Here is a 550,407-nt window from a genome sequence, read left to right as displayed (position 1 = left end):
TTATTTCCCCAATTGGTTCAGTATCTGATTCATTTAGTTCTAAATACATTTCACCCTTTTGGGAAAAGGATATGTGGGCATCACAAGTTTCAAGAAAATCTCTACCTATCAGGTGAATTGGGGCAGATTTGACTGGAAAAATATATGTTCCCCATAACATTCCCTAGTTGGAAGGGAACAGGTTCTGATTTAAACACAGACATTGGTTGATTAGATGTCTCTAATATTTGTACAGAAGCTGTACTCCGAGAGAGAGGGCAACTTAGTGGGGTAGGGTTACGAACAGATAAATTAGTGGTAGTATCTATAAGAGCCTTAGTAATTTCCCCTTTTATGGTAATTTCAGTTTCTCATAAAGTATTAGTAAGGAGAGGGAAAATGCCCTGTCATGCTCTTTGGAACAGCCCTATGCTTGCTTCTGTTTCTTTTCTTTTTCTAAATCCCATTTCAGTTTTCTACGATCCTTCTTAAGGTGACCCGGCTTTCTGCAATAAAAACAGACTCCTTTCTTCCCTTATCTAAAGAGAACTTTGGGGAGGTCTGACCTGATTGCTTCATTGCTGGAACTATAAGTTTATGATTTTGGCAGCTTTATCTTTTTCTCTCTTTTAATAGTTTTAGATAGTTGATCAGCCAAAATTGTCATGTTGTTTAACCAGATTACAAGCTCTTCATCTAGTCCGCCCAAAACTGCCGAATTTAGTAAGGGATCATTTTGTTTTGTGTTGTTTTCTAGAGAATTGACGTTGTTAGTATTCTATTTATTTTTTTCAATTACAGTTGTCATTCGATATTATTTTATAATATTAGTTCTATGACATAGTAGACATTTATACAATTTACAAAGTGATCCCCCTGATAAGTCTAGTTAGTACCCACCTGGTATTGTACATAGTTATTACATTATTGACTATATTCCCTATGCTATACCTTACATCCCTGTGATTATTTTGTAACTATTAATTTATACTTCTTAATCCCTTCACTTTATTCGCCCAGCTTCCCAACTTCTGTCCCATCTGGCAACCATCAGTTTGTTCTCTGTATCTATGAGTCTGTTTCTGTTTTGTTTATTTTGTTCTCTCGATTCCACATATAAGTAAAATCATATGGTATTTGTTTCTCTGTCTGACTTAGTTCACTTAGTGTAATACCCTCTACGTCCATCCATGTTGTTACAAATGGTAAGATTTCATTCCTTTTTTATGGCCAAGTAATATTCCATTATATATATGTACCACATCTTCTTTATCCACTCATCTATTCATAGGTACTTAGGTTGCTTCCATATCTTGGCAATTGGAAAATAATGCTGCAGTGAACATAGGGATGCATAGATCTTTTCAAATTAGTGTTTGGATTTCTTCACATAAATACCCAGAAGTGAAATTTCTGGGTCATAAGGTAGTTCTATTTTTAATTTTTTGAGGAACTTCAATACTGTTTTCCTTAGTGGCTGCACAAATTTGCAATCCCACCATCAGTGCACGAGGATTCCCTTTTCTCCACATCCTCACCAGCACTTGTTGTTTGTTGATTTATTGATGATAGCCATTCTGACTGGTATGAGGTGATAGCTCATTGTGGTTTTAATTTGCATTTCTCTGATGATTAGTGACATTGAGCATTTTTTCATATGTCTATTAGTCATCTGTATTGTCCTCTTTGGAGAAATGTCTATTCATGTCCTCTGCCCATTTTTAATTGGATTGTTTATTTGTTTTGTGTTGAGTTTTATGAGTTCTTTATCAATTTTGGATATTAACCCATTGGATGTATCATTGCAAATATCTTCTCCTATACAGTAGGATGTCTTTTCATTTTTTTGGTGGTTTCCTTTGCTGTGCACAAACTTTTTAGTTTGATGTAGTCCCATTTGTTTATTTTTTCTCTTGTTTCCTTTGCCTGAAGAGATAGATCAGAAAAAAATATTATTAAGAGCAATATCAGAGAGTTTACTGCCTATGTTTTCTTCTAGGAATTTTATGGTTTCAGGCCTTACATTTAAATCTTTGATCCATTTTGAGTTTATTCTTGTATGAGAAGGTGTCGAGTTTCATATTTTTGCATGTATCTCTCAAGTTTTTCCAACACTAGTTATTAAATAGACTGTCTTTACTCCATTGTATATTCTTGCCTCCTTTGTCATAGATTAAATGACTATATAGGCATGGGTTTATTTCTGAGTTCTCTATTCTGTTCCATTGATCTATTTGTCTGTTTTTATACCAGTAACATTGTGTTTTGATCACTGTAGCCTTGTAGTATAGTTTGATATCAGGTAGTATGATACCTCCAACTTTGTTCTTTCTCAAGATTATTGTGGCTATTCAGGGTCTTTGTGATTTCATGTAAATTTTAGGATTATTTTAATTCTATAAAAATGCCATTGGTATTTTGATAGGGATTGCATTGAATCTATAGATTGCTTTAGGTAATATGCACATTTTAATGACGTTAATTCTTCCTATCCATTTATTTGAATCTTCTTCAATGTTTTATAATTTTCTGAGAAAAGGTCTTTTACCTCCTTGGTTAAATTTAGTCCTGTGTTATTTATTTATTTGATGCAATTGTAAATGGGATTGTTTTCTTAATTTCTCTTTCTGACAGTTCATTATTACAACCAGTTTCTGAATGCTAATTTTGTATCCTGTTACTTTACTGAATTCATTTATCAGATTTAGAGGGTTTTTGTTTTTTTTGTGTGTGCATTGTTTGGGGTTCTCTCTATATAGTATTATGTCATCTGTAAATAATGACAGTTTTACTTCTTCCTTTCCAATTTGGATGCCTTTTATTTCTTTTTCTTGTCTGATTGCTGTGGCTAGGACTTCCAATACTATGTTGAGTAAAAGTGGTGAAAGTGGACATCCTTGTCTTGTTCCTGATCTTAAGGAAAATACTTTTAGCTTTTCCCTATTGAGTATGATGTTAACTGGGGTTTGTAATATATAGTTTTTATTATACTGAGGTATGTTCCCTCTATTTCCACTTGGCTGAAAGTTTTTATCATAAATGGATGCTAGATTTTGTCAAACACTTTTTCTGTGTCTATTCATATGATCATATGATTTTTATCCTTCATTTTGTTTATGTGATGTATTATGTTAATTGATTTGTGGATTTTGACCCAAACTTGCACCCAGGAATAAATCCCACTGATTATGGTGTATGATCTTTTTAATATATTGCTGAATTTAGTTTGCTGATATTTTGTTGAGGATGTTTGCATCAATGTTCATCAGGGATATTGGCGTGTGTGTGTGTGTGTGTGTGTGTGTGTGTTTACGAGTATTTTTAATGTCTTTATCTGGTTTTGGAATCAGGGGAATGGATACCTCTTAAAATGAGCTTGGGAGCCTTCCCTCCTCTTGAAGGTTTTGGAATAGTTTGAGAAGGATAGGTGTTAATTTTTCTTCGAATGTTTGGTAAATTTTATTAGTAGTAACTATTTCATTAGTAGTAACTGATCTGTTCAGATTTTCTGTTTATTCTTAATTCATTCTTGGAAGATTGTACATTTCTAGGAATTTATCAACTCCTTTTAGATTGTCCAATTTGTTGGCATATAATTGTTTGTAGTATTTTCTTATAATCCTTTGTATTTCTGTGATGTGAGTTGTCACTTCTCCTCTTTCATTTATGATTGTATTTATTTGGGTTTTCTCTCTTTATTTTTCTTGATGAGTCTGGTTAAAGGTTTATCAATTTTGTTTATCTTTCCAAAGAACCAGCTTTTGGTTTCATTGATCTTTTGCACTTTTTTTTTTTAGACTCTATTTTGCTATTTCCTTCCTTCTACTCACTTTGGGCTTTATTGTTCTTCCTCTAGTTCCTTTAGGTGTAAGTTTAGTTTATTTACTTCAGGTTTTTCTTGTTTGTCAAGGAAGGTCTGTATTGCTATGAATTTCCCGCTTAGGACTTCTTTTTTGGGTTATTATTATTTTTTTCATTCATTTATCTCAAGGTACCTTTGATTTCTTCCTTGATCTCATTGTTAGCTTATTCATTGTTTAGTAGCATGTTATTTAGCCTCCATGTGTTTGTGCGTTTTTCAGGTGTTTTTTCTTTTCTTTTTTTAAATTGATTTCTAGTTCCATACTACTATAAATTTCACCTGTGAAGCCATCCAGGGCTTTTGTTTGTTGGGAATTTTTTGATTACTGATTTTTATCTGGGTGCTCCAGGAGTGTCCCTTGTGTGAGTTGCATGTGCCCTTCTCTTGTATTTGAGACTTGATTGCTGTTGACACATCAGTAGGTGGGATTTACCCTCAGGCTGGTGGCCCGTGAGGATTGGCCACAGCCACAGCACACAAGCTGCTGTGTGGGGACTGACCCCATGGAGCAGGATTCGCCCTAGCAGGCGTTGGTGCCTGCTCTTTGGGTATACTGCTTGTTGTGATAATAGGGTGGTGGTCTGTTGTGGTCTGAAGTGGGCCACCGGGTATGTTGGTTCTGGGGCCTCTTGGGAGGGGCTCTGGTGCAGGTCAAGGTCAGCTGCTGCCTGTGACCAGTCCCAGGCTACCTGGTAGGAGCTACAAAGCAATTTGCTGTTGGTCACTGCCTGTGCTGGACCTGGAGGTGTGTGGGAGAGTCCATGCTGTGAACTGATGCTGGCTTCCACCAGTACTGGGCCTAGGGCAACTCAGCCAAAGGCACAGGGCACCCCAAAGCCTGCTGTTACCTGCTGGTTGCCTGTAAGTCTCAGTCCCTGGAAGAGCTTTGGGTGGTATGGGAGTTGGGTGAGGTGGGCTCTCACGGAGTCACCAGGGTGGGGAAAGTAGTGTTCACCAGATTAATGCTGATTCAAAGTTGATGCCAGTGCTGAGCCTGGGGCCACTCACCAAAAGGCACAGGGCACCTTGAGGCCAGCTGCTGCACACTTGGGGCCTTTGGACCTTTGAGAGTTTTAAAAGAAAGACTGCAGTACAGGCCAAGGCCAACTGCCTGCTGCTAAAAGAGTCTCTTGGGGTGCATGAGTTGGGTGGGATGGGGTCTCAGGGAATCATCAGGGTGGAGTGAGTGGAGTTCATCAGGCTAATGCAAATTCAAATTTGGTTGTGTGTGGGGAGGGCTCAACCTAGGAAAGATGGAGCCTGCCTGCTGGGTGTGTGGGAGGAAAACTCAACATGGGGACAATGGTGGCTGTCCCTCCAGCTCTCACCGTGAAGCCATACAATTCCGTTTTTCCCTGTAGGTCTCTGGTGCCTCCTGAGCTGCTGTCCCTCCACCAGAGCCTGGGATGAGTGCCTGTGAGTGAATGAGTCTGTGCACAGGTCCTGTAAAAGGATGCCTGAATTTCCAGCAGCCTTCTGTCTCACATGGACAGACAAAATCACCACTGATTTTCACCATCAGATATTATGAGGTCTTTTTTTTTTTCTGGCACTTGTGCTCCAGGCTGGGAAGCCTGGTGTGGGGCTGGGACCTCTTGCTCCTTAGGTGGGACCTATGCAGCTGAGATATCCCTCACAATTCTCAACTACCACACTTGGGTGTGGGGCCAGCCCATTTCAAGTCTCTGCCCCTCCTACCAATCTGTCTCCATGTAGCTTCTTCTTTATATTCCTAGTTATAGGACCTCTATTCAGCTAGTTTTCAGATGGTTCTTCAGGTTGATTGTTCTATAATTTAGTTGTAATTTTGATTGGTCATAGGAGGAGGTAAGCACAATGTTTACCTACTCTGCCATCTTGACTGGAACTCCCTTTAAGCAGTCATTTTGCTATCCTTAAAAGTGTCTGGAGACAGATGTGAGTATTGTTTGAAAGTTTTTTTTTTTTTAGTATTCAAAGAAATCAAGGACTGGTTCATCAGTTTTTCTTTTATATTGCTGGATCTTGGTCCAGTCCATTTTCTGGGGAAAAATCTCAGGTATGGCTTGGTAAAGCTGGCAGCAAATTCCCTGCATTTTTCCCAGTCTGTATTCTCTCTGTTTTAAAAATGCCTCCATAGGGGTTTCCTAGCAAACCTTATTTAGTCATTCTCTTGCTTCGTTATCAGAATGCAGTAGATATATTAATTAGAATTGGTCATACTAGCTAGGATCATATGTTATAATAGTTAAATCAAATTCCTTTGCAAACCTTTCAAGGCCCTGGAGAGGGTTAGGGAAATCTTTAGATTCTTAATTCTGTTCTAGTCCAAAGAATGTGTACAATTGCTGGTTCCTCTCTGTCCAAGACCAACTTTTTCCTAAAGGGAGCTGCCAGAATTTTTGTTTTTTTCTGGTCTATCTTAGTCTGGATTTCTATTCTAAGTTTCCTCTAGGTCAGTAGGGAGTGGTGGTGGAGTTGATATAGAGGAGACAGAAGGGGTGGAAGAAGGGACAGGGAGGGTAAGTCTGGACTAGGAATCTCAGAAAGCAAAGGATATAGTGGAGCAGCTGGAGAATGGGGAGGAATAGGGTGTTGACATTTATCAGCGTCAGAAGACTTCTTTAGTTCAGAGACTGTCTCTAAAATTTTCTTATTAACTTCCTGTAGAGAAGAGAGTTTATCTGGGCTACTCCTAGAAGCTTCTAGCTTGTAATCAAGGTAAGTTTCCCATTCATTCAGTTTAATTTTAGAGTCACCTTTTTCTAATTAGAATGCAGGAAAATCAGTTTGGAGGTGTCAAAAGTTCCCCATTTTGGCCATCTCAAGCTGATATCATTTTTAATTAAGTCTTCTCATTTCTGTAGGTACCTGCAAGTTGAGGTTCCATATGAATTATATATATACTGCAGAATATTAATAGGACTGGGGTTCTTAGGCGTTATTGACCCCAGAGGCATGATTTTTGATGTTAATTTGAGTTTTCTTTGGAGATCTGCAGAGTCTGAACAAATTTCTAGGGATGATGTATGGTGGGTTGCAGTGTGCTGCTTATGGGTTGAGCTCCAAGGGGCTGTCACCTCCCAAGTTACTTCAACCCTCTTACATATCTCAGTTTCTCTCCCCAGCTGTCTAATACAACCTGCAAGGACTTGGAGCACTAGGTAACCAGCTTTTACATGCGCGTCCCCAGACGAGTCAATTATTTAATTACAGTTGTGTTGGAATTCCCTGTGGGGCCCTGCTCATCTTGAGGAGTACCCAAATACACCTCCACATAGATTTTCAGTCACTTAAGAATCCCCGAAATTTGAGCTGGAAGGAGTCAATAACCCTTACCTTTGGAGCTGAACAAGTTCAGACTCTCATTTATCTAGCAAAAAGTTTTGTTCAGACTTGCAGTAAGTAGTTCCAATTGAAAAGCCGAAAAGCTGCCCATTTCAAACACTATCCTTTATTGCTACTTCGAGGATTTTCTGAGTAAAGCTCAAATAAAGTCAGACCCCCTACTACAATAAAAAAGAAGATCCTGGGTTCCAAGAGATAACTCACCCAAGTTCACTTGATGAGAAGTGGGTAGCTGGAGGGCTTCAATGAGCCCCTGCTGGTAGCTAGCACTGGGTGTGGGTTCGTGGGGTGGTCCTGAGTGAGGTTCTTTGGAATTCTGCTGACTGTGCCAAGTAAATGTCAGCGAAAGAATGTCTAGCTTAAGAAAAAGTCTTAGAAGAGTTATTTGAACCAAACTGACAACAATTGTTGGGAAGCAAAATCTCAATGGACTGAGATATTGCTCTGGAGAATGGCAATTTTTGCAGCTTATTTTATACATTAGAATCAAAGGGGGGAGATATGGGGTTCACATGAAATCCATTGGTGGTAAGGAGGCGGGAGAAAGCACAAAAAGGAAATCTCTGAGATTAGATAAAAAGCAAAACATGTAGAGACACATACTCCTTTTACATTGGTGGGTACAGGATAGTTAACATTTATAATGGATAGAGATGGTATGTGGGCAACAAGACAACAATGTCATCTCCTGCTGGCAGTTGTGCCTTTGCGGGGTCTGGAAAAGAAGATTATTCTGACCTTTCAAAAGTATGTTACCTTAGATGCACAAAGACGATAGACAATTTCAAAGTTAAAGACTAACCTTTGGTGAGGAAGCTACAGGCCTAATATGTGACTACCCACTATGACATGCATTTAGTTAGGAATTTTTATATTCAGACCACCCTGTGTGGTTACGTTGGTCTCTGTGTGTATAAGGCCTGAGCTTGTCAGTTTTAGGATATGGCCCCTTTTACATCCACAATGGTCTCTAACTCACGGTGGTGGTGTTTTGAGGATTAAACGAACTGCTTGTAAAGTGATTAAGACAGCGCTTGGCACAAAGGAAGCATTCAATAGTTATAATTACAGTTATTGTGAGTACGAATTAGGCTCGCTTGGTGTCAGAGAGGGGCATGCTGAGCTTGGCAACCTCCTATTTATGACACCAGTACACACATTTGGGTGAGTTCTTTTTCTACCGGTAGCAGAGCCTGAACAGAGAAGTGGGCCGTTTGTGTTCACACAAGGATTCATGTTGCAGGTTTGGTTTGGCAGGACTGGGGGTTGCGGAAGGTGAGTATGTTAGTGGGCATTGGGAAGCGAGGATGTCTGTCAGCAGTTGGAAGTAGAGCTGGTGAAGCTGTTGACCTGGAGACAGGAAGGAAAGTGAGAGGCTGGAAAAGAGGGTGGGTGCTACTGGGGTGTGGGGTCTGATCATGAATTTTCAGAGTGGAGCAGCTCTGGATGAAGCCACACCTCGGTGTGATGGCCTGGGGTGGTGAAACTGCTTCCTGCTTTCCCCTCAGAGCCCCTGACTTCTGTCTCCTTGCTCTTTCAGACAGGCAGTTAGAAAACCAGAAATTTTGAACCTATTGTGCAATGTTTCTAGAGGGTTGAGGAGCACAGGGCCACAGGTGAGGATATAGACAAGGGACACATTTTAAGGGCAGTTCTAGACAGAGAGAGGATGGACTGGCCCAAATGCAGCAACCTTCTCAGAAAATAAGGACTACTGGGACAGAATAGAGGCCTTGTGGGGTACCTGGAGCAGAATATATAAACTGCTTTTCTGCTGCTGTGTCTTTAGCCCAACTTACATCCCAGCTTCTGGACCTATGTATGAGTTGGTACATTTACATGGGAGATGACAATAAGTAATCGAGCTGTAGGAGGTGGGGGTACAGGTCTCCCATGACCATCCAAACCACCCTCAGCTGACATTTCCTCCGCTCTAAGGACCTCCAAATGTCCAGTGAGTCAGCTGGAGGCAGTACTGACTCCCTCCCACCTTCACAGGACCAATATAGAGTGGATATGGGGGATGCTACAATTATAGGGAACTGGGAGGCTAGTATGTGTGTTAAGAGCCCAGACTCTTCAATTAGATTTCCTTGTCCTCATCCCTACTCTACCTATTAGTAGCTGGGTAACTCTAGACCAGTCTAATAAGCTTTTCTGTGCCTTAGTTTCCTCATCCATAAAATGGAGATAATACCTTATGCCATTATAAGGGTTGAGCGCGATAAAATACATACAAAGTGCTTAGGACTGTACCTGGTATGCGGTAAGTGATATATAATTATGACTACAGGCTATTCAATGGAATGCTGAAATTTCTCTGGAATGATGACAGGGTTGGAAGGGGAAACTGTAAAACAGGTGTCAAAGTCCTAAGTGAATTAAGTAATCAGGAAATTAGCAGTGAGCTTGCTAACATTCTCTCCCCACCCCAAAGGGTGAAAGAAAGGTGGCCTAGACCTGGCCCTACCTAAAGAGGAAGTTCCCCTGCCTTGGACAGAGAAACTTGAGTCCTTAGGGTTTCAGTTCTGGCAAGGAGATGACATTCTGTGAGGAGAGTGAGGTGCAAGGGAATAGTTTGGGACACCCCAGCGAGGGAGGATCCTTTTCTGCAGAGAGGTAGGGGTGAGAGGAGGGAGAGAGGGTCTTATAAAGGCCTTTATTTTATTTTATTTTTTTTCGTGTGTGTGTGTGTGTGTGTGTGTGTGTGTGTGTGTGTGTGTGTGTATTAGTCAGAACTCTCAGTTGTCAGGAGAAATGCCAGCTCAAACTGACTCAAACCAAAAAGGGAATTAGTAACTCATATTACCAGGAACTCTAGGGGCTAAAAGACGTCAGTAACAGGGGCACCATCTGGATTGTTTCATGCTCAGCAGGCTCCCACCTTACGTGAGAGGAGCTCAGGCAGCTCCGGGCTGAGGTCCCTATCCGTTTAGCATCCCTGAAGGAAGAACGTTTCTTTCCCTTGTAGTAAAAGTCCTAAACACTGACCTTCACTGATGAGTTGGGGGCAGGGGTGGGGGTGGAGAGAAGGAGGGCATTAGTCTTGCTTGAACCATTTCTACTAGGAGTGAGGAAAATCCAGACGGTTACCAGAGAAAGGGGAAATGGATGCTGGACAGGCCACATGATATTTACATGATATTTCTACATCCTGAAGAAGATCAGTAACAGGTAGCATGGGTGATAAGCTTGCTTCAGGTTTCTGGGTCAGCTCAGACTGAGGCTCCATGGGGGACTGGAAAAGTAGGTTTGCTGTCTTTGTCCAGGTCCAAATTGGAAGAAAATGTGGCTGTAGGGCTTCTGAAGCTAGCTTTTCTCAGATCATAGGTTTCTCTACGTGTGGTCCTTGACCACCTCATTCAGCACAACTGGGGGTACTCGATTCCTGTACTGCACCCAGACAAACATACAGAACCATAATCTTTTGAGGTACATCCCTGGAATCGGCATTTTAAAGAAGCCCCCAGGTGATTAGGTGCATTACGCTGTGATAGACTACCCTGGGATTGTCAGAGGGAGGCCAGTATTAGTTAAGCTTGAAGACTGTCTGGAAAGAGAGTTGAGAACCCCAAAGAGAACATGGTAAGTGATATAAAATTGGGAGCTCAACATGTTATGGTAAAGAAGATGGTGGAAGGAAAAGGAACAAGAGGTTCAAGAGGCCATCTGGTCACACCAAATAGGCATCGGCTCTGATACTCTGGTCACCAAGGGGAAGAAGTGCTAGCACAGTTTTCAACCTACGTACTTTGAACACCTCTTCTTTCCGCAGCGAAAAATAACATTCCTCATGTTAATTTACAAACTCTATAAGGATATTTCAATAGTTTGCAGACACTCCTTCTGGAGCATCAGTTCCTACTTGGGGATTTTCAAAGGCTTACTCAAACACACCAGACGTGGACTCCTGATTAGGGTACTTCAAATATTAACTGTTTAGCTTTTAAAAGCTAACATGTATGTCACACTTTTAGTGCTAAGTATTTTAATGTACATTTCAAATAGTAGAGTAACCCCTATGAATAAGTACCCTGCACACCACTGGTCCTTACATTCCCTAATCTGGTGAAATCACCCTCTTTCTGCCCTCTCAAACCCTTTTGCTGTGCACCCTGCTGGAACCAGCTGGATCCAGCAAGCACCGCTCTATTCTTAACCTCTTCTCAGATGTTTCTTTTGCCCTAACTGAAACTTCTGCTCTTCTCATGTGCAGGTTCCATGTGTGTCAGGGCCAGGTGGTTAGGCAAATGCTTCCCATTGCAGCTTCCAGACTCTTTCTCCTCCTTTAAAAGTCCCATGGATATCTCAGAGAGAGAGAGAGAGAGAGAGAGAGAGAGAGAGAGAGAGAGAGAGAGAGAGAGAGAGGAAGAAGAAGGAGGAGGAGGGGGAGGAGGAGGAGAAGAAGAGAGAGGAAGCAAGGGGGGGAGAGAGAGAGAGAGGAAGGAAGGAAGGAGGGAGGGAAGGAACGAAGGAAGGAAAGTTGGAAGGAAGGAAAGAAGGAAGAAAAAGAAACTTGACCCTGAGCTCACACCACACAACAAAATCACTCATAATTTACTATACAACTTCTAGAAGAAGATGTTAGGAGATAATTTTTGCATCCTTGGGGCAGGCAAATATTTCTTAGGCAGGACACAGAAATCACTAACTGTAAAAGAAGAAGCTAATAAATTTGACTTCATTAAAATAAAAACTTTTGCTTTTTGAAAACCGTAGTTAAAAAAAATGAAAAGGCAAGTCACAGGTGGGGAGAAAATATGCTCAATACATATACCTAACAAAGAACTCATATCCAGAACACATTAAGAACTCTTACAACTCATTTATAAGACAAACAACTGGTAAAAACATGGCAATAGATTTAAACACACATGTCTCAAAAGAATATGTATGAACGACCTATAAGCACATGAACAGATAGAGGGTCAACATCATTTGTCAACAGGGAAATTCAAATTAAAACCACAATGAGATACTACTTTGCACTCACTAGACTGGTAAAATTTAAAAGACTGATAACACCAAATATTGGTGATATTGTGGATTAACTAGAAATAATTCCCTTACAGTACTGGTATGAATGTAAAACTGTACAATCACTTTCAGTTTGGTAGGTTTAAAAACATTTTTTTTGTAAAGTTAAATATACATTTACTATATGACGTAGTAATTCTATTTCTGGGTATTTACCGAAAAGAAACTAAAACCCATATCCACACAAAGATTTGCATGTGAATGTTCATAGAAGCTTTATTCGTAATAGCCCAAACTAAACTCAGATGTTCCTCAACAGGTGAAATCTACTACAATTACTAATAAAAGTGATATATCCATATAATAGAATATTTCTCAGCAACAAAAAAGAATGAACTGCTTATATACATGACAATATGGATAAATATCAAAAACATGCTGAATGGAAGGAGCCAGACACAAAAGACTACATACTGTACAAATCCATTCACATGAAGTTCTAGAACAGGTAAGACTAATATATAGTGACAGAAAACAAATCAGCGATTTCCCGATGCTGGGGGTCGAGATGCAGAGAGGCACAGGGACAATTTCTGGTGGTGACATAGATCTATACATTTTTCACAGTTCATGGAACAATGCACTAAAAAGTGGGTAGAATTTATTTATTATGGATGTAAACTATACTGCTAATAAAGTTGATTTAAACAATAAAATGTCGTCTCTGAATAATGCTTTCTAGGCACAGCCATTCTTAAGACATTAAAACACTCAAATTCACAAAGCAAAAAAGGTGGGATAAATTGGAACATTTTGGAAGTTCTATAATTCAGGCCATATAAGTTGTAAGCATGGCTAACCAAAAGAGACAGTGCATACAAAAGGAGATATTCCTTTTATAGCTATTGTAGCCTTAAGATAGTATATAAGATGTTAAACATAAACAATCTGAGTGAGCTACCATACTTATTCTAAATCCAGAGACATGGAGAATCAGTGAGGGAAAAATACAAGTAAGTAGAACCTGATGGACTCTTTATAAAGGACCATCTGAGAGAGTCTTGAGCTATCCACAATAAAGTGCTTCAAGCACTAAGAAAACACAAAAGAACAACAAGCAACCAAATGAAAAATAGATAAATAGGATTTCTTAAAAATGAAACATTTTTGTGCTTCAAAGGATACCATCAAGAAAGTGAAAAGACAATCCACAGAGTAGGAGAAATATTGGGAAACCATGTATTTGATAAGGGGTTTGTATCCAGAATACATAAAGCACTCTTACAACTTAACAGTCAAAGGATGACTCATTAAAAAAATGGGCAAAGAATTTGAATAGACATTTCTTCAAAGAAGATATAGAAATGGCCAATAAGCACACAAAAATATGTTCAACATTATTAATCATTACCATAATGAGATAATACTTTACACCCACTAAGATAGTTATAATAAAAGATAGACAATAACAAGTTTTGGTAAGGATGTGGAGAAACTGGAATGCTCATACATTACTGGCGTGAATGAAAACTAGTACAGGTGCTGTGAAAAACAGTTTAGCAATTCCTCAATAAGTTAATAAAGTTACTATATGATTTAGCAATTCCTCTCCTAGGTATACACCCACAAAAGTTAATAATATTTGTACACACAAAAACTTGTACATGAATGTTCATAGCAGCATTAAAAAATTTTAAATTGAGGTATAATTGACATATAACATTGTATTTGTTTTGGGAGTAACAACACAATGATCTGATATTTGTATACATAGCAAAATGATCACTAGCAGTATTATTCTTAATAGTTAGAATGTAGAAACAACCCAATGTCCATCAACTGATAAATGAATAACAAAATGTGGTTTCTCCATACAGTGGAATATTATTGGGCCATAAAATGAAATTATGATTCATGCCATGATACAGATGAACCTTGAAAACATGCTAAGTGAAAGAAGCCAGACCAAAAAAAGGCCATATATTGCATGATTTCATTTATCTGAAAAGTCCAGAATAGGCAAATCCAAAGAGTTAGTAAATACATTACTGGTTTCCAGGGGCTGGGGGAAGGGGAGAATGGGGAATGACTATTAATGGGTATGGAGTTTCTTTTTGAGGTCTTGAAAATGTTCTGGAATTACGTAATTGTGCTGATTATACAACTTTGTGAATATACGAAAGACCACTGAAGTGTAAAACCAAAATGAGGTAAGGGTACCTATTCTGCCTTCACCAAATCATGTAACATAAATATATATGCTTCGTAAATTATATGAAAAAAATCCCTTCCCACAGTCGCCAGGTGAGTTCAGTGCCTGTAATTGTACTTTGGAAACCTCATCTCTCCCAAAGTTATGAGTTAATGTGGGTAGAATATATTTGTCCAATGCCATTAACTACTGGTCTTGAACCAAGAGTGACCCTGACTCTTGTGGTGCCAAATCATTCAGTGGCACTCTTAACAACTATGCACAATTATTCTTACGAACAGGTAACTTTTAAGGAAGGAGACTGAGCCCATAAAAGTTTTACGTGTTTGGATCCTTAAGACATAAAAGTTCAATTGAAATACATGGTTGTCCAGGATGTCTAACCCTAGAACTATTAATATTTAGGAATCGCTTGACTACAAAGAAGTAATTAAATGGTTCAACAAGTACATTCAAAACTCTTCGTAATGTTGGCATTGAGGGTGTGGTTGAGGTGTCACAGGGGATTTTTATGTTATGCTGACCTTTACCTTTTGTTTATTACTATGACTTGGCACATGTTTGTGACATGTTCTATCATGACCCTCATCCCGTGGAAACAGGGTTACTCCTTGAATTAGAATCTTTCTCGGCAAAAGGGAACTGAAGAGACAAAATTTAAAAACGTACCATTTTTAAGTAACTTTTACCAGATGTGAGGGCCTTTTTGTTTTGCTCATAAAGGATATTTTTACTCCAATAAAACACTTGGAGTTTCTTCATTTCTACTTCTATTGCTACTGCCCCGGTTCAGACCACTTCATCTCTTACCTGGACCATAGCCATACCCGCAGGATTCATCCCCCTTTCATTGCTCCCTGAACAAAAACACACATATTGACCATGGCCACATGCATGCTGTAGGCCTTGCCTAGCCCACAACCTTGCCTCATGTCACCTTTGCTCTCGTGCATTCTATCTCCAGGCATGTCATGTTTCCCTCAGCTCCTCTAGCGAAGCATGTTCTTACTTCGGGGGTTTTAGAGGCAGTGATTGATCACACTTCAGTTCCCTTTCATGAGTTTAGAATCAACTGGGCAGAAGATACAGGAGTCAGACCTACAAAGATCAAAAATAGCAGTTTTCTTCCTGAAAACGCTGGCTTGAAAAACAGGCTTAGATGTGCAGCTATAATCAGACCTTCTTGGGAGGCAAAATTTCCTTGTAGAAATACAAGGACTGGGGGATAGGGGTTTCATCTCTACTTACTTTAGGCCCCTTCCTGTTTTATATCTTGATGATGGAAGAAATTAGTAAATACTCTGTGTAATAATAAAATGGCATGCTTTATGGTACCAGTTACCATGTTAACACAATTCTGAAACAATTATAGAGACACTGAGCTTTTTCTCCCCTTTGGTTTAACACTTTTACAATTTATAGGAAATTTATTGTAGTTTTACTCACACTTAGCTATTTTCTCAGGAAACACATTTAGAAAATCATTGTTTATTCTGGAGAAATCGATAACTGAAACATATAATCTAGCCCTCTCCAATCTTCTCCACCCAAAACAAACAAACCAGTACGCCAATTCCATTTAATCCTGAGTTAGGAGTAGGGTTTTGTGTAACAATAGTTGAACATTATTATCAAAAGTTTCATAGTCTCACCTGAAAACAGCTGTAAGTAAGCTCTGAGTGGAAAATGTGTTTTGACCACCAAACACTTAAATTTGAAGCAAAGAAATTAACTGCAAGGTGGCTGAATTAAAGTGAAATTTGTCTTGTAAGCTGTCTCGATTTTGTCCTGCCCCCTCCAGAAAAAACAAAAATGAAAAAGTATGGTTCCAGGGTTGTTTCTTTCGGTAAAGCTTCCCAGACTGCTTGGAAAGCAAATACAATACTACTATTATGTTGTAATGGAATAACGTTGTAGTAAGTGCTTTCCCATATCAGTTTCTTCCATATTGCTATCCTCACAATGACCACGCAAGTCTCTAGGGTAAGTAGGAATATTCCTTTGACAGGGAAAAAGACAGAGACACCTAAGTGAGGTGACTTGCCTGAACTTGCATGGTATACAGCAGGAAACCCTGGTTAAGACTCTGCCTAATGGTGAGCCAGAGGTCAGAGGCCTTGGTCCTCGGCCCGTCTGTCACTATTCTTCATTCTGGACAGTCTCACGCTTGCATGTGTGTGTGAGGGGGACCAGTTGAATTAGTTAGAACTCTGTTGTTCTAAGTGACAGGAAGCAAACTGACTGAGAAAAGGGAATTGGCAATTCCAGGGATAGGTCTGGCTTCAGTCATGGCCTGAAGGAGGTCAAGTAATGTCACCAGGACCTAGCTTTTCTTTTATCTTTTGGTTCCATATCTTTTGATTTGCACTATTTTCATTGTGGTGGCAGTTTGGTTGCTGCATTTCTAAACCTAACTTTCTATCATTTCAAATCCAGTGAAAAAGAGCAAAAATGTTTTTGTCACAGTCCAGGTCTTATTGTGCCCTGTTGGCTCTGATTGAGCGGACTAGTCAATATGACCACATATTGGACCAGGCCGGGGTTCCACGCTCTACCACTTTGGCGAGGCTGGGAGAGCAAGAAGTAAGATCCTGGAGAAGGAGCCTTCAGGGACCCCCTCAGCTTCTTTAATAGAATGGCAGCCTTTGGTTTACCGCCGTCTTTTAAATCTCACATAGCGTGGGAGCAATTTTATGTGGAAATCAGGGTACATGAAAAAAGAGGAATGGATGCTGGGTGGAAAAAATAATCCACCACCTTTATGTTTTAGTAGCCTGTGCATGCTTGAAATTTTCAATTGTTAAGAGAATCTTTGCCTCAGATTTAGGTTCCAAGAGCCATGCCAACCATTCCAGCCAAGAGGGAATGAAGCTGGAAAAGGCTAAAGAGGCTGTGTCCAGCTTATAAGCACCAACTTCAATCTCAGCAAGCAAACTTTATCATCGCTTAATAAACCAGTAGCCCAAGGGACCCACTAATTCCCTGGTATGTGTCCGGGTAGCAGATTTCATGATCAAAAACCAAGATACTTCTTCCATGATTTTGAGAAGAAAGAAGGGCAGGGTTTCCAGTCTATAACCATTAACATAATCAGATTGCTTCATTATATTACCCAATGAGAATTGGTAAATTAGTATCAGCTAATTATTTCCCTTTGAGTAATAATTTCCAAAGGAATTTGAACCATGCAGACATATTATTCTGGGAAAGTAAAAAGGTCAATAACAGTACAGTATCATTTAGGAGCCAAAAAGTATTAACGATGCTTTTCACACTACATGTTTTCACTGTACCCATATTGCCAAAAAATTAATAACAGTGAGATTATTATACGTATATGAGAAGAGTTCAGTTTTATTAGTTAGGATAGGCTAAAGGAAAGGAAAATTCCCAGTAAGGGAGAGGTTTTGTTTATGCCAGAAGTTTATAATCCTTAATTTTTAAGTCACCCAACATTCCAGAATTGTTTCCATTTTACACTTAGGTTAATTGAAGCAGGAGGCATTGTTGTGAAATTCCCAAGCCACAAACAAAGAAGCTTGCAAGGAACACTATTCTTCTAAGGCCCAGACTTTAGAAGGTGATATCATGCTACTTATGCTTTAAAAATCTTCCTTCTCCCCTTTGTGTTTCAAGTTGATATCAATGCTTAAGGGTGGGTGTAAACTACTGTAGTGGATGTTAAAGTTTGTATGGTCAGGGTTCATACTTGCAAGCAACCAAAGCTCATATTGTATGATTTATTCCCATAGAATTTCTGGTAATGATGCAGAACTAGGCTTGGAAACTGAGCAGGAGCAAGGGAAGGAAGTAGCAGGATGGACCACAACCGAAAACAAGCCACAAACCCAGTCTAGTGAGAACCCTTTTGCTATTGTCGCTAAGCATTTTGCTGCTACTGGAAACTGATCGCTACTTAGTGTTGTCAGATAAAAACAGCATGCTTAGTTAAATTTGAATTTGAATTTTTTTTTTTTTTTAGTTTAAGTATGTCCCATGCAATATTTGGGCTATACTTATATTGAAAAAATACTAAAAAATTATTTGTTTTTATCTGAAATTTGAATTTCACTGGGTCTCCTGTATTTTCATTTGCTAAATCTAGCAGCCCTACACTGGATGTACCAAAGCTATTGCCCTTGCTGTGCCTAGAAACAAGCTACCACCTGCCACTCAAGTGGGTTTTCCAGGAGGTTCCTGGCTTTTTGCATCATGGGTTCTAAACACAGCCTGAATGAGACAGTTATGTGTGTGATCAGTGGAGTCTCTGTTACATGCCTCTGCTTTGGCTGCCAGGGAGGTTAGAAGGCTGCTGGTGTCTCTATTGTTAATGGAAAGTGGCCTCTGTCTTCTACTGTCTTAACATTTCTCAGACATAGGGGAGGGGCAGTGCTGAGATTCAGGTATTAAAGGGGGAGAAAAATGATAAATGCCTACTCTATTTTCTCTTTAACATGTGTTCCTTTTCTTTCTCATTGTCTAGTGGCCTGTGAGTTGGGTGCCCGGCATGATAATAGAATTCTTTTTGCCAGTCACTGGTCCAAGAACCCAGATCTAAGCCAGTTAGTATATGGCATCTCCTTGGCCAGCAGGGGTTGGGCACATTATCCAATTTGGGTCCAGGGAATGAGAGGAAAGTTCGCTAGAAGATTCTAGGGGAACTTACCTTATTCCTGAGATCTACGTTAAAAAATGATCTCTTCTTCCTCCATTATTTTGTATAGTTGTGAGGCCTGGAAATTTTGCAGCCATCTTGCTTCCAGCCTGAGGTGAAGAACAGAGTAAAATGAGGGCGGAAAGCCATAATTGCAGAGAAGTAGAACTGGAACCACTGGATGAAGCCCCCGAATGCCTCTCCCACATCTGGACGCTCAGTTATGTGCACCAGTACATTTTTGTTTGGCTTAAGCAACTTCGACTTGGGTGTTCTTGTACTTATAGCCAAAAACAACCCAACTGAAAAAAGGATTCATGAATGTGTGAGCCACTTTTGTAAGCTTATCATTTGTTGAATTCTGAAAGTTCAGCATAATGTGTTTTGATGGAACTAGAAATTATTGCTATTATGAAATTGTGAGGCAAAGATTAGTATTTAAATTAATGCAGCACAAACAACTAGAGCTTTGCTCCATTAGGCCAGGGAAAGAAGCAGTTTATGATTATTGCCAGATTCTTTCTCTTTTTGCATAAATGCCTCGGGGATGAGCCAGCCTCTCAGCAAGTACCCTCCAAAGAGAAAAACATATTTAAATTCCTGGAAAGGCTTACAGTACAAACATAAATAGTATTTTAGAAAACTTTACCCTCCCTCCTCCCCCTTTCTTCCTGGGGTGGACAGCTGCTGCTTTGGCCTGCCTAGCAACCCTCCCCACTTCTTCGGGTAATAACACCCTGCTTTACCTTTGGGTCCCTCCCTCTCCTCCATTCCCTGTAATCTCGTTGGGACCAGCCATCCATCCAGGTGCCACACCTGCTGTCTCCCATTAGGCCCAAGGATAGGCATGTAACTTCAGGCTAAACAGCTCTCCAGGGAAGTGATGCAAGAGAGAAAGTCATTGGTGTCATTCCTAAAGGGACCTGATTCCTGTCTTTTCTGAGGCTTGATTCTGCGATCCCCGCCCCTGCCCCTGGCTTTGGTTAAGGTAGCCAGAGTGAATTTCTCTTGCACGCTGCCAAGAACCTTAGCTGATACTCTCCACCCAAACAGTCCTCAAATGCAACCGAGCGTGTATTTAGGAGTTACATTTTTAATTTTCACCAGACATGTGGGACTATAAACCTGATATAAACCTGCTTATAACTTCTATCATGTGCCTAAATTATCATATAATAAATTGCAAAAATTCATTTGGAACTACAGTATTGGAAATTAAAGTGTATTTTTAAGGTTTTTTTTTTTAAAACCCACTTACATAGCACTTACGGTGTCCAAGACATTATTTGTTTAATTGACATTATAACCCAGTGATGTAAATGCGATCATTATCCCCATTTCATAGATTTTGAAACTGGATCACAAAGAGGTTAAGTAACATAAGTAACATACACAAGGTTACACAGCTAGTAAATGGCCAAGCTGTGATTCAAACCATGACAGTCTGACTCCAGTCCGTGCTCTTATCCACTGTGTAAAATCTGGCATCATCAGAATACTGAGACTTAAACTATAAAATCGACTTCTAATGAATAAGATTAGTTACATGCAAAAGCATCTTAATGATAGAATAACTTCCAGTCCAGAGGCAAGAAAAATAAACAGAGTTGGCTAAAGCCCCTGGGTTCCAGCTTTCAACTTTTGAGCCAAATGAAAACCGCTTAGGCTTTCCAAGCGGGGAAAAAAATTCTCATCTAATTAGTTAGCAAACACGAACTAAGTCCAAACACCTGCTACTGCTTTTCTTTCACTGTTGCCAGGTACTCCATGAGCAGCCTTGGATCAATAACTAATTACTTTGGAAGCTGAACACATATAATTAATTATATAATTTTAACAAATGAAGTTTATTTCCATTAAATTGCTCCATAAGACTGGGATATTTTAAAGGCTGCTATAGAAAAGGGGAGACGTGAGGACCAAAGCCTTTTTTACAGTTGACTCAGCTATGAATCATATCCTCCACCGTGAGAATTCTCTCATCTCCCCATTATCTGGTAAATGTCTATGGCGTTATTCACGCACTCATTCAAGTAAATGCATTGAGTACCTGCTAAGTGCCAAGCACTGTCCCGGGCCCTCGGGCTATGGCAGTGAACAAGACGGAAATTGACGGAAATCCTTTCCTTTGTGGTGGTGGCGTTCTAGTGGGGAGTTGTAATTGCAAAGATGCCTAATTGAAAAAGCCTGAATGTTTTTGGTTCCTGATTGTTCCATTACTGTAATGAATGAAAGAATGAGTTCATCTGAGGGCTGTGTTGAGTCCGTGCATCTGTGCCACGTCCGCTGGCTTGGTCCTTTCAGAGGTGCCCAAGGGAAGGATACTGGCTAAAGTCTGCCTGGCAGAGGTGATAATATCTGCTGAGAGATAATGACAATCTGTTATTATGGGCCCAGGATGTCACATGAATAAACCATGTACTTCATATATTCTAGCACACTTAGTTCTCACAAGAACCTAAGGTCTAGAAGCAGTAGCATTGCATCTCCTGAGCTGGCGGACTTGGACTCATCTTTCTTCTTTCATCCCCCTTCCCAAAGGAGTCCCCTTTCCTTCCGCCCATACCTTGCATGTGAGCTTCCTGCCTGAGGACTGTAAAGACTAGTTCGAAAGATGGAAAACTAAGAACCAACGGATTCTTCTCAAAATACCAAACCATCTATTATTTCAGAGGTGTTAATTTCAGAAGGAAAATGGGCCAGGCTTGGAAACAGAACTTACATGGATCCTATGGGTAAAAAAAGAACTTGGGAAACTGTGACAGGTACAACTGGGAAAGGACAGTCGGCTGATGGGGTGGCGGGTGTCCCGGTGCTGCAAAGAGCTCCTCACTGGGAATGTGTCTTTGGGGTGCAGCAGTGCTGACCACCAATAGGACGCTACTGCCTACAAGTCCCCGCGGGTGTCATAGCTGATAACGAAAGCCCAGAAGCAGGGGCTCTCTGGGAGCTTCAGTGAGAAACTAGCTATAAAGACTGTTCTCCAGCTGTATGTGTGGATCCAGGTTTGTGAAATGGTACTACTGTGTTTCCCCAAAAATAAGACCTACCCCAAAAATAAGCCCCAGTTAAGATCGTCAGCCAGACGGACACATTTAGCACGTTATGACGATGTTCCCGAAGAAGATGACATTGACTGTATTTGAACAAACGTAGATTGTTGTATATGAAAAATAAGACATCCCCCGAAAATACGCCCGAATGTGTCTTTTGGAGCAAAAATTAATATAAGACCCAGTCTTACTTTCCGGGAAATGCGGTATAAAACCCAGTCTTATTTTCAGGGAAACATGGTACACACATCATGATTAATACAGATAAGGCTGAAAATGTCAGACCTAAGCCAGAGCCAGGGGATGGAGAATCTGTGCCAGTAAGTTCTTTACCAAAGAATGACCTGCTGAAGAGACTTGTTGCGCTGGTGCCTGATGAAAAATTCTGACAGTGGATGCCGGAGTCTATTCCTGCCCCCTGGTGCTGAAACATGCAAACTCGAAGCCGTTTGAAATGCTGGTCCTGAGATTTTTAAGGCCATAGGACAGTGGCCATATGCTTTCGCAAACAAGACCACTAGGACTCCTTCACTAAGACTTTGTATTCAGCTTAGTTTAATGTAGATTTAAAATGAGCTATTTCATAAAATAAAAGCAACACAGAATGCAATCAATCAAATTTGACAATGCACCCTATTTTGACTCAAGTTCTCTGAAATTGAGGGGGTGTCTTAGGAGTCAGGGGCTCTCATACGTGCTGTCTGCAGGGCAGTGACAATGATGGGGACATTGCTTACAATGTCACACTTGGGCATGGTATTGACAACAGTATGTTTTCAGCATTTCAGTTGAATTACGAGCATTGTTGATACTGCCAGTAAGATCATTTTGCAGAATGGGTGCCAGTGGCATGGAAGACGTTCTCCCAGGAAGGGCTGGGAGCAGCTGAGGCCTCTTTCGGAAATGCTGTTTGGCGAATCCTACTGATGGAATAGAGGGCGGTTTTGTATGGAAAAAGCCTCAGTGATAAGACAACATTGTGGTCTGGTTAATTGGTAGGTTTGTTTCTACCAATACAGGATTATTACGCTCATTGTACAGATGAGGAAGCAGAGACACAATAATGTGAATTACCTTCCCCAAACCCCACAGGTAGTGAAGTGGCAGAGCCAGGATTTTATCTGGAATTGTTTGCTTGATTTAGAGTCTAAATACTAAATGGCCAGTTAACCATTGTACTTACTCTCCTAGTCCTCAGTATTCATGCAGCTGGTTGAGGAAGGTTATTGCAGCCTGATTTACTCAGCCAACCGACTGACTCATTGAGTGCCTACTATGTGCCAGAAATTGGCATATATTGGGGACATGTCCATTAGTGGGCAAGAATTTGGAGCTACCCTCAAGGAAGAGATAGCTTATTAAAGGAATAGGTTTTAATCACATAACAACTGGAATAAATGTAAAGTTGCACCTGTGCAGTAATAGGAAAAAGAACTATTAAAATGTAAAATGCTATTAAAATGTGAAGTGAGGGGCCCTTTTATAATCTGTGAAATCAGAGAAGGCTTCCTGGAAGAAGAGTCCTTTGAGCTAAAAGTAAATAGGAAAACAGGATGGAAGGAAGACCATCCCAGAAAGAGGAAACAGGCCTCATGGTGGGAAAGAAGTTAGTGCCTTCCCCAAATGGAAGTAAGCCAGAGAGGCGGTAGTGTGTGTGTGTGTGTGTGTGTGTGTGTAGGTGGGGGCCAGAGTGTTATGAGACAAAGGTAGAAAAGTAGGTCAGGGTAAGAACACGTATGGCCCTGTAGCCACGTTAGGGATTTAAGTCTTCCTCCTGAAAGCAATGAAGCTCCCCAAAAGTTTCACTGTCCCATTTATTATTCCTTAGCTCTAATTCTATTTCAGTAAATCTGAAACTGTCTCAAAGGCTGATTCACTCTCCGTGGACAGGAATAATTTTTCTGAAAGCCCTTGATAAGCAGCTATACATGTATAAGGTATGATCATTTCCCTGTTATTCAAAACAATTCTCTTGTTTGCTCTGGCTCAAAATATGATGAAACAACAGAAATTTCTTTCTTACAGTTCTGGTGGCTGGAAGTCCGAGATCAAGGTGGAGGCATGGTCAGGAAAGGGTCCTCTTCTGGGCTGCAGACTTCTTGTATCCTCACATGGCAGAAGGGGCCAGGGAGCTCAGTGGGATCTCTTTTTTAGAAGCACCAATCCCATTCGTGAGGGCTCCACTCTCAGAACCTAATCACCTCCCTTAGGCTCCACCTTCTAATACTATTACCTTTGCAGCTTAGGATTTCAACATATGAATTTTGAAGGGGTACACACATTCAGACCACAGCAATGGTTCTCCAGATTTATAAATTATTATGTATAAAAAGATGAAGCACAGTTTATTTGCCTATACGTAAACATGTGACACACAGAGATGTACGCAATGTAGTGAAATCATACATATTAAGCATACCTTATTTAATTAATTCAAAGATGCATATATTTTCACTGAAGTTAGGATGTCTTACAACTGAAGGCATGTCACATATTAATAGTCAGTGTCTTTTCTTTCTTGGTGATACATAAAATAATAATCTTACAGTTAGTAGCATCTCAGATTTAATGGAATGTACAAGAGTCACGTTCCTAGAAGTAGAGCCGAAGATAAGTATTGAGTTTATACAATTTATTGAGGGGTGTTCTTTTAAACAGCCTATAGGAGAAGGAGTGAAGCAGGAGAAAGAAAGCGACAGAGCCATGCAAGGTCTTAGGTCAAGACTTGCCTTCTGGCTGATCCATAGGAATGGGCTCTGAAGCAGGAGCCCCATCACAGCTTTGCTCCTTTGAGGCAAGGGACCTTTTGTGCCCCCCAAATTAGTTAGTCATTGACTATGGGCTGCCTTTCGTGGGGTCATAACCTTTTGGGCCACGGTTAAGTCTCAGGAGAAGGGGAGCAGCTGGGAGCATTATCAGCCAATAGCCACAACAAGTAGGGGTTGGGAGCTTCCACTTGGCGTAGGGGAACCAGGAGACATTATAGCATCCACTATAGGAATCCTGCTCAGCTTCACAGTTCACAGCCCACTAAGTGAAAACTAGCTTCTCTCCAGAACAGTCATTCTCCTGTTATGGTATCATTTGCAACGTCCTCAATAATATCCTTAGGGTAGACTCAGTTACCTTGTGTCCTAAGGCTGTTTCTTACAGGTCTCCTGAGGACAGGGCAATCAGATGCTTTCAGAAGCCACAGCTACTACAGGCATAGAGCCATTCTGATCTGCGAATGGCAGGCGTGGCTCCCGAAGGAATCCACAGACTCCTAACAAGTCTGTGTTTGTTAGGGTGGGGTGGGGAACCCAGAGGAAACCATAAAGTAAGTGGAGTGGATCTTCTTTGTCCCCTGCCCTGCCTGTCTGAAATCTTGTCCCCCCCTCTCAGTATCCTTTTCTCCATCCCTTCACCACCACTCTTCCTCTGCCTGATCTCTAACTTTGAACTGTTCTCAGGATGTTTCTTCATTTCTTCCCCTCCCCTGCCCCTTCCCCAGGAATGTACCTTAAAGAAAAAACAAGAGTGTTAGGAATTTGCTATGTTACCACCTGGCTATATTTGCACTTTATAGACAACTTGGGGGAGGATAGATACTGTTTACCGTAAGGAAATGAATAACTATGGGCGTAATGTTAAGGCCTCTGCAATCCTCTAAATCATTCAACGTGGACAAGCTCCTCATACAAACTGTAAACACACCCTGACTGAATACAGAAGTGGCAGAGACAAGTTGGGAAGGTCTCTTTCTGCTCTCTCACTCGGGCATACAGGCCAGTCCAGGCTGCTACTCTTAGCTAATTCTTCCTTCCTGTATCTTGGCTTTCTCTGCACAAAGGAGCGGCTGGGTAGATGGCATTCCTAGGCCCAATCAAGGGCATAGACAAGGATAGAATAATTCCAATATATTTATTTTCCCCTTTGCAGTGATAACAACAAGAACAACAATGGCAGAACCAACAATTACTGAATGTTTTCAAGGTGTCAGTGGACTTTCTGGTTAATAAGAGCTAAACCAGAATCTTTGGATCCTTTTTTACCTGGATTATCTTGAGTACACATTTGAGCTGACCTAGAAATGAATGCTAAAATTATGAGAAAAGAATAATTTGACCAATGCAGTCTTTCATAGACAGATTTAGCATTGCAGAAACTCTGGCTCAATTAACAGAGACATAAAGACAAAATAGAGGGATGGGATCCTAAGGATACAGGGCTGAAAGAGAGCTTAGAGACCACATGATTCCAGCTTCCTCATTGTTCAGGGGAAAACGATTGCATCCCAGGTAGAGTAAATTGTCCAAAGCCACAGAGTCCAAGAAAAAGATTTGGAGGGTGAGGTGACACAGTTATAAAGGTCGGTGCCAGGGATGACTTTGCTAGATTTAAGCCACATTTTAATATGGAAATACAAGTTTAATGATAGATTAATTAAGTTAGGAACAAATAAAGACTACGACTGGAGAATGGCTTCTATATGGTGAGTATTCATTCGCTGAGAGTAGATTATTCGTCATTCTGAATGAACTCTTCTTCTGCAGCTGGTGAGAAGGGCGACTACCACCCCACAGCTTCCCAGTGGTGGGTGCCTGTGATTAGGGCACACAGACCATCTCGGTGAGAAATGTGGGAAGAACAGTTTTTATGTCAAAACTGTTCTTTACTATTTTTAGAAAGAAATGACTACTTCTTTATTTCTCTAGTGTTTCATATTGCCCTAATGTAGTCTATCAATGATTTATGAAAGACAGTGTACAGTCCATTAGTCACCTATAAAGGTCAAGCTTTGGCCCTACCCTACCCTACTGTGGTTAAATATTGTCAGCTTGATGAAAGGCACTAAAACACTAAACATTTAAAAAACTTTACTCTCTTTGGGTGTCTCTATAACAAATACGCTTTATTGCATATTATACTAGAGGCTGTTGAAGGATACAAAAGAAGTAAAAAGACAAAAAGAAAAGGAAGAAAAGAAGAAAGGAAGGAAGGAAGGAAAGAAGGAAGGAAGGAAGTACAGTTCATATGTTCAAAGAGATTATAAACTGGATAGAACAGTAGAAATGAAAACATAATCATCCTCATCATTGTTACCCCTCGGACACTTGCTATGGACGGGTACCATACAAAACACTTCACGTACATTATTCCATTTAATACTCACATTGACCTTTTGGAGGTAGTCATGGTAACCTGGTTTACAGATGAGAAAACTGAGCCCTAGAGAGGCCTCCCACCTGGCAGCAGCTGAGTCATAACTGCAAACCCAGGTCTCAGACTTTAGAGCCAGTGATTCTTCCATCACTGCACATTCCCCTCACAGGAAAGCTCTAAAGCAAAACATGATGATTGATTGCCTACCTGGTTCATCAAGACAGAACTGGCCCCAATATAGAGTAGATCTGTTCTTGCCTGTTGCTGCTATTTATTCTGCCTGGCTTTGGATTCAGTCTACCAACTTCCCACCCTCATGTGTGACCTGTGTGGGAGCTGGCTGTAGACTTGTCAAGTATATGGAGTCATGCGATGTATGACTTGTTGTTATGTGTGTTAAAGACAAAATACAGAATAATATAGACACCTCTGCTCCTTCCTATAGGCCTAGTTTAAAGATTATGAATGTATTAAATTTGAGCACCTCATCTTTCTGCCTTCCAAACCTGCATTTCCAGGTAGAGATAGAAATTCCTGATCTTAGTTGAAATCTTAGGGTTTCTTATGTGAGTTTGGGCAGTAGTCATTCATCCATCCAATAGTTACCAAGACTACTAAGTGCTTCATAATGTCCTCAGTCCTGCACGCACAAGGATGGAGAACCACAGCCTTAATTCTTAGGAAGTTGAGTCTTATTGGAGACAAAGTGTTGCCGAACTTAGCAAAGAAAAAAAATAAAGAACACCCAGTTACATAGTGCATGAGATATACTCACACTAAAAATTGATCCTTTGTTTATCTGAAATTCAGATTTAACTAGGTGCCATGTATTTTATGTAGTGACCCTGGGCAGACACAAAAAACCACCACACCCTACAAAAAGATGGCGGTTCTAATGGTTGTGCACACACAGCTCTGTAGACATATAAGAGAAGGAACACTTTGCCTGTCTGGAAGGCTTCGAATGACTGTGTGGCCCGACTTGAAGGAATGATGCATTTGCTGGGTGATCTTGAACAAAATTTGACAGGCAGAGAGGGGGAAGTCAACAGAATTTGAGATAATGCCTGGTGTGCATGGGCAATGGGAGAAAGGCAACAACTAACGTGAAGGTCAGATAATGAAGGGTTTTGGCAGAAAGGCGAATGAGTCACAACTTCATTCTGCCATCAAGAGGAAATCATCCAATCTATATTTTCTTCTCATTTTTCATATAGTCAGACTTTGGCTATGCAGTGTTTCGCAAAATGTGGCCATGGAAGGAGAAGAAGGAGAAGAAGAAGGAGGAAGAGAATTTAGTTGTTATGTCTCCTTTATCTCCCCTGGTCTGTGCATTGGGCTGAATACCAAAGAATTAGAGATGGGTAAGCATGCTCTTATCCTCAGGGAGTGACCCAGTCTAAACCTCCTGAAGGTAAAACCAAGTCAAGGTGAAACAGAAATTGACCCTATCCCCTGTCCAACTTCCAGGAAAATCACTCACTCTCTCGGCTGTTTTTCTACAGCACTTTGACTTTGCATAAATATTGATTAGAGTCTCTCTCACTGTAATTCCTTCAGCTGCATTTGTACATGACTGTTTCCTCTGCTGAAGTGGTATTCGTACTCTATGCATCCCTAGGATAGGCCTAGTGCTAGCATAAACAACAATAACCTTCAATTAATGATTGTGTGATGAGTGAGCAGAATCAGTTGAGAGCAAGAAAGACTGTAGGGAAATACGATCTAAAATGTGTGCTGGGTTGTGATGGTTGGGATTGGAATGGGTAGGAAGAAAGACGGGTGAGGAGGTACTGGAAGTGAAAGTGGGGAAGGTCTCAACTCGGTCTTGACCTACCTTATTACTCTACCAGGACTATCTTTGAATGTGGCCCATTGAAAATGAGGGGGAAGGAGGATTTTAAGTTTAGACTGCAATTTGTGGTTCTAGGTGAGTGAAACATGGCCAATAAGCCTGAACTTTCTTAGCATATTAAAAGTGTGTTCATTGCAGATGAAGGAGCTAGGCAAAAGATTTTGTTATTGTTAAATAACATTATTATCATCACTGAAGGAAATGGTGCAGTGAGTCTGGATGGATTTCCCCCCATTTTCTCTTGAACGCAAACTTTGAGAGACGAGAGAGCTGTGCTTCGGAGCCAGGAGCCTGGGAACAGTCGTGTTCAGTTGGACCAGTGCCCATGGAAGAAGGCAGGGGCTCTCGGGAAGGACTGTGGGCTTGCTTCAATGAATATGGACCATCAAGCAGACTGCTGCTGGCAGCCAAGGCACTCTGTCTGCAGAACTGCAACAGTCCTTGTGGAGGTTAGAAAAGGCCTCAAAGAACTTTAGCTAGCATTTCACTGTGCATCTTGGAGACTGGTCGGTCTGGGTGTGAATCCTAGCTCCCCCATCTCCTTTGTGGTCTTGGACAAGTCAACTCAGTCTATTTCTTTGTCTGTCAACGGACAGTGCTAAGAATCTTTTAGGGATGTTGTGAATGCATGGTAGGATGCAGATAACATAAGGGGTAGAGAATTGGGTAAATTGTAGTTACGGTTCAGAGTCCTGGAAGTGCAAATGGAGGTATTTTACTCTAAACCTCTCTAAATGGCTCTTATGTAAAATGAGGGCACCAGACAAAATGATCTGAAAGTTTTTGACACTACCTTTTGTTAAGCAGTGAGTATGACTGGTAGAGTTTAAGAGAAGCATGGCATTATTATATGCTCAACTAAACTATTTTTCTTAAATCCTTGGTCTCAGTTTTGGCATCAGACAGCCTGAGGTCTAACATAGATTCATCTGGGCAAACTTGGAAAAGTCATTTAACTACACCGTGTCTGCTTTCTCCTCTGTAAGAACATAGGGATAAAACGAGCACCTCATTTGTAGCTAGTGGTGTGCTGGGGCTCCAGCTTAGCCAGCTCACAAGAGCCTTTTATGCACAGTTACTCCCAGCTCCGTGTTCTGTGAGGTCATGCTGGTAGCTTGAAGTCGACCAAGGATTTACACCACAGAAATTGGCAGTCACTACAAACCAGGACTTTTTATTCCCCAGAGAGCCAATTGTTAAACATTTACCAGTACACAGCTACTTACAGGATCGTTGCAAAGGTCAAATGAGGGATGGATGCAAAGGGCTTACACATTGCCTAGCATGTAAGTATTTACATACATAAGCATAGCTGTATATATGTACTTTTGTCCAATAATTTATGCTTTAAATTATTTTAAAAAATTATTTTTAGTAGGGGACACAATGTTTTAAGTCTTTCTAGCTTTCCTGGGATTCCTGCCACCCCCATCCCCACCTTTATAGTAGGAGCAAAATTGTTTTTACTTTGTGATCCTGCCCACTGGCTGGAGTCTTTCCTGAAGGCGTAGTCTGGCTGGTCTCCTGAATGGAGGAGATAATGTAGCTTGGGAGTTATTCCCGGGGCCACTTTCCAACGCAAGGACTGGGAAGTAAAGAACTCCTATCTATAGCAACAGAAAGGATGATTCAGATGAAAAGTAGAGAACAGAAATACTCAGGAATATCCTGGGCTTCCCATATCCCCTTCTCTCCTCATTTCTAATCTCATGTGAAGCCTGGCTGTATCTCTGCCTTTGGATTCTATGCACCAAGTTTTACTTTAAGTGCCGGTAACAGTGCCTGGCACAGAGTAGGTACTCAATAAATATTTGTTGAATGATTAGTAGATTTGCTTTTTTGCTTAAGCTAGCATGTGTTGGTTACCTCTACTCTATTTTCCAGAGCAGTCTAACAAAACACATGGATGCAGTGCTTTGTCGAAATCTCAGTCATTAATGACTAGGGGAAAGCTGGTTCTACCCTACAGCTTCAGAATCCCAGTGTTCATCTGATGGCAGCCCCAGGGTGGGCTCAGTGTGAGAAGAAGCCATCTTCTCTGAGCTCTAAATGTCTGTGCTATTTTGGTTTAAAATATACATAGGTACTAAAATGACTTTCTGGCTTTTGGTGTGTGTGTGTGTGTGTGTGTGTGTTTTAATTTATAGAAGAATTTTAGAAGCCAGTGGGGGAGAGAAAAATGACACAGCTTTAGGTAATAGAAGAAGTTTGTACCACAAATAATGGCTTAATTGGGAAGAGGCCTCTATATGTTTGGAGTGTAGCAGGGCAGCAAAGCATTTATTTGTTTCTTGATTGCTCTGAAGAATTCCATCTTTGGCAATCTCTGGAAAAATCTTTTCAATGACCTTGTATTATTTAGCTGTGCAGGGTCTCTGTTGTGAAGGTCATTAAAAACATTGCCTAAGGAATGTCCTCAGACTAAGTAGAAAGGAACACCTTAGAGAATGGAAATGACACAATCTCTGACAGCACAAGCGTTTTAAGCAATTCTGCAGTGAGATTGCAATATGAAATTCAACCTATAAAACATTAAGAGAGAGACCAGTAGAACATTACATGATTTGCTGGAAATAAAAATACGAACTCTTTGCCATGGTCTTTCAGAATGTTGTAAGTGTATTTTGTCTCTGAGATCAGCTTACATTAGTTCTCGAATCTTCATTTCCAATTTTTTAGCATCAGCTCCACAAAATTCAAAAATCTGTTCACAAATACACAAAGGTGAAATATATATTGAAAAATTTTAATGCTACATTTTATTTACCACAATGTATCCAAAATATATAATTTCAACATGTAATCAATATAAAATTATTAATGAGATATTTTATGATTATTTTTCTCAATTGAAGCTTCATAATTTGGTGTGTGCTTTTTTTGGCTAATTTTGTTTTTCTTAAAAAAAATTTTTTTTCAATTACAGTTGACAGTCAATATTATCTTATATTAGTTTCAGGTGTACCGCACAGTGGTTAGACATTTATATAATTACTAAAGTGGTTCCACTTGATTAGTCCAGTACCCACCCGGCACCATTCATAGTTATTACAATATTATTGACTATATTATCTATGTTTACTTTACATCCCTGTGACTATTTTGCAACTACCAGTTTGTACTTCTTAATCCCTTCACCTTTTTCACGGAAGGGTGAAATATTTATTGGTTCAAATATTGCAAAGATGTTGAAGCTTTGAGTTTTGTTTCTGCTTGTAAAATTATCCTCTATTTATTTTCCTTGTCTGCAAGATACTTTAACTATAAATAAGCATTAAATATATTAAATTCATGATGCTTTAATTGGCACCTTTTTAAAATAGTTTATGCTAGTGTTTTGCCAGATTTATATAATTCTCCATAATATTCCTCTAAACTAAGGTCTAAAATATTTTGTTGGAAACTGCAATGTCTCAGAGCTTTTATCCATTGGCATTGAGGGCTTGTTAATTCATATACAGGACTTCCTGAAGTGAAATGGCTTGTGATTTCCCATTCCCTGACTTTTGCCCAGGTAATAGAATTGCAATCTATGGCTTTTAAAAAGCACATTTGCTTTTCAAATTTTCACATCTCTGAATCAAGATGCACTTCCTAGCGATGGTATGTTATTTTGGTACTCTTTTCAGTAGTATACAAAGTAATGGTGAATCTGTCGATGGTGAATCTTATATTTGATGAAACAGGGAAGCTAAAAACCTTACTATCCATTATCACTTTAGTATCAATTGGAGAGGAGCAGGAGTGTGGGTAAACTGAGGATGGGGATTGGCTGAGGACTTGAGTTTCCACTGAGGGCGATTTCAGCAGCCAAACAATGGTGCTGGGACTTTGGGGCAGGGGTTGGAAAAGCGTAGAACTAACATCCGTGCTTAGTGTGCAGCAGAGAAGAGACTGTCCCCACATTGAATGACTCTGCTTCCCTAGGCAGCAGCATTCAGTCTGGGTGTTGCCTGAGGGTATCATGGTTCATTCTATTCCTTTAAAATAAACCCGTCTGGTGACTCGGTCTGGATCACATTTCACTTACCGGCTCGCCCACGAATCCACTTCTATAACAGCAAATTGCTCTTTTGAATCTTGAGAATAGGGTTACCTAAGTGTGGGTGCAGAATTTCATGATTTATCTGGGCTGTCTGGTTGGTAGCCATCTCCTCTATAAATAGTTCTCTTGGCCTTGGCCACCAGGGGAGGAGGGTGTCAGAAAGGATCTGCGAGAGTCTCTCTTTCCTAAGAGTCAGGTGGCCGCTGGATGGTGGCTCTAGGCATAAAGAGAGGTTCATAATCCTCTGAGGCCAGAGCAGGTACCAAGACAAGAAGTCCTGGCAAGAACGTAGGCAGGGCTTGGCCACCTGAATGCCCGGACTTGGCAGGGAGCAGGAAAAGGATACTAAGCTTAGCTAAGTGACCAGAGTGCTGAGTCATTGCCAGAAAGCCAAGGACCATAATGAGGCTGCATGCTTCACGAGGCTAGAGGTTGACAGAGAGGGGTATACTTTTAAAATTCTTTTCACTTGGGGGCAGCAGGACTTCCTCAACAGCTCGATCTAGTCTTAAAGGAGCTTCGCCCTTGTCCCTAACTAATGCTGGGGTGGAATGCAGGGTGTGGATGTAGTCTTATTGTGTCCTTCCCCCATGGGAACAGGGAGGGCAGGCGTCGCTATGTCTGCAGTGGCACTGTCTGCAGTCCTTCTCTTGTGGCTTCTGTCCCAGATTTCTCCCGAGTCTTTCTACTCTACCCCTCTGCTTTAGGAGCAGATTGACTCAAGCGAAGGCACAGGTAACAGCTGAGCAGCAGACACTGGCAAGGAAGGGTTGGGAAGTTCCCAAGGTGTATCTGTTCCCCAGGACCACAGCCAAGGAATTCTACACAGTCTCCTGACCCCTAGAGGTCTATAAGAAGGTTATATATTATTCTAAGGGCAATAACTCCAGTGGATCTGATTATGTGTGCTTATTTGAGGACCTCCCCTACTGCCAAAGGACAGTTTGGAGCCAAAGAGAATTTGGGGGCCCCTAAAGAGGGGCTTTTCTTTTTGAAGGAGATTGGCCCTCATGGAGGAATGGCACAGGCTCTAGGGGTGTAAGAAATAGGAGGGCACAGCCCTGAAGGGGGATTTCCAGGGAGGGGTGAACCATGGGGTTATGACATGCCTATGCTGTGATACCTGGACAGCCACCAAGGGCAGCCAGAAGCCACAAGTACAAGGGCAGCCAGAAGCCACAAGTGCAACAAGAGCCTTGGCTACTGTGAAATCTGACTCCTCTTCCTTTTAGATACATTGAACCCAGCACAGGCACCATCATCCACCCTGTTACCTGAGCCAGGTAACGCGTTAAAAATTCATATACACTCAGACAATTGCACACATTGTAAGCATACAGTTTGGAGAGTTATTACAAAAGAGAGCACACCGGCGTAACCATGTCGAGATCACGATGTAGAGCTTTACCAGTGCCCAGCCACCTCCGTCCCAATCAGTACCTCGTGCCCAAAAGCGACAACTAATCTGGTTTTTTCACCATACATTAGTTCGGTCTGTTTTTGAACTTTTATAAATAGAATTCTACAGTATGTAGTCTTCTGTGTCTGGCTTCTTTCACCCAACATGATGCTTATGAGGTTTATGTGTACAGGGGCAGTACATTCCTTTTTCAGTGCTTTTTAGTATTCTATTGCATGACTGTAACACAGTTTATCCATTTTGGTTATGACCACGAGTGCTGCTAGGAACATTCTTTTCTATATCTTTGTGGGGACACCTTTGGGGGGCATAGGAACACTCATTTCTGTGGGGTTGTAGTGTACCTAGAAGTAGGATTACTGAGTTCAGCTTTAGTAGGAGATACCAACAAGTTTTCAAAGCGATTGCATGAATTTACACTCCACCCACAGAGGAGGTGTGTTCTGGCTATTCTACATGCTTGACAACACTTGGTACTGTCAGTCTCTTTCCTGTTAGTCATTCTGGTGGCTTTGGGTGACATTACATTTGTCACTGAACTCCATGGATTTCCCTTCATCAACTTTCACCTGGGGTGTAGTAACAGCTCATAATTTTTTCCCTGTCTCCAGGCTTATGCCCCTTAGGTCCCCTCTCCCCATTGAAGCTCAAAAGCACAACTCTAGTTATCCTTCTTTGTAAAATTCTCCAATGTTTCTCTATCCTCATCAAATCCAAGTTTCTTATAAGGATTCCTTGATGTTGTCCTGTCTACCTCTACTGCCACTCCCTACTATAAACTCTGAACTCTAGCAACCCTTTCTAGTTGGAATTCATTTAACGAATACTGAAAGAGTGCCTACTGCGAGACAGATGCATTGTGAACAAGGCAGACAAACACCCCCTCGCAGAGCTCATCGTCTCCTGATCATTTAATAATTTTATATTATTGATGTATGATTCCCAAATGATTCCTGACATATCCCCAGACTATTTTATAACTCTTTGTTTCTCCCCGTCTTTCTCACTTGCTAATCTTAACCATCCTTCAAGATTTAGCTCAGGAAGCCTTCCTTGCAGTCTTTCTCTGGGATCTCATAGCACTCTCTATTAAACAGATAGGGACTGTACCTTATTTTACTTCCCTGCTTTTCTATCTAGCTCTGAACCTTACACGTAGGTGCTCTCTTCATGGTTTTAGGCCTGAAGTGAGTCGAACAAAGCTGATTTCTGGTCACTGAAGTAGGAGTCCAAGACTCTGGGTAGGGCTAAGTTTCAGGCACTGGAAGGCACACACTTATCATACTAACTGCTATTTTATTCTTTCTCTGTCCAGTTTGCCAAAGGCAAATGTTATATGTGTGTCTGCTTATCTAGCTTGAGACACAGGAGCTTCATAAACGTGGTTAACGAAGGAGGAGCAGTTTACTGATAAGAGCTTATTTCATACGCAGCTTTTCTCTTTTTGAAGAGATACATACGCAGGCAAACAGTATCTTCTTTCTGCCCCAAATGTTTTCTCACTTTGATGTGAATGTTTGGCTGTGTCTCTCAAAGGTGTGCTCTACTCTGAAGGCTTAGAAAGCAATGTTTACTTCTCTCTTCTCAATGCCTACATTTTTCATGTACTGTTGCCACCCAAGCAATGATTGCTAATGAAAATTATATGCTCCAGTTTGCAGAGACCACTGGGATATGGGGTGGCTGTCTGTGTATAACAGAACCACCTATGTCCAACAGTCAGTTTATAAAAATAACTTTCACTTGGATATTTTCAAGCATACATAAAAATAGACTAATAAATGGACTTCCCCATTTACCCATCACCCAGCTGCAACCAGAGGCAGTTTTTTGTGCCAAAGACATCCAATCACCTACAAAAAGTCTACTACTGCTACTGGGAAAATGGAAAGGGGCTGGGGACGATGGTCCCTTCCTAACAAATGGACTTCTGAGGGTATAAATTAAGGGGTCTGACTAATGGTGCACACATAGAATAATTATAACGAAACTTGGCCAGCTGATATGCAATTTGGTTGAGTGAGTAGTGAAGTTATATTTCAACTAGTCATATGAAAGTTCATCAACTTTTTAGACATCTATACTGAGCTAAAAACAACAACATCCTCAAAACAATAGCAACGATAACAACACAAACAAAAAAGCCCAAACAATCAACCAACACAAGACATTTGGGGGGAATAAGCTGTAGAAATGTTTATATGTACAATATAATTTTGTAATTTGTAATAGTATGATGTTCTTTTTCCTCCTTACGAAGGGTTACTAAGGGTAAGTCTTATTAATACGATGGGAGGGATACGTCTAATGAGAACTTTTAAAAGCACCTTAACCTTCTGTTTAGAGGTGGACAGTGTTAACGACAGTTTGTCCCTAAATTGGCAATTTTCTCTGACTCCACCAAGAGCCAATCCTTCCCCAGAACCACCTGCTTCACTTTGCAGGTGTTTGTACACTTCCCCTTTGACTTTCACAATACCCAGAGCAGGTCTTGCAATGCAAGCAGCTTAGTTAGTTAAGATTTTTGGAGCTGAGCCAAAGCAAACCAAGAAGGTAGGGCCTCTTAGAAACAGTCTGTTTCAAACAACTTGAATTTAGATGGACGTCAATTCAAGAACAGAGCATATAAAAGCAATCTACCTATTTTTTTTTTTCCTAATCAGTACTGGACTGCTTTTCAGGTTGTTCCAATGGTGAGATTTCAGTATAATACTAGTTTACTTTCATTTTGTTGTAGCTGATTTTGAAACTCTGCCTATATATCTGTTTCTTAGAGCTTTCATGGCATAAATAATGGCTAAAGTGCTTTTCTCCGTCTATGTTAGGAATTGACCAACTTTTCTTATAAAGGGCCTGATAATATCTATTTTAGGCTTTGCAGGCCATACGGTCTCTGTTGAAACTATTCAAATCTGATATTGTAGTGTGAACGTAGCCACAGACAATGTTTAAACAAATGGGCATAGCAGTGTTCCAGTAATACTTTATTTACAAAAACTGGTGGAGGGTCAGATTTGACCTTTGGGCTGTAGCCTGCCAACCCTTATTCTCTGCCATCAACTGAAGTTGTTGAGGAGACATGTGAACCTGCCTGAGAGCTAGTTACTCAATATGATGTGGATTTCTGTTGAAGGGAAAAAGGAGCACGAGTCTAATATGGGAATTCATTTTAAGCTATGCTGAGAGCAGGAAAAGTGATTTTGGACTCTGGCTGGAGGGCACCTCATTCTGCCCATTACTGGAAGTGTGCATGGGATGGAGCTTTGTTCTTGGGGATAAACATGATATTGGAACCATTTCCTTCAATGGCATATACTCCTGTTCTCATGATTCCATTGGAAAATCTGCTCAATTCTCCAGTGTTAGAAAAATATGCTTGTTTCCTATATCCCCTCATTGACTTCTCTCCAGGTCCAAAGGCAAGCTTATCAGTTAAGCCTAGATGAAGGTAAGAGCTCATGCCTATCTTTTCCCTTTTGGGGGTGTTCTGCTCAAGGGATAGGTCTGCTCTCCTCCCACTGTTCTTCTGCTTCTGGAAAGCACATCTGAAGTGGGCCTAAGGTCTGTTTTCTACAGATGGGTCGCTTTTGGGGGCTGATAGTTGTGGAAAGCAGCAGTACCTCCTCTACCTGGGTGGGGCTTTGCAGCCCCAGATTCTCATAGTTGGGTCATCTCAAGGTTCAGATTTCAAGGGATAGCAGAAAGTCTGTTGACACGGGTCCAAGCCACGTTCTTCAATTAGCACAAATTAACATTACTGCTACTTATTATAATAAAGGTGATATTTGATTTTCCACATGACTCAGGGTAAGAAAAAAGTTAACAGAGCAGGTCTGGTTGCTTACTACTTTCATGTCTCCAAGAGAACTATGATGGAAACGTCATCCACCCACCCCCAGGGAATGTGGCCTCCTGAGTGTTCTTTGTGTTAGTGATTGATGACTTTGTTCTATATATCTGGAGTGATGGACCATGGCACCCTGCTTTGTCAAGTTGCTTTGTATAAACCTCAATATTGATGATATATACCTGGTTTTATTCTTGGGGTCCTGTTTCTACTGTACGGCTCATTGTGTAGCAATGGTTGCCTAGTACGACATGTCTATGTGATCAGTCCCCACATAAAGACCTCAGACTCTGAGACTCAAAAGGGCATCCCTAGGCAGAGACCTTCCACACACGTCCCTAAAGTTCATTGCTAGAGAGAGAGAGTACCCCTATGTGTCCTCAGACAAGAAAGAATATCAGAAGGCTGGACTTGTATGGACTCCATCAATACATATCTTTTCCTGCTGCTTTTACTCTGCATTCTTTGCTGTAATAAATCTTAGCCGTGAGTACAACCTGCTGTTGAGTCTTGTAAGTCTTTCTGAAGAATCACCCAATGAAATACTCCCATATTTCAACAAATGAGTTTAAAATTCAGAGAACGGGGCTGTGACTGGGGTGTAAAATTTAAATGGTGCCAGGAACTCAGTCATCAAGATAAATAATATTTTAACAACTATCTGAAAAAGTTTTACAAGTTAATGCAAAAATCCCTGAATAACAAAATATCAAAAATTCAAATAAAGACAGGATTCCACCACAGACCTGCAATTTCCTGCCTCACTTGCCTCACCCTAATCCCTGCCCTGGAGAAACGAGGTACACAAGTAATTACAGCCTTTCACTTGCTAAAACCAAGAGCAGCACCTTTGGCAATGATGCTAAAGGTTGCTAAACGGTGGGGTTGCTCCACTTCTCTCGCTCAAGTCTTGCCTCTTCCAGTCAATTGATTTTTGCTAATGTATCAGCTGCTAGGGGGCTGGTATGTAACCTCTTTCTGGGATCTGCCCTTCAGAGCCCTGAAGACCACGTGAGAGTTTTCTTTTTTCCCCTCAGGCAGAACCCTTCCGTGTTTAACAGAATCCTTAACAGGTTGCATAGGTAACTCCTCAGAGCTAAGATGACTTTGCTTAAATGGATATCGTAAGTATTCCAAGAGCTGTAGAGGTCGCTCATAACCTTTACTTCTAAACTTCTAAATATTTATACATTTTCAGGCAGATAGGTGTACAGGTAGAGCCTGGAGCTCTAAGATCAGCTACATTTTATAGTATGTACCAAGGTCAGTGCTAGGCTGCGTATATACATTATTGCGAATTTTCATGACAATCATTCAAAACATGTGACATAGTCCCTGTTTCACAATATAGGAAACTGAACCTCGAGGTGGTTAAGGCGCATTGCCAGCATCACCCACTAGTAAGAAGCAGAGATGGGGTTAACCTACGGCTGCCTGACTCCAGAGACGGCAAAAACTAGCTGCAGACAGTCTTGTGGAAGGTGGGGGAGGGTGGTGAAGCACTATTTTTTATGAAATTGAACAGTGAGCATTTGGGAGGGTGATTTTTCCAGGGACCACCATCCTCCTCACTTCCTACTGTCTCACCTATTGTCCCTGCCTGACCCTTGGAGACACTGAGTTTTTGACCGCTGCTTCCAACACTGTCCTCTTTTCAGCACACAATGGTGCCACCTTCTTGGGATTCTTTTCACCTCTGTACCTACTCCAAGGGGGGTACTTGCTGGAAATGACTTCCATGACTTCAGCCAGAGTCCGGTGCTTCACAGTCATAAGGGCAAGGGTATCCTCCCAATTAATATGAGAACGCGGTTCTTTTCTTAATTATTCATTTGTGAATAATTCATTATTAGCATCTATGTACCCATATACCATCACTCTTATGAGTGGACTGAAGTGCTTTGGGAAGCCATTTTATTCTCATATCAAAAAGTGACAGATGGAACCAACTGTTGACCGTGGTTCCGTATCTAAGCAGCTGGCCAAGACTTGCTAAGTCTTTGTTACTCCACCCTTCCCCTGCTACACGGAGCCAAAGTTATTAACCGAGGGGATCCAATGATGGGCTTTAGAGACTCACTGAATAGCCTAGTATTATATGCATCTTTCAGTTTATAAGCATATGTGTATTTTTCTGGAGTTGTTTATATTCGTTACTGGATTTCAAAAGGGTCTATAGACCAAATTTATGAACTACTTATAATAAAATACATTATAGTATACATTATATGCTGGTTACAAAAACTAGCTAAAGTTTTGGATGCCCCATGTGGAAGGCACCACATGAAGGCATTTTTTTTTTTTAAATCCAGTTAATCTTACGGGAAGATGATGTGAGGTCCCAGATGAAAACACTAAGGAACACATCAGAAAGGAACAAACCTACCTTATATATTACCTGGAATTTGCATTGGCTGTCCTGTGCTCTACAACTGTGAAACAATTACAGCTGTTGTTTACAGCACATCTCTGCCAGATGTTCCTCCAACCTCTGCAGGAAAACTTCCAGCACTGGGGAATGCCCACTGTGGACCATGGCTCTAGGTCACGGTTATGTAGCTTCATTGTTTTCGTTTATTTTTAAAGTTTTGTTTATATTCTATATATCTTAAAACTATTTGAAACTAGCTAGAATCAAGAGTGAGACAGAATAACGAAATCACAAAAGGATGATGCAGAGTGGATATGGTCGTTAGGGAATGCCAGGAAACTGGTGAAGGGAGGATATTGTATTTGAGCAGTGGAGGTAATCCTGAGATTCTTGGCAGCAATAGAAAAGAGAAACCCAAGGGATTCCCTACGTCTTCTGATTGAATGCAAAGGAGCAGAGCATATTTTCAAGGGAGGCCAAGCTTCTCCAAAGTCTGTGTTTTAGGAGGAATTATCATTAGGCTTTTTGTACAATGCACATTGAAAAAGGCCTAATGGACAGTGGCTCTCTGCCAGTGGGTAGAGGGCTGGAGCAGAATGAAAAGCATGCAGTCAAGATGCAGTGGGTGGAATGGATTTCCAAAGCAGAAAGCATCCTCATTTCTGAGATAGAAGAGAGGATAATAAAAGATGACAAAGAATTTGACATGTAGGTGGGGGAGGCTGAGGGTGCATATGTTAAATCGCTTCAATTTTCAAGTAAAAACTCAAGAGAGGGAATAGGTAGCCTTATTTTTTGTAAACATTATTTAAATCTATTGTACCAATTATATTACAGCAAGCACATACGAACAAACAGAAGCTGAATATAAATTTCTATAACTAGCATATAAAGTGCTTTCATTCTTTATGTTGCAGACAATCTTTACAAAGTTTAAGCATGAATTTTTTTTACTTTATATATATTCTTCATAACACTTTTAAATTGCATACTGTTTCATTGGGTAGATGCATCATAAATCATTTAGCCATTCTACTAAAAAAAGGCATTTAGCTTGCTTCCATATTTTATTAGAAATAAGACTACCATTACTATACACTTAGCTGCTTATTTTTTCTTGAGGTATATCTGTAGCAGAAGTTCCCCCGAATGGAATCATTTTTTGAAAGGGAATGAAATGTTTGTTTCTCTTGTGTTGCAAAATCATCTTTCATAAGGTACACAGAATTGTCAAGGCTCCCAGCCATGGATGTTTCCATTGAAAATTACTAGTTTCATCACACACCAAGTATTTTGGACATTTTATTCCATTAATATCTTCAAGATAACAACTATCATACCATACTGAGCACTTAATGTGTCAGGATGGGTCTAAACACTTTAGTCAACAAGGAAACTAAGACACAAAGAGATTGCTAAGTAAACTGCTAGGAAATGGCAGATCTGGTATTTGAACCAAGGAAATTTGAATCCAAATCTGCATGGTCAATTACTATGCTATATTGCCTTGTGATAGTTTTTGATTAACATTTCTCCCAAGTGTTGTTAACAACTTGTATAATATACATTTATGTGAGAATTTCATTATATTCTTTTTCTGTAAGATCCTTTTTGAGTGCTTCTGCTACAGACAGAGATAATAGAAGGTATATCTTATGGATTTGGACACCTCAGATGGTCTGAATGAGGAGATTTATTATAATTCATGCATTTTTTTTTACTCCTTGCCAATATGTAAAGTTCAGAAACTAAGAATTACATTGCTAAGGATTAAAACTAAATGCAGTTGTTTCATCCATCCAGGAAAACCCAGTTTTTTTGTTTTTTGTTTTAGACTCTGATAGTTCTATAATCTATTACAACTCTGCCAGTTACCATGGAAACATACCTTTTGGGCTTGCTTGAACATCTGAAATGTGGGTATTGCTCTGATGTGATAAGTTTGGGCCAACTCCTGGGAAAGAAAAGACATGGCATGAAGTCACAATTTTGGTCTCCTCTCTCCGAACCAAGTATGGTACTTGGTGACTTCTCAGGAGGCATGTTCAAAAGCTTTAAGTATAGCTGACATTTTACAGGCTCTCCTGTCAATAAGTTTTCTAACATATCCTCAAAGCCTCCAGGAATGTTGCAATAGAAAATGACGTTCCCAGTATTCCTGAGCTTTCTCACTCCAGAGCTCTTGAAGAGGGGAGAGAGATGGAGGCCAAAACAGAATGAACTAAAGTACTAAATGAGTTCAATTTAAAAGAGCATGTGAAAAATTTCATAGGGGTACTAGTGAAATCCAATATGGAGAGAAAATATTACCAAAAAAAATTAGAGTAAAAATATCTTTATAACTCGTACTTGAAATATGGGGTCATATAATGGCCTACCATTTTAAGTAAGGCTTACATGTTTCTTTTTTATTTTAAGCCTCATTCCTCTTCACTTCCCATTTTTGTGAAAAATTTGAAGCCAAAAGAAAAGAAAAATGTCAAAATTTTAATTGTTTTAATCGATTATAATCTGCTGTCAAATGCCAGTTTTTGTTTATCTTGTTTAGGAGTTAAAAGAAAATTCACCACCCATAGGATCAACAGACTTGGACTTTTCTCTCTAATATACTTATCACTTCACGGCACTAAATCTTCCCCTGCCACCTACCACACACACACACACACACACACACACACACACACACACACACAAAATTATAATTTTCATATGACAACAATGACAACAACTAATACATGAATTACTGTTATGAAAGAAAAGTGTGTATTTTATTTCACCTTAAAAGACAAAGAGCGATAATCAAAAAGGCAAACAATAATGTGTTGGTGAGGATGTGGAGAAACCATAACACTCATAAATTGCTAGTGGGAATGTAAACTGGTGCAACCACTTTAGAAAACAGTTTGTCAGTTCCTCAAAAAGTTAAACATAGAGTTACCAGATGACCCAGCGATTCTACTCCTACATATATACCTAAGAGAAATGAAGACATATTAAAGAGCAGAATGGGTGAATAACAGATTTGTTGTTATTCTAAAGCTCCAATTCAATCTAATGTATGCATAGGGCACAAGTTATTGTTGTTTTCCTCATTATAAATGAACAACTTGTAGACATATTTTGTGTGTTAATGAGGCATGTATTTGTTTGTTTGTTTGTTTGTTTTCTGCCCTTTGCCAAGGAGTCCCACTTTATTTGGAATATATCCTAAGAACGTTTTAAAAAGTAGAGGGTTATATACAAGCATGCAGTGTTAATTATAACACGGAAAAAAGGTATGCAACAAGCGTCCATGAATCCTATCAACAGTTAAGCACCTCCTGGTACATCTATATGACGAAATAGTTCACAGCAGTAAAAACAACGTTAGGAGCAGGTGCTTATGATTTAGTAAGCAAACAAAAGTTGATACAAACTCCCATATACAATATACTTTAACTACGTAAAAAATATGTGAACAGAAAAATGAAAATCTGAATGAGGCACGTTTTGACTGAGGACATGAGGCTGATGATTTTGGGGGTGGGGTGGGGTGAAGAGGGAAGGCTCTGGGGACATGAAAGAGGGTTTCCTGGAATTCCCTGTGATGTTTCAAAACTCCCACAAAAAGCACAAGGTACAATAAGAGGAAAGCAAGAGATATTAACATGTGTGTAATACACTGAGTCAGAAATTGATCAATAATCTGTTGCATGGTTGAAAATCATTTTTCATCTTGGACCCACCTCCAACCAACTGGTGTTGTCTGCCTCAAACAACTCTGTTGAGCAGATTTCTGGGGCAGAGTCCAGAGCAAGTGGTGAAGAGTGTTGGGATAGATCAGTGAAGCCCACCATAGTATAGGAGGGAGGGCAGAGGAGCAGTGAGAGAGCCATGTATTTGCTGCCTTGTTTTGTAACACAAAACATACAAGAGCATTGTGAAGGATTTTACTACAGTTTATCACAAAAAGTCATGAAATTCTACTAGACTTAAGTTGATTGTAATCACTGAGACAGTACTCTCAGTGACATAACGACATTGCCTTCAGTTTTTATGTATCTCCACGGAAGGATTGAAGATCCTTACCCAAGAATTGTCCACATCCACGATAGCAAACATTACATTTTGGTATTGCAGAGACATTGCCTTGAAAAGAAAAGAATAAAAATTCCCTATTACCTTAGTGTTCATGTTAAATTACGCACTGGAAGTATCTTTTGGCAAAAACAAGAAATGAACAAGAAGTTTGTTAAAGAGAGCTAGGCATCATTTGGCGTTTTCACTGCTGCCTAGAATTTGAAGCACCAAAGTAAAATGTCAGATGATGCCAAGGTCAAACAAAGGTCAATGGCAGGAGTCCAAAGAACACAACTGAACATTAGAGTTTCAAAGTTGGAAAAAACAAAACAAAACACAAAGCAAAGAAATAATGAAATATACGTGGTGGACCCAGACTTACTCTGTGGGATGGAGGAAGTGATAGTAGCTTCATCCTGGTGGGGAGTCTGTCTTCAGTGGTCTTCAAAATGTAGGTATCTCTGAACCAAATACTCAAACTTTGCATTTACCTTCTCTTGCCACGCTTTTTGGGGGTTGGTGGAACTAGTGGTGGTAAAAGGCTCTTATGGCTGAGGTGATATAAAAATATTTGTGCTAACCGTTAGCCTAATTGTTTTCTGCCCCCATTGCCAGCTTTCTGTGCTTTACTGTGTATTGAAACTGCATTTTCCAGGATCCTTTGCCAGCTGTCTTCCAGTTAGGTTCTGCCAGTGGGAAACATTTACAGGAAAATGGAACGTGGGAGGCCAGAAGAAGCAAATCTCTTCTGCTTCTCTTTTGTTCTGGAAGCATCTTTGGCAGTGGAGGTGATGCTGGTGTTAGTAATGGGTCTGGGGGTTAGTAGATGCAGTAGCAGCAACAGCCTGCAAATGTCAGCTCCTGGTTTTTATTTATTTTTTTCAGATAGCTGTGTTCTTACTTTAAGGATACTTAACAGCATATTGATTTGTTTGTTTTTACATTGTATTTCAAGCATACCCAGTGACCTATTCCAAATGAGATCTCTCTCAGATCGGGTGTAAGATATTCTGAGCTTGGCCAAGTGGAAACAGTAACAGATGGAGCTATCACCGGGGGTTGCTGTCATGTAAAACCAGAGGAGGCATCGCATGGAGTGAGTAGTGGATATGTGCACAGTTCTGTTGTAGGGTTCTTTCCAGTTGTTTTTCCATGGATAGTGACTGAAGTGGGGGTTCCTTCTTCAAAGACTCATCAAGATGGTCAAATTGGAGGATAATAGACACAAAAGCCTTTGGAGTTTCAGATATGAAAAACAAAAAGGATGCTGATTTTGATTGGCAGCGTATCCATGCCTGGCAGGAAAATGGTGTCGCCCAAGAACTCTGCGGCAACTGATTTGTGCTTTTCAAGTTTGAATATATAGGCACATTCCCCAGTAAGAGTCGTGGGATTGGATTTGACCTGTGTGGACACCTGTTTCCCAGGATCTGTTCTGTTTATGAAGTTTTCAGAGCCTCCCAAGTCTGTCAGGAAATACACAGTTATTTTTGTATCAAATAGTAGCCAATTGATATGGTATAGAAGTGTGTTCCTTGCTAGACTGGAGTTCCCGTGTGGGCATTGTCTTCCTTTGCTATCCCCACTCCATCGATCTAGGATCCCCTCCCCACCACAACAACAACTCTTTCTTCTGTTCTTCCTCATATATAATCTGTTATTGTTTGGTCACCTATTCTGTTGATCTGAACTGTAAACTATCTCCTGAATCTTTTTTTCCTCCAAAAACCACCAAATCTCCAAAACTGAGCTTGTTGTTCACCATAGGTTACTTGCCTTCAGTTTCTCAAACCCATTCTTAAACAACGCTGGCAAAAGTGTTTTCTAAAATCCACACTTGATCATGGAAAACTCCTTCTTAAAATTCTTCTGACTCTATAGCAACTCATTAAGTTATCACACAAAGTCCTTCTTGATCTGGCCTCAGCTTCCTGTTTGCAGCTCATTTGTTGCCACTTCCACTGTGTACACTGTAAGTTAGCCTCACAGACCACTTGCCTTTGCAGGATCACACCATGCAATTTCTCAACAAATTTACAGCCTTTCCCTTCCCAAAAACGCTCTTTCTAGGCTTCTATGCCTGGTGACCTTCTTAGCCCAGAGTCAGCAAACTATGCTCTGTAAACCAAAGCCAGCTCTCCACTTGGTCTTGTAAATAAAGTTTTATTGAAACACAGCTTACCCAATCATTTATGTTTTGCCACTGGCGGCTTTTGTGCCATAACAGCAAAGCTGAGTAGTTATGACAGAGATCATATGACTCGCAAACCTGAAAATATTGATTTTCTGGTGTTTAATAGAAAAAGTTTGCTGACCCTGCTCTTAGTCATCAAGGCCTAGATCAAATGGGACTATAGAATTTACCTAAGACTTGAAGTTTTCAATCACTTCTTAAAAATCACAGTGTTATAATTCATCCTTTTTTCTTATTGCAATTCGTTCTTTAGCAGAGTCTCTGTGGATAGTAAAGTTTTAGTTTTTGAGTGTCTGAAATGTCTTGAATTCTTACCCCTCCTTGAATAATCGTTTAACTAGATAACTTCCATTCCACTTTCCTTCAGAGCCTGAAAGGGAAAAAAAGATTTCTTGGACTCCCTTGCAGCTAGAGTTCTGGATGCAAATTGGTTTTACCAGTGAAGTGCATGCAGGTGAGTCTTAGAAGAAAGAAGCTACTTTCTTTTTGTCTTTGGAAGTTCCTGCTGGAAAGCAAGACTGTAGGTATCGAAAGGTAGTTGTGCTGGAGGCAGAGCAGACACCAGACTTAAGGATCCAGTGTCCCCACATCAGCCTCCTGGATGTCCAGAAGCAGTTGTAGCAGCAGTAGCTTCCTGATTCTGTTTCTGACTCCCGACTGCTGCTCTGTTGGTATATATATATATATATATATATATATATATATATATATATATACCTTTTCTCTCAGTGGAGGCTCCCATCTTTCCTCATTTCTGATTATGGCAAAGTTAGGATCCCTGTAGGTGGGTCCTTGGTGTTCTGATAGAGTCATTCATGGAGTCCAGTCCAGAGCCCATTTGTCCAGTATTCTAGTAAATTTATAAGCATTAAATTCCTTGTATCAAAATTCTTTTCTGTCTAATTTGGTTTCTGTTTCCTGCTTTGCTCTCTGGCTGAGAGAGTGACCTAGAGTAAGCAAAACTTTTTCTCCAATCCCCTATGTACTTACTGTGAGCTTTTAAAAAAATCACACACATAATTATACACATGGATACATTTTCTTGCAAAATTTAAACATTATAAGAAAAATAAAGCAAAACATGAACTTCTCCCATTCACAATCTTTCCTCAATTTTCACTCCCTTTCACAGAAAAAAAAATTGTTTGATATGCATCATTCTGCTCCCCTTTGTCTACACGTATGTATATAGTTACACACACATGTGTCTGTTTGTAGGATCTCTATTTGACATATGGGACCATACCGTATAAAATTTTCTATATTGGGCATTTTACTAAATACTATGTTGTCTTAGAGATCTATGGGTCTACTTGATGCTTTCTAGTAGTATTTCACAGTATGGACGAACCAAAATTTATTGTAAAACTACGTTTGCATTAGTCTGGATTCCAACAGAAAACAGATGGCATATTCAAATTAGGATTATTCAGGGAAGTTTATGTCCAAAGGGCTAACTATAACCAAATATAAAGGTAAAGAGCGATGTAGGAGTAGCTACGGGAGCCTGGACATAACAGCAGCTGAGTTAGGACTCAAAGGTATGAAGGGAGGGAGAGGTTACCAAACCTTAGGTTCCACTGTCCTTTACGAAAATGCCTCTTGTTGGCTGTTGGAGTTTGATCAGCTTTGACTTCGTGGCATGTGAGTATATTTACACTCATGAAGCTGAAGACTGGTGATTCTCTTAAACTTTTAAGTGTCAGAATAAAGGGCCTGTCAGATAGTACAATGTCCATCTGGATCTTCTAAGAATTTTAGGTATAGAATGGATGCTGAGATGTCATATAGCTAATTTCTCTATTTAGATATAAGTTTATTTTAAATTAAAGGTCAGAAGCTGTGACTGTGGTTAGAATTAATTCAGATGGATTCAAAGGTTAAAGTAAAAAAGTTGAAATGTTAGAAACCTCGCTGAAAACAAAGCAGAGTATTTTCACTTGTGCAGAGGAATCAAAACTTCTTTATATTTGAAGGAGTAGATTTCACAAAATTGACAGTAAATGTAAAACTTCTGCCCAATAAGGAGAAATGAAAAGAAAATGCCCTGAAGTTCTCTCCGCATCATGTTATACCAAAAATAAATAAGTAAAATGGTGAAAACTTTTAAATGGGGCAATAGGAAAATAAACTAGATAAAACACTGTAGAGACATTAAATTATAATCTGGAGAATCTACAAAAGCATGAACCAATGTGTATGTGGAAAAAAGATCTGAATAGAAATGCATGATTATATTCTACTAAGTAGAATACTTTAGTAAAATATTTTACAAAGTAGATCAAAGATACAAAAGGAATATGTAAGACATATGATTTGTTCTCATAATAGGGTTGAAAGATTGGGGGTAGTTTATTCCTTTATATTACAGTTAACAAGTATCATGTTATCTGTAGTCTATTCCAATATTTAAAAGAAAAGAAGTTCTGAATTCTGGAACTTTGGTAAAATGTCACTATTATGAATAATCCATTCACTTGTATAATTGTACTCTTTTGCACATACTGATGTTCCTTGCAGATTTATCCACAGACAAGTACTAATTATCTACTTAGATCTTGGTATATTATCTTCAGGCTAATAAGGATGTTTCAAAAAACTATGATTCCATAATGGCTCGTAAGTGCCAAACTTTAAAGATTTTCTGGGAAAACTCTTTGGGGACTTTAATTCCTTCCAAAACTATGAACTAGAGATTGATGATACTTACATGAACAAGAGGACAAATCTTTTGGCAGGCATCACACCATTTTGCTGAAAATTCAACCACTACGAGTTTGCAGCCAGCAGATTTCAAAAATGTTTTGAATTCATCCTGAGTCAAGGACATAAATGAGGAAATGTGCATAATCACTGAATCTCATCAGGTCTTGCAAAGAATCAAAGGACAGGTTAGTTCTTAGAAACCTTCACCAGGTGTCCCACCTCATTGTTCCCCAGGTGACCCAACCTTTCCTAAATGTTCGAGGTCATATATATTTACCTTTTTTTTTTCCTGGTTATCTTGTTTTGTATTTATTTACTTATTGTTGTTTTTAAAAAATATTTCAATTACAGTTGATATTCAATATTATTTTATGTTAGTTTCAGGTGTACAACATAGTGATTAGACATTTCTTTAATTTATGCAATGATCTCCTTGATTAGTCTGGTACCCACCTGTCACCATAGATAGTTATCACAATACTATTGACTATAGTCCCTATGCTGTACTTTACACCCGTGACTATTTTGTAACTCACAATTTGTACTTAATCCCTTCACCTTTTTCACCCAGCCCTCCAAACCCCCTACCATCTGGAACCATCAGTTAGTTCTCTGTATCTGTGAATGTCCCTACTTTGTTTTTTTTGTATATTTTGTTCTTTAGATTCCACATACAAATGAGATCATATGGTATTTGTCTTTCTCTGTCTGACTTATTTCACTTAGCATAATACGCTCTAGGTATTGATCCTTGTAGGTACACACACGGGATGATAAATCCACACACACAATATTTAGTCTATTTACCAAATATGGTTGCTGATGGCTGATTGCTTCTGGGAAGCGACTGAAATTGGCCGGTGAGAGATAAGGAGTGGAGCGTGAGGGTGAACAGTTGCTCATCTATATTTGATTCTTTAAAACAAGGATGTAAACATGCATTAATAGTGAAATTTAAAAGGAGAAGAACTAATCTAACACTGGAATCACTTCTTGTTTTTGTTTTGTTTTGTTTTTAGGGCACGATCATTATTAAAACTATCATTCAAACCACACATTTAAGGATTTGACATGCTCCCTGATGAATATCTTAAGTGAATTTTCCAGCAACTGTCCATATTATCTAAGTAAAGTAAGGTTCCCCTTCCTGGGACCTCTGCATCTCTCCTTGCTTTATGAACAGTGACGGTCCTGCTTTATGAACAGTGACTGTCCTGTATAGGTTATTTCATGATGCTTTATCTCCCCAATAAGCCCATGCAGAACTCGGTCCTGATTCACTCCTGTGCCTCCATTGTCCCTCGCTGGCACGTGATAAGTGCTCATGGAGTGTTTAGGTGATGGATGAATGATTTGCTAATATATTGTGTTCTGTTCAAGATTTATTTTTCCTTTTCTGATTGGAATTATGACAATGATAGCTATCTTACTCTGTGCCTGGTATTCTCTCCCTTAATCTTTACAACCACCCTATGGAGTGTGTATTATTAATATTATCTCCACTTTACAGATGGATAATGAAAGCTTATTGACTTTCTCCTGGTCAACCCGGTAGTGAGTGGTGTGTTTGGAATTGCTAACCTAGGCAGCCTAACTCCAGGGTCCATTTCCTTAACCACTTACACAAAGTCATCTCCTGTGTTTTTTCTCATAATGGAGCACACTTTCCCTCTCACTGGCTCTAACTGTATCTTATGCTCATCCCTGGGCCAATCAGTAAGATGGGAGATGGGATCACTCATTGCATTAAGTCAAGCAGTGCCTACCATTAGAATTAGGGATGTGGTTAATTCCATAGAAATGGCATACTCTTCTTTAATAGGAGAGTCTTGACAAATATGTTGGCTGCCATTTGATTTCGTTTCAAGCAGGTGAAACTGATGGCTCAAAGAAGATACACTCTCTTCCTTTACCAATGTTCCTCTAGTATAAGGGGTAATTAATTTGTCTGAGCCATGCCAAGCCTCCATTTCTCACTTGCTTCTGAAGTTATAAGGTAGATGGCATCCTCACACGTCCCCAACACCTTCCATGTCTCAGTAGTGGTGAGTGTGTACATTGATCTCTTTTGACTGATTTATGAAGTGAATTTGACTTGGCTAAGTCCTCTGAAGGGAATACCCCATAGTATATATTTTGATTCAATATGTACCCACTGCAACCTGCTCTATGCCAGGTACTGGATACAGTGCTAGGACATAACTGTGGACAAAATAACCCCGAAAACAAACAAAAAAAACAGACAAAACACTCCCTGCCTTCGTGGAGCTTACATTTTAGAGGGGGAACTGATGGTAAGATCAATGGTAAGAGCAATAAGGAAAACATGTAGTGTGTTAATGGTCATTGACAATAAAGAAAAAAGGAGAAAAATAAAGTGGGAAGAAAGGATAGGAGCTGGATTACAATTGTAGTCTGAGTGGCCAAGGTCCACCTCAATGAGAAGGGGACATTTGAATAAAGACATGCAGGAGACAATAGGCCTTCAGAAGAGGTCTCCGAGGAGAAGATGCAGTGGGCTTCTCAGAGGATGGTGTGAAAATGCTGTGAAAATCCTAGAAAATTAAAAAAAAAGCAGCACCCAAAGCATTAGCAAATGTGTGCTGTTTCAAAACACTTGCTAAGTTATATAACAATGTTTCCTTTCATTCTGGTCAGTCTTATTTTTGTGACCTTATGTACAGCTGCATTTGGGGAAAATGTCAAAAGTCTAAATCTGAAGGAGCTGGTAACCCAGGCCCTATGCCCGCCCCCTTCTCTCCAGCTCCTGGCCTTACTGTAATGAAGCCTGGCATCAGAATGTCTGGATTCTAATGCCCACACTGCCCCTGAATGACTTAGGACCATAACCTCTCTTTGAGGGACAATTTTCTTGTATCTGTATTAAGATTTGTTGTGGCGGTAACATGGGGCAATGGATAGAAAGCAGCTTTATAAAATACTGCCTAAGGAATTGTCGCTACTGGCCATCATTCTTCCTACTCCATTCCATAGGCATGTCTGGGGTTTCTGTTCTCTTTCCCAGAAGAAGAGAAATATGTGAACTCTTTTACTTCCATAGATTTTTTTCACCCAGGTACAACTGAGATAGCACTGGTGGGATCAAGTACAGAATGGGATATGTTAGGAGCTGGCCTGGATCTTAGCTAGAGTCAGAACAAGAAATGAGAATCCGGGAGGAAGAAAAACCCTTTTTGATCAATTCGTCCCTAGACAGCGCTATCCCTCAAGAAACAGTATGAAGAGCAAAAATTTAAAAATCTCCCCTTGCTACAAAGCAACAGAGGAGTACTGGATATAGGAACTAATTCTTAAAATCTGTTCTCAAGATGGTCTCTTTAGAAATATCCAATGAAGCCAAATAAATACTTGCCATGTCTTTAATAATGTGCACCATGCTTTACACCTGGGAACGGCTGACGGAACTCTCCTGTTGGTTCAGTTGGCTCACTGCAGCTGTCTCTTATTAATTATAGGACCCTAGCTGGAATATAAGGGGAACTTCTCTATGACATCATTAAACATGACATCTCAGAACATAGAACTTTGGCAGATGTGGAGCTAATTTCATTTTTATGCCATGTCTAGTCAGTCAACGTGTGGTCAGCCAAGCACCAGCCAATAATGTGTCTACTTCTGATTTATCAATAATGTGTCGACTTCTGATCTATCACCTATTTCCAGGCACCCCTCCCCCCAACCACCAAATGAAAAATAAGCAAGGTACTATTAAACAGATAAAAGTTATTTTCAGTTAGGATTTTGAAGGGAGTTATTTTGCAGTTGAGGAAAACACTAAAGCTTTAATCCTATAACAAGATTCCCATAAATCTGGTTTTATGAGTCCTAGATTCCCTAAACTTTGTTGTTTTGCTCTAATTATTTAGGAGGTACACAAACTTTACTTTTATGCACTAGATCGGGGGTTGGCAATCTTTTTCTGTAAAGAACCCGATACTATTTTAGGCTTTGCAGACCACATGCAATCTTTGTTGTATACTCTTTGTTTATTACAACCTTCTCAAACGCATTCTTAGCTCACAAAAATAGCAGCCATTTGCTGAACCCTGCACATGACGATGTGTCATTTTTCAGAATTTACTATCAGAAAAAAACCCAAATGTGGCCATGGCTAATGTTCCTCAAATCTCCAGAGGAACAACAACAACAAATTGAGCAATAGCAGAATTCTAGAGTAAAACCAAAATAGCAAAATCCTTCTTCCTGGTTTTTCCACACATCCAGTCAGATCTCCCAGCATGAGATCCCTGCCTTTCCTTTTTGTACGTGTTAGATAGAACATGAAATACAACTATTTCTTGTATAACCATAGACCAGGTTGGTTTTTGTAGCAAATATCTGTCAGTTGCCTCCCTGCACCTATTTCCTCCACTTTCTGCCAAAAATACACTGATTTTTTTTATGGGCAAATTTATTCCCCCTCCATTTTCTAGTAGCTATGCTGTTAGTATGGGATTAACGTAACCCTAAATCCAGAGTTAGACCCTGATTACCTTAATCCAACCAGCGTTCCTATTTTTAGGCAGAGAGTCAATGAAGAGAGCAGGAAAGCCAGAGGAAGCAATTCCTAGCACTTATGACAGAGTTACTAAAATTTTCTCTTTTCCCATCTGGATACAAACAAGAAGATGCTGGCTGGCAGCTATTATAAAACATGCGAGATCCCAATCTTTGTTTAAGGCCAGTGTTTCAGAATGCAGTGAGGAGACGTGGAGGAAACCTGGGCTTTTGGTGATACCTTGATTCACTGGAGTAAACGTGGCCAGAAACTCAGTCTAAGTCTGGAATTTTCATTTCCATAGTCAGTAAACTTCTTTATAGTTTAATTGGACTCGGTTGGGATTTCTGATACTTCCTTGGAAACCATTCAGATATAATATAGAAATTTCTCCACTTGGGTCAAATCGCAAGAACTAGGACTTAACACCACTATTGGTGTTTAAAAATGTCTCACCCAAGGTCCATGATAGTAGAGCAACACTTAGCTTTAGGATCAAGGAAGTTAATTTCTGGTCTCCTGTATGTCCAGGCTCAAAATATTCACCAGTGCCCTGAAACTCCCATTTACCAACAGGCATTCCAGTGATCTAAATTTGCTTCCAAACCCCCTTAACTGCCTAATATTTATCAAGGGAGAACATGGAAAGAGAATGAGCTTTGGACTCAGACAAATGTTATTTTTCCACTTCATGGTATTTGGAGAGGCGCTAAACATGGATAAAAAATAACCTGATTTCAGATCTGAGTGCCGCTGTTGTGTGAGATATTGAGGAAATTATTGCTTACCTGTGCTTCTATTTTGTAAGCTGTGAAATGGAGATAATGCTCACCTCATAGGGAGGGACATGGTAAAAATGAACAGATATCAAGACATCAAATGTGCACAATTCTTAGCCGAAGCCGGCAAAGGCACACATTCTATTCTGGCTTTCCAAGTTTATACTTCATAAGAAGCATTCTTACCTAGAGAATAGAAAGCAAGCAGCAATTCAATGTACTCCCTTCTGTGCTGGTAGAACTCTAGATAGGGACAGAAGCACAGGTGGTAACCTACCTGTCCACAAGCCTTTGATAGCACTCCATGTTGGCCATACATAGTGTTGCCGACATTTATAAACTGAAATATTTTAGGAATAATAAAAAAAATATCTCTTACTCATCTTGAAAAAATGTTGTAAGATCTGGCAATACCGGGCCTTGAGTCCTGTGTGGCATGATATCAGGTGCAGAGATGGTGGCTGTCCTTTTGGAGAGGTCATCCTCTGTCCCCACCATCTTTAATTGCTTCGAGAGCTTGGGGTGGAGTGGCAAGATGCCATTTTTGTGGGTGTGCAGCTATTTTTCTTCTATTGTGACAATAGGTATGTGAAATATTTCTAATATCTTTGTCTACTGTCTTATTCTTTTTTCTTGGCCTCTGTGGTGCTTTACTTATTTTTTTTTTTAATTAAAGTTTATTGGGGTGACAATTGTTAGTTAAGTTACATAGATTTCAGGTGTACAATTCTGCATTACATCATCTATAAATCCCATTGTGCGTTCACCACCCAGAGTCAGTTCTCCTTCCATCACCATGTATTTGATCCCCCTTACCCTCATCTCCCACCCACCACCCCCCTTACCCTCTGGTAACCACTAAACTATTCTCTGTGTCTATGAGTTTTTGTTTCTCATTTGTTTGTCTTGTTCTTTTGTTGTGTTTGGTTTATATACCACATATCAGTGAAATCATATGGTTCTCTGCTTTTTCTGTTTGACTTACTTCACTTAGCATTATAATCTTAAGATCCATCCATGTTGTCACAAATGGTCCTATTTCATCTTTTCTTACCGATGAACAATATTCCTTTGTGTATGTATACCACAACTTCTTTATCCATTCATCTATTGAAGGACATTTTGGTTGTTTCCATGCTTTACTTATTTCTATGATTTGGCTTCTATGCCTGGTTACTGTTGCCATTTGAGTTTGAGAGCCCCGATTTTGATGTTTCCACCATCACAGCTGGGAACTTAACTCATGGTTATATAGTGATGATCTTATCATCTCCTTCTCCTCCTCATTTTTTCTCTTTTTCATCCAATAAGGAAAGATGGATGTTGACACATATCTTCCAAGCCCCCAGTTGAGAGCCACTGTTTAGAAGCGTAGGCTTGGTTCCAGGCATTATTTTCATTTATGTTATCTTACAAGTACCCAGTTAGTTAAGGGGATTGTGTGCACCTTACAGATGAGATGATCAGGGTACAGCAAGTTTAGACAACTTATCCTACCAGAATTAATTTAGAATCAAAGTCTGGGTCACCTGTCACACAGGGAGGAACACAGGGTCAGCTAAAATAGGCAGGTCTCTTAGAAAAGCTGGTTAGCACTGGATGAACTGAACTCAGAGTGAATTCCTGTTTTCTCTGCACCAAGAATACATCTACCATTTCTACCCTCCTTTTCCTTAACACATTAGCTCTTCTTGAACTTCTCTCTACTGTATTTGGAAAGAACATATTACAGAATTAACTCTCAGACACAGCTACTGTCTGACAAACTGACACACTCCTGACACATCCCTGGGTTCCCGGACGTGGATCAAGGCTGGGCCAACATTTCTGCTTTTCAGACTTTTTCCCAGAATGTACTGCTACTAAGCAGCTTGCCCAGCCCAAGGGCAGGGAGAGTACAACCTGACAGCTCACAGACGTCTGTTTATTCCTAACTAGAATGAAGTGCTATGAAGACCCAGAAAATGACCAAGTTCACAAAAATGAACATTATTTTTATGTTTAGCAGAGGGAGTGTTATGTTTAGTCAGTAAGCAGGGCACATTTCTAGTCCTAGAGTAAAGCTCCTGTCAAGTATTTTCTAGAAGAGAGCCATCTAAGTGTTCCCTTCGCACCTGCCTTCCTTCTTTATTCCTTTGACATGCACTCACATGTATTTTCCTAGACTCATTTCTGACCTCACTGTTGGACTCATGAAGTTACAAAACAGGCTGGGTGGAGTCTCTTTTGGAGAAGTCAGGTTGTGAGTTTTGTTGTTTTAAAAAAACTTTATCCGGGGGTGGAATCCGGAGAGTGCGTTGGGAATTTTAACTCTTGAAAAAATCAACAACAACAAAAAAAGACAGAGAGTGGGAAGGAAAGAAGGGAGACAGCGGTGAAAGGAAGATAAGAAAGCTGGTGAGAGGAAAAGAGAGAGAGAAAGAGCAAAAGAGGGCAAAGTGAAAAAAGTTTTTGCAAAAATTAAAAACGAGAGATAAGTCATTCCTACACATTACTTGTAACCCACCTCAGAACTTATAGAGATGCATCCAAACATTAAATACCACAAAAACAGATAGAGAGCTATTCAATACAAAACTCGGATTGTTATTAGCCTTATCGTAGGGAAGAAAGTATATTTATTCTCTTACCAATCTCCCTGGTGGTGTCTTCCTTTTTGTGCAGGTTTAGGCTTTAGTTGTGTGGTGAGATGGAGTTGGTCAAGGAGGTGTTAAGAGAGGAAGATGAGAGGGGCTGCTCTAAAGTGCTTTATGGTAGGGCTATAGAGCTGCATCCACTGCTAGCGTCTTAATATTCAGTATGTTCCACAGACTAAGTCACCAGCATCACCTGGGAATTTGTTAGAAGAAAGAATGAATGAAAGAAGGGAGGGAGGAAGGAGCTACAGGAACAACAACAACAGAGAAGTAAATGGAAGGAGGCTGAGAAAGGGATTGTATACAGAGAGGATAAAGGATTTATAAGTAGGATTTTCATTATGTGGACGAGAAGGGTATATTCTCTTCAGGGCTCTAGGGCCTTGCTCATACATGTTGGCATCACCTGGGTGCTTGACAGAAACACAGAACTTCAGACTCCATCCCAGACCCACTGAAAAAGCATCTGTATCACAAGATTCCCAGGTGACTCCTATGCACGTTCATGTTTGGGAAACGCCACTGTAGGGATACGTTTCTATCAGAGTGCTGTCCATGGCACAGACGACCAGGAGCATCAGCATCATGGTTGCCTGGGAACTGTGAGAGGTGGAAATTCCCAGGCCTCACCCCAGACCTCTGGAATCAGAATCTCTGAGGGTGGGGCCCACATGTGTACGTTTTCACAAGCCCTCCAGGTGATTCTGCCACATGCTCAAGGTCGAGAACCACAGGGCTAGGAGTTTCCTGGAGGAAAAAAAAAATGTTAAAAGGAGAGTGGGGAGAGGAGAGCAAGGAAGGTTTAGATTGAGTCTTTCTCTACGATATTAGGAAACTTCTATGGGGGCGGACATCATGAAGGTCTGGACATGGGAGCCTTCCACTTTTATAGCGAGCAAAGGGACCAGACAGCTAGGCTAAGAGGCATCCTCACCTCTTACCATGAAGTCCATGAAGTCTGGATTTTTATCACCTTTGTTTCAAACAAAATTATTAAATCTTTTTTTTCAAGCTCTGATAGATTTTTAGTCATCTATTAGAAAAATGTTTCCTTTGCAACTTTAGTTTGAAAAGTGAGATTTTTATGTTGAAAACTAAACTCCAAGAAAAATGATCTACAAATATATCTTACTTCTCAAATACATCATAAAATTACAAAACAAAATGGGGAAAATATTTGTAACATGTGCTAAAGTGCCAATATCCTTGATATAAAAAGAATTGCTGTAAATCACCAGGGAAAAAGACGAACACAAAACCAGAAAAATTGGTAAAGGAAATGAATAAGCCAAACAAGATATCAATGGCCACAATCTCATTAAAAAGTGTTCAAACTCACTAGTTATCAAAGAAAAGCAAAATAGAACAATGAGTCGATTATTCGCCCAAACTGATAAAAAAAAAAAGAAGAAGGAAAAACGTTTAAATATAGCATAATTCCTAGTGTGTTACCTGGGATGCAGTAAGTATACTTCATGTATGTTATATATGTATCAAAGCCTTAAAAATGCAAATGATGACCCTTCCAAAAATGTACTCTAAAGAAATAATCAGAAAAATGCACATAGATTTCCTTACAAGACTGTTTACTATTGTATCATATCCACCACAGCAAAAAACGGCTCATAAGCTAAATGCCCAACAGAAGGATTTGTCAAATAAAGCATGAAGCATTCAGCACAAATGAGCTGTTAAAAACCACAATTTAAAGGGCTCTCTCTCTCTCTCTCTTTTTTAATTGTGTATGTGTGTTTGCTCAAGAGGGAGTGTAGCCATGTTCAATGGCAGGGGGAGGAGAATACATACATCCCCAAGTCAATGTCACAGAATCTTACTGTAAAGAATGTGTGATGAATAAATCCAGCCAGGGAAGATCCCCAAATGTATTCAAGGGGTCAAAGATGAGGAACCTAGCGCCTGGTTGAGTGAGGATGCCAAGGAGATAGCATGGGGCACACTTTGATCCTTCCCACACACCCTCCACTCTCTGATGTGGACCATGGACTCTTCCTTGATCTTAAACAAAGTCATACGCAAGTGGACCTTCCAGCTCCATTTTCCAACCAGACAGCTGCACCTATAAAGCCACCACTCTCTGGGGTGTAATACTGATGTCTGGTCCATTCCCATGCCCTTTGATTACAATCCAGAAAGGTTACAGAGAGGATGAGCGCTGTCCGGTGTTGAAATGTGTCGGCTCTTCTTCAGACTGCAGTTGGAGAGAATCTAAACGAGGGAAGAGGTACCTACTCCTTGGAAGAAGGGCTAGAGTCAGTAGCCAAAGTTCTGTTCTTCACTCTGTTCTTAATGCTGCTGCTCTGGGTACGTGCCTCACCCCTGAACTTCATTTTTTCAAGTTCAAAAATCAAGAGAGTCACTGGCCTCAGGACCTTAACTTTCCTAAGGTCCTTTCTCCTTTGGGCTGTGACAACGTTGCAGAGAGTTGTGCTGTTAAGGGGACTGACTAGTTGTGAATGTTACTGCAGAAGCCGTTTTGGGGAAAGGCACATTTCCTGGAGAGAAGAATGTGAAGCTGAAGATCAGCACACCAGGAAAAAGGGGGAATTGATCATATCAGCAATAGGAAGATAAAGTCAGCGTATCAGGGTGTAGTCTGCTCGGCTGCCAGAAAGACAAGCCCTCTAGTGTGTGTTTATGTGAATCACCAGGGAATGTGATGAGAAGGCTGATTATGGGTGGAGCAGGTAGTTTAAGTGAGTGAAAGGGAATAACTTTGTTATAAGAGGCATCTGAGGGACAAAAACCAAACAAAACACTAAAAACCCCCCAAAACCAAAAACAAACAAAACTTGACTTAGCCAACTCCTTTTTCCCATAATCACCACTCACCTCTTAAGAAAACCAATCAATTGAGAGATGAGAAGGAATCTAGAGAGTCATTCTACAATGACTCATACAAATGAAAACAATGATGCTGAGGAAAGAAACTTTCTCACATTAAAGTTCAGGGTTTCAAAGAATTCATGTTTTTTTTTCTTTATCTTGATGGGTTTTTTCTTTTTATTAGAAATAGCAGAGAACACAGAGACTCAATTAAGCTTTCACAGATCTAGAAAATACTTCTAGAGCAGAGGTGTCCAAACTTTTTTCAACGTTTTTCATCAAGGGCCATATGCGGTAAAATACACAAACAGCCGGGCCACTCACTCGAGGTGAAGTACGTATTGCCTCACCTGGTTTATTTAAGTAAACTAAATGTATTTTTGGAATTTGCTGCGGACCAATTAACAATGGATTGCGGACTGCAGTTGGCCCGAGGGCCGCAGTTTTGACACCCCTGCTCTGGAGCCTTGGGCCAGTAATTCACCTAAGCTTGTAAATTTTCATATGTCAAGTACTATATGGATAGGATGCCAGGCACTGAAGATTTCATTTGATCATTTCTTATTGAATCTAAGATACTATGAAGGTAAGATATATCATCAAATGGACAATTATACTATGCTGTGACATGGTAAGATGTTTTCCCATTTCAGAGATGTTAAAATATAAAAAATAATATATTTTGGATATGAAACATGTTAACTATCCTAACTCTGTTGAATATTATGGTTTATGTTTAAATCTGATTTTAACTGCTACCTAGACACTATTACATCTTAGGATGTGTTGAGGCAACTCTGGTCAACACTTTATTATCCTCAGGGCCTTATTCTAATACCTGGGTCAGTAAGACTAGGTAGAGAGGGTCACTGGTAGCAGGGGTGCTGTGTTGTAAGGTATAGGAAAATTGTCTTGGCAAATTGATAGGGTGCTACAACAACAGGCGAAGGATAAGAGTACTTGTCAAATCCAGTTCCAAGTACTTGACGGTGCAGTTATTTCAATATTGTTCCTTCTTTAGGGAAAGAGGTTTGAGACCATCAAGGTATCAAATCCGTAAGATCCATAGAATGTCTCATTCACCTGTCTAGCATCAGCAATGAAGCACTGGATCTAATACTGTTTATACTTTGTTCTGAAGGGCTTGTCTTTCAGTATTATGAAGTTTCCTCCATTTTAGCCTACTTGCCTGGACCGAAGATGGGGTTAAGAAATAAAAGAGTCCCATGGGACTCACAAGGAAATGTACTTAATTAAGAAAAATTGACCGATTCACTAAATTGTGTGAGTACCTACTTATTTGTGAGACACCTTAAACTTCACAACAATTGGAGTAGGTTCCATTATTGCTTCCATTATGCAGATGAGGAAAGCGAGGTATTCTGGTCCAAATCATGTGGCTCGTAAGGGAAGGAGCCAGGACTTGAATGTGGGTGGTTGAATACCAGAGCCTGTGTGTTTAATCACTGCACTAATAAATAAGAAATAAATTTTGCTATTAAGGAGATTCAGACACATAAACTAGCTATGACATAGAGGAAAGTACTTTAATAGAGATGTGTACAAAGTGCTATGGAGCCCAGAGGATGAAGCAATTAAGTTCATGGATCTTATATGTTAATAAGAACACTGAGCGTGAGAGTGAGTCAGTTCCATTTTCTTTTTAAGAAGGGACAGACCTTATTATTTTATAATTTTAGGTCATGGTTTTCCAAGATACCATGCATTTGCCTATTTGGGGATTGAACAGCAGTGCATGAACTCCAAGCTTCATGGGTACCCAACACAAGGTTCATTAGATATTAGCTCATAAATGTACTCTAAACAAATGTTTTAGTTGCAGAAAATCTCAAACACACACAAAAGAAATGAGGTGGAACTGCTTAGGGTAAAATTTTAACTACGAGAGAGAAACAAGGAACAACAAGCGAGAATCTAGAGAATTAAAAGTCCCATTCTTGTTTGCACTGTGTGCACTTCACTCCAGGTTGTCTTGCTACTAGATTTTGAAACTATAGGGATCGTATTAAAACTGTATTAAAATCTAAAGCACATTAAGTAAACATAGTCTGAAGCAGAACTTCTAGTTCTTGGGTGTAGTTAAGAAGAGATTTATGATGGTAGACCGGAAGTTCAACTAGAGCAAAAGCTCAGCTAGATGAGAAATTCAGTTAGACCAGACCACAGAGACTAATCTTGCTCTTAAGACTAAGGTTCTAGAAGGATGACTGTGACGTGAGTAGATTTATTTTTTATTCAGTTCACTATAGAACTAGCAAAATAGTAGTAGTGATGATATACATGAAACCAAGAATACAAATGAGTGGTTGTGCCTTCCTGTTATCAAAGTTTGATCATCTTGGCAGCCTGTGTAGTAAGGAATGAACCGGAGCTCAGTGCCTATTTTACCTTTTACTCTGGTAGAAGACACCTTAGTACCCAAGAGTCTACCCTATTAACGCATATTTTCACAACAGGCTACAGGCTTCTGGGTTCCATTCTGTATTTTTGGGTCTACTTAAGGTTCAAAGATAGCAAGCTGGGCAGTGGCTGAAGACCAAGGTCATGAATTATTTTGATGTGATTAAAAAAGTTTTGGGGTGTATGTGTGATATTAAGATTCAGAAGAAGAAGCAACAGATTAGATATATCAAGACACACACACACACACACACACACACACACACACACACAAATATTCATTCTGTAGTTGCAAATCCATATTGATTTGCCTGTTCTACGCATTGGCATTGCTGACTAGAAGGTATCTTGAGATGAGAAAGGGGTTAGAATAAAGTCAATGGCATCTGAGAACCCAAGAACGAATGGTAGAAAGAACAGGGTGGGGATGGTGATGGTGATGGTGAGGTTAGGTGAAAACTGGGAGTAGAGGAAAGTGACAGGTAAAGGAAATGATTTGTGCAAAAGCCACAAGATGAGAGCATGGCTATTCAGAGAACTGGAAGGCATTCATCATGAGGTCTCTCAGTGTTGCAATTATGACTTATGGAACATTTTGGGCTGTTCTTTAAACATAGCCTGAAGTTATCTGGTGGGACTCTTATGAAACAATAAGGCTGCCTTGTGATTAGGAACATTTTCTTTTGCAAACATCAGAAACATAGGTGGTAATAATAAACCACCACAGTTGTAAAGCTCACTTGGGGTTGAAAACACCAGCCACATTCTAGCTAGGGTTTGATCTCTAGAAAGTGTGCTGTGCCTGATTACTTTGAACTCTAGCCTTGGACTTCAGGTGTTGGGAAAGTAATTTCTAGATCTTGTCGGTATTGCTTCTTTGCACCTCAGTTTTCTTAAGTGTAAAGAGGGAGCTTTGCAGAATTAGTTGAGACGGGTTGGGGAAGTGCTGAGCCAGGGAGGGATGCGAACCTTTACTCAGCTACTGGTAAATGTTAGGCAGCCACATGACTTTCAATTCTCACTTTAGAAGACAATGTAGGAGAAAATACATTTTAAGTGACAAAGCAGGATGTAAACTATAAGGTGTGCAAAAAAGAGTCTGGAACCATTTCCCCTTTGATTATATAGGTCAAAGATTCTCAATAAAGGATCCAGACTCTTTGGAAGAATGTAGTATAATTGAGAAATGCATACAGGTAGTGTTTGCTACTTTTTTTGTGGTGTTCACCTTACTCCATCCTTTCCGGTTTTTCTAGGTTGTCAGTTTGCACTCTTTATTACACTTGCTGATCAGATACACTTTGAACTTACAGAAGCATAAACTAGCTAGGTGCAGCACTCTGCTAGGAAAGTAAAAGATCCAGTGGACATAATGAAAGAAGGAATTTTAATGATTCAGAAGGGCGAGGATCAGGTGGGTAATTAGACAGGTCAGGACTTATGAGGGTGGAGTGAACACACTAGAAGTGGTTTCTATGAGGAGTGGGTGTGATCAGTATTTCCTCTGGAGAGAAGGGGACAGCAGTCTTGCGCACACACCCAAACAGCCTAGATCTACGGGGGTCTCTTTAAAGTAACTTGGCTCCATTCACAAAACTTAACAGCTCAGATGTGAGTATATTCCATTGAGGATCATTTATTTTAAGTGGCTTTGCCAGCTGATAACTGCCGCTAGGAACATGTAGCTGCCGTGCCAGCCGAAGACATACAGCCTTTTACAGTACATTTGCAGCCTTTCATTATTTTCAAAACAGCCCATTTCTTCCAGATTCCATCCATATCTACACTTTAGGCCCAGGTTATCCTGAATGGCTTTTATAACATAAATAGGGGGGAAAAATAAAGATCTGAAGTTGTCACCGCTTTAAGGTCAGAGCAGAGTCAGGAGAGAATCATGAGTAATTAGCTATAATTCCTTAACAAAAGAAAAAAGAGTATTGCTGCTGCCATGTTGGTTGTTAAGGAAGCATAAGGAAGTAATTCTGATGTAACTTGGCTGGTAAATTTGAGATATTGTAAGTGTTCACCTGCCACATAAAACATAAGGATATGCTGTCAAAATACGCTGAAAGTTTCAATAATTAAGTTTCTTAATTTGATCACCAGCAAATATTTTCTTTCCGTGTACACAAGTGGCTCAAAGTTTATTGATATTTCCTCTTGGTAACAGCTTTCATTTTTACATTGAACCAATATTCATCTTGATTTGAATTCTTCTCTGAAGATTCCTGAAGGAGTGTTTAAACAAAACTATACCGAGGCAAGATCTTTAAACTTATACAATGCATGCCAATGCATATGCCAGATTAATTAGGGTAAACAGAAAGTTGATATATGTGTTAAGTGGGACTTCAATTAATTTTAATGAATTAAAGATTACTTTCTATGAATATCAAAGAATATTTATGAATATATAAGTAATATATTTTCATTGAAAATAAGTAAGAAATAAAGGGAAAATTTGGATGAGTTAAAAAATCACCTTATAGTTCCATATCTTAGGGAAAGTGATTATTAACAAAGTTGAGCAAACCCTTTTCATATTGCATATGCATATTTCAGGCAACTCAGAGTACACTATAAAGACATTTTATATATTGTTTTCCACTGAACATTATGCTATAATGATTTTTTATGTTATTAAAACTCTGTAAAAATGATATTTAATCTTATAAATATACCATGAATTCCATAACGAATTCAGGACTTCTAGTTATGTAAGTTGTTGCTGATTTTTAATATTACAAATGCTGTGATAATTATCTTTGTGCATAAATTTTGCCTCTAACTCAGATTTTTTTATGTGATTCCTTCTCACAAGGAATTATGGAAGTAAAAGGTATGCATGCATATTTTTAAAATTTTGATATATGTTGCCAATGTTTCGAACGTTGTACTAATTTAAACTCCCTGCAGAAGTTCAAGACAATGATTTCATCTAATAGCCAACTACATATTATCATTTAAACAAACACTACAGCCACTACCAACAAAATCTTTGCCAATTTGTTAGGTGAAAATTTACATCATTTTATTTTGCGTTTCTTTTGTAATTAGTGAGACTACTCATTTTCTATCTATATTTCTTCTTTAGTGAATTGCTTGTTCATATCTCTGTCCAAAACAAAGTATTTTCTTATGGCTATGTATTAAATCATAATGTTTTAGATGTCTATTTTGTCATTAATATTTTCACTTGGTATTAATATTCAGTTTATGTAAATTTTTGACTTGTTAGAGAAGTTTCCACATTTTTGTAGTCAGACATATTTGTTACTTTTGTGGATCCTTAAAATTTTTATTTTAGAATTATTTGAAAGTGTACAATTGAGTGGTTTTTAGTATATTCACAAAGTTGTGCAACTATCACCATTACCTAATTGCAGAACATTTCATCACGCCAAAAAAAACAATCCTATATTCATTAGGAATTACTCCTCATCCTCCCTCCTCATCATCTGTCCCTGTAGATTTGCTTATTCTGGGCATTTTACATAATGCTTTTGTGATTTTTGATGCAGCATGCACTATTTTAATTATTGCAGCATGGAATCATACACTAGATGGTCTTCTGTGTCTGGCTTCTTTCACTTAGCATGTTTTCAAGGTTCCCAAGGTTAATGTCAGTCTTTAGTTTTTGTCCCCCAATTATGTTTGGTTTTGCTACATCCTTTGCCTTTTTTTGAGAAGCCACAGAAACTTAAAATTTATTTGGCCATAGTACACCCTAATCCACTGTCTTCAGCTAATTTGCCAGTCAGCTACTGGTTCTTAACATCAGATCATTAGGCATGACGCACATTACTTTGGAAAGTTTTACTAGAGTAGAAACAATCTTTCTAGTCTGAGTTTTAGAGACTTTAGTAAGAATAGACTTTAAATTTTTCCAAAAATCTTTTCCTATATTTATTAAAATGATCATATGGCTTTTCGTACTTGACATTCCTATGATACAGGGTAGGAGTAACTTTACTATGGTTGAACAATGTTTTCATTCTTGTGGCGAAAACCATATTCCATTTGATTGTATTGTTTATTTATCTTGTTGTTAACTATTTTATGTTTGCCACATGAATATTCCAAAGTTAAGAAGTAGTGTTTGAATATGCCAGATTAAAAAAAAAGCAGATATTTGGGGCCGGGCATATCTCAGTTTTAATTCAAGTTACTCTGTGACCTTAGGCATTTTTCCTTCTTATCTTCAATATGCATTATTTTTTTAGATTTTTAAACTTATGAGTATGGAAAATTTTATATCTTGCTTTTTCCCTTATTTAACCTTACACCATATGCATTTTCCATGTTATGATTTTTGAACGCCACATAATATGTGATTCAGAAATGTGCTTACGTTAGCATAAAGATCTTTATTGTTGGACCTTTCATCCATGCCCACATTTTACCAATAATGATAATGCTTTGATGAACTTCTTTATGCCAAAAACTTGCTTTATATTAGCTCAAAGCATATAAAAATACTTTTAAGGATACATCTTTTCAAAGTGCCTTCTAAAATTATTAAACCAATTTACATTTCACTGACAATGTATAAAATTTTCGATTTCATCCACGTTTGCCAGCATTGTTTATAGACATTAAAAATAAATCACTGCTACTGGTGCAGACGTTATGGAAGGCAGTGTGGAGGTTCCTCAAAAAATTACGACTAGAATTGCCATATGACCCAGCAATCCCTCTCCTGGGTATCTACCCAAAAAATCTGAAAACATGTATACATAAAGACACGTGTGCTCCAATGTTCACTGCAGCTTTGTTTACGGTGGCCAAGACATGGAAACAACCAAAATGTCCTTCGATAGATGAATGGATAAAGAAGTTGTGATATATATACACAATGGAATACTATTCGTTGGTAAGAAAAGATGATATAGGAACATTTGTGACAACATAGATGGATCTTGAGAGTGTAATGCTGAGCGAAATAAGTCAGACAGAAAGAGCAGAGAACCATGTGATTTCACTGATATGTGGTACATAAACCAAAAACAACAAAAGAACAAGACAAACAAATGAGAAACAGAAACTCATAGACACAGACAATAGTTTAGTGGTTACCAGAGGGTAAGGGGGGTGGGGGGTGGGAGATAAGGGTAAGGGGGATCAAATATATGGTGATGGAAGAAGAACTGACTCTGGGTGGTGAACACACAATGGGATTTATAGATGATGTAATACAGAATTGTACACCTGAAATCTATGTAATTTTACTAACAATTGTCATCCCAATAAATTTAAGAAATAAATTATAAAAAAACAAAACAAAAATAAAAAAAAGAAATAAAAAGAAATTTTAAAAAAGGCATTATCTCTGATAGATTTTTCTATACACCTTCATTTGTGCAATAAAAATACCTTCTCTGTTACATATTAAATATACTTGCAGAGTTTCAAAAAAAAAATAAATCACTGCTAATCTGATAAACAAAATGGTTTGTCACTGTTTGAATTTGCGTATCATATTGGTGAGGCTGAACATTTTCTCACACACATATGAATTTATTGCATTTCTTTGGTGAATTGTCTGTTTTTTGAATTGCATACTTGTTTTTCAATTACATAATAAAGACATTATAATAAAAACATTATTTCTTGGTCCATCATAAAAATGTGTCTACATTATGATTATTCTTTTAATGAAATCCAGACTTTTTATTTAATTTACTTATGCTATGGAACCTGCTCATCACTCCTATTTAATTTTTCTCTAACTTCTAGGTTTAGAAGGTTTTTATATAAGCCTTCAAATTCTTCTTGAGAAGAACTCTAAAACATGATCTGTATGGTTTTAATATTGATATTTAACTCCCGAATGCACCTTGAATTTATTTTGTTACACAGTAAGAATACAAATTAAAAGATTTTCACACTTTTACCAATTATCTAATGCCAGTCACTCAATACTTCTCTCACTTTTTTATATTTTATAACAAAAATCCCACTATTGACTTCTTCTTGATCACTTATGAGTTTTTAAATAGAATATTTGAATTTATATGTATAGACTACTGCATTGATGCTTTTGTGATTCTTGATCCAGCATGCACTATTTTAATTATTGCAGCATTTTTTATTTTTAGTACAGATGGTCCTTTGCCTGATTTTTCTTTAAAATATTTTAATTTTCCTTTTTATTGCTTAATGAACATTAGAATACATAATTTGGTCATTCCTCCCTGCTCTCCATCCCCCGAAAGAAAAAGTCCAATATGGCAATTAGGAATGGAATTACATTATGACTATAATTTATTTGGGAAAAATCAACATCTTTAAGATATGCTGTTCTCTCACCCAGGAAATTCAATTCCTCTCATTCTTTGAGCATTTATAAATGTTTATAGATATAATTTAATAATGTTCTTCCTTGTGACCACATAATTTCTTATTTATATAATATATACATGCATATGTATATATATGTACATACATATATTACTGATATTGTGAATAGGTATTTTTCAGTATATTTTCAATTTATAAATGACATGCAGGAAAGCTCTTTGTTTTTGTATATTTATCATGTAACCACCCAGTTTACTGGACTCCGTGTTTCTAATCGATTTTCATCTTACAAAATATATTATTGTATCGTTGGCCAAAATGAAAATTGTGGCTCTTAATTTTCTAATTTTTATACCTTTAATTTGTTTTATAAATTTATGTACTGTGGCTTTGGCTGGAACTCACAGGATGATGTTTAAGATCAATGGGGATAGCCTGTTTGCTTTGTTTCGCATTTAAAGGAAAGCACTTAATGGTTCACTGTAGGACTGATTATAGATGGTTTGAAACAGATGTGGTTTGGCATGCTGGACTAACACTTTACTTCTATTTTGGAAATTCAAGAATTCACTGTGAATATATGTATACCGAAGATTTAAAGAACAACATTCTTCAACAACTTTTAGTATTATCGCTCTCATAGCTCTACATCTGTAGACCCTCATATCATTTGCAAACCACACCTGGATGGTGCATTACTTCCTTGTACTGTCTGTGTAATACAACTAATTGATTTACTGTGAAATATAGATCTTTTAATCTATTCAAAGCAACCCAATACACATTCTATTTAGTATGTACACTTTCAGAACCGAGTTTTGTTTTCAATTGCAGTGGCTTTCCTGAGCTTAAATCTTCTGGTGCCACCTTTCTTTTTGTTACTTGGATTTTGAGATTTATTGTATAGTTTTATGATTATAAATGACAAAGATCAACATAGTTTGGAAATTGACAGGATATAAATAAACTAAATAAAAGGTATACTCATAAGCATAAGATTGGTCAAGAGAGTTAATGCCAGGAGAAGAGAGGAGTTGTCAATAGCTGAGGGAAGTGCAGGGCAGCGAGCAGAACCACTAGGACAGTCACAATCCTGTTTACCATTCCTTCATTTCTTCACAGTGTTACAATGCACCCTGCGCCCTATGTGGGAGTAGTTCTCCTGGAGGATGGAGATTCATTGATTGTGATTTTCCTATTTTAAACAAAATCTAGTATTTGGCTTTATTTTCCAGAAGTCTGGGGAAGTCTTCATCCCTGGTAGAAGTATAATGATGGATTTAGGGAAAGGCTAAGGAACACCACAGCTCTGCCTTGGGCAGATTCAATTCTTTTTTTGAAGGTGGGACTAGGAGCAGAGTTCTGGGGAACTTTTTCCATTTGCCTTTTTTCTTCCCTTTCCCTCACCTCCTATTCCTGTCTCTTTTCTCCCAAAGCAGTGAGTTGTATGGTTATGACCCAGTCAGTGCTCTCTGTGAATCTTCCAGTTCTTGCTTTTTTTTTTTTTTTTTTTTTTTTTTAATTCCAGATGTGACAAGGAAGGGGAACACTTTACACTGTGAATCATAGTCATTATGCCTTTTCCCCCCATCCACTAAGTAGATGCCTATGGCTTTCCAAAAGTTGGGAAGTGAATTAGTCAGGATGCTGTTAGTACCAGGACAGCATTCTGTGTGGAGAGTAGTAGGTCCAATAGTTATTGTTACACATATTGTAAAGAACATGAAACTAAAATGAAGGGGTCTTCTTTACTGTAATTTCTTGGTACACTACATGTGACCCTGTTTTGTGCCAGGAGCGTACATAAAAAATCATTAATGCTTTTCATTATTCTGTGGTCACTTCACAAAATGGCACCACCCAGCAAAACATTATTTAGTAGCAAAATATATTTTAATTGAAAAATCATTTTAAGTAACCGAATAAAAATGTGTACCAGGACCTTTCCCAATAGACAGCAGAGTATGTACATTTCAAGAGAGTGGAGCAGCATCTATTTAATATATTTTTATATAGAAAATACAGGCATATTTAAAAATGGAAACATGTAAGAAAGTATGTCACAAGGAATAACAAAATATAACACAAAATAAAAAAGTAAACCCCAAATCACAAGTTTACTCAACAAAACAAGACCCAGCACCGTGTTGGAATTTCTTTGCGTAAGTTCCAGGATGCCCAGGACTCTACCAGGAAGAGATGCTCCTGCTTTTAGGAGAGCTGGTTGCTCGTGCAGTGGTTAAAACCCAGTCCTCCTTTTCCTGGAACAAAAAACAAAGAGATTCAACAGAAAGGACTGAACTGAAGAGGTAATAGCCCTTTGGGGGCTGATTTAAACAGGATTGAAAGGCTCAGATACCTGGGCATTATCCGCGGCATTGTGTGTACGGATGGGAGTCATTCCTTGGGAGAACTAAGGGGCATGGAGAACAGGTGCTAACTTATGAAAAGGCCTGACAATCAGCAGACTTGAGTTTTAATCCTGGTTCTGTCACCAGTTTCCTATCTGATAATCCTCTCTTCTGTAAAATGAGGGATTTGGACTTTGTGAATCTGAAGATCACTTACAACATTAATAATCTCTGGTTTTTACTTATGGTTTTCATGTAGGATCAACTTTCTGAAGAGGCACATAGATATTAGAGGAAACACAGTCTCTTTCTTAGGGGTTGAACTATCTGGGAGCAATACCAGGCCAGTCTTCTTCATCAGTAGAAAAGGTTACAGATTGAGGGATTTAATGGATGCCACAGGGTATTTGTCCACCAGCTGTCACAGATGCCTGGAAATTGTTCCATTTGTCAGCAAGAATTTATCGAGCATCAATTTTTGTGCCTGTGCTAAGTATAAGGGACATAATCTTGAAGGCACTTAATCTCATGCGAGAGAAGGAAATAAAACGTTATTTGTAAACATTTCTTGTTTGGAATTCTCAGAAAAGCTTTTTCCCCCCTTCCATTTCAGGGAATTATATTCCACTTTTCTTTTTTCTGGGAATTGCCAGCCTCTGCTGCCCTTTACCCAAAGGTAAGGTAAAGGTTTTGACAAAATAACGCTTCATGTTAGTACAACATAACCCAACCTAGAACCACAGCTTACTGATCCGTGGTGGGCCCTTAAATCCATCTGGACCAATCAGTTCAGTTCTCCTCCTGGATTTTTAAACCGGGTCAGCACACTATTTCTGTGAATATTGTAGTATGACTTTAAAATGTGGGAGCTGTAAGCAATTCTGTCCTATGTAAACTGAACAGCAGGAAAAGCCAGAGAGAAGATGGAGCAGATGCAGGAGCGAGAAGGTGAGACAGGAGATGGAGAGGCTTCAGGTTGCTTTCAAGTCCTCAGTCTGATCCTCCTGATGCTCAGCCATCCCAAGTATTTGGGTTCCATGCAAGATCCCTCTATTGTGATAACAAATTCCTTTCTTTGCTTAAGCTGGTTAGAGCTGCAATAAGAGAGTCCTAACTAATATAGGTCTTCTGGAAAAATGGATCACAGAATAAAGAAGGCGGTGAGGGGGACGGATTCCCATCCTCTGGGTTGCAGCTGACATTTCCTTGAATGTGGAATACACTTCTTGGCTTCATTTGCCATAATTTTTTTGGATTCCTTTAACAGACTTTTACATAAAAATGTAGATTTGGTTCTCTTAGACAGTATTTTCACATAAGCTATTATAATAACTACCCTTCCCCTCATCAAGAAAGACTCCTTGGGGAGTATTTTGAAGTTAAGGAACCACACAAACTCTGGGTTTCCTTTTCTCATCTGTTTGAAGGAGTTGAAATATAAAGTCGAATATGATAAGAATGTTATAAATATTTCCTGTTCTTTTTGAAGTCAGTGTCATTCTTATTCCTTTCATCATTTCCTTTTTTTCTATTTCTCCCTTTTCTATTTTCTCTCCTGTCCCCCAGATATCCATTTAAGTTTGACTCTCATTTTTTATATTTTTCCAACTTTACTCTCAGGTAAAACCATGATGTTTGTCTTGGAAGCTTCTAAATATGCTTGTACAATCCAAGATTGCTTTCTGGGGTTCAGTTTATGTTTTTCTCTCTGCAGAGATGGCAGACACTTGAGGTGATAGGAGGAAGTTCACTGGCACAAGACAGATTTTTCATTAATTAGGTTTGTATTTAAGTAGATTTTTGTCTTTGCAGGTTGACTTTGACATTCCAATCAAAATGAAATAAAAGGAAATGGAAAAATAAGGGCTGTTTTCAGTTAACTGAATTTCCCATTTTTTAAAATGAATATGGAAATATCCTTTTGTTTTTAATGATTTCTATAAGATGGAAGTAAATGTATACTATATAAATCTAAGTGATGTAATACAATGATGTACACTGCAAGTTAAAATAAAGTTGGTATTATTCCAAGATTGCAATATTTATGAGGACAATATTTTAATACTGAAAATATTTTATCCATGGTATGAGGCAACATATCTGACATTTCCTAAGATTTAAAAAAGTTTAAATCTTGAGAAAGAAGAACAAAGTTAAAGACATCATGTGTCCTGATTTGAAACTATATTACAAAGCTACAGTAATTGAAACAGTACAATATTATCATAAAAACAGGCACATAGATCAATGAAACAGAGGAGAAAGCCCAGAAATAAGCCCTTGCACATATGGTCAACAAATTTATGACAAAGGATCCAAGAATGTACAATGGAGAAGGACAGTCTCCTCAATAAATGGTGTTGGGAAAACTGGATAGCCACGTGCAAAGAAATAAAACTGGACCACTATCTTACATCATTCACAAAAATTAACTCAGAATGAATGTAAAACCTGAAATCATAAAACTTCTAGAAGAAAACATAGGCAGTAATGTCCTTGACATTGATCTTGGCGATGTTTTTTTGGATTTGACACCAAAAGCAAAGGTAACACAAGCAAAAACCAACAAGTGGGATTACATCAAAGTAAAACGCTTCTGCACAGCCAAGGAAACCATTAACAAAATCAAAAGGCAACCTACTGAATGGGAGAAGATATTTGCAAATCATATATCTGATAAGGAGTTAATATCCAAAATATATGAAGAATTCAGGACACAACCCAAAACCAAAAAACAAACAATACGATTAAAAAATGAGCAGAGGATTTAAAGACATTTTTTCCAAAGAAGACACATAGGAGGCCAACAGGTACATGAAAAGATGCTCAGCATCACTAATCATCAGGGAAATGCAAATCAAAACCACAGTGAGATATCACTTCACACATGTTAAACTGGCTATTATTAAAAAGACAAGAAGCAACAAATGGTGGTGAGGATATGGAGGAAAAGGAGTCCCTGTGCACTGTTGGTGGGAATGTAAATTGGTGCAACCACTATAGAAAACAGTATGGAGGTTCCTCAAAAAAATAAAAATAGAACTACCATATGATCTAGCAATTCCACTTCTGGGTATTTATCCAAAGAAAACAAAAACATTAACTTTAAAAGATGTCTGCACCCGCATGTTCACTGCAGCATTATTTACAACAGCCAAGACATGGAAACAATTTAAGTGTCCATTGATATCGTAGAATGAATGGATAAAGAAAATGTTCCTATCTATCTGTCTATCTGTCTGTCTGTCTATCTATCTATCTATCTATCTATCTATCTATCTATCTATCTATCTATCTATCTGTCTATCTATCTATCTAAAATGGAATATTATTCAGCCATACAAAAAATAAGCAAATACTGCCATTTGCAACAACCTGGATAGACCTTGAGGGTATTATACTATTTGTCACACAAAGATAAATACCTTATGGTCTCACTTAAGTGTGCAATCTATAAAAACAAAAACAAAAAACCCACAAACTCATAGATATGGAGAATAGATTGGTGATTGTAAGAGGCTAGGGTTGGGGGGGGTGTGAGTGGGTGCAATGGATAAAAGAAGTCAAAACGTACAAACTTCCTGTTGTAAAATAAATAAATCACGGGGATGCAATGTGCAGCATGGCGACTATAGTTAGTAATAATGCATTGCATATTTGAAAGTTGCTAAATCTTAGAAGTTTTATTACAAGAAAAAATTTTTGTAACTATGTATGGCGATGAATGTTCACTAGACTTACTGTGGTGATCATTTCACAATATATATACAAATATCAAATATCATATTGTACACCTGAAACTAATATAATGTATGTCAATTAACAATTTAAAAAAAATCCTTAAATTATTTTTAACCGTTTTCCCTTTGACTTTTTTTTGTGATAATCTTTTCTCAACCATGGTATTTATCTAGTTAGAAATTAGAAACCAATTGACAGAACATATACTTACATAAATTTTCTTATAGTTCATTAAATACTAAATATATATACACTAAAAATATGAAAAAATTTTTGACTTTGAATATAAACATTTCTTATCATCACTTTCAATGCTATATTTATTGTAATCAGGAATGCAAATGAAAATCAATTAAATGCGTTTTTATTATTTATTTTATATCCTTGCATAAGAAGGATACAATCTTCTATTCAAGAAGGCAGTTAATTTATTTGTTTAACTAACCTTTGTTTTTTTTATTTTTGTAGAAAAATATGGAATGCTTCACAAATTTGTGTGTCATTCTTGTGCAGGGGTCATGCTAATTTTCTCTGTGTTATTCCAATTGTACTATATGTGCTGCCCAAATGAGCACAAAACCATTTACTTTTCAAATATCAATTGTTTTATTTGTCAGTCCTTCATATTTCTTTGTGTTGGCTTTAGTCCAAAGGTACAGAGTGTATCTCAACTTGGACATTTTTGGCTACAAAATGTTCACACTCACACTAGCGATATCTTTTGGCTCTTGGGACAACTTCCCTTGAAGTTTGATCTCGTCATGTTATAAACTTTAGTTTTTGGTTGTCTTACCTGGAACAGTCATATCCCGTCCAAGCTGAGAGACAATGACACCGGTTTGGTCTTACGCATTTTCCACCATTTAAGCAGGGAGACTGGCAAATGGCTGGGGTGAAAAAAATCATGTGTTTAGTTAATTACTACTTAGCCATTCTGAAGACATCCAGGAAAGGATGCAAAATAAGATTTGACTCTGTTTTCTGCTCCAGCAGCCACCATTCCTCACAGACTGTTGGCATGAAGCAATTCTGCCACTCGGTTTGACCTCATGTCACTATGTGGCACCACCTCCCGTTTTTCCTTTCAAGCCAGTCAATTTTCATATTTAAGTCACGGGTTAAGTTCTACCTCTGTACTGAAATCTTTGCTGATAACTTCAAGTCCACAGATTTTTTTTCCTTTCTTTAATCTTTTCATTGAGGCAATCAATTGGACACATCACGTTTTGAACTGTAAAATTTTCATATGCTCCATTAGACTGTAAATCTCTTGAGGGAGGTAGCACTGAACTGATTGATTGAGTAATCACATCAGACATCAACTCTTAGGACAATAAATCAGGCACATAGGTTGTCTAAAATAACAGATGGTTCAAAAACCCTTCCTGTTTGCCAGGAAACGTATTTCATGACTTTTGCCAGCTTAAATTGGAATTATAGAACCCAGAGTAGAGTTAAAAATGAGTCACAGAAGAAACCCCAAGTGAGCACCTGAAGATTTACTATATAGACATCTTTCTCACAAACTCACAGTCTCAAAACCAAACTCTTCATTTGCATGAATCTATTTGTTAAAAATAAAAACAATAAAAAAACCACCTAAGGATGCTAAAACTGATAAAGAACTAACACCAGACAATTTCACATATCAAAGAGAAAGGAGAATGTCCTATAGGAAGAAAATAAAATGCCTTGAGGGAAAGCTGGAAATGAGAAACATTTCAGTCTCATTATTTCAGCCTCATTAGGGCTTGGAAAGGTAAGCTTCCCTTGATGAAAAACTCATCTTTGGTGAGATATAAATTAATGTCACTTCTTTAGTGACTCATTCAAAACTATGGGGAAAAAGCCAGCAAGTGCCAGGCACTTAATAAGCCCTGGGTGGGAAGAAAGAGGACAAGAAGTAAAACACCAGTCTTTGGCCTTGGGGAGTTCTCTGGGAGCTTTAAGACTAACAATAGGTAAACAGAATGCACATACTTGCAATGCAATAAAAGGAAATTAAGAAACAAATTCAGCCTCTGGTACATTTTCCTTTTCTACATTAATGGATGGCTTCCGTTTGGCTTTAGGTAGTGTGACTGCACATATGATTTTGCCTGTGACAGTACCTTTCACTCCCATTTCCATGGTTTACTTATTAATAGTGCCCCTGTCACTCTCAAAAATGTCCTAGTTGGAAGCTAAATTATATGGTCGCCCAGCCTTAGAACTCATGACAAGCTCTGGTATCAGCCGTCCGCTCTATTTTACATTTTACTCCACTGGGAAGGTGGTATAAACATTATTTACAAGAGAGACGGTGAAGTGTTAGAGCTAATACTAAATAAATACAGCAAGTTCTATTCTTTTAACAGTTGCCTAAAAGCTTGGAGATTAGAAAGGTAAAAATGTGTCATTTTAACTGATTGATTTATTAGACATTTATTGAAAAACCTATCATATGCCGGCAGTATATGCTAGGTACTGAGGATATAAAGGGCACAAAGAAACATTCCTGCCTCAAGAAGCATATGATCTAGTGGGGGTGGGGACAGATCGATAATCAAAGATCGATAAGCAATTAAACAGATAGCAAAGTATATTGGGATAAATGCTATATTTGAGATAGGCAAGGGTTGCTAATAGGACGTGCTTGTCACCAATCAATCAACAAGTTCCTCACTTCTGTCCATGATAAGGAATTATCTCTTTGATGAGATTTTTTTCACTTTAACTTCAATTGTGTTTATTTAGAAGCTTGTTCTTTCTAAATAGTTACCATGAATTTTGTCATTTAACTTCATAGAGATTAATTATAAATATTCTTCGGAACGTCTGCATAATGAAAAACAGGGCAGATGACCTGCAGGAGGCTGACAACTAAGTCAACCTGGCTGCTCTTCTTGGCTATGTGAGCCCAAAGGGTGCCTCTGAGGCAGTCATACAGGTCAGCATTGAGATCACCATTCAAATGACCATTTGAAGGCCTTCTTGAGACGCGTAGGTACCTTTTTTTTCACTGCTATTTCTGAATCTGAGTCCCACTCATCAGTGTCCTCTAGGGCTTCGTGGAGCCAAGTCGCCAAGAAAACAGACTGAGAGGAGGCTTACCTGTATGGCAGCGGGACCCAGTCCAGCCAGGCGGGCAGTCACACTGATAAGGGGCCACACAGCGACCACCATTCAGACAGGGAAGAATGCATATGGCTAGAAAGGAGATGGAAAAGGATTTGATCAAAATACACACACTCAGATATGTGCAAAAAAACATTTTTCAGGAGGACTAAAACCTTGTATGACCCGGTAGATAATCTTCATGTCTCTCTTGTTTATTAATAAGTATCATTGGGAAAACACAGTTGGGAAAGTGTCTGGACCCTTAACCTGATGCAATGGCTAATGCCAAGTGCACTCCTCAGTGAGGACACACTGTAATCAATACCTGCTAAGTGCTTTGCCTTCCCTTCACAAAATAAGCAGAATGTTCTCCATCTATTATAGTGTCAAATTTCCATTACAGATGACGTGAATGCTTTAATAGGGTTTGGCTGTCTTGAGGCTCTCTTCTTGTCTTGAATTAAATGTGAGAATGGGAGCCAGACCGCTATCTGGTAGGCTGATGTTGGCAACACATTCGTGGTGATGGGACGACTTACCCTTTGTTTCCTTGGCACTGAGGACTGACGCTGACTGAATCAGCCCTTCCCTACACCCTCCATGGCAATCATTCCTCCTACTCGAAATTACTGAGCTCTTTCAAGAGGCACAGTCTTGTTTAAAAAGGAGTGAGATGATCTATTGGCTTGCTACTCAAAACATGGTTCTCAAACCAAAAGCAGTGGCATCACCTTGGACTTTGCTAGCAATGCCGAATCTTAGGTCCTAACTTAGATCTACTGAATCAGAATCTGCATTTAACAGCATCTCCCAGATGGTTTGTATGCACATTAAAACTCGGGAAGCCCTGGTCTAACCCAGGAGGGCAGACACATGCTCAGTGACCTGAGTGGCCTGTTGTTAGGGCACCCAGAGTAGATGTTCACCGAGTCTTTGGACAATTAGCATGACAGCAGGTCAAGTGTGAAAGCCCTAAGCGGGAAGGAATGATGGAGAGAAGAAGGAAAAAGGTGATTTCTCTTCTTTCTTAATCGTGGTGAGAATACTTGCTTTGGTGAGTTGTTAGCGACTTAAATTTATTTCCATCTTATATTTTCCTTTCTAGATTAGTTGAAATAGTTACACTTCAAAAAGTTTTAGAATCTCTTATAAAATGTCTGATCTTAGAAAAAACTGATATGGACCAATGGCCATCACACTGCTGACTCTTAAAGTGATTTACATACACCATTCCAAATGAAACATGAAATCATTTTACCCGCACATATTTTTTTAAAGATACTAAAACAAAGTGTCGTTTAGACATGAAAAAAAACCAACATTTAAAACCACTTACATCTCCTGGAAGTTCAAATTGAAATTTATTTTTATGAGGATCAAAATTCTATATTAATTTACCAAGCAATTTGTAGACATGGGAATGCCAACTTTCCTTAATTGGGAACTTTCCTTAATTCATTCACTCTCTCTTAAAGCAAGAGAGTGAATGGTGGGCAGCAAATATTATCTGCAAAGTACAAGGTTAGGCAATGCCATGAATTGGTAGCAATGAGCAACATAGTACATACACGGACTTCAGATGAAGGAAGACAAAGGCTGGGAAACCCTCCATTGCAAGCTCCTTCCCAAAAAGATTCTTGGACATTTGTGCCAAGAGGAAAGTGGGGATAACTTTGATGGATCTTGATAACTGTATTTTCAAGGTCACTAATATTCTAGATGTTCTGCTACTAATTGACATATTCAGAGCAGCCCTAGCCGCTTTGTCTGGTCTGCTATGGGATAAGCAAGCTAATTCCTGCCACCACTAAAGCTAGTTCGTAGTAACTCCCCTGAGTTGGCAGCTTCCATGAAAATGATCAGGACTCAAAGTAAGATTGGAGGACAGACTCACGTTCTTCACAGAGGCGCCCCATCCAGCCGTCTGGACAGGAACAAGCATTTGGGCGTTGGCAGATACCTCCATTCTGACATGGGAATCGGCACACAGCTACAAAAGAAGAAGAATGGTCATAAATCTAGAGAACTACGGAAGGGCAGTTTTCAGAAAATTGCATTACTTGCTTACATTGTATAATACCGTGTTTCCCCGAAAATAAGACCTAGCCAGACAATCAGCTCTAATGCGTCTTTTGGAGCAAAAATTAATATAAGACCTGGTCTTATTTTACTACAAGAACAGGTACAATATAATGATATAATATAATGTAATGTAATGTAATGTAACACAATACAATACAATACAATACAATACAATACAATACAATACAATACAATACAATACAATACAATACAATACCATACAATACCGGGTCTTATATTAATTTTTGCTCCAAAAGACGCATTAGAACTGATTGTCTGGCTAGGTCTTATTTTTCGGGGAAACATCGTATATCTTTGAGTCAAGTTTTAAGGAAGAGAAACAAAGCCAAATCTCAAGATGTGGTTGGGGATGAACATGAGGGGCTCAAGAGGGCCATAACAAGCATAGGTGGTTCTGAGAATATGGCTTTCCAAGTTTTAGTAATTAGGGAATTCAGGGTACAAGGGGTCAAGGTGGTTTATACAAAGGATAGTCTCTTTTGATCTGGACCAGGGGAAATGCCCCTTCCAGAACATTTCAAAATATGCTTCCAAAATGGGCCTTTGATGTCCAGTAGCTCTCTGGTGCTGCCACTGTCCCTCAGTATCTTAAAACAAATAAGTGAGGAAACAAACAAGCAAGCAAACACACACACCATCATCACTGACTTCTGACTCTAAGTGAAACTTGGTCTATTCCTTGAGGATGCCAATTCAGCAGTCCTCTCAAGAGGAGGCTGCACATTGTCTTATGTCCCATGTGTTGGTGACCTCGTATTTCATTGTTGCTTCCAGACAATTACTATCCTTTCTCCTGCAATAACCCTTACCACTTTTGAGGCTCATGCCATTCATTCATTGGTTTCCTTAATTCTCCCTGACACTATAAGTGATTTGGTCTTTTCGCCCCAGATCCAAATCTGATCATTGTCCTCGTGGCCACGTGGACAACCCATCCAATAACTTAGTTATTCTTTTAGTTCCTCGGTGATGTCTGTCTTACTTACTAGCACAGTTTCTGACTTTCAGTAACATTTGTAGAATTAATAGAATTATTATCATGATTTTTAAAAAAAGTCATATGACATTAGAAAAGTATACATTTTAGAAGGACATACTAGGATGCTTCACCGTCTACGTCTTTCCATTTTGCAGAATTTCAAGCCTAGAATCTAAGAGTTCTGTGTGCAAGCTTTCAAAACTCATACCCGTAAAGGAAAATGACACAGATGTCAAGAGAAAATTTAAAGCCAAGAAAAAATAAAATAGCACGCATACTGGTTGTTGGCCATATCAGACTTCCATATACATTTCCCTACAGCTTCACTAAGAAGTAACCATTCAAATGTTGTCTTACCTCTGCAAATAGGAGGTGATGTCCAGTTTCCACTCTCTAGGCAAACGCTCCTTAGGGGACCCTCCAACATGTATCCACTGTAACACGAGTAGGTGATCATGTCCCCGTACTGATAGTGAACGCCTCGAGCAATTGCATTTTCTACATGAGCTGGGGGACCACACGAGATTTCTACAAGGAAAATAAAACAATCAAGCCTGTGCTACTCACCCAGCAGTGGACGGGAAAGAACGCAGTCTCATCCCTAAGACTGAATTAATTTTAAGAGCAAAGATAAAACACATAAAGGTAACCTTTTCACCTAAGCATATCAAAAAGTAGGTGTGCAAGATCAAAGGTTTTCTCTTCTCATTCCAGTTTTGAAGCTGAGCTGGTTTGCAAGAAGTTGGTAGGAGATCAAGAATGAGCTCTTGCACCTTTTGCCAGAGATGTGGCTGCAAGAGAACTTAAATGCTGGGTGCTGAGCAAATTGAAAGGGTAGAAGCATGGGGATTACTTGTAGGCCATTATTTTAGAATAAAAATCATTCATTGCAGTACTGTATATCCCATCAAGCCTGTTTTAGGAGTGCCTAGAACAGTGCCAGGCATGCAATGGGCCTTGATACATATTTGAAAAATGAGCAAAGGAAGGAATATTGTCTCTAGGCTATAGATACTCTCAATTTACACATCTTGACGGGGTTTATGACATTCAAGGTTTCTCATTAGTTTCCCTTTTTTTTGAGACCCTGAAGCAATGACTCTTTACTTTTGGAATGTGTTAGATTAAATGACAATCCTCCCTTTGAAAAATATATATTGTATATTTAAATGAAAATTTTTATAACTAATTTTGCTTTGAGAATTTCATGAGAAGCCTTGAGATAACTAGTTATTTTGTGGTGGCTCACGAGACAAGGAATGCATTGGAGACAGGACTCTCATCAGTATCCAGTTTGCATAAGTCTAACTTTTAGATGAATCTTCATGAACTGGCTTGTAAATGGTCACTTAGTGGATATAATACTACTCAAAACTTGTCAGAGGAGATGACGAATTTGTACCATCTTTTAAAATTTTCTTTTCCTTCTAAGGCGAATGAAAATATTCATTCAATCACTTGGATATTAAATATGTTTTAATGCCTACTGTGTATCAGAAACTGGAAAGAAATAAATGAATAAAATGCTGTCCTTTTGCTCAGACAAGAGGGGAAAGATAAAGAACATTGCAATACAATTTAAAAAGCTATAGTAGAGCTCTGCATACTGCACTGCAGAAAAATGGAGCAACTAATTTGAATTAGTTAAACTGAATGTAAACCAGCGATACACTATACATTACTATTACTAAGTTGAGTGTAACTGATTATGCTTAGGATTGTCAGGGTGTGAATCGCAGTAAAAGTGGCATTTGGACTATGCTACAAAGCTTGAGTGGATCAGAGAAGAAGAGCTCCCAGGTTGGGGCAGAGGCCTGTACAAAATCCATGGGGAGCTGACAGTAGGTTTATACAAGTGGTTGTCAAAGCATGGATTTTGGGCCACTTGTATGGGATTTAGCCTTGGGTTCTTATTTAAAAATGCCAATTTCTGGGGTTTCTAGCTTATGATTGCATCTTACATACTTTCTCCGGGCAATTCTCTTGCACACTAAATTTTAATCACTGATTTGTAGGAATACATAATAGAAGGAGGCAAAAGGAATGAGAAAAGTGGCCGCTCAGGTTTTTTAGGCAAGATATTTTCTGCTAAGCCAAAGACTTCTTGCCTAATAGAAAACACCAAAGAGGGATTGAGGATAGCAAACAATCATGGAAACAGTCTCCTTCTCTTCAAGGCAACTGTGATCCTCTCAAGAATATTGAGGAATAATTAAGCATGCACTAAATAAAGCAACATTTGTAATGAGTGCATGTCTCCCCTGCTCTTTCCTCTAGTGGCCTGAGTGGTAAGCCTCAAGGAGCCAAGACCAATATGAGGATGTGTAGGTAGAATAAGGCCACTTGGCCTGTTTTAGTTCAGGCTGGTGGCTTTAGACTAGAGGGTCGAGACCTATACCTGGTTAGTTCTTTCCATTTTTTTTAGGAGTAGATCTCGTAAGGACCTAGGACCCAAATCCCAGCTAAAAGTATAATACACACTTGCCTGGTGTAAAACAAAAATTCTAATGCATAGGAGGCTGCCAGTTGAAAATTCAAGGACTTGGGTTATTGGTGTATCTCTTACTATAAGGAGATATTACTAATAGATACCAATTCACTTAGTCTTCAAAACAAACTGATCAGTTATGTATTATTGATGCTATTAATACGAGAGCTCTAAGTCTTGGAGAAGTTAGGGTACTAGCATAAGTTTAGAGTTAGAAAATTCTGCGGCTAGAATTCGAACCCAGGTCTTCTCTGATTCCAGAATCCCTATGGCCTTCAGTGTGCACATTTCTTATCTCATTAGTTGGAGTGCAAGTGTTCTGAAGACGCAGGCCATTGTGGACATAATAGATTCTTATACTATGTAGCCCAGTGCCTTGCATCTGGTTAGTCTCAATGAATATTTGCTAACTGATTGCTGTAGAGGGAGTACCTTGAACTACAAGGAAGTCTGGAGGGCAGGATGTTGGGCAGGGAGATGTTTTAAGCATAGGAAGTATCAAGAGTTACCATAAGGCAGAAAGAGATGCCGCCAGATTACATGGTCTAGATCAACATGGTCCTAGCCCAGAATTTCTCAAATTGTGGTTCCAGCATCAGCAGTGTCGCCATCAGCACCACCCAGGAACTTGTTAAAAATGCAAATTTTCAGGCCTCATCTACTGAATCAGAAACTCTAGGCCTCTGGGGGAGGGGGACAGCAATCTGTTTTTTACAAGCCCTCTAGGTGGTTCTGACGCAGGTTGAGAACTACAGCGGAATAATTTTTGTCTTGCAAAGCATTCATAGCTAATTAAAGGATAGTTTGGGGGCTCTGACAATGTAGAGAAAAGTATGTATTTTAGATTTAATATCTTGCTTATTCTTAGAACAGCACATTTGAAAATCTGTTCAGTGAATCCTGGTCAGGTCGGTCTTAGCGTACCTCTGGAAAGTTTTTTTCTTTTGACGTTTGGAATTCAAAAATCTTTTTCTGAATTTTTAAAATTGTCCACCTAGGAGCTGATAAGCATGATAAGGCAGAGATCTAAGTATCTATGATTAAATTACTTGACTGAAAATAATCTCACAAAGATGAGAAAACATTCTGCATGAATGCAGTGAACTAGATTCCACCTGTCGACTTACTTTCACATCTGGCACTTGTCTGTGTCCACGTCTCGTCGGGGTTGCAGGTAATGACGCCTTGGCCCTGGAGCAGGAAGCCTTCTCTGCACTTGATAGACACATTCTGATCGACATAAAACTCCTTTTCAGAGAGCAGAGCATTCTCAGGGATGACAAAAGGGACAGGGCATGGATTTGCTGTTAAAAAAGAAAGAAAATGCTTACTGATATTTTCCCTCTTTTCTTACTTGATTTCTTTGAAGGCAGATGATGAGCCCTGAAGGAGTTGAATTCTCAGTGGTGATAATGTGAGGCTTAAAAGTATAGAACTTCAAACATTAAACACAGACTTGTTTTGCATTCCCGTGAAATTATTTGTAAGGATGAAAATCAGATAAGATCTCAAAACACGAAGTTGTTCAACCACAAACGCATGGTCCTATGCCTCTAAGATAGCAAATTAAATAGTTGTCTGAAGTTGTATTTTTCAGATTGTCACAATATTTTTTAGATTGTTCTCTGATCAGCACTTGGGAAACCAAAGGCATACTGGAAATAAGGAGTGTATCAAACATTCCCTTAGTAGCTGAAGAATATTAAGAACAGAGTAAGTGCTTCTCACTATCACTCTACTTTCTTTTACTGAACATCCTTCAGAAGGATGAACCAGAGAATCATCAGACACATCTAAGTGACCTGAATATGACTTCAGACCCACACTATTTTAAGCAGGGCATGAGAACTTAAATTATAGAGTTTGCAAGGTGTATTGACAAAAATGGATTCATTTTTATAGGTCTGCAGGAAAAACGGGAAATGATGATAGCACAAGGATTTCTTAGCGCAAATGTGTGGAACACATGTCAACACATATTGTAGGCAATTTCAGTTTTTTTGTTTTTGATTTTCAATGGGCACAAAGGAAGTCTTTGTGAGCAAGGTAGGTGTCAGTGGAGGCCTAGAGGCTGAGTTACTGCGTTACAATACTTTAAACGGTAACCAGGGCTCTCTCAACTTATACCTTGCGATTTTTTTCATTCCAGTGGTTCTAATTATCTTTACTTACTATATTTATACATACTTTATTAATATTGCATATTAAACATATTTTTTCTTCACCCCTTTTACATCCCCAAATTCATTATACGAGGTCTGACAATTAAGTTTGCGAACTTGTTGAGCAATGTTGCTAACCTTCTTTTGATATTGGAGGGATGATTCATTATGAATTTGTACCAACTGGACAAACAGTTAACCAAGTTTACTATTTGGAAGTGCTGAAAAGGCTGCATGACAAAGACAGACGAAAACGACCTGAACTTTTCTCTAATAGTTCATGGCTCTTGTATCACGACAATGCACCAGCTCACACGGCACTGTCTGTGAGGGAGTTTTTAGCCAGTAAACAAATAACTGTATTGGAACACCCTCCCTACTCACCTGATCTGGCCCCCAAGGGCTTCTTTCTTTACTCAAAGATCAAGGAAATATTGAAAGGCATACATTTTGATGACACTCAGGACATCAAGGGTAATACGATGACAACTCTGATGGCTGTCAGAAAAAGAGTCCCGAAATTGCTTTGAAGGGTGGACTAGGGGCTGATGTTGGTGCATAGCTTCAAAGGATGTACTTTGAAGGTGACCATAGTGATATTCAGCAATGAGGTATGTAGCACTTTTTCTAGGATGAGTTCGCGAACTTAATTGTCTGACCTCAATCATACATACATTTATGTCAAAACTTTTTCATTAAGTTGCATTTTTCTCCTAGTGCCTTAAACTTGTAATCAGCCAAGGAAACTGATAAGAGCTGATTCTCAGATAGGATATTTTAGAAAACACAAGTAGATTGTTAAAATACCACATAGTATTTGATTCGGATATGCACAGATTGCTTTCTCTGGATCAATTGCACTTATCAGTGGAATTTCTTCTAGGGGAACTAATTATGAAATGGAATCTAATTAAAACCTCTCCTAAAGTCAACACACACGTTTGCAGAGAGGCACTGGGTGGCTCCACGTTCCATTTTCAGTGCAGAATGCCCCGGGCGTCCCTTCAAGACTGTAGCCTCTGTTGCAGGAATACACCACGCTGGGTCCAGCGGTTGTGTTTTCAACTTCCGCTTTCCCATTCAGAAACCCAAGTGGAACTTCACACCTGGTCTCTAAAAAGAAACAGAAAAGCCTCATCTTAGATGCTTCTCCCAATCCTCTTGCCTTCTTCTGCTATGACTGCTGAAGGTACTCAATGCACCTTATACAATGTTATAGCCTAATCATGTGTGAGGCACAATGTGTGAGGCATTGAAGGAAGAAAAAATCCCAGCATACGTAAGTTTTGGATTAACACACACAGGCAATTAGAGATTGCTATTTTGCCCAATTGACTCCAGCTGTCTTTATGTATACTGCCGCCTTTTGTTGTTAATTATGCTGGGGGTATGGATGAACAGTTGGATAAAACAAAGGAATTCTCCTTTGTGAAGTGGCTATCATGGCCAAGAACTTCCCAGACATTACCATATTTATTTCTTACAACTAGAGTTGACCCAATAAAATACAGACTGGCCAGTTAAACGTGAGTATCGGATGAACAACAATTACATTTTAGAATAAGTATGCCCCAAATACTGCATGGGATAGATATATGTTAAAAATTATTTTTAATCTGAAATGTAAATATAAATGGCTGTTTTTTTTTCTCTGCAAAATCTAGCAAACTTATTCATGACAACACTGAGACGATCTCACTTCATAGGTGAAGAAAAGTGAGACATAGAGAGGTTAAATAATTTGATCAAGGTCATATTGCTTGTAAGGGGAGATAAAAGATAAAATCATTGGAAATTAAAATAGGGAAGTATAACGAACAGGGAACCATGAGCTTGGGGAAAATTAAGATACAGGACGTTTTACATGGCTTCTATGAATATACAGACTCCATAAACTGACAGGTAGTTTTAGTATACTTACAAAGAATTGTTTTGCACTTGTAGAAATGTTATTAACAGGAACATGCTAGCGGGAAAGCAGAATCATTCTTTCTAGAATCTTAAAAAGTAGGTTTGAGTCTTAATTCTATGATCTTGGTGAAGGTGGAGGATGTGGTGTAGACCAGTGATTCCCAACTTTGGCTACACATTAGAGTCCCCGAGAAGCTCTAAGTCCTGTCTCAGACCAAATGGACCAGAAATACCCAGCTTCTGATATTGTCTTAAAAGCTCCCCAAATGATTCTAATGCTCACTCAGAAATGAAAGCCATTCCACTAGATGCTAACTGACTTCTTTGGGGGGTTCTTTCAGCCCAGTGAGTGCTGGGACCACGGATCCTACTCTGTTTCCCTGAAAATAAGACCTAGCCGGCCCATCAACTCTAATGCGTCTTTTGGAGCAAAAATTAATATAAGACCTGGTCTTATTTTACTATAATATAAGACCAGGTCTTATCTAACATAATATAATATAAAGCCAGGTCTTATTTTCGGGGAAACATGGTAACTTTGGCTGTACCCTGGAATCACCTGGAAGCTTTAAAAACGTATTGATGCAGGGTCACAGAGTCTGACTTAACTGACATGGGGTGCAGATTGGGCAAGGAATTTTCCAAAGCTCCCCAGGATAGTCCAATGTGTGGAAGGCTAAAAACTACAGGTCCAAGGCAGTGCTTCTCAAACTTCAATGTGCATAGGAATCATCTAAGGATCTTGTTAAAATACCAATTTTGATTCAGTAGGATTGGGGTATGGCCTGAGATTCTGCATTTCTATCAAGATTACAGGTACTATAGACTGCTGCTGGTCTGTGGGCCACACTTTGAGAAGCACCGGCCTAGGGAATCCTACTGACTTGAACAGGCTTCCCTGAAATCTGATGGACACAGATATACCAATATATTAATATTTAATAATTTAGTAAATATTATATAAGGATCTTTCAAATCAGCTTGTTCAGTATGAACACTTCCCCCTCCCCCCGAAATATCTCTATTTTTCATATGCCTAGGAAAAAAGTGCACAATAAAATATATAAGCTATCAATAGTTTTTATCCCTGAGTAGTGGGATTAAAACTATTATTTTCTTTTTGCTTATTTGTGCTTTCTAATTTTTTTGCAAAGAACTTGTATCACTATTTATTGATCATTAGAAAAAGAAAGAAAAGAAAATAATAGGATTCAAATAGAGATTTTTATTACTATCTTGCATTTCAGAGATGGAAACTATACTAACCATTGTCATACTTTGAAAAAACCGGCTGCAAACTGAAACAATCCCTTCAGTTTCCTACGCAGATACACATTTTTTTTTCATTCCTCACTCCCCTCCCCTGAACATATGTTCACACACACACTTTTGATCATGAACAATTGAGATAAAAGATACTATTATCAGGAATGCCCAACGATACCTTTCTGTGACTTGAGATGTTACTCAGTGTTTATAAAAAGTATTTTTCAATATAATATTTATACACGTTTTTGAGAACTAAAAACAGTCATATATCCTCCATTGAGTTTCAACCATATAATGTTTTTCAAAAGACTTAAGATTACTGTGCACATAAAATCCACTCATTAATCTACCCCAGAAAATATGGTTGAAGCAACAGGGAACAAAGATTCAAGTGCCTCAAGTTCCAGGGCAAGCTATGCCACCACATTAATTTATGATATTGGGCAGGTCACTTTACTTCTAGCCCTATTTACTCATTTAGCAAGGTAAATACATCTCGCTTATCTTGATCTAGTCCAGTCTAGTCCGGGTACATTGTCTGAAAAGTTGCTTAGATGAGATTATCTAAGAGGCCTCTTCCAGTTTGAAAATTTGATGACTCCCCCAGGATTAAGAAAAAAAAAATTTTTTAAAAGCTTTCCCCCTTGATTTGTAACTATTGTATCTAAATACACTGTTGTTTGGCAGAAGAATCATGTGGGCTATATATTGGAATAAAGTCATGTGACTTAACCCGCATCTTGTTAAATATACTTGGCTCTTCCCAGAGAAGGAGTTAATGTAAAATTGCATGAAAAATGTGAATATTCACTTACTTGGCATATGTGCCAACATTACTTTAAGAAGATGTCAGCATTGGCCAGTCCTGTCACCAAAAAGCAACAGCTCTAAGCCTTCTAATGTCTAATTATTTGCGGGGGTAGGGGGGTGGGGAACCCTAAATGTGAAAAAACTTAATAATTAACTAGTTTCTAAACACAATGCTTGCCATTCCAGTCAGTCATCTTGTGCTCTATTCCAATTTAATCATTAATTTCAACTACAGTCTTTGACCCTTTTATTAGTTTGGTGTCCTTGAGCAAAAGCCCATTAAATGCTCTCATATAGTCTGTGGAGTCAGCTTTTTTTTTTTTTTTTTTTTAAATTACGAAGTTGATTTCTAAAGACAATGTAGCCACACTGTTGTTCTGTGTCCTTAGTATCATTTTTTGGGACTGCTAAGGGTCATTTGACTTACTTTTGCATGTTGCCATCTCTCCACTCCACTGTCTGTTCTCCTGACAGAAGCGTTCCCTGTTCCCCTGTGAATGAATGAGAAAAGGTCATTGACAAGATTATAACTCTACAGTGAAAAGCTATTAAGGGAATGCAAACTAACCTTAGCGGCGGACTTGAATCTCTTGGCATTGGAATGCTAAATAAATTCATTAAGTAAATATAGTTGAAGGGGTAGATTTAAGCTTTCAAAAATGTTTTCATCAAATTACTTCAAAGTTCACACTGTAGCTGACTAGTGTAATTAAGGGCAGATTTTGTTTCACTTTCTATTTAAATCACAACTAGCTACAACCATAGTAAACTGAAGAATATGTTTGAAATGTCAAAGAGCTATATTTGCTTAGTATATTTTAAAATTATTTTGAGTTGAATGTATTTTTCAATACTTAGAGGTACAGCAAAGAATGAAATTGTTTTTGTTTTTTACTCCCTTGAACATGAAACATGGCAAGATACCTTATTGGTATGAGGACTGAAGTTTTCAACAATTGTAATTTCTCTATTAAAGATAAACTTACCCCATTAAGGACCCAAGCATTTAAAATTTTAGATATTTTGAGTAAAATCTTTCTAAAATTTACTTCCTTGCCTTCTGAAATAGAGTAAAATGAATATAATTTACTTAAAAATTTATTTATAATTATTATACTGAATATACTTTTTGTATTATTTTTTAATATTCCATTACTCTTGGGGGATATACAGACTGTTTGCCCCTATAGCGATTACAGGCTTTTACACAGGTTAAGATCACTGTTCTTTGATGTCTAGATACAATTTTGATGAGTTTTGCTTCTTCCTTCTTTCTTATTCTTCTTTTATGGTTATCATCACTGTTCCTAATCACAACCCTTCTCCATACTTTAAATTCTTAAGCTATGGAATAATAAACAAGATAAATAAAATTTTGTAACACTATGGGTTAAAAACAGATTGGGTTCTAGGGGCTTGACTCTAAGTCAAATATACGAACTTCAGCATATGGATTTTTGTCATGTTTTTTCATTATTCAGAACCCTTTGGATATCTCATTGTCTTGAAATTGTCCTAAACTAGCAAGATGTCTGAACTATTGCCTGTACTTTGGTTTTTATCTGAATTGACTGATGACTTTCACCCTTATTCTTCTATTCAAAGGTATTTTCTTTGAGCTTTCAGATTAATTGCTGATAAATCTTTACCTATAAAAATTCCATTGACTTTGGTAGAAGGATACTGTCCTGACCTTTCCTAGAAAATAATTCATTCTATAAAATTAAATATTTCTTAAAGATATGTACTCATTATTTTATTCTTATTGAAAAACCAATGTGTTCATTATAGAAAGTTTGGAAATTATAAAAGAAAAATAGAAAGTTTTCCAGAATTCTTCACCCAGAGATACATACTATTAATATTTGTGATACTTTTTCTATGCTTATATACTTATGTATGCACAGAAAAATATACTAGTTTGTGAATTTTTTTAAAAAATTAATTATGAGACAGTATCCAGCAAGCCATAAAAGTCAGCTCCCCAACTGTCTGGGTTCTTCCAGAGTGGACTACACTCAAGTAGTTAATTTTAATTAATAGTTTAGTATTTTTCCCAGTACTAATTTTCCTTGTTCTCTTTCCTCTAATGATTTGAATAATATTCCGTTTTGGTTATGTTGATTTTTATTCCAATAAAAACTCAAATAAATGTATTTTTTGTAACTATTGATGTAAAAAAAAATCAAATACCATCTGTTGGCTCCCTCCTCAGTAAGGTGAAAATTTTATCATGCTTTTCTGTCTTCCTTTTTCTCTCTCTGTCCCTTTACATATCTTATTTTTGATGAATTAACCTGAAGCTTTAGATCTAGATTAGCATTGTTATTATTTTTGACCTAATGTATCTGCTTGATCAACAATTATGTTAAATAGTTATGTTTTAGAATCATAGCAACCACTATATTGCTCACTAGCAGCAATTTTTAACATGACTATCCCATTATTGAGTTCTTTATTTTAATTCCTCAGTCGCCTGCAGTAATTTTTATTTCAAGAAGATTGAATATGTAGTAAAATTACTTCAGTTTTTTCTCTGCATCATTTAGTCTATTTTAGTTTTGTTTGCTTGTTCCTGAAACTAATAAATATATATATATAATTAAATTTTTTAAAAATCAAAAAAAGTAATTACTTCAGTATGCATTTCTAAAAGATAGGGCTCTTAAAAATTATAACTACAATAATATCATACCTTAAAGTAACGATTCCCAGATATTAATAAAATGTCCAGTTAGTGTTCAAATTTCCAATTATAGCATAAATGTTATAATTTATTATTTACAGTTCACATGAAGCTGGACCAAAATAAGGTCTACATGGTTTATGTATCGGTAATATACCTCTTTAACTCTATAGGTTGCTTCTCTATTTCCTCCCTTCTTATCCTGTCAATTTATTTGTTTCAGAAAACAGAAAACTGGGTATTTGGTCTGTAGATATTTCCATAGACAGAATTTTGCTGATTGCCTCACTATGGTGTCACTTACCATGTTCCTTTGCCTCTGATACTGGTTGTTGAATTTAGAGGCTTGATAAGATTCAAATTCAATTTTTCTCTCTTTTTTGGCATGACTTTTTCATAATGGTGTATTTATCCATCAGGAGGCACATAATGTCTGGTTGCCTCTATTTTTTTCTGTTATCAGTAGCTATGATGATGATGATAAACAAAATCCAATAATTTGTATGAGCTGCAAATTCTGGGATTTACATTCTGTCATTTATTGCCTGGAATACTTCAATAAAAGGCAATTTCTTTTCCTCTACTATTAGGTTGGTACAAAAGTAATTGTGGTTTTTGCATTTTTTTTAACCTTTTAACTGCAATTACTTTTGCACCAATCTAATATTTTGTTAGCTATTCTTCCAGGTAGCATTGAAAAGACAATTCTTCCCCTTTCATTGTCTCTTTTCAAAGTAATGAGTTTGTTCATGAGCACTCTCTAATAGTTACCAATTTTTTGTTTTTATTTTTAGCATTGTTATGAGGCTAGTATCATTCCTGACATATTTGATGTGTTTTAGTCCATTGAGCTTATTTCCCTTTTTGATGCTAACATGGTCTCTTTGTGGCCTATGAGAGCTTTGTCCAGTTGCCTCCTCAGCCTTTTTAACATGTAGGCTTGATAGAACCTTTGATAGGTTCTCTGCTATCTCATCTGACAAGATTTTCTAGGCTAATCTTTTACATTTCTTGTCCCAGACCTGGAATTGGTTATTTCTGCAAGTAACAGAACATTAATATATTCTTGAAAGTTTCTCAGGTAATTCTAATATGTAGCTTAGATTGAGAACAAATGCTTTAGTACCTCTATGAATTTTATAGTTAATACAAGGATGTTTCCAAATTGTTTTATGGTACATTATCTACTTCCTCAAATTTAATGACCTATATAGTTTGCTACATATCTGTTTAAATTTTGGACTGCTTTTCTTCTTAACAAATTCCAAGATTAGTACTCTCACATGAAGAATAACGGTTTCAAAAATGGAAAACTCTCCAATTGCAATCAACCATTATATTGTTATCCTTTCTTTTCCCCCAATCTTTTGAAGAATTTAAACAAGAGCCATATAAGCCTAGTTCCAATTTTCATGGACTTACGACAATTCTTTGATTGCATGGTCAGAAAATGCACTATACAAATTTAACAGACCACTGGCAATGAATACTTTTGCCAAATCTACATTTAATTACCACTACAATAAAAACAAGGAAGAAGAGCTTCCTGAGAAACCAGATGACAAGATAAAACAGATGTCTTAAGTTTCAAGGTTGATAATATCAATGAGATTTCAGCAATATTTACTTCTTACTAAAGTAAGTAGGGAGACTTAGGTGCTGTTGATGGGGTTTTAATATTACAAGCCAGGAGTGGTCATGAGGCCTAACTCGGTATTTGGTTAGAACTGCTATGAGATTTTTCAGGCCGGATCTACCATGTGGGAACCTGGTATCTCAATCAAGAACTTGGTAAGATATTTGAGCCCATTGCTTGAAGACATCTTAGCTTTGCACACCTAAAGCCCTATGGTCACCTCCCCACGGTGACAGACATACTGCTCTGTTGCAGCATGTGATTAACAGGAGGCCGAATCACGGGTTTAAATGGCCAACAGAAATAACAGTATCCGTCCTGTGGTCATACTAACTTCTGCCTTTTTATAGCTTTGATTTTTTTTGTTTAATTTGAGACTTATTTTGATTTCTATATTACAAGTCATCTTAATTAAGTATTCCTTTAAAGTATTAGGGTAAGAGGTAACAAAGTATAAAGGAATCTTTCAGGAACAAAATCAGTGAAACAAATCATGCTTTTACTAAAAGGGTTCCTTCCCAAGTGGATCGGAAAAACAAACTAATTCTGGTTAAACAGTTTGTGCACTTACCTCCAATTCATAGCCAGGTTCACACTGATAAATAACTGTGCTTTCAAAGCTGTATTTACTGCCAACCACAAATCCATGTTCTGGACTTTCAGGTTTCCCACAAGAAACTGGGCTGCAGGATTTATCAGAAAATGGTGGCTCCCAGGTACCATCAAGCTAAATAACAAATAATATAAATTATATTTAGAAGTTAATATGTATGAATGAAGAAGTCTGTAAATATTGATTGTATAGCAGAATAATCTCTAAAACGATAGTCAAAAGACCTAGAATTTGGTCCTTCTTTGGCTACTTATTACCTGTGGCCTTTCAAAACCACACATTTATTATTAGGTGGTCCTAATAGTCATTGCTAAACAATTTTGGACATTTCTTAAACACATAAAACAAGCACTTTCTTCCTAATAAAATCCATTAAAAAACTCAGTAACACCAAGAAGTATGTTTTCCTTATGATGCATGAAGACTGGGTGGTAGACACAATTATTCCATGACGTACCAATACACACTTATATTTTACATAATTTTACATTTTAATTTAAAGTTTATGAGAAACAGCAACTTTTACGCATACCACTCAAAGTTTTAAAAGATGGCTTCCTTTTCTCCATTCCAACATGAATACTTGAAAATATTCTATCATATATTTTGGAGTGGGTCACATATATTTTTTTAAACAAACAAACAAATATATATGTATACACACACACACACACACACACACACACACACACACACACACAGACTTTATTCCCCCCACCCCAGTTAGAACTGACATTTTCAGCCCTCTGTTTGGGTAAAGCACACAGAGATGTTTCCTTTGACTGTTATTCTCTTGCTAATATTTTTCTGTCTTCTTTGAGGACATATTTTGTGAGTTAGATAGTAACTGTCTAAAACAGGACTTGAGGCAAAACCCTTTATTCTACATATAAGCCAGAACTTATTTTATATATATATGCCCGCATCTCAATTAACCACTCCCCTAATGTTGGAAATATAAATTGTACCTAATTTTCATACTATAAATAATGCTTCAATAGGTAATGTAATCCTTTCAATGACAGATTTATAAAAAAGAAAACAAGTTGGAGGAATATAAGGTCACCGAGCACAAACATATTTGAGATGAAGTTCAAAGGTATGCTTAACATAAAAGCCATTCTATAACCACGCAACATTTCTCCTCTTTCAGCTCCTGCCTCCTCCCTTCCCCCTCCCTACTCCACTAAAAGAAGACTACATTAACAGCTCATTGTATTTTTCTTTTTCTGGTATGTCTTATGGAAGCTAGGAGAAGGGGTGTGCTTGGGAGGTCATCTGTCTACAATGCTGATCTAGGCGCTTTCCTCCATTGTCTATACAGTTTTCACACTGAGCATACAGGATATGCATTATTATACACATTTTTTTCAAATAAGGAAAGTGAAGCTCAGAAAATTTAAGTACCTTTCTTAAAGTCACACAAGTAGTAAGTAGCAGAGTCAGACTCTGACCCCAATTTTCTGTTTCTGCAAACTTTGGTCTTTCTGCTAAAACTGGAAACATTTTGTATTATGAAGGCTCATTACTACACATAGACATTCGAGCATCTATGTGTAAACCATGTGACCACATGACCAATTTGTCATGAATATCTTGTTGTAGTTATTTTAACATTTTATCTAACTTTGCCACTTTTCACCTATCCTTGGCACTTTCTTCACTTAAAAATTGGAATATTGGAAAGAAAGATATATTTTATTATATTTCTATCAAAAAACTTCTCAAATCCTTTCACATGATTGGTAACCTGAGACTTTTTTTTTCTTTTCAGGACAGTAAGATATCACTCGTGTGGATACTCTATATATGCACTATATATACACACAGATTCATTATTTATATACATTATTTATAAAGATATAGATCAAAGAGTTATACTTACACATTCCAATTAAGTCAGAATCTTACCTGACATATTGATATGTTAACTCCCTCATAGGTGTAGCCTTCTGCACATGACACAGAAACTTGCTTGTTCACGCTGAAATCATCCCCATGAACAAGTATATGTGTCATGTTTGCTGGCAGAGTACATTTTTTAGGACTGCAGGAAATTCTCTCAGGGAACCAATGGCCATCTTCCTGACAGGTGAATGTATCTGTATCTGTATCTATCATATAACCTTCCAGACATCTGCAATCGAAAAGCAAAAATCAGTGCCTTAAAGAGAGTACAATCAGTTGGTGTCCTATTCGTGGATTTAAGAAGGTGTTTTAAGGCTCAGTAGACCTCTTACATGTTGTACCTAAACTGATGCAACCGTCAGGGGGATGGCATTGCCATGCAAAAACACCAACATACTTGTAACAATGATAACCAGATCAATCCTTCGTGATTCACATCAAAGATTAGCCAAGACTAAAGTTGCTTTAAGTGTTGTTGATATCACTTACCTTCATTGTGGATAATATTATTGAATTCATTTTTATTCTAAAAACAGCTAACATTTCAAGAAATTCTAGACAAAGTCCAAAATAGACTCAGATACTAGTAAGACTATAATATAATTAATATTATTGGATATCTATTTTGTGCCAAGCACTATTCTAGGTTCTTTACATAGGGAATTTCTTTTAACCCTGATTAATAGATATTATCTGTAGTATGGCTGTTCAAATTCAAGGTTGACATGGTCCTAAAACTCTATGATTTAAAAAAATTTCATTTATTTATTCAGGAAATGTTTACTTATTAGATTTCAGTCACTGTCCTAAGTGCTCTATTCATATTAACTCATTTAATTCTCAAGTCAATCCTATGAGTAGGTATTATCAGTATCTTTATCCCATTTTGTAGATGATGAAACTGACACCAGAGAGATTACGTATCTTCTCCAGGAAGGGATAGAGCTGAGATTTCCACCAAGAGAATCTGGCTCTAGAGTCCATGCTTTTACCTCTATACTACACTGCCTTTAAAATTAAACCATTTAATTAACTAACATTTATTCGGTGGATTTTTTTTTAAATTTCACAAGTTACAAGCTAGGTGAGAGTCAGAGGTTCTCAAACTTGGAATGATCTGCCTATCTATTAAGTGAAGATCTGAGAGGTGATATAATCAACACACAAGGAATAACAAACAGACAAGTTTTGAGAAGCAGGTGATATTGTGACCTGTTAAGATAGCTGACACACTAACATCCAAATAGAAATTTTAAAATGTATTTCAAAAGCAAGGAATAATTTTTGTTTTTCCTTCTCAGTGCATCATCTACCACCCTTTTGCTCTCCTCTCTTATCATTACCATCATCCTTCCTTGAATCTATTCCTTACTGCAATTGAGAGAAAATAAAGGTAGGGCTAAAATGTCCACAATAGACATGCTTAAGAAGAGTTGTTGAATTAGGAATAAAATCTAGGAAGACAATATATGAAGGATAATCTATAATGCCTTCTGAGATGTGAATAAAATTTAAATTGATTTAGAGGGTTGATATATTTTTGAACATTATGAACATTTATTCCAATAAAAAATTAATTTATAAATTCATTCCATATTTATCGTCATTTTAAATAAGGAACTTTCCAGCAAAAAAAATAATAATTTGTGCATTAAATGCTTAGTTTGTCCCAATAGCATATGCTGGAAGTCCCCTTAAGAATATCTCCCTATTAATATTGATCAATGAAAGTATGTAATTTTTTTACCTGAATTCTTCAGCTTTTGCCTTATTTCACCAACATTTGCATGTATGAATATAACTATAAAGAGTTATCATAAAGAAATTTACCAGCATGATGTTTCAAAAGAGCTTTATGATTTAAAAGATATTAAAGCTAGCTAGAGGATTTTACTGTTTCATGAAGCTCAACAGAATATGTAATCATGATAAGTATATTTGGAATTACAATCTGAAAATGTAGGAATTTATTCTGACAGCCAATGGAGTTCTACATGATTATGGGTAGAAAGTGTTAAAAGCTTTAGATTTGGGAGAACAGTCCAGGGATGGTGTTTTCTTCCCAATTAGCCAAATTTTAACAGATTACTGTTCATTTTACAACTCTCCTGCCTGCACCCCTTGGAGACTTAGAGCCACGGTCTTACCTGAGTTTCACTTTACTTTCATAGGTGTGCATCTCTCCAGTTGCTACTGCATTGGCAACAGATGGTGGGGGTCCACAAGACAGGGGCTCACAGACTGGATAAGGCTGGCTCCACGTCCCTTTTTCTGTACAAATCACATCTGAACTGCCTTGTATGACATACCCAGATCTGCAGCTGTAAGTTATCACATTCTCCTCCAAAGAGCCACTCTCGCTGACGAATGCATTTGGTATTGTTGGGGGAGAACCACAAGACATGTGTTCACAGTATGGGAAGCCAGAGCTCCACTGGCCGTGGGCATCACAGGTGATTTCAGAAAGTCCCAGAAGCTTGAAGCCTTTGAAGCACTGAATCAGAGCTGCCTTTCCACAACCAAAATCTGTCCCGTTGACAGCTCCATTTTGAATTACTGGTGTGGAACATCTGCAAGGCAGGCAGGAAGGTGGACTGCCACTCCAGGAGCCATTGGAGAGGCACCTTCTTGAAGGACTTCCATGGAGCTTATAACCAGAAAAGCACTGATACTGTATATGTCCCCCATGATAAAAGGAAAAGCCATTAGGGAAGCCGTGGGGAAGATCTTCGGGAGGCCCACAGTTAATCGGTTTACAGAGAGGAAACTCTGCATCCCAGTTCCCATCTGATTGGCAGGTGAGTTTTGGAGCACCGTGCAACATGTAGCCCTCGTGACAGTGGAACATCACTTTCTTCCCGAAGCCATAGTCTAGGCCATCCATCACCCCATTTGCCACCTGTGGTGGTGTGGCACATCTGACAGGCATACAGAAGGGAGGGGTTCCACTCCAACTTCCGTCCCCAAGACAAACACGACTCCTTGTTCCCTCAAGTAAGAACCCTACATTGCAAGTGTATTCAACCACTTTTTGGAATGTATACTCATCTCCTTTCATGTGGCCATTGGCTAAGATTGGGGGTGAACCGCAGTCCACAGGAAAGCAAATTGGCTCTTTCCCATCCCAATTTTTATTTTCTTGGCATGTTCTCATCTTAGTGCCATTCAATACATACCCAGGATTACATTCATAGTACAACACACTCAGGTATGTGTAATTGCTTCCTTTGATGGAGCCATTCATAACTGGACTCGGTTTTTTGCATGAAATGGCCTCACAGCGTGGGGAAGTACCACTCCACTCTTTATTCTGTAGACAAAGTCTTATGTCAGAGCCTACCAGAACGTGTCCGGGTTTGCAGCTATACTGTACAGCACTGCCCATGGTAGTCTCTGTAAAACGCAAAAAGCCATTTTCAGGAGCAACAGGCAAGTCACATTCAACTGAAATGCAGGATGGTGCACTGCCATTCCAAGTTCCGTCTTCCTGGCAGGTCAGCACAGGGTCCCCCAAAAGTTCATATCCTGGGTTACAGGTGTAAGAAACCATGGTACCATACAGAAAGCTTGCTGGATGTGGAGCAAGAGTTGAGTTTTCCCAGGTTTTACCCTCTGCTCCCAGATGATGAAGAGGGTGAGGAGTCAGATATGGAACTTCCATCACATCTTCCTCTTGGTCAAAATATCCCTGGCCATCTTTGACCCTAGTACACTCTCCAAAATCAATGTGAGGAGGGAGACCACAGTCTATGAGTACACATGTTGGGATGGGGCTTGACCATCCAGACTCTTCACAGGTCTGCATGGCATGACCAGCCACCTGGAACCCAGGGAAGCAGCTATAGATGATCATGGCACCATAGCTGTAATCTGCACCTTCTACGAAACCATTTTCAATGGATTGTGGGGGGTTACAGTGGATGGCATTGCAAGATGGGACATCCACATCCCAGTCACCTGTCTCTAAACAGGTCAAGGCTTTGGGACCTTCAAGCCTGAACCCTTGATCACAAGAGTATGTAATGGTTTGTCCATAGTGTAGGTTTGTGTAAGAGAATTTGCCATTCAAAATCTCTTTAGGCTGTGGGCACTCAATGGGTTTACATGTTGGTTTTCCTCCAAGCCAGTGACCATTTTCTCCACAAAGGGTGGTAGTGTTTCCCACCAACTCAAAGCCCGGCTTGCAGGTATAGAGCGCTGTGCTGAGATAGGCAAGACCCTGCACATCGATGATGCCGTTGAGAATTTCCTCAGGTTGTGGGCATTCGACCGGAACACATTCTGGCAGCGGGGAGCTCCAGGTACCATCAGCTTGGCAGAAGGTGGTAGGATCTCCTCTTAGGAAAAACCCATCCACACAAGAATACTTGACAGTACTTCCAAAATGAAGAGCAGAAGCAGGAGCAGGAACACCAAAGGCAATTAGGGGAGGTGGGAGGCAAAGAACCAGCTTACAAACAGGAAAGGAATCATTCCATTGCTGAGATGGTAAGCATTTCAGGACTGAGGGGCCGTGAAGGGCATGGCCTTCTTTACAGGAGAACGTCACCACTCCTACCTCAGTAGTCAACTCCTTCAAGACCAGCTGGTTTTCCAGGAGGGGTGGCTCTGGGCACTTGGCAGGCACACACTTTTGGTTTGTCTTCTTGTTCCATTTGCCAGATTTCTGGCATGTCCAAGAATTATCACCAATCAGCTCATAACCCTCATTACAGAAAAACTGAACCTTGGACCCTACTTCAAAATGTTCTCCTTTCATGTAGCCATTCTGGATTGGGGGAGGTTTGCCACAGTTGAGAGGGATGCACGACAGAGGGGATTCACTGTGCCAGTGGCGATTGGCTTGGCAGACAAATACAGGGCTTCCAACTGACTCATATCCTGGATTACACTGATATCTCACTTCGCTCTCAAAGATCCTGCCAGTGGAATGCTGCATAACAGGGAGAAACCAATTAAGGACAATTTGCATAACACAGAATATAATTAAACATATTGAATAGCAAAAACAAACTAAACTAAAATTTCTACTTTAAAATGAATTAAGACATATGCAAATGAGGATTTATGTTTTTTCTAGTAGGTCCATTCTATTTGGTTTTAGTAAGTGAAAAGGACAGTAGGAAGTCAAATTAGATAATCCCTACTGCACAAATGTTTACCACAGTGCTGAACCCATAAGTAAAAGATCAATTGTCTTTTTTTTGATCAATTGTCTTTTGATTGATTGATTATAAATCAATTGAATTGATAGAGCAATACTGAACATTATAAATTATTTTGTAAGTGAAAACAATCTTGTTGACCAAAGCAATACTACAGTTTGTTGTTTTAATCACAGAAAATGAAACACACAAACATACATTTATTTGTGCATTTTGTTGGATAAAAAAAGTCCAAAAAATATTTTTCATGGATATGGTCCTAAGAGTACTGTCAGAGTTTGGCGTTCGTTCTTAATATACTTAAAAAAAAAATTGCTGCTAAAACAGACAGAAGGGAAATAAAAGCACTATTTCATCTTTTAAACAGAAAATTTAATAATCGTGATCTCAAAATTCAAATAAATAAGTGTATAATAACAGGTCATTTTTAGGTAGTACAGAAGATGAGTGAGTTATGAAACCTTTCAAAGATTATCATGGTTCCTTGTTAATGATAATGGTGAAGTTGAGTTTCTGTGCTGTAATGAGCTTCTTAGTATTCGGACTTAATTATTTGTTGTATTTACTTATTTACTTATTCCCCACATGCACGTAAGCACCATGTCATCACAGGCCTAATCTGTATTGTTAAATACTAGATTTTCAATACGTACCTGGCACCTAGTAGGAGCTCTAGAAATACTTGTTAAATGAATAAAGCCTCCTTTCATATATTATACATCCTCTTGCAATGGAAAGCTAATGTATCTGAGCAAAAGTCTTAAATAAAATTTTACTGTTGTTTTGTTATTTTTTAATGTACAGGAGAAAAGGTATTATATGTGCATGGGTTTTTAAAGAGTATTTAATTATCAGGTTGGTGCAAAAGTAATTGCGGCTTTTGCAATTATTTTTAACTTTTTAAATTGCAATTACTTTTGCACCTACCTAATAGAATATTGTCTACTTAAAATTGCCCTTGACTTTGGGGAATAGATTCTCATTCCTGTTTTTTTGATGAACTTAATGAGAAGACGCATATTATCGTAAAAGCAGGACATGTGTGGGCCTAACTTAACCCTTTGCTCATCATGGTGAAATTACCTTTAGACCCACTAAAAGAAGGTTGCAAAAACTGCATCATAGCAAATAGTTTATCCCATTATTTATATAAAAATTAGAATTGATAATAGAGTTCTCTAGGTTCCATTTAGACCCTGATTTATTTCCATAAAATAAAGTATACATCCATCTTGGAATAGCTTCTTCTATAAATCAAAATAGTATTTTATTAAAATTGGTTTATTTTAACAATAGCTAAGGGCTAAGATATTGCTACAAAGTGCTTCAAATGTCTACATACTAGTAGAATGCAGAAAGCTAATATATTAAAAGGATTCATATCTCTACCACATTTTCTCCAATATTTACCACCTATAGATTTAGCTACTTCTGTTTTTTTAACAGTTAGTCTGTTCACTGCCCATGCTTTGGAATCCTGGGTTAGCCACACTGGCTGGCCCTGAAAGTGATGAAAGCCAGGGACCATTTGCTAGTCAGTCTCTTACCTCCAGAAAGCCATTCTCAATCTTAGGTGGTTCATTGCAAGATACAGGGTGGCATGTGGGTATGGGGCTACTCCATTGTCCTGTGGCTTCACAAGTGCTCTTCTTCTCCCCTTTGATGTAGAACCCCTTGTTGCAGCTGTAAGCTACCATGGCCCCGAAACTGTAGTTTGATCCACTCGCATAGCCGTTCATGATGCTTGGTGGCTCTCCACACCGCACGGGGATGCACTGGATAGACATGGGGGAAGGGTGCCACTGCCCACCTCTCAGACATTCAATCTTTGCTGAGGTGTTCAGTACAAAACCTTCCATGCATTTGAAGCTCACAACTGAGCCTGCTGAAAACTTCGCTTTGCTCACAGATTCCAAGATGCTGTAGGAAACAGATGGGGGTTTTTCACAGAAATGAGCTATACAATGGGGCATGGCCTGGCCTTCTGGGGGAACCCACTTGCCCTGGGCATTGCAGAGGAGCTGGGAATTGTCTGCCAGGCTGTAACCATCCGAGCAGTAGTAGAAGGCAATGTCTCCAAATAACCGATGAGCAGTCTCTGGAGAGGCGTGGTCCACGTGGGGGGGCTCATCACAGGAGACAGCCAGACACTGCTGGTTACTTCCACTCCACTTGCCACTGGCCAGGCATTCAATGGTGTGAGGTCCAGCAAGGGTATAGCTATGAGATGGGGGAGAAATAAACAGTAAGGATAGTATTTGAGAAAAGGTGTTTACATCTTCTTATTCTGCTTTTATTTGTATCTTCTCTCCAACAATAACTTTACTTTTATTCTTTACTCTTTAAAATAATATTTAATATTTGAATATTGGGCTTATGGTCAGATGACTTTTATCTGAAATATAGAAATATACCTTGATATTAGTATTAATCTCATTCAGAAAGGGAAATGTATTTAAGATTATTTCTACTTAAGGAACTCTACAAATTGTTACACATTTCTTTAAAAATCAAAATCAGGGGTAAGCTACAGTCCTGTTTAACTCAATCCAAAATTGGCACTTCATCTGTCTTTAGATGGTTTCAGTTGGTTGATTTTATCACTGGTCTTTGAAACAATCTCTGATGAGCCGTATGTAGTCTACACAGAGTTCATAGTTATACACTTACACTCAATGAACTTTAAACAGTGATTATAATTTCAGTCTCCAATGTTTCCTAAACCCTTAACTATGTGGTTAGTGTTAAAAGTTGTGTTCGGCATATGGCTCTGCTATTCAACCAGTATGAATAAATTTTGCTTAATAACTCTCAGTATGTCAACTATAATTTTATATATGTCTATATATAAATATGTATATATATATATTCATGGGATATGCAGTATAGTATAGGGAATAGAGTCAATGGAATTATAATAGATATATATGATGTCAGAGGGGCAATAGATTGGGGGAGAGGGTTATCACTTTGTGAGGGGTGAAATGCCTAACTATCACATTGTTTTGTACACCTGAAACTAATGAAAAAGAAAAAAAATAACTCGCAGTCTTTATGCACAAGGTGGTTGCCCATATATGATGACAGATTGATAACTAACAAAAAATCTTAAAATACTCTCCTGCTCTCTCAATGAATAGAACAAAACAGTAGAATGTGCAGTACTAGAATAAATTTTTTGAGTCATTCTTATTTTCATTCCCACTTTCTTACTGAAGGGAAAGATGACAGAGTTTTAAAGTAATTTCGAACACCTGATCGGTTCGTCATTTTGATATTAATGAAGGGTAAAGGGACTGAAATAATTGAGCACCTAATTTAATCCTATTTAGACATGTTAATTTCATTTTACAGATGAATAAATGGTGGTTTAGACAGGTTAAGGAACCTGCCAGAGTCACACAGCTGCAAGCAGCAGAGTTAGCACGTGAATTTAGTTTATACTTAAACCTTTTCGATGACATTGCTCTGTCTCTCTTTTTAAAATGAGGTAGGTTAGACCACAATTTGTGGGTGTCCCGTGGAAACTGCAGTGCTCTGTTTCAACTACAAATTATTTGACCCACCCTTCAGCAAAGATTTTTAAGTCATTAGCTAGCACATTCTCCTGAGGTTCCCTTGAGTTTTATTAAGAGATCAGCTATTATAGAGGGGTTCAAATTCCTTCACCCTAGCTGGCAAGATTTATGAAATCTATAGGAAACAGAGAGACCAAGGGAAAATGATAGAGCATCAGAGGAAGTGTGTGCATCCACCCTACCTATGGTTGTATATCATGCTATGGTCTCAAAAAGAATACTGTCAGACCTTCTCAGTAGCTGAGCTCCATCTCCAGTTAAGGTCTGCAGAATTCATTGTTTTGGACAAGCGCAGTTCTTTGTATAAGAATCTGAATCTAATCAATTTTTAGATGGCTTCTGTCTTAGAAGATCCACGAAGGTATACAAAGACAATATGCTAAAACCATAATTTTATTATTTAAAAAATCCATTATCTTAGGTCTGAGTGCCCAGATTCTACTACTCCTGTGTAGTATGTGCTTGGGGTAAAAGTTCTATTTGCAGAGGCTCCAGATGGTTTATAGCACAATTTACATCCTTTGCACACTTTGATCCATCCTTTGCACACGTATCCTTATTTTCACAGCACCCTTGATGTTGCTAGCATATTTCATTGGCTGAAGTTCACAGACATCTCCTGAGACATCTGTGATCTATTAGGATCCATTACACCATCTATAAAATGCTTCCTTTATTTCATGGGACCAGAAGCATCTGCCTCCGGAACCTTCCTCATTCCTCAAAGCCTTAAGGACACAAGAACTGTGCTTTGTAATTTGGCCGTACTTTGTTAGACTTCTGACTCCCAATCTTTGGAAAATCTCCACCAACTAGTGGAGAATTATAACAAAGCTCTTCTGTAATGTCATAGAAAATTACCACTAAATACATATATTTTGAATAAACGAATTTACAGGATACATTTTTTATACTACCCAGAACTTCTTACAACCTATACTATTTCTCTGACCTAAGATCCCGAATTTTCTTTATGACTCTCAAGTCAACATTTAGTCCTTCATTAAATAATTTAAGGGCCGTGCTATGTGCTAATAATCACTCGCTTAGTGCACAGATGCGATGCCAGGGCATTTACTTATTTACCCTGCGCCCACTACCTGATGCATTGTAGGTTCCTTCACACCTAAAGTGGCTGCTTAAAGGAGAAATGATTGATTTTACCTGAAGAATGGGAAGGGAACAAAAGACCTCATCGATTAAATGGCTTTTGAACGGGGTCATGAGAGAAGTGGAAAAGGAATCATTCAAGGCAGAAAAGTAACATGAGCAAAGAAGTGGGGATATAATACAGCTGAGGCATTCTGGGAACTTATGAATAGTTAGGAAGAGCATATGAACACCTGGAAAAGGGAGTGTGATCACTGGAATTGCGTATTTTTGACAGGTTGTGATGGTTGATGAGTAAAGATGTAGCAGGCACAGATTAACTGGAAATGGTTTCTGACAAGAATCTCATAAGATTTTATCAACAAAATGTCACTAGAACAGAAAGCTATTTAAGTGGTTTATTAACCATATGCCTCAAAGAGTATTGATTAATAGAAATAAGCCAAGTGGGAGTTTCGTATCTTATAAATGCAGTAAAGCTCTGTTCTTAGCCCAGACAGCCATCAGTTTGTAAGTAACACATAACTATAAGATAGGAAATAGGGCTTTTTTACAGGCCTGTTCAATGTTTCTAATTCTCCAAGGCAATATTTAATAAAGACAAAATAGAAGGTCCTACACATAGATAATAAAGAAAAATTGCACAAGTGGAAAACCTAGCTTAGTGGCAGTCAACATGAAACACCTAGAGTTTCATTGAACATAAGATGAATGAGTCATTGGTGAGATCCTTAAAAGAGTTACCGCATTTCTAGAAACTACCTTATCTAGAAAGAAAAGAAGAGAAATGAAACAAATATTCATCTTTTAAATACCATGTGCTAGTCCCTAGATTCGGTGTTATCTCGGTTGCAGTTATATTCTAATTTGCATGTGTCAGTGTGCAGTCAGCTCTGGGATTACAATTCAAAAAGGGCTATACACCTATTGAAATAGGCTCAGAGGAGAGTGACTCTGAGAGTGAACAGACTTGGAATCATGTTTATGTATGAGAAAGAGAAGTGTGGATCTGAGAGTGAGCTGGCTGGAACGTCAGTCTCCCCACACCTTCACTTCCAAAGGAGGATGCTTGGCACCCTAGCCAGAGTAGAGAATCGTGTTTCAGTCGTGGAAATGTGTGAGGGGGCTGGGATCCCTTACTGAAGCCTCCCAATTAGCTTTGATGATCCATTTGTAGGAGAACCTTGGTACCAAGCTATCAATCCTTGAATGCCTGGCATTTCAGAGAAGCAGAGAAATTTACAGAGGTGGTTCAAGAGGTGGAACTAAAGCCAGTGCTTTAGACTAGATCCATATTCAATGAAGATGGGGATAGAGGTTTATTAAAAATAACTACCTTCTAAAATACATCAGTTAGTCTTTTAAGATGCTAAAGAAAAATATCTTTTATGAATGATCAAAAAAAAAAAAGGCAATTAATTGTTTGCTATTACCTAGATAGAACTATAACTGGTCTCTGATCAAATTGCTGTACCATTTCACTATGTTAGATATCTGAATATGTTAAGATTTCGGAAGGACATATGCCACTGCTTATTTAAAGAATCACTTTAAAAATGATAAAGTTTTATACAGATGGTGAGATATGTCATCCTATAAATGTTGGCAACCAGAGCAAGAAACATTGGAATTGGTACAAATCTAAAATGTTAGAATATTTAATTATATTCTGTGTGACATTTTGTATTCTCATTCATGAGACATGGGACACACTCTAGCAGAGTGTTATTTAAAATAGGCCATACGTATTATAAAACAAATTGTTTTACCTCATAATTCCAGAGAAAAATGGCACATCAGTATTACAGTGATGCCATAAATAAACACATCTTAGGATGAACTGGTTGTAATACATCAGCATATTTCTGGAATAATAATGAAAAATCCTTTGAAAATGGGCAAAGTAATCTTAAGATGCAATTTTCAGTGATTTGATTTGCACACTGAGTGGAAGCCTACTAATGAACATGTGCCTGGAAGCTTTCTGAGTGGGCTCCCAAGTGGGTTATTAACCCTTCTTGTTTTAGAAGAAGAACCTAAAAAGAAGCTTGAGAGCAGCATATTAGATCTTAAAAGAGCGACAATACAATAATAGCAATAGAAAGTATATATCTGTATCAGTAAACAACTGTTTTCAATGAAAAACAATGATCAAAATTTTATCTTAGCATATTCAGGAATTGCATTTAAAAGTCTGTATTTGAGAAGAATCAAAAGGGAGACATTCTACAAGGATTTTGAGATGTCAATGACCCTTCTTTTCCTCTGAGTTTCTCACCAAGAAGCGTGTGCACACAGGATGAAAAGGAAAATGGGAAACAACAAAAGAACAAGACAAACAAATGAGAAACAAAAACTCAGAGACACAGATAATAGTTTAGTGGTTACCAGAGGGTAAGGGGGGTGGGGGGTGGGAGATGAGGGTAAGGGAGATCAAATACATGGTGATCGAAGGAGAACTGACTCTGGGTGGTGAACACACAGTGGGATTTATAGATGATGTAATACAGAATTGTACACCTGAAATTTATGTAATTTCACTAACAATTGTCACCCCAATAAATTTAAAAAAAAAGAAAAGGAAAATGGGAAAGAAGTGATAATTTCGTTAATCTGGGCAATCAGGTAAAAACTCCCAGTGCAATGTTTTGATAAAAGTTGGATTTGAAAGCCCAAGTTTAAGGCAGGAGGCAGAAATGAGACTTCTTGCTTCTTTCCTTCCTTGGCATTCATCTTATAACTCTAGTCTCCTAAAGTATCTACTCTTCTATCCTAAGCTTGAGAGTGGATCTTTCTCCCTTAATTCAAGGAAAGGCCCATGCAAAACATAACACCAATATAAAAAGGAAAAACAGTGAGATTGAAGCAAGAACGTGTGTATGTACATGCAATAAGCAGGCCTGGGTAGCGTACACAGTGGCCTGAGTCAGGCAGCCCCAAGGGAGAAGAGAGAGGTTCAGAGGGCTGGGGAGGAAAATAGTCCTTAACCCTCTTATCAGGCCAGCAGCATCTAAGGAAGTGAAAAGAGACAACAGGAAAGGATCCATTACACAAAATCATGACATGAACGCAGTGATGCCACCCTGGAATAGAACAAGACTCAACGCATGTTGACATGCGCCAATAATCCCTTGGGGTAAGAAATAGAAAAGGAGTGAAGAAAGAGAGAAGGATGAGAGCTGACCCTAATTCTGGTTACAACATAGTCTGAAAACCCTCTCTGTATAACACTTGATGACATACAACAAACATATTTTAAATGTGTAACTGAGTTGATGAGAAAAGAAATCTCCATGTGCCCAAAATGAAGAGAAAATTACAAAAAGAAAAGCAAGCCTGTGAATGAATGCTGTGCCTGTCCTTGCATTGGACGGGAAGACAGGATAGGAAATACAGCCTTGGAGTTTAAACAGAGTAATAGCTGAGTCTCTGGCATAAATTTATGTTCTGGAAGGACATTCACTGAAAGAATATTCACTAGAAAAATTCTGATATGACAAGTGAAATCTATGTATTTGCCAGGACTCTGGGTGGAAAAACAAAGTCCCTGTTAAGGTATCAGTCCCCAGGTGGATTTGAGGGTGGAATTTATACCACTTACATTGTCTGGAAAGCTTTCAAACTGATAAATAAATGTAAAATTAGATTCTTGGCTGGTGATATTCCTGGGGCTCTTGGTAGAAAAAATAATACACATAGTCAGACCATAAGGGACACAAATAAATTAATAAAACAGGCCTGTATACCGTAAAGACAAATCTGGAATTATAAAACATACACAAGCATATTTTCCATCATGAATGGATCAGCACACAGACCAAATAGCAACATTATAGCACCAGTAAATTGAGATAATAGAAAAATGGTCTGCAATATAAAAAATGTGAAATAAATATGTTGAAATAATAAAGGACAAAAAGACTCAAATTTTTATTTAAAAAGACTACGCAAAAAGAAATATTTGAAAACTAAATAGAAATTCTAAAAATATAGACAATTAAAAAATTTCAAATTAATGCACACATTCAAAAGCACAGTACAGAGAGTAGAAAGAAAAATTAGTGAACTGGAAGAAATATGTGAGGAAATTACCCAAATGCAACACAAGTTTATAAAGAGTTAGAAAATGTGATAGGTTAATAAACATGGAAAATAGAAAGAAAAGGTACAATGTATATCTAATAAGACTTACAGAAAGAGAAAAGAGAAAGTGAAGAAGAGGGAATATTTGATGTGAAAATGGATGGGAATATTTTTAAATTGGTGAAAGATATTAATCCTCAGATATGAGAAGTGCAATGAGTCCTGAACAAGATGAACAGTGATAAATACAGTTAGTCCTATCATAAAGAAATACCAGAGTAACAGAGAAAAATTTTGAAAATTATGACAGGGAGAAGACATTATGTGTAGAGAACAACAATTCAACAAGAGTTTCTCAATCTCAACACTATTAACATTTGGACCAGACAATTCTTTGTTGTGGGGGCTTGTCCAGTGTGTTGTAGGATATTTAGCAGTATACATGGACTCTATTCACTTGATGCAGTAGCACCTTTCCCCAAATGTGACAACCAAAGATGTCTCCAGACATTGCAAATGTCCCTGGAGGGCACTATTGCTCCTGGTGGAGACCCACTGAATTAGATTGATGATAGAATTCTCAACAGCAACATTAGAAGTCACAGGCAATGAAACAGTATCTTCAAAATGTTTACGGAAAAAAATACTATTAATGTAGACTTGTATACTCAGCTAAATGATAATTCAAGAGCAAGGGTAAAATACTATTATTTGCAGATGAAGATTGTATATAACTCATTGATTCTTGTTGACAGAAAGATGTAAAGGATATACTTTAGGAATTAGAAACATTTAGTCTAAAAGGAAGGAGTGGGATACAAAAAAAAGCAATGGTGATGAGATTAATTAACATGTGAGTAAATCTAAATAAGCATTGACTATATTAAAAATGACTAATTTGGAAAGTTATAAATTATGAGGGAAGTAAAATATAGATAACGGTAAAACATTTATCATGAGTGGGGTGATAGAAGTCAATGTTTTCCAAGATCTTTGAGCTGTTCAGGAGGAAGGCAGAGATACTGAGTATAATCTCAGGATAGGAAGGATTTCTTAAATTTGGCACATACTGAAAATAAACTATAAAGGAAACAATTGATAAATATCAAGTACTATCTAATAATGTTAAAAATATGCATATCCCATGACCCTGTCTAGGCCAGGGATAGTCTTACCTGTATGTCAGGAGACATGTGCAAGGACAACTTACCTCAGCAAATGAAGTTAAAATAAATCAACCCTCTACCAGTAGGGAAATGGGCAACTTAGAAATAGTTCATTCTCATGAGGAAATACTATACAACATTTAAAAATGAATGCTGTTGATTTATATGTATCAATAGAGATAAATGTAAAAAAAAATGTTAACTATAAATCAAGCTTCAGAAGGATAGAATATGAAGCAACATATACAAAAATTAGAACATATAGCAATAGAATATTTGTTTATGGGGATATACATATGGAATAGAGACAAAAATGCACATTTGTTACTTTGGGGAGAGTGGGGAAGTGATGAGAATGGCCTCTAGTTATATCTGTAAATTGTATTTCTTTTATGAAGAGAGATCTACAGTAACTGTGGCAAATATTTAAAGCGCACTTTTATCCTAGCATTGGATAAACTGGTAATTTTAAATAGAGATTATTTTATTTATTTTTGTGCTTTTCTGTGTCTTTCAAATATTTCATTAGACACTTGGCCAGAAAAAAGAAATGAGCAGCTCTCCTTTCAGTCCGGCTATCCTCATAGCACCGTGAAGTGGAGTAGGTGTATGTAAAGGGGCATAAGTATTCTTTCTCTCACCGAAAGTTTTACTTTCAGAAAAATGAAACTATCTCCTAATAGTTATTGATTTTTTTCTTTCCTAAGAGAAAAAAATATGGGTGGTAGTGATTTGTTACTGTGTGTACTTTCTACTAATTTGATTAACTAAGATAGTTTCCCCCATAGCATTAAAATATCATCACTTTATATAACAATGATACACAAAATAATAAAGCTATACTTATATTTTAATAGTACTTCATGTGTATATAAATAACTTTTATAAAAATAGCCTCATACCTTGTAACAGCTATGCGACTTAGGTGGGTAGATTTGGTTTCCATTTTTTCAATGAGAAAAAAAGCTCCCACAGAAGGTCTATTTGCCTAGAGCATGTACTTCATGCTTAATTATAAAGTAGGGTAATATTTATACTGCCAAACCCCCATTGTTGCAGAAGGGAATACATGAGATAATTCACGTGAAAGTCCTTTGAAAAATGTAAACTTCTCCTAGAAACATATAGATTTGTTGTAATTTTCATTACTTAATGCTTCTTTTAATAAATGCCTTTTGTATAATATGTAGACTTAATATAAGGCAGACAAAGAACTCTTATGGTATAAGTGAATGATTTGTAATGAAAATACATATATGATTTGTGAATAAAAATGTAAATTTTATTTACAGCATGATATTTAATACTAAAAATATATGCAAAGCAAAATTCTAGGAAGAAATATAATATCAGCAACATTTATCTTTGGGTAATTTAAAAAAATAACCTTTTTATTTTCTAGTGTTATGTGGTGACAATGCCTCATTTTTTAAATAAAAAAAAAAAAACCCCAACAAGTTGTCAATATCTAGTTATTATTTGGGATATTTATATTTGCTAAGATATCTCAAAAATTATTAATCTTAAATAGTCCTATGAGCTTATTAGGAAGCAGTTTTTAATGAGTCAATCTACAGGGGAGCGGTGGGGCCATCAAAAGCAACTCCTCTACTGATATTTTAATATTAAAAACTTATTTTACACTTAAGAAAATGTTAAGCTTTCAGAAGTATTTGACCCTTAAGAGCTTTTCCAACAAAATGTTGTCGCCACCTGCTGGCAGTCCCATATTAGTGGGACAGTCTTGTATCCAGGTGAAATGAACTTCAACTTCTAGGATAGTATAGAAACTGTACCCTCTCATTTGTATTCCAGTAATGGCAAATTTTGTTGAATTTTTTTAATGGTTAGGCCAACCATTATATCATTGTATTCCTCACAATTTCCATAAAATGTATAAATCTTTAATGAACTCATTTTCTGAGGACAATCGAAGCACAGAAAGATTATACAATTTTCCCAAGGCCACAGAGTTAGTGAATGACAGAGCTGAGATACAAACGCAAAAAATGGCAACCCTCCTGCTGTTGCTGCTTCAAGCTGTGTGAAAAGTAACGGTGGTGAATCTGGAGTGTTCAGGCGCTATTGATGGTGAAAATAATTATTGAGAAAGCATGGGAAAAAATGAGCAATGAAATGTTTAAAACCAGATCACCTGGGACTCAATCACCCCTCAATTCTTCATTGCCTGTGTGAGACCCTCAGCAGAACACCATCCCAGAGTAACCTGTACCTCACAGGGTTTTGTGAAGATCAAATGAAACAATGAGTGTGACAGCTCTTTGTAATCTGCTTCCTGGTTTTTCAAATTTTATCTCTGAATTAAATTAGATCATTAAAAATGACCCAAATTTGGTTATCTTTTATTCCTGCAGACATATCATTTTTATGTTGTCACTCAAAGGCTTGCCTTCAGGTTTGCAAATGCCTCTTTGAATGTGCTTTTTGCATCTTTAATTAAAGCATAAAGATATTTTGCCCTGCATTACCCAATGTCTGTTACTCGAGGCCTAATCTGATAAATTACTCTAATTCCAGGAAAACATTGTTCCCAAGTGAAAATATGCTCCCTTTTCATGGTCAGGAAATAAGAGCATAAAGCTCTCTCTGGCTTTGGCTGTCAGGAAATTCAATCGAGTGTTTAATGGAGCACAATTCCATAGTCAGGGAGTACCCATGCCCTTGGCAGCACCCAAAAGGGTTGAGTTACTCACCCTTCTTTGCAAGTGTAAGTCACAGTGTTCCCAAAAGTGAAGTTACTCCCGGTGATGACAGCATCTTTGATGGAAGGCGGCTCCCCACAGAGGACAAGATGACAGGTAGGGGGCGCTCTGTCCCAGCTGCCTGACGCTGAGCATTCAATGATGGAAGGGCCTTGTAAACTACAGGGAAGAAGGACACCACCTATTTCATTGGCTATTTATTTACTTCTACGGAGACGAAATAGGGAGGACTTAGAAGAGACTAGAGGACACTTGAGGAATATGAATACGTAAATATACAGTTTCTTCATATTTTATTGCTTTATGTAAAAGCAAGGGAAACCTGAGCAGGTTACAGACCCTTTGAAACAATGAATGGGCTAAAACAACATAACAACTCAGTGCAAAATAAAATGTTCTCATTGGCAGTGTTGTAGGGCACTCCAGACCTTGTGACTAGGTTACTTGGATGAGAAGGAGTTAACAGACGGGCTAGGATCCAGTGGTAAAGCAGATAGATGCCCAGGATAACGGAGACACTCAGGGTAACTGAGGACAACGGGCAGTGTCCTTGCCATGAGCCTTAGATCTGAACTGTGTTGTTCATGACTTTGACCTCTGGTCGTCCTTTGATTTCACAAATTTCGCATCCTGTGGCATGCCTTATCCACCTTCGCTTGCCAACCTGGTTCTGATTGCCTGTATTACTCACTCCACTTTCTGTTCACTTGATCTGCTTTACTTCAGATCCTGTTGGTCAAGTGTCTGATCACAGCCTTACTCTCTCTATTGTCCCTTCTGTTTGAAAACACACACACACACACACCATTGATCAAATTAACCCCTTACAGTATTAAGGACCCAGGCCCTTATCTTGACATGCTTTATATAACATTCCATGCAGTGTTGAGTATAAGCTTGGTAAGCCATTTACCAAAATGCCCAGGCACTGTCTTCTGTTTCACAATACTTTTTCTTTCATGTTTAATGTCTAAATGTTTATAGCAATTGAACTAGAACTCTCAGAGTCCAAGTTAGATGGACTATTTCCCTGGACATTTGCTCTAAGCTAGGTCTCAGGAAGCATACAAATTTGAGAATATCTTTTCCATTTAGAAACTTATGCAAATGAAACCTAATGAGTAAATAATGACTCACAGGGTATTGTAGGAAGCTCGCCTGGTGTCTATGGACTTTACCTGTATCCACTCTCACAGGAATATGATGCAGTAGAAAGGTAGGTAAGCCCACTCAAAATATATTTCCCATGATTGATGTTTTCGGGGCTTGAACACTTGACCCGTTCACACACAGGAGGAGAATGACTCCAAGAACCGCTAGCAAGACAGGATGAGTCTTTATTACCCTCCAGAGTATATCCTTTATTACACCTAAAGAAGATAAAGGAAAATTACAAAATGTGATTTGCTTTATTTTGGATTATTGTATCTGTGCCCACACCTTCATAAGTATTGAGAATTTACTCATATTGGAAGAGTTCTTTTTTCCCTACTGAAATAATGCTTTGAAATTATTTTTTTTCAAGGTTTAATACTGTTCTTCCCCACAAGGATCTTGCTGAGTGACAAGTTTAAAGATTTGACTTGCCTCCAGTTTGTGTCATGGCTTAGTAGCTGCAAACAGAAAATTCTTGGTTTGAGAGTGGTCTGGTCTAGTATAAGTCCCTGAAATACTGTGTTTGGAGCCAAAGTTCCATTTTATAACCAAGAATACTCATTAGTTTGCAGGGTCTTCTTGTATGGCGTCCATTCTTAGAGTACCTCAAGGAGGTGATGGTGGCCACAAAAGGTTATTGGTCAGGGGATTTAACGATTCTAGATATGACTACCATTAGATAAATTATTGCATTCAATTTCTTCACATTACACAGAATTCAATTAATTCCATCTTAATTCAAAAACATCCTTTGAGGTTCTTCTTCCCCCTTTCTTCTAGTATCTATCACTGCCAATATGTCATCAACAACTTCTAAAACATAGTTTTAATCTTAGACACTTACCTATATATTACTTTATTGCCATAGGTAAATGCTGACCCATCAATGCCACCATTTTCTGGAATAGCTGGTACACCACAAGAAATAGCTTAGAGGAGGAAAAACAAAAAACATTGCTTTTTTTTAGCTGGTGTGTGCAAAAATCTCTAAAAGTTCAAGGGGAGCTCTAGGTTTTCTTGTCATATTTAAAAACAAGCCTAATAGTTTGGGTTTAAATACAAAGAATATTGATACAACATAACACTTGACATTTCTGCACCTTAAATTTCTAGAATTGCCAAACACCATAAACATGGGGAATTTACTAAGCATACCTTCACAATATGGTATCACATGACTCCATTCTCCAGACTCCAAACATGTAATTTTGGTTACTCCCATCAGCTGGTGTCCTTCCTCACAAGAAAATGTGACTTTGGCACCCACTGTATACATCTCACCAAAAGAGCGGCCATTTTCTGGGTTTCCTGGAGCCTTACATTTTATAGGTTCTTGAAAGAGAGAAACAGTTTTCGTGATACAATAAATGGCTACCACACAACCATGCAAGATCTCACAGCAAAATAATCCCACTACTGGTAAGGTACCAGTTAAATCCTGAGAAAAAAAGCTTTTGAAGGGAGATGCATGCAAGCCAGGAATACGTTGAATGATTATACCAGAACATATATTTAATAGGCATTTAAATATTTTGAGACATCAATGACTAACAAAAAATATACAAAATTTATCTGGCTCAAAAGGGAGCTGTTTATTGGAGAAATAGTGGTGATGCTAGGACAGGACTTAAAAGAGATTCAGTCCCTCTTCCTTCCCCTAACTCACACCCACTTTTTAAGAGTAACTGACATTCTCTCAGGCTGGTATAAAGAATGTATCAAACCACATTTAGGAGAAGTTCGCAGCCTCACTTTTTAAACAGACTGCAGATCGTAAGTACCTACTCTATGCAAATTTAGGGTCAGTTACCGGTTCTAGGAAGGGAAATAAGTTAAAGGAAGATTTGGGACTAGCTTTGAATAATAGGAGTAAATATAATATTTGAACTCTCAAAAGGGGAAGAAGTATTGATTCAACCATTCTGAAGATGATTTTGGCTATAAAAGCCAAGGACTTTAAATGAAACCCTCTCTAAAAGTAAATGTAATTGTTAAGACTTGATTTTGAGACTATCTCTTTATTGTTTTCTGGTAGTTGCTTTCCCACGATAAATGTAGAAAGACATTAATGGATTGAGAGACGGGCCAATATTATTAAAGTTATCAAAAAGAAAATAGAGACGTGGTAAGGCAAGATGTCTATTTTTTTCTTCCATGGTATAATTCTGTGTGGCTGAGTCAGAGACAAAATACCAGCAAAGATGTGAGGAAGCATCGTCTTTGCTCTGCTGGAGGCAGTGGAAGTCACTGCTTATATTTCTAAATCCGCTCTATTATTCTCCTACTCTGTAGGCATTTCTTCAACATTCTGGTGATAGAGTGGGCTCAGGCATTGGAAGTTGGGAGAGTCACAATGCTAATTTAAAGAACCTTTAGTTTTTACTTATGTGTCCTTTTTAAAATGATTTATCTACTCCATCTCTCCTTGGAAGTTGAAAATACGATCTTATGTTTAAATAACACACAGTTAGAATATATGTAGTTGAATATACATAGTTGAATGAAAAATTGAAATAGACTCCCCAGTTACATATATACTAGGTACCTGCACAGTTTTTGCCATCCCCTGTGTAGGGTGGGATACACCAGCAAACGTAGGATCCATTCCTGTTAAGGCAAGAAGCATGCTCGCTACAATCGGACCCGACTGCGCATTCATCGACATCTGAAATGAAGACAGATCACAAATAGTAAACCTGACTTTTCTTAGTAGCAAACATTTGTTTATATTTTTAAATCATTACAAATCAATGTATAACACTATACATGTTTTTATCACATTTAAATATAAGTCATAATCACATTGCAGATACACAATAAAAGCTATTATTTCCCTAGTTTATAGGTAGGTAAGTAGAACAGAAAAAGATAAAGATACTCTTACTATGGAGCCTGGCAAAAATTTAAAACGTGTTTGGCACCTCTACAGACAGCTGCTTTGCCACTATGGTTTGCCCAGAGCTTACTGGGATGAGATGAAGCTAACAAAGGAATGCATGAGAGAGGGCTCAGGAATTTGGGATGACGGTCTCCAATGGAATCTGAATAAACCAACAAGGTAATTGCCAAGATTTATCTCACCAAGGCATGAGGGTGAAATGCCATTCCAGCTCCCATTATCGGTACAAAACATCCTTGAATCTCCCAACAAATAGTAGCCATTGTTGCACTGGTAGGTCACTGTGCTGCCAGCATGGAAGTCCTCAGCCGAGTAAAAGCCATTCTCCAAAGGGGGTGGCACCCCACAGCTAATGCCTGTAATGTGACCAGGAAGAACACAACGATATTAGGGGCAAAATGCTGAAAGGACATTTCATTTAAATTAAGCTAGAAGTTGAGTTAAGCATGAATTTTTTACTGCGTATGAACATTAGATTAAGAGCGCTCTAGGGGTGGTAGCAGGCTGCAGCCATACCTGTGCCCTCAGCATCCAGTGTATTGCTGGCTCATAGTAGGCATGAGATCCGTTCATTTAAAAAATATTTATAGAGGTCCTACTACCTGCTAGACACTACCCTACGTGCTGAGGTTACTTACAGTAATGAACCAAACAAAATCCCTGCTTTATGGAGCTTCCTCTCTAGAGGGAGTAGAGAGACAAGAAACAGATAAATATATGTGTGTGTGTGGGGGGGGAAGAGATGCCATGGAGAACCTTCCCTGATTATCCTAGCTACAACAGCCTTACTTCTACACAACCCCCTCACTCTGTATTTCCCTACCCTGCTTCACTTTTCTTTAGAGCCCTTACTTCTGACCCTTGCTATTCTTATTGCTACAAATAAATAATACTAAATTTACATGTTATTTTCTGCCTCTGCTACTACAATGTAAACTCCATAAGAAGAGAGACCCAACTGCTGCATCTCCAGAACTTAGATCAGTGTCTAGCACATTCTAGGTACTTAAACATTTTTTTGAATAAATGAATGAATGGATGCACCCAACTCAAGATCTCTTCCTGTTTCCCCACCCAGCAATGAACCGTCTCCCTTTGGGCTTCGGCCCTCAGAGCTATCTTTCTCTGCCACCCAGTTCTTTGTGCCACCTGGGGTGTAGCTACAGGTGGTGGTCTCTTTGAATCGTCATCTCCCACTTCCCTCATGGTACCCAGCACATACAGTTCACTGCACAAAGGAAGTATACAATGAATATTTGCTGTGCTTGCTACTGTGAAGTTGTCTAACTTTTGTCTAGCTTTCCTGAACAGTGTTGCTACGGCTTCCATGTGCTTCAAGAGCTACTAAAATGCTTTCAAAATGACAGCTCACGTTCACAGCGAGGGAGTGGTTGTGTCCACTGTCCTTGATTCAGACAGTACTGCACAGGGTTTCCGACCATCTGGAAGCCCGGATCACAGAACAAACTGATTTTGGAGCCTGGCTTTAAGTCTGTTGATGCAGTTCGCAGATGAGGTACTGATCCTTCCAAAGGTGGGCAAGCTGAGGGCCAAGAACACAGGTACAGAGCTTGTCAGCAACAGCGTGGAGTGTCACAAGGTCAAGGGTTTCAAACCTTATGTTACACCAGCATTTGAGAGCCATTCTACTGATATTAAAATCACTGGCAAGCAAAGTGACTAGGAAAAACACCTGTTTGAGTCAAGAGACAACTTTTTCTCTTTTAGCAAAAGTCTGCTGAATATTTTTTAAAGGAAAAAAATAGCATTCTAGGAATATTAATGAAATGTTCTTATAAGTTATCAAAAACCATGAGTTCTAGGACATCTTCAGAAATCTGTTTAAATACAGAATTGTAGGAGGCAGTTTTGATCATTCAGAATTTGACTATTCAGTGTGCAGGTTGTAATACCCATTGGTGTTCTCCCTGTGCAACCCCTAGATGGCAGCTAGGACGCACAGAGGAGGGAGTACCCATCTCAAACAGGAGGACGGGACTTCGATGGGCATTTAAAAAATTAACCGTATCCATCCCTCTTCTCATTCTATTTTTTTAATCTTATTTTACCTTTGTCCAAGTTTATTCCACAATTAATTTGTGCCTTGTTATACAGAATGTAAGTATTAAAGGAATCATAAATCCTTTGGGTGAACGTAGGGTAAAGGTGAATTACTAGTTAAACAACAGACTGACAGGCACACAATATTTGACCAGTAGAGAATTTTAAATGGTCTCCTTTTGCTAGAAAACCCCATAGTAGTCGAGAGATAGCAGAGTGTATGGAAGAAGGAAACACTCACCAGAACAGAATATGCTCTTGGAATCGATCTTCACTTTTCCCATAATTCCTGACAGGAAATCAGGCCAGGCTAACACGTTTCCTTTATTGAGTTCCTCTGGGCATGAAGTAGCCAATGATTTCACCTGAAAGTTTAAAAACACATCTTTAGACAAACCTCACTTATTTCACTGAGATAGTGTTATATTAATTTAGTCCTATTATAAACATTTGCAGATTTGGGGGGTGGGGTGGAGGGAAGCATACTTTTGTATGATATGATTTTGGGGCAACAGGAAAGTTCTCTTCCCTCTTTCTCTCTCCTCCACCCCCATCATTGCCTTTCCCAAATGTTTCATGGTTGCTGGAAATTCTGAATTCTACGCATAGGAATTGGCTAAATCTTTACAGTTTGTTAAGGTGTTGGAGAGGTTCTCCCTTTCCATTCTCCTGTCTTCTATCCTTTATCTAAACTTGAGGAAATGAAAACTTAGACAAGTTCTACCACTGAGATGATAACATTTATAGCAAACATTTATTAGGCCTTTACCATGTGCCAAACAATACCACCATATACGAGTACATGCAGGATTATTTTCAATCCTGCCCAAGCCCCACTGTGCAGTTCTGTTTGTTTATCTTTCATAGATAAGAAAACTGAAGCTTAGAGGGAATAACATGTTCAAAACTATCACTGTGAGTTCATCATAAAACTGGGATTTGAACGCAGGCCAGACCTGCCGATTGGCTTTAACCATTAAGCTTATCTTTTTACTCTCTGTGTTATGATCTTATGCCCGCCCTAAATTTCTGCATTGTTAGTCAGAGGAGTTTGAAATATTATACTCTATGATTCTCTCCAGCTCTGAAATTACAAGATTTTATAAAATCATCATGTCCAATAAAATATTAAAACATCACCAAGAAACTGAAAAGGAGATGGAGTGAAAGCTACTACAGATAACCTCTGCCTGGCTTAGTCTATGACCATAGCATCAAATGATATTGGTGGTAAATTCCGAAAACCCAGAGGTTGCAATAAGATATGGCATCATTAGGCTGTTCACATTTTTACTAGGTTTGTACCTTTGTATCTCATTACTGTCATACACTGAAAATGGAATTGACCTGCTGTGGAGACAGGACATAGTCCCAGAGGTTGAGCTGGCTTATGGAGCCCACAAAAGACTCAGCTGGGTTGAATCCCTCTCCTTTTTTGTCTTGCTCTTGCCCAAGAACTAATGCACCACCACCTAAAGAGAGAAGAAGAGAAACAACCAGGAAAACTGGCCTGATTATCTGTTATTTCCAAAATGCTAACTCAATGAAAAGCACAGCCAATATAAATACATCAGGCAAAATTACTGAAAGCTAAATTACCTACATTTACTGCATGTTTTATCAAGAAGGACAAATTCAATGTTTTATATAGCAACTTAAAAACTAGTTGGAGGGGATTTAGAATATTATATTGGATTTATAAATATTTGACATCATCTATATGAATACATGTATATGCATATAATACTTTGTTAACAGAATAGGTAAATACTATTTTGCACCCATTCTTCTATGAAATTACCCTCCATGACAGACTACCAGATGTTGCTCTTTATCTTCTTATTCTTAAGCTTGCAATGCTTAAATATTTACCACTAATTCCAAGGAACCTTCTAAAGTTGCCAGTGGCCGTCTAATTACCAGATGTAATGAAAATTCTTCAATATTCACCTCTGGTTACTTCTGTGTATCATCTGTTTCTACTGACCATTTCATTCTATTAAATTGTCCTTCCTTCCTGGTACACTGGATTGTCTGTGTCTGTCTCTCCAGAGCTACCCTTCACCCACCTCCACTCTGCTTTGTGCCAATGGTTGACACCTATGGACTGTACCATCTGGTTTCCTTCTCCCTCAGGCTTGTTTGCGTCTGGCCAATGGAAGGACCAGCCTGAGGTGTGAAAGTGGGATGAAAGACAAGTTTAATTTCCTGGACACCTTCCTCCTAGGCAACAGATGGCAGTGGCTGCTTTTCCCTGTCTAACATCATTGTTCCCGCTGGGTGATTTCTCTCCATCACTACAGGTTTGCCAAAATTCAGACAACTCCCACTCTTTGTCACTTCAGGCCCATCCTTCAGGACTTTCCATTGTTGCTGGTTATGGGGTATTTTACTATCATATTTTCGTTCTCTTAACCCTGCTCATACCTTTGAAAATAGTCCCTTCATTAACCTCTTCAGTTACCTTCCTTCTATGTGCCACCTGTTTCCTGCCAGGAGCCTGACTGATTCCACTTGGTTCTCATGACAGCATCCTCTCCTGGTTCTCCTGGAACCTTTATGCTCATGCTCAGTCTCCATTCTCTGCCCCTTAGATGCTGATGTGCCCAGGAGTCCACGCTGGCCTCCTCTCTTCTTCCTTCAACTACTCTCCCAATTTGATCTCACTTACCTGCCAATCAACATCTGTAGAGTGACGTTATAATAGCTATTTTATATGAACGGACAATCCATAATTTGCTTAATTAATTAAACAACCGCTTCTTTTTGGAAACACTGAGATAAATACATTAATATACATAAATATTTGATTCTTGGTAATTGAATTGTTGGTAACATCCAAAGGTTTCTCTAAGGCTCGTGATGAAAGTTTCTAAATTGCTTCTCAGAAAAGTTGTATCAGCTTTCACACCTGCCAGCACTCTTGGAGAGTGTCCATCACACTGAATCCTTGCCAATGATAACTTAGTACTAAAAATTACTTTGTCAATTTGATATAAAGTTGTCTCAACTTATGTTTTTAGCTGCATTATTCCTGTGATTAGAATTTAAACTCATTATGTCTAAAACCAAATATAGAATCTCCACCCACAACTCCTGCTCTGATAATTGTGCTTTCCCTAGAATTACTATCTTAGCTTATAGACTCTTTAATAAACCCAGTCATCCAAACTGAAGCCAGTCATTCATTAAGCTCTGTCAGTTGAGCTTTGCAATATTTATGGACTCCAATTCATTCTTCCTGCTGTGGTCAGACAACCATCTCGTTGAGTTTTCTTGTATTTTTTTCCTATTCCTTTAACCTACTTTTCACTCTTTTATGAGGGTTTAATTTTTTATAGATAGAAATGCTTTTTTGAACCATAAATGAGATTATGCTCATTATGAAACTATCAGAAAAGAATAAAGAAAATAAAAGTCATCTGCAATCCCAGTACCCAGAGAAGAGATAGTTGAAAACGAGAACATTCTACATTAAGCACAAAAAGAAACTACCACCCCACTTCACTTGATAATGCCACTTTCTGTTGTAACACTTGTTTCCATATTTACTACAGGAAACTGCCAACCATTCCTCCACATATGACATATGTCATAGAAGGATCTAGACAGACTTTGCTTATTGCCATGTGCAATGCTGAGAACCCTGGATTGCCCAATAGTTTTGCATTCCTTCAAACTAAAATTTTATGAATATTTTCCTAAAAGTATTTTTAGAAGGGAGTTTGAATTCTATTGGAAAGAGAGCGTAAAAGACAGATAGCTGTTACGAGTGCTCTGGCTTGTACAAGTATAATGGATATGTTTGTATACTGTGTACACTGTTCACAAAAGAAAACCAACAAACAAAAAACACCAGCAATTAATCTCCTTCTTGCAAGGCTGTTCAGTAACTATCCATTGTTAGTTCAGCATGCTTCTTAGTAGTCTTAATAAAAACCCAAAAGGCATTACTTGCAGAGAGCCACGCAGCTCACCTAGGAAAAGCTTCTAATAATTTACAGTCTGGATTATCAGGGGGTAGTAAATAAAAGAGATAACTATTGATCTTTGTCTAAAACCAAAGACAACACAGTTAGCAAACTTGATGTTCATCTAGGCACCATAACTTCTACTGTCTGATCGAATTATATTCCTTTTGCTAACACATACCAGGTATGGCCGCACCAACAGAGAGCCCCAAACCACCATCAGATAATTTCCCATCAATATAGACTTTCCAGGCTCCATCAGCACTTGTCCAGGTGATTGCAATATGATGCCAACTGCCGTCATTCACGGAGGGACAGTCTGTTATCTTTTCCTTGCCGTTCACATAAAGAACCCAGCTGTGGAAAGAGTCCAGGGTCATAGTCATCAGTCACATGTTGTAATCCCATCTGTGGGCAATTTACTTTTTTTACCCCTTTTTCTTTCTTTCTTTTCTTCCTTCTTTCCCTCCCTCCCTCCCTCCCTCCCTCCCTCCCTCCCTCCCTCCCTCCCTCCCTTCCTTCCTTCCTTTTTGTGGGTCTCTCTCTCTCTCTCTCTCTCTCTCTCTCTCTCTTCCTTTTTTTTTGTGTGTGGGTAAAGCACTTCATATAAAACCATTACTTCTTTTTCTCCACTTGGTCATATTTCACAGAAGCAGATTTGATTTACTAGTTAGACTTTACTGTAGCTCACTGAAAATCTGTTTATGTTTCTTAGACACTGAGGGGTAGGAAACAGTATTAGGACGAGCAGAGAGAAGTTGGCCCAATTTGCAACAATTCACCAACTGTCTCTTCTGGAGCGAGTGAGTAAGGAATGGAAGGAATGAGAGTTGTGCAAACATCAGATTGGTGGCTCTCCTCTGGAATGTATGTTTCTACGACCAGGAAGAAACTTCGGAAAGTTAAGTTCCATCGCTCGGTTGCCAAAGCAGTCACATGGCAGACAAAGTATGTAGATCCAAAGAAATTACGTTTGTTATGTGGAACTATACAAAGTTGACCAACTATAAGAAGGTCCCAACAATCACGTCACTTAGGGAAATGTCAAAGATAATAAGCAGTTTAAAGTGAAATACCTTCAAAAGCAAACGGAGAAAAAGATTAGGGAAAATTGATAGGGATGGTAAGAGTTCATTGAATACTTTACCCAGCATCATCTCGGCCCCTATTCAAAGATCTTTATGATGATATAATATTTTTATTATATTGTTTCCCTTCTGTGTTTTCCCATTTTCCTCCTCTTATTCAAGCAGGCCATAGATTCTCTATATTTTGCCTCGGGGGATGTTTTGCAAATTTCTTGGATTTTGTTTCTGAAAGTTCAAGTCCACTAAAAAGAATAGGGTTTGAGGATGGGAAGAATTCCACCAGAATAGTGAAAGTCTCATGGATTGAGGAGAAGAAAGAGTGCTCAGTGGGTCTTTGAGGCATGTGACCTGCTCAGTAGCAATTGGCCACAAATTCGGGTGCATATGAGAGGAAAAGGCCATGTGGTAAACCACAGAATCCATGTAGATTGAATGTATAATCGTCAGCCTTGCCAAGGATTCCACATGTGGCAAACAGCAGTGGTCCTGAAGGGACCACAGAGCCCAGGCAATGGACAGCTCAGTGATGAGCAATATGGACAGATGACCAATGATGGCAGTCCTGTCCAAGCCTGTGGATCTTTGGCAAAACTCTGGGGGTTTTAGATAATCTGTGAGAATGTAAGATAGGAAAAGCACTCAGTAGTGAAAGAAAGCAGAGAAACAACTGAGGTTGATTGAGTGTCCTGACAGCCCACAGGGATGCAGCCCTGCCCCCTGGGATTCATTGATTAAAAAAAAAAAAAAAGTCATCTTGCACACCTGAGTTTGGAGACTGATTCGTATTCAATACCTGGGTCAACAATGTCATTGAAATCCCTTGACCTTGGGAGGCCCTGATGTGTAAAAGAAGGAGCAGCAGTCTTAAGAGTCAGAGCTTGAGACCTGGCTCTGCCACTCCCAGAGTGAGATTTGGGGCAAATCATTTAGTTTCCTTGAAACTTGTTTTACTATATGTAAAAAGGTCACGAGTTCCTCAGGTCATTGCCAAGATAAAATGAAGTACTTTGTACATACTAGTACATACTAGTACTGAGCAAAATACCAAGAAAATACTTAGTAAATAGCAAAATACAATACATGTATAAGGTATTATCACTAAACTTTGCCTTCTTACAGAATCGGTCCATATGCTCAATTTGATTATTGTCACCCTGCTGTCCCCTGGAGCACCTGACTCCCCTGCCCCCCCCATCCCCAATGGTGTCAGGATAAGAGCCAAAGCACAGACTTGCTGACATTTCTGCTTACCCATTATAGTCGGTCAGGAGGAAGGTATTGTCACTGCCATTCTCAAGCGCGTAGGAGATTGGTGTTCCATAGTTGTTGCTATCAGAGGACTTCATCCAGAATGTGCAGGTTACAGCACGGAGAGTTGGAAGCACGCCATCTAGCATGACGTAACCGTAAGTAGCAGAAACTTCAAAATCCAGGTTAAAACCCGTAGACTGTTCTGCAACAAGGAAGAAAAGTGCAGATCATGGCACTTGCGAGGCGTTATTCAATTGTCTAAGGTAAGCAGCAGGTAGGCAGCACTATTGTCAAAGAAGCCATTTCAGTAACTAGGATGATCTGGGAAGTGGTTTCAAAATTAAATATCTATTATTTACAAAATATAAAACACATTCTTTTAAATAAAATTAAGCAGTGAGTACCTAAGACAGGAAAAGGACTCAGTAGTGAAAGGAAGCAGAGAAACAGGGAGCAGTTGGAAGCAGAAATGGGATTGTGGAGTTACTGAAGATGAGCGACACTAAAGCATGTCTGTATGCTGCTGGGGATGAGTCAGCAGAGTGGAGTAATTGATGCAGGAAGGAAGGAGGGAAGGAGGGTTACCCGTAAGGGCACCATTCCGTCCCTACCCAGGCCTCTGGCTCTTACTTATTTCATGATCAATTTAGCTCTGCCCCAGTCCTGCACACCTCACTCAATAAAAGCCCTACAGTTAAGACTCCAGCGCCCTGAGAAAGCAGTTTTCACATTGATTCTCAAACATGCTCATAGCCTCTGACCTAAATCTAGTGGCTTACCAAAGCATCCTTTCTAAATATGTAGACCATGAAGCGTTCTGCTAAGTTCAATATTCTCCATTTCCCCCTTACGTCTCTAAGCTTCAGTTTCCTCATTTGCACTATTGGGGATAAGATTCCCTAGTGTATTGGACGGTTGTGAAGATTAAACAAGTACAAAACACGTAGCATAGTTTTTGGTATATAGGTGATACTTGGTGCAGGTCAAAATTGATAGTTATTATATCACTATGTTTAGTATTCTACTTAAGAACACTGAGATAATATATACCTGTTTCACACCTGCTGCCGGAAAATCCCGGCCGACATTTACAACTGTATGAGTTTAATTTATCCACACAAGTGGCCTGATTCCTACATGGGTTAGAGTGACATTCGTTGATGTTCAATTCGCAGTGCGGCCCTGTGAAGCCTGCTGCACACTGGCACCTGAAAGAAAACGAAATGAACAATGAGAATAGCTGCAGAAAGGCAACGGAGGGTGTCTCTCATTTATGATAACTTGTCTCCGAGGACTTTGAAAATAGGAATTGTGACAAGGGTATTGTGAAATGGGAATTCTCACATAGTGAGTAGAACACACATGTCAAGGGAAGTGGAGGGTTTGCATTGCCAGAGCCCTGTCTATCCGTGTCTAGTTATGTGCTCTCAGAGACTACTGCACAGGTGCACAAAGGCACATGTAACAAATGTTCACAGCCCCATCATTCTAAATGTTTATGGAGATGAGAATGGGAAACTAAACCATGCTATAGTCATGCAATGGAATACTCATTAGCAGTTGAAATGAGTAAACTAGAGCCAAATGTATCAACCTTGATAATATATAATGTTGAGTTGAAAAAAAAAGCACACAACCAAATCACAAAAGGGAATATATACCGGGGGTGCCAAAAAAATGTTTACAAGTGGACACTTTGGTCAACGTTGCTCAAGCAGTAGTTCGCCATAATCAGAAGTGTCTGGACGCTGATGGTAACCACTATGAGCACCTCTTGTAATTGCAGAAGTCAAACGTGACTTGCATTCATTTATTGTTATCGGTATATATTGAGTATTACAATTTTAATACACTTTTCCTTTCTTAAAATGTGTATACATGCTCTTGGCACCCTCTGTATATAGTATGGTACCACTTATGTAACATGTGAAATAATACTATACAGTATTTATGGAGCCTTATATGTAGTAAAATATAAAGTCTGAATGAGAACGATACACACCAGCTTTAGGACAGTGACAAGAAGAGGAATATGTGTGTATATTGGACAGACTCCAGATCTTATTCTCCAGAACTTATTCTTCAAAACAAAAGATTAAATCAAATATGGCAAAATGCTAAGGTTTGATAATTACTGTGATGAGTGCATGACTTTTATTATTCTTTGTAATTTTCTGCATTTCTAAAATATTTTTTAATTAAAAGGACCTGTCCAATAAATGGCAATTAATATTGGTACTAGCACATTTATATGGGAAACTCTTTGAAATCAGCCTGGTGATTAATATGAATAAATGATGTTTGGGGGTTTAAAAGAAAATCTGTTGGAATTGGGGGGATATTTACTGAGTTCTCTGCATTTCACGATAAGTCTGTTTTGGCTAGAATTTCACTGATCTTTATCCTCCCATGTTTGATGTCAATGTATCAGTCCAATAACTGTCTACGAAATAGGTTCACTTTGCTGACAACTAACATTCCTTTTGAATTACCAGAGTCCACCTTCACCCTCCCTCTAGTCAGGATTTAGACAAATTTTGTATTAATCAATTGCTTTGGACCCTGGGGAGAATTTGGAACTCTGTTGTTCATCTGAAAGTTTCTCATTGCCTATGATTAGGTGTTATACGTAGAAGATGTAAAAAGCCTATGATGTTACACTGATAAGACCATTTCCACATCGAGAGCGGAAGTCTCATTGGCAGAACTGGCTTGCTATGTCTTTTGGATAGGACTCTGGCTATTTGTTGAGGGTCAGTAATGGAAGGGGGCTAAACCAGAAGCGGGCTGGGAGATGTTGCAACTGGGGTAGACGTTTTTTCCTTTTAACATATTTAACTAGTGGTACGTCGAGGACAATAAAGTCTCTTAAGATTCTGCAAGTGAGACTGGTCTGTCTTTTGTACCACAGAAGCCCCAGATCTTGCGAGAGGAATGGGATGGGATAGGGCAGACTTGATAGTGACAAAGGAGAGTGTTGGTTTTCAAACTGTATTCCACTGGAACCCTAAAAGTTACCTCAGGAAGACAGTCTTTCTCCTCCACAAACACTACTATTTTCAACCACAAAAGCCTAGACTTTATTATTTTATTTGATTACATTCATATCAGATTTCTTTTGAACCAAGGGTTATTAAACTAAAAACATGTTTGAAAACCATGGACATAGAATGTAGACTAGTGTGGTGACAGTATGATTGCACAGTTCCTTTTGATTTTAGCTAGTGTGAAAATTCCAGCTAAAATATAAAACATTTACAAATGAGTTTTGTCTAGTGCTTTCGTATTTGCTTCTTGTGGAATTGTGCTTCCTTTCATCTTTATGCCTCTCCAATGCCACCGGCCCTCTGTATCTGTGGGTTCCTCATCTGCGGATTCAATCAACCACGGATTGAAAATATTCTCAATGTTATGTCATTGCTGACGTACTATGTAGTTAGGCATGCCATGTTGATGGTCTGTACTGAGTATGTCCAGATATTTTTCTTGTCATCATTCCATAAATAATACAGTATAACGACTACTTACATAGCATTTACCTTGTAATAGGTGTTATAAGTAATCTAGAAATGATTAAAAGTATATGGGAGGATGTGTGTTGGTTATGTGCAAATATAATAGTATGTCATTCCATATAAGGGACTTAAGCATCTGTGGATATTAGTATCTGTGGAGGAACCAATTCCTCCAAAGACACCGAGGGATGGCTGTAGAGAGCAGTGGTTCCCAAATCCGGCTGTGCATCAGAATCATTGGGGAATTTAAATCATACAGGTTGTCTATTTTAAAATTATAGACCTAGTTAATCAGAACCTCAGGTGGTTAGGATATTCTGTTGTAGCTTATTGTTGGACTAGAATTTGGAAATGGCTGACCCGGAACTCCATAAAGATTGAAGAATGAAGATTTAAGTAAATAAAAATAGTGGAAAGAACAAGACTTAGTCCTTTACCTGAAGCTATTGGCACCATCTTTACAGGTAGCTCCATTTTTGCATGGTTGACTGAGACACTCATCCATGTTTTTTTCACACCGGGTACCCCAAAATCCAGGTGGGCATTTGCACAAGAACCGCCCAACCTGATCTTCACAGACTGCGTGATTTAAGCACGGGCTTGACTGGCATTCATTGACTTCTGTTTCACAGTGCAGGCCTGGGGATGGGTGAGGACAAGAAAGAGCCCAAACGTCAACCCCCTGGGAGGATTGGGATCCAAGTGTCCACTTCTTGGAGGACACTGCTCCTAAACAGAGGCTGCAGGGCCAGTGGCCTATCCAACTGGTTTGAGACCCATTCTTTAGTGAGCTCTGGCTTTTGTAAGTCATTTTAGAACTGCATTTTGATTATCTACTCTTTCTAACTTATGTCTTTCTGAAACTAACATTAGTAATAGACATCTTAGATCATGCTAAACAATACAACTAGCAAATTTAGTTCAAAATTTTCCTCTGTTTCTTTGACCTGCCTCTTTCCTTCATTGTCCATTTTCTCCTTTTTTGGACTTGCTCTTTATCAATTATATATATATATATATATATATATATATATATATATATATATATACTTACACATATATATTATATATAATATATATACACACATATACATAATATATATTTACACACATATAATATATATACACATGTATATATGTATTACATATATGTACATACATATATAGTATATATATATTTTTTACCATATTATTTAACATCCATTTGCTATATTATCTTATATGATTTATTTCCAGATCCTTTTTGAATGTTTGTCTTAGTATATAAACTCTTTTCTCTTTCTTTACAAATATACACTACACATAAAGATATTTTTTTCTGAACTATTTTAGAGTAAATTGCAGATGTGATGCCCTTTCACCTCCAAATACTTCAGTGAGAATTTCCTTAAAAATAAGGACTTTCTGTCTTATACAGTAATAGTACATTTATAAAGTCAGAAAATTAACATGTATAATACTGGTAAACAGTAACTTGTGGTGCTTTACAGGACTTTAAGACAATGCAGGCAGAATGGAAACATCTTACCTATGTATCCTTTCACACACATGCAGTGATAGCCAGCCAAACCATCAACGCAAGTTCCTTTGTTTAAACAAGGACTGGAGCGACACTCATTTATATTTTCTTCACATAGCTGACCTGTAAAGAATCATAGAACATTTGAGTGGGAGAAAACCTGGAAGGAATTTAAGACTAATCGTTTGCAAACAAGTTCAAGTGTAAGAGCAGAACAATTGGAAATCATGGCTAGCATGCTTGTGAAAAATTCTGCTCTTTGCCAAATACATTGAAAAAACATGTTTTCTTCCATTCTGCAAACTGCAAAATTTTTCTAGCAAGAAATGGGACATTTTTAGCACGCAATGGAAAATGATAACCATGACTACCCTTTTTTTTCAGTTAAGAAGGTATGATTTTGTTTTAAAAAATTTTAACATGGTTTTTAAAAAATTTTTTACTAAATTTATTGGGGTGACAATGGTTAGTAAAATTATATAGGTTTCAAGTGTACATTTCTATAATACATCATCTGTATATCACATTGTTCACCACCCAGATTCAGTTCTCCTTCCATCACCATATTTGTTTGCTAGTTTTTCGCCCTTTTTGAGTTTAACCCTTGAGTCTTTAACATGAATTACTTATCCTACGAGTTGCAAGTGTGTATCCTTAAACAACATGTCCTCAAGACCTCTACCCACCAGCCCCTGGCAACCATCATTCTACTCTCTGTTTCTATGAGTTTGGCTTTTTTAGATTACACACATATGTGCGATCATACAGTGTATATCTTTCTCTGTCTGACTTATCCCACTTAGCATAATGCCCACACCTTTCATCTATGTTGCTGCAAATGGCAGGATTTCTTTCTTTTTTTAAAGGCTAATTAATATTCCATTATATATATATATATATATATATATATATATATATATATATTACATATTTCATTACATAATTACTATATATGATATATATAATATATATAAATATATGTATATATATATATACATATATATATATATTCTTTATTCATCCATCCCTTGATATACACTTAGATTGTTTCCATATCTTGGCTATTGTGAATAATGCTGCAGTGAACCACAGGGCTGTAGATATCTCTTTGACATAGTGATTTTATTTCCTTTGGAGAGATACCCAGAAACGGGATTGCTGGATCACATGGTAGTTCTAGTTTTAATTTTTTGAGGAATCTCCACACTGTTTCCCATAGTGGTTGTACCAATTTGCATTCCCACCAACAGCGCACAAGGGTTCCATTTTCTCCAACACTGTTATCTATCTTTTGATAACTGTCATTCTAACACATGTGAGGTGATATCTCATTGTGGTTTTGATTTTCAGCAATGACATTTTCATGATTTCAAGGTTTATATTGTAAAAACAAGAAACTTTCCCCTTACCTGTGTAACCAGATGGGCATTCACAAAGGAATTTCCCAACTCGGTCTTTACAAATTCCATTGTTGAGGCATGGCAGTGAGCTGCATTCATTAATGTCTATTTCACACTTTAAGCCTAAAATGCAAACCAAATACTGAAGGACAGTCAAAGAGAGGGATTGACAGAAACAGAATCATGATCATTAAAAGGTACTCATCCCAATAATCTGGGTTTATAGGGAGTGGTGGTGGTGAAGAAAAAAACCAATATTCGTTATGTGCTACCGTCTAGTTAAGTATTTAATAAAGGCACTGCCTCTTTCTAAACAGATTTAAGATATCTATCCCTAGAAGGGTACCTAAAACATAACAAAGATCCCAATTTAGAAGTAGGGGGAAAAAACGGGAAACCTAGAAGCACAAAATGGAGGCAGGAATTTAGTTCATTCCAAAGTGAAAAATTTCAAGTCAAATATACTTGCTACCAAGGTCCATTTGCTGAAAGGTAGGGGTGGGACTATGTCCTACCAGATCTCAGCTCACATGCCAGGTGTCCCAGAGTGGGACTGCTTCTTCCCTAGGGTGCACACAGGGTATCTATGGGTTAGCCCTGCCAGAAACCATGTTCTTCCTCTATACCATGGGGTCTCAAAGTGTAGCCCCTGGACCAATAGCATCAGCATCATCTGGGAACTTGATAAAAATGCAAATTCTTAGACCTTCCCCAGATCTACTGAATCAGAAATCCTGGGGTAGTGGTCCAGCAATCTGTGTTTCAATAAGACCTCCAGATGACTCTGATGCACATTAATATTTGGGAATCACTATCCTATATTATGCCTTTTCTCAACTACCACTCATTTACAAAATTCTAGGACAAAATCCATTATTTCTTATGACATGAGATGACAAAAATTTTTATAAAAATCGAAATGTGCGCACACACACACACACACACACACACACACACACACACACACACACATGACCAATTTATGATAAGTGGAATGCCAATATTCTTGGCAGCCTGGAGCTATATTTTGTTTACCAGCTTTCCTTTTGCTTATTTTGTGGTAAATACTCTTAAATATCATTTTTCTCATTAACAACATTCCATGTTGTTTGCACAAAATTTGAAAAAGTGTAAAAACTTAATTTCTAAAAGCAATCGGATTTTAAATAAATTGTAATTATTAAGATACAGTTCATTTCCTCTCAAAAAATTATGTTTCTGGACAGAACTGGAATGCACAGCAAACTGCATAAAAACATAATTCTTAGATAATTCCTACATAATCAAGTCCAAAGCCACATTATTTTTCTAAGCACAACTTCTAGAAAAGTAGAAACAAAACAACAAATCACAGCTATCCACAAGAACTTCCATTAGTATGAAGCAAATAAGGGAAACTAGAGTTTGTTTAAAAATGTTTATGCTGAACAATCTGTTCTATGTTGAGTGTCATGCATTTAATTTGTGTTAGAGTGAAACCTTGGACATGGTCTCCGGAACTGTATCCTAGTTTAAATTGCAAGTTATGATGTGACCTTTATACAGAAAATACAATTTTTTATTGTTTCTCTAAAATGTGCAAAGAAAACTGTAAGATATGTATACTTTTCTCCACCTATTGGTTTACCTTGTTCAACGAAATTTTTGTGCATTGATATGGCCTAATGTATCTTACAGGTTTATTTTTAATGTTCTAAAGTTCAATACGTAAGTCACAATGATTTCATACGAAGAATATATTAAAATTTGCATTCCTCTATGTTACCTGTATATCCAGGTGGACAGAGACAAGCGTAACCACGCCCAAGTTGTTGGCAGGTTCCACTATTGTGGCAGGGGTTTAAGAAGCATTCATGGAAAACCTGCCAGTGGCAGAAAAGAAATCTCTCAGAGACAAAACACTCTATTCATTCCAAAGCAATCCTGGTCAGGGAGTTAGAAGGTTCGCAACATTAGATCGCTGGTTCCTGTTTCCAGGTGAGTTCACTCCAGCTAACTGGACTGCTGCCTGCATAATGCTAATGCTTGTCATATATGGGCACAGACGATATATATTGTTTTTAAGTGATGTTCTGGTAAACCCAAGTGGTGTTTCTAAATGCTGGCTGCATGTTAGCATCCATTTGAGGTGTTTTAAAAGTATGCTAAGGATGGGCTCCAACCCAGACCAGCTAAATCAGAATTTCTGGGAGTGAGATTTGTGCATCATTATTTTTAAATGTCAACCAGCAGATTCTAATATGTATCCAGGTTGATAGTCACAGCTCTAAAAGTTCTTACAAATTTCTGTGTCCACTAGACTTAGTTTCAAATATGACTTAAGAAGCCCTTGGAAGTCAGTATGTTTGGACAAGGCTGTAGGAAGTTGAAATAAGAAATAAAACCTCATTATCCTCCTTAAAAATATTTAAAGCCAAGGAATTTATCATGACATTGGGCAAGATGAATTCAGAGTAATGGCTGAATCTACCAAAATAATTGGTCTTAACTAGTATTTTTAAAAAATGGAAAACAATTAACTTAGTTATGTTCATGAGTTATGCTTATTTTTTTTAAACCCACACCTTACTCCAATAAATGATTTTTTTTTTTTTTTGCAGACAAAAAAATTTAAAATAATTTTCATGAAAGTTGAGTAATTCTGCCTGCCAATCAGAAAAGGCCTTTGGCTAATCCAAATGCCCTTACTCAAATGATGGGTTATGGTTGTGGTAAGTTAATTATTAGTGAATTCCCACATCTACACATTCTCTATGCCAGACATTTCTGGGGGAAAAATTCCCACTTTTGGTACTTAGACTTCTAATGCTGAATTTTTGGAAAGGTCTTATTAGAAGTCACACGTAAATACAATTATTCATTGATAATATTCATGAGTTTTGATACTTACAGTTTCAACTCTGGTAGTTTTCCTTTGTGTGACATGTATGACAAACTGTTTCCTAAACATTCCACTAGAGAAAATTTTATATATAGAAAATGGACTTGCCTGACTGACTTCATACTTCGTTTGGATATGTCCAGGAGAAGTAAGGGGCACTATACTTTCCTCTGCTGCTGAGAAAGTTGAACTAAAACCTAATAAAATTAACAGGAAAACATTAGAGAAACATATTAGTGTGTGGTAGATATTGCCAATATGTAGACTCTATTTAAATACTATGGTCAAAATTCTGGTTCTCACAATAGACAAAGCCACATATATTTCATTTTAGTGACTTTAAAAAAGAAGACAGAGCTGGATGGGGTTACATCGTTAATTTCTAGACTCTCAGAAAGAAATTGGAAGTTACTGAGTTCAATATTCCCAAATTAAGAATCTTTGAGTCACTGTCATTAAGAAGCCATCAACAGGACAATTTAACAAGACTAGATACCCAAATCCACTGATAATATTAATATTCAGAATTAAAGCTACCACAGAGACAAGCAAAAATCTTTAACACAGGATTATGTAGAAATGAAATATGTCATCTTACTGGAACAATCTGTGATGGATCTGGCACCAGTGAAGGTTGTAGTTCCATAAAAGGGACAAGCTAAGCAGAAGGACTTCCCTGAATTGGGTTGGTAGTAGTCTCGAGGACATGGATAACAGGGCATTAATCCAGAACGAGAGAATTCTCCTACTGGACAAGGTACTGCAAAGGTAAAAACAAACCATTTGTGCATTGAAGCAACACAGCCTACAATTAAAAGAAATGTGTTAACCTTTCATTGTAAGAAAGCCACTGAATTGTTAATATTTTCTCTTGCGCATATTTAATACCCAGACTATTTATCACCCAGAAAAATGTGTTTTTCCTTCCAGTCTAACAACACACATTAACTCAATAAAGTTAGAACTGGCCACATAATATTGTATTCTGATTTTTCTACTGAACATTGTATTATAAGCATTTCCCAAATCATTCTCCAAGATATCAAATAACATGATTTTGAATAAATGAAAAACATTATATCCCATTGACAGATCATGATTGATCTAACTATTGGACATGTAGGTTGATTCCATTTGTTTGCTATTATAAATAATGCTGACACAAAGTTTTCAACATAAATTTTATGTAGAGCTCTGATTAGTTCCTTGGGATAAAAGTTGAATTTGAGTAGTTGAATAGAGAGAGCTAAAGATATGAAAATTTAAAGCCATTAATATACAATGCCAAATCACTAAAACAAGTAGTTCCATCAGCAGTGTACGAAAATGTTCTTATTACATGCTCATTGGCATTGACGATTATTAAAATTTTTCTCGTTTGAAGGTAAAAATGGAATTGCACTGTTATTTTAATTTGCATTTGAAGATAAATGAAGTTGCTTTTAAAAAATGTTCATCAGAAATTTTTATTTCTCCTGTATAGTTGTCTATTACTTATTGTGTGGGAAGGAGGTCTTTCCTTTTATTTTAAAATTTAATGTCTTTTTGTGTTAGACATGTTTTTTGTAAATGACACTGAATAAAAATTTGAATATTGTTATTTAAACAAATCTGAAATTCTCTCGCCAATCATTGGTGGACTATTAACCAAGTAAGAAAATAGCCTCAAATGTAACATGAGCGTGGATTTTCTTCAATACATTTCAGTTACATTTGGTAGAGTAACAACGGCATAGACTGCCCATGACTAATTCCTTGGGTTGCGGTTTTTGACCGTAACCCAAACATGAATTCACGTGGAGTGTGTTCTTTCCTTGTGTGAACTGGTATCATTTGTGTGAGCCCTGAAACCATTATAAACAGAAAACTACTAAAACCATTAAGATTTGTCTGCATAAAATTAAATACAGAAGAGAACATAAGGATGTAGCTATTCAGGATAGCAACATACTTATCATTTAGGTTTTGGATTCTTGATAATAAAAATCAGTACAACAGAAATAATTAGCAGTGTGGTTGAAAAATTTAGAGATGCACTTGAGGCTCAAGGGAGCAGGATACTCCAAGTAATGGTATCTCTTTTTCACTGGTATGAGAATAAACATTAAATAAACAATAAAACATTGTGGTAATCTCAAGACATTTAGATCAAAGTTCTGAAGCAGAAACAGCCAGCCAAATGTTTTGCATAAGAGCCTTTTTACATACCCAACTGACAAAAAGGAGTCAAATCAAGAGATGGCAGAAAATATAGCTATTAATGCCTACTTAGAAAAAAAATATTTCTTGTGGCTGTATTTGTTACATTCATGAAAAGTTTTAAGTTATAAGTATCTTTTTTCACCAGAATAAATTAATCTACTCATTGTTGCACAATCTCAGAGTTCTAGAAAGGGCTTTGCATGAATATAAATTTGTTGAGTTTACAATGGGTTTTCTGAATCTCAAGTTTCCAAAAATCACTGCCTATTTGGAAAAGGTGCCTTCCAAACAGTGCTAATTAAAGTAGTTAATTGAAAGCATAAATTTTCCACTGGTAAAGATGTAAAACTTCTGTTTGAGAGAATATTATATATTCTCTGTATATAATAATCTAAAAACAAATTTTGTCATTAAAACCCAAGATGGTATAATGAATTAAACTGTTTTTTACATGTAATTTTTATAATTCAACCTTACCCTCAAAAAGAAAAAAGTCTATGTCCTTACACACTGACAGAACGTAAAAGAAATAATACTAAAATATAATAATAATAATAATAAAATTGTAAGATTAAAAGTCAATAAACCAGTTAGCTTCTCAAAATAGTGAGTATGTTGTGTGGTCTATGCTTTACTTTTTGGCATAGAAAGTATAAAATAAATTTTCATGTGAAAATTAGTTTAAATTTCATTCCAAGTGCAAACAGTTGTCATCAGAAATATACTTTTCAGGAGTAGACAATCAGCATTTAATGTATTTATATGCAGTAAATACACCTATAAACAGACACACACGAACATATGTATAATATATGCACATATAAACACATATTTGCATACCTAGTACATAATATAGTATTATACACACTCACACACACACGCAGCGCCTAATAGACTAATGTCATAAGAAAAGAAGGGAGAAAGTTTCATTTTGAATCTTGGTCAAAGAAATTGGTTTCTGTGTCAAGAAAATGGAACAAAATCTTCTCACCTCTTCTACTGTAGAGAGAGCGAGAGAGAGAGAGAGAGAGAGAGAGAGAGAGAGAGAGAGAGAGAGAGAAATCTAAGTATGCCAAAACGGATATTAAAATAGAATTAAAAATAGAGCACTGAAATGACCAGGGAAAAATGTAATCCCACGTGTCTGTTCCCTGACAGTATTAAAGACCATGCACATGGCCCTCAAACCAAGTAGATTTTGCCTTTCAAATGGGTTTCCTAAGACAAAGTCAGAGGTCAAAGACTCATTCTGAGTCTCCTCTTAACTTCATTTTAGAGGATCCGGGAAAGAAATGCTGTCATCCTGTTCCAAAACAATCTTTGTTTCCCTATGGGACCATATGTAAACAACACCATCACCAAAAAATCATATGTGGGACTTATTCAGATAAAAATCATCGTTAAAAAATACATTTCAGGCTTGTAACCACAGACCCAAGAATATTTAATAGTTTAAGTAGTAGTAAAAGATGAAATGTATAAAGCATACACTATTACTTTAACATAGTTACTACGTAAATATTGTTACTTAAATATAATTGCCATATTGAGTAATGATATTTTAAGTTAAACATGCTAAAGAATGAAAAAAGCAGTAGCTTAGAAAAAAATAAGGTAAACTGTACAACACATCCATAAAAATAAATCAATACAGAAAGCAAATAAAGAAAGAATGAGAGAGAGAGAGAAAGAAAGTGTATTGAAAACTAAGAAAAAATATATAAGAGGTCGTTTTAGAACTCACACAAATTTAAGTTTAGGATAAAATGGTGTTTATCTAGCACCACAGGGAAGAGTGTTGGGTTCTATTATTCCCAATTCTTGCTCATGACAAGCAGCATGTGGTTAAACTTGTGCTAGGAATATTAGGAGAAATAGGCAGTTACCAGAAGTTTGGAGATTTTCTGGGAATTATAATTGCTTAATTGCAATAATTTGGTATTAGACAAACCCCAAGGCTTAGTTGGAAAGCTAAAGGAAAAAAAAAAAATTTGTCAAGTAAGAACTTGTTTCACTGTAAAAATCCTAGTTGCTTTTGTGGTTGGAGGGAGGGAGAAACAGAGAGAGAGACAGAATTTTTTACTGCAGACTTTCTCCCAAATTAGTTTGTATATGAACAAAATAAGAGTCTCTAGCAGATCTATTTCAACCACAATGTGAAGCTTTGTTTGACTTTTAATAAGAAAAAAAAATCCAAAACTGGTATTACATAACAGACATGGTTTACGAGTTTCAATTAGGTCCTAGTTAAATTCTGAACTCTTCAGTGAAACATTAGGTTGATGAATACTCCTCAGGCAATTCCTTAGCTCTAACAGACTTTCATCTACTGTTATCCACTAGATTGAAATAATTTTAACAGATGGAGTATATACAACCTATAATTCGTAGCATGTTTTCCCTTAGCACTCAATTTATGAGGACTACATCTCCCAAGATGCAATGCTAGACACTACCCTGGCCTTCTACTACACTCAAAGGTACTAAGCAGTTGTTTTCTAGGAATCTGTCTCTAATTAAATGAAGATGTACATATGACTGGCATGTAATGAGAGTGAGAGGGGTAAACGCATGTGCGTGTGCATGTGTGTATGTGTAGCTTGATAGAAATGGGGAACCAGCAGGTTGACTTTTTAAAAACATAATTCATTCAATAAGAGAATGGCTTTTTAATTTTTAGATTGCCATAGACCTTAGATTTTTAAATAAAGGATAGAGAATGAGGAAGATACAGATTTTTTTGAAAAGTCACCTTTCAGCCAGGCGTGCTTGTTCTGTTCTCAGTAGCAGAGGGAGGCTAACAACTTTTTATTTATAATCCAGTTCCATTGATTTTGCAAGGTAGTTGCAGTTTTTTGGAATTTTTGGTAATAGGCTGACCTCGACTTCATTCCTAGTTTCATTGTCATTCTAAATGCTCACTTTTTATTTTTGTGTATGTCTTTCAGTTTTTACCCTGCTGGAAATCTGTACTTGGTAGAGATGTTAGAACTATCTGAAAATTGGAATTCTAATCTCTTTATTTATATTTAAACCAGAGGTTCTCAACATGCTGTCTCTGGACCAAGTAGAATCAGCTTCACTTCAAAACTAGTTAGAAATGCAAATTCTCAGGCCCCACACCAGACCTGCTGAATTAAAAACTGTGTTTTAACAAGCCCTACATGCTGACATCTGAGAACCAAAATTAGTCTACTCAACTTTTCCTGTTACTTTCAAATCACCTGGAGAGGTAACTTAAAAAGAAAACCAGACAAGTGAAATCAGAACGTCTGGGGGTGGAGACTGGGCTTCAGTATTTTTAAAATACTTGATACAAATGTACGGATGATTCTAATATGCAGTCAGAGTGGATAACCACTGGTGAAAATGTTCAAATTGCAGGGAATGAAATGTCGTAATTCAAAGAACGTATTTTTAGAATTTCAAGGAACATTAGCAGGACCTCATTTTACAAATGGGGAAACAAGAGTTCCTAGTTGAGATGGAATTCTGCCATCTCACGAAGCCACGTGCTTGTTACTGTTGAGACCTAGTCTTGTACTTCTTTGTGTCCCTAACAGCAGAGCACAGTGTTTACATTGCGGGTGTTTATACTTAAGTGCTGGCTGGCTGAATAAAAGGAAACACTCTATGAAGAGACAGTTATTTACATTCTTTGCATACAGTAGACATATGGTTTTGCTGAAAATATTCCACTCCTCCATGCACAGAACCTAGTAGATTTGAAGAAATATCAATGGCTAAGGCTCAGATAACCTCCACAAGCAGAAATGTCCACGGCTCCTCTTTTTACAGTTGAAGTGTTTTTTGGACACGAGAGGCAGCTCCTGGCACCAAATTCTGGCTGATAACTGCCCAGTGGACACGATTCACAAGTCTCAAGGCCATTTGATGAGTAGGTGCCTTGTTTACACTGAGCTATAAAGAAAAAAGTAACATGGTTAATAACGATGACGAAGCTGTACAAAATCAGCACTGTGTGGGATAGGGGTTTCTGCATGTTAATTTATCTAGGACAGAATGAAGGACATAAAGAACTCCAACATACACGTCGTATTTTAGACTTCCCCATGCTTCGGTATACTAGTTTTAGACTCGCTTCCAGTTACTTCCGTTATTACCCAGCACAGTGTTTGACACACAGAAAGTGTCAATAAAGAGTTTCTGAGTGAGGTTCAAAATCTGCACCTCTGAAAGTCACTATCATAAGAACAAGTTGTGCACGGGGGTACCTGTTCTGTACAAGTTCTCAGCTCGTACCCTGTTCTCTTGGGTGACGGAAACAAAACCCCAAACTGAGCTAGAGCCTCATCACTAAGCTGGCAGCTTGGTGGCTGTCAATGAAAACGGGCTCTCCTACCTCCTTCTACCTACAGACACCATTTCAGTTGAGGGCCGGCAGAGGAGAAAATAAAGATAATCTTAGCACCAGGCCCAAAGAGGTGAACTAAGCAACTTTCTAAAATTCATTGCAATGGTTTTGTAATAGAAGAGGACGAGGGCCAGATTCCCTGACTCCAAGTGTGCTGTCTTTTCCTGTTGCCCTTGGCCTCTAAATGACTCTCACTGTCAGCATTGCTAACAGTTTTAGTGCACTGCCAATCACCCAGCGCTGCTGCGAGTTTCAATTTGCCACTACACATCCATGCCTGCATTTGCAACAACAGCAAGGAGGCACAATTTTGAAATTCCTTCTTTTAGGTGTGTCATACTGTAACTTCAATTATGATAGAAAATGCTTCCATCAGGAATATTCATTGAGAATAACAATACAATATTTTGACAATATTGAATATTTTGGTAGCAAAAACTCATGCATATGTATCAGTAGTTATTGTTAATTTCCAAATAAATGGAGAGTTGATCCCACAAAATCAAATATTATTCCAACAAGAAGCAACCCAATGCTGTGTTATGAAAGTCCTTTCTACCAATTAAAGTGAGTTTCAATTAAAAAATCCAGGCGAATTGATGAATGTCAATTGGAATTATTGACAGTGGTGCTTGACTTAGAGCAACAGAATGTTCCAAAAGGAAAGAGAAATGTGCCTAGGACTTCTTTAAAGTGGGAGACATTCAGGTCATATTTTATAATTAAAAGAAAGAAAAACTAAATGAATGCAATTGCTTTTGGTAACGCCGTTATTTCACCCTCTTTGCCATTTAGATTTCATAACTGGAGACAAACAAAAAGGCTTCTTCTGTTCAAAATGTGCAGGAGGCCTCTACCTTTACATTCTGAGATGCTTCTCGAATGGAGATACTCGGTGTAAGTCCCATTTGGACAGAGTTTGCACTCAAGTTGCCCTTCTTCGTCTTGATAGGAGGCCACCAAGCAGCTTTCACAGGCAGAATGCTGCAAAGAATAATAGGTTCCCAAAGGGCAATTCACTGAGGAAAAAACAAACAGGAAACACTGAATATACTAAACAACAGGAGTGGAACACACTTGGGTTCTTTTCTCCTAAGGCATGAAAGTCATGGAGTCTGCTTCCAGGTACTACTGTTTATGGGTTAAATTTTCTGCCAGAGGTTTACTCATGAGATAAACCTTCCAGAAATATATTCCTAGAAGCCAACAGTAGTGGATATTTTTTTCTTTTTAAGAAATGCAAATTCTTGTTGACCAAGCTTCGGGTTTATATCATGGAGGCTTTAAAATGTGGGTTAAAGCTATGATAAACCAAATCGTCCTGAGAAACGCACAGCTAACAAAGAAAAGCCTGCTGGTAGAAAAGGATAGAACAATAAATGTTTAGGTTAATTTGAGACTTTGAAATATTAAAAATGGGTTCTTAGCTGTCCCTCTGAATGTTCCCTTATAAAACTGCTAGTCCATTATGACATCATTTCTAGAAGCAAAAAACAAGCAAAGGTGGTGTGAGCCTAAACTAGGTGAGTTCGGTGGACCCTTTTCTCTGCTTGCAGGAAGTACTACCCACTGGAGACAAGTCCAGGCATCCTCAGAGCCAAAGGCTGCAAGCAAACAGGCCAAGTTTAGGATCTCCCCTCCTGGAGATTTGGTCTACTATTTGCCAGGCATGGAGTGATTCGGAATTTCTGAGATCAACGTGGAACGTTAAACACACTGAAAGGTTTCTTGCAAGTATATTCTTACAGAGAAGACACTTGAAATTAATACCTTAGTGATTTTGAGCTGTTAAAGTGTGTAAGAATTACCTGGGAACTTAGTAAAATGCAGATTCCAAGGCCCTGTCCCCCAAAGTGCCAGATGCATTAGTTCTGGGATGGGGCCTGAGTCAAGATGCATTTCAACAAGTTCTTCAGGTGAGGCTGACACAGGTAATCTGAAGACCACACCAAAAATGTGAGACGCTGGTCAAGGCGATTCCTGATTTTTACTCACAAGGTGGGGAGGAAACAAGAGCAAGCTCAGAATGACAATTTTAATGTGCTTTTGTTTGGCTGAATTGATCTATGAAAAACCCAGCCAAGCTCTGGGAATAGCACTGAGAATTGCTGAAGAAGGTTTTCTGACCAGGATGCAAGCTCCTATATCTACAGAGAGATTAACAGAAGAGTCACGTCATGTGGTTCAGGTGAGTGTACAGAGTGTGGTTCTGGAGATCCTGCTACCTATAAATGATGACTTATTTGGGAAACAGGCTGGAATTGATCTAGATTGTGGCAGCCAAGAATAGGGGTTAAAGGTTAAGGGACAGGGGGAAGGAGATAGGGAGTGACTGCTTCATAGGTACGGCGTCTCCTTTAGGGGTGATGTAAATGTTTGGGAACTATGATAGAGGTGATGGTGGAACAACATTGTCAATGTACCACTGAATTGCACACTTTAAAATGGTTAATTCTATACTATGTGAATTTGACGTTGGCTACTTAGATGGGAATCTTAGAGACACCGCTTACTGTCTCAAGGGTTTAGACTTACTGGGTAAGTTCTTAGCCTCTCTGGCTTCAGTTTTCTCATCTGTAAAAGGTACTTAATCATACTGGTACCTCACACAGTTGGTAAACAGGGCTAAGCATGAGATGTGCTCAGCCAGCATACAGAAGTGATAAAAAAGTATTAGTTATTATTGGAGCTGCTGTTGAAAGCCGTGAAGTCTAAAGATCCATAAGTAAAACAAAGATTTAAGTCCCTCACCTAAAATAGTTTTCTTGTCCTGACCACACAACAATAGCAAAATGTATGTTTCACACCAATATCCCATTATAGTTGTAAAATGGCTCCTTCCTTCCCATTTAACCTAATAATCACCAAATACTTTTGATTGCAGGGAAAAGTCTTACCACACATACGCCCTCTGAGTACCGAGCCCGGTCTGCAGAAGAGGAAAGCCCTTTCCGTTTCTAAAGAATTGCTGTCGGCTACAAGAATTTCAGATGCAAGCTGAAAGGTATACATGGGATCTTCATTGAAGGTCCTTTTCAGCTGATTCGTGATAGTTTCCAGAGTCTTAATGAGTCGTTGCTGATTTTCCGATTCAATGGAATCATTTCTTTCATCAGGTAATGGCACACTAGCTAAGATAAAAACAAGACAAAATAAAACATAACGCATGGCGTTTCAGGAAGTCATTTGTAGTTAGGGTTTTACCAAAAAGAAATGGCACATTAAAAACTTTCCAAGATCGGGAGATCACTTCATAAACTGTGTAGATGCCTGATCACTGTGTTATACACCTGACGCTGAAGTAGAATAACATTGAATGTCAACCAAAATACTATAATTAAATGTATATATATATATATATATATATATATATATATTCACAGGATGTGGAGTACAGCATAGGGAATAGAGTCAATGGTACTGTAATAGCTAAGTACAGTGTCAGATGGGTAGTAGATGGGGGCTTATCACTTTATGAGGGGTGTAAATGTCTATTACATTGTTTTGTACACCTGAAACTAATAAAAAAAATTACCATACAAAAAAGCAAAAAAACAAAAACAAAAACAAAAACAAAAACCTTCCTAGAAAAATAAACTCAAAGTCAACCATTACTTTCTAAGCAACTAGTACATAGACAAGATTAACAATAGACTTTGTTTTAATCCTTCTCCCGTATGCTGGATCCTCATTACTTTTTGTGGAGTCCTTTATTATAACATCGAAATTCCTATAAATTCTTGCCTTTTAAAAGCGTGCCTTAGTTCATCATGCCAAGATGAGAACCAAGCAGGGTGCTTACTGCTGTCAGAACCATAAAATGCACCTGTGATATTAAACTGCAAAAAACAACGAGACTTTGGTGAGTGTGCTCTCCCTAACTTTTCAGTTCCAGGGTTATGTCCTGGTAATGATACAAATGGGAGATTCACAAACTACGTTTCCAACCAAGAATTTCACTCCCCCCCCCCCCCCCCCAGTAGACTGTTTGGCCTTACCTGTGATGTTAAAAATTAACTTAATTTTGTGGTCAGTTAATGGGGTAGTTCTTTTCACCCGTGAAGATTTGGCTTTGCCGGCACCCGTGGATGTTTCTTGCACAGTGTCCAAGAAGTCGTCGTAAGAGTAATCCAGCCTATTAGCTGGACCCCAACCTCCTGGGCCTGGACATGTGGAGCATTGAAACAAATGATTCTCCAGTTCCATCTTAATCAGCGTTTAGTTTCTAATGTTAAGTCACAAGTCAAACTGCCCTTGACCATTGCTTAAATTGCCCATAATGTACCGCATACAGGGTTTCGTCTATAACCAGACACTGTGCTTTTAAGGCATTTCATATTAAGTTTAGATTACCGATGAATTTCATTAAAAATAGAAAGAAAAGTCTCTATGGAACTATGTAGGCATTTAAACCATTCTCTCTTTGACTTAATATTAATTATCTTTAGAAGTAAATTGGAGGTGGGTGCAGAATTTTAATCAATTCCTATTTCCCACTAGGGTTTGCTCCATTCTTTTTTTTTTTTAATATCAGTTTTATAAACAACGCACATAAATAGATTCCTTTTGTGAAGATTATTCAGGATATCTGCGTAATTTCTGAAGGCAGCATGTAATTAAATATTTATAGATATAATGCAACTGTGCTGGAGGCACCAGATATTGTGTTTCTTTGGGTGCCTTTGATATCACTGTGATCAACTACATGGATTCAGATTGTGGTGTCACTGATGTATGATGTACGGCTGTACAATCTTAGTCTCAAGTGACTTTCATCTCTCTGAACCTCAGTTAATTCATTTACAAATTGGGATCATTATTCTTACCTCATACGTTTGTCTGAGGAATAACAATCTAGGTCAACAGTTGACTCATTCTAAAACCTCAATAAATGATATTAATATTTGTCTGGGCAAACTGCTGTTGCTTAGTTAAGTGGTTTGATCATTAAAACCGACTTATACAGGCCTGTCCACCTCGTAAGTTGTATTTTGAGGTTTTGGTTTTTTTGCTTAATTTATGGTTTTGACCATTAAAATGAGCTGGGATCAATATTTTTGTTTTTCACTTAAAACGTTTTTCCCCACATGTATTATATAACTATTATAGAAAAAAACTCAGATGAGCAAAGAGAAAAATATTAAAAATTACCTATAATTCCAAAACATAGAAATAACTATCATAACATTTTAGGCAAGATCTTTTTCTATGACTATACAGATACATACATATTCATTTATGCATATATATGCACATATAACTGGAATAAAATAAACATACCACACTTTTAACAATAAGATTATATATGTATATAGTCTTTGGTAATATTTTATCAAATTTTCTAAGCAACATATTATGGCATTTCTGTGTCAAATCGTTTCATAATATTCTCATCTGTGGCTATACCACAGACTAGGCAGGTTTCTATTTTCAGACTTGTAGGTTATTTCAAAATTTTAGAACATCTTTTTACATACAGTATTTCATGAAATGTAAGACATCATTGATAAGATGATATACGCCAGTTTCAGAAATGTCCAAGTGAAAAATGTACATCTTAGAATTTATGAAATGTGGTGTATCTTTTACATTAGCATGATTTTTATCTTGAAAAATATTCTTAGAAGTGGAATGTCTGTGCCTGGGTATTTTTAATCCTTTAGATACATACTGTCAAATGCCTTCTGCATATAACATATAAGTATGATTTTTTTCCCTGCACCCTTGCCAACTTGGGGTATTATGATTCTTGTTTGAATTTGTTCATCTGACAGGTCAAAAGTGTCATTTCATTTCAGTTTTAATTTGAAACACATGATTTTCTGAGGTCAAAACATTTAAATATATTTATTTGCTTTTTGTTTTTCATACATGAAGATTTGTGAAGGTGTCGTTATAAATATTATGCTGCTCTTGTGACTCTCTAGTATAGAGAGATTCCAGGAGGAAGTCTTGTCTCTTAGGATCACGTACCACCTGCCCAGGTCTGAATCTAAAAACTGCCATTTGGATCCTTACTAGGTGACAAATATTACCTACCCTAAAGCTTTATGATGACATCTGACTCCCTCCATGTGTATCCTTGTACAACCTACCTCAACAACCTGGGAGGGGAAAGCTGTGTCATGTGTGACAGAAGAGCCATTGTTATTCTAGATGTGCCACTGTCAACTCCACCACCAATATCACCTAAATTTTTCTGTCTAAAACTTTAATGTCTAATGTGTTCATTGATAAGTTATACATAATAGTTAAAATTGAAAAACAACCCAAAGTCTGCCAATAGGAAATTGTTTACATAAATTATGGCAAACTGATTGATGAAATAACATGCAGGGCATTAAAATTGTATTGAAGTATAATATTTCATAACATAATAAGTCAATATAATGTTAACTATAAATTCATGTTTACAACACAGTATGAGTATATATATATAATATGTATATATATATACACACACACATCAGTTATATATATTAATATATTAACAGAATTATTTCTGGGATTGTGGATTATCTTGATTTCATTCTTTGTTCTTTTAGCATTTTCAAATGTTTGCAATAAACATATACGCACAAATAACATTTTTAAAATGTAAAAAGTGGAAGCAACACTCAACATCACTATTAGTGCTAAATCACTAAAAATATTACAAAATGATTAGCATCTGAAACAAAAAGAAAGTCTGCTGTCACGTGAATTAATACTGTCTCAAATAACTTTTTAAGCACTTTACTTGAACTTACTCATTTAATAGTCACAATGGCCCCATGAGTTCAGTACTCTTATATTCCCATTTTATAAGTGAGGAAACTGAGGCACAGAATAGTTTGATAAATTGCTCAAGACCACACAGCTAGTAGATGGTGAAGGACTGGGACCCAAGTAGTTGATCATAAAATCCACGTGCTTAAATTAACTATGCTACTAGTTTGTTACCACTATTACTTTTTAACAACATTACTTTGGAAGTTCTAGACAGTTTTATAAGAGTGAAATAAAAATAAGAAGTATAATTATTGGAAAGGACGATGATTTTGCTAATCAAGAGACACAATTGAAATCATCTATAGATATTAAGGCAGTAAGCTAAATGGCTATATATAAAGGCAAAAAGAAAATGACATACTATACTTTGGAATAACCTTAATAAAAATTATGCGCCAATTATATCTCAATAATAATAATAATAAAAACAGGAAAAACCTGTTCAGAGTCTACATGAAGAAAACATCAAAATTCCACTTGAATGTATATTAGACTTGAATAGATTGAATCTTAACATATTCTGGGTGAGGAATCTGAATATTTTACATGTGTAACATTTTAAATTAGTGGCTTAACTGTAATTCGTATTGAATGCCATATGAAAAATGTTATTAGAACTTTATTACTCTTCCCTTCTAAGGCATCATACCAATATTTGAATGTCACTAAGTTTTCTTAGTTTTTATCATCCTGAAGAGTTTTGGCTAACAGTTGGAAATAATTTATTTGATACCCCAAATTTAATATATCCACGAAAATCATTAAGCACAGTATCAAATTATCCAGTCATCAAAAAATAACTTGATGAATAAATGAATAAAAGTTCATTTTTCTAGTTTGCCCCACTTTTCTGGAATTCTTATTCTGCAGATCAGTCTTGCAAACTACCAACACTAAATGATTTCATTACCAATTGCAAAGCCATTTTCATAGTCATAATTATATTCAAGGCAATACTTCTTGGTCAGGTCCTCCAGTCTGCAGTCAATGTCGTCAGCATCACTGCAAAATGAGGGGACCTGCAAATAAAACAATGAGGAGGATAAAATATCATTCACATCTCTGTGTGCTTTGGATAAGTCCTTTGCAATCCTGAGCTTCACATCTCCATCAGCAGGAAGGAAGAGAGCGCTCTAAGCTCTGCTTGTTCCTGAAAAAGGCTCCTGACCCTCTTCTACCCTTTTCCCTCCCTCCTCCAACTGCCTGCGAACCACCAGGATTAGTCGCATGCCTCTTTGTTTATGTCACTTACCACAAGAAGCCCAGGACTCCTGGGATATCTCTTATCTCTGAACTTTTACCCCACATGGCTCTTGAGGTCCCTTTTTCTCTATCTCCCATCCCTCTCCAAATACTCAAACTCTTCACCTATGCCTTCTGAAACTCACAGTCAGTAATCAGCAAATCTCTTATTATTTTGTTTCCATTTTTTTCATTAAATTTATTGGGGTGACAATGGTTAGTAAAATTACACAGGTTTCAAGTGTACAATTCTGTAATACATTATCTATGAATCACATTGTGTGTGCATCACCCATAGTCAGTTCTCCGTCCATCACCATATATTTGACCACTTTTACCCTCTGCTACCACCCTTCCCCTCTTCCCCTCTGGTAACCACTAAACTGTTGTCTGTGTCTATGAGTTTTGTACTTCCTCTTTTTATGTTCCCTTCATCTTTGCTCTCAAGGAAACCTGACTTTCTAGTTTTTCTCAACTGTGGGCACGAAGGTAGAGGAAGTGTCCTCCTTCCTCGTCATTGCTGTTTTCTGATCATGCATCTTCTCGTGCCTCACGGTGCTGAAACTCATGCCATCAGTATACCACACATTGCCCCTCCTGTGGTCGTCATCTGCAGCCTTCCCCATTCTGATCACCCTCCCCCATTCCAAGAACATTTAGAAACTGTTCCTGTTATAATTCTTGGTGATTTCTATATCCACCTAGCTAATCCTTCCATCACTTTGGCTTATTTTTCCTCTTCTCCTGTCTGTTAGCCTTATTTCGTCACACACTCTCATAGTTGTAGCCTTAGACCTCATCATTACCAGTAACCGCGTCCTCTTCTACTCCCAGGAATCCGACAATTCTTTGACTTCGTCAGACTTTATAAACCATTGACCCTACTACCTCTTCACTGTCCCCCAGTCCCTGCTGTCTTCATTTCCTTATTTACCCATCTTAGATTCCATAGTCCATCATCATGAATTGCTCCCTTTTATGAACCTTCCTCAATTTGTTTGGCTAGAGAATTTAACCCCGGTTTAATTAATTGCTTTTCTCCACACTTGCACTCACATGGTCCATTATAGCTTGAGGGAAAACACAACCCGGCTTACTGTCAATCCTCCTAGATTTCTCTAGCATATTCAATTGTGTTCCCCTAGAAAATTATTTTATATCATCTTCTCTCTTCTCAAACCTCCAACAACTATTCCCCATGGTTACTCTCAGCTGATCGTTCTGCATCTTTTTTTCACTGAGAACATAGAAGTCAGAAAAGATCCTTTCACACACTTTCAGCCCCATGTGTACCACTCCTGCATCTATGTTCCTGTGTACTGACCTCCTTAACGCCTCTCTTTCTCTCACACACTACATCCAATCTGCTATGACTACTAAATCTACTTCCAGAATCTATCCAAAATGTAAGCTACCCACTCTGTTAGGATAAAATATGTATATGACATGTTTCAGGCCTTCAAGATGCTCAACACAGTTATTTGCTTTTCCATAATAAGTGAAAGAGTCCTAAACAAAAATGCATGAAAAATAAAACCCTTTAAATGTTCAATTACCTCATCATAAAAGAAATACAGTCTATAATAGCATTTTTGTCATACTTTAAATAATAAAGCAGACATTCTCAAATCACATGGACCCTAAGCTTCTCTGACTTTCTGACCGAGTGTTTTAAAAAATTCAAAATGTTTAAATACAGATTTACTTATAATTCACTCCAGAAGTCCAAAACCTATGAATACTTCTAAATATTAGGAGCAAGTCTGGATCACAAAGAAGAGGGAAATCATCAGGATAAGCAATTTCTGTTGCAGGTGACTCAGAGTGGCTATGAAAAGCTCAACAGCATCCTTTAAAAATGACAAACCATAATGGAATACTACTGACATACCATTTTCCCCAAAGTTGTCTCAAATGCTTCAGAAAACTTCTTCAACAGATCCGTGTCATCACATCGAGTTGCTTTGTACAGCATCTCAAAGGACTTGAACCCATGATTTGCAAAACGCTTTACTGAAAAATGTTGAAAAAAAACAATTTCCGTTGGTTAGTGTTTTAAAAACAAAATTTTAACTTTCCATGTAATAACTGTAATGCTAACAGATTTGCGGGATTGTTATAAAAACAATTGTCATTATGGAAAGTTTCTAGCATTAATTAATCATAATAAATCAAGTTCAAGCCAAGCAAGTACTGTACCCAGTTCCCCAGTGATAAATTCACTTTGATAAATTATTCTTTACCTTCCAACCATATGAAAAAGTGAGTGCTTGAGAAAAAAAGATATATAAAAATTGTTTTCATTATTTTCCTGGGAAAAATCATGGCTGGGTCAAAGATATTATGTTTTATATTTATATAAATTTGTAACATATGTTTGTTATATTTTCAACCAATAGACATTTAAAAATTTCTGAATATTATGTGAAATTATATTTCTTGAAAGTGTAATTTCACAGGGACAAATTCTCCTTGGATCAGAAGCTTGTATGGTTAGACTCTGCGAGATGTCTCAAAACATTCAGAAATAATGCCTCCTAGTAGCATCAACATTAAAATTCTACTGTCTGATATTGTGATAGAGGCAGGTGATACTGCTTCTAGTTAATTCCAAAATTTGGGGAAAAAATAGCTCAAGCAAATGGGCTTTACTTTTTTCCCAGGATATTGGGTATATATACACTCCACATATGGTACTAGATAAAAAATTCACTCCAAATAATATTATTTACATTAGACGAAGATATTGAGTTGTTTTTTTCAAATCCATATGTAAGATTATAGAATAGCTCTAAATATAAATCAGATCTAAAGAACATGTGACTGATCTCTCATTCTATCACATATGTTGACTTTTATTTTAAATGTTAGTTCTGCAGACTATGAGATTATACTTTTAAGTTTACAAGTCAAGGACGACATGCTGACAAGTCTCTTTAGATAGTTCTGGTAAATAACAGTGAGAGGGTCCAAATGGTTTTGCCTTAAACTGAATCTTGTCCTGTAGCAATCCAATCCATAAAAAAGTCTCTGGTGGGCTAATATTTTAAATCGAGGGATGAACATTTCTGTTATCCACAAACATTTTGAATTCATGGCACCATTTTCCACTCACTACACCTAATCCCTATAGTAAGGCAATATTCCTCTTTAATGCTTAGAAATGTATACAGACAGGCAGACAAACACATATTCACACATACTAAAGGAGTCCTGAAAAAAAATTAAAACTTACTAGCACAGTCTGGCCATTCGGTGGAATATGGTGGTTTCCAGATACCATCTTCGTAAGCACAATAATACTTCTCAGTAGATCCTTCTGTGAAATCATAGCCGTCCAAACAACTTAACGTACAGTTAACTCCAATGCTATCTTGAGTACATATAAAATCCCCATTTACAGGTGTAAATGGAACTTCACAGGGAGAACCTGTATAAAACAATGTATTATTCATATACAGTAATATAAGAAAAATAAATTAAATTCTAGGCGTCTAAACTGAATTATGAAAAGGATTCCTCTTGTTCACCATATTCCTAGAATAACTTTCACCATAAATCCTTAGTGTGGGATTGTAGCAATGTTTGCTTTTGGATTCCCGGGTGGGTATAGTTCAAAAGCTGTCCCTAAGTGTAATTAGAGGTTGTGCATATTTTATGAAAACTAAAAGTATTTCTGATTGGGGTTGTTATTTTTGGCATTGTATAGTAAAAAGTGAAAAGCAGATAATATTACATAGCAAATACATTTCCAGAATTTGTCTCCTCAAACATTCAAAATAGGATAGTGACAATAATATTTTGTACCTTTAGAGAAAATGTTAATAAAATGTTAGTTAAAGATGACCCCGGAAGAAAATATTTTTATTTATCATGAAGTGAAGTAATCATAATTGGAAACCTAAATAAAATCTATCAGTATTCTAACTTAAGAAATCTGCTCACTGCCTATTTTGTTTCACAAAATGGAGTGTAACATCAATTACATGTATCAAATGTTCACTAGATTTGTGAAGGCTTATATGGAGAATACCTTTTATGACAATGTGGATGTCACATGTTCTGTTATTGCCTGAGGGGTCAGTGGCTGTATACTGCACTACAGTCTCCCCTTGAGGGAAAAGGTCTCCTGGTGCATGACTTCTGGTGATGACCAGTACAGCTCCTAGAAAGGAAAGAAGGAATCCAATTTTGGGGTTACTGGTCTGTGGTCACTATACTACTGTGTTTCCCCAAAAATAAGACCAGGTCTTACATTAATTTTTGCTCTAACAGACACATAAAAAGAGCTTATGTTCAGGGGATGTCATCCTGAAAAATCATGCTAGGGCTTATTTTCCAGTTAGGTCTTATTTTGAGGGAAACATGGTAGTCACCTTATTTGATTTGAATTTTCATTTTCTATTTATACAAACCAGCTGAGCATTCAATTTATGTTGATTTGGCCACTTGCGGAAAATAAAAGATGTAATATTTATAACATAGAAATAGTAGAATCAAAAACCCCATTCAATTAAAGCATTCTTTTCTTGCTAAATAAATGATTTTCCTTGAATAGTTCAGTCTATCTGAATACTGGATGTTTAATTAAGAACCTACTTAATTTGCATTTTTATTGTTGTTTACTGAGTTTTAATGAAATCTTTAAAGGGAACTTCAATTGTATTTGCCCATTTTTTTCTGCTTTCCTATGAGTTTTTATAATTTTTTGGCAAATATTTAAGAAATGGGTATGAATACAGAGAACTGCACTATAGAGACAAACAAAATGCATAATTTATGACTTCAGGACAATGTAAGCCTAGAGACTTAATGAATTTATTAGAACACCATCAAGTGTAACACCTCGTATAGGTTAATAAATGTCCATTGAATACTCAATGAAGGGAAACCCCACCGATAGGTAAGATTAATATTAAATTATATATAATTATCCTACCATTAAAACATATTATCTTATATAATTATTCATTCCATTTAGCTAGATATAATTTGCTTGTCATTTCCCTTATATCCTTTTTCAAATATTTTAAAAATATAGTTCAGTGTTCACCATCCCGGCAACCAAGTGCCGACATTCCTACCTGAGTTGTCTGAGAACTGAGGTTCATCCCAGGTGGCAGCTCGCTCCTTCTCTGAGGCCTGGATTGGAGGGGGGGATCTGCACCTGTCTATGCTAGGTGGCTGTACATCTGAAGAACGGGAAACCCAAGAAAGAAGTCACGATTCATATTCAAAAATGATGAGGGAGCTTGTGAGAAAGAATTGAAGTCTACGAGTGCTGCAAAGAACCCTGACCTTGTGAGACACCAGGCTGGCCCTGGATCCCCCTTGATAATGATGTATGTTTTATGTATGTCTCAAATCAAAAGAAAAAGCTGATTCTTATTATACTTCCCTCTGCCTGTGGAAGAACAAATACCGGGTTACTAAAGTCAATATGAGCACAGTGGTACGGCATTGGAGGTGGTGGGCACTGGATTTGTGAGTTCCAGCCGCAGTAATTGAGCTGATCCACCTGGAAGTGAAGGAACCCCTTTCCCCCCCTTGGAAAGCAGAAATAGTAAAATGACCAATCTAGTCATTTCACTGGGATCACTCCCATGATCCTCCTTTTATGTGACGGGTCAAGACAGGCTAAACGGAAGGACCGATGGGCAGAGATCGCCATGTTGTAGACTACGCAAGATGTGAGGGAGGATGTGATATTGATGAAACACCAGGAGGTCTATGTCCAAAGCTGGGACATTGGACTCTAAGATTTCTAAGGTTGATAAATTCTAGGTAAAGACAAAGAACCGGCTGTGGTGTGGACATGGGAGTGGGAGGCTACAATGGCGAGGGGGTGACAGTCACAGCAGAAATGTAAAAGCTGTGAGACTGCATTGCTGAGCATTATCATCCACGATGAACAAGGGGTTTGAGGTGGTCTGGGTGAGCCAGGTTTCAAAGCTCTGAATGCGGTGGAATTTTTAGGATGTCAGTGAAGAACAACAAAGAAGGTAATTTTAATGTAATTATTGATCTGGCACATTTGCAATGTTCTTATATCCATAATCACATGCCTTTGAGGGAGACTGGACAGATTATTTTTCTAATTTTGTAGGAGAGGAATCTCAGACTAGCAAATTTAAGGGATTTGCTTGAGGTCATTATGCTAGCAAATTATAGTTACAGGCATCAAGTCTAGGGTATTTTTATCTGTAATATATAAAAACATATACTCTGAAGTTAATTGAACTGCAACTGTGAGGATGTATAGATTTCTGTTTTTAGCTAAGTCTTATAAATAAATGTTCAATTCTTCTCTTTTCTTCATACTTGTCATTTCATCAGTGCGGTACCTTTGGTTCACTACTTTCCTAGGCTATAAACTCTGTTGAGTAGCAATGGAGTCTTGCAAACCGTTAGATGTCCACTGCCTGGCACAGCACCTGGTACATAACAGGGACTCAGAAAACATTGTTGAATAAAGAACGGAACGAAGGAATATTACAGAGGTCAGTGCACTTTGAGGTTGTGGAATCAGGTCAATTCGTAGTGAAATTAAAAAATATGCAGTGTTTACTCTTTTCCCCAAAGAAATTGAAATAGATATGTTTTTTCAAGATTTTCTAAACTTGTCTGATTTTAGCCAAGCATTTTAAAGCTCGATCACAGGTACGAAAGAGCAGTCAGACTAGGTAAAATACTGTCAAAAGAATTGGAAGTACCAGCAGATGCACTGTCTCCAAAACAGAGAGAGCAAGTCCATTTCAAAGCAAGTGAGGCAACATTCTCTGGAATGCTAGGCAAAAGCATTCCAGCCTCCTCTCATTTATCAGTATGACACCAATACCCTCTCAGCTGAGGAAAACAAGAAAATGCAGGCTTTGGAATATTTTCTCTCTTTCTCTGTCCCTCTCTCTCTCCCCCAAACCCCCAACACTCCTTCTCTCTCTCTCCTGCTCCCTCTTCCTTCCCATTTCCTCTCTCTCTCTCTCTCTTTCATAATTTGAAAATTCAGCTAGTGTCTAGCTAGACAACTGAGTACACATTTTACATTTCACCATGCTGACTCTTCATTGTGAAAAATTAAAACTTGGCAAACTCTTGGAATTACATTTCCGTGTTTAAAATCACAGTATCATAAAAAACAAATCCAACATATTTTTCATGTGACTGGTCAAGCTCATGTTTAAAACAACACTGAAAAAGCAATTAAAAAAATTAAGTAGTATGAAATGAATTGGAGTGAGTTTTACTTGAGTCTTCTCTACTTTTGCCAAAACCTATTATTTCTAGGGTAAGGAGCCAGTTTGAGATACTTTAGTTATTTCAAGAAGTTATGTAAAATTCTTAAAATAAAATGAATTTAATGTATTAAATTTTAAAATACACATTAAAACATATCTGAGACAAATATATCAAAATGTCAATATTTATACATAGAGCTTACTGTTTCAGGCACTAGTTCAAGTGGTTTACACAGCTTAACTAATTAAAAACCTCACAATACCCTATAAGGTAACACATGTATCAATTCTATGTTTTGGATGAAGAAACTGAGGCACAGAGAGGTGACTGGTCACACTGCCTTTAAGTGGTAGAGCTGGATATGGACTCAAGCAGTTTGGGTTCAAAGTCTGTGTTCTTGACAATTACAGATGGCTACGTATCCTACTTCTCAGTACATTTAGTCTTGGTGGTAGGTATTTGGTAGCTGCTGAATATCTACTGAATTGACTAGAAAGCACAAAGACCAATGGGAGATAATGCAGTAAACCAGGCCTCCCCAAATTAAAATAAAATAGAAAAGGACTGACCTATAGCAGTGGTTGTGAGGACGAAGAGACTGGGACAGATTTCAGAGATATTAAGTAGGTGAAACCAGTAGAACCTGAAAACTTATTGGATGTTGGTGATGGAGGGAGAGAGGTCAAGGACAAGTTCTAGATATTTGCTTGGTGACTGGGTGGTTTGTTTGTACCATCCTCTGAGTTAAGAAATATATTATGTTTGGGTGAGTTTGAAAAACCTTTGGGACATTCATATGGGAAAGCCCAGTAGGTGGTTTATATATTGGTGTGAATTTCAGAAAAGAGATTTGAGCTAGACATGGAAGCTGTCAGTTAACAAAATCACCAGGAAAACTATAGAGCAAGAAAGAGAAGAGGATCAAGGCTTGAACCCTGGGGATAATCCACATTGGAGAGTTAGTCTGAGAAAGAGAAGCCTAGGATAGCAATAAAAAAGGATAAATGAGAAAAATGGGGGGTGGGAACAGGAAAGATTGGCGTCAGAGAAGCTGGCAAGAAGACAGTTTTGATAAGACGACTGCAGTTATTAAGGTAAAAACTAAGGAAACATTATGAAAAATAAAGACTAAAAAGTGTGCAATAGGAGTAACTCTACAGATCACCGGTGACCTTGGTGAGAGTAGTTTATGAGTCACGGAGACAGAAGCTAGACTTGAATTACTTTGAGAATAAATGGCAGTTAAGTCAAAAGAGAAGACAGCCATGGGAACTTTTCAAAAGGCTCATATGGTAGGAAGTCAAAGGGACATAGTAGTGACAGTTAAAGAGTATGTAGATTTTAAAGAAGTGGTTTGAGTAGGTTTCAATGCCATTAGAAAGAATGAGTAGAAAGGGAGATGTTGAAGATAAGCGAGAAGCAAAATCCTTGGGGGAATTGGATTATTTTCACAAACATACCAAGTAATTTGAAGACTTACCAATGACCTTGATATGGAAAGTACAGCTGGCTTGGTTGCTGGATAGGTCAATTGCCGTGTACGTGATAGCAACATCTCCAATTGGGAAAAGGTAAGGTGGGGTAAAAGCTGGGTGAACATGGATTGACACCTTTTGGAGATAAATATTTTGAACAATGTATTATAGAATTGTACACTTGAAACCTATATAATTTTATTAACCAGTGTCACCCCAATAAATTTAGTAAAACATTAAAAATGAAAAAAAATAAAATCTATTGTGGAAATTTAAGCCTAAAAAATTTAGTATCAATAGTATATTTACTTTTTTTCAATCTATGTATTATTAGTAAAGTGAAGTTAAAAATGATATAATGTTTCACATGTAGTGCAAAGGGAAAATATCAGGCACAGCCCTTTGGTATATTTCTTTCCAGACTATTTTATTTACATAGTTTGTAGCATTGGCATACATATGAATGGTCCTCGTTTTTAAAAGATAATATCTTAAAACGTTTTTATACGTAGTCTTTAGAACTTAAGATGACTCTTAAATGTTTCCACAATGTTCTGTAGAATGAATACATGGTAATTTCTTGAAGACAAATCTATTGAGGGACATTTAAATTTTACTACTGTAAACAGCACTTGAACAGTTTTGCACAGAAAATTTAAAAATATTTTTACTATGTCCTTATAATAAACTTCCATGAACAGGATTACTAACTTCAAAGTACTAACATCTTATTGATAGATAATACAAAATTTATTTTCCAAAGCATAGTAATAATTTGCATTCCCATTGTTATTATTTGATAATGTCGGTGTCAAAGTTGCCACCCCAGATTCCCTGATCTACATTTAATATCATTACTTTTTGGTAAGTCAAAAATATGGCACCCTGTCATTGTTTTAATTCAGTTTCTTAGTGTCTTGTGCTAAGATTAAAGTCTCATGTTTGCATGGTATAGGTATATTCTTTCCTTTTTGAACGATGTGTGCACCTTCTTAGTCTATTTGAAAATTATGACGTGACAAAAATAAATTTGTATTAATATGTTATGTAATAAAAACATTCTAACCATTGACAAGTTTGGAACATTTTTCTCTAGTGTGCTATCTGCCTTTTAATTTAGGAGTTTTCTAAAATACAAATTAAAAAACACTTTTGTAGTAAAATACATTTGTTTTTTCCATTGTATTTTAAAATTCCTAATTAAAAACACAAGGCTGATCATTCTTTAACAAATGAGGCATTAATATTTATGAGTCGAGTATATATATAGAAAGAGTGCTATCATTAACATATCTGTAAATCTTCACTATCACACACATTTGCAGTGTATTTAGAATCCATTTGAAAAAGGACGCAAATATTTGCATAAACCTTACCCTTTCCCCAGAGTTGTCTTTAGCTGTTGGGATTGGCCAGGTGATGTTAGCAGAGTCTTGCTGTTCCTGAGTCTTAGCCTCTATGTCCTTAGGACAGTTGATTTGAGGAGCCTCCACATCTGACTCAGAAAATACACAAATCAATTACTATGTTGATAAGGAATACTAAGTCATTTGAGAATGAGATAAAAAATGTATTAATAGTTTGTGACTTATCTTTTACATCCCAATTCCTGATTGATTGGAAATGCACAACTGCCTTCAGGATAATTTATCTCAGCAGGGCTTATGAGGACCTTCATGAATGGGTACCTACTGACCTCAGGCTCATCTCTTACAAATCCCCTACTGGAACTCACTCCCCACCTTGAATATGCTGAGTCCCAAGAAAGCACCATGGTCTTTCTTGAACCTTCGGCCATGTTCTTTTATTTGCCTTAATCAATGCCCTCTTCTCCCTTTACCTAGATAACTACTACTTGTCCTTTAATTCTCAGCGTAGACACAAGCTCCTCAAGAAGCTCTCTCTGACCCCCGGGGTCCATTTTAGGTGCTCACTCCATAAGTTTCCACAATTCTCTGTTCTTCCTAAACATAAAACTCAGCACTGTTTTGAAATTGAATTTTCTCCCCCAATAGAATTTAAGTTCTTTGAACGTCAGGATATTTCTTGTCCCATTACACTATATAGTATCTGGTTTGTAATAGGTGGTTGATTAAATATTTTTTGAATGAAAAAAAGAAAAAAGAAAAACGGAAAAAAATGTATGTTAATTGTGGCAGGAAGGAACAACACTTTAAAACATGGCTGTCAAGTAGAATTAGTTAGTAGTGCTAAAAGGCACTGTCAAAACAAACAATAAATTAAAGTCAGTAATATTTTTTGCAGTGTGAACCTTCGCAGTACAAATACTGAATTAGATGTGGTAACATTACATATGTACACATTAATTACTATAGAGCTAAGTTCTTATTATATGATGTAATAAATCCCCTTATTTCAAGTTATGTTAAATTAGGGCTTCTGTAACTTGGAGCAGAATACATATATCTGAAATGATTTCATTTATCTCTTGTTTCTTTGCAATTTTATTTGATTTATATTTTCTTTTTTTCTTGAAGGGGCTTATACTTGACAATTTTCCCCCACAAAGATGCATTATTAGCATGTTGACTCTGAAAATTTGAAAAAGTATTTTATTTTTCCTCCACTCTTGAATAATAGCTTGAGTAGATTTGGAATTTGAAGTTTATATCTAATTTCTCTCCGTATTCTTTGGCTATTACTCCATTTCCTTCTGGCATTTGAAGATGTAAAAGAGAAGTGTAATGTCGCATTCTTGTTTCTTTTGTGCAATTTTTCTTTTCTCTCTGGAAACTTATTTAACATTTTGTCATTAACTTTGGACCTCAGCAATTTCACCAGCAGTAGTAAAAATATGCCTGCCTAACCCTCAGGGGCTATTTTTGATCTAAACATTCATGCTCAGGGCAACTTTCTTCTACTGATAAGAAAATTCCTCTCCTCCACCCTATTTCCTCTCTCCTTCTTGAACTCTTTATTAAATGGACATTGGGGCTTCTTGATAGATCATTACTGTCTCTTAACTCTCATCTTTTTGGTTTGATCAGTTGGAATATTCAAATTCTTTATTAGTTCCGTATTCTGAAGGAACTCTCAATTTGGTTCTTCAAATCACTAATTTTGTTTTCAACAACGTTCATTCCACTTTTTTTTTGCCATTCTCATAGAGATTTATGATATAAATACACACACACACACACACACACATTTTTTTAAGGAGTGAGCAGCTCACAGTGGCCCATGCAGGGATTGAACCAGCAACCTTGGTGGTACTAGCACCATTCTCTAACCAATTGAGCTAACCGGCCAACCTATGATATTTTTACTTCTAAGAACACTTTGTTTTCAGTATCTCCTTTTTCATAGCAGTCCGCTCTTGCTGTCAGGAAGTTGACCGTGTTCTCCTGTGAATAACGTGATGCAGGGTTCAAAGTGCTGACAACTTTTTTTTAAATTGATTTAGTCTCACCGGCTTTATATGGGCCAGAAATTCCTCAAAGATTTTCATCTGCTGATGGAAAACTTACCTGATTTCCAGGTCTAATATTATCCTGATTTTTATATTTCTTCTGTCATTGCCTGGCATATTGTAATTGGATTTTGTAAATCCACCATTTTGAAACATAAGTCTTCATAGTGTATATTGGGTTAACACCTACTATTTTATCATGGGTTTGCAGCAAAAGTTGCAAAGAGGGACAGTCCCACAATGCACCAATATGTCATGTAGGAATTTCATTTTTCAACCAAACCAATGGAGACCTACCTTTACAAACAGCTGTCTGAATTTTGGCATTCCATTTTCCAGAGGTGGTACATCTCACTTCTTCTCTGACTCCAGATAAAATGAATCCTTGGCGGCAACTTAGCTGACAAATTGTCCCAGGTTTGGCTGGCTGTCTGCCACAGTTTGGGGGAGATACGATGACACCTTTGGGCTTCTGAAAGGTGGAACAGTGGCGCTCTATTGTAGGGAAATGAGAGAATGTTATTCGTGTTCCCACAAACTGTAAATGCCACAGATTCTCTTTACCCAAGAAAAATACTGACGATGCTTGTCAGGCCAATGTCTTTCAATACCACAACAGTAGGCATCTCATTGTTAATGAAATGAATCTGTGTTCAACAGCAAATTTCATTCTCCCGTACTGGAGAGATTAATCTCTTCTCAATATGATAATACCAGTTTTTCTGAGCCTGCACAGTAAGGGTCCGCTCTTAGATTGTTAACGAATCCTCTGGTAAATCCAACATTTTTCCTGCTGACACTGTCCCTTATCACCACCAGGATCCAATACTAGATTATACTAGAATAAAATTATAAATCATGGGGGTGGCATGTTATCGCAGTTGGCTAGATTGCGGTGCTCTTAACAACAAGGTTGCCAGTTTGATCCCCATGTGGGCTACTGTGAGCGGCACCCTCCACAACTAGATTGAAACAACTACTTGACTTGGAGATGATGGTCCTGGAAAAACACACTTAAATAAAAGTTAAAAAAAATTATAAATCAATTTGGGGAGAACTGAAATATTGATAGTTTTCGCACCTTGTGTCCTGGCACAACTCTATTTATTCCATACAAATTGTTCCTCTTCTGTTTTTTGGAAGTTGGTTATTTCATTACATACCTGCTAGTGCTGGATACAGTACATATACTGTATCTGACACAAGGTAAGGTTTCACTAAATAGTAGTCATCATACTCTCATCATCATCATTATTACCATAGTTATTTGTATCTACAGTGTATAAGAAGCAGCAAACTGGAGAAGCTACTGAATGTTTTCATTCTGGACCCAATTTCAGTAACAAGATGTCAGAACTCTTAGTGATGGACAAGGCAGAAAATCTGATAAAATAGAATTGTATGGTCTATCTTCAGATTTACTGGTTCATAATTTTTTCTTTAATCAGCAAGATAAAAGAAAATTGTGTTTAACAAAGTGAAGAGATTATACAGTATTTGCTTTTCAGAAACGATTCATCCAAATTAGCCCCAGCTAAAAAAACAACAAAAAACAGCATTACCATTTAAACCTGTAAACTTCAGTGACTTGGAAAACTAGATTCTGGTGTAGAAGCAGTTTTTGTTTTTTTTTAACCAGTGGAGAGGAATAAAATAACATATTTATGTATATATCTGTATCTCCATGCATGTATATATATGGATGTGTATTTATATTCACTATGAGTTACTTTTTGGCTCTAGGTATTCACAGAAAACAGGAGAAATCAGTCACCAGAGCCTCCCAGGAACTTACCCACACACCGGGGTTCTAGACCATCCCACTGGGCGTTTCCTTGACAGGTAAGCTTAGCACTTCCTTCTAGTCTGTACCCTTCATCACAGGTAGCCAAACACGTTGTCTTGTAGGACATTTCCCCTGTGGAACAGCTGAGGTGGCCATGTTTGGGTTGACGGAGATGAGGGCATGTTTTCACTACATAAAATGAAAACAATTACATCACATTTTACTGAATAAGAACAAAAATAATAATTGTAAGTTTAATAATGCCAACATATTGCAAGCAAGAAAATTTCCTTTTCTTAAAATGGCTAACTGTAACTCACGCACCATTATTTTTTGAGTTAGTACGGGACAATTAAAAGTCTGTGTTTTATCAAGTGGAATGCCCAAGCAACACCAATGCGTTCAAGCCATCTACGCATAGGTTGGAAACTTACACTGTCTAGAAGTCTGGCCCTAAATGGATTATAATGTCTGTAGGTTGGGATGTGTTTGACAAATGGAGGTATGTACAGCCCTCAGCTGGGTCTTCTCTGTGATTTTCTAGGCTATGTTGCAACAAAAGGAAGGGGTCTTTTCCAGGACAGAGATTTCAGGTTCACAATCAACTCAATTCTCAGATCTCGCAGGCATATCCTGAGCCTTTTAATGACCACAGCTTCTGCCAAGCTGCTCAATCTCTGCAACCTTGAACTCCAGTATTCTACTCTCTGACCACACTCTGGTGCTGTTAGCCTTTCATGCCTTTCTTCCTGGACACTTACTTCAAATCCTAGTTCATGATGCTAATTTTGACTTATGCATCAACATCATTTTATCTGCTTTTGTTGCAGCGGCAGTAAGTGTTAGTTGCCCATCCAATAACCATTCTTCCCAGTTGTATTCAGCATAGTAATATGCACCGCTGGAAGATAATGCCCCACCTCCATCTCAATGAATGACAGTCAATGAGATATACGCTGAAGTTTGGTGGGACTTCTGGAAAAGCTTTTTAATGGGGACTGTCTCAACTGAGAGAATACTTTCTTGTTTTCCCCTCCTCCTCCTACTTTGTCCTGAAATACAGACATGAGGTATAGTACCCCCAGCATACCACAGTGTAAGTATAGGATAACTTATCATGCACTAAGTATCATGCACTAAGATGGTAGAGCAAAAAAATAAAAGAAGCTTGGGTCTCTGATAACAATGGAGCTACCACAGCAGCTTCGGATTACTTACATCTGTCTTTCCTTTTAGACGAGGGAGAAATAAGCTCTTCATTGGCTAAGACATTGTTATTTGGCTCTTTGATACCAGTAGCTATACACAGTTCCTAATTCCTTTTGCCCAGCATCCATTCACTTTTCCTTTGTTAATGTTCTAGGGAAAGATTTCTCCCCCTTTCAGCCCATGGGATTTGTGTGTGCTCCAACCCTGCTCAGAGGTAGAGCATGGGACCAAGGATCACATTTCCCTTATCTGAGAAGTGAGCAGGTACCACTGGTGACACATTTCCTTTCTCTGCTAGGTTTGAACCACCATGTGAGAGCAGCCAGAAGGGTACTTACTAAGCCCTGGATGGGGGAAATGCCTCCAAGCCTGTCAGCCTCACCATCACCAGCAGTGGAAGTGGCAGGGGGAGCACAGAGGAACCTGCATCTAACTTTCTGGTGCCGCTGCTTCTAACTTTCTGGCCTTGACATCACATCACAGAAGCCACAAGAGGACACTTGAACAGCTCCTGTTTTTGCAGGTTCCCAAACTATGTCTGTGCTCTGAGTTCTTCTGGCAAGATTCCCTCACTGCCCAGCCCATCAAAATCCCATAATGCATCTGAGAGCCCATCTCAGTTACTTCCATGATGCCCTATATTCCTGTTCATGACAATCTCTCAGGAAGCCCAAGACTCCAGAGTCCTCGCGCATCTACCAGGGTCATCCCCTGATTCAAACTCATGTGCTTACTCTCTGGAATACATGACCAGTCTTCAATAAGTCCTCTCATATTCTGCACTTTCCTTTTGAACTTTGCTTTGACTTTCTTATCCTAATCAAAATCTTATTGTCTCTTACAGTCATGGCCTGGAGGTGAGAAGTGTCTTCTTTGCTCCTCACTGCCTTCTCAGACCATTCTCTTTCCATTCTTCCTAAAAACTTCCAACTCCCTCAAAGTATCACATTATATATTTAACATCCATTTTTTCCTCTCCAACTGTCTGCTGACCTCTGGGCCACTTCTTATTCTTTGAAGATTTTGTTCTAATTCATGCGTTTTCTCTCTCTCTCTCTCTCTCTCTCTCTCTCTCTCTCTCTCTCTCTCTCTCGCTCTCTCTCTCTCTCTCTCTCACACACACACACACACAGAGTTGGTCATTTCATTATCTATGTAGATGATCATTCCAGTATTCTGGCGTCATATTCTTCACCTCCTCTTCCCCAATGACCGTATCCTTCACCCTATCTCAGCTTCCCCTCCACTGCATTGTCGACTAGACCTTGCCATCACCAATTCAAGCATCCCATTCTGACAACAACCTGTACTTCCCAGATTACTCTCTTAAGAGCATCAACTCCATCAATTTCTATACCCTACTTGGGCCTCCAATTTATTGTGTTCTTTTTCCAGATAAAATCATCTCTAATGAGTTTATACTCTTTCTACACTTGTTTTCCTCCACTTCTAACTTACACCTGCTCCCAGGATTTCCAATCAGGGGAAGGAGGGAGAAGAGTAAATGAGAAAGAAAAGGGGAGAATAAGGAAATGGGAGAAGAAAGAGAAGAGGAGGGGAGGAGAAAGGTAAGTGGAAGAGAGGAAGAGAAGGGGAGGGGAGAAGGGGAAGCAGATGGGGAAAGGAGAGTGCAGGGGAAGGAGTGGAAGTAGGGAGGGGAATGTAAAGTAGGAGGAGGGAAAAGGAGAAACAAGAAGAAGCGGTGGGGGGACTGCACAGACCCATGGAAAATGCACCCTTTCAGTCAGATGGCATGTATATGCCTGCCATAAACATGGATGTGGAGAGGATTGCTGTTGAATATGCCAAAAATGGGCACATAAAATCATTTTAATAGCTTACCGATATAATCCAACAACCACCGAGCATTGTACAAAAAACAAAAACAACCCCTACCAAAGAATAAAGTTCAGTTTGCTCTCAGCTAGCACTACTGTAACATTAAAGGCCAGAAGACAACATAACAATCTAAAAATTTTTGAACAAAACCATTTGGACTCAAGAATTTTTGGGGGGACTCTGGGTGAGATGTACTTTTCTTTCTTCTACTTTTCTGCATTGCTAATTTTTCATATCAAGCACATATTTATTTATGATGAAAGCTTAACCTTAAAATAATAGAAAGTCAGGACAAAATACTCAATGCATATTTAACCGAAGTCACTGATAGAGTCTATTGCAAAGAAATCCATTCAAATGATATTAGCAGAACATAAACATTGGGTGCATTAAATATCTGTTTAAGATTGTTACTCCTTAGAGAAAATTCAATAATTAGATTGAAGGTTAAGCCGTAAACCCCAACCTTTCAATCTCTGGGATGGTTTGGACCAAAGTCAACTATTAATGACAACTGAGTAGAAATATTTTGCCTTCTACACTCGATTTTTTAATTGAGTATGTCGCTCATATAAGTAGAATCATTGTTGAATGTGTACATCAAGGGCGTAGAAATATTTTGCCTTTCACATTTTGACTTTCGTTGAATGTGTCCATCATGTGTAGCACAATACCAGGTGTCAGATGGGATGAAAAGATGAATAAGAGAAATTCCTATGATCAAGATATATAAAACCTGGAAAACCATATTAAACAACTGCTTTCAGATTAAAAAAAAAACACTTAAATTACTGGTTTTCCAACCTGAGACTAAATGGATTTACAACATCTCTCAAGAATTCTGATGTAAATTAGAGTTGGTATTCAAACACATGCAAATTATATTGCTGCTCAAATGTTGGTTTTAATAAATTTTCACTGTTCCTCAGGGAAAACAAAAGATACAATAATTCCTATTTAGTCTTAAACATTTTACACTCCTTTTCAATCAAGAATGACCATTTATTATCATCTTGAATAGAAACATGCTTGTTTATTAGTTTCAACTTATAAAATAGTTTTATTTCAACAAGCTGAAAAACTCTGCAATAAATGTTTCTTGACTTACATTCATGTTAAAGCAATCCTTAAATATTTACTTAGTCTTTTAGACAACAGTCTACTATGTAGTAGACAATATAAGAACCTGCTCTGGTTCTCATTTTAAAGACCAATTAGATTTTCCCCCAGACACACCCTTCCTGTCAATCTCCAAATTGTGACAGTATCTGTATTGAAAATAAAATAAATCTGATGTTAAATGCAGGGTTCTTATTGTTGGCCAAAACTTTTTGTCGAGAAAAAATACTATCACTAAATTTAATTTACTGTGATGTTGTGGTATAGCTAGTTACCTTTTTCTTCCCTATGAGGCAGATTTTTATCATTGAGAAACCACAAAGGAATCCTTACTAGTTTAGAAAAAAAATGCATAATTCAGATAAAATTGATAGCGTATAAGTCCATTAAGAAGAGTGCATAAGAGGAATAAGAATCAAGCCTATTAGTTATTATTTAACACTACAAAACATTAATGATGTAACATGAAATTTGTAAAAGGCTTTATATTTTACACTGGTTTTTTATTTTGGCCTCAATTTTTAGAAAGATTTTCAAGAAAAAAATAAGTAAAATTATTCTCTGTCCTTATAATTAGATTTAAATTAGATCTGTAAAATACTACTTTCTCAATCTACCCACCTTGAAACAGAAGTGAATCCATACACAACTGTCATTTTTCATTGAATTCCAGATGCCGCAATTATAAGGTACACCAATATTTTATGAGCCACTACAGTAATAAAGAAACAATAACACCTGTGAAAGGATTTAGTACTACTGATGTTAAGGTACGTCTCAGTTTTAGAGACGTAAAAATGTCAGGGGAAAGTGTTTCAGAATTAATGAAATATGGTGTATGTTACGTGGAACAATACCTTAAGTAACTAAATCCATTAATGATGAGCCAGCAGAAGAGTCTGATCTGAGTAACAATACTCAGGACAACTTTGTAGACACGTAACTTAGGCAGTACCTTTTGGGGGTGAAATTGAAGGGATCTTGGGAAGATCCATGATCCTGCAGCATCTCTCCTCCTTTGATTAAAGTTATTTTATTTAAAAATACTGTGTTTCCCTGAAAATAAGACCTAGCTGGACAACCAGCTTTAATGCATCTTTTGGAGCAAAAATTAATATAAGACATGGTATATTATATTGTATTGTATTATGTTATGTTATATTATATTATATTATATTATATCATACTCAGTCTTATATTATATTATATAAGACCCAGTCTTATTTTGTAGTAAAATAAGGCTGGGTCTCATATTAACTTTTGCTCCAAAAGACGCATTAGAATTGATTGTCCAGCTAGGTCTTATTTTTTGGGAAACACGGTAGGATATCAACGCAAATAACATAAAAGAGAAAAAGCCTGCTTTAAAAAAATGCAAATGTATATGGGAAGTGACAGAAACCGACCACCTATTTATCAATGTACTTATCAATATGTGTATTTGTTCAAGTTTTCAATCATTCACCAGAGGTATAACCAAAGATTGAGGGGGAAACGATACACTGTGTGCTCATAGTGAACTCACAGTCTAGCAGACGTGATAGACAACTAATAAAAGTAAGTGTGGTGGTCGGTATTGTACAATAACAAGCTGGCTATGCTGGGAAACACATTGTCAGAATTCCCTTATTGTGAATCAGGTTAGTGTTGATGGAAAGAAGAGCTTGAACTAGATATGGAGGGTGTAGAAGGGAAGCAGTGGCCATGCTCTTAGACTCAGTGATGGACAAACGCAGATACGTCCAACGGGTCCCAGCGCGTCTTTGCTGGCCTCCACTCCACATCCTGACTACCGGCCCTATTGACCAAAGGCGACCCCAAACTCACTGCTGGGTTCTTGGCTATAGAGCATCAGGGCATGATTACACAGAGATGAAGCTTCGCGTAGACTTCCCAACACATTTCTCCCTTGTGGTTCCATTTCGGCAGCTTGGTTTCTCAGATTGAGTTGGCAGTTAATTCTTCTGATGCTCCAATTTCTCTTCTGGACCTTCTGTTTCCCCGCTCCTTCCAAAATTGTTTAAGGTCCAATTCCCAAAATAAGGTCCTTATACCCTAACACACGTGGTGTGTTTCACATGCTTCCCTGACTAACCCTGACACACAAATCAAAAGGGCTACAACAAGGGGAGGACAAGTCTCTGGAAGCACACAAAGAGGTTAAATGTGATCCCTCCAAGCTGAGGAAGTTGGCAACAGGGAGGGTTTATGTACAGGGACCAAAATCAAAGACAGGGTAATGGGATAATCAAGGCTGTAGGAACAAAGGGATGGCTTGCAAAGGGACGGCTTCCTGAAGGAGCATGGCCATTTCTTACGTAGGATGCCAGGCACCCCGTGTGGATTGTGGAGACCAAAAAGGCAGGGCCAGACCTTTTCCTAAAGGAGTTGCTGACTTGCTTTTCTCACTCTCTTTAGAAGGCCAATAGTGGAAAGTTAAAGTGTAATGTTTTCCACCTCTTACCAGGAGGTATTTAGAAGAAGGGATAGAGATTTTACACAGAGCTTTTCACTGTTGACTTTACAGGAATATTTCTAAGAGCTCTTCTATGATTAATATTTCAGTAATGGGATGTGGCTTTTTACCATTTGAGATCATGTGACTGAAAATGTCTTTCCTTTGTCTTCCCACATATAAGAGTAGCTTTTCTGAGTTTAGAAATCTAGGGTTTAATTCTTTTCTTTCAGAATCCTGGAAACATACTTTTGTCTTCTAATATTTAGAATGGCTAATAACGGGCTCAATGCTAGTCTGATTCTCTTTCCTTTGCAGGTACTGTTATTTATTTCTAACTGTGAAACAGGCAAAATTTTCTATTTTTCCAGGGCATTCAGAAATTTCAGTAAGATTATTTCCAGACATAGATCTGCTTTTAAGAATTTTTTTTGGCACACAGCAAGTGATTTTAAAATGAATATCAAATATTTTAGTTGTGTATATTTTCAAGATTTCAGCTTGAGGATACATTCTTTGGTCTTCTATTAGTGCTTTTCCTCCACTCTATTCTCTCTCTGGATTTCTCATGTAAGACAAGTCTATTTCTTGTGACTATTCTCAGGTCACTTCAGCTTTTCATAATTTTTTTAATCTTTGAAATTTTGCTCTATTTTCAGGAGAATTTCATGAGTTGATTTTCTGACATTAATTTGACTCTTAATTATGTCCATTCATTGTGTAAGCAATCTTTTTCTTCCCTAAGAAACATTTTTGCTCTTAGATTTCTCCCATTCCTTAGAATCCTGGTGTAATTTTTTTTAAGCAATGTAATTGCCTTTGAATTGCAGAATTCCATTACTCCCCCTTTCTTTGTTAAATTTGCTGATTTTCTTCATTTTTCCTTGTTTTTTTGTAGATATATGAAGGTAAGACAATTAAGTTTGTGAACTCATCCTAGAAAAAGTGCTACATATCTCATTGCTGAATATCACTATGGTCCCCTTCAAAGTACTCCCCTTGGGAAGCTATGCACCAACGCCAGTGCCTAGTTCACCCTTCAAAGCAATTTTGGAACACTTTTTCTGTCGTCATATTAACCTTGATGTCCTGAATGTCATCAAAATGTCTTCCTTTCAATATTTCCTTTATCTTTGGGTAAAAAAAAGTCAGATCAGATGAGTAGGGAGGGTGTTCCAATACAGTTATTTGTTTACTGGCTAAAAATTCCCTCACGGACAGTGCCATGTAGTGTCGTGATGCAAGAGCCAGGAATTGTTGGTGAAAAGTTCAGGTCATCTAACTTTCTCACGCAGCCTTTTCAGCACTTCCAAATAGTAAACCTGGTTAGCTGTTTGTCCAGTTGGTACAAATTCATAATGAATAATCCCTCTGATATCAAAAAAGGTTAGCAACATCATTGTAACAAGTTCGTGAACTTAATTGTCAGACCTCACAGATAAGAATCTGGATTGGGACCTGATTTAGGCTAATTTGTAGTTGGGTGCAGTATTGGTAGCTGACAAATATAAATAGTGGAGGTCTCCTAGGGTTCACATATGACCTCGGAGCAATGTAAGTGGGCTTCCCTTATGGGTGCAGGTGCCAAGAGAAGACTAGAAGACAGAACTCCTTACCCTATTCCAGTGAGGTGGGAGATATGGAGTCTTGGAGCAGTCAAAATCAACAAAGTGTATGGCCAAAGGTTGCCTAGGGGATGTGGTGAAGATAAGGTTGCCAAATGTAGCAAAAATACAAAACAAAACAAACAAACAAAAACACAAATTAGGAAGTCCAGTTAAATCTGAATTTCAGAAAAATCAAATCAACAAATAGTTTTTAGTATAAGTAGGTCCCAAATTTTGTATGAGACTTACACTAAAAATTATTCGTTGCTTAACTGGGTGTCCTGTACTTCATCTGGCAACCCTAGGCAGGGGGTGAATACTATCTTCAGAAGTTTCATGAACAGGGATTCTCAAGTTCTTCGCCTTGCTCCCCTTCTGACCTCTTCTTAGATAGCCTTCTCTTCCAACCCTACTTAGGAAGTTGTCTGTGCAACAATTGTAAGAAGCAGGAAAGTAGGTCATGGAGATGGCAAGAGTGGAGGTGAACGTAAGTACCATTCTGTTGGTTTCTCTGTGTTTTATGGGGGAGACTTACTTAGTGCCTACCCGGGGTACCATCCCCTTTTCTATTAGCCTGATTAGGCTGTTTAGTATTTCACTTTAGCAAATTGCCACTTTCTCTAGCATGCTGTCTATTCCAGGTGAAGGCTGGAGATGGATAAGTTGGCTACCTGTCCTATTGGAGGATACTGGTGTGGCTCCCTATGTCCTGTCATCACAGTGGGTATCAAAGCCCCTTTTCTAACCAGTCCAAAACTTCCCCTGGCACCCAGTCTTGGTGGCTTAAAATCTGAACTTTGAGGTAATCTGCCCATTTCCTTCCCAGGCAGGCCCTGCCTTTGCTCACTCATAAAAGAAATATAAACAGCATAGTTTAGGACGATTTGGTCAACTGAACTTAGGAGTTCTGACTTTAAACTTCCTATAATTTTTTTTCTCTTTCGGTGGTCTGTGGTTTATGAAAATCAAAAGAAACAAAGAATTTACTGGTCCATCAGAGTTTTAAGTCAAGGATATCAAACAAGACAATCAAACAACGTGAACTGGCAGTTTGCATACCTCTGCAGAAGCTCTCTGAACCAGACCACAAACCGTTGGGTAGACACAAGAGGATGCTGCTTCCCACGAGGTCAAATCCAGGGTGACATCGGACCCCACAGGCTGCATTGAAGTGGTTGTTGCAAGTGTTTTGGATAAAGTAACCATTTTCAGGAGGCTTCAGGGCAGGGCAGTGGACAACTAACATTTACAAAACAAAATTAAAAAGTAAAGTTAGACTTTGTCTATGAAGCATCCGACTTTCCCCCCCTTTTTGGTTTAAGTGGACATTTTATGCATATATCTAAATTACATACAGCATTCCTAATTACTGCATTTAAATTTTTAAGTCTGCATTCGGAAGAAGAACCTTTACTTCTCACTTCTATTAGGTATTTGCTTCCACTTAAAATTTAAAAACAGACAAAATATTATTTTTTACATTTAAAAATTTTTCATGTTATCTATGTGGATATAAGATTTTCTAGTTCTTGATCTTCACATGTCATTAGCTATTTTCCTTCTTAATTAAGGTGGCATGAAATTAAAACAAAACAAAACAAAACAAAAAACGGAAAAAACCAAAGCCGGCAAAATGTGCCTGTCACAATTCCCAAGAGCCACAGCTTCTTGTACATGTTACAGGCTAATTAAGTTTTGCTAAATTACTGAGAGACTTACAAAAATATTTTCTTTAAATGAATTTAACTATCACCAGGGCCCAAACTAGCTTGTCTTTTTACTCAAATTTGTGGTTTTTTTCCCTTGGGTTAATTTTCAGATCTTTTCCAAGTACTGAATCTTTCCAGTTTCATAGTTACATTACTCCTGAGATCTCAGATCCTCTTTCTCAGGAGCAGGATGTGTGTTCAGTGGTAAGAAATGCTACTTAACAAAAGACTTCCCCCCAAAATACGATTAGAGAAAGAAATACTAAAGATCATTTTCAATGAACTAGATGGACTCACCAGCATCATTTCCCTCGGAGAGATCCACTTTTCTATTTCCTATTTGCCAATGGGGGGAGACTTACCTTCACAGGTCTGGCCAGAGGCCTGATAGCCCTCCTGGCAGACACAATCTTCAGGGGATGTACTTCCAGGTGGAGAGGTGTGATTTTCATCAGGACACGGAAGGCAAGTGCTGATTCCTCCTGGCAAACCTTCTGGTTTGTATGTCCCTGATGGGCAAGCTGTGGGCAGGCCAGGAAAGCACATTTTAGGTGGTACATCAACTGAGAGTTAACAACATCTTTGAGAGTATTTAGGGGGAAAAAAAACCCGAACAATATAGCTTTTCATAGTAAAAATAGTGTAATTCAAGCCAGGACAGAAACCAAGTTTTTTTAAAGAGTGATGTAGTCTTACTTGCAGGTGTTGAAGTGGCCTCTTATGTCCCACAATTAGTTACAATTACAACACAACACAGCATGCACGGTATGTCTGGGCTTTTTTTGTGGGAAAAGTCAAAATAGCTATGCATGTCAAAGGCTAAAGGAATCAATGATACCGGACGCAAAAAAAAAATCGATAAATATGGTATGCTCCATATTCCTTTGCCACCCCCTACCTGTTTAGCTTCACCTCCCCCCACTGCACCCCAGGACACTCTCCCAGCAGAGAAGAATAACTTGTAGGTATGCAAAAAGCACTTAGCCCATAGTTTCTGTTCAAAGCACTTGACAAAGGAAAAGAGAAAGTGAAGGGCTTGAGGGAAATAACTCAACTAATAGGAAATAGGCCTTTTGAAGAAAAAAGAATCAAGACATTGTTTTTCCCAGGCTCAAGGAAAAAAAGATTAAAAGCAGAATCTAACTGACCTTGTTTCATAGCCCCCTTCTGCATTGACAATGTGGCTTTGAAATTGTAACTTTCTCTCTTTGGGATTACACATCTATAAAATAACTCAACAATAAGAATTCAATGACAGAGAAATTGTGGAATAATGGGACTCAGTTAAGTCAATTAAATGTATCACAGTCGAGTATGCATTTGATTATTTAAAAAAACAGTACCAACCAAGTAATATGCATGTATGTGATAACATTTTATATAAATTGTTATTTAATCCTTAGTTTTAATAATATAATAAACATTAATATTGTTATTACTAAATGCATTAATTTAACTGTAGATATTCATTTTAAAGATGATAAAATGGAGGCTTAGATTTGACAACAACTAAAGTTACTTAATTCGTAGGTGACAGAGCTAGCATTTTATTTTTTAGAACTTAACATTGGTTTATTGGTGAATTTTTAGGACAAAAATTCAAAATTATATTTATCTTGTTCTTAATTAGCAAGTCAAATATTTTTAAATGGAAGCACACTCCCTTCCTCTTCCTGTTGTCATTTTTTAAGGCCTATTTCTGGGTAGATAAGCTTCTGGTTTATTTAATTTTTAAAAGTCTTTTTTTTTTTTTTTTTTAAGGTTTGCAACAAAATGAGAAGAAGGTTAAAGTTAGAATTTAAAGCAAATATTTTTATAGCATTTACTATGTCTCAGGGACTGCTCCCTATATTTCATAAATATCATCTTTTTAATCTTAAGAACTATGAAGTAACTAATATTTTTCATCTCATTTTACAAACTAAGGCACTAAGAGATTAAGTAACTTGCGAAAGTTACACAATGAGTAAGTGGCAAAGCTGGGATTTGAATCCGAATAATTTGGATCCAGAGGCCGTGTTCTTTACTACAGCATGTGCTGTGTCTCAAACCCAAGTCTCTTGAATGCTCAAGCCCTTGTTTTAATCGCTATACTAAGCTAAAACTATAAACAATGATAATTGAGGGACAATGACAATATAATGCAATTACTAGAAAAAAATAACCATACTTCTAAAATTCTTGATTATATTCAAAAACAGAAGATAACATTTATCCATGACATGTACTAGTAGAAAATTCTAAAACTGGATAGATCTGTGATTATTTAAGAATGAGAGAAACATTTTAAAAAACAGTTATAATGCTATTTGAAAAAATACTTGAGCAGAAAGAAAGAGAACATTGCTTCGAAGTATCTTATCATTAAATATTGAATTATTGAATTATTCATATTACTGAATATTTCTTTCTAGAAAAAGTACAGTAAATATTTGTGCACATCCTCAAGAAGACGCAAGGCAACATGATCTCCTTTAAACATAAGTCAGCAGCTATAGGAGACAATTATTAATCAAGATAAACACACAGATGGAAAAGAAAATATAAATTACAACAAAATTAAAATTGTTATTGGAGGCAGTAAAAAGAAGCCATAAACTTCCACAACAACAGAACTAAATAGACTTAGGAAAATTAATAGATGTGATATCAATGCAAGAATATATTCCTTACTTGAAGCTTTAGAGCAAAAATACTCATTAAGTTCCAGGCAAAATTAATGAGTGATTCACACCCAGGATAAAGGAAATGCATTACAAGCATCTAGGAAGGAAAAACAAGATACTTGCAAGTGGGAAAATCAAACTGATTTCATTTTTCTTGTGCAAAAACATATGCCAGGAATGGAATAAGATATATAGCAACATGGAAAAAATATTATGAACCCAAACTTCCACATCTGAGCAAGACATTGGTAATTATGAGGGAAAAGGAAGACATTTGAGGATGTGCATGACATCTGAAAATAAAGATGTATTTCATTGATTGAAAAGACATCAAAATAAAGAACTCAGGTATGGGGGGAAATGGCACTTAACAAATTGTTTGAGATTAAGAAACTAGTGGAACATATAGCCCATTGCTAACTATCTTGCTAAAATAACTGTGAAAATGAAAATGAATACCAAATAAACCCCCTTGTTATTAAGAAAGACATATGATCTAAGGAAGAAAATAATAATCTTTGTATAATATAAAGAAGGAAGGTTTAAAATATGAGAGAAACTGGGCAATGAAGGTGAAGTTCTCATTTCTTTTCATATACATCAGTCTGATAAAACTGGAAGAAAAACAATAGCTTCAAATTTGTACATAAAATATACATAACTATGAACAGAAAAAGAATGCATAACCTCCAAATCAGTGAAGATAGGTAGTGGTGGTGGCGGGGCCAAGGACAAAGGTAGAAAAACATAGGAAAAGAGAAGAACTAGCAGAACGATTTAAAAGCAAAGCAGCATAAACTAAGGTGATGGATGTATCAAACTTATCAGCCATCAGTAAAAATACAGAGACGTCTTCATTCTCTCTGTCTTACCCACTAACTATCAATTCCTTAGATAACTATTATAGTTAGTATTAGTTACAGTATACCATAACTTTCTGTGTCCCCAGAGTACATGATCCTCAGCCCTGCTCTGGCACATATCTCACTGTATTTAACATATGTACCTGTCTCTTTCTCTCAGTGGGCAACATGCTCTTGTAAGTTCAGAGAGCCTTCCAATGATCTGACCCAGGCACTACCCACCCCACTGCCTGAGCCAGCAGTCACTCAGTCAAACGAGGGCAAGGGAAAACAAGCTCTGTTGGAAGATGGGGCGTGGGTGTACAGTGAAGGGAAGACTAAAGGCAGAGAGACGAACAAATAGGGTGAAGTGAAAGGACATCAGACTTGGAGTCAAGACAACTGAGTTGTAATCTTGGCTCTTCCACGACCAAACTATGGGTCACTGGCAAGTGACTTTATTTTCTTTTCCTCCCGTATACAGAAGTTGCCGTTAGTGATGTCTATGACAGTGCCAATGCTAGCATGTGATGATTCTATAAATAGAATAATACTAAAAAGTAAGTTAAAGAAACCTTCCCTATGAGCGGTCAGATTCTGTCTACAGATTTTATAATTTATTTAAAAAGTAATATTACATAAAAGGCAACTCATCTTACACTCTTACTAGCCAAAACCTTTTGAGTAATCAAGAGTTGACAATACTAGAGAACAGTGTTTTGGATAAAAATATCCAAAAGTACATTTGGAAATATATTGTGAAATTCATAATGATAATGGAAAACAGACTTTAGGAGAACTACTTAAAGGCCTTGCACAATTCTAGTGGGAGAGGTATAATCAACCTCTTTGATTCCCAAGGGGGAAAATTCCTCATCTAAAACCAGGCAAAAGTTGAAAAGATGAAACAAACTGTGGTTTGAACAAGTTTCACAAGTGATGGTAAAGGGTGAGGGTATGTTTTTTTCTTTTTAATATGAAATGTGTTTCCTTCCTGGAAATGCATGAACTATTACTTCTTAATTGATGTTTTTGTTGTTAAAATAAGTACTTTCTCTTTTCAGCAACATCTTGGCGGTTTTCAGCTACTATTACTGGAAGTGTGACTCTTGAAGTTATCATGTTGTGCTAACATTAGATTTTTCTTCAGCTGACAACGCAATCCTTTGACTAAAGTGAATTAAAACATCAACCAATTTGGAATTTTTAAAATACAAAGAAGTCTTCATTCTCTCTAATCTACTTAGATTACCCACTAAATATCAATTCCTTAGATGACTATTACATTTAATAGTAATTACATTACACCGTAACTTACATTTTATGAAATTCCTTCTTATACATAATCTAAGGTTAAAATAATCTCTATAAATAAGAAGAGCCTTTGTTTCTTACACAGTTCACCTTTAAAGTATATAGTTTTAGGGCAGTTGCATCAGCGGCATTCAGGCTGTGCCCTACACAACTCCAGGGGTGCTCATTCATGTACATTATAACAGTACCCAGGAGTTGTGCAACTCAAAAGCCCTAGTTTTGCTACATCTGAGTAGGGCACCAAGCAAATATCTGGGTCCCTGGAGAAAGGCTCTTCATTATTACAATATCATGCTTCTCAGTTTTATGGATTTGCTCTGAATAAGGAATCTGTTCTTATCAATGGCTGTGAGGATTTTGAGCACAGGAATCCAGTGTTCTAGAAGAGAACCAGTGTACCCAATGCTGAGCCAATATATTCACAAATATAAGACAAGAATTTAGGCATACAAGGGACTTTCTTTTTATTAGCTAAAATCCTTTCTATTTTCATCAATGAATTAGTTGAGGAGACTTTTAACTGCCCTGGATTCTACATATCCGAATCTGTGTGAAATTAGCATCCTGCCACCTCCCTGCAATTGCTTAGCTCATTTGGCTGGAATACAGGCTATTGGAACAAAATTGTGAATTTGAGCAACTGTGCGGTGCCATAGCAGCAAATGGTACCCTAGCAGCAGGACACCATATTGTAGATGTAAACACCTGCTGAGACTAGAAAGGAGATTACTGATGGATTAGGACAAATCTATCAAAAACAAAACCCTCAAAAGAGTCTATCCAAAAGAGAATGCATTAGCGAAGTAATTGTCATATGTGAAGAAATAATATATGTCTACACACATATAAGTACCCATACATCCACACACAAACACAACCTGGCTGAATATAGAATACTTAGGCAAAGTTTTCTTCATTGAAAACCCTGTATTCTTGGGCACAGCTCACAGTGACCCATGTGGGGATCGAACAGGCAACCTTGCTAAGAGCACCGTACTCTAACCAACTGAGCTAACCAGCCACCTTGAAAACCCTGTATTCTTAATTGTCTTAAGGTATTTACTGCCTGGATGAGAAATGTGAGCTAAGCCTGGGTTTTATAATTAAAACTCTGTAGGCAAGCATTTCTAGGCAAGAAATCTGGAGATTTTAGAATTATCTTTAACCTTATTTATTCTTACTACAATAGCTAATAACTCAGAATTGTTATAAAGAAGTAAATAAAATGTACCATAAGCTACACCACTCTGGTTTAAATATTCTTTTAATGTTTGCTATTTAGGTTGATTCCAGTTTTTTACAACTATGAACAACATTGAAACATTATTTTATGACTTGATTGATTCTGTAATCTCTACACATACAACCTCTTCTTCTACTTTATTTCACATTCAGTGATTTCCGGCCAGAGATGCCAAATTAATATTCCTATAACAAAGCTCTGATCATGCCACTTTCCTGCTCAAAAATCCTCAAAGGCTTGCAGTTGCCAATGAACTGAAGGAATTAACTAATTCCATCTCTATAGCCTGGAATTCAAGTCCCAGTACAATCTAGTCCCTACTCCTTTCCTTTCTTGCCCTCATTCCCACTATGTTCATAGATTTAGCCTACTTTCCCATCCATACAAGCCACCTCCAGTCCCCATCACAAGTCTGTACTTTCCATTCTCCACAATAGTAAACCTCATTACTAACTGTCTAAATCCTATCTTTCAAGCCCAGTTCAAATCCCATCACCTCCATAACTAAAAGTACCATATTTTGCCGTGAAAAATGCGCATCCATGTTTGTGGCCCAAACTTTCAGGGGAAAAAAATCTTCATTTTAATTTTCTAATTCAAATTTTTATTTTTTTACATTCAGGTACTTGTTTTTTGCATTATAAAGGAATTTTAGTATTTATTTTTTAACATGTTATGGTACAAGAAATTTTATGTACCACTAACAAATTTACGATATTTATGCATCATTGAAGGCTGAGAACTCTTCATTGCTACAAGTTTGTCATGAGTTCAACAAAACCAATGATTGTATTCTAGGTATTATTTTGCATATGGATATTGTTATTTATTTCTAGAGTTACACTTTTAACTCATAAGCATAAATAAAATAATTAAAATCATTTACATAGATACGGAATTAGTACTACCCATGTATAACGTGCATCCTTATTTTTCCCTCACAAATTTGGGGGGAAAAGTATGCATTATACACGGCAAAATATGGTGAATACTTTCTGAACAGTTATAGCATTTTGTATAACATGTATTCACATCATTTTAATTTTCACTTAATATCAGTTGCTTAGAAATGGATTAACCATAATTCTTCGTTCATGACACACATTCTGACTTCTTCATAATATTACTACTCTATTTCATAATAAGCTATTTAAAGGCAAATAATGTACAGCAATCATAGCTTCCAAAGTACCTAAGAGATATTTAATAAATAGTTATAGGAGCCAACGAATATATTTAAATAATTTCCTTCTGTAGTTTCCATAAAACCTGATTGAAAATGATCTATCCTGCCTGGTATTCATTCTAATGGTCTGTGTGGTCTAATCTACTACACCCTGAAGTACTCTACTTAGTAATTTTTTCCTGCCACATTCCCATATTAAAATGTTTGGATTATTTTATGAATAATCTGTGTGCAAATAAAATTGCAAGTATTTTACTTTGGCAATTGTAATGCTTCAACACATTAAATTTCACCATGTCATCACCTTTCTCCCATTTCATTCATTAAAGCAGGGTGTGGTGTGAAGGATCGAATGAGAATCTTCAGATGGGAATTCTAGTTATTACTAGCTCTGACACTGTCTGATCTTCTCCAAGTTATGGAACCAATTAGAGAACTAGATTTTCCCCCATGACACCATGGGTGATCATGTTTGTATCCAAGTAGTTGTAAAACTGAAATTTCATGACCCCCTATAGGGATGAAAAGGATATGACAGGTACAGAGGCACTGGGGATACAGAGATAGAACTCCACCTCTACCCTAATGGCCATTCTAGTCTTAAGTAGATGATTAAAAAGGGTAAGATACCACATTGTATGACAATACATAAGAGGGATGTTATCCAGACTTGAGGCAGGGATGGGATGGTCAGGTAAGCTTTTTTGGTCAAATTTATTTCAGAAGTGAGACCAGAACGATGAGTAGAAGTAAGGGAAGGTGTAGAAGCAGGCGGATGGCATTCCAGACCCAGGGAGCAACATGTGCAGACCCAGAAGCAAGAGACGGCATGCTTAAAACAAGGAGAGTTCACTCTGGCTGGAGTACCGAGGAGTGAGGCTAGAACAGTGAGTGCCAGAACCATCAAGGCTGGATAGGCCATATCCAAAAGCTAGGAGCTTTTTACTAAAACAATAAAAACAGTGACAATGTTTTAAATTAGGGTGTATATCAAGATCACTTTGGATGCCTTTTGGGGAATAATTTTGAAGGACAATAGCATTTCATTCTTAAGCACATGGTAAAATTCACTCACTCCCATATATACCTATAGATAAGGATGATTTAAGAAATTTCAGCTATGATTAATTCATGCTTTTGCTTAATTGCTTTTATGTTTTTCTTCATAACTCTTATAAAAGTCATCATGGGGCATAAGATATGGGATAAACTGAGATAACCATCCTTCCACAAAGGATAACACATAAAGAGCAATATCACTGTTGGATTGATAGAGCGAACATGGAAAAATCTTTCGATAGAGAAGAAATGATGCACACTAAAGCAGAGGAACCTGTTTCTAGGAAGACAGAGTAGATATACTTTTCCTTACTCCTCCTGCTAAGTGCAACCCAAGACCTTGGATGTTATGCATAAAATAAACATAAAATGACATGATAAGAAGGCAGACCAATGAAGGACATAGAGAACCAAAAACCAACAGGATGATGAGTTCCTTGGGCTTCTGTTTTCCTTACATATCCCAGACTTGGAGCTAAAGAAGCTGATAAGCCCAAAACACCAATGGGAATGGACCAAAAAAAAAAAAAAAAGCCCAAAATAACAAAATACTGTTCTCTCTAGCCAAAGTATGAAGAAAAGGGCAGCCTAGCAAGATAGAACACGTTTACACAATAACCACTCAACTCCTCTACTCTAGCCAACTCCACAGAAAAAACTGTGGCCCAACTCCAGCCATACCAGGAAGAAGCCAAGTGGAGCCTAGACTTCCACTCTTGGAAAGCTCTAGAGCGCACGGCAACTCCTCTGCCAGAGTGTATAAGAGAAGGCCAGGCAGGGAGGTGGGTCTTTCATGCCAATGGAGACCACAGGAGGGAGGGCTGTGTCTCACTTCCACACTCCCACAGAAGTAACAAGGGGTCCTTCCCCTTCCCACCGGAGTGGTGCCAGAGTGCGGAAGTCAAGACTTCACCACCACCGCACAGTAAAGAGGTCCTGTCCTTGTGTCCGTGGAGCAGTGGAGGCACTCCTCGCCTTCCCAGCCAGGATGCTATCAGCAGAAGCTTAGCAAAGAGCCAGAGTTTTCATCCCTATCCAGCAGTAATGAGGATTCCCCTCACACACACGCACACATTAGTGTCAGTGGGGGCGCATTGAGGAACCTGGATTCTATGTCCACCTGGTGGGAATAAGGCGGTGTTCCTCATCCCTTCTCTTCTGCTACAGGAATGTTTATATAGCTTCTTAAAATGACAGAATTACAGAAATGGAGAACACATGAGCGGTTGCAAGAGGTTAAAGTGGGAGGAATCAGGGGTAAGAGGGAAGTGTCTGTGGCTCTACAAGAACATCTATACGGGTCCTTGTGGTGGTGGAACTGCTCTGTACCCCAACTGTATCGATGTGAGTATCCTGGTTGTGATCTTTTACTATAGTTTTGCAAGATATTACCATTGGGAGAAACTAAGAAATGATATAGAGGATCTCTCTGTGTTATTTCTTAAAACTACAATTACCTCAGAAGAAAAACGTGTAATGAAAAATAAAAAAGCACCAGGCAGAGAAGCACAATTTCAAGGTGCATCCAGAAGTATCCAAGATACAGAAACTGCATCTTGGAGACTGGAGCTATTTTTTATTTTATTTTTTTATAGTCTCTGCTATACAGTACATGGACTTGTAGAAAGCATGAATAAATTTTGAGTGAATGAATGAATGAGTAAATAAACAAAGCAAAATGCACGGTTAGATACTAGAACAGAGCATATGGAAACTCTGCATGGTTCCCAACTTCCTGGGAATTTTCCATTCCTTTTTTGGAGAAGTGAAGGTGCACAAGTCTACTGACCCTGAGAAGCACTGGCTTAGAATCAAAGTAAGCCATCTGGAAGGCTGAGTTCAACAATAGGAAGTGGCTAATCACACATTTATTTATTTCGTGTTATCTAGTTACTAGGATTATTTTTCAAATTTAGTCATAAAAAACGGTGTGTGTGTGTGTGTAAAGCTATTTGTATGTACAGATGACTGATGGTGTGAGGTAGTTTTTTAATTCATGTAACAGTGCAAGACACCATTCCAGGATATTGTAGATTTTAACCATTTAAGCAACCATTTAACAAATATATAAAGTAAATCATCATTACTGTATGTAGCATAATGTTAGTGGGTGGAAATTTTTCCATTAAAATTTGAGACTTGTAAATTTTGTCAAAATATGGAAGAAGTTCACATGAAAATAAGTCATGCACTATGGAACAAGTTACAAGAAAAAAATTCATTCATTCATTATATGTGAAATACTGAAGGCACAACCATAAAAATTAATAAAGCAAGGTCACTCTGCTGTACCACCAATATTTAATATTTTAAACAAAAAAGACTTATTTTACTATTTCATGTAATACTGTTAACCTAGAAACTCCAAAGAAATCAACTGAAAATCACTAGAATTAATAGAACAGATTTGTAAGGTGGCAAGATAAATATTTCAAAAGCAATCAACTTTTATGGAGACGCATTACGTTTTTAAAATGTGGTGAAATCCATTACAATAATAAAAAAACTATGTATTTGCTAAGAATGATTTGAAAGAGAATTGTGTGACCTTCGTGAAGAACTGTAACATTTTATTGAAACTGATATATGAAAGAGTAGTTCAATTTATGAATTTATGCAGGAATATACCTCTCCAGTCATTCTAATACTCATGTATACTATTCATCATATGCCATTCTATGTATCAAGATGTCTATAAAGCAATAGTTAGGCATGAAAAAATATCCCTGACCTCCAACCAACCACACCTCTCTTTAATTAAGAAACAATAAGCAGGTCCTCTAAGAAGCTCCAAGATGCAGTTTCTCCAAGAGTTTGATAAACATATAACAATGTACATTGTAAGGTAAAATGATTTTATCAAAAACTATTGACTTACTAAAAGTTTATTAAAATGTGTACTGTTTTGATTTTCCCAAACACAATTAGGTTAAACAAAGTGCCTCCAAGTGAAATAGTTAACAGGTAGTCTTTTAATAAGTCCTAGTAAGGTCTCTTTGTAGGACTTTCCAGAAATTTGAGAAAGCGAATGATTATATTGATTGGGTAACAACTCCTTTTGCAAGCTATACATTTTCCAATTCTTCAGTTTCAATAAAATTGAAAAAGGACCTAAGGGAATCATCAGCTAATAAATCATTTATAAGACTTTCTGATGATAGATAACTCATGTTATTTTTGGTACGTAACTCAGGAGGAACTCAAAGAATTTAGTGACATCAATTTAACACAACTCTTTCAAGTCCCTTCTACATATTTGTATAAAGAAGGCTTTCATCACTAAAACCTATACAAATGAAAAATAGAAGTGAAATTGATGCCATATGCTCTTTTATTCTAATAGTGAGTTACAGAAATCCATGGATACGTGCACGAATGATCCATTTCATTAAGAGATGAATCTCTAATGTATCACATATTTTCATGTGTAATAAGTATCAAATGTATAATATGTTTGGCAAATTATATACAAATAATAATTATAATAATAACTCAATCTAATAGCAATTGTGGTCACAGAAAATTTAAAAATTGTCAATTTATATTCACAATTTTTGTAGCAGAGAAGTGGAATGCTGTGATCAATAAAATGTTTTAGGACATAAAAATATATTGCATCAGAATCGAATTATGTGCTGGAACAAGAATGGAAAAGACCTAAGGAAACAAGAAACCATGCCAAGTTTAAAATAATATGCTTGTTCACTGCTATAAGGAATCACATTTGCTATAGCATTTAGATGTCATGGGGTACATTCAAAAGTGATATAATAATTTTATTTTAAAAAGTCTATACACTATGGAAATGCCACCTTTTAAAACCCTGCCCCAAATTTTCAGATGGCTGCTTAAAAATTAACAAGGGTTACTCGGGTTGTCAATATCGTTTTAGGAGTTACATGAGCAAAAAAATATCTGAAGACGAATGATTTAGCAGATGTTAAGTGTTTTCCCTTTGTCTCCTTTTCATTGTTATTGGAAAGAGTAATAACGGAGCTGGGGAAAAGAAGAAGGGAAAAAAGAAGATTTTACAGCGATAAGCAGGAAATGATCCTAATCGTTATTTTGACAATTTTAGAATATTGGGTACATTTTGGAGTATTTCTAAGGAAAGCAATACATTGCCTTTGGGCGGGTCTGTTTCAAGATGGCGATGCAGAAGATTCCTGGGCTCACCTCTTCCCAAGGATGCACCGAACCTGCAGCTACACGTGGAACAAATTCCTCTGAAGAAAACCTGAAAACTGTCTGAGCAATCCCTACGCATTGGGTTAAGGAGAAGACCCGCATGGAAGCGGGTAGGAGAGGGGGACACAGTCTCCCCATAGGCCCCATTCCCAGCATGGCGTCCCACAGTTGGGAAGGAACTCAAAACCCAAAGCTTCTCCATTTGGAGTGGAGGGTTTGAACTCCACACTGGGTACCCCAACTTTTAAGACCTGCACCTGAGAGATGAACCCTCAAAACATCCACAAGATTATAACGAATGGAAAAATGGCTCTTAAAGGGCAACTCATGGGCTCCAGGGCTCAGCACAGAGGCAATTGATCCAGAGGCACCCAGATTTTATGTGAATGAGGCTCATTTGCGAATATTAAAGCCTGAGCCTGAGGAGCATCCATCTAATATGTCACACATCCAGGGGCCTGCTGGCTGGCAGGCATTTGGTTCATTCTATTCTGCTGCCTTGTTCTAACCAGTGGGAGCCATCTTTTTTTTTTTTTTTTTTTTCCAAATAGTAGGCTTTTTTTCCCCCCCAGAAGGTACCACTGCACGTGCTCTCTATTTGCCACACTCTAGAGTGCCAGTATCTCCTGTAGGAGAGCTTTGACATGCATCTGGTGCCCCAGCTTTTGCAGCTACTGCTCTCAGGGGATACTCCTTGATTGCTTGGCTCTAGTGGCAAGGGGGACGTGCGCTCTGGGTTGCACAGGGTGTAACAATTAGAGAGATAGTTCTTGGCAGGGTTCCACCCCCAGGGTACTGCACAGACAGCAGACTAAAACATAGCCCAAATCCTTCTGTGAAACAGGCCTGTGTGCTTGTCCTGGAGCTTTGGCCTGAGGGGCAGGCTTCAGGTTTGGCACACAACTAGGGGCCTGTGGGGTGTACTCAGGGAATGGAGGTGGGTGGACGCCATCTTTGTGCCCTCCGTCTGCCAGCTCTCCGATATCTCCCAGAAAGGAGCATATACACTTGTGTGGAGCCCCAATTTTTGTGACTGCTGCCCAGGGTACACATCCAGATTGCCTGGCTCTGGCGGCCAGCAAGGCTTAGCTTGTGGTTCCAAAAGACTGTATACATTTGCAGACTACTAAAGCTGCTACCTGAGGGCATGGCTTCCAATCAGTCTGAATCTAAGTGCTGACTCAGATCCTCCCCTTTGGAATACTGACCGGTCTGGGCACACCCTCAACTACTAGGAGTCATTCAAGATAAAATAGGCTGCTTGGACAACAACAAAGGTTTCAGAGACAACCAAGAGCTAGGGTAGGGTTGAATGATAAGGTTCATCTCCTACAGGAGGCCATTGCTTCAAGACTGGGAGAGGTGGCCGTTTTCTCTAATGCATAGAAACCAACACATTGAGTCCAACCAAATAAAGAAACAAAGGAATATGTTCTAAAAACAAAATAACAAGATAAAACCTGAGAAAAGAACCCTAATGAAATGGAGATAAGTAACTTAACTGATAAAGAATTTACAGTAATGGTCATACAGATGTTCACAAACCTTGGGAGAAGACTGGATGAACTGTGTGAACTTCAACAAAGAGAAAATATCAGAACATATCAAACAGAAGTCACAGAGCTAAAGAACACAATAACTGAGCTTAAAAATACAATATACTGACTCTGGAGTTTGGCAATGTGTCACACTTATCGTCTAATTCTATGTGTTTTCCCGTTATAAAATCATGGCAGACTGGGAAATATATTATCAGGACTGAATACCTACCTCATTCCGTGGAAAACTGAACAAGGCAACAGTTATCCATTCTACTCCTTAAGTGGATGGGAAACCATGTCAACATGCTAGCAATATTCTCTTATAAAAAGCAAATAGGAATAGATTGTACAAATTCCTTACACCTTACAAATCCATTATTCGGCACTGCTGGGGATGTTTTTGGAAAAAAAAAAATAATCGGCTAAGCTCTGCTCAGAGAACAAGATTTCCAAATGTTTTGGTTTCCATTCAAGAATTTCTAGAGCTCTCTGTCCTTTCTCTTTCCAAATAAATGATATAATACTTAGACAGGAAAATGTGTGTGCAGGGTGGGGGTGGGGATTTGTGCATATGTTTACATATATAATAAGATATTCCCACATAAATATTGCAGTGTTTCTATTTCTATAGTGTATCCTCCTTTAATGAAAAATATTATAACTGGGGCTTTGGCTCTGTTATCTAGCCCTCAGCCTTGGCCCACATCCAGCTATAATTCTCAATCTGCTAATTATTCCAAACTCAATAAAATGGAGTCAATCTCTGCAAAGGAGCAGTGTCCTCAAGATGCCTATTGTCTTCATACTCGGAGTCTCTCAATTCCTGCAGGGGAAATTCAGAACAGCTGCAACCGCTTGGATTTACTACAGGAGTTCACTGGCTATTCACAACTGATTTGATGATCTAGCCATCGAAAAAGGACTAATCTGGTAAATCAGCGGTACACTGCATTTGATTTCTTGTTGACAAAGTTGAACCAAATGTAACTATTTTGCGTTCAAATAAATTAAATACATTCCTAAAGACTTCTTACCATGTGTCTTTGTGCTAGGGATCCTGTGGTGCCCGAGGCAGATGTGGAAACCACACAATGGCCTAAGATTTCAATAATGTGTTCTGGTCCATTTAAGATTCTGGTATTCAAGTTGATGTCTTACCCAATCCCTTTTCCTGAGCGCTTCCTATGGGCTCTGAAGGCACGCAGGCAGTGGGATACAGAATGAACTAGAAAGTCCCAGCCTGTCAGAATCACTAGTCTGATGAAGCAGGAATAAAGACCGTAGTTGGGTGTGGTGCGAAAGGGAGCCAGAGCAGCATGAAAAAAGGTCTGAGGGATGAAATAGCTTGGTATTTGGGGGAAACTATAACTATTCCAGCTTTTAGCTCAAAGGGTAAAGAGAGATCAAATCATGCAAAGCCTTTATACCACGGTAAGGGTTTTGAAGTTTATTCTATGAATGAGTCATAATTTAAACACATTAAGCAGATTTGTATTTTATATAACTCATTTTCTTCTTTTCCTTTCTCATATTAGGTCGAACCATATGATTCTGCTATTTTGTGAGCTGAAAATGATCAACTATCGATGATTCCCTAAGGATCAAACTAATACTGAACAGAATTTGAAATTATATTTTTATTTGTGTGTTTATTTGTTGAATGTCTATCTCTATGGCTGACTTTAGACTCTAGAGTGAGACAATGTAGGTTCATAAACCAGCTCTATGAGCTGGGTAACCCTGGACAAGTTTCTTAACCTTTCAGACTTTTACTTTCCTTGCCTCTAAAATGGAACAATATTACATAAAGTTATTGTGAACATTAACGGAGTTGATATACATCAATGCTTGGAAAAGTATCTGGAATAAAGTGAGCACTATTTTAATATTAGCTGTTATTATATCATCATCACCACCAGTTATTATTGTCGTCGTCATCATCATCATCATCATCATCATCACGGTCCAAACGCCTATGTTAAATGTGAAGGATGAAAAAATAACACTAGAGCTACAAAAGGAAGCAACACCTTCATTTCTTAGACTCCACAGTTTGTCAGTGCTCTTCCCTTAGCTGAATGAATTTCAATAACTAATCTTAGCGGATATTTTCTCAACCCTTTAAACCTGCTAATGTAGTGTTAAAGTCCTATACCTGAATTTCTGAATCATACAAAATGTTTGCAGAAAATGAAACTGAGTTATGCAGGGTTTTTAAAAATCAACCAATCTATCTATAGCATAGGAATTTCATAAAGCATTGATTTACAACAACAAAAGGTGCTGATGTGGAAGTGTCCCTGGACTTTCTCCATTTCTGGTTCCCTAAAGAGTGACATAGAATCAGTAAGAAAGAGCAAGAAGGACAAGAGGTTGGAACTAGAGCTGGGAGGCCCGTGCGAGTGTGTGTGCGTGTGTGTGTGTGTGTGTGTGTACATGTGTGCATGTGTGTGTGTCTGTAAAGGAGAATTTAAGCAGATAGTGCAGAAGAGTTATGGTTCTTAAGGGAAAATATAAAAAGAAAAGGGACAATGTTAAGAATTGCTGTTTCTATTTTGGAGTTAGAGAATATCAAGTGAAGGACCTGTACTATTTTGACATTTATTTTGGTTGCTGAACTGGATTTCTTTCACTGCAATGTGTCTCTTAGACTGGACCGCATAAGGGATGGCTTGGTAAGTATTACAATTGTATTTCAAATTCTTTTTTCCTAGCAGCAGATTTTTTTAGTGTTTAAATTCTGTCAAATACTGTTTCTGTGTTCAGTGACATTACACAAGTGACCGAGACATACATGAACAAAGCATCATTTTACCTTGGGTTATCTATTTATTATATAATCCTTGCATCTGGAAAACCTATTAGCACATATTCTTTAAGACCACCAGCTAAAGGCACATGATTATTTTGAAACCAACTCAAACTTTGGAGCCAAGAGAAGTTAAAAACCAGTTCAAATATACCAATGTCCTATAAAATTGAACTCTTTGGCAAAGTATTACTTGTTAGTAATTTCTAACACATTTCTTCAAACTTGCATTCAAGTTAAAATGTTCATGATGTGGAACAGATCCACAACTATTGAAAGTTTTTCGTGCATCAGTATCTTGTGCATGAAGCAGCTGCTTACTGTGACAGTGGGGCTCAGGTCATTTCAAGTGAAGCTATTGCCTTGGACGGAGTTGTGGGAGGTCAATATATGAGGACGGATGCAACCCAGATTGCCAGTCACTCAGAACAAGGAGGGAAAAGGAGGACATCACAGGAGCATTGCATTCCTCAGCTTCCTTTGAGGTCTCACAGGCCTTTGAGCAAAGGACCCCAGAGTGGGAACTAGGAAAACTTAATTCCACTTCAGCTCTGCCACAAATTTCCTATATGATCATGGTATAGTTTCCTTGTTGCCCAAGTGAATGGTGAGAAAAACCCTTACAGCTAGCTCTAGTTTTCTACTTTTCTATAAAATTAATTAACACATATAATTTGTCTCAGTGTATAAATTTCCTCTAATCAAGGCAAATAGCCTCTTCTTTCTTCAGCATCCAATGGCACATTACCTCACTGCCTTCTCTCAGCATTCTTGATTTTCTTTAGATACTCATTCGGTCAAACCTGTATCTCACCTTTGGTAGGTGTAAGGTTTCTTGATGGTATTCACCTGCACACACACATCTCCCTTACCCCCACAGAGCAGTTTCAAAGGTTAGGGCCACTAGTCTAGTGTAGAAGAGTGAAATTTACAAAATATATAGTGTCACTTATTTTCAAGTATCTCATTCTTGTGGTAATTATTTTAATGTTCGTTCATTAGCTTTCTCGTGTGTATATTATTTCACAATGATTGATAATAAACGCTACCATGAATAGAGAATTGATGTGCCAGATATTGCCCTAAGTACTCTAAGTATATTCTCTCAATTACCCCAATACATATCTGTATATCTCTATATACACACATATATATTCACATGTATAAATATACATACATATCTATATACTTCTATATACATAGATATGTGTAAGATATGTATGTATGTGTGTATATATATTATATACACATATATATAGCTATATCATTATTAAGCCCATTTTACAGAAGAAACTGAGAATCAGAAGAAATTAGTCATCCAAAACCACATTGTTTGTAATCAGCAGAGAGTGAATTTGAGCCAGATCTTTCTTTGTTTTAAAACACTTTGAGCACAGTCTATGGAAAAGCAATGTATATAAGAAGCTATTTTCAAAAATGCAAAATAAGTTGTGTGGTAGCTTAGAAATAACACAGGACTTAGAGGAAAGTGTCCTGAGTCTCTTCCCAGGTCCTGCTGATAGCTGGATATGCCACCTTGAGCAAAATACTCATCTTTCCTGAGACCTCAATTTCCTCTCACAGAATGAGGGTTTTAGAGCAGATGATCTCTGAGGTTTCTTTTGGCTCTCAAGAGGAAAGAATGATTTTCTTCTGAAAGGCATTGTTTCAACAGTGAGGGTAAATACTCAGAATTCCAACGACTCAGAAGGAAAGGTCTCTCCTGGAGCAATCCAACAGCTATGGTTTAGTCATCCTTCAGATCTTAGCTTAGATGGTATGATCTTAGTGAAGCCTTCCCTGGAGTCCCTTTTTATACCACAGGCATTTTTATTTAATAGTGTTCCTCGGCATTTGCCTTGACAAACTGACATGTGTGATTAGACTGTGAGTACCAAGAAGGTGGACCGTGTCTGCCTGGTCACCATTGAATTCCTGCCTGGACCCAATGCCTAGCATAGGGTTGGGCATGGAGACGGTGCTCAATAACATTTGTTGACTGAATAGATTTTTAAAAGGGTGCATGGCTTCCAGATTTTCAGTACTGGATGATTTAGAGCTAATAATTCTTTCTATCTTTCCGGGAAAAAAAGAGTCTAGTATGAAGTCTTTTGTGCCGTATGAAGGCTATAATTTCTTTATTTTCTCTTAGCTCCTGGCATGCAGAAGGAGTTGGTGAGGGGCACCTGCCTCCTACAATTATCCAAAGTCACAGTGTACATCTTGGGGTTCCACTGCGACTTTTCCTAATGCCTTAGAAACAAATACTAAAAATATGAACATTTATATTGATGAACATATATCTAATTTAAATCTTGTATGTAGGGAAGTATTAAGCTGAGGTTTACTAATTTAACAGAAGGGATGGATAAAGGAATCCTTCCGTGCTTGGTGTTCTTGGCTAGAACCAGCAGCAAGAGGGTTCCTGGGCCCTGAACTGCAGCTCTACTGACAGGCCTACCCAACCTCATCCATTCTACAGACTGCTGTGCCTTTCAGCCTGGAGTGTTCGGCCGGTAACCGCCACAGCTACTTGGGTAACCAGGAGCAGTGGGTTTCTGAAATGCCTCCCTCTCTTCCTGCAGCTTCTCCCCTGGGATGCAAGATTACAGTGCCATGGAGCAGCAGGGGCTGTGGCACAGCGTGGCTGAGGCTGCTGGGCAGCCATACGGCAGTGGCTCGTTGGCAGGGGGCAGTTCAGTCTGGGACCACACGGTCAGTAGACATGCTGACTACAGCATGGAGCAAGAAAATGAGAGCTTCTGCCTGTGTTTGGTGGGCTAGGATGGGAGGAGGAAAGGAGGGGGTGTTGGGAACAGTGCCAAGCGGGGCTGTTGATGAAAATGTGGGAAGATTCAAGGGGAGGCATTTTGCCAACTCAGAGGCAGTTGGGCTGATTCCCCCCACCCCTCTCTCTCTCTTTTTTTTTTTTTTTTTCTGCTTAAATGAGAAATCCTGCTGGGTGAAGTGGGAGCAGGGCCAACAAAGGAGTGATTCTGCTGGGTGAGGGTGGACGGTCGGACCCAGGAAGGCTGTGTCTGCCAGCTGGGCTCGGGGCCAGGGAGGGAAGAGAAATTAAGGGAAGGGAGATGGGGGGCAGCAAGAATAAAAGAGAGTAAAAGAACACAAGAGGAGATGTCCTATGAGGAAAAGAAGAAAGCAGGTCAGGTAGACGAGGAGAAACAGATTTCTGTGTTTCAGGGCAAGCCTTTTAAATGTCAGAACAAATAATGTTCACGTGAAACAAGCAATGACAGGCCACATGGTACAGTATAAAGTAAACCTACTGTTCCTAAAATTTCCTGGTGAGTGTTAATTTCTATGGGAGTGCATTTTTCTCAAACAGCAAATCATGGAAGAGCTGTAAGTTATAAAAAACATGTTGCTTTTTAGGTTAAAAACAAACAAACAAAAGGCTGTCACAGGAAAAATTACATACTCTTTTAAATATTAGATATTACCTAAAATATGATGCAGAACACATGAATCCTAAGTTGTTCTTCCTGCCTTTCTAACAAAGTATTAAAAAATATAAAGATCCTCTGGTAAGGAAAGGTAGAGGAGGTGAAATTACAAATGTCAATGAAGTGAGTTTCATTTTGAAGTGATGTCAGTTTTAGAGCTTTGTGAAGTTCCTTTTCGGAGACTTGTGAAGAGCTTAAAGACCATCCAGTGAATGTTGTATTTTTGTGACAATCTCACAAGTTACATGTGGCCTGAGGACCAGAATCCCACTGGCTTCAATCTCATACAGTCACTGCAGCATATTTTGACTTAAGAGAGGACAGATTTGGCTACTGACTGACTGCAAATAAGAGACCCCAAATCCTCCCCCTCCCAGTTCTGAACCTAGGCTTCAAAGGGCCTGGCCAGCTTCTATTCTTCCTCCTGGAACCCTGCTGCCACCACATGAACAAGCCTGGGCAGCCCGATGGAATCTGACAGACCACATAAAGGACAGCCTCGTGGTCCTCGACAAAGCCATTTTAGACCAGTCTCCAGCCAGCTGATCCCCAAACAAGAGAACTCAGCTAAGATCAGCAGGGCAGCCTACTCAACTCACAGCTGATGACAAACACATGAGTTGACACAGCTGAGGCCTAAAGAGCTGCCCAGCTGACTCATGAGCAATAAGTACTTATTGTTTTAAGCCATTGAGTTTAAGGGTCGTCTTTTACACAGCACACATAACTGATAGATTACACACAAACTGGAGACTCACCTGTGCATTCATACTGCAGACCTTTGCCATAATACCCCTTTTCACAGATGCACTCAAATTGACCTGTGTGTGTCCCACATTTGCAGCTTGCCATTCGGTCACAGCAGTCTTTGCCGGCTTCACACAGATATGAGCAATGAGACATATCCTCTTGAATAAAACTCCCAGAAGGCAGATCTACCAATAACACATGACAGAGGATAAAAAAACAAAGAAAGAAATGAATTAACAGTCGAATGTTACAGTCTCTAAAACTAAAATTTAAGTGCAAGTTGGAGAAAAATATCTTTTCGTATCTGTCTCATTCCCAACTGCTCCCCACCTGCACCCAAACATGAATGTGTGTTATTTGCACTATCACAGACTGGGAATTTCTTTCAGCCAGTAAGTTACTTCAGTCTGGGACCTCATCCGAAGTTCTCGAGGCCATGCAGGGTCAGGCAGAAATTAAGCACTTCAGTAAGGAGTCTCCAGATGCAGCAGGAAATAACGCAGTCAGTGTACATGTCAGTCCCCTGGCTTCCACACCAGCAGTGCTCCATGGCCTCAGTATGAGATCAGGCAGCAGTAACCAGGTTTACGAAATTCTTGCTCAAATCCATAAATAAAACTACAGTCCTGACTGCTGCGTAAGGGTATTGCTTGTGAGCTACAGCGTAAATAATAAATGCCATCACTAGAGTTATTTGATTAAAGACTGAAATAACAGACCTTGCCCTAAATTCTTCTCTTGGAGCTACAGTGGGGTTGATCTGCTTATTTTGTTCTGAACATCACTGATTGTTTGAAACCTCATGTTCCCATGATTTGCCCATCAAATCGAATCATGCATGTGGATAGCTGCAAGGATCAAGCCTAATTTGTTACATGGCTTTGGTCTGAGGCTGTATTACCTGTCCTCATTTCCTCCCAACCTACACTTTCTCTTGTGGATCACCAAGACACATGCCCAGACTATGCCTGGTAGGTCAACTACCTTAAACCATACAACGAAACAGCCTTCCAAATGGTGTACAAAGAATTCTAATGCTCTAATGAACAGATTTACTGGTTGCATTCCCTGTGGGGGCAATGCTCTTCAGTTTTAACATAAGTATATGTATCTTCAAATGATCAGGTCAGGAAATATGTGTTAAGTATTTATTGTCCCTATATCTTCATGTGTATTTCTGGAAACATTCCAGTGAGATTCTCTATGCATGTCTCTGAATGTTTACTTCGTCTTTCCAGATCACTGTAAATGAGATCTAAGTTAAGGCTTTCCACTCTGTGTGTGGCCTCAAAACACACCTAAATTCATTCCATTGATTCTAATGGTTTCTGGTGGGAGAATATGGATATTTTCGTGAAAATATATCACAGCTGTTAAAAACACACAAAACAAAACAAAACAAATATTCTTGTTGCAAGGTCAGAACGTCATCGCTCTTTACGAAGTTCAACATATTTCTTAATACACCAAGGACACATGGGCATGATACTCAGCAAAGATTTGGAAGGCTCGGTATTACCCTCTAGTGGGTTTCAAGCAGTCAGAGAGAAGGAAACGCCATTTACATGTATCGTATGATGCCATTAGATTTGCATTACCTTCATGCAATGCCCGGCGAGCTAAAGCCTCAAATTCTTCAAAACTGTGGAGCAGGTAGCAGTGTTCTTCCTTTGGGGTAGAAGCCATGTCATTCAGCTCGCGAATGTTTCCTTGCCAAATGCCAAAAGTGAAGATCTCTACTCCGAAATCTCGCAGTGATGCTGCGATTGGTCTAGGGTCTCCCCCATTAGAATATCCGTCAGTAATGAGAAATATAACTTTTGTCGCGTTTTCTCTAGCATGACGAAGAATTTGCTGTAATGAAAGGAAACGTTACTATGAGTCTGGGTGGCACTGACCTACTATGTGCTGCCCTTCTTACGTAAGGCAGTATTTGTGTAGATCATTACCATTTCACAAGAGCAAGGAAAGGAACACTGATCAGTGAAAGCAAGATAGAAACAGGCACAAACCAGTGCTTACAATGGTCTCACAGAACCACTATACACCATAAAAGCATTTAAACTCTATCAGCAGCAGCAGCAGAGGCTCTGCCATGGAACTTGCTAATGATGAGCAGCAAATGTTTATGGAATTAATTTTTATCAATATTATCACTTATTGTTAAACTGTTTTTTTATTTTCACGCTCTCAAAACATGAACCAAATCTGAGTCCCATGTATCTACTTCCAAGAATATCTTTCTCTCTCTCTCTCTCTCTCTCTCTCTCTCTCTCTCTCTCTCTCTCTCCCCACCTATCTCCACCTCATGATCATATACTAGAAGCCTAACTAGTTAGAAAATTTAACAGAGTATGTCTTTTCCAGAATCAATAAGGGTCAACCTGCTTTCTGTATTTGTTTTTCCACGGCTCCTACAACCTTGTAGAATTGATTCAATACTTCATCTTTTTCACTGGGACCACCCAGTATTAGCACAAAATCAGCTGTCTTTGGTGGTGTCCTAGCTTCATGAGAAAAATACTGATTTACTTATTCTGAAACCTTTCCTTTATTATTTTAGGGCAAGAGAGTTATAAATGTTATATGCAGTTCCTTTTCTATACATAGAAGGAAAAAAATGAAATCTTTCTAAAAACGCATCTATGTATTGCCACTGGTACTTTGTAACATCAAACTGGTAATCCAATAGTGAATTCGGCATTGTAACTAAATTTCCTGTTGTCGCTTTTGATTATAAATGGATAAGAAAGGTAAAAAAGTACCGGAGTATATTTTGCGGCAAGTTTTTAAAAGGCATTTGATCTCTATTAGGCAATAATTCAAGAAACACTCCAGAAAGTCAGGAAGAGCGAAAATTATACCCTGTTTTGTTCAAGTTAAAAGGAGATGGTATCATTTAAAAAATAACTGCCTCAATTCATTTTGAGGAGTACTTTCAGCTATAAGATCCAGATTCTCTCAGATTCTAAGATTCAAGTATATAGAAAGCATTCTTCATTGTATATAATCATTAGGTATTGTTTCTAATTCAATAATCCTTACCAAATCTTTTATTGTTTGGGAGCTAAAGATAATGCTATTAAACCTTAATTTAAAGACAATTAAAATAAACTAAAAATAACTCTGGAGAATATCTGGAAAGCCAGCAATTTGAGATGAGGTTTTCAAATACTTCAACCCACTCCTCAAAAACCTACTATTATAAGCTATTAAAGACTACTTAGGTCATGCCAAAGAGAATCAGTAACCAGCCTGAAGAAGCTCCTTCTGGCCAAATAAAGGTTTTGTTTGTTTATTTTTTCAGTTAGTACACATGGCAGGCATAAAGCCCCAATCAACATAAACAATAATTGGAATGAACTGAAACACACACACACACACACACACACACACACACACACACACTCACATATTTTTTTCATTCAGTACTACCTCTGGAGAAAAGTCCAATTATCTGTTATGGACGGCACTCAGCTAGATATAATTTTATTTGTCTCTAAAATTGTATGTCAGTATTCAAAGGGTAACTCCAAGTTCTAATACTCCAAGATGTGGCAAGCTGTGTTTACACCATCCTTGTTCTTCAGGAAATGATAAACTCTCTGAGTTGTTGCCCTCTGAAATCATATCCTAACCTCTATGGACACTCCCCTAACTTTTGCTCATTTGGACTACTTTCTCTTCTACAAGAATATGACAGGTAACTGTAAGCAAGACACACACACACACACACACACACACACTTTTGATGGAAAGGAGAAGAGAGAAAAAAGTAAATTATCTTTTTCAGTATGGTATGCTCGATAGTGCCTGGCCTGGAGTAGGTGCTCATAACTATTTATACAATGAATGAGTTAACGAATGAGTGGAGTGGATAAACTCTAGGATACTCTGGAGAGAGTTACATGAGTGAGTTGGTCTTGAATGAGCAGAATGGAATATCTGTGTGCATGTGCACCCCTGTGCTGTATTTGTATAGTTTTATACAAAATAAAAAAGATAAAGTTTCCTTTTTGTGTCTTTATTGTCCTTCTGACACGAACAAATACTATCTTGTAATATTAATCTTGGCTCATGTCAATAACATTTCTTCACATCCAGGTTAGAATTTCGTGGCGATTTCTTGCTGTACTGCTCCTTACATAAACAACACTTAAAGCTGTGAGTCTATTTTTCTTCTCTTCTTCCAGGGAACTGGTGAATATTTACAGGAACCATTACATCTGTTGGCAGGACAATATATTAAGCTTAAAATAGTAAAAAGAATAGCAGGACTAGTAGTCCAAGCAAAGAATTACACAAGATCTGGGTTTGGAATGCACTTTAAAGATAAAAGAGTGGCTAATTTACTGAAAATTACTTGCCAGCCACCCTAATCTTTGTGCTTCATTGTACTGAGTAAAAACATAATTCAATAAAAATAGTTTTCATCCCACAGATCTAAGAAGTAAATAGATCTGGGATAATGTTTGGGGAATGTGGCAGAGGACTAACACTTAATTCTCTTTTTAGTGTTCCTAAAATGGTTTACATCATCTGCTATCCTTTGTAAGGCATTTAAGAAATAGACTTTTTTTTTTTTTTTGCTCCAGAATATTGAATGAGGCAAACCCTTTGCTGCCAAAGAAAAAAAAATCAACATGAACTTTGAATGGCAAAAGGTTATCACCATCTGTATTGTATCAAGCCTCTGATTAGCTTGTATAAATATCTGGCAGGGAAGTAAGCTCCCCTTGTCCAGCAATAGTCATTAGAATGATAAAAATGCAGGGTTGTGTAACATTGTTCTAACACCCGAGATCCATCACCGTTACACAAGACTGCAACCCCACCCCCCACCCTCAAAGTCAGGCCACAAGAGAACTATTCTGAAAAATGGTCTTGGAAAAAAAAAAAAAAAAAAAGGAGGAGTCACAACAAAACTGACTTGGGGACAATATTTGCCCTTGGGCTCCATTAATTAAACTACATGGGGATATAATTCCAACTGCAGCCAACCATGAGTGAGGATAATAACTAGAGAACTTCATAAGTCAGCTTTCAAAAAACTTGACTTCATGAACTGTTACCTATTATGACTATATCAGAGCCAGTCTGCTCTAGGAAGCAGAAAATTAGTAAACTAGTCAGTGTTTCAACTTGTTTTCCACATTTTTTTTCCTTGTTAGGAAACATTAACTACAAACAAGACACCATAAGCTACAATAATACTTTCTTTATCCTTCAAATTCTAAAATTTCACCAACCCTCGTCTGTTATTTACTTATTTTTAATTTGAATACTCAAATGTTCTCCAGTTTAAGGAAGATTTATTGTTTTATATTTTTGAACAATATTTCTTGGAAAACAAATTATTCATCTGTTGGTTCCTCATTTTCTGAACTTCATATATTCTTTTTCTCACTTTTATCTCATCCCATTTCCTTCTCAATTTGGTAGAAACATGTCAAACTTTTCTTCCATATTATCACTATTTGGTTTTATGTAGTGTTTGTTGTTTTTCTTCCCTTCTACTTCTAATTATTAATCTTGGCATTACATTTATTTTCCTTGTTATTGTGGATGAAAAAGGGGCCACACACTAAATCTGACAAGCTCAGGGGAGGCCACCAATGGTGGGCCTTACAAACTCAGACTGAAAGTTACCGCATAGGATGGTCTGAACATAAAAATTCCTAACTAAAAGCAGGTCATAGTGGGTAGTCACGTTCTAGGCCTGTAGCTTCCTTGACAAAGGTCAACCTTTACCTGAAGTGAGCTTGTGTATTGTTTTTGTGCATCTAAGATAACATACCTTTGAAATGTCAGAGTCACCTCCTTTTCCAGACCCCTCAGGGCACAGCCCACCACACCAGAGCATAAGACCACAGAACCCCTCATTGTCATCTTGTTGCTGAAATACCATCTCTATGTGCCGTAAATATTAATTGTTAGCTATTCTGTACCCACCAATGTAAAAGAAGCATATGTCTTTCTGTTTTATTTTTTATCCATTCCCAGAGAATTCCCCACTTTGCTTTCTCCTACCCCCTTAATCTATCACCAATGGATTTCCTTCTATGTCTCCGCCTTTGATTCTAATACGCACAATAGGCTGCAAAACTGCCATTCTCCTGAGCATTTTCTTTATCTGTTGAGATTTTGCTTCCCAGAAATTGTCGTAAGTCTGGCTGAGATAAACTCATAAAAATTCTCTACAGGTTTGGACACTTCTTACGTCAACATTACAATATTTATTTTACACAGTTCTCTTTATTCCTTTCAGCTTCTCAGCCAGTTTTGTTTTCACTTCAGTCCTTTATCTCCTCCTTTCTCATCTCTATTTCAATGTTTTATTTACTTATGTTAAATGCATATAACAAATGCTTCCTAGGATTTAGTTCTGTTTTTCATAGTGAATTCTGGTACTTTATCTATATCTTACATTCTAGCGTAAAGTTTTTTAGCAGGAAATTTTCAAAGCCAGAGGGAGGTTTTCTCCTTCCTTTTTTCTCATCCATGTATGAGGAGCTATCCAGTCACAGAGTTTGCAACGAATAATAAACTGGGTAAAATGAGTGTTGGAATACATGGCTATAAAATTTGCTGTTGTTCTTCTTCTTATTATTATTAAAACTGACAACCTATCCAAGTGATCACTGAAAAGGGTTAAAAATAAGCCACACACTGTGTCAGTATGAAAATAGAGTCGAGATCAGCACTGCCCAACAGAATTTTCTGTGTGATTGGCATGTTATCTGCTCTGCTCAATAGCCACTGGCTACATGTGGCTCCTGGACACTTAAAATGAGGCCACTGCAATGGAGAAACTGAATTTATCATTTTATTTAATTTTAGCTAATTTAAATTTAAAGTCACATTGGCTTGTGGTTACAACATGGACAGTACAGGTCAAGATAGATACATCTTCATCCCAGGAAGAAAAAACACAAGTCTAAAGCCTATGAAAATATTGTGTAAACTTAAGAACTGCAAAATCAACTTGAAGGTTTAAAAGAATACATAACGGGCTGGCCCGGTGGCTCAGGAGGTTAGAGCTCCGTGCTCTTAACTCCAAAGGCTGTCGGTTCGATTCCCACATGGGCCAGTGGGCTCTCAACCACAAGGTTGCCAGTTCAATTCCTCGAGTCCCGCAAGGGATGGTGGGCAGCGTCCCCTGCAACTAAGATTGAACACGGCACCTTGAGCTGAGCTGCCGCTGAGCTCCCGGATGGCTCAGTTGGTTGGAGCGTGTCCTCTCAACCACAAGGTTGCCGGTTCAACTGCCACAAGGGATGGTGGGCTATGCCCCCTGCAACTAGCAATGGCAACTGGACCTGGAGCTGAGCTGCGCCCTCCACAACTAAGAGTGAAAGGACAACAACTTGAAGCTGAACAGAACCCTCCACAACCAAGATTGAAAGGACAACAACTTGACTTGGAGAAAAAGTCCTGGAAGTGCACACTGTTCCCCAGTAAAAAAAAAAAAAAAAAAAAAAAAAAAAAGAATACATAACTTAATACTGAAATAAGAAAAAAATAAGCACAATGGAATGGTGCTTACATCACTAGGATTTAGAAAGCGATAAGACTCTATGGAAACAGGAACTAAAAGCCATAGAAAGAGAACAGGCTAAGATGAAAACAGAGATGTATGTGAAGAAAGGGATTTGATAAAAAACAATAATAATAATAATAATAATAATAATAATAATAATAATGCAAGGAAACCCAAAATGCAATGAAAGACAAAGAAATCCACATTACCAGTAAATATAAAATGTCAGAAATTCAAACCGATAAAGCTTAGTACAAATTTTAGTGTAGAAAGCTGCTGACTAATCTCACTTACAAACATAAAAGCACAATTCCAAATAAATACTTCCAAACTTAAGTCAAATAATATTCAAAGAATCTTTCTCCCTTATTCAATAAGGCTTATTCTTCGATGCAAAAATAGATTAAAATTATTAAGTCTTTTGCTGTCATACAACACAGTAATTATACCAAATAAAAGAAAATAATTCAAAATGCTAAAAAGGAATTTAATAAAATTAATTTTTAATGAATAAAATTAGGAATAAAAAGATACCTCATTAATGTGATAGATTAGCTATCTCAAAGCAATAATGTAAATTATGCTCAATTGTGAAAAATCAGAATATTTCCTAATATTCTGTGTAGCGTAGGAGCAAATTAGCCATTCTAAGTAGTTTCACTTAGAATTTTAAAAACCTTTTGAAATTTCTCGCCAAGGTAATAAGATACAAAACCATAAGAAGTATTGCACTTCTTAAAATTTTTGCTCCTTCTCAAAAAAATCAAAACTAGAAAGCAAGGAACAAACTGGAAAATATACACATCATGCCTATCAAATGAAATATTAAGGTCCTTAAAATGTAAAGAACATTTACACATCTCTAAGAGAAAAATAACAGCGATCTAGGGAGTGTTTTAACCAAACAAAATTAATACAAAAAAAAAAATTCTATTTTTGTCAGAAAATGTGAAAAACATTTAACTTCACTAATAACCACTAACAACTTCATTAATGTAAATTAAATAATAGTAATACTATTTTTTCACATCTTAAGTGACTAAGACTAAGAAAAGTTTTAAGTTGTAAAATATGTGAAGAAACATCTCTAGCTGAAGCTGCTCTTCTTTCAGATCCATTGTGTGACCTGCCATCAAAGTTGTCTTTCTGAAATACTGATACAATCATGTTTTCAAACTTCTAAGATTTTCCCTCTGTCTACAAAATAGTTGCAATATCTCTACATGTCTTTTTACTGTCCAGTCTAAATACTTCTTCGACCCACATCCCTTTCCATACTCCAATCTGCTGCCTACTTTCCCAACCTACCTCTTACACGGCATTCTCATCCTGGTCACACCAGTCTGTTTGGAAATTTCGGAACATACCATGCTTTCCTGATGTTTGCTCTGCTGGAAATTTTTAACAATTCTTTCTTATCTCCCTATATGTCTACCTCTACCTTTTACCAGTTCTTCAAAATCCAGATCAAAGTTCACTTCCTCTTCGAAGCTTTTCTGAATTCTTCTGCTGTGCAGAAAATATTAAATCCACCTCAGTGCCCCTCCCACTACATTCTATTACACTAACTCCATCATAATTACAGTTAGTGCTTATATATCTGGCTACATCCCAAGACAGATTGCAAGATACTCTATTGCAAGGATTGATTCTTGTATTTTCATTCTATCGATGATCAAAAAGTACTATGAAATACGTGGCTGAAAGAATAAACAAATAAATGCCTTAATTTTCACTAGCTGTAAATCTAACATGCAGAATAAACTAATAAATTCTAAGCCAAACATTGTTACAGTGAATCCTGTCCTGTGATTGTGAAATAAAAACTCCTATAAAGATTATATTTAAACTTATTTCACCATATCCATATTGAGCCTTTATTACATACCAGTACCATGCTAGGGATTTTTCATTGTACTATCTGATGATACAATAGAACCATTAACAAAAAATGACAAATGTATAACTAGGGAGAGTATTCTGCCATAACTAAGCTTTCTTATTTATATTGTAATGTCAAATCAATCATATGCAGTATGTCTCACTTGTTTTAAGTCTTTACTCAGACTTCATCGACTAAAATTCTAGAATGACAAAAAAATGTTGGCTCACGTAACACTTAGGCTATTACCGTCTAGCCAAATCACAGAAGAACCAGAGGGTCAAAGAAGAACTTAATCTCAGATTTATGGTCACACTGTTTTTCCACCCACATACATGCTTTAGCTATTAAACATGGACACAAATCATTTTGAAATGAACCCATAGGGACGTACATCAAATTTTGAAATGGTGTGCACCGGAGTTGATGAGTAGCAGACTTAATCCAGCCTTTAAAAAAATAGAACAAACATACAAAAGACCAAATATCTAATAATAATGTCAAATTCCATCACCCATCCAATAAACACACAAGGAATAAAGAAAATCTGAATAGCAAAAAGTCAAGTCAACAGAATCCAAATGAAAATTAGAAGACTGACATACCATTCTCAAACAAATTGCTAACTTACTACAAGGTAATAAAATCAAATTCAACACTATTATTAATGTTGTTATGAACAAATTTATAAAATGATTTCAGTTTACATGTTCAATGCCTATATAATATCACTAAGTGGCAGTTATCTCATAAAGTCAAAGATGAGAATTTATTCATATGCCTCACATCAAGAGGTCAAAGGAGAAAGTAAGATAGTCTCGAATGATATTTGGACACCAGTTTGTGATTTTACAGATCACTTAGGCAAAGAATAGAGAGATACTTAATATGACAAAGAGAGCTACCGTAAACCAATGGGCAAAATCATGTTTGAAGCATTCTCACTAAATTCAGGAACAAGTCAAGACAGCTCCATCACTTCTATGTGGGAAGTCTAACCAACACAATGAGGCAAGAAACAGAAATAAGTGTAATGAAGTATTACTCATATTTCACATGAAGGAGAATCAAAAAGAAAGAAAATATTAAGAGGTGTTGAGAATGCATTATGCACAAGAATAACTATTTTAACTGGAAAGTCTTTCAGTAACAACTGACCCGTAATAGGAGATTTAAAAATTCAATTGTGGTATAGCGACATGATAGACTATACTTGAAAGGTAATTTTAGAATTTTATTGTATGGGAAAATTTCATTGTGCAGCTTTAAAAATAAAAATTATAGAAAGTGCTTGTACTACATATTTACATATAATAATTATATATGCTTTCACATACACAAAGAAAGTGAGTGACTAAAACTGTAATTATTACAGTTTCCTGTTTTATCTAAAACTATTAATAGAGATATTATTTCCATAATAAGGAAAAGAAGCAAAAATTATTTCTGGAGAAACACTTGCAGATGGAACTTAGTAAAAAGTTTTAAGGGTTATCCTTGCATCAAAGGTATTTGCACAGTTTCAAGATAAAAACTTATAAAGATGTCTTAACAACACTTGGTTGTCAGTAAGGATTGGATATCCACTTAATTAGCTTAACCAATGTGTGGGATTTTTTGGAAGCACACAGGACTCTCTCTCTAAACTGAAGAGCAGGGAGCAGAACTGGGACTCAAGAGGGATTGGAATAGGAACAACCAAGCCACAGGAACCACACACAGTGCCTACTCCATCCAACTTTTCATCAGTTTCCTCGGGGCCACCCTGTACTTTGTCTCAGCTTCTCTCTGAACATCTTCATTCACTCCTCCTTGTATTGATGGGATTTCTCTGGTCCTTTGTGCACAGTCGTAACTCTATATGCTCTAACTTCTGGCAACAACAACAACAACAACAACAACAAAACTACCCTCTTAGAGCTCTTTGTACCCTAGTCCAGCTTCCCAGGAGAAAGAATATAAATGATCCATGTTAACTTCTGAATTGCCACCTCAATCCAAATAGAAAAGGACAACCGTCACAGGGTGACAAGTGATGATGAGGAGAATGGGTGTGGTTCTTCGTGAAAATGATTGTTGATTGACATGGACTACAGGAAACATGAGTTATAAAGAAAAGAAAAAATGTAATGCTATGACTAGACTTATCTAGTAGAAACAATTGTTTTAGAAATTTATCGGGTCAAATTTCCTTCTAAAAAAGCACCAAATTGCCAGGAGATCTGGTGTACAGATTGGGAGAACTGAAGTATAAAAATAATACTGAGAAAGTAGAAAAATGCAATTTATGATTCAAAACTATTAGGAAACAAATGTCTTTTTTTCCAGGTATTTAAGAGTAACTATAAAGGAAAAGTTTAGCAGGTGTTTAGAATATATGAAAGACACAGAGACTCTAACCCTTAAATTGCAAATATTTGAGCTTCAGCAAGAACCCAACTCTAAAACTCTTCAAAAAGCCAGACACATTTCAAATCAAATGTATTGACACATTGGGGAGTCAAAGGGGTGAGAGTTCAGGAGAGATTTTAAGTCCATGATCTTATTGCATATTTTATTTATTATAGTTATCCTATATTTATCAAAAACACATTTACATGTGATATATATTACTATTCCAAATAAATGACATTTGAAAGCTTGTCTTTTCTTTTTTTGTTTTGTTTGGTAATTTAGTTTTTGTAAATGACCACATCAATTACCATTATAGAGCAAATAATTCTGCATATCTTTTAAAAAAAATTGAAACTAAACTGCAAATGATTTATGGTTGAGTTCGCACACATTAGAATATTTATATGTATATACTTAAATTACCAAGGACTTTAATAACATTTACATATATCATTATTCAAAAGTGTTGACTTTTAAAACTACTTTGACTATAATACAGTCTCTGGTGGATTAACCAATTCTTAAAATTTAATTACACACTTGCATTTAGTGACAGTGTTTCTTAAATAGGCCTTGGATATATAAATGAATCTAGTTATTACCTGAAGTACTTGAAGACAGATTTTTCCAAGTACTGACGATCACAGAGCTGACTGCTAAAGCGAGCTTTCTTTACCCGAAGAAACTACTAAAATAGTCATAAAGATTTTTCTTTTTCATTTGTGAAATGGGATAGCATATGAAAAAAAAAAAAAAAGAGGAAAACTATGATGCAAGGGAACACTGAGTATCCCAGATTAGGATAAATTAAATTTAGTTGGAAGACCAAGTTTTGCACTGAGGTTTGGCATAGAAATTTATAAACTTAAGTTTACGCTGTATGGTATTTTGAGATAGGGACTAGATGTACTAGAATTAGGAAAATGGATTTTGCTTGAGTTGCATTTTTATTTTGATAAAGGGTGCCAGGTTGTGTACTGACCTTGGATTAGAGGAATCTGAAAATTCAGAAAACTTGATAAATGAAGAGGACAGAGGCAGATGTGTTGCAAGTAGCAGACATGATCTCCCACTGCTTCAGTGGATTGGTCTCTGTAATGACTGGTAAATACATCTCTTAAGGTACATGAGGTGGGAGATGCTAGCCAATGTGATTATACTGTATAAAATGGCATCTGAGCGGTAATTCCCCATCTGAGAGGTAACTGGGGGTAAGGAGGTGAGGGGTAAGGGACATCACTTGGGGTTACCAGGCATTTTATAGAGAGTGTTCATTCAAACGACAGTCTCCAAATGTCTTAGTCCTGTGTCTTACTTGGCCTTCTGCTTCATCATTCACATACCAAAGTCCCCCTCACGGTTGCCCCCTCTGACTCATGTCTTTTCCATAAACTTCATTGGTGAATATGTATCAGTGAGTCTTGCATCTACTAGATCTTCTGATAATATAGCACAGAAACAGTATATTACATGAAGGTGAAGAATTTAGACTTGGGCCCCGATTGCCTGGACAAAATTTCTGAAAAGAACTATCCTGCTGGGACTTTAGCCACCTCTGCCCAATATTTTCCGATATTAGGTCTTTTGCCTTGAAACAACAGAAGAAAAAGGAAATGTCAAAAGAGCAAAAAGTGACAGGAAGTAAAGAAACAGTCCCTGGTGCTTTCTGTGTTTGTGGACTACACATGCTGGCCCGTGTGTGTGTGTGTGTGTGTGTGTGTGTGTGTGTGTGTGTGTGTGTGTTCTTTGGAGAACTCACCGTCGTTCTCAGTTCCCACTTCCAACAGTGTACTCACCACTTCTTACTACTGGAGCTGTCTTGCTTAGTGGACAATCAAGGGGCTCAGCTCCAGCTATTTCCCATCATTCTCCTTCACCCATGGAAAAGTCACACATCCTTACTTTGCTATTGCAGCCTGCTCCTCTGAAGACCCCTTTCTACCTGTAACAAGCAGACACTGCAGATGCCCCCCAGATTCCAGCATTCGTGTCTCTGTCTGAGGGCGTTCTTTAGCCTGGAGACTACTCTGCTGGGGAAGTGAGAGTGACAGAGACCACCCTCCAGGGAGCAACTCTCAACAGTGACTGATGGGAGTTGGTCTATAAATAGCCCCCAACCCCTCTCAGTTGTGGTAACTCTAACGGTTGAATTCTTCAGTGGCTCCCTGTGTTCCCCAGCAAGAGTAAGCACCGGTTGCCTTTTCTGCTGTTGGTAGCCTCCCTTGTCTCACTTCCCTACTCTCCTCTCGGTGTTTACTAGTATCTCCTCCAAAATAAGCTACTTGCACTTGAATCCTCACCTCAGGTTCTGCTTCTGGCAGAATTCAACTTGAGACACTGGTCGTGTCTCTGGCTGGCTTTGTCTCCACGAAACAGACACAAGGGAAAATCAAGGCTTCCGCCCAAGTACAATTTCCAACCAGTACAGAGAAAGCTGGTGGGCCGTTCCCTTAGCTGCTGGAAGAGGGAAGCGCTCCATGAGGTTTGGGAGGGATATGCCTTTCAGTGTCAACACTGATCTTCCCAGAGGTCCCAATGTCTGCTCTGTTTCTCTGTCTCTATTTTTCTCTTGCTTGCCAGATGACTGGTGGTATAAACTAGAACAGGGTACCAGCCGGGGAGCATGGGGATTAATTTCGGAGGGCCTATTCAGCATAGTATCCATCACCTCGAAGGGCATGTACAATCTCAATTGTTGGTGGCTCTTTTTAAAATGTGGACTACTTATTGCTTCTTAGCTTAGGCCATGGGTCCTGGTGCCAAATCTGGGACAACAAAATTCCACATAACATCCTGTTGCAGATGAGTATTTAAAAATGCAGATTTTACTACTATTAGATACAAAGAGCCTAAACTTTGGTATCTTTATTGCTAGGAAATTCCAACAGTAACTGCCCAAAATCCTCATTTCTGGAACAACGATTAAAAGTCAAGCATGCATATTTTGAAGGAAATTATGACTAAAAAGAGAGAAATCTTGGCTAGAAACAGTACTGTGAAAAACACAAACAAATAAAAATTGCTTAATTTCTTTCAAAGTCAATCCTAGATGCATCTGGAAAGGCCTTGAAAATCATAGAGCCTAGAAATAAAGCCTAGAAAATAGGATTAAAATGATGAGGCCATAGTGGCAGCTACGAGTGAACTGGTATAGGTCAAAATGAGTGAGCCATGTTTAAAGAGATGCTGATATCAAAATACACCATCACACAACACATCTGCATGTGCCTGAACCTTCTCCATCAACATCCGGCAAACAGACTCCTTTTTAGTGCCTAGGACAAAAATCACAATAAATAAATGAAGCTTGAACGCTAGAAAAGGAGAATTAATTGTAGAAAATGGGTCCTTTAGGCAATTTTTTCATTTACGTGTGATACCATTAGTTAAAGAACATCTTTCTTTCCCGATAGTGTTCTTATGATGAGTATTACCAGTGAGCATCAGAGACTGACAAAGCAGAGGGTCAGCATCCTTCTCCGTGTGTGACAGCCAAAGGAGGGGCCACCTCTCAGCAAGGTGATGGAGTCGGTCATTTCCACCATCCACAGCCTCAGCACCCTGCTCTGTGTCACCTCTTGGCCAGCTGTCTGGGCTCCTCTCCCTCAGTGAATTCCTACATGCTGCTCATGAAGCAGTGAAATAATCACTATCATCTATATGTGTGCAGCTTTTAATGTGAGTCTGGATTCTCAAGATCCTGTGTGACACTAGGAGGGAGGAGAGGGACAGCGGAGGTGAGGAACATGGTCTGTAGGATCAGTGCTTTCAACCCAGCACAGTTTTCCAATTACTAGTGGAGTCAATGCTACAGCACTGGGCATTGGACAAAAAAAAAAAAAAAAAAAGATTGAAATTGTTTCATTTCAATTTCCTGATAATAAACTAAAGCATTGTTTTATTCCTTAAACAGAGCTGTATTGTGGAATAGAATGCAAAAGTTCTCATGAATACTTAAGATAAAACCTGAGATACAAAAGGAGTGTTACACTTGGGACCAATCACTTCAGGCTATGCCTCTAGATGTCCCAAAGATATGTCTTCAATCACTTGTGCCCAGGTAGACAGTGATATTTCACTTCCTGGTGATACACATTTATTATAATTAATTTTTCAAATGCAGAAAAAATTGATATATTTAAATAGGTAAATATACTACCTGTAGATAACTACTATTAATATTTTGACATTTTCTTTGCAGTTATTTTTTTGAGTGCATATATTTTATGAAATTGGCGTCTTATAGATACAGTTTTATATACTGATGATAAACACACAGTTTCAGCTCATTTACTCCAATATTTGGAAAATGTACTACCTCATGAAATAGTCTTTAAATATGATTTTACTGACTACAATCTATTTCAGTATGGATATGTTTTTATTTTATTAAGGTTGGAACTTGTGGTTGCTCCCTCTCGTTTCTAGGTGGAGTGTCAGCCATCAGAGCTACGCTCTGGGCCCCCTACACCTCCCTTTCTCACTCTTCCCTGCAGAGGAGGGCTTCCTCAGCCCTTCTTTGTCCCTCTTTGGCCTTTGACTACCTGGAAGGAGTCCGTCTAAGTTTTACAGAGGTAGGCATCTATGTGCCCAACCTCTCCCTGGGGGTAAGTCAATCTAATCTAAAGCTTCAGTATGAGGAAGCTGTGTAATCTAAGCCACACTCTCCATGACCAATATCTTTGACATGAAAAACAACAACTCTATTTTGTATTAGCAACCAGTACATCTTATGACCAGGCGCAACAGGCTAGACATTAACAATGAATGGTATTACGAGCGTTTCAGCAGGAATTAAGGAAACAGTGCCTCAAACTCATATAACTCAAAATATATTGTACATACTCTAGCAATAACTTACAACTTGCAAAATACCCAACTTGGACTTTACTTAGTAAATGACAGTAAATTTGCTAAGTAAATTAACTTTACTTAGTAAATGACTCAATCATTTAATAAGTTCTGCTAAAAACTTCAAAACCTTTCCGTTCATCTTACAGGACATCATGTTTCCTTAATTTTGAATACATCTATCACATGACACAAGGTAGCTAACAATAATTCAACATACATAGTAATTATACTCTATCCTTAAGTTCATAGCTTCGACATGTATTGCAGTTATGAAAGAAATATGTGCTCTGAATTTGAAGAATCTCTATCGCTTAATTCTCTACATATAAAACATCAACTGCTTGAATGACCTCATGAGAAAGACAAATGGCACAGAAGACAAATTCTTTAAAAACATTTTCATAAAGATTGATAAGAAAATGCACCTACTAGTGTATTGCAGATTTCATTTTCTCCCCACTATCACTCATTGCAAGGGATGCACTGTAATAACATTCACACACTACAACAGCAGCTCTCACGGAGTTTTCCTATCCACAATTGGCCTCTAAACCAGAGTGGGTTACTGTATATAAGCAGATTCTGTGCCAGAAATCCATTTTTCAGATGGCCTGGGAAGATTCGGAGAACAGTCTTTAAAATCTATGGGAAAGGCAGAGACAATAGATAACAGGAAATTCCTTTTAATGCCGAGGTCTCTTAACCTGACAGTTTACTCTAGAAAAGTCAAAGAAGAACCGGGTTTTCCTGAGAAATGCGCATTTGGATTTACAAAATTAACAATAAAATATTGATTTGATTTTATAGTATGCATTTTTTCCCATCACTCTCAGTATAATCTTTTATTTGGGAGGGAATCCCATGTTATTTAGAAGCTTCTGGCTTCTGGGAAACATAGGAAGTATCTGTTGCCAAGTTTAAATGGATTGCTCTGGAACTCTGATATTGGATAGTTTTTACTAAAAAAGTATAATCTACCAAAAGTATTAAGGTAGTTTTTAGTTAGATATGGCCGGATTCTTCCACCTTAGCTAGGCCGGGACAACGCCCTTTGAGGAAGATTCAATGCAGTGGTATTTCTAGACATTCCCTTGGTTAGACACACACTCTTCCTGACACACTGGTATGGGCAAGACCACTTGTCACTTCTTCGGCACCCATCCTCTCCTTTCTCTTTAGCAATAAAGTTTCATAAAACTAAGGGTGACATGAGACTAAGATTCCCCCAATGACACTTATGTGGAAGTACTGTGTGATTGCCAGAGAGTCTTCTTAAAGGGAGATGTGACTGTCTTTGCCCTTTCCTCCTTCCTGGGGTCTGGAATAAGGCCTGATGGTAGAAGCTCCAACTACCTGAGACCATGAGGTGACCTGAACATGAGACAGCAAAGAGATGAAAGGAAGGAATCTGGATCCCCGAAAACATCACAGAGCTGCCATATTTGCTCTGAATTTTCTCATGTTCTACTCAAGACTTAATTTGAGAGAGAAATAAATGTTTACTGTGTTTAAGTCAGTGGTACTTTAGGTTTTCTATTACATCCAACTAAACCTAATCCAGGTTAGTTCACTGGGTTAAAAAGGAAGCTCAGAAGACAAACTACAAGGAATTATACCATCTCAGAGTCTGCCAATGATTGGTCCATGCTAGACCATGGAATAGCAATCAAGGACCACATAATAAAGTTCCAAGTACCAGGTAGGGACTTTGATGAATTGAGAGAAATCTCACCCAGAATTGCTACATATTCCAATCTGTCGAGTAAGCCAAAAGCTCAGATTTTTAAAAAAAAATGCTAGCTCCTGATGTAAAAATGTCTACCAAAATTAAAAAATATATTGAATATACATACATATTTTAAAACACATAAACACACACAGATATATGATTACTATACATACATACGTTGAGGGCCAATTGAAATGTACCCACTGGAAGAAAATGGCCCTATAGCCTTGGTTTTTGTCCTCTGAGTTAGACCATTTGGCTTTACATCTTACGTAACACTTTTGCAGCTCTGGAAATGGAACCCCCGACTTCTCCCTGGCTTTTGATCCAACTCAACACATGGAAGTAACATAGTAAATATTGGGTGGGAGTGGAGAATGGGGTGGAGCGGAGGAGACAGACCAGATGACAAGTCAGAAGACTGGACTGACTCCACGTCTAGCATTTCCTTAGCTCTGTGATTAGCATTTAGTTACCTAACCTCTGCTAGTATTGATGCCTTTTTCTGGAAAACTGATTCTGTAAAATCATAATATGAAAGCACTTTGTAAACTACAAATCACTTCACAAATTAAAGGTACATCGGGTCAACAACAAATATATTAAACAATTCTACTTCATGGCCACTGTTAAGAGAAACGCTCTCTGAGTACATTTGCATCACGAGGACACAGAGGGTGACTTTCCTATCCTCTGACCACAGAAGTGAAGCAGGACAGGTCAGTCTGCCCTCTCTTTGTCTAACCTTCACAGTCTCTGACTAAGTATTCTCATATGCATTTCACCCAAACATAATATAATATTGGCACCTGATTATGATAAGTGTCTTTAACAGTAGCAGTAGGTTACAGTCTTAAAATTACGACAGTGTCCCATATGCTGAGAATAACAAAACTAATAAAATACATGCAAATGATAGACTAAGAAAAAATTTGAATTCAATATTTGACAATTATTCTCTCTCTCTCTCTCTCTCTCTCTCTCTCTCTCTCTCTCTCTCTCTCTCTCTCCCCCCCCCCCCCCCAATGATAAATTTTAGTACCATTCTGCCTGGGAAATATACATGAGGTCTGGATCAATTGTATGCACTGAGGATTCATTCATTCATTCATTCATTCCCGCTTCTGATGGGTTTACAAAAGAAGTTCCTATATAAGACCAAGGCAATAAGAGCATTGTTCAAAAGTTTAAAAAGCACAAAACAGAGAATGTTTCCAGAGGTACATGTAGAAATATATCTTTTGTTAGCACTATATTTTAAAAACTATTGTAAAAAAATTACATATATATGTATAATATATACATATATATGTATATATGTGTATATATATTCAGCATCAACAAAGAATTTAGCTTCTGCAAGTGAGCAATTCTTGACATCTAAATGATGCTCTCAGTTTGGAACAGTTGAATCCACTGCAGATTGTATGACTCTCCCCACACTTTCCTATAAGAAAGTAGAACCCAACCCTCTCCTTATTTCTTCAGCATTTGGACCATCAGAAGGGCTCCTGCTAAGGCTATTATTGGTTTACTGTATGAAAACAAAGTGGCCCCAATTTTATTCATCAGGGTTTTAATCTAGTGGCATCTCACTCATCTTCAGGTTTTATTTAAAAAAACAAAAACAAAAAACAAACAACAACAACAAAAAAACTTAAAAGCAGATGCTTTTTTCCCCCGTGAGGCTGTGAGAGCAGATTCCTCGCCATGGACCAGTGTGGACATATAAAATAATGCTCTTTCCTTAAAGCTAGGCAGAGCTTCTGCCTATCTATTCCCAGTCTTCTAACCATCTATCGCTCAGGTTTTTGGCGAGAAAGCACATTATCCACCAGAGGATCACATTTCTGGAACAATGAAGAAAGCAGAATTTTTTTTCCCCCAAGGGAAGCTTCATGCTATGTTGTTTAACAGATATTTAGCCAAAGTGAAGTGGGAGGGAGGGGCTCTGATTTTATTTTGACCTGAATGACTTAGGAGATGGGGAGTCTCGCATTCATACGGGCCAATCAAAAATGTTTAGAAAAGAAAATTTATAAACACATGGTTGGAGAAAAACCAAGATGAAAGGTTGTTACAAAACACTCATTCCCTGGAAAGGAAAAACTGAAGAGCTTTCCATTAATTTTGTAAAAGGTTTTCATGTCGTTAAGTTCCAGGTGCGAAATCTTTCTCCCATCCTATTGATTGTGTCTCTGGAAAAATGTGTGCTAACTAAAGATTTTACCGCTTTAGTCTTTGCGGTCCTTGATGACTGCTCGGGGTGGTGACAAAAAAGGTCTACAATGCAGTTTCTCCATTCAAATAGAGTGTGATAACAGTGTCCACACATATACTCCCCATCGAGTTGTATAATTCCGACACCAAATAAAAATTGAAGCAACACTGTTATCCGTTTTTCTTTAGTCTATCATATGTGTTGAAAGATAACAGCAAATTTCACACTGGTAAAGGAAATTCTACATCTTGAGATTGAGCAGTAACTGTACTTGTAAGCGTGTATTTATGTATATGTTTGTGTTTGTGTATTTGTCTGCCTGTGTTCGTGTCTGTGTATAATTGAGTAGGCATATAGTTTCAAATGGAAAAGATGTGAAAAATGATTTTTTTCTGAGGAAAGTAATTAATAATCTCAAAAAAGTCCCTCTGATTTTCAATTTCACATAAAGGCCAGATCACAATTGGTTCCAATATTACCATTCTGCACACACATGAGAATCTGATGAATTGCCTTATTTCCATGATGAAATATATAGGTTTCAGATCTAAACCCAAACTATACATACAGCTTACCATTTTTAAGCTAATCCTGCGATGAAACACGCTTGCCTGATCTCTATAGAAAAATCCATATTCAAACCTCTATGAGCGTCATTTCTAAACACTGGTCATCTTCTATGAATTTTCTCCAAATACCATATTTTAATTATTCCTAAGAATACACATCAGAGACTTGGAAAAGTTACAATAAAGACACGTAGGCTTCCAGGTTAGACAGGGACTGAATCCAGCTGACCTTCTCCTGCATCTTCTCATAACCCAACCAAAAAGAAAAGAAAAATAAGGTCAGGGGGAAGTTCAGTTAACACAAACTTCTGTGAAGTCTCTGCTTGTTAGATCACAAATGGATCCAGACTGAAGAAAGGCACTGGGAACCTTGCTGGCAATTCCACTTTCCAAGACAGGATGTAGTATTTGGAAGGAGAAAGCTGAAGACAGAGTAGGTTTTGAGGCAAGCAGTATGTACTCGACTCATTACCCATTTAAATGTTTTAGATCAACAGTACTCACAGGCCCCCAAACCTGGCCAAGCCAAACAGAGGAGCTAATATATGGCAAGTTTTCCCTTGATGTAGTGAGGTTCTTCTCTGATGGAGTGGGCAGTGATATCAGGACGAAGGCCAGCCATTGGGACCTTATGAGTACTTGGAGTGGAAACCAACAGAGAACTGAGCCTGGCATAACTACCTCAATAAACAGAGAGCATCTTTAAGGCGTTACTTTATCTCTTAAAGGCAAAAGCCTTTCAAACATCAAGAGAAACCAAAACAGCATAAATGAAAAGAAAATTAGATTCACTAGATTTATAAAATGATAGCTGCTATCACCATAAACAAAATTAAAAGGCAAGTGAAACACCGAGAAAAAAAAGATTTGCCTCATACTGAGCAAGGGATGATTAGCATCAAGATTTAAAGAGCATTTGGAAATCAACCAGAAAAAGAACCACGCTCAAATTAAAAATGGAAAATAATCCCAAAATATTTCAATATTCAAAAAAGAAGAGCTATATATGGTCAATAAAATATGAAGAAAGTTTTCAGCCTCACTAATAAGGAAATGCCATTTAAAATGAGACTCCATTTTTCACGTATAGAGTTGGAGAGTCATGTTCAAATGACACTAACCTGTGTTGGCTGCCTCCTAGGTGCTCATGCAGGCACTGTACATAGGAATGCAATTTGGTACCAATTTTCTGCAGAGCAACTTGGCATATATATCAAAGCCCATAAAAAATGGTCATACTCTTCGATGCAATAATACCTATCACTTCAGAAATTTGCATGAGGGAAATCATTCGAGATACGGGCAAAGGTTTAGTCACACAGTGTTTTTTGGTTTGTTTGTTTTTATTTGTTCTGTTTTTTGGTAACAGCCTAAATATGTAATAATAAGTAATTACATGATAAAAATAAAGGTACACTCTATAGTATAACACTGTGTGACAATGGAAAAAAAATGATAAAGTAGAAGTGATTTCTTATGATGGAAAGAAAACTGAAAATATGGTAGAATAGAAAGTCAAGTTACAAAAGAGATTGTACAACACAATCCTTTGTTGGGAAAACATTATTTATGCATGATATAGGTAAGTGTATAAAAACATACCTATTACCTAGACAACTGTAAAATGTCAAGAAGGGTATGCAGCAAAATAGTGTAGTGTATTTACAGGAAATTTTTCTGATTTTATTTTCTACAGTAAACATTTAGTATTAGTAAAATAAATTGTATTTAAAAAGAAAAGAATGAATCAGAGAATTCACAAGAATCTAGATACAGAAGACATAGTAAATAAATGAATAAATAAATTTTAAAAATTAACATTTCTATATATCAAAAGTAATTGTTTAAAATTTAATTTGATAAGAAGCCATTCATAATAGCAATACTGAATAGAATAAATCTAGGTCTAAATTTGGAAAATATATGCAGGACTTAATTACTAGAAATCTATAACTTTACTGAATGATATAAAAATGGCTCGTTATAAATGGACATACCATATTTTTTATTATACTTGGAGGATTATTATTATAAAAAGTAAATAATCCCAAACTTAATTGAAAGTTTTCTATACTGAAACTCAAATCATGGCTGGTTTCCTTTGGAATATGTGAAAATGAATTAAAAATTGATATTAATTAATAAATACATAAGAGTTTAGTTTTTTAAAAAATAGATAAGGAAGAGAGAATTTGCACTACCACATATTTGAATATATTCTAAAGTTATAATAATTAAGTCATATTTGCAAAGCTTAAAAATAGTAAATAGATAATAAGATGGAATATCCTATTATCCAGGATAATAAAAAATTAACAGAAAGCCAAGAGGAAATCAAATACTCACAAGAATTCAGTGTGTGATAAAAGTAGCAATTAATCAAACTGGGAAAGGATAAATAGCTATTAAGCAAATGATAATGAGACAACTGGTTAACTATTTATTAAAAAATAATGTTAGACATTTTTGTCATACCATACACTAAGTTCCAGATAGATTAAACAGTTAAATGGAAAACTATTTCTCCAATTTGGGAAATGAGAACACCATTCTAAGAATATAAGCAAATACAGGATCTCAAGGGCAAAGTTTGATAGATTTGAATACATAAAAATTTAAATCATCCACCTAACATCACTGCAATGAGCAAAAGTAAAAGGCAGTGAACTGGAAAAACATTTGCAGCATCTACAAAAAGAATTACCAGTCTTATAATATGAAGAGCTCTTACAAATCATTAAGGAAAATAAAATACATGTGCCATAACTGCAATATGGACAAAAATTATGATTAGGTAATTATCAAAGGAAAAATATGAATGACCAGTAAATATACTAGGAAATGGTCATCCTCAATAAAACTAAACAAATTGAATTTGCTACACTACCTCTATTCACCTATCAAATTGACAAAGATATTAAAAATACTAGTACATGTCATGGTGATGACCATGTGGCAAACTTAGCACTGTGATACTCTCCTGGTGGAATGTAAATTTATATAACCTTCCAAGGGAGAATGGACAATGTGTACCAAGAAATTTATAAATATTCATATCCTTTAATTCAGAAACTTTATAGAAATTCTTCCTAAAGAAGTAATCAAAAGGGTCCACTAATGCTTGTGTTTATTATAACTCAGTTAATAAAACACCTGTGTCCAACAATAGGTGACCGGTAAAATAAATTATGGTGCATGTATTCAATGGAATAGTATGAAACTAATGTAGATACATAATATCTATATTATATCACCTATATTATAATAATATAGATCATTTCATGATATAACAAATGAAAATGTAGATTACAAAACAAGAAGAAACCAATTTGGTTAAAAGTATGTACAGCTGTGCATACCGGGCAAATGTTCAACAACATGTAAACAGCGGCTTAAGGGTAATGGGATTATAGTTTTTTCCTTTTCCTTTTTGTTTCATTATTTCCACAAACTTCGGCTTGTTATTATGTGTCAAACATTTCTATATGTGCCAACGTTCTTCAACTGAGGATGTGTTACTTTGTAATCAGAAAAAGTTAAATTTTGTAAAAGCCCATCATATAGAACTGACTTCCTCTTCCAGATGCTACAAATCTTGTAAAGGACTCAGACAGCATGCAATGAAATGCATATTGAAAGCATAAAATAACCCAAAAGAGAATTGAGGAAATATTCAGGTCACTTCACGTCTTACCTTTAGAGTCACTTCATGAAACTCACCTGTTCCAGCTTGGACACGGTCTGTCCTCATAAGTGTATATGTGGATAGTATTTTAAAGACCAATTCCTAAGAAGGTCCTCAAAGATGACCACTTAAGGAGCCTGACATCTAGGTAAGCGTTTAAAATCCATTATCCCATGGGACCATCACAACAATGGGAAGTGGGTATGACTCTGATTTTGTGTATGGGGACGGTTGACTTGGAGAGGTTGTGGCTTGCCCAAGGTTGAACCTGGGGTTAGAGCTGGGCAGGCTGCGATAGGTGGGAAGAGCCCGGGAGGTGCTGGGCGAGGGCCGGGGTCCGCGAGGGGCGAGTGCCTTACCGCGGCTTGCTGGAAGGCGCCCTTGGTGTAGGTGCCGCCGCCGCGGTAGGTGATGGCCGGGATCTCGCGGCTGAGCAGCGCGCACTTGTGCTGGTGCGCGCGGCGGGAGGAGATGTAGTCGACGCGCGGCACCACGTTGTTCTTGGACGAGAAGGTCACGATGGCTACGCGCGTGGCCGTGGGCACCACGGGGAAGTCGGACAGCAGCTTGCGGACGAACTTGAGCTCATTGAGGAAGTTGGCTTGGCCCACGCTGGACGACTCGTCCACCAGGAAGACGAGCTCCAGGCGCTCACTGAGCTCCCGCAGTCGCCGCACGCGCCGCCGGAACGCCTGGCCCAGCCGCTCCACTTTGCTCTCGGGCGCGTCCTCGCTGGGCGCGGGCGCTGCGGGCAGTCTCCCGGGGGCCCCTGGCGCGGCTTCGGGGAAGAGGCGGAAGCTGAAATTGCGCGACGGGGCTATCTGCTGAAAGGTCGCCCAGCCCGAAACGAGCGCCAGACCCCAGCAACAAAAGGCCAGGCGCGGCCACATTGCGCTGGAGACGGAGCGGCCGCCCGGGAGCGCAGGCTTCGGCCCCGGCACGGAGATGCTCCGCAGCCGGGCTCCTGGAGGGGCGTGCGCAGCGCGGGACGGCGGCCGCGAGCCTCAGCGCCTTTTCATCTGACACTGGGGACACAATCCAGACTCCTCCGGCAGCGTGGGGACTCGCAAGGGAACGGTGCGCGCTCTCTACCCCTCTCTCCTCCTTTCTCTCTCTGAAGCCTATAAAATGTTTGAAGGAAAGGGGGCAGTCAAGAAAAATCTCCCGCTTCCCTCCCTCTCTCCCTCCTCTCTGTCTCTCCCTCTCCCCTCTGCTCTCTCCTGCCTCTATCTCTGCCTCTATCTCTCTCCTCCCCCTCTCGTCCTCCTCCCGGGACCAAGCCAAAGACTTGGAGATTCCATGACACCAGAACGCCGCGTCTGTCAGGCTGTCAACATGCCCTCAGCAAGCGCACCAGCGCCGAAGCCCTGATTGATCCCATATGTCTGGCAGGAGCTGCAGAGGAATTCACTGGCGATGGATCCAGATACCGGGAGTGCCACAGTAATTGGAAACATTTTGTAGAGGAAAACACACACACGGACTGGCCAGGGAATTGAAAGCATCCTTTGAAAACTGCTTGCTCACCTTTTGTGTCTCATTTTTTCTCCCTTCGGTGCCCTAAAGCCTTCACCAAATAGATGTTTGACTTTTTTGGTGGGGATTTCTGACCCGTGGTGTGTGTGTGTGTGTGTGTGTAGGCTCTTGAGGGTGCCCTCAGATCACACCATATGCGGGGTGCATCTACCCCATTGGGATGATTTGTCATGGTGCTTCAGTCACGCATTTACTTATTCATCCATTTGCTCACCCCTTCATTCAGTCAACAAATATTTTTGAGCACCTATCATGTGCGAGCACATTGGGAAAATAAGAAGGACCAAAAATTGACATGGATCTTGTCCCCACAGAACTTATACAGTAATGAGTGAGGGGGACCATTAGCCAAATACTCCACAAATAAGACAGATTCCACAAATTATAATTGTATATGTAATACATGTAACTAACACACACACGCATAATTATAACTGACTTTGCTAAGTGGTAGGAATGAGATCTTACATAGACAGACTTGACCTTGGAGAGGTCAGGGAAGCTTTCTCTGAGGACGTGAAGTTTGTGCTGAAATCTGAAGAATGAGTAGGGGTCCTTTTAGCCAGAGTCCTTTCATGGCACCTGGGAGTGGTTTTTCAAAAACAAGGTCCCCAAAGGGGACGGTGCAAGTATAAAGAAGGAGCACACTTTGCATAAGAGATATCAGGGTCCTTAGTTAAAAGATTACAGTTAAGTGTCAGCAGTCCTGTGTAGCTATGCCTCTGCAGTTATATAAGCCACCTGAACTAAGTCACTTCCAATCCTTGGCTTCAATGTTTGCATCTATTTTATAATGGAATTCAATGATCTCAAAGTTTCCTCTGTCTCTAATACCATATGACTTCATTCCACCTATATTTAGTGAAATAACTTCAATGAGAGCTATCAGAGTGTATTGGTTGAAGTGTTAGGGTCTGGAGTCAGTTTGCCTGGGATGAAATCTTGGCTCTGCCATTCACTAGTTGTATGACCTTGACATCAGTTTGTTGATTTGTAAAATGCAGTAATAATAATAGCATATTAAGGACGAAATTATATATACATGAAGTTCTTAGAACAGTGATTAGAAAAGAGCATATACTCTATAAATGCTGGTTGCTATTATTCCCTCCTTTAATCATGAATACTTTTCAAATCCTTGTTTTTATAATAATATTGATTGACCATCTACTGTGCCAGAATGTTAGATACTGAGGATGTAGAGATGAATAAGATTCAGTTCCAGTCCTCCAGAAGTTCAAAGGATATTAGAAGAGAACATATTAAGTTGGTGCAAAAGTAATTGCATTTTTTGCAATTATTTTTAACCTTGTAAACCACTATTACTTTTGCACCAACCTAATAGATTTGCAAACAATTACGAGGTCTGACAATGAAGTTCGCAAACTCATCCTAGAAAAAGGGCTACACTCATTGTTGAATATCACTATGGTCACCTTCGAAGTACCCCCCTTGGGAAGCTATGCACTGATGCCAGTGCCTAGTCCACCCTTCAAAGTAATTTTGGAACTCTTTTTCTGAAATAGCCATCAGAGCTGTATTTGTATTACCCTTGATGTCCTGAATATCATCAAAATGTCTTCCTTTCAATATTTCCTTTCTCTTTGGGTAATGAAAGAAGTCATTGAGGGCCAGATCAGGTGAGTAGGGAGGGTGTTCCAATTTAGTTATTTGTTTACTGGCTAAAAACTGCCTCACAGACAGTGCCGTGTGAGGTGGTGCATTGTTGTGATGCAAGAGCCAAGAATTGCTGGCAAAAAGCTCAGGTCGTTTTCATCTAACTTTTTCATGCAGCCTTTTCAGCACTTCCAAATAGTAAACTTGGCTAACTGTTTGTCCAGTTAGTACAAACTCATAATGAATAATCCCTCTGATATCAAAAAGGTTAGCAACATCGTTTTGACTCTTGATTTGGACTGATGAAACATTTTTGGTCGTGGAGAATTGGCTGACTTCCATTGTGCACTTTGACACTTTGTTTCAGGTTTGTATTGGTACACCCATGTTTCATCACCAGTGATAACACAGCCCAAAACATCATCTTGCCTCTCCAAAATGTCTTGGCAAACTTTGCCTCTTCTTTGCTTTTTTCATTGGTGAGCTCCTTTGGGACCATTTTTGCACACACCTTTTTCATGCCAAGATTTTCAGTTAAGATTTTCCGAACTGTTTCTTGATCAATGTTTACTTGGTCTGCTATGCTTCTCGCAGTCAGTCAATGATTTTGATGCACAATTCGATGAATTTTTGCAATGTTTTCTCAATTGTGCTCGTTACTGGCCGCCCTGACCTCTCTTTATCAGTGATGAGTTCTCTCCCCTCAGAAAAACATTTAATCCATTTGTACACTGCCGTTTTCTTCATGGCACTATCCCCATAAATTTAAACTAACATGTCCCTGATTTCACTTCCACTCTTGCCAAGATTAACAAGAAATTGAATGTTTGTTCATTGCTCTAATTCAAGCTCAGACATTCTCGCAACCGCACACAAAACACACAACAACAATAATGAACACCACTCAGCAAGACACCGCCACACGTTGACACGAACACAGCAGTGAGACACTGATAGACCAAGGTTATGAAACCTTCCCGAGCTGTTTGTCCAGTGCTGCCACTGTAAGCGCACGGCAGCAAGTTCGTGAACTTAATTGTCAGACCTCGTACAATGCAGTAGAATGACTGCAAGAATGAAGAAGGGGAGCAAAGTCTAAATCTTCTTGGGGAATGAGCAAGACCTTATTTGAGCTGAGACTTTAAAAAAAGAGAAAGTTTGTTCATCTACTGTGTTATTTCAAACACATTATTAAGCGCAAATGTTTCAGGACTTTGTGTGCCAGTCACCATGGCAACTACTAAGTGTACTAGCTCATGTGTTCCCCACAAAAACCCAGAGTAGTAGACAACTGCTTTAGGACTATTTGGTTGCAAGCAATAGGCACCAAACTCCTCGTGTAAACAAAAAGGGATTTCTTGGCTCATATAGCTAAACTAGAAAGAGCAGGGATGGACTAGATTCAAAAAGGCTTGGAACAGGAAGTCAAAAACTACCTAGATCTTCTATTTTTGTCTTGCTTCTGCTTTTCTAAATCTTTTCAGATTTAGTCTCTGTCTTCAGACTTGTGATCTGAGAAGGAAAGATTTTTCTCACCAGCTCAAGTTAAAAAAATTAACGAAACCCACAACCACCACCACCTTAAAGAATAACCCCACTAGAGCAGGTATGGGTTAGACGCCCATCCCTTAACCCAGACTGTGGATGAGGGGATGGGCCATGGTAAGTCCTAACTTAGGTCATATGCTCACTGTAACAGAGACACCTAGTCACCTGGTCTCTCCTTCTTGAACAACAGTAAAGCTCTTAAGTTTTCGCTGGGTACAAAGGTGCCTGAAACAAAGACTACATACTTCAGCCCCCTTCAGATGGATGTGGCCATGGAGCTAGGTTCTGGGCAATGATATGTAAGTGCTGGTTTTGCATGGCAGCTTACAGAAACCCTCTTTAAAAGGCATCTATCTTTATCTGAAGTATCTCCCTTTCATCACTTACTCCCATCTTTTTGCCTGGAACATGAATATGGTGGCAGAACTCTAGCAGCCATTTTGGCCCATGAGAATGAGGGTCACATCTAGTGATGGATGAGAAATAAGCTGGAAAGAGCCTGGGTTCCTGCAGCTTTCACAGAATAACCATACTCATCTCAGATTGCCAATCTACCCCTTTTGTATTGAGTTTTTCTGTCACATTCAGCTGAACTTAATCCTGACGAATAAATCCACACTTGTAGCCATGGAGGCTATCCTCTCAATACATGCTTTCATGAATGCTATGGCAGAGAAAGGAGGACATCATGAATTGCTCACTGGTTCCTGAAGTTGCCCCCAAAGGTGTCACACATAACTTCTGCTCCATTTCATTGGTCAAAGAAAGTTTCATGGTCATGTCTAACTCCAAAGGGACTAATGAAGTACAATCTTAACCATATTCCCAGAAAGCAAAAATCTAGAAATATTTGGTGAACACCATAAATAATTACCATATTGAATCACATGACAATGGGAAGACAGTTGAGTTCAAAAAGCAAAGTAGAGACAAAACCCTGGGAAGCTTAGTCTGCCCTAAAATTTAGAAGATTCCTATAGGAAAGATCTATAAATCAGTTTGTACAAAGACTTTCTGATCTTTAGTTTGGGACAGTAAATTTATATTTGCAATATATCCATGCTATATTTACATATAACTGTGATGAATTATGTAGCAGTGTCTGATTCCAGCAAGAGTTTGTAGTTGAGCAACTGTGGGGATTAGATTAAATTAATCTTTTCTTCATTTCTCATTCCAGCCCTTCTGGAATCTTTGTGGTTTTTTTCTTATTGTTGTTTTTTGGCACAAAAAAGACCCAATTATATTAAAATATAGCTATCAAAATATTTTTTAAAAACTAAATTTGTCATGTAGTAATATGTGTATTTCTTCATGATCATATGAAATAACATCATTTATCAACTGTTCTAGTAAATGCCCCATTTTTAAAGTAGTGATGAAAGTAGCAATATTTTGAGATATGTGCTATGGGTCTAGGCGAGGTGCATTTAAAGTTCTCTAGGTAATTCTGAAACATACCACAGGAGTTAGAACATAAGGCATTGTGTATTTCCAGTGGGCTGAACAGTCAGACCTACATTAATTGTGTTCATGGTAAGAGAGTGAAGACATAGAAGTCTTGACTGAATGTTATTAAGACTACTGCTCCAGTTTTGACACTGTTCCCCGGCACTCTAGTCTATTATATCTCTAGTCTAAAGCAGTGGTTCTCAACAGGGGGTGATTTTGCACCCCACTTCACCCAGGGAACACTGGGCAATGTTTGGAGACCTTTGTGGGGATAAGGTACCACTGGCATCTAATGGAAAGGTCAAGAATGCAACTAAACATCCTACTATGTACTGGACAGCCCCCACAAAAAAGAATCATCCAGCCCAACATGTCGGTAGTGCTGGGGTTCAAAACCCCTGACCTACGCCACAATAAATAACAGACACAGAAAATGACAAACTTTCATCATACCAAAACCTAAGATTGAGAAGCAACTTAAAGGTACTGAAATGACAACAAGGAGCTGAATTGAGAAAAAACTACCCTGGCTTCATCTCATGTGATGAAGGGTTTTGTGGAAAAAATGTATACAGTAGTCCCCCTTATCTGCAGTTTCGCTCTTTATGATTTCAGTTACCCACAGTCAATTGTAGTCCAAAAAATATTAAATGGAAAATTCCAGAAATAAACAATCCATAAGTTAGAAATTGTGCGCCATTCTGAGTTGCATGATGAAATCTTGCATCATCTTGCTCCATCCCGCTCAGAACGTGACTCATCCCTTGGTCCAGTGTAACCACACTATATTTGCTACCTGTCTGTTAATCACTGAGTAGCCATCTTGGTTATCAATCAGATCGACTGGCGCAGTATTGCAGTGCTTGTGTTCAAATCACTCTTATTTAATAATGGCCCTAAAGTAGTGATACTGGCAATTCCAGTATCACTACAAGAGTAATGATACTAGCAATTCCAATATGTCAAAAAGAAGCTGTAAAGTGCTTCCTTTAAGTGAAAATGCATGTATGTATCAGAAAAATATAGTAAATATAGTGTTCAGTACTATCCATGGTTTCAGGCATCCTCTGGGATCTTGGAACATATTCCCCATGGATAAGGGGGGACTACAGTATTGATGGGATAGGGGAAGGGAGATTCATTACATTTTTCTCACCACCTGCACCCTGAGTCAGAGTCTTAGAGTCTGATCAATCAGAAGCTGAACTTCAATTCCTAGCTATCCATTGAAACCTGCATTAGAAGACACCTAGCTTCACCCTGTCCTTCACTGCAACCATCTTTCTACATTAAAGCAGATTCTGAGAAAAGACAGAATGAATTCATGTTTGGGGAAAGATGGGAGGGGACTAAGGAAGAAAGCACAGAATGATGATGGCAAAGATCCTTCTGAGATATCACGAATCGATATCGTAAACGGGAACAGAGGCAGGAAAGTTTTCGGTTTTCATGTATGCTGGGGATAGTGTCTTGTTTTGTTTTTAAATCTGTAACACAGTATTCGTGAATCACAGTGACAAGCAATAGTGACAAGAGGAAGATGCCGCTTTGTGACTGTACTTTATATGACTATCTTTCTGTTGTGAATTTAACAAAGACATTCTGCCCCATGTACAGAGGTCGGGAAAATATGCTACCCTCTGTGTTTCTTTAAGTAGAATTACCTGAAGATGGAGTTCATAGTGGAAAAGGCCTAGCAGCAACATTGAATACAATTAAAAAGCAATAAATAAAAACAAATGTTGTAAATCTAGTTATAACACTAGATACAGATAAATTTAAAAATACACATCATTTTATGTGGTTTATCTCATTGAATCCTGCCATAAATCCTGAAATAAATATGGCGGTTACTCCATTTTTACAGGTGAGGGAATAGAGCTATATGAAGTGGAAAGTCTGGAAATATACATGTTTATTGCTATTATATTTATATGCATGTTCGATGTCTTGTTAGCATTGTAATCTTGCAGAGAAGGTGGTGTATTCACACATCATTTATGCCAACCCCTGCATTTGTACATAGGATGCACTCACTGCCTCAGGTAATTTGGCCTCTGATTTCCACTGAATAAACCTGAGGCTTTAACAAAACTTGGAGGAAGTAATCAAGGGAGTTCAGATCTGGCAGTCTACGCCACACAACCATGTCAGTCAATCCAGTTTCGGGAATTATCATCCCACCAGTCCCTCTCCTTGCTGACTCAAGGGGGTGGTCCGCCAGCCTGACCACAGCTGGCACCTTCCCCTAGTCTGTCATGTGCAGGCATTAACTGGTCACTTTTCATGGCGAAATGGGTCTCTTCCAAGATGTTACTTTACAGAAAAATGGACCCAAGACAGGTGCTCTCGACGGGTCACATCACACCATCACCTTTGCCTCGCATCGGAGAGGTCCACGTCCAGTGTGGATTGTCTTGATCATGCCTCCCAACCCAATTTCACATCTACTATTTGTTTTCCTCCCTTTTCACATAAAAAGACACTGTCTTCAAGAAAGCAGGTTTCCTATCCAGGAGATCTAAGCACCACAAGCACATTTCCAAGCAACAGTTGGGATTATCCTCTGCTAAACTTTGCAGGTCTTGCACCTCAAACTAGTGAAAGGCACATGGACTGAGATTCTTTCATAGGGTACTGAAAGGTACGCCACCTGCCACCCCACCCCCACCCCACCCCCGTTTCTAGAATGCTTGATGAGTTGACTTTCTTTGGGCTGGCTGAGGTGTTCACCATAACCATTTCCTTTCCCTCTTCAGAAACACTCATCCACAAAGCAGTGTGCCCAAAACATTACCTGTATCCTTGAATTTGTGAACCAACTTTCCCAAGGTCCTATGGGAGATAGTGTCTCTTCCAGAAGGACATGCACTGAAGGATTCTTTAGATTCACTGACAGGACCAGCCTTTGTGTTCACTGACAAGAAGCAGCTCAATGAGTTCATCTTTCATCATCACCAAACTGTAAAAAAGATAATAGTATCACCTATATTTCTAGATATTATATTCAAGGTCAAGGCTTGAAACCAACTCCACTTGTGATCTTGAACACTATTTTAAAAACAAATAACAACATTAATAATGATAATACTTTTTAAAAGATATATCCTTTTGATTTTTATCCCATTTCCTTCTCCCACCAGGTCTGAAATGTGAAAGGACCAGTAAAGACCATTTCCTATTGACAAACTATACCACTGTCACTCCCATTTTGAGACATCTATAGCTGTAGTTGCTTCACAATTTTTATTTTTAAAATGATCATACAGTAAAAATGACTTTTTGTTATTTTTGTGTGTGTATACCGGTTCATGAATTCAAACACATACATAGTCATGTAACTACAGCCACAATTAGGATACAGAACAGTTCTTTCACTCCGAAGAACACCCTTTTGGTTACATTCTCCCTTTACCTCCAACACCAGGCAGCCCACTGATCTTGTTCTCCATCATTATAGTTTTGTCTTTTTGAAAATGTCATATAAATTAAATCGCACAGTATATAATTTTTGGAGATTGGCTTTTTTCACTCAACATAATAACTTTGAGATTCATGTAAGCTAATGTACAGGGTTTTGTGTGAACTTAAGTTTTTATTTACTTAGGATAAATACCCACAGGTAGGATTACTAGATTGCATGACAAAGTATGTTTAATTTTATAAGAAACTGTCCAAATGTTTTCCAGAGGCATGCATGTATCATTGTTCATTCACAATAGAACTGTCTGAGAGTTCTAGTGGCTCAGCATCCATCCAGCACGTGGTACTATGTGTGTGTGTTTGTATATATATACACATAGATAGATACACATATAGATACATATATCTGTATCTATCATCTATCTGTCTATCTATCTATCTATCTATCTATCTATCTATCTATCTATCTATCTATCTATCTGTCATCTATCTATACCAGCAGTGCCAAAAAAATGTACACAAGTGGACACTTTGGTCAACGTTGCTCAAGCAGTAGTTCGCCGTAATCAGAAGTGTCTGGATGCTGATGGCAACCACTTTGAGCACCTCTTGTAATTGCAGAAGTCAAACATGACTTGTATTCATCTTTTGTTATCAGTGTATATTGAGTATTACAATTTTAATACAGTTTTCCTTTCTTATAATGTGTACTAGTATATAGTTATATATAATTCTACATTAATAGTACTCCTTTCTGTATCATCTCGAGTCTACTATTGAACCCATTAAGGAAGTTTTAAATTTAAGTTACATTTTTCAGTTCTAAAATTGTCACTTGATTCTTCTTTATATCTTTTTAAAGACTCTATTTTACCATTTGTTTCAAGAGTGTTTATAGCTGCTTATTGAAGTTTTTGTATGATTGTTGTTTTAAAGCCTTTGTGATATAATTCCAGTGTCTGTCATCTGGTATTGTCTTTTCCCATGCAAGTTGTAAATTTTTTTTGCACCTGCAAGTGATATTGAATTATATCCCAAATATTTTGAATATTATGTTATGAGATTCTGGGTCCTGTTTAAATCCTCTAGAAAGTGTTGATATTTTTGTTTTAGCTGGCAGTTAACCTGGGGAGGTTTAGGTCACAAGATCTGACCAACCTTCTGTGGACATTGATTCCAATGTTCCAAGTATTTGCAATGCTATTAGGATTTTTCTCCTGTGAGTGAGCCCCCCAGTGGACAATCTGGGACTGGCTGTTGTTCTCCCTTATAGACTAGTTACTCATTTCTGGACTATAGTCCAAATCAAATGCATACAACGAGCAGCTCAGAAGTTCCAAAGTGCTTTGCTCCCCAGGATCTCCTTATTACATTTCAGTTTTCTGGGGTTCCCTTTTTCAGTCTTCTGCCTCAAAAGCTGAGACTTTAGTTACCCTGTTCTCCTGCACCCTTCTGTGACTGTGTTTGCATTTGGGCCAAATGGCAGGACAGGACAGGGAGGTTTTGCCGCTTCCTCCTGGATTTACAACTCCTCTGATAAGAAAGGAAGGTTCTTCCTCCAAGTTTTGGCACCTGAAGATTCGTGTTGCTTTGAAGCTTCTGCCATCACTGTTGCTGCAGCGATTACCTGAAGTTTGGGAAGTATGAAAACAGAGAAAGGGAAAAACAAACACAAATACTCTCTTTTTTCCAATCTTTAAGCCTGAACTTAAATGCCTCTCCTGAAGCTCTCTGTCTGCACCTATGCCTACTTTTGGGTTTCAGACTATTGCCTTGAGCCCCGGGGATCCTGTAGGGGAGAAAATGGTAAACTCACTGTTGATTCAATGGTATTTTGAATTCTGATCTTCCCCAAGACACCTGCTATTATTAACTTTTCTGAGTCCTCAAATAGACTCCATGCACCTTGTACAAATTTTATAGTTGTACTCAATGGGAGAGACTGGGTAGAATATACTTATTCCATCTCACTCAGAATTAGAATCATTGCTTTATATTTTAAATAATTTTATTTTCCTACATTACTCTTTCAAGGTTATCTGTTCATTTAAAGTTTTATACTTCTTCTGAAGAAAGTTTTAGTAATTTACATTTTCCTCCATATATATGGTGTTATTTCCTTCTCTTTTTTTTTTGTATGGTGTTATTTCTTTCTAATGTTATATATTAGTAATTTCACTTTTTTTTCACTTGATCACTCTCATGGACAATTTTATCAATTTTGTTGCGCTTTTTGACAAAAAGAACCAACACTCGGACTCTTTTCTGATACATTTATTTATGCTGAACAATTTCTTTTGTAGTGCCTTGATTGAATCTTTTGTTCATTTATTTTTATTTATTATGTTTTTATAAATAGAGCACTTAGATATATAATTTCTTGAGTATATCTTTAGCAAATAATGCTCGTGTAGTGTCATTATTTTCTATACCACCTATAATTGGACTTTTATTTCCTCTTCGGCCCAGAAGTTATTAAAGGGTGTAACTTGTTCTATTTTTAATTTTATGTTATTACTTTAACTCCAGTGTTTGCTTGTATGTTTTGTTAACCTATTTTTAAATTAATTCCCAAGTTTATTACATGGAAGTCAGAGAACAGGACATCTTCTGTTCTTACTGAAATTTCTTATGACTTAATATATGACATACAGTGAAACATACCATTAGATTTTGAGAAAAGTAAGTGTTTTCAGTTGTAAGATATAACGTCTTCTATCTTATAAATCAACTTTATTGTATACATTAGCCAAATGCTGTATTCCATCTGTAATCTATTCCATCTGTTCAAGACTGAAAGCCTGTTAAACTCTGGTAAAGTTATTCTTTGATGATTTATACTTTTATTTTTAGGGCTTGTTTTATAATTTTTGTAATATATTAAATTTTATGCATAAATGTTCATGATAAGATCCACTTATAAAAAAGTAACTTCATAACTTCAATATAATACTAGTCTTTATTTATTTAATATATTTATCTTGAATTTTACTGTGTCTGGGTGGTACTTCAGCTTTGTTATAATTTTTACTATTATGAGCATCACCATCAATGTCACTATTTTTAATTCACTTGATACTTCCTTACTTAGTCTTTTTGAATCCACCTTTTCAGTCTGTCTCTCTTTGAGATGCATTAGGACTATATTAGATTTCTGAGGGATTTAAGAAATAAATATAAATTAAATCATAAATAAACCAGAAGAACATATAGATGACCATTTATAAGATTATAGGGTGGGGAAGAATGTTTTAAGCATGCAAAGAAACCATGACGAGAAACATTAATTTATTTGACCACATAGCAATTAACACTTTTACTCATCCTAAAATATCATAAACAAATTAAAAGGAAAATGACAAATTGGAAAATGGCAGAAAAAAATCTTATTATCCTTATATGTAAAACATTCTTGTAAGTCTGTATTAGCAAGACAATTGAAAATATGGACAAAGGATAATGGAAAAACAGTTAACAAAAGAATAAATTCAGATGGACAACAAGCATAGGAAAAACTATTTAACCACAATTATAATTATGAAAATATGCATTATAACAAACCAAAAAACATTTTTCTTGCATTTCATGTTGGCAAAAATTAACAAATATATATTCAGCCCCAGAAGTGACCAAGACGGGGTTGGCAGACACAAAGCACATGTGCTTCCATTCTTCCATCCTCATTAAAGTTAAACATTTCTAATTTATCTTAGCATTCTTTGCTGCTAGACCCAGATGTGGTCTTGCAGTCCTTCTCATCAAGGAGTACCAGGTCACCACTACTAATTAATCGATGTTTGTACTCCAGATGGAATCCATTTGCCATCTCTAAAGTCTGATGAAAGTGGAGCTATTCTACATGGTTAGCCCTTGGCAGCCTGATTCAATAATACAATTTTTTTGTTAAAGTATGATAATGATCATATATCCTTTAGCTAGGAATCCTTTCTAAGGAGATAATCAGAGACGAGCACACACTTTTACAAGCATGTACGAGGCTGGAATTTACAGTACTAGTCACAAAGGTGAAATGTTGGGAATAATGGGAAGCAATCTTATATAATAATAAGGGAATGGTTAGATAAAGCACGTTATTAATAAATGCATACAAAGAAAATTTACAGTCATTATGCTGTTTTCAAGAAATTTAATGCTATAAAAATGCTCAATTCATCCTGTTAAATTGGGAGGCAGAGGCAAAAAACATACTCATGTAGTGTGAATTCTCTAAAAAATGCATTAGAAAAAACTGATGAAAGGAAATATAATAAATATGTAATAATGTTTATCTTAGGGTAGGGCAATTACAACTGGTTAGCATTTTGTTTATTATATTTTAAGCTACAGAACACACCTTTGTATCGATAGGCAGATAACATTAGAGGAGGTCATCAAGAAGATGTGACCACTGATCGATCCACAAGCTGGACCCATGCAATCAGAGGCTCCTCACCCTCTCTCCTGTACTTGGAATGTACGTTCTGCCCACTGTTCCCATAGTGGGAACCATTTTCAAGGCTGCAACCTTGAAAGAGCAATGTATTGTTGAGACCATCGAGATTGTATATGGGACTGAACCCTGTTAAGGCCTCTATGTAAACTTTTAAGATTCTGGCAGGCAGGTACAGAGATTTACTTGTCTTGCAGACACCCAAGACAAGCCTCGTATGTAAGTTCCCTTGCTGATTAAACCTGCCACCTACCAATCTGGAGTGGCCTGCCTCTTTTCAAGTTCTCTCTTTGCCCTCCAGGTATGGGGGCCAGTTTCAGATTTTACCCAGGGAAGTTCCTGAGTTTGCAAACCAACAAGATAGCTACTATGAGATACATATATATTAGTAGTATCCTATGGTTAAATACTTGAATATTACAAACCTCCTAAAATATCTATGTATATTAATATACAGGTATTTTTCAAATTCTGGCTTTATGTAAATAATGGTTTTCAACAATCTATTGTTATGTATAAACTACCTTAAAACTTAATGACTTAAACAATAATTTATTATTACCTTCTATGATTCTCTGGGTTAACTGAGATCAGTTGACTGGGTTTCACTTGGTTCTCATGTGATTCCAATTGGTCAGAGGCTGTGGCTGGAGTCACCTGGAGGCTCAATCAAGCAGGATGTCTAGGATGACTTCTTCACTCACATATATGAAACTCAGTGCATCTCCATGTGGTTCTCTGTCTGAGAGAATAGTCCAGACTTTTAATATGTTGGCTCACAGTTCCAAGAAGCAGGAAGCAGAAGCTCCTGAATGTGTTAAGAGTGTTGACTGGAGAGGGCATGGCATCACTTCTGCCAAATTCTAATAATTAAAGCAGATATAAAGCCTGTCTAGATTCAAGGGGGTGGAGAAATAGACTCTGCCTCTTTATAGAGGAGTACCCAAGATCACACTGCAGAAGATCATGTGGAAGGAAAAATATTATTGTGGACCTCTTTGGAAAATATATTCTACCACTCAATAGTAGAAGCAAATCTGTCACTTATAGAAAGCTGTTACCTGTTCTTCAACTTATACCCAAGGATTCTTCAAAGAGTTTTAATGGACTTAAGTTGATGTAAAAGCTAAAAAACAGAATATCTCTCTTATTTCACTACTTGACAAAGGACCAATTTGAAGTAGCTTAATATATCCCTTATGTAATGTGGTATGATCTCAGACTTACAATGTTTGCAAATTTGAACAGCTTAAAATGAAGTAACACACTCCACTAACTTCTGTTCATCCTGTTAATTTGTGCCTTGTTTTCCTCCAGCCAGATGTTTTTATACTTAATTTGCCTAACAATATTCAGACTAGGAAATCATTCTAACATTAACATGATGCACCAAACATACGCACATTTATTTTACATATCCTTGGCTCTTCCTAGATCTGCCTTCCATTTTCCAACATCCTTACTTTCTATTGAGCCCAGATGGAATCTATGTTTGCCAGGAAAGAAAGAAAACAGAACATGTGACAGTATTTTATACTCTTCAATGTTATATGGAAAACATCTGACGATATAATATGCTCTTAAAAATCATGCATACAAGGCATTTGGTTTAAGAAAATGTGGTAGGCAACTTCAGAAATGGCCCCTAATGATCCCTGCCTCTGGATATTCCTTCTCTTTTACAATTCTTTCCCTTTGATTGTGGGTTGACTTTAATGACTAACTTCCAACAAATAAACTATAGCAAATGCATTCGGATGTCGCTTTCAAAGTTAGGTTACAAAAGTTAGGTTACATTTTGCTCATTCTCTTTCACTGTCTTCCTTTCTTGCTCTGAAGAAAGCCAGTTGTTACGCCATGAGATGCCCCATGGAGAAGCCCACGGAGCAAGGAATTGATGTCTCTGGCCAGCAGCTGACAAGGACCTGCAGCCTGTCAACAGCCATGTAGTAAGCTTTGAAGTGGAACTTCTGAAACAGCCAATAGCCGTGAGTGAGCTTAGAAGCAGACCCTCCCACTGCCAAACCTTGAGATGATTGCCTCCCTGGGCACCACCATGACTGCAACCTTGTGACACACTCTGAGCCAGAAAACCCGTCTCCATAACTCCTGGAATCCTGAATCCTAGAAAATGTCAGATACTAAATGTTTGTTGTGGTAAGCCACTAAGTTTTAGGATAATTTGCCATGGCAGCAGCAATGTCCATACCTAAAACCCACAGAGAAAGCTCAAACAGCACAGAAAGGGCTTTGGAAACTGAACTTGCGTTAGAATTGCCACCCACAGAAGGAGAGACAGAACTTGCCTTCTAAAACAAAACAAAACTAAACAACAACAACAAAACTTGACATCTCTGGGGGATTTTAATAGGACCTGGAATCTCACAAAATTATATTCGGAATGTCCAGGATACAACTCAAAACTACTTGGGAAAAAAAAAAAGGAAGAAAAGAAAAATCTGATCACTTTTCACTGAGAAGATCATCAACAAAGGCAAACCCTAAGATGGTCTAGATATCTGAGTTATCAGGCACAGATAGTAAAGCAGCTATTATAAACATGCTCCACAAGGTAAAGATGAACACTTTTAAAAGGTATAGAAAAGTAGAAGTTTTGAGAGAGAAACTGTCAAAATAAACCAAATGAAAATGTAAAAACTGAAAAATGCAATATGTGAAATTTAAAAAAGAAATTACTGATGGGCTCAATGGCAGAAGGGGATGACAGAGGAAATATTCGGTGAACTTGAAAATAGATAAAAAGAAATCATCTCATCTGAAGGACAAAGACTAACCAAAAAATTGGGGGGGGGGGGGAAGAACAAAATCTCTGGCACCCATGAAACAATATCAAAGATCTAACATTTGTGTCATTGGAATCCAGAAGAGAAGAGAAATGTATTCGTGCAAAACTATATATATTTGAAAAAATAACAGTTGAAGGCTTCTTAAATTTAGTAAAGGACAGAAATTTGCAGGTTCAGCAAGTTCTGAGAAGGCTACACAGGATAAACTCAAAGAAAACTATGCAAAGACACATCATAATCAAACTGTTAAATACCAAAGATTAAAATGTATATTATATTTAAATATATATATAATGTATTTATACATATTTGAATATATACATATCCGTATATATATATGATATATAAGATATATATATCACATATATATATATATATATATATATATATATATATATATATATATATATATATATATCAGTCAGAGACATATGACATTACATACAAGGAAGCAACACTTGGAATGACTGAGGATTTGTCATAAAAAACCATGGAGGCCAAATACAGTGAAATAACTAACAACTTTCAGGTGCTGAAAGAAAGAAACTGTCAACCCCAAATTCTATACCCAATAAAATGTCTCTTAGGAATGATGGCAAAATAATTCTATACCCAATAAAATGTCTTTTAGGAATGATGGCAAAATAAAGAAATGTTCAGCTGATGGAAGACTAGAAGAATTAGGAACCGCACATCTACTCTAAAATAAATGATAACAGAAGCTCTTAAAGAGGAAGAAAAATGATACCAGAGGGAAACATGGAACTCCAGAAATAAGAAAAGAGCAACAGAAGTGGTAAATATCAAAGTAAATGTAATAGACTTTTCCCCCCTTTAAATAGACAAATTAAAAAATATAATTGGAGAAATCTGTACTCAGTAATCAATAGAACTAGACAGAAAATCGGCAAGGACATAGAAGACTTAAACACTAATTGCCATTTGTAAAACACTTCATCCAACAATAGCCAAATACATATTCTTTTTAAGTGTTCCTAGAGCATTCACCAACATAGATCATATCCTGGGCCATAAAATAAGCCTTAATCAATATATAAGAATTGAAATAATACAAAGTATGTGCTTACTATAATGGAATTAAACTAGAAATCAATAACAGAAAGACATCTGGAAAAATCCCAAAACATTTGGAAATTAACCTATAGGCCAAAGAAAAAATCTCCAGAGGAATTAGAAAATATTTTTAACTGAATGAAAATGGAAATATAACATGTCATAATTTATGCAATGTGACTAAAGCAGTATTTAGAGACATTTGCAGCATCAAATACTTACATTAAAAAAGAAGAAAAGTCTCAAGTTGATTATCTAACCTCATATTTATAAGCTAGTAACCTCACAATTTATAAGAATAAATTAAACTCAAAACAAGCAGAAGGAAGGAAATAATGTATACATTATTAAGGCAGTATACTCTCTAAATAAGTAAAAAAATAGAAAAAGAATAGAGAAAGTCAATGAAACCAAAGAGCATTTCACTGATTTAAACTCTAGCCAGACAGACCATGGGGGAAAAAGATGCAAATTGCCAACATCAAGACTCAAAGTGGAGATATCACTACAGACCACACAGACATTACAAGAACAGTAAAGATAATTATTACAAACAATTCTCACACAAATTCAACAACTTAGATGAAATGGATCAATTCCTTGAAAACTACAAACTACCAAAAGTCACTGCAAACCCAAATTTTGGTGACTAGAAAGTATTTATCTTAGGAGACTCTCCAGGCTTTATTCAGGACCATTGCCTGCTCTCATGCACTGTTTTTGCAGTCTCAAGATGATTTCCCATCTTCACAGCTCCAACTACAATCAAAGCTGAGTCCCTACTCTTGGCCATTGATTCTTTGGTCTACCCTTTTTCCTATAAACCTCTGATTCCATCCTTCTCCCCTTCCCAGACTGTCTTGACTGTGAAGAGAATTGATATAATCTTCAGAAACCTTGGACAGCTTAGGCTTCTGCAGAAAAATTTTGAAGAGTGTCTGGTTAGCCTCTCTTTCTAGGATCCCTTCCCCCCATTGCCCTCTGCCAAAACTTTCTCAACAGCAATTGTGTATTTTGTATTAGCTCACATTCAGGATGGTTCAAAGCACTAGCCTGCTGCTCTCTACAAGGCCAAACCCTCAATCCAGGCTTTTTTTCATCTAGTAACACGACTTCCCAAATCAACCAGTTTTCAGTAGCATGTTGCTTGTCCTATAAGTTTTATTTCCTACTGTAAACGATAAACAGAGTCCTCAGAGGAACTAACCTCCTTGCCTAAGTAACAGTGGCAAAGTTAGGACACTAAAAGGACATCTGCTAGAGCTCTTCCTTCTAATTCGAGGAAGAATTCAGTGTGTTTTATACAGCTTTTGTCCGTAGATTCTGGTTTATGTATTAACATCTAGGGTCCCTCCTCTCTTGTCAGTTTTCCAGTTAGTTTATGTTACTTTATAACATGGAAAATACATATATCAAAAGCATAGTTCTCATCTCTGTTTGAAAGTGATTAAGTAGTTTTTACCAATTTCTTATACTTTTGGAGTAGTATCCCCACACGAATATTGCCTGCAAAGCATACACCCAGGCAGCCTTTGACAGTACCATGTTAGGCGTGACAAGGTACATTCCTGGTAATATTTTGAGAGAATACAAAAGCAATGGACTGTGCAATAGATTCACTAGTTAAGCCAAAAAGTTACAATGTTGGAACCTCCCAAGAGCCACCCCCACAATTAATATGGATTTCTTTAAACCACCAGAACTGGGCCTGAGTCCTCTCCCACACTCTCTGGGAATTCTGACTCCCATGCAAGACCTTACAGTCAGGAGGATGTGGTGTTTATGGCCTCTCCCAAACTGGACGCCTCCTCTTAGTTACATGTTGGCTACTAATTTCTCACGGAAGCGATCCTGAGCTTTGCAGAAACATCTAAGTGCTGGCATCAACCCTTCTCTGAGCTGAGCCCTTGCCCGTCTTATGTTTTTTCTTTTCAGAACCAGAACCTATGGCATATGCTGACTTTGCTTCTCGAAGAAAACATAACTCCTACGCCCCTCTTTCCAACTTTCAGCAACTAGCAGGCCCTGCCTGCCACTGCCTCTTTCACGTAATTACCACTTTTCTTTATGCTGTACCCCCTCTATAAACAGGTGTTTTCCTTTTTGTTCTCGTTTCCCTTTCTAAGTCCCTAGGAATGTTAAATTTAAGGCTTGATTCTCACTTTGAAATGTTTCCAACATTTGTGACATAAATGTCACCAGAGGATTTATAGAAGTTTAAGTGAAGACAAAGACAGAGTGAGGTGAAGAATGGAAAAACTCTCCTATAACAGATAAATCAAACTGCCAGTCAATGACTATTTTCTGATAACCAGAATATCATCCAATAATTTATAGAAATTCTGAGAACTATCGCCAGTTTGAGTACAGACATACCTCAGAAATACTGCAGGTTCAGTTCCAGACCACAATAAAGCAAGACATTATATTTTTGCTGGTGGAAGTTCTTGACTTGTTTGTGAAAACATGCAACATCTATGAGACAGAATAAAGCAAAGCACAATAAAACGAGGTATGCCTGTAATCAATAAAATGAATCTGCATAATCCTTCTCCTTTAGAACAGTTTTTCAAATTTGAATGCACATTGAAACCACCTGAGGAGTTAGTTTATAAAACACTAATACTTCGGTCCCACCTACAAAGACTCTGATTTGACTTTTATGAGTTGCAACCTGGGCATCGAGATTTTTTAAAGTGCCTCAGGTGACTATTGCATAACAAAGTGACTCTCCTGTGCACAGCAAACTTTAGCACGATCAGAAGCAACAGGCGAGTCTGACAAAACGTAGATTGTTAATTTCTGATTCAGTAGGTTTGGATGGGGCTGAGGATTTCCATTTCTAACAAATTCCCAGCTGAAGCTATTGTTCTGGAGGCCATACTTCATTTTAGAGCACTTTCATACGCATGTGATTCTGTTCAATGGCAGGTCTGCTTCAGTAGATATGGAACTGAACCTGAGATTCGACATTTCTAATAAGCTCTCAGGTGACATCAAGGCTGCTGATCCATGGACCGCACGTCATACAGCAAAAGATTACAGCACAGGAGGTCAACCATTGCGAACAGGGAATTCATTCAACAAATGTCATTTTGTGAAAATAGTGAGAAAAACATTTTAGTGCCAAAGCACCAACCTGAAGGATGTTTTCAACTGTAATTTCAATGTCATTGCACAGATACATAATACAAATTCCATGATCTTTGAGAAACTACCAAAAAGTTCAGCTTAGAAAACATTAATAGTTTTACTCAGGCCATCCGGGTTTTGGAGACATAATGTGCTTTTGATAATGATACATGAAAATTATTTTTGATCTTGAAAAATTACTTAAGGAATGCTATTTACTAAATTTTTTCCTTTTTATTTTTCTGACAGCATATTATAAGTCATGTGCAATTCAAAAGACAAAATTTTAAAAGCTTATATTTAAGCAGTTCCAAGTGAACATCACAGATGTCAAATGATCAAACTAAAATATTAATAGCTGTAGATGACTCAAATATTTCCTTGACTTACTGTCTTTGTGTTTTGATGTGATTTTCTTCCATATTAAAAAAAAATCCTTTAGTACTATCTGCTCCTATAATACTTTGGCATGCTTAAAAAATTTCATGTCCAGATTCTTCAGTTTTGAAATACCTCCATGGAAGTTTCTTAAAGATAATAAATTGGAAAAATAATTTCCATTCTTCCTAGGTTGTTTCTTAACCAACAGCAGATAAATTACTCAAGGAACACAGAGATGAATAAATGTTTTGCTATAATCAGACATTTTTCCTCTGACCCTATGTGCAATAATTTTCCTTTAAAATGTGTGGGTCTAGTTTTTAAACTATAAAAAGTAATGAATTTCCATGTAGTCTCATCTATTTTATGGACAAATGTGTAACAAATGACTAGATTACTAAAATATATTCTCCAAGGGAAATTGATAGACAAGTAATAATGCCAGTAAAAGGAATCCAACATAGATTCTTCCTCTATGAAATCAAAGCATACACTTAGATATATATCAGACTTTTCCAATTTTTGACAGTAGCAATGGAGGATTAAGGGCTCACTTTTCCAATGTGTACAATTCCAAGTTTGATATTGATTTAGAAATATAAATACATGGTATTAAGACAGTGATGCTGAAACTGTGGTAGAAGGAATAGCCATAGGCCAATAGTCTCTTCGGGGAAGTCGAAATATGGGTGTTCAATTGTGTCATGCGGGGTGGCATTCGGGGTCTCTGGTCCCACTCCCCACATAAGAATGCAGGATATGACTAGGCCAAACAGGAACACCCACGGAGCCATAGGTAGAGGAGTCATACCACTATAGTTTCACTGGAGGCTGGAGTCACACGACCTGCAACCTGCTGTCTGTTTCTCTGCCTGCCAATCGACCCACTCTCCAACCAGTGCAGCCGCGGCAGTTATATCAGTGGCTAATTGGCTAACTGGTTACAGCTGACGGCCAACTAGCCACAGCTGATGGCCATCTACTACCCGAGCCAGCACCTTTCCACGTGAGGCCGAGAGCCTGGAAACGGCTCTCTGGGGCTCTGTCCCCACAAATTGTTTACATATAAATTGCTTACATGTATATTTATCCTTTCAGTCATTATTCAGTACACATCAAACACCTGCCTTGTCTAGCATCTATATTAGTTTCTGTAATGAATCAATAATTTACTTAATTTTTTTAAATAAAAATGTATCCATCATCTTATAGATGGAACTGGACTCCCTTCTACCAGGGTTTTTTATTCTAATTCATTTCCCACACATTAACCAGAATTAACTCTGTAAAGTGAAAATTATATGATAAAGTTCAAACTCTCTAATGTGGCTTACAAAGACCTTCATGGTTTCGCTCTTGCTTACCTCTCTGGCCTTGCTCGTCCACCTCACTCTCCAGCCATACTGAATTACTAAGCATTCACCAAAGAAGTCAAACCTTTGCACGCTATTTCCACTGCCCAAATGCGTTTCCTCCTCTTCTTGTCTGACTTTTTCCTTGCCCTTCAGTTTCTGGCCTAACCATCTCCTTGGCTAAAACTTCTCTAAGGAATAAAGCCTGGTCGGGTGTGAGCCTCTTATGCAGTCAAATACTCTATCTCTGAGCTATCCCCCCCAGGTGAGCCTCTTATGAACCAAATATAACACTCCATGCGTTCTACCTTGTAGTACCTAACACAGCAAGTGGTTTACTTGTCTGCCTCTCCTACTAGACTGTAATCCCTCAAGGGCAGGAAATATGCCTTGTTTGCTCTGGAAATCTCATTCTGTGAAATGTAATTTTATAATGACAAATGTGTGAAATAAGGGAAATTAACTTTAGCCTCCCTAGTTGATGACATGGATTGAAATATTTGATGGCAAATGCACACACATGCAGATTCTCTTTTTTTCACACGTTGTAATTCTAATTTATTATAAAATGTTATGTACTGAAATCAGTAATGCAACTATCTTTCCCATTGAGAAGATTAAGTGGCTTACTCTTGCTTTGATGTATTATGACACATCATAATACAAGGCATTTCCAAAATCAACTTGGATTTTTTTTTTTTTTTTTTTGAAAGCAGGGTAGGAAGTAAAAATTATCTAATCTAGAGAAATAAATATGCTCTTACTAGAAAGATGAGAACTGTATTTGTGGATAATTTGTTTTGGTCTGCATAGTATAACATATAAAATGTACTGAATTTCTAAGCAAGTTTTTTTCATTGATATCTTTTCTTTAAATATTTATTGATATGGATATGTCACTCTAATATTATAACATGATTTTTCGCTATGTCTATAGATTACAAGATCAAATCTGAAAACCAAATAAACGTACATCTATGCATATTTGACTGGGAAGAATTGCATCAAAACACCAACAATAGTTATTTCTAGTTGCAGTTTGTTTTCATTTTTCACTTTGCTATATTTTCCCTAAACTTTGACAATGAGCAGGTCAAAAAGAAAACCAATACACATTTTTACACACAGGAAAGAATAGAAAAGATAATGACATTACTCAAGAGAGAGAGAGATCGGTAGATATGAATGCTCCTTAAGTTTCTTGCTAGCTTAAAAATTCTATAATTTTATGACTTCTCAATTGTTCAATGCAAAGGTATAGATTTCAATCCACACTAGATAAAGTAGGGATTCAAATAGAAATATCTGTCAAATATTATTTCACAATATAAATAATTAATGAAAACTTTACATACGACTTTGGTCATAATGAAAGTTGAATGCCTTCCATATAGACACTCGTGTGTTACATGAATAAATCCATCAATTGATCAATGAATGTTAAGTAATATTTGTGTATTAAAATTCTGTCTCTGCTGCCCTCCAGTGGCTCGTATGCTTAATTCTGAAAGACTTCAAATAAGAAAATCAAGGGCCTTTCATACAAATGTTCAGGCTTGGTATTTTTCTTGGACATAATTACCTTGGTAATCAGCCTTGTGTTCAAAGATAAATTGCTATTGAGATACCAGAATCACTACTAATCTTTGAGATAGCAAGGGGACATGGGACAGTTGTAAAAATATTGCAAGTGGGTAAATAATGGAATTTTCATAAAGTGAAAGCTGGATTATAGAAGATAGTAGTTTGCAGTTGTTAAGTAAAGGAGTAGTTGAACATGGGTTCATTGTGAAGAAATCTTATCAGGTTATCTAGACTATTTTTTTTTTAACAGGATGGATAGACTTGGGAATTATTGTAAATATAATATATCTGGAATTGAGAAGACATTTGACAAATCTTTAATTAAATCCTTTTGGACAAAATGGAAAAATATAGGCTGTATTGTAATATCATCTGTTTCTTATTGTTTCCTCTAAGCTATTGGACCTGTCTTTGTGTCAGCTATTCACTCCTCCATATACAAGAGATCCATCAACACATTCTTTTTCACATCCATGTCTCAAGCAATTTTTCCTTATTTATTTCATATTTATTTTCACCTCAACTTCTCACCTGATTTATTTTTCCATTATAACTTTACGTTGAACCTTGAAACTTTTATTCATTAGAATTTGCTGGCTAGCAGCTGCAGTTGGCTAGAATCCATAGTATCTCTTCGATTACTTCTACTATGAAAATGGATGGTTATAAATTGAAGATGGTAAAACTATAAAATGAAGGGATAAAAGAATGGTAGAGTCCATATTCAGATTTGGACAATTGTTTTAATGGCAGCATACATAAGAGTTAAGCTAAGTAAATTTCACAAGATTTTTTCTTACATATTCCTCTTTTTTCTTAAGTATTTTATAATGTTTAATTTGATAATTACTGACTTTCCTAATTTCTGAATAGAACTTCCCTAAGTTCTGAAGAAATACTCCAAAGATGATCAGCAGATGGCAGTGCTAACTTAAAGAACCAATTCCTAGATGTATTTAAAAAACAACAAAAACAAAAACCGGAGACATGACTTTTAAAAACTAACAGTCACTATTTTTTCATTGCACATGTGTATTGTAGAAAAATGAGAAAAAGTTAAGCAGACGGAAGAAATTTAAAATCATTTATAATTGTAGATAGGATCACTATTAACATTTCAGCGCACAGCCAAGTTTTATATTAACATTTAACAAAAATGGAATATATCCTATAAGAGCTTAGGAACCAAGTTTCTAAAATGAACAATATATTATAAACAAATTGCCATATAACTAAATATTTCTCAGCGACATGATTTTTTATGGTAAAACTATATCATACGTTAGTTAATTAATAACATACTGTCTGAACTTTCGGTTATTTCCCATTTCTTAGCCTCATAAATAACACTATCATGAACATCCTGTGCCTAATTCCTTAGTTATGGGGTCATGTCCTTAATTGTCTCCACAGGATAAATTCTTAGAAGTAGAACTTCTATTTTAAAATATATCTATATTTTTAAAGTATTGTTTTCAAATTGGTCCCAAGAAAAGATACTAATTCACACTCTCCTTTTTCCTTTGATAAATACACACTGAATATTATATTAAATAATCATTTGCTTCAAAATGGGTACAAAATATAACTTTTAAAAATTGTCTGGTTTCGATTAAATATTTTCAAACATTTTTATGGGGTATGATCTTGAATTTTGTGGATTTCATATTCATGTCTTTTACCCCTTTTAAAACACAAAATAATTCAAGATTTTTCTACTGACTTTGTAAACACTCTTTAAATATTAATGTTATCATTGCCATTGAGGTTATCCTAAATATCCAAATGCTATTAACCCAAGAATTATTTAGGAGAACATTATATTACTTTAGAAAGAATATATTTATATTTCTTCTTTTTAAAGTGTTTTGAACTTTTCTTTAACTATTCTGTGATTAATTCTCATAAGTGTCCTACAGGGGCTATGAAAAGGGCAGTCTATATTTGTATGACATAGAATTCAAATTTTATAATCCTATTATATTTCTCAGGTTCTCTACATAATGTTATTTATTTTTGATCACTTGATTTTTCATGAAGAGATGCTGAATTTCTGACAATTGTCTTTCTTTTCACTTATACTTGTTTTTTATTTATATACTTTATTATATATATATTTTTAATTAAATTTATTGGGGTGACAATTGTTAGTAAAATTACATAGATTTCAGGTGTACGATTCCGTATTACATCATCTATAAATCCCATTGTGTGTTCACCACGCAGAGTCAGTTCTCCTTCCATCACCATATATTCGATCCCCCTCACGCTCATCTCCCACCCCCCACCCCCCACCCTCCTTACCCTCTGGCAACCACCAAACCATTGTCTGTGTCTATGAGTTTCTGTTTCTCATTTGTTTGTCTTGTTCTTTTGTTGCTTTTGGTTTATATACCACATATCAGTGAAATCACATGGTTCTCTGCTTTTTCTGTCTGACTTATTTTGCTCAGCATTACACTCTCAAGATCCATCCATGTTGTCACAAATGGTCCTATATCATCTTTTCTTACCGCCGAATAGTATTCCATTGTGTATATATACCACAACTTCTTCATCCATTCATCTATCGAAGGACATTTTGGTTGTTTCCATGTCTTGGCCACTGTAAACAAAGATGCAATGAACATTGGAGCACACGTGTCTTTATCTCTAAATGTTTTCAGATTTTTTGGGTAGATACCCAGGAGAGGGATTGCTGGGTCATATGGCAATTCTATTCGTAATTTTTTGAGGAACCTCGACACTGCCTTCTATAACGGCTGCACCAGTCTGCATTCCCACCAACAGTGTATGAGGGTTCCATTTTCTCCACAGCCTCTCCAACATTTGTTACTATTTGTCTTGTTGATGATAGCCATTCTGACTGGGGTGAGGTGATATCTCATTGTGGTTTTTATTTGCATTTCTCTGATGATTAGTGATGTTGAGCATTTTTTCATATGTCTATTTGCCATTTGTATGTCCTCTTTGGAGAAATGTCTCTTCAAGTCCTCTGCCCATTTTTCAATTGGGTTGTTTGTTTTTTTGTTGTTGAGTTGCATGAGTTCCTTGTATATTCTGGATACTAGCCCCTTATCGGAGGCACTGTTTGCAAAAATCTTCTCCCATTCAGCTGGTGGCCTCTTTATTTTGTCAATGGTTTCTTTTGCTGTGCAGAAGCTTTTAAGTTTCATATAGTCCCATTCATTTATTTTAGCTTTTACTTCCATTGCCTTTGGAGTCAAATTCATAAGATGCTCTTTGAACCCAAGGTCCATAAGTTTAGTACCTATGTTTTCTTCTATGCAGTTTATTGTGTCAGGTCTTATGCGTAAGTCTTTGATCCATTTTGAATTAACTTTGGTGCATGGTGACAAATAGCAGTCCAGTTTCATTCTTTTGCACGTGGCTATCCAATTCTCCCAGCACCATTTATTGAAGAGGCTGTCTTTGCTCCATTGTATGTTTTTAGCTTCTTTATCAAAAATTATCTGTCCATATTTATGTGGTTTTATTTCTGGGTTCTCAATTCTATTCCATTGGTCTATGTGTCTGTTTTTCTGCCAATACCATGCTGTTTTGATTATTGTGGCCCTGTAGTACAAGCCAAAGTCAGGAAGTATGATACCTCCATTATAGTTCTTTTTTCTTAAGATTGCTTTGGCTATTCGGGGTCTTTTGTGGTTCCAAACAAATCTGATGATTTTTTGTTCTATTTCTTTAAAATATGCCATTGGGATTTTGATGGGGATTGCATTGAATCTGTATATTGCTTTGGGTGATATGGCCATTTTAACTATGTTGATTCTTCCAATCCATGAGCACGGAATGTCTTTCCATTTATTTGTGTCTTCTTCAATTTCTTTCAAAAAAGTCTTATAGTTTTCAGCATATAGGTCTTTCACATCCTTGGTTAAGTTTATTCCTAGGTATTTTATTCTTTTTGTTGCAATTGCAAAAGGAATTGTTTTTTGTATTTCTTTTTCTGAGATTTCATTGTTGGTATATAGGAAGGCAATGGACTTTTGTGCGTTGATTTTGTAGCCAGCAACTTTACTGTATTCGTTGATTGTTTCTAGTAGCTTTTTGGTGGAGTCTTTAGGGTTTTCTATATATAGCATCATGTCATCTGCAAAGAGTGATAATTTAACTTCTTCATTCCCAATTTGGATGCCTTTTATTTCTTTCTCTTGCCTGATTGCTCTGGCAAGGACTTCCAACACGATGTTGAAAAGCAGAGGTGATAGGGGACAGTATATTATTTGATGCATAGGAGCTCATAACTCATGTTTTCAGTGTGGATTTTGCATTTTGGTTTAAAAAATGTTCTTTGCCCTATTTAGTTGTTTCTTCCTTTTTTAAAACTCAAATTACACTTAGTATATTTCATAACTAATGTATCAACTATATTATGAATATAATAATTATTAGATGCTTCTAAAGTAGTTAAAAAGTTTGATCTTTCAGTAGCTTTAAACATTTTACAATGTTTCCTACTTTTTTTCAATGGCTTCCTTCAAACTGTAGCCCAACTACAGGTCCATGTCATCAGATATTGTGGGTTAATAGGGTTTGAATTCCATTATATAAATGTGATAAAAGAGAATGCAAGTATCTCTTATGCACTTAATGTATAGGGAGTTGCCTGGTTGGAATAGACTATTTCCCACTTAAATTAATGGATTTTTCGAAAATAACGGTAAATCACTTAATGACAATGCTTTCAGGAATAATTTAAAATCTTTAAGCTAAGGATAGGTGTATTTACTCATCAAAACATTCACATAAGGTTGGTTTTGTTATTATTGTTACTATTATTATTGCATTTTAGAAAAGAAGAAACAGAGATTCAGTTACTTACCCAAAGTAAGACAGCCAGGATTCAAACCCACACAACAAAAATATCTGAGTTTTTGGTTTTATTTCCACAACCATGCCAGAGAGAGAGAGAGTCCTGCAAATAAAAACCGAAAGTGCTGATTTTATTTAAAACTCTGTAAGATGATGGTGTGCTACGCAGTATTGTTTGGTGCCCTGTGGCTGGGGTGCCAGGGGCAGAACCTAGGCAACCACAGTGGAGAGTGTTTTGAAAGTTTAGGGAGTATTAGAAGACAGGCCCTCTGGCAGGCTTGGTGACACATTATTACAGCTAGCAATAGAAGCAGTGACAGTAATGACGGGCTCTTAGAACTGAGGTTGGGCAAGATTCGTACTGAAGGCTGGTACAAGAAAAAAAAAAGATAATATAATAGCAACTATGGGGGCAATCGACAAGACTCAGCTATGAATTCAGTACAAACCACTATCACCCTCACCCGGGGGACAGCCAATGACAATGACAGATGTCCAAAGAGGACCTGATGCCACATGACGGGTTGCAGTTAAAAGTAAACAATGTTCCTTATTTCTTGACGAATATCCTTACTTTTACCTGTCTGCTAGCACGGCCTGGAAAAATACAGAATTCTGCTATAGAGAGGAAGTGGTATAGAGAAGGCAAAGACCATGTAACCCACTAGGCAGGGGTTACATTCACAAAAGTGAAGACTTGGTTTGCACAGCCATAGTTCATACCTGGCCTGCAATGCTTCACCATGGCTTAGATCTAGTTATCCTGCTCCTGAGTGTCTAGTGGTCTTTTCACCAAACATCTGCAAATGATAAAAACAAGGCTTAGAGGATAGATAAGGTAGGACTTAAAAACAATAACCCATGGCTAACACACCGTAGTTTTTATGGATGATGACTAAACTAGTCAGAGTGAATACCTCCAATTTCACCTCAGAGTTGCAGCTCTAGCTCTGCCAATTTCTTGAACTTTGTGTGATCTCAGGCAAAACAAATTTCTGATGACTTCGGTGCAGCCACCAGAGGTGACCACAAAACTTCCCATAATATAGGTGACCCTGACCTTCAAATTAATACAAGCCTCTGTCTTCTGGGTAAAATTAGTGACAAATAGACCCAAAGGTTTTTGAATTTTAATGATAATGAAATTCTGTTCGAGTAACTAGGCAAAAGCAAAACAAAATAAAACAGGTGACTTTCAATGGCACAAAAATTAGATTTGCCTTAAACTTCTGTGTAATATTGAAGAATTGTCTATGTTCAATCCACTGGCTTTTACATGTACAGCATTCAGTAGACAGTCTTTGTTTATTCGAAGCCTCAGAAAATATACCTACTACGTGTCTTTCTTGAAAATAAAGAAAAAATATTTTGTTCAGTGGATGAATCAAAATTCACAAGTTAAAATGATTTTGAGACACGTAAGAACTGATAAGCACATGAATAATGTATACAGCTGTCACAGACATAGCTATAAAACTGAACATAAATGTAAAAGTTAAATGTAAATGTTTATTTATAAAGTTATATATGCATATGTATATTAAAAAGTAATACAAAGTCATGATGGATAATTGAGGGAATAAAAAAGGTATAAAGAAAAAAATCATGTATAATTCTACCTATGGAAAAAATCTTAACATTTTCATGTATTTCCTCCTGCTACATATATGCATGTTACAAGCCATACTGTATAAGCAAATTTTAATATTATATTTTAAAAACATAATGGACAAAATCTAATAGTCTTAATTTCTAAAAACATGATTTTTAATATATTTGAATAACATGATATTCTACAGATATTCTATAATTTCAAGAGTTTTCCTTTTGGGGGCCTTTGGATCATTTCTATGTTTTTTGGCTATTATATATAACATAGATGTAAATATCTTTTAACCTCTGAATTAGGTAGAGTCCTGAACATGGGATTAGTGGGTCAAGAGGTATTGTCTTTACGAAGCTCTTGAAAAAAATTTCCAATTAATTTATGTAATTACTGTCTGTCATGCGGGAGACCCTGCTTGCTGCGCCATTTGTCATGCGGGAGACCCTGCTCGCTGCGCCATTTGTCGTGCGGGGCGTCCGGCGGGGTCTCTGCTCCCGCTCCCCATACAAGAACGCAGGATATGGTGAGGCCAAAAAGGAACACCCACGGAGCCATAGGTAGGGGAGTCATACCACTATATTCTCTCTGGCGGCACTATACTCTCACTGGAGGCTGGATCCACACTGTCCGCAAACCGCCATCCACGCTTGCCAGCCCAGCCACCATCTTCTTGCTAGCCCCCATTCTTCCTCTCCTCTTCCTCTCCTTCCCTCTGCTAGCGTAGCCACAGCAGTTATATTGTGGCCAATGGCTCACTGGTTACAGCTGACGGCCAACTAGCCACAGCTGATGGCCATGCAATCACAGTTGGCCATTTACTACCTGAGCCAGCACCTGTCTATGTGAGGCCGAGAGCCTGGAAACTACTCTCTGGGGCTCCGCCCCCACACTGTCTGTGCAGGAGTGTCAGTTTATGTCATCAACAGCAATCATCATCCTTAGAAAATATAATTTTCCAATTTTAAAGTCAAACAATGGCATCATATTTTATTCTGTTTAAGTCCTGTGTCACCTACCGAAATTCAAATTGGGGCATTCTTCTTGGGATAAGTGTGGCTGGTTAAGAAGGGCAAGGAGTCAGGTTCTATCTCAACACATTATCTAAATAAATTGTCTACACCCTAACTGAACACATCCCTCAACCACACTAGCCCCACTCCCACTTTCTACCATCCCATCCACCACTCTCCCATAACTGTCTATCTTTCTAGCCTTGAGCACATGTCATATCATCACACCATTCACCATACAGACTGGAGCAAAGCAAGTTACAATTTGAGTTAGGAGCATAGTATAGTAAATGCTGCTCACTGACTAACATTCTCCTACAATTTGCTAATTAGAAACAGGAAACCAGTTCTTACTGGTGCAATGATTAACTCCTTGATGAGATAAAGCTTAATAGCATTAGAAACTGAGGCATTTGCAGTCATCAGTTGCTGACTAGTACAAGATCGTTGCTTGTACTTTATTCATGATACCAGCTGCACAGAAGTTAATGGACCCTGCTTTTCTCTCCTCATCTCCCAAGATAGAATAACTCTAAGAAACTATATTCACATTAATGTTTGTTATTTGTATTTCTTTGAATACTGATGATTTTGAAATTTTTCATATTATTTTATGAGGTATTTGTAATTCTGTGAATTTTTTATGTCCTTTGTTGAATTTACTGTTGGAATTCTTTTCTTATTTATATAAGCTCTTTGTGCACTATAGTTAGTAATCAATTGTAATTTCTGTAACAAATATTTACCCTTAATTTCTGTTACACAGAGAATTGTTCTACCTCATTGCTGAGGTAGAAAAAAATATTCTTTTTGCATAAGATAGCTGGACATTTTCTGACCTTGTGATCACTTCTTTCTGAGGGAGAAGCAGCAGCATCCAACTGGTAACTCTGGAAGGAAAATCAGGGCATACAATTACATGCCAACAAATTGGACAATTTTGAAGAAATGGATAAATTCCTAGAAACATACAAACTTCCAAGACTGAATCAAGAAGAAACAGAAAAATCTGAACCAACTGATTACTACTAACAATATTTAATCAGTAATCAAAAAACTCCCAATAAACAAAAGTCCTGGACTGGATGGTTTCATGGGTGAATTTTACCAAACATTCAAAGAAGAATTAACATCTATCCTTCTCAAACTATTCCAAAAAATTTTAGAGAAGGAAAACTTCCCAAGCTCATTTTACAAGGCCACCATTATCCTGATTCCAAAACCAATCAAAGACATTACCAAAAAAAAAAAAAAAAAAAGAAAAAAGAAAAAAGAAAAGAAAAAGAAAGAAAGAAATTGTAAGCTGATATCCCTGATGAACATAGATGCCAAAAAATCTTCAAGTTTTTTCTAATTTCAGAACAAACTTCCCCCCACTAAGACAAGACAAACAAGTTCTGTTCTACTCTTCCATGCTGTAAGTTTAACAGAGACAGGCCCCTGTTAATGGGTACATGGGCATATCTGCCTAATTCAGGGGCTTTGTGTTACTAAATTCACCTTCTACCACCACCCAACAATGTTCTCCAACATTAGTTTAATAGTAATAAAGGTGAAATTTTGGCCTCCATATATTGACTCATCTTCTTTATTTTTTTATTAGTTTCAAACAATGTAATAGACATTTATACCCCTCACAAAATGATAACCCCCACAATCTACTACTCATCTGACACTGTATGTAGCAGCTACAATTACACTGACTATATTCCCTGTGCTGTACTCCACATCCCGTGACTCTCTCTCTATATATTTAATTATAGTTGACATTCAATATTATTCAATTTCAGATTCAGGTGTACAGTGCAGTGGTCAGATATCTACACACTCTATGAAGTGGTCTCCCTAATAAGTCCAGTGCCCATCTGGCACTCCACATAATCTTTACATTATTGATTATATTTCTCAAACTGTATTTCATATCCCTATGACAATAACCACAATGAGATACCACCTCATTTCAGTCAGAATGGCTATCATCAATAAATCAACAAATAGCAAGTGCTGGTGAGGATGTGGAGAAAAGGGAACCCTCGTGCCTTGCTGGTGGGATTGCAAATTTGTGCAGCCACTATGGAAAATAGTAGGAAGGTACCCTAAAAAATTGAAAATGGAACTACCTTATGACCCAGCAATTCCACTCCTGGGTATCTATCCAAAGAAATCCAAAACTCGAATTCGAAAAAATATATGCACTCCTATGTTTTTTGCAGTGCTGTTTATAATAGCCAAGACATGGAAACAACTGAAATGCCCATTGATAGATGATTAGATAAAGAAACTGTGGTACATTTATACAATGGAGTATTACTCAGCCATAAAGAAGAATGAAATCTTACCATTTGCAATGACATGGATGGACCTAGAGAATATTATGCTAAGTGAAATAAGTCAGATAGAGAAAGATCTTATTCTATGTATAAGATCTTTCTTACACGTAGAATCTAAAGAACAGAATAAATGAACAAATGAAACAGAAATAGACTCAGAGATATAGGGGGGAAAGAACTGATGGTTGCTAGACGGGAAGGGAAGATGGGGGAGAAAGTAAAGGGATTAGAAAGCACAAATTAGTAATCCTTTATTTTTCAGTTGGTTCAGAAGTTGGACAGAGTAGAGGGGTATTATTTATTAAATCTTTGAATCCCAATAATTTGGTGCTTACTTCTTAATGATGTGGGTTTTACATTCAAAATATTTCAACTTTTGTGAGGTCAAATTTATTGCTGCTTTATTTTATTCCATACATCGCTTTTCTCCTTAGAAAATCTTTTCCCATACTAAGATCATTCATATTTATCTATATTTTTATCCAGCTATTACATAGTTTGGCTTTTTATATGTTATTTAAATCCATTTGGAATTAGCTTATGCACATGATGTGAAGATTTCTTTTCTAAACAATTAAGAAAACAGTCTGGCACAACTTTTTTGAATAATTCTTCCACAAAATTATGATAACTTTATATAAGCCAAACATGTATATGTGTGTATGTATGTGTATGGTTGTATGTGCATATATACACATACATATTAATACATGTTATGTCTCTGGATTGTCACTTATACATCCTGTTGATTCTTTTTTTAATTTTTTTTTTGTCCAGAAACATTTACTTACTTATTTATTTATTTATTTATTTATTTATTTATTTATTTATTCTTATCTTTATTAAATTTATTGGGGTGACATTCATTAGTAAAATTATATTAGTTTCGAGTGTCCATTTCTATAATGCATCATATATTGCATTGTATGTTCCCAGCCAGAGTCAATTCTCCTTCCATCACCATATAGTGACCTCCTTTACCTTCTTCTACTACTCCCCTCCCTCTTACTTTTTGGTAGCCACTAAACTCTTGTCTGTGTCTATGAGTTTTTGTTTGTTTGTCTTGTTCATCTGTTGCTTTTAGTTTTATATCCCACATATGAATGAAACCTTATTCTAGACTTTTTCTGTCCTACTTCTCTTAGCATGAAAATCTCAAGACGCAACCATGTTGTCGCAAACGGCAGTATTTCATCTTTTCTTACGGTCAAGAAATGTTCCATTGTATGTATCTAATCATCTATCAAAGGACATTTTGGTTGTTTCCATGTCTTGGCCACTGTGAATCATACTGCAATGAACATATGGGTAGGTACATCTTTTGGCCAAAGTTCCATTTTTCAATTACAATGGCTACATGTATCTTTTTTTTTTTTTTTTTTTTTTTTTTTTTTTTAGCAAAACTTAGACGTTTATCATTTACATCCCTCACACTGTGTGAATCCCCCTCCCCCATCCACCATCCCTACATGTATCTTTTTAATGGGTAAGGAAAGTTCTACTTTGCACAATCTGATTCTGTGAATACATGTATAATAAAATACCATTTTCAACTATCAAGTTTGCCAGCAAATGTTTAATTTCCCACAATAAACTTTCATTATTCTATAAACATGATATGAGTATTTAAAAATCGTCCATGTGTATGAGGAGTGGGAAACCTACTGCCTGTGAGTTGGGCCATGGACTATATTGTAGATTGTGCTACCAGCTGGTCTGTTGCAAGACAGAGAATGGTCTCCACCAATCACAAATTATATCTGTTTAAGCCTCTGTTTGTTAGACAATCTGGCACCAGGAACAGCTGAGAAGAAAGATTTGAAAACAGCTTGCTTGATTGATGGGTCTAGAGTTATCTCTAAATCCAAACAAAATGTTAAGTGCTATCAAGAAATCATAAATCAGGCATGTCTCTCTTTGAGCCATGAGAAGGTCTTGCTAAAGCTTTTATGATACCCATTTGTGAGAGACTCAACTGGCTTGTATTCAAAAAGAGAATTTAAATTTGCTTGTTCCATACAATTAGTTAGGTCACATTTTTAACCTGATTGAGCTATGAGGTGTAGCCTAGGACCTAGCATTTAAGCCATGATCATGAAAACTGTTGGAACTAGGGTTTTTAATCAGATAAGAGGAATATAGCATCAACTAAGAATACAAAAGATGGCCGATACCAAGTAGTATGTTGGGAGAGCAGCTGTGATCTGGGAGATCTGCTTTTGTGTAGCAAGACACCAATCAGGACAGGCATGAACAATGCAGGGTAGCTAAGCACCAACCAGTAGAATGTCACCTTGGGAGGAGATCCCAGCATTGAACCTTCACAGGTGGTGACAAGAACTTTTTACATTTTTATATCTGTGAAAATTCTAAATGCCCATTAGGAGTGCAAATGTATCTCTTCATCAGCCAAATCTTTTTTTTTTTTTTTTTAAATCCTGATCTGTTGTATTACATGGCACCAATTAACACCAGTTCTACCTAATTTAGGCTGGAAAGTAATTACTGGAAGTATATGGTGAAGCACACAGAATCAATAGGAGACTACTGAATCAAACTTGGAAAGTGGGTTAAAAAAACAAGGAAAGGTAAGTAGGAAGCACTATGTCAAACTCATGCCTCAGTTGGGCTCTTACGACATCTTGGCACCAGCACTTCCACCCAGGACTCTGCCGCTGCCCAGAACCTTGACAGTGAATGAAATCTGAAGTTTTTGCTGATTCACTCAAGATGCAAAGTCTGTGTCAGAAGCATCTGATTGGCTGAGGCTGGTCATGTGCCCAACTGAGTTTGGAGGCAACTGGTGAGAATCTGGAAATTTGTGCTTCTTTAATGTAAAGCAGGGTCTTGATTCCTTAGCAAGACTGAGAGTGAGATGGGAGGGAGTCTGGGTGTTGGGTAGCAGAGAAAAAAGAAAAAAGAAGAGAAAACATATACACATATAAATATATCAACAATGGATTTCTATACCTGAAATTTCAAGATTATGAATATTTGCTGCTTATGTAATAAAAATCGGTTTTCGTTTTCTGCCATAATTTATTTTTAAAAGGACATTTCTTAAGGTCTTTTTTTGTTTGTTTGTTTTTTGTTTGTTTTTCCACTTTTGGTGAAAGAAATAGCTTCTGTTTATTCATTCTTTTGACAAGGGCCTGGTATATCTCCCTAGAAATAAGGTTCCTGGATCTTCCTGGACTTCCCCAAGGAAGGCTGATCTCTGGCCCCTTGGACTAGTAGCCCAAATTGAGTGGAGAGGTAACCTGGGAGAGTGGGCAGTCCTGGCAGGTAAATCCCATTTCTGGAGAATTTCTCATCTGTATCTCTCTAAATGTATATACCAAATGCCACATCCTCCATGGCTGAATCCCATGCTGGTGTAGCATAAGCCATGAAAACCTCTTATAAATGTGCCATCTCTGAGAGACCCATTCCCCACATCTGTTCCCCAACTCCTTTTAGCACTCTGAATAGTTAGCAGCTTGGGCCTGACAAAAGGTCATTGTTGCCAGCAGCCAGTGACTTGAAGCCATCCATGGCTCAGACCTCTCAGGATAGCTATTCTCAAATCCTGTTGGACTTCCCCAAGGCACCTACATCATCGAAATCTGGTGAACAGCAGCTGCCAAAGGCCCTTCAGGAGGAGGGTTTTCCTAGGGTCTGATGGACAGTTTTGAATTCAAGCCCTAGGCAATATAAACTAATGTATGTTCATAGCATTCAGAATTTCTTTTAAAATTTTTGAAAGGCCCTAATTTCTAAGGCAAGTGATTTGCAAGTCAATCCTGACTAACCTTTAAACAGGTCCCATGTGTCCTGTAATTCACAAAATTCTAGCATTTGGATGGTACCCTTCCCTATTTGCTATATAAATGTAATTGTTTCTCCATTTCTTGACTGATTTCACTAGTTATTGGGGAGGGAAATGCTAGACATCTGTTGTCAAGTAACCACCTTCCCACATGGCAATGTGACCTGCGTTTATTCGTTTTGTATTGTATTTCACCTCTTCCTTTGAATTCTTGTCTCATTACTTTTTCTTGGTATTCATAGAAAAGTATGAGTCAAAAATGAATCAGGCAAGGAAAGAAATAGTACATTTTTCTCATAACCCCCAAATCTTGTAGGGACTGGTTCCTGTGAGCCCTAGTCCTTTCCCTGCTCTCACATTTACCTAGTTAACAACTGCTCAGCTCAAATGCTATCTTCCTTAGGGAGTCACCTCAAACTGCCCTCAACATTGGCCTGACCCCCGTAAGTGCCCATACTCTGTTCCCCCAGAGCGCTCTAAACATTCCTCTCTAGCACTTCTCACACTCATCATAATTGTTGATGTATTCACCCATATCCCTAGCCAGGCTGTGACTTCCCTGACAGAGACTTATCTGTCACTGTGTCCCCAGGGTCAAGTTCAGTTAGTTAAATGAACAGGTTTGGGAAAGAGAAAATAGAAGAAGTTTTCTTAGAACTTCTGGATTGCTCCTAAATTGGTAATATTTAAGATCTCTCATGCTTTGTTTGACCACTTTGGGAAGACAAATGTGAAGAATAAAGAAAGAGCTGGATTACTGAGCTGATAACCATTTTTGTTTATGCTCTGTTAAAAGCATAAGTACATGTGTTGGAGGTTAACTTAATGATTGCAAATAATTACTAATAGCAAACAAGTAAATAAACACAGCTTTTGATAAGAGTTTCTGTATAATTCCTTTATAATAAATGCACTATGCTGCATTGGTAGAAAAACGAATTGTTCCCTGAGAAAATGCTACCCATTAGCATCTCTGCTCCGAAACAATATACAATCTTGTCTTTTATGGCTCTCAGCTGCACACTGCCTGGAAGACACTTTTGATGTGAGCCAAATTTTTACATCTAACAAATGCCCAGTAAAAGGCACTTAGAATTCCAGTTGGACTGAGCTTGCTCCTTCTCCAGAGGGCACATAAATGAATAAATACAAAGAAATCCCCTCCCATCGCACACACACACATATGTACTCACGCAATCCTCAGAGCAGCTGTGTTATATTATAAGTTGGAGGCCTTTTGTTAGTTCAGATGTTTCAGGTCTGCAATGGCACTCTGGAGAAGGAATAAATATTATGAGTAAGTCTCGTTTCCATGCTTGTAGTGGGGAAACACTAACTAGCACAGTTTACTACAGTTTTATACTAAAACAATCTTGTAAAAGAATACCAGCATTACTCACTCAGCACATGACTCCTAAGACAAGATGGTGTCTGTTTATTCCCCAAATATTCAAAACATGATTTCATTCAGCCTCTTTCCCAGATGGACTTTCTTTTCAGTAAAACTAATCAGAATAATCATGGATTGTGTGTTTCCTAAATCTAGTCTTCATTTTTTTCTCAAAGCCTTCGTTTTTCTTTTACTTTTCCAAATATTGCATAGTAATAAAACTTTACAAACAAGAGACACCAAATATGAGCATTTGAACCATCAAAGGAAAGACAGATTTGAACTGGGTGGGAACTCACTTTGGAATCCAGGTCATTCTATCTGAGGATTTGATCTTCTGTTTTGAAGGCTCAGCGTCTGAGGTTGACAAATTTGGTAACAAGAGAATGTACTGGAGATTGATATAAATGTAAATCTATTAATTTACAAAGAGAAAGGAGTCTCATAATGACCAAAATATGATAATTCTGCACAATCAGTGGATTCTCTTCTTATTGTTAAACCCTATGTGAAACCGAATTATGATACAATTGTTTAGTGAACATAAAGTCAGAATAAGGGGACATGGAGAAATTTATTTTTAATGGCTCTGAGAGCCTGATGTGCCCATGTCCCTGTGAGCTCTTTTCAAAAGGATTAGAAACACTTAGCCATGCTATTCCCAAAGCCTGGTACATTCTTTTCCCATTCTTCACTGACTTTTACTAATCCCCCTAAGCTTAGCTTAATTATCACTTTCTTAGGAGAGACCTTCGCTGGTCTTCTGCTCTAAGAAATGGTCCCCACTGTGCACTTCAGAACACTCTGTAATTTCCCTTTTTAGCACTTATTTCAATTTGTACTTACACGTTTATCTGTTGCTTTAAGTTCTGTCTACCCATGGACGGTAAGCTTTCAGAGAGAAGGCACCATGTTTATTCTGAGTTCCGCTAGGTTCTCAGTGCCCAAGCACTGTGTCTGGCACACCTGCAAGCCTTCAGCACGTATTTGTTAAATGAATAAATGAAGGCTCATCCAGGAGCTGCATGGGGTGGTGGCTAAGAGCTCAGGTACTGTACTCAGGATTCCTTGACTAAAATCCTGGCTGTGCCTCTTAATAACTATGTGAATATAAGCAAATTACAAAATACGATTCCTTGTCTGTAAAATGAGGACAGCGACAGTGTCTGCCTCATAACATTCTAATGAGGATTAAATAAGTTAATGGATGCAAAATACTTGGAACTGTGACTGGCACAAAGCAAGCAAGCACTCGAGCAGTGCTTTTTCCTCACCCTATAGACACACACAGTGTATCCTTCAATCATTAGCTGTTAGGTGCTATTCAAGGAGCCAATTTTCATGCACAACTGAGCATTTCTTACTTGACATTAAAATACATTTATTTCGAAGCCTACCTCTTACCTACCTTTCTGGCCATTATGGTATTAAATCCAAAATTAGGCCTTTCTAATGTGCCTTTCTACATTTGAGCCTTAATTTGTTTCTCTTCTCTCTGCTGGGAATCCCCATCTCCTTATTCGCTCATATAGGGGTTTTGCTGTTTTCAGTCCATAAGATAAGAGCTTAGCCTGTGTCCACATGAAAATCCCACAGAACATCCTAAAATTGGACCAAACTCAAAGATCTTGTACAATTACTCATCTGTTGCTGAATTTGCCTTTACAAAAAACAAAACAAACAAACAAAAAACTGGTGAAAGAAACTGAAGAAGACACAAATCAATGGAAAATATCTTGTGTTCATGGATTAGAAGAATCAATATTGTTAAAAAGTCCATACTGCCCAAAGCAATCTACAGATTCAATGCAATCTCTGTCAAAATTCTAATGGCATTTTTCACAGAAACATAAGAAATAATCCTACAATCTGTATGGAACCACAGAAGACCCCAAATAGCTAAAGCAATCTTGAGCAAGAAGAGCAAAGCTGGAGGCATCACATTTTCTGATTTCAAACTATTACAAACTATTTCAAACTATTACAAAGCTACAATAATCAATGTAGTATGATATTGGCATATAAATAAACACACAGATCAATGGAACAGAGTAGAGAACCCAGAAATAAACCCAACCATATACAGTCAATTAATTTCCCACAAAGTCACCAAGAACACATCTGGGAAAAAACATAGTCTCTTCAATAAATAGTGTTTGGAACACTGGATATCCACATGCAAAAGAATGAAAATAGACTCAGACACAAAAATCAACTTGAAATGGATTGAAGACTTAAATGTAAGACCTAAAACTATAAAACTCCTAGAAGAAGACATATGGGAAAATACCCTTGACATCAATCTTGGCAATGATTTTTTGGATTTGACACCAAAGGACAGGCAACAAAAGCAAAAATAAACAAGTGGGACTACATCAACTTAAAAAGCACAGCAAAATCAACAAAATAAAAAGGCAACCTAGGGATAAATAAATTATTTGCACATCATATAGCGATAAGGGATTCATATCTAAAATATATACATGTAAATTCATATAAACTCAAAAAAAACTCATATTACTTAATAGCAAAAAAAAAAAAAAAAATCCCCAAGCAAACCAATTTAAAAATGGTCAGAGGAGTTGATAGGACATTTTTCCAAAGAAGACGTACAGATGGCCAACAGGTACATGAAAAGAAACTCAACATCACTAATCATCAGGGAAATGCAAATCAAAACCACAATGAGCTATTACCTCACACCTGTTAGAATGGCCATCATCAAAAAGACAAGAGATAACAGCTGTTGGCAAGAATGTGCACTGCTGGTGGGAATGCAAATTAGTACACTCACCATGAAAAACAGTATGGATGTTCTTCAAGAAATTAAAAATAGAACTACCATATGATCCAGCAACCCTACCCCTAGGTATATAACGATAGGAAGCAAAATCAGTATCTCCAAGAGATAGCTGAACTTTCATATTTATTGCGGTATTATTCACAATATCCAAGATACAAAACAACTTAAGTACCTGTGAATGAATGAATGGATAAAGAAAATGTGCTATCTACATACAATGGAACATTATTCTGCCTTAAAAAAGAAGGAAATCCAGCCATTTGTGACAATACGATGAAACTAGAAGACATATGTTAAGTGAGATAAAACAGACAAAGACAAATACTGTATGGTGTCACTTACATGTGGAATCTAAAAAACAAAAATAAAGTCAAACTCAGAAACTGAGAGTAGAATGGTGGTTGCCAATAACTAGAAGGTTGGAAAATGAAGAGAGGTTGGTAAAGGGGGGTCCTTGGACTCATTAAGTTCATTTTCTATATTTATCTGAAGGCCATAGAAGATCACATGAAATAGAATGTTGAGAGGCTGACATTTTGTTCCTAATGGTTAGAAATCAGAAATAACTAAAATGGGTGAATGATTATTCAGTTAATAGCATATCTGTATATTAAAATAAAATTTGTAATCATCAATGATGGTAGAAATGTACATGAAACTGCATGCAGTGTGCTTCAAATTGTATTTAACATATATTTTCTATATATTTAATATGGAAGAAGTTGAGAAATAAGTGTACAAACAGGTCATAATGTTTGTTTTCTAAATTAGGGTACTACTAAGTTAAATGATTGACTGTTGTTTTCATTGTTCGCCACATTTTATGGTTGTTTGGTTATTATTTTTTACAATGAACAGCTTAACTCAGACAACAATTTTTAGAAAGAAAATGTCAGAGAACAAAGAGTGCCTAAAAATCATATCAGTTTATTGCACCCCTCAAAGATTTCTTTGTCCAGCGAGATACAACCAACAAATGTTTTATCAGATCATTGCCAAAGTAATCTCTGAAAAATCATACTTCACTCATGAAGATAGAAACCGTCTCCTTGAGTACATATTTAACACATAAAAGCCTATGTAAATCACAGCTCACAGTCTCCAGGGCTTTTCCTGGTCAGCACAGGGCAGCCTGGCCCCTGCTCTGGGCTAATCTAAAGCCACCTCTAGTCTGGCCCATAGACCACACACCCAGGCTCTGAGAAAGGGCCAGAAGCAAGGTTGGTTTGCCTACCCTAATACTGGCGATTACCAGGACATTACAAACATAAAACTCATCTGTGGGTTTATATTTTTATTAAATTAAGTCTCCTGAGAGTATCAGGGTTATGCATAAACCACATTTATTAATCCTCAACGAGATCACTGCAAAAACAGACTATGAATAAATGGATTTCGTCATACTGATGCGGTAGGCAGGGTAATTTTCCTAGCATTATTTTGTACTGTTGAGCAGCTGGGCTGTTGAGGGGCTAAGTGAAGGATTTTCTTTCCCTGAGGTGGTATGTGTATTTTCAAAACTGGGAAATTCCTTTCCAGGCAACCTGGAGTACACACTTCCGGAGCCCTTATTTATCCAGCATAGTCACTATATGTGTACTGTGCTATTTATAGAAGAAGCATCTAGCATCTTCTAGAATTCATTCAAGATGATTGACTTCAATCACAGAAAGATGCATTTTTATCATCTGTGTGTGCAACTAGCAATTATTGCTAAGTAAGCCGAAGAAACCGCTGATAGTATTCATTTTCTGATATTTCAGTCACATGGCAAAAAAAGTGGGCTAGGAATTTTGGGAAACAATTTGCAAAGCTACCTTAAATATGGTGTTAACAGTTCAAATATCTTATGCTTTCCTTTTCTGAAATGAAATGAGGATTGCACAAATCAAATTGAATCAAACTGAACTTTAATAGATGCAGACATTTCCTAAAGATTCATCGTGTGAAATGTCTATAATCTTGTGTTTTTTGCTCATGTTAACCCTTAAATTTGCAAGTTTGAACTATTCCTGTCAAACTCACCAGCAACCGCCATGTGGCCATATTAGGACACTTCCGATTCCTAAACTCCCTCCCCTCTCAGCAGCATTTGGCCGAGATGACCACCCTTTCCTCCTCGAGGGACTTCCTTCTCCTTCCCACAAGAAGGCACATGCTTTGATTTCCTTCAACTTCTCTAACAAGTGTTTCTTTCTTGCTCTCTTCTGATTTATTAACTTATTAACTTGCTCTTCTTCCTTCATACAGCTTCTAAACATTGGCATTATGAAGAGCTCAATCCTGTCCATTCAAATTTGCTCCGTCTATACTCATTCATGACAATCTCTGCTGTCTCATTTAACAATATCAACATGCTGTAAACTCTCAAGTTGACACTCAAGCCCAAATTTCTTTTCTGAGCTCCAGACCTAAATCCGACCTGCTTTGCAGACATTTTTCTTTGGATGTTACATAGACTTCTCAAACTTCACATCCAAATCCAAAATCATGATTAAGAACATTTTCCTCCTTGAACTGCTTTTTTTTTAATCCAATCTCAAGCATCTTAGTAAATTACACCACATCCATCCAGGTATTCAATCCAAAAACCTGGATATCATTTGTGTTCCTCCTCCTGCCTCCCCAAGTTCTATTGTCTAATACCCCAGGTGAAGTAGCAGTCTTTCTATAACCTAATCTCAGACGTGACATGCCATCACTTCTGCTGCGTTTCATTCATTAGAAGTCAGTCATTAAATCCAGACTACATTCAAGGAAAGAGGAGTACACAATGGCATTCTACAGTTGGGGGGTGCCCCATCTTCAAGGGGCCTAAATACCACCACTGTGAGGGTAGGTTGGCAAGAGCACTGCTCGGATCCTTCTGCGTTGCTCCAAGCCCTGCCAAGAGCTTCTCTCCTTACATTGCCAAATGGCCTAGTGGAAGCAGTTGTCGATGTTTCTTTTGGATTCCAGTGCTTGGCATCGAGCCTAGCAATGACCTGCTGAACTGAATTGAATTGTACGTCTTCAAGCCATGGTCAGAATATATAAACAGTGCTGATGGTTGGGACTACACTCAGAAATTAAGCTCATAAGACAGGATATTTCCTTTGGAGATGATCTAGTTTACTGTGTTCCTATATTTTCCACAGTGACCTAAAAACATATCTAACATTTTTGAGGAATGTGTGGTACAAGCCTGGAACATTCTGGTTAGTATAATGAAAAAGGAGGGAGGAGACAGGCAGTGAGAAATAGGGATAAATTTGTCATCCTGGAAGGGGCTTAGATGATGATTTTTAGCCTTCTCAGTTTCTCTTCGGGTTCCCTCAGGAAACTCTGGACGAGGTTTACAACTGAGGGAAGCAGAATACATGAGGATACAGGAGGGAGGCTTGCAGGGCACTCAGGTACTAGTTTTATTATAAGAGGAACCAAGGAGGAACATTTGCTTACCACCACCCTCGGGTTCCCGAACGAAAAAGGCCAGGGAATGCCTAAAACAAATTCACCCTTTTCCTGTCCATAGAATATGCCAGAATTCCTGACTGCCATGTTTCTCTAGTGAATAAATAACATAATCTTCCTTCGCTACCCAAAGCATAGACCTTAAGTGTCCAGTACTACGTAACTCCAGTCTTGCCTTCTCTCCAACATTGAGCGTGCCTCTAATCTTTCCCCCAAGCTGCAAAACACAATTATGCATGACTTAACACTCCACATGCTACTCTAAGAGGGGGAAAAAAAGACATAAGAGGGCTAGCCAAGGAAATCCCCTTTCATGCTTCACGTCCCTATCAAAAGAATCTACCACCAAAGCCTAAAATTCCTAAGGAGAAAGAAGGATATGGTTTCATTCATTCACTCTTTCATCACTAAATAAGTACCAAGTGCTACAATCCATCAGGAACTCCACTAGGCACAGGAATCACAGAGATGAAAGACCAAAAAAGAAGCCTTCAGTATGCTCACATGCTTGTGGAGAGAGAAACTCATGACCAGGTAAGAATTCTATTGTACAGGGTGTTGTGAGTTCAGAGAGAGGCGAGTCCAGTTGGGAGCCCCCAGGGACAGGAGATAAGACATCCTACTTGGACTGGGACATCAAATGAGACTTCTCAGGGAAGTAAGAACCAAGTGAAAATGTGAAGGGCAAGCCCTGGTTGGCTAAAAAGAAATGGGGGAGTGGCTTTCTAGCAGAAAGGAAACATGTTAAAAGGCATGGAAGCCAGAAAGAGTTTGGTGATTTCAAGGCACTACAGTTATGCCTTGAACAAAGAATGTGAGGAAGGGAAGATGAGAGAAGAGGGAGGAAAGGTAAACAGAGGCTGCCATGCGAGGGAGTGTGGAGTTTCCCCACAGACAGCAGAGAGCCATAAAACATTCCAAGCAGAAGAACGATGTGGCCAAATTTATATACTAGAAAGAGCTCTCTGACATCAGTGTAGAACGAATGATCAGCAGGGAAGACCCATTAGGGAGCAGCTGTAGTAAACAGACAATAAATTAAAGAGAGCTTAAAGGAAGGCAGTGAGGGCAGTGAGGAAGGGGCAAATTAGAAAGGCCTTCAGAGTGTAAACCTGATAAGACTCAGATTAATACAGGGCTAAGGAAAGACAAAGATGTCAGGATCATTCACAGCTTAATGGCTTGGGAAGCTGCGTGAAAGATGGGGGTATTCACTGAAACAAGAACTAAAAGAATTCCAATGTTTCAGGGAAGATGATGAGTTTAGTGTTGGACATATTGATGTTATAGGGACTTAAGACCAATTTCCCTATTACTAGGATCTTGGATTCATTTAAATTAAGACAGACACTTTGGTCAGTTTCAGTTGCGTGTGGGGCAGCCATATAGGTGACCAGATATACAGATGTTTCCAAAAGAGATTTAAATCAGAGATACAGATGTAGGAGTCAGACATATATAGATGTTGTCTAATACTGTAAAATGGTTAAAACCACTCAAAGTATGTGCACAGTCAAAACAGGAGTGACAAGGACTTTTTTCAATATTTAAATTCTACATTGGGGAAAAAAGGATTTTATGAAGGAGGCAATAAAATCACAACAGAAGCAGGGACGAGCGCTATCAAAAAACAGCAAATTAAAAAGAACGTCAAGTAAAAAGAACCGGCCAATATTGTCATATGTTGAGGAAAAATCAAGTAAGATGCATACTAATGTATCTATTAGCTTAGCAAATTTTTTTTTTTTCATTTTGATATTTTTTTGGCAACATGTTTTCCCAGGCAGATTTTAAAACTTTACATCGTCAAATGACTTCCAGGTTTTGTTTCATATGAAAGGCTTTTCCCATAAAAATGTGTATCTTTTTAATGTTTTCTTCTAGGACTTTTAATTGATTAGAATTTGACTTTGCTGTAATATATGAGGTACAGACATAATTAATTTTTTGGATGACTCCTCAATTGACATAATAAGTCATCATTTCCCTCTGATTTAAAATGCCACCTTTATCATTTATTCAATTTCCATTGATCTATTTATAGTCTAGTACAACACTATTTTAATTATTATATAATGGTTTACAATATGTTTTAACATTTGGCAGTCAAATTACCCCTTGTTACTCTATTTTTTTCAACGATTTTCACAAGTTAGTTTTGCTTATTATTTAGTTTCTTATTAAAGTATTATTTAATAATTATTAAATAAATTCTTATTTCAAGTCAGTTATTCGAGGTCCAAAAATACTATTGGAATTTTACTGGGTTTATGTTTAGTGTATAGACCACACTATCTCAGGAAGCAATAGTCCTGCTAAAACTGTGGCTTGCCATTTTTCTCCTTCACAAACTGCACTAGGACCCTGGTTGGAGATGCTGAAGTATAAATAAAAGCCTGCTACAAGTAGCTCTCTTTACTGTCTAGATCTCTAGCTCTAAGAAAGATTGCATGAACTATGGCTACATGCCTAGGATTGATGTAAAACTCAGGTGTCAGCGGAGAGGGAAACATACTCTTCCTTTTGCTAAGAAGAAAACAAAATTAAAAAACCCCTCCACCGCTGTTAACTTGTCCAACATCTTAGGTACTAATACACCAAGATAAGTAGGGGCCCAAGAAATTCATAATTAATATTGATGACAGTAAGAGAAGTAGATAAAATCAGTAATCAATTCTTCCATTCATCCAGTGAGTGGCAAAAGCAATAAGTGAGCACAAATTAGAGCAATTCAATGAAGAAACTCTCAGTTTTCTAAGGCCAAAAGTTTTTGATGCTATCATCTATTCTTACAGGGAAATTGTTATCTTCCACATCTCCATTAACAACTGGAATACTTTTGGGGATGAGGTTAAACTTGAAGGCAGCAAGTCCTGAGGGTTTTCTTTTACTAGGAACCAGAAAGTAGATGCAGGCTGTGACTTGGACAAAAACTGCATGAATTGTCTGGTCCCTTAGAAGTTCAGGAATATCGAAACTATGCCTGCTGAGAAAGTTACTTTTGGTCCCAGAGAGAAGGAAGCATACACATATTTATCTGCCTTCCCAAATTTATTAGGGCAAGTCCTACCAGAACCTTGACTCATCTCATCAGTAGATGTACAAAAATATTGGATCACCATCTAACCAAGCTGCTTGCCAAGATTGTTCACACCAATTTGTAAAAAAGCCTGGATGACTCACCCACATATGGCAGACCATGGCCAGTGTGATCTTGGGATAGCACCTGACATCCCATTCTTCTTTCAGAGTCCCTGGATAACCATGTTTGCTGTTTCCCTGATTTCTCAGTTGTACTCATTTAAGAAGTTAAGATCACTACTTACCTTGACTAGTTTAACCTCTAAGCTTGGTTGGCTATAAAAACATCCACCTATAATAATGAATTGTATATCTGCAATGTAGATGCAGTGGTTTGGGGGCAAATTTTCATACTTGGAAGTCAGATATACCTGCATTAGAATTTTATCTCCGTCATTTAATAGTTACAAGACTTTGAACACATTTCTTAACCTTTCAGAGCTTTAATTTTCTTGTCTGCAAAAGAGACATTTATAGTTGCAATCAACAGAGAATGATTCTGCTTAATTTAGGAGGAAAGGAATGCATTGGTAGAATACTAGGTAGTTTATGGAAACCTGGGAAATGCTGGCGATCCAGACAGGAACCAAAGGCAGCCAGGTGGCAAGCACTATGACCAAGATCTCAGCGAAGGAACAGCTTGGTCAGGGTGACACAGCTCTGCTACCGGACACTGGGCATGGCCGCTGGCACTGCCGTCACTGGATACTGGATACTGCTGAGACGCTGCCATAACTACCTAGGCTCTTGGCACCACTGCCCCTGAACATTTGATGCTACTACTACTGGAACGAATCCTCATTATCTCCGTCTTTGTGCCACTTGTTCCAGAGTCAGAGTCCCAGCAAAGGCGTCTGATTGTCTGAGCTTCAATCACTTGTCCACATCCAGCGACCAGTGTCCACAAGAATAAGTATCCCCTTTTCTTGGCTTTTGTAGGGAGACCAGGAATCTGACTCGTACCAAAATTCACACAAATATAGGAAGAGGTTCAAATACTGAGTTTTTTTTTTTTTTAAGACCCAAAAGCTTCACTATAAATAAAGGATAAGGCCTTCCTTCCTTACAAAGACGCTTTTATGATTAGTATTTATTTGGTCATAAAAATGACAACTGTAGTTGTCAGAATTTTAAAGTACAGAGGGTACCAAACAATGGATACACATTTTAAGAAAGGAAAAAACTGTATTAAAATTGTAATACTCAATATATACTGATAACAAAAGATGAATACAAGTCATGTGTATACATTTTTGGGGCACCCCTGGTATATACATAAAAATGTTTAATCAAAACATAAATTGAAGAACATCATTGTATTTGACTTTTTACACAAATTTTTTAAGACTTTTTTTAGAGTAGTTTTAAGTTTACTATTTACAAGGGGGTACAGAGATTTCTCATATACCCCCTCTCCTCACACATACATACTGTCCCCATTATCAACATCACCCACCAGAACGGTGCTTTTTTTTTTTTAAGCAGAGATGAACCTATATTGACACATCATAATCACCCAGAGTTCATAGTTTACCTTACGGTTCATTCTTGGTGTTGTACATTCTGTTGGGTTTGGACAAATGTATAATGATACACATCCATCATTACTATGTCTTACAGAGTATTTGCAATGCCCTGAAAATCCTCTTTGCTCTGCCTAGGTATTCATAGCTTATCCTCACTACCCCAGCCTCTGGCAAACACTGATCTTTTTATTGTCTCCATAGTTGTTTCCTTTTCCTGAATGTCATATAATTGGAATTGTACTGTGAGTCGTAGTAGCCTTTTCGGATTGGCTTCTTTTTCTTAGTAACATGCATTTAAGTTTCCTCGGTGTCTTTTCATGGCTTGATAGCGCATTTCTTTTTAGCACTGAATAATGTTCCATTGTATGGATGTACCACAGTTTATCCATTCACCTGCTGAAGAATAGTTTAGTTGCTTCCAAGTTTTCGCAATTATGAATAAAGCTGCTATAAGTATCTGTGTGCAGGCTTTTCTATACATAAGTTTTCAACTCCTTTGTGTAACTACCCAGGAGTATGATTGCTGGATCCATATGGTAAAAGTATGTTAAGTTTTGTAAAAAACCACAAACTGTTTCCAAAGTGGCTATGCCATTGTGCATTCCCACCAGCAATGTGTGAGAGTTCCTGTTGCTCTATCCTCCTCACCAGCATTTGATGTTTCAGATTTAAGCCATTCTAATGGATGTGTAGTGGATAATTTTTAAAATTACTTGAAAATCCTTCTGGTAGCACTCAGGGTATAAACAGCCTATGGCAGCAGATCGAGGCAAGGTAGATGAAACCTGCAAGAATAACAACCGTTCCATAGCTTTCTCTAGCAGGTGATGATGAAATTGGCACCCCCAGTAGGCAATGTGGAAGGCTTCTTCCCTCAGTACTATTTAAGCCAGATGTGAGAACTTCAGGGTCTTTGAACTGTAGCCATATTAGAATTTTCCATGGGGTTTTCCAACTAGTTTTGTTCTATGGTCTGGAAAAACCAAAGTAGTGAACCGATATTCTGGAAAAATCCCGGTACCACATTGGAGTATTGAAGAAGTATTTCAAAGAGGCAAGTGCTGATATGATGAAGAAACAGCATAGTCATCTTTTGAAACAAGCAGAGGTGGATGAAAGTGTGACATGCTGATTAGATGATTCAAACAGGAATAGTGGCAATAAATGGGAGTGCTGGCATGCCTCTCTTTTCTGGTGTCTCATTTTTGCTCTGGGAAAAGCTATAACTCCTTAAAGAAGCCAGCAGGAGTGTCCTTCCATTTGTCCTTTAGATTTACTTCTCTGCTCTGTGCCTGTGGAAACGGACTTCCGTGAATTCCATCAATGGGCATTCTTGCTCTCTACTTTCCTGTTGGATTTGGCCAATGATGAGAATCTGCCAGGAATCAAAGGCATCCTCAGGAGCTGGCCAAGTCCCTCACCCAAAGGTCTATGCTCCTATTAGGGGTCACTCTCAAATCAGTCATCTCTGACTCTAGGGTCCAGTAACTGTTTTTCTGCCCTGTCAGCCCTCAGGCCTAGAGATAGCAAAGAGTGACTGTTCTGTTCATGGTTCAGTTTCTGCACTAATTGTTGTGGTTTTCAGACACCTTACACCTTTGTGTATCTCACTTTGTTCTATTTGAGTGAGCCATCTATTTCATTCTGGGACCCAGGCAACAGCGCAAGACATAAAGGACATACATTGACCAGCTCAGTAGACAACTTTTCCTTCTGGAAGTTCTTGCGGGCATATAATTAAATACTCCACTTTCTACATTCATTCAGTTTTTCTTTCCCACCACTACATTTCATTCTCTTTTCTGGAATGCTGCTTCCTTGAACTAATATATTACTAACAAATACCCTTTCCTCCTTCAACTGCCCAAATAAACCTAACCATTCAACCTCTTTCATGTGGGAGGCTGAGAAGTGCTAGAGAAAAAAGAAAATCACACCAGGGAGTTTAGGTATTAGTATAACTTTACAGTGAGCAACTTCACTCTGTGCTGTCTTATTCTCTAGGATAACTTTTAAATCTCTTTCAACCTTACCTTCTACTTTATAGAGACAATAGAAGTCATAGATAGGGCTCTGTAAACTCTTTGCCATTCCACCTACAAATTTCTGTACTCATCCCTTCCTCATCATTTTCTATTACAAGATCCTATGGTCAGGACCCCCAGCCACCTTCCTTGAGACCTTGAACTACCTCTTCTCTTTTTTGTGTCTTTAACCTCTTTCTCTCTACAGGATTCTTCACAATACACCTTCAAAATAAATGAGAAATAAATACATTCTGTCTCCATCCAACCTCTCCCTTCAGCTGCTGCTTCACTTTCTCCTCCCCCATAATCACTCTTGAGAGAATTTTATGTTCTGTCTCCATTTTCTTACTTCCTGTTCCCTCTTCAATCTATGTATACCACTCTGTTTTCTCATCTCATTCCTTGCTGTTCCCTGAGACAGCCCTGTCACAGGTCATAAGTCACATCTAAGGGGCTAAATTCAAGGGAAATCTTTCAGTTCTTTCTTACTTGATCTCTCAGTAGCATTCTTACCCAATCTTATGAGATTGAGGGAAGACTTACCCTCAATCTCATATATTCTCCACATGTCCAGAAAGAAGCCAAATCACTGGCTGGCACCCAGTCTCCATTCCCTGTGGCTGAATAAGTCTGCTATTGTAAGGAATAGATTTACTGATATTGTAGGCCAGAAGGCCATTTTGTAGCCAACTTCTAAGAAACTGCAGCAAGAAGAATAATTGGCTGACAGCCTCCAGCTGCCACACTTTGGGATCATGCCTAAGCCACACTCTCCATGGGTTTCTCTTAACCAATGATTGATTCATTTTGAACCAGCCCTCGCTCTCAAATTCTGGCTTTATTTTTCCCTCGACAGAGTTTTGTCTCCCCTTAGTTTTGCACGGTACTATTGTCCACTTCAGACCCAGGTCGTGGTGGAATTTGAAGGGGATAATTTCCTAGGGTCACTGGGTCTTTAGGGTACAGTTCCCATTGGATTCAAAATGGGCACCATCCACGCTTGTTTGAGGTTTTAGGTACAAGGGAAAAGAGGACCAAGGGTGCTCACTCACAAATCACCTCCCGGACATTTGAATGAGCAGGATCCTTAAACGGCTCATCTTGTACTTCCCTGTATTGATGGTTGGTCCTGATCCTGAGCTGAACTTTAGCTCACACGTGTATAGTCACCCAACTTTCCAGAACCCTGTGCTTCACCTACTGCTACTTATGGGAATGACAGGTAGCCACACTGTTCATCCTGCTGATTCCTGAATTTCACATGAAAAAATATGCTCGTCCTGTTAATCTCTAAATCTCCCGTGAAATATGTGGCACTTGCAGGATATTCTCAGAGCAGAAAACTGATCGTATCTATGTCTCTTCTATTAAAATTACATTGGGATTATTTTAATTGCAATTTAAGAAATCAAACTCATATTAGCCAAGCCAAAAGCTGGCGGGGGGAGAAGAGGAGGTATTACTTTAAATAATAAGGAAGTCCAACGGATAGATCTGACTTTGCACATGGTTTCCTGTTAATGGAGCATGAAAGTCTTCAACAGCTCCAGAGTACCTGGTCCTGATAGGTGGTGATCTAAGAGCTTATTTTGTATTAGTTCTAGAAAAATGCTAGGGAGACCATAGACTGACCAGCTTAAACCATAAGCCCACTTCTGAACTATGGCTAAGTAGTAAAAGTGTTCTACATACAAAATATTTGCAAAGTATATATCAAATAATATAAATTATTTACATCCAGAGTACTTAAAAACTCCTATCAATTAATAATAATTAAAAAATGACCTATGAGGAAAATGGACAAAAGCCACAGAATAGGAAAATGAATAACAACAAATATATAAAATATTCTCATTACCAGTAGTAGTTGGTGAAATAAATGTAAATTAAAACAATGAAATACCAATTTTATTCTATTTAAAGTAAAAATTCAAAGGTAAGTGTTGATGAGAGTGTGGGAAAATGGGTTCCCTCATAAGTTGCTGGGGATTAGTTAAATGTACCATATTACATCCATGATTTAGAAGACTATGCAGCCAATAGAAATAATGAGGTAGTGCCACATATATTAACATAGAAAAGTCTTGGAGACTTTCTATGTTTTGGAAGCCACACTTTTGTGCCTTCATGAGAATCCACTGCAAAGAGTGTAATTGGCTGACAGCACACAGCTGCTGACTCAGTGGACTCATGAGGCCAAAGAATGAGGGTGCTACCAACGCAAGGGGGAAAAAATCTCAAAACAATGCAATAAGTGCAATGATAGAAACGTGCACAAAAATTTTATGGAAGCCAGAGGAGGCAAACCTAATACAACTTTGAGAAGACACGGAATTTTGGTTCTGGTGCGTCTGGCAGGAGGAGATGATGACCAAATTGAGATAAGTGTTATCTGGGTGGAGAGGAGGGGGAAAGCATTCCAAGAGGCTGGAACAATATGAGCAATTCATGGAGGTAAGGAAGCTATATATACAGGAAGGCATCAGCTTGTTGCTAAATATTAAAATAAGAGGTACAGAAGGATTATAAAACACGAGGCTAACGAGGTAGACAGAGTCTGGCAAGGCCTCCTATATATTAGGGAGGTTTGAATATGTTTTCATGTAATGAGGAGGTTACATGAACAGAAGTTAGAGGCTGGTAAGACAGACACAAGGCAGAGAGAACAGACAGGAGGCTGTCACTGTCGTTCAGAGAAGATGAATGTCTAAAAAGGAAGTTGGGATAGCGTGATACTAGTTGGAATCAAAGGAGGGGAGAAAATCAAGGAATATTGAGTTGGTACCATCTGTAGGTATTGGTAACGGGTTGGATGTAAGAGGTGGAGTAAAGGAGGGGGAGGAGTCACACTTAGATACACCCCGGGCTCTGGTGTGAGTGGAGAGGTGGTGAGCTGAATCAGAAGATGAGCAAACCTATACCTCAGGGAATACAGTGGTAGTTGCAAAAGGCATCTGGTATTGTCCTTCTGCCACTGTCTTAAAAGGGATTCTAAAGGGATTTTCTTTCCCTTGTTCCTCCAGCCGTACACTTGCATTACTGGCCTAAGTGGATACTCACCAGCTGGCCGTGTCCATCATTACAGCCAAGTCTGAGAATTCCTGATTATACTTAGAGCCTGTGGAGCTGCTGACACAAACAGTCATTAGCAGACGACTTTTGTTACTTTTGTAACAAACTATGCTTTAAAATGTAAACGGTTGGGGGCATTTTCCTAGAGTTGTCCAGAAGGAACTTTCTCCTGCCTGAGCCTGGATTAATCATGAGAGAGCTCGTCAACATTCCACTGGTACACATTCTTACCTTGGTTGCCTTCAGCGGGACTGAGACACTTCCAAAAGGTTGGTTTGAGCAGTTTTATCTTGTTGTTGGCTTGTTACTGTTCTAAAGCGTGTATGTGTGCTCTGATCATGGCCGATTCATATTACGGCAGGCGTGGGTTTCACTTGGTGAAGTAGGGACGCAATGTAGGGAGAGGGAGAAAACTATATAAATAAGTGATTGATTGATGTTCGCCTTACTACCGGTATCCCTCCCCGCCTTAAGCTGTACAATAAAAAGTTCGGCCATACACTTCATGCACAGCCCTCACTTGTACAGGAAACATTAGCAGGTAGAAACGTTAGACTGCAAGTTATCAAGGTCTGTTTTGTTTATGTGTATGTCAAACTTCAGGGTGATCTAAACGGGTGATGAAAACCTTTTTGCTCAGTTTGCCAGGAATATAATCAACCCTACTCCCAGACATCCACAGTGTTTGCTTCTGAACAAGAGTTATTTCTATTTTCAGTTTGAGTTTTTACAAAACTCTTCATAAAGATTTTAGCTCCTAAAAAATCAGAATTAGAGAAAGATGCACACAATTTGCCTGTTTATAAAAAATGCCTGAAGACAATGGGTTCTCAGTAACTTTGAGGCCGAGTCATGATTTGGCTTGGCAAGAGACTATGAAGTTTTTTTCAGAGCCTCTGGAATGTACCGGAAATAACACCACCTCAGGGGAAAGGAAAGCAACTTAAGAAACTGACAAACACCTGTTGCAGTAGCAAGAATGTCCGTAGTGATATGGTTACTGGCCAGTGTATTATGAAACTGAGACGAGTGTATTTCAAACCAGGAAGAAAGACTGGAAAATATGTGATTTGTAAAGTGACTGAGGGCTTTGTTGAAATTGGAAAAAAAAAAAAAAAAATGAGAAAGTAGATTGAATGGTACCGATTAAAGAGTTTTCAAATTAAATGTATTATAGTAGAATAAAGAGTTCTGTGTCTTACGACATACTCAAATTAATTATTTTCATTTAGATTACTTTATCAAAGAACTGAACATGCTTGCATTGTATATCTAAGTGACAGTAGAATCTGTATGTAGGTAGGAAACATAGCTTTAGATTTTGAGGTTCACTGAAATTTCTGGAGCCACAAGGTCAAGATTCAAATGCAGCTTTTCTCACAGTCTGATTTCATAGACATGTTGTTTTGTTGCTGCCTTTTTCCATTTGATATGAGCAGAATGGTATCTTCAAATGGATTTAAACATTTAATTGCCAACCAATACTTTAAGGTAAAAGAGAATTGAGATCTTTTCAAATAGCTAATAATAGCCAGAAAGACTTAACATTGGCTTCAGATTATTTTCATTCTTTCTAATCATACAACGGATGTCCGGTAAGACAGCACCTGGACGTTTGGACTTAGGGAATGGTAGAAATCTTATTTGTGCTATTGTAAACCACAACATCACATAAAAATGACATGGTTAAATGCTAAAATTTACTAAAATTTAGTCTCCTAAGGAGGAGGACAATTGATTTTGATGGCTTAAACTAGAATTTGGTGCATGAAAAAACAACAACAAAAAACCCCTCTCTATATGAGCAACTCCTAATTTATGTTCTAGAAAGAATTGATCTTCATTTTTCAAACTTTAGAGGTAAAGCCCTTAATTCAAATGCACACTATCCCTATTTTGAAAACTTCAAAACATGGTGGCAGAAAAGTAACAAAGTCAAACATCCTGGTTTTTAAATAAAATAATCAGATTGTTTCTCCAACTTTGTTTATAATGTATTTACTACTATAGCTAGATTGTAAAATCAAAAAAATTAAAACAATATTTTGCCTGAAACTAATAACAAATAAATAAATAAAAAGTTTATATAAAGAATGGAAAAAACACACAATATTTTGTCTAGTCTATTGTATTTATTGTAAAATCTAAATTAGTATGCATTTAACATCAACCTTAGCCCAAAACATCAGGCCTAGCAGAGCAAACATCGATTAACTACATGCCCAGTACTGAGAATAAATATTATCATGAAAACACAGTCATTAAAATTTTAAATGTCAAAGTTCATAGAATATATTGGTACAAAAAAACACAATAATATGCTATGATCTTAATATTTTTTAAAGTAATAAAAATGTTCCACACAGACTGTCTCATAGTTGTTTTCTCTATTCTTGGCAGAAGGCAATTTTTAAAAGAGTTTTGTACATGGTATACATTTTTCCTGAGTTCTTTGTCATGAATGAATCAGGGAATCTGCATGATAATATATATTACAAAATAGACTGACAGATTTAAAATAGTGTAAGGGGTATTGAGTGGATTGTTTTCTGTCGGCATGCTATTTTCTCCATATAACTAATAACTGACTTTGTAGAATTAATAGTTTATTGTTTTAGTTTAATTGAAATTCCTAATGTTCAAAGACAGGAGGGAGAGTCGCTATCTTTCTGGATCATTTTGACTAGTGATACTTCCAACGACGAGTTCAATATTATAACACACAAGTAGGAGAATTTTACAAACCAAACATACTTCAATAATATTTCATTGCTTTATCGGTAAGTGTAAGTGTACGGTGGAATTTAAATTCTGTGGGAGTATAGGAGTTCATGTAAGCAGCACTGAATTTTTAAAATATGCACAAAGAACTCCTGTCCAAACTCTACTTTTAAAATTGCCCCATTTACTACCATACCTACCGTGTGCCCCTGAAAATAAGAACTAGCTGGACAATCAGCTCTGATGTGTCTTTTGGAGCAAAAATTAATATAAGACCAGGTATTATATTATATTATTATATTATATTATATTATATTATATTATATTATATTATATTATATTATATTATATTATATGACCCAGTCTTATAGTAAAATAAGACTGCGTTCTCTGGTCCACTGCTTTATAGTAAAATAAGACCGGGTCTTATATTAATTTTTGCTCCAAAAGACGCATTAGAGCTGATGGTCCGGCTAGGTCTTATTTTCAAGGAAACACGGTAGAAGTTTTTGAGTTGAGTGATTTATCTTTAGATATATTTGAGTAACCTTCTCTTCTAAATCATACATATACAGGGATAGGATTCACAGACCTGACATATGACTAATTCAGAGCAGGCACAGCTGTCATTGAAATCCAGGACACCAAGTCCTGGATGAATGTTTTATATTGATGTGCATTGAAAGAGTAACTCATTACATGTTTGGGGAAACACAGTTGCTTTAAATACTATTGACCTCAAAGAACAGAAAGAAAGAGCAGAAATGGCAAGATTTCTGCATGTTCCCAAAGGGGAAGTAGCCAGCTTTGCAGTAAAATAGGACTTGCAGTCACTGGGGGAAAGTGACAAGTGAGGAGTGAGTAGAGAACCTGAAGGAAGTGGTCCTGTTCAGGAAGATGAAAGCAGTGGACCAGAGAACGCAGAAGGATTGCCTGGGCCATGCTGGAGACTACACCTTCCCAGTGGCCCTGATCTGCACTGTTGTTTCACTTTGTCCAACAAAACTGTAAGAGCAGCGAGGACAGCCAGTTGGATTAGTTCAAGACTAGTGATTTTCCAGGGTCAGTGCAGTGAAAGGACTAGAGAGTAAGAGAGTTGAGAGTCTATGGCAACATACCATGTGGTATAAGATGAATAATGAAGAAAGTGAAATGAGGACATTTAAGGACGGGAAGAGAATGTTAAGATCAAGTTTATTTTCCTAGTCTCCACTGTCTGTGTCGTCAGAGAAAGCATGTCACCTCTGTGAGCCTCAGCTTCCTCATAAAACGGAGAAGTGCTTACCGGTGCTCAACACATAACGTTATGTACTATGCTAAGGATTGTCAATAATCGGTGAAATCATCACTCCTGGGTATATGCACATTTTAGATGAATCCCTATGAGATCATGTCTTAACCCAAAGAAATGCCCTCAAGAGAGTCTGTTTCAGAAATTCGAACAGGCTGAGCCAAAACTCTTACCTGTCTGTGCCCAAGGTCATTCCTGAAGTTTAGGACCAAGAGTGTGTTCTGTAACAAAGAATCGATGATACAGCACTAATAAGTGATTATTGAGATTATTAATGAACCTTACAAGTTTCAAAGATAGCATAATAAAAAATAACATGTGTTATTACATCACCCGTAGGATACATGTGTCAGTTTCTAAGATAGGCCAAACGATGAGCAATACTGAATATCCTCTTTCTTTGGGGGCTTTGGGAAATTTCCAGTACCAAAGTGTTGTCTCATACTGAAAAAACAATACTGTATTCATGATGTTAGAAAAACATGAATATGATCCAAGTCTGAGCCCTAATTTTACCAAAACAGAAAGGATCAAATACACCTGACTTCTTTGTTTACTCAATCATTTGGTCACGCTAATCAGCAGCTTCAATCAGAAGTTGGTGTGTCAATGCCCATGTGCAAGAGACCATCAAAGGGTAATACCATGTCCTTCTCATTGAATACCTAGTGTTCAAGTTAAGTTACTCTTTGGGTCCAGAAGAGTAGAGTGTTCATTTTCATGTATTTGTTATTCATGTGGTCCTTGGATTGAGGGAAGAAATAGTGCCCTAGCTTAAACAGGCTCTGGCTGAGATGAAAGCTGGATAGCAGTATGAAAGTAAATAAGAGACGTCTGCTGAGTCAATAAGTATCATTAACTACAACTATGTGATTGTGTCAGTAAAAATTTGAAAGCAGATTTGTTTGGATAATTTTGGATTATGGGCAAAATGGACTTAACCAACTATATTCTGCCTATAGAAATTGATATTGATATAAACCTTATTTTCCCCTGTCTGTAACTACCGTGTTTCCCCCAAAATAAGACCTAGCCAGACCATCAGCTTTAATGCGTGTTTTGGAGCAAAAATTAATATAAGACCTGGTATTATATTGTATTATATTATATTATATTATATTATATTATATTATATTATATTATATACCGGGTCTTATAGTAAAATAAGACGAGGTCTTATATTAATTTTTGCTCCAAAAGACACATTAGAGCTGATGGTCTGGCTAGGTCTTATTTTCAGGGAAACACAGTAGTACTATGCTGAACACATGGTATTAAAAGATAGGAACTTTAAATCAATTTTAACCTTGAAGTTCAGCTCTATCACTTTGTACTTTTGTTATGTTTAGACAAGTTATTTAACCATTCTTGGCCTCCATTCCTCATCAGCAAATGTAAATAATAATAGTATCAGCCTTTATGTGTGTTGTGATAAATAAATGAGATAAAGGATGAAAAATATAATGCGTATCCTATAGCAGGCTCTTAATTTTAGATTCAAAAATTGTTAAAAAAAAAAAAAACAGAGTCAAATCACATAAGACTGTCATGCCACCGAATGTTATGGGAAGGTGTTCCTTAGTAACACCTCACATATTTCTCCATGTCTAAGTCTGTCAAGACTTTCTAACATTTACTTGTGTGGTCTTAACTGATCTCAACAACATTTGTGTCACCTCATTGGAAAAACAATATTAATAGTATGTCTATTATCTCTGTCACTTCTGCATCTGTGTCTATTTGAGAAGAAACTAATGAATAAAGTTTATTTTTTTATAAAAATAATACATGCTCATTAAGCATGATTTTGAAAACACAAAATATACAAAAGTGGAAAGGAGAAAAAGTCACCTATACTTATAAGACTGTTAACATATTCTTCCAAAAATGTTCTTCCATTTTTTTTCTACATGTCCTAAAAAAAGTATGATTATAAAATTGTTTATATAATTCTACTGCCTGTCATTTTTACTTACCACTAAAACATGAGCATCTTCTGTATTATTAGTACTCTTCAAAATACTATTTGCAATGCCTGCGTAAATAATATCCTGGTTAGATAAGAGTTGCTGGTATATGTTTAATACCGGCTTCTCTAAGGAAAAGAAGGCCCTGGTTTGTTGGTTTCTCTAGTGTAAATACTCCAACCACAGCCAGTTTTAGGTAACAACAGTGAAATGGGAAGAGATGTGCAATAGCATGTCTTTATATGGTATTTCTATCATACAGATACATTAACTGGAAATAACCTCAAGAACATAGATAATAGTAAAATGTAGTAAAATAATTGGGAAGTGGTCAATTTTGAGTATTATGACTTTGTTTTTAACATAATTCGATATAAGTTTATATAACTCAGCTTTTAATAATGGCTATATTTAACAATTGTCTCACAAAATTCCTGAAAAATTAACATTTGGCTCTTGCAAGGTAGTATGAGCCAGCCCCGGCAGTTTTGTTAGGAGACACAACTGTGTACCTAACTCTTCTCCCACTTTTGTACAGTAAATACAACTTAGTACAATCAATCTGTTTTATGCTGTAAACGTCATCTAGAGGCCTTTCCATTTCAAGACTATTTCCTTGGGATAGATTCCCAGAAGTAAATACGAATGTACATTTACGTGCAATCCATGACCAGAACAATTGAACCGTTCAGGTTTCTGTTTCTAAATCACAGAATCAAGTAACACATAGGGGTCGATAACACCGAGGGCCAAAGACAGTTTGAAGAGCTTTATGTATGTCCATTGATTTCATCTTCATGACAAGCCCTTATGGTTGTTTACTTATCATCCCAGTGGAGCAGGGAAGGGATGGAGCAGAGATATGAAGTCAAGCCCTGTGGGAGAGTGCCTCTCAATGCCTATTTGCTCCAGAGTCTGTCTTTCTAAATGATGAAATCATTCAATGTTATCAATTAACCTTTGGGCCCATCACTACCTGCATCCCACAAACTTAATCTTTTTTGCTTTTATCTCTTAATATCTATGTGATTAGACAATAAATCGCTTATTTCATTCATTAGTTGTTTAGAAAATATATACTTTTTTCTTAAGAGATTGACTTTCTCAAACTTTATCATCTAAAGTTTCCTTCCATTGCCTTGAAAAAGGAACATTTCTGCGGCATTCTGATTTATTTAATTTTTTATTACAAAGATAATATGTGTTCATTTTTTTAACACTGTAAGATACAGCAAAACAAAAATATAAAATTATACATAATGCTCACACCTAGGGGAAAATGCCTTTTGGTAATGATTCATTCTTCCGTTCCCTTGTTCATATATATATTGTGTGTGTGGGTGGGTGTGTAATTTTCTTTAAAAACTTACAAGCCTGTGACTTCCTTGTAATGTTTGGCTTTGGCTTTATTTAAGGCTATATTTTTACACAACTATGTTTTATGATTGTTGTATCTTCCCTATTGTTCATTTTACCATTAAATAGCATTTCTCTTCTTTTGATAAATGCTTGTCACCTTGTATTTTATTTTTTTATATTAGCACTGCTTTATTGCTTTATCACTTTCGTATTTATTTTGCATATATTTTCCCTTCTGTTTGTTTCCAATATTTCTGTTTTATTTAGATGTATCTTTTATGTTTTTTAATCCTGTACGATAGTGTCTACCTTTTCATAGGTCAGTTTATAAAACCGGCATTTACCATGATTTCTGATATATTTGGGCATCTTTCTTCCACATTATTTTGTGTCTCCCATTAACCACACCACTTCTTGGCTTACTTATCATCCTTTTCTTCTTCTCCTTCTCTTCTTTTTCTTCTTTCTCTTCCTCCTTCTTTTGATTGATAAGTTCTAGTCCCTCTTTTTTTCCTGCTGCTTTGAAAGTTTTGTTTCTTAATCTATTCTTTTAGTGATAACCATTAGTAATTTTTTTCTTTTGTACTATAGTCCCTGTACTTTACAACCCTGTGACTATTTTTATACCCGGCAATCTCTACTTCATCCCTTTCACCTTTTCGTCCATCCTCCCAACCCTCTCCCATGTGGCTTCCATCAGTTTCTCTGTATCTATCAGTTTGTTCCTGTTTTGTTTGTTCATTTATTTTATTTTTTTAGATTTCACATATAAGTGAAATCATATGGTATAGATCATTTAGATATGGATATCATATGATTTCACTTATACGTGAAATCTAAAAAACAAAATAAACAAAACATTAATAAAATTTTAGCGTGCATTTAACATGCATGGTTAAATACATTTTTCTCCCATGTTTGTTGTTATTTAGTACTTCTGTCATCTTCCTGTTTATGGTAAAGAGCTTAGCATGTTTTAAGTACCCATGGAACTTTTTCTCTGAACTTTCATCTTATAATTGTTTACCTAGAATCTTAGCTTCATTGTTTTTTAAACACAAAAATTAGTGGTTTGTTTTTTTAACATTCCACAGTGTGTTAAAATTGCAAATTCATATTTTACCACCATCTATGCTTACTATTGTTTCTTATCTCTCACCCCCTTTTTGGGTACAAGTTATTTTTTACTGAGTTTATATACTTCAGTAACTGTTTCAGAGAAGGTCTATGAGTGGTCAGTATTTTCAGTATTTGTGTCTTTATCATCTTCATTTAAAAATTATTATCAAACTGGCTTTAGAATTTCAGGCTAACAGTTATTTTATCTCAGCCCTTTAAAAGGTATTAGTTCATTGCCTTTTGGTATCAATCAATGATGAATAATCTGAATAATTTCATGTCAGCTTAATTAGCATTCCTATTAAGGTAACTAAACTTTTCTTTGTAGTAGGGTTTAAGATTTTCTATCTTTAATTTTCTGTAGTTTTAATCCAAAATATCTAGGGATGAATTTATTTTTCTTTATCTGGCTTGGCACTTGCTAGGAACTTTCAGTCTGAATATTCATGCTTTTTTTTTTTTCAATTTTGAAAAATGAGCAGCTATATATCACTTTACATATTGCTTCTAGGCCATTCTCTCTGTTTTATTTTTCTGGAACTTCTATTAGAAGTACCTGTCAATCTATATTTATGTCTTTTAACTATTCTTTAATACCTTTCCTTTCTTTATTTCTCTGTACTGAATTCTGTATGTTTTAACAGTTATTGCTTGGAAGTTGGAAAATGGTAGCCTTGATACCTATACATGTTATTTTACCTAAAATTTCTGCTCTCTTATTTCAACTACTTTCTTTCAACCTTTAAAAAAACTTATACCTTTTATAAAGGCCTCAGAATATAGTCTGGTTCATTTAAGCAATACATCAGTCAGTTTGTTAACCCTGGGGATAGAAAGAGGTCTAAAACATGGTCCCTGACCTAAAGCTCAAGCATTTTATAATTGAGTGTGGGACAAAGATATTAACAGATCACTTTAATAGTGTCTGTGTGGCAAGTGCTATAAGAGTGACATATACAGGACAAACTACGGTTAAGGAAAGGGGCATTTCGCTCTATCTTCCAAGTCAGGGAAACTGGAAGGAGATGATGCTTAAACTGGATTTTAAGAAAATAATAACACTAACAAGGGAAATATGGGCTAAGTGAAACACTCCCAACCACCACTTTCCCTCACTCCCAGCCAATGAGTGTGCCTTTAAATTCACTGAAAAAATAAGATTTGTTAGATAATGGATGCATCTTTTATGGCCAGTTTGTACTAGGTGTTTCATGAGGCTGTCACTGCCTACCCCACATCTAATATATTGTTCACACGGCTTACTTGGCTTTCATATGCACCTTTCATATGAAATGACCATATCATTTATTGTCCAAACCCAGGCATTTTTGGAGCAAAAGCAGCACGATTAATAATTATACTGGGATAGCAGGCATAACTGATTATCACTCCACGCATCTATACCACCTTGTCATCTAGACTGTGGGCTCTCACAAGGCACCGGTATGGTTTACACATCTTTTTGCTTCTAGTCATTACCCCCTAATCCTTCTATCCTCTGCCCCAATCCTAGGTGATCACTAATATATTTCCCGTCTCTATAGATTTGCCTGTTCTGGACATTTCATAACAAAGGAATTGTACAATATGTTGTCTTGTGACTGGCTTCTTTCACTTAGCTTGTTTCCAATCATCCATGTTGTAGCATGGATCGGTACCTCATTTCTTTTTATTGTCAGGTAATATTCCACTGCATGGATAAACTACATTTTGTTTCTCCATTAATTTGTTGGCAGACACTTGAGTTGTTTCCAGTTTTTGGTTATTGTGCATAACACTGCTATTAAAATGGTGTACAAATATCTATTTGAGTCCCTGCTGTCAACTCTTTTAGGTATATACCCAGAAGTGGAATTACTGGATCATATGGTAATTTTATGTTAAAGGTTTTGAAGATCCATTGTACTGTTTTCAGTGGCTGCACTGTTTTACATATCCACCAGCAATGCACCAAGATTCTAATTTCTCCACATCCTCACCATTTGTTGTTATCTTTCTTTTTGATTATAGTCATTCTCGTGGGTGTGAAGTGGTATCTTATTGTGGTTTTGATATGCATTTCCTTAGTGGCTAACGATGTTGAGCATAGTTTCTTGTTCTTGTTGACCTTCATGTTCTTGTTATACCTTCTTTGGAAAAATATCTATTTGGATCTTTTGCTCATTTTTTTATTTGGGTTATTTGCCTTTTTATTATGGAATCTTTTTCTAATCTGCTCATATGCAGATGTGAATTCTCTGTAAGTCTGATGAAACTTAAATTTCAAAGTATCTTATTTGCAGGAGCCCCTTATAAGACTCTCAGTGGACTCTAGCAATGTGTTCATTTGAGCATATATCTTATAGAATATGGGGGAAATTATTTTAAAGCAATTATTAAGATTGTTGTCTCTTTCCATTCTGACTTCCCTTCGGTCATAGTACTTCCCTTCAAGTTGATTGGGATTGGGGTGGCCACAGATATTTTGCATTCATAATTTTATATATTTTTCCTTAAAGAGGGCACCCAAGTTATATAACTTTTGCTTTCACAAAGCCTGAATCTGCCCCTACTCATATATAATAAATTCTAAGTCCTACTCTGCTGAGAGCCCTCTTGTTTGGATTCTCAAATGCCTAGTTTAGGAGCAGAAACAAAATTCTCTCTACAAACTGTTCCTTCCTTTTGGTAACTTTCTGCGATGGGGAAATATAATTCTCACCCAGGTATGTGGTGGTCTCTGACTTCTTACACAGGGTTAGTAAACAGCATCCTAGAATGCTCTCATTTTATTCCTCCTCTCCTGTTAGCTCCTGTCATCACCACTCCTCTTGAAACGGTGGATGCCTTAGTTGAAGAAGTGGCTACTTTCATGTGTGCAGTGGAATCCTATCCCCAGCCTGAAATTTCCTGGACTAGAAATAAAATTCTCATTAAGTAAGTATTCTGCCTTTCTCTGGTAAGAATACCCACTGCCTTGAGATTTAGCTTTGACATAAATGCAACCACATCTCTTGGTAGTACTAAAGTTTACCTTCTAGAACATATAAAATGCAGAATTCCACATTTTACAAAGGTAAGATCTGACTTTCAGTGACATTAAGAGACTTGCCCAAAGCAAAACAGTAATTTAAGTGACATGGGGAAGTCAGGACTATTTGCATTCTATGTATTCCAGAGAACTAGAACTGGGCCTGGCACGTTTTAGGCTTTTAAAAAATATTTGTTTAGTGAATGAAAAAAATACTCAGTTAATAGTTAGTTACATCGATAAATATTTAACTCTTTCTGCTAGTCACATTTCTGTATGTGCATGTTCATTATCTAGCTGTTATTTCCCAGTAATTATGGGGAGTGGACTCATGTATCTTGCTAACAATGCACTTTCCTGAATAAAGTAAACTTTACATTTGTTCTTATCAGTAGGCATCACCTTTGGAAAGCATTTTTGAAGGATTCAACGGTGCTTTGATTATTGGAACCTAGCAAAGTTTAGAATATAATGTTAGCTTTTTATTATTAAATAAGGTTACTCCATTAATCAGAATTCAGTCAAGTTTCCTTTTACCGTTAATCTACTTCCTCCCACTGACATCCGTTCAATCAGTTAATCATAGCCAAAAGTTTGCAGATGAGGCCCTAACCTGCCATTTCCTCTGTGACCTGCAGGCTCTTTGATACCCGGTACAGCATTCGGGAGAACGGGCAGCTCCTCACCATCCTGAGTGTGGAAGACAGTGATGATGGCATTTACTGTTGCATAGCCAACAACGGAGTAGGAGGAGCAGCGGAGAGTTGTGGCGCCCTGCAAGTGAAGATGAGTGAGTGAGAAAGAGAGTCCCGTATTGATTTTAAAGTTGGCTTGCTATACTTTGAAGTAGGCAGTAAATAGAGCCTCGTACATATATGGAGATTCAGCAGCTAGACAAGTTCAAGTTCAAAACACAACCCCTAGGCCGTTAATGTTACACTTTGTATTTCTGCCATCAATCACCATCCTCAAGGCAAGTCTTTGAGTTCTCTAGCCTCTCCATTTTCTTGCCTTTACACAGCTCTGTTTGTTCCACTCTGGCTACTTTCCCTGAGGAACCTCCCTCTTAAATTTTTACTGCATGCCTTTAGAACAGCTTCATTACAATCATACACACCACCACCACTTTTTTTTAAAATCTCTAACCTCTTAACAAACATTTCTCCTATTCTTTTGCCTTATTTCAAGCCTGATTTTCTATTTTCTTGAGTGTCTTTTCAAACTTGAGTGACTTTTCTGCTTAAATGGAGTTTATTCTTTCCCCACTTTACGTCCACATGTCACGGCTGATCTCCCCGCCCTCAATGCTGCATTTAAACCATTATACTGTGCATTCCTGTGCAACATCTTTCCTTCATGAGGACTTATGCCTTCTGACCATGCTCTCCTCTAACTCATCAAATCACCTATTCACTTCTAGGCACTCCCCCAAGTGGCCATCCCAATTGTTAAAATTTTGGAATGTTTCCACACTGTTTGGTAAAGAGCTGCTTCCTGAGACCCCCAAGGTCCCTGCCCCCATCACTATTCCAACTAGTCTAGGACCTTCCTCAGGAGTTCCCTCTCCTAGCTTCCTTATGATCCATCAAATAAGGACTCAATGCTGGCATAGCAGAATACTTCCAGTATCCTGCTTCAGTAAGATAACCAGTTCTGATTCATCAGTGCCCATGGCTCCACCCAACGTATGTTCCCTCAGAGTGGGGAATCCATGGTCCATGGTTCCACATCAAGACTCAATTTATTCTTAGTTTGCTTTATATTCAATTTCCCAAGAGGGGTCTCCTCACCACTCACCCAACAGAGCTATTTCACTGAGAAGATAGGATTTATTTGCTTTCAAGAAAGGGTTCATGCCTAAGACATTATTTGTGACTTAGGTTTGCCACAGGGACCAATTCAGGGAACCCAGTAGAAGGAATGGATAACACTCTCTTTAACCATATCACAGGAATATCAACTCCTAAGCTAAGTTTTTGCCAGCAGTTATAGGATCACCCAACTCACAACTGAGGTGTCTGGTCATTATTTACTGCTATTGATCGGTAGGACCGGTATGCTTTAGATAGCAGGCAACGTGATAAACTGATAACATTTTCTAAAGCCTGTCCCGAATTTTTGCCACAGGGCAGGGCCATACCAACTCGAAATGGCAATAAATACTTAGGTTAAAAATCAACAGACCATGCAGTTTTTGCAAATATCACTTACAACTACCACCAAATCACCCCCCTAACACACATGCACAAACACACAGTTGAAGTAGAAAGAAAAAAATCTGTATTTTAGGCTCTCCTCTGTCAAAGTAACTGATTATGGCACATGACCTGAAAGAAAGAAAATGCATCTATTTATCAGTAGTCTCTTCTGCACAAACAGCCCTCTGTTTTGCATCTGTAACATAAGATTACGAAGGAAATAAATTTAGTTTTTATTATTTTATGAATGTTTCGAGTAGTAAAATAACTGTGTCCTGAACTTGTTGATTCTTCTATATATTAGATTTAATATCTTCTTCCTCTGAGAGTATGATATTAGATAATAAAAATGATCTGACATAAACTGTTTCTTCTGAAAGAATTAATTTAAGAGTGTTTCATTGAATAGTATATTACCTCAGTTTGCTGTGACAGAAGAGCTCTGATTACTAATGTAATATCTGGTTTACTTTCTAGAAGGTAAATCTATCTAATTTTTAATCATCAAATTTAATAGTCAAATTAAGATGAAAACTAAAGGGAAAGTAAGTCATAATTCAGAAATACATAAAAATATAAGCTTAAAAGATTTTTTTCAAGTGTTTCATATCTGTTTCTGTGAATTAAGTAATCTTGGATTGTTATGGAGACAGCTTATTTTAATCACCTTTTTATTAACTACCTTTCAAAGAAAAGAATACTATAACTTCAAACTCCTAATGCTTCATGAATCTGTGTTTTTCAAGATATTAACAAAATAGATATAACCTAAGCTTTTCAAAATGTCTTCTGTTTCATATCCACTAAAAATCTGTCTCAGCACTTGGTGAATTTATAATGTAATATACCTAAACGTACTCTTTACAATGATATTTAGAATTAAATAGAAAGTTAGAAACTCTAAGTTTAATGAAGCCATATTGCCTTTTTAATTTTGAATTTTTATTTTCCTTTAGAACCTAAAATAACTCGTCCTCCCATAAATGTAAAAATAATAGAAGGATTAAAGGCAGTTCTACCATGTACTACAATGGGCAATCCCAAACCATCAGTGTCATGGATTAAGGGAGATAGCGCTCTCAGGGTAAGTGATTATTATGTGAAAACATGTTCTTACCACATATTTGCAAATACAATAATTCTTTGCAAATTCAGTTACACACTTCCAAACTTCAATTATAAGGATTTTTTTTTCATATACAACATTTTAAACAGATTTAAATATTTCTGTTTCCATATATGCAAATTGTAAGGCAGTCTAGTTGGGGCTGGCTATGGAAAAAATGAGATGGGAACCAGTAGTGTTAGGGATGAAAAAGGAGGCAAAGCAAAAGCAAAACTAGAGGCTTTTTTGTTGGTTGGTTTGTTGGTTCATTGGTTGGTTGAACATTTATTTTTTAACACTGACTCTTAGAGATTTAAGAAACAAAAAAGACGGAACCAGGCTTTAGACCTGACAAACAGCTTCCAGGAGGAAAGAGAGAAATAAGGTTTGGAAGAAAAGAGAATACTCTGAAGTGAAGTTAGAACATGAAGAGTAAAGACAAGACTGGTGATCAAACAAACATCTTGACAAATACCTCAATCATAAAGAGTAGTCAAATTCAAAATTTATTGTTCACATACTTATTTTGTACTGCTTTTGTGTCTAATACCTACATAATAGAATCTTCCATGGGAAATACATAGATATTGATATACGTCAACTAATTGAAATAAAGTATACAATCAATTAGCTTTGTTTTATTTAAAATAAAACACATATTGTTAAATATTTACAGTAATCTATTTAATTCTCTGGCTTTCCTTTTGTTATAAATATTGAGGCATTTCCAACAATCAAAGCAAGGATGGGTCTATGTGTGTTACTGCATTTAGAGTCCCAGAAGACTAGGAAAATGTAGTATTTTAACTTCACAAACCAAATTTTGTATTATTTATAGAACTTTTCATTTTTTCAAAGGGCATATATTAGCTTCAGGATACTCTATAGGGTGTGCAGTAAATATGGTAGTAAAAAGCAATGCTTTTAATCAAACAGACTTGGAAGTGACTTTTAGGACATCAGATAAGCCTTGGTGTCATCATATGATGAAATAAAATAAAAATAAACTATATCTTAATGAGATTATTATTAAAATTAATTTAGGTAATCTTGTACTATCTCATTTAATATTGTATGTTATACGTAAGTGCCAAATAAATGTTCAAATGATATTTTTGATGATAAAAGTGATGACAATAACATGATGAAAGATGGCAAATGTGTCCTTGAGAGAACCGTGGACATTTAAAAATGCATGTCCCTATCCCTGGCAGGAAAATTCCCGCATTGCAGTTCTTGAATCTGGGAGTTTAAGGATTCATAATGTGCAAAAGGAAGATGCAGGACATTATCGATGTGTGGCAAAAAACAGCCTCGGGACGGCATATTCCAAATTGGTGAAGCTGGAAGTAGAGGGTAAGGAGCTGCATTCCTTCCCCTAACAGTATTATCAGAGGGCCTCACCTTCTACTGTGAAGGCTGTACTTTAGCTTGCAAAACCAGAGATGTTGGTAGGCCAGTTCCCTCAACTCTTCCAGATACTAGACTATGAGGTCAAGACCATGGCAAGAATAATTGAAAGGAGAAAGAAAATTTCACTAGTAGAACAGGTCATATTCTGTCTATTATCTACAATCACTGGTAATTTTGACCAAAACAGATTAAATTCACTATGATAAGAAAACAGTAGAATACCACCTTAGAACTTCTGCCTGGCTTAGACAATTCTCCCTTGTTTATAAATTTGAAGACACTCATTTGATCTTTTGTGGTATACAGATATGACTTTCAAAAAGATATCAAAGGAAAAAAAATGTTTTTGCATACTGTATTCTATCACAAAGGGTTGAGAAAAGTAAAATAGTGACCCCCAAGCGTACAACGAAAACTGGTCCTAGTTCTATGAGTCACATTGTCAAAATATTTTTTCATTTTTTAAAATGTGCATTTATAGTCAATTAATTCAACAACTACTTGTAAAATGTCTTACCTGAGAAATCAGAATCCAGATAGGGCTAGCTGTTCTGTCTATTTGGTTGTGGGATCCTTCTTGACCTAAAATTACATCACATTTTGCTTAAAAGTAGAAACTACTAGCACGCCTGTGCTAGGTGAATAAACTGGGTACAAAACTCTTCCCAGCTCTTGTGATAAGCCATAGGATTAACCTATTTGGTTTCTCGGCTGTACAATAGTGTTTATTGTGAGTATTCAATGAAATAAAATGTTGATAGAACTTAGCAGCATGTCTGGCCCTTTGTAAATACTCAATAAGTGTTACCTATAAGAATCATCACCTATTTTTCTGCTTTTATCTGATTGATAGAGTAGACTGTCACACACTTACACAATTACATTCTAGTTAAGTTGGGGGAAACTTCTAGGGTTCCCCATAGCTTACTTTGATTCCATCCTATTCTTAAGACAAAATTTATCCTTTACGACATCTCTTCCTTCTCAATTTTACAGTTTTCTATTAGCTCCTTTAAGATTATTTTTTATTTCCTAGCGACATCTTCCTCGCACAGCTTTAATTATCTCATTTTCCATATTTACTTCTACTTGAGGTAACATTTTTATTATGTCATTACATCAACTGTTCATAAAATTCCTATTAGCTCTTCATGGAAAAGAATGTGGTTGGTGGGAATAGTGGCTGTCAGATATAAAAAAAGATGTATTTTCAGCATAGTTTTGCTATAATTTAGTATCTTCTAAATTATCAATGCTATATAAAGCTCAGGCTGCAACAACCAGTTGATATTAATTATTCAGTGAAAAATAAACATACAAACACACTTAGATACACTGAATCTCTGCCTGGATTCAGTGTTTTGTTGAACTATATATGGAATGATACAGAATTAATGTTATCCATTTGTATACAATATCACAAAGATTTTCCTCTTCAGTATATTACTTTCTATATTATAATATATACTACTGATTTTTTAGGTCACTGTCTTCATAGATATTGAAATCACTGGCTCTAGATTTGGCCTAGAGAAAATTATCAAAAAGCTCAATTAATTGCCGTCCAATTACACAGTTTGGTCTTGTCTTGCCATTTAATTTTTGTATCATGCCTATTAGTAAATCTGAATACTCTCTTCTTTCTTCCTAACATTTAAATGGTCATACTCATTACTTTAACAGTTAATAAATGCTAGAGGATTTATTAAACCTGCTAGTATTGAGAGCTCATAATATTTAGTTATTCTAACAGTAGGTAAGATGATCATTTTAACATACAGGTCTATTTCTACCCCATCCTAGACCCTATTCAAATAGCCAATATGCATGAAAATTTGTGACGTGCTTACCACAGTTGTTGGTACATAATAAGCATTTAGTAAATGGCATCAATGATAATTATTACTATTAGAACATAAAAATGACAGCAAATCTGTTTTGGTTCTTGAAGCTCAGAAAGGTTGGCTTCCACTTAAAAAAGTGTTGAGGCATTTCCACAAAATGTAATGTAGACATGACCTATTTAAAAGGAAGGGCCAATTCAACCAACTTGTTCAGAACAAGTGAAAAGCAACTGAGAAGCGCATAGAAGAATCTCAAAAGTGCCAGCACACGCCTGCTAGGTTGGCAATGGTGAGGGTTAAAGATGAATCTGGGCCATAGTCAGCCAGGGAAAATAAGCATTTGTTATGTATTGTGTCAGTGACTCTGCAAATTAGTTTGAGCAAATTAGAATGAGAATGCCATAAGTGCCATCGGATACTGAGCTACACTTATTGCAAATGGGTATGCCAGGAAAAGATAGGACTTTGTTGGCCATTGCTAGCTTCTGATGAGGATAAGCATTGCAGGCCATAGATTTGGTACAGCATGTTTAGTAAATGTTAGGTGCCATAACAAAAATAAAAGAAACACCCTTCAACACAGAAGGCAAGCTGTCTTTTCAGATTGTCATCCTCAGGCTTCTGGATCTCTGGAATGGCCCTGCAAAGATATTCTACCCTTCTGTCTTATCTTACAAGGTTCAGACAGTGTCCTACAAAATAACTGATGGAACTATCTCACTGAAGCATGGTCAAACATGGATGTTTTTCTAAAAGAATAAGCAATGGGATGTCTAACATTTTAAAATGCTAAATGCCTTACATGAATTGTTTTATTTAATTCTCACTAACAGTCTGTGAGGAAGGGTCTATCTTTGTGCCATTTAAGGAAACTGAGGAACAGTGAGGATAACTAACTCAAGGCTGCACAGATAGAGGTGACTCGGAAATTAAGTAATGCTGAATCCTGTCTGTTCTGTTAAAAAACAAGATTATCATATATGACGTTGTCAAGAATAGTGTCAGAGGAGGACTATGGAAGAAACCAGAATTCTGTAAATAGTGGAGAATAGAAAAAATAGAGAGTTGGGTATGGACGAAATTTTCAATAAATTTCGCAGAGAAAAGGGTGGAGTCAAAAAAGTGAGCAGTAGTTGGAGGTATATGTGGCATAGAGGTAGTGTTGTTTTAGAAGATTGAAAGTATTAAAATATAAATGAGAATGAGCCCAGAGAGAAGGAAAATTTGAACATACAAGAGAGAAGGGGAATAATTAAGGGAATATCGGTGGTGTTTGACAAGGCAAAATGGATGTGCATTCAGGGGACAAGTGATGCGATGAACTTTATACAGCGGGTGACCACATGTCCCAGTTTTCCCAGGACATTCTGGCTTACACCTGTTGTCCTGGAATAATTATTAATAGAGTCCCTCTTTTACTTTCAAAAGTAGCCAGGCTTTGATGATAAGTTATTATATGATCACTGTACTTAGACAGGAAGAAGGAACTTCCTCCCTTGTAACAGGAAGAATGGAGAGAGGGATGTATTCCCGTAGAAAGGAATCAATGAGTTTGGTGGATGGAATTTAAGAACGCTCTGTTCTGATGGTCTCTTTTTCCTCTAGGAAGTAGAAAGTAAGATTATCTTCTGAAAACACTTCTGTAAAGGAGGGGAGAGGGATGAGGAGAGGAGAAGGTTTTAAAATAGCCGTGGGGAATGGGAGAGATGACTCACAAGGGAAACCAGGATTCCTGGGTGACATCAAGTAGAGAACAGGACGTGAATATCAAGTGGTGTCAATTTGCCTCGTTGCAGCATTTTTTTCCCCAGCATTGCTCAGCAGTCCAGGTATACATTCAGAAAAAGTAGAAAGCTAAATCCAAAAGCAAGATACAAGCATTGGAGTTTTGCCAGGTATGAAAATAAGGCAAAGGATTTGAGCAGATTGCCAGAGAATGGTCGAAGCAATGAATCACAGAATCTTTATGTGCCAAATACACAAACCTAGGATTAAACACTTATCACTCCAGCATTTTGACAGACAAGATAAGATGAAAATCTTCCAACTATAAACATCCAGAAATGCTGGGTTAGTTGTATAACTCACAAGAATAAAATGTAAATCTCCAGAGGCCAGGAAATGAATAGGAATTTAAAAAACAGAGCAGTAAGCTCACGAGCTGGTTCTGCATTGTCCTGGAGGTAATAAGAGACGTGCCCACCTCTATAACCTAGAATATGGTTTTAAGACTCTTAAGGGACAGGAGGCAAAGTCTTGAATCTCTGTGAAGTGGAGGTTAGCATTGAGGTCCTTGCATAAAGCTGAGAAGCACAGAGATGAAAAGATGGACCAGAAAAATTCCATCCACGGGCACAGAAAGACAACACAGAGGCTTGTCTGTCTCTACCTGAATTCTAGGTGTGAGGGAGGAAGAAATAGGTCTTCTTATGAATGAATATGCAACACATATGACTGTATCTCACGTAAGTTTGATATACTGCCAGCAAAGTCTGGGATTTGCCAGCTGGAGAAATTAACAAAAAACAAAGAAAAATACATTAGGAAAAAGAAAGGCTGTTCTGATAAAAAAAATTAAACATAATTTTAAATGAAAAATATGACTACTATTAAAATTTGATGGCTAAGTAATGGTATATTAGAGATAAAGAGATAATTCATACATTAGAAGTCAGTTCTTCAGAATTTCAAATTCAGTGTGGAGAGACAGGAAAGATGAAATTATATTTAAGAAATAATTAAGGCTATGAACTACAGAAAGAGAGACTAGAGAAAATACAATAGGCTGTACTCAAAATCATGACTGGGAACTTGCCAAAACTGATGAAAAACTTGTCAAGTGCAAGAAGCATACCAAGTCCCAATCAGTAAAAATAAAAAGAAGATATATAAATTGTTTCACACCCAGATGCATCATAATGAATACCAAAGACAAAATGGTGATCTTAAATTATTAAAGACAGATTACTTATAAAGGACAACAATTAGAACGACAGCAATAGAGAGGGTTTAGGGAAGCCAGCACTTTCAGCTATTCCTATAATTTGGTATAGCCTAGTGGAGGTCTTTTGGGGTATTTTGTTTTTGTTTTTATAAAATCAAACTTTAAATTGTGTATAGATTTGTCTCAGTAATTTATCTAAAGAAAGTATTTACACAAATATATGTTCAAGAATATCAAAAAGTGGGGCTGGCCCGGTGGCTCAGGTGGTTGGAGCTCCGTGCTCCTAACTCCGAAGGCTGCCGGTTCGATTCTCACATGGGCCAGTGGGCTCTCAACCACAAGGTTGCGGTTCAACTCCTCGAGTCCCAGATTGAACATGGCACCTTGAGCTGAGCTGCTGCTGAGCTCTCAGATGACTCAGTTGGTTGGAGCGTTTCCTCTCAACCACAAGGTTGCTGGTTGGACTCCCACAAGGGATAGTGGGCTGCGCCCCCTGCAACTAGAAAACGGCAACTGGACCTGGAGCTGAGCTGCACCCTCCACAACTAAGATTGAAAGGACAACAACTTGACTTGGAAAAAAGGCCTGGAAGTACACACTATTCCCCAATAAAGTCCTGTTAAAATCTTTAAAATCTTAAAAAAAAAAAGAATATCAAAAAGTTATTTATAATAGTAAAAAATTTTTAAAGAATTTAAACTTGCATCAGTAGGGGACTGAAAAAATATGTGATGAAATTCCATGTGGCCATTAAAAAGAATGAGATCAATCTGTACATACTGACTTCTAAAATTATCCACCACATATGTGACTTGGGTCTGTTTCCCATCTCTGAGCCTCAGTTTCCTTATCTCTAAAATAGGGGCAAAAAAAACCGCACCTACCTATTAGGTTGTTGCAATGATTACATGAATGAATATAGGCACAGTGTAAACACAATATAATTATTTGCTGTTTTATTATTATTTATTTATAAGTATTTACATAGTGCTTACCATGTGCAAGGTAGAGTTCTACTTCTTTAGAAATATTAACTCATTGGAAATATTAATGTGTTCATTAGTGAAAAGTAGTTAAAGAACAGTGTTATGTCAACAAAATGAAAAGGCATCCTAATGATTGGGAGAAGATTTTTACCAATGATACATCTGATAGGGAGTTAACATCCAAAATTTATAAAAAACTTATACAACTCAACACCAAAAAAAACCAGACAATTCAATTAACAAATAGACAAAGGACCTGAATAGACATCTCTCCAACGAGGACATATAGATGGCCAACAGACATATAAAAAGATGTTCAATGTCACTAATCATCAGAGAAATGCAAATTAAAACCACAATGAGTTATCACATTTTGATAGCCTGTCAAAATGGCTATCATCAATAAATCAACAAACAAGGGTTGGTGAGGATGTGGAGAAAAGAAAGCCCTCATGCACTGTTGGTGGGATTGCAAAGTGGTGCAGCCACTATGTAAAACAGTTTGGAGTTTCCTCAGAAAATGAAAAATAGAACTACCTTATGACCCAGCAATTTCCAGTCCTGGGTATTTATCCAAAGAAATCCAAAGCACTAATTTGAAAAGATATATGGACCCCTGTGTTTACTGTAGTACTATTCACAATAGCCAAGATATGGAAACAACCAAAATGCCCATCAGTAGATGACAGAATAAAGAAATTGTGGTACATTTATACAATTGAGTATTACTCTGCCATAAAAAGAATGAAATCTTACCATTTACAACAACATGAATGGCCCTAGAGAGTTATTATGCTAAGTGAAATAAGTCAGACAGAGAAAGACAAATACCATATGATTTTACTTACATGTGGAACCTTAAGAAACAAAATGAACAAATAATCAAAGCACAAACAAACTCATAGATACAGAGAACTGATGGTTGCCAGATGGGAGAGGGGTTAGGGGGCTGGGAGAAAAAGGTGAAGGGATTGAGAAGTACAAATTGGTAGTTACAAAATAGTCACAGGGTTGTAAAGGACGGTATGGGGAATATAGTCAATAATATTGTAAAAACTATGTATAGTGTCAGATAGATACTAGACTTATCTGGGGGATCACTTGATACATTATATAAATATCTAACCACTACCCTATATACCTGAAACTAATATAAAATGATATTGAATGTCAACTATAATTTTTAAAAAATAGTCATAGGGATATAAAGTACAGCATAGGGAATATAGTCAATAATATTGTAATAACTATGTACAGTGTCAGATAGGTAACAGACTTATTGGGGTATCACTTTGTGAGGTATATAAATGTCTAATCACTATGTTGTTTTGTACAGCTGAAACTAATTTAAAAAATTGTAAAAATAAAAAGTTTATAGGCAAAAACAAATAAACAAATAGTGTTATATATTATACATTAGAGTATATATACCAAATTGTTAATAGTCATCATCTCTGCATATAGAATTACACAGGGGTTAACTTCTAACATACACTTTATACAGCTCTATATTTTTTGAGCTTTTTCAAAAGAGACCTTTATAATTAGGAAGAATTAATACATATATTTAGGCTTTGGAAAAAGTTATTTTTTCCAAACATATCACTTTTGATAAAAGTGACATCAACATTTCTGTTCACTATTTTGATATATATTTTTACTGTTCTGTTGCTCCATTCTGTTCTAGAACAACTGAGGGATAGGAAAAATTTGTCAAAGGCAATTAATCCCTATGTTGATTAAATATTCACAACATTTGGCTATTGGCTGAAGAATTAAGGTTGAAGGTGAGGTCCTGGTGAACAGAATATGGAACATGCCATTTCCTTAGGGAAGGAATCAATCCATAAAAAAAGTAAGCTTGAGGCCTGCAAGAATAAGTAAGGGAGCCACCACGATGGAGTGGGAAGTGAAAAGATTCAGAGATCCAAAGCTACTGGTGGGTTCTCTCCCCCACGAGACTCGCCTGTCTCACTTATGGGCAGAAACCTGGAATTTATGATTTCATAATGACTCAGAAGATCCAACACTAAAATTCAATTTGGATTCTGATTTCTCGGTGAACATTTTCTACACTTGATTGGGTGTTATCATAAAGCAAAATAAAGGTAAGTTTCCACAGAAAAGTGAAGTACTACTAGGTGAGAACTATATAGGTATAGTGATTTGACACCGGCAGGGGAGTCTCTGTGGTTTCCCAAATTCCATAGTCACCTGCAATGCAGAAAGGAGTTGTCAATCTCACAACTGTGGAGGCTCTTTCTTTGAAAAGCTTACCCTCTGTGACAATGGGCTTTCGGAGTGGTTTCATGGCAGGACATGATGAGGGCCCAAGAAATCTATGTATCATATTTTATAGATTCTAATTTTTAAAATATTTTAAAATATTAAAATGGGATGCATCTCAGAGTCATTGGTTTCTTACAATCACCATTGGCTAATCGTTGCTGTTGTTTCTTTGTTGTGCATTTTAATATCTCTGAAACTGAGATTTGTCTTATTTGTCTTAAAGGCAATCAATCACACCTGGCTTGTGGCTTCCGCTTCTAGTAAGACCATTTCTTAGCTGTCTCCAAATGTGAGAATGAATATACAACGATAAAACAAAGATAAATCACTCATATTGGCTCATAAAGATTTCCGTATATTTAACTAGAAATATTCCTTCTGCTTGAGATCATTTCTTTTAATTAGTTCCTCACAGAGATGAAAACATCATGTTCAGTAGCATGATTCCATGTAGTCTTTCCCCGGCCCCCCAACATTTATACTTGCTGCATATTAGCTTTGTTAGATTGAAAACAGAGACAGAGTGACTTTTCAGTGCCCTGTAGAAAGAATTCTCTTCTAAGTCAAGAGTCTTGTGTGTGTTTCTCCAATCTGCTTCATGTTCTGTTAGGTATGGTATGTATCCAAAGAATGATCCATGTATCTTTACTAAAACAGTTTTCTCCTGAGTACTCTAAAGGACAGAAAGACAGACACAATGGCAGAGTGACAGGACAATGAAATGTCTTATCACACATTATGGAGAGGCTGCCATCATGGAGGCTTTAGATGACCTCTGGAGTGTAAGATTCTGATTTTACTTTTGTTTTTGACCAGAGGGATATTCTCCCTTTAAAAAATGTGCCTAATAAACACTATATCACAGAAATTAAATGCTTTTAATATGATAATGTAATTCTTCTTGTTTTATAGCCAGAGGTCAGTGTTACAAGTTTTTTAATCATTGGGAAAGATCCATTTAAAAATTTACAAATATATAATTTTTTTTTATATTTTCCTTATATTCTCACATATTTCCCTTGTATTTCCTTTATATTCTTTGATTTACCTATTATGAAATGATTTATTTATTTTGAGCCGAGTGTAGATCTTACTACATTCAGAATCCTCCTTTGTGTATAGAAACTGGTTGAGTGAAGAATACTTAAGATCCAAATTAAAATAGATGGATGTTGGAATGCATTGGGCTCCCTGTTGATTGCATTTGCTATTACTTTGTTTACCCTTGGAGCTTTAAGCCATTAGGAAAAGATTGGGCAAAAGTGAAGCTGGAACCAAGGGATGGTTTTCAGTCAGCAATACCAGTGGGAAGTGGTTGGCTGGCACCAGTACAAAGCTGCAAATGAAAGCCCTAGAAGCAGACAAAGAACAAGAACAGAGCCCTTTTAGGTAGAGTGTTATTGCAAGTTTCCCTAATGTTTAAACAACTTCTCATTTGCATGGGGCCTCCAAAGCAGAAGCCTGTGTCAGCACTTGGGAGAGGCATTTTGGGGAGTGAGGATGGAAGGCCAGCCATTTGGCAAATTTAAGTGGCCTCTGTATATGAGTCTCCATCACTTGTCAGCACACTTGAGTACTGCCAGTCCATTGCTCGGCTGAAAGGCTTCACCACATACCCTTAGAGCTGACCAGGTATATCGGAGGCATTTTTTTTTGAAGAATGTGTGCAGACATACGCAGTATATAAGACAACAAGTAGAATTCCAAACGACCAAATCAAATCATTAAATAAATATATATAAAATATAATATATATACCATATATGGTATGCAGGCAAATGTCAATAGACAAAACGATAAGATCAGGACTGGTTTCAAAAATGCTAGATTTCTGGCTGCCTTCTTTCCTTAGTGTGTCCAGAGTAGTGTAAGTGATCATGTAATGTTTACACAACATTTGATTCGCTTTTTCCTTTGTTTATGCTGCAGCTCTTAATATGACAAATGCCACAGAGAGAGGTATTTAACACCCCAATGTGTGCTGTGCTCTCAGTGATTGCAATTTTAATCAAATTTGCAGTGGTCCTGTTCCCGGCATCAGTTCTACTTTGTGATGCCACTAACAGGTTTGATTTGCTGTCATGAGTACACTGTGTATTTAAAAGCCAAACAAAAGAAAAAGACATAAACCTTTGATATCCTGGGGGGCAATCAAGGGGAAAATTAAATCTGCATGATGAATAGGATGCATGCTCTAAGAAAAGAGTTTGACCCATTTGTTCTGACTTAAGGGGATATTATGTTGCATTCTCATCTAAAGAGTTCTGTAGTACTTTCAAGAAACAATGGTAAAGTGGTCCTTTGGTTGAAGAGTTGTCAGTAAAGATCTCTAAGGGAAAAAGAGTTATATAATGATTATAGCACTTAGATAATAGTTTAAATTAAAAAACAGTTAGGCCCTCTTTAATTACAGGTTTGAAGAAAAATGTGCTTCAAAGATTTGCCTTAAATCGTTTAAGATAATTGGATTATTCAATATAATGTTCACATGTTTGAAAGGAGACGTTGTGAGCTGAAATTTGCATACTCTAATTGAAGTAAGATTTTATTTCACTTTTTAAGTATTAAAATGAGATGCACAAGTGCAAACATACATACACCAAAGAGGAAAAGTTCTTTCTGTTTAATGCATTAATTCCTCCAACAAAGATTCGTTGAGTGATTTTCCAGGCACTATGCAAGACAGAGAAGGCCAGGCCTTCACTGGGCTTCATTTTGAAATGTAACTATTTTGAATCATGCAAAAATTATCAGGGAAAGCTATTAGAACTCTATGGCGATATGGAATTTGAATAATATTGCATTCAGTTATTTCCTTCAGAAATCAAATATATGACTTTCAATTTTTAATTAGTATATTCATTTCCATGAATGCATACAAGTTTCCATGACTATACAAGGCATGCATATTCTAGAGGAAACTTAATGTACTGGCCAATAACATAAACTCTAGACTCTTGAGAAAACTGCTTGGGCTCCAGAGTCTAGAGCAAACAGCCTTAGTACAAATCCTGGCTCCACCACTTACTACCTGTGTAACTACAGGCAGTTCACTTAAGTCTCTTTGTGCCTCAATTTCCCCACCTGTAAAATGGGGTTAATAATACACTTGATCTCATAAGTTATAGGAGGATAAATTCAGCTAATGTACTTAAGGCTCTTACAAGAGTGCTTGGCACAGAGAAATCACTCAAATAATAGTTATCAATGTTAGTTCTAGGGCTAATGTAATTTCTATGCAACAAAAGCAATGATTTAAATACATGTGAAGACGATTGCAGCTCTTTATTCCATGTCTCATCTTTATCTTTGAGGTTGAAGCAATATAAAGTTGAACGGCAAAAACTGTATTTTTATTTCAAATAGAGTAGATTTTGCTCACTTTGGTCCTGTCAGAAGAGGAATCATTGACTTTAAATTGGATTGGACCCCAGAAGTCATGTAATTCAATCCCTTACTTTACAGAAAGGAAACTTGAGACCAGAAATTACTACTTTGCTCAAGTTAGCAAGGAGCTTGGATGTCATGATTCCAAGGCCCAGATATCTTCCATTACCCCATTCTTGAGTCTTTCCTTTCACTATATTTATTCTGTGTGGATCAGTACTCTGAAGTGTTCACATGCTTTAGCATCAGATAAACCTGGGTGTTAATCCTGACTCTGCCACTCACTAGTTACGTGAGGTTGTTGCATCATTTACTTAACCTCTGCAAGTGTATTTCCTCGTTTGTGAAATGGGGGCAATGTCACTTAGAACCTAGGGTTCCTAAAATGGACCAAGAGAGCATGTACCCAGTGTCTATGTGGTAGCTCTTCCATAAATATTGGCTGTTGTTGGGATTGTTGTCTGTTGTTTACATTGTTACAGAGCCGGATGATTCTACCCAGAGACTATTGCTGGTTAGGCTTCTCAAATTTCACAAACAGAATGTCAACATTACCAACTGCTCCTCTTGTTTCCAAAGAACATAAATCTACCCTCAATCAGCAATGCTTTGTACCTGCATTCTTGGTACTTGTTAGAGATTATAACTTCGAGTTGGCCCCACTGTGACAAGTGATATAAGGCAGCTTATCTAAGAAGCTGTGTGAAGATGTACCTTTACTGGAAAACTAGAAAGGGCTGTTTAGAGTCAACCTGTCCAAAGAAAAACAGTATAACGACATGACAGTCCAGGCAACCTTAGTGCATATCCTGAGCCTACATCATATTCTACTCACTAGAAAAACATCTATTTGGCAAAAATCTAACTGAAAATAGTGATCATTCCATCATACACTGCTCTGACGTAAATCTCAAGCGAGAAATTGCTTTAAAAATGTAGGGGGAAATGGTCTCTTCTGAGAAACTGGCATTTTGTTTTCCTTTTTATGGCGAGAAATGTTTATTTTCTTTTGCCTCATTCTTTGGTGCTACCTGGCTTGTATCTCAGAATCCAATTTGATGTGCAAGTTACACTAAACCAACCAGAAGTCTCCTTTTCCCTGAAACTAACATGTTGTCATTTAATTTAATTTATTGTCACATCATTGATTATACTCACTTCAAAACTTCTATGGAAAGAGATGGAAATAATGAAACTGATGGATTAATGGAACTTTTCTTTCAAGCTGGTAGTTCTCAAACATCAGCGCAGATCTTATTATTAATAATAATGAGATCTAGGAGGCATTCCCCAGAGATTCAGATCTAATAGGTCTGTGGTAAGGCCTTTTAACAATTTCCCTAATAGTCCTAATGTAGGTAGTAGTCAGTCAATGGACCACACTTTGGGAAACACAGACATAAGGATTTCTACTTGGAATGTTTTTCATTCCAGTTGAAGCTTGCAAACTTAAGGAGAAAGTTAGCGTATCTACAATTAGGAGATATGTTAGGGCAGCTTCAAATTTACTCATTTGTTGAGTGCCTACTGTACTCCATATAATGAGGTAATTACTAAGGATACAAAGATAAATAAGACATGGCTTGTTTCTTGAAAAGTTTTCAAATATAGTGAGGAATATAGACATGTAAACAAGTAATTACAATAATTGAGGTTCAATATATTTGCAATGATAGAAGTTTGTAGGATACATACTCAGGAGGGGAAGAAATAGTAAGAGGTCACAGAAAGCTTCAGAGAGGTGAGGTCCAACAGGGCTTTGATTGATGAACAGAAACCAGTTCATGGTACAGATCATATCACAATGAGAAATGGAAGAAAGCAGATTTATCATGAAAGCACAGGCTGGCAGTGCCTCATAACCAGGGAAAGAAAGGACTAGAGCATTTCTTATCTATTCATGGTGTTAAAAAAAACCAGAATGAGCTGTGATTTGACTCACAGGCTAACACTGAGATTAGATTATACTCCTTGGTATCCATTCTTGGACACAATTTTTAAATGAGTATGTATCTACCATCTTGTCTGCATAGGAACCTAGAGTTTGGAGGCCTATGGCCCTGTTTGGGCACCTGGAATCCCATCTCAAAGGCCACGGAAATCCAATGCCACTTTAGATAACTGGGACACCATGGTGTCACTTAAGATTAAGGTTTTGGCTCCTGTTTCTTTTCCCAGCTAAAACAAAAGTTACAGAAATTAAGATGAAATAATTTCTGGTTTTTAATAAACTTTAGCTTCTTTGACTGCTGTCAGAGTTCAGGTATCTTCCTTTTCATGAGAGTAAGTCAAAAATGTTATTTAAAAGTAAACTAAGATTTTGATAAATATACCATGATTACGTAAGATGTTAATATTAGAGGAAGTCGAATGAAGGGTACTGGAAACTCACTATGCTATCTTTGCAACTCTCCTGTAAATCTAAAATTATTTCAAAACAAAACTCCTTTAAAAGGGTAAACTAAGAAAGGCTTCTGTTTTGGCAATTCAGCAGGCTAGTATCCTCTCCCGTTAAAATCAGAAAAAATGATTTGTTTTGAAAGAATTGATTTGTTTTAAGAAAAAAGTGAATCAGAACTGAAGTCCAACTTTTTTACGGGCTTATGGTTCAACTTCTAACATATTTTCAGAACCATTTTAACAAAAATATTTTTAATAGTTGCTCTATCGGCATCTGAGACTGAAATAAAAACAACTGAACTTCGTGTGGCTCTTGTTGGAATTAGTTGGTAAACACTTCGTGCTCGCAGTCACTATTCACCATCCCTATTTACAAGCTTGGAAAATGTTATCATCTCAAAGGCCACAGGGATGATTCCAACCCAAGCCACTTGAGAGAATCATGATGTCACAGCAACAGGCACGTCTTACTTTGAGAAGAGAGTGGCTGTTTGTGAGGGTGCTGTGTATGTTTTCTAAGGCAGCGTGCATTCTGGTGGCTTCAGAGATGGAGCCACAGTGGATAAACCTCCTCAAGCATAACTCTGCTTCAAAGGGGACAGAAATGTAAACAGTGGCGGCACACCAGGATCTGGTATGTTTGCTTTAGCTACCAAGAAGTCAGGAAAGAAAAACCAGGTATTGACTTTGGTTTATCATTATGAATATCAGGTTTTCTTTTAATGAATGGAAAGCAAAAGAAGAATCTGTTCAAAAACCAAGTCCCACACAGCCTCGATGGGATTACTTTTCAACCACTCCTGAGCCAATTCTTTTTTTAAGTAAAAAACAAAAAAAATTAAAATGACACTTTTTGTTCTTTATAATGCTTGTCTTCTAACAGGCATCTCTGACTCAATAACTTCTAAAACAGAATGCTAGATGAAACAAACGTAGCCTATTTATGAACAGATTCAAATAATCTAGTATTGACCGGCGTCCATGTTTTAAAAACACGGTCTGAAGAGTAGATTTCTCTTTCTCCAGAGTGAGTCCTCTCTTTTCAGATAATTGAGCAATGGATGTCAGCACATGCTTTTAACACCCAGAAAAAGGGTACTCAACATGATCAATATCTGGAATGTAGCCATCTAAGGGAGATTAAAATTTTAAAATACAATAAAATTTAAAAACACCCTTTTTAAAAAGTCAGTTGGAGGAACAATTTTCATGTGTCAGAAGGATACTCTAGAGATAGAAATAGCTGAGAGAGAGAGAGAGAGAGAGAGAGAGAGAGAGAGAGAGAGAGAGAACTAGGAGACCTGGCTTCAAAATTAGCCTTTAATACTTTCTAGTTGTGTGTTAGTTGATATATTAATTAACTGCTTTGTACAAATCATTTCATTTCATCGTCTCCACAATTCTATGAGTTGGGAGCTGATATCTACATTTTCTGCATGAAGAAACTCAAGTTTAGAGAAACTGAACAGTAGCCCAAATCAAACAGCTCGTAAGCAGTAGAGTGAAGATTCAAACCCAGATCTGCCTGCCTGGATTGTTGTAAGGGTATTGTGTATAACTGCAAAGAAACGACACTAATAACACAATTTTGATTTCCCGATTTCTGAGCATGTCCTTATAAAAAGCCCTCAAATGGTGTTCTTAGAGTACCAGACGGTCAGCGATTTATTTAAGAGATTGACTATGAAGAAAATGATAAACAATGCCATTTTATGAAGAGCAAAGAATGTGCTACTTCAGCCTCTGTGCGATTTAACTCTAGGTAGCTAAATTCCTATTATCTTCTTGGCACTCTTCACTCTTGCAGTCTAAAGAATGCAAACTATCCGACATGTCAGCCTGTTTTCTCTTCTGGTTTTGTTTCTTTTTCTCCACAAGGTCTACATGACCAGTATAATTTTACTAAATGTGTTCCTTTTATTTCTACCAGGGAAACTTGATGGCTTTCCCTCCTCCCATATAACAACACATTTCCTCCACTAAATTCCTTCGCCAATCAATTAACACAGTGAATTGAGTAAGAAAAACATATTTTACCTTTCCTAGAATCAAATCATACACACACACACACACACACTGATGTTCAAAATTGGGGAGATAGACCTTAATTAATAGCAAGTATAAAAATGAATACTGGTTATGCATGATTTGCAATGACCCGACTATATTATTATATGACTGCAAATAAAAACTTATGCAAATTTATATTCACAGAAATAGCGAATTTAGAAAGAGTCTTTTATTCTTTGTATGAGATCGTATGTGTATGCTAGTTTCAGTTCCATGTAAGTAAAGGGGGTAAATAAGGGGTTCATAAGTGAGCAAACAGGACAGTGAACTGAGGCTAGCAAGCTTGGAAAAATAAAAATATTTGATGGATTTTTTCCCCCAGTGGATAGAAGTAGAAACTAGGTCTTACGGGTGACCTAGAGTATAAGGAAACCAGTTTGGGTTTGATTTAGAGCATATTCTTTTTCTTAAACAGAGCTGTTTAAAATGGGTTGCTATGATAGCATTAAGTTCCCCATAAATCAAAGTATTCAAGAAAATGATGGATATACTATTTAACTTGGATGTTGACTATCTCAGATTATTCAAAAAAGAGAAGTCTCTGATTCTCTATTATAAGTATCCTACGGAACAATCCCAAGAATGCAGAGAAGGAAAATTCATCATTAATCTCTCTCTCTTTTTTAAAGAGATTGTGCTGGATTTTAGGGGAGAAAAACAAAAAAACAACAACAGAAGTAAAGTATGATACGCTGCTCCCTTCCCAACCCCTCCCCCCCAAAGTAGATTACAAATCCATTTGAAAGACAAGATCACGGATGCATTACACATAAAGCAGTTAAATGAGAATTTAGCAATTCAATGGGAATAAAGACCATGAAGCAGAAAATTTAAAAATTGGTAAGTGGTAAAACAATAAATTCAGAAGTCAAGAGGGATCACAGTCTAGGCAAGCAGGATATATGGAAAAACCAGGACTACAGTTTGACCTGGGAATGACACTGAATACACTGAATGCGTGTGCTCAAGCTTAAATAGGTTTTGCAGATTATGCTTGCATTATTGTCTCTAATTTAAAGTAACCTCAGTTGTGTGTGAATGTGTATACATATGTGTGCATATTAATACATAAACATATATAAATATATATGTATAAAGATTTATATTTGCATCTATGCATGGAAAGACATTTTAAGAGTCTGTGTATGAAAATGTAATTTCTGGTAAAACTAAGCTTCATCTGAGGAAAAGGGCAAATCTTAGACACTCTTTTAGCTCTTGAGTTGGTTCTATATATCTGCAGTGAAGGAAATGTCTGCATTCTTTCAAAACTTTGCACTGCTCCCAATTCCAAACAAACCAAGCAAAAGGAACAGTAGCCACAATAACAACAAAATGAAAACTAGCCAAGGGAAAATCAGCATTATCCTCAGAGTATACACTGAGTACAGCCTAGGAAAAGATCCCTGGAGCAAAACTGAAAGGAGACTCAGAATTTTCCTGCACCTGCTCCAGAACCTTAGCAAGAGTAGTGGAAGAGCAGGAAAATGATGAGTGAATCTGATTCTCAAAACTTACGGAGGCCCTTCAACATTAGTCGAATAAAATTTTGGAGTTATAGCAGCTAGGGAACAACACACTTCCTATACGAGTCCCATGCCCATCTTAGCTGCTTGTAAATAGTTACTTTGCTGGCGAAAAAAAAAAAAAAAAGAATATTATATTTTCCAAGCTGGGAAATAATAAGCACAATTGTGCTGAGGTACTAGAAAGACATGCCAGCCCAAAGGCATTCAAGTGCAATTTTTCAGGCCTAATCTGGTCCAACAATGGACCTTCATTTATTTCTTCTGATTAAGGTCTGTGTTACAAACGGGATCTCTGTAGTTTTTCAAATGTCCAGTTGACCAGTTTTAAGTACAGGAAAAACTCATATTTATCCAATATTTATGCTTTAGCAGACACTGTTAGGGATGGTGTAAAAAAACAATTGCTTTGTTTAGAGATACATTTGACAGATAACCTCTCCATCTACTTTTAACCATAAATGTATTCAATTTCGAAGTGTCAACAAAATAACTCCAAACCTATAGGAAAGTTTCATACATTTATTGATGCCCAATTTTTGAGGGCATGCCCAGAAGCAAGATCTCAGTGCATTGAGAAAATGCTCCAAAGAATGGCAGTTTTGCAGCTCATTTTATACATTAAAATTGAAGGAGAAAACGTAAGGAAGGTCATGAAATCCTTTGGTGGTAGATTAAGGAGATGGGAGAAAGCAAAGTGAGGAAATCTCTTGGATTAGATAAAAAGCAAAATGGAGATACACATACTTCTTTTACACTGGTGGGTGCAGGAGAGTTAATAATTAGAGATAGTATGCTGGGAACAAGTTAGCAACGAGGGGTTCTGTGCTCTGTGCTCTGGTGCCTGTGGTTGTGCCCTGAGAAGTCTAGAAAAGAAAATTACTCTGACATTTCAAAGGTATGTCTTCCAAGATTCATAAGAACAGTGCACAGGGCTCACGTAAGGTCAAGATTGGCCTTTGCTAAGGAAGCTATAAGCCTGGGACCTGACTACCCACCAGTGGAATTTATGATCAGACCATCCTGTGTGGTTCCTTTCCATCACTGAACTTGTCAGGCCTGCCATGTGTCCCCCTGAGCATGTCAGGTTTATTACATAACCCCTCTTTGGTTCACAGAAGCTTTAAGTAGTCTTTGACCGTAATACTTAAAATAAGAACGTGCCACTGACTTTGTTGGTGGAAGTAGGAAAAGTCCAGAGAGAGTCAAGTCTAAATGGGAAATTATAATTCACTTAAATTGAAGGGGGTTGGCTGTTAAATGTAAAAATGAGGACTTCTCACTATGATACTAAGTAGAACAGACAATTTGAGGCTCTAAAAATTTCTGGTTTTGCACCTGCAATAAATCTGTGAGTCTCAGATTCCTTGTCTGGAAAATGGGCTAAATAATATAAATTATGCACAATCACAGGGATATGGCCAGGGTAAAATGAGATAATGTATAATGTATGAAAATATCCATAATCTGTGAAGAACTATGCAAATATATTCTTACCGTTAAATGTAGTTAACAATACCGTTGCTGTTTTATACTTCTAAACACATGTTGCAATTAGCTTTTCACTAGTTCGAAGAAAGGTCTAAATTGCTATGAACAAATAAACCTTCCCAGAAAATAGAACTCCATGCGGGATCTACATCTGACATGCTTATAGTAAACACTTTGGAACAATTAATTGTCTCTTTTCCAGGATTATTTTTTTTAATTTATAACTTCTCAATTCTGTATACCCCATTTAGACATTTTTACATTTTTTCTTTATAGCTTGCTTCACTGGTAGTTTCCTAGAAGATAATGATCTGCTCCTCTCTGCTCTCTGAGCAGAGGAGAGAATGTCTGTTGGTGACAGGCTCTGCTCTGCAGAAAACCCCTAATCCTCTGTTTACCACAACATGAGGCTATTGCCATAGAAATGATAGCTGAGATCCCAGATTCAACATCACTGACTTCACAGCAGGGCCTTGTAAGAGGCAAAGCCAAGTTCACAAGGGGAAACACAATTTGTAAGAATAGTAGGCAGTCTGTTGCCTTGAAAGAAAGGGTAATTGTCAGCATTAAAATAAAAATGCATGAATAACTCTGTTGTTGGGTATGCTGTAGTTTATTTTCTGTGTAGTACTATCTGACTAAAAGTAATAATTTGAAATTTTATTTCATTTAATAGTTTGCTTTTAAAAGGCCAGCAGTTTCTCTTGATTGTATTTGTTTCTTATTGAAATAAGGAATAAGCAGATTTAATTAATCTTGTTGCACAATTGATATTTCTGTGGTCCAAGATTTCCCTTTTCATGATGTGTTGTTTTTGTTTGTGTGTCTATTGTATTTGTTTGTTTTGTCTTGTTTCTATTAATAGAAGAAAGTGAACCTGAGCAAGATAATAAAGGTATTTTTTTTTTCTTTCTGCACTGTTTCTTTTTAAATGTGTGGTTCTATTCATTGATTATTTCTGCTAACGTTATAAACAACTCTAAGTGCCATTATTTTGTTAGATAATAACAAATGATGTTAATATGGTGAATATTAAATCAGCATTTAACAGCATTATTAGATAAGCTGCTTTATTACATACTTATTGACCATTTACTTCTACTAAAAAAAGATTGAGTCAACATAATGTTTAAACTTAGTATGCCAAATTCTGAAAATGCAAACAAAGTGAAATGACATAAGTCAGCATGAGAATATAAATCTCACACAGATTGGAAAAGAAAGTTACACTTTGACTAAAAGCCTTTTTTTTTTCTTTCTTTTTTTTTTTTTTTTTGATGGGGGAGAATGTTATAATTTTTGGAGAAATGTAAAAATGTCAAGGTACCAGAGTAGGTTTTTATTATTATTACTTCAAGAGGACAGTTATTATGCACTTACTCCAAACCAAACCAAACCAAAGCAATCAAACTTAAATTAATTTTAATTGTACACAGATATATAATATATACATATTAAAAAATGTTTAGAGGAGAGTGGCTGGAAATTGAGTTTGTTTGGGAAAAACCCTACTGTAGAATAAGAGTTTTCCTTCCAAGAAAGCACCTCCCATCCTAATTCAGACTCAAATTGTGTGCTGTTCTAACCTAAACTTTTGTATTTTTTGAATGAAATTCACAAGCCCTCATACAATACAGTTTGGCTCTAGGAATAAACCTTAGGCTGGTATTATTTGAAACAGCACCTCCTTTATCTTAGTAACTCAAATAAGGTATTTGAGAGGTTTCCCTATTTCTAAATAACAGGCTGCTTACAACTAAATTTAGATAAAATCCTTTCACTTGCTCCTGTGTAATTGTTTCTTATTTTAGTTTAGTTTTTGCTTGTGTTTGTTTTCAATTTACTCCTATCAATCATTGCTGGCTTAAATCAAGTAACCTTAAAAACCTTTTTAAGAGAAACTAGAAAATAATAAAGAACACGAGGAAATAAAATCCATGTGAGCTCATTGTGTCCTTTGAAATCATTGCTCAGAAACAGAATTTACAAAAGACTTAAGTATTCCTGTGGTCTTATTCCCTTACCAAGAAAAGAGACGTAATGCATCGCAAGCCAAACTGCTCATTAATTTCAGGACTTAATTTGGATCCGTTGCCCATTAGGCTTTCCATTACACACTATTGCAATTTCAGAGTGAACAATGGCTCTATCTCCTTATCACAAATTCAGATTACCCCTTAAAGTGATAATCAATAATAAAACTTATTATGTCACTGAAAGTGCTTTGAAAAATGGAGCGAGAGAGAATACAATATGGTTATTATAAAGGCCTTTGGAATCACTGGCTGCTTAAGCCCAATTTTGAAGGTAAGAATCTCAATCTGCAGTTAGCACTGTTAACTTTTCCAAAAGAAATTAAAGGTCCAAACTCATGAATACCATGAGAGAAAGCCCATGGATAGATTGCCCTTGTCTATTTTGTACGTTGGAGACGAACGATGGGACAGCAAGTGGGAAAGAGCTCATGCCGAATTGGATAATGATGGATAAGACTGTCTACTGAAGGAAGATTCTATCACTTTTTTCTTTAAAAATCCATATCAAAACATTTGTAAACAATGAAACAATATGGAATCAATAATAGACAAGTACTTCCTTATTACATAAAGAAAAAAAAAACAGTTGGAAACATTTTCCAAATTACTAAGTAACGTCATACCCCTTCTATGAAGAAGCTTGTTTATGTAACAGAAATACTTCTATATAGTCTTTCATGCAAATAAAATGCAAGTAGGGATATTCAATGGACATTTTACTTGACATGAAACATATCACGTTACTTTTACAATTGATGACCTGGAATGTATTTTTAGTTTGTGGCTACCACTAAAAGAATGGGAATTTATTATTGAATTATGTCTAAGTTTGTTATTACAGGTGCATTATTATCCATGGAGGTTAGTCTGGCATTTTTTTTAATTGCAACTGGCTTTATTGTTTTCAATGTTTGATAAATGTGGTGGAATTTCTTTCACCAAGCCTTCATCTTTTATGCTTGGAACTGGCAACAAATATAGATGGGTATAAAAATATCAGCTTTACTGCTGATAAAACTGGATTGAAAAATAAAGCTTTCTATTCCTTCATCCAAGAATTAGACTAACATAACTTCTGTTTTCTTATCCGCCTCAGCCCTTTTCTACCCTTCCACCTTTCACCCCGGGTTGTCGGACAGAGAAGCCCTGAACTGGGGAACTTACTTATTGCACATTCACCTAATACCTTTCTTGTTTGAAGGGTAACTGGGAGAATGATGGCCCAGAGAGGGCTGCGATGTCATAACATGTACAAGTCCCTTTTCCCAACCTCACCAATCAGAGGAGTCATTCATTCATTCTTTCATTCATTCATTCTTCATTCTTCATTCCTCATTCAACAAATACTTATGAATGCCTACTATGTGCCATGTAGGATTCTGGAACTATCTATCTATCTACCTACATACCTATCTACCTGTGTACCTATCAATCAGCCTGTGTTAATGAACCAAACAAGCTCTACCCTTGTGATGCTTACATTTCAAGGAAAGGGATAGCCAAAAAACAAACAAACAAATGAATCAATGGATAAGACAGGATGCTATGACAAAACATAAACATGGATAAGGTGATAAGGTCAGAAAGCATTATGGTAAGGAGACATTTGAGTTGAAACCCAAAAGACGTTTGCAGCCTTCTTCGAGGGAGGGAAACTGGCAGGAAGGGTGGAAGCTATGTTTCAGTACTGAAAACAGGGGGCAAATTTCTATTTTATCCTTTGGCAAGTATGTGGGAGTGGAGGAGAGACCAGCTTCCCTTTTTACTCCTGTTTTTTTTTCCCCTCTTAACTCACTGGTCTTAACAATAAAACCCATGATCAGCTAAGGGTATATCTATCCCCTGGGAGGAGGAGACCAGCAGTTTGTCAGCACACTCTCACATTCATGAAGCCACCTGCAATGCCAATAGTGTTCCATTATGTACCCTTCTGTGCTCCACTGGACCTCCCAGAAGGTTCTGGGACAGAGCAGTACATTAATTAACTCTAAGACCACGTTGAACTCCAGAATGATGACTGACTCTGTTTTATTTACCATCTCACATTATGCTTAGCTGTGTTGTGCAATATGTATGGACCATCATCAGAGGTTCTGCAGTGAGCCCAAATGATATTCCAGCCAAAAGGAAAAACGAAAGCTGTAAATTACAACAAAATAAACCCTCCCTTATTATTAAATTTCCAGGAAGAATTTAAAGTTCCCAAATGAAAACTCTTGCCTTTCATTTTTTTCCTAGTTTCTTATCCCTCTCACCTTCAGCCAGAGGCTCTCATTCAGGTTCAGGGAAACAGTCAGTGTTATCTTCAGTGGCTGATGTCTACAGTTTTATAGCACCTGTGGGACTGAAATAATCCCACTCCCAGTCTCTCAAGGATCCTGCTTTTTAAAGATTCTTGAAGGCAATGGGACCCATAAAATGATCATGTTAGTAGTCTCACGCTCCAAAAATTTAGGACACACAAGTATAACCCCAACCACTACAAGAGTTGTTTCAACCAAATAATGAACGTGGACTCAATTATGGTGCGTAATCTAGGTCTCCATTATTGTTGCCAGAAAACATTAGAAAAGATGAGATAACCTGGGTTCATCCTTACTAGGATGCCAGTCAGTCTGTGTGACTTGTCAAGGGTCCACAACCTGTGAAAGCTAAATTGGGAGAAATCTATCAGGTGCTCAGTTGGAGCATCACGTTTGTCACTCTGGAGGAAACGTGCACTGCCTCCTAGCTAGCTTATCTTCTTGAGAAATTTAGAATTTCCAAAGGGGACAGCGTCTGTCACCTAATGTTGATTGATATTCCTTCAGACCCATCTAGCTTATTTGCAACATTTTATTTACTATTTCACCATTGAGCCTTGTTTTTCTGGAACTTCAATAGACGTGTAGCCTTCACTCCCTCTTTTCAGAAGGCATTTTTAGCCTTGACTACCAGGACTGGCTTCATAATTTGTGAATCAGGTGCAAATGACAATGCAGGGCCCCTGGTTCAAAAATCACTAATAATTTCAAGACACAGCAGAAAATTAAAGCAAGCATGAGGCCCTCTAAGGTACATTGCTCTGTGACAATACACAGGTCCCTCGCTCTTGGAGCAGACCATGCTGACCACAATAGCTATTGCCATTCCTCTTGCTATGGCTGCAAATATTGCCTGCTAGGGAAGATTTACCCTGAGTCCCACATTTTGTTTCAACTTAGCATCATGCCCCATAGAGTTCTGATCTAAAACTGTTGTGGATATTTCTAAAGCTCTTAGGACTGATGCCTCTGCCAAATGTTTCTCCTCAGAAGCCTACCTTTCTTCAGGTTTTAGGTTTTACTAGAACTTACGCTATTTCAATGGCAGAAGTATGTGCCCTATCGCATGTCTTTTTCTGGAGCTGTGGGGTAAGCTCCATTGCAATTATTTTTTTACTTGTAATGCTATTATAAAATTTTCAATCTTACAAATAAGTAAATACAATAATATAGTAAGTTCCCATGTTCCTATTTCCCAACAGCAATAATGGTCAATAGTCTATCATTTTTGTTTCATCTCTCCCACTACTGTTTTGTCGCTGAGCAGGACACCAATTGCCACTCCTCTTGCTATGGCTGAAAATCCCAGACATTATTTCAATCGATCCATACGAACTATAATGTAAAGAGATTACTTTTTTGTTTAACGTAATCACATAACCATTTTCATTACCCCACACATCCCCAATTAACACTAATTTCTTAATTACCCTTCATTACCAGGACTGTGCAATTTTTATCTTATTGTATTAAAAAAAATGTCTTTTTTACACCTGAATTGTTGAAAACAATCTAAACAAGATCCACATATTACATTTGGGGTTATGCCCCTTAAGTCTTTTTCAATCTCTAATGGTTCCCTCTTTCTTTTTTTTTTCCCGATGCCATTCATTTGTTGAGGAAACAAAATAATTTGTTCTGTTAAATTGACTACATTCAGTATTTGATTGAATTGTATCCCCATAGTGTTGTTTATCATGTTTCTCAACCCTCTATCTTTTGTAGGTTGGCAATTAGACCTCAGGACTTACTTAAAATCAGGCTCAATTTTGGTTTTTCTGGAGAGGAGGGACAGATCAGTTGCATTTAAGATATTTGATTCACTTTTTTAAAAAACCACATGTTGCCTTGAAGTTAGCACCTTTCTTGCTTTTCCTTTCTCCTGGCTTTTGAGCCCAATATTTGTATTTCTAGCATGCTTTTCTGAATTCCATCTCTTAGAGTCCTCAATATCAAAGGATAGAAAGTTGAATAAATCTGAATGTGCAAATTGGAAATTAGAATCCAATTGCAAAAAGCATCCAATTGTCAAACAAATCATATATTCCTTTACCTCCTTGAATTATGCAATCCTTTTAAAGAGGTATTAAAAAAATCAGATCAACTTCTAACACAGCTCTGAACTTGATCTATTCTTGTCCTGTATATCTCCTGTCTAGTATATACGGTACTATCTCCCCGGTACTATCCTTTAGAATCCAAACTCTACAAATTTCAGTTAACTAGAAGAACTAAGCTTTAAAGAATTGTGTTAATTCGGGTTTCTTAGTCTAATATTATTTTTTGAACTTAAGTTCTGGGTGGGAAAATGGGAGGACATAAAATATTATATTTACAGTATAATGGGCAATTGAATGGTTTAACAAACACTGGTTTGAAGTCAGAACACTTGAGTTCACGTTTCTCACCCATCAGTTTTTTCTTAGCTTGGGAAAAAAACTTAAATTAACTGAGATTTAGTTTCTTCATCTGTTTAATAGTAGCAGGAGTCTAGCTGAACTTTGATGCCCCTTCCAAGTTTAGTGATTTTGTGATTCTAAGTATCTTTCAATATGTTATACACGCTGAGCCTCATCTCCACTCTTTAGTTATAGGTAAAATTTTCTTTTCACATAAAAAAAAATTCATCTTATCTAATCAGTGGCGATTCAGGCTCAGAAAGGAATATAAATCACTCATTCACCTGTCCACACATGGCCTAGAATATTCCTTTTCTTTTTGGCCCAGTATGCTCAATTCATATTCTGAAAAGTTTGACAGATTTTCGTCTGTCCTCCTGCTATGATACAGTTGAAGGTATAAAGCATTATTTTATTAATTCAATTAAATGTTATTACTTTGGCCAGGCCCTCTTCGGGGTACTGAATGAAACAGGCAAGGTTTTTGGTTGCTGAGAACTCATATAAATCTACTGGGGGGAGACAGACAATAGGCAACAAACAAATAATTTCAGAGTGATAAGGTCTGCAAAGACAATGAAACAGGATGATGAAAAAGTGAATGGGGGGAGGGTTGCACATTCTGCTGAGTGAAAGAGCATTTTTCTGAGAAAATGTCGCTCAAACGGACTTGGATGATACAAGGAATCTGCTGCAAGGACCTGAGGGATGAGTGCTCTAGGCTGAAGGACAGCGAGGTTAAGCTTCCAAGTCGGGAGCAAGCTTGGTGTATCCGGGAGAGGTGAGACATGTAGGGTCATCGCATAAATGGCTTAGAAACCAGGACACGGCATTTGGCATTATCTTTATGAGAGGGAACATGGAAGGATTTTACACAGGAGAACACTCCGTACAGATGAATCACTCACCACTTCTATTTTCCTAACAGTTTTTGCCAGAATCCTGCGAGCTCCTGAATCCCACAATGTCACCTTTGGCTCCTTTGTGACCCTACGCTGCACAGCAACCGGCATCCCTGTTCCCACCATCACCTGGATTGAGAATGGAAATGCTGTGAGTGCCGCCTGTATGGGGACTTGCCTGGGGAAGGACTGCTGGTGGTGAATTTCAGGATACACCGTATATTTGTAGAGTTAGCCTAATCTCTGTCATTGGCCCCACCTGTACCTCCATTTTTCAAAGACTTCCAATATTTTCATCCTAAAAGTCACTGCCATAGAAATTGAACACCATGGGTTTACTTCTTTCCTTACAGCATGGGAAATAGTAGAAAACAAAATTCTTTCTTTATGCCTTTGTGTTAAAGGGAAGTGTTAGCGATTCCTTCCCATACAAGTAAAATAATTTTCACAAAACTCATCAGTTTACGAATTAGTTCACTGCTGGAATCTACTTTGATGAAAAGGCATCCAGAATTAGAACCCGTATCAGTCAATTCAACATTCTTTTCTTCTTTTTTTATACTGGTTATAAAAACCAACATATATTAAGTGACTGCTATAAGCTAGGGCCTGTCTTAAGCACTTCACATATAAGTATTCATTTATTCATTCTACGAATATGTATTGAGCATCTCCTGGGCATCAGGCACTCTTCTAGGCATTCTGGACACAGGAGCAAACCAAACAGGCAAAGTTCCTTGCCCTCAAAGAGCTTACATTATGATAGGGAAAGAAAAACTATAAGAGAAAACAAATAGAATAATATGTATTCTACGTGGATCATGTCCAATCCTTTGGAGAAAAATAAAGCAGGAAAATGAGGCAGAAAGAGCAACCTTAGCAGAAAGATTCCATTTTTTAGGAGACTGGTCAGGGAAGCCTCATTAAGATGAAGACATTGGAGCTAAGGTCTAAAGGAGCTGAAGGAGGAGGCTATATAGATAACCTGGGGGAGACAACTTGGGGGGAGGTAACCGAGGAAAGTCTCTGAGATAAGGGTGCACCTGGTATGTGAGAAGAACAGCAAGTCGGTCAGTGTGGCTAGAGGGCAGTGAGCAAATAGGAAAGAGGTAAGGGGTGTGTTTAGGGGTTGTGGATCATATAGGCTTGTACAGGTTGTTGAAAAACCTTTGGCTTTTATTTGAGTGAGATGGGATGCCATTGTAGGTCTGTTTCTGTTGTCTGTTTTTCTGCCGACTCTTGTTCATTGTGTTTTGTTTCCTTGTGTACCTCCTTCTCTTTGACTACCTACTGTTTTTTGTTTTGTTAAAAAAAAAAAAAAATGGCAGGGATTAATTTGAGGTCTAGTTGAAGGTACTTTTCTCCAGAGAGAATTTTTGTTTGTTTCTGCTAGGGACGAGAGGCTACTACTAATCTCAGACAACATTAAACTAAAGTCAAGGTTAGAAACTTCTTGGACATCCCAGATAATATTAACATAGTCTACGATTCTTTATGTGGGTGATTTCACTTGTAGTTCACACTGATATCTCCCTGGCATCTAGTTCTATGAGATGTTAGTTTATTGTATCTCTTATTAGACTCCTCACCCTTATGTAGCCTGAGTTTTTATTTCTATTTCTTCATTCCTTGTAGCCATCAAAGGAAAATTAGTATTTTCTAGGATTGAAAAAAACTCTCTGAGGAGAAATAAAAGCTTCTCAGTTTGTTAAATCTGTTAAAAATATTTTTTCAGATTTATGTTTAATGTGAGAGTTGGTCTGAATAACTTAGCTTACCAATATTTGAATTAGGAACCTGTAATAGATTATCATTATAATGATATTTTGTAGATTGAACCATTTGTCTGTTTATGTTTGATTTGTACTCAGTTCCTAGCTCAGTTCCCAGATACTCTTTGAGGTTAAGAATATTTATTTTTAATCTTAACTTAATGTGCTTTAATATAAATATATTTTAAAGTCAACAAAATACCTTGTCATCAATTATTTCAATTTTAGTTTTTCACTTTAAATTGCAAACTTTCCATTATGTTAAAATGTCATTCTAGAATACATTGCTTTTTAAGTTTAATTATATTATTTCAATTTGCTGTAATTTTATTTAGGATTATTGCATCTATTTTCAAAAACGCGAATGGTCTATTCTTTTCGTGAGCTATCATGATCAGGTTTTGTTAACAATATTATACAAGCCCTACAGAGTCAATTGGCAATTTTACATATTTACCTTTGATACAGAACTGGAGGTGAGGAACTTGAGATCAAATCTCTCTGAAACTCAAGGACATTTTCCTCTGCCGTATCTTTAATTATTGCTTCTCTCCTCTCTGCATGTTCTCTACTTAGACTTCTGTTAAATGAATTTCTTTTAAGATTAAATATTTCTGATCTTCATACTGTGCATTTTTGTATGGAGGGACAGGGGGAGTCCTACTTAATCTGTCCACCTTTTCTCAAGCTCTAATACCCACCATAAATGTCCATCACAGGAACCCACTAAAGCTCTAGTCCATGGACAGATGCTGCAGCCTGGTGCTATGAGCATACATAACAGCTCCCAAAATTCTCCAACAACTTCACTAACTCTCTCAAAGTCTGCTCCTACTTACATCCCTGCTATCTGAACTTTGGAATTTTCCATGACTACGTAGGGAAATTTTATCCATTCTCCTCTCAGTAAACCTCTTATTTTGTGTTTGGTTTCACCTACTGAGTTGGTATTCATTTCTGTATCAATCCAATCCCACCTCTTTCTGTCTTCCAGAAATTGCTGAAAATTTCTGACTCATTGATTATGATACCTTTCCATCCTTCTATGGATTTATTTTTCATAATTGTAGAATTTATTTCTCTTTTGAGATTTCAAAATGGAAAAAGACGAGTTTGACATGTAGATTAAGATTATTATTGTAACTCAGGAGTTGAATAAGCATGATTTGTTTGTAATACAACCTTATTTAATACTTTATCTGCCCTTTTAAGTTTATTCATCATGGTGAGTTATTTTTCCACCATTGAGGCTTACCTTAAACAGTCTCCGTGACTTTTCTGCTCACTTTTAGGTGATTTAAAACCACTAGCACCATCCTAATTTAATCATTTTAAGTGTCTAATCCTAAATAATAACCAAAACCTCCAACTACATTCACAAGTGAGAATTTTTCCGTCCCCCATTTCTCAGGACTCCTGCAGGTACGCGATCTGCCTTCCACAAAAGTTCTGGGCTGGCTTCTTAGCTCATACTCATCCATTCTTCCTCTACTTCCTAACTGCTATTCATGACTCCTACAGGTTTGAGGTGGGAGGGGCAGTAATTAGAGTGGAAAAGTTCTCATCTAACTGACACTCTTTTAAGTTTGCTTTATAACCCTGTGCCTGACAAGTATTTAAAACTGGCTCTTTCAATTGTGGACACACTCCTGATTCTTCAGAGATCAGGAAATTCTCCAGATGACACTATGATGCATTTTCCTTAGTATAGTCATCTCCCTCTTAGCCCCTAATTTGTTAGTTAATGGGAAGTCTTTCTGAAGTTCCTTTAGGAAGGATTGAAAATAACTCCAACTCAAGGCTTCTATAGAAACTTTGTGTCTACAAACTCTCGGGTCCAGATCATCGAACAGAGTTACTCCGTCTTTGCTCCTTCCATTGACTCTGCTAGGTAGCCTGATTCTGCCTCCTAGATTTTATAGGTGGAAATTAGATACTTGCCTGCTATGTCAACAAATTGCAGGTGTTGTCAGGGTTTCAACCCCACCCTTATTTTGATGAACTCAGAAAAGCTGTTATACTTTTGGTTATAGTTTATTACAATGAAAGGATATAGGCCACAATCAGTAAAGGGTAATCTGTTGTTCTCTCCCACTGGTGTTGCTTGGAGAGCACTTAATTCTCCCAGCAATGATGTGTGACAACATGTACAAAGTATTCTACCAGGGAAGCTCACGTGAGTTTTGGTGTCCAGAGTTTTTACTGAGGGTCAGTTACATAGTCATGTAGAGCCAATATGACTGACTTTAGCTAATCTCCAGCCCCTCCAAAGGTCAAACTGATACAGCATGACCTAGGGTCCCTGGTGAACAAAAAAGATATTCATCACAATTTACACTGTTAACATAAACTATCTGGCATGACTCAAGGTCTCAGGTATACAGAGACATGCTTATTGGACAGGATATTCTACGGGATAAGAAGTGATCGCACTCAGGGGCCAGCCAAAGACCCATGCACAGGGTTTGGAATGTGCAGGGTTTGAGCATCTGAAGGCCACTGAGTTAACCCTTTACTACATTGCAGTGGTCATATATCAATTCTCTAGGTTGTTCTATTAAGGACCCTCTTTTATGCTTTAAGGAGATGGGGTGCACTTTCAAACCAGTCCTTTGGGTGGGGTGAAGATGGTTTTCAATACAGCTAAACAACTCAAACCTTGATTAGTCATCTAAGGGGTTCTTAATATTATGATTTTTCATGTTTTCCAGCATAGTATCTCTCCAACTTTTCGTATCTTGGCTTCAGTGTCCATATATTTTACTACAATATATTAATGATAGCATTTTAAAGTCAAAGGAGTATTCCAAATGAGAAGAGAAAAAGGAGAGGAAGGGAAAAAAGAGACTAGGACACTAGGGAAAGGAAGAAGGGGAAGGGAGGGAAGACTGTGTAAAACAAAGTGCATCAGTGTATGAAATGTGGATGGATGTTGTAAATCAGGAAAAAGATGCCAGATGCTAAGGCTACCCCATCTAACGGAGAATTATCATCTTGCAATAGCACCCTCTAAGGCTTACAATTCATTCATTACTTTTGTTTTCACTATTGTTTTTGCTGAAGGGTTTTTTGTTGTTGTAAATGCCCCTCTTCAGCTAATGTAATTTTAGGGGAGTCCATTTACCTCTCAGACATTGATTTTCTCATGTCCATAATGACAGAGACGTTAGGTCGCTGGAGAAGATGATCTCCAACGTAACATGAGAGATAAAGTTCTCTAATTTTATTATGTTACAAACAGTAACTTGTAGACCCTGCTCTTCTTTAGCTCTTTAATTAAATCTCAGTGTCATTAGAAATTTGAATCTTATTTGGCCATGTGTTTTGTGGTTCTTCCATGGAAGCTGTTGTCGTTTCGTAAGGCTCTTAGGATAGTATAAAGATGTGCACTAAGAAAACTGAGAGACTGGTAATATGACTTTACTAATTTGTCTTACTCTGTGAAAACAGTAATAAAGAAAAGATATATGCTTTTAAAAAATTCAGTGTTTTCCAAAGGCTCTATCAGTTTAGAACTGGAGGACGCATGATTATTCTTCGTTGGAGTTGAGGAGTAATAAAACGCCAGATGGCTTGAGTTAGTTTGGGTCTTACTGAGACCCCGATTCAATCATTCAAGAAGTCATTCACAAAAAGGAGAAAGCAAAATAGATCCATTGCCTCAGATTCTAAAACAGGAAAAAAAATCAAACAGTAATTTTTTTCCAGGAACAAAGCAAAAAGTACATCTGCAGTTCTTACGGTCAGAGAATCTGTGTTGCTCTTACTGCCAATTTTTGGTCTTGGTGATAGTCACCGAGTCCAAATCAAAATTGAGATAACTTTGCCCATGCTGACACACACAACACAGGAAATGGAGACAATTTCAGGACTTTCATGTTGTGCAAGTAGCAAACCAGAAAATCTATTATGGAGCATAGGGAAGAGCCCACAGCCCTGATATCATTTTGGGTGGCCTGAACGAAGATGAATGCAGACCAGGGAGCTGTATGGTGCAGTATAAAACAGTTTGAACTGTGCCTGTTCACTAACTACAAGCCAGTGAACTAACTTCACTAACACACTAGTAAGTTCAATGGGTACACTAAAAGATGTGAATGCTCCTTTTTCCTCCTCTGTGAACCAATAAACTAACTCCCTGAACAGTTAGAGCCAAAAAACAAGAGAAAGGCAAGCAATGTTCCCCAAAGTGATCAAGAATAATTTTGCTTTCTTCCTGTGGAAATATCTTTTATTTTTCACAAAAATTTGTAGTCTTAGATGAACTCAGAGTGACCAGTAATATTCCTCTTGTTTTACAACATTGGAATAGTAGTTTGATGTGGATAGAACAGAACTTAGTTTCCTAAAAGAAAATATTCTTGTACTTTGATAACCAGATTTATTTAAAGTTATAATATCTCTATCATTTTGGCATTCAATAAAAAAAAATGTAGAAAAATTGCACGTCATCTTGCTTTGTTCAATAAATACAGTTCCTAAAATGTTTTGAAAGTTGAATCATTTTAATTTATTAGGATAATTTTATCAAATAAATAGACAAATCATCTGTGTTGAATTGAGTTTTTTACTTTTTTTTAAGGGAGACTAACCTATATTTTACACATATTTTTAAGAGGCAGTAGTTTAGGTTTAAAGTACATAAACTTTGGTGTCATCTTATCTTACTAGCTGAGTAAATCAAAACAATTTCATACATCAATTTTTATGTGGAATATTTTAGCAGTCAGATTGGAAGAGGCCAATATTTACGGCTATGCTGATCAGAAACAATATGGACAATGCTCTCAGTCTATTATCCCTTTTTCTATGATGCATAGACAAACATTATTACAACTCTCTGAACAAGGACACTACTGGGCCACACCCTAACAGTTCCATTAGGTATGCCCAGTCTGCTGGAAATATTTGCAAGACAAGTCCATTGAGGCCCAAATACCTTTCATAGGACTTCCTATGCTAACTAAGGTCAAATCTATGCTAAGGTCCATAACTGGGGGTAGATTTCTCTCAAAACACGATTATTAATGTGTTAATAATCCACCTTCAAAACGCTTTCCCCCACACATCTCAGGTGTGAACTATTCCGCCTATTTAATAGAACTTCCTGTTTGCCACGTGTTGAGTCACTATCTCAGAAAGGGAACCCCACACACAGAGCAGTGAGCTGTATATCCAACTCCTCCAGGTCACTGTACCTACCTGGGGGGCTTGGAGAAAATAACGTTATGTACTGGAAACACCAGATACCGCCACCTAGGCCATACCTTGGTCAAAGGTCACAGCAATAATCTGAATTCATCCCTTTGATCTTTTGAACTCGAAGGGCAAAATGATCAACACGGAGGGCAAAGGATTGTTTTTATTTTTAGGTCATCAAAAATACTAAACTCTTGGTCAGGATGATCCACGCAGAAAGAAAAACAAATTCGAACTATGACTAACAAGGCCTGCTGTGCATGAGTCACAAACTGGATCAAGCGAGGCCTCTGGAAACAGGAGGAAAAGCATTCAGGAGCCACATCATAACCAAGCAATGAGCCTCGTAACTTGGTCTATTCGCTGAACTATTTCAACACCTGGATGAAGTCCAGGAGAAGGGAGGTCAGGCAGTTTAAAAACCATCTCTTTTTCCTCCCAAGAATGTTTTCAGTGACCTTGAGGAGGTGTTTAGGAATGATTTTCTTAGGTGTGAACATGAAAATAGTGAGGCTGCAGTCAGCACTGGGGGATTACTCTTTCTGAATTTTTTCCAAGGCATTATGCTTCTCAAAGGAGGGAACTAACTGCGAAGGAGGAAGGTAACTGTTCTGTAGATCTCACTTCTACAAACTAGAAAGGGATATTTATAAATAAAATATCCTTAGAGTATACAGCATGTCAATGGAGCATAGAGGTTTGTGGTCTTTAGCTTTTCTCTCATTGTTGCCTTGTATTAAAATTCAGGGAGAGTCCAAAATTATATTTCAAATTGCTCAGTCCTCTCGATCTAACTTGTTCCTCAAACTTGGACGCTCAAATTCTTAAGTTGCATTTCTAATAAATAAGATAATGATGAATTTGATTTGAATTCCCAACCAAGTATATGCCTCTTATTTTTATCTCTGCCTTGTCAATTTCTCATAGAGGCCAGGCCACAATACTTGATCTGACCTGGGACGTTTCCCCAGTTAACGTAAACTGATATTCACACAAACCAATTTTTATCGGGAGGATGGACACTAGTAATGCAGGTAGAAAATAAAAAGACAAAGAAGCTAATTGGACAAACTTTCACTGCCTGATTGCTACAGAGAGTGCTTGGTTCCAGGAGCAGCCTGGCAGCAGAAGGAAGAAAGCTGGTCTCACACCAGGGCTTCCCTCCCCCTTGCTAGTCTAATTGTGAAAATCCTCCTTCGAGCAACACAGTAAAATAACTGGCTCCAAATTTCTCATTCCCAGCCTCATTCCCTTCTACTGGACAGAGAGATCTCTGTCGAGGCCACCCTGAAACCCATCTCCACTAATCCGAGAAAAAGTAAGGCAAACCAAAAGCTGATTCCTTAGTTGTCATTCCATTCAAATTTCCCTCAAACTTGCATTTTCCCCTCATGTAAACAGGGATGATTAAAGAATAATTATTAAAAGGATGGCATAGTACCAAAGAAAAGCATAAATCACAGTTTTTAAAAATGCCACCAATTTGATAACATTTAAGTCAGACATTTGTTTTGCTCCTGGTTGGCTGATTTGCTGAGGTTGTCGTTGTTACTGTTCTTGTTTTCTGTGACTGTTCATTTGTTCTCACTTGTAGGACTAGGGAAAGCCCTGTAACAATGATTAAAAGCACAGGCTTTTGGATCAGACAAACTAGGGTAAAAATTCTAACTCTGCAACATAATAGAACGTGCTGGGCAGCTGTCTTTCTCAAAGAGTTTGAATGACGATGACTAATAAATAAGAACTTACATATATTAACCTGTCAATTATATGCTAACATTGCATTGATATCCTGCTTCTTCAAGGACATTTGATTTTCTGATTTAAGTAAGTTTGACATGATGTATTCATGCCTCAGAAACAGAATTGACTTCACAACCATTTTTCTTGATAACCATCCATCTATCTGATGTGTATTTGTGGGGAAATAAATAGGAGTCATGAAAATAAGTCCAAAAGTATACAACTTCTCATTGCTGACTGTCTCTATCTTCAAAACATAGAGAATACATCTTGGAGGATCCACACAGTCTATCTTTCCTACATTGTATTAGTTATCTATTGCTGTATCACAATCATCCCAAAGCTTAGTGGCTTAAAACAATAACCATTTATTTATGCTCACAAATCTATGGGTCAACTGCGTGATTTTGCCGAGTTAGAGCAGGACTGCCTGATCTTGGCTGATCTAGCTCCTGTGATTGGCAAGTCGATTGGCTGCTGGTTGGTCTAGAATGGCCTTCTTATATATCAGGTGGCTATTGTTGGCTCCCAGCTAGAGCAATGGGAACGATTGGGCCATGTGTGCCTCAGCCTCACAGAAGGCTACAGGTTCTAAGAGCAATAAGAAAGCAAACCACAATGTGCAAGAACTTTGTAAGTCTCTGTGTCTTTCTAAGTCATGTTCCAAGGCCAGTCTAGATTCAAAGCATGGAGAAAGATGCTACGTCTTGAGGTAAGAGCTACAAAGTCACATTGCAAGGTCATTGGCATATGGAGGGAAGTTTGGGGCTATTTTTGCAATTTACTGCATGCCTTTTGATTCTAATCTTAATCCTTTTTCTTTCAAATATACTGATGCAGCAATTTATGGAATCCTTGACCAAATGTCTCCTTTCCTCCCCCTACTGCACCAGGTTTCTTCTGGGTCCATTCAAGAAAGTGTGAAAGACCGAGTGATTGACTCAAGACTGCAGCTGTTTATCACCAGGCCAGGACTCTACACATGTATAGCTACTAATAAGCATGGAGAGAAATTCAGTACTGCAAAGGCTGCAGCCACCATCAGTATAGCAGGTAGGATGGATTTTCACAATTGCATTGCTCCAGGAAAAGAAAAGTCTTGGCACTATTCCACAACATCACATAATGGGCAAAAATCTTTTTTCTCTTTTCTCTCACTCCAGTCCCCTTCAGACTATTTCTTCCTTTATGGGGACACTCCAGAGATTGACCTAGATAATCGATTTTGCTGATTTGTTGCCTCAAAAACTAAATTTTCAAATACCTGCCCAAGTGATGGGTAACAGCTTCGAGGAGCTCATTTCTCTTTCTTTTCTTTTCCTCCCTTCTTACCTTCTTTCCTTTTCTTTTTTCCTTCATTTTTCTTTCTTTACTTTTCGCTCCTTTTCCTCTTCTCTCTCTTTCTCCCTTTCCTCTCTTTTTTATTTCCCTCTCTGGGTGAATCAAACTTCCCAAGGCTCTCAAAGAGTAAGTTGGTAGGTATCTAACAGGGCTGTGCCAATTTCTTCATGGCTATTTCTTGTGGGCATTTTTCACTTAGAAGTAAGTGATCTTGTGGTCTTTCCTGTTTCATGCAAGTGACAGCAGGACTCACAGGTGTTTTCAAGGAAAAGGGCTGACACCTGGATTTCTGGGATATTTGTGTTGGGGTACCAAGTTTTATTTTTAAATTTTAAATGTTCCAAAGGCTTCTGAGAACATATGTGGAATTCCTAGAGATGAAAATAATCCCTGTATCAGGAAATGCCGAGCATGTTATATTCATAGTAAGCCTACTGTCCGTGAGTCAGCAGAGATGCTTGTTCTCACACGGAAGTCATGCATTGGTAGAACCTGTGCCCGGGGCCAGCTTCCCGGAGCCTGACTTGCCTTATTACAGTGCCACTTCTTTGATCTTCCCTAATGGGGAAGTTTCCAGTAATCTTTGTGATTTTTAATATGAGGTGACTAGAGACCACAGGGAAATATATAGGCTGGCCCTCTGAGGCATGCCCATGAAGGAAGGGGAAGATTCCAAAACCAAGGCTGCCTTCTGCCTTCTTTTGCAGCAATATGTCTCCCTGTATTGTCTTGAGACATCATGTCAGTTACTCTAAATTTTCCACTGATGGGAAATAATTTCTCCCAGAGAAAATGGGTGAGAATCCTGACAATAAATTCAACTCAATTTAACAAATAACAATAAAATGATTACTAGTTACATGGTACTCTACTGTGTATAAAGTACTCTTACACGCATTCATTACATACACGGATTCAGGCCATCGTGTTAGGTAAAGGGATGCAAACTTAATTAACAAATGGGATAATTAACAACGGAGTGCCTTCCAGGGACTTTCAATCTAGAAAAGAAGTCAATCAGCCATATATTAGGTTGGTGCAAAAGTAATTGCAGTGTTTGCATTTATTTTTTATTTTTTTATTTTTTAATTTATTTTTTAAATTTATTGGGGTGACAATTGTTAGTAAAATTACATAGAATTCAGGTGTACAATTCTGTATTACATCATCTGTAAATCCCATTGTGTGTTTACCACCCAGAGTCAGTTCTCCTTCCATCACCATATATTTGCTCCCCCTTACATTTATTTTTTAACCTTTTCAACCACAATTACTTTTGCACCAACTTAATATATTATGGCACAGATTATGTTCTGTGGCAGAAGCATAAACAAAATACAACAAGAGCACGAGAGAGGGAGAGTTTAAGGGAATGGAGCAGGAGTCATGAGGATGAGATGAAAAGGCGGAAGTGTGCTCAGAAACAGCGAGTTAGTTGGCGCTGGCTAGAGCATAATGAAGACTGGGAGTGAGGCGGACAGTGGGCAGAACGGTTTGAAATGTGGGTTCCAGCCAGGTTTTAAAGAGCCTAAGTAGGTTGGATGTATTCTTCAATCAATGCGAAGTCATTTAATTATTTTAGAGGAGACAAGGAGTAAGAGCGAGGCCTGATGATTAAATTCGCAAACTTGTTGCAATGATGTTGCTAACCTTTTTTGATATCAGAGAGATTATTCATTATGAATTTGTACCAACTGGACAAACAGTTAACCAAGTTTACTATTTGGAAGTGCTGAAAAGGCTGCATGAAAAAGTTAGACGATCTGAACTTTTCACCAACAACTCATGGCTCTTGCATCACGACAATGCACCAGCTCACATGGCACTGTCTGTGAGGGAGTTTTTAGCCAGTAAACGAATAACTGTATTGGAACACCCTCCCTACTCACCTGATCTGGCCCCCAATGACTTCTTTCTTTACCGAAGATAAAGGAAATATTGAAAGGAAGACAGTTTGATTACATTCAGGACACTTAGGGTCCTGAATAGCTGTAACCACACCCTCCCTCCACCCCCCAAATAACAGTATTTTCTGATGTAGATAGAGCCTTAATGTGTGCACAGGCCACATGGAAAGGTAATGCCCCAGGGTGCAGGGCAGAGTGATCAATGTTGAGAATACACGAGAGTGAGGATTGGGGCAGTCAGCAATGGCAGTCCACGGGAAACAGCAATCTAATTTGTATGGGAAAAGGGCTGGTGGGAGCAATGCATGGACTGGCATGGAGCAGCAGAGAGGGATTGGAATCTGTTGCAGCAGCAGCGTTGAATGCAGATGAGGAGCTCTGACCTCAGTAGGGGCAATGGTCATGTAGACTGGAAACAGCAATGACTTGACTTTAGTCAACAGAAGTGGGAATCCTTCTGCATATGGAAGAAAATGTTACTAAGATGAGTAAAGAGGAACTCCCTCAAGTTGCTAATTCATAAAAAACTACAAGATCAATTGCTCAGCCTCTGATCTGTTTTTCCGGTTGGGTCTTACTAATGATGAGGATATTTGAAGCTCACCTGCTTTTCCTAAATTTCCCCCCGGAATATCTCATGAGCGTGTCTCATAGGTACAGTGGAATAAGACTGCTGAACCCCATCAGACATCTGACTTTTTCTCTTCATCTCTTTAACCTGTTCTTTTCCATTAAACCTGCTAGATGCCTCCTGAGGGTCCTTCTGCCATCATTGAGGAAACTACCTTCCAACACAGGGTGCTGCCTGGACCCCATTCTAGAGAAGTGTGGCCACTTTGGTAGAAAAGAATTCTGTTGAGTCACTCTAATTCAGAATCGTTTCAAAGAAGCATGATCTTATGCTCCCTAGATCTTCCAGAACTTGGGTGTGGCATCTGCTTTCTCTATTTCTGTTTTCAGCCCCTCTCTCCTTTGGCCTCTGATTGGGCTGGCCAGAGGTCTAGAGCTTTGAGTCAGGTATGGTGCCTCTCCTTGACATTCTGGCAATGCTTTCTTACCCCAAACTCTCCTTTCTCTCATTTCAGTGAACCTCATCCTACTCTAGTGTTCTGTAGTCAACAGCCCCCTTTGTCACATTCTTCCTGTCTCACTTTGAAGCTTTTAGTCCATCTGTTTATTTACTCATCCCAGCGGGGAAAATTGGAAATGGAAAAATCTGGTCTAGTGGTTAGGATTAAGTCTAATGATACTTCTAGTGTTTAAATACAAGAAAAAATAAAGATCAGCCTTTATTTTCCCAAAACTCTTCCATGTGTATGTCCAAATCCTTATGCATTGTTTGAGAAATGTGATATACTTCTTTCTGACTCATTTACATTCACTGTTAGTTATCAAAAGGAGTCAGAAAAACTTTTGGAACTTCTCTCTATGAACCAGGAAGTTGCATTTCCCCTCCTGTCATAACCCCAAAAGGTTCAAGTTGCAATTTAAACTTGCCAGGACACCAGATAGTTGGCAAGATGCCTTCTCTTTGTCATCAGAATCCTTGGCCCTGCAGCAGAGACCAGCTCATGGTCCCTCTAACGAGCACAGTCCCGGAAGAGGCAGAGGCCATCAAAATAGACACAGGTATTAATTCTACCAAACATTTAAAGAAGAATTAACATCAACCCTCTGAAACTCTTCAAAAACATTAAACAAGAGAGAACATTCCCAAACTCATATTACTAGACCAGCATTATCCTGATGCCAAAGCCAGATAAGGACACTACAAGAAAAAGAAAACTACAGACCACTATCCTTGATGAATGCAGATGCAAAAATTCTGACCAAAATATTAACAAACGGAATTCAATAACACATTAAAAGAAGCATACACCATAATGAAGTGAGATGTTTCCCAAAGGTTCAAAGATGGTTCAACATATGCAAATCAATACATGCACTATACCACATTAAAAGAATGAAAGATAAAATATGATTATCTCAATAAATGCAGGAAAAGCATTTGACAAAATACAACATCCTTTCATGATAAAAACGCTCAACAAATTGGGTATAGGAGGAATATACCTCAACAAAATATGGGCCATATATGAAAACTCTCAACCAACATCATACTCAACAGTAAAAGGTTGAAAGCTTTTCCTCTAAGATCGGGAACAAGACAAGAGTACCTACTCTCACCACTCCTATTCAACATAATACCGGAAGTGCTGGCCAGAACGATCAAGGCAATAAAAAGTAAAAACAAAGGCACTCAAATAGAAAAGGAAGAAGTAAAACTGTCTTTGCACATGATATTATCTTATGTGTAGAAAATTCTAAGGACTTCACCAGAAAACTCCATCAGACAATTAAGTGAAGTTGCAGCATACAAAATCAACATACAAAAGTCAGTTGTGTTTCTATACATTAATAATAAAACATTTGAAAAAGAAATGAAAGAAAAAACACATCACATTTATAATAACATCAAAAACATTAAAATAGGAATAAATTTAACCAAGGAGGTGAAAGATCAATACATTGAAAATTCTAAGACTTTGATGAAAGAAATTTAAGAAGACATAAATAAATTGAAAGGTATTCTGTATTCATGGGTCAGAAGAACTAACATTATTAAAATGTCCATACTATTTAAAGCAATCTACAGTTCAATACAATATCTATCAAAATTTCAATGGCATTTATCACAGAAAAAGAAAAAAATGAAAGAGTTAACAAGTGTCAGCAAGGATGTGGAGAAAAGGGATTATTTCAGCACTGTTGGTGGGAATGTAAATTGGTTCAGCCAGTATGGAAAACAGGATAGAGGTTCTTCAAGAACTTAAAATTAAACTAGCATATGATCTAGCAATCCCACTTCTGGATTTATACCCAAAGAAAATGAAAACAGGATATTGAAGAGATATCTGCACTTTCAGGTTCATTGCAGCATTATTCATAATAGCATCTGTGAATGGACAAATGGATAAAGAAGATATGGTGTATATACACAATGAAATATTATTCAGCCATAAAAAGAATGAAATCTTGCCATTTGCGACAATACAAGGATGAAATTCGAGGGCATTGTGCTAAGTGAAATAAGTCAGATAGAGAAAGATAAATGCTGTATGGTCTCGTTTATATGTGAAATGTTAAAAAGCCTAACTCATAGAAAGAGAACAGTGGTAGTTACCAGGAGTTGGGGGTGGAGGAAGTGGGAAGTTGTTGATCAAAGGCTACAAAATTCCAGTTATGAGTAAATTCTGGGAATCTAATGTACAGCAGGGCAATTATAGTTAATAATACTGTATTATATACTTGAAAGCAGCTAAGAGAGTAGATCTTAAATGTTATCTCTCTCTCTCTCTCTCTCTCTCTCTCACTCACACACACACACACACACACAATGGTAATTATGTGATATGATGGAGGAGTTAGCTAATGCGATGGTGGTAATCATTTTGCAATATTTAAGTGTATCAAATCAGCACATTGTACACCTTAAACTTATATAATGTTAATCAATCGTACCTCAATAAAGCTGGAGAAAAATAGACATAGGGATTCACGAAAGGAAAATACATATTTGTATTCACCATTCAGAATGACATTGATAACACTCCCACCTTTTGCAATGACCCTTCTTTGGACTGACCTCAGGGTCTGGAGCTTCTAATCACTAAATTTAAAACTCAAATGAACATATGTAGCATAACCAAAAATGGGCACTAAGGAGAAATATGATGTGTCATCATTGGAGTCCCCAACTCCCCAAATAGACCACAAACAGTAGTGCCCCCTTATGGACAGGGAATATGTTCCAAGACCCCCAGTGGATGCCCTAAACTGCATATAAAACTGAATGCTATATACTATGTTTTTCCTATACATACAGTTAATTTATACATTTATTTTTCCTATAAATACAGTTTAATTTATAAATTAGGCACAGTAAGAGATTAATCATAATAACTAATAATAAAATAGAACAATTATAACAATATACTGTAATAAAAGTTATGTGAATGTGATCACTCTCAAAATATCTTACTGGACTGTACTCACTTTTCTTCTTGTGATGATGTGAGATGATACAATTTCCATGCGATGATAGAAGTGAGTGTAGGCATTGTGACATAGCATTAGACTACTATTGACAACCTCTGCATACAATTTGATTTTCTTTCCTTGTTAAGTCAAGAACTTTTAACTTTTTAGTCAAAGGAAGCACTTTACGACTCCTCTTTGGCATCTCTGAGTTTCCCCCATTACTACTCTTGTGCTTTGGGACCACTTGTATCTTGAACACAAGCTCTGTGATACTACCACAGTTGATCTGATAACCCAGCTGGCTATTCAGTGACTAACAGGCGGGCGCCGTCTACAGCAGGGGTGTCCAAACTTTTTCAACGTTTTTCACCACCGGCCATATGCAGTAAAATACACAAACAGCCGGGCCACTCACTGGAGGTGAAGTACGTATTGCCTCACCTGGTTTATTTAAGTAAACTAAATATATTTTTGTAATTTGCTGCGGGCCAATTAAAAATGGATCGCAGGCCGCAGTTGGCCCATGGGCCGGGCCGCAGTTTGGACACCCCTGGTCTACGGAGTGGAGACGCTGAACAAAGGAATGATTCACATCCTGGGCCCCATGAAGCAGAATGCCGCGAGATTTTATCACGCTGCTTAGAACGGCGTGTAATTTAAAACTCATGAACTGTTCGTTTCTGGAATTTTCCATTTAATATTTTCAGATCGCAGTTGATTATAGGTAACTGAAACCACAGAAAGCAAAACTGCAGTTTTGTTTTCTAGGAGTTGATGCTTCACACTATTACAGAAAATAAATAGAACTTTGAGTTATACGTATTTTGTAATCAGTAGAGCTGACTGAATGTACTACCATGTTTCACGGGCTCTTTCTCGTGTCTGATAGTCACACTTCCCCTAATACTCTCCCCAATTATGAGACATGTGGTGATGTCGGAGGAGCACGTGATCAACTTTACCACTCACTGCTTTAGCCACGATAGGTAGAGAGTCTCCTTATCAACAAACAGACACTATCCCCTGGCATTTCATGGCGGCTTTGTCTGGTTTCATAGTGATTACGGGTTTTTTGTTTTTAATAAAAGGGAAAATAATAAATGAGTAACAGCCAGTAGCCACACCGAATTGCTACCAGATATTCTGCAGGTAGGCAGAAGAGTTAAGCATTCCTTTTACAATCCGGCAGATTTCGTACATTAGAGTCACTGTATAGTTTAGAAGACAACCAAACTTTTACTGACTTTTCCAGATAATTTAAAAGGTACTACAAATGTTAATGACTGTTGGAGATTTTTGGAATTTTTAAAAATTTAGTTTTGAGATAAAAGCACTTGTCCATGATTGCAAGGTTCTTGGACCCCTTTCCTCACTGTCCCCAAAAAAGGAAATGTGGCTGGAGAAATTCCTATAAGAAACACATGGAATCCCAGTGAATAAAAGCATCCTCTGATTCTCTTAATACTCTTGAGACAACCAAGCACTCTTAACTTAATTTCATTTTTCTTTACCTACTTGTCCTTGAAATAGAAACCTATCTAATTTTATTATCTCCTCCCAAGTACTGTGCCTGGACTCTCTTTGGCATGTCTCCATGGTATTGAATCCTCCTCTGACACCTTAAACCGAAGGCTCTTTGATATACATAACCTTGGCCTCTTTGTGTTTCAATAAGTTTCCTTCCTCAGCTGCTCTTAGAATCTTCCTTTACCTCTTCCAATTATCTACCATTTTCTCTGGAAGAACTTCCTGCTGCCTACTTCCATCTGTTCTATCTGTACAGTAGCAGAATTTTCATGAGTTTTGGGTCATGTAAGTGCCTCATGTAGGTTGGTGTTTGAGCCTCATCATTAGGCTCATTTTAATAAAAATCCATAAAGACAAGAGTCACACATTCAAGGTGACAAAAGTCCTCATAGTCACCAATCCCCACACATGCAAAAAGGAATGATTAGAAAGACAAATTGAGTTTACAAGGTTTTTCAAGAAGATTGACTGCTCAAAGGAATTCATTTTAGAATCCTTAAAGGCAGCAAAAGAAGGACACCCAAATCGACCTAAAACCTGCCAACAGAGTTAGACCTGGACATTAGGAGACATTCTATTAAGGCCAATTAGTTGTAGGCAAGGCATGTTTTACTTACGTTTATAATGGGAGTTGAGGGACAGGAGGAAGTAAATCACAAAGTGCTTGGTAAAGAGTGTGAGCTTTTAGATTTCCTATACAAAAAAAAAAAAAAAAAAAGATGGAATCACTCAGAAATGCTGGTCACTATACCCTCACAAGGACCCCCATGCCTTGGGAGAGTCCAAGTTGAGGCCATTGGTGCTAGGAGCCCCATAATCCACCCGAGGGGAGGGCAGTTCCCTCAGTCCCCTGAGCTTTCACTCTGTGAGCATACTTCATGGAGCCCAGTGCAAAATAAAAATACAAGTGTCCCTTGTTAAAAAATTAAGTATTTCAGGACAGCAACAGCAGCGCATTAATCTAAGCACGTGGCCCTTCTCTGTGCAAGACCCTGTGTGTCTGCACAGGTTGCTCACCACGAAGCCAATAGGTCTGTGGGAATAACAGCTCTCTCAGCCCTCCTCCACGCTCCCTTCTCACCTCTTCCCATTTAACCTCCACATCTTGCTTTCACCATGCAAAGTCCCTGGGTGGCTAACAGAGGGAAATTCGGAGCTATGACACTGTCTGGGCTGATGGTGCCCATGGTTGCTTCAACTTGAAAAGAATTCAGTTCCTGTAGACACTTACTATTTTCTTAATCTCAGTCTCCAACTCTGCCTTGTTAATGCGGTATCCTCCTAACAAAAACAGGGAACTTTCCAGAAATTTAGAGATTAGAGGTATCAAAGCTATCTCCTGCAAACCTTAAGATGAAAATGTGCTAACTTTTGTTTCTTTCCCCCTTTATTTTGATTTCCCACGGGAACGTCTTTTCCTGTTAACAGCATGGAGGTAAGATATTGTTATTATATTCATGTTCTGTTTTGTTGTGTTTTAATTTTGTTTGGCATGCCATTTATTGTCTATTTGCTGAGCACTGTCATCTTTCAGAAACTTTCTAATTTCTAATCATTTTATTAATTATATTCTTACAAGACAATGGTGAAGATGAAGATAGGTAGCATCTGTTGAATACTTATGAAGTATCAGGCATTGTTTTAAGGGCTTCACATGCATAATTTAAAGTTATCCTCAGGAAATCCTATGAAATAAGTACTATTATTATCCTTATTGTACAGAAAAGAAACTAAGAGAGTTCCTTTGAACTGGAGAGTTCCAGTGACTTACACAACTACTAGTAAATTATAGGCTTGGAAATGGAACCCAGAACTGACTCCCAAACTTTCCCTCGTTGCTTTGTCCTGGTGATAAGAAAGTATCATCTTGTAACATAACATTTTGCAACTTACAGTGTTTTATTTGCAATAAAATTGACTTTCATAGAAACTCTGTGAAGTGTGACAACTATTTTTATCTAATCTTACAAATGGTGACACTGAGATTCAGAATAATTAATAATAGTAATAATGATAATAGCAGTTAAGTTTTGGAGTACATTTCTGATCACCACTTTTCTCATATTAACATTTAGTGACTTAATGGGGCAAGAACTATTATTATTCCCTTTTTTTTTTATCCCTGATGCACCAAGGCTGCCCGGACCACATAGCAAACCACAAAGCCTCAATCTGAGCTCAGGTGGACAGCCTCAAGAACTTAGATTGGTAACTACTACACTAACCCAGACAGTACAGTAACTGAGCAAGACCTAAAACCCCAATCGCTGCTTCTAATTCTATGAAATGAAATAATTCATGCATAAGGAAATTTGGTTAGTTCTTGATCTTGTCCCAGTTCATATAGCTTTGATGTATTCTTTTACCTGTCACAGTTTTAAGAGACAGAGTCCTGATCCTTAAGAACTCTACAGGGAGGCTGAGTCTCTACAGAAGGGATGTAGAACATAAATGTGGTAAATGTTAAAATGCAGGCTACTAGCAGAAGAGATGCCATCTTTCATTCACACACGATTTGGCACAGCTGTCCTCTCTGTATATTTTTATACTATTCACTCTATTCCTGGCACTATATTAGAAAGCAGAGAAACAAATTAAATTGTACGTATTCCCTGTCTCCAAGAAATTTACATTTTACTAGGGAACAGAGAGAGAGAGAGAGAGATTACAAGACAACATAATAACGGAAGCATATACAAATTCCAAGGACTCAAAGACAGAAATAAATCATTAACATGAACATAAATGCGAATGAAAAACTTTAAACTCATTAGTACTCAAATAAATGTTAATAAAATAAAAATGCCATACCCTTTTTCACTTATGATAATACAAGCACTCCCAAACTTTGCTGGTAGAGAGAAAATTGCTATAGCCTTTATAGAGAGCATTTAGCAATTTTTATTGAGAACCTTAAAATTGTTGTATCTATTAATCAGGTAAACCCACTCTTAGTAATCTAGTTAAGGAAATAATAAGTGTATGAACAACAAAATTCAAACAACCTTATATTTATTAGTGAAATATATGAGCAATGTCAATATCAATTAATAAGATAAATTGGTGTGATTTTAGGACCATGCTTTTGAAAAACATAATGGTATAGGCAAATGTCTATCATGCTAAGTAAAAATGCAGGATACAAAAATATGTTTACAGGATAATTCTAATTATCCTGTTGATATAATTATATACTATGTATAGTACATATAATACTGTTATCTATTATACTTATGTATACACTAATTATAACTGACATATGTACGAATAAATAAAATATACAAAGTGTTTATATATTGGGCTAAGATAAATTTTGGAAAAAAAATTAAATTTAAAATTGCCGTTACATCACTCTCTATTTTACACAATAAATAGGTAATAATTTTAGTCAGAAGAAACAGAAGAGGTGTTTTTCACAGAAGGCCATGTCCTTCTCCTTGAGGACATTGGGTTTGGCATTTCAGAAAAATGACATTCGATCTATCTATGTCTTAGAGCAGGGATTGGCAAACTTTTTCTGTAAAGGGCCAGATATTAAATATACTTGGCTTTGTGGGCCATACCGTTTCTGTTGCCACTGCTGAACTCTGCTGTTGCAGGGCAAAAACAGCATAGACAATTCATCAAAAGGCGACCATGGCTCTGCTCCAATCAGGCTCTTCTTATAGACACTGAAATTTGAAATTCGTATAACTTTCACTTCTTAAACACCATTCTTAGTTCACAAGCAGTATAAAAACAGGCAACGTGGAATCTGACCTCTGGGTTGTAATTGCTGACCCTGCCTTAGAGAATGAATCACATACAAAGACACTAGGCATGAAAGAATAAAAACAATTCCAGTTTGCTTTGGAGATTGGAAGTGGCATAGAGCCCCAGTCATCACACTTTTGGGGAAAGTACAATGGGAGACCGGGCAGATCATACATAAGGAAAGAAGGTTTGTCTATACCAGAGAAGAGGTACAGGTATGTCACCCCTACACGGTGAGAGAAGCTGTGGAGTTTCCACTGGAGTGGAGGGGTTGTCTTAACTCAAATAAACCACAGCTGGTCATCTGCATGTGCCCTTTGGACAAAGTGTGATGTGTTCAAAGTAAGTCGAGGTCTCACTCATAGAAACGCAAGATGGTGTTTTAATATGGGATTCATGCATGTTAAAGCAAATGAGAGTAAAAGGCGTAGTGGGAATCCTTTAAATACTCCACTTAACCAAGGAGAATTGTCTGCTATAAAAGAAGTTAAAACAGGGACTTGGGATCAAATATCCATTGCTGCCTCTAAAAAGAGAAACTACAGAAAGGAAGATCAGTCAGGTTTAGTTTGTCAGGAAGAGAGAGAGGGACTGGCTCCAGGTGCAATAGTAACTAGCATTTGGGGAGATAGTCTGGCAGATCATTCCAAAATAACAAGCATTCTGTGCTCAGATCCCTGTGACCTCTGTCCCACTGCTCAAATGAACAACAGGACCAGCTGCTTCTGCTGTTGCTCCATCGGCAGTCCCAAGATCTGCCTGCAGAGAAACATGACTTCACTTGGACAGGGAGGGGTCTCATCACTTGCAAAAGACAGCAGAAGACACCAAGGAAATTCTTTGCATTTATCTTATTCACCAATTTTTGCTGTGAGCTTCTTTCAAATTTTGTTTAAGTGATAGTAGGAGGTTGAGGGATAAAATGGCCCAATTTGTCTCTGTGCTTTGCATCTAAACTTTGAACATTGCATAAAATTTGAGGTTTAGAAGTCTGCAAAAGAAGAGAGAAAATGGAAAAAGAAGTTGTTTCAACTCTGAAACTGTGACTGGGCATTCTCTTTCTCTCTCTAGATAGACAGATGATAGATAGATAGATAGATAGATAGATAGATAGATAGATAGATAGATAGATAGATAGATAGATAGATAGATAGAGATAGATATAAAACATATGTATATATTTGGTCCTGTGTATTTCTTACATTTTAGAACTAATTCTAGCATAGATATACTACCAAAGCTAAGTCTTTTATGCTCCCAGAAACATCAAAGATGTAGAAAATTAATAAGAACTATAGGCACTTTGTATTTTATGTTTTTTTCCCAGCATGCAAATGGTTTTCATAGGCTAGTATAAGCTTCAAGCTGGCAGAAAAAATAACCAAAACTGTAACCAAGATCTCACTTCTATTCAAAAATCTATTCTGCTTTTTTTCTTTGGATTTTTAATTTTTGCATTATGTAGCTATTGCTCAAAAATAAATGAGGACTCAATACTCTTAAGCCAACTGAAGTTGTTCAAATATTTTTTTAGGGCTTTTATTAAGAGAAGTAGCAGCAGAAATCCAGAGGAAGAGTTAACAATTGATTGTTAATAATCCTTATCTCTGAGGCTATTTTCATTAATTTTTCTTTTGTGTAATTTTTCTTAGTTTCCAATGTTTTTGAAAAATGTTTTTGTGTAACTAAAGGAAAAATTATGAATGCTTTTAATTTTAAAAATACAGAAAAATAACAGAGTCATTCAATAGTTAACACATGATAGCATGAATAATTATCAGCTCAGAGACACTGGGGGAAATTCGTATTTAACTTTTATGTGATACAGTTTTTTCTGTTAATAAAATGAGTCACACCTGCTCTTACCCATCCTCCCTTTTTACCAAGATATTATATTAATATGTGAAACCATTTCGTAAACCAGTTTGAGCAATATCTGGTTATTAGGTATTATTATTCAGTTTCTTAAAGCACAGCTTTCTTGCTTCTCTTGAACTTTCTTAGTGTTATTATAGACTGGATTCCCTAAGAGGAGTAGTCATAGCTTTTTCTCTGGGTGTTTTCCCAACCTTATCTGGCCCATGTTTTCATGAGAGTTTTATGTTTTCTTATTCAAGGCCTTCTTTTGAAAAATCCCCAACAAACGACAAGTAATGCAGTCAAATTCACGTTGGCTAATTACTAAAAGGCAACTATGAATTAGAGGAAAATTCTGTATTACAAAACACTATTTTAAAGTACATTTTTTCTTGGAAGTTCACTGTTTTACCTGAATGAGTTATATCTCACTTAATAGATTTGCTTGAAAGACTAGCAAATAATGGTTTCTAAGTATCGATTTTTCAAATTCAAATAGGGTTTCTTAACAATATAAAATTTGTCACAAATTCCAATTTGTTTAATTTTCTTACCTTACAATCCTTTATATAAAGATAACAAAATGCTAAATTCCAACAGTTGGACAAATTAAATGAGAATACAACTTAAGAGTTTTCTGTCATTATTAAAGATAGAGATCTTATGGAAGGCATCAGAATATATTGAGACCATACCAGTGCCTACACGTAATAAGTGCTCAATAAATATTTGCCAGGTGAGTATAGGAATTATTTTTATTTTTCCAATTATGCCATTAAGAAGGCAGTGGATACCTGAAGAGAGTACCAGCAGCGTTATCCATCCTCCCTATTGTTCTCTTCAATTGTTACAGCAGATAAGCTTTAAATCTTATTTTTGGGTTAGCCCTAGAGATTTTACAATTTTTCTCCATACATATTACGCTTTAGCACACAATAACTTGAGTTCAGAATACTTACTTACATCGCTATACAGATTAGGACATTGGGGCTTTGAGTGACCATATGACTTTCCCCAAGACACTTGATGAGAAAGTAGCGAAACTAAAGATGCTACTTAGCTCCTCTGAGAGCAATATCCTATGCTTTCTTCCCCTATGTGGCTCTTTTTATTCTTTAATAGAATGCTGGAAAGATGTGTGAGTGACAGAATCCGTGTATGGAAGGTGTCGCAAAGATGTATGCATACAATAAAAGTCAGGTACTTAATTATCCTAATACAAACTATGTTTGTAAAGCTACAAGCTTTTTGGATCAGAGTAATTATTATGCTCAATCATTTGTTAATCATCATGATGACTATGTTCTTTTCTATGTATTTATTTGCCTATGTAGCTTATTTGTAAGAAGCATGTGAGGCTGCTTAACTTAACTAGGAGCAGTCAAATTCTATTTATAATGTAAATGATAAAGATATGCATAGTTTCTAAAGTTTTCCACATCCATTGTCACCCTTAATCCTCATAATAGCCCCCTAGAGTAGTTGGAAGTGACATTATAGTGGGTGGAAATGAAGACAATATTCAGATTGAGCATGTCAACCAAGTTGTGCAATTGTCTCCTATTTTGTGATGCAGAAGTGGAAACGGAAAAAAAAAAAAGAAAAAGACTGAATGCTAAGAAATAACATGTGATTGGGAATGTTGTTCATTGCTTCTTTCAGTAAACCACAGAAAGATAATAAAGGTTACTGCGCCCAGTACAGAGGAGAAGTGTGTAATGCTGTCCTGGCAAAAGATGCTCTTGTTTTCTTCAACAATTCCTATGTGGACCCTGAGGAGGCCCAAGAACTACTGGTCCACACAGCCTGGAATGAACTGAAAGCACTGAGTCCACTCTGCCGGCCGGCTGCAGAGGCTATGCTGTGTAACCACATCTTCCAAGAATGCAACCCTGGAGTAATACCTACTCCTACACCCATTTGCAGGTAAAATTAAAAATAATTAAATAAATAGGAAAACGTATTTGTCTGCAAACAGGAAGGGTTTTCAAGAGAGGAAGTTGTCACGTGCAATAATAAAGGCAAAACGTGACTTGTGTCCAAATAGAAGGTAATTATTGACAAAATTCCTACCATGTAAATCTACCACTGATATCTTTTAATAGAAGCTCTCTGAGCTTCTAGAAAATGTCATAAAAGGTATGTTTTCTTGTCCTTGTTATTGTTTGTATTATCATATTCATAAATATCCCTGCTTTCTATGAAACAAAAAGAAATCCTGAACTAACACAGACCTCATTAGTAAGCCAAGATAGAGAAGGGAAAATAAAACTACACTTCAGGTGTTTCAGCATTATTTGCCAATAAATGTGAGATCATGGTCAGTATTTCAGAATATTACTTTATACTGTATGCTATATGTATATTACTTTAAAATACATTCCACCCAATATTCTAATTTAAGTACTGGCACTCTTGTCTCATATGGGGGGAGGGAAGAAGTAGATTATAAATAGCTACTTCTTAAAACCCCCCATACTCTTTAAACACAGAAATTCATAAATCCATGTTCAATAGAATTATCGTTGCCTTTATTTACATCTTATGTAGAAAAGACAGGACTCAATCTGGCTTTTGAGACAAATAGAACAAAGTTCAAATACTGTTTGTACCACTTTGTTATGTGATCTTGGCTAAACTTCAGTGTCCTCATCTGCAAAATAGAGTTGAGAGGATTAAAGGATACATTGCACTCATGGTTTATATTAGAAACTGGATCCATATTGTTCTCTTTTGATGAGAACTACCAACACAGTACATTCCTACTTCTGTTTTGATAAAACCAGGAACTATTTAAATACTGAAATCATTTTAGCACACTCTCTATTTACCACGGAGGACTATGAGGTCATTAAAATAGGGACTCTATGCCTCAACTTACTGCAGATTTTTAGGGTTTGGAGACATTGTAAAAGTAATATAATTTGTTGTTTCCTCACCTAAGAAGATTATATTTTCATCATGCATGACATGTAAGTATCTCTCAAGGAACACCCAACGTTAAAATTGAATTGCATGTTTGGATGATAGCACAAATTAATTGATTAACTTTCCAACATTTATGTCCTAGATCAGTTCACATGCATGGGCCACAAATGTTCTTTTTAAGATTGAAAATAATTTACCCTTTTTGTGTTTTTAGGAAAAACATCTCTTTCATTGAGATTTCAAATTTATAAAATAGCATAGTCAATTATCTTCTAAATATGTAAGTCATTTGTAGTGTACTTAAAATTTATTTTTCCTAATTCCAATTGTCATTTAGATAAGTATTTTTTATCTGAAAATTGTTTCTATTTTTTTAAATCCTTGTAGTTAAACATTTTATTTGAATTGGGGTCAGAAAATATAGTCTAAATTTTTTACATTTCTATATTTTATTGAGGTTTTGTTTTCTCTGATATATAACATTTTTTTGCTAAATCTAATTTATTTTTTTAATTAAAGTTTATTGGGGTGACAGTTGTTAGTAAAATTACATAGATTTCAGGTGTACAATTCTGTATTACATCCTCTATAAATCACATTGTGTGTTCACCACCCAGAGTCAGTTCTCCTTCCATCACCATATATTTGATCCCTTTTACCGTCGTCTACCACCCTCCTCCCCCCTGACCATCTGGTAACCACTAAACTATTGTCTGTGTCTATGAGTTTTTGTTTCTCATTTGTTTGTCTTGTTCTTTTGTTGTTTTTGGTTATACACCACATATCAGTGATATCATATGGTTCTCTACCTTTTCTGTCTGATTTCGCTTAGCATTATAATCTCAAGATCCATCCATGTTGTCACAAATGGTCCTATTTCGTCTTTTCTTACCGCTGAATAGTATTCCATTGTGTATCTATACCACAACTTCTTTATAATTAATAATTGTAAAAAATCAGACATTTGAAAAAAAGAGTCTCTGCTTTTAAGGTACAAAATTTATATGTAAATATTAGTATCAATAATTAAATTGTCCAGTTCTTTCTGCTCTTAAGTGAGTTTTATCTGCTTGATTGAACAGTTCAATAGTGATGCAGTAAACATTTTCACAATAATTGTTTTTTTCTAAGAATGAATTCTTTGCAATTCTGGCAACTTCAACTTTTTACACCAATGACATTTGAACTAACATTGGGCTTACTGTCAATAACTAGTAAGGTTACTTTTCAGATGTTCTCATTTTATTCTTCCTTCCTTTTTCGCTATGTCTTTTACAATATTTTTGTTTGCCTTTATCCTTCAAAGTGGTTCCAAAATCTTAAACAATTTTATATTCTACTTCTAGTTATTTCTGAGATTTTTAAAAGCATACTATTGCTCATGGTTTTCTGATCATAAACAGTCATTCAATAATTTGTATCACTTTCCATGAATGGCAAGGAATTTCAATTATTCAACAAATACTGAGCTCTTATGGGGCTACCAGGACTTTTCTAGGGTTATTTGTCCATGGCACTTACATTCTAGCAGGAGAAGACAATGTGCAAGAGACATAATAAATAACCGTGATACTTCCTTAGAGGGTGTTAAGTGTCATAAAAAGAGAAAAAACGAACACCAGGGTAATGAAGATCAGGAGTACCAAGGGGTGGGGGAGAGTTGTAATTTTAAAATAGGATGTTGCGTGAGGGCAGGCCTAATTAATATAGCATAATTTTACTGAGTTCTCCACACTTGCTTTTTGAAACATTATCTGAATTTATAAACCAGGTTAGTATTATTTTATTCAATTGTGTTTATTTTCAGCTTTTACATTTGATTGCATAACCATATATACAAGTACCTAGAGGAGCGCTCTCTGACCTTATCCCTCCCTGATGCTCACTGTCATTTGTTTCATAGGAAAATCTTTCTTTTTCTTAAATTCTGTTTTGATTCATCTCTTGTTCTGCTGAAATAGGTGTTTTTCAGATTACGTGTTAAAATGTTTTTCCTGTAATTCTTATATGTATGTGGATTTGACTGGGTATTTAAGTCTTGTGTTACATTCAATTTTCCTCAAAATTCTATGCACTCTCACCAATTATTTTTTGTTTGTGTTGTAATGAAGAACACAGAAGGTAATCCTGAATTTTGTTCTTTTATAGAGAATATTTTCCTCTTGCCTGATGGTAGGAAGATTATTACCTTAATCCTTCAGATGCAAAATATTTATAAAATTCATCTGGGAGTCGATCTCTTTCCATTATTTTCTTTCTTATAAGTTATATATATATATAAAATAATGGAAAATATGCTTTAATCATCAGGTTTATTGCTCTTTTTATCTTAAAAATGTTTTCTTATAGATCTTTGAGTATTTTTCTATTTTATGTGCTCTACTTGTCTTGTTGGGACACATTATTATTTGTAGTTGGTTGTGTTACTTGCTTACTCCTTGGTTGTGTATATTGCTTACTCCTCCCACTCAGTTATCTCTTCACATATCATTTACCTTTCATTCTTTCTTCTACATTCAGTTAGAACTTCTAAAGTTTTCCTCTATTATTTATTCAGTTTCTTATAACACCATTTCTTTGCTATTTTCGGTAAAGATTTCAAGTCTTTAATGTTGGTTTCACTTCTTTGTGGTCTTTATTTTCTTCAGTTACTACCACATTCAAGTTAACCCACTCTTCAAGCTATTGTCCATTTCATTTCATCCTGATTTTTTGCCTTGCAAAAAACTCTTTTATAGAGGGCCTGCTTTAATGCATGTCAACGAAAACAAAGCAAAACAAACAAAAAATTTTTCTCGTGTGTTTTTCCATGTAGAATAAAATATAATTTTCCCAGGTATTTGCTTCCTCCACATAATGTGGGCTACAGAATTTTTTTTCTTATGTCCCATGTTGACTTTTGTACAGTTTAACTGTGTTGTCTAAATGCAGAACACTGTGCTGTGTGCTCAAGGGTGGGACCCAGGCATAATAAGAAGCAAGTTAAGCAACACTCTGCTAGTTCCTCAGCTTCTCAGAAGCTTGGAAAGCCAAGAATTCGAAATCCTATTGTGATACTCATGACCCTCCTGTATCCCATCACAATCGTATGCACAGCCCTTTAATCTACACGTCTAATTGGCCCATGTTGGCAAGCAATTACCTGGGAAAGCAGGAGTGTAAGCATGAGTATTAAAAAAAGACACCATTGTGGCATACACACAGACACACCTACACAGACACATACACACACACACTGACACACACAGACACACACACACTCACACACACAGACACACACACACACTCACAAATACACTCACACATACTCTCGCACAGACACACATACACTCACACACACAGACACACTCACACTCTCAAAAACACTCACACACAACACACTCACACACACTCACACACACACACAATTTCCTCCTCTCTGTATCCTTCATATAGTGAATGAACATCACTGTTATTATCATTAACTTCTTTAATTATCTTCAATCCTCTTATTATTAACCCCAAGTATATTAATTTGGAGTTAACCATGTTTCGCCTATGTAGTCTATCTTATTTTCTGTAAGATAAGCCAGGACAAATATTAATCCACACAATTCTAATTAGTCCACCTAGTCTTTCTTCAGCCTCTTCACTCATAATACAGCATATGCATGAATAGAACAAATTCATATTCATATAGGCATTACTCTGGCTTTCTCACATGGAAACACACACGGCAATGGGACAGGACTCGGCTTCTCCAAAGCTAGGGCAGGGCGAGGACCCACATGCTCTCCTACAACCTGCTAGGAAAGTGGTGCTGCTCTGTTTGGAAGACACATCATGCCAAGACACATTAACCCCGAGATCACAGGAAAATCTCCCAGGCTGGGCACTGATTGACAAGATCCGTGACTTTTAGTGTGTGTGTTTTTAAAACTGTGTACCTTGTTTCTGTACCTTTGTAGTTATTTTAATATAAAGTTGAGAGAAGACAGATTAGGGATTCCTAACCTAATACCTTTTTAATTTAAAAGTTCTACTTTTTTTCCAAAGGAAAAAAATAATTTACATGTAATCTTATTTTTAAAAAGTAGCATTAATTATGTTTTAAAAGCAAAACAAGATAGCCTTTTGTCTCACAGAGTGATACCACATATTCATAAAGTCTCACGTTATTTACAATAAAACAGTCCTTTCAAAAATCGTTTTGCTAGAACAACGTACTCTGATGATGTTTTGAAAATACCGAGTTTAGCCTCGGCCACAATTTTGGTTTTAACATGTCATGATTCATCAAGTTTTGTTCTCCATAAACTATTTTAGAGAATATTGCCTGGCAGTAAAGGAACTCTTCTGTGTGAAAGAATGGCTGGCGATGGAAGAAAAGAACCAAAGAGCAATCTACAGATCTGGGATGCATCTGCTGTCCATGCCAGATTGCAGCACGCTCCCCAGCATGCACTGGGACCCGTTGGCCTGTACCAGACTGCCATATTTAGGTAACAGTTCTCTCAAGAGTTTGGAGGTTAAGAGAAATTTACTGTTTTTGAAGAAACTAAGTTGTGAACTTAAATCTCCTAATTTTTCTAGACATTTCTAATTTTTTTTCCGATCTCTGCCTCCCTCAGACATCTAATAACAGATTTCTACTGCTCTCCTTATTGCATAGGTTAGCATAAGGATTTACTTCATTTGTTCTAAAAGAAATAGAGCACTTTTAACTGCTGCTTGAGATGTTACCTTGTTTTCTCAGGGGACTATTATGAGAGCTTGTAACATTTTCTGGAACAGTGCAGAGAAATGGCTAAGAAACTTCTCGTACTTTGTCAGAGGAATGGAATAAAGTCTTCTTTCTTAGCCAACGAAGCAGATTTTTAAGCATGCAAAAATAAGCCACATGTTTGAAAATGCTGATCTCACAAAACAAAGCTGAATGGCTGCATGTTGCTTTAATGAACTTTGTAAGGAGCTCTAACAGCTAGCTGGTTTAACTTCAAAGACGCAATCCTTTCACATTTGAATGCAAAGAATGTTTTCCAGTTGCATATTAAAGAGCTGAAAGAAGTTGCAGTTCTTAGCATTCTCTCACAGAATACATGAGATACATGGATGCTCATTTAAAACACATTTTTATCCTTTCCCCTTCAGATTATAAAAAGGAAAACCTAACAAGTAAGTAATTTTGTTTGTGCCCTTGAAACCTTATGTGTATGTAAATGGATTCATGCATGCGTATGTACACTCATACTGAATAACGTCCAGAACAGACTGTACAGCTCCTCTCAAAGGCTCGCCACCGTATCACCCAGGGTAGAACATGAAGGGAGATCATTTAAGATCACAGTTTATAGCTTCTAATTAGGCCATGGAGAGCACCACATTTAGCGAATTACACAAATATCTCCTACCTCAAGGTTATTAGCTTGCTTGATCCCTTATATGACTATAAAATTAGCCAGATTGAAAGTGTCACCTTCTGACTTTGCATTCGTGATTTTTGTACCATCTAATTCTTTAGAGTGAAACCAAATGTCTGTTTCTTCATTGAGCCAATTCACAATCTTCATTTGTGACAACAGATCCTACTTTTAGAAGATAGCTGTTCTTTAAGACAGCTAATTTCTAATATAAAGCCTACAGGGACAAATCAAAAGGGTAGTCTCAAAATTCCTAGAAAGAATTCAAGAAGTTTGCTTGAAAAGGAATGTTCTAGAATCTAACCTGTATCAAGTAGTGCTTTAAGCTACCAGAATTCAGAAATCTTCAGAATGATATTAGAAGAGGTTTTCATGTCAGTTAACTGCCCTTGATTTGAGTGTTCTAAGGCTTATTTACTTCCTGTAATACATATTCCAGCCTAATAGCCACTGAACTTGGCTAAATGCCAGGTTTCACCAGCTTACTTCAAGGATGAATACTTAGAGTTATTAAAAAGAAAGAATACTATTGGTTGCAAATGAATCACTCAGAGTTAATAAACAACAGTTATGGAAAACTAAAAAAAAATCTATTATTCTGGGCCTGTCAAATTGTTATTCCCAAATTAAAGGAATTAAAAAGAAATCTCTCTATTCTTTGTCATATAAGCAGCCAAACTTTACTTTGATTGGACTTTTAATTGATGACTGGGGTTATCCTTCAATTGTTTACTTATTCATCCATTCAAGTGTCCATTGAGGGTTACTGTGTGGAAGGTGCTGACATTTAATCCCAGATTAGACAGGAACAACATGCACAAAAAACATCCATATTTCTTTCACACCAATTGTAAGGATATAAGTATAAATTAGCTACAATAAACCCATTTCCTATTCTTGAAAAACAGTTTTATGAAATCTTTTGTACATACAAGAAAATGAACTCCAAATGATCATTTCGTCTGAACATGTCAGGGGAATGTCTAAGAGTGCGCTCCTGAGTTAAATTCAATTATTATTATTAAAGAAATTGGCATAATCTCTTCAGGTAAGTCAACAGTTGAACAAAGAAGGCATCCACATTAGGTAGCGTGCCATATTCTACGGGGGTGAATAAAGCTCTCATATATTTTTTGAAGACTTTCTTGATTCTGAGTAAACACTAAAGGATATTACCAGTTCACTTTGAAGGGTGATGGAAGATTTTTGTAAAATTCATTTGTTTATCTTTTGTATTATTTCCTTCTTGCTTGGACACAGACGAGAATTTCAGGAGTTTTTATTTTATAAGTTCTCTTGCTGAAGTGAAATACCTTTTTGAGCATTTAATTCCTGTGTACTATTTACACTATTTGTCTGCTTAGCAGGCATTTCACTATTCCTGAATTCTTGAATTCTCTGGGCCACATATAGTTTATGTCTTTCCTCAGATGGGTTTGGGTGACAGAGTCTCTGAATCCTTGCCTATCTTCAGAATCACTATCTTTTACCTGGAGAGTTGAAAGCTTTATTATCCAGATACAGAATTCTCGAGTGACATTTCTTCTCTCTCTAGATATATGATCTCACTCTTTTTTTACTTCTAATTTTGAAAATGAGTTGTCTGCATCTGGTTACTTTTTTCCTATAAGTAATTTGTTTTTTCTGTCCAGAGAGAAACATAAAATTTCTCTTTATCCTTGTTATCTATATGATAGAAATCCAAGGTAATGCTGTGTTACTAAACATCTCTTCCGACTCCACATTCAGGACTTCATATTGATAGCTTAAAATCAACCAGGAAGGGTGTATCTATACCATGGAAGTCAAGCTGCAGCTGGGTGATCTTTCGAAAGCAAAAAGCCCATCATGCTGCTCCATTATTTAAAACCCTCAATGAATCTCTCCATTTACTGCAGGGCAAAGTCCAAATTACTTAACTTGGTTTAAAAGGCCTTTTATGATCTACACCTGATATCTGCAGCCTTACCTATAGATACTCCCAGCTCAACAATACAATCTTAAGTGTGCTTTTAGAAAGGCATCACAACTGCTTGGTTCCTGCCCTGGTCCATGTTATTCTTTCTTTATAGAATACTATCTCCCTGCCCTGGCTCCACCTGACTCCTTCCCCTTTTCTACACACACACACACACACACACACACACACACACACACACACGGACACGGACACGGACACGGACACATCTTTAACTGGTTATTGCCTACTCACCCTGTACATTTACCTTAGTTACTTACTCTAGAAAACTTACCCAGTATTCCTAGACCTGGAGCTGGGCTGCCTCTGGGTGTTCACAAGCATCCTGTTCTTACCATTCTTGAAACACTTTTTATGTTTTACTGTAATTATCTGTTTACTAATTGTTTCTCAGTTAAATTCTTTAACACAAAAACCTGTCATGTCCACCACAGTATTCTTGATATGTAACAATCAACATTAATTTAATGAATACATTAATGTGTGGATGAATGAGTTAATAAAACACTCCTGATGTTCAGAGGAAAAGGATAAAGAGATAAAATTGATGAGGAGAAAAGTTTAAAAGGAAAGAAACTGGAGATCCAAACTGATCATTTGAATTCAAAGATATAACTAGTCACTCTAAGGAAGACCAGAGCAAATAAATCAGAAACAATAATCAAGGAATAACAGAACAAAACTATCCTTAGAGGAAAAGTAATTAAATCCATAAAGCAAAATTATTGTTCAAACTATGCCAATTCTTGTATTTTGAAAACAAATCTTACTAAGTCACCACGGATTTTTCTTTTACTATGCCATCGAACTCTATTTTCTGATATTTTTGAGAAAAATTACTCTTATATTTATTAATGAGATTGCACTACCCATTTATGAATTACATTACATTCCCTCGCATGTTAAATATGGTATGAATTGCTCTGTAAAATCCAGATATAAAAATAGCTACTTCTTCCTTTTTTTTTTCATGATTGCTCCTACTTTATTATTAGCAGCAAGTTCCACTCTCCAATTTAAGCCCCCCTCCCCACCTAGCTTGGATTGATCTTTAAAAGATTTTGGATGATACAGTCCGAAGAAAATAAGATCGACTTTCAAATCAATCAAAGAGGAACCTGGGAATTCTGTTTAAGTCCACCATTTCTGTGACACTCGATGAGAAATGCTGTCATTGGTTCCGCACAGATGTCTTACTGCTGTGCTGGTGTTCTTCCAGTTCCAGATGCCACTTGAGTCACAGTAATGACCAAACTTGGTCTCCACAGGCTTCAAAACCACTTTCTTAACTATAGGTGCTCCGGACAGAATCACTGTGTCCTTCTAGGCTAAGCAGTCATACGTGGGCACCCCTTGTAATCTCTGCTTTTACAGTGTCCTATTTCACATGACTTTAGGCACCTACTTTAATAAAAGATTTCTTTTGACTTTGTAATGTTTTATATTAATATATTTCCTTATATTAAATCACTATTCTCTTACCATATTGCAGTCAATTGCTAATCATTCACTTAGGATCTTTTAAATCTATGTTCAATAATCTATGAATGTGCTTTTCTTTTGTGCTAACATTGTTAGGTTGTGACATTCGTATTCTAATAATGTCCTAAAATAATTTAATTTTTTTTCTCTTACTGGAACAGACTATAAAATTTTAAAATGTTATCTCTGCCAAGACCAAAAGAATGTATCCATAATTCCATAATGACTTTTAAATTTCTACTTATAGCTTTATTCAGATTTCCTAATTCTTTAAATTTGGTAATTAATATAATTTTCCTTAAGATTTTGAAAATGTAATTGCATAATTTTTTTTTTTTGCTGGCCTTTGACTCGTGTCATAATTTCTTTATCATTCCTAATTTGTATGCTTGTGCCTTTCTTATGTTTTAAAATTAAAATTCTGCTAATTAGATTACTTAATATTTATAAGGACCAACTATTCATCTATTTTTTAAGTTGATCGTTTGTGGTACGTGTATTCTAACTTATTAATTTCTGCTTGTTTATGACTGTTACTTTATCATCTATTTTCCTTTGTTTTCTGTAATTTTTGTTTCCTTTCTAAAGTCTTGAGTTAAATGTTTAGTTCCTTCACCTTTATTATTTTTAGTTAATGGAAAGAAATAACACTATGAGTTTATCATTCAGCACAGCTTTGGCCAAATTCCATACACACAGTTAGCAAGTTATTTTCTAATCTATGACTGTGGCTACTTTTTACTCATTGATTGAAAAGAAACTCAATTTTTTTCTTTTTTGGATTTTATTTAATCTATTGTTAATTGCGCTTTGGTCAAAGAATAGATCTGCATAATTTCTGCTTTTGAGTTTTATTGAGATTTACCTTTGTGGCCTGAGAAGAGATCATATCTGTCAGTATTCCACAAATGTTTGAAAATAAGTCTATTCTCTCTATTTAGAATACAAAGTTCATTCTTTACTATTAAAACATTCTTGCTGATTATACTATTAAAATACTCTGTATTCATATTTTTGTCTTTATTCAATCAATTAAAAGGATTTAAAATATAATTAATACAGTTGTTTCAATAGATACACAATGGACTTTGCACTCTACAGAGTGATGCATCTTTTAGTTTCCAGCAGGAATGCAGATTTTACCTTGTTTTTATATTGCATTGACCTTTTCAATAGGAATTTGACCACAGTTCAGCTGTTAGACAAACTGCTCAATCGTGTGTCAATATTTCCATTTTTCATTTTCTCCCATAAACTTTATTCTATTTGTAAATCAACAGTAAATGTGTATAAAAGCTCAGCTTTAGACAATACTGACTTCAATATTTAATTTCATGAAGATATTTATTTAATAACTTAATTTCCATGATTGTTTTTGGGTTATAAACAATATAATGCAATGTAAAGAGCACTAACCCAAGATGTGTATTTGTTGTGGGGAAAATAAATGTTTTTTTTCCTCTGAGTCTTATCTTTAAAATTCCATGATTCTATAAGCTGGATTTACTGACAATTGGACCTCACTGGATTCTTACAATGGGACTTTACAGACATATAACCCGAGAGAATCTGATACATAACAACCTATTCTTAAAATTAATTTTAGTTTACTGATGGCTTGAATACAAAAATTGCATCTTAAAAGTTTAAGAAAGAATGAAAAGAATTATTGTTTACTTTCAGCATTCCCACCAATGACATCCTCAAAGCCGAGTGTGGACATTCCAAATTTGCCTTCCTCCTCCTCCTCCTCCTTCTCTGTGTCACCTACGTACTCCATGACTGTAATAGTCTCCATCATGTCCAGCTTTGCAGTATTTGCGCTTCTTACCATAACTACTCTTTATTGTTGCCGAAGAAGAAAACAGTGGAAGAATAATAAAAGGTGAGATTCTAGTTTAAGCTGATCACATGTAGTCATGTTTTAAAGTCTACATACTTGATATTGGAATTGGGGATAAGAAAAGGAATACTTATAACACTACCAGTCTCTTTATGACATCCATTGCATTGCTTTAAAATTAAGCACTCTCACCATGATCTTGAAAAACATCGATAACTTTTTGCATAGGATCACATGTCCTACGGTTCATTTTTCACAGCAGAGAGAATCTAAACAATAATTTGGAAGAATATGGCTATTCCTGCTTCCCATCTCCGCCCTCATGTCCATTGCCACTGCTAGATTGGACAGTGACAGAATCCCTGAGGAAATGTGACTTTTGATTCTAGACCAAACAAAATAGTTCAATGCTCTAAAACTGAAGGATCTTTGGCTGCTCAGTGACTTATTTGTTTCCTTCTAAATGCCTTATCTCTTTAGAACCTAAGTCTGAGTACAAAGATCTCACCTGGTTCTTAGCTCGTTACTGAACATACCTGTTTTAACCTGCAGAGCATCAGCGGCAGTAACCCTCACTACTCTTCCTTCTGAGCTCCTCCTAGACAGACTTCATCCCAACCCCATGTACCAAAGGATGCCACTCCTTCTGAACCCCAAATTGCTCAGCCTGGAGTATCCAAGGAATAACATTGAATATGTGAGAGATATCGGAGAGGGAGCGTTTGGAAGGGTCTTTCAAGCGAGGTAAATTTACTCTTATAAAACATCCCTCCTACTGAAATATGTTGTGTCTGAAAAGTTACCAGACCATGACCTTGATGTCTATGCAGTATGTATCACAGTTATTATTAAATTAGTTAATCTTTAGTGTCATTCACCTGATTTGTACTGCGTATTATACTTTGAATCTAAATAATTTCCCTCTCTGCTGAAAAATAGTGTTGTGTATATGAAGAGAATCTTTATTTGTAGAGTATTCAAATTACAAGCACTTAGCAACATTTAATCATCTTTCCTTTTCAGAAAAGCATTTTGTCGTACATTTTTTACCATAATTTCTTGCATTGTTCTTAGGAAATAACTCTCACATTTACTTCTCTTCCATTTTCTATCACTATATTCTCCACTTTATTTAAAGTTTACCTTGTACTAATGTTTCCATTGAAGAACTCAGAGCCTGATGTGTGTAGATATTAAATACAAGTCGGTGTTCATAGAATGGCAACATAGAAAAGGAAAAATAATGCAAAAATGTCAGAAAACAATGCGCTCAAGAGATGAATATGTATTAGGGCCAACATTTGCCCTTTGTGTGAATTGGGATAAAATACCTTCTCTGCATGGATGTAATTCCACAGACACAGAGCGGGGCCAGAGAATGTGGACACCAATTGTCACTTTGGCCTAGTGCTGTTGAGTAGGACACAACTTTATGTGCTCTCAAGGTGGCCCTGCTATGAAGTTTACATGATTAATGAAAATCTAACACAAATCCTTACTGAAAACCAACAATATGCAAGGTATCATTTTAGGTGCTTTGAAAATATAAAGGTGAATAAGTTATGGTCCCTGCCTTCCAGGAATTTAGAAGGGGTTAGGATGGTAATGGTAATCCCATTGGGTCTGTGCACTTTTAAATGCCCATAATTTATAAATTATGCATTTTTTTTCAAACTTAACCTATGTTGAAAGTAGCCCTAGTGATTTTTCTTAATTGGAGGCAAGGAAGTTTAAGTACAATCTACTACTATTGGCATTTTTCTTTGATTCTGTGGCTCTAACAAAGGCTGCGTACATGGGGCGATGTATATGTGTGGGTAGATATAATGTGACTATGTATAATATTCCTGAACTTTGCTTTCTTTCTAAATAAATGTACCTCTCAGGGCTCCGGGCTTACTTCCCTATGAACCTTTTACTATGGTGGCAGTGAAGATGCTCAAAGAAGAAGCTTCAGCAGACATGCAAGCAGATTTTCAAAGGGAAGCAGCCCTCATGGCAGAATTTGATAATCCGAACATTGTGAAACTCTTAGGTATGAAAATATAAGTGAAGACATTTATTGTATCAGAAAACAGAAGCTTTTCAAGGGTTTTCATAGTTCATTTGTGCTTTATTTTCTCACTCCTTGATCAGGGAGATGTCTCTCTTCCTTTCCGTATAATATTTTCTGTGTCAAGGAGTGGAACATTTCATTAAATCACCTCAGTTCAAGAAAATTGGGGTTTTTAAATTTCTCAGAGAAATATGTTGTCATTTCATTAATTTTTCTCTCTAGTATATATAAATATACTGATAGCTAAAGTCCCTGGAATTAAAAACTAACCTTTAAATAAGCCAACTTAATAGTATTCTTCATTTCTCTTCATTTCCCTTCCTGAACAGAGACATCTAATTAATTATTACCTGAAAAAAAAAAATAGATCTAATAATCTATTTTTTATGGTGAGGTAAAATTGTGCCCAAATGAGCTAATATTACAAGTTGCCCATTTTCCCCTCTCAACAGTAGCAAGATTTTAAGATTTGCAAATGTTCTCCTGACACTAAATCTGAGTCTATTTATATTAACATTCTGTCCTTTCTAAAATGAACATAGTAAAACCTAAATTTCAGAATGGTTTACTGCAGCAACCTTGAAAACTTCATCTAAGATTTTGGATTGTGTTTGTTCTCCTTTCCAAATTTCATACATCTTCCATTATTATCCTACTTCAGTGAACTACCGTGTTTCCCCGAAAATAAGACCTAACTGGAAAAGAAGCTCTAATGCGTCTTTTGGAGCAAAAATTAATATAAAACCCAGTCTTATTTTGGGGGAAATATGGTATTAGATAGGGCTGCTATGTCTCCTGTTCTTACCATATTTCCCCGAAAATAAGACGGTTTTATATTAATTTTTTCTCCAAAAGATGTATTAGGGCTTCTTTTCTGGTTAGGTCTTATTTTCAGGGAAACAGGGTAGTAGAAACACAGAGGAATTACCTTATATACTCAAAGCAAACATCCATTCATAAATTCGCTCTCTAAACATTGAATACTTGCTCTGCCAGACATGTGGTAGGTTTGCAGAATTTAAAGAAGAAAACATGACCTCTTACTTTCAATGTGCTAAAACATTGTGGGGGAAACTTCAAATAAATGAATGCTCTCATAATATAGGATAGTAGGTACTATGTTGAAGGATGATAAAAGGAAAATCTGATCCTGGAAGGGTCGGGAGCTAAGTTACCCTAGAAGGAGTGATAAACAAGCTGCATCTTAAAAGTAAATAAAAGATGTTTACCATTTGACTGTGATGCTGTCAACAAAAAAACCAGTTCCCCATATTTTCTGATCTGGTCATTTGCTTTTGGAGTGCTCTTTCCAGTGGGTCACTTTCGAAACCCAACCTAACAAAGGATGTTATTTTGGTTCTAGGTGTGTGTGCTGTGGGGAAACCCATGTGCCTGCTGTTTGAATACATGGCCTATGGAGACCTCAATGAATTCCTCCGTAGCATGTCTCCCCACACCATGTGCAGCCTCAGTCACAGCGACTTGTCCATGAGGGCTCAGGTCTCCAGCCCAGGACCCCCGCCCCTCTCCTGTGCTGAGCAGCTTTGCATCGCCAGGCAGGTAGCCGCTGGCATGGCTTACCTTTCAGAGCGTAAGTTTGTCCACCGAGATTTAGCCACCAGGAACTGCCTGGTGGGTGAGAACATGGTGGTGAAAATTGCTGACTTTGGCCTCTCTAGGAACATCTACTCAGCAGATTACTACAAAGCTAATGAAAACGATGCTATCCCTATTCGCTGGATGCCACCTGAGTCCATTTTCTATAACCGCTACACCACAGAGTCTGATGTGTGGGCCTACGGTGTGGTCCTGTGGGAGATCTTCTCCTACGGCCTGCAGCCCTACTATGGGATGGCCCATGAGGAGGTCATTTACTATGTGCGCGATGGCAACATTCTCTCCTGCCCTGAGAATTGCCCCCTGGAGCTGTACAATCTAATGCGACTGTGTTGGAGCAAGCTGCCTGCAGACAGACCCAGTTTCGCCAGTATTCACCGAATTCTAGAACGCATGTGTGAGAGGGCAGAAGGAACTGTGAGTGTCTAAGGGTCAAAGACATGCAAAGAAAACACTGCCATCTCTCTCAGGCTCTGTGAGCCAGAAGAATCCAATGCCAGAAGCCCATCAAGAACCACATAGGAAAGAATAATAGTAGACATGAGTAGCATGTGATTTGTTTCTTGAGAAAAGCAAAGACAGTGCAGAACTGACCTATTGAAAGTTGATGATTGGAAACACAGGCTAGGAACTATGTCAGATAACCTGAGACAACTACTCTTCCTCATGGGGAAAGTTTGTATTACATATTGTACTGGAAAGAATGTCATCTGTTCATTTCCTGAAATAGCTGGCTGCAGAGTAAGAGTCTGCTGTATTAAATTTTAATATGAAATGTGATACAGAACTTCATTTTTAATAGAGTTAATTCCTGTCCATTATGAGAGTGGTATAGCTTCATGTAAGGTATTTAAGTAAAGCACAGAAAACAAAAAAGAAAAACCATTCATTGTCTCCCCACCCAAAGAGGAGTGTTGGTTTTTTATTGAATTTCTTTCTTGCATTTAATGCATTCTTTTATATTTGTCTATATAATCAACAGAGTTATGTTTTACTTTATTGATAGGGCATTTGTAAGGAATAAAATGACAAGTCAGCAAGGCACTATTCTTACTGTGATTTTTAGTTCCCTGTTCTGTCTTTGTGCTTCTTCTCCTTTAGAAGTTTCTGCTTTGTATGCACTTGTCATGAATTTAATCTGCTTATTTTATTCCTACAGTTTTTCTGGAAAATGTTTTTGTGTCTTACTAGTTTACCCTTTTCTTTGAAAAATTTATTGTTACCTTTCCCTTTGCTTTAATCTTTATTTCTTTCTCATTTCAGGACTTTCTGTCCTTTTTTTCGGTTATTTAGGTTTTTTTTTCCTTTTATTCATATATATGATAAGCACTCTGGCCAAAATAACTTTTTAAATAATATTGTGGACTGATTGTATATATACCTTTTGCAAATATTACCATTTTCTTCTGTATTTACTTTTAAAGCCACACATTTCAAATTTGTCACTCTTTCATTGTATTGCCCCAGTCTATCAAATCTCTTAAAACATGGTTTATAACATGGGGTTTCACAAGATGGTCCTGTGGCTTTGAGTTATTTCAAACGTGATGTTTGTGTGCCTTCTGACAGTTTTTCCTTTTAGAAACCAATTGAATAGGCAGTAGAATTAATACAGTGTTGCTTACCAACTTTCTGCATGACAATCTATCTTTTCACATTTTATAATTCTAAAAAAAAAAAAAAAAATATCTGGAACTCATATTCCTGGTGCACAAGATTTCTCAGTGGAGCTCCACAGGATGTATCTTATCTCTAAATCCCACATGAGTGATGCGAGTATGAATGCAAATTCTCCTGAAAAGCTCATAAACAAGAGAAAATAGCAGTCTACTTTGTAACTGTTTAGTTGAAACTAAGCAGAGGTTAGGACATGGAGAAACAGTCTGAATTCTTAAAAGGAGATTTTCAACTGTCTGCAGGAAGGCTCCACCTAAAATCTCCAAATCTGCCTTCATGCAACAACTTGTCATTTTTGCTGGTAAACCTCCCATTTCTTATTCATAGTCACTCCAGGCAAACAAGACAAAAACAGAAATTACCCAAGACTTTGTCCTCTCCTTCACCCCTGATGTTTTTTCAATTTTACTTTCTAAAACCCTCATGTTACATCCCCTCCCCTTAACCTGACTGCCTGTTCCTGATGCTCGATCACTGCCTACCTATTACCTAATCTTCCTCCCTTTTCAGGCCAGAGCAGATTCCATGGGTTATGACAATGGAAGGACATGTTTATTCACAGTTCTGACTCATAAACAGGGAATTAGGAAATGAGGATTGAGACCTAGAGAGATGCGTTAGATGAAACTCATGATTGTAAATCCAAACTGAGAGTCATCCAAGGAGCTAGATGGTTGCAGCATGAGTCCAAAACAGAGGGCTGTGAGGCCAACAAAGCAGACCCATTGAAGAGGCCCACCAGCGAGTCTAGAACTCTCATGTAAGTATCCATGGCATACTGTTAATATAAATAGCTTACATACATGTGTCACATATGCTCTGCAAATTTCAAAGATGTCTTCAGGTTTCCTCAGCGGACAGAGTTTTATATGCAAATTTTCATCTGTGTGTGTGGGTCGGTGCCCCTAACCCACATGTTATTCAAGGGTCAACTGTACATTTTTATTGCAAAAGCAATACTTGTTTATTTTTTTAAAACAAAAAAAATAACAAATGATAATATATAATAATAATATATACAATGTATAATAAAGAAACCGAAAAAAACACCAATCAGTGGTAACTAACATTAGCATCAAAATAAATATTCCTTCAGCCTTTATCCGATAGGTAAGTAGATAGGTAGGTAAACAGATGATAGATAGATAATTTTAAACTCAAGATCAGATTGTTTCAAACTTTGCTTTTATCACTGAATGTATAAATATCTTCCATATCAAGTATTCATGCACATCATTTTTGATGGCTGAATAGTATTCTATTACTTGGACATACCTATTCATTTAACTATTATTCTATTGCTGGACATTTGGTTTATTCCTATTTTTCATCAGAAAAAAATATAATGTTTTGGTAATTAATCCTGTTGCTAAATTTTGTGAGCGTCTATCTTAAGTGGTGAGTTCTTTAGATATAACTCCTAGAAATGGAATTTCTAGATCAAAGAGTATATACACTCTGTATTGCGAAACTACCTTCCTGAATTATTGTATCACTGTATACATCTTTCAGTCAAATGTGTTGATCTTTACACCTCACCAAGACTGAGTATTAACCTTTCAATCATTGCCAATATAATAGCTTAAATTTTTCAGTTTGTAACTTATGCTTACATTTCTTTAAATAAGATAAGGATGAACATTTTTTCAATGTTTTGGAGACAATTGACTTACTCTGTGATTTGCCTCCTACTGCTATTTTTCTATTGGACGTTATCTTTTTCTTGTTGCCTTGTCAAAGCACTTTATATACGAAGGAGTGAAATTTTGTCATACATGTTTTACCTACTTTTATCATGTTAAAAATGTACACTTCTTTTTGTCTTTTACTACAAGATTTTATTCATCAGGAAAGAATGCTGAATTTTCAATCTATTGAAATGATTATGGCTTTTTCCTTAATCAATGTTTTAATATGTAGAAATGTATGAATTGATTTTCTAGTGTTGAAATAGCTTTATGTTCTGAGAATAATCTCTCTTTGGGTGTGTCACATCAATATTTTAATTTGCTACAAAATCTGTTTCTTAACAATTATTTGCATCAATATTTATAAATTCATGAAATTAAAAGTGTATCACTTCTCTGTTAGTGTCAGCATTATGATAGTTTCAAAAACTTAGGAGTTTCTTTCTCTATGATCTTGATTCATTTATTTTTAAATAATTGTTATTATTTATAAAAGCAATATACACACATGGATTTTTTTTTAATGTTCTAAGAAAGGTAAAATAAAAGTTCTCCTTTTCCTATTCAGCTCTAGTCTCAACCTAAGTACAAACCACTTTACCCATTTCTGGTTTCAGTTCTTCTGGTGATTACCAATGTAATTCCAACAAATATGCTTGTATCTCTTTCTGAATTATCAATTTAAGGAGATATGTAAAAGCTCCCTTCATAAAATGTGGGCAGTTTAGAACACTTTTACTCAAACCATCCCCGTCCATTTCCTGAGATATGTTAGTTATTATTATCAGTTATATTGTTTATCATTATAGCTTTAAAAAATATACTTAAATAGAGGTTATCCATTGCTTCTGGACTAGGTAAAATACAGTTAGAACCCTGACGCTTCCTGCTACAACTTTTTCCCTTTCCCCTACACTATACATCAGTCAGTTTTATACCTATTTCTATGCTGTCAGGATCCATAATATTTGCATTTTGTTTTGCAAAAATTTAAGATTTGAATATTGACTATAGGTTGATTCTACTTATGAAACAAGAAACAAAGTATCTATAATCATATGGTTATGTAAATACTTATGCATTGCCAAATAAATCCTGGTATTCAGTTATTTTAATTTGATAATATATTTTTAATCTCCATTACTTTTTTTTATGTCCTCTATTTTATGGATGAAATATTTACAACATCACAGAATTTTTATGTTCTCTTCTGTTTTTTATATTATTTTTTCTTTCTCTTTATTCTATCTCTCCTCTTTTATGTTTTTGTTTTCCATAAGTGTCTAGTGATCTTTGACTTACCATATATAATTACAAATGAAGAGTTCTTTTGATTCATATTGGTATATTCATATTGATTCTTATTGGAGTGGGGTTCCTTTGCAGTTTTGTTGTAGTGTTTATACATCAGGGCCTCTCTTCAATAGGGACGGTATAGGCAGGCTGAGTTAGAACCCTTAAGATTGCCAACACCACGAAACACTCTACTCTGAGCATATAATACTTCAGTATATTTCACTCCTGGAGACAGCTGTTGTTATTTCATTCTTTCCATCCCCTGTGAGAATCTAATGTTCTCCCCATATTCTACCCTGCCTCCCTACCTAGATGTAATACTCCCACCACAGGCCCTTTCCAAGCCAACCTTCTAATCTATTCAGAGAACATTGTGTGGAGCCACAGCTGATGGTGGAGCCGTTTGGTGCACCTGTTCCATATATAGGCCTCTCATTGGCCACCCTGACTGACAACCCACAGCACATCCCTGCTCTTGGCTGACTCAGAGCCTGGAGTCCTCATTCCTGTGAAATCACTTCCCACCTCCCCTGTAAGCTCGCTAATGTGTACTATACACAGTGGTTTACATTTCCTGTGTCCTGCATTATTCATGAGTAAGAACATTAAGATACTTTCTGCTTTCCAAATATTTGTCATAGTCGTGGCACTTTGATGGGTTTCGGCATGCACATAGAATTGCATCACATACATTTACTGTCACATCTGTGAAATTGTGGGGAGGAAAGGAAAGGGTCTGTTAACAATTTTGATCAAGAAGCCTCTCTGGAATAGTTCAAATAGCTAGCAATTATCTGCTCACTCATCCTTAATCTTCTTTGTTGGTTCTTTCTATCCTCCTTCTTTCTCCCAGCCTGTTAATATTGGAACATGCTACACACAGCTCAATCCTTGGGCAGCATGTCTCCTTTCACCTATCCTCTTCCTTAGTGATCTCATCCAGTTGTAGGGCTATACATACCACTTGTGTGCTGAAATTTTTGTCTTTAACTCAAACCTCTCTTCCCAGCTTCTTACTCATATTTCTAGCTACCTATTATTGATGAAGCTTCAAATTCTCCTCACGAGAGCCAGGTTCCATTTCACAGCTTGGGGTTGCCTTTCATGTAAGGGAGGAGTCTCAGAGCCTGTCCACTTAGCGTGCTGGTGCTTTTAACTTAGGTTCTTCTTCTCAAGAGTGCAGACTGCTTCTAATGCCTTCTCCCATTCCCATTACATCTGGCAGAAGTTCACCAGTCTTTTGCATGTCGCTGTCCCCCATTCCTGATTTGCAGCACTGATGTAGGTGCTTCCTTTTTAACACGGTCTACGTGTCACTCTGAGAATTGGAGAGGGAAACTTGATGCGTGCTCATTCTTTAACCAACGTCTTCCTTATTGTGGGCAGGATTCAACCTGTCCTTGTGGATTCAAATCTTTACAACAAACCTATTTCAGGTCACCACTTTTTTACTGTTTCAGGTCTGTGTAAGTAGCACAGTCACCAAGATACATGCACTTAAAAGTCTTTACTTTGGTACAGATCACCATAGAAACAATGGCACCTCTCACTGAGTGGCCTGCCGTGCTGTGAGTCATGACATGTACTGAAGGGTCAGAAACTACATCAGTAGGCAAGACTCATAGGTGTGAGGGTCTGATTAAAAACAAAAGTCTTTGTCAGTGCAGTTTTTATAAACAAAGCTGGATGTGTGTCTAGATGTTTGGTTGCCTTCTAAAAGATCATACCGTCTGAGTATAAAGCAAAATAAAGGTGAGGAAAAATAATGACACAACTTCTAAACCTTTACATGTCTTCCTTACTGAGTCCCTCTTTATTAAAAACTTTTAAGAGATTCAAAAGAGAGGAGTTTTTTCTTATAAGCTTCATCATCATACCTATAATTACCCAAGTAGCCATCATGACTCTTCTTTCAAACCACAGCCTCTGGAGAGTATACGCCATATTTAGAATTTTGCCCATAAGAGGAGAAACCACCTGAACTAAGGTTATGTCAGAGAGCTGCTAACCGCACACAAAAAAATAAATAAATAACAGACTTAGATATACACCCTCATTTTCTGGGTGTGCTCTTAACTATTTAAAGCTGTGATTAAAATTAGAAGTGCTGGCGTAACACTGCTTTCTGACTTTCCTTTTTAGTGATGTTACTTAGTATAATGCTCCTACTACTTCAATTGATGCTTTACTCAAATATGGACTAAACATGATTTAATGTCACCTCCACTTCGGCTATCTTGTTTCCTAAAGTTATTGGGATGTATTTTATTTAAGGATTTAACTAAAGTCCATTGAGTGTCGTGTAATCATTTATTTTATCTTCACTCATTTAAGCCACCTTCCCACTCAGAGATCACCTGCTCAGGAGACTCTCAAGATCATTCTGTCCCACAATCACTCTGCTCAGGTCACTTTGCTTACGGCAATCTGAAAAAAGAACCACTCTGAATTCAGTGCATTCCCCAAATTACTCTCAGAAGTGACAGGCAATGAGGACTGCAATGAAGAAAAAAGACCTACAGAGTAATGACATTGAGAGAGAAAAAAAAACCAAAAAAACAAAAAAAAAAACACAGGTAAATTTAATTTCTAAGAAGGTACGAAAGACCAGGAACTGCCTGAGGAGTCACAATTTTAAAGATAATTTTTAATAATAAGCTTCATTTTTTTTTCAGGAAAACATATTTATCTCAATTTATATGACAAACCCTGTCATATAAATTGGAAACTGACAAACCCAGTTTCCAATTAGGAGATCAGTTTTGCAAAGTTTTTATGAACACATTTAAAATTTTTAAACATGTAAGAATTATGGAAAGACGTATATACAGGTAACCCCTATATAACATGGTTTGAGAATTAGAGAAATTCCAAAAAAACATGGGGGGTAATAAGCGCTTTTAAGAGCAAAAGATATCTTATTTGAAATTTTTCATTCGAGCATGGTTGTCATATCAGATTTGACTGCAGAATTTTAAAATTTATTAGAATTTTAAATCCATTTTGTTCGTGGAGTATTAAGTTCAGAGGATGAAGATATCTTGTCAAAAAGAAAACGCCCTCGGTTAATGGTGCTTAGTAGTGACGAAGAAAACATTATTTAATATATATTAATATGTTCTACTTTTGGTGAAAATTGCTTTAATAAAGATATTTCTCTTAATTATAAAAATATAATAGTATGTTGTTGTTTTTTTAATTTTTGGAACCTAACCCCCTTTTTTGTACTAATTCTTTGTTTCGTATAACACGGCATTTTTTAGGAACCTAACAACCATGTTATATGGGGGTTACCTGTATCTACTCATCCCATTTTAGAGAAATGTGGAGAAAATTCAGTTTTTCATATGAAAGACCTCTTTTCCTATTGCAATTAATGTGATCTTATCTGGCACTTGCCTGGAATTTACTATTACTAGGTAGATCATTATGTCTACAACACAATCAACAAGATGACACCAAGACACCACATCTCTACAGGAAAAACCATTAATCCTTTGACATGAACTTTTTTTCCTAAATTCTACACTTTAAAAATATACACTTGGACTTTTTCCGCCCAAAATTACCTTGTATTATTTAGTAACCTGCCAGTTCGCATTAACAATAAATTTCAAAGATATTTTTATATTTTAAATATGAACGTTTACATTATTTTAATGGGTGCATAATAAACCATGATATGTTGCAGAAGTGTCATCTAGACATGCAGCAGAGAGAGTGGTGAAAGGTATGGACTCAGGCGCTGACCGAAATCCCAGCAATTTGCTTAATCTCTATGTCTCAATTTTTCTCATTTATAAAATGATAATAATAACTCCTAGTCACAGGTTGTTAGAAGGATTAAATGAGTTAATATGTGGGCAATGTTTAGGAAAGTTCCTGATACATAGTAAATATTACCAAGCACTTTGCTAACATAATTGTGTCTAATTTTTGCAATTATATAGAAAGCTGCCATCTATTACTGTATCTTTAGGAAATAGTAAAAAGATATGTGCAAGAGTATAGTAATAGAACTGAAATAATTGGGTCAGACTCAAAAAACATTTTCAGAACTTTTAATGTATGTTGCAAACTTACCCTCCAGAAATCTTGCAATAATTTATACAACCAATATCAATGTATAAAACTACCTGTTTCTCATACTCTGGTTAACTTAGAATGCCATCGAATTTTAATGGCATTTTTAACCAGTTTGATGATGAAGAAGCTTTATCTCCTAGCTTTAATTTGATTTATTTTTATTGCCGGATTTTTTAATTGTGGAATTGTTTCACATATTTTTTTATTAACTTCCCTAGTTTCCATGGCTAATACAATGTTTCTGCTTATTAATTTTTTGTTTGACTCAATTGAGATTTAGAATAGGGGAAGGCATTAAAAGGCTAAATGGTATGCTGAAATCATTATTCAATGTCTGAGTTTCCTGCACTGTCAGTTTGGAGATATTCCTTATTATTGAGTTTATTTTTATGGATGCTATCATCTTGTAAAAGAATCGTGACACATTATTTTATGCTGAATGTCTCCCTTAACACTGGCATAAATCATGGTAACAAAAGCAATCTTTTAGGTTAGTCCAGGGTTCTTGTTGAAGCAGCAGTTGGACTTCAAAAAAATTTTTTTCCAAATTCAACCTTAGCTGGCTACAAAAGGAATGAGATGGAAGCTGCCTCTTCCACCTTTTCTTTAGCCAGTACTATCATGTTTCCCCAAAATAAGACTGGGTCTTATATTAATTTTTGCTCCATTAGGGCTTATTTTCAGGGGATGGCTTATTTTTTTCATGTACAACAATCTACGTTTATTCAAATATAGTCCTGTCATCTTCTTCTGCAACATCAGCATAACATCCTAAATGCGTCTGTCTGGCTGAGATCTTAACTGGGGCTTATTTTCAGGGAAACACAGTAATAGCACACACTCAGCCCATTAGTTAGGTCTTCTCTACAAGAAAGCTACTACAGATCACTAGTCATGGGAGATGTGCAGTCTCCCAGGCTTCTGGAATCCTCAAAGTGGCATAAATGCTGAGAAGAGACAAGGAAAGAGGAAGGAGAAGAAGCAGGGAAACTGTCTATCCTCTTCACTGTCTACAAACTATAGGGCATCTGACTTCTGACATGGGTGCAATCTGGGCTCTCGGCATTTACCAAGAAATCGAGATTCTTTCCGTAGCTCTGATGAAGACTGTTCCTGGAGACCTATGCCTCTACATGCTGGAAATGCAAAAGGCAAACTGTCCCAGGTAAAGTTTGGTAAAACATAACTCTTCCTGTCATCAAGGATCTCACATCTTTGCTCACCCTTGGGAAAGTGCTCAAAGCAGATTTGACAATATTTCACAAGTCCTGCAAAAGGAGGATGGAAAATTGGAAAGCAAGGAAAATTGGAACTCAACAATGTACTTTATCAACAGCACCAGTGAGTCTCGCTCACTATGAAGAATCCACAGCACAGCCCAATAACAACCTCAGATCTAGGCAAGAGGAAACCCTGACTTGGGTCCCACAATTTAGGGCCTCACTCTGCTCATTCTCCAGCCATGACCCTTCTCATGGGGTGAAAGGTTCAAGGAGCCAAGGATACATGCCTACCTGTACAGAGCCTATATCCCTCATTTTAAGCCATACTCCAGATACCAGGGACCTTAGAATTTCAGCATTGGCATGGGCCCTTTCCTAAGTCCCTTCACCCCAGAGTGGACAGTTCTTGTGGGTGTGCACACCTCTGTGATGAAGGGGTTAGCCATGGGGCAGCTGTTATGAGAAGAATGGGCACAAAAGGCCCTTCAGGTATTGGGCAGACCCAGGAGCAGGAAAAGAAAGGAGCAGGATGATCGTCCAGGACCCAGTTCTTCCCACACCACCACATTGCAGCAGAGGGCTCGGAAGAGTCCTAGGATTCATATGTATATGATAGTACTCAGTTCAGGCAATAATAGAGCTACTATGTGGCAGGCACTGTCTGGAGAAATATATTATATCCCGGGGGTACCAAAAAACATGTATACACGTGACTTGTATTCATGTTTTGTTAATATAAGACCCGGTATTATATTACATTACATTACATTGCATTACATGCATTATATTACATTACATTATATTATATATTATACCCGATCTTATATTATAGTAAAATAAGACTGGGTCTTATATCAATTTTTTCTCCAAAAGACACATTAGAGCTGATTGTCCGACTAGGTCCTATTTTCAGGGAAACACAGTATATACATTCACTTAACCCTGACAACAACCCTATGCCTGTGAGATATATGCTTACAGGGAGGTTCAATAATCTGTAACAGGTCACAGAGCAAGTGGTGGGCCCAAGATTTGATCCCACGGAACCTGCTTGCAAAATCTGCACTTCTAACCATGTCACCATTCCAATACATTTTTCTTTTATCCCTCTGTGAGTTTCCAGCTTGGATAAATTTAACATGCATCAGAATCCTCTGTGGAATTTTTTAAAAATCAGGATTCGATTGGCGACAACAAGTTGCTTCGTGACAACAGCAGGGTGTGTCAGGAGCTATTGAGGAGTTTGCTGCACAGGAACTGAACCCGGGCCATGGAGTCAGGGAAGATCTCCTGAGGAAGATGATCCTGAAACAAGTCTTAGGAGAGAAGTCCAACATAGGTGGGCAAACGGGATGAGAGCAGGATAGTCTCTTGGAGCCACCCACAGGAGAATAAGCCAAAACAGAGAAGAAGGCGTTTGACCTTGGGGAACTCTCTGCAAGACACCCTCAAGATGGAGGGGGAGGTGCCGACCCAGCCCTGAAGGGTTTATTATATCTCCAAGTCAGTGGTTTTTATTCTAAAGCCTCCTCCCCTGAAAATTTATACTGAGGCAGTGAAGAAGCTATGTCTGTCCTCTGAAAATTTGGACTTTTGAATATTCAGAGACTGAATCAGAGAAACTTAGTAGCACCTACCCTTACTTTGTGGGCAAGACCAATGGTCCTTACAGAGGACAAAATTTTTAATAATAAAATCCTGATCTCTTGACCCAAGGCAGAAATTCATTTTTATTATTCGTCTTTGTTGGGCCTTCCTTCTAACTGCTGTATTTGGGACGGATGTTCTAGGTTTTGCTTTACACTGCTCACCGCTGAGAGTCTGTTGTTCAAGTTGAGGTAACCACTTGCAGTTTGGGACCTCTGCTACTTTTGTGCTACTTTTAGGCATTCTAAGCATCATAGCTATGCCAGGCTAGGAACTCCTGTGCCTACACAGGTGCTGTAAGCAACCATTCACCCTGGGGGTCCTGCCATCTCACCAGGGCACCTGCAGAGTGGGTCTCTACCACCACTGAACCCAGAGACTTCAGTCCCCTTCTCAGCTTTGGAGAATCTCTACTCTCTTGCAGCTTTTGTACCTAATCTCTCCAATTGTTTTTAGGTTTCCCCATGTGCTAAGAAGAAAGACTGTTCAAGCAACTCAGGCTTTCAGCACTGAAAAAACATCTGTGGCAAAGGAACAAAGGCCTTACGGAATAAATTTCAGAGGGAAAAGCTATCTCAAATATCTCTAAGTTTTCCAGCAACAAAAAGAAAACACAAAGTAATACGTCAACAAAGAGTCATGTAGGAATTTGTATTATTACACATTTTGCATCATTTTAAATAACACCGTAAAAAAAATCATTGTGTATGTGCCTATATTCTTGGGACAAATTTCCAGTAGCAGAAACAGGAGATGTCACGTGAGGGCCCAGTGACCCACACAAAGTTTTGCTCGTCTAAACCCTTGCCAAAGTACAGGGATGGGTTTGGACAAGTAAAAACATCACCAGAGAACAAACAAGACAGGCCTCCAACAGCAACAACTGTGGCAGTAGATCCGATGGACTGATTGATTCATCCTGCCAGTTCCCCTCTTCCTAGGGAGTGCTAGGGCAGAGCTGGTCCCCTTTGACTGGGGTCCTTGGACAATTGAGGACACAGGAGGAGAGAACTCAAGAGGAAGAATTAGTGGGTGTTTGAATTAGTAATGGGAAAACTAAGAAATGTGAACAGATTGTATCCCTAGCTAGAGAAATGTGTCAATAAATACACATACTATCAGAGTCACAGATTTATTCACAGCACAGGGCACAGAATGTATAGAAAATGTAGCTTCTTTATTGCTTCCTCAAGAGATCCCACCTGCTACATAGAAAGCAAAATTACTGCTCATTTAACCACAGTAAACTTGGTCCAATACCATTTGGAAACAATTCTTTACGAACTCAGTCGCCTCATATGAAATTTGCCAGCTCTCAGATGGATTTTCCCATCCCCTGTCCTTCTTCAGGATGGGATCTGGGTAAGTGGTGAGGGGAATACCTGACCTCATGGAAGCGAGAACAGGGGGTCCAGGATTGCATGCCGTGCCCCTGGATCCTGGCTGGTCCCTACAGAACAAAGCTTATCGATGTGTCTCCGAACTGGTGACCACTGAGGTATGCATGACTGGTTACATTCTAGCATGTGTGTACAACCAGAGACCATGGCCCAAGGCATTTGGTCCCATCCCAAAGTTTTTACCTCATACCTATTGTAGACCATAAACAAACAAACAAATAAATCATTTCGTTGGAAACAGTTCAAATGTTGAGAGATATTTAGAGTCCAAAAGTATCCATAACAATGTTCCAAACGCAATGTGCGTATAAAAGCCTAATTGGTTTAATTATGTTCTTTTCTTATTCCAAAATAAGCCAAGACATTTTCTGTTTAAGATCTAGGAATTATAATCATATGCCTTTCATGATTCAATAGTCACACGAAATACCAGCCAGAGATAAGTTTTCCAGTGTTCTGGAAAAAATGGCACGCTACTATGATCGTGTTAGAACCATTTACAATGACATTGTGTATATATAGCCAAGATTTTCTTTTCATTCCTTCAAGCCAGGCCAAAGGGGGAAGCCTCCCACCAAAACTTCAAGGCAAAGGGATGAAAACAATTGCTCACCCTCCCTGAATCTTAAACCTCAAAGATGGGGTCAGCTAAGCCAGAGCTTTGTGTTGTTGGACAAACCCTGGCTGCAGACCAGCAGTGCTGGGTGGGCAATTTGCCTGAAGCACTTGTGAGCCTGGAATCTCTTGGGCAGAATCGTTGGCTTGAGAAAAGCTTATCTCCAGGAAATATCTCTGCTGGGGGGCGTGAGGTGGCAGAAAAGTCTACTTTGAGAATTTTTTCAGCAGAGATTTCAAAACAATCCTCATTTCTGTGTCTTTCCCAGATAGACAAAGAAGCTTAAGCCTGTTGCAAGTTTTAAGGGAAAGACTGTTCAGATAAAGTTGGATTAAATCTGTAATTGCTGTGGGCAATTTGCTCCTGGGATCAGTAGCACTGAAAGGCAGCAAAGAGTAAATTTTATGAGTGTGTGTCTTTTGAAAGGAAATCTTTAAAATTAATACCCTTTATTGGTCATAAATTGAATGAAAAGGTGCCATAAGTGATATAAAACGGACAATGTTCACATAAATCAATTTACTAATATTACTCAACTTGAGGATTTCATAGTTAGTAATCTTAATTTGGGAGAGGTTTATTGTGGGATTTTAAATGTTTAAATGAGCTTACAGTTCAAGATGGAAGAGGAAACACATGGATTTGTCTCACCATCTGGGGCCTCAGTGGACTACAGATTTGATAAATTTCTGGAAGATGGAAAGCAGATGAGGTCATGATGACAGATAACGAGCGTAGGAAACAAGAGAACAGTTCAGTGACGGCAGAAGCCATTCTTCTTGGCTAAACCTTTGAGAGGCTTCTGGCTGGGCAGAGACAGGTATAGAGAGTAGAAGGGAAAGAAAACAATAGAAATCCCTTTCCGCCAATGAAACAGCTGTTCCTCTCAGCCATTTACTCCTTTCCCATGCAGAGTGATGGGTGGCACCAGCATTTAATCCCCAGCAAAAACTAGAGGCTATCCTCTAAAATATCCGTATCTAACTATGGATGGAATCAAGGTGGTCCATGTGTACTAGCACCTCAGGTAAAATGGTCCTTCTTTGGGGATTTGCCTGCTTGCTCATCACTTTCACTCTCCAAATTAAAGCCTGCCAAGTATACCAGGCCTGCACTCAGCCCTCCCATTCAGGGAAGAGGCCTATTAGAAGAAAGACCTCTGGAAAATCTCACAGCCGCACCTTCACATAAGAGAACAGAGACCTACCCACAACCCCCATCAGCAGACATCTAAGACAAACCATAGGACCAAGGACAGGGACAAAGATGAGCTAATTACAAAAAGGAATAATGACCTATGGTGAAAAAGCAATATCTCATAGAACTGAGAAGATCTAAGAAAAACATATCTAATTAGTATTCTTAGAGAAGTTTGAGAAGATACTGCATCGCAAACTACAAGAACAGGTTGCTATAGAAAAGAGAAAAACAATGAGGTTTTCAAATTTTTAAATATTTTGGCTAAAAGAGTCAGGTCAAGTTGATTTCATTAATGATCCCATTTCTTCATGCCTCACTTTATCCACATCCCTTGTGATTTAACATTGCGATACCTTCTCTATTTGTCACTGGGTTCGCCCAGGTGACTTCCTTTAGACAATGATGCTAGAAAATGTGATATAGGCAGAATCTGGAAAGACGTGTTCCCTTTCTTGCCCTTCTGCCATTGCCATAGAAATGCCCAAGCTAGGCTTCTGGATAAATGTGAGAGATACATGGACTAGAGCTCCAGCAGGCAGCTATCGTGCCTAAAAGAAATCAGAAGAACTGCCCACTCATCTCAGCTAACAACGCCCCTCATGGGGCTTTCCCTGACCTCTCCACCTAACAAACACCTCCTTGGCAGTGATCCCATTAGCTTTATATCACCTCATAGCACTCATCAGTACTGAAGTAATTTTTTTTTTTTTTTTATGTCTTTGGGTTCATGTTTATTGCTTGTTCTCTCCACTCGAATAAAAAAACGCCGTGGGATCAGAGATCTTGTTTATCTTATTCACCAGTGTTTCTCTAGCATCTACAACAATGCTTTGCATTTAACAGGTTATCAGTAAGTATTTGCTGAATAAATGAATAAAAAAATAAAGAAATGGATCTGCAGAGGGAATATTTGGAAAGAAGATTGGTTATTAGGAGTGATAGTCCAAATATGTACCAACTGATATGACCCAGGAACTCACAGATTAGAAAGATCACATCATCCATCTGAGGCTCGGAAGCCCCCTCCTGCCAGATGAATAATACTTTTGTTAAAGCATCTAGGAAAGATCCAAAGGACCCTGAAGTATTTCAATATTTTAACTACTGGGTTGGCCCCCAGTGCATACCATCTGAAGACCACTATGCTGGTTAGGACAACCATGTGATATGCAATAGTAAAAAATCCCATAAAGTGGACAAATACATCAACTGTCTCATTTCTGAGTGCTCAGTAATATCTTAGTGTCCCAAATCATATATTGCTATCGTCCGATCCTATGTCAGTGTTTCCATGGCTATGTACAAATAGGATTGAAGAGCTTGAACATCAAGCTCTCAGGCACCCCTCTTGCTTTATGGGATTGAAGAAAAAAAATGAGATCCCTTACACTTCTTAAAAATTGCAGGACTCTCTGAGTTTCCCGCTTCTCCCACTCACATTTCTCTGAAATCAGTAAGGCACTACTTCTGCTTGGCAACCAAGAGCTGCCCCCTCTGATTTCCCAATGCCCCTCTTCTCTGCCAAGATAATCTTTCCCAGACAGGGGCATTCAGGAGGAATAGAAGTCTCCAGAAATGAGAGGGAGGGGGGAATCCCACAGAAAAGGCCCTGGCAGTACTTCCTTAAATGAATTCCACATTTGGATAGGAACAAGCAGCTGACACATATTATGAGAAGATTAGGAGAGAATGTGTACTGAATAGTTCACCAAAACCAACAAATAAAAACAAAACAAAAATTTTCAGGCTATGGAGAAGAATGCTAGTTGAAAGAATAAAGCCATTAATTTTCCATACAAAATATCTGTTAACTGCAAATGGCAAGTTAACTACTAACCCAAATAATCGACATAGAACTTAACTTGTTTGGTTGAAAAAAAAAAGAAGAAAGCCTGGTAATTAGAGCCAATTTTTAAAGAGAGGGATGGTTTATTTCTCTAAATGCCCTTTTAGTGAACAAACAAGGGTAACTACTAAGAGTCCTTTGGAAAACCTATCAAGAATGATTGAGAAACATTTTTAATGACTTCAAATTGTTATATCCACTTGCTCATAGAGGCATAAAATAGATTATCATTGCTGTATTAAGTGTCCTGTCCGATTTCTTAGAAATATCTTTCCCCATACTTCTTAACATTGAAGACATCAGCCTACACAATAACACGACGAGTAAAACCATAAATAGGTTGGATGTTAATTAATGAATTTTTCCATTTTTAGAAAAACAGCAGCATTATCCCAGAAAGACTGCAAGTACACAGCTCTTAACCCTACCTCCTCCTGCCAAGGAACTGTTAAATATTTATAAACAGAAATCAACCATAGAATAGAGGCTTTCTGATTAATGGGGCAAGCCTTTCAGGAAACATCCAACTTGAAAGACAAAGCCAGAGAAGTCTCTAAAGCCTCTCCCATTATAGCTTTAGGAATTTTTTCCCAGAACCATTAACATTCTACAACAGACAGAATTCCAGCATCTCTACATTTCATATACAGCAAAAAAGAAGCCCAAAAGAACCAGAGTAATGGGGGGAGGGGGAACGAAGAAATCACATAGTCACAGCATCACAGCAGAAATTACCTTAAAGACTAAACTTTGCTCTGTTGTCCCGTTACAAACTTTGGTCTGTGAAATCATTTAGTCTCATCTAAAACTAACATGGTATATCGATATGAAATGGTGTCCAGGGAAGACCAGCCTCATAGTGATTACTCTAGGCTCAGGGTTTAACCAATAACCTAATAATAAAAATTAGTAACTGACAATAGAGACATGTCATAGATATGTATGCAGAGAGAAACGGGGGTGGAGGTAAGCTGTGATGACTAAGGTTGTTAAACAAAAGTGCTATGCTTTATTCCATGGTTTGGAATTACATTGTTGTATAAAATCCTAAGCTGAGTCACTTCATTATTATAAGCCAAGAAAGATGAAATGAGAGACCCAGATGGCTTGTGTCCTTACTATCTTGGGGCAGAGATTGGCAGCCTCAAACCACAACAATGCCTGAACAAGTCCTGTTTTTCTTTCAAGTAGACCTCACATCAAAAGTGGTATAAAGTCTCTGTTCTGACACTTACCCTAATTACAGCGAAGGGCCAGTAGTTTCTTTTGAGAATCAATGTGTAATAGAAAAAAAAGTTATAAAAATCACTTATCTCCATGTTGAAGTAGTAGTTTTACGCACTTTATCTAGTGATAAAAAGTTAGGTATAGCTTATTGTGAAGCCAGGTGGAACAAAGCTTAAAATCAAGGTCAGACAACGGGGAGAAGATAGAAAAGCAAACAGTAAATGTTGAGCAAAAGCGGAGGACAGATGGAAGTCAAAAATTAAGACCTTAGACCACTCAGTGGCCATATAGGGAAGCTTAAATACCAGAGAGAGGCCCATTCAAGGTCAAGGACACAGCAGCTGGAGGACTGTATGTCAGAAGCCAGGCATAGTACCTCCGAGAACCAAACTTTATAGCAATAACAAGCATGAATAACAGACAAGCACAGACAAAAGAAATAGATGTACCCATCAGGGAGATATGAGATTCAAGAGCTGAGGTCTAACACTGTTCTAACTGTGTTCTAACACTGTTTTAAAGCCCAATTGCAACTCTGCCCTTGAATTGCCTGTGATACTTCTGTATTCTTATAATAAACTCCCAACCCCTTTTCTTTAAGTCAATTCAAGTTGCTTCCTGTTACTTGCAACTAGTGGATTTTAATTAACATGGCATATGCACATCATAAAGATCTTGAAATATATTGCCAAGTTGTTCCCCAGAAAGTTCATAGGGATTCATTTACTCATAGACAACAGAGTCCTGTTTTTCTCCATTCTTATTAGCTCTGGATATTTCTAGTCTTTCAAATCTTTGCACATTATTTTATATATTCTAATGGCTGGCCTACTCCCAAATAGCTTTTGCACACTATGGCTTTGCCACAGACACACAGAAGGAATGGATTATCCGGAAGAGATGCTGGGCTCAGAACAAGTGCTTCTATTGATATAAATGTGTGTTATCTTCCATTGGGAAAATGTGAGATCATTTGTGGCTAAATATGGGATAGTAAGATCATGCTAAGCAAGGAAATCCTGAAATGAATGGACACAGGGGTGAGCAACTAGTGAGCAACATCTATGTCTTTTGTCTGTGCCTGTCCAAGAGCATCGTAACCTGGAACACAGCAGACACCTCTTGTGTCTCAAGGAAACTGCCCAACCCATAAGGATTTCCTCTTCTCATGATCCCACTGACGTCCAAAGATGATCCACCAAAAGGATACCTAATCCACCATGCTACATTAATTATAACTTTATACAATAAAAAGAGATGAAGTGTATTAGAAAGGAGGAAGCACTGTCATTTTATAAATCAGACTGATTACTCTGATAGCCTATGAGTAACTGAAAATTATAAGAAGTTATGAAAGAGTTCAGGGAGGTCGATACTTAAAAATAAACATGTACAAAAAAACATGTTGTACATAAAACTGGTTAAAATATACAATACAGATTATTCCACTCTCAACCACAAAAAATATAAAATATCTGGGAACTGGCATGACAATAAATCTATAAGATCTATATAAACAGCAGCAACGAAAAAACTAAGTTCTATTTGTGGAAATAAAGACTGCTTAAATTGAGACACATGTTTTGAATGGGACTATTTAATATTATAAGATGTAAATTATCTCTTGAATTCAATTAAAATTCAATGAAGATATATTTAGAACTTGACAAAAAATATTCATCTGGAAAAAAACCCCATGATTTATAAAATCTTGGGCTAATAGATGGGACTTATTAAAACACATATTAAAGATTATCGTAAACCAATAACAAAAAAAGTGTGGTATCAGCAGTAGAATAAACCTAAAAAAAATTTTTTTTAATTAAATAAAAAGAACAATGTGGGGCAGAGACGCATGTGACTTGCCCCTGTTCTTGGTCTCCCAGAATCCAGCTATAGCCAGAGATCAATAAAGAAGGAAAGCGGGGGAAGGGGGGGACAGACTAAAGTGTGTGTGTGCGTGTGTGTGCATGTGTGTGTGTGTGTGTGTGTGTGTGTATTTGACATATGATAAAAATTACATTTCAAATCAGTGGGAAGTGAATGGATAAATTAACGAATTATATTTGAGAAAAATAAATAAATTTACAATCATTATACATCTATCACATTGAGCTACAAAACCCCAGTATCTTCTCTAAGTAGTTTAAGCAGAAAAGAATTTACTGCATGGTACTAAAAGGATTGTTAAGAAGACTGAAAAATAAAAAAATCGACTATAGACTATAATTCCAAGAATGACTTCCAAAGCCACATGGCAGACCTGGGCTAAGAGAGTTGGTGCCAAATTGCTAAGTTGCTTCTACAATTGCGGGATCTGAAAACACACGTGGCCTTTGCTAGTTTCTGTATCTTTGAAATGAGTGTTGTAAACTCCCCTTTTCTCCCCCATTCAACTCATTTGCAAACTAGCAACTCACTCACACAAGTACATCCGTGTCACAAAACCTAAAATCACATTGGAAACAGTCTTTGCACAGATGCATGAGAACTGCAGGTTTTGGCTTTCCAACACGTGCAGTGCATGGTGGTGCATTACACCAGTTCACACAAACAAAAACAACCCTCAGAAAATTTACATATGAAGAACCAAATTATAGAGTAGAACAAAACAGAGATATATTAAGTAGTTAAACTAATTTTAATAGTCTAAGTATTAATATGCTATATATTATAGTGTGTTATACAATAATATAAATTGGAAACATCCTAAAATTATCAGCATAAAATTGCTTAAGTTAATTATGGTACATCATATGGACTGTCATGCATCTATTAAAAGAATTCGAGGACACTTAATAATATGAAAAGATGTTCATAATGGATCATTGAATTTTAAAATTAGGCAATAGAACAGTATGAGCAATATAAATCCCATTTTGTGAATTATCCCTGGAAATTATGTTATAAGCATTAATGGATATATTCATGTAGTATACATATTTAATTTATAATACATAATAAAACACATATGCACATATCTGGGGAGAGAGAAAATGAGAGTGAGAAGACTATAGCCAAAATGGTAGCAATGACTATCTCAGAACAATGGATTTGTGGGTTCATTTTATTTCTATTTTCTTGCTTATAATTCCTTAAATGGATATATAATAACATAGTATCTCCTTTATTACAAGAGAAGGTTGTTTTTATAAAACAAAACAAAAAAGGAGAACAATGAACTAATATAATTTAGAATAAAGATTTTAAAAACCTAACTAAAATATTAGCTAACAAACTTTTTTTTAATAAAAGCTAACATTTACTGGAACTTACTATTTAACAGACACTGCTCTTAGTGCTTTAAATGTGTTAATAGATTTACCCTTTATAACAACCCAAGAGGTAGATACTATTATCATGTTTGTTTTATACTGAGGGAGCCTAACACACATAAAAGGTTAAGTAAATTGCCTGAAGTGACACAACCAGAAAATGGTTGAGCCGGGCATGACAATCCGATTACAGAACCCAAGCTCTCAATTACAACACTAAACAGTGTTATCAATATTATTAGTTAACATTTCCTGGCACCAACATACAATACAATCCAGCCATTTAAGGTGTATAATTCAATGGCTTTTAATATATACACCGAGATGTGCACCCATTACTACAATTAATTTTGGAACATGTTCATTACCCCACAAAAGAAAATCCACACCCTTTAGCTGTCACCACCCATCCCCACCAATTACCCTAGTCATCATACCAATACGTGACTTTCATAATCTATTGTATCTTTACATCAGCCCTATACACTAGGGGCTAATAGCTCCCCTATACAGATGAGGAAACTGAGGCACAGAGAGGTTAAGAAACTTGCCCAAGCTTACACAACTAGCTGGCTGTGGAACTGTGACTTAAATTTAGGCAGTCTGCCTACGTAACACTTCTTTTAACTACTATGTTATGCCACCATCACCACATTATATGATAAAAATTGAAACTTATGAACAAGTAGAAATTATTCCAGAAATATAAGAGTGGTTTGATTTGAATAAATCTAGTAATTAGATCTATCAATCAATGCAATTTCAAAAGCATATACCAAAAAGCATTGATAACATTCAATATATAGTTCTAGGGAAAAACAAAATAACAAACACACAAACAAACAAAAATGATGGGAAAACAAGAAAACACTAAACAAGAATAGAAGTACGCTTACACACCTGTCTTTTATAGCTAGCTGCCATACCTCATAGTGACTCAATGGAGGCATACGTAGTAATAAAGAATAAAACATGTCCATTGTAGTTACCCTAACTTACATTTATTCTAGAAGTTTCAACCAATGCAGTAAGTCTATAAAAAGGAAAACTATGAGGTTTCTCTTGAAAATCAACTGCAAAAATAATTATTTCCATATAATACATTTCATAAATAGAAAAATACTAGAAAATCAACTTCAGAAACATGCTTCAGTAATACAACATCCAGTAATCTAAGAAACTAAATGGAGGACTGTGGAAAATAAAACAAGAGAAAGCATGGCAGTGGTCAAGGGAGTGAGGATTAGAGTTCAAATCTGTCTTTCAGGCGACTCAGTCCCCATAAACTAAAAATCATTAAGTCCTGCTTCACCTCCCAAGAATGCATACCAGTTAAGATTCTTTACATTCTTTTCCCTTGACTATTTTCCCTGGAAAAATACTGGAAACCACAATGTTGAATGGATAGTTTATTTTTGTGTGTCAGTATTTTAACTGGAAGAGGAGAGGATTTTTCCTAGATCTTTAAGCTACGGTGATTTCACATTTTATTAGTGACAAGATTTCTCACCCACGTGGAAAAAGGAGAGTAGAAAAGCTAAGGAGCAACCTTCTCTTCCTCCTGGACCTGCGAGTCAAAACCTCCAGTTGTGTGGAGTAAAAGGAAAGGATGGCTCAGAACGTGGATGTCCATGTGGCTGCAAGGAAATTAGAGTGACAATGTCACGGAGCACCTTGCAGACTGCCGGAGCCACCAGGGGTCCAGGTGGAAGAGACTCCTCAGCTTTCCATATCCAGGAGCTCAAATGTATCTGCTCAACGAGGGGCTATCAGGATAGCCAAGAGCTTGAACCTAACGAACTCACCAGATGCTTTTTGATAAACCATTCGTTGATGCGTCTTTATTCTCCTCCCTCCCACAAAGCTTCTGATGGCTAAGAAGTCAGTCTATTCTTTAGAAACAGATCAGTAGCTGAAACGTACCAAATAAAAACTGTCATGGAGTCAGAACCCTGGTCTGAAGCCCAAAGTATCCATGTGAATATTATGTGTGACCTCAGCTGAGCCACTTAATGCATCGTTCACTTAAAATTAACCTCATGAAGGTCACCTTTAACCGGCTGGTTCAAGTCCAGCAGACACTTTTATTAAAATCTCACTTAACCTCTCTATGGCTTTGGACCCTGCTGGTTACCTTTCCTCCGTGGGCTTTCATAACATCGCCTTTCTGATTTTGCCCCTAGCTGTCAAGTGGTTCTTCTTTATCTCACTCCTTACATCTAGGATCCTGATTGGCATCCCCAGTTATTTGGCATTTCAGTTATGTAGGTTGAGGTCACTTTCCCTGTGAAGCCTCATCCAAATCCACAGATTCAAGTTTTAGAACTTTATCCTGACACCCAGAACTAAAGAGTGGACATCTCTCCTGGAACAAGCTGTGGAGACCTAAACACAGCAGGCTCCAAACTGAACTAAACATCTACCCCTATGCATCCCACATGCCCAAATCAGAAAGTCTTCATGTGATGTTGATGTGACTAGTCTGTGATTGCCCCTTTGAGTCGCAAGGTTTGAGAAGCAAGGCTCCTTTTCATAACCCCAACAACTAGATGGTTAAGATTCATGGGTTCTATCTTGTTTATATCCTTTCCCTCATCAGCATCCCCACCTCCACTGCCTTCATTCAACATCTTATGACAACTCCTTCAATAGCCTCTCTCCTCACTCTATTCATCTTCCAGACACCCTGCTGGACCATGCCATTTTTTCCTACATACTTCTCCCATAATGACAAATCTGAGACTCTTAAATGGCTTTCCATGGCTCTAAAATTAAAGTTTCTCTGCCTTGTATACAGGGCCCTTGATGATCTGGCCTCATCCTATCTCTAGACCTTCATCTTCAGTCACCTTCCCATATTCTTTAGAGCTCAATGAATTACTTCTATTTTCCCAAACACATCATGCTGTCCCACTTACACTTGCCTTCCTGCTGTTCCTTGCTCCTGTCGGAATGCCATTACAAACCCCTAATCTTATTCTTCACTCATCCTCCCAGGATCAGTTCATTTGTCAGCTTCACACGAAGTCTTCCCTTATCCCCAGTGTGAGAGTTTGCATTAATGGTCACAATTCTTTGTCATTCTCTGCATTTACATTTTTGCCCTGGCCTCATCATGAGCAAAGTATACGTCCCCACACTGCAACTTTGAGGTTGGCTTTGTGCCTCACTTCGGCTAATATCACAGAAGCAGAGAGGACAGTCCCAGTTCCAAGTCCCTTTTAAACAAACTTGTGACATCACTATGAGAAGAACATGTCTGAACCTATCCCAGTAAAAGTATGAGAAACTCAGGGAGCAGAAATTCTCCAGGAGCTGATTTCACCGAGTCCCACTTTGATCAGCTGAGCCTCAGAGGACCCACAGACATGCAGATAAATGCCTAATATATGCAACTGACATTTTGCGGTTGCTCATTCGGCGGTATATTATATTAGGTTGGTGCAAAAGTAACTGTGGTTAAAAACAAACAAACAAAAACAAAACAAACAAACAAACAAAAAAAAACCTGCAAAAACCGCAATTACTTTTGCACCAACCTAATAGCAGTCGATGAACTGATACAGCCAAGGTGGTTTATCTGTCCCTTCTTTGTCTTCCCATAGCATCCAAGACAAATGAAAAACCACATTGCTTTGCTGCCATTGCTACACATCACCAACTTCAGCCAGAGGGGGAAAAACTCCTTTTTTCATCCTGATAAGGTTTTTAAAAAGGCAAGAACACCCCGCCTGGCACAATCACCACCACCACCACCAAATAAATGAAGCCTTGAGTCCTGTAAGTTAATAATTCTCTAATCCAAACAATTTTACCCTTGACTTTTACACGACTGATGCCTACACATATAGGCAAACCTTTATTTATAGATGACAATCATCTGGCGAAACGTTTTTCTGCCATGAACAAGTTAACTTTAACCTTGGTTATTTGGGGGAGGCCACCTCCCTTGAAGTGTGGAGTAACTTGAAAAACTTTGCAAGTAAAAATACTTTTATTTCCTCCGTACGTTTTTCAGAACTTTACTTTGCTACAAGGTAAGGCGCTGGGCATTGGACTCCATTGAGGTCTCAGTACATATTCCAAAAGCCTATGCCTTGCAAGGATGATGGTAGGTCAGAGATTTGTCATTGACAGCAGAAATCTGCAAGGCATTGTCTCGGGAAGGTGGCCAATCAAGAAGCCTGGCCCATGGGCCAAAGTCATCAGTAGACCCAGAGACGGGCCACAAGGGTACCCCACTCTTACACCCATGACAAGGTACAACTGTACTTGTTTAGGCAGCTATGCAGCCTTAGGCCCAGGTTGAGAGTCGTGCTGGCATGGACAACCACTATTGTAAAACGTTTCACATGTTGGCCAGAAGTTTTCATTCTTTTGTTGTCTATACAGACAAGTCTTGCGATACTTGTGCACCGATATTAAAACTCACGACTGTGAATATGATTTAGCTGTATGAGACATGCTTCTGATATGATGTTAAAGGAAAAACAACAGAAAACAAAATCGCTTGCACACTGTTATTATAAGACATAGTCCTACAAACCATACGTGACAAAAATGGTTCTTAGCTAAGGGAAGAGTGATTTTTTTTTAAAATGTTTCCATTTTTCAAAATATTCAATGTAAAAATATAACGTTATGATGAAGCTAATAGATGTCTCACATCAAATAATACCTACAAATGAAAACTGAAAAATAAAAAAGAAAGGTCTCCCAGTGGGCATTGAACCAGAAAAACGCAGTGTGGAAACCTCCCCGGCATCTCCCCACAGAGATATTCCCATCCAGGCCTCCACTGCCCATTCTAGGCCACATGGCCCCTTCTTCAAATGGCATTGGAGATAAATGACTCTCTCTTTTGCTCTAGGTTTCTAGACTCCACACAGACTACAGTTCTCCCAACACATTACAACTGAGACAAATACTATTTACTTCAAATATATGCTAATTATATATTCATGACAAGTTTTCTGGATTAAACATGGGACATACCTTGTTCTTTTGTGGAAGGTTTTGAAATAGTTCAGCAGCAAAAGTACTCCGCTTTTTTGTTAAGTGTTTACATGCATAGAAGGCTCTTTTTTTTTTTTCTTTTTTTGAAGGCTCATTTTCATTTCGTTTTCGGAAGATGCGTTTTCATACCTCATCTGTAAAGCCAAGGCTTCCTTTATTTGGCAGCCCCATGCTCTACCTACAGCCCCTTCCGGCTTTTAACAAACGTGAATCAAAGCAGCTGGCCCCCCATATAAGTGAGAACATATGGTATTTTTCTTTCTCCGTCTGCCTTATTTCACTTAGCATAATGTTCTCTAGGTCCATCCATATAGTTGCAAATGGTAAGATTTCATTCTTCTTTATAGCCAAGTAATACTCCATTGTATAAATGTACTGCAGTTTCTTAATACACCTGAAACTAATAATTAAAAAAAAAAAAAAAAAGCAGCTGGTCCCAGCCCTGTTCATAGTAACCCTTCACAGGCTTGTTGTTAAAACTGTCCATCAGCTTTAGTGGTTCAAATTAACTCACCTGCTCTGTTTGGCTATACCTCTGATGTTCTGTTTTTTCAGGAAAAAAGTGAATTTTTTCCCTTTAGTGGGAATACCTGTGAATATCTCCCCATTAGTATTAAACGGGAGGTATCTAAAAGGAATACTCTATATTGGTTCACATATCCTCAGCATTGCCTGTACTGTAAAGAGACTGTAGGGTGGGGTGGGGAGGGGAAGCAATAAAAGATACCTTTCTTTACCAAGATTGATTTCCTTTATAGGATATCTCAAATATGCAGGATGGTATGCAATAAATTCAATCTGTGTGCTAATAGAAATCTATTCTAAATAACAGATTAGAAATCATCTGTTTCCAGAACAGCCAGTGTATAATACCAAAGAAATTAGCATGAGATTTCTATGGGAATAATCAAATGGCAAGAGCGCTATTTAGAAAGATTCTGTTTGAGGACTAAAGGAAGGGAATACAGAGCTTTACAAAAATGGAACAGGAATGTGCCTCTTGCTCTGCAGAGCTAACAGGGCTATTTGAACAAGAACACTGGGAGCAAAACATCAGAAACGAGAATCTGGGACTGGATTTATCAGGAAGAGTTCGGAGATTGGCCAAGTTGATAAAACTTCCTATAATAGAAGCAGAGGGGTGAGTCAGATGTTCATAAGTTGAGGTTTGGAGAACCATTTCAGGAAAGTGCCAGAATTTTGAACTCAGGTTAGGAATAAGCAGAAAAGGGGCTATCGCAGCAAGGACAGAAGCTGCGACCATTACGAATCTTGAATACAAGTGGACCTGGCTCCTGGATGATGCCACATTCAAAGAAACACAATGATAATATTAAAATAATTAATAATATTTTTTAAAATTTTCAATCTTAAACATGCAACTCAAAAACAAACACAAAACAGTAAGTAGTACCCAATTCAAAACCCTTGTCTTCCCTCTGACTTACTATGGAGCTCAACTTCATATCTCCTCCCCTGAGCTCTTTTCCCCTCTTCCTCTCCCATCTCCAATTAGGGCTTTCTGTGCCCTTTCGCTATTTCCAGGCGCTGGTGAGAAAAATGCTCCTCAGAGAGCAGTGGCGGGGAATAGCCAAGGTGGGAATGAGCTTTCTCTTGGGAAAGGTAGGATGCTGAAATGATTTACATAGATTCATAATTTTGACTATGTCTCCCTGTCTCTCTGGTCAAAATTAAACACACACACACACACACACACACACACACACACACGAAAATTCTAATATTAAGTGGGGATCCCAAAAACTCTGTCTTTACAGTCTAGCTTTCCCCCTCTCTTCTCCTGGGCTCATCTGAAATCGCCTTTGTAATGTGCTGTTGAATGTCTTTCAGGTGAACAATGAGCCACCCTCACCGCTTACTAAACTTGACGCCTCAGATGGGCAAGTACCTGAGAAGCAAACACAGTCCACTCAGTATTTAGTCAGAGGTCACTCCAGGAGCTCTGTCCCGGTTTTTGGCACTGAAGTTCTCTCTCTGGTAACAATCCTCCCATTGCAGACTACCACTAGACATCCCTCTTCCCTTCAACCTAAACAAGAGAATGAGTCTCCAGTCCACCTTGGGGTCTGTGGCCAGAAGAGTGAAAGAATATCTGTGTGGGCAGAGCCACTCATTGAAGAATTAGAAATGTAATTCAGAGTCAGAACTTGGCTGCCTTGGAGAGTCCCACTGACACCTTTCTTTCAGGTATTCTGTCTTTAAAGAGTGGAGGTGTGTCTGCAAATTCTATCCCAGCATTAAGTTCTTAATTTCATTAAGAAAACTTGTGCCCCCAAAGCTTTACATGTTGACTTTTTCTCCTTAGCTCTATTCTCCTTCACCAGTAGCAAGCTTTCAAGGGTTGTCAGAGTAGCAGTGACTTTCAAAACCATTAATAATTCCTTATTGTAAATCAACACTGCATGAATTGTAGCATCTCTATCCATTAACCACACCCAGAAAAAAGCTTGTTCTCAGACTCTACCAGTCAGTAGCTGGTCAGGTTGAGCCATACTGGGGATACCAAAAAGTGACATATTCAGTTGCTGAAAGGGCTCAGATCAGCTCCAATGCTGATCAAGTTTATCCTTCATTGATAGAAAAGATATTCATCAAAAGTACCTTGCAATAGAGAGGATCACTAGCTTAGCACCAAAGTTCCTCCTCTAGGAGAAAAAGTTAACACAAAATCATAAAAAAAAATTAAAAAAAAACTTAAAAAAAATACATTGTGTATTTTCAGTGTAATTTAATAGACTATAGGGACACATAAAACTAAGATAGGTACTATGGGAAAAGGAATAATTAGAGAATAAGAATGAGCTTCTATGGGGGGAAAAGATGATCTATGCAATTAAAAAATAAATAACTGAGGCCAGAAATAGTAGAATGAACACTGGACTGCTGAAAACAAATAAGAGCAAGCACACCAACAATTCACTCATCTATTCAATAAATAGTATTTAAGTACCTCCTCTGTTTTCTCTTCTGGCTCATATCCAGACACTGGGGATACAAGAAGCAAATAATCCTTGCTCCCATGGAGCTTTCATTCTAGTGGGAATTCTTACAGAATTTAGAGCAAAAAGAGACACCAATATAAATGATAACAGAAGTGGTCAGTAATGTGAATGATAGATGAGAATGATCCAACATCTATATAATTAGGTCTTTCAGAAGGAGACAAGCAGTACCCCAGGTCAGTTCAGGCTCCCTTCCCATGCTTCTGCCAGGCCTTTTGGGGGCAGCAGGAAAGAAGCTCCTTGCCCTGGCAGTTTCACCCCTGCACTTTTGGTCTAAGGCCTCCCCACTAGGCCAGGCCATGTGCCCCAGGGGTCAGGAGCAGGGGCCTTGCATTCAGCAAGAGCTGGGATCAAATCCTGGCTGGGTTTCTTAGTTCTGGGTGACTTTGGTCTCATGGCTTTTTTTTTTCCATCTGAAAGTAGTCTCAATAAGCACTGCAATAAGAATCACCACACACACACACACACACACACACACACACACACACACACAAACAAAGGAGCACATGAAAGAAAGAATAAAAGAGAATCCCTCTGAGTTGATTGAAATGATCGAGGTTTACATCAAAAAGACTCACTGAGTCCAGAGGAGAAATGGCAAAGAAGCATTCAATTATGTTAATATTAAATTTAAAACATTTAAGTTAAAAAACATTGTTAGAGATAACAAGAACCACTACATAAAGATAGATTTAATTCACTAGGACGATCATTTCAAACATGAATACTACTATTAAAATAGCCTCACAATACATAAAGTAGAAATTCATGGACCCCCGCAAGGGAAAAAAATGTACCATCAAAGTAGATCCTCATTTGTCTTTCTCAATGGTTGCAGGAAAGCAGAAAACAGAAAAAAAGCATCAAAGATTTTAAAACTTAATGAATATCTTCTATGAAAACATACAGAAGTTTTTATCTAACCGTTAGAGAATATTAGTTCTTCTCAAGTCTACAAGAGACATTTAGAAGAAAAATGGGCACTAAGACAGACTTTTGATTTCTGAATTCCAAAATAAAGATGAATTTCCACACTATGATAATGTACCAAATAGACAGCATTTATCATTCCTGCAACACTCAATGCTAGAGATAATTGAGCAATGTTCAAAAAATTTTTTAAGAAAAAGATTATTACACAAGAACTATAAACTCAGCCCCCCAAAAATGTTCCTGTGAGAGGAAAAATGAAACATTTTTTTCATACACAAGCAGTCACAAAGTATGCTTTCTGGAAGAAAACAATCATTCATGGAAGCTAAAAGAAAAATGATTCAGCATAAAGAGGTAAAGAAAGAGGAAGACGGGGTGTAAAAAAACCTAATGAGCTAGATGACCAGCAAAGCAGAGTTCTCTAAGGACTTGTTGGCATATGATAGCAAAGATCCTTCCAAAAGAAACTGCCTTATGAAAAAAAGGGATCTGAAAATAAATATGCAGATTTTTTTAATATATGAGAAATTTTGGAGAAAAGGCTAGGAAGAAAGTAAAACTTATCAGTTTCTGAATTTGAAAAAGGGAAACACATTCTTTTTATTGATAGAAGTTAAATGTTGTTGAAAATATTTTTGAATGTATAACTTCAGAGAAACTAAAAAAGTAATTTCAAGATAGCAAACAAGAACAAAGAAAAATAAGCCTATAGAAAAGCATAATAAAGTGCATTAAAGAGAATCAACTAAGTAATCCGATTATACAAAGCCTCATGGAATGAATAGTAAAGTAAAAACCAAGCTTTTTGCTGTTTATAAGCTACATGCCAAAAACAAAACAGAGTTGGAAAGTGAAAAAAGAAAACAGCAGGCTTGGAAATACTAACATTTGTAGAAGTCTAAATTCAAACAAACAAAAAATTCTATTTTATCAAGTGAATAAAACAATATTCAACAATATTCATCTAAGCCATGAGCATTGAATTTGGCCAAAATCACAATGGGAGACTCTGGCAATACTACCATAATTTGATACCTAAAGCTGAAGAAAATAAATTATGATATAGTAAATTAAATATATCAATCGCAAATTTTTTTAGAAAGAAAACAGATCTGTATATATAGCAAAGAACTCACATACTTCACAAGTTTTTGGGGGATTTGACATATTAATTATAAATTGTAAATAGAACAAATGTAGAACACCTAAAAAATATTGACACAAAGGAATAGTATGTAATATATTCAAACATTTACCACTGTAATAATTAAAATAATATTAAATTATTAAAATAAACACTAAGTTATAATACACAAATTGTTAAACTGAAAGAGTTGAAATCAACAGACTACCTTTTCTCTTTCTTATCCTTTCTCTTTCCACATATGCACGTACATTTATAACACATATATGTGCACATATGAACAAGTCCATAATTGGTGCTAGAAAAATTGCCTTACTTCTTGGGAAAAATAAAGGTACATCTCCACCTCTTACAATATACTTAAATAAATTGCAGTGAGATTGAATACTTAACCACTAAAAATAATAGAAGCACAAAATAAATGGAACAAAAGAGAGTCAAATACACTTATAAAATGGGGGAGGACAAAGGATTTCTAATCTTGTCACAAAATTCAGAAACCAACCATTGAAAATAATATAGCATTTATTAAGGGACAATGAAAAACTTTTAAGTAGCCACAGACATTATATTCAAAGCTAGGAAAAACATTCACTTTACAGAAGAAAGACAAAGGCTTAGTATAACAAACAACTTCCAAATTAAAATGACCAATCACTCATAAAAAAATAGAAAAAGGATATGCAAAGAAAAATAATAAACTTATAAAAAATCCTCAATCTCACTTTAATAAAGAAATCAAAATTAAAATAAAAGTGAGAAATAGTTAAACACATACCAATGTGGGTAAGAATCAAAAGAATTTCTCAGGACCAATATTGATTAAGACATGAGAAAATAACTGAATATCTTCAAGGACATCCAGTAAGTTGTATCAAAAATTGAATAAACATATTCACTTGTATCAGCAATTTCACTTCTAGAAATTTATCTTAGTGAAGTAATCAGATGACAAGTGCACAAAGATAAGTAAGCATTTTTATGAAGGAAAAAGTAGAAAAACTTAAATATTCACCAACCATTATTTTAGCTACAATACATGCACACAATGGAATATCATGCAGCAATTTAAAAGCTGAAATACATGTGTATGCAAATGCATGAAAGCTGTCCAAAATCAGGGGAAAAAAGATTGCAATGCAATATATATGCCATGATCCAATTTTTGCATGATGTGATTAAAATTTATAGGTACATCTTGAAGATAAAAAAAAAAAAGTAACTTTCTTTATAGCTGAATTCAAACTTCTGAGGTCCTATTTCCATTCAATGGTAGGAAAAAAACCAATCTCACTCATGCACTGTAACTTCGAAAATTATTTTTAAACTGTTTATTGAAGCTTAACCCAGTTTCCTCTGGAAATCTTTTCTCCACACTCCATTTTTGTCCTACTTGCTTGAAGCATCTAGGTACAGGAGGAAGCTCCTGGATGTCATGGCATTGGAAAGAGGAGGTATGGTCTATGTCTGAGACTCCCAAGGATTCCGGGCTTGTCTCATCTGGTGTCTGAGGATTAGACATGTTTCAATCCAGGCGTAGGAGGTCCTGCCGTGCTTCGGTGTGTTTGCAGTATGCACTGTTGCTCTCTGTGGTTGTTGCTCTCTGTGGTTCCTAACATGTCCTCAGGCTGAGATCATATACATTCTACCTTCCCCATCCGAGACACTCAGCCTCTTCCCACGCAAAAGGTCTCAGTGTTTGTGCAAGGCAATGAGTTTTTTTTGAGAGGATGATAGTGCTAAGTGGTTATTTTAAAAAAAATAAAATCATAACTATTGTACAAAAATTAAATGAATATATGGCAAGTATATTATTCAGCTCATTAACTAATGAGGGAACCAGGAAGATGCTACAATCCAGTTCAAGGAGGATTGAAAATACGGCATCTGGAATCCCTCCCATCAATATTAAGCTCCAGCAGGGCAGCTGCCACTAGCAGACTCCAAACTACAATAGGGAGGAGATAGTTTGGGCCCACCAGCCAACCCCAGAAAATCTCAGTAGGCTCACTGCTTACAGTTTACTTTAGTCATTTCATTGACCTTTAAATAATGTGACCTGCATTTAATGTAATTAAATTTGTTAGATGTCACTGATTGTGTTACTGGCGGGATTTACTATATTTGGTTGAATAGTGTCTTCTCTTAAATCTATACTTTGGTTGAATAGTGTCTTCTCTTAAATCTATACTTAATGTAGATAGTGCAAACATCCAACTACCTCATTATTTCCTCCACTGTAGTGCTTTTTTTCCTGAGTGCTTACACATTGAAACATGTACTCCCCACCCTCACCCCAAATCTGTTCCTTCTCTAAGTTTCCTTGTGTTAGTAAATGGTACCACTATCATGCAGATGCTTAAGCCAGAAGCAAGAAAAATTTCTCTATTATTTCATTTTCCCATACAACACACATCCCATCAAATTACTAAATCTTGGTTGGTTTTATCTCTTACATATATCTAAAATATTCCCATTTTTTAATCTATTCCACCAACACCTTAGTCTAAACCAACATCAGTTTTCACCTCAGATACATGGGTAGCACCTTACTGATCTCCTTTCATCCACTCATGCCCCCATCTCAACAATTATCCAATTAGCAAGTTTTGAATCTGCATATCTGATCATTTCTCTCTGTCTTGAAACCCTCAAGTGGCTCATTGCCCTTATAATAAAGGAAAAACTCCTCAGCATAAATTACAGGGTTCTGCCTGATATAGTTCCTGATAACCATCCCAACTCTAGCCCCTTTATTTCATGTTCCATGTATATAATCTTTCCGGTACTTAAGTGCATGGTTGAAAATTTTTACACATGACATTCCGTCAACCTTCCCATAGCTTTTTTTTCACCTTAGTAACGTCTCCACAGTCCTCATCTGTAAACTTTAAAGTTACTTTCTCAGGGGAGCCTTGTTTGTTGTCCCATTCCACCTTCTCAGGCAAGGTTAAGTCCTCTATAATAATTCATCTCACAGGTAATAATTACTCTTCCAATGGCCATCCTCCTTTCTAGACTGTAAGCTCTGTGAAGATAGGTACCATATCTTTCTTGTTTAGCACTCTTTCTCAAATACGTGGCATAATGTTTAACACAGCACATGCTTAATAAATGTTTCATTAGTGCTCACAAAAAATATTTAAAAGGAGTTTTGAAAAGGTAAGGTAAAGTCTGACCCTATTTTTGAAATATAAAATATAAGTAGAGTTATATAATACAATACTAAATATAATGGATATGTAACTAGAAATGCATTCAGCTGTGATTAACAGAAACCTGAAAAGCAAATTAGGACTTTTACTTTCCTTACATCATGAGGAACCTTAGTGTAGCAAATCCAGAGCCTGTGCAGCAGTCACATAAAAATGTAAGAGTCGTCAGCTTATAGATGCTCTTAAAATCATGGGACTAGATGAAACCACCTAGAAAGAAAAGACAGAATAGGCACAGGACTGAATTTCGGGGGCCCTCAGCGGAAGAAATTGTTCAATAATACCGGGGGTGCCAAAACTATGTATATACATGACTTGTATTCATCTTTTGTTATCGGTATATACTGAGTATTACAATTTTAATACAGTATTTTTTCGTTTCTTAAAAATGTGTATACATTTTTTTGGCACCCTCTGTATATTCTAATAATACCAAAGAAGTGACAATGTGACATTTCCAAAGCTAGAGTCATAACTGTGACCTTTAAGGCAGCTGCTTTGGTGAAGACTTAAAAGAAAATGAGGGGAAAAAAATGGTATTGGAAACTGGAGAAAAGAGGATCATTTGAAAAAAGTGGCAGAAAGTTTAGTAACACTAACACCTACAGTAACATGGAAAGTAGAAAATATACCTATGAATTGGGTGGTTTAACTAAAATTTCCACATATAGTGTTGGAGGTTTTGCCTGTTTTCTTTGTGCCATTCATAGTAAAATGCAAGGAGAGAGATGAACAAAAGAAAGACTTAAAAATAAAGGTTCCAGGAATTGTTTGATTTGAAAACTCAATTTCTAAAAATGGCAAATGATGCTAAGTAAAAAATGGATTCAGGCAAGGAAACACATTGAGGGCACTATCAGGAAAACATGGTCTAAAAACGAAGCTACGTTTCCGACTGTAGAATGTTTTCTTCAGATTTCAGAGAGATCTAAATTGGTGCCTCCAAGAACCATGTAAACAACAGGGTTTCTTAAAAACTAAAAAGTATTGTTCCTGCTATAAATATTCACGGGCAGGGTTTTCTGTGGACATATGTTTTCAACTCCTTTGGGCAAATACCAAGGAGTGTGATTGCCGGGTCATATGGTAAGGGGATGCTTAGTTTTGTAAGAAACCATCAAACTGTCTTCCAAAGTAGCTGTGCCATTGTGCATTCTCACAGTGCAGTGAATGAGAGTTCCTGTTTTTCCATATCATGGCCAGTATTTGATGTTGTCTGTGGTTTGGATTTTTGCCATTCTAATAGCTGTGTAGTGGTAACTCGTTGTTCTTTTAATATTTGATTCCTTATGGACATATGATGTTGAGTATCTTTTCATATATTTATTTGTCAGGTATATATCTTCTTTGATAAGGTTACCAGTTTGGGTCTTTTGCCCGTTTTTTAGTTGCATTGTTTGTTTATTGTTGAGTTTTAAGAGTTCTTGTGTATTTTGGATAACAGTTCTTTATCAGATATGTCTCTTGCAAATATTTTCTCCTTGCCTGTGGCTTGTCTTTGCATACTCTTGACAGTGTCTTTCATAGAGCAGATGTTTTAATTTTTAATGACATCTAATTTATCAGTTATTGCTTTAGTGCATCATGCCTTTGCTGGTGTAGCTAAAAAGCCATTACCAAACCGAAGGTCATCTAGATTTTCTCCTATGTTCTCCTAACTTCTAGGAGTTTCATAGTTTTGCATTTACATTTAAGTCTTTGATCCATTTTGAATTAATTCTTGTAAAGGCTGTAAGGTCTGTGTGTGGCTTCATGTTTTTGCACGGGGATATACACTTGTTTCACCACCATTTGTTGGAAAGACTATCTTTGTTCCATTGTATTGCTCTTGTTCCTTTGTCAAAGATCAGTTGACTATATTTGTGTGGGTCTATTTCTAAGCTCTCTATTCTGTTCCATTGATCTGTTTGTCTAGATTGTCTTGATGACTAGTCTTACAGTAAATCTTGATGTCAGATAGTGTCAGTTCTCCAACTTTGTACTTCTTCAAAACTGTGTTGGATATTCTGGGTTATTTGCCTCTCCATATAAACTTATTTTTTTTTCCTTTTTTAAGAAATAACTTTTTTTCTATTACAGTTGACATATAATATTATTTTCAGGTGTACAACACAGTGATTAGACATTTATGTAACTTATGAGGCGATCACCCCAATAAATCTAGTACTGATCTGACACCTTACATAATTATTGATTATATTCTCTGTGTTGTACTTTAAATCCTCATGACTATTTTGTAACTACCAATTTGTACATCTAATTCCTTCCCTTTTTCACCCCACCCCGCCTTCCATCTGGCAACCATCAATTTGTTCTCTGTATCTGTGTCTGTATTTGCTGTTTGTTCATTTATTTTTTTAGATTCCTCATATAAGTGAAATCATATGGTATTTTTTTTTCCTCTGACTTATTTCACTCAGCATAATACTAAGTCCATCCATGTTTTTGCAGATGGCAAGATTTCATTCTTTTTGATGACTGTGTGATGTTCTATTGTACATATGAGTGTGTACCACTTCTTTATCCATTCATGTATTGATGGACATTTAGGTTGTTCTATATCTTGGCTACTGTAAATAAGGCTGCAATGAATATATGGATGCAATGTTTTTTCAAATTAGTGTTTTGGGTATCTTTGGATAAATTCCCAGAAGTGGAATTACTGGGTCCTTCTTTATCTCTTGTTATAGCCTTTATTTTAAAGTCTATTTTGCCTAGTATAAGCATTGCTACCCCAGCTTTTTTTGTTTGTTCATTTCCATTTTCATATATCTTTTTCCATCCCTTTACTTTCAGTCTCTGTGTATATTTTAATCTGAAGTAAGTCTCTTATAGGCAGCATATGTACGAATATTGTTTTCTTATCCATTCATGCCCCCTATTTTGATTGGAGCATTAAACTTATTTACATTTAAAGTAATTGTTTATAGATATGTAGTTGTTGCCATTTTATTTTCTTCTTCTTCTTTTTTTTTTTTTCCCCTAAAGAAGTCCCTCTAAGATTCCTTGTAATACTGGTTTGGTGGTGATGAACTCCTTTAACTTTTTCTTGTCTGGGAAGCTCTTTATCTGTCCTTTGATTCTAAGTGATACCTTTGCTGGGTAGAGTAATCTTGGTGGTAGGTCCTTGCTTTTCATCACTTTGAATATTTAATGCCAATGCATTCTGGCCTGCAAAGTTTCTGTTGAGAAATCAGCTGATGGTCGTATGGGAACTCCCCGTGGGTAACTGCTTTTCTCTTGCTGCTTTTGAGATTCTCTCTTTGCCTTTAACCTTTGACATTTAAATTATGATATATGTTGGTGTGAGCCTCTTTGGGTTCATCTTGTTTGGGACTCTGCTCTTTCTGGGCCTGTATGTTTATTTCTTTTGCCAGGTTAAGACAGTTTTCCATCATTAGTTCTTCAAACTGGTTTGCAATGCCTTGCTCTCTCTTGTCCTAGTGGTACCCCTATGATGTAAGTGTTGGTATGCTTCATGTTTTCCCCAAGAGCCTTTAAAGTATCCTCACTTGGGGGGGTTCTTTTTTTTTCTGTTCTGATTTGGGTGCTTTCTGCTACTTTACCTTCCAAATCACTGATTCAATCCTCTGCTTTATCTAACCTGTAATGTATCTAACCTGTAATGTTGATTCCCTGTAATGTATTCTTCATTTATTATATTCTTCAATTCTGACTGGTCCTTTTTTGTTTTCTATCTTCATTTTTATGTTTTCTTTTTGTTGAGATTTTCACTGAGATCATTGTGCATCCTTTTAAGCAGTGTTTTGTACTCTGCACCTGGTAGATTGCTTGTCTTTTTTTTTGTTGTTGTTGTTCTTTTACTGGAGGTTTGTTCTGTTCTTTTATTTGGGACATATTTCTTTGTCTCCCCATTTTAGCTGCCTCCCTGTGTTTGTTTCTATGTATTAGGTGGAGCTGCTATGTTTCCCAGTCTTAGTACAGTGGCCCTACATTGTAGGTGTCCTGTGAGGCCCAGCAACTCAGTCTCCCTGGTCACTTGAGCCAGGTGCTCCAGGTGTGGCCCTTGTGTGGTTGTGTGTGCCCTCCTCTGGTAATTGAAGATTGATTGCTGTTGGCACATCAGTGAGAGGGACTGACCCTCAGGCTGATTGCTTATGAGGACTGGCTATGACTACAGTGGAGGAGCTGCTGTGCAGGGGCTGACACTACAGAGCTAGGTTCACTTTAGTGGGGCACCGGTACCTGCAGAGTCCGCCATTTGAATATGTCATTTGTGCAGGTGATTGGGTGGTGCTCTGGTGTGGTCTGCAGATGGCCACATGGTGTGTTGGTTCTGGGGCCTCTTGGGAGGGGCTCTGATGCAGGCCAAGGTCACCTGCTGCCTGTAACCAGCTTGGGGACACTTGGTGTGAGCTACAAAGTGATCTGCAGATAGTTGCCACTTGTGCAAGGATCGGGGCGCTTAGCAAGAGGTACAGGGCATGCCGAGGCCAGATGTTGCTTGTTTGGGGTTTGTGAACTTTTGAGAGATTTTAGGAAAGTCTGCAACATGAGCCAAGACAGGCTATTTGTATGGAAAAGCCACTGGATGTGGCTTGGGTGGGCCCGAAAGTTGGGTGGAGCATGGTCTCAGGGAATCACTAGGATGCAGCAAACGGTATTAACTAGTTTGATGAAGATTCAGATATGGCACTGCCCATGCATGCAGCTTGGGTCGGGGGAGGGCTCAACAAAGGAACAATGGCTTTTGCGAGCAGTTCTGTCTGGGAGAAAACTACATTGCCCTGAAGCCAGATGATTGATTCAGTTCCTCTCTGTATGTCCCTGGTGCCTTTTGAGCCACTGCCCCAGCACTGGAGCTCAGAGCAAGTGAGTGTATCAGCAAGTAAGTCCATACATGGGCCTTTTAAGAGGAATGCCTGGGACTCCAGCAGCCCTCTCTCTCACTCAGCCACAATCTCCACTGTCCTTCATAGCCAGAAGTTTGGGGACTTCTCTTCCAGGCTCTGGAACTCTGGGCTGAGGATACTGGTGTGGGGATAGGACAGCTTGCTCCTCATGGGGACCTCCATAGCTGAGCTATCCCTCCTGATTTTTAACTGCCATATATGCATCTCTGTTTCTACCAGTCTCGACATGGCTTCTTCCGTATATCCTTGGTTATCGGACATCTGTTCAGCTAGACTTCAGGTGATTCTTAATAAAGGTTGTTCTGTAGTTTAGTTGCTATGTTGATGTGGTCATGGGAGGAGGTGAGCATAGCATTTACCTACTCTGCCATCTGACTGGAAGCCTCCCTCCATATAAACTTGAGAATCAGATTGTCAATATCTACAAAATACCTTGCTGGGATTGGGGCTAGGATTGCATTGAATGTATATATCAAACTGATATAATTTCTTCCTTAAGTAGAATTCACCAGTGAACAAATCCGGGCCTGATTCTGTTTTGGAAGGTTATTGATTATTGATTCATTTTCTTTAATAGATATAGACCTATTCATATTGTTTACTTCTTGTGTGAATTTTGGCAGATTGTCTTTCAAGGAACTGGTCCATTTCATTCACGATGTCAAATTTGTGAGCATAGAGCTGTTCATTGTATTCCTTTATTATCCCTTCAATGTCCATGAGATCTATAGTGATATCCCCTTTCATTTTTGATATTAGTAATTTGTGTCCTTTTTTTTCTTAGTCTGGTTAGAGGCTTATCAATTTTATTGATCTTTTCAAAGAATCAGCTTTTGGTTTCATTAATTTTCTCTATTGATTTTTTTTAAGTTTCATTGATTTCTGCTCCAATTTTATTTTTCTTCTGCGTATTTTGGTTTTAATTTGCTCTTCTTTTTCTAGTTGCCTAAGGGGAGATTCAGATGATTGATTTTAGATATTTCTTTTCTAATATATGCATTCACTGCTATAAATTTCCCTTTAAGCACTGCTTTTACTGTATCCCACAAACTTTGATAAGTTGTAGATTCATTTTTACTTAATTAAAAATATTTTTAAATTTCTCTTGATATTTCTTCTTTTACTCATGCTTTTTGGAAATGCTTTATCTCCAAATATTTTGGGATTTTTTTTCATCCAAACTCTTTTAACTAAAGAAACTTCAAAGATTGATAACATCCAGTTTGGGTGAAGATGTACATTTAAAAAAGTTCTCTTACATCCTGACTACAAACTGGTACAATTTGGGGGGGATGTATTTTGGTATTCTCTACCAAATTGAAAAATTTTAATGTAAATTCCCTGTGATCCAGAAGAGCCAAAAATTAGAACCCTAATATTCATCAAAATGTAATAATATTTGTTAGTCATGTTATGTTGTAGTACCAAGTGAACCACAAAATCTCACCATAAACACAGCAAATGCTTATTTTTTTATCATGCTATACAACAGGTATGTGTTGGCAGGAATTATGCTCCATATAGTCATTCAAGGTCCTGGGCTGATGCGGACTTCATTCTCTTCATATTCACGTTTCTATGCTTGGTGTTCAGGGTAAAAAAGATCTGGAGAGTAGCAGAGTGGCTTTTTACTTCCTCATTGGCTTTTTACTTGTCACAACCACTCACTATCCACTGGCCATAACTAGTCACATGGACCTGCCTAACAGAACCATAGTTTTCCAAAAGCCCAGAAAGGAGAAGAAAATAACATATTAATGGACTCTAAATATCTCTGCCTCAACTACACAGTGAGTAGATATATATTTATCAAATTTGGATATATCTCTGTAATGTACTCTCAACTCAAATAGCCCAAATACATTATATACAGAGAACTTACTTTGTTAAAAAGTAATGTCTCCACATGTTTCCGGATAATATTTTTGTATATTAAGTTCTGCTCTTTTATTTCTCCATTTCCTTCTTTTTCTTTCTTCCTATTCAAACAGATCAAAGGCTCTGTGTCACCAATTTTAAGGAGAAACGCGCAGGATAATAGCAGAAGAAATCAGACTCAAAATTCTAGTTATTTAGTTCAGAGATGAATCCTGAGCTTCATGTATCACACAGCCACGCCCCTACTGCAAAGTTCTTTTTAGATGGCTCACAGATATTTAAAACTTTACTCATTATCTTTTTCCTGTAAACTTGCTCCTCAAATAATGTTCCTTATTTCACCATATCACATCCACATCCATCCTGTGGCTAAGATCATAACCTTCGTTATGACCTTATCCACACAATCACTGGGTCCCAAATACCTGTTGAATCCATCCATCTCCTCTACACCTCCATTACTACATTCGGCTTTCATCTCAGTTAATGTGACAGCGTCTGATCTTGTCTTTTTCCTTCAGCTTTCTTTCTCTTCAATTTATTCTAAAGTGTAATCCACTTTACTTACATCCTTTAATCATTCCTTTTATTTACATTCTTTAATTCATTCCGCACAATTCTCAGGATAAAGTGAATTTCAAAATCACTCAAGAGATCATGCCTGCCTGCCTTTCAAGTCTCATTCTCAAGTCTATACTTGACCTTCTTTTCAAAATGACATGCATTCTCTCACTAAGCATTTACACATCTTGCCTGGATGGAATTCCTAGCTACCTAGGCTAGATGTGTGCCCATTTTACTAATGGGTTGTTTTGATGTGCACTGATTACCAGAGTGAGTGCAAGTTCAAGAGCTTGACCAAGACACACCTTTATGCAATTCAGGCCCAAAGTCAGGACAGTTTCTGTCCTTAAATGGAGCCTTCCTAGATTATCCTTTTAAAGGTAGTTACTCTCCCTACCTTCTCTAGCCCTTTTATTTTCCTTTTATTTAGATGTCATACCATAGTGTCCTTCATAACTCAATGCAATTTGTAATTTTACCTTTATTTATTTCTCCACATTTTCTCCCTCACTCCTACTAAAATATAAGCTCCATTTAAGATCTTGCATATCTCATTCACAGCAGGATCCTAAGGGCCTAGTGTGTAGAGGGCTCTCAGAAAGTACTTGTGAATAAACTTAAGAATAAGTGATAGTAATAACAACTATAACACATAATTATGATCTTATAGTTCTCAGTAGAGAACCATTTAAAATGCCACCATATTTTTAGTTTTGTTCTAGTCATTTTGATCAGAAAAAGGAGGTGGAGAGTACAAAACTATCTAATTCTTAAAGAATGTATAATCTAGCACAGGATATAGGCATACCTGAAACAAAATGAGCATCACAAAGAATAATTCATGCATCTGCTCATGACTTCATGTTATCGTCCATTACTTTTACTGTGTTAAGTAATTTAAAAGATTTAAAATGTTTAACATTGTAATGCATCATACCTCTGAAGGAACTCATAATTTGTTTGGGGAGCCAACATAAACAAATACCTATGATGAATTACAGATTACAATATAAAGAATACGTAATTAGGTTGAAATAACTCTATAAACAACAAAGATTCGGCCCAAAACTTTTCCTCTGAGATACAGTTTCCTCATGTGTAACAGGGTCATTGCCAAGATCGAAATGGAAATTATCTGAATGTCTTCTGTAAGATGTAGATCACATTACAAATTCAACCTATACTAATATTAAAAATCTTCCAAAAGCACACCAAAATGAGTTAAGCAAAACACACTCAGAAAACACAAACCAATATTGATAAAACATTAGATCATTCAAAGGCCTTGACCGTGGTTTTCATGTTCCTACTTAATTTTAACTACAATATTCTTAAACATGAAGGAAAACTTTTATCGGGGTTGAGTAATTAAGGAGCATTTCTTGGTCAAGAATGCCTTTACTTGTGGCTCACACATTATTTCATTTAAACAAACAAGTATTACATACTACTTAACACTGTGTTATGTGAGGTGGAGGATACAAAGTAAAATAAGATTCCTTTCCCGAAAGATACAAGATAAGAGATAAGATGCAAACCAATTATGAACAATGCCATACAAAGCAAAATAAAGCCTGGCTCCCCTGATACCAACGGGACGACATTGAGAGTTCCACAAAGCAAAATGTAAAGTCACTCTGTGACTGTCTATGTGTATCAGGTAACGTGTGCAACAAATATCTGTGGTTTAGCTTCCATCCTACAAGGATAAATTTTTACTTACCACTTTACTCATTTCCGTATTCCTTGAAATATTTATATATTTGTGTCGCCTCGTATAATCACAAAATTCTCTCTCTCTGGACTACACACACACACACACACACACACACCCTCTATGGAAGTATCTGCTCCATACCCTGAAACCATTGTTATAAAGCAGTTTTAGGAGTTTCAGTTATGAAAACATGGTTAAAACGTTAAGTGAAGAAATGGGGAACAGATGAGTGGTTGCTAAGGGTCAGGAAGGGAGGATGCGGGAGTGAGTGTGGCCATAAAAGTGTATCAGAAGGGATCCTTGTGGTGATTGAACTGTTCTGTATCTTAACTGTATCAACCTCAATATCCTGGTTGTGATGTTATACAGTAGTTTTGCAAGATATCACTACGGGGGGAGACAGGGTCTCTCCATATTGTTTTTCTACAGCTGCATATGAATCTAAAATGACCTCAAAAGTAAAGTTGAATCTTAAAATGATAGGAGCATTATAACTAATTGAATAAAATTAGAATCTATGAGCCCATACTGATATCAATAAATGAATAAATAAATGAGAGGACAACAACTCTCATTAACTCATTAACTCAACAACTCTCAACTCTCATTTAAAACTAATACATTTTAAAGAGAACACAGAATTAAGAAATGCATTTGGCAACCATCAGAGTTAATGATTAATTCATCCAAGAAGTATCAATAGATGCTAAGACTAGATGTCGAATTTGATGAGTGAACAGAATGTTTCCTACATTACAAAGGGGGGAAAAAGTAGTGTTTTCACAGTGGAAAAAACCTGGCAGAATCACCTTAATCAAGTAACCAGAGTTAACAACACTGGTAGTGGAACAAACCACCATCATATGCTTCTTGATAGGATACAGTGAGAAGAACCACAGCAGCATTTCTGTTATTTTGTTAAAGATAAATAATGGGATCCTAATCATGAAGAAATATCAGACAAGCCCAAATTGAGGGACATTCTATGAACTATCTGACCTGTGACCTTTAAATGTTAAGGCCACAAAGGTCAAGAAAAGACAGACGGGCTGTTCGACATTGATAAAGACTTAAGAGATATGACAACTAGATACAACCAGAGATCCTAGACTGGATTCTTTTGCCATAAGAAACATTATTGAAATTGGTTACATTTGAATGGGGTCTGTGAATTCAATGGTAGTTTAGGTATCAATGTTAATTTCCTGATATTGATAATTGCATTGAGGTGGTGAAAGACAACGTCCTTGTCTGTAAATTTACAAGGATGATGGGGCATCATGTTGGTAGCTTATAAATAGTTCAGGAAAAATGTTCTGTAAATTCAGCAAACTTTTCTGTAAGTTTGAGATTGTTTCAAAATAAAAATTATGTTTATTATTAAAAATGCAATTGTGATCACTTTCTCAGCAGTCTAGAGCTCAAGCGATCATAGCGTGTCCAATTTCTCTTTCCTCTTCCAATGAACATATCATCAAATGAGGACAGAATGATTGAAATGGAATTCTCTAAAGCAAGGGTTGGCACACTTTTTTCTGTAAAGAGTTAGACAGTAAATATTTCAGGCTTTGAGAGACTGTCTCTGTTGCAACTGTTCGATTCTGCTGTTGTAGTACAAAAACAGCCATAAACAATACATAACCTAGTGAGTGTGGCTGTGTTCCAATAAAACTTTATGGACATCAGAATTTGAATTTCGTGTAATTTTCATGCATCACAAAATATTCTTTTTCCCAATCATTTAAAAATGTTAAATCCATCCTTAGCTCATAGTTCATACAAAACCAGGTAGATTTGGCCAATGGGTCTTAATTTGCCACCTCTGCTTTTAGATTTTAAAATGGTCTTTATACACCACATCATTAAACAGGTTATTAGTAATTAATCTGTGAATATTAGCATGATAAATTTAAGAAAAGAATTAGAGAGTTTTATATGTAGACTATACAAGGTACAGGTGAATGTTACAGAATGAATGGTCCCTGCTTTGGAAAACTAATGACCCATTCTAGCTCCTTGTTACGCACATTTCTTCTGTCAGGTGCCTAAATCCAAGCCCATCTGAACACAAATGAAGCCCAATCCTATTAAGGGTTTGGGATCAGGTGAAGCTCACTTGGAGGTAAAAGTTTTATAAAATCAGAGTTTTTCCAAAAGAAACGTACTCTTAATAGTTATACTCTTATTGAAGTATCGTCCTAAGACATCATACCTCCTTTCATGCAACATAAATCACCATCTCTTGGACACCGGAAAGACTTTACTCAGGTTGAAAAAAAGGCGCCATGCAATGAAAACCAGAAGACCTGAACAAGAGAAATGGCACCAATCAGAACCACACATTACCAAACACTGATTGAGAATGATTTATTGAAGTCCAATTAGTATGTTTTTAATTTTCAAATAGTCCATAGCTCCTTCACAATACATGCACATGAGTAAAAGTCCAAGTTCATTTCTTTCACTTTCAATATAAAATGCTCTGTATTTTGTATCAAGTATACAAACACCTTTCTGCTAACTGGTTCCCCATCTCCTTTTCACTGTGGGCACGTCACAAATCTGCCCTCTGCTTAAATAGTGACCAGGCACTGACTTCCTTCTTCCTAGACAACCATTCTTCGTCTGGACGTCTTTCTCGCAAACATACTCCTGACTTTCCCATACCTGCTTCATGACTGTGACTTTACTGGTTACTTGTTACAACAAACTGGTGCAATTATAGTTTACCTAGACAATGAATTAAACAGGTATCACCTAATATGGCAGCAGTCTATCTGCGGTGATTCTGGGAGAATACACAGTATCCAGTCAGAGATTGACACTCAATTTGCTACACAAGTGTCCCAACTCTTTAGTATGAAGATCCTGTATTCAGTTGGCATGTTTGATTTCTTTGCATTGTCTTGAATTCTGCATTACAGTTGTGGCTATCAAGAGCTGAATAATCGGTCCCTCAAACAAAATCTGAAATTACTAGACATTAATTAGGGTGTTCTGGTTATTTGTGACAGCTGACTGTTTCAAGTCCATCTTATGATATAAAAAGTCACTCTAAACTAACGACTGAATTTCCTTTGTAAAAAGGTAATTTAACTGGCTTTCCTCACAATTGTCACCCAATGAGGTGCAAAGCAGGAAATCCCTTTTTATAAAAGGTACGAGCCTAAAAAGACATTTCACATTAAAAAAAAAACAATCCTTCATGGGAACACATCCTAGGTAAATAATCAATTATATGGACAAAGTTTTATGTACACAAAATTTTTGCAACATCATTTATAAGAATGAAAATTAGACATAACCTAAGTAGTCAACAATATGGAAATGGTTAAATAAACTGAGTTGCATCCATTAAATGGAATATTCTATAGCCATTAAAATTATGTTTCTGTAAAATTTTTAATGCCATAGGAAATGTGGCAATTCTGTAGTGGAAAAAAATGGTTATAAAATTGTTTACAGTATGATCCCAATTATATAAAAAAGTATATAATATACATATAGGAATACACAGAAGGAGAAGCTGTTAACGGTGGTTATTTCTGGGTTGTGATATTATCAGTAATTATTTTTTCTGTTTTATACATTTCTGCATTTTTCAAGTTTTCTACAATGACTATGTATTATTTTATAATACAGAAAAACACAGGCTATTAAAAATTCCTCTGATGTACTGATAATTAGAATGAGTTTGGGTATTATAAATATGTGGGGACATTATTACTGTGCTTCATCTTCTACAACTTTATTAGAGTACATATTATTTTGGTAGTAAACTTACATCCCATTTTTGTTTTATACGTGTTACAACACTTTAACGAAAAGGTAATATTGCGATTATTGTTTGTTTCATAACCTAAACAAATACCAGCTTTGACATCTAGGTTCTCCTGTTTCCTAGAAGATTTAAAATGAATACCCTTTTATCTTTTTAAGTAAGGCATACTGCATACATACATTACATGCATGCTTTCTAAAAAAATAATTCTAATTTACATTTTCCTACATAAGGAAAAAAAATGAAGCTATGGTAGTTTAAAAACAGTCTATACTCTTATCCATCACAAGCATGCTGATAGGCATAAACATGTTTGTTAAATGAAATGTATCCTTTAAAAATAAAAAAAAGGGAAGCCTGTATGGAAATGAAGTTGTGGATTCAATTAGTCAGAATTTATTCTGACTTGCACCAAACCACACCAAATCTTTTGAAGTCTAGTTAGTGTAGTCTATTTAAATGGACACTCCAGCATCTATGAATGCCATTACAAGATCTCCACTCTTTACTTTCAAAAGGAAGGGGGATCCACATGAGGGTTGTCCCATAAGCTAATTTTCAATATATATCAAGTCATGTTGGGTCTAGGAACAAATACTGCCATTGGTTAGTGTTTAAGTACATGAGTTTATTTTTCCTCTCTCTCTCTCACACTCCACACCCTGCCTGGCATTTGGGTCAGGGGGAGCTCTTCATCCCTCAATACATGACGGCTGGCTTCTCCTCTGAGTTTCCTTTCTAAACCACAGAGTGGTCATTGCTGTGAACTCCAGCCAAGATGGTGTGGTTGAGGGAGGAAGCCGAGCGGTCGGAGCCTTCCGTGGGGCCGCTGGTATTCTCACTGCGCTGGCAGCAGAGGATCTGCCTGAAGGTTGCGCTCATCTCCTTGTCGCGGTAGGAGTAGATGATGGGGTTCATGGCAGAGTTGAACTCAGCCAGCAGAAGGAAGAATTTCTCATAGGCCAGAACATCACACTGTGGACAGCACACATCGAGAAGTAGCAAGACCAATCCAGGAGTCCAGCAGACGATAAAGGCACCTACAGGGACAGGGATAAGAAGGATTTTAAAGCGAGAGAACAACAAATATATAATTCTGAAGTAAGGCGAAGAATGATCTCAGTTCAATACCAAAATACTGAGATTCAAAGACACCAGCTCGCCACTTGAAATGTTCATTTTCTGAACTCGGAAAAGGTTTCAGCAATGATAAAATCGATTTAATAAAATCTCATTAATTTGGACCCTGCTAAAATTGAATATTTGTGAGACACTGATAATGATGATTACTCTGTGATGAAAACGCAGAGTTTGCTCTGCAATTCAGACATGAAAAACCGCATTCAGGACATACACTTTGACACTTATAAAAATACTGTTTCTAATAGCAGAAGATTGTTTTCAGGCCAAAGATGAGCACTGTGACAAATGTCCTTTTAAAGTTTAGTTGAGGCACAGTTTTTGGATTCAGGTTGACTGGGCTCAAATCTTTGCTCTGTCGTATTAATAAACTGGGTGAACTTAGGCAAATTACTTTCATAGCTCAGTTTTCTTATCTGAAAAATAGAAATGACAATTTTTACCTCATTAGGTTTATTGTAAGGAGTAAATGAGCGCTAAGAAAATAATCACTTAGTATTTCTTAGCAGTAACAACAATAATAATAATATTGTTATCTACTCAGTAGCATGGGCCTCTTTGGAAATAGAAATTTCCAATGACAAGATGTTCACTTTTATTTTTATTCAGCAATTACTTAAATGGTACTTTTCTATGTGCTTTACAAATATCAACTCATTGAATCTGCACAATAGCCATATGAGATAGAAACTATCATCCCATTATGCAGATAAAGAAACTGAGACCCAGAAAAGTGAAATAACTTGCTCAAGGTCATGGTACTGGAAATAAGCCCCAGAACTTCTGCTCTTAGAGGCTGGCACCAGAGTCCATGCTCCCGAAAATACTGTTATCCTCCCACTTCTTGAAATGAATAAAATTAAACATTTTAAACCATCATTGATTGATGCTTTAGATATTTTACTAATTTAGATCAACTTTGTTCCCTTTCTTCCACAACTATTTTTAATTGTTAAGATTTTACTATAACTGTAAAAGGAATAGATTCTATTCTTAATTCCATCTTATTTAGTTCCTGAAATCACTCATTTGTCTTCCAGGGAAAATGAAGGTGGTGAAATAGCATTCAAATCTACCACCATGTTACCCCGGGATGATCTGGGATCCTCAGCTAAGAGAACAGGAGTCAGTAGAACCGGTCGGCACCACCCTGTCCCGTGACATCTCACCCCACATGTATAATCAGGCAATACAATGAACAGCCTGCAAATAGAGATGATCCCAGAAGTGCATTTGAATCTTTCCACTTCAGTGGCGCTGGCCTAGGTGGGCGCAGGCTTGGCCCAGGGCGGTGGATTTGGACTAGCCTCAAGGAATGAGTTTCACAAAAGGTAAACAAACGAGATTTAGTCTCCAAACAGCCCCGTTTTGAATGTCAGCTTTCTTTCTTGAACCTTTTCAGCAGGGAAATGAAAATAAAGAAAGGAGAAAAGTCCCCCCATAAAGCTCTTTGTTCTAAAATACAAATGTGTATTGGTTTTAAACTGCTGTTCACTTTGAAGACTGTCCAAGGTGCTTCATTTTCTAATAAATACAATACCTTAGACTTTCCTTAGAGAGAAAAAAAAATATTTCAAATATCAGGAGATAATAGCCAAGAAGCTGTTTGAACTTCAAGTAAAAATGTTAATAAAGCATTTATTCCAAGTCCTTGAATTTCCTTGCTTGAAAATCACTCAGAAAGTTAAACATAAAGGAAAATCAAAGGAATGCCTCTTGAGTTTCAGAAATAATGCATTATTTATTGAGAAGCCAGGAAGGGAATTATTCTCAGGGTGGAAAATGCTTGGATGGAAAATGCATGGTCCCATTATTCCATTTACTTGGAAACTAAAAACATGCAGGCCCTTCATGAATGGGGGAGCATTCTCTCAAGTTTCCTTTCCCCTTTCTTTTATCAAAGCTCTAATTGAACTCAAATTCAGAGCTTCATTAGATACCAGCAAAATGCATCTCAACAGATTTATTTTAAATGAAATGAACTTTTGCTCCTTCCAGGCCTCAGAAGGGAATATCCATATTCTCCTGGACTTGCTCAAGCTGCGTGACTTTGTTCAAAAGTGACAGAATTCAAATTCAGCCATTTTGTTGTTTATAATTTCTTCTCATCTTTAAATTCAAAAAGAGCAAGATTTTTTTCAATAAAAGTCACAGTCGCAGAAACTAGTGTGATGGGCCTAACTTTTAGAGCAAAACAATGCAAGGAGCCTTGCTAGATTAGAGATAAGAAGTGGGAAACACCACGGCCTGACACAGGAGCTAAAATACATGGATGCATCATTGAGGAACTCAAAGTCCTCTTTCCTTCTTCTTCACTGAAAGGAATTGTTTTCAGTACTATGATTAGGCCCAACCACACAGTCCTGACACTACAGGGCTGAGGATCTTCAAGACTTGACTGAGCAATTTAAGGGACTCATAGTACAGGCCTCAAAAACCATCATCTAAAACCAGCCATGCACAGTTTTCCCTTCTTCTCCCTTCCCTTCTCTTTCAGTGCCAAGGACCTAAATGAGCAAAAGATGATGATGGACTACATAAGTGGAAAATGGGGCCTGGAAAATTCCAAGGTGATTAAGCTTCTAAATAATAGTGAATGAATATCATGAAATTAAGCTTGCTCAAATTATGGATTTACCAAAAAGCTCCTAAAAAGGCAAACTACACCCGAGCCCCTTTAGCAATAAGTAGCTAACCACAGAATTTGAGGCATACGTTGCGGACCCTGTCAACACATAATCTGTAGAGACTCAAGTGCATATCTGTAAGTCAGGTTGATAATAGAAGAACCTCCATCTCCACACCTGTAAAGTGGAGAAGTAATAGCTCCCTCTCTATCCACAGGGTATGGGGAGGGTCAAATTAAGATACCACATGTAAAAGCCCTCGTACACCTTACATCTACCTGACTATACCACCTACTGCCATTGTGGGTGCCATAATGTGTGAAGGCTGGTGTAGATTCCTGGGACTTGCAGATGTGAGGAGGATAATAAAAGAAAGAAAAGAGAGGAAACACAGAGAAGCTCAGAAGCCCCAAATCATTTTGGAGGTTCTCAGTACCCACCAAGATGGTGAAGAAAATGATATGGTACTCCATAGAGACTGCTCTAGGTAGTTTTTGTATCTCCAGAACATTTTTGATGGACGAATCCCCATGGACCAAGGCCTAAAACCAAGGAATGGTAAGCAACAGCATGAAAGTAAGAGAGAGCACAAGTTGTTTATGGGTACTTATGTAAATTCAGAAGAAGTGGCCACAAATAAGATGTCTAGGGTCACAGAAGACCTTGTGTCCAGCCTGGCTAAGACTTTTGACATTTCTCCACTCCAGCGCTGATTCTCAAGCCTAGCCACATACTACAACAGCCTGAAGAGCTTATAAGAAATAATGATCTTCATCTACCCCTCCTCCTACGAGATTTTAATTTAATTGACCTCATTGATCAGAGTCTCATTTAATATACAACACTGTAAGAATAGAAGGACAAAATCATTTGGATAAAAATAATGGTAAAAACATCAGATGTTTCCAAATCCCAGAGGAGAAATAATGAGAGCCTGAATTGGGGTAGCAACAATGAGGAAAGACAGGTATTGAAGGATTAGAAAGTATTTAGAAGATGGACTGCATGAAATGGATAAGAAAGATAAGAGTCTAGGATGACTCCTAGATTTTCCATTTGGGTGAGGGAAGAATGGTGCTACCTTTCATTGATGGAGGAAACACAGGAGAAGGGTTGGTTGGTGTTTGCCAAGGGCAGGTGAGGTGAACAGAGATGATGAGCTCAGTTCTGTATATCTTAGCTTGAGGTACTGCAAGACTTCAGATGGAGATGCCTTAAACATATCATGATAGGCTGATGGCAATTTGAATGCTGGGAAACTGTCTCTTAGTGTGCCGAACGAGAGTGGTTACACTCTGCACCATCTGCCAATATTACAAGTTAACACGGGGAGGAGGATATTCAAAAAATATCTGTGGGTTGGAATAAATAGAAGTTGCTCTTCCTAGAGCAAGTTTCATTCCTTTCTTATACATCTGTCAAATCAATCTGTGAGGTCCCCAATGCCCACAAAGATGGAAAGAGAGGTGCTGGAATGTAGACACCGAAAGCAGGGAGGCAGGAGGCTGTTTTGGAACAACAGGTCACAGCTGCAGAAGCAGATCATATTACCACACCTTCCCTCACATCTACACAACCCTATCAGCTGAACAATGCTTACCATCTGGTCTCACAATTACAGCCTTTTTTTCTAGAGTGGCTTTTTACTAACTAGTTGTACTTCGCTTACATGTGGAACAGGAGAACCAAAGTTAAAGACAGAAAGTGTCCTTGACAGAAAAGACGTCCAGGAAGACAGCCCAAGATTTTTGTTGAAAAAAACAGAGAGCGTTTCCAGTCTGGTTGGCAAAAGTCAGACATCCCACAGATCTAAAACAAGTTAAGGTAAATCAATTGCACACTAGTGCTGTGTCCAAGTGAATCTCTCCTTGGCCTCACTCTTCATGCTTCTCAACCGAGGATCTCAGAAACAGTCTCCCCATCTCAGCGTCGTGGGGTAGAGATCAAAAGGGTAGAGATAAGTGTTCAAATACAGAAACTACTTTTTCTAACTTGTGTATTCCTTCAGGGCAGCATCGTGGTATCCCAGAATCCAATCTAATTTTAGTTCATTTCTGTAGTTATATTGTGATTTCTGCTATTAAGTTAACACACGGAAGACGTGGGTACCTAGGAAATCCTTCTAAATTATATATCATAAAAGAGACTATGTTGGATGATAGACTACAGATAAAAAGCTTATTCTTAGGTAAGCTTAAGGGGTCATTGTATTAACGGAAATGTGAATGACTTTTTGAGATGAAAGCTTTTTTCCCTAAAAGAGTAACCTAGCTTAATTATAAAATCTGTTTTCTAGAATATTGAGAATATAAAATTAATGCAACTGAGATATCTCCACAATGGCATTTCTATCTTAATACCAATTTTACTTCATTTATTTTAGTGCCCATCACTTCCACTTCTTCATGGTCGTAGGAAATGTTTCATACATTTAAAATTTCATGATTACATTCATCGTGTATGGACTCTAGTGTATCCATCACTGACTCCTAAGAGCGACATTTATCTTTTAGAGAAGGGCGTTAACAAACAATACACAGATCTCCAAAGCAGAGTAGAACACTCATTCTGTCCTCTCTTTAATACTACTGGCTGCAACTCTCCCCCCACAAAACGGACCTGATCAACACAGTGCTATCTTCCCTACACACAGGAGAATGCCTTCTGGCATTTCATATTCTCCTTCACATTAAGCAGTGAGTATCATACACATACACGTTTCATATCCTGTTACGGACTCTAAATCTCATCCTGCAGACTGTACATTGGGAAGCACATGCTGAAGTGGCTGGCATGCTCGTACTGCCTCTTACAGAAGAACATCTGTGCTTGAGAACAGTCAGTAGAAACCACTTCTCCATGGCTACAACTCTAGCCAAATGAGCAATACCTTTTATCTGCCTATTGCAACAGGATCCTAACCAATTCCTCTTCCTCCGTGCCTCTTCCTTAAAGTCAAGTTTGCACAGAACAGCCAGAATGATTTTTGAAAAGCGTAAATCAATTTACATTACATCACTTTCCTGCTTCAAATCCTGCAAAGGCTTCCTACACGCAGTCCTTCTGTGGCCCATAAAGCCCTACCTGACTGGCCCCTCCAGACCCTCCAACCTCATCTCTTTCCACTCACCCCTCATCCACTACATTCTAACCACACACACCCAGTAAGCTCATTTCTGTCTCAGGGCATTTGCATGTACAGTTCCTTCACCTAGGAGTACTCTTTCTGCAGATCTTCATGTCTACTTACTTACTATTAAATAGCACTCCCTCAAAGTAGATCCCTGCCTCTCCTAGCTAAAGTAGCACCCTCTTCCCACTACATTATCCCATTTTATCATCTTCATAGCCCTTATTTATACTCAAAATTATCTTAAAATTGATACTTAAAATTATCTTAAATATGTAAACCAAAAATGGTTTACATGTTTAATTTCTATCTTCCTTCAATGAGAATGCAAGTCTCATAAAGGAAGAAATGCTATGTCTTTCATATCTGTATGTCCGGCAACAGTGGCTGGCATACGGTGGACAGCCTATCTTCTGCTGAATGAATTGGCAAGTCACAGCTAACTGCCTAGTTGACATATCCAAAACAAGGAAAAATAATTAGTAGAAAAGTCATTAAATTCTGTTTGGAAAAACAAACACGAACACCTACAGTGTGCACGGCCTTTGAATGGGTGCTACAAGGCATCTGAAGGGGCAAGAGGTGGACCCTATATGTAAAAGTTCTGTGTGTATTTGTTACTGTAGCATAAACTCATATATTGTTACTAACAGTGATGGGTGTCAGATTACCTACAGAAGTTACTGAGTCTGGAGAACCAGGTTGGGTCAGGAATGAAGTGAGATATGGCATTAGCCAAGTTGCTGCTACAGGAATGGTTCAATAGGATGATGCTACCCCATCAGACCCTATATTCTGCAGTAGCTGCATTGAAAAATCACTAATTGACCCAATATGCTTTGGTTAATCTCTCAAGATTCAAAGTTTCATACAGGAGTATTTGGCTGACCATGATTAAGTCTCATGTCCGTGCTCTAGTTGTCAGAATGGGGACAGAGAATATATCCTACCACCCAGCATATAATGTCTCACCACTTTTTTAAATACAAAGTACAGTTCTAATAATTTATCAGCATAATCAGTATCCATCAATAATATTTTAAGTTTGAACAGTCATAAGACTTTTTCAAGTGTCATAGCTGCATTTGTTCAGGGACTCAAATTGGTGAGTTGTTTTCATAGATTTATGTTCTGATAATTTGTAATACAGTTTTTTAAAAGGAATGTTGATAATTTATGAGAGGATAATAAGGGCGATTCTCATTAACCTAATTTTCCTCCCAGAATGGTCTTTCAGTTGCTTTCCTTTTAGTGATTTATGTCTAAATTATGGTATAATTAATTCCTTGAATTATTATTCCTTTTTTCGCATAGTAAGTTTGAAAAATACAGAAAAATATAAACAGGAAATTTAAAAAGTCACTTATACTCCTGCAGTCTAGAGACACTTTAGTATATGATTTTGCACTTTTAAAATGTTGCTTATTTTAATTATAAATTTGTGTCCTTTTTATTGCATATAAAATTAACACAGAAAGATTGCATATTAGTGATGGGTAAAAGCAGATTAGGCAATCAGATTTTTTATTTTCAGGAACACGTTTTGTTCTGATTGGTGTTTTTATATACCAAATGTGCCCTAAATTAGTCAACACAATATCCTCTTGAATCTGTGAGGATATTAATTATAATTTATTTGCAGCTGTTTTGTGTTTCTTACACTACCTCCGTTTCCATGTAAGATACTGCATTGCATACAAATGTGGGGGTGGGGCACTATGTTTCAAGGAATGTCTGCCCTTTTGCAGGAGACTTTCTTGAATAATGAGACTCCCTGAGAAGACAAGATAGTGAATGGCCACCAAAGCAAGCTTTTTCCTATACCTGAAACATCCAGTGATGCCATCTAATAGTAAGCAAATGGTATACTAGTAATTTGCCATCTAATAGTAGGCAAATTACACTGGGAGGGGGGTGTTCCTCTGAAAGTTCTTATCTATGAATAGACAAAATGAAGTTGTGATAATGCTCAGAAATAGAGAAGTAGCACGGCCATCTTATTAGCTCCAAATTCTAAGAAATCAAGAGACAGCCAGCAAACTAAAGATGCACTGAGTTATATGTTCTTACCACCACACAGACACACACACACATTTCAACAGTAGCTAATGTTCTCCTGTATTAATATATGACCCATGAGGTCTCTGTGAGCATACAAAACAGGAAATGCTTGAAATTTACTTTCAACAAAACCAAAACATGTTAAACCATGTTAAGATAGGTCACTGCCTCTATCTTTCCTCCCTAAACATGTTTGCTGATGTCTACCCAGTTCTGTCTTAGGGCGAACTAAAAAACAGTGCTACTCCAAATGCCTACCAAAACATTTTCTTATACGCCCTTACCATTTTCAAATAACATATATTTTAAATTTATGAGAAACGTAATTTATATAAATATGCACACATACACACGTATACTACATAAATGTATATGTAACATATATGTGTATGTGTGTAAGTTTATATTTATCCATACATACATTAATAAAAGTCATTGCATTTTTGTGTCTTAAAAAAGACAAAGGGAATTATTTTCTTTTACATGTGGTACACTGTAAGATCCAACAAAAATGGATAATGCCACCTACATATTCTTCACATAAAAAATAATGCACTATTCTCAGAATAATGCACTATTCTTATTTAATAACAGTTAAATCTGTTTTGTCTCCTAAACTTAGTTATAAATTGCAAACTTTCTAAAAAGCAAAATTTCCCCCTTATTTTAAAATGATAACTCTTAAATCTCACAGAAAATCAATGTCAACTCCAGACCAACACCGTCTAATTTAGAAAGTGATACTAAACTTATTGCATGACTGTGGTCCAGCTGTTACCAAGGTAATTTGAATAATATTTATCCCTTTAAAAGGATAAATGAAATTCCTCCCTAGAATCTTTCCCTAGCAAAGGTTCAACATAAACAGGGAATTTATAAGTGGTTTTGCACCATATTTCATTTTTTAGTTATGAATTAAGATTGTCCCAAAATGATATAAGTCTAAATGAGTACTACAATCCAGCTGAAAATGCTCGCAGAATATAGCTGATGACAGAACCCTGTGGATTTTATTCTTTGCAGTTCATGAACTATTGACGTGGAGCAACAAGATTTGTATTACTCAGAAGACAAACTTCAAGGACAAAGAAACGTAATGGAAATTTCATTTATAATTCCTTTTTTTACTAACAAAATAGAGACAAAAAATTAAATTTAATCCAAATGCAAATTCAGAAGAATTTGTGAAATAGTCCTGCAACCTAAAAATGTTTATTTAAAAAATTATATGTATATATATAAAGACTTTTATTAAAATATAGCTAACATTCAATATTATATTAGTTTCCGGTATACACCAGTTATTTAACATTTATGTACCTAAAGAAATGATCACCATAAGTCCCAAAACCATCTGACACCGCACCACACTATCCCAATATTATTGACTATATTTCCTATGCTGTATGTTAGATCCCATGACTTATTTGTTTTATACCTGGAAATTTGAACCTATTATTTCCCTTTACATATATTTTTTTTAAATGGCTGGAAGACATGAAAAGAAGAATGACAGAAATTGTAAATATGACCATTCTTTTTAGGATGGTTATACCTCCTACAGCTGCCAAATGTCCTGGATTGATATTTACAAAGCACAGCAGGAGGGAGGTAGAGTTTGTTCTGCTATAATGTGATAGCTGTGGGCTTAAGATAGCTCCAGTTACCAAAAATCTTCATAAAAAGCATTTTAAAAAAAGTTATAAAAAACAATTATTCATTTGGGAATGGGTATTTAGGCTAAAGAGTTCCAGATTCAAATTCACAAACATATTTTTCTACATGAATTTCAATTATTTTAACTACAAGTTCAAAGTAAAATATTGATTGCTCAAAACTAAGACTAAATATCACAAAGTAAATTCTATCACATAAATCCTGAACAAAAGTCTATCCGTTTGAAAGCCATCAAAATAAACTGCAACAATATCACTTCTGGGAATTTATCCTATAGATATATTCACATACAATACAAATATGCATGTGCAAAGAATTCTCTGCGATATTTTATTTTAAAAAAATTGGAAACAATCTAGCTAACCATAAGTAGAGAAGTAAAACAAACTACATTGTATTCATAAAGTAGAATCCTATTCAACTTTTTAAAGTTATTAAGATATTCTATCCTGACTGGTACCAAATGATCTCCAAAATATACTGTCAAGTAAAAAGAACAAGATAAAAAAATATGTACAATATGCTATCAATTATGCTTTAACCTACACACAAACACAGATGCCCTATAATAAGCCCCAAGTGAAGCTAATAATCAATTAATTTTTAAAATATTTAGAACATAAGATTATAAAAATGATACCTTCAATATTTTATTTGAACTTAAAATGGCAATTTGTACTCATTTGCCAATCCTTTAATACAGAGCTAAGGCTTTAAATTTGAACATGGGACTGTTAACTGGAATTCTGCAATATCTTCCAAGGAAAGCTGCACCAATAAAGCATCACATGCTACTTCCAAATTGGCTCCTAAAAAGCGGAGTCAAAACTTAAAACTCTTGTAAAGCAATTTGAGCACAAAAACCTTGCAAATTTTTTTATGGCTTTCTCCAAACTTGTAGTTATTCTCACTAGCAAATTTAAAGCAATTTCTTTTTGCAAATTTCCTTCATTGAATATTTAACAGAGCATTCACCTTAGCTTTCCCAGAAACATTTCTTGTTGCACTCATTTTTATTAGATAATGTAATACTTAACTAGTTATATCATTATCATAATACACTGATATAAACAGCTTTAGGAGCAAAAACAATTGATTTTTGGTAACGACAGGAGCTGAATTTTTGGCTGTAAGGCTACATAGTCGGCTAACCTTTTTTTTTTTGTCTGAACATGTGTGTGTACTGTATGTCAGGTGCTATTCTCAGAACTGGAGGCACTACAGTGAATCAAACAGGAAAAAAATCTCTCCCCTCTTGAACTCAGGTTCCAGGAGGGGTGTGAAAGTCAATTAGCAGAACAAAACATACTTTAGAGGGGGATAATATTTGGAAACTATAGGAGAACAAGTGTGGAAGCAAGGAGAACACTTAGGGGCTCATACAGTAATCCAGGGAAGAGATAATGTGGCTTTGAACATGGGAAGGTGGTGATCACAGATATATGTTGATGGCGAAACTGATATGATTTGCTAAGAGATTGGATGTTAGAGAGGGAGGAGTCAAGGAAACCTGTGAGCAATTGAAATAAAGGACTTAGCCCCAAAGAGGTCACTGGTAACAGTTCAAGGGGTCTTGAGAATGGAAGTCTGACTGGAGTAGATTCAAGAGGAAACAGGAGAGAAACTGGATATGCAAGTATAGACAACCCCTTTATGGAGTTTTGCTGTGAAGGAAATAAGAGAAAAGTGGCTACAGGCATGAGTTATTATGTTTCACAAAGCTTTCATTAACAATCAAGTTGGTGGCTGCACCAATCCCACCAGGGTTCCCTTTTCGCCACATCCGCGCCAGCACTTGTTGTTTGTTGGCCATTCTGACCAGAGTGAGGTGATATCTCATTGTGGTTTTTATTTGCATTTCTCTAATGATTGGTGAGGTTGAGAATTTTTTCATATGTCTGTTGGCCATCTGCATGTCCTCCTTAGAAAAATGTCTCTTTGTGTCTTCTGCCCAATGTCAGAGGGGTAGTAGATTGGGGGTGGGGGTTATCACTTTGGGAGGGGTATAAATGTCTAACTAGTACATTGTTTTGTATGCTTGAAACTAATAAAAATATAAATAAATGTAGCTAGAGGGTCAAAAAAAAATTAAGTTGGCTAAGAGAAAGTTAAAAACAGGTCTATGCAATGTATATATGCATATACCCCCCCCCAGACATATATGCTCATATATGTACAGAATATTTTTAGAATTCTACACCAGAAATTGATTACGTCAATTATATATAAGTTGTATGCTTTAAATATGTGCAGTTTGTTTTAAGGCTATTATTCTTCAAAAAAGGGAGAAGAGGAGAAAGATGAAAGAAAGAGAGAGAGAGATTGACTGAGATTAAGAGACTGACCTAGACTAGCACCAACCATTTTCAGTTTCTTGTTCCCAACTACTGGTAAGAAGCCTGTGTCTAGCCTGCTCCAAACCAAGCAGTGGCACAGGCTATGGTGCCAGGGAGGCCCTTGCTTGTCCACAAATGTCTGTGGCTGGATGGTTCAGTCTTCTGATCCGGGAATGAAATGTTAGCAAGCCCTTTGGGCTTTAGAACTAAAGCTCATCAGCATTAAGTATGATATTTGTATCTTCAAAGGAACAGCTAGCCGACGGGGGAAGATTTAAACTCCTCCTACGTATTAATGACAGAGTGAGTAATAAATCAAGGGACACACCCATACACTGTTGATAGAAGAGTCATTGGACAGTCATTTTGGAGGCAATTTGGCAATGTCTAAATTTAAAATGTCCTCTTCTATCTAACAATTCCTCCTTTAGAAATGTGTCATCTGGAACTACTTAAAGCAGCATATAAAACGGTACACACAGAATGCTCGATGAAGCAGTATTTGTAATGGTGGAAAATTGTAAATCTAAACATCCGTCAATATTATAAATAAGTGGAATAGTAAGCAGCCATCACACAGACTGTATTTACCCACATGGGAAGATACACAAATTATAGTAAGTCTGTAAAGTTACAGCATACACAATATCCCACTTATTATAAAGTTGCTATAGATACTTATATGCATGTGTACTCTACATGCATTACAGAAAGTCTAGAAGTATACACACCAAATTGTTCACAGCAGATACCTCAAAAGGCCAGGGGTGGAAGTTTGGACTTTAAACTTTAATGTATATATTTTTGTAATTTTCAATTGTTTATAAAGAGCATATTTCACTTAAAAAATAAGGACATAGATAACAATATTCGGGCATTATTCTCACGGGCACTCAAGAGGCTACTTAGTGGGGAGGAAGATGGACTGAGGTTCCTTGGAGGTAAAATTTATTTTAATCTCCAAGTCTGTGTGATTTGGAGGACTTTAAGGGAAGGTATTCATATTTTGTATGAATGATAAAGGTCACATCCTGTTTCTTTCCCTCACTAGTTGTTTGACATTGGACAAGTTATCTGGGTTTGCTGAGCCGCAATTCCCTTACCTGTCAAATGGGGCTACCATCTATTTTCAGCACTATCGTGAGGATTGAATGAGATACTAGAGACAGAATGCAAAGCACAGAGCCACCTAATAGGCTCCCTTCATTTTTTTTTTCTTTTTCCTCCTTCTTCAGGGAAAACCCAAGGAATAAATCTACAAGAATTATGAATAGTTGGGGTGAACTGTTATGGGTTCTCCCAACCGAGAGACAGCAAACTGGGGAGCTGCATTACCTGTTATGACCACGGGGCCGTCCTCCTTGAGAAACCTCAGAAGGTACCTACCAGCATTTCCTGAGAGCTCTCAATTTTCAGGGTCAGTCTCCTTTCTGCTTTAAGTTGAAAATGAAGTATTTTCTTTCAGTTTCTTACTTTTAGACCCTACCTCATTTGAAAAAGAATTTGAGGTAAGAGACTAATACAAAGTTTACATGATCCCTGATTTTACTGTGCTTCAGGCAATGGGGAAACAATTTCTAAAGAGTAATGGGCTACCTGAGCCTGCTATATGCTGCTCTAGCGCTCTGGAAAAGGATGAAATCCCTCTGGCTTTGGCGAGCCTGGGTACACAGTGGAGTGGTGATGCTGAACTCTGAGCAGGCCCACAGCCCAGGCGTAGCCAGTGGACTTTCTGGACAGCTTGCTCCAAATTTCACTGGCACTGATGCTAGGTCCTGGCCACTTGGCAGTGTGAGCCCCACAATCAAGAAAGGCAGGACTGCGTTCTCCCAGCCAAGGCCTAAGGCAGAGACCAGATCTTCCTAGCTGAGAAACTGGATGAGACTGATTTGATTTTAATGACAGGGACTGACCCAGCTGAGGTGTTTGAGGAAAACAGACAAGGCAGGGAGGGAAGGAACTCCTTCAGGGGGTGAACACAGGCCTCTCATTTCTATTCTCCACAGGTTACAGCTTCGGAAGGTTGGTGGGGACCTATCAGGCAGCAGAAGCACTGCCGGGGGTGGGGGTGGGGGGGCGTCCTCAGCACTGGATGCATTCCAGCCACCTCTGCAGGATTGGACCCCACCCTCCTGAAAAACAGTTGGGCTGCTGAGAAAGCTAGTGTTGACAGAATTCTATCACAGCCTAGTATGGACTAAATGGGAAAACACACGCACACAGAGAGATAAAACAAAAAATAATTTTCTTAAGACATAGAGTAGCAACAACACAGAACCAAATGAAGTCAAGAGGACCTTCACGCTTGCTTTGTAAGGAATGGGAAGGGAACCTCTGGACCACGCTGGACTTTTCTCTTGCTGTTCTCGCCACATTTACCCACCCATTTCATTTCATATATATTTCTTAATCAAAGGTCTTAACCAGATCAGGCTCATGGAGCGAAGAAATTTGTTAGGGAAGATACAAGCTGTGTTAATTCATTTGCCTATCTTTAGCTCCAAGCTGTTAGTAAAATGTCTGCTTCCAGGTGAGAGTGGAGAGAGAAATGGACCTTCTTGATTTAATCCAGGGGTATGATGTTAATGAAGAGTTTCAACTCTAATTTGTAATTTAGTCTTGTTACTGCTTCAGATTTTAAACTCTGCTGGTACTTTCTAGAGCTCTCACTTTTTTCAAAAATATGACAGATAGTTTATTTTTAATCATCCTTTATTTTTCAAACATCTGCTATTCCTTCCAATCTTTTGTGGCCTTTTGATTTTAGCTGTGTTAAGTTTTGAGGTGCAATTATATCTTTTAAATGCATTTTTACATTATATCTTTTATAATGCCTAGTTGAACTTATCAGAGACAACCCACACTTGGAATATTTATTTACAAGGTATCTCAGAATGTGAAATTTAGTTGCTTAGTCTCATTACTAAGTGACAACTTATTTCGTAGTTTGTTCTTAAGTATCTGATTTTTTTTATTGCCCCTTGTGTTCCAATGGTACAATGTGGAAAGTAACCTACACTACAGTAGGTTAAAAACAAAAAGCAAAGAATCAGCAAGAATAACATAAGATGGATAGTATAAGATGCAACAGTATAATAAGGCTGGAAACTTCTAATAAGGTGGAACTACTATAATAATCATTATTATTATTATAGTATAATAAGAATGAGGTTGCTAGATTGAAGACTTCTGAAGATCAAATACTACATGAACATTTAACAAATACATATACATTTAAGCATAATAGCTTAAAAGTTGGTGTGGGGGTCAGTAACTTGTATATGAATATGCAGCTTTCTAATCAAGCAGAAAATTTATTTTGGGCATCCCGCCTTCCCATCCTCCAACCCTCTTAGCATATTGGCAAAGCTCCTAATAGTTCCAAACCATAAACAGAGAACCTTATTTCACTTACATTAAGTGAAATAAGTCAGACAGTGAAAGACAAATACCATGTGATTTTACTCATATGTGGAATCTAAAAAAAAAAAAAACAGAAACAGACCCATAGATATAGAGAAAAATCTGATGGTTGCCAAAGGAGAGGGTGGTGGGGGGCATGAGAATAAAAAAATAAGCTAAATAAGGGGGGGAGCGGGTGCAACAAGGAAATAATGTGTGTTCTTTGCAATAGATATTTGGTTAAAAAAAGTACTGTAATCAGAAGCAGAAGTAAGGGGGACACAGGTCTCACTGCAGCTCTTCCAGCTTTAATTCACATGAGTCAATTATAATGAATGGATTTAATAACAAATATAATATGCTTTGATGATTTAAAAAAAAACCACTACGAACAGATCATATAGGGAGAAACCTTTGCATTTGTGCCATTGGTTTATCTGAGAAAGGAGTATCATTTAGCTTTCTCCTGCATAAGTTACAAGCACCTGTGTTCTTTAGATAAGAGCACCCCCATCCCACTTCTTTGAAGAAGACATAAGGCAGAATTAATTCTAGAAAGATGGGGGGGGCGGGACAGTGAGGGTAAGTACAAAGAAAAAGAATTGGGTACTGACTAAAATGAGCTTTTTCCCTTTTTTTTTTTTTTTTTTTACTAAGCATACTACTCTTGTCGGTGATTATTGTCTCTACACCACTGATGCTGAATTTTTGTCATGTTGGGATTATTTCATAGGGGTTACATAAAATTCTCCATCATAGAATTTTGAGAGGAAGGAAGAAAACATTTAACGGGGAAACAGGGGATTCAAGAAATCCTACATAATTAGACTCACAGGCTTGGACAAGTCACATTCTCATTGGCCTTCAGATATGTGGCTCTTAATCATTTCTGTGACGTTGACCCCTCTGAGAGTCCAACGAAAGCCATGGCTCTATCCTCAGGGGAGACAAAAATGTCCTAACACAATATTTGCTTACAATTCTAGTAAATCTACACCAAAATTTCAGGACGAAATTATTTTTTCCAGTGCTAGGTGTGCTTTCAGGAATTAAAAAAAAAAATAGAGTCTTTTTGACTTTGTACTCTAGCTTCAGAATTGCAGAACTATGATATTAGAGAATTAATACAATTTTGCACTTAAAAATTTTTTTTATTTAAGTATAGTTGGTATACAATCTTATATTAGTTATATTTGTCTCAGCTGTACAACACAGTAATTTGACATTTTTATACCTTACAGTGTGATCACTCCACTAATTCTAGTAATCATGTTACCATGCAAATTTATCCCAATATTATTTACTATATTCCCCTACCCCTTTTTTATCCATTCCCCCATCCTCTCCCTCTGGTAACTACACCTTTGGTCTCTGTTTCTATTAGTCTATTCTTGTTTTGTTTTGTTTTGTTTTGTTTTTAGATTCCACATATAAGTGAAACCATATGGTAAACAAAACATGACCCATCAATATGCTGCTTACAAGAGACTCACTTCAGATCTAAAGACACACACAGACTGAAAGTGAAGGGATGGAGAAAGATATTCCATGCAAATAGAAATGAAAAGAAAGCTGGGGTAGTAACACTCATCTTAGACAAAATAGACTTTAAAACAAAGAATGTAAAAAGAGACAAAAAGGACATTACATAATTTTAAAGGGGTCAATCCAAGACGATGATTTAATTGTAAATACCTACTCGTATGCACCCAACATAGGAGCACCCAGTATATAAAGCAAATGTTAATGGACATAAAGGCAAAAATTAACAGTAATACTATAATAGTTGGAGACTTTAACACTCCACTTACTTCAATGGGTAGATCACCCATACAGAAAATTAGTAAGGAAATAAAGGACTTAAATGCCACATTAGACTGGGTTGACTTGATTTGCGGAGCATTTCATCCCAAAACTATAGGTTACACTTTTTTCCTCAAGTGCACATGGAACACTTTCCAGGATAGATCACATACTAGGCCACAAAACAAGCCTCAATAAATTCAAGAAGACTGAAATTATATCCAGTATATTTTCTGACCACAATGGCATGAAGCTAGATATAAACTACAAGGGGGAAAAAACTGGAAAAAACACAAATGTGGAGATTAAACAACATGCTTCTAAACAATGAATGGATCAAAGAGGAAATCAAACAGGAAATCAAAAACTACCTTAACACAAATGAAAACACAACCCTACAAAATCTATGGGATATAGCAAAAGCAGTTATAAGAGGAAAGATTATAGCTATAACAGACCTACCTCAAGAAGCAGGAAAAATTCCAACTAAACAATCTAAATTTACACCAAGAAACTAGAAAAAGAGGAACAAACAAAATTCACAGTAAGCAGAAAAAAGGAAATAATAAAGATCAGAGTGGAAATAAATGCAATAGAAAATAGGAAAACAATACAAAAGATGAATGAAGATAAGAGCTGGTTCTTTGAGAGGATAGATAAAATTGACAGGCCTCTAGCAAGACTCATCAAGCAGAAAAGAGAAGACAAATAAAATAAAAAAGGAAAGAGGAGAGATTATGACACCCCAGAAATACAAAGGATCATTAAAGAATAGTATGAATAATCATGTGCAAACAAATATGACAATCTAGAAGAAATGGATAAACTTTTAGAAACATACTATCTTCCAAGACTAAGCCAGGAAGAAACAGAGAATCTGAACAGACCAATTACTAGCCGTGAAATCAAAGCAGTAATAAAAGAAACACCCAACAAACAAAAGTCAGGGCCAGACGGCTTCATGGGTGAATTCTACCAAACATTTAAAGAATTAATACCTATCCTTCTCAAACTATTCCAAAAAACTGAAGAGGAAGGAATACTTCCAAACTCATTCTGTGATACCAAAACCAGACAAAAACACTACAAAGAAAGGGAATTACAGGTCAATATACCTGATGAACATAGATGCCAAAATTTTCAACAAGATATTAGCAAACCAAATTCAGTAGTACTTTAAAAGGATCATACACCATGATCAAATGGGATTTATACCAGGGATGCAACTGTAGTTCAACAGCCGCAAAACAGTTAATACGATTCATCACATCAACAAAACCAAGGATAAAAAATCATATGATTATCTCAATAATTTGGCACTTTTATTAATCTATATACAAAGTAAAAACTTTTTTATGTAGATTAATATGTGCAAAGAGACATGAATGTAACTCTAACTTCAATGCTAATATTATAGTGCGGGCTTCCACGACATTTACCCATCCCTTCACCCATCACTCCCTCACCAGACAGAAACAGTCTACAGAGAGGCAGTATGAAACTATACAAAGAATATTACATTTAAAATCAGAAGGACTGGATTTAAAGTGTTTGAAAAGTCGCAAGGCACTCAAGAATCACGTGGCTTACAGCACACATTTATGAGATGAAGATAAAGAAGTCTAGAAGAAAAGTCTCAAAGGTTTTTGGCCCTTCCACAGAACATAAGCAATGGACCCATCATTTGCCCCACATTGACTTCTCTGGGCCTCAGTTTCCCTATTTGCAAAATTAAGATCACTTACAGCCTGAATAGTCTATTGCTAATTAAGCTAGAATTTTTAATTTGCCCCTTTTCTATAGCAGTTAATTTTTATTTATGCTACAAGCCACAATACTCATAAAATCAAGCCTTTCATGTAATGTGTGTCACCTTAACTCCAAAACATCCTATGAATGTTTTCATTGTATTAGTGCAAAGAAAGAACAAGTTAATTCCTTGCAGCTGTAGCTGTCATATAAAGTTAACAGATTTTGATAGATAACAAAAAATCAGATAACCCTCTTAGGTAACTCAGACAATCATTGGGCAATTTTTTAATGCAATACAAGTTATCAATTAGAACAAATGATGGTTCTGGAGATGTTTGCAATTAACTTTTAAGAATGAAAATATTTGCTACATTTTGTTACACACAGAAAGGAAGCTGCATATACTAGCATACTTATTATGCATTCTTTTTTTTCACATCATGAAATCACTAGGAACCTTCAATTCACTATGAAATTTCCAGATAGTCAAAAACATTACATTTTTTAAAATTTATTGGGGTGACAATTGTTAGTAAAATTACATAGATTTCAGGTGTACAATTCTGTATTACATCATCTATAAATCCCATTGTGTGTTCACCACCCAGTCAGTTCTCCTTCCATCACCATCTATTTGATCCCCCTTACCCTCATCTCCCACTCCCCACCCCCCTTACCCTCTGAGATTTTTTTTTCATAATTGAAACTCTAGGAAATTCCTAAATTAAACGATAAAGTAAAAAACGAAAATAGCCATCCTCTTAGTTCTAAAGGCAATGACCTACACAGAGTATGTTCAGAAGTTAATTCAATAAATGAAGTTAAATCAACAAAATTCAAAAAATGATGTCAATAAAGTTAAATACAGAAACAATATCAAGAAGCTATTTTGTACAATGTGTCAAGTACCTTTGGGGGGATACAGAGGTGAAATAAGGTATAACTCTCCGGCTTGAGGAGCTGAGAAACTAAAGTTGAGAAGAAAGGCATTTATATGACTAAAGGGAAACATAAGAGGAGGAAGCAACAGAGGGGAGGAAAAGAAAGAGAAAGTCACTTAGACCAGTGCTTTTCAAATTTGAATGTGCACATGGGTCACCTTATCAAAATACAGATTCTGATTCAGTGGGTTTAGGGGTGGGGCCTGAGGCTGCATTTCTAACAAGTTCCCAGATGATGCTGATGTGACTTGTTCACGTAAAACACCTTGGGTAGCAAAGGTCTAGAAGACCAGCACCATCCAAGAGAACTTTCTGCAATGAGAGAAATGTTCCATACCAGAGCTATACAATATGGCAGCTGCTAGACACTGTGACGAGTGAGCACTTGAAATATGACAAGTGTGACTGAAAAACTAAATTTTAAATTTATTTCATTTTAATGAATTTAAATGTACATAGCCACATGTCTAATAGCCATCTTACCGGATAGTACAAGTCTAGACTATGCAGTTAATTTAGAGCAAACTGCGTGCTAGGTGCTGGACCTCAACTTCCTGCATGCTTTGAGGATGTAAATCAACCTAGTTCAGGATTTCTCAACCTGGGCACTAAGACATTTTAGACTGGATGATGCTTTCTTGGGGGTGGGGGTCGGGGGTGCTGGTTTTTCCATTGTGGATGTTTAACAGCATCCCTGCCCTCTACCCTCTAGATGTCAGTAGTATCCCTTAGTCGTGAAAATAAAAAATGTCTCCAGAGATTGCCAAATGTCCTCAGAGGGTGACGGCAGAGGGAATCAGTGGTCTACATAATGCTTTTATATAGAATGGTATATGAGGTGTGAACAGTTACATCCTTAAAAATAACCTAGGTATTAGTATTTGTTTTCTATTGCGCCAAAACAAGTTACTGCAAACTTAGTAGCTCAAAACAAAACAAATTTATTATAATTCTAGGGCTCAGGAGTCTGAGATGGGCTAAAAGCAAAGAGTTGTTAGGGCTGGATTTCTTTCTGGATGCTCTATGGGAGAACCCGTTTCCTTGATTTTTCCAGCTTTCAGAGGCCATCTGTGTTCCTTGACTCATGGACCCTTCTTCCATTTCCAAGGCCAAGAATCCAGCATAATCTCTCCATCTCAAGGTCTTTAACTTAACCACATCTGCAGTGCCCCTTTTGCCGTGTAAGCTGATACCGTATATTCACAGGTTCCAGGGAGAAGGATACAGATTTCCTTGGTGGACCACTTTCTCACTACTACACTAGTAGTACTCACTAGCATTAAAATGAAAATTTAAAGCAGTGAATAATTTCATACCTAAAATAGTTAAAGTTTTGCCCCCAAAGTCCTAGAAAACTGTGATTTTTATCCTGTGCTACAAATGTTTTCCTGAGAACACTTTACAGCATTTTATTCACATGTAAATTCATCTGTTGAGATCACAAGTATAAAATTAGATTTTTAATCTAATTTTGTATAATGAATGAGAATATTCATTTCTTAATCTTTGGATTTTTCTTAGAATTTGAGAATTCCATTTGTAAATGTTTACAGCTGTTGTCATCATCCTTTTGGACTGCTATCACAAAATACCACAAACTGGATAACTTACACACAACAGAACTTTATGTCTCACAGTAGTTTTGGAGCCTGGACGTCCAAGACCAGGGTGGTAGCATGATAAGGTTTTGGTAAGGGCAATCTTCTGGGGTACAGACTGCCAAGTTCTCATTGTATCTTCACATGGCAGAAGGAGCTAAGAAGTTCTGTGGGATCTTTTATAAGGGCACTAATCTCATTCATGAGGGCGTCACCCTCATGACCTATTAGGTTGGTGCAAAAGTAATTGCAGTTTAAAAGGTTAAAATAATTGCAAAAACCACAATTACTTTTGCACCAACCTAACACCATCACCTTACAGGTTAGGGTTCAGCTCACGAATGTGAGTGGACCACATTCAGACTATAGTAGTTATATTTACTACTTCTTTAAATTTCCTTTAAACTTTTTGTCATTTCCCTTAAAAGTAAAAGGAGCATTTAGTTATCTGAACCCTCATTCAAAACTTTCATCAGTAACTTTTCTGTTTTTTGTTTTTTGTTTTTTTGTTTTAGATTTCTGTTCATGTGTGCCAATGGCTGGGGCATCTTCAGTTACAGAACAGTTAGTGACAAGTTAATTAACTCCAATTACCATTCAAAAATCTTAAAACATCCTTTCTTCAACCTGTTCCTATAAACTGCTCTTTAGCGTGAAAGCCTGCATCTGCTCAACTGTACCTGAAAGAGATAAGTAACAATGAGCAAATAAATAAAGCCAGATGGCATTTACACGTATGGTTTCTTTCTCTTTTTGAATTTGACGTACAAGATTTGATTAATTGTCTTTAAAAGCCCATTTCCCAGTCTTGGGAAGTTAGGCATGGTGAAGCTGACAAGAAGCAATTAGGAGGAAGGTAGACAGAGAAGTAGTAGCCTAAGGATGTCTTGACTCACTTTCCCACCACAAGGAGTGGCAAACCAAAACTGAGGCTTTAATTTAACTCTTCTTCTGCACTCTCAAAGATACAAGGACTTCCATTCATAGAAGCCTATGGTGGCAACATGATTACAGAGATGGAGGAAGAGTGGGGTGGGGGAAAGAGAGTGTGGCTTGTGTTCTGGTTTTGTTTAGAGGGAACTATGAGAGGTAGACACATAAAGGAATAGAATACTTTCTGCTAAAATGAAGCCACTGACCAAATTCATTTTTTTAATTTTTATTATGGGTAGTCTTAAGGGTTTTCCTGTTCTCCTCTAAAAGTCCCTGAACAAGACTTCTGGCCCAAACAAGATGGTATAGACAACTTTCTCCCTACTCCTCCCAGCTAGGTATAAACACAAACCCTTGAAAAAAACACAAGAGGGAACCAAAGAGAAACTGAAATGCAGATAGAGGAAGGTGAATGGATCCCAGGACTGACTGGTCTTGCAATCCACGACCTAACAAAAGAAGACAGCTAAACCCAGATTTTCCAGACCCCCAATCTTGAAACTGAAGGCAGCTCAGCTAGGCTCATTCTTCCATCAAATGAAGGAAAACTAAAAGAATGTGTTGTTAGCAGACCTACCTTAATGAATACCTAAAAAGTTTTTCAAACAGAAGGACATGATAAAAGAAGGAAACCTGGAGCATCAGAAAAGAAGAAACAACAACAAATGAGACAGAAATATGGCTACTTACAACAGACGATCCTCCTCGTGAGTTTTACAGAACACATTAGATGATTGAAACAACACTAGACCACATCCTGATAGTCAAGACAACAATATTTAAAAGTCGGGAAAGTAAAGGGCCCTAAATGGAAGTAAGGGTTCCTCACTTCAAAGTGGTAGTGTTGACAGCAATAGACTACAGTAAGTCACATACGTGCATTGTAATACCCAGAGCAACCAATCAGAAAATAATACAAAGAGATATACTCAAAAACACTGTAAATAAATCAAGATGCAATCCTAAAAGCCCCCAATATCTACTTGGCATTCTGCTTATTAGATGGGTAAATGTATAGATCATTTAGGGGAAAAAATATAAGATCATTTAGGGGAAAGCCCCAGACAGGGAGCTAGCTCACTCAGGGATGGGGCTAAACTAGAGCATGACCTGACTCTAACGGGGAATATAGGCCACCAGAACTTACTCAGTTTCCGTATCTTTGAAAATAGAAGTGGCTGCAAGACAACCTGGGCCATTTACAGTGCTAATATTTGATTAGTCTATAAATTATGATGGATTTCCATTCTTCTTATCCATCCTAGGTTATTCCTTATGATTCAGATGTCTCTAAAGGTGCTCTGAAAACTAGTCAAAGAATACTTGAGATTTCTGATTTATATTAGTTTAATTGTTCTAAAATTTTCATACCAAAGGAAGACAGCCTTATCCTAAAACACACACACACACTCACACACACACACACTCTCACACACACACATATACACTCACACACACACACCTTTTCTGATCTTAGGAAAAAGCTAAAATGGATTCATGAGAAAATTACACTACAGTAGATAAAGGCTAAGCTCTCATCCAATCCAATTAATTCAGCTTCCCATCAACTGCTCCTTATTTATTTGTTCTTGGGAAATAACTAATTAGTGTGTCTGTCTTATTTTCACTTTTCCCTTAATCATAAGAACATTTTCCATTTACAGTAGGAATTGAAGTACTATTAATTTGAAATATGTAGAAATACTTAGTAAGCTATTTTTAATTTTTAAAGAATATTCTAAGGTTATTTAAAATGATTCACAAACACTTAATAAAATATTGATAAACTACTCAGATGGGTATTTTTACTATTAAAATACCTTAATTATGATAATTCACTTTGAATGATTAAAGCTTTAAAACAGGAAATGTCTATGTAAATGAATGCCTTATCACATAATATCTTTGAAAGAAACCCAAAGGGAAATATAAAGTAGAATAATAACCTAAGTGGATGAACACATTTTAGTTAAGCCCAGATTTTCCAGACCCTTTCTGTAGTAGAACATCTTACAGAAAGAAAGACTCATTAGGTAGTGACCCTAGGTAATGACTCATTAGGGGTTAACTAGACACTTTAAAAATGCCTTTTCCTCTGTGGACCAAAAACTCCGTGGCATGGGCACCACTTCCCAGAAAGCCTTGAAAATTCAGGCACAGTTCCTCAGAGTGCTAGGAAACCTATGGTGCTGGGAAGAATCTTATCAAAGGAAGGAGGAGGTGTGCCCAATGTCCTTTCAGGAGAGTTGGTGTGCTCCACACACAGGAAAAGTTCAAGGGGACTTCTAGTTTGCAGTTCAGAGGGGACAAGAGAGCTACAGACCAGACATCAGAGTGGTAAAGATTTGTATGATCCTAACCCCTTTCTGTACCTTCCCCCTATTCCTTTTACCTTCTGTTTCTCAGCTGAGATTAGGATTAAACACTTGATCATACACAAAAGGTCTGGGTCCTTGCATAAGGGACAGTGAGAAAGCAAAAAAGGCTGGGGAGACACCACCACAGTGTAAAGAAAACCTCAGAGGCAGAAAACCCTGAGCAAGAGAGGAAAAGGACAGATAGATGAAAGGTAGTCTGGGTCATGGGGGACCGTGGAAGGGAGAGAGGAAAGCATAAAAGCAATGCAGAAACAAAATCATTAAATCACAGCTTTTAAATACTTAATAACCGAGAATGGAAGGAAAAACAGCTTCGTTCCACAAACACCTACTTTTGACCACCCATCAGGCTAGGCCTCTTTGCTGTGACCCCCTCCCTCATGAAGGTGACGAGAAGCACTTCAGGCCACAGAACCTTGGAACCTGGAACTATGAACACTGCCAAGAATCTCACTCCCCCAAAGGCACTTCTGACTTCTTAATAGATGCAAATGTCTGATACCAGAACCAGAGAGAGAATATAAAACTTTGAAGAAGAAAAACTCTAGTCTTTTAATGACTGTTTGAAAAAAAAAAAAAAAAAAGAAAGAAAAGAAAAAGAAGAGAGAGAATTAACAGAGGTCAAAGACTTTCTTCTGACTGCAGAGTTCTCATTTGACTGTTTTTACTTCTAAGAGCAAAGAAAGAGGAGGAAACATTAAACAAGCTGCTCCTTTCACAACAACACCCGTTTTCAGACATTTGACATTCTGAGAGCACTGAAATTTTTTTAATGGAGCTAGTGTTTAAATAGTCAGGCTTTCATCAACTATAGGAACTGTCAGTGTCTAAATTTGAACCAACTATTAAAATAGAGGCATATGTCTCCTGCTGAAGACAATGTCCCAACATCAAAGTTTTTTCATTACTCAGAAACTGTGTCCAGAGAGAAGGGCTACATATTCTACTCTAAATGTCACCAGGACACTCTGTCCTTCCTTCTTCACCCTCCAGATAAGAAGGGCCCCCTTTGGTTCATAGGGTGCTAGTGTTGCCTCTCTTGGAGTGGCCCCTGTGAGTAAAAGGGCTGACCTCAACTGGACTGAACAACTGGTAAACCTGGGAAGGTAAGATTTTCCACCTCAGGAAGGTCTGGCCAAGGAACAGGCGAAGAGGTTAATGGCACTGAGCAAGCATCCACGGCAGACACTTTGCATTTATTCTTCAACACAGTATATACAGTTGTTTCCCAGACGAGAAACCTAAAGTTGAATTCAATTGATTTGTCAAGCTACCATTCAAATTGAGGTCTGTGTTCAAATCCAGGTATTCCATTGTATTCCCAAACCTAGCAATTCATCTGACATTTATAGGTGCTATCTATCTATCTATCTGTCTGTCTGTCTATCTATCTATCTATCTATCTATCTATCTATCTATCTATCTATCTATCATCTTTATGGAAATAAAGTCTTGAACTATCTGATTCGAAGGCATTTTCCCACCAGACCATGCCACATGGAAAATACAGACTTTTAGAGCAGCCATTACATTAAGTGCAGGTTTGCAAAGGTAATATTTGCCACTGTTACAAGTTGGTCTGAGAATCAAATCAGAAAAGTTCTATCCCCCAAGGAGAAATGACAATCAGCAACCACTTTGTTGTTACACACACACACACACACACACACACACACACACACACACACACACACACACAATTCTAAAAGTCTCTAAGTCCAAGTTTTGTAAAAGTAGTGATAAAAGGTGTTTTATATGAATCTTAAGTAAATCCATATTTAGCTTTAGATATTATAAAACCACAGAATAACCAGACAAGACCAGCAGATAAGCACATGATAGGTCCAAGGAACAACAGTCCATTTTGGATGGAACAAAGTAAGTGAAGGGTAATTATGGAAAATAAGTCTGAAGAACAGACTGCAATGTGATTTTTGGATGAGAATATTAGGATAAGAGATCTCAGCCTTCCTTCTTAGCCAGTGGGGATCCATTTGAATTATTGATTACTAAGATCAAAGTGACTATTTTGCAGAACATAGAGGAATGATGGGATAGAGAAAGTAGAGAGAATGGCTAAGAAGTTCAATTGGGTACCTGCTTTATTTCTGCACAGGAGACAGACTGGTTGTCATTAGATTGTATTAGGAGACATGTCCAAGCTTCACAAGTATCTCTGCCCTTCATCTTTAGCAGGAATGAGGGACAAAAAGAGAAGTTCCCCACTGCTGGTTTGGGGAATAAGTCATGGTTTCCTTCTTTCCCAGACTGACAGTCTTACCAAAGGAGGCAGAATGCTCATACTTAAATAAAAGATGCCCAATACAGTATGCATGCAGACTTGTCTCTCCCTCTTTTCACTTCCTTTCCTCATTAAATGCTCAAAAAGAAGACTGCTTTATTGTGCTCGTTGAGATGCTCGTTGAGAGGTAAAAAATGAATGTTTTACCTCTTCAGACTAAGTTAAGTGCTAATCCCACCCTCAAAAATGAAGACTGTTCTTATTTCTAACCACCTGAGTGAAACAGGTCTCACAAATTTAAAAATAAAAGTATGAATTCAGTTGTTGGAACGATAAGGGTCTCTGTGCAAACTACACAGATGTACATTCTACGTGTCACATGTTTAAGACACAGACACCGTTCTCAGGTTACTTTAAATTGTTTTTAAACTCTCTGTATACCTGGACTTGGAAACTACTGTGTTTAGGATCTCATAGTTTCTTTACCTTCTTTCATTTACAAAAATTAATATTTATTGCTATTTTATAATCATGAGAGTAATAAGTAAACAATGTAGAACATTTGAAAAATGAAATATACATTTACCTATAATTCCATCTTTGAAATCAAGCCTGTGAACATGCTATACATATGCGTGCATGCACCCATGTACACACAACCACACATATGTATCTTTGTACATATTTTTTACTCGGAACAAATGCCTAGAAGCACAAAGACATAAAAGGATATAAAGAGTTTACAGTCTTTAGATGCATATTTTAACATATTTCTCTATACTTGTTATCATGAATAATGAAACAGTAACCAACTTCCCTAAGAAGAGAAATTGCATAACTTTGCCTGTCCTGGCTTCCCTCTGAGTGTCTGTCAGCATAATAATAATTAAATAAATTATTAAGTTATCAATTTTTAAACCATGGTAACAACATGAATAACCAAAATAAAGTCAACAGATAAGTACAGAATGATATAATCCTGTTGTAAAATATCAGGCAGATTTTAAATGTTAAGGATAGAGGAAGCAGCATTGAGTATGATACCAGCTTTATAACACGGCTGTATATATTTAGATGTACATACACACAACAGCCAGCTTCTATTGAGGCTTGACCATATGCCTTGCACTGTGCTAAGCTCCTCAGATATACTTTGTCATGTAATTCTTGCAATAACTTTATGAGACAGCACTGCTACTATCTCTATTTTAAAAATGAGGAAACTCGGGTTCAGAGAGCTCAAGAAGCTTTTCTGGGCAACACAGCTATAATAAATGGTGGTGCTGGGATCCGAATCCAGATCTTCTCTAGAGGCCTTCACTCGGAGCCACAAGGATACATGCTGCCATTGGGGGGTTGGGGGTGGAGCACTGGATTAAGATATGTCAAAATGATGGTGGTCAAATGCAGGATGACTTTTGTTTAAATGTTTCTGGACCTTATAAAACATTGACATTAGATGTGACTTACTTTGATAATCAGGAATAAATCAGTGAATAGTTAACAAATATCACATGCAGCCTTTGTGACTGAGCCATGAGGCCTAGAAACCTTGCTCTAACAGGACAACCATTATTATCATGAGGAGATCCTTTGTTTGGCCATGGGTTCTCCTTTTCCTTTCCTTGCAGTTGAGGTGGAGGAGTCTTCTAATGAGGCAGATGTCTTTTTAAGCTCCTCAGGTTTTTCTCTAGACAATGCTAGTTACCACCCTTCAGCTCCCACCCCTGCCAAAACAAACAAACAAAAACTCTACTAACTTCAAACAGTCTATACTCAACCAGAAATTTTTTAATAACACTCTCCAGATGTTATCAGGAAATATAATCTGGGGGGGGGGAAGAAACCTTGAAAAAAGAACCATAACATAATATGCATAGCAAACTGCAGAATTCATTCTTCCAATTTACACTAAAATAAAGATTCTTAAAGGCTGTTGGGAGAAGACAGAGCAGAATTCCTCGCTCCATTGTACATTCATTTTTAGTGCTATAACAACTTTGTAGTTGGAAGGTAAAAACTTCTTTTCAAAACATAATCCAAAGTATGGAAAATAAAAAATTTTAAATTGCCTAAACTTTTGAGGGGCAGGGTAATACGGTTTTAAAAGACTAAGAAATACTATTCTAAATTTCATTCTAGTTGAGTCAACCAATATATGAGAAAGTCAAGTCCCACAGAAATGCTTTCACTGAACTGCACTTAGGCCTTCATGGGGAAACATTATAAGAAATGACCACGTGAGACGTGGGGGTGCGTGTGTACCTACCTGATCACTGGGAATTGTGCAGGATATCACACCATGACCAATGTGACCATCACGGATGAAGACCCATAGGAAAAATGGCTCAGTGCTCAGAGGAGCTATGTCTCCTGATATTACCTTTGGGCCACCAAATCATGAATCTAATTGTGTTTACGACTGCATTAATGGCTGGAAAGTATATCCTCATCTGACTCCATGTCACTTTCTTACATTTATTCTCCCCTTTCTCTCCTTTTTCTTGCTTATTTTTAATATTTTTAATTCAGCTTTGTCCTCTGAACTGTATGCGTCTTTTTAAGCTGCCTTAAATCCTTTTTTTATATACAAGGTTAAGTATAAATAAACACAGGCACATACTCTGCACACGTCTGTAAAACTATTTATGTAATACTGCTGTTTGGACATAAAAAGCACCCTACATGACTGGAACTGGCATGTCTCCTACAGACCAAAAAGGAGAAAACAAACTTTTGTTCCTTCTTTAATAGTAAGATCCAAACAGTCTAAGGTCTGTCAGCCACAGGCCATTCAACAGACTCTTCAGATGAAAACCTGACCCCAACAGAGTGGCTCGCATATCTGCAGGGTCACAATTACATCGTGATTATGTTTCCGTGCCACTGTGCTCAGGAAGTAAGTGGTCAGGGTATAAGACTTCTAGCTATCCTAACCAAAGGGACTGTCAGGTTAGAGATGTGACATTTCCAAAACAAACAGAGTGGATGGATAAAGTTCCAGTGCAGGGATAAGTCAAGAGCTAGGACAATCGGGAGAGAGTAATGGCCCAGCAGGCAAAGAAGGAGAAAAACGCAAGAAACAAGGGTTATAGGATACATTCTTTAAGGAAAAACAAACATTTCTGGGGCAAATATTTAAAAAAAAAAAAAATGTAGATTTAAATACATAATACTCCATCTTTTAGTGTTCCACCTAATAAGATAATTCCTTTTAAAATGGTGCTTTTCAAAAGTGTTCTTTTTTTTTACAAATATATTCAAAACACATGGTACATCTATGGTGGACACATCCTAAGGTGACCCACAATGAGTCACTCACTTGTATAGGCCCCTTCCTGTGTGTGGGGAAAGAACCTGCAACTGGCTTCTAACACACAGAATATGGCGATGCTGATAGAACATCATTTCCTTGATTAGGTTCTATTAAGTAGCAGCCGCAAAGGGATTTTACAGATGTAATTAAACTGACTTTAAATTGATTTCAAAAAGGGGATTATCCTGAGACCGACTAAATAAAAAATGAATCTTCTCTTTAAATTAAAATTTGCTGGTGACAACGGTTAGTAAAGTTACATAGGTTTCAGGTGTACAATTCTGTATTACATCATCTATATATCACATTGTGTGTTCACCACCCAGAGTCAGTTCTCTTTCCATCACCATATATTTGACCCATTTTACCCTCGTCTGCCCCCACCCCTTACCCTCTGGTAACCACTAAACTATTGTCTGTGTCTATGAGAAATGAATCTTTTAAAATGAATCTGGAGGCAACAGACTAGAAAGCAACTCTCTCTCCATTGCTGACTTTGAAGAAGATGCCATGAATTCTACTGCAAGGAAATAAATTTTGCTAACCACTTGACAGATCTTGGAAGCAGATTCTCCCCTAGTCTAACCTCCAGAGAAGAATATAGCCCAGTCACATTGATTTCAGCCTGGTGGAGGCCCTGAAGAGAGAACCTGCTATGGAATGGCTGGAATTCTGACCTACAGAAACTTGTGTGATAGTAAATGGACGTTTTACCACTAAGTTTATGGTGACCTGTTATGCAGCATAAAAAAACTAATACAACATCTAAAGACAGTCAACTTGCATGGGATTTGCCTAACGATATCAACTAAACAGAAAAAAAAATGGAATGGAAACTCGAGATTCTTTTGTTTTAAGAGTTTCTAGCACTTACATTCTTTCTGTGTGTGTAGCCTTAATGTTTATTTTTCAAACCACTTTATTGAGGTATGACTGACATCAGACTCTTTTCTGAACAGCTTACATCATACTTGCCAAGCTGCTCTCCCGCATTCAATGGTTCAGATTCGTAAACCAAAGCTGCCGCCTCCATGTCCGCGATGCGTGGCCAGAGGACCAGCACATGCTGTCCCTGTAAGGATTCAGTGCTGGCTTGTCCAAAAACGCTTGCCTCCGAAAGGCAGGAAATGTTTAGGCCGGCCAGCCTGCCACTTCCACAATTTTCTAGTTAGCCAGCAGAGAATCATGCTACATCTTGAGATGGCTGCAGTGACTCAGCATATTCAAGTCAACGCCTTCAACCTCAAAGCAACCAGACCATTCGTTCTCCCCTCACTTGCCATTTGGGCATGAAAACCACCAAACAAGCATGGGACCAGCAAACTTCCTATAGACCGAAAGAAGGAGCCAAGGTTTCACTTCTATCTTAACACTGAGGTCAAAACATAATCTAAGGCCAGGCTACTCAGCTGAGACTCAGTTCCATAATAGCATGGCTCTCCGCTGTGTGCAAAATTATACCCTGATGATGTATTTCCATGCCACTTGCCCAGAATGTGCGTAGGCAGCAATGGCTGCACCATGGGTGAAAGGGTTGGGCATGTGAACACTTGGGAAAATGGAGACTAGGGAGAAGAGAAAGTTTGTCTCTTCTTAGGGAAGCATTTTTCTGTCATTTAGAAACTAACCTTAAACATTCTTGTGTTATAATTTTTGAGTGAGGAATACAATGTTTTTGATATGCAGTTCAAAGGCCACAAGAATTTTCTCTAATGAAATGATTCATAACAAAGCATCGGCAATTTTTTTCCAGCCGTGTGATTCCTATATACCTATAATTCCGATATACCTATAATTAAAACTACAAACTACTATAACACTTAAATGTCCACACAGCCAAAGTGTAGACAAAACCAAAATAGCAAATTTTTATTACTTACAAAAGTCAAAGAGAATAACAATCATCTTCCCTTTCCTTTTCCTTTCTTTCTTTCCTTCCTTCCTCTTTCATTTTTAATTTTTGAAATACTAAAGGCAACAACAGAGCAAGTAAGGAGCAAAGAGATTACCAATTATCTTTTTTCACTTTCCTCTTTTTCGCACTACCCTCCCTCCTTCCCTCCTTCCTCTTTCATTTTAACTTTAGAAATGTTAAAAGGTAGCAACATAACAAGTATGGAGCACAAACACTGAAATTACAAATCCCGAGTTTGGGTGTGGGCTCCAGCAAATATTGAATTATCTCCAACAATCGATATAATCTCTTGGGCTTTAGTTTTATCATCTCTAAAATAGGAAAAACATCTGTACTGTCGTACCTATACAATATATACCCATAATGTCATGCAAATCTTAAGAGATTATATATATCTATGGCGATACTTTAGTACGTATAAACCAAAGGTTACATGAAAGCTAGGTGCTTTTGCATTTTAATATTGATGTTTGCTCTCATAAACTGGCAAAGACAGATATGAAATTCTAAAAATGAGTGGTTACTTTATTCCTAACAAAAATTAAAATATTTGAAAGTAAATTTCATAGTTGCTGTCAGAAAAAAAACAGGAAAAAACAGTAACAGTTCACACGTATTAAGTGCTTCAATAACATTTATTAATGCCTGGCATGGTGCTAAGGGGTACCACATTCTATTTGATTTCATTTCATTTTCTAATTTGATTCTCACACAAAGTAAGACCTGTTATTATCTCCATTTTACAGACGAGGAATCTGAAGTTTCAGGAAATTAAGCAATAAGTGGTAAACCTAGGAAATAAAAGCAAGCAGTCTAGTCCAGAGCCCACAATTAACCACTCAACTGCCTCAGTACGTTTGCTGGGTTGACATGCCAAGAACAGCAGCAGTGAGATGTGGTCTGGGTAGGTCTTTGTTGTTATAAGGCGAAGAGTTCCCCGGGTGAGTTGGGAGGTCTAGTGTGGAGGGCATGCCCACCCATACCACAGGGAGACCACCACAGATCAACAGCTAAAGATAAGCCATGTCACTGGTGTACCATTCAGGCAGCCTGCAGTGCAAATGATGTTCCCTGGGGTTGTGAACTGAAGAAGTCCTGTAAGATTCAGAGCACCGTGACTGACCTACAGCCAGCTACCAAAGCGTATCAGCGCCTCCAGTGCTGCAGCTGGGTCTGCCAAGGTCCAGGAGCAGAGGCAGACACTGCTGTTGCCTGATGGAGACTGGGCAAAGGGGGAGGAAACTAGACAGCTAGAACCAAGTAATAAACAAAAACGAGAACTAGGAAACAAGAAGAGTCAACTAACCAGAAGGAAACAAAATAAAACTGAAGTAAAGCCAGCTACCAGGAATACAGGTGGGCCCTGGTCCCCAATGTGGGCTCCGAGGTACCTTAGGGTTCCAAAGTGAATTTAAAAGAGCACAGTCAGATCTTTTAAATTTGAGGGAAACAATGACACTCAACATCTGTCAAGACTCCATGTGAGTCTACTAGCTCGAGGTAACTAAAGTTCACAGTTTCAACGTTAGATGGCATTACGTTCCTTTTGATGACGTCATGTCTTTGCAACATGTCTGTTATGAGAAAACTTAAGTATTTCATGAAACTCAGTGTGGAACAGGAAATAAAGATAGCAGTGTCTAATCTAAGTCCAAGTTTTGAGAAGTTCTGCAGTGCCCAACAGGCACATTCGTTCCTTGATAAGGGCTGTTAAGAATTAGATGAAACCATTTCTTCCAATATATGTGTTTTTGTTTTGGTTTTATGAAATGGCTACTAGTTTATTGGGACCTATATATTTAAGTTGATTTAACTGCATAATAAATGAAAGTGTTGGGTATTTCTTTTGGCCTAAAGGCACTGTGAAAAAAATTATCGAGACAATAAGGGCACTGTAAAGTTGTCTAGGGAAGACAGAAAAGTTGGGGATCTCAGAAGTGAGTTTTATGTATCCGATTCCAAAGTCTTTCAGGATTGCTTGACATGGAAGCACCACCCAGTCCCAGGAAAACCTGTCCCACTGAGTTTGGGAAACACAATGGGTCCTGATCCTTCTGGCCTGCCCGTTCTTCTCACAACATAATGAAGATCTAGCACGATGAGGATTATTAATCCAGGGACTTTAGGTTTCAACACAGGAATATGATCATGCGATGAAAACACCGAGTTATATATTTTGTAATAGGGTCTACCAAGTACTTACATGCCTGGTATATCTTACTTAATCTTTTGAGGTTTTACTGTTTCTGCCCTGACTCTCATCATACAGACAAGGAAACTGAAGCTTGGAGCAAGTGAATACATTGCCCAAGTTGATTCCGCGGATATGTAGTGGCGCCATGATTAGAATCCAGGCAGTTAGTTGGCACTTCAGAGCTAACATCATTATTCCGGGTGCTGTACTGTTCAGCTGTTAGACCTTCAGGTTTCTAAAGAAATAAATATACATTAGACCTTTCCATGGAACAAAGTACTTCAAAGTAGTACCGTGTTTCCCTGAAAATAAGACCTAGCTGGACAATCAGTTCTAATGCGTCTTTTGGAGCAAAAATTAATATAAGGCCCGATCTTACTTTACTATAAGACTGGGTATAATATTATATTATAATATAACATAACATAACATAACATAACATAACATAACATAACATAACATAACATAATGTAAGACCAGGTCTTTTATTAATTTTTGCTCCAAAAGACGCATTAGAGGGCTAGCCCGGTGGCTCAGGCGGTTAGAGCTCCATGCTCCTAACTCTGAAGGCTGCCGGTTCGATTCCCACATGGGCCAGTGGGCTCTCAACCACAAGGTTGATGGTTCAATTCCTCAAGTCCCACAAGGGATGGTGGGCAGCGCCCCCTGCAAATAAGATTGAACACGGCACCTTGAGCTGAGCTGCCGCTGAGCTCCCAGATGGCTCAGTTGGTTAGAGCGCATCCTCTCAACCACAAGGTTGCCAGTTCGATTCCTCGACTCCCACAAGGGATGGTGGGCTGTGCCCCCTGCAACTAGAAAACGGCAACTGGACCTGGAGCTGAGCTGCGCCCTCCACAACTAAGACTGAAAGGACAACACCTTGAAGCTGAACGGCACCCTCCACAACTAAGATTGAAAGGACAACAACTTGGCTTGGAAAAAAGGCCTGGAAGTACACACTGTTCCCCAATAAAGTCCTGTAAAAAATAAAAAAATAAAAATAAAGACACATTAGAGCTGATTGTCCAGCTAGGTCTTTTTTTCGGGGAAACATGGTACATATATTTAAATGACGCTAAATGCATTTCTATTTTTGTTTGTTCTTAGTTTCTAAATCCCAGAAAGGTTTCCACCTCTTCTCTAGATTTGCTAGTGTCTATCCTCACCAATAAATACACCGTAAATGGTTACAACACAGTACCATCAAGAGAAAAAAAGCCATCTAATATTGGCACCTATGTAACAAAGTATTCTCATTCCCTTGTGGTAAGAGTATAAATTGGTACAAACCTTCTGTAGAACATTAAATGGTAAGTAATGAAGATTCATAAAGTCTCACTGAGGAAAGTAAAGATTAGTATTAGATAATATTTACCTCAATGTTATTTATAATAGCAAAGAGAGAAACAGAGAGACAGAGAGAGAGAGAGACAGACAGAGAGAGAGAGAGAGAGAGAGAGAGAGAGAGAGAGAGAGAGAGAGAGAGAAAGCCTAAATGCCCAATGATTATATAATAATCCATCATTTGGATGTGCTGTATTGCATTTTCTCCCTAACCTCACCTTCCTCTATCTTTCTCTCCTCATCCTCTCCCTCGTAAAGCAGGTGTACGAACACACGTCTGGGGACAATCACAGGCCCTTACTCACTGTTTAAGTGGTACCAATGTGTCCTTTTCGAAAAAGGTGAAAACTAGATTTAGAAATGACCCAGGACAGGTTTAATGCCATGTAATTTAAACCAAAGCCCGAGACTCCTATCACTGTCACTGTCAAGGTTTATGTGACTGAAGTATAGATGTCTAGATGCCAACACAAGGACCCTGCTTCGGTGGGTCTGAGCTGGGGCACACCAATCAGCCAATGTAACAAGCCTCCCAGGTAAATGTGGCTGGTTCTTGGACCACACTTGAAGAAACACTGAAGTAGTGAGGCCCTTCATGCTACAGATGAGGAAATTGTCATAAAGGTTAAGTGGATTGCCCAAAGTCACTAACCGGTAAGTGGCAAAGCAGGAGTTAGACTATAGTTAATGCCTTTGCAACCACACTATATCACATTTCTTGCTTAGCATTCCAACTTTTTTTTTTTGGTTACTACTCTATAAGCAGCAGCTGCAAAAACATTCATAGCTTACATTTATGTGACACTTCCTGTAAAAATAGCTTTCACAATCATTATCATATATGATCTTCACAAAAATATGTTATCTATATTTGGCAGATGACGGAACTGAAATTCAGAGAGATTAACATTCTTGCTTAAAATTTTATATTACATGTATTTGGAGCAAAAGTAGAACTTAATGAGTCTTGATGACTAGTAAGCACTCAGATGTTAACATAATTATCCTCCTTTTTAAAAGAAATTCTCATAAACATAAATATTGACCCAGGAAAAGTTAAAATTGGTAGATAAAATTAATTAAAAATAAAATTAACAGTCAAACTATACACAGTAAAACTTATTACATATTAAAAACCCCCAAATCAAATATTGTTGATAAAATTTATCTACAAAATAAGGCCAAGTAAATGTGAGAGAAAAAATATGAAAGCTAACAATGGCAGAAACATTGTTACAATCTAATGTGTTAAAAGAAAAAAACTAATCGATAGATTAAGTCTTCATTTATAATCAATCTATTCAGAAACGTTTGATTCTCATGAAAATTTCTGTTAAATTAAATCTGAAAAAATGTAGCAAATTAAAAATGTTGTAACTGCTATATATTAAATTGTGAAGGGATCAGGATAGACTAATAATATACTCCAGAAAATACCTTCTCAACAAAACTTGAATGTTACTCTAATTCTGACTTAAATATCTATGTTCATAAAAATAGTACAATAATGTTGTCAAAGTCTAATCAAACCATTAGGTCAAAATATCCCATAAGCAAAAAAAAGCAACATGGTGATATAGCTACGCAACATTATTATTAAAGTTGTAGGTCAATAATTGCTGAGGGACAACAGACATTGAATGTGTAATGTAATAGCAGTAAATCATTTGTTATGTAATATATCATCAACAGCTCAATACATACAAGTATAAGTGAATTTTCTAATTCCGTTTCCAATTTTTTCTGTTCCTGCTTCTAGTATCTTTCAAATTTATGCTTGCTGAGTGACAGATCAGTTGCCTTAAAGGAGGTAGAATTCATTCAGACTGAACTACAATACTAAGAAATGTCCTCATAGAATCAATCTTATTACCTTAGCACAGCAATGTAATAATCTCTACTACATTCAAACTTACTATTCAAATTTGGTTTCTACAGCACTGTCTTCCCTTATAAATAAATTGTTCTTATGTGTTGGTATTTGTAAACATGCTAGAGTATGTGCCTGGTATCTTAGAAACAGTGTTTTTTAATGAAAACATCTTCACTTTTTTCTTCCCCAAGGCATTATAATTTGCCAAATTAAATAGACCTAGTGCTCTAACCTCTACAACTGCTGTTTATTTGATCGTTATACATATACGAACTCTATAGGTTGTCCAAATACAGCCTCTCCTGTTTTCACTCAGAAACCCACTGATTCCAGCTCCTCGATTTATAGCTCGGCTTTTCCTTTTGGGCTGGAGTAATACTCGAAAAAGATATTCCCGGGCATCACATGCTCAGCAAGGTTAGTAGAGCAAATCCCTCCAGCATAACGCGGTGAATCATTTGCTGGCTACAGCAAAAGCTTGTCAGCTTTTCACTTCATCAGTCTCCCGTGCAGGCCCTGTAAGGCAGGGCTCCTATGGGCTATCTTCTCTCTCTCAAAAGAAAAGAAAACAACTCAAGCAAATGAATTCATGCCTGCCACATGAAGAGAAGCTTTTTGAAGTGCAGAAAGACCTGTTTAGAATGAACTCATGGAAAACGCTACTTAAAATGCAGCGTTCTCTGTGTCAACAAAAGTCAACTTGGGCTGAATAAATAGGTGAAGCCATGAATTTCCAGTCTCCTGATGCCAGATTCAACCCCACTTCTTCAAAAAGACCCTGTTATTGCTGCGTCACCCTACTAGGACTTCATATTTGCTTTGGATCATCACAATAACCCTCTATTGGTGGAGGAGACCTGCCAGGGTTTAAGTAAAGCCATGACCACACAGTCTAGACACTATCATCTCCACTAAAATACACGAATAAAAAGGAGCTTCTCAGAGGCACAGGCTCTAGTTCAGACCTCAAAGGGGGGGGGGGGGGGAAGGAAAGAAAATCACAGGTAGAAACACAAGAAAAGAAATCCTTTGCTTATATGGATGAACAAATTTCATTAAAATGTTTTCAAAGAGCATGACAAAGAATATGTCACAGGAGATAATTCAGTTATGAACAGCAGGTTCGTTATACCTGTTCATAAGCATACGTAATTTCTGAGAAACAAATGTAAGATTCTATAAACCAAGTATGTCCCTTTGTTTCCAGACACCTCAAAAAAAATGTCAGAACTATTTAAATAAGTGAAACTCCATATGTACTTAAATTGATCCAGGATATTATGAAAACCTGTAAGACAAAGCGGAAAATCTATAGAGAGAGAGTTGATTGTCATCTAAAATGCTTAATTGCCATCCAAGGTTGGGTGTGTTGGTGTTGCCAAATAAAATACTCGCTGCCCAGTTAAATTTGATTTTCAGATAAAAAATGAATACTTTTGTTAATATAAGTATGTCCCATGTGATTATTTGTATTTGCTAAATTTGGCAATTTGCGTGTGTGTGTGTGTGTTTATCCTATAAGTGCAGGTGCCAACATTTCCTGGCTATGATATTTCGATGATATACATGTCACTATGGAGCCCTTCTTACTTTCCACAGGACAGTAATGTGTGTGTATGTGTAGAAATTCATCACCTTCCTTATAGGTCAGTAACCATCCAAATTCATTTACTTTATAACTAATTGGATGATGTGAATGTGCTAACTACGGTCAATTTAAAAAAAAATGAATGTATTATACCAGCGAAAAATGTAGGCAAAATATTATAAGCACAATATTGCCTTAACATTATGCAAGCTTCCCCCTCCCACCTCCAGCAATTTACAGGAGATTTGCAAGCCTAAGAGGAGTTATTGTCATATCTAAGTGACATGTTAATTGCAACAGAAGGAGGTGATTGAACACTGACTTCAATTCAGAGTATCTAACAGAAACAATTTCTTTGCATGGGTGCACATGTCAAACTCCACACGTCATCTAAGATGTGATTCCAATGTCACCTTCATCAGGAAGGCTTTCCTGACATCACCCAGTCCGAAGGCAGCACTCCCACAGCACCTTGCGTACATGATTTACCGTATTATATTGTATTCGTTTATTTATTTAAATGATCTATCATGACCTACTAAAATGAAAGCTCCTTCAGAACAAGATCTGGATTTTCATTTGTCTCTGTATCCCTACTCCTTAACAGAGGGCCTAGTACATATTCAATACCTGTTTGTTGACAAAATATACCATTATTAACAAGCTCACACTAGACCTTAGCCTAAAATAGTGTCCTTGATGGGCAAGCTGTGCAACTTTATAACATATATTCCTTTGAATGAAACTCATTTTTAACTCACACTGAATGTCAGGCTACACAGGTACACCCCTATTGTTACTAAGGAACCTGTAAAACTCCATCCAGAATAAAAGGCATGTTTCACTTATTCATTCAAAAAATATCTCGAGTGTGCTAAGTGCTGGGCCCTGTCCTAGGTGCTGGGAAGTAAGATAAAGCCCTGGCATGACAGTGTCCATAACCATTCTCCCAAGAGATTCATGAAGTAGCAGTGAGAGATTAGAAGATGAGTGAAACCTCCTTCTCCTCCTAGGTGAACAGTGATGAGCCCCAGTATAAAGGAAACACGGTGTAAAGTTAGGACCAGCTGGAGGGCAGCAGTAAGGCCTCATGCCCCCCTCCTTTTGCCATTTCTTCCATTTGTGCCAGACATGGACCTTCATTGCGGATCCAAAGGAAACAGAATGAATAGTGCCCTGAATGATGGCTGGGCTGCCAGCTGTGCCCTAAGCCTCGCAAGTCCATCTGAAGGAGCCAATGACCCTTTCTAATACATACTGACAAAATCCATTTTAATAGCCACACCATTTAATCGCCTCCAGGGAGTTACCAGGTCAGCAGTGCCATTTCTTGTGGTGCTAATAGGAATTTTCATACATAGGGCTGAGGCTCAACAAACAAAATGCCAGCAATTCTGCAGTACATATGTATCTTTGGAAAAGCAAAGGTCACTCAGAATAAAACTTAACAGCCTGTTATTAGAGTCAACAGGTGCTCCAACACAATAGTCCTTGTATACCATGTCACAGAAATGAAGCACCAACTCAACCACCAAATTCACTATTGTATGTACGCTGGTATGTGGGTCAGTGTGGGTGTGTCAGAAAGAGAAAGAAGGGGTGCAGGGATGCACATGCAAACCTAACAGTAATGATAACACTTGCTGCCATTTAGTGTTTTACATTAGCCAGATCCTGTGCTAAGTGTGCTTTATATGAATCAGCTCCCAATCACTTGATGAGAAAGGTCCTACTGTCCTTATCTTATTAATTCTGAAACAGGCTCAGCAGAGAGGTGAAGTCACTGACTCATGCTTGTGAAACTAGTAAGCGAGGAGTCAGGATTGGAATTCTAAACTCTGTCCTATTTTAAATCCAAATCTAAGCTCTCAAGCCCTAAGCAACAGTGATTCCCTGTGGTCACCACAATTCATTCAAGGAATCTCTTAGGACCCTTCATGATAAGGGCAAATGACTATGCAACAGTTATATTGAAACCGACAGGAGTCTCGGCTAGACAAGGTCTGAATCACTCTCATCAGCCCCAAAATAAGAAAGAGCTTCATGTTCTGGCTGCTCTGTCCACACCTCAAAAGGAACTCTGTTAGGTTAATGGGGTATTTTTGTTTTCTGTTTCTGTTTAAAAGTTTCTTCTGAGTAAAAATATTTGAATGGCGTTGGACAACAAAAGGTATAAAGAGCTGGTATGTGACACTTGTTTTCTCTGTTGACCAGGGCCCAGGATTGGGGGTCTGGGCAGCACTGTGGGGCGGGTGTCTCTCCTGACCATACCCAGGGCGCCAAGCCAGTGCTGGCCAAACCATCAAGGTGCTCATGAATATTCTCCAGGTTCTTCCTCAATGAGGCCTTCAGTGAGAGGCCACGGGGACCTGAGGAGACTTGGGGTAGCTTTCATTCCTCTTCAGAACTACAGGACGTGCAGCTGGTCACCTGTGGCCAGGGAAGAAGAGACCCTTGTGTCCTCTCCCTTCCCCTAGCAACGGGACCAACTGGGGAACCATCCCTTCCTGTCATGCGGCTCTCTACTGGAGAGCAAAGCAAAACCAAAATCATCTCTTTGAGACCGTCCTCTATGAATGTGCCACTCCCTTTCATGGGGAATGGTATGTCTAACACTAATTATTAAAGAAGCGGATGCGGAGAAAAATCACGGCCCCTTGCTTTTATTCCAATGCCATTTACGCTTCCCACCAGAAAACTCTACGTGGCTGATCCACAGTAGTTATGCCCTTACTTGATTCATAGAGTAATAAACAGAACGCTAAATAATCTTGGAAATCAAATTGGCCAACCTCATCTCATGGATGAAGGAACAGAGAAATTAGTGCACAGAGAAAGCAACTGGCCCAGAATCAACCAGGCAGCTAACGGCAGAGTCAGGAATAGATCCCAGAGGCATCCTGTCTCAATGAGGATATGTGGGAAAACATACACAGTGTGTAAAACATAAACATAAAAAAAAAATTTTTTTTTTTAAACTCATGCAATGCTATTATTACTAAGAAAGCTAACTGGATGCTAATATGTGTAAAACTACATAATGTGCAAGTAATTCAGTTTCCAATGAGTTTCGTCAAAGCTTCATCACAAAGATTACCAGTTGGTTAGAATGAGGCCAAATTCAAGGAGACCCTTTCTGTGGGTGCCAGGTACCTTTATAGTCAGTGTTTACACCTAACCCTGGCTAGCCACATAAATACATGTTTATGTTCACAAAGAAGAAAAGGATAGAAAATGTGGCTAGGCCTGAGCAAGGTGGAGACAGAGGCAGTGAGAATAGCACCTTACTGGAAGTCAGCAAACCTGGATCTTGGTTTGGGCCACCTGTCAACTCAGATCTAAATTTCTCAGTTGAGAACTTCAGTCTCCTTATTTCTAAGGTGAGTGAGTTAGATGGTGTGATTTTCTTAAAGTACCCTTTCAGCTCTAAAATTCTAAATCTGGACAGAGCCTTGCTTTAAAAAAAAAAGAAAGAACTAAAGAAAGAAAGAAAGTTCTCTACCATCTTTATACAGTGGAACAACTCCAGTGTGAGTTGAGCTCTGCATTTAAAAAGCCAAAAGAAAACATAGAAAGACTATTAATAAACGAGCAGAAAGCAGAGCGTAGGAGGGTGACATACACCCTGGGTTGAACAGACCAGCCGGTTATCCAGTATCCCAACCACTTAGTGCCTGTTTTGCCTAACAAAAGTGTCTCAGTTTGGATGATAAATTATATGGCTACCCCTATAAGGCACTGGTGTTCTTTATTTTGGGGAATCCTTCAGCATCTCTGACCACCCACAGGCAGAAACACAAACTCCTTAGTGTGTTATGAAGGCTTTGACCTCTCCAGTGAAAACACCATCAGGCATCCCCATTGTCTGCCAATCACACCTGACTTCTTCCAGTTCCTCAAAGGGGAGGAACCACTGCTATTGCTCAGCATCTCTACCCACATCCCACAGGATGGCAAGCTCCTCCACATTCATCTAGACTCAGCTCAATATTGCCTCCTCTGGGAGGTCCTCCCTGCCCTCCACTCCAGATCACTCTACCGATACCTCTACTGGCACCTGGACCCAACCGTTTTACAGCTCTTTCTCGGTCTCTTCTACTATACTATAAGCTCTATAAAGAATGGAGTTTACCTTACTCGCCTTTTTCTCCCTTAGCACACACTTAGCACTCAACAGCATGTTTGATGAATTCAATAGAGATGTACATGAAGATTTGCTACCATGATATTGGCCAAATTATCTTTCATCAGCATGAACAAGAAAACAATGGACTTACACTCACCTGGCCCCACCACCATCACCACTACCAGTCTCTTCCCTGGTGTGTCTCATCAGTGTCGTGTGATGAAGGCCAGGGTCTACAACAATCCTTAGCTGCACGCCAGGTCTGCTGCTCAGAAAAGTGATCTCGGACAAGTTACTTACCCTATCTTAATTCAGTTCCTTCAGGATCCATGGGGAAAGACAACTTTCCTTCATGGAAAGTTATAAACAGTGCACCAAGAGGAGTACCAAGGGTTGATCCTGGCACAGAGAACATAGGTCATAAGGGGTCATTTAGCTTCAGTGGTGATCATTTCCAGCCAGAACAGATCAAACTAGAAAAAGAATGTCCCCTTCTTCCCCAAAAAGATAAGCCCCACCTGGAATTATATGGTTTTATGTCCCTTACTATGTCCCAGAGCTCAGATGCAAAACCTCTGCACCACAACCACTATTCTTCTCTTTCCAAATCCTGCTTTTCTTCTTTTCTAATTATCCCCGACAGAAACGCCAGCACAAGGAACAGAGCAGAAAAGGCGAGGACTTACAACTCAGGACAGGCTGTGGTCAAATAAGGAAGAACTTTTTGACTGCCACTCTGATTCAACTGCGAAACAGACTCAAAAGGAATTCTTGGGAAAAGGTCACGTAGAGAGCATTCAAGTCTGGGGAAGGATCATATGACCTCATGGCAGGACAATGAAACCTCCAGTTAACTATGTATACCTGGAACAAAACACTCCCTCCATCAGAAGCAGTTACTGGTACTCAAGCAGCAAACAGTGGAAACGGGCTGATAAAATGAGAGTTCTGAGGCTCATCCAGGGGACAAAAGGAGGAAAGGAAAGCTCCCTTACAGCTTTCCTCTACCCAGGAAACAGAGCATAGGCAGCAAGGCAGTAGCAACAGAAACAAACGGGATGACAACGTTTCAGAAACACAACATGTGCTGGTGGTTGTTTTTATTACAGAGAGACAGGATAACAGGGAAGTGAAAAACACAGGAGTTCTGGAACCAAAGTGCCTGAAATGAACTCCAGCTCCTGTACTTAACTAGCTGTGTGACCTTGTGCAAGTTCCCTAACCTCTCTGTACCTCAGTTTTCACCTCTGGAAGATGAAGATAACAGATAACGGTACTTATACTCCAATTGTACTTATACTCCATTAGTATTACAAATACTAATTTCTCAGATAGTACAGTACTGGGCAAACGATTAATGCTACATAAGTGTTCGACAAATAAACAGATTAACATCCAGTACTCACTCAACAGCAGCTTACATACGACCTTGTGCTTAAAAACTACTACTGGCATTGCCATCCTAAATCTCAACGGTGTATTTTATGTTGACTCCTAGGTGTTCGACTTGTTGACCAACAAATCCTCTTCTTGACCATGAGGACACAACAACTTTAAAACCCAGAGGTCACTGTGATGTGGTGAGATGAAAACTGATGGTTTTCTACACAGTTAATCAAACTGTATTCATCCCAAGAATAAATGAAAGTAAGATAAACATATTATGTGGCCAGTCACTTTCCAAGCTGTTGTATTTGGATTGGAAGAAAATGGACAACACATTACAGTCCCTGCCTGCCATCACAAAGCTGCCGGTCTGGCAGAGAAGACAGACACTGAAAACCAAACGTGTACAAAAAAACCCCCAATTGCCGATAAACTAATTTACAGTGAGAAGAGCTTCAAGTAAACTAGAAATCCTGTTCCTACGAGACCAACCCACCTCTTGCACGCAATCAGGATTATACAGAATTCGAGCAGTGGGGTTCAATGTATGAATGGTCTCAGGTTCACTCTGACAAGCATCTGTTTAGGATTGTGAACCCTCTATTGTAAGCTTTCTAACCACCCACCCCCTCACCTCACCCATTCTCCCATTCTTGCTGCTTTTCTCAAAAAGGCTACCGTCCATTTATTTAATTTCTCCTTCCTATCTTACCATCACATACACATATTGCCTCACCAAATTTCTTCACTTATCACCCTGATTGCAGTTTTCCATGTTCTAAAACTTCTTGCGTCACACACTTATAGAAATAATGCTATTTATTCCAGAAGTTACCTGTTACCTGTATCCAATTTTTATAGCGTCTACTAGTTTAAACCTCAGAGGGCAACATTATGTCTGTTATTTTGAAGTTTGAGTTGGTATTCTGTGGTGGAAGGGCAATTAGGGCAGACATACACTGAAACTGTTGCCCCATAAACCCTCAAAATAATTCTCATTTAATCTGCAAAGCAACACAATGAGACACAAAAGTTAATTTTCCATGAGTCCTTAAGCATACTGTACACCAGACTATGTTAGGCATTATACAAAGGTGAAAACTAAAACAGGAACTCGGCAGGTTCATGCTCCAAGTTCAGTAGTCCTTTTCTGCTGGCCGTCTATGAACTATAAGCACACTTGAGGTGTAACAGAAAAGTGCCCCCCTTTGAAAAGTTTCAACCAACGTTCAGATCATCAGTCCATAAATAAATATTTGAGTAAATGCAGAAGTAAAATAACTCATGTTATTTAACTGCATACAAAGTTAGCATCCGTGGTCAACTGTGTTTCATCCATATCATAGAAAACATGTTTTGTGGCACAGGTAAGCTCAAGGTTTTTGCTGATAGTTCTACATACAGGGAAAGCATTTCTGCACTTCTATTAAGCTTCATTGGATAGAATAAGATAATCTCACATCTGAGGGGCTGGGGAACCCAGTGGGATTTATCATCTAGGGGTGCCCGTTAGTTACCAACAGGGCTTTAGTTGTGTCAGCAATTCCAATGTCTCATCCTTATCCTTACAGGTCTACATCAGGATACCCAGATATGATCTCCGCGATGCATTTACCCTAATTAACATAGATGGGACCAATTCCTCAACCAGAATGCTAGTTTATTTACTGATAATTAGGGCTTTATCTCTTTCCAGTGACTAAATTAATGTAATTCCCAGAGGAGTTTCAGGGAAACCACACAACCCTGCTTTCAACACTGCTTTACAAATTGGAACAAAGAGCATTAGAAGAACTTCCCACTGAATTTCCATGGGAAAAACTGAAATGCTAAAAGACTATTTTTTTAGAATTTTTAAAAACGTGGTCAAACATTATCCTGAATTTAGTCTATGGACAAAAATGTAATTCAATAGGTAGGGTAATTATTTAAACAACTTCCCACTAGGTGAACTTTTAAAAGAGGTACCCTGAGCTCCAAAAGAAATGTTCTGTGTGTCCTTTTCGTGGGTACATCTCCAGGAGTCAGCACAGGACTCGGAACTTAGATGCCCCTTAATTTTCTGAGTACATAAATGAAGAAATAAATATATTCTTCTTGATCATTACCATGAATTTTTCATCCAGGAAAAACAATAGTTATTCAAAGGTAAAGTTATTTGAGTGTACATAAGTGAATAAAATCTTGCTCTTCACCTTAAAATATGAATTACCTTCATTACTACAAACAAAATATTAATGGAAAAAAACGTAAGTTTTCATAAAGATGACTGCCACAGAATGTTATTAATTCTAATTCATTTTGTGCAGGAAATCTACACAAATTGTTGATATACCTACCTACATGCATGTGGCAACAATTACAGAATGTGAAAAATAATGAATTTAGAAAGAGATTCATAAAAATAACTATATATAAAAACACTTCCTATCTGAAAATCTGTAATAAAGAGACCACAATGCAAAAGTTCCACAATTGGGCTATAAGAAAACCTGTCAAAAGCTGGAATTTTCAATACTTGATAGCCAAACTTATCAATGACATCTTGCACATCATCATTTATACCAACCCACTGAGACATGTATTTCCCTAAAGCCAATTCTACAATTGTAGAAAGACGGGTATGCTGACTTTGCCAGAGATTTGATAAAAAGTCCCTCATCCCCTTGTAATTCCTGCGTATATTCCTAGTGAATATTCACATTGTTGCTTACCACTATCATAAACTAGTGTAGTTTATATCAAGACATTGAGAATCTATAAAGTAAGTTGCAGGCAAGGCAAAACTTACCAAGCACAATGACCACCGTCTTCAGAAGACTCATCATGGTATCGCGATTTCGCCGGGGTCCAGAACTATGCCGAGACATTCTCATAGTCCTCTGGCGAACGTAGCCAAAAATATGAGCATAGAGAACCACCATTACGACAAAGGTCACCAAGTTGAAAATGGCCCAGAAGACTAGGTAAGAGTCACTGTAGAGGGGTGCCATGTTGGAACAATTTTCAATATCACAGATGCAATTCCAGCCCACGCTGGGAATGGCACCCATAACGATGGCCATAGTCCAGATGACCACAATCACCACCACTACCCGCCGGTTGCTCATCCGTGTGTGGAGCTGCATGCGGAAAACTGTAATGTGCCTCTCAATCGCAATGGCCAGTAAATTGGCCACAGATGCCGTCAAACTGGTGTCAATGAGACCCTGACGAAGGAGCCACGTGCTGACCGTCAGTCTCCGGGTGTTAGGTCCTGTGTTGAACATTAGGTAGAAGTAGGCCAACCCGGCAAAGAAGTCTGCAGCAGCCAGATTAGCCATTAAGTAATAAATAGGAAAATGGAAGCGGCGGTTGACATAGATTGCCACCATGACCAGTAGGTTGGCCAACATGATGAAGATACAGACGGTGATTCCAAGTCCCATCACCAGTTTGCTGACTGTGTTCCATTCTGTGGCAAGATACTTTCCACTCCGGTTATAAAAAAAGGCGATGGATTCATTGTAGAAGCACTGTAGTTCATTCATGGCTGTGAACTAAAAAGGAAAAGAAGAAAGATGAAAAAAAGAAACAGAAAGAAAAAAGAAACCGCAGATCCAAATTTAAAGACATATAGATAACAGAAGACTTCTCTGGCAAATGTGGCAAAGACAAAAAAAAAAGCAAAGAATTTGAAAATCTGATCCTGCATAATGTTCTGTGATTACATTGAAACCCCAAGGTTTCTCACTCTATTACTGTCCTCAAGATTAAAGACAGTTGGAGTTACATAAATGACAAGGTCTGTGCTTGGTGGTTGCACATCATTGAAGTCTACGAGAAAAGCCACAAGGCCCAGAAATCTCGCTTAAAATACATGAGACAGATGAGAATTCTGCAAAGCACTGCAATTGGAATATTTACCATAGTGAAATCTACTTTGACCTGTTATTTAGGGAATCTGTAAACATAGTTGGTTTATAGATAGGGTATGATTGCCCTATTATTCTGCATTTCTGTTCTCACATAGAATATTCGATCTGTGACAGACATTTTTAAAGTGAGTCCCCAAGAGGACCATCAGTCCCAACATTTCAAAGAAGTCACTGTGCATCAAAGCTTCTTTGCCCAAAGCCAGCATTTGCTGTTCAACATTCCTGTGGTCTGCACTGTCTACCCCCACGACTCGTTATCCTCAGAATAGCATTCACCAACCAATCGATGACGTTTGAGAACTTTTTTCTTTTTTGGAGGACATAAGAAATATGTTACCTAATGTAACCTCCAAAGAGGAGTTGACACTTTGACACTGCTCTACAAAAAAAGAGATGTGTACTTAGATGTCTTTTACAATATAGAGTGATAAATTATTATGTGTTTTTTTATTTTTCCACATCGTCAGTTAGAATATATTTGCTTATTCATTATTTATACCTCACTGGAATCCAAGAAGAATTGAGGAAGTTTATAATAGAATAATATAGGTAGTCATTAAATTATTAAAATACGAGAAAATAAAAGTAACAGAGAGAAACTAGAAAATTACACATCAAGTAGAATAAATCACTTTTCCTGAAGGCTTAAGTTTGAGATCCCTAGAATTAGAAAATATTTCTTGAAGACAGGTCACATCCTACCTTTTTCCTTTTTATCTTGCACTGTGTTTTAATTAATAACTCAGCACATGTGAGTGTTAACACTATTTTATTTTCAATGACAGTTAACAGTCTAATATATTGTTTCAGGTGTGAAGCACAGTCAACCACTATTTTTTACCAAATCATCTGCCAAATATCTACAGGTTGTACGTAAATGTTTACCAAACACTGAAAGTTTCAAAACAGTGCAAAACGCTTGTTAGTCTTCTACTTGTCCAGAAATCTAGAGTCTCTGTCTTCATTTAGACTTTACTACCTTTTAGATCATGCTTATATCATTACACTTACCACGTTGTATAATAATTTCTAGCTTTACTTGTCTGTTTCTTAAAGAAATCACAGGGCAAAGGAGGAGTGAAGACCTCATCTTACACGTGTTGGTATCTTCTGTAGCTTCCACAGAACCTCATTCATTTGAGAGCTCAGAATTTGGCTTGTAGCGTCCCATTCGACCCCAAATCTTGCCATTACTCTGGGTAATTCATCTAATTTTCTTGCTTTTCAGTTTCTTGACCTCATCTCTGATGACTTTCTCTTTCATTACAACACAACTGCTCACTCCCATGGTCACACCCTGGACTTTGTAACCAGTCAAAACTATCTCCCTTTGGAAATAATTAACTTATACATTCTAAATACTCACCACACTTTCCATTCTTCCAAATTTCTCATTTTATCCCCAATACATCGATTCTTTGAAGTCCTCTACTTCATTAATAGCCTATCTGTTCTCCCAGTGAATTACCCTCTATGTCTTCCCCTTTTCCCTTATCCAGCTTAGATTCCATCGTATACCATTCCAACATCTTTATTGCTAACACAGACACACATTATCTTCTTGAAGACTTTGAAGTCAAATATCCCTCAGAATTCAAATTTTTTTCTGGTTTAAAGACCAGTTACATAGGACATAATCAATATGTGATATAACATCCCCATCAAAATTTGGGACAGTACTCCATTATCATACACATTAATTTCTAAAGCAAAACATATAAATATATACACTAAATTTGATAAAGATTATAAATAGCCTCAAATCCATTCATTCAGAGCAAGTTTTACTACTGAGTTATGAAAAAATTTTCAGTCTCCAGACCCTCTTGAAGTTTATAATTTCAGATAAGTGAGCAGAGACCTCTTTATCTTTTAATCTACTTGTCTCACTGTACTTCCATGACAATTTCTTAGAATAACACCAGTCTTGAATGAATGCAATTGGTTGCTACTTCCGTATCTACACCAAGGCTTCTAAAAAGTGTTAGAAAAAAATTAACATATTTGGCAGATTGATTCTTGTATAAATTCATGATGTCTAACCTTAAGTGAGACTTCAGTGCCACAAGAAATCTGATTTTCCTCCTAATTAGCATTCTATACCTTCTCCATAGTGACTATTTTAAACTTATGTACTGTTCTTTTGAACCCCATCTTCCATTCCTCCATCAGCAGTTGCCAAAAGTGGCAAATGGAAATCGTCAGATTAGAACTCCTTCACCTTTCTCCCACCAAAAAGACAAAATGACCTATTCAAGAATCCATCCCTTCTTCCTCTTCTGTTGCAACGGAAAAGGTGTAACCTTTGTCATCCAAGTGTTCTGAATCCCATCCATTCCCACTATTTCAAGAAACTTGTTCTATAAATTGCTTCCTTTCTCCTCCTAATAGCTTCAGTCTCCCAGCTTTTACTCTCCTGAATCTTTCCTACGCATCTCATAAGTTTAGTTTCTGCCATCTTAAAAAAAAAAAAAAAAAGTCCCACATGACCTCATGTTCACCTTCCAGCTTTGATCAGTTTTCTCCTTCTTGGCCAACTGCTCTCTGCTGTCGCTCTTACACTAATTTCTCAATTAACTATAGGATGGCTTCTACCCCTCCCCCTCCATCAAACCCACACCAGTCAAATTCTTGAAGTCCATAATTCCATATAACTTCCCAGAGTTACACCAACCTTGCGCCTATTTCAATGGAAATTTCTCAGTCCTCACCTTACTGACCTCCTCGGAGCACTAAACATATGACTAAGAGGCTCTTTTTAGAAATGTCTCTCTTTGGCTTTCAGGACATCATACTCTCCTGGGTTTTGATGCTTCTCTCTGGCTGGTCCTCCTCAGTCATTTCTGAGGGTTCCCCGTACTCTGAACAATATCTATGTTTCTACATGATTTATGTTTTCATTCAACACACTTTCACCGGGTTTTCTAATATGTCCTCCACGATTTCAATCATCACATATGTCCGAAATACTCCCATATCTATTTAATCCATACTTCTTTCCTGAGCTCTAGGCAAACATCACACTGCCTACTTGCATCTCTAATTGAGATACCCCATAAGCAGTTCCATCTCTGTGTTCAAAACCAAACTCAAACTCGTAATCTGCCTCATGATCCCCAACTTGTTCCTCCTGTGTTCTCCATTCCAGAGGCAAGCAAACCACTCACGATCTTTCCAGTGTTCTGAGAGCTAGACCTGGAGATGCCTTTTTCTCTCTTCATCCTTATCATTTAATCAATAACCAAATCCTGTAGGTTCTCCTTTCTAAGCATCTGCTCAACCTGTCTCCTATCCCATTCTCATGGCCACCAGCATTATTACTACACTGGCTTCCTAAGTGTTCTTTCTACCCAGCACCACTCTTTTCTCTTGCGATCTTACTAAAAGACAAAGCTGACCATGCTTCTCCCCTCCTGGAAATGCTTCAATGGCTTACAAGTGCACTTAGATAAAAATCGAAACTCTTCTACTATCTTATCAGTCCTCCCTAGCCTCTCCGGTCTCAACCCAAGCTATTCATGACTGCAAACTCTCTGCTTCAGCTATATTTAATGTGCTGTGCTTCTCACACATCTGGTTCAGTGAGGACAGTGATTTTCTGCATCAGAATCACCCAAAGGGTTTGTCAAACACAGAGCTCTGAACACATCCTGAAAATTTCTGACTTTATTAGATCTGAGGTGGGGCCCCAGGTGCTGGTCCAGGGACTACACTTTGAGCACCACTGACCTAGAACAACCTTCCCAGTTTCACCTATATTCCTTCATCCATCAGTTTAAATATTGTTCTTTCTAGTCATTTTCCCATAGCCCTTCCTACTTCTGGGCAAGGTGTTTCCTACCACAATTCCCTGCATTACTCCTATAGTAACACTCCTATAACCCACTATACAATAATTGGTTCATTAGCTATTGACAGCTCCCCACACTAAGCTATAAACACTGAGGGCAGAGATTCTAGCTTTCTTGTTAATTGCTCTATAGAGCCAACTGTTAGACATTTTAGATGCTAAATGTGTATTGACTGCATTAATAAATTAAAGATAATTCCAAAAATGTTTACACTTTACAAGTTTCCTTTCTGCAAAGGACGTTTAAAATATATAAATACAAACACAAAACTCTGTTCTTTCCTTTAGCCCCTGTAACCATTTACTTTCACTGGACAAAGAAATTTTTAAATCAAACACAAAACACATAGTATTTTACAGCACTCCAACTTCTGAACACCAACTGCCAACAATGCTAAGCAGTGATATTATGTAGCCTCTTTGCTCTTCTGTAAAAAACAAAAAAAAAAACTATACAGTTAAGGATGACAAAATAAAGTTGTCTTTTTACGCCATATATACTAATATGAATAAAACTGACAGATTTTCTCTAATGGTACCCCATACATTTACTCGCAAATGGTAGGTGACCCAGTCCTATGCCATCTCTTAGCTCTGGAAAATTGAGTAGTGACACCATAAAAACCATGCCATATATGACATAATTTACATGATTTTTTGAACCTCAGTTTGGTCATCTATGAAATGAGGAAATTGGACTAAATTATACATAAGGTCTATTTCAGATTTAAAATTCTATACAAAGAATTCTGGGTAAGAACTCTGTTTCATAAAAATTGCCAGCTAAATATTAAAACAATAGGAAATATACCAGGAATAAAAATAAGGGTGGAATATACCTGAAAAAAGTCCGAGGAGTTTCAGCTAGATTTAGCACAACAGGACTGAACTGAAAGAAGAATTAAATCTCCTCTCCTATGATCTGCAAAAAGCAACAAGTCTGGAGAATTAGCGACAGAGACCCTGGCAGAACCTCTAGTAGTGATCAGAAGGGCAGTATGAATGGGCTTTCTTACTTCTGCAGGACCTGATGGATTTAAGCAGAAATCCACAGCAAGCTCTGGGAGAATTCAACTCAGCCATGAATAAGTTGGACTATGCATCGCTAAGGTAGTAGTGGCTATAATGATACAGCAAACAGAAAAAAATACAAATTTATTCTCTAATAATCCTAGAGGTCAGAAGACCAAAATGAGTCTCACTGGACTAAAGTCTCACTGGGCTAAAATGGCAAGGTGTTGGCAGGGCTGTTCCTTTCCAGAGACTCTAGAGAAGAATTTTTCTTGTCTTTTCCAGCTTCTAGAAACTGCCCACATTCTTTGGCTCATGGCCCCCCTCCATCTTCAAAGCCAGCAATGGCCAGTCAAGTCCTTCTCATATTGCATCATTCTAATGCTGACTCTTCTTCCCTCTTCATTTTAAGGACGCTTTTGATTATACAGGGCCCACCAAGATAACCTATGATAATCTCTCCATCTCAAAATCCTTAACTTAATGACATCTGAAAAGTCCCTTTTGTCATTTAAGGTAGCATATTAACCGGTTCTGGAGATTAAGTAATGAACATCTTTGGAAAGCTGTTATTGTGCCCACCAAAGAAATAAAAACAATTTCTGAATTAAAAACAGCAATTCAGGCAATGAAATAAAGTATAAAAATTCCAGAAAACTGAAATGGCAACTAGAAGACATTCACCTACCACTCACAGAAGAAGGTCAAAGATGACAAGAATAAAAGGAAAGGAGGCACATAGAGGAACCAATCTAGGTATACTAGGAATCCAAGAAAGACTAGGACAAAGCTGAAATAACACATCTTGAAACATAAGAAAAGTTAGCGCTTAAGAAAGAAGACCTCAGATTACCTTTCAAGTTTATATAAATTCAAAAGAGTTAATTAAAAGCAACAAAAACTTAGATATAACTTGGTTAGATTTTAGAATCTCAAGGGTAAAGTTAAAAATTCTCAAAGTACAAAAAATAAACAAAAAGTAAACATCAAATATCTAGGGAAAGAGAGAGAGAACAGGATATTAATCAAGCCTCTGCTGCAAAATTCCAAAGGACAGAAGACAAGCAATCAACATCTCCATTAGATGGAAAAAATGTCTGAGATCCATAAATGCCACCGCCAAGGACTATATACTGATGTTCTCTTGTGGGGACAATAAAGAATAGTCCCAGAGATGTGGGAACTCAGAAAGCACAGCATCTACCTTTCCTTCCTAAAGAAGATACAAATGCAAGCAAGCCATGAGAAAAATAAAACTGAAAAACAATAGAATAAAAACCCTGGCAGCAAGCATCAAAAACCCACAAAACGTGAGCCTAAGTAATTGCTCTTCATATGGTTATAAGATTTAAAACAAATATCAAAAGTAATTCTTGAAAGTATAATTATAAAAATAATAATTTAATAATAATCTGAAATTAAAACTACTGTATCAATAAGAACGTGAAAATAAGGGAACACAAGTATGTAAATATCTGTTAATTTTATTATTACACAGCTAAGAATCAAAACATACTATCTAAATTGTAATGATAATTTTCAAAAATACGTTTAATATGATGATTCGAAAACCACCAAACTGAGTAACTAATATACTAAAATAGGATGACTACTTTTCATATTACTGGAGAAAACAAGTGAAAACAGGGAGGAAAGATAAACATTTATAGAATGGCAATTTTGTGAAATGTATGCAGATTTCCTTTTCTTCTTTGGAAACATAACGAATATTTATTGCAAGAAATTTATAGAAAAACAAATATGTAATCAGGCACAACTCAATAGATATATTTTTAAAGTTTATTATTCTAAAATCCAAATCACTAGAATTAAAACTTTCTCTGTCATAAATTACAGAAATCTGCCCTTCCCAAAAAACAAAGATGTAAATAAAATAGGATTAACCCAAAAACAAATTGTCCTCAAAGCTAAAAAGGGCATATTCATGCCCTTTGCACATCCACCAATTACATCTAGGAATGATGGGGTGGAGGGAGGAGGCGTCGCTGGCTACTCTACAGAACAGATGTTCCAAATCTCAGAAATTTACCTCACCCTATCATGTGATCTCAAACAAAGTCATAACAAATCTGCCAAGCCTAAACTCTAAGGAGGCACATATGGTGTTCATCTTCACTACGCACTTCATTTATTCATTTGCACATTCACAAACATTTTTGGAATGCCAGGTGTGGGCATGGCACTGCACTACACTACGCCTTCAGGGATGCCAAAACAACACACCTGAGTGCCTGCTGTGGGGCCACTCACAGTCCATCCAATGTCTTTTTTAATCTCTTGAAAGACAATTACATTTTCACTAGCCAAGTGGAAAAGGGAATACATGGCACAAGCTCACAAACCAGTAATTAAACCTATGTGATTTAGCAAGTACTTGCATAAGAATGTAAATATGTACTCTACCGTCATTCTAAAAGAGATTTTAATCTGTGCTGGAGAAAGGACCAGTCATAAGACATAAATCAAGCCGATTTGGTTTCCCATTTCTGTTAACGTACAACAATGGAGGATTTCTTCCTGATTCTGATGCTCACCAGCTAACCTGGTCTTCAGTTAAGTCTCATAAATGCTCTGAGTGTCAACTTTCTCGTTTGTAAAGTAAGGTATAAATCACCTCTAAGGCCTCTTCAATTCTAGTTCTTAAATCTAAAATAATCAGAGACCTTCCACATATTTCTTCCCCCAAAAAAAAATATTTACAAAAGAGAGAGCATGGAATTAAATGCCATTAAGTCTCTATTAACATGAAAAATAGTTCCCACACTTTTTATAGCCTCAAATTAGAAATAATAAAAACATGGAATAATCTGCCACTGGACCTAGAAAATAGGCCACAAAATAATGCTGATATTAAACTAAAAATATTTTAAAGATGGAATCCTTAAAATAGCTAAAGAATATGAAACCACTAGATCATTAAGGTTTATTTTGAAAAGTACATAAAATGCTACTTCTTAAAAGTAAAAATGTATCTGAACATGATGTACACATATGTAAAGAGAAACTATGGAAAACAAATGATAAATCAATGAAAATACTTTGTATCTTTTACAGTCCCTTGTAACAGGCTGAGATAAAGTGGGCAACATCATACTTGTCAAATTTCCAAAGAGACAGCATTTTGAGTTGGTCCTGAGAGAAAGGAAAGGAAAAATTTACTGAAAACACGAAGACATGCTGGAGAAATGTAAGTAGTCTTTTAGATGCACTGCTGAGCCAAAAGGGAACTACAATCCAACGTGATAAACTGCCCTGGCAACAGAGTGTCAGATTATGGAGACAGGCCATTAAATACTATTGGGAAAAGAAGATGAGCCCTTAGCTTTGACTGAGGAATTGAGTTAGAACTGAGACCTAATCACTAGCTAGGAGTCTTGCATATCTCCATATCAGTAAAAGAATAAACCAGGGGGGAAAAAAGAAAAAGAAAAGAATCTACTCAGTTGTAATGGTAAAAACAAGGGAGTTGGTCTGTTTTAGTTCAGGCTCTAGGTTGGGAAATATTAGGTTGGTGCAAAACTAATTGCAGTTTTTTTCAATTATTTTTAACCTTTTAAACTGCAATTACTTTTGTACCAACTTAATAAATAAAAGATTCCCTTCAGAAATCATGATTCAAAACCTATTAAGTCAGACAGGTTGGGATTTGAACTTAAGACTGTCAAGTCTGAGAACTCACAAAAGGAGAAGTTAACAGAAACCGGAGTCCTGAGCTTGTGATATCCCCATCCTCCTCCCATTCCATGTACCTGGCACTAGTAAGCATCAAGCGTCTCCAAAGGGCCACATCTCAGTGCAGCCACTCAGGACTCTCTCAGATCAGCCCCACTAAAGATGCATCCATCATCCCAAAGAATAATACACAACAGGGATAGCACATGTGAGAAACCACAGAACAGTCCGCAGCAGGATTGGGCCCCAGAATATCAGACTTGAGACAAAACTAAACGGATTGAGTTTTTGTATTCCCCCTTTTCTACTTCAACTGGTTCAAGAGTTACACTTTCTATTTCTATTCTTTAATGCTTATTCTTAATATTTTAACGTGCATACAACTTTTAGTCTAAAGGTCATCCTTTTCCCTTGATAAGCTTTCATTCCGACGCCTCTGCTCCCATCTTACATGTTGCTGTTATTGAGCACTTACTTCCATTTGTTTTGAAATGTAAGTATGTGATATTACTGTTTTGCTTTATATTTTCAAAGTTTATTTATTTGGTTATCGTTTTATGAAGCCAGGACAGCCATGTGATAAGAACAAACAAGGAAAGTAAAAGTAAAATAAACTATCAGCCAATATTACTTAAGAACATAAATGAAAAGTTCCTAAATAAAATATATTTCGTACTTATAATATATTGTACAATTATATATTTTACATATCACATATAATTATATATTATATAAATAGCATATATAAATATGATATGTATCATAATGACTTAGGGTTTATTGCAGAATAGAAAAAGGAATGCAAACATTTAAAAATCTGGTGATAATTCACCACATGAACAAAGTCAAGGAAAAAGAAAAGGCTAGTGATCACCTCAATAGACATGGAAATGCATTTGGTAAATTTTAATATCTTTTCATGATAACTTGGCAATCTAGGATTAGACGGGAACTTCCTTAACTTGATAAAAGGTGTATAACAATTATCATGGTCATGGAAGTACTCCCCTTTAAAACACAAACAAAACAAAGTTGACTCCATCACTGGCTTTTAGCACGTACTGGTCATCATAGCCAAAACAATAAGAAAAACTAAACAAAAGGAAAGGACCAGAAAAGAAAAAAAACTTACTGTTTTTCACAAATGATATTAGGTTGGTGCACAAGTAATTGCAGTTTTTGCAATTAATTTTAAGCCTTTAAACCGTACTTTTGCATCAACCTAATATACTCACTTACATATAAGGCAAGATCATTTGCAAGCCAACTATATCAAGAGAGTTTAGCAAATTTGCTGGATTAAATATCAAGCCACGTGAATCAACTGTGTTCTTACAGAAACACCAGAAAAAAAATTTTTTTAATTATTTCAAGAACAACACATTTACAACAACAAAAGCTCTAATAGTATCTAGGAATGAGTCTAAATATTCAAAAACTTACAAGAAAACCTAAGTAAATGAAGAGAGAAAATATTTCATGGGCAGAGAAAGATGTTAAGGTGTCAATTTTCCCGAAGTATGTATATTCAATGCAACAAAATGACAATCCCAAGAGTTTTTCATGAAGCTTGACAGGCTCCCTGAATATTGATAGGGAAGCACAAAAGAACCAGAGTGTCCAAGATAACTTGATGACAAAGACCTAGATGTCCTATGGAAAACCACATGTTATTTTAAAGTGATAGCAGTAAAGATACTGTTATATTATCACGAAATACACGAATGGAGAGCCAGAAACACACACTTGTAACCTGAGATGAGACATGGCTTTACCCCTCAATGGTGAAAATGGCATAACTGTTCATCTACATGAAAAAAATAAAATACACAGAATATCTATGCCACATCATACACAAAAATCAATTTCAGGTGACATAAAGATATGTAAAGAGGAAATAAAGAATCATGAATACGGGGATTTTTCTAAACAAGACCAAACACTGACAAAATTTGACAAATTAAAAAGTCATACCTCTGTGCTACAAAAGGCTTTGTAATCAGTGAAAAGAAAAGCTGAAGACCAGTAGAAAGTTTGGCAATGCACATTCAAAAAGGCTTAGTTTACAGTGAAATGTAGACTTTCTACACATCAAAAAGGAAAAGCCAAACAATCCAACGGTAAAATAGACAAAGATGGGTACAGGAAATTCACAGAAGAGGAAAGAATGGCCAATAATCACACAAAAAGATAATTACCCTTACCAGGAATCAGAGAAAGTTAAATACAAAATGCAGTAAGATCCAATTCATTTCTCCATCAGGTTGGCAAACATTAACAAGTCTGGAAATATCCAGAGTTGGTGAGGAGTAAAATTTAGTACAACTGCTTTGAAAAACAGGTTAGCGAAAAGCACTAAAGTTGGACATGTTTATATGCATGATGGAAAGATTCTAACCCTAGAAAACCTCAGCCGTGTGCCGCAGGAGACATGTATCACAATTTTCACTGCCACTCTTTTATAATACCAAAATATTAGAAGCAGCATAAATATTCATCAATTGGAGAATGAATAAATTGCAATATAACCAGGAAGGCATACTATAAAGCAATTAAAATAAACGAAGTAAAGTTTTACGTATGCTGATGACTATAGCAATTTGCACAAACATACACGCAGTTACTCGTATGCAGTGTTTACAAGTGTAAACATTATGTAGCAATGTTAAAAACTTGCAGAAACACGATATATATTATTTATAGTTTTCCCACATATGTGTATATCCACAAATGCATGTGGGGTGATGATAAATATCCATGTATGGTCTGAGCTAAGAGGGAGGTTGATAAAATTGTGAAGTACAAGGGGCTCCAACTTTATAATTGTTCATTTGTTTTATTTATTAAAGCCCGAAAGATTTTGATGCAATTGCATCAAAATGTTAAAATTTTACAAAACTACGTAATAAACATACTACTGTTTTATAGTACTCTCTACACATTTCTGTATGCTTGACATTTTTTTTTTTAAATGCCCAATTTAATCTGAATCACCGCAAATGAGTTCTGTTACCAATAAAAGAGGAAGGGGAAGGAAGGAGAAGCAGCGAGCGCTATTGTTAGACTTCACCAGGCCCAAAGAACGACCAGTGGATACAAACTAACATATGTGGTGATGCTTCACTTAAAATTTCCATTTCTTGAGAGACAACAAAAGTTATGGGAGATAATATTACAGATTTACAGTGTCTGAAAGCTTAGGCCTTAGAATAAGTGAGACCTGGGTTCAAATTCCACTCATGTAGTTTACTGACTATGACTTCAATAAACCAAATACCATCCCTAAAATGTAGCCTCTTGAACTCACAGATTGAAACAATGTAATTAAATAAGTCATCCTATAAAGAAAATGAAAAATTGTTTTCCATTAGCCCATTGTTTCCATAGGTGAATAGCAGAATATGTTTCTCTATTATCTTGATCCAATTCATTTCTTTTTACAATGATGTGTGTGGGAAGTTGGTCTTTGGGCTCTCTATTTCTTCCAATGAGTTATCCATCTCGATGCAAATGTCACATTGCTATATTTATGATGACTTTATAATAAATTATGATATCTGCAAGAGCAGTTTTTCCCATCAGTTCTTCAAGATTTTTGACCTTTTGCATTTTGATATAAATGTTATCAGCTTGCAAAATTTCCATTTTTTGAGGGGGGGTAACTTTCATTGTAATTGTAATCAATCTATAGATGCATTTGCAGAGAACAGACATAAAATCGATAATCTCATAATCCATCGACACGATATCTATTTAAGTCTACTTTAATGCTTATTAATAACATTTTATAAGTAATCTCAAAAAGTTCTTATACTTATTTTATTATTTGAGTTATTCTAAAGTACTTGATACTTTTCATGCACTTGTATATAGCATCTTTGGGTAATTTTCTCATCTTACAGTTGTTATTGAAATATAATTGACATATAACACTGTATTAGTTTTAGGTGCTCAATTTTTTTTTAAGATTTTATTGGGAAGGGAAACAGGACTTTATTGGGGAACAGTGTGTACTTCCAGGCCTTTTTTCCAAGTCAAGTTGTTGTCCTTTCAATCTCAGTTGTGGAGGGCACAGCTCAGCTCCAGGTCCAGTTGCCAGTTGCTAGTTGCAGGGGGCACAGCCCACCATCCCTTGTGGGAGTCGAACTGGCAACCTTGTGGTTGAGAGGACGCGCCCCAACCAACTGGGCCATCTGGGAGCTCAGTGGCAGCTCAGCTCAAGGTGCCGTGTTCAATTTTAGTTGCAGGGGGCGCTGCCCACCATCCCTTGCGGGAGTCGAGGAATTGAACTGGCAACCTTGTGGTTGAGAGCCATGCTCCAACCAACTGAGCCATCCAGGAGGCAGCTCAGCTCAAGGTGCCCTGTTCAACCTTAGTTGCAGGGGGCGGAGCCCACCATCCCTTGCGGGACTCGAGGAATTGAACTGGCAACCTTGTGGTTGAGAGCCCACTGGCCCATGTGGGAATTGAACTGGCAGCCTTCGGAGTTAGGAGCACGGAGCTCTAACCGCCTGAGCCACCGGGCCGGCCCTAGGTGCTCAATTTTTTAAAGACTAGGATTGTATACCCATTTACGTTTTTGTGTATGCTACTATCTATACTTACTGTACTCTTTCATTCTTACAAATAGCTTGTGTATGCTTTCTTTTTCAGTAATTAGCTTACAGGAAAGCAAAAAACATGTACAACCAAAAAAGAGGCATCATTTACTATTTTAAATATTTAAAACAATTTATTTTTAATAATTTTAAGGGGGAAAAAATCATGCAAAAAAAAATTGTCGTAAGAATAAATGCACATTCCTGATACAGCACTTGAGTTAAACATCATGGTGTAACTAAGACTATAATCCTCACAGTTTCCCTCTCATTTGCCATGTCGTCCTAGTAGCTCTAGGAGTTGAATTCCCACCTGCAGGTTCGGTGTTGCCCTTCTTTTCCAAGCTAATCTTTAGCAAGACAGTGGGACGATCAGCAGCTGAGTCTCCCTATGAACACGTCTCACAGACGAGGACCTAAGCCTGACTGTGACTGCTGAGTCCTGAGTTCCCACTGGTCATCCGCACACAACACAGCTTGTCAGAGGTAAGCCCCGAGCATAGGCCCTAGGGCTGGGATTCTTCCTGGGTCCTCCCCTCCATTGTTTTGGCCAGGTTACTTCAGTAACTTCATCAACCACAATTAAGTTAATGCCAAACAGAGTTCTAGATATGCAAAGCCCTAGAGTTGGCCCTACCTACATCCAAATGAATGTCTCTTCCTTCCAGGCCTGAACTAAGGCTCCAAACCTCCCTAAACTATCAGGTGGAGATTCATTGAAGTGCAAATATTTTGAAATCAGGCAGCTACCTAATTCGCCAACAACCATACCCTAATCCTTCTGCCTTCGGGACAGGAGTTCTTCCTCCCAAAAGTTGTCTGAATCTTTGAAAGTTGTTTTATTGCCAACCTAGCCTTTCATGAACGCATCTCCTCCATGGCCCTTTCCTAAGCATGCGTCTGATGCTAAAGAGCAGGTATCAACCGCCACCATGTCTCTCCCAGCCTGAGCCTGCCTAGGAGAGTCACTTATGGAACGGGATAAGTTTAACTGAAGGGCAGTTCCTTGAGTGATGCTATGCAATTACCAAATGGCGGTATGATCACAAAGCAAATGAAGGTTGATTTTTTTTAAATGACAGTCTTATTGCAGCAAGGTACAGTTCTCAAAAGACATAAATCCCCTAGACCCTGTGATTACGATCTCCTCAGCTGGTACAAACAGCAGGGTGTTGTCCCACCTTAGTGTTTATTCATGGAAAAGCTGCAACAGACGTTCAAAGAAAAATAGCTGGAGAAGCTAGGAGTGGGGAAAGGAAAACAGGCAAATAGCACCAGAATAGGCCGTAAGAGGGAGAAAGCCACATCTCTTTGAGGGATAAACAGGTAGCTCCATTAATCACTAAAGACTAAACCAATTAGGAAGGATGAATTAGAATGAAACAGAAACGTGAAAGGTCTCACTTGTGGTTTACGCGAGGTATCAGGGTACAATTTTGTCTTATGAATAGACAACTCAAAATGTGCCCTCAGATTCCAAAATATGATATCCTCTCAAACTTTATCTGAATTTATAAACACAGAAGACGGCATAGATGAATTTAAATTGCAATATGAGAACACATTTAACTTCTAATGGAAACATGGTTCAAGATGGAGTAAGTCAGAAATCTCAATGTTTATCTCCATATGCATTTATTCCTGGCAATACACTGGGGCTTTCTGTAGAGTGTTTATCTAACTTGCTTTCCTTTGATGGATCTTCTGGCATACTACATAAGCACATCATATATAGACCATATGTAGAGGTAACCACTCTTTCCCTGTAAAGAACTCCCAGAATAATTACAGGGGAAAAGGAAGGAACATATGTGAGGCATTTATTAAGGGACTGCTGATACTATAGAAAAGCACTTAAAAGATTTTTGCATTTAAACTTGTGAGCACAGTATTATTTGACTTTAGAGATTAAAAAAATAAAGCTGAAAGAGATACCTATATTAAAAGATCCCTCAGCTAAGGGACTTGACCCTAGATTTGAACCAAAACTCACCTGGACCTAAGCTCATGCATTCTCTTGTCTCGATTTCATATTAGAAGAAGCCAGACTATACTATGTCCTCATTGTGTGGCTGGATACATACTTCATATTGCAATTAATTGTTCACACTCTAGGCTAAAAGAAAGCACTATCAAGACATCTATGATCCCTTACTTTAGAGACGCATAATTTAACAATTGCAACCATTCCCTTACTTTAGAAGCTCCAATGTATGTCTTTGTTTTATTCTTCAGTGGTGAAATATTCTGGTTAATATTTCACTCTATTTCCTCACTTAGAGAATAAAGGGCGGAAACTAAACCTTAAAAAGTCTTGAATAGTTTTAAGCAGAAGAATAAATTGATCTAATTAATGTCTTTAAAATATAACGCTTAACATACCAACTCCATTTTTTAGAAAAACAATTGGGGAAATCTGAACATGAGTGAGCACAGACTCATATAAGAGAGTTTTCAATTTTGTTAAGTGTAATAATGGTACTGTAATGGTTAAGTACGTGAATTCTTTTTTAGAGATGCACATTGATATATAAAGGTTGAGATCAGATGACATAATGTCGAGGATTTGCTTTAAAATATTTCATCTCCCCAAATGGGAGAAAACAAATTTAGTATGGCACAATGTTAATAATTGTTGACTCTAGATGATGGCTATATTCTGACTCATTATATTATTCTTTTTATTTAGCGAATATTTGAAAACTGCCATAATACAAATCTTTAAAAAAAAAAAAGTCTTTCAATCAAAAAACACACAACCCATTTAATATGCAATTCAATTCTTTTACTCCACAAGTATCCACTTTCTAATATCAAAAATAAAACCTCTAAAACATAGATTTTGGAAATATGATGGATTTTGTTGGGATAACCTATAGGTAATGATGTTCAAAAACACCTGTCTGCCAACAGACAATAAGTAGAGCCCTTCTTATGCTATCTCAGAACACTGAATAAGAGCTAGAGGAACAAAGCGATTGTTTAAGATAATGAAAATCTACCTAAATTCATGTCTGTAATGAAAGCTACAGGAAATCTTGTAGGAACTTGGAGAAATCAACTATATTTTGTTTCTTTGGATTAAAACCAAGACAGCCACTTAGCAAACGACAGACAGAACGAAACACCTTGTAAAATACTGATGGAAAAGAATACTTCCTTACTGGATCACAGGTGTGAGATCTGACTACCTTTGAAGTTTTCAAACAACTATTCTGGTCTCTAATGCCAGTCCTGGATCAGCCAATCCACTCATTCACGTATTGAACTACTGACCCTTCCATTCAAAAGGAAAATAAAACTTTTAATACATACCCCACCCATAGTAACTAGATGAACCCACAATTAAAGTAATGCTAAATAGCGTTCTAGAAACAGAAAATAGTCATTAAGAGGGGCAAGGTTTTTGCTTTCCTATCCCACCTCCATCCCCCACCAGGTGCACAGGGTTGAACACATTAACTGACTAATGAGCACGGTCCTGTCTGCAGCTTCCTTTGGGTCAGGAAGTTCCCTATCAGCATCTGGACTAGCAGAACTACAAATCAGCTACAAATACGGAGTCTTCCTGCTGCTGCTTGCTAGTCCAGTTTCGCCTCAGTTTTCATCCTGCTTGGTAAACACAAGGTGCTCTCTCAGCATGAGAAAACAAAAATCCATCTTACAGTCTAGGCAGGAGTAAAGCAGGGAATACAAACTTGTCCCACTTCAAAGCACAAAGCATATCTTTCACTAACTAAACAGCAATCCCAGCAGGAGTGACAATGAAAGCTTTCTTCCCTACTATTGTTTGAAACAATCACAGGCTATTTGTTTGTATTAATTAGTTTATATCTAGTATTAGGCAGCCTTGATTAGAAAAACACTCTTTGTTACCAAATGAATTGAGTAACAAACAAAACCAAAAGCTTTAAAAAAAAAAAAATGTTGTTTTTGCCTAGAAAAGGATTTCTGCCTTAGAAAAGGATTGTCAGGCCTTTCACACTTGAATGTGGGCTTATCTCTACACCAGTCCCTGAATTCACTCTAAAAGAATGCACGTTGAGGTGCCAGACAATACCAGGCTAAGCTGATGGAGTGCACTGCTTATTATGCCTTGCCTAAGGAGAGGCTGCATTTAAAGTACTTTTACCTTTTCTGAACCTGGGAAAACTTGAATAGAAGAGAGACACATCATACAGGTTGGGGGCAAGGACAGGTCAGTCTTGGACTAAAAGTTGACTGCACAAATTTCATGTGAAGACTTGACATAAAATCAGGAGGCCCATCACCAACCAGAGGATCCTGGGAACGGAGGGACTCCAGAAGAGTCAGCTCCCTCTCCCTGTGATCTAATACCCCAGTTTATAGCTGACTCCTTCCAAGTGAGCTTGAGTTCCCCCAACTATCAGAGGCTACTACTGTTCCCAACATGTGGTAAGAATAATGGGGCTCACTGCTCTGGTTGAGATTGTTTAATGAACTTGTTCAACCAAATTGTCAAGAGGCAGGGTGTGAGCCCATGTCTAAGACTTAAAAGCTACACGGGTTTCTTCAAGATGGTTGTTAAATTCCTGAAGGTGGCTTGCAAGCCTCTGCAAAATCTACTCCAGCCTTGTAACCTAACCCATCTGCCTCCTCTACAACCAGAGGTATGCTGATAAATATTCAACAATAGGCTCTTAGGAGTGAGGGACTGAGCTTGCCAATTTCCATGATGTAAATACTCCACCCTGGCTGATTTCAAGCTCCAAGCACGAAGTCAATGGGCTCACTAAATTCCTGAAAATTTAACTACCGGTATCAGATCTGGAGGGCCAGCAGCGCTGGCTCTACCACAACACCTGTCACAACTTCACGCCCCACTAGACTGCAACTCGCCTGAATGGTCATCCAAATGCTGTGCTCTCACCTGGGAACATTTGACATTCAAACGTGCTACTTACTCTTCCTGATCAGAATAACTCATATTCAGAAGCTCCCAGCCTGGTGGTCTTCCTTCAAGAAGTCTTTCCTGATCCTCCAAGGTTTTCCTGGGTGTTCCATTCTACTCCTAAAGCATCCATATTTCCTGTATCACAGCATCTGTGACACAGCATTGAAAATTTTTGTCTCCTTCTCTGTATATTTCCCCACTACATTTCTAAACTCTGGTAGGGCAAAAGCCTTGTTTAGCTAATTCATTCTTGTATCCTCAGGCCCGCCACAGTGCTTGCTGAACAATAACACCTACTTAGATGTATTGAGCAATATTGCCAGACACTGTTCTAAGTTTTACACGTATTATCTAATTTCATCCTTTAAAAAACCCTACGAAGTTGGCTTTTTTATTATTATGCTCATTTTGCAGACAAGGAAATAGAGGCACTGAGAGAACATTTCTCCCCCATTCCCCACTCCAATGTGCTCAGCTAGAAAATGCTGGAGCTAGGATTTAAACCCAGGCAATATGATTGGAGAGCCTTGTGCATCCTTCTAGATCACAGTTTCTTGTCTTCTCCCCACCCCCCCCGCCCCACCCACTGGTGACTCTCAAGGAGAATGTTTTAATTAAATTTAACTTCTACCCTAATGAGAGAAATTAAATACCAAAGAATAAGATTTCTTCATGTAGGGTGATGAAGCTTTGGAGGGATTTTCCATCTCCCAAGATCCCTTTGACAATGTATGTTCTAGACCTTTCACTATGCATTTATGTTAGCATACCATATGTTTAGCCCTTAGAACATATGGTCTTGCTTTACAGTTTTAATGATATCTTCCAATAAGTATTATTCTGCATCTTGCTTTCCTTTCCCTCCATCAGATCTTGGGGAGATATAGCTGTGTTGAGATATATATTTATCATTTTTTAATTGCTTCAGGTATTTAAATCCCATCAACATGCCTGAATGTATTAAGTCCTTCTACTATTGTATATTCAGAAAGTTTTGTGTTTCTTGGCTTTCGACTAAGGCTTCAATAAATATCTTTATGCACGTCTCCTTGGGCTCATGTGTGAGAGTTTTTCTAATGTAGATACCAAGATGAGAGCAGGGTATGTGCAAAGGCATATAATTTTAGTAGGTACTGTCAAATTACCCTGCAGAGTGACTGTACCAATTTATTTCCCCACAGAACATTTACAAGAGTACACATTTCCCCAAGTGTTTATATTAAATATGACCTCTTTCTACCTTGGGTGGTGTTAAGCATTTTAATTAAATGAGTCATTTAAAAATATTTATATTACTCACCCGCTGATAGTCACTTGTGTAAGACGGAAGGTGTGCAGATAAGATGCTGCTGTTGGAAATGCTGATGAATGATGGCAGCAAGACTGGGATGTGAAATGCCTTGTCCAGAAAACCTGCTCTTGTGCCTAACGTCACAGAAGGCTAAGAATAGTCACTGCAGGAGAACAGCTGCAGGGACTTTGACATAGAGACGTCAGGCAACAGGCACTAAGTCCTTTTACCCATAAACCAAGTCTCTCAGGCACCAAAAACACTACTGAGGGGAATGGAAACCAAATACCCAAAGTAAGTGAAGTACTGCAAAGACAATGGCCCATTTACCAGAAAGAGAAACACACAGCATGGCAGTGACACTAAACAACCCGAAAAAGAATACTAAAAGCTTTAAAATGTTCAAGAACAGCAAGGACTTTATCCCTATGATCAAATGCTAAGGTCTTTTAGAAAGGAAAAGAAGCATTTATAGTAAGTAAAGGAAAATGCCCCTTTTCTCCCTCTTCTTCTTCCTTTCCCTACCTCACACACATACACACAGCCCCTACTTGAAATACATACACAATTGAGTAGCTTGCAAAATAATACAGAAAAATAAAAGTGTGGAACAACATTTTGTGTCATCCAGATTCATATTTCAGTCAATGTGGCTCTTTCTCGAAGGTGTATTTTTTTCCTTTAACCTTGGCCTAAAAATGATCGTCACGAATGAGATGGGAGGTCATACTTTAGAAGGATGTGAAGAGAAGATGAAGGAAGAGCAAATGGGAAACTACCCTTGGCCGGCACTTACTATACGCTCTGCATATATTCTGTCATTTAATCCACACAATCATCCTGTGAAGTATGATGACAGAAGAAACTGAAGTGGAGCGAGGTTAGCACACTTTGGCTCCTGAATCAACAATCGGGATGTGAATTCAGGCCTAATGACTCCAAAGTCTCTTTCCTCCTTGGGCCACGCTGCCTGCTGAAACTGAGAGAGTCCAGGTAATAGTTGAATAGATCAGATTGTAAATTAATCTGAACAAAGACAGTGTTCCTGCTGTATTCAGAAAGTTTTGTATTTGTTGGCCTTCAACTAAGGCTTCAATAAATATCTTTAGGCACGTCTCTGGGCTGAAGAGAAAAAGTAACTCACATTACAGTTGCTCAGAAGTTTCTAGAATTGCATTTTCTTTTCAAAGTGACTAGACTACATCAAGGCATAATAATAAGTATAATAATTATACAAGGAGGACAATGAGCCAGCATTCAGAAAACGTGTTGGAAGATTAGATCTGTTCTGATATATTTCCTTAAACCCTAAAAACAGCCAAAAGAGGAAAGGCAGTTAGATTTACTTCTGACTGTCTTGATTTGGAATTGGATGCCTATAGCAATAGCCAAACATCCTAAGGGGCCACTGAAAACGAAGGCCCCTATGAACAGAAGCCCGCTCACTAAAATCACTTGCTCATTGTTCCGGCTGCTTCTTGAACTAAACTGCACTGCGCGCACCAAAGCACTATTATCCAACTTCCCACCAAATGATAATTAGAAGGATACACATGATGCCCAAAGTCAAACACACGTTCTGAAACTCAACTTAAATATTTAACAAAACTATGATTAGCCCAAACCTAGGCCAGTTTGAATCACTTACCTGGGGCTGAGAGATTACAGGGGTGGAAGTTGAAGCAGTGGCCATGGCAGCTCTGTAGTTGTGGGCAGTGACCAGGCCCCAGCACTACAGCGCCAGACACAGGAGTCAGACTTTCGTGGCTGCTGATCAGATCTCAGTCATGCTAGGAGGAAGTGTGTACCTGGAAAAAGATAGGAAATCCCACATTTAGCCTAGGAGCAGTATCACATGGGAGTGAAGTGCCATTGGCCAGAGGAAGCAAAACGCCCTTACACCAAATGCCAACTACTAGCTCAATGAAAAGATGCAGCATCTAACATCTCCACACTAGGGTTTCTGTACCATTCGTCCAAATCATGTTAAGCTGATGTATTTTCATTTGCCTCCAACTCTGTATGCTAGCTTGATGTTTGGAGAGGTAGTAGTAGTATCAAGTTGTGGAGATGGTCAGAATGGCCAAGGGGAGAATCCACCCTGTCATTAAACAGTAAAGAAATTGAATGACCCACAATTGACAGCTGAGAGTTTATATATTACTACAAAGGGCAAAGAGAATAACACCATCAAGTGTCTTGGAGATCACTCTGTTCAACCCTGCCCATTAGCAGATGAAAACACTGAGGTTGGAGAAGAGAAGTGTCTAGAGTCACACATTTCATTAATGGCAGAACCAGCACTAGAATAACCACCAACTCCCAGAACAATATTAAACATAAGGAAGTGAACGTGGTCTGTGTCTACATTTCCTCAGGGAACTTAGTTACCACTTTCAAGATTAACGAAAGGCAAGACACCCAAAAGTTACATGAGTCAGTCACAGGAATGAGGCAGGTACTCAGACAGGTGGTGGGGGCTTTATAAGTCAGACTTCCACATGTGGAGGAAGAGCATGTTTCTAAAATCCTTGACATACTCAAAGAGGGGATGCTAGATAAGCAAAAAGTATAACTAAATCTTCCATTATTAATATGTTTATTGAGAAAACTGGAAAAAAAAAAAAAAGCTAAATTCCCTACAGTAAAGCATGGCTCAAATTCTGTCAAAAGATTGATGTGACTGTTTTCACGTTGTAGTTTGGTCCAGTAGGGAAAATCTTTTCATTTTAAGAATTTAAGAAAATGCTTCCATTTTAAGAAAATTTTCCATGTTTAGATTGTTTTCATACCACCTAACAATATCTTTTTATTCAAAACCTATTTACTGAGCATCTATAATGAACTAAGGGCATGAGGAATAAAACTCACCCAGACCCTCCCTTCAGGAAGCTTTTATCTGTAAATAAAAGCATGTAAAAGCAAGCAGGAAGCTTTCATCTGTAAGGTAAAAGCATGGTGGTAAGGTTTCACCAGCATGTAAGGTGATATCAAAACACTTTTAAACTATTAGAAAGCGATACTTTTAATAGTGAAAGTATTGAACCAGGATCACAAGATCCAGGTAAGTCTTGAGCAGTAGTAACAGTGCAGCTGGACACTTCATCCAAGTCCTTTGACCCCAAATCCTCTGGTAAGACTCTATATTAGCTGGATGGTGATGATGAGCGAGTGACATAACCTCAGGAGAACTGTTTCCTAAGAAATCATCCAGGTTTGGCAGCAACGTCTAGCAACTTGAACTTTTGATTTTTATCCTGTCTTTGTGTATTATCTTTCATACTATAGTTTCAATCGCTTTATGTTTTAATTGTTTAGAACTGTGGCACCTTCCTATTTGCTTCCGTCTGCTACTGACAAATAAGAAGTAAAGCTGTCAAACTGTTTCGGTGTAACATTACACACAAAATTCCATAGGTGCCCTGAGACAACATTGATGTTCTCCTTAGTGGGGGGAAGACCTGTTATTTACCACACAGTGAATTTAAATGAACAGCCCAGGAGAACGGTATATGTATATTGGAGTGCCTTCTCTTTCATGCTAGAGTGCAGCGCCTACTCAGAGAAAATTACAGGACCCCATGATGTCTGTCCTGTTTTGCACTGAACTTTATTCCTGGCATCACTGTGTGCTCACCCTTACTTCTTTATTTTGCCTTTTTCCTTCTCATGTATTTATAATTCACAGTACCTTCTTCTATCATATGTAGGGTGAACAGATAAATCTGTAAATAGCATGATAACCAGAAAACAAAACAAGCAGGCAAGTGAGATTCCATGCTTAAGGACTCATACTGTGTGCTCAGATCCAATTATCATTTCTGCCACGCGAATTATGCATTATGACCTTATCATTAAGCAATATAACCTTAATATATTGTCAATATTCAGAGTACAAGGAGTTGCCCAAAAGGTGAAGCCCGGGCACCTAGCCTGGAGGAAGGAAAGGGACATAGAAATCAATGTGACAAATCTACCACATGGCATCACTATTGACAACAAAAGGGGGAAACATGAGAGACTGAGATTTAATGAAAGCCTACCAGACATTGAGCCCTTGAGCAGTCATTTCACACACAATTTAGGCAGATATTGTTAAGTCATTTCACAGATGAGAAACCCAATGCTTTGAAAGGTTGTGCAACATACCCAAAGTCACAACAGCCAGGAAATGATGGAACTGAGATCTGAACCAGGACCCATGCTCTTCCCGCAGACTACCCCTCTAAATGAACAAAAAATTAAGAAGCGGCAGAAAGTGCTTGGGGTCTTTTTAAACCAAAATTTCAGACAGTCCTGAAGAAAACAGGGTGAAAGTCAAATGTCCTGCAGAATAACTATTTTCCCCAAACCCTGACACAGACAGGCCTGTGCTGCTGTCATCCATATAAAATTTTAATGACGTGTCCCTAGATTTGACTTATGTTACACTCCTTGAGATGCATAATAGATAATACAGATTGTTAGTTTGATATCTTCACGAAAAAAGTATGGCAGAAAATTAACTGCCTTTGCCTGAAGCACTTAAGACGTATCTAGTTTTTAGGCTTTCACTGAACATTATAATGTAAGAATATTATAAGAGCTCTTTATAAAATGGTGTATGCTACCTCAAAGGGTATAAATCAGCTCTCTCATGGGAATGATATCTTAAATTATGTTTATGAAACCTATTTATTTCCCAACTTATTTACAAAACTGGGCAAATCATGGGGGAACTAGATACAATGACAAAAAAGACAATATCCTAAGTAATACTGCTGTTCAGTCTCTAGCTGAGGAAGCTGGTTTGACACACTAGTCCCCTGCTTTGCCAGAGCCCCAGACTGTCAACTACAGAGTTGTACAGATTTTTTAAAGAAATACGTCTCTCTTGAACTCTTCCAAATATCTGGATACTTGTCCTGCAGTTCTTCCCATCTGTCATCAACCCAACACTCCATTTCCTTTGCCTGCGCTCCAAGGCTGTGCTCCAGCTACAGGAAACCACAGAGCCGTGTGGGTTGGCCCCACTAACCCCAGCTACCCTTGGGTCATTACCGTTTCCCCTTCTCTTTTTCTCTAGCTGTTTCCATTTTCCTTTCTAGGCATCTCTTCTATGCTATCTCATTCTTTGCAAAACCACAAAACTACCTCGAATGCCCCTCACTTGCAAAAGATGAGCTTTGTCACTTATTTATTTACATGCCTATTCATTCATTCCCCTATTGTCACTGGATATGAATTATATCAATATCCCTCCCTACAATTCAAAACATATATAAAAATACAACTTACAAATAAGAAAACTACATAGGCTCATTCTTCTGTACCAGATTACTAGAGAAATAACCAATTAAGAATTGGAAATAACCTGAATCAGCCCTAGAAGCCACAGACGGATCCCAACTATTGCTTAAACTTCTAGAAATACACACTAGAAAAAAATCAACATGGGAGGTTGACAGAAGGTAAGGCACGCCATCATCTTCACGTGAAGCTGCAACTGCATGGACAGGAAATCAGCAAATAAGACCCCAATGTACACATAATGATACTCCTAGTTCAGCGGGATGAGGGTTGGAGGGAACTAAGGCAGAGAGAGTTGGAGTATATTTAAAATACACTTGCTCTTTAAAAGGGGCTCCTGGCTCCAAATGAGAAAGTAATCTCTGGCTGCATTTACTTCTAATTTGCATGTGGCCATGATGACTGCCCCAGAAAACATGTGGGGAATAAAACACTACCAGCTGGCTTCTGATATGAGCAGCCATGCCAAGTGACAATAACCTTCCTAATTACTGAGTGCCACACCAAATACCTAAAAGAAAGTCTGGTTCTGAGGCAAACTTCATTTGTATTACTTCTGCAGCTGATGCTGGCTCCTTCCCTAGGCCTCACAGGAAGATGAATTTCTAATTTGCAAATTAATCTACTATAAATCTAACCTTTCTCTTCATCTGGCCTTCAGTCAAACAGTGACTCATTTCAGTCTCCTGAAAAAATACAAGGCAATACCTGATACTGAATATGCATAGACTTTCCTCTCTAAGGACAAGAAACAGAGAAAAATCCAAATCCCCCAGGCAAATGAAAATTTCAAGGGAAGAGATGGCTCCAGAATCACAGCAAATGTTTCCTGATCTCATATATTTTTTAAGTTTTCTTTTATGTAGGTGTACTACATATGTAGGTGTACTACATAAAAGAAAACTTAAAAAATATGAGATCAGAAATAAGTCTGCATTAGCCCAAAAAAGAAAAAGAAAAAGACCTGAGTTATGAACTCAAATGAAGGCAGTTGGTAAAACAGAAAACAGAATTAAAAATAAAGCAGAAAATGGTATTAACGAAGAAGATAAACCAGAGATTGAGGGAGTAGGGAATAGAACTACATGGATAAAGACTTTAAAGCTTCCATCCTGAAAACAGAACAGATGAACAAAAAGTACTAAAGAAGGAAAGAAGAAGCCATCAATGCTGAAACCAGGAAAGGATAAATTTATCTCCCAAATTTTAAAAAAGTGCTGCACATATATAGAACCACTTAATTCAAATGTGAAAAAATTTCATACTTGAAATTTGTGTAGCCTGCTGCAGAGAGCTCTATAGTCTGGCAGAAACCAAGTAGAAAAATTCTGAACACTTTCTAATCCCTTTACCTTCTCCCCTATCCCCCAACCCTCCCTCCCATCTAGCAACCATCAGTTTTTTTCTCTGTATCTCTGTGTCTATTTGTTTTGTTTGCTCATTTATTCTGTTCTGTAGATTCCATTTAACCCTAAACCTGGAAGAATAAAATGACAAGATATAGGAAGGCCAGAGCTATAGCTTAGCTTTCTTAGTACCTATTCTTTCTACCAGAGCTAAATAGCATCTGAAGCCAGCCTTATATCATCTAAGGCCAGAGACTGGAAGAGTCTTCTCTCCGGAATCTGAACAGATGAAAAGACTTAAAAATAGTAACATCAGGAAGAAGACACTGCCCCCATTGAAACAAAAACAAAATGCTTAAACGTTGATCATTTGAAATTCAATAGAAGAATTGGAATGTAAAGTTCCAAATGTAAAAATCGAAATGCACAGCCAAAAAACAAAGTGAGAAAGCTAGAGGACTAGTCTAGGAGATCTAATAATCAAATAAAAGCAAATCCAGAATGAAAGAACAAGGGAAATGAAAGGAGGAGAAATGAAATAACTAACTTAAAACATTTTCTAAAATGGAAAAGTTTGTTGACTGTAAGGACCCACTAAGTGCCTACTGACCCACCTCAATGATTTTAATATGTCCACATTAAGCATACCATCATCAGTTTTTCCGTGTTTTTTTTACACTAGATATATTAAAAAAAAAATCCTATATGCTATCAGAAAGTGTGTGTGGAGGAGCTCATAAACAAAGGATTAAGAATCAGTCTTTGGACTTCTCAACAGTAGCCTGCTAGAAGACAATTGCGCAACGAGGAAAGTAATTTACGACCTAGAATTCTATTGGAGGATGTTCTTCAGCAAAACAGGGAGGAAACTAAGAAAAAGGAAGGCATGTGATACAGGAATAGGAATTCAATACAAGAGAAAAACAAAGGGAATTCCTGGCATAATTGTGAAAGGAGATCCATGGATGACAAGTTAGAAGACTCACAAAGCAGCTTTGACAGAATCATTGTCCTCTGGATATATTAAGAGCAGATTTCTAGAACTGACAGAGAGTTTGGGATTGAATGAATACCAAGAGCATAGAAAACTAAGCAAACATAAAAAGAATGAAGAATTTAAAGGGGAACAAAAATTTGCAGATGAGGGAAAAGATTCATAGAATTTCATAGAATTCTAGATGGCTCAACTATGAACACCATTAACAAGATCATGTACTACCATTAACACTAAATAATGGCCTAACCAAAATTATGAACAATCTATATCAGGACAAAGAGGTATAAGATGGCAGTATGTGTATGGCACACCTACCACATGGAAGGTCTATAAATATTTAAAACTAATATATCGAAAAGTGCAGATAAGGGGCGGCTGGATGGCTCAGTTGGTTAGAGCGCGAGCTCTGCACATCAGGGTTGCTGGTTTGATTCACACATGGGCCAGTGAGCTGCGCCCTCCACAATTAGATTGAGGACAACGAGCTGCCACTGAGCTTCCAGAGGGGCAGCCAGATAGCTCAGTTGGCTAGAGCACGAACTCTCAACAACAAGGTTGCTGGTTCAATTCCTGCATGGGATGGCAGGTTGCGTGCCCTGCAACTAAGATTGAAAACAGCAACTGGACTTGGAGCTGAGCTGTACCCTCCACAACTAGATTGAAGGACAATTGACTTGGAGCTGATGGGCCCTGGAGAAACACACTGTTCCCCAATAATCCCCAATAAAATTAAGAAGAAAAAAAAAGTGCAGATAAAAATCTTAGAAATGTAATGCAAATACCAAATAAGCAGCTGAAACAACAGAAAATTGTAGCTATGGTGAAGATAAAATGGTATGGAGAGGCAGAGACGCCTTTTTCTTAGCAAGGCGCACAACAGCTCTTTGACACCTTAAACTACAAACATGTATAACTTTGATAAATAAAAGCAAAATAGGAAAATTTTTAAAAATGTCACTGCTGAAACGAAAAACTTAAAGCTACAACAGGCAGAACTGCCACTGCAGGAAACCAAACTGATGCCACGGAAGAACCGCTTGATAAAAAGCATACGTGCTTGTAACAGAAGTGACTAAATTAATTAGAAATTATGGCTGTAGAGCACAGAAAATAGGGATTCAATATAGGAATAATTCATATGCCTGAGAAGAATAAACAGAAGTTATTTAACAATAAAAGTAAGCTTTTCTTAAAACATGTTAAATTTGTAGGTTTAAAGAGCTCACTGCAGCACAGGCAATGAAAAATAGATTAAACATACTAAATCAAAATTTAAAACATCTGTGTATCAAAGGACACTATCAAGAGTGAAAAGGCAACCCATGGGAGAAACTATTTGCAGATCATATATCTGAAAAGGAGTTAATATCCACAATATATAAAAAATTCCCACAACTCAACAATAAAAATCAAACAACCCAATTAAAAAATGGACAAAAGGCTTGAATAGACATTTCTCCAAAGATATACAAATGGCCCAAAAGCACATGACAAGATAGTCAACACCACTAAGCATTAGGGAAATGCAAATCAAAACCACAGTGAGATAACACCACCTCACACCCATTAGAATGGCTATCAAAAATAATTAATTAATTAAAAAATAAAAATCAGAAAATAAGTGTTTGCAAGGACATGGAGAAATTGGAACATTTATGTACTGCTGGTGGGGATATAAAATGGTTCAGCTACCACAGAAAATAGGATGGTGATTCCTCAAATAATTAAAAATCAAATTATCATATCATCCAGCAACTTCTGGGTATATATATACCCAAAAGCATTGAAAGTAGAGTCTCAAAGAGATATTTGCATACCCATATTCATAACAGCATTTTACTCACAACAGCCAAAAGGTAGAAGCAACCCAAGTGTCCACGGACACATGAATGGATAAATAAGACGTGAAATATACATACAGTATTATTCCATACTAAAAGGAAGGAAATTCTGACACTTGCTACAACATGGATGAACCACAAGGACATTATGCTTTGTAAAATAAGCAAATCACGAAAAGACAAATGTTGTGATTCCATTTATATGAAGTACCTAGAACAGTCAAATTCATAGAGACAGAAAGTAGAATATTGGTTTCCAGGGGCTGGGCGGTGGTGAGAACAGGGAGTTGTTTTTTAATGGGTGTAAGTTTCAGTTTTACATGATGAAAAGAACTCTAGAAATCTGTTTCCCAGTGATGTGAATATACTTAACACTGCTGAACTTGAAGATGGTTAAGATAGTTAATTTTATGTTATCTAGGTATATGATACTACAATTTTTTTAAAAAAGAGCTCATCGCATTCCAGGAAAACTACGAAGAACGTGATCTACAATTGGGTTTGTTAAGTTACAAAACTTCAAGAGTTCAAAGAATTCCCCCAAAAAAATCAAGCAGGGAAATCAAATTATGAAGGGGAGAAGTTGAGCTACACACGGCCATCACGCCGGCCACAATGGATAAGACAAAGGAGCAACTTCCAAGATTTTGTCAGAACTAAGGAATGACTCAATAATTATACATCTGGCCAAACTGTCTTTTACTTGCAATAGCAAGAACAAGGTACTTTTAAATATAATCAGAATATATTTTATCCTGAAAATCCACTTGATGACAGAAGGCAACTAATCATGTGACGAATCAAAATAATGTGCTCAGGAGAGCCTCTGCATGAGCAGTCCGCCAATCCAATACCTGTGATAACACTGGTGACCCAAAAACGCAGTTATTATAACTATTAAAAGAAACACTATATAATTGAAATACATATATATAATTGTAAGGAGCTAAGATTCAAAACTCTAAGAAATCATAAGAAAAAGGAGAAAATTCTTCACTTTTTGCAAAAGGAGTCAACCAATACTGTTTTATTTCTGAAGTTGATAAAATGAGAATTTCAGGCTTAAAAAAAAAAGAAGAAAAAAGAAAGGGAAAGGGGAGAAAAGTCTGACAGAGGAACAGCCATGCTACATTTTTTTACCGCGCTTCCTATCCTCACCACTGCTTCCCATAAAACCGGTGAGGCCAATGGTCTAGCTGGGATAGAGAAAGCTCTGATCACTTTCAGAGTCCATTCGCTTCACGTGGAGAGTTAGAACAAAGAAATTAGAAAAGCACTTGAGATATCAAATATTACGTTGGTGCAAAAGTAATTGCAGTTTTTGCAATTATCTTTAACCTTCTAAACCGCAATTACTTTTGTACCAACCTAATAATTTCCTCACGTTTTGTTTTTAAATACCATCTCTACCTGTGGCAGCAGAAACTTTCCTCTTCTTCAAAGATTCAGGCCCCAGATTTTTCTTCAGTATGCGCACAGAAGACAACATATTCCATGTTGTTAAATCTTTCCTTTTCCACACATAGGGTCAGTTTTTCCACTTGCTTCTCCAGCTTTTCAATCAGTCCTTTTAGTCTACATTTGTCCTAAAAGTTTATCCTTTCCATATGGCACTCAACTGATACATTCAAAGGAAGGAATACAGCTAGCCCATCCTGCTAACGCTAGCTATACACAGACAGAGAAACACAATTGCACTATTTTACGTGTGTTTCATCAGTTCAGAGTCCAGTATTCTACAGATTGAAGAAACTGGCCAAAAATTATTTAAATAAGGTCACTGTCCCGATTTCAAAGACTGTACTGACAGGCATAGAGTTTTCACTTTTGAACAGTCATACTGATGGGAGAGATGCTATTCTGAAACTTGTCAAAATAACTAGGAATTGTAAAACACAATTTGTAGCAAAATCTCAGAACAGTTGTCACTACTAGGGCAAAGAATGTATTGGCCATTTTCTTCAGTCTCTAGTTTTAGTTACTTTGTGTTGTATTGCTTAGAAAATGAGGAAAATCTGTCGTTTAGGAATCATGGATCAGGAATGAGCTGGAATTATAGATTTCTGAGTTAGAGAAAAATGAACTCTAATGAATGTGCTCAATCACGAATGGAGAGAACAAGAAAAGAAGGGATGGGAATTAAGGAAGGGAAGTCAAAACAAGGATTGAAAAAAATCCTCTTGAAAGGTAGGACAATTAGAAAAATTATCCTTTTGGTAAGAGACAGACTTACTGCTGCCCTTTTCTTTCTATTGCCCAGGACCCACAATGTCTAAACTCTTGATCATCTTGGTATCTGCAGCCACGACCCTTGGCCATTTGCATAGGGACCCAGAGCAGTGCAAAGACGAGAGGAAATTACGAGTTCCACCTAAGGGAGAAAGTACCTGAAGCATAGGGTAGGTACATTTTTATTGACGAGTGCTTGGGGAGGGAGCCTCTGAGTCAAGCTGAGCATTTGCAGTCCATAGGTTTCAGGACAAGGAAAATTACAACCTCTATAACCAAGCCTCAGGCCAAGCTAGACTCTTCCAACCACAGCCTACGGAGGAGTTTTAGGAGATATTTCCTTCCAAGAGCAAGTACATGTTTCTAAACAGAAGTAATTCCCAAATGGCTGAGAATAAAATATGAATATCCATATTCATATTGGTGAAGGTGAGGAGACGGGAAAGAGGGAAGAGAGTAAATGGGGGTGGAGACAAAGTGTCAAAATAACTGGCCAGAATATGGCTATGGCTATGATAAGAAAAGTGACTCAGCCCAGAACAGCAGTTTGTAACAGCAAAGAATTCTGTTGACAAAGGCATTCTCCATTATTTACAGTTTTGAGTAGCTTAAACTTCAAATACCTTTGAGAGTACAAGTCAAAAGCAATTCTGAATGCCTGAAGAATAGTGTTTTAAAACAGTACCTCAAAATAAGAAAGTTATGCTTGAAAGATAATTTTCAGATGTATTTGCCACAATGTAGGAAGACAGGCATCGAACTGATTTCTGGTACAGATGCAAATGTTATAATCTTTCTGGAAAACAATGTGTGTGGGGGAGTTGCATCAAGACCCTAAAATATATGCTGAATCAGAGGCATATCATTCCACAGCTAGGAATTTATACTGCGGAAAGAATTACTATTAAGGACAAAGATTTTGCTACAGGATGCTTAATGCAATATCATATATAACTGGAAATTTTAGAAGCAATCTAAGCATCCAATAACATAGTACTTGCCAACTGAGTTGTTAAAACTATGTTTACATGCAATTCAATTTTATACAGCCAATAAAACTTAAATTCTATTGAAGTTATGTATTTATATCTCTCCCCCATTTGGGAAAACATAGAGACACAGAAAGAAATACACACACGTATTATGCCCTGAGGTGGTAGAGGTGTTTCAGTTTTTCTACAGAAGAAGAATGTAGGGGGTTAAGATGGAGTAACAGGAACCAGATATAACCACCTGTCTATTACAACAACAAAAAAAGACTAAAATATACAAAATACTGCACATCGGGCAACAAAGGACAATGATCGCTAAGAAGTGGGAAAAGAACAGGCAAACCCCATGATTGCCCCAGCTTCCTGCCTCAAAAGCATCCAGGCCACAGGACAGGAGAAAGTCAGGTGGGACCCAGCTGACTCACTGAGTTGAAGAAGCAGACCTGAGAACCCAAGAAGTTCAAGACAGCTAGAGTTCAGAGTATCACAAAGGAGAGAACTGGAAAGACAGAAAACTGGCAAATTCTACAGTGCCCCACCCCTGAGCATACAACAGAGAACCAATCAGAGAAGGCACAAGAGGAAACTGTTAGAGGCTGGAGTAATATTCATCTGAATAGTTTCTGTTCCCATCAGCAAAACTAGAAAACTGAATAATCCATAGGACACTGGGGTAGAGCACTCGGGAGCACCTTCCTCAGAGTGGGAAATAATTACTCATAGGCCTAGACTAAACACTAAGCTGATCCAACTCAACAAATTTTAAAGGCAAGATCTGAAAAGATTAAATTGTTTCCAAGTAATTAACTGTGACTCAAAACAAAGCTTGAGAATATTTATAGAAACACAAAAATACCCAGCATTCAACAAGGTAAAATTCACAGTCTGGCATCCAATCAATGATTATCAGTCAAGCAAAGAAGCAGGAAAATATGATCCAGAATGAGGAAAAAAAAAAATCACTCAATTGAAATATACCCAAAACTGACAGACATTAGAATATTCAAGGACATTAAAATAGTTATTACAACTATATTCTAAATGTTCAAAAAGTACAGACATAAAAGATATTTTAAAAGACTCAAATCAAACACACTGTGATATATAGATAAGGTAGTACAGAATTGTACACCTGAAACCTATGTAACTTTACTAACAATTGTCACCCCAATAAACTTCAATTTAAAAAAAAGACTCAAATCAAATTTATAGAAATAAAAAATGTAATGTATAAAATGAGAAACGCACTAGATGGGAATAATACAAAAATTTGACATTGCAGAAGAAAAGATTAGTGAAGTGATAGAAATAGAAACTATCCAAAATGAAACACAGAGGAAAAAAAAAAATTTTAAAAATTAAAAGAACATCAGTGAAATGTGGGAAATTTTCAAGTAGACTATTATGCAACTATGGGATTCCCCAAAGGAATGAGGACAGAAAAAAAATATTTTAAAAATAAAGGCCAAAAAATTCAAAATTTAATAAAAACTATAAATGCAAAGATTCAACAAGCTTAATGAACCATGAGCACAATAAAACAAAGAAAAACGCACAAAGGCACATAATAATCAAATTTATCAAAACATGACAACAAAAAAAGTCTTTAAAGTTCCCAGATTAAAAAAAAGAATTGTGACATACAGAGGAACAAAGATAAGGATGACAGCAGATTTCTCATCAGAAAAAATGCACGTAAAAACACAGAGATAAACATCTTTAATGTAATGTAGTGGGGAAAAAAATAACCCCATCAACCTAGAATTCTACACCCATAGAAAATGACTTTCAAAAATAAAAGTAAAACAAAAATGTTTTCAAACATAAAAAAGCTGAAGGAATCCATCATAAGCAGACTTGGACTACAAGAAATATTAAAAAGTCTACCAGACATCAGGAAAATTTGTATCAGATTCACAAAGAAATGGAGAACATTAAAAATAGTTATTAAATGAATAATTATTTTAAAAAATAGTTTTCTTACATAAGTCTCTAAATTATAATTAACTCACAGAATGGAAGAAGATATCTATAAATCATATATATATATATGGGACTTGTATACAGAATATTTTAAAAATTCTTATAAATCAATAATAAAGACACAAATAAGCCGATTTTAAAGTGAGAAAAGATTTGAATAGACATTATGAAAAAAAAAAAAATACACAAATGACCACGAAGTATATAAAAAGATTAGCAAAAAAAGTATATAAAAAATCATTAGCAATTAGGGAAACAAAAATCAAGTCCACAATGAGATTCCACTTCACACCCACTAGGATGACTATAATCAAAAAGATAATAATGTTTTGGTGAGAATATGGAGAAATTGGAATGCTCATACATTGCTTATGGTAATGTAAAATGGTCCAGACACTATGAAAAACAGTAGACCCTCAAAATATTAAAGAGAGTTTCCATATGATCCAGTGATTCCACTCTTAGGTGTATCTACCCAAGGGAATTGAAAATACATGTCCACACAAAAATTGTACAAGAATGTTCATAGAAGTATTATTCAAAATAGTAAAAAACTGGAAAGAATCCAAATGCCCATCAACTGGTGAACGGATAAAAGTTAAATGTAGTATTTCCAAACAATGGAATATTATTGGTCAATAAAAAGAAATGAAATAATGATAAATGATACAAGCATGCATGAACCTTGAAAACATTATGCTAAGTGAAAGAAGCCAGTCACAAAAGGCCAAATGTTATATGATTCCATTTGTGTGAAATGTCTATGATATGTAAATCTATGAGACAAAAAAGTAGATTAGTGTTTGTCAAGGGTTTGGGGGAGGACGAATAGGGAATGACTGATAATAGGTACAGGACTTCCTTTGAGAAAAATGAAAATTTTCTAAAATTGATTGTGGTAATAGTTGCACAATTCTGAATACATTTTTTAAAAAACACTGAATAGCACTCCTTAAATGGTTGAATTATATGTGAACTATATCTCAATAAAGCTGTTAAAAAGAATTGACAAAAATAACAATGGGGTTTGTTACAAAGATAAAATTAAACAAAAAAAGTTAGGAGGGAGAAATGTAAGTATACTGTTGTAAGATATACTATACATAAAGAGGTATAATATAACTTAAAAGTAGCCTACAACAAATTAAAACCTACTATAAATGCTGAATCAACTACTAAAAAACAAAAGAATTATAGGTAATATGCCACGAAGGAGATAAACTAAAATCATAAAATATACCAAACACAAAAAAGGAAGAGAAACAAGGAATAGATGGGACAAATAGAGAAATAACAAGACGACAGACTTAAATATTACCATATCAAAACACATTAAATGTAAGTGGTCTAACAAACTCAATTATAAGACAGAGACTGTCAGATTAGATTTCTTAAAAAAGCAAGACCCAATTTATATGCTCCCTACAAGAGTGATACTTTAAATATGAAGACACAAATAGTTTAAAAGGATGGAAAAAGATATGCCAAGCTAACATTAAATAAAATAAAGTTGGAATGCCTGTATTAGTATCTGACAGGGTAGATTTTAAAGCAAAATATATTACCAAGGATAATTAATGATGATAAAGGTGTTGATTCATCAAGATGACATAACAATCCTAAAAGCTTATGCATCTAATAAGGGAACTTCCAAATATAAAAAGTAAAAACTGAAGACAGGAGCAACAGACAAATCCACAATTACAGCCAGAGAATATAATACCCCTCTGTCATTAACTGATAGAACAAAAAATTAGTAAGGATATAAAGGACTTGAACAACGCAATCAACTAACTTGATCTAATTGACTTTTTGAGAATACTCAACCCATCACCAGCAGAATACACATTCTTCTCAACTGCAAACGGAACTTATACCAAGATAGAGCATACTCTGAGTCATAAAGCAAGTCCCAATAAATTTAACAGGATTCAAATCATGCAAAGTATGGTTGCTGACCACAACTGAATTAAATTAAAAACAGTTACAGAAAGATCTCTGAAAGATCTCCAAATGCTGGAAAATTAAGATATCTCTAAATACCTTATGGATCAAGAAGTAACTGAAGGAGGAAATTAGAAAGTATTTTTTAATTAAATGAACATTTTTGATATTTTGAAATGAATGGAGATGAAAACGAAACATCAATATTTGTGGGATGTGCCAATGATATATCCGATAAGGGGTTAATATCTAAAATTTATAAAAAACTCAACTCCAAAAAAAAACAAACAACCCAATTAAAAAATGGGCAGAGGACATGAAGAAACATTTTTCTAAAGAGGACATACAGATGGCAGACATATGAAAAAATGCTCGACCTCGCTCATCATTAAAGAAATGCAAATAAAAACCACAATGAGATACCACCTCACCCCAATCAAAATGGCTATCATCAATAAATCAACAAACAACAAGTGCTGACGAGGACGTGGAGAAAACGGAACCCTTGTACACTGTTGGTGGGATTGCAGATTGGTGCAGCCACTATGGAAAACAGTATGGCAGTATCTCAAAAATCTGAAAATAGAACTACCTTATGACCCAGCAGTTCCACTCCTAGGTATCTATCCGGAGAAATCCAAAACTCTAATTCGAAAAAATTTATGCACCCCTATGTTTATTGCAGCACTATACACAATAGCCAAGACATGGAAACAACCGAAATGCCCATCGGTAGATGACTGCATTAATAAAGTGTGGTACATTTATACAATGGAGTATCACGCAGCCATAAAGAAGAATGAAATCTTACCATTTGCAACAACATGGATGGACCTAGAGAACATTATGTTAAGTGAAATAAGTCAGACAGAGAAAGACAAATACCATATGATGTCACTTATATGTGGAATCTAAAAAATAAATAAATGAATGAACCAATCAGAAACAAGACTTAGAGACATACAGGAAAACCGGAGGGTTGCTAAGAAGGGAGGCAGGGTGGGGATAAGGGGGAAGGTGAGGGAATTAGAAAGCACCGTCGGTAACCACAAGATGGCCACAGGGATATGAAAGTGAATTTGGGGAATGTAATCAATAATGTTGTAAAGATGTTGTAGGGTATCTGATGGACACTTGTCTCATTGGGGAGACCACCTCAGAGATGATGTAGATGCCTGATCACTGCACTGTACACCTGAAGCTGAAGCTGAACAATAATGACTGTCAACTACAATTTTATATATGTGTATGTGTGTGTGTGTACACATATATATATACATATATACATATATGTATACATATATATTATATATGTGTGTGTGTGTGTGTGTGTATATATATATATATATAGTTATAGTTACAAGAAGCGGAGTACAGCATTAGGAATCGAGACAGTGGAAATGTAATGTCTCTGTGAGATGTCAGAGGGATAGTAAACGGAGAGAGCGGGGTTATCACCATGTGAGAGATATAAATGATAAATGTTTAACTATTACATTGTTTTGTACACCTGAAACTAATAAAAAATATTTGTGGGATGTCATAAAGCAGTACCTAAGAGGAAAATTGTATCATTAAACATTTATATTAGAAAAGAAACCTCTAATAAGGAATCACATCTTTCACGATCGGAAACTAGAAAAATATGATCTGATTAAATCCAAAATACATAAGCAGAAAAAAAGGAAATAGAGCACAATGAAATAGAAAGTAGAAAACAATAAACCCAAAAGCTGTTTCTTTGAGAAAAATCAATACAATTGCTAACCCTCTAACCAGACTGGTTACGGAAAAGAGGAGAGAGGCACAAATTACTAACATCAGAAATGAAAGTCGGGCGGTCACTATTGAGCCCTTAGACATTAAAAGGATAAGTGATAAAGACAGTGTAGTGTGCGCATAAAAAATAGATTTCAGAAATAGACCTACACTTATACAGACAACTAATTTTTGACAAAGGTAAACAGTCCATGCAGTAAAGAAAGAATAGCCTTTTCAACAAATTGTGCTGGAACTATTGGATATTCACGTGCAAAAAAAAAAAGAAAGATTTATATCTTACACCACATATAAAAACTAACTTAAATGACTCATAGACCTAAATGTAAAAACCTAGAACTATAAAACTTCTAGAAGAAAATCTCCAAAAAGAAAAGAAGAAAATCTCCATAGACTTGAGTTAGGCAAAGTTTTCTCAGATAAGATATCAAAAGCATAATTCAGAAAAGAACAAACTGAAAAACTAGACTTCATCAAAAGTTCTGTTTTTCAAAAGACACTGTTAAGTAAATGAAATAACAAGCCACAAACTGGGAGAAAATATTTTCAAAGTATATATCTAATGAAGGACTTGTATCCAAAATATATTTTTTTAATGTCAACATTCAATAAGAAATCAAACCCATTTTTAAAAATAGGCAAAAGATTTAGACACTTCACCAAAGAGAATACAAAGATGGCAAATAAGCACAGAAGAGCAGTTAGGAAAACATAAATTAAAACCACAGTGAAATACCACTATATATCACCTAAAATAGCTTAAATTAAAAAGACTGACCATACCAAATGTTGGTGAGGATAAGAAGGAATTGCAGCTCTCACACACTGTTGTGGGGATGCAAGATGGAATTGGTTTAGAAAACAATTTGGCAGTTTCTTTAAAAGTTAAACATACACTTACCATCCAATCCAGCCATTTCACTCCTAGGAATTTACCCAAGAGAAAAGAAAATATATGTCAGTACAAAGACTTGAGCACAATGTTTACAGTAGCTTTAAGCCAAAAGCTAGAAACAGCTCAAATATCAATTCATAAATAAACGGATAAACAAACTGTTGTATATCCATACAATGGAATACCACTCAGCAATAAAAGAAATGAACTATTCACATACATAAAACAGCATGAATCAGTCTCAAAATAATTACTCTGAGTGAAAGAAGCAGATAAAACACAGCACTTCCTGTATGATTCCATTTATATGAAACTGTAGAAAATGCAAACTAATCTATAGTGCCCAAAAGCAGACCAGTGATTGTCCAAGAACAGAAGGGAAGGCCACTTTAAATATGTGCAATTTAGGTATGTCCTCAATAAAAAGGTACTAAAAAAAATTTGTCTTATAATAAAGAAAATGCTATATTATAGATTTTTAAAAATACAATAAAGAACATTCTCCTTGAATGGGAAACACTGGCTTGTAAGAAAATCTGACCATTAACTATTATATATATACAGGTATATGAAATCATATGTTTGTAATAATGCAAGGACAGCTCAATGCAGAGTGTTAGAGATTAAACGAGATAGGAGGGTATCCCCGTGGGAAGGTAGCCCAGGGCACTTGTCAGAGCCTGAAAGGTAAGGGGACATCCAGGAAAGGGAGAAAGTGAGGTTATGAACTCACAGTTTTCAATAGCTATAGAAACAAAAATAGGTGTAAAAATAGGTGTGTGTGTGTGTGTGTGTGTGTGTGTGTGTGTTCATGTATACAGTGAGAGGCCTGGGCGTAGCGGCACTCCAATAACAAGTATCCCAGCACTTAGATCTTGGTCTCTAAATATCATTCTCTACTGAAAGAAACCAGGCTCTTTGGAGCAATGTCTGTTTCCAGAGCTGGAGCAAGAAAAGTACACGATGACTCGGAACACCTTGTGCCAGAAAGTAAGATAGCACTTGAAGAATTAGGAGACATGTTAAAAGGACAAGGAAATTAGCTTGAAGCCCGCCCCCTGGCCGAAATGAAAGTTTTAGAGCCTAAAATTAAATGACAGAGCGGATTATAACTCTTTGAATAAAATAGAAATCCATTTTAATGTAAATAAATAAAAGTTTGACAAGAAATCGGATATTTAGATAGACTCAAATACTTCCCCACATAATTCTTATTAACTACAAAGGAAAAACAGTAACTTTACAGTGGAGAAGTCTGGAAGACGCCACCTAAATCAAGTGATCCAAGTAAACATCGCCGGAAATTGGGACAAATCAACATTGTGCACCACCTGACAGGATGCAATGAGAAGAGCACAGCATCAGTTCTGTGATATTCCTGCCAAAGTTTCAGACTCTGAATTTAATTAAAAAGAAACATGGGTCAAACCCAAACTGAGGGACATTCTACAAAAAAACTGTCCTATAATTTTCAAAATATCAAGGTCATAAAAGAAAAAGAAAACTGAGAAATTGTTTCATAATTTAATAAAGGAGACTAACAAGAGACATGACAAATATAATGCAAGACCCTGGACTGGATCCTTTGCTATAAAGGATATCACTGAGACAACTGGGGAAAACTTGAATGGGATCTGAAAATTAGCTGATGGTAACATAATGATGTTAACTTTCTAATTCTGATGGTGGTTTTGTGACTATGGAAGAACAACTTTGTTTGTAGGAAATATAAAGTATTTGAGGATGTTAGGAGATCAAATATAAAGTATTTGAGGATGTTAGGAGATGTTAGCAGCAAGTCATTTTTTTTCTTTTTTCTTTTTTTTTAGTTTTAGGTGTACAAAGCAAGGTTATAGACATTTACACTCCTCACAAAGTGATAAGCCCCCCAATCTCCTACCCTTCTGACATCATTGTAATAGTTGTTATAATAGCATTGACTATGTTCCCTATGCTGTACTTTACATCCTATGACTATATATCTATATCTATATCTATAATTATAGTTGACATTCAATATTATTCAACTTTAGCTTCAGGTATACAGAGCAGTAGTGAGTCAGGCATCTACATAGTCTGTGAAGTAATCCCCCTAATAAATCCAGTAGCCATCTGGCACCCTACATAATCTATACAACATTAATTATATTCCCCATACTGTGTTTCCTATCCCCATGACTATATTGTGCCTAGTAATTTGTACTTTCTAATCCCTTCACCTTCTTCCCCATCCCCACCCCCTCCCATCCAGCAACCATCAGTTTTTTCTCTGTTTTTTTTCTGTTTTGTTTGCTCATTTATTGTTCTTTAGACTCCACATATAAGTGAGCAATTCATTCTTAACTGACTTAGTGAGATAACAGGTTCTCAGTACTGTTCTTGCAACTTTCCTGTAAGTTTGGGAGAAAGAGTGGGGGAGGAGCTGGGGCAGGAGGAGACACCCCGTCACCCAAAATAAAATGTGTTTAATTAGAAGGGTGTGTTCATGTGTCACTACTAACTGTAAGAACAGACATGCTGAAGAATACATTTAATTTTAAAAACTGTTTTAATCTAGTTAGAAGTTACTGTTACAAATTACATGACTATCCCAGACACACATGTGCCTGATTTTAGAGAAGACAGGAAAAGTCGTCTCCGACAAATCGCAGAGTATAAGAGGCATGTTGCCAAAAGTCAAACAGGTCTTCTGAAAAAGGAGAACTCTGGACCACAGTAAACAGTGCAGGCAGCGTCATACCACCAACTTTTGCTGTATTTTCAAAAGCTAAAGAAATTAACAGTATTAGAGAGACGCATTTACATTCAATAAAACAAACAAGCAAACAAAGGCAGAAGCCCCAGTGTTTCTTCTGTTTCTAGGATATAAGAAAAATGTGAAAAGGTACCATGTTCTTTGAAGATGGTGGATTATGAAATTTCTTCTGCCTGGAAGTGACAATAATCTCTTCCAGATGTTGTTGGGCCCACAATGTGCTATTCAAAAATATGAAAGTTTTGTTTATTTTCAGAATTCAAGAGCCAAATAAGAAACCTAGTTTCCTTCACTAATCTCTATTTAAACTGGAGATAAATTAGCTTTAAAAAAAAAAAAATCAGTGTACATCCTAAGTCTAGACTGATGCATCCTGCCCAGAGTTTTCATGGGGAAAAAAAAAAAAAAAATATATATATATATATATATATATATATATATATATATTACCTGTTAAATACAATCCTAGTATCTACTTTTTTATGAGAAAAATAATGAAGCACTTAATTTTATTTCCTTCCCTGGCCCCAAATATACATGCCTTTTCCTCTGTGAAGTCTCTCATGGCAATGTCTCTTTAAAACAGACTTCTTTAAAACAGTAAGTACAGAGGGAAATCTAAAGAAAACTAGTATTGTGCTAGAGGATGAATTTTCCCAGCTCGGTTGAGGATATGTAAATACCATAGTTTCCTGAGAATTCACATACGTGCTTTTGCCACCTTGAGAGGTCAGTAAGAAAAGGCTGGCCTCATTCATCAATATAACAATTCAATGAGTAACATTTCAAACATTATCACTCCCGCTGAAGAAATTAGGAATATGAAGCAAAGGGAATTAAATGACTCTTCCCCGGTTATAATGATTCAGTAACTATGAAATTAAACAAAGGGCCCCTCCCAAACTTGCGTGAATGGCATTCTAACTTTTGCTTTTATGAAAGGATTTTAAATGTAACAGTGGATATCTTTTAAAATTATTGCTGAAGCTGTTTATCACAAAAGCAGTGGGGAAAATGGAAAGGAAAAGAAGCATTTTTATAAACTGTGAAGAAAGAGTGAAACCACAAAGTGGCCACAAAGCCCCCATATGCCTGATGTGCAACCTAAAAACCAACTGGGACCTTAAAACAGCTGTGAGCCACCACTTTAATGACTTCTAAACATCTAACCATTAGCCTGAAAGATGCTGTCCTACGCGTCCAGAAAACCCCAGGGGGAAATCCAGACACGTAGAAAATGAAGACTGTCATACAGAAAACTTCTAACTAGTGTGAAAAGAGAGTATATGGCCACTCCATAGAGATGATAAGGCATTACGATATTAGAGAGGCAATTTTGGTACAAAAGGAATCCATAAAAAAAAAAAGTTTCACTAACTGACATTACCTAAAAAAAAAAATCTGGGAGAAGAAACAGCCACACAGACTCGGTGGATGCCATTCCTACCAAGAACTTCCTGAGACTTGAAAAGGAAGGAGTGTGTTGTAGGGTTGGGCTTAGTGTAACTGCTGTTTTAAGCCAAGTCATGGAGACAAAAATAAGCAGGACGCATATCTATAAATCCTTTATATTCCAAGAAGTCTCCATTTCACACTACTGTGTTTCTGGGCTCCAAGAAACCAAATATGGTGTGCTCAATCCACTACAGAGAAGTGACTCCAAAGGAAACAGGGACAGACCCCTTCTTCTTTGGATGGTGGCTGTGGAGGTGAGTGAGGTGACAAGCAAGGACCCTTCTCCTGCTGGGGCCTGATGGTTTCTTTTTGGAGCCTGATCTTAGATCCATGTTACATGAACTCCTCTCGGTTGGAGTTCATAGCACCACACTGATTTCTTTTGGCTCCAATCCTGCGTTGCAGCTGTTTGTACTTATTTGAGGTATGGTGTGTTTTGAAACAAAATGAACCAGATTTCCCCTACTGCCTATGTCAGTGCCTGATAATGGGAAGCATTAACTCTTTCACAGCCAGGCTACTGACGATTGTAATGCATCCATCATATGGAGGAAGACAAGGAGACACTGACCCAAAGCTGGGAAAGGTTCAAACAAGCTCGTTCCAAGGCAAAGGGCAGATATTCCATCATTTACTTAGTTTCTGGACCCCATCCATTTCCAAACAAGTTTCAACCAGGTTACGAAAAGTAGATAAAAGAACAAGAGTCATGACTCATGAACAATTATATGCCAACAAATCGGATATAATCTAGAAGAAATGGACGAATTCCTAGAAACACACAACCTACCACAATTGAATCAGGAAAAAACAGAAAATTGGAACACACAAATAACAAGTTAGGAGACTGAAACAGTAATCAACAATCTCCCAAGATAAAAAAGACTAGGATCAGATAGTTATATGGGTGAATTCTACCAAACATGTACAGAAGACTTAAAGCCAATCCTTTTCAAACTCTTCAAAAAATTAAAGAGGGGGGAACACTCCCAAACTAATTTTATGAGGCCATTGTTACCCTGATACCAAAGCCAGATAAGGACACTATGAGAGAAGAAAACTACAGGCCAACATCCCTGATAAATACAGATGCAAAAATTCTCAACAAAATTCTAGCAAACCAAATTCAACAGCACATTAAAAGGATCATACACCGTGATCAAGTGGGATTTATCTCGGGTGCTAGGAAGGTTCAACCTGTGCAAATCAATAAGCATGACACCACATAAATGAAGAATACATTCCTATGATCCTCTCAATAGATGCAGAAAAAGCATTTCTCACAATTCAACATCCTTTCATGATAAAACCAGCAACGAATTAGGAATAGAAGAAACATACCTCTACATAATAAAGGCCATATGTGAAAAACCCACAGATAACATGTACAGATAACAGTAGGGCCACTGATTCCTGGGCCCTACTGAATGAGACTGTGTGGGTGGGAAGCAAGAATGCATATTTTAACAAGTGCCCAAAGTGAGCCGAGGTTGAAAGCCAGATGTGTTAAAGACTGCATCAGACCAGTTGTTCTCAACCTGTAGCATGCAACATCCAGAATTCACTGGAGGGTTTGTTCAAACACAGACGGATAGGCCCCACCCCACTGAGTTCCTGTTTCAGAAGGTCTGGGATGGACCTGAGAATCTATCCTTACAAGTTCTCAAGCGATCCTGGTGGTGTTGGTCCGGGGACCACACTTTGAGAACCACTCACTAGACTTGTTTGTTTAATATCCACTTGCCTCAAATGGCCTTTGGTAGAACTGGAAAGCAAATAATTTAAGACTGCAGTCTCTGATAAGGGTCTGAAGTGTTCAGTGCTGTTGATTTAAAACAACAGCTTCATGTGCTTTTGGTACCAGGCATAAAAAGCAAACTTGGCATTAAAAAAAAACACTTCACTTATTCAGTTATGAGGGTTGCCAGAAATTTTCTTAGGAAGGAACTTTTAAATTATTCAATAAAGGTTTTTAATTATAATTATAAATGTACAGCATGGTGACTGTAGTTAGTAATACTGTGTTGTGTATTTTGAAAGTTTCTAAGAGAATAGATCTTAAAAGTTCTCGTCACAAGAAAAAATATTGTAACTGTGGTGATGGATGTTAACTAGACTTGTGGTGATCATTTCACAAGATACACAAATATCGAATCATGCTGTACACCTGAAACTAATACAATGTTATATGTCAATTATATCTCAATTGTATAATAAAAATAAGACTAACTGGAACTCCCTGGACCAGTGAAGAAAAGACCAGAGGGCAGGTATTAGCATTTATAAACCCTAAACATTAAAAACACACTTAGTGAAGCTACTAAGAGTATGTTATTTTTGAAGAGGATTCCATCCCAGTGTGTGTCCCTAAGAACAAGAGAGCTGCAAAATGTACCCACCACATCATTATATGAATTGACCTGTGGAATGAAGCTATTTAACACTGCCCATCCGTATGGCGAAGGGTGTCTGCCAAAAGCAACAGCTGTAGTTTTGACAATGTCAATAACAAGCTCTCCTTTAAGACAAGGACTGGCCAATATGTCCAAGGCTTCTTAAATTCATTTCTTGTTCATGAGCATAAGATCATACCATATCTCTGGAAAGGCAATATCTCTTTCATACAAAGGTCTTTTTAATATTATTAAATTATAAATTTAAAAGAAGGTGGAAGGATGTGGACACAGATAGACTTTTTATCATTTGGAAATGAAATCTGTTCTGTCAAAAGATAATTCTTTTAACTACATGATTCTCAGTGTGGAAAAATCAAAACTCTCAAAACAACATAAAAAGTCTTAAAAAAAAAAAAAAAAAGAAAAGAAAGAAAGTAAAAGCCTATAATCTTTGAGATCAGTCAGTTCAACCCAGAGACATTTCATTAGAATCAAAGCTCTGGTTATATCAATAAATCTTGCAAATGGTCATAGACTGATTTCTGAATAAAGATGACATCAGCTCAAATTCCATCATATGTCCCCACCCAATTTCCAGTTAAAATACACATAAAGACAAATGAAAAGACAAAAACTCAAAATGGCTCTGAAACCAAGAATAACAACCAGCCATTTATAAGAGCCTGGGAGTAATATCTATTAAGTGCAGTGACACTGAAGCTCAATTAAAAGCAGTGTCCAAGGAGAAAGAACAGCTAGAAGTAAGTTGGAAAGTTCAGACCTCTCCCACTCTGCTTCATTTATCAGACTGAAGGGTGGGGACCAATGAGATGGCAGGAGCCAGCCCTATACTGTGAGGCTCTGCTTTCTGAAACAACGCGACAGTGACCCACTGTTATCCCTTCCTCCCACCACGTTCAGAAGTTCTGTGCAAGAAGTTTTTTCATCAGTCAGTAAGCACAATAAATAATCCACTGGCTGGTTCATGGCCTCCTGAACAAGAGATAAGAGAAGTCCAGTTTTAGAAGATCTGGATACAGGACGAATTCTAACATGAAGAATTTCCTTGTCACTAGCCAAGTTGTAACTCGGGTAGAAATGAGCCCCACCTTGATTGGAGAGACTTGTTGGGGAATGGGGCCAGGGTTTTCCCCTATGTCCGCAGTCAAGGTACACAGCCTCAGGGGTACTGTCCTTGCTGATGGTATATGGGGCTCGTGCAGAAGACACCTTGCTATGTAGGAGAGGCAGGGCTGGAATCTAGCCAACGCTGCACCACTTGCCCAGCTGTGAGCCTGATTACGGAGTCCCAGAGAATAATAAGCCTTCTAAAACCAGTTAGGAGACACACAGCTAGTAAATGGGGGATGATTTTAACTCCAAAGTCTAGGCCTGTACTGTCCAATATGATAGTCACGTGTCATATGCAAACGGTGCAAAACATTTCCATCATTGCAAAAATGTCTATCGGTCAGTGCTGGCACACTGTCCACAAAAGTTGTGAAGTGGAAAAGGTGTTGTTACTTTTCGATTAAAATGGAAGGAGTAGTAGTCTCCTCTACAAAATGCAGTCTCCACAGAGAGTTCTGTCATTTTGGAGTCAGAATGACATCTAACTAACTGCCTCTAGAACAATGTATACATTAAGGCAGTTTTAATAAGCTAATTAATCACTCTTTTTGTTCATTGTGTGTTTTCTAATTTTTAATGTATTTGAATAAAACACATGGGAATACTGGGCTGTCCTAAGTAATATTTCTTATAAAGGAATAGAGTTCTAATTATATAGTCATCTATATTCAACTATTATTCTTTTCTTGTAAAATTCCCTTGAGAAATCAATTTTCAAACTTACTTATAAGCCACCTTAATATGCACACTAATACAAATATGTATTGTAGTTATCTTAAGGCAAAATAATAAATTTAATTTTACCAGACAATATTCATTATGGGTCAAAGTTAATAATCACAGAAAATCAGAAGTAAGTGGGAACATATTTCAGAAAGACGTTATCTTTAAAAACGGGGGAAAGTATCACATGATGTAAACTAACAATGGGGGAATAGTAAGGATGAATGTAAAGCAGTACCCTTCACCTTTTGAGAGCTGGATACGAGGTGGGCATTTTCTTATCCCTAATCAAAGGTGCCTAAACCAGAGGCTCTAAAGTCATAAACTGAGATAGAATTTTTCCTGCCAAGGCTAACAGAACAAAGCAATTAAAACTGTCAGTAAAAGAGAAATATAAGGGTCAGGCTCTAAAAAAATGTGTCTACCCAAAGTCTAAAAAGCACTAGGGATGTGTGACTTGTCTTTAAAATATGGAAGTGATGGTTACAGGATGCCTCATTTGCATACCCAGATCAGAAACTCTGGGAATCCAGACAGGTTATCAGGAGCCCATTTAGAATGGGAATCCCTGAATTCTGTGGAATCAATAAGAAAGTATTTAAACCACAGAGATTCGTTCCCAGAGAAAAAAGAACCATGGCTGCCCAGTCCTTAGAATTAGTAGGCAAGGCAGAACATTCCAAGGTAGGAGAGAGTGAACAGTAACTCAAATGCCTGTTCAGATAAAGGCTGGTAAGAGTGAGACCATCAGAACGGCAGACAAATCATCCTAGAGCCTATCCTGTGGGGAAACTGAATGTCATTTCAGAAGGTACCACACACTGAAAGAGAAAGGCTATTTTTATAAACATGTACTCATCTCTGAGGAGGCCTTAACGAGTTTTCCTATATGAAAGGAAAACTTCATTCTGCTTGAGGGGTAGGGGAGATGGAGCAGGGTGAACTACTATTTGGGGTACAGGGACTAAAATGTAGTGGCGGCAATCACAGCATGGGCAGTCACCCAGATACCAACGTAACATAGTAGGGTCAGGAGTTTCCTTTCTTCTCAAGAGCACCAGCCCACACAGCTAGAGCATGAAAACTAAACCAGCCTTCATGGAAGTGAAGGCAAGATGCTGGAGCCACATACCTCAGGAAGTATCCCCCAAAACTTTTCATTGCCCTTCAGGTTCTTGTGGCTTACAGAAACATGAATGTAACAGAAGCTAGAATTAGGCGAAGCAGTAATAAACCAAAAGTTACCGAATTTATTTACATACTCTTTGACCACTGGTCCAACCGACATGTAATATTCTTATACTATTAGTAGTGTCAAAGTCATACTCATTATTTCCATATCGTTTATTCCAATTCAGACTGAGGAGGGGGAAACATCCAACTAATTGTTCCATGAGGACATAATCAAGGTTCTGTCATAACACCCAGTAGACAGTTGCCACAGTTCTTCATGCCCATAAACAGTTGTAAAATGCTTGCCTTGAAAGCCTGTATCTTCCAATGATAGTAACAGTCACCAATTTTGGCCAACACTGACTTTGCAAGACGTTTCTCCCATCCTACTCCTCAACTGGCCAATGTCGAGTTTTGAACTGAAGTTTGCTTCATTCAATTATTCTCTCTTCTGACGTTCAGCTTTGTTCTCCCCTCAGTTCCCAGCCCTCAAAATAAAAGCATGCTATAAATCTCACCTAAAAAGGAAACAGAAAAAAAAACACTCTTGACCCCAACTACTACTTCTTCCCCTTCCCCTCTCTTTTTGCCCCCTCCCCCATCCTCTCTCTCTTTTTAAGGGCAAGAATATTGAAAGAACAGTCTGTGCTCACTGCTTTAGCCTCCATATATGATGCACATGGCTTCTGCCCCCACCTTTGAAAATTCTGAGAAAAGATCACTTTCCTCTAAATAAGGACATTTCTCTGTCCTTATTTTACTCGACCTTTTAGTGGCATTTTACACTGTTAATCACTGTCTTTTTAAACTTGCCTTACTCATGACAGCACACTCCCTTGATTCTTATCCAACTTTCTGAATGCTCTTGCTCAGGCATCTTTGCGGGATCTTCTTCCTCTAAGGGTCTGGAAATGCTGGGACACCCCTGAGTTCTTTGCTTAGTTAGCCCTTTTCTATTCTACTTCTGCTCACTCTCCCTAGACATTTTATCCATGCCAAAGGATCCCACAGACACTTACAGGCCGATGATTCTGAAATACGCATCCCCATTTCAGAACATTCTCTCACATTCCAATTAACCTGCATTTCATTTAACAACCTCAAATCCAAAAATATGCCAAATTATTATTTTCCTATACTGAGCATATCACTAAATCCTGTTGACTACACACTTTCTAATAGATTCAAATCCATGCTCTCTCCTCCAGACCCCACTGTCACTTACTTAGTTCAGGTCGTCTCCCCAGGACAATTGCAAGGGTCTCCACCTCTAATCTTATTTCACTTCTCTGTCCCTTTCCAGTTCAACTTCCCATAATGATCTAACTGACAAAACTGTGGAAATCCTTTCAATTGTTAGGAATTGGGAGAGAAGAGGCAAAATTCAGACTTCCGTGCACACTCCACAAAACCTCCCAGGATCTGGTCTCTGCCTCATGCATGAGCAGGTCTTCCATTATTTACCAGCCAAACTACTTGGCATTCTAACAAACACCATGTCATTTCATACCTTTTCATATTCTATTTGCACTGAACGCAATGCCCTCTTGCACTTCCTATCCACAAGGTGAATTGCCCATTATCTCTCAGTCTTTCATTGTCAAATGTCAGAAACCTTCTTCGTAGTCACATACATACACATTACCATCAGCAGTGAGTTGTGCCCTCTTATGTGGCATCATCTCTGAACCGTGTACGTTGGAGATAATATTCATCACACTCAACTCTATTTTTTTATGAGACAACTACTGGACTTTGCACTCCATGAGGACAAAGTCAGCACCACAATTATCTTTTTATCCTAATGCTCCGTGTGCCTGGCGTATAAACCTCAATAAAGGTTTGTTGCATAACAAAAGGAAAACTTAATGTAGACATACAGCCACTAGAAATAAAAAAATGAACTAAAAAACTGGTTTACCCCCAAATATAAAGTATTTAAACACAACTTTATTTCCTAACCAGTGAATCTCCTTTATGCAGTCATTCATGTCACAAGTATTTATTGAGCACCCACTGTACACAAAAGGCTGTACCACACAAGCAACTCATATAGTCTTCCCAGCTTTCTCAAATCACTGCAAACCCTGCCAATTCAAAAGCCTTCCAAGTAAATCGCATACATTATTCCCAATGGCCATTAGGAAAATAAACACATACGCACAAGCACAAGCACACAGACACACAAATTGGTGGGATGATGACCCTGTGATTGTTAAGCATTACAGCTAACCTTCTTCTTTAACCCATCCCTAGCTCATTCCATCTTCCTTAACACACTCATCTGCTTCTTAATCAGTTCCATACATTACCAATTCCATACCATGCCAATTTCATTTTCAAAAGTTACAGCTTCAACACTGAAAAATTCTCAAATGATTTGGCTTTATCCAAATCATACCTCCAAACAGGTAGACAGGCAAATCAATTTGAATAATAAATTCATAATGACATAAGATGAGAGATAGATATTTACATCACATAAACAAATAGTTTCTGTAAAAAAAAAAAAAAAACCCACGTTAAGAGACCTAAAAGACTAAAAGAAAACATAATACAACATTTACATTACCTAGAGTGAGGGGCGGCTATTTCAGCATAATGCCAAAGCAAATACCATAAGAGGTTGATAAAGATAACTACCTAAATATTTAAAGCATACATATACATATATATACATATATGTATACATATATGTGTGTGTGTATATATATGTATACACACACACACACACACACACACACACACACACATACCAGTGGTGCCAAAAAAATGTATACAAGTGGAACTTTGGTCAACATTGCTCAAGCAGTAGTTTGCCATATTCAGAAGTGCCTAGACGCTGATGGTAACCACTTTGAGCACCTCTTGTAATTGCAGAAGTCAAATGCGACTTGTGTTCATCTTTTGTTATCAGCATATATTGAGTATTACAATTAAATACAGTTTTCCTTTCTTAAAATGTGTATACATTTTTTTGGCACTCTGTGTGTGTGTGTGTGTGTGTGTGTGTGTATGAAATGCACAATGGAAAAATATCTTACATCATAAGAAAAGTCATTAACATGTTAAATTTTAAAAGAAAATTATATATTAAATAGCTTTGAAAAAATAAACCTACAAATGAGCGACCTAATAGAAAAGTGATAGACAAATATGAATGGGAAATTTATTAATACAAATGGCCAATGAGCATAAGAAAAAGTTGTGCTTAACCTCTTCAATAATTAAAGAAATATGAACTTTAAAAATTAAATGACACTTCCCCCAATATATTAATGATCTGCTTAAATTTTATAACACTTGGTGTTAATGAAGTGTAGCACTTTCATGTACTGTGATCAGGAGTTTCGATAGGGAGCAATTATCCTGATCCTTCAGGATGACTCTAGCAAATGTCTATCAAAAATCAAACAAGCATACCCTTTGACCTAGCAATTTTGCTTCAAGATATTTATCCTGAGGAAATAATCAGCAGCCTACGCTAAGATTTCTATATAAGGACATCTTTTGTAACAGAGAAATTGAAAGCAACCTTAAGGTCCCAAGGAAGAGGTTATTTAAGGCAATAAAAATGTATTCAAAGGATGAAATATGTCCTACTATTAAAAAGTTATACTGTAGACTCTTTCCAGGAATACAGAGGACAAAGTAGCCTAAAATGCTCCAATACAACATCTAAAACTGCTGCCTGTATATAAACATACCACCACCACCACCACCACCACCACCACCACCACCACCACCCCCCCCACCCCCAACCTTTGTAAAAAGCCAAAATAGGTCAAAAAATTAATCAAGGTAAAAGAACACTAAACCTAGCAACTGATTACATCCCAACCTCAGTTTTTCTAGTTTTTCACTTTTACAGGCAGAAATCAAGTGGACAGTGAAAGGCACATCAAAGCCCTCTTCAAAAATCTGGGACATCCCACCCTCAACAGATGAACTAGGGAAAAAAATACTGACCCATGTGTCATAGAGAGAAAGTAAAGAAATGTGACTGTCTCAAACTTGGATCTGAAAAGGAGTCTCCCCTGAGAACTTTAATCTAGACCCTTGGCTCTTAATAAATTGGGGTCTTAAATTCACACAATTGGCGTGGCCACCCAATATATCTCAAGCTGAGTATTTAAACCGATGTGGACATGATTTGATAGTGCCCTTAAGGGATCCAGTAAATGCAAATACAAGTTCTTCCTGAACTGAATCATCTTAAGAATTCCCAGAGAAAAGTTCCTAGAAACATGAACTCACATTTTTAAAAAATCACAAAACACATGAGGAAGCAAGTCCAGACATACAAGAGTCATCAAAAATAAGAAATAGAATCAGACCGACAAAGTCTACAGATGATGGAATTATCAGATACAAATCATCAAATAAAAATTTTTTATGTTTAAAAATAAGAGGATATATTAAAAGTATGATATGTTAAAAATGACCACACAGCTTTGAAAAAGATTCAGAGTTTCTAGGAAAGAAAACATAGTATTTCAAATTAGAAACTCAACAGGTGACTTAAATTACTGATTAACTGAAACTGATGAGAAAATAAGTAAATAGGATCATTCCACAAAGACATTACACAGAATGGAAGACAGATGCATAGAGACGAAAATTTGGAAGTGAGGTCTAGAGCCAGGAATGATAGTTAAAAAATCTCAAAGACATCTCAAATGGCGATTCAGAACCCGGGAACAGGAAGAATAGGAGTCAAGTGTTAGTCAAAGAAATAATAGACAAAAATGCCCCAGAATTAGTGGTAGACATCCTCAGACTCAGGAAACAGCAAGATCAATAAAAAGAAATCCATACCAAAGCAAATTTAATAGGGAATATATAGACACAAAAATGTCTAATACATTCCTAAGGTTAAAAAAAAACCAAACCACAAAGCAGTATATACTCTAGGATCATTTTTATTTTTTAAAAAGTGTGGTTATTAATGGACATGTGTACATACTTGGAAGAATTGGTTTTAAAAATGATTCGTTATTTTTAAGTGGAAAATTTTCTATCAATTTTTATCAGCTTTTCATCTTTCCCAAGGATTCTGAACTATGTATTAATACTTTTAGAATTAGAAAAGTTACTAAAAATTAAAAGAAAGTAATACTGACCATATCTATGTATTTGAGTATATAAAGACATAAACCAAAAATGTTAATAGCTAGTATTTCTAGTTTAAAAGAATTTAGAAGATTTTTACCTATAGTTTCCAATCAAGGACCAAACAAATTATATGTATGAATACAGAGGGGAAAAAAAAAAGAGTTGATATTTAAAAGCACCAGTAGTGGTTTTATTATGGATGCTGTTACTACGTGATTTATAATTTTTATATTTCATAAATTTTCCTTGCTTACTTTATTGTTTATGTTGTTTACATTTTACACATTTCATTTGTTATTTCACAATTAAGAAAAAAATTGTTAACATATGTATACAGAGACATAGGTGAGTCAGTTGGTCTTAGGATTCTGGGTAACACTTTGTGCAAGAAAACCCCATTTTTAAATAATCAAAATTGAAATCAAACATGCAGCATGTTCATATAGTATTAATATAGAATGTTTTCAGAGACATATATAACGTGATAGGAAAGTGTTGCCTTCACATGTTAAAACTTGAAAGCACAGAACAAAAATATGTACAGATCGCATAAAGAACCTGCAGGGCAATAACGGACAGAAATAATACAGGAATGTTAACAGTGGCTGTCCCCAGTGTTGCAGTTTCCTTCTTGCATTAATATCAGGGGAGGGAGAGAACAAGAGAGCCAGTCAGGTTTTCTCAATGTTGACACACATCTGGCCTCAATTTTGAGTCTTGGGAACCAGAGCAGTGGAAGCAAGAGAACCTGGAAAATAAGACGGGCTAAAACCACCTATCTTAAAACACATTTAAATTTACAATTATTGGCATTTAGAGGGGGAAAGTCAACATTTACTATGGCCTTTCAACATACGGGAACAGACCAATGCAACCAAGGAAAAAGGGGCAAAACTAATAATGCTTGGCTGCTGCCACTTCTCTTTAATGACATCAAAATCCACATCAGATATGTGATTTGTGTGTTTGTGTACAATATCCTTGAACTGGAAACCACAGATTTTAATCTCTAATTTATTCAGGAACAAAAATTCAGACCATAGGCAACATACTTTCATGTGACTTTAAATATATATTACTAGCTAATGATAGGAAAACCTCACATTGCTGAGTTGAGTTCACATGAAATGTCATGACTCTCCCTCTCTTTCCATAAGCAGATCTCTGAAGGCAGATCCCTAGCCAAAGAACAAGAATACAAAATATCAGGAGAAAACTTTTAATTTACTCTATCCAGCCTTCCTCTGATCTTTAAAGGAGTGATTTTTGCCGTGCTTTCCAAATTCACAGCAGACCTGATGTATAAACATCGAATCATCAAAGACAGTTCAAGAGAGCACTTCGCTTCTAGAAACATTACAAGCTAAAACTAAGAGCTTCTACACCTGCAAATAATAAACTTCAAAGGCAACCCAAAACTAGCCTGGCATTTATCATATATGTACATAAGCATGTGTGTGTGTGTGTGTGTGTGTGTGTGTGTGTGTGTGTGTTTGTGTGTGCGTGTGTGTAAAATCAATCCACCAACTACAGTCTACCTAGTTTTAGTTTAGCCTTGGATTCTTATATAGTGTCCTAAAACTTTTAAGTGTGCTGTCCATGAAATTTATAGCATCTCACAACCGGAAGGAAACTTCTGAGGTCATCTAGCCCTACCTCTTATGCAAAGCTTTAATCTCTTCTACGTTCTTCAGTGTCTGCTGGAACACTTCCAATGACAGGAAGTCATTCTCCCTTCCAAGGCCAGCCATGAAGTCCTTGGGCAGGTTGTTCACTAGAAATTCTCCCTTAAATGTAGTTCAAATCATCCTGACTAAAAAGTCCATCTACTGTGACCCAGCTGTTCTCCTGTAACCACACTGAATCTCATCCTTCAGGCAGATAAAGATAAAAAATCAGGTCACCAGTTTCTTTCTTTCCACTTTCTCATCATTCCTATTTCACAGATCCTTTACAACGCTTTCCACTCTCCACTGAGAACAGTTTTCTTAAAGGATGGCACCTAAAACACAACACAGTCCTCTTGCTGGGTGATTCTGACAAACCCAGAATACTGTGAAAGCAACATCTCATTTGTTCTCACCTTAATGGTCAGATGTTTACAAAACACACTATAATGAAACAAAGTCTATAGTTTGATATAACAACCATTTCAAGCTTTGAAAAATACTACTACTATGAAACTCAGAATTATAAAACTTAGAGTCCCCAAATCTACCGTTTTACAAAGAAAAGGTGGTCCACCAGTAGAGTCTGTTAATAATGCAGAGTCCTGGATCCTTCCCAGATTGCCTGAATCAGAATCTCTGGGAGAGGGCCCAGGACATTGGGTGGCACTGAAAAAATACTCTCTGAAAAAAAATAAAAGGTGAGAACCAATGCCCTACCCCATGATGCCAGTGTTACTGCTTTACCACACACAAATTCGTTCTCTCTCTCTCTCTCTCTCTCTCTCTCTCTCTCTCTCTCTCTCTCTCACTTTCTCTCCCCCCCCCATTCCACCCTTCCTTCCTTCCTTCATCCCTCCTTCCCTCCCTCCCTCAGTCTCTCTCTCCTGGCAGCCCACAAAGGCAGAAATGAAATGACTCCTATAGTCTGGGTTGGTTTCAGTTGATGGTTAGAACTAGGGACTAGTAATCCCTTCTTTTAGTTCCAGCCCATTCTTATCCCTAAAGAGTATCTGGGATGCAGCAGGACAATGAGGAGAGGTGCACACTATTAGATGGGGCTGAATTGGGGGAAATAAACAGCCTAAAACCTTATTCACTCACACTTGATCCTTGGAGATACGTGGTGAAAAGATGATAAACTTTTCGATGGGGAGGAACCTGCCAAGAGGGAGGAGAGGACAAGGAAGGCAAGGAATGAAAGGAGAGGAAGGAGGAAGGGAAACCCCGAGCAATAGAGAAGGGGAATTCCTGTGACTGTACAGGACACACCAGTTGGATTCAGCCTGTAGCTTTGCGAAAGTTCTGGAGTTTCACTCTTACAATTTTCATTTTCAGGTTTTCTTGTATTCATACTATTTTTTTTTTTTTAAGAAAATGTTCTTCCCTAAATAAGCAAACTCAAAATCAAAGTACTAGATGTCTGCATTTGCTGCAACAAGAGCAACAAAAATTCAAGAGTCATCTTTATATTCCGGGATAAGGATCAAGTTTATTTCCTCAAATATCAAGAAATCCTAACACTGAACACAACATGTGCCCATATAAGTCTATCCGTTGTTTTGGGTCTTCGTTTTAAAAACTACACTTCATTCTAGTTCCAAATACAGATGCAAAGTGCAGACAAAACATCCTACCACAAACTAAATCTGAAAATGCCCAGGAACAACGAATCCACAATACAGAGGCTCAACTCCAAACCCGAAATGGTAAACGTAATAACGATGATCCTTCCTATGTGGTGAAAGATGAATCCAATGAATGTTACCTTAAAAAGAGCTTCAGTCACTCCTCTCCGGCCTGTGATAATTGCCCAGTACGGGCCTCAGAAGCCAGCTGTTTGGTGGAGACAGATTAGTTATATGCAGAAAAGCATTTTCTAACCAATATACTACTTTCACCCAGTGTGAACTCTCTGAAACATGCATTAATGGATTCCAAAGGCATTTAAAGAGGCCATAATCTGTCAAACATTTACAATTACAAGGGGATCAATAAAAATTTAATTGTTAAGTGGTTACTTTCCAGATTGCTCCATTCTGATTCCAACACAACACAAAGATAGCAGTGACAAAAAATGACATTTTGTCATTTTTAAGTCATGAAGATAGAAGGGACCTTAAAGGTTATCTACTAAAACCCCCCTACCCTCCATTCCCTCCTCCAAACAACTCGGTCATCAAGCAAGTTATTATCCAGGGCAATTGCAACATATCCGAAAGTCTGACCTCTCTGCTTAGCCCCTCATTACCCAGAATTGCTGTGTGACACTTCAAAATCCCCTTTCTAACTGGAACTGTCCATCCGTACAGATGTTCACCCTCACATACACTGCATCTGCCCTTGGATGTCAAGTTATCCAGCTTCCTACCCCCTCCACTTCCCTGTTCATCAGCCCCGCCTAGTCTCAGTTCTCACAATGTCCAGCCTAAATGTCCTGGCCCTCCCCAGAGGCTCCCCTCACATCAGCCTGCTGCCTCCCACACTCCTTTCTGCCTTTTAATACCCCAGTTCTGATTAAACGTCCAACTTCCTGTTCTGCTCCCATTCACAGCCTCCAGGGGCCCGATAGAGAAAACTCAAGGACAAGATAAAGATGTCCCTACTAATCAATCTCAGCAGAGTCCACAGCAGGAGCCATTAATACTGTCGTTTCTCTCCACTCTCTTCCATTTCTCATAGTATCTCTTCTAAGCCTTTAATCCTCTCAAATACGCTCCATAACTTTCACATCCGTCATGAGAAATCAGGACTTAAAAAGCCTCTTTAAGTTCTGCCCTTTCTTTCCTTCTCTCCCGTACGTCCCATCCCTTGAATGACCTGGACTATTCTTTCACGTGGCCCACCTACCACATTCATCCCAGACCACTTCTCTCAAACTTGGATGCACATTAGAATCACCAGGTGGCTGCCTGGGTCAATTGGTCTGAAGTGGGATCCCTGCATGTGGTTTCTTTTAAAAGCTGCCCCAGATGATTCTTAAAATAAGCCAAGTTTGGATACCACTGGCCAAGACAGCTTTATCCACTTCCATGGCTTTAACTACTAAATCCGGAGCTCTTTTCCGAGCTATACTGTCACATATCTAAATACATTCTAGAAGCACCCCTGACCCCTACATATTCATAGGCATCTTAAACTCAACAGGTACCAAACTACTTTTTTATTCTTCCTGTTGTGGGCTGCACTGTGTCCCCCAAAGATTCATATGTTGAAGTCCTAATCCCTAGTACCTCAAAATCCGACCTTTTTTGGACATAAGGTCTTTAAAGAGGTAATTAAGTAAAAGGACGTCATTAGGGTAGGCACTAATTCAGTATGACTAGTGTCTTTACAAGAAGTAGAAATTTGGACACAGACATGCACACACACATAGACAGAAGAAAGACCATGTGAAGACACAGGGAAATGACCATCTGACAAGCCAAGAAAAGATGCCTCAGAAGAAGCCAACCCTATTGACACCTTCTTGGACTTCTAACCTCCACAATGTGAGAAAAATTTCCATTGTTGAAGCCACCTAGTCTGTGGTACTTTGTTGTGGCAGACCTAGCAAATTCATACACTTCCAATGCCCTCCTTACTCTCTCTTACTTCTCCTTATTGGTCAATGGAATCACCATCCATTTACCATTACTCCTCCCTCTCCCTCACATACCATATCTACTCAATTACTAAGCTGTGTCATTTCTTCCTCTTAAATATCTTTCTCAAATGCCTCTTTCCCTCCAAACTCACTATCACGGCCTTTATTCAGGTCTCAATTATCTCTCCTAGAATGTTCCAGTCCCTTCCACCCACAACCATTTCACTTGGCTGTGTGAGGAAGAATCTTCCTGAAACAGAAATCTAGTATGTTAATGCTCTGCTTTAATCCTTCCAGGATTCCCCAGGGCCGTAAATCCAACCTCCTTGAGCGCAGCATGCTGTGTCCTCCCGCTACTTCCCACTTAAGCTATAACCGACCTTGCTCATTAAGCTCCAGCACTTTCCATTCACTCAGAACTGCCCTAATACATAATGCTGATCCACACAATAGTCTTTGCATGTGCACTTGGCTCTTTCTGGAATACCCTCCCTTGTCCAAACTCTATGCCTGGTAAAAGCCTACTTCATCCTTTTAGTCCCAGCCTTAGAACCACTTCTCAATGGAACATTTTAGAAGCACTCTCCCCATCCAGGTTAATCACTACCTGTTCTATGCTGCTTCTGAAATTTATACATACTTCCCATTATACTGTGACCATAACTTGGCAGATGACACAAACACAAATGCCCATGGGGACCAACCAAGTATCATAAATGAAAAGTACCTAGTGAAAACAGATCTTAAATTTGCATGATACAGAAACTACGCTTACACTAGAACCAATCATATTGTCTACCTGGCTATGTCACCTTTTAAAACCATGTATTGAGCAACTAAAATGCATTTGGGGCCAAATTCATTTAGCACACAGATTGCCAGTTTTGCAAACTCTAGTCAAAGGCATAAAATGTCAGAGCCTTCATTTTTCTTCGGGCAACTCCTTGAAGTGAAAAGACTACAGAACATGCCTGTGGGTATTCCCATAACCCACATACCTGTGGTCACGGGCTGATCCCTGCTACTCCGTCACGTCAGTGGGGCTGGCACTTAAAGCACACAGATCCACACTTAACTGACTACAAGGAAAGGACACAGAGTGGAGTTGTACAACCTTGAATTCACTGCTACTCAGTACTTACCAAAATATTCTTTTGCAAGAAATACTTTCCTAAGCAATACCCTGAAAGGTATCTAGCCTATCATTCCACAAAGAATGTGGAATGTTTATCCTTGGACAGAGCCACACCAGCAAAGAGCTACTTGTCTGAACTGTCTCGCTTTGGCTCCCATAGAAATGTTTTCCCGAGATAAGCTTTGGCATTATGCCATTGACCTATATTGAGCAACAATTTTTTTTTTTAACCCCACTGTTGTATTCATTGTAAAGACTGTGTTTGGAGACATGGCTCATTTCATTCACATATCTAATGTTTAAAGAAGCACAGACAAAATCCTCTGTCCTCCCAGCACCATGAAGAGTTGTGCCCCTGGTTTAGTCATGATCCTCATAGGCTCTCTGGATCATACAGCTGATTGTGTCCCATCTTCGTGTCAACTAGTAAGGACAATGAAATGTGTTGCTCTTTTCTAATACATGGATAGGACACTGAGGTGGGACACTCAGTGTTGGTCTCTGCTTAATCTCACATTCTCACTTTATCTTCTTGCATTTCCTTCCTGTGCTTACTCAATTTCTTTATCTTCAGTAGGGAATTATACAAGTAAGTAATTTCTAACGCTGCATGTATCATACTTCTATTTGTGGGTTTTTTGAAGGCCTCCATTTTCTTCACCTTTGTATCTCCAGAGTCTAATGAGTGATCATTAATTGAATGTCAAGTTGAATTGTATCCCATGTGATCTCTTCCAGTTATGGATGAAATGGTAAATTACCTCTTACGGAAGCTAACTTAATTTCCCCCAAAGAGTAAAAGTAGTCCCTGACTGCAATACCAATGGCATCTGGAAGAAAATAAAGCTTATGGGGACTAAGATGAGGAATATACACTAAAAAAATATAGGTAGAAATACTATTTAGTTTTTAATTCTTTGCTATCCACTTTTAGAGTACTTGTTTTCTGTTCTAGTAGTTAACCAGTTTGCAGAAGTACCGGGGGTGCCAAAAAAATGTATACACATCACTTTTGTTATTGATATATATTATTATAATTTTAATATGTTTTTTTCCTTTCTTAAAAATGTGTATACATTTTTTTGGCACCCTTTGTATATTAACCATGGGTATTCTTCAATCAGTTGATACAGTGAATGTAGTTGAAACCAAAATATTTTATGGCATAGTAAAACCTGCACACTTAAAGGGTACAGGAAGACCAAGGGAAGCCTTGAGAAGATGTTCTCTATTAGAAAACAAAACCGTGAGGGAGTGCAGGATATCACCACAGTGGGGAGAAACTTAGTGAGGTCGGGGCAGTTCCACACAGCATCATCCAGGACTGATTACTATTAAAACTTCCTGTTGGTCCAATCATTTTCCAAGTTCTAAAAATTCACATTTTATTCATACAAATTTGTATCTTTCAATTTTTCTCAAATGCCACTGGTAGGAATATGAAGTGTTGTCATTGTTTGGAAATGAATTTAATCATGTCTCACCGTTAGTCATAAAAATCACCCCTAAGGCATAAATTCTGTAACTGGGAAATCTACCCTAAAGAAATCATCTGAAATGCAGAAAGAGCCTCACACACACAAATGTTCACTGCAGGGAGGTAGAGCTACTGAATGGAATTAAGGTCACCTCTAATTATGATATACCATTAAGACAAAGAACAGGATACTCGTTGTACCCAGTAGGATTTCAACAATACAAAATGTACAGAGAAAATATTAAAAGGAAATACCCCATAAAGTTGCCAGTGCTAGTTCCAGGTGGGCTATTATAGCTACTTCTTTTCTTCTTTGTATTTTTCTTTGTTTTCTGCAATGGACACATATTGTTTTTGTAATTTAAAAGGTTTTTTAGTAACCTTTTATGATAGACTTGGAAACCAAATGATATTACTTTCAAATTAGTGATCCCACTCTTAGTCTCAGAAAATTACATAGAAAGCTGCTGAGTGCAGTGTTTTGTAAAATAACAAAGAAATGAGAAATAAAACTAAATATCCAAAAATAGGACAATGGTTGAATGAACAAGTTTAACAGCTTAATGGATTACTATCAGTCTATTAAAAATATAATGATTCAGACTATACTGCCCTGTATAACTGTAGATAGAAAATGGTCAGTAGAACAAAAACACATTTGTTGCCTCTAGGCAGAAGTAGACCACAAAATAGACCATAAAGGGAATAGGCCAAAAACTAACATGATTAAATGAAAAATATATTACATTAGGAACTGCAAATATGAGTGTTTGTTTATTTAAATATTGCCATAATGTGGTTTCAAAAAATAATTTTTACAACAGTTTTAAGACTATTCTAAGGAGTTTTTTACATAAAAACAAATATTTTTAAATGTGTTGAATAGTTTTAAATACTTTAAGATGTGTTTACTGAAAAATTTTTACCTGCTGAGTTATTCCACCATCAAAATAGGATAAAGAAAGAAAAAGGAAGGGACTTCAGTAGGTAAATGATTCTGTGCATTCTCCCTGTATTAGAATAAGCCCCAAATTTTCCCCTAACCTCTGTCGTAACAGCTACTGGCCAGAGTCAACATTTCCCCCCCAAATTAATGGAATATTAAATAAGTTTGACAATAAATCTCTTGCAGGAATAATATATTTAGACATGAAACCTGGGCTCATAATAATGGAATCAGATAAGAATTTGTGATTCCTGATCCTTTGGGGTGGCCAAATGCTTGAAGAGTTGCTGGGATTGTGTTTCTCAAGGTCATGGTGACAAAGCCCTGCTTGAGTGCTGAGGTTCTCTTGAACAAGCAGAGTTCAACTGATGCTCCTACCTCCGAAAATAAAATTCCTCCAGGGAGCTTCAGACTTTCGTCTACATAGCGTCTCTCTTAGGGTTATCCAGAATGCCTTTCCTTGGAACACTAGGCAGTGCATCAGAACACTCTGTGACTCTTCCTAGCTTTGTCTGGCTTGAATCCAGCCTGACCCCATGACTCCAACCCCTTCTGATCCAACCTGTTTCTAGTACTAGCTTTGAGTAACACCTGTGCCTATTACTTGCCTGGACTTATGCCCCCCTTGCCCCCATGATCCCAAACACTGCAACCTGCCCCTGCCTTGTCCCAGATCAGGAGCCTGAGGTCCTGGCCAGGTTTCCATACAGTATTAGTTTCGGGAGAAGATACTCAACAGCAAATAAAGAAATATAGCTGATGAATCAGCACCAATACACACTAAGTAAAATACCCACAATTACCTGGACTTCCTGAATAAATATTTATTATGAGCAAGGAATTAGGTAGAGAGCTCAAATAGAAAAGCATTCATCTTATCTTTTATCCTGAAATGTACTTTCCTCAGAAATAGAAACAAATGTAATAAAGCGCTGATTATGATAAGTGAATTTGAAAAGCCAAAAGTTTTGAAATTACAAAAAATAATGTATTTGAATCGACTGATTTAATACAGTAGTAAGAAAAGCTGAGCTACCAAGTACCTTTCACTCCCTCTCACATAAAACCCGTTCTTTATCAAATATTCCTTAAACTTGAAATAGTCATTGAAACTGAGTCATCCTCCCTATGATTCCTTAGGCCTTTAAATCTGTTTGAAATAGCATCATTTACTCACTGTTCAATGCGTTTTTATAAAATGTAGATTACCTATAACAACTTAGATACTGCATATTACCCCCAAGCAAGCATCCAGCATATAAACCTAAGATAATGATTTTTTTTCATCTTCACTGAATCTAAAAGGTTACAACAAATTCATTTCAGGAGTGGGTAAACTACCAACTGTGATGTTCAAGTCTTAAGCATTTGCTCAGGAAGGTCCTAATCTTTGCCCACTCTTCCATGTTTCCAAGAGAAGCACTAGTGGTGCTGTCCAAAGCGAAGGTGCTGGTGCCACCTGAGCCTTACCTTACAATACGCATGAGGATGCAAATAGCTGGAGTCCTTCCATGTTTAGTGTGAGCTGATCAGATAATTTAGCTCAATGACATGAGATCATCATTTCTTGGAAGATTAAACAGCCAGAGTAAAGTTGAAAGTAATTTGCATAGAGTCACTGAATACTACGATGGGGAGAATGATTTGTGCAAATTGGTTCCAAGTTCTCTATTTTAGGACAAAGACCTGAAGGCCTGGAAAGGTGGGGTCCTGTCAGGCCCCATGGGCAGCAGTGGGGAAACGCACTTGAGCCATGGCCTCATAAGTCTCAAACTAATTTAGCCCTGAGCTCATTAATCTCTAACATTAGTCTCAGGTCTCATTTAGTCTCAAACTTATTTTATGAATTTCCAATTTAAAATAATTTTAAAGCTCTGCATACAGCTTTAAAATAGTGGGGGAAGGGAATGACGCCTAACATCCTTCCATGGCAAAATAAGTAAATAAAAAATAAAAACCCTAACAGCAATAATTCCAAACCCCATTGTTTCCTATGAAATACCCAATCATCTGGTCTTCACTTACCAAAGCTTAACTTCTGCATTCTACTTTTTTACAAAGTATGCATAATTCCTAAATGGTAACTCCACTACATGAGAATATTTTTTTAATCCAAGCAAAACTACTTCTACCTATCCACGCAGAGCTTTATACACCTCCTAAAAATGCACAGCAAGTCTTTAGTAAGTGCTAGCTATTATTTAGCAATACACAAAATTGCTTCATAAAAAACTGCTTCAACACATACCTACAGTCACCTCCTGAAAATATGCTTTCTATTGCTGTTTGACTTTTGTTGAGTGAAAATTTTAAAAGCCAAACAGGAAGGCCCATTAAGTATCACAAAAAAAAAAAGCTAAATCATCAAACAAAAAAGGACAACCTTCCATCCATCATTCACTTCCAGTTCTCTATTTTGCTCCCATTATTCTATTCTTCCGTAACTCTACAATCCCAGGCATACACCCCAATGTGTCCCTTCACAGAGTTAACCCCATTTCATTCTGCAGATCTAATCAAATGTCACTTCCCTAGGGAAATCCTGAATCACCCCAGTCAGATGAGGTTCCCCATTTAATCTGTTTTCAAATACCCTGTTTTTTTTCCCCTGGACATTTATCACATTTTGTATGTTTATACTTCAGTGATCGTCTGGTCAATGTCCATGCTTCATGCCTCCAATGATAATGACTGCTTTATTCATTGCTCTACTTCCAGCTACTATAGCACAGGAACTGGGGCTGTACACAATAACGGCATGGTGAAAAATGAATGACCCTAACTCTACATGGAAGAGCAACAGACTAGATCAGTGTTTTTCAAATTGCAGTTTTGATGGCCAGATCCGTGTGTTCAAAACTTCTGGTTACAACCAGCACTTTTTTAAAAATGAAAATGTACAGAGTATAGAAGAAAAAAATGAGGGGAAAAATCAGAGTTTACTGCATGTAGTAAATAGCATGAAACTCTAGTTTTATTCATGTATGCATGACCATTTCTAACTATGGTAAAAAAAAAAAAAAAGTTTGAAAGATATTGAATATACCAATACAACTCTTCCAACTTCCCATCAAAATGCTCAAGAAGTTGAACAACATGGCAAAATTTGGCAACAGTACTAGAGAGGGGGCAAAGCCAAAACCAAGGCATTATGTCCACTAACTACACTCTGTTAAGTATGGGTAAGAAGCACATTCTAGAACCACACGAATATGAAAGATGCACACAGCACCTTCTGAACTTTAACAAGACAGGTGCTCTGATGGATGTATGAAGAATCCTGAGTCTAACCCAGAAATGCAGGTCAAATGCCAGATAAATACAAGGCCATTCCCCAACTACATGGGAGGCACCTGTCAAGCCAGCCGAGCAAGGGGCCTACCTGGCCAGATGGCTGATGAAGGCTGAAACTAATTATAGACACAAAATAGTGTTGCAGATCTTATTGCAAAATAGAATACAAAATCTAAAGTCTACACTTAAAATTTGTAAGGTGATATATATAAAAATTTATTATATATGTATGTATATATATGTATATGTCAAATGAAAATTGGGAAGGGATAAGAAAGCAAGAAAAATAAGGGCCTATTAAATGTGTGGTGTGCAGAGGAGTATGCAAAGTTAGTTAGTTCTTTGACTTTGAGAACCAGAAACACACAGGCTTATGAATGTATTTGGAAACATAAAGGCCATCATTAGTAAGATTGACAACTAGACTTGGCCATTTCAAAACACTATGGCTGTATGAAACAAACAATACACAGAAAAAGACAGCAAACAAAGAAAAGCCAGGAAGAATATTAGATTGACCCATACAAAAATATAATTTTTATAGGTCAAGAATAGTCAAATACCAATAATTTCATATGATTCAACCTATACACAATGATAAAAATGATAGCTAACACATATCATACAGTGTGCAGGCATATTTAAAGCATTAATTGAAGATGTGTGTTTTTGTTTTGTTTTGCGTTTTTTTTCTTTCACAAATAGAGAACTGTAGCCTTAGAGATATTATGTAATTTATCTAAGGCCATGCGGCTGAATATGGTGGAAAAACGCAAGCCAGGGCTTGTTTACACAAAGCTATAGTACCTTTCATAACAAAGAGAAAACTTAAGGGTAAGAATTAAGATAAAAAATATTGATTAAAACAATAAACATAAAAGTAATGTTTCTCTATAAGAATCATATTGAGGGACGGCCAGTTTGCTCAGTGGTTAGAGTGCAGTGCTCCTAATACCAGTGTTGCCAGTTCGATTCCGACATGGGCCAGTGAGCTGTGCCCTCCACAACTAGATTGAAAACAACCACTTGACATGGAGCTGATGGGTCCTATTCCCCAATATTCCCCAATAAAAATAAAAATAAAGAATTATATTGAAATAAAATCAATTAAATGTTGTTTACAGGCAAAAATATATTAAATAAAATGATACCAAAAGTTTAAAATCAGAAGGATAAGTGAAGTTGTAAAGAAAAAAAAAAGAAAAGAGGATTGACAGCATTAAGATAAGGAAACAAGTAGAATATAATCCCAAATCAATAGAAATTTATTTTATATTAATAAACACATAGTAAAGGCCTAACAGGAACCTTTCTGTATTTAATATTAGGTTAACACATAGAATTTTCTATTAAGAAATTGACAAAAGCCCATTTATACAGCGAGAGAGACTACAGGACCAGTATCAGTCTATGACGGCCCAAGTACAGAATCAGGGCATAGAGGATGTGAATGATATTATTATAGTGGCTGAATTAATAAACATATCTGTTCACCTAGAGAAAATCATGCTCTTTTCAAGCATCAGAACACAAAAACCCTTAATCAACAAGAAACAGAAATTGCATAAACCTCACTTAGTTACCATGATAAATAAAACCAATAATTTATGCAAAAGTTTACATATATACAATAAGACAATATACAACCAAGTCATACTGAACCACTACTATTCCCAATGAAGTCAAATAGTAACAAGAATGTTTACTTTCCCTGCACTGTTTTAAATTTTTACAGTGATCTGTATTAGCACAAAACAGAATTTAAGCTAGTTCCATTTTTTTAAAAATGATACTTTCACATGAAAATTCCTCATTCCCTCAATAATGACTGACTCAAAATTAAAAATTAAAATACTGATTATTTTAAAGTTATTGAAAATGAAGTATGATACATCAAAAATGCCAACAAAGTTGATCAATTTCTACCCTTATGTAATTTCATCATTTGAAACAAATGATCTGACTTCAACTCAAGAAGAATCAGACTTTTGTTTACTATGTTGATTTTTTTTTCAATCAAATCAGCCTTTCTTTTCCTTAATCAGTGTTTCCTTCCTCTTCCATCCTCACCTCCCAATTTCACTTAACTAATTCATCTTTCAAGCCTCCGTACAAATGCTACTTTCTCAGAGAAACTTTCCTCACCCCTCCCAGACAAAGTCAGTCCCCCTTATACTCTTCCAGGACACCCTGTTTATCTCCCTAATTCCAGTCACACTTAGAGTTAATTGTTCAGAGCTCATCTCCTTCACTAGATCATAAATCTCATGCAGTCAAGACCACATCTTACTTATGCTCAGGAGCCAGTAAATACATTAATTTTTTATTCAAAAAATATCAGTTCAAACAAAATTTTTATTCAAAAAAATAATTTGAGTTCTACTATGTGTTAAGCATTGGGAAAACAGCAGTAAATAAAACAGGAGTTTAAAAAAATTAACACTTTCCCTCATCTAAGAAGTCAAAAGAAGATAAATATAATGGAGAAGAAAATACCAGGCAAATCAGATAAATGGAAAGGGTCCTACAACTTTAAATGTAGTAATTACAGAAGGCCTCACTAGAAGGTGACATTTGAGCTAAGACATGAAAATGCCGAGAGCAAGCAGATGGACACCTAGGAACAGAGCGTCCAGGCAGAGGGGACAGTCGATGGCAAAGGCCTAGAAACCACAGTCTACTGTGTAGGTAAGTTCATGGAGATCGTTTAGAGTAAGGATAGGACTCCGTGAACATCAGGACCTAAAGATGGACAGAGAAGCACAAACCATGAACAGACACAGAAAAGAAGCAAACAGAGACAGGGAATGATTAATGTGATGCATATTAAATATTGTGACCCTTAAGTCGTCATTGGAAATTTTACATGGAATCTATTTTAACGGCATGTGTACTATGATACAAAGCAGAATGCTATTAAATATTCAGTAAAATTAAATATTTTAAAAACTGCAGGAAATTATACCCAAATGGAATAAGGACGTATTCTTCAGTGGTGGAACTCTGGATGAGTCTCCTGCACTTTCTACATTTTAAAGTGAGCTCATACCGTTCATTTTAGAATTTGGAAAGTACAGGAGACTACCAAATGGAAATGAGTATTATTTTAAAGGATCATAATGGGCTAAAAGGAAAAAGACTAAGAACAGACTTATTTTTGTTTTATTTTACATGCTAGAAAGCATGCCAACATAATTATCTGAAATGGAAATACATTTTTAACTGGAAAAGGTATTTTTTAAACCAGGTAAAGAGCAAAGTTATACTGTATCCTACTTTTACCTTAATCGGGCAATTCAAGCTTAAATTTACTTGACCAGATCCCATTAACCCTCATGAGGAACCTGTTGGAGTTTCTCAAAGTCTGGTCTTTAGGCTCCTGGGGCTTCCAAAGTTTTTCTGAGTTTTTCAGCTTGTCTTTTATAGTAGTAATGACAGTAATAGGGCACTCACTGCTGTTAGTCCTGTAGTAAATTAAAACTATATTTGCAATTCCTCTCATCCCCCAAGCCACCACCAGTCTTCTAAATATTTGCAGAATATTTTTTTCCCTTTGCTGAAATGAATTGTTTCACAGACTTTTATTTACGCCAAAGAAACATCAAGCTGAAACATCCAGAACCACCTCGTCAAGAGAAGCCCTAGTGGATGCTCAATGAATGTTAAATAACATAAAACTATTTCAATCACCTGCTAGAAAGAAAAATAACAAAAAATCAAAATGCATCTTCTTGTCCTTGTTAAAACACCAAGTTTATCAATAGGGAGAATCGTTTCACAACATATACATATATCAAATCATCATAATGTACATTTTAAATATCTTATGATTTTATTTTTTCAAACATACATTAATAAACCTGGCAGGGGAGAGTAACAAAAATAATTTTTTTAAAAAACTAAGTATATACCACTCTTCTCTCTCTAAAAGTTCTCTTCAGCTTATCACATAAATTGCACTGGCATAGTCATGCCCTATATAAATGACATTTCAATCAATGACATAGATGATGGTGGTCCCCTAAGATCCTAATGGAGCTGAAAAATTTCTATCGCGTAATGACATCATAGCTGACATAACATCCTAGCACAACGCATTACTCACGTGTCTGTGGTGATGCTAGTGTAAATAAGCCTACTGTGCTGCCATCGTACAAAACATAGGCAATATGGACAGTACATAATACTTGGTAATAATAAATGACTACGTTACAAGTTTATGTATTTACTGCACTATACTTTCTATCGTTATTTTAGAGTGTACACTTTCTACGTATAAAAAACAAGTTGGCTGTAAAACAGTGTACTATAGTAACACTGGCAGAGCTTCATCCATCTCATGCTTACCCGTGTCTCTTGCCTGCATCATTTTCTCTTGTGCTTGATTTACCCTCGTGTGATTTTATAAAGTCAGTACAGCCTAAGTGCACAGTGTTTATAAAGCCCACAGTGGTGCACAGTCATGTCCTCCACAGCCACCCACTTCTCACTCATGCACTGGCTCACCCAGACCACCTTCCGGTCCTGCAAACCTCATTCCTAAGTGCCCTAGACAGGTGCACCGTTTTTTATCTCTTATGCCATATATTTTTCACTGTACCTTTCCCATTTTCAACATGTTCAGATGCACGAATACCACTGTGTTACAATTGCCTACAGTATTCAGTACAGGAACGTGCTGTACAGGTTTCCATCCTGGGAGCAGCAGCCTCTACCATGCACCTAGGTGTGTAGTAGGCTGTGCCAGCCAGGTGTGTGTAAGTGCAGTCTATGATGTTCGCATAATGATGAAATCGACTAACCAAACATTTCTCCGAACACATCCCCACTGTCAACTGGCACATGACTGTATTTACTTTGATGTAACATTTAATCCTGAGTACTGCCAAGCTCTGGCTTCTCAGCTAATCTACCAGCTGAAAATCTCTGCCTACCTGCCTCACTGTATCAATCCTCATACTCTCATGTCCCTTCTCTCTGTTAATGGCATCAACATGCCACTTTTTGTTTTTTGTCCCCAACGGCTTTCAACACCCTTCTATTGGCCTTTCAAAACTGACCCAAAGCAAACCACCACTCTGCCACAAACCGTAACCTGTCACTCAGATGCAGTGCCTGTTCTTTCCTCAATTATTACTCTTCTGTGTGGGATGAGGTTTTCTGCCAACTGGTCCACTGAGGACAGATCCTGCTGCAAATCTTTACTCTAAAGGAGAGTTATTCTCTCCATCCTGATATTCAGAAGGCACTTGGAGTAAACCTCGGTTTACAATATTTCTCTCTGTCTGCCTGATCTTAGGCATTTGTACCCGTGGCTTTCCATTTTTATGAGCTACTTGAGAGCAGGGTGGTTTTTTTTCTCTTCCTTTTTTTTTCTTTTTTTTAATTTTAGTGTCCTTAGCCAAGCATAGGGACTTACCCATAGAACTGCTCAAAGATTTCAGCTACATCAAACAGGGTCTCATGTAAAGTGACTAGGGAATCTGGAAAAGTCAGTCATCCTGCCCCAGACTTTGAACTTGTAGGTCTCCATGTCTACTCAGAAAGTCAGGAAAGTTCTGTGGAACTACAATAAATTCTGGGTACAGAATAAATGCTTCATTTTCTTGACATGACAATAATCCCTCTCACAACAAATTGTAATCCAAGATGGCAAAGCAGCCCCTTAACAAAAGGCAGTTCTGTTTCAGCTGTGCTACTCCCTTGGGAAGAACACTCCATCCCTATCCTCTTCTGATTGCTGACTCCGAAGGAGGTCCTCGTTTAATACTCCCACAATGAAACCTGCCTGTAATGAGTAACTCCACCGATCTTCTCTGCTCCAAAAGTGGTTGACAGGCCTTCCATGAGTGCCTTGTTTTCCACCTAACAAAAGGTTTGCAGATGCCAAATACGTGCTCCGAAATGCCCCTCCTCCCCTCATCCAAGATCCAGATGGAGAAGAGTCCTTGTGGAAATAACATTCTCTGCAATATTTGTTGTCTTGGTGGTCACACAGCTGGAAATAGTTTTCTTGTTCTCTGTTCATAACAGCCAGACATTCATATCTCTCTGACAAGAACTCTTAACCAAGTAATATCATGCTTCACTGATTCAAGAAGAGCCACACAGGCTCTTTGGACCCATGGTGGTGGCCTCAATAACAGCCTCTGTAAAACCAAAGAGAATAGAGGCAGGAGGGAGTGTGTGCACACACAGACACATACACGCATGCATATATAAACATATATATGGGCACATATAAACAGACACACACACATATCCCACATATATATCAATACATACAAACACAAACATTTTTGTAGGTTTCTATAAGCAAAGGGACAAGTGTGAAAGGCTATGTAACAAATTGATGACAAAAGGGTTACGTCAGATGGGTAAGGCTGAAGTGGAAGAGGGAGATTATTACACTTACTTTACACACATCTACAGTTTTGATTCATTACAAAAACCATCCATTTTCATAAGTGAATGCAGCTACTTTCTTCTGGTCAGAACACTTTCTACTGTGTTCATGTCCCTGAGTAGCTTAAGCAAGATAAGTAAAACACATTACCAAAGCAAAGTACCACGATAGCGTGACCTCAGATCAGGTCTGACTTCCCGCAAACAACAGATTTGGATTGTTCTAGGAAGCAAGTCACACACTGAATACAGAATTTCAAACACAAGTTGGGTCAAAAGTAAAAATATCCAAAATGCAATGGAAGCAAGCCAGCATTACAGATACAACACAGCTATGTCTATCTCTAGACTTGACAGCTAACAGGTAAATCTGGGCAAAACATTTTAAGTTTATGAAAAAGAGGAGAACCCCAGGCTGTCTCTTCTTCTTTACTTTTTGAGGGAAAATCTAACTGACCTGAAAACACTGACTACTTTGAAGAAAACATTCCTAAAGTTGAAGAATAGCTCAACAAACATGCTCCATGTTTGAAGGATTTCAAAAGAACTTCTGTTGTTAACCTAACAGGAGTATGACAGAATGCAAGCTCGCTGAGGGAAAGGACCTCACTACATGTCTTGTTTTCTACTGTTCCCCAGTACATGGTAGGTGTGCAACAAATGTCCACTGAATATGGAATAAACATTTAATTTTCTTTAATATTTAATGTCCCCATAAGTCATTAATAATTAACAACAATGCTACGTTGAAATCATACTAGTTTGCTGAAAAAAAAAAAAAAATGCCATGGAATTTAAATAAAATCACGACCACTGCCACCATTGCTCCCTTCATATCCCACCCCCCAAAAAAAATATCAAAAGCAAAAATGTATCCTTCTAAGAGATAAAATATACTAACCTTGGGCTCCTTCAACTTAATTAACTTAATTAATTGATTAAACATGCCAAACCCAAGTTCCCTTGCAGAAGGTTAAAAAAACTGCTAGACGAGTCATTCTACTTGTAAGGGCAGCTGACCTAATCTCCTCTAATTATCTGTCTCCTTCATAGCCCAGCATCTCCAAATTCAAGGTCAATTAGAACACTTACCTAAATCAGCTCCACCTTCCACAAGCAGCTTGACAGGCCATCTATTTATTCCTACCTGTGACAGGTATTCGGGTGTGAGAGGAAACTTACAGAGCTGCTGAGTGTGCCTCCCCCAAATGGATCACCGAGTGATTCTTTCTTACAGATAATGAGCTAGACACCTTAGGTCTAGAAATTTAGGGTGGGGGAAAGGAGATAACCAGAAAGAAGGTGCTTAAAGAAGTCTTAGTCTACAGTATTGAGCAAACTACTTCTATTGGAAGTTAAGGATTTTGGAGGGGTGTCAGTCCTCATTGCAGTTCTCAGGGTGCAGCTCCCTCCCCACCTCCTCCCCACTACCACCCCCTTTACAAGGGCATTAACCCCATTTCCAAACCAATAATTCTTTCCCTTCTGTGCTACAAATATTCAACCACTGTGCTCAAATACTATGTCTAACATAAACAGGGTCAAGAATGCTGGTTGCCGTTGGAATCATGTTTAAATTAGCATTACCCAGCAGACCCTTCCCTAAACAAAACTAAACTAAGCAAAACAAAATGCCTTCTTGGTCAGCTCTGTGCCTGGACAGTGATTTTAACCCACATGCTCAAAAGGCCTCACAAGGTCCAGACATAACACAATAGCATCATTAATTTTTACTAAGTTAAATTTCTCAAAAGTACAAAGAGCACTATCAATTTGGGGGGCTAGGGGGAAGAAACCACAAATTCATTTATTCTGCCACCTTTATATAATCTGGATAAGCTGGCAGCAATACCCTAGAACTCACTAGTCATGAGCTACAACCAAATTTCACAGAATACAAGCCCAGTCACCTCTCAATCATTTCACCCCTCACTATGGCCCAGTATGTGTTACTCAGTGTCTTCCTACATCTTGGGGTTAAATGATCCTTTCTCCTCTTCATCTCCACATAACACAACTCCTTAAAACAACATCCAAGTCCCCCCACAATTTACCACCTCATATCTTTCCAGCTTTCATTACCCTGGACTCCAACCACATTTTCACCCCCCAACATTCATCTTTTAAGAGACACATCATTTTCATCCTTCAGGTCCCTTTTGTGAAGTCTTCCCCAAAGTCAGAATTAAATTTTCCATTCCCTGGCATGCCAAGGTTCTTGGATGCTACAGCTGTTACCCAGTTATACAATCCAGCTGCGACATAGTGAAGTTAGCTGCATCTTTTCCCTCTCACTACTGCTTTCTAGAGTGTCCTTTTTATCATCTTTGTCCTTGTCACTAGAGAGGGAATTCAGTAATTGCTGATTGAATTAAAATGTCTTCCTTCTCTCTCAACTCCAAGACCTCCATAATAGATCTCCGTGAAACAGTTAAATAACACAATAGGGACTTTGGGGGTAATATGATATGTAAAAAATAAGTCACCAAACAGGAGTATGATGCTGAGTTAACAAGGCAAGAATAGACTTTCAGGCTTTAAATCAAGAGCTTATGTTCAAGTTTTTATTACATCACACTTCACTTTCAAAATAAATCATGTTCCTCAATTGTGTATGCATATTGGTACCAGAAAATTTAAGAAAAAGCAAGACAGGCCACACATCAAGCATAGACATTAAAATCTTGACCTCAAACTGAGTTTCAAAAGTCTTATTATTTCCTGATCACTTGGAGCTTCCCAGTGAAAACGATAGTGGATTCTGCCCAGATTGCAACTTTTCTTACTAAGTATTTGAAATAAGATTTATGGACCTAAAAATCACTATCAGACTGAATGTCATTATGCATCAAAAAGATTTAGCAAGTAAGAATTTTACTTTCTTCGAATTTTCCAGTAGGTCTAACAGGTTCAGTCAGAACAGATTCAGTAAAACCTTGAAAAGACTATGGTATGACTTTTTAAATCAAATTACTCTTTGAAAAATATTAACTTCAAATGAAAACAGAAGTTTCAAAATCCAGGTTGTTGAAAGGGCTGTCACTTACATTCCCACCTCTGTTATTTTTTCCCATCATTCCCAGGGATACTGAGATCCAGGCTGGGTGCCCACAGCACAGGACAGCTGCTGACCCCCTAAAAGATGATGCAAATGGAAGGAGCACAGCTCAGCTGTAGGGATCAACTTGACTCCATGTCAATTTTAAAACTAAGCAGGTTCACACATTTTAAATAATAAGGGTAATGAAAGATTGATCCGAGGGTGGAGAGAGTGTTATTGATGCCCTTGTGGAGGAAGAAAGAAAAAAAGAGAAAAATCACTTCCCAGCTCAAGGCTCATTCCTTCCCCCTCCAGACATCTCCTACTGCTGGTTTTCTTGCACTTTCTTGGCCCTCTTGCTCTCTCACTTCCCTCCCAGACTACCGCGTCACACTTCCCTGTATCCCCTTCCTACTGTTCTAACATGGGATAACTACACCCCCCCCCCCCGTTTCTAGTTACTTAGGGAGCAGCAAAGATCATCCATTAAGCCCCTCCATTTTCCAGATGAGGACACCTAGACCGAGAACGAGCCGACCTGACTGGATAAGGTCGCACCGCTAGGGGACGCGGCGCGCGTGCGTGCTCGGATAGTGACAACCCAGTCCTGCCGGGCAGCTCAGCCCGTGCCTTCCCGCACACACTACTTCTTTCTCTTGCTACTCGGCTTCTTTATCCTCAAATTAAAGGTATCAAGAAAAACACTATCTTAACATACTTATAATGCTGGTTGAATTGGGGGCAAATATGCGTACTCCTGCCCAGATTTGGAGAATCAAGGGCTGAAACCACTAGACCGCATAGAGTGAGTGAGTGCAACGCAATTTAGTTCGATCCAAACAGCCATAGTTCCAGTATACACCCTTTCCCCTTGGCGTTTACTCTTCTATTTGACAAGGGAATATCTCCTTCTGAGAATTTAGCAGTTTTCCCAGTGCAGGGTCTCTTTTTAACTAGAACTGCAGGCTTTGAATCACAGGCCTCTCACTTCACAGTTATGCTTACTACCGGCAAACGATACTTAACGCAAGTAGGTGAAAAACACGGACTGTTAGCGCCTGGAGGAATAGAGGATTTTACTCTTAAAATTGCAGTTACATAGTTTCAATTATTCACGATTGCAAATATGTATCTACTGTAATGGGAAACAACGCATTTATAGTGAAACTTTAACAAGAGAGCACTCGCTGGAAACCCACATTTACGAAAAATACATAGGTTGCGACAAAAAAGGAGAGTCAGAGAGAGAAGTAGCAGCAGCAGCAGAGAGCAACCGGCGCCAGACTGAAGGCAACAAGTTCTGGATGCCGTCATTCTTACACATCAAAGGCCAAATGGCAGCAAAGAAAAACAAAAATAAATTTTAAATCCATTCAGCACAAACTAGCCCTACACAAACCAAACGAGGCCGTTGATTTCAAAACCACCAACTCAGAGCCAGGTCTCTCCCTTGCTTTAGACTTTCCAGTTACTTGCTAGGCGTGTTTGTTAAGCGGCTGGACAGAAACTTAAGTCCTCAGCCCGGGAGACACTACCGAGTCGTCGGTGAGAAGCAAGTGGTGCGGGAGCTCCGCGCTGCGGGGCGCGAGGACCCCCGGCGGTCCACTTCCACCCTGACGTGGCTCTGGGGGAATTTCGAGCGCCCCCGGTAAGGCTTCCCTTCCCCCCACCCAGTCCCAGATAACCCGAGGCCACCTACGTGTCACTTGGGCGGGTCCCGGGACGCACTAACCTGGCCGAGGGACAGGAGGGCCAGCGGCCCGGGCGACAGAGGCAACTTCCCTCCCGGGGCTCGGTCAACTGGTTGGTTAGGGAGGCCAGGACAGCCTCGCCTCCTGCAGGCCGGCTCGCATGCACGCACACCCACCCACACCCGACTCAGGCGAGCGCGCGCGCGCACCCACACTCCCACACTCCCACTCACCCACACTCGCACGCACACACTGCCACAAAGCCCGTCTGCCTCCGGACAGTGCGATCCTAACACGCTGTTTGGCAGCGGTGGCGTCTCGGCAGCCACAGGCTCCGCGTCCAGGGGGCACTGTTCCTCCGCACCCCGCCGCGCCCACCCCTTTACCTGCGCCTGCCGCCGCCGCCGCCGCCGCCCTGGGGCTGGCCTCCGGCTATGCGGTCAGTCCCCGCAACCCCTGCCTGGCGGCTAGCCGATGCCGGCTACGCCCGCCCCTCCGCCGTAGCCCCCAGCGGGGCCGCCCCGTGCGCCCACCCTGCTGGGGTCCCGCGCCCCGCCGGGAGGCCGGAGAGGGCTCGGCTGCCGCGTTCTTGGCCGACCAAGATCCAGGCAGCGCTTTGCAGGGGGATAGGGGAGTCACAACTCTGGGGGCGTCAACTGCCGCTCGGGCCCTACTACTCGGGCTTTGGCGGGCCGGCAGGGGCGGCCGGAGAAGGGGCGCGGAGGGAGGGCAGAAGAAGCAGCGCGGACGTCAGCCTCCTTCTTCCTCCGCCTTCTTTCTTTTTCTGCTTAATCCACGTTGCACAAGTCAGCAACTCCCGCACCCCCAGACTCCCTCCCCCCAAGGCTCATTCCCTTACCTGGTGTGACACCCCTAGAGCTTCTACCGCCTGCGCTCTCCCTCCCCCATTCATTTGCCGAACTTCCCGCCCCGGCTGCCTAAGCCTCTCATTCATTATCTTACCAATCCTCCCTGCCCCCGCAGCCTGATCAGACACACCCGCGGCGGGAGACCAGCGGCCGCCAGCTCTGGATCCCGTCCCCACTCCCTCCAGCGCTCACCTCTGCGCGGGACAGCTGGCGGCACGCGGGTGGGCTCCCCCACACATTGCATTTTCACTTTGTCGCTCTTCTCCTCCCACTTGAAAAGCTCTGGAAAACATTGCGGGGCCCGCAAAACCCCAGAAGCATGGCCTCTCGAGTTCAGTTTCTAAACTTTCCAGAAGGCACACAGTTTCTCCCAGTGCAGCCTTTAACTGGAGGCTGCAAAGCCGGAAGAGGCGACTTTGCTGCCAGAAAGGTGCTCACGTTTCTATTTCTGAGTTCTCGATGGACTGGGTCTGCAGACCTAAGCAAGTGGGACTGTGTTCCCTTAGTTCTCTTATGTCCATGATTACAAATTTCTCTTCCGCTTTCCCAGCGAAACTTTGCTAGTGCTAACTATCAATTTTAGAATAGTAATTAAGGGCGGGGAATGCACACCTGGAGGTGTGGGCGGGAACAGCGCGAGACTAAGGCTGGGGGATATTTCTCAGGAAAGTGGCAGCCACCGAGATTCGCCCAGGTCCTATAACAACACCCAGTCAATCGGGGGCTCTCTAGCTGCGCCACCTCCCACCCTTGGCTTCTCAGGATTTCCGGAATGTTGGCAAACTCTCTGCCTCTCGCTCCACTGCTAAAGCCGCCACATATCAAAAGTAGCTACTTAGCAATAAAAAGCTTAGTGAACTCTCGCCTGAAATGGCACAAAGGAGGCCACGGCAGCAGTACGGCAGGGAATCGGGCAGGGCTGATACAATTGCATCTAAGAAACGCAGAACAGCGAGGGAGGGCTGCACCGGGGGTGGTCACTCGGTAAATTTGGGCTTCACAGAAAGGAAAGGTCGCTGTAAACTGCAGTGGGCAGAAGGGGAAACCTTGGAGGAGATGGAAAGTTCAGGCTTCCGGGGAGGGGAGTATGCTTCAGAGCGAACATAACCATCTCCTGCCAGTGACTACTGAGAACCTTGACTGAGTTCGCCTTGTGGTTTTCTCAGGATGATCATGACTAAACCCTGGCGGCTAGTCAATTACTATCAGAAGCTGTTTCCTTTTGAAAACTACAAAATCCCCGTTTTTCCCCTTTCTAAAAAATTAACTTTAAACGACTCTGCCCCCTCTCCTACCAATTTATAGTCTATTTTACAATAATCCACTTAAAATGTGAAAAAATAGAAATTTTAATGTATGCACAATACTAATGTGTTCATATACAACATGCAGAAATGCATATAAATACTCTTATCTCACAAATAATGAGGAGGTGATCTTACACGCTAAACAACATTTTATCAGGACTTAGAGGAAAATGTCCACTATAAAATCTAAGTATAATAAAAAGTATACATTGGTAAGGAAAGAATATAAAAGGGGCTTTCGTTTTAACAATAGCTCTACTCAGCTCAGAAAAATCACTTAGCTGATTTTCCTGTCTCTTACTCCACACTCTTTTTATTGACTATTAGGTTTCTCAATACCAAAACTGCTACATCTAGTGAAAAAAAATAGTTTAAATTTTCATTTTAAACAATTAAGTTAGTATATTAATAATTATACAATAAGTATTATTAAATAGCTATTCAATTGATTTAATAATTGATTATTTTAATGTTTAGTCCTTCCTCATAAATCAAAGGTAAAGTGAAAATGAGTTTCTTGCCTACTACTCTGCTATTTTTGCAACATATTCATTTTATCTCTGACTGTCTTAAGGAATATGGCTGCTTCTGCTTTGACTACATATTAATTGCCTTAATTACTCTGTGGTCCTCTCTAACATCAAAGTTCTGTCCACACAAGACATGTGTATTACTGTGTTTCCCCGAAAATAAGACTGGGTCTTATATTAATTTTTGTTCCATTAGGGCCTGTTTTCAGGGGATGTTTTATTTTTTCATGTACAACAATTTACACTTATTCAATTACAGTCATGTCATCTTCTTCTGGAACATCGTCATAATGTACTAAATGCATCAGTCTGGCTGAGATCTTAACTGGGGCTTATTTTCAGGGTAGGTTTTATTTTCAGGGCAACACGGCAAAGAGTTCTAAGATACTTGCTGTAAAACACTTTATTTCCTCTTTATTTGGTCTACCATGGCCTAAAATGAAATGAGAACAAAATACAAGGTCAGCCTAGACAGACTGTCTTCCTGACAAATATGCATCTGTCTGAATGCAAGTGCTCTATAGCCAGCTTTAGGTCAGTAACTTTAAAATCAAATCCTGTTCAGCACAGAGATTAATTCATCCAAATTAGTACTGTGTTACAAATGGGACAGTTTTGTCATCTGTGAAATGGGCTAATAATACTAGCACAGTCTATTTAATTGGGTTCCAAGTTGTCTTTATCAAAGTAAGATAATATATTTGAACAGCCTTCTTAAAACACTGAAGTGGATGATGTTTCAACAGAGATGGAGGATACCTTGATATACTTTCTTTAATGTTTTCATCTGTCTGTGGCCCTCTTACCATTTAGACTATTCCCTTTCTTGCATAGTCATCTTAAGGCTCTGTCCTAACCTTCCTCTCTTATCCTCTGCCAAGCAATGTTTCTCTACATTTCTTTCTTCAAATGACTTCTGCAGAGCCAAATCCTTGGACAACTGGTGCCATCAAAAGTGAGAAAAAATACATTCTGCAAAATGAAGAGAATTTTAATGAGGGATATTTCAAGCAGAGTTTACATTAATATCTTAAGGATACTGTAGACTTTGTCAGATTATTGACATTATCTAGTGGTCCAAGGACTACAATTTGCGAAGCATTTAGGATTGAAAACCTGGTTGTCACTGCTTTGTGCTGTTTGGTTAGAAGGGTTTGCAGGTCAAGCCAGTTCTCCTTCTCCCCCCACTCCATGTTCCCTTCCGTCTGGCAAAAAGCCTTTGAAATTTTCTACTAGAGAGTAATCAAAACTATCAGCAAAACGATCTGTTGGAAACTTTCCCTCCAGTCTATTTATGTAGAGACTGATTCAAAGAATATATTCTGGTGAAACAATACCCTGAGAGAATTCAGCCTGCTTGGGAAAATTTTTCAGATGCCCCCAGGCATAGGTGTCTTCCTTTTTTAAATAGGGCTATTTGTGCCTGTCCAGTGTTTTCCCCTTGGCTAGAAAAAAAACATTCTCCTTACAAAACCTTTCTATTTTAAAAGGCCAGTGGCAGAGGTGGGTGAGGCAGCCCAATTTAGTAAAAAAAATAACACTCTTCAGGGTAGAAGTGGCTAAGGAGACTCCAGGAATGGGAATTGTGGGGATTGTGTGTACAGCAGCCTTGTATGAGGACTAGACTGCAATGAAAATGAAAACCCTAAAGACAGTGACTCTGCTCACTTTTTCTTACCGTATATTTCTGCATGAATTATCCGGGTAATGTCTGAAGTAGATCAGGAAAAAGCAAACCTGTAGTCTCCCTCACCCAAATAAAAAGGTTTCCATCTAATACAAAGGGGCGGGGGGAATTGAAGAAGATGAAAAAAAATTATGAAAATGAAGGAAAAAGAATATGAGGAACAAAAAAAATATGTGCGTCATATATATAATTTTAGAGCTAAAAATAGAGCTAGATACAAAGAAGTCATAGAAAGAGTCACAAAACAAAAAATTCATTCTATAAAACAATAAAATAGGAAATTTCCTAGTAAGACTGATAGTGGAAAAAAAGAGAAAAGAAAAAAGATTATGAATGAGATTTTAATTATGATGGTTTCGGTAGAGTTTTTTTAAATACTAAGAGAATATTGGAAACAATTAAAAACAGCTAAAATAGATACTTTTTAGTAAGATGTAAATTAAGAAAATATTGATTCAAAACATTTAAAACATGAGTATATTTATAACCATTAAATAAACTGAATTTGTATTTCTAAATCTACCTACAAAAACAGTCAAAGATTTGATCAGGAAGACTTACCAAATCTTCATAGACAGATAAAATCTATTCAAATAGTTTCAAAGAACAGAAAAAGAAGGAAAGCACCCTATTTTATAAGCTAATAAAATCTTGATACCAAATTCACACAAAAACATACAGGCCAATCTCAAAAAAACTGAAAATTTTATACATATCAAACCAAGTTCAGCAATGTGTTTTTTTAAAAATATATCATAAGCACATTGGGCTGATACCATAATGTAAGAATTCTTTAATATTAGAAAATATAAAGTAATTTGCCACTCATTTATATATTTTTTTAATCATAGCAAACTAGGAAAGGGAGGAATTTCCTGAACAACCTACAAGCATTATCCTTAATGTGAATTCATTAAACATTTTCCTTTAAAAGTTAGGAACAAAGCAAAGATAGTTTTTCCATTTCTACTTGGCATTGTACTGAAGCCCCTTGCCAAGGTCACACACAAAGAAATTAGATGACGTAAGGGTTAGAAAACAAGAAAAATGTGACTTATATATGATACAGTTGTCTACTAAGAAATCCAAGCAAATCTATTAAAGTATTAGCGCAAATAAGAGAGTTTAGCAACATTGTAGAATGAAAGATCAATATGCAAAGAAGCCACAGCCCATTAGAGATAATAAATTGTGAAAGGTTATCACTCATAATAGCAACAAATCTTTACTATAAGTTGGATGAAACCTAATAGAAAGATATAGTACCTGTATAAAAAAAAACTACAAAACGTTATTGAAATACATAAAAACGCCTAAATAAATGAATAGATATATCGTGTTCATGATTGAGAAGATTCCATCAACACAATACAGTCTACTCCAAATTGTATTAGGGGTTTTCACAAACCTTGACCATGTAATTCTAAAATTCACATGGAAGTGGAAGAAGCCAAGAACAACCAAGATAATTCTGCTGAATCATAAGAAGGGAAAATATTTCCCCTCTAGATATCAAAATATCCTAAAGCTTTACCAACTGAAATCATGTGGTATTGGTGCAGTGATGGGTAAATAATCTAATGAAAGAGAACAACAGGTTCAGAAATAGAACTACATATAAATGACAGATAAGTCAAGGTAAATTAGTGCCTCAAAGATGTTCTCTTTAGTAAATGATGCTGAAATAACTAACACTCTCTCTATAGATATTGTATATTTAAAAAAATATCAACATGGGATTCCTCCCTATCCTATGCTGTAAACAAAAGTCAGTTCTTAATGGTGCAGAGACCTAAATTTGTAAAAAAAAAAAAAAAAAAAAAAAAAAAACAACTAAATTTGCAAAGCAAAATTTCCCGGGTTTTAGAATATCTTCATCATTTCAGAGTAGAGCAGAATTTCTTACACAAGGTATAAAAAAGCAAACCATGAAAGAGTGCTGCTTTCTTTCTAATAAAATATGGCTGGTTCTAATATGCTGGATTCTTGTGAGTTCTAGTAGTTGATATATCTGCCTCAAGACTTGCAATGAGTATTCCAAGGAATATGAACAGCATTACACCACCCTGGGCAAAAGTTGGGCAGAGGGTTTTCTTAAGTCATGTGTATTTTATGTCATTCCTGTTGTTTCAACTTGATAGCCTGTTACACCTTCTAGAGCAAAGTGGAAGCAACTGTACTAGCGGTCCCTTATCAATAGGGAACATTTTTGGATGTAGACCCCTTTCAAACCAAATCAAAGCTATGAAACTGCTCTCCCAATAAATGTGGAGTATACATATTGTATCAGAGGTCTCTAACTACAATATCCCTCCTTGCCTTCTTGGGCACCAGCTAGACCAGATTCCCCACAGTTAGTTAACTGAGCTCTCTCTCCAGTGAGCATAGTGAGCATAAGTGACTTACCCAATTCTCGGACTACCTATCAAATCCCCTCACGTGTGTTCCCTCATGCTCTTTGTCCTTCTCATTGACGGTGATGATAATTCACACACCAACCTTGGAAGCCATGGATTGAAGGTGATGGGCAGCCATAAATCCTGACACCTAAGTGTCCATGTGAAAGGAGCCTCCCTCCTGAGGTGAACACCCACTCTTTTATGTGAAAAAGAAATTTCTTGTTCTTTGAGCCACTAAATTTTGTGTATCTATCAGTTACTTTGGCTTAAACTAATATATATAGTCACATATATTTTGACTGTAATCTTGGAGGTTCAATGACACCATGTAGCCTAGATTATGAATTGACGTGAGAAAAGGAGAGATTCTGCTATACTGCCCTCTGGAGTGGGCACTCACCAAAAGTGAGCAAGGTAGAAATGTTACACCTTTGCACCAACCCTGCCTGATTAAGCACTGATTACATGTAACTGAATGGCTCTGCCACCCCCCAGTCACAATCCCCCCACCCTATTTCTTTGCTAACATATACTCTGCCAGAAGGAGAGGCAGAATAAATTCCAAAAATTAAAAAAAAAAAAAAAATGGATATGAATGGAAGAGTAATCAGCAACATCAGGAACAAACTCCTGATATGTACAACAATGTGGATGAATCACAAAACTATGCTGGACAAAAGACAGACACCAAACTATGCATACTATATGATTTCATTTTTATCAAGTCCTAGAACAGGCAAAATTAATCTTTGATGGTAGAAAAGAACAATGATTGCCTAGGGAGTGGGGACTGACTAAAAAGGCACTCAAGAAAACTTCCTGGGGTGAAGCAAGAGTCCTATATATTGCTTTGTGTGGTGGTAACACAGATGTATGTAAGTGTTGAAACTCATTTGACTGAACATTTATGATTGGTGCAATTTATTGTTTGTAAATTACAACTAAATAATACATTTTAAGTGCAAGTGAATTTGGATCTATCCACACAATAATATTTCTATTATGGAATAAGGATCAGCCATCACATACATCCCTTCGGGGCTGCTGTTGTGATTAAACACATATAAACACTACAACACCTAAGAGCAGAAAATGATTGTATTCATATGCAAAACCAAGATACACTATCAACATGTCCTAAGAAAAATTAACTTTATAATAAACAAGTCAATAGTTTATTCCTATGTATAAAGCCTGTGATTTTCCACAGCTAGTATCCTAATTCTATATAATTACAAAATATATTTCTATCATCAAAAGTGTATAGTTTCTTCTGTCTTTAGTGGAATGTAATAATTATATGACAGGATTATATTTTGAGATTATTCCACATTCTCTTCTCCCTGTATTTCCACTTTACTCTCATTGTTGAATAGTCATATGTTCTGTGCGCATTGCTTAGGAAAATATGTGGCAAAAATGAAGAACCAGAAATCTTTACAGAAAGCCCAAGCTCTTGGGAGAAGGGGATTTATAGGCATAGAGTGGTAGGTATACACCTGAAGGAAAAACAATGCTCTTGAAGGGGGAGAGCGAAAAAGAGAGGTCTGTGTGTCCCAAGAACAGAGGGTACCTCTGCCCTGCTTCCCGTCAATGCTGTTGCAGAGACAGCAAGACCCTTGAGAAGAAAAGACTATAGGAGTGTTTAGGTAGATGGAACCTAGAACAGTTTAGTAACAGATGCTCATGTCCCATGGGTGGCATAGCAGCAGTGAACTTGAACAAAGGAAGTCTCAGAGGCAACTTCTAAGGATCAATATTAGATGGGCTTCTCCAACAGGTTGACATTATATAAAACTCTGGAATGGTGACTGATCCATATAGGTGTGTGTGTAACTACTTCCCTAAGAAAAGAAGAAGAAAAAAACTCGAAAATAACTGAGCTCATGTTTTCCCACCAACCTTCAGGAATGGGAGATCCAGGTAAAAATTTAATCTGAAATACAGAAAAAAACTTCTTGAATATCTAAGTTTATTGACTGAGATTCATACCCGGTATCTAGGGCTGCCATAACAAAGTATTACAGACTGAGTAGCTTAAACAACAGAAATTTGTTTGTCCCACTGTTCTAGAGTCCAAGACCAAGGTGTTGGCATGGTTATTACTTCTGAGGTCTTTCACCTTGGCTTGCACATGGTGGTTTTCTCCATGGGTCTTCACTTGTTCTTCCCTCAGGCTACGTATGTCTGTGTCCTAATCTCCTCTTCTTATAAAGACACTAGTGCTATTGGATTAGGGTCTGCCTATATTACCTCATTTTACCTTAATTACATATTTAAAGGCCCTATCTTCAGGTATAGTCAACATTCTGATGTACTGGAGGTTAGTACATGAACATATGAATTTTGAAGAGAAAAAATTCAGCGCATTATATCCACTAAGTGTGGAGTTCTCATCCATGATTACTAAGAACCCTTGGCCACCTCTTGTCTGTACCATGGAAATATTACAAATCCTAGAATAGGAACCAATTTGGTAAGTGATATGGCCACAACGTTGGGAGAATTACTATGCAGACAAGAGGTGACCTCATAGAAGTCACTGCTAATTTACAGAATACAGATGGACTGTAAGGACTTTGAAACAGGAACACAGGACACTTTAAAACCACTAGGAAGGTGCAGTATGATCAAAGGAATGAAACGATAGCAATTGAGCCTTAATAGAATTTGCCGATGAGGTTAATTTATGTCCAATTTCTGGGGAAATCTCTGTAAAAGTTATCTTTAAAACACATTTCTGGGGCTTTAAATTTCTGAAAGAGTAACAGCAATAACAATAACTGGACTTCTTCCCAGAGAGAGATCTGCCCTAACTTGTAGAAATTTAGACTTAGAGAGCATGGGTCTGACCCATTAGGTATAGTTTTGGCAACTGTAAATTACATTGAGTATCATAATCTATTCCAAGGTGAACTTGAATGAACATGATCCTCCCCATTCCATGATTCTTCCAACTGGTAAAGGAGAGAGAAGAGATAGCATTCTTGCTCATCTCCACAGGCAGGAACACTGAGGCAGCCTTTGTAGGCAGTACAATGGATACATGGATGAAGTGGCCACCATGGCAGAGAGGGAGGCTACGCACAGGCCCAAGAATATAGACTCCCACTTACCAAAGCTGATACATCTAATGCTGTTTCCGAATGTCCAAACTGCAGTCAACAGATACCAATTCAAAGCCAAAAGTGTGGACATAAACATGGACCAACTCTAAATTCCTAGTATGGACTATTTCTTGAGGAGACCAACTGGCAACTTGATGGCAAGTTGACTAGGTTAGGCATCTTCCATCCTAGAAGGGCTTGTGATTCATTTCCACAGGCATAGACACCTATTCTAGATATGGATGGCATTGCCTTTCACGCCCTCAGGGCCTCTGCCAGCATCACTATCCAGGTCTTATGGAATGTCTGATCCATAGGCATGGAATCCCATACAACATTCCACAAAGCATTTACTCATAGTTTACAGTGAAGAACATGCAAGAATAAATCATGTGGTCTTATCACATATTGCCCCATCCAGAAGCTTCCTGTGGAGGGATAGAATGTCTTGCTGAAGACACGTATGAAGCACCAACTTGGAGACAGTGCCCTGCAAGGATGGGGGACTATCTTTCAGGATGCAGCATACGCATTAGATCAGAGAAACCTTGATGTGGTGCTTTGTCACCAATAGGAAAAATAAATGGGTCCATGAAGTTAGAGGGTGGCAGCAGAAGTGACCTCACTTACCATCACTCTCAAAACTCACTGTGGGACTTAGTGCTTCTCTCTGCACAACTCTGGGATCTGCAATGTAGAGATTCTGCACTCTTTCCAGGGTCAAAAGTCTTATAGCAGAAGTCCCATTAAACTACAAGCTATGATTGCTCCCTGGGCAGTTTGGGGTCCATGTGTCTAGAGACTGACAGACAATAACTACAGTCCCCATCCTCTCAGAGATAATTCACCCTGACAATTAGCAGGAAGAGACAGGACTACTGTTATTAAATGGGGGCATGGAGGATTACGTGTGGAACTCACATGGCCCAGGTGGGTGCTTCTTGCTACTCCCCTCTCCACCTGTGACTGTGAATGGACAAACAGAGCAACTAAAGAAGAGTATGGTCACCAAGGACACAGACTCCTGAGGAATAAGTTTGGGTCACACCATGACATAAGTTAGCAAGACTGTTAAGGTGTAATCTGAGGTTGAGGGAAACTTAGAATGTATAATGGGGGGAAAGAGATGAAGGGAGAAGGTAAGTACTAGTTGTGGACTTGGGACTAACTATAGTGATGAAGGCTGTAGTTAATCCTACCAACCTACCTTTTCTAAGATTTTCCTCAGGATGAGAGGCCCACCAGATACCTGTGAGGGACTGCTACCTCAACAAGTTTGGAGAAATGGACCCATGTGGAGCAAGAAGTGGGCTATGGCAGACATGGGGATGTGCCATTCAGATCCATTTTGAGAAAGAACTCACTGACCAGCTGCAAAGAGTGTGGTTAGCAGATAGTCCATGGCTTTTAGCAATTTTAGGGCCCTCTGTAGCTTTTGAGATGAGACCACATTCTTCTTAGGGTATCCTTTCAGCCAATGAATGAACAAAGTGAGAAATTATATTCTTCAAGGTGAACCATGGCCAATGACTGAGCCAGAGTGTGGTACAAGGGCCTAGCCATTTCTGTCCAATGACGGACTTCTCTCATGGACCATCTTTACTTCCAAGATCCTATTGGGCTAGTAAAGATTTTATTGGGCCTGTATCATGGTCTGATGGCTCCCCTGCCCTATCCTACTTCTCCACCCTTTCCTTTCATAGATGTTACTCCCCAAGAAACCCTGCTTCCCAGAGAACCCAACTTGTAACAAGTATCTTCCACGGTTACTATCCTATTTAAGTTATCTTACTACTTAACCTTTAAATAATTTTCATAGTCATTTCATTGAGATTTTCAAATTATTTGAACTAGAATTGTTACAGTATTTACCCCTTTATTTATCGTAGTACTGTATATTAAATTTTTTAATGATTTGTTTTGCTAAAGATCTTTTTTTCACCCTTTACAAAAAAAAAATAGATTTAGGATATATTTATCAATGCAGTCATTTTATGCTGTGTAGCTCATTAATTGGTCTGTTTATAGTCAAATCCTTCCTACTGATTTCCCTGTGTTTCTTTTGTAATTCCCTTTAGTTTCTGGTGCTGAATGCTTAATTATTTTACTATTTTTTTAATAATAATTTTTTTTTCAAATTTATTTATTTATTTTTTAATTAGTTTCAGGTGCACAAGACAAAGCAAAACTTAGACGTTTATCATTTATATCCCTCACACTGTGTGAACCCCCCTCAATAATAATTTTTAAATGCCTTCAATCAAATACACAATTCGGTCACTTGGACTAATTTGTACATTTCTCAACGATACTTTATGGATGGCATATATTGTAGTCTTTGCATATCTTTGAATATTTTCTATTCTCTTCAAAAAAAACTATGTTGTAACTTAGAAATCCCTTCAAATCTACAAAAGTAGGTCTTTATATAATAGGCTTATAAATAGGTTTTTAAACTTGTATAAAATAGGTTCAGAAAAGTGTTCTTATATTATATAGTTAGTTGTTGCCTTTGCTTCCTTTGTTCTGTCTCCTTTAGCAATAGCCTTAGCCATATATTGGCTCTTTGTTCTCTGTTCTCCACTCAGTTACTCTCTTGTCATTTTCATCTCTTTGCCTTTTCCCCCTGCATCCTATGAGAGTTATAAATTGTGAAATCCACATTATTGATTCTCGTATCCATAGCATTTTTCTTTTTATTTATTCTAACGCAGATTTATTTATAATGAATTTAAAATTCTTGCATATCTCCTTTTGTCTTCCATCTTCTTTTTCATCTTATCCAATTATCTTTTTTAATCTCTCATGCTGTTAACATTTTAGATCAATCTGCCCTTTTTATAACACTCCTGTTCTCACTTCTTAAAAATCTGTGTTTTTATGCTCTTATTAAATAGGTATGCCTAAGTCAGTATCTAGCATTTAGTAGAGGTTTAGTAAACACTTGTTGGTTTAATTAATTTTAAGTGAATGAATGAACCTTTGACTGTAGGTCAAGTTCCACAGTAAAGGAAAAAGATAATATGCTAACAAAATTGGCAGTTCATTCAAAGACAATGAAATCCATTACTTTCTATGTTCCAAGTTTTATTCAAAATCAGTTTTTAAGCCATAATAAGAGAATTGTCCAATATTTAATTTAAGTCTGTTTAGAAGAAATAACTGATTATCATCAAGACTGTACCCAGCTGATGTAATAAGGCACTTCTTTTTTAAAAATTACCTTGAAGAAAAAATTTATTTGTGAGATATTGAAATCTGCCCACTCTCTTGCACTCTAAAACTGTATTTGAAGCTCCTTCTTTTTGTGTTCTCTTGAAAAACCTCTAATATTAACCAGCTACAAATGGCAGGGTAAACTTCCCTCATGAAGCTTCTTGCCTAGAGGTGGGATTGGGTCATTATGTCTGTACAATAACCGCCCCTGCAAACAACATATGAATGCCAGATGGTTGGAACTGTTCCATTAAGAAACTGATGTTTTCATTGTTTGGAATTTGATTTTGTAACTTTCTCCATATAGTGATTTGATTGCAGCATTTAGAAGCCTTAAGAGCTTTCCCATAAATTATTCCACCCCTTGAATGTGAAACTAGGGTAGGCTTATTAGCCTGTTTTTCCATTAGTATGTCATTCCCACTTTCTTACTCAGATGTGGATAATTTAGGCAGGATTCATAAAAAGAAAATACGGGTTTTGTGCTTTGGTTTTTCTTCAAGGAACTTGCTACTGAATAATACTTCTCTCACTTTGTTCATTCACTATTTATATATGAATATTCATGAAAAACTAAATAATAATAGCTAACAAAGTTCTTACTATGTAGTTATATGGCTCTTACATTACTTTCATAGTTCTTACACTATATTAAACATTCTACACACATTAACTCATATAAGCATCACATCAACTCTGTAAGGTCAATACTATTATTTCCATTTTATAGATGAAGAAACTAAGGAAAAGTTAAGTCAAGCAACTTATGTAACGTCAAATAAACAATGAGTGGTAGAAGTAGTATTTCAACCCAGGGGGGGAAGGTTTCAGAGTTTGTGTTCTAACCACCTCACTCCACAATTTGTTGTTTAAGTCCCAAATAATCTAGCTTGTTCCAAGACAACGATGGTAAAACTAGATTCCCTGTTTAATCTCGTTAATGTAAAGAGGGTATAGCTATTATTGTGTCAAATGTTTTACCTATTCCAAACCTTAGCTAATACATCAGAGGTATCGATTGTAGGCGCTGAGTCCTCATCTATAACACTGAGCTGCTAATAACATTTATTGGATTGCCATGAGAATTAAATGAGGTAATTTATGCAAAATCTAAATGTCTGACACATAAAATACTTAAATGTTAGCTATTGGAATTAATACCAAGCAAAAAGCAAAGAGGTGAATTTTTTTTAACAGAGAAGATAAAGAAGATGGAGGAGAGATATGAGAGATCAAATTCTATATGTATCTAATAGGGTGTTGAGTAAAACTTTTCAAGATTTACAAAAATGGGTAACTAAGACTGGCAGTTGAAACTAAAGGGATTCCAAGTACACATTTTCTAAAGACAGACACTAACAAGCCAGGATGGACTTGCGTGGCATAATAAGAGATTGCACACGTCCCTGGCCATTCACAGCATCCTTTCCTAACCCCAGCCTGTAACAGGGGAAAGGAGGAAGGGGAAGATTTTCAGGAAGTGTACATAACTGACTATCTGTGATTCTCACCAATTACACATATTGTCTAGTGAAACCACTGCTAAGCTATGGACGTAGCCGAAACTACCGGGACGGATAACCCATTGCACATGACTCAGTCCTGCATATTGATGAAGCCTGGGAAACATTAAATAAGTACGAGGGTACCGGTGAGGAATATGATTCATTGTCAACTCCAAGGGCCCTCTCCTGAAACTCAACTTGAGTTTTAAGTGAGGGAAACTCAACTTGAGTTTTAAGTGAGGGATTTGACTATAGGGTAGAGGAATAAGTAAAAGAACACAGAGCTAGAGGTGGAACTTTAGATGATATGGAATTTAAGAGCCATACTGACCAATTGCAATGTATGAACATTAGTTGGATCCCTATTCAAACAAATAAGTTACATCTTTAAAATGAGACAATGGGGAAATTTAAGTTTTGACTGGATATTTGATGATATTAAGGAACTATTATTAATTTTTAGGTGTGATAATAGTATTGTGATTATATTTTAAAGAAGTTCATTTCTTTTGGAGAAGTACATTGAAATATATAAATATAAAATGACATGTCTGAGAATTGTTTCTAAATAATCAAAGAATGTATGTGGGTACAAGTATTAATGAAAAACATTTTAAACGTTTTTTTTAAATGTTGAGTCTTTGACTAAAATAACAATGATATGCTGTTCAAAAGAAACAGACCGAAAACAAAAAGAAAATCAAAGTTTGAAGTAAACAAAATAGGAAAATGCTAGTTTAAAAATTCATGGATGGCCTTATTAAGATATTCTGATATTTCATCTTATAACTGATATTCAATATGAAATATTATTTCATCTTCTATTTCATCTTATAACTGATATTCAAGGGAAAATTTTAATGAGATAAAGATACATAGTTCATATGAATAGATGGTATAATTTCTCAAAAAGATATAGTAACAAATCTTTGTGTATAAAATGATATTGCATTAACTATCTAAAGTAAAAATTATTAAAAATGCAAGGAAATTTTAATACAGTAAAAGAAAGTACAAGTCAATTTGACATAAATATAGATTAAAATATTCTAAAAGCAACATAATAGAACAGGTGCAATGTTTTAAGATATCAAAGTAATGACATAAAATTATTTCTAACTGTTCAAAAATGACTTGTCATTTCATTCACAAGTCATCCCAAAATGAAGTTAAAAGTTAAAAAAAAAAATTACACCTCAATAAATGCAGAAAAGTCCTGTTTACACTTGGGGAGACAACAGTTAACAAAATATAATACAGCTCTCCCTGAAGGAGCTGGCATTCCAGTGGAGGAGACAGAAAATCGACCAATAAGCAAATAATACGTCAGGTAGCAAGAAGTGCTATGAAAAAGATTAGGGAAAAGTGAATGCAGAGTTTTTAGGGGAGCACTTATTTTAGATAGAATGGTCAGGAATGACCTTTTGTAAAGGTGGCATTTGAACAGAGACCTGAGGAAAGTAGATAAGGGGATAAGAAAGAGGTAGGGGTGAGCATTCCAGATAGAAGGGAATGTAAATGCAACACTCCTGAGATGACAGTTTGCTCCCCTTGTTCAGTAAGGGAATCCCATACCAATTCAAAATGTCTATAAATAAAAACAAGCAATATTTTATTAAAATGACAAACTGGGGAAATATTTGTGTAAGGTGGATAATATTTTTTGAAATATTTCAATGTGGTTTTCCTTTTTTGAGTATCTGTCTAACTTGGGTGATGGTCGGGGTAATTAAAACTGTTAACACCAGGAATGCAAGAGAAAGAAAGAGGGTCAGTGTTCAGCTTCTGACTGTCAAATGGCTTTCCTCAGGAGAGAAAAGGATATTCTAAAATTTTTGAGCGCTCACTTATGTAATTGCAAACTTAATCATAGAATTCCTCTATAAGTATAAAGAAGAGAGAACTGAGTAAGCAAGGGCCCTGCCACACCTGAAAGGAACAAAAGTCCGTCCTTTCTTTTTCTAGTGGGGTTTGGGGGGGGGGGAGAATAGATAGGATGAAGTCAGATCCCTTTCCTCCTCTCAGCATAGAGATGAATAAAAAACATCTAGAAAAGGTGTCAGGGAAACTGAAGACCCTGGATCTAGTGGACTGCTTCCCTGGGTCTAGGGAAACCCTCCTACACTTGCTCAATGCAATGTTCCACAATGTGTGGGAGGTATAAAGCAGCACTTGGGGGGAAGGGGGAAGTATGTCCCATGCAGGGGAACCAGACATTCCCATGTGCCTTCCTGTGGCTGACCCAAAGGCACTGAGTGGATTGGCAGACCAGTGAGTGTCTGCCATTGAAACAAAGAGGCTGCAGTGGTGGAGACTTCCGACCACCCTGCTTCATTTCGGGAGGCTGGGTGTACATAGGTTATTTCAAGGTCTTTGTAATCAGCCGAGTCCTTTCCAGGATGGAGGCAATAGTTTGTCAGTCTAAGACTTGTATGTTCATTTTCTCTGTGGTTTTCTGGATAATTTAGTGAGACCTATGTGAGTCTGGTTCAGGGAGTTGTAGCCTCACTATTGGCTCACCAAAAGAGGGACTGGGATGGCTTTAGTCACCTCTACCCTTCCACCAATAATCTCCATCACCCCTTATTCTTTCAGATGAACAGCTGACTTCCTCAAATTTATGTAAAATGCTATGCAAACCCAACCTTGGGCTTCCTTCCAACCCTACTGCTGCCTCCAAGTCCCTCATACATAGAAATTTTATAATCAGTGGCTAACCAGA

General features: G+C 37.5%; 4 protein-coding genes, 1 long non-coding RNA gene, 1 other non-coding gene and 1 pseudogene across 13 annotated transcripts; 2 read left to right on the top strand and 5 right to left on the bottom strand.

The window, feature by feature from the left end:
* Positions 1-7,069: 7,069 nt before the first annotated feature.
* On the bottom strand, positions 7,070-50,111 carry LOC109456985 (thioredoxin domain-containing protein 8). Its single transcript, XM_088792991.1, has 6 exons — positions 49,711-50,111; positions 44,816-44,875; positions 42,636-42,701; positions 31,710-31,768; position 31,027; positions 7,070-7,526 (listed from the first exon to the last, which is right to left on the bottom strand). Exons 1-6 carry the CDS (start codon positions 49,846-49,848, stop codon positions 7,308-7,310), a joined length of 543 nt encoding a protein of 180 aa, XP_088649117.1. The 5' UTR covers positions 49,849-50,111; the 3' UTR covers positions 7,070-7,307.
* LOC109456986 (ADP-sugar pyrophosphatase pseudogene) lies at positions 21,626-22,548 on the top strand (annotated as a pseudogene).
* Positions 50,112-71,079: 20,968 nt separating the features above from the next.
* On the bottom strand, positions 71,080-222,121 carry SVEP1 (sushi, von Willebrand factor type A, EGF and pentraxin domain containing 1). Its single transcript, XM_019749535.3, has 48 exons — positions 221,277-222,121; positions 197,642-197,897; positions 196,052-196,228; positions 175,344-175,502; positions 174,332-174,511; positions 165,053-165,232; positions 163,555-163,752; positions 161,204-161,322; positions 159,833-159,962; positions 156,201-156,308; positions 155,150-155,281; positions 154,352-154,546; positions 153,008-153,129; positions 150,785-150,893; positions 147,102-147,266; positions 146,001-146,234; positions 143,961-144,122; positions 142,488-142,649; positions 137,125-137,286; positions 136,635-136,723; positions 135,411-135,507; positions 133,655-133,768; positions 132,255-132,368; positions 131,164-131,365; positions 128,262-128,419; positions 127,212-127,413; positions 125,054-125,229; positions 122,249-122,373; positions 121,143-121,266; positions 120,213-120,383; positions 119,023-119,196; positions 118,487-118,606; positions 117,097-117,273; positions 116,786-116,870; positions 115,965-116,156; positions 114,778-114,945; positions 103,674-104,346; positions 99,109-101,894; positions 96,965-97,190; positions 95,012-95,167; positions 90,546-90,609; positions 87,068-87,241; positions 85,094-85,270; positions 81,836-82,006; positions 80,291-80,386; positions 78,391-78,486; positions 76,091-76,184; positions 71,080-71,466 (listed from the first exon to the last, which is right to left on the bottom strand). The coding sequence occupies exons 1-48, from the start codon at positions 221,805-221,807 to the stop codon at positions 71,445-71,447; spliced, it is 10,704 nt and encodes a 3,567-aa protein (XP_019605094.3). The 5' UTR covers positions 221,808-222,121; the 3' UTR covers positions 71,080-71,444.
* LOC141571469 (U6 spliceosomal RNA) lies at positions 75,766-75,872 on the bottom strand. The gene has a single exon (XR_012496197.1). It is a non-coding gene; the product is annotated as a U6 spliceosomal RNA (small nuclear RNA).
* Positions 222,122-227,967: 5,846 nt separating the features above from the next.
* LOC148754974 (uncharacterized) lies at positions 227,968-260,393 on the bottom strand. The gene is made up of 6 exons (XR_016019232.1): positions 260,054-260,393; positions 253,562-253,612; positions 250,830-250,906; positions 250,117-250,209; positions 235,506-235,685; positions 227,968-230,032 (listed from the first exon to the last, which is right to left on the bottom strand). It is a non-coding gene; the product is annotated as an uncharacterized LOC148754974 (long non-coding RNA).
* A 15,875-nt stretch (positions 260,394-276,268) lies between these two features.
* MUSK (muscle associated receptor tyrosine kinase) lies at positions 276,269-359,990 on the top strand. Of its 5 annotated transcripts, XM_088792910.1 has the most exons (17): positions 276,269-276,481; positions 287,459-287,585; positions 288,318-288,469; positions 290,834-290,961; positions 292,197-292,338; positions 302,388-302,417; positions 312,198-312,227; positions 318,999-319,123; positions 328,580-328,739; positions 337,931-337,937; positions 343,775-344,038; positions 349,346-349,521; positions 350,171-350,194; positions 355,583-355,784; positions 356,295-356,486; positions 357,629-357,777; positions 359,162-359,990. In XM_088792910.1, the coding sequence occupies exons 1-17, from the start codon at positions 276,403-276,405 to the stop codon at positions 359,842-359,844; spliced, it is 2,670 nt and encodes an 889-aa protein (XP_088649036.1). In that variant the 5' UTR covers positions 276,269-276,402; the 3' UTR covers positions 359,845-359,990. The 5 variants fall into 5 exon arrangements, with proteins under 5 accessions (XP_088649036.1, XP_019605079.3, XP_019605078.3 ...); XM_019749520.3 differs by lacking the exons at positions 302,388-302,417; positions 312,198-312,227; XM_019749519.3 differs by lacking the exons at positions 302,388-302,417; positions 350,171-350,194.
* Positions 359,991-405,313: 45,323 nt separating this feature from the next.
* LPAR1 (lysophosphatidic acid receptor 1) lies at positions 405,314-534,613 on the bottom strand. Of its 4 annotated transcripts, none has more exons than XM_019749562.3 (4): positions 534,127-534,613; positions 477,430-477,589; positions 455,298-456,045; positions 405,314-407,781 (listed from the first exon to the last, which is right to left on the bottom strand). In XM_019749562.3, the coding sequence occupies exons 2-4, from the start codon at positions 477,472-477,474 to the stop codon at positions 407,480-407,482; spliced, it is 1,095 nt and encodes a 364-aa protein (XP_019605121.1). In that variant the 5' UTR covers positions 477,475-477,589; positions 534,127-534,613; the 3' UTR covers positions 405,314-407,479. The 4 variants fall into 4 exon arrangements, with proteins under 4 accessions (XP_019605121.1, XP_019605127.1, XP_019605120.1 ...); XM_019749568.3 differs by lacking the exon at positions 534,127-534,613 and adding an exon at positions 533,452-533,809; XM_019749561.3 differs by lacking the exon at positions 534,127-534,613 and adding an exon at positions 533,107-533,356.
* Positions 534,614-550,407: the final 15,794 nt, after the last annotated feature.

The sequence above is a fragment of the Rhinolophus sinicus genome, chromosome 16, assembly GCF_057876585.1.
Source record: "Rhinolophus sinicus isolate RSI-liver-muscle chromosome 16, RSI-T2T, whole genome shotgun sequence".
NCBI lineage: Eukaryota > Metazoa > Chordata > Mammalia > Chiroptera > Rhinolophidae > Rhinolophus > Rhinolophus sinicus.
Note: the sequence above shows the minus strand (reverse complement) of the source record. Positions and strands in the feature narration are given on the sequence as shown.

Excerpts from the sequence above, each read along its gene's own strand:
- LOC109456985 (XM_088792991.1), bottom strand. The coding sequence starts at position 49,848 with ATGCACATTTCCTCATTTATGTCCTTGACTCAGGATGAATTCAAAACA. Across the intron at positions 42,702-44,815 it reads TGGATGTGGACAATTCTTGG|GAGTTGGCCCAAACTTATCA; the intron begins GTAAGGATCTTC and ends TTTCTTTCCCAG. Across the intron at positions 31,769-42,635 it reads TGTTCAAGCAAGCCCAAAAG|ATTTTTGAATTTTGTGGAGC; the intron begins GTATGTTTCCAT and ends ATTTGTGAACAG.
- SVEP1 (XM_019749535.3), bottom strand. The coding sequence starts at position 221,807 with ATGTGGCCGCGCCTGGCCTTTTGTTGCTGGGGTCTGGCGCTCGTTTCG. Across the intron at positions 133,769-135,410 it reads CTGTCCACCTGGATATACAG|GCTTAAAGTGTGAAATAGAC; the intron begins GTAACATAGAGG and ends TTTGCATTTTAG. Across the intron at positions 128,420-131,163 it reads GATGGTGCCAATAGCTTCAG|GTGCCAGTGTGCAGCAGGCT; the intron begins GTAAAGGACTAA and ends GTTTTCTTTCAG.
- MUSK (XM_088792910.1), top strand. The coding sequence starts at position 276,403 with ATGAGAGAGCTCGTCAACATTCCACTGGTACACATTCTTACCTTGGTT. Across the intron at positions 292,339-302,387 it reads GGTGAAGCTGGAAGTAGAGG|CTCTTAATATGACAAATGCC; the intron begins GTAAGGAGCTGC and ends TTTATGCTGCAG. Across the intron at positions 349,522-350,170 it reads TACCAGACTGCCATATTTAG|ATTATAAAAAGGAAAACCTA; the intron begins GTAACAGTTCTC and ends TTTCCCCTTCAG.
- LPAR1 (XM_019749562.3), bottom strand. The coding sequence starts at position 477,474 with ATGGCCACTGCTTCAACTTCCACCCCTGTAATCTCTCAGCCCCAG. Across the intron at positions 456,046-477,429 it reads CTGTAATCTCTCAGCCCCAG|TTCACAGCCATGAATGAACT; the intron begins GTAAGTGATTCA and ends TTTCCTTTTTAG. Across the intron at positions 407,782-455,297 it reads GACGGTGGTCATTGTGCTTG|GTGCCTTTATCGTCTGCTGG; the intron begins GTAAGTTTTGCC and ends CTGTCCCTGTAG.